Here is a 532,542-nt window from a genome sequence, read left to right as displayed (position 1 = left end):
TGGTGTAACTGTGGATTCATATTTGGCACAATCTCCATAACATTATCCTTAAATCAGATATCATTTGAGAGACTTCACCATCTATAGGTAATCCCTCTTTCATTTGGACTATGTTCTAGACGTATCTCCAGGACAGAGACCAAAATTTTCAGTGAGCATACATCTACATATTATATACCTCATCCTATATTAAGGATAAGAGGATTATTGGACAAAGTTCTCTCTATTATTGCCTCTATTCAAGGATAATCTTGATTACCTTGCTGTATGATGAATAAGACTATGTTTTGTTCCAATAAGTCTGATACTTTTTTGTATTCAACCAAGATTTTGTAGTCTCTGCACCTTGGTCAATTGTGTGACTGTGAAGATGTGATCTGTCTTAGAAAATTATTTACAAAACATACTAGTTTCTTATATTTTCATCAACATCCTTGATAATATATGTAAACAATTCACACAGAGATTTTGAAGAAATAATAAAAATTGGCTTGTGGATTGGTAGTTTCTGATGTCTTCTTGGTAAACTTAAAAAATACCTTTGATTATTTTTCTTTTTTTTCAAATTTATCTTCTTAAGTACCATTTATACTTTTTCATCTAGTACTTCTCTTGCTAAGGTCTTAGCAAATGTGCTAGCCAGTTCCATTGTCATTGATATGGAAAATAGATGGTGACAAATCTGTTTCAATTTGTATCTATTTGTTGCTCTTCTGGCATAAATGAATCTCTCAACTATCTTATTAAAGCTTCATTTACCTCAAATACTTTTTTTTGGAGGATTTATGTTGCTATTTTCTAGGACTGTTCACAGTTCTTTTGCCATCATTCTCTGACATATATATATATATATATATATAAATATAAAATAGCTCTAACTTATTTTATTTTAGTTTTTGCAAGGCAATGGGGTTAAGTGGCTTGCCCAAGGCCACACAGCTAGGTAATTATTAAGTGTCTGAGGTCAGATTTGAACTCAGGTACTCCTGACTCCAGGGCCGGTGCTCTATCCACTGCACCACCTAGCCGCCCCTAGCTCTAACTTCTTTTAAATCTGTGTTGCCTCTATGTCTCTGCATAGCAAAGATATCATGTTTGTTGACTAAAGTGATTCCTAGATGTTTAAATATCATTGGAGTAAATGTTTAACATGAATTGAATCTTCATAAGAAATAGTGATAGATTCAATATCTTTATTTTCATCTATCTCCTATTTTCAGAGGTTTTTCAAAAAAAAAGAATAATAAGGGGTAGCTAGGTGGTACAGAGGATAGAGCACCGGCCCTGGAGTCAGGAGTACCTGAGTTCAAATCTGACCTCAGACACTTAATAATTACCTAGCTGTGTGGCCTTGGGCAAGCCACTTAACCCCATTACCTTGCCAAAAAACCTAAAACATAAAAAAAAAAGAATAATAAGTTGGCATGCAGTTTCTTTACTCTGCTGATTATTATTTTTGCTCTAATTAATTGGCAGTTTGAATAATACAAATAGAAAACTGATTTTGAAATGATATTTTATTTTCCTCCCTTATGTCTACCTCCACATTGAAATAACTAAGTATCAAGTTTACTTATCTCTTAAGTCTGTTTATAGGATACTATAATATTCTCTGCAATAGATATGTTGGTACATAAATTGCGATTAACTTTATAGTGGTCTTTCTGCAGTTGTTTATTACGATCATTTCCAAATTACCTAGCTGTGTGGCCTTGGGCAAGCCACTTAACCCCATTTGCCCTGCAAAAAAAAAAAAAAGATCATTTCCAAATGAGTATCTAATGAAATAATATTTTCATTTGTGTACAGAATGAAAAAAATCCCACTAATTCCACTGTTGACCACTGTGAAAAAAATTGATGGACTGGCAATGTTAATAGTGATGTCATTTCCCCCGGGCTTTATCAAGTCATTTAGCAACCATCTTTCCCATAGTGTTATCGTTATTCAGTTATACTGTTTCTTCTTTACCCCATTTGTTTTTTTTTTTTTTGGCAGAGATAGTGGAGTGGTTTGCCATTTCCTTCTTCAGCTCATTTTACAGATAAGGAAACTGAGGCAAGGGGGTTAAATGACTTGACCAGGGTCTAATAAATATCTGAGGATATATTTGAACTCAGGTCTTCCTGACGCCAGTTCCGGGTATACTATCCACTGAAACACCCAGCTACCAAACCACTATGACTACGACTGCTTTCTTGTAGTCAGATAAAGGCTTTCTGGTTTTTACATGGTCTTTTTCTCCATTAGCTAGTTTGATCTTCACAGTAACATTTTGTGGTAGGTAAATGAAATGTTATAGTCCTCATTTTGCAGATGAAGAAACTGAGTTCTAAAAAGGTGAAATAACTTGTCCAACATCTCCACAGCCAGGCAAATAGTAGAGGTAGTATCAAAACCTTGGTTTCTTGTTTCCAACTCCTATGCTTCTTTCTACTCTATTATAAAAGGATTGGATGAAAGAATGTGAGAATCCTCAAAGCCTAAATCACCTCATATAGGCTTCAGTTCAAGGGAGTCATGAGAAGCCTCAATTGGTAGGGAGGGGAGAGGGGTTGGGACCTGAGGAATGGGAAAAAAGTGTTTGAAATTTCTGTGTCTCTTGGCTCTGAGACTCAGGAAGGGGACTGACCCTACAGCAAGAAGGATGGAAATCAGCTAGAAGAAATTCATCCATCAGAGGTGGCAGAAATCAGGAGTGGAATTGGGATTAAGAGACAAATATTTACCTCTACCCACTCTATGTCTAAGTTTTAGGATGGCTCCTATATTGAGGTAGGGGTAAGGATGGGTTTGATCCCAGGAGTCAGGGACCAGTTCTAAACATGGCTGTGCTTACTTCAAAGCAGTCAACAGAGGGCACTGTTGGCTGGGATAAATTCTGACTAGATATATTTTCTCTAGGATCAGTTTCAAGACCTTTAGTTGAGAAGTAGAAGGCTTTGGCCAGTAGCAGAGGAGGATGTGGGGGGGGGGGGGTGGACTATGTGAGCCAACGCTTCCTGTCCGGCATGAACTGACTGAAGGGCTGTGATTCAGCGAAGGCTAAACTGATGAGGTCATCCCAAGATCCGGAGTGAGAGTGATTGTGTATGAGTTTATGACAACAAGTTGCATCCCACTTACATTAGCTGTGCAGATAAATACAGAACTACAGCACAAACACATCACCCTTAAGGAAAATGCACATAAAATATATTTATATATATATATATATATATATAAATATACAAACACACACACACATATACACATGTTCATATTGTTATTGTTCTTTCATTTCAGTTCTGTCCGGCTTTTCAGGGACTCATTTGGGATTTTTTTGGGCAAAAATACTGAAGTGGTTTGTCATTTCCTTCTCCAATGCATCTACATTTTGCAGATGAGAAACAGGGCAAGTAGAGGTTAAATGACTTGACCATGGTCACATAGCTAGTAGGTGCATGGGATCACCCTTGAACTCAGATCTTCCTGGCTCCAAGCCCTGTGCACTATCCACTGCACTACCTCAATGCCCTTACTACCCACCATACACATATATCCACACTCTTATACATTTACATCTTTCCTTTTGCCAAGAAAGTGGTCATCCGTGGAAAGTGAGACCAAGATGGAGACAACGACAGATTTAGAGGTACAGATATAGAAAGAGAGACATATGGAAGCTGAAACATAGAAAGAGATAGATAGAAGTCAAGTTAATCAGGCTGAGGAATTGAGAGACAGTAACAGATGATGGGATGGGAGGGGGGACAGGAACAAGCAGGTGTCACTTCCCTTAGTCCTGAAACTGGTTAAAACAGAGTGTCAGAGATAAGTGAGGGATTGAGCCAGCAGAGCCCCTAATCTCCAGTTTCTGATCCTTGCATGTACACATAGAAACATACACACACATAAACAGAGCAAATTTCAGTCAGCTAGGTCTCTGTAGATGCTGACCCAGAAATCTCAGCTGCTCCCTCACCAACTTTCACATTCCTCCCACATTTCCAGCCCATAGCTCAGGAGTCTCTCTGGGGTCTCTCTCTCTCCTCTTTGCTCTCTGGTAGCCATGGAGATTCTAGCCCTTCTTTCCACAGTAAAGCCTAAAAAAGGGAGGGGGAACAATCTTCAAAGAAGTTCCACAAGGAGATGGAAGATCCTGGTGCTATATTAATCCTAAATTAACAGGACCCAGGAGGTGCCTCTTCTATTACCTCTCAGAGAACCTTTTAACCCAGTCTTTTGCCCAGAGAGTTTCTTGTCCTTAACCTGGGATCTGTGAACTAGGTCTTTAAAATATTTTTATAATTGTATTTCACCAAGGTTAGTTTATTTTAAAAATACAATGAATTTTATTTTTATGCATTTAAAAACATTTTTCTGAAGAGATTATGGGCTCCACTAGTTTGCCAAAGGGGTCTATGACTATGAGGAAACATTAAGAGTTTCTGGCTTCCAGGGTGGTTAGGTGGCAAAATGGATAGGGCACTGGCCCTAGAGTCAGGAGTACCTGAGTTCAAATTCGACCTCAGACACTTAGTAATTAATTACCTAGCTGTGTGGCCTTGGGCAAGCCACTTAACCCCATTTGCCTTGCAAAAAACCTAAAAAAAACAAAATTAAAAAAAATTCTGCTTTCCAAAGAAGAGACAGTTGGGTTGGAGTTAGGGGGAAGACATCCAGGGTTCCAAAGTGGGAGAAGGGTTTGAGAGTCCTCTGATCTCATTCTCCTAAGTCATTTTAGCTGGCCAGCAGAGACTACTTCCTTAGATTTAACATCCTGCAGATTTGGGAACTTGAGGAAAGAGTTGAAGACAATAGAAAGATTTGCATGAACTGATGCTGAGTGAGATGAGAACCAGAACACTGTACATTAACAGTAACATTGTGTGATGATCAACTGTGATAGCCTCAGTTTCTCTCAATAGTTCAGTGATCAAAAACAATTATAAAAGACTTGTGATGGAAAATGCCATCATACTGAAAAAAATTAGTCTGAATGCAGACCAAAATATACCATTTTCATTTTTTAAAACATCATTTTTTCTTTCTCATGGTTTTTCTTTCCTTTAGTTCTGATTCTTCTTTCATAATATGATTAATGTGGAAATATGTCAAACATGATTATACATGTATAACATACCAGATTACTTGCTGTCATAATGGAATTCAAAAGCTTACAAAATGATGAATGTTGAAAACTATCTTTGCATGTAATTAGAAAAAATAAAATAACATTCAAAAAAGTTGAAATCAAAAAGAGATGAAGGAGGAAAGCACAGGGATCAGGAAGAATTTGGATAAGCTAAATGTAATCCTACTCCCACCCAAGTTAACTTGACACAGTATACCTAATAGATGTTTAATAAATTCTTATTGATTGCAGTTCAGCTCTGGGGAGGAGGACTGGCCACCTGCAGGGGGTGTGGAGTGGGGAAACAGTCCTTGGGTATGATTGGGAAATCAAGAGCTTCCTCTAGGCTTTGTCTGAGTTTCCTAGGGAAGTGGGGAGCTTGGCCTGGATGGTGACTCAGTTCCATGCATAGAAACCTGATCTCTGTTACAAACTGCCCCAAACTCCTATCTTAGATGCCAAAGGGGGCATTAACCCTCTATTGACTGCTAATCAGCAGCATAGAACTGGAATATAGCACAGAGGGACTGGGGGATAGGGATCAGAGAAGGTGGCCTTGTAGTGTCAAAGATGTTTGTCCAGGATCTAGAGTGAAGTTCTTCTTTTTTAGGTAATATGGGTTAAGTGACTTGCCCAGGGTCACACAGCTAGTAAAAATTTGAACTCAGGTCCTCCTGATCCTGGGCTGGTGCTCTATCCATTGTGCCTCCTAATTGCCCCCATCTTACACCCTAGCTGCATCTCAAGAGGGGAGAAGAGGAAGATTGACCCTGGACTTTATGTTCAAGTAAGGCAGAATGAGAGGGGTCCAACACTGAACCAGAAAATATGGAAGTTAGACTAGGCTAACAACTTATAGCAAGATCAGAGTACTACCCTTGATTTGATGTAAGATCAGAAAACCTTGAGATGCTTTAAGTCAAAAATATATAGGCAGATAGATGATAGACATCTTTATGACTATGACCCTCCCCCCCAAGCTTGGGATTAAACAGAGCATGTATTCTTAGACTGTGGTATTCATGGACATCAGCTGTTTGGGGTGGTGGTGAGGGTATGTATACAGATGGATGACAGAATATTTGGGGCTGCCTGTCATCTGACCTTGAGCAGGGGCTGGGCTGAGAGACAAATTGCTGACATTGCTGGGTCTCCCCAAGGCCATCCCTGTGTCTGTCCCTATATCTATCTCTGTGTTACTCCTTTACAATTTTTCTGTACAATGGTGAATATTTTCCAAATAGTAGTAATTGTGTTCTTCTTATGTGAAAGATTAGACTCGATTCATTTGCCTAGCAGGAAGGCAAGTACATTTGGTGATGCATTTGGTAGGTGCTGTGCAGGACCTTTTAACTTTTCAGGATCCCTTTGGGAGTCTGATAAAATCTACAAACCCCTTTTCAAAATAATATTCTTAAATATATTGAGTTACAAAACTATATTTAAATATAGTTATCAAAATAGTTTTTAAGCATGTTCATGGGTGCAAAGTTAAGGATCCCTCATGTAGTAGGGAAAAAAAATAGATCTGAAGGCCCAAGAATTTCATTCAAATCCTTACTCTTATTTTCTAGTTGTGTGACCTTGGGTAAGTCATTATACTTCTCTATTCCTCAGTTTTGTCACCTGTAAAGTAGTGATAATATCTGTACAACCTATTTCAACAGGGTTGTGATGATAACACTTAGGAAATGTTATAAGGTTGTATATAAATATGAGTTTTTATTTCTCTTTTTATAAGGTCTGGAAGACAAGGAGGGAATCAAGAGACTGGGATGGAAGTCTTTGAGAAACTGAGAAGCAGAACAGGGTATTCAAAAGTAGATGGGTTAGGGAGGAAAGGAGGGCCCAGAGTGATGGAGGGGTTTGGGTGAAGCTGTATCACTTAGCCTCTCCCTAATTTGTCCCAGAGGTTGTGACCCTCCCCACTCCCCACCTATCTCCTGTTTTTTGTATGTGAAGGAGTGAAGTCTCCCTCTCACTGGAGCCTTTGTCTGATATGCTGAGATGCCTATGGGTCTGCCCCCAGGAAGGGAGAGAATAGGTTCCTTTGTCTGGCCCCCAGAAGTGTGACACAACTGTATAGGTCACTGCCACCCTCCCAAAGACTTCCAAAAATGCTTAGCCTCTCAGAGCCTATGGGGGTGGAAAGAGCTCCCCAATGTAGGACCCAGCCACATTCTAATTCTTCAGTCTTCATTCAAGAAACTATTCACTCTCTAAGGGGAAAGTCATTTCTGAGGTCTATCACACTGTCAAGCTACAGTGGCAGCTGGTCTCCTCAAGACTTTGCCATAGGGATAAGGATGTAGTTCAAACAGGGGAAGAATATTAAAAAAAGTGAAGTGGATGGGAGAGAGGGAGAGGTGTGAAGACACATTTAATGGGAACTAGCCCTTAGCTAAAAATATTTATTGGGTTGAATTGAGAAAGGAAAAAGGATAGTAGCATGTCAGAACTGGAATGAACCTTGTCATTGCCATTCAAACCTTTCATTTGACAGATCAGGGAACTGAAGCTTAGAGAAAGCAAACAACTTTTCCAAGGTAACACAGTAATTTTGTGGCACTGAAACTTAAACCCAGATGTTTTGATTCTAAATCTGATACAATTTCTATTTTTTCCACTGAACCTCTTGAAAATGACCAGGTAGGGGTGGCTAAGTGACGTAGTGGATAGAACACCAGCCCTGGAGTCAGGAGTACCTGGGTTCAAATCTGGTTTCAGACATTTAATAATTACCTAGCTGTGTGGCCTTGGGCAAGCCACTTAACCCTGTTTGCCTTGCAAAAAGAAACAAAAAAACCCTTTAAAAATGACCAGGGAGTATTTAGGCTGGAGGAAAGAAAAAGAAGAAATTATAAACGAGAGAAAGAGAGAGACGGACAGAAAGGAAAGCAGGAGAGAAACAAAGACAGAGAAAAGAGTACAAAGGTTTAGGGAGGAGATGTCTATTCTAGTTCTTTAAAAGTCTACTATTCCATGATTCTTTGAAAATGGAAGATATCTGGAATTGGGAAAAGGAAGAAAAATGAGGTGTGGAGGAGGGTGGGCAGAACAGGAAGAAGGAGAAAGAGAAAACATCTGAGGATTTGTTTCTCAGTTCTCCATCTCCTAAGCACCCCCCCAAACCCCACACCCCCAAACACAGGGCTAGAGGGAGGAGGTCAGTTGGGAACATCAGGTCAAGGTGTCCCAGGGCCCAGTGTAAATCCACTAGTAAAATCCTCCCAAGGGGTACCTCTCAAGAAGCCCCCCTCGCTAAACACAGAACCCTGATTCCAGCATCTGAGAGAGGAATGGAGTGTGGTGATACAGAGAGAGAGATGATAAGGAAGGTGGGAGGGAAGGGGGATTCCTTGAGAGAGGCCTGGCTGGCATCTGACTTGGTTTATTTCTGGAGCCAAGGGTGGGTCATAGGAAAGGAGGATGGGCCCAGTTAGGGAATCGAGGAGGGGGCTGGGACCCAGGAGGGAAAGCTGAAGTGAGAGGAGACAGGGTCTGGAACTAGAAGATTCTGAGGGAGGATTGATCATGTGGAGGCAAGGAGCAATGGAATTCCTCTACATGGAGGGAAGGAGAAAGCATGGCCTCACAGAGGAAGAGATGAATTCTCTATAGGCAAAGAAAGCATCAGATTGGGAGCCAAGAAATCTGGGGACTAGTGAAGACTCCACCACTAATAATTGTGTGACCATGGTCCAGTCACTTGCCTCAGACTGTAACACTAGGATTGGCCCTGATGACCTCAAAAGTACTTTTTTTTTTTTTTGTAAGGCAATGGTTTTAAGTGGCTTACCCAAGGCCACACAGCTAGGTAATTATTAAGTGTCTGAGATCAGATTTGAACTCAGGTACTCTAGACTCCAGGGCTGGTGCTCTATCCACTGTACCACCTAGCCACCCCTCAAATGTAATTTTTAAGAGGATCTAACATTCTACATTCTGTGAAGTCAGCATAAGAGGGACTTCCCTTGTGAAGTTCACTAGAATGGACAAGAGAGGCCAGGGCTCTTGCCTTCTCAAACAGATCTTTCTAGGATGGAAGCAGGGAGGGCTGCTCAGTTTGGGGAGTTCTCAGACTGAAAGAGAACACTAATTTAACCCCTTCTTTTTGCCAATGCCCAAGCCTAGTAATTTTCTTCCTAAAGTCATACTGTCCTTTTCTCAGTCAACTTCAGGGACTTCATCATTTTTTGGAGCAAAATATTTAGAGCTAAAAGAGCTTCAGAGATCACTAAACCCAAACCCATACTATTACAGAGGAAGAAACTGAGGTCTGAAGAGGATAAGTGATTTACTCAGGGTCACACAGCTAATATATGTAGGATTTGAACATAGACCTTCCAGACTCTAAGTCCATTATACCATACAATACCTAGGTTGCATAGTAAATAAGGTTGGACCCAAAGTCAGGAAAACCTGTTAAAATCCAACCTAACCTCAGAATGATGCAATGAGTAGTCAAATGTTTGAAAACTTGGAATCAAGTGCAAGTTAGATTGAAATCCTGACCCTCATTTACTAGCTGTTTGCTCCTCAGCAGGACAAAGGATTTAGAGCTAGAAGAACACTCTGAGGTCACCCACAATCAAACATCCATCTTAAGGAAATGAGACCGAGAGAGAAGTGACTTGCTCAAGGTCACAGAGTCCTTTTTCTCCTTTCAGTTTCCTCATTGGTTAAATGAAGCTAGAAGGACTTATACAACTGAGCCAAAACAATGAGGGTGCAGTCCCCTAGTGTCTACAAGGCAGCTAAGTGTTACAGTGGATAAAGCATCAGACCCCAGGTTCAGGAAGACCTGAGTTCAAATTTAGACTCAGACTTCCTAGCTTTGTGATCCTGGGCAAGTCATTTAATCCTCTTTGCCTCAGTTTCCTCATCTGTAAAATGAGCTGGAGAAGGAAATGACAAACCACTCTCTTCAGCATCTTTGCCAAGAAACCTCCCAAGTGTCACAAAGAGTCAGTTATGAATCAACAACAGCAACGCTCTCTACTGTGGAACCTTGAGGATGTGGGGGGGGGGGGGGGGGCTTCGAGGAGGGACACAGAAATGGGAAACTGGAGTCAGCAGGCTACTCAAGAGTCTTGTCCCACAGTCCAAAGCCCTTAGTAGCTCTGGTTTTTGTCCTTTTCCTTGGGCGGCTCCTCAGGGCTGGGGAGTGTGTGTGTGTGTGTGTGTGTGTGTGTGTGTGTGTGTGTGTGTGGTGTGTGTGGCGGGGGGAGGGGATACATTCCAGCTGTAATTAAATCACATACTTCCCCTCTGGGGGCTGACAAAGAGAGATGACAGCAGGAGGCCAAGGAAGGGGGGCCATGAGGGAACCATGGGGAGAACCACAGTTGGTTCCCCAGGGAGTGGCCTGTGGAGGGGCAGGGGAGAGCAGGGGAGAAGGAACTGCTAGGGTCCAGAGAGAAGAAAAAGACTGGGAGGTCAGGATGACTTAGTCTCTGAGACTCTGAAAGGGAAGGGGGACACAGTGGGAAGAGAGGGGAGCTGAGCTCCATTTCTGCATCAAGAAGAACAGGAAACTTCAGTGGTAGGGCTTAGGGTTAGACCACAGACCTCCCCAGGAGGAGCCTGCTTTGGAGGAGACCCTCCCCCTTCAGACAAAGGGACTAGAGGCCAGCCAAGCAGAAGCTGGACAGCTGCAGTGGCCCCTTTAAGAGGCCAAATTCCCTTTTCCTTGGCTGGATCCCAGGTCACCACAGCTTTTGTTTCCTCTGAGCTGGTTGGGGGGGGGGGGGTGCAGGGTGGAGGGGAGAAGAGATGGCTCACAAAAGCTTCAGGCCCCTGACCTCACCCTCTGGCGCCTCTGCTTGCTGAGCCTTATAAGGAAATCCCCCGCTTTGGTCTCCCCTCCCACATCGCAAGAGGCTAAATCTGTCCTGGAAGAAGCTCTGAGAATAGCGACCCACTTGCCCTTGGACTGTTTTACCCTCCCTCCCTTTTCCAGGGTCTCATCCTACAAAGTTTTAACTATTGTCTAATCAGCATCCTTCTCTTTCCCTCTCTCTCTCTCTCTCTCATCCCATAAAGTCTTAACTATTGTCTAATCAATCAGCATCCTTCTCACTTTCTCTCTCTCTCTCTCTCTCTCTCTCTCTCTCTCTCTCTCTCTCTCTCTCTCTCTCTCTCTCTCTCTCACCTTTCACCTCTCAGAAACAACCCTCAGAGCTGCAATCATGCATCCATTCTGTTGCCAACATCTCATCTCTCCCTCTATTTCATTTCTCCCCCTTCAATACTTGCATGTACATAATAATAACAATAATAATAAATTGAAATTGTTCCTCCTGGCTCTTAAATATAAAATAGGAGCACTGAGTCAGAAAGTTTCAGAGCAGTATATTTAGATTTGCATTATGGAAAAAACTTCCTAACAATTAGAGTTGAACCCAAGTGAAGTGAACTACTGAGAAGTTGTGGATGAGGTTTTCAAGCAAAATCAAAGTGACCATTTATTGAGTATGGTTCTCTGACCAACTGACATCTCTTCCAACTCTGATGTCCTATCCAGCTCTTTCCCAATTATAGTTCTATGAGATAGGCAGTAAAAGTAATATTTAATCCCAATTTTACAAAGGAGGAAACTGAGGCTCAGAGACATCTCTATGCCCAGTTCATATTAATTGTTTAAGTAGTACTTATTTATTGATTGATCATAAATAGAAGCATTTAGAACTAGTAGGAGGTTTAGAGATTTTTAACCATTTGTCAACTAGGTTTTTTTTTGTTTTTTTTTATTTAAGGCAATGGGGTTAAGAGACTTGCCCAAGGTCACACAACTAGGAAATTATGTGTCTGGGGTCTGATTTTGAACTCAGGTCCTCCTGACACAGGACCAGTGCTCTATCCACTACACCACCTAGCTGCCCCAACCTGGTTTTTTAAAATTGAAATAAGTTCCAGTTCATAAACCTGTTTTTTTAATTGATAACTGTATTTCAATAAAATTGCTTTCCTCTGTAATCCTTTGTTTTCATTTTGTCCATTTCAAAATCCTATTCTGAGATAGGATCCATAGGTTTCACCAGACAGCCTAAGGAGTTCAGGTCACAAAAAAAAAAGGTTAAATATTCCTGTTTACTGGGCACCAAGGCTATACAGAGCACTGGAAGGAATATAAAAGAAAAAAAGACAACATTTTTACGGAGCTTAAAGTTTAGTAAGAATTAGTTGACAGTCCTCATTACTTAAATCCCTATCCCTCTCACATTTTGAAAAGATCAACTCAGGAAGACCCAGTTTCTCTTGCAAAGGATATGAGTAACTGTCTGTCCTCAGAGATACAGGTACATAGGCACAGGAATAGACAGTTGAGTCTCATTGTCTCAAGACCTTGTACCCTTGGCACTTGGTTGGTGCAATGTCCCCAACCTACTAGTCCCCTCTAGGAGAGGAGAGCCACTATGCACAGGGTGCCTCTGTCTTAGATGAGAGAACTGGTGCAGCTCTCCTGGATGCCCAAAGGCCTGGCAGATAGGGTGTATTCAGAAGGGATCTTGTTAGATCCTGTTAGAAAGGAAGGGCAATCCCAAGGCCTGAAGCTGGTTTAAGGGAAGAGACTGAAATCCTGGATCCTAGGGGCCCTAGAAGAGAAAGAAGACAGGGAGAGGCAAAGATAGAGACAGAGAGAGACAATAAGGTGGAGATGGAGAGAGAGAAAGATACAGGGACTAAAACAAGAATGGAGAATTCAATTCAACAAATTCTTATTAAGTTCCCTAAGCACTAAGGATGTAAAGATTAAAAATAGAGTATGAGGGCGGCTGGGTGGTGCAGTGGATAGAGCACTGACCCTGGAGTCAGGAGTACCTGAGTTCAAATCTTAATAATTACCTAGCTATGTGGCCTTGGGAAAGCCACTTAACCCCATTGCCTTGCAAAACAAAACTAAAAACTAAAAAACTAAAAAAACAAAACAAAACAACAGAGTACTACCCTCAAGTTCCCTGTTCTATTCCTGACAGACCTAGATGTTGGCTTTTTGGTCAGTGTTGGGGTACCATCAGCCTCAGGGCCAGAATAGTACTATATAAGCATAACACAAATTAGAATATGGTGGCAGAAAAGGAGAAATCGATAGAAAGTTCTATGAAAATCAGAGGATGGAGGAAAGCTCTAGGAAGGCTTGAAGTAAGAAGGTGATACCAGATCCAGGTCTTGGGGGAAAAGAAAGAACTTTAACAGGCAGAGATGTAGAGGGAGTATAATCCAGGCATGGGGAAAACTTCAACTAATGTATGGAGGTGGGATATGCCAATATGAAAAGAGGGAACAGCTGGTCCAGTTTGGCTGGAATGTAGATTATGTGATTGTAGAGTAATGTGAAGCAAGGTTAGAAAGATTAGGTTGGAGTCAGATCATGGAGAGCATTAAATGTCAGATGAAGAAGGAATTAGTGTTTTATCCCCTAAGCAATAAGATAAAAATGAAGGCTTTTGAACAGGGGGACTTATTTTTGGCAGCTGTGTGAAGAAAGGACTAGAAGGCAAGAAAGAATGGAGGCAAGGGCAATTATAACCCAGATGAGAAACGATGAAGACCTGGACTTGGGTGTAGAGAAGGGGATGACATAACATATGGTGTAGGTAGAATAATAATAAATAATAATAATAATAATAATAACAAAAATAACTTAGACAATGAAAAGTCCAAGATGACCACAGTTTTTGGCCTGGGTGAACTTAGAAGGAGAGTTTCAAAGTAGCTAAGGGGCATAATGAATAGAGTTCCAGCCTTACCTTTCTGAGTACAAATCTGGCCTTAGACTCTTACTAGCTGAAGGATCCTGGGCAAGTCACTTAACCCTGTTTGTCTTGGTTTTCTCATCTGTAAAATGAGCTGGAGAAGGAAATGGCAAACCATCCCAGAAAAACACAAATAGAGTCACAACTCTAATTGGACACAACTGAAAATGACTGAAAAATAAATCAAAGATAGAAACTGGGAAGTTCGGGGGGAAAGGAATGGGTTGAGGAAGTGAAATGATGATTTCAACTTTGAATCTGTTGAGTTTGAATTGTGATGGGACATTTGATGCCTAAGAAGGATTGGAGATTCTGAGCTGAAAGTCAGTGGTGGGTTTAGAACTAAATATAAAGATTTGTATAGAGATGATAATTGAACGCTTGGTAGATGATGAGTTCATGAAAGGAGCAGAAAAGAAGAAAAGATTTCGAGAGACAGAAAGAGATTGAAACAGAGGGAAAGAGGAGAGTAAGTTGCTTAACCCTGCCTCCTTTTCCCCATCTGTAAAATAAGCTGGAGAATGAAATGGCAAACCATTCCAGAATCTTTGCCAAGAAAACCACAAATGGGGTCACAAAGACAGAGACAGAGAGGCAGAGATAGGTGCAAAGACTAAGATGGAATGGGAGACAAAATGAGAGAAATAAAGGGAAAGGGGAATGGAGGCAGAAAGACAGAGACAAAGTCAGAAACAAACCAAAATAGACATATATAGAGATAGATACTTGAAGATCCATGAAAACAGGGACCATATATATATATTTCTTAATTATCTATGTAATTATCACAGCTCCTAACATGATGTTACAAATGTAGAGAAACAGAACTAAATCTCCAAATTCCCTCATCTCTCCTTCCCCTTCCTCCCCCTTCCCTGATGGCCCACAAACTGTGGGGAAGATTGTTCTTGCTGTCCTCAGGGACCAGCTAAGGAAGCAGGGAGTGAAAAGAGAGGAGGACTTCTCTCCTAAGGGACCCACGACTTCAGTGAGACTAGAAAGGGAGAAAATTATTTCACCCGGGAAACTCCCCAGGGACAATAGCCTATCACTCATAACCAGACCTCAGATCTCCCTAGGAAGGGTGTGTGCAACTCTCTCAGGGACATCTCTGAATAGAACAGATTTATTCAGTGTTCTTCAGGGAGGGCAAGCCTAGGGCTGTCACCCACCAGCCCCACAATAGAGAGATATTTAAAGGCATCTCCTCTTCCCTCCTTCTCCACCCCCCTCCTCCCCTGCCCGCCTCAACTTTTATGCCTCTTTAGGTCTTTCTATCCCAGGGTGCCTCGGGCAAAGCTGAGAAACTGCTTCTATTTGGGGACTGTGACTTCAAGGTCTCTTGGACCCTTCCTTATCCCGGAAGCTCCTGTTCCTGTCCATCCCCAGCAGGTCCCACCCTGGCCCAGGGGCAACTTTTTGAAATCTCTAACTAGATCATTAAATTTAGAGCTAAAATGAATCATAAAGGTCAACTAGTCCTACCCCATTGTTGGGAAACTGAGGCTCAAAAATGTTATGAAGAGCCCAAGGTCATATAGATAATAAATGGGGGAGCTGAGATCTAAGCCCTATTCCAAATCCAGTATTCCTTCTATAGTACTGTGGGCTAGTTACAATGTTCCTGACTAGGAAGTACTTCTTACCTTGCAACTTCTACCCCAACCACTGCAGTATCAGACACCCTCATTCTATAAAAACTTATTTTGGGCAGTTAATTGGTGCAGTGGATACAGCACTGGCCCTGGAGTCAAGAGAACCTGAGTTCAAATTTGACCTCAGACACTTAATCATTCTCTAGTTGTGTGACCTTGGGTAAGTCACTTAACCCCATTGCCTTGCAAAAACAAACAAACAAACTTATCTCCCTTCCATCAAGACTTCAATCTCATGTCCTTCACCTAAATATGGAGATCTCCCCTCCTCAAACCCCTTGCTGCCCTTGTTCTCTCCAGAGCTTGACCCCCTCCTCTCTGAACATAGACTTTTTAAAGCTTGGGAATCATCACCTCCAAACCCCAGTTTCCAGAGAAGGAAATCTTGAGGTCCAGAATAAAGAAGTGTCTTGTCCAGAGTCATAGCAGATCTAGGATTCAAATCTTCACTTAACAGTTGGGGAGACTGAGGCCCAGAACAAGCAACACCTTACCAGCTAGTGACAGGTCTAGAACAAGAATCTAGATTCACTGTTTCCCATTCTGTTCTGAGTTACAGTACATGCATCATCCTCATTTTACAGATGAGGAAGCTGAGGCTTTGTGGGTCTCCTGACTAAATCTAGGTAACTTTTCATGACCCAAGGGCTGCCTCTATACAAAGTTTCCTCCCTCACCCCTCCCTGACCTTGGCTGGGCACAGAGGATGTTGGAGGTCTGGCTGAGACAACTGTTTGTATTTCAGAGCTGGGGGCTTATTATCTGGGTTGGGCCAGAGTGGGCCTGTGGAGAGATAGGAAAGGACTGAGTTCTTTTGCCTTGGCTCTTTTGTCTAATCACTATAATTGGGCAGCAGTGGGAAGAGATGATGATTATTTTGGGCTTCTCTTGGTGCCCCTCATCAAGGAAGCTGATGTCACTGGCGCCCTACCTCGACCCCCTGGCCTCTCATGTCTGATTGTCTGATCTGAGATGCCCACCATCCCCAGGCCACTCTCCCCAGACCTCCCACATTAAATCTCTACTCCAATCTACTCTGCCCTTTTCCCTGTTGAAACCCTGCACTACTACATTCTCTAGCCTATGTAGCCCCTCTCCATTGCCTTCTACCCCCCAACTCCCAAGTTTCAAATTCCCCTCTTCCAGGAAGTTTTCCTGGACTATAAATACACCCCCTGCCTACCTTAATTTCTCTCTATAGGTATTTAAAGCTCTAATCAAGTCTATTCTATCTCCTCAGATTGAAAACTTGGGGTAGACTTAAGACAGGTAAGACAGTGAAAACTTAACCATGAGGCCTTCCTTCCACTGAAGAACTACACTACCTACGATCGTGTATTTGAGCTGGAAAGGGCCTTAGCCATCATCTATTCCAACCTCTTTATTTTATATTTAGAGAAACAGAGGGCCCAGAGCTCTTTCCACTATACTATATTTCTTTTATTCTTCTTAAGACCATCTAATTAAAAATGGATTTTATGGGAACTTCAAACCTGGGGATCCAGGGACCTGACACCTTAGGCCATAAAATTAATCTACCTCTGCCTGAGGGTATACCATAGTCCTCACCTCACCCCCCCAGTCCACTTAGACTCCTTTCTTTTCTTCCAGAAAGGTTGACCCCCCTCCCCTTTAACCAATCTCTAAGTAATAACTAGAACTACCTAGGGTAGGAATTGTGGGGTAAGGGAGAGCAGGGCAGTAAGAACAGAAAAGTCAGGACACAATGATAGGAGTAGTGGTGGCTGTGATCACTTTATTCACAAAACCAACCTAGATATCATGGGGGTAAGAGGGGCTAGAGGTTCAGGCTGAGCACATTAGAATGCTTGGTGGTCCCTCCTTTCTCGTACTGGGTTATCAATGAAGGGACATTCCCCCCCCCCATCCCCACCAGAGAGTATAGAAGCAGAGCCTCAGACACTGTCACTACTACCTCAAAACAGTTAAAATTCTGTTCCCTAACTTTCCCCACCATGACTCTTCCACTTCCACTACACTCAAAGTAGGGTATGATCCTCATCTCCCCTCTTTGAGAAAGAGTTTTTGGAGGATATGAGCAGATGATCTCAGTGAGGGACCCAGGGAGGTCTGTGGTGACCAGGATCTGTTCTAAATCTCACAGAGTAGATGAAAGAAAATACTCCTATACCACTTTTCCAAGGAAGGGAGGAAGGGGCTGAATTGCTTTTTCCAGAGTCTCTATTCTGGGGAAACCCTTTTTCTATAGCCCACCTCTTGACCTGAGGGGTCAAAACACTGAAGTTAGATCTTGAGACTCCCAAGCTTGAAGGGAATAGGTGGGTTACCATTTCCTCTGTCTTTTGTCCCTTCCCTAGAGCTAGAAGAGAGAAGAGAGGCCCCCCCTTTCTACTCATCCCCTGAGGACCAAGAATCTCCATCCTCTTCCTTGCTCTGAGTGAACTTCAGGAATGGTCTCTGCTCCAAGATGAGGGGACTTCCACTCCATAGGGTCTGGGAGGAGGAGAGCCCCTCCCCAGGAGCTTTCTCTTCACCTTCTTTCCTCTCCAAGTCCCACAGCTTTCCCTGACCTGCTTCCTCAGGCTTCCCCAAGCCATTCAATATTTCTCCCCTAATGTCATCAGGGTGGTCCAAGCTGAGACCCCCACCATTGAGGCTAGCCCCAGATTTTCTGACACTGTCATCCACTCTCAGGTCACCATCTGAGACTTGGTCCTCCTTATCCAGGGGAGTCAGACCACTTTCTCCTAAAAGACCTTGATTTTGTGGTAGGGGAACCTCCACATCTGATTCTCCCCTAACTTTAGTTATGTGAGAATGCTCTTCTTCAGAGTCATATTGTATATTGCTGTCCAAGGACTTTGGTCTGCCTGAGGGCTCCATCTCTTTCTCATCCTCCAGAACAGCAGGAAAGGGATTTTCTGCTCCTTCCCTCTCTTCAACATTTGAAGGGACATCCACATTTCTGTCCCTGTACTCCTTGGTTTCCTCTTCTTGATGGTAGCTCACTGCACTTCCCAAAGAGGGACCCAGCTTCCAATGCCTCATCCCCTCACCTCTCCCATCATTGTTATCATCATCATCATCATCATCATCATCATCCTCTTCTTCCTCCCCACTTTCTTCTTCATCTGCAAACCCATCAGACTCTCCATCCCGATCCCAGGTAGGAGGGTCTAGCACCAATTCTGACTCATGCCCCACAGTCTCCACTAGGCCCCCTGGGAAGAGGGAAGCATCAACAGCAAGGTCCTCAAACTCTTCAGACACTTCAGAGTCTGGAGCCCCTTCCTCATCCTCCTCTCCCTCACAAGGCTGAGCTTTACTGGCTTCAGCATGCCTAGGAGGGGAGTTCCAGGCATCATTATGCTCCTCTTGATGAGAGGGAAGTGCCTTTCCAATAATTCCCCAGCTAGGAGAATCTGTATCCCTAGAGTAAAGACCCAAGGGTGTAGAGTCTGGGAGAGTCTCACTCAGATCATCCTCTTCACTCTCCTCCACCTCCTCTTGAAAGATTACTGAGCTGTCTTGGACATCAGTCTTCCCTATTTCCCTGACCAACTCCTCACTGGGTCTTGTTGGCTCCTCTGTTTCCCAGTTTTCCCATAACTCTTGGTTGCCCTTGGCACTCAAAGGGGACATCTGGGGGTCTTTGAGAAGAGAGTTGTAGGACTGTGACACTTGCTCTGGGTCTCCCTCAACTTGGGGGCTCTGGGGATTTTCTGAGACCCCTACCTCTTGTTTTGTTTTCTCTTGGGGTTCCTCCTGGTCTATGAGAACAGACTGAGTGGTAGTACCCTTATCATCAGCATTGTCAATTGTGATTTCTGCAGAAAAGGTGTCTGAAGGGAATCTGGAGTCCTCCTTCATTCCTAAAAACTCCCCCTGCTCCAGTTCTGCCAATAACTCTGGGACCTCTAAATGGGGATGAGTTCCATTTTCCATAAGCAACTTACTGGACTGCTGGTTCAATTCATCTGATTCCTGGGAATCTTTTCTAGTCTGAATCTTGAATTGTTCCACTGAAGTCTCTAAAATTACTTCCCTGTAGGGTGGCTCTGACAGCTCCTCTTCCAAGTGCTCTGATTCTGATACCTCCTTTTCCAGCTGTTCTTGGTTTCCTACCTCTTCTCCCTCTGATGGCTCTAGTCCTACAATGGATCCATTATTCCCTGGGGTAACTCCATCACTCTCTCTGAAGGATCCATCTTCCTTTAACATCTGCTCTGTCATCACTCCAAGTTCTAGTGACTCTACCTCCCTGAACTCCACTTGGCTCTTGATCATCTTCTCTTCAATTGTTTCCTTGGCTGGGATTTTCTGTTCAGACTCCTGGTTTCCCAGATCTTCTTCCTTAGTGAGCCAGGACTCAGCAGGGCCACCATATTTCAATCCTGTCTCCTCTACAACTTCCCAGTTTCCTTCAAGTCCAATTTGTTCTCCTGTTTCCAGCTTTGCAGTTTCCTCCTGATTCTTTCCAAGCTCAAATGGGGCTTCTTCATCCCTCACCCTGGAATGCTCTTGGCCCATCCAAGCCTCATCCTCTAATTGTTGAAGATCTAAGCTTTCCACTTCCAGAGACTGCAAGATTTTCTTCCTCTCCAAGTCTCTTTTTCCCTCTTCTGGAATCTCCTGATTTTCCTCCATCTCCAAGTTACCCTCATCCAGAGATCTTATTATCTCCTGCATTTCCTTTTCTGGCAAACCTACTATTTCTTGCATCTTCTCCCTCTCCTGGTTTCCTTCTGAAAAACATAGTATTTCCTGAATTTCCTCTTTCAGAGGCTTCAATATTTGCTGGTTTTCTTTTTCTGGGGGTTCCAGTATTTTCCGGATGTCCTCCCTCTCCAGGTCTTCTGGAGAACTCACTATTTCCTGGTTGTCTTTTGTAGATCCTAGAGTCATATGACTCTCTTTCTTCTCCAAGACTCCTTCTTCTAGAGAACTCACTGTCTCCTGTTTGTTCATATCTGAAGAACTCAGAGAATCCTGGTTCTCCTCTCTCTCCAGGTTGCCTTCTTTTGGAGAACTCAATATCTCTTCATTGTCCTCTCCTTGAGATCTCAGTGTCTCTTGGATCTCCTTTTCTGGAGACTTCAGTATCTCATATGGCAGATTCTCCTGGACCTCCTCATCTGGAAGAATTTGAGTATTGTGGACCTGCTCATCTGGAGGAATCTGGGGGTCCTGAATCTTCTTACCTGGAGGAATGTGGGTGTCCCGGATCTCCTCATCTAGAGGAATCTGGGTATCCTGGATCTGCTCATCTGGAGGAATCTGGTTGTCCCGGATCTGCTCATCTGGAGGAATCTGGTTGTCCCGGATCTGTTCATCTGGAGGAATCTGGTTGTCCCGGATCTGTTCATCTGGAGGAATCTGGGTGCCCTGGATCTCCTCATCTGGAAGAATCTGGGTGTCCCGGATCTGCTCATCTGGAGGAATCTGGGTGTCCTGGATCTGCTCATCTGGAGGAATCTGGTTGCCCCGGATCTGCTCATCTAGAGGAATCTGGGTGTCCCAGATCTGCTCATCTGGAGGAATCTGGGTGTCCCGGATCTGTTCATCTGGAGGAATCTGGGTGTCCCGGATCTCCTCATCTGGAAGAATCTGGGTGTCCCGGATCTGCTCATCTGGAGGAATCTGGGTGTCCCGGATCTGTTCATCTGGAGGAATCTGGGTGTCCCGGATCTCCTCATCTGGAAGAATCTGGGTGTCCCGGATCTGCTCATCTGGAGGAATCTGGGTGTCCTGGATCTGCTCATCTGGAGGAATCTGGTTGTCCTGGATCTGCTCATCTGGAGGAATCTGGGTGTCCTGGATCTCCTCATCTGGAAGAATCTGGGTGCCCTGGATCTCCTCATCTGGAGTAATCTGGGTGACCTGGATCTCCTCATCTGGGGGGATCTGGGTGCCCTGGATCTCCTTATCTGGAGGAATCTGGGTGTCCTGGATCTCCTCATCTGGAGGAATCTGAGTGACCTGGATCTCCTCATCTGGAAGAATCTGTGTCTCCTGGAGTTCCTCACCTGGAAGAATATGGGTTTCCTGAAATTCCTCACTTGGCAGCTTTTGAGTCTCCTGGATCTCTTCATCTGCAAGAATCTGGGTCTCCTGGATCTCCTCACTTGGAAAAATATGGGTCTCTTGTACTTCCTCACTTGGTAGTTTTTGAGTCTTCTGGATCTCCACACCTGGAAGAATCTGGGCCTCCTGAAATTCCTCATGTGGAAGTTTCTGGCACTCAAGGATTTCCTCACCTGACAGATTCAAGTTCTCCTTGATCTCTCTACCTGGAATCCTGAGTGTTTCCTGAAACTTCTCCTCTGAAATTTCAGGTGATTCCTGGATCTTACATGGCAACCTCAGGATCTCTTGGATCTCTGCTCTGTCAAGGGCTCCTCCTTTTTGCCATGCCTCTCCTTCCAAATTCTTTGTTATTGTCTCTTTAGCTTCTTCCTTCTCTGCTATCCCCTGGATTTCTTTTTCTTCCTTCTGTTGGTGTTTACTAGGCTCTGGAGCTGTGGGCTGGGGACTACTAAAACCATTGAGTTGCTCATTCTTTTCTTCTCCATCTTTGGCTTCCATGGGTTCAATGCCAGAGTCAGTATTTTTCCTATCCTCAACTTGTTCCATTAGCTCATCTGAACAGGGAAAGGTGGGGACCTGTTTTTTCTCAAACCCTGGCTCTACAGACCCTGGGCTACTGCCCACTCCAATGCCTACCTTGGCTTTGGCCCATGGGAGATTTGAAGCAGTGAGATGCTCACTATCCTTTGGTTTGGGTCCATCTAAAGATGGTCCCTGGAGAAGGTAAGAGGGTGCCACCTGGGCTTGGACTTCCCTCCTAGTGCCAGAGTGGTGAGCTTGGGAAATGGGTGGGATGGGGGTGCTGGCCAAGGTGGGTGTCTGGGTTGGGAGGAATCCTTGACTCTTTACAAATGTAGGCATTGGGGTCCTAGGTGTATCCACCATGGGAAGGGATGTGGGGCTCAAGACAGGAGGCCAGGACCCTGGACGACGGATCTCGGGTGTCACAGGGATACACAACTCCACTTTGGGGTCTGAAAAGACAGAGGGGATAGGGGCAGAGTCAGCATGTGAACTTGAGGGAACCCTCCTTTATCTACAACATTCCTATTGAACTTCTCCCTCTATATTCCCCACCGCCTCATTCCTGAACCGCTTTCCATCATCTAAATTTGGACTGAAATATCTTCCCTTGATTGAGGAGATCCCTTTGGAGTGGAATTTATTCTAAATTGGTTGTCTTTTGTGAGAAGAAATCTAATATGGGCAAAACAAGGCTCACCATGTATTAGCAAGAGGAATAAGGGATGGGGAAGGGTGTCAGGGTATTGAAGGAGCCTTCCTTTGATGAATGGAATGGGGAAGGGAAGGGGGTTAACATCATCTTCTTACCAGGGAAGATGATAGTGGCCTTTGAGTCTATATTGGATGTATGTAGCCGGGAACTCTCAGTCTCCAGGAGGGTCCTAGAAATGAAGATATGCTGGGTTACTTTAATTGATTGATTAATTAAACCAATTCAACCTGGAAAAATGACTGGTTGTGTCTTTCCCCCTGGCTCCAATGTGACAGGTCCCATCTCATTTTCACTCACAAAATGAGAGCTCCACAGATGAAGGTTACTGTTCCACAGACACACAAACATGGCAGTCACTCTCTAGGGAACTTACACACAAAATTATGCCATCATACAAAGTCACACAGCCACATAGACACAAAGTTACAATCACATATGCATACACACGTTGCTTTGGAGACCGTGTATTTCTCCCACTCTGGAATCTATTCCCTCATGCCCATGACCTCATCCTCTCCCTGTGGGGGCTGGGGGGCACTATTCTCATGCTAATCAGCTTCCATTGTCCAGACAGCCATCTGGAGGGTCTGGGAAGGGGGGCTTCCTTGGGGAAGCAGGAATTCTCAAGCCGTTCCCATGGGATGAGTTCCCCTTTCTTGCCATGCAGAATGAAGGGGAGCTATGCTCACACAATAGCAAATGAATTCAGAATTCTAAACCCTTCTTCCCCACACTCCTACAAAGAACCCAAGTTATAATTCCTCAGGGCCTTGTCTTCTCTTTCCTCTCAGTGGTTTGATTGAGGGTCAAGGCCCTTGTCTTGGGATCTCCAAGCGCTCTGGATAACAGATCCCTTTAAAGTTAGAAATCATTATGTCTATCCCCCTTCTCTGGGTAGGATATACTTCCTCCCTCCCTCCCCCTTTCACCAATGAAAGAAGGGAAGACAATGTCTTGCAAGTCAATTAAATAAATATTGTTATATGCCTTTTCTGCCTCCAAGGAAGCAAAAGCCATTGACATTTCTCTTTCCCACCTCTGACCATGAAGAAGTCCATCCTTCTGACAGCAATGTTCACTCCTCCCTAAACTTCTTTTCTTTGGGTCCTGAACCCCTTCAATCCCTCCTGTTTTCATTTTTCTCCCTATCCCTCTCCTATCCCTTCCCATCTGGTATTGAGTCCTTGTGCCTTTTGGACATATGCCTGAATTTAGGACTTTCCTGGGGGTTTAAGACAAGATGAAAAGGGAGATGAGTTTGTTAACAGCAGAAGCCTCTACTTTGCTGAATAGAAATAAGATAGCAGGCTTAATGAAAACTAGGCAATGGGCACTAGAAGAGACAAATCTCCTAGACTGTGACTCTTTGCTTCTCTGAATTGAACTCATCTGGAACCCAGGCTTGATGGAATAAGGATGTGAAGGCATGTGTGGTAAGAGAGATGTGGAACTTATGGGGAGAACTGATCTAGTTGTTCTCTCCCTGGAGCCGAAAAGGGGCTGTAAAAAAAACCCAAAACAGAAGGGACCTTAGAGATCTGGTTCAAAATCTTTGCCTTGCATGACTTGCATGACTATACTGAGACTGGCAGTCAGGTAGTGCAATGTATAGAGCACTGACCCTGGAGTAATGAGGACCTGAGTTCAAATCCGACCTCAGACACAATATTTGCTGTGTGACCCTGGGCAGTTCATTTAACCCTGATTGCCTCACATTCAGGGCCTTCTCCAGATCTTCTGATTCATATCTGGACCCAGTTGACTCTAGAGGAAAAAGTGAACCTGGTGACTTTGCATAGCCCTCTCTCATTTAAATCCAATTTATGTCATTATTAAGGCATCATCTCCCCAGTGTCATGAGAAAGACAAACAACAATTGAGACTCAGAGAAGGGGAAGAGATATGCCTAAGATCATATGGTAATTTAATGGCAGGGCTGGGATTTGAACAACCCAGGTATCTTGACTCTTAATTCAAGGATCTCTGTTCCTTGAGGAAGAAAGGTTCTGAGAAGAAGACCTTACCTATAAGTGGCTACTTCTAGACTAAGGGACATTTTCAGGTGCATCAGCTGTTGTCGATCTTCCAGGACTTGAGAAATCTGATTATGGAGATCCTGTTTCTCCTGCTCCAGGGCTTCCACAGCCAGCTGCAAAAGAAGGAACAGAAAAATCAGCACCCCCCCCCTTCTATTTGTCCTGAAGGGTAGGCAGGACTTCCCATCCCTCCTGTCACAATAGCTTATTCCTTCTTGTTCAGTGCTCTGGGAAGATGACCCTTACATATGCCTTTCCCCCAGGAAAATTTCCCTTTGGAGTCCCAGAGGCAAGAACTGCATCCTGTCTTTTTTTTTGGGGGGGGGGGTGGTGGTGGAAGGGTTCTTCACAATGTTCTCAAAGGTTTGTATCACATGGTTCAAGCCTGTGAGGATGCTCTGTCCTCTAACAATTAACTCCAAAGCAAGTAGATAAGGGAGGAGAGAGGAAGAAAGTTAGCACAGAAATATGATAGGGAAAAAAAAAGAGAAACAAAAGAGGAATGGGGAGGGAACTAATACCTGAGAATTTGAACAACTCCCTACTTCTCTATATTTCACCCTCCCCACACCCAATTTTGTGCCCCTCCCTTTCATTTCAATCTTTAACTCCCTCTCCTTTAACCCCCTCCCACATATTTCCTGAAATCCTCCTTCCTCATAAGAGAAGGGGTGGGGAGAAAGGGCAGCCAGTCCTTGTTCTCTAGGACCCTAGCCCACCCACTCCCCACTCAGGTCCAAACTGGGAGGTTGTTTTCACAGCTGTCAGTCACAGCTGTGTGTGAGAGTAGAGACAGCTGTCCTGTCCCTACTCCTCTGGAATGTGAAGCGCCCCCCCCCCCCCAGGGAGCATCGGAATGAGACAGAATGGGGCTGGAAATTGGGATGCCTGGGTCCCTTGATCCCTTTCCTGGGCCTTATTTCACCATTGGGAATCTTTTGTTGGCTAAATCACAGCTGCCTGAGTAGGGAAGAGTTGAAAGTTGCTGTTGCTCATGGAGAGAAGGGTCCTGGGGCTTAGGTATGTGTAGATTGAGGAATCAAGTATTGATGCCCCTCAAAACTGTTTAGAAATATAAGAACTCTCTCTATCCCCCTTTCCCTCTCTCTTTCTCTCCCTCCCTCTCTCCCCTCCTCTCCCTCCCCCATCTCTTCCCCTCTCTCTCACTGTCTCTGTCTGTCTCACATTCTCATTACTCATTACTCTCTCTCTCTCTCTCTCTCTCTCTCTCTCTCTCTCTCTCTCTCTCTCTCTCACTCTCCCTGAAAATTGTCAGCCTACTCTCTTCATTATACCAAGGAGTCCTGGCATTGAGATGTCTCCAAAGGACTTTGCTAAGGCTCCCCTCTTCAGGCCAGGTCCATATAAATTGGATAACACCCCTTTCCCTTTATTCTTTTCACACTTGGTAGGGACTCAGAAGATCCTCTTAGAGCCAAAATGAATTCCACAGAACTTCTTCAATTTCACTAGCTAGGGAAAGAGAGGTCAAGGCTGGAAAACATTGAGCACTGAAGGTTGGTACAAGGGAATACTGAGAGCAATCAATGTGCAGAGGCTGGGAAAGAGGGACCAGGGCTTAGAAGAGAGTAGCAGAGGGGCAGGGACATGCCGCTCACCTGGAACTTCTCCCCTGCCTCCTGTTGTTGCTGCCACTGTCCTTCCAGTCTCTGCTCCAGCATCTCTCGACGGCCCTGGAGCGCTGCCCTCTCCACGTCCAACCGCTGCACTTCTCGTTGTCCCTCTCGGGTCCCTTGCATGGCCTGGCCCAGACTCTCTCGGGCCTGTCCCAGGGAGGCCTCCATGCAGGCCACACGGACCTGGTAGCCTTCCACCGCGCCCCTCCATGCCTCCCCGAACGTGCGGGCTAGGTCCTGGACGTCGGGGGCGGGGGCATTATCAGGAGCCCTGCGAAAGGTCTCCAGGCTCAGGGCGGAGCGGGCCACCTGGGCGCTCATTCCTGCCCGTTCCTGCTCATGTGAGGCCACCATGGCCTCAAGCTCCTTCTCCAGCTCAGCCGCCTGGTTCCCCAGACACACCCCCGCCCACTGCTCAGCCTCCAGCACCCGGCGGCTCTCGGCCACCTGCTCCTTAGCCCGCTCCCGGGCTAACCGCTGCTGCTGGCATCGGTTCGCCACCCCTTCTACCTCCTCCAGCAGGTTGTCTCTGGCCACTTCGGCAGCATGCTTCTCGCCCCAGCGCTGGTCTAACAGGATGCGCAGAGCCCTCAGCTCCTCCTCGGCCCGGCTTCTCCAGGTTGGCTCCCCAGGTGACTCCCGGAGATTCCCAATCTCCAGCCTAAGTCTCTCGTTTTGCTCCTCCAGAGACTTGACCCGGGACAAATAGGCCTCCAGCCTCCGATTGAGCTCCCACATCTGGACAGACTCCTCTCCCAGGCAGCCCTCCATCATCCTTAATGCCACCCCGGAGGGAGAAGTGAACTGAATGAGAGGAGAAAGGGGCGGGTCCCCAAGAACCTCGCAAAGCCGGGAGGAGAACCAGGGGGAGAGGACCAGGCAGGAACCGGGGGAGCTTCCGGAGAGACTTGGAGACTGGAGGAGAGTGAGTCCGCTATTCATACTCCCGCCGGCTGGGAAAAGGGGGCGGAGACAGGGAGCACTTAACCCTTTGACAACCAAATATATCCAACATTTGACCTGGACATCTTTTAGGTAGTTCTGTAGAGTGATAATATTTCCAGAAGATCTAGTCCCTGTCCTGGGGAGCCACTAAACTGATTGGGGAAAAGGATTTAGGAAGGACATCAATAGTTGTTTGCAAGTGGCTGGAGTTTTCTCATGGGGAAGAGGGCATTTTCCGATTGGTTCCAAAGGGCAGAATTCAGTGGAAATTGCAAATAGGCAAATTTATTCTCGATGTCAGAAAAAAAAACTTCCTCTTTAAATGTCTAACCGGTTTCCACAGAAGGTAGTGAACTCTCCATCCTCCTAGGTTTCTTACTCAATGACAAATATTCATGTTTTTAGGGATTCCTTTCCAGGTAGGGGGTGACTGAACAAAATGGACTCTTTGCCCCTCTCCAGTTTCAATTTTCTATGCCTCTTAGGGCACAAAGATGCTAACACAGAGATTGAGACAAGGACAGAGCATCCAGCTCCATAGAGTTCTAAGTAGATGGATAGGGACAATGGGAAAGCAGAGCAAAAAGGGAAGGCATCTTGGAGAAGAAAAAAACATGAAAAAGGGTTGAGAAACAATAAGAAATGAACCCAGAAGAAAGTTGTCAAATCATCTATCACTTATTAAATACAAAAACTCTGGGAATATAAGGAAAGAATGTATGGAAAGTAATTTTTGAGAAGACTGAGGAGAGAGGAAAAGAGAAGACATGGGGCTGGGGCTGGGTAAGGACTAGTAACTATAATCTAAGAAACAGTCAGGGCTATTGCAAGGCTCTCACAGTCAATCTGTCTCATCATCCCCATCAACCTGGAGTTCTGAATCAGGGGTTGGTGGAGGGTTAGGACGTGGGGTACCCAGGGCCTGCCAAAGTCCTTGGTGTTACTTGATATTCATCCTTCCTGCTGTTTTTTCTAACTTGAGGATGTCGTTTTTCTCTTCCAGAAGACATTCTAGTCTTCAGTCTCTACCTGGCAGGAAAGTTGAGATTATCAAGAAGAGAGCACCCTCTGGTGGCTAAATTGGCTACTTTAAGGACACAATAAACCAAAACAACTGGTTTGTAATAGAGATGAAGAGACAAAGTCTAAGAGCCTCTCTGGATTTAGGGAGAGCAGGCTTCATAGAAATAACAGGCAAAAAAGGACAGATTAAGCTACATTTGTTTGTCATTACTAATGTGGGCATTTGTTTTGCTTGACTATGTTTGTATGGGAGGAAGGAGACTATATCCCACCTTAGTGTGTAGGGGGACTAAGTTGGCCAGCCTAGCCAGTTTTGCTTCCAAGACTTTAGAAAAACTGATTTAGGAAAGCTCAGAGATAGGATAGGATCCCATGACCTGAGAATTTAAAATAGAAGACATCTAAAAAATGGTATATTGAAGGAGGAGGAGAAGGAAGATAAAGGAAGAAAAAAGAAAACTGATAATAAAATCACAAATGATCCTTTGGAAGAAAAAAATATGTAAATAGGTAAAAGTAAAGGTTGATTTTTATTGTTGTTTCTGATTACAGTTGCTCAAAGACTTCTAGTTTTAACACAAAAAAACTAAAATTTTAATCTTTAAAAAATATAGAAAAGAAGGACCCATAGAAAGAGTCTGAAGGGGGGGTGGCTAGGTTGGCGTAGTGGATAAAGCATAGGCCCTGGAGTCAAGAGTACCTGAGTTCAAATCCAATCTCAGACACTTAATAATTACCTAGCTGTGTGGCCTTGGGCAAGCCACTTAACCCTGTTTGCCTTGCAAAACCCTAAAAAAAAAGAGTCTGAAGGGACTTTAAAGACTAGTTCATCCCTTATTAATATCATTGGAATAATAGGGGCTTCTTCAAAATTCTCTCCTTTGTTCGCTTCCATTGAATAAAACTTAAATGTGAAAAAAAAATAAAACTAATTCATCCCAATCCCAGTCTTAACAGGAAACTGAGGCCAAGAGAAGGCAGCTGTGTCATCTTGGAGCAAGTTATCATCGTAGCTAAGCAAATACTTTTTCCAGTTAAATTCACTGCTTGAGCTACCAAGGATGAACAGAAAAGCACTGATCACAAATTTGTCTGAATAATATCAGCAAGGCTAACTATGAGCCTTGCCAAAAATTCTAGATACAATAAAAAGAGCTTTTGAAGGTAAAGTTAAAATAAGAAGGCAAAGGATGAGCATAAGGTTCAATTCTCTATAAATTCAGATACGAGTCCTTTCTGCACTCCTTCCTCTTTCCAATCTTTATTCCACCTAAACCATGTTCACCACCTACACTTCCTGTCATTGGCCTTGCTATTTATTCAAGCAAGCCACTCTATCTCCTAACTCTTGACAGTTATCCTGACCATCCCCCATTTGTGGGATGCTCTGTCTGTTCATCTGACCTTCTTCTCTTCAAGTTCCAGCTAAAACATGTCTTTTAGATGAATCTTTTCCCCATCCTCCTTTATTTTGATGCTTCCTCTCTGTTGATGATATTCAATTTATCCTGTATATATATATATATATATATATATATATATAATTTGTACATCATTGTTTGCATACTGTGCCCTTTCCCACCCCACTCCCATCCCCCTCTTAATCAGAATAAGCTCCTTGAGAACAGGAACTGTCTTTTGTCTTTTTTTTTATTCCTAACACTTACTACAATGCCTGATAGCAGTTGACTGACTCATTTACTATAAAAGTGTCAAACACACTGAAGATTGTATTCAACCCTATTTGAATTTGACACCACTATTTTACAATGTCAATCAAACTAGCCCATGTTTCAAAGCCTTGTGAACTTGACTGGTTGTAAGGGAAGGCTAGTGGAATCACTTGGGAGATAGTAAGGTTCTATTCCAACATGTTATCTTTTTTAATTAAATGTTAATCTCAGTTAATTCTAACCTCTTAAAGGACTACATGGGTAGAGTCAGGAGGACTTGAGTTCCAATTCAGACCCAGACACTTGACACTTACTCACTGGGTGATCTTGGGCAAGTCACTTAACCCCCATTGCCTCATGAAAAAAAAAGAAAAGAAAAGAAAAAAGGATTGCAAGTGCTATTAGTCCTCTCTGAATTTCAGCTCCTTGGGATAAAGTCAAGTAGTTCTGCCCAGTTACAGACCTGGGCAACATTTATACTTTAAAGTTTGCAAAGCACTCTACACATATTATATCATTTTGGTCCTCACAAAAGGGGGGGGGTATTTAAGTTTACAGTTCCTGATCCCAAAGTCCTTATTATCTTCCTTCTCAAATCTTAGAGATAATCTTCCTATCCCCATCCCAACACTGATCCTTTTAGGTCACACACAACTTGTTCATGGGCAAAATCCTTCTTTATTGTCTAATTTTGTTCTCTCTCTCCCTAACTTTTCACCTTTTTCTTTGGAGAGGTCAGTGCTCCCTTCGGAGTCTATTTCACCAGGAAATTTCTCAAGGCACTACTCCTTTGATCTTGTAACATTCAACTGTTTTTGACAAGTGGCATGGGTCCTTTACTCAATTATTTTCCTTCTCCACCAAAGTCTACTATTCTTTGTCAGCAGGTGCTTGTTATGTCTCCTAATGAAAAAATCTGCTTTCAAATAATAGGACTAAACTGATCAATAAAGAACAAGCTAAATGACTTAGTGAATAGGTGCTGGAGTCAGAAAGACAAGTTGTGTGACCCTGGGTAAGTCCTTTAACACTGCCTTAATTTCCTCATATATAAAATGAGCTGGAGAAGGAAATTGAAAACCATTCCAGTATCTTTGCCAAGAAAATTCCCCAAAAGGGGCAGGGTTGAACATAATGAAATAACAACTTTTTTTTAAGATTTTATTTATTTTGAGTTTTACAATTTTTCCCCTGATCTTACTTCTTTCCCCCCACCCCCCACAGAAGACAATTTGCCAGTCTTTACATTGTTTCCATGGTATACATTGATCCAAATTGAATGTGATGGGAGAGAAATCATATCCTTAAGGAAGAAACATAAAGTAAAAGCTATAGCAAGATCAGACAATAAGACATCGCTTTTTTTTTTCCTAAATAAAAGGTAATAGTCCTTGGTCTTTGTTCAAACTCCGAAGTTCTTTCTCTGGATACAGATGGTATTCTCTGTCGAAGACAGCCCCAAATTGTCCCTGATTGTTGCAGTAATGGAATGGGCAAGTCTATCAAGGCTGATCGTCACCCCCATGTTGCTGTTAGGGCATACTGTGTTTTTCTGGTTCTGCTCATCTTGCTCAGCATCAGTTCGTGCAAATCCTTCCAGGCTTCCCTGAATTCCCAGCCCTCCTAGTTTCTAATAGTGTTCCATGACATACATATACCCAACTGAAGGACATTTACTTGATTTCCAATTCTTTGTCACCACAAGCAGGACTACTATGAATATTTTTGTACAAGTGATATAACAACCCTTTTCAAATGATCTCTCAAAGATGGGGGAGGGAAGAATTCTCAGCAACTGAAAAGAGATAATTCAAAGTGCAAAAATTTGTATCCTTGATACAAATAGAAGACGGGAAATACGGTTTAACAAAAATTCATTCAACTGAGGGTGTCTGAATACAGATGAAAGTATACTTTTTAAACTTTATTTTTCTTGAAGTTTTTTTTGAGGGGTAGGGTTTATATTTTCTTTTACAGCATGATTATTATGGAAATATTTCACATGACTACATATGTATTATCTAGATCGAATTTCTTGCTTTCTCAATGTGGGTGAGGGTGGGGAGGAAGTAAGAGAATTTGCAATTCAAAATTTTTAAAATAAACATCAGAAATTGTTTTTACATGGAATTAGAGAAAAATAAATTATTAAATTATAAAACAATAGTTCATTTATTCAACCATTTATTAAGCTACTGGGTACGAAATGCTCCTTTGTCGTGAGAAAAAAAAATTTGCCCAGGAGTAGATATTCTTCTGGGAAGGAAGGAGAGCAAAGTGCAGGCTGGGGACTCTGATCATTATCATATCAGTTTTGTGATAATGCCAGCTATGTCTGTATTGTCTTGCTCTTTTCTGACCATTTCTCCTTCTGTTGCTTCACTGACCCATTGTTCCCAGTGCTGCTTGTCACTCAGTGTTATGGGGAGGCTTTTCCTACTCCTACTTTTCCTACTTGTCTAGGACCCCTACCTGCAACATACATACCCTTAACTGCAAATTGTCACATTTGTCTTTCCTTGGGGAGGAACTGAGATGCAAAAACCTTGTCTCTTTTGCTGAGGTGGAATTGTCTTTAAAGCTCCCCATAAAAGTTGATCCCATCCTGAAGCCATCACCTCATTAATCAGATTGGAAACCCCAAAGGAAGAATTCTCCTTTCAACAAATGACAAGCAATATCCTGTAGTTAAAGCTGTAGGCTTAATCTCTTCTTCCCCTCTGGAGCCTCCCCCAACACTGACTGATAAGCAGGGATGGGAACAATGGGATACTAGGAACAATAGGATGCCAAATGAACTTCTATTTCTCTCTCTCTCTCTCTCTCTCTCTCTCTCTCTCTCTCTCTCTCTCTCTCTCCCTCCCTCCCTCCCTCCCTTCTTTCTTTCTGTCTGTCTTTCTTTCTCTCTTTCCTCTTGTCCTTTCTTTTCTTCCTTCTTTCTTTCCTTCCTTACCTCTCTCCTTTTCTTCCTACCTTCCTTCCTCTCTTTCCTTCCATCCTTCTTTCTTCTTTCCTTCTTTCCTTTCTTCCCTCCCTCTTTCTTTCTTTCTCTTTCCTTTCATCTTTTTTCTTTCTTTTTTCTTTCTTTCTTTCTTTCTTTCTTTCTTCCTTTCTCTTTCTTTCTTTCTTTCTTTCTTTCTTTCCTTTCTTGGGCTGAACATAACCAGTGGAGTTAAGAATTAGTATCAGTCAAAAAATAATAATTAAATTTACTGTGTTAACCTTCAGGGTTTGTCCTATTAAGGGAAAAATGTTAACCTCCAGGGTTTGAACTCAAGAAAGAGCAAATAGAATTAGGTTAACATACATATTTATTAATATTTCTCTAAGTTCACTGAATATGGGGGGGCAGGTAGAGAAGCAAAGCCCCTAAAATGTAACTTTAAAAAGAGATTTTTATACAATTTCACTTTCAGAAGGTAGGATCTGAAAAGGTACTTCTGGCTTTATCCATCAAGGGAGAGGCCCCCAACTAGGATGAATCTAAATATCAGACACGCCTCCTGGGATTTTTGTGCCTCATAAATTGTGCTAGACAGTCACAAAGCAATGTGAATTTTTCCCCTTCGTGATGCTGGCATCACCCAGTGATCATTAAGGGAAATTAGAAGTCATTAGGATCCATCTGCTAGGATACCCAGCTCCTTCCCATTTTTCCTTCACATGCTCAAGCTGCTTCATAGAGAGCAATAGGTAAAGTTCTTTTTTCTCAAGATTAATGGGGATAGGGGCAACAGGGGTTGGGGGACTATGGAGTACTAAATTAATAGTTTCTTTTGGTGTAAGACTTGTTCAAGAAACATACTATATTTAATAAACATTGTAAATTACATGTCAACTTTCCAGCAAAGAATCTGATATCCACAATGATTTATCAAATTTATTCTACTTAAATTATTGAAAACTTCAATAACTGAAAGAGCATAATTAGTGGGGTTAATACAGGGAGGAGCCAAGAGAGTATGTGAGAAGACTGGAACCAAGTGTATCAGGTGTCAGCCAGCTTTTCTCTTATGCATGAGGCTCTATCAATTAATTTTTTCAACCAGCATCCCTGACTAGACTCAGTTGGTTCACATAAAAGCAACATTCTTCAACAATGAAAGAGCAAAGCCTGTCCTTTTCAGCTGTCAGTAGGTCTAGGCCAGAGTCCAGTTGGTTGAGAAGGCTCTTGGTTATATCTTTCAAACTCTCCTGAAGGTCTTGTGATAGCTGCTGAAAGTAATATAGAGAGGTACTACTAAACTAAACTTGAAATAATTTGGGAAAGAAAAATAATTTTCAAAACAGTCATATGCACATCTATTTCAAAAACACCTTTGCTAGGGGCTGCATCGGCCCTGGAGTCAGGAGTACCTAGGTTCAAATCTGATCTCAAACACTTAATAATTACCTAGCTGTGTGGCCTTGGGCAAGCCACTTTGCCTTGCAAAAACCTAAAAAAAAAACTATCTTTGCTAACTAGCTCCTTTCTCTGAAAAAAAAAAAACCCCAGTAAAATCTACACAAAATTTTATTGCAATAATAGAAGGGTTATATCAAGTCAAATACAAAAAATGCTAAGATACAGTTTTGCATTTTTAAAACTACAGTTCAAAGCAAAATTTTCATATTCTAAACACACTGCACATATCTAAATGGTCACATTGATCTTCTATTGACTTTTGATATATCTGAATAAAAGACAGTAACTTTACAAGACTTTATAACAGAAATCCTTAGTATAAAAACTTGTATGTAAAAGACTTATAATGGGGACCCAAGTGATAAGCTTCAATCTCCTCTAAGTCACCCATTTTGCTCCGTATTTTATTTTAAACATTTAGAGTTTAGACAAATGGTAAGTTTAAATATGAAATACTAATTCCCACATCACCTTAAAGTTGGTTTTGCCTGGTCCCAATTAGCTATTATTATTAATGTCTTTCAAGTTTTGGAGAGTGAATAATGAAGATTGTTCAATTTTTCTTCACACTGGAATGTTGACCAAACAAGCTCAACTTGCAACTTCAGGTCTAAAAAGGAAACATTAATGCCTGCTTTAAGCTTCATTGTAAAAGTTGCTGTTGTCATGACTCAACTGAATGCAAAAATTCACAAAAAAGTTCATCATAGTCAGCTTCTTGCATCTCATACCAATCGTAATAAATGGTTGGCCTCTGAAAATCATTAAAAGCAGATGGTTCATGGAGAGTGTCTCAAATATCAGCCAATCTCCCACATTCAGGAAAAAGAAGTTTTCCACAATTTGCTCAAGTTCATCACAGGACAGATCCCAAAGGTTACTTGTAAACAGCAGTGCATATTTCTTATATTTCCTATGAACATCTGGGATGATAATCAAGTTATATTACATAAAAATTGGTTCATCACTTCTAACTTTTCCTATTACAGAGGAAACATCATTTTAAACAAATTTCTTTGCAATGATATTAATTGCTGAAGTGAATGCAGAAGGTACATTAGTAGATTCCACGTTTTGAAATGACCTTAAGACCAGATACTTCAGGAAAGTTGACCTTCAACAATGGACTGATGACATGATTAACCTCTTGCAATTGAAATTTACTATCCCATGAAGTATCTGCCAGTGTCCAATATGGTCATCTTAAAGTCAATTCTCCAGTCATGTCTAACACACATTAAGCATCAGATAAAACATGAATATACACTTGAGGTTCTTTACACGATCTTGAAATATGAAACAACACCAACTATTTGAATATTAAGTTCCTGAGCACATTTCAAGAGGTACCTTCAATTCTTCAGTGTTATGCCAAACTTCATGTTACTCTCTTATCTCCACTAGTATCTTCTGTTGTGGTGTGTAGCAGGAGCTTAGCATTTGGAGAATTATATACAATTTTCTTCAATTTGGTTTCATTGTCACATGACATGACATGATATATTAATCCCCATACTTTATCTAAGAAGATTGCTTACAAGAATGATGTTCTTAGGAGAAATACCCAACTCTTGCACCAGTGCTGTTTCATTTTGCTGGAACATGCAACTCCAATTTCAAGAGCTGCTAAAATCTCTACAACAAAATTTTATTGCATAAAATGGCTTTATTTGACTCACAATATTCTACCACTGACTGTTTTCCAATATCTCCAACAAAAAATGCATCTTTTCCTATTAGGATAAGTTCATAGACATAGTTATCAAAAACATTTCCAAGACTGTTCTGTCATTCAACAAGCAACAGAAGTCAATGCTTCTTCAATAAATCCTTTCATCTCAGCCTTATTCCATAAAGCTAAAAGTCATCAACCAGGAAAAACAAGGAGATAAGCCACCAAGCCTTATGCTTAGGTCCTTAGAATATTCAATAAGCTACAAAAGCTTCTATAGTTGATTGTGCTTCAAAAGAAACTTATACATCTCTCAAGTAATCATAAGGTAATTCTATGGGCCTTGGATTTCTGAAGTAGAAACCTCCATGGACAAGTCAGGAGATGGAACCTTCCTTTCAAGGTGGCTCAGTGTTAAAATTGAACTGTTCTCTATAAGTCACTTTAGGCCCTCTGGATAGTTGTATACTTGGTCAGAAAGTTCAAAGTAAGATAACAATTCACAAAGTCCAGTAAAGTATCTATTCTTTTTAGGCAGAATATATTTTAATTAATGAATTTTTCCAATTATATGTAAATATAGTTTTCAAAATTTTTGCAAAATTTTCTCCCTCCTATCCTTCCCTCCCCCACCCCAAGATAGTAAGTAATCTGATATAGGTTATACATATTAGTCATGCTGGGAAAGAAGAATCAAAACAAAAGGGAAAACCACAAGAAGGAAAAAGCAAAAATCATATTTTAAAAAGTGAAAATAGTATACTTTGATCTGCATTCAGTTTCCATAGTTCTTTCTTTGGATGTGAATGGCATTTTCCAACACATATCATTTAGCATTGTCTTTTATCTTTGTATTGCTGAGAAGAGCTAAGTCTCTTTTAGCTGATCATTACACAATATTGCTATTGCCATATGCAGTATTCTAGTTCTGCTCACTCCAATCAGCATCAGTTCATGCAAGTCTTTCTAGGTTTTTCTGAAACTTGGCTGCTCATCTTTTCTAACAGAATAATAATAATACCATTACATTAATATATCACAACTTGTTTAGCCATTCCCCAATTGATGATCCTCACCTCAATTTCCAATTCTTTGCAACCAAAAAAGAGCTACTATGAACACTTTTGTACATGTCAATCTTTCCCCCTTATGATTTCTATGGGGTACAAACCTAGTGGTGTTATTGCTGGATCAAAGGTATGGCATAGTTTTATTGCCCTTTGGACATAGTTCTAGTGATTTTTTTTAGGTTTTTTTGCAAGGCAAAGTGGCTTGCCCAAGGCCACACAGCTAGGTAATTATTAAGTGTCTGAGACTGGATTTGAACCCAGGTACTCCTAACTCCAAGGCCGGTGCTTTATCCACTATGCCACCTAGCTGCCCTGGGCATAGTTCTAAATTGCTCTCCAGAATAGTTGGATCACTTCACAATCCCACTAATAGTGTAACAGTATCCCAGTTTTCCCAACTCCCTTCCAACATTGATCATTTTCCTTATTTGTCATTTTAACCAGTCTGATAGGTATGAGGTGGTATTTATTTAACTTGCATTCCTCCTATTAATAGTGATTTAGAGCATTTTTCTATTTGACTATAGTTTTAATTTTTTCTTCTGTAAACTTCTTGTACATATCCTTTGATGACTTATCAACTGAGTAATATCTAAATCATGTACTTGATTTCATCTTGGTATAGGATGTGAGATGTTAGTCTATGCCTAATTTCTGTTAAGGCACTTTAGGAATTTTTTTTTCCAGTTTTTCTGCAAGGTAATGGGGTTAAGTGGCTTGCCCAAGGCCACACAGCTAATTATTAAGTGTCTGAGGCCGAATTTGAACTCAGGTACTCCTGACTCCAGGGCCAGCGCTCTATCCACTGTGCCACCTAGCCTCCCCACATTTTAGGAATTTTAAAAGAAGAATGTAATTAGCCACAGCAGAAATACCTGAGGTGGTCTGGGTCATAGCTTTCCAGCAAAAAGTGGGGGGGGGGTGGAAGAGGAGGGAGGAGAAGAGCAGCACCAATACCAGTCTTGCAGCAGTGGCATTCACATCAGTAGAGAAAAGAATAAATAAACGCTAACTTTAACAACTCTCAAAATGAGGTTGGGGCAGGAGGGGGTTTAGAATGATAAGCATGGGGGTGGCTAGGTGGCACAGTGGATAGATCACCGGCCCTGGAGTCAGGAGTACCTGAGTTCAAATCTGGTCTCAGACACTTAATAATTACCTAGCTGTGTGGTCTTGGGCAAGCCACTTAACCCCATTTGCCTTGCAAAAAAAAAAAAAAAAAAAGACAACCTAAGAATGATAGGCATGTTCTTTAAGTAGAAAAGCAACCGAGTGAGAAAGGGAGAGATTGAGGGAAGAGAGAAGAAAAAGGTGATGACCCCAAAAGTTGGGGAAAACTAGCCAGGATGAAGAACAAGCCAGTGTCTAGAATTTTGTTTCTCAAGAATATCTTTCTTCAAGTGGGGCCCTTGGCATAAGTTGGGAGAAATACATAATTATTTAAGCATTTAATCTTTTAAGGTTGAGGAGGCAGAGACTCCACATCTAAAAGAGGAATGATCAAAAGATATAGAGCAGGATCAGTATAAAGATATCAAAGACCTCAAATTGTCTCATGTGGGCACAAGTGATTTTTTTTGGAGCTTCATCCCAGTATTTAATATCTGGGTGACAGACTTGTTATTTTCATTTCATTAATCATTGTTTTATATGGGTTTCATGGAAGAGTTCAGCAGTCAGTCCTGTGTATGCTTATCTGTGTTTCTCTGTGTGTGTTTTACAAACTTTTATTCAGACAAATCTAAGAAAATTTTCTAGAATAATAGTAGCTTAAAATAGTATTAACAAAAATGTGCCAAAAGAAACTCCTTAGGAAAAACTCTTTGAAGCCTGGGATAAAGGAATGCTCTCAGTTGAACCTGGAATGACAAGAAAAATAAAAAGAAGAAGAAAGAAGAAGAAGAAGAAGAAGAAGAAGAAGAAGAAAAGAAGCTGCAATTGGGTTATATGATATATAAAACTGTGAGAAATTCTGCTGATGAATAATTTGGCCTAATCATAAATGAATACCCAAAGCATTCAAAGTACTAGTTCTATTGGAGAAAAATGACTGAACCTCTTTCTGAGAACAAGTCATATAATGAGAAGCCTGACATCTTCAAGGAAAACTCTTTCCCAGGAAGGACCTTTTCTCTCTCTCTCTGGCTCCCCTACCTCCCTACCCTCCCTCATTTTTATCCCCTCTCACTCCTTTGCCCTTACCTCTACCTCTCTGCCCTACCTTACATTCTTTCTCTTATATCCCTTTGCCCTCATTCCTACCTCCCTATTCTGCCTTATCTTCTTTCTCTTCCACTCCTTTGACCTCTCCTGTTTCCACAACTTCTTCCAGAAATGGGAGAAGGTCTAAAGACATCTATCCTCCTGACCATAGGAAAAATGAGATTCTCAGACTTCATAAGTTTTTCAACCTCTCTCACCTCCCCACTTGGAGGAGTAACAGATTTGATGAATACCCTAGAGCTGAAAGAGACTGATTCCAAATCATATTTAAACACTACAATTCTAACTAGACAGATGGAATTGATTTAAAAAAAATTCCACTCTCCTAGGGAGAGACAAATTATTTTAGAAAAAGCAAATAGACTTGCTCTATTGAAAGGGAGGCCCTATTTACAAGACCCACATGGGGACCCCAATAATTAGGATGAATTCATCAGATAACAAGAGGCTAAGTAATGTCTGTTTATAGGTATGAAAAGACATTACAAGAAAAAATGAGACCCCTAATTATTTTTATGATAGACTGTACAAAAATGCCAAACTCTATGGAAAATAGGACCTCACCAACTTTTGGGATGCAAGCATCATTACTATGAACTTTGTTCATCAATTATTGCCTGAAATAAAAGATTATTTATATGAGAGATGCCCTGAATGACTCACATTGCCCATTGCCCAATATGCTTTTGAAATGGTGAAAAAGAAGAAAAAAAAGAAAAGGAATAATAGGAGGAGAAACAGGAAAAAGAGAAAAACTGAAAAGGCTGTTTCAGAGGCTATATCTAAAGCTCCAGAATTATGCAAGTGTTTTTACTGTAAAAGAAAGGGCCATACTGCTTGGAGTTGACAAAAGAGACAAAAGGCTCCCAAAAATAAGGGAATGATCCTAGAAGTACTCAGAGAAACTACTTCATAAAGGTGTGTGTGGAAGGCCTTTTTGATTTGGAGAGGACTTGTTTGTATTTCTTGAACCTTCTATTCTTGTCCATCCCTTCCCCTGAAATAATGAACCCTACTTTACCCATAAGGTTGAGGACATATTCTATGATTGATTGATAATTGTATAGCAGAACCTTTAATTCAGCTCTAGTGAGTAAACCTGATTTCAACTATATTAGGTCTTCATTGAGTCTGAGGGAAGCCTCAGAATGTTCCAAAACATCATATGGTGTCCCCATGGATGAGGACCCTTTATATTGAACATTTATTCCTCCTCATACTCAAATCCCCTTAAACTTGTTGGGGGTAGATGTCCTACGCAAACCTAGAGTCTCTCTGTTCCCCATTCTTAATCCTAGTGATAAAGAGGCAGTTGGGGACACTTAGCATGTCATCTGACACATCTGACTCTTTTGGGTCTCTTCACCCTCATATGCATGACTTCTGAAATCTATTTCCTATCACTATTAAAACTCAAGAGGGTTCTCTTATCCTCTATTCCCAGTATCCTTTGTTTAAATAAATCCACTGAGGGTATTTCACCCATCATTGATTCCTTAAGAGACCAAGGTACAATAACCTTGAAAAAATGTCAATTCTTCTGATTAAAAATGCAGCTAGACTCAAACAATGAACATTTCTTAGTCACAGGGCAGAAGAAAAGAATTATTGCAGCTCTCATTCCCAATTTCCATACAATCATATTTCCTTCCATCTGTGATGCTAGCTTTCCTATTTTCTGAACTCTCCAAAACTATAAAAGAGAGCTGTCCCCCTTTTCAAATCTTGTCTTTACTGAGCAAGTTGAAATCCTATTTATTCGAGAAAATCACACTTTACTAACAAATTGATTGAACTAGGAACTTTTGTGCCTCAATTTACTTTAATTTTTACTGTTACACTAGACATTCTATGGTACCCAACTCTGCTACCATGAGTTTTTCAATTCAAGGTGAAGGCAACCTGATTTATAGCAGTAGACCTTGCTCAGCATTTTTTTCAATTCCCGTATACCTAGATTCCCAGCACTCCTTTGTTTTTACCTGGAAAAACTCACAGTGAACATAGACTTATTTTCCTAGAGGGCATGTAAAGAATATCACTTTATTCTCTCAAATTTTACAGCAAGATTTGACTTCCATCACTTTTAAAGGTATCACCTTGGTCCAGTATGTGGATGATCTGTTTCTTTCTAGTGGCTTTAGAAGCTGAGATTTGCCAGGACAGTCATCAGCTACTATTGGAATTTTAACAAAGAAGATATAAAATCTATATAAAGATATAAAATCGGGGCAGCTAGGTGGCATAGTGGATAAAGCACCGGCCCTGGAGTCAGGAGTACCTGGGTTCAAATCTGGTCTCAGACACTTAATAATTACCTAGCTGTGTGGCCTTGGGCAAGCCACTTAACCCTGTTTGCCTTGCAAAAACCTAAAAAAAAAAACAAAGAAAAAAAAGATATAAAATCTAAGTCCAGTGGTGCCTTCCATAGGTGGAACATTTGGAATTTATCCTAGGTGCTGAGATTCCTTCTACTTTTCTTGAACCCACAGCAACTCTCTGCATCCACCACTAAGAGGCAGATGCATACCATTTTAGGACTATCCAGATACCACAGGCAAATGATAGGATTATTAAGCCCCTTGTTTCTTGATCTGAAGACTATTTTCAAGACCTTGACAATTAACACCTTTCTGCTCTTGTGCTCAAAGGGTCCTGTTATAAGCACCAGTACTGAGACTTCCAGATTATAGTTAACCCATCTCTCTTTTGTACATGGGAGACTCCAGTATCCTAACTCAGTTGTTGGGACCTGTAGGAGTACCTCCCTGCCTACTATGGGCTGAGGTTGTCACTGCCCTTTTGGTGGAATAGGTATATGATTTTAGTTGGGGCTTCCCTTTTAACAGTGCATGAGGTTTTACCACCAAACTCAGATTTTTTCTTATTAGTCTTGCCAGATATGAATTTGCTCTCAATTAAGAGAACGTTACTCTCAAATGCTATGTTGTGCTAAAAACTTTGACTTGACCTCTGGGGAGTCTCTGCCTCAGTAGTAGACATGACTGAAAAAACCCTTTTGCTGAACCTCAGTGACTTCTTTTATTCCAAAGGGTCCTCTTTTATGAGAGATACTGTTCATTATACTGGTTTTGCTGTGGTTTCTAATTGTGACATTTTGTGAGTGACTTCATTGACCACTAATCTCAGTTCTCAAGCTGTTGAGCTTGTGGCCCTTACCCAGGGTGACACTAGCCAAAGGGCAAAGCACCATGATTCATACTGACTTGCCAGTAGGTATTTAATTGCTCTGACTAAAGAAAGGATTTCTAATATCTGCCAGAAAGGGCTTTGCAAAGATCTCTTGTCTGCCCTGAAACATCCTACTGCCCTGACTGCTCTGCCCCTATGGGAAGTGATGTTCATCTCTCTTTTCTATCATGACTCTGAATTGGAGAAGTAGAAGCAATGGTATAAGGCAAAACAAGTTCCTAGGGTCTGGGTAACTGTGGAAGGCAAACAATTCCTTCCTTGGAGTTTCTATCTCCAAGTATGTCTACCTGTCCATAAGGGAGTCACTTTGACACTCAAGGAATTGTGGATTTGATTAGAAAGGTTGGGATTGCACCAGCTGTCACCAACAAAGCTGTTCCTGTACGTGCCTCTTGCCCTACACACCAGGCTTACTATCAATGTTCCTTCTGCAACAGAGACTGTGGTGGGCACCCCTAACTCATGCTAAAATTTATAGGTATAAGATATATATCTTCCTAAGGAGGGAAGCATAATTAGACAAAATTAATTTTTAATTAGACAAAATGGAATTGGAGTAAAAATTTTGAGAAAAACAACACAATCACAATTTAGAAATTAGCAAGTTCTCAAAATTAGACTAAGAATTTCTCTAAATTCCCAAATTGAATACAAATCATTCATTATTTCTGTCTGGTAATTATAAGAAGCAAAGGAGATATTTTTTTTCTCAAGGCAGACCTTCAAGGATTCCTTTTTTGAGATTTTTGATTTTCAGTATGTGATTGTATCATGTGGTTAACATTAGGCTTAAAGAAAGAAACAAAAGTAGTAATTTGATTGATTAAGAGCTTTAAAGTTCAAGATGTTTTCATTATTGAATAAGCTAGCAAATTTAAATTATTGAATTGTATTTTATGTAAAAAGGTGTGCTAACTTTTATCAAATTCTGTCTTACAGGGGCGGCTAGGTAGCACAATGGATAGAGCACCAGTCCTGGAGTCAGGAGTACCTGAGTTCAAATCTGACCTCAGACACTTAATAATTACCTAGCTGTGTGGCCTTGGGCAAGCTGCTTAACCCCATTTGCCTTGCAAAATCCTAAAAAAAAAAAAATCTGTCCTACAAATACAGCAGCAAGCTAAGAACCTCTGCAGGGGACTTGGAACAAGAGATCTGAGACATCAGGAACTCAAAATTATATGAACATTGGGAGTGAATATGACATTTAAATCTCTCTTTCTAAGGAGACTGATCCAAACAGATTTTTGTCACACATTGGTCATGGTATAGCTAGGTGGTATAATAGATACAGCATTCTCTGAGGGCCCCAACCACCTTTTTTCCATTCCTGGCAGGAAAGTCTCCCTTGGAGAAAGATTGCAGGGAAGGGGATGGAGAAGAGACCTGATGATTTTGTGATCATCATGGCAGTTTTTCTTAAGGAAACTATAACATACTCACAGGCCCCAGAATTTAGTATACTCTCTTGGCCATAGACCTCATTATGAGCTATTTTCTTTGTGTAAACTGTAGGGTTATTTGCACTTCAAGGGTTTTCTTACTTGAAAACATCCAATGGTAAAGAACTTGACAAGGGGAGGAAGAAGGGAGGGAATAAACATTTATATAGTTTCTACATTGTGCACTCTAACAATTGGCTACCCAGCTTCCAGACCTTTTACAAGCCCTATTTGGGTCTGGGTCTGGGTGGGCAGGGAGAGAATTCAGAAGCTATGAAGCAGAGATTCATACTTGCTGATGCTTTAATATAAGCTTATCAAATATCATTCCTCACCTAGAAATCTGAGCATTGTGTGTGTGTGTGTGTGTGTGTGTGTGTGTGTGTGTGTGTGTGTGTTAGGGCCAAGGATCAAGGAGCTGGGAAACACCAACAGATATATGCACTATGTCTTCTTCCTATTCTACCCTGTCATGACATGCCTCTGAAAATGCCATATTATGTTTTGATGCAGAAGGGGAAATCTTCTGAAGACCTGTCTGCTCACTGTTGAGACTTGGGTAAGAGGCTCCTGAATGGTCCATCTGTGCTGCTTTTTCCACTTATCTAACAAGACATAGTGAGAAGATTCAACTTCATCCCTAGAGGTTCTAATCCTCTAACAGGGTCCCATTTTATATTTAATAAATATTGATTTATATTAACAAAACTCTCAATTTTCCTGTAGTAGGAGTAGGGCCATACTTATGTAGTGAGGGGTATTCTTATATGGCTCAAAAGGCATCTTTAGCCTCTTCTCCATCCCCTTCCCTGCAATCTTTCTCCAAGGGAGACTTTTCTGCCAGGAATGAAAAAAGGTGCTTGGGGCCCTCAGAGAGTGCTCTATCTACTATACTACCTAGCTGTCCCAACACATAGTAAATGCTTAATACATATTTATTGACTGATTCAGTTGTACTAATATTGTAGACACAACAGTCTCTACAACCTAAATCTTGAAGAAATGCACAAGTTACTATGTATGCTTGCATACCCTGGCACACCCAACACTTATGCTCAGCCCACACTTAATGGGCCACATATTGTCTATTGGTTCTTGAATTAAGTTCAACAAACATTGATTAAAGTGCTGTTCTGTGAGAGGCACAGAGAATACCATGATAAAAACTGACACAGTCTCTCCCTTTAAGGAACTTATGTTCTACCAGGAGAAGGGGGCAAGGAACAGGATATATCATATACAAAGTTAAATATAAAACAAGTTAAAGTGTGATGAGATCAGAGGTGAGATTCCAACATTTTGTAGCAGAATTTGGACTTCTGTTGCTTCTTTGTATTTTTGCTTTCCCTTTTTTGGAAAACTTCCTAGGTTTGTGAACCTGAGCAAGTCACTTAATCTCAATTTCTTCAACTGCAAAATGGAGATAATAAAAGCATCTATATCCTAGGGATTTTGTGAAAATCAAATGAGATAATATTTGAAAAGCATTTTTTATGTCTGGTACATAGTAGGTACTTAACAGAGGTTTGTTTATTTCTTTCTACCAGAAGTCTAGAAACTGAAGTCCATGTCAAGATTTGCCAGAAGACAGATGACTTGAGCTTTTGCCCAGAAGAGTGACTGGCCCAGCCTCGTCTAGGATTAGCAGAGATGCAGATTGATCCATGCATGGGTCACATATATTTGGAAATGAATTGATTGGAAGAATACTGCATAGAAATCTTAATTAAGTTTAAACCCTCTCTCCCCAGGGACAAAGATGATAAAGGGGAGACTGTGGGCTGAGGTATTGGGGTGAATTTTTACTATATACCATTACATTAACTATCCTTTTATAAAAGCCTAAAAAATGTGAAGAAGAAGAAAACATTTTTAGTATCTAGGGATATAAAGAGTGGGGAGGGGTGGCTAGGTGGCGCAGTGGATAGAGCACTGGCCTTGGAGTCAGGAGTACCTGAGTTCAAATCCAGCCTCAGACACTTAATAATTACCTAGCTGTGTGGCCTTGGGCAAGCCATTTAACCCCATTGCCTTGAAAAATCTAAAAAAAAAAAAAGAGTGGGAAGTAAGACACCTGTATAAGCTGTTCAGAAGACCTAATAGAGACATATGGGAACTGTCACCATCTTGTACATAGCTTCTAAATTGCCTGGGTGCCTGCCTAGTCCCCATCTGCATCTTTCTATGTTTATAAAACTCAAGTACTACAATGTCTGGCTTCCCTTAATATTCATCTTTGATCCCTCACAATGCAGTATTCTATCTGATCGACCCATTTCCCAGTGCTCTACACTGAATGCTTTGTCCAGATCTGAATTGCTAATGGTCTGAAAATCCTATGTTTACATTCATCCCATAGGTTCTTTTCAGCCAGAACTTTCAGTCCTGAATAGTGCCTTGGCCATCTCCCAGCTGGTAAACACTCTGATAACATCTATTCTATTATATGTCCTAGAGTCATTAGTAGTGAATCTGAGAGTTTTTTTGGCTCAATCAAAACATCTGAGAGATGTAACAGATCCTATAGATACAGTTTTACATTTTTAAGGTGACAAGTAGATTTAAGAGTTGAATAGACCTTAGAGTTTACCACCACCTCTCCTATTTTACCAAAAAGAAAAGTGAAATTCAAGGAGGTGAAGTAATTTGTCCAGGTGGGTAATAAGCAGAAGCATAAGAATTTGAACCTAAATTCTTTTATTCCAAACCCAGTATTCCCTCTCTAATTCTTAGAGCTATATGTAACTCTAAAGATTATCTAACCTCATACACCAGGAAGAGAACCCTTTAATATATTAAATATAATCATTCTGCCTCTGCTAGGGCCTCTCAAATGATTAGAAACTAAATATTTATGAAATCCATTCCATTATTACATTGTAATATTAGGAATATCTTGCTGAATTATAACCTACTTGTTGCTCTCTGCTCCTACTCTTGCTCTCTGATACTATGTGAAATCCTCCTTATCTTTCTTTCTCATGACAGTACTACAATTATTTGACAATGTACCCATAGTAGTGACTACTTTCTTTTTTTTTCCAGCTTCTGTTGGTTGAATGTCTAAACCTAAAGAATCAGATTCTGTCTACCACTACCATGCAGGAATGGCACTATGGAAAGAAAAGCACCAGGGACTTGATCTCAGAAGACCTGATTTTGAGTCCTATATCTGTCACTTACTGGCCATGTAACTGTGCACAAATAATTTTCTCTTACCTAGACCTCATTTTTCTCACTTGTAAAACGGTATTGTGTGATTTATAAGGTATGATAGGAGTGGCGTCTGTTTTATGTAGGTTGAGATGTTTTTCCTTTATAGGAGCAGGTAGGCCATTTTCAGGATAATCATTAATTTGACTTCCTAGTCATCTTAACCTTTAGGAAATTGTCAGAGGCTATATCAGAATTCCTACTAACTTGCAAAAAATTCCCATTGACCTAACCTAGATCCATTTATTGGGGTGAAAATGAAGGCAGAAAGGAGTAGCTATTTTATTTGAATTACTTTTTTAACCTAACGAATTATATTCTTTTTATCCTTTGTTATTAGTAAAATCTTTTTTATTGCATTTTATGGTTAACAAGTATCTCATTGCATTCTTTCACCAAGCTGTTGATTTTGTTTTCATGATTTTTCTGCATCACTGTCATTTTTCCTCCATCTCCCTTAATTGCTTTACAAAGTCTTTTTTGAGTTTATCCATAGTCTGAGCCCATTTTCTATTTCTCTTGGAGGTTTTGGTTAAAGAAGCTTCAATTTTGTTGTCATCTGAGTATGTGTTTTGATCTTCCATGGGACTAAAGTAATTCTCTATGGTCAGATTCTTCTTTTTCTTTTGTTTACTCATTTCCTCAGTCCAAGACAGCACTTCCAATTTGGGATATTTTGGGGAGGACCCCCCTAATGGGACCTTTATTCCTCCAAGGTCTTATGCTCTCTTGTCTGTGCTTTGATATGTAGATGACCACCTGACTTCCCTCTGCCCTAGAGCTGCAAGGAGGAATCCTGTTTGGCTACTTAGTATAGAAGCCCAAACTGCAACCTGGATCTGAGTATAGGCAAACAGCAGAGTCCTACCCCAAGGGAGAGCAGAGAAATTTCTTCAGTCTTCCCTGACCCCCTTACCATCTCTGGGGGTACAGGCTGCTTTCTCCAGATTCTTGCTGCAGATTCTGGGGCCGGTGCTCCTCACTCCACACTCATTCTAGTGTAGCAGAGTTCTCTCACTGCCCCTTCAAGCTGTTGTTGATGATCTCTGGGCTGGTCTGGGCTGTACTATGCTGTGGCTATGGCTTTTTTCCAACCCCTAGTCCTGGTGCAACACACCTTTCTCACGGAACTTCTAAGTTATCTTGGATTGGGAAAATGTATCACTCAGTCTTTCTGTGAGTTCTGCCCCTCTAAATTTTAGCTAGAGTCATAATTTGTTGGCTTTTGGAGTTTACAGGGGAAGGAGTTCCCAGGAAATGCTGCCTTCACACCACCATATTGACTCTGCCCCCCCCCCCACCCAGTTTCTTTCAGAGGTGATTTGAGCCCAAGTCTTCCTTAGTCCAAAGCTGGTCCTAAGTCTCAGATGATTTTGTAATACTTGCTCCTTGCTTCTGGTCTCATTTTTTTCACCTCATCCAGACTGTTTCAATTCTGATTAGTTGGAATAAAATGACCAGGCTCAGGAAGATGGGTCTAGTCACGGCCACCAACCTAGCAGACAGATACCTGGCAGAGCATCTCCAGGCCAAGACTGAGATTTTTGGATTTTGGAGTGAGATCTCATTGCAATCTAACCCCAGATCTGAACCACTGACTTAGATCTGCATCATAGTATGTTTCCTTCAAGCTCTAACTTTACTGTTACTATCAAGTAGCCTAATCAGGTAAGCACTAATGTCAGCCAAGAGATTGTACTGAAAAGGCCATGAGGAAGAATATATGTAAATATTCACCTATATCCTGAGGATTTATAAACATACACACAGAGACAGGGATATAGATATGTATGTATGTCTGTGTAACATACAGACATAAATATACACATCCTGAGGGATATAGATAGATAGATTTCTATGGATATAAATTCCTCAGGAATTGATGCAGACAAAGACAGAAGAGGGGTATATTCTAGGTGGAAGGAGGGAGGGTATAGGAGCATGAGGGACCAAAGTTATAGAAAAGGAAAGATTTCACCTATGAGTAAGTAGGTTCAAAACAATAAAGACTTGGAGATCAGCTGGGGAAATTGATATTTATATTTAAAATCCTGTGACCCTCACTTGTGAGTATCAAATGATCCCTTTAAAGTATTCCAGTCATAGTTTTAACTAGGATTGAGAAATTGGAGGTTTGCCCTAGGGTACTTCAGTTCTTTTTGCATAAAATATAGTTGAGCTTAAAAACAACTGGTTGAGTTCTGGGGGAAAAATTAGGCTATGCTATTCAAGTGGGCTATTTTCTTATTCCAATAATCTCTACTATTACTGAGCTTCTCTCAGTCTGCCCCCATTCAGAACACTGGCCTTTCTAACTACTTTTAAGGAACAGTTTTACACTACTTGACTACAGGTCTGCCTTGTGCTACTTAACCTGTATAAGAAAGTTGCTAGTTAAGGCCCTGATGTCTGTTATTTTTGTTGTTGTTGAAATTTCATTCTTTTGTTTGATGTGGTTCAGATAAAAGTGATTATCAGATAAAGTTTTATCCTATTGCTCTTTAATATTTAGTGTTCAATAAACTATTGTGGAGGTGTTCAAAATAATTTACTTTTGCAATTGAATGAAAGTGTTGAGATTCAGGCTTATTTCAAGTAAAAGCATTTTTTAGAACAACTTCCATAGCAGTTAGGATGATTGTGATGATACATACTTCTTTCTTTTAGCACATGATTTTGATTTCTTTTGCCAGACCTCTATATTTAGAATTCCACATAATTAGTTACTGAGTGTTTGGTATGGTGTTATATATATATATATATATATATATATATATATATTTAAAATGTTGTTGCTAATTTTTTTGTGCATGAATGTTATATCTGGGTAATTGTGGGTTATAATTTTGACTGTGATAATGGTTCTAATTCTAGCATGGCTTATTTATTGAATTCTTAAGAATATTGTGAAATTTATACTAGTTGTTTGTCAGTTTATGAAGAACAGCAAGCTCCTGATTCATATCTTCTTAGATATTTAGTAGATACCAAATTTCTGTAAACCTTTAGTTATAGGCTTGTTATTACTTTGTAAACTGGACTCCATTGTTCAGTAAGCATTTTGACAATAATTTTGATAGCATTCCCCAATTTAATCAGCATTTAATCAGTTCATAGTTATTTCCTGAGTATCCGTGATCATATTAGTGATTTAAATATAATAGGATTAAATATAATTGTCAATACTGTTAGGATAAGAGTTATAATTGATTAGTCTACTATATATTAGTGGCAATGTGCATGTAATGATGATAGTGTTTAAGTTATTTATATGCTGACTATGTGTAGTATAGAGAACAAAACCTGTTGTATGCCCCCCACCCTCCACTAATGTTTCTATTTGTTGTTATGTTTCAGAAACCAGTTTCTTATTTGCCATGGCCAGATGACTGTAACAAATGTTGAAAAGTCCCAAGTACTCTGTTGCCTAGACACTGACCAAACAGTAGAAAGTCCTGGACCCCATTTGCAGGATCCTGATTAAACAAGCAGATGTCTAAGGGGACATTATCCTTGACCAAATATGGGAATTCCTTCCTTTGACTACTTCCTATGGCCAAACATGGAATTCTATTTCCTCCCCTTGACCCCTTTTTGGAATTGCCCAATCAACAAATTGTACCACCCTATTCTATTTCTCATTCTCTATAAATATTTCTGACCCTTGAATGGAAAAGGGTCCGTGACTGCAGAAGAGAGTCTTGGATCCAATTTATTGGGGACCACCCTAATAAATTGTTTCCCTAATATATTGAAACTATTCAGAGTTCTTGTGCCTCAGTGGTTGTTTTGTTGCAGATTGGAAATGATCCAGGGATATAGATCCAGTACTGGTATTGCAGGATCAAAGGATATGCACAATTTTTTTTGCCCTTTGGCATAGTTCCAAATTGCTCTCCAGAATGCTTGGATCAGTTCTGATAAATGTGAGGTGGAAAATGACTTGTATTCTTATAAATTTGACTCGGTTCTCTCTATATATTTACATATACATACATACATGACTATATTTGTGTATATATGAACACATGCATATATATCTTCTTTGTGATATATATATATATATATATTCTAGATATGCCATTTCAAAAAAAGACATTAAATTAAAAAGTTTTTGCACAAGCAAAACCAATGAAACCAAGATCAAAAGGAATGCAGAAAGCTGGGAAACAATTTTCTCAGTTAGTGTTTCTGATAAAGGACTCATTTCTAAAACATATAGAGAACTGAGTCAAATTTATAATAATACATGTCATTCTCCATTTGATAAATGGTCAAAGGATATGAATATGCAATTTTCAGATGAAGAAATTAAAGCTATCTATAGTCATATAAAAATGCTCCAAATCATTATTGACTAGAGAAATACAAATTAAAACAACTCTGAGGAACCACCTCACACCTATCAGATTGGGTAAATTGACTAAAAAGAAAAATGATCAATGTTGGAGGGAATGTGGAAAACTGGAAATTTTGGTGAATCCAAACCATTCTGAAGAGCAATTTGAAACTGTGCCCAAAGGGATTAAAGCTGCACATATCCTTTGATCCAGCAATACCACTCCTAGGTCTATATCTCAAGAGATTATTAAAATGTTGTTGCTAATTTTTTGTGGATGAATGGTATGTTCAGGTAATTGTGGGTGATAATTTTGCCTCTGATAATGGCTCTAATTCTCATATGACTTATTTGTTGAATTCTTAAGAATATTGTGAAATTTGAGGGTGTAGCCAAGATGGTGGCAGGAAAGCAGCATTTCCTGAGACCTCTGACCCCCCCAAACCCCCCCAAAACAAGCAAAGGATGGCTCTAGCCAAAATCTAAAGGGGCAGAATGCACAGAAAGACTGAGTAATACATTTTCCCAGTTCAAAATAACTTAGAAGTTCTGCGGGAAAGGTGTGTTTCATCAGGACCGGGGGTTGGGAAAAAAACACAGCCCAGTCTAGCCCAGCGCAGCCCAGAGATCATTGGCAACAGCTTGAAGGGGCAGCGAGAGAACTCTGCTACACCAGAATGAGTGTGGAGCGAGGAACCCGGGCCACAGAATCTGCAGTGAGAATCGGGAGAAAGCAGCCTGCACCCCCAGAGACAGTAAGGGAAGTCTCCTTGAGGTAGGACTCTGCTGTTTGTCTATACTCAGACCCAGGTTGCAGTTTGGGCTTCCATACTAAATAACCAAGCTGGATCCCTCCTTATAGCCCCAGGGCAGAGTGAAGTGGGGGGGTGGATATCTACATATCAAAGCACAGGTTAGAGAGCATAAGACCTTGAAGGAATAAAGGTTCCAGTGGGGTGTCCCCCCCCAGAAAAAACCCCAAAGCCTTAGAAGTGCAGTAAATTTGTGTTGGGCTGAGGAAATGAGTAAACAACAGAAAAAGAAGAATCTGACCATAGAGAATTACTTTAGTCCCATGGAAGATCAAAACTCATACTCAGATGACCACCACAATCGAAGCTTCTGTATCCAAAACCTCCAAGAGAAATAGAAAATGGGCTCAGACTATGGATGAGCTCAAAAAGACTTTGAAAAGCAATTAAGGGAGGTGGAGGAAAAATTGTGAGGAGAGATGAAAGCAATGCAGAAAAATCATGAAAACCAAATCAAAAGCTTCATGAAAGATATACAAAACAATACTGAAGAAAATAATATGTTAAAAACCAGCTTAGGCTTAATGGAAAAAGCAATTTTCACCCACTTGAAACAAGTTTTGCATTCTAAGTTCAGGCAGAGCCTCTCTCCAACCTTTCAAATATTTGCAGATACCATTTCTGTCACCCCTGAGACTTTTCATCCCATGACTAAACAACCTTTTTCCTTAGACCAATTGTGTGGCTTGGTTTCTGAAGTCCTTCACTGACTGGATCACTTTCCTCTGGACATTGCAGTTTTTCAATGTTATTCCCTATTCAAGATTTGATCTGATCAGGACAGAAGAGAAAAAGATTTGTCAGTCATCCTTCTGGAAACTGTGCCTGTCAATGCCAAATACAATCACAAATCAGATTTTTTTGGTCACCATATCAAGTAGTTGACTTATAATAAGTTTTCAAGTTTCAAAACCTTCAGATTTTTTTCAGTGTTATCTGGTCACAATTCCCCTCTATACATTAGTTGAATTTTGGTCCCAAGTATAGCATTTTACCATTATCCTTTTAAAATTTTATTTTATTTTATTTGAATCAATGTTCATAGGATCAAAAAAAAAACAGATCCAGAGGGTACCTTAAAGATCCTATAACTCAACCACCTAAGTTTCTCTTTTTTAAATTTTATTTTATTTTTTTCCCAATTACTTGCAAACGTAGTTTTTAACATTCACCCATTGGCAAATTTATGAGTTTCATATTTTTCTGCTATCTTCCCTTCCTTCCCTGCTCCCCATGGCAGGGAACAATCTGGTAAAAGTGGTACATGCACAATCATGTCTAATAAATTTCCATATTAGGGGCGGCTAGGTGGCGCAGTGGATAAAGCACCAGCCCTGGAATCAGGAGTACCTGGGTTTAAATCCGGTCTCAGACACTTAATAATTACTTAGCTGTGTGGCCTTGGGCAAGCCACTTAACCCCATTTGACTTGCAAAAACCTAAAAAAAATTAAAATTAAAATAAAATAAATTTCCATATTAGTCATGCTGTGAAAGAGGAATTAGAACTAAAGGGATGGAGGGACCACGAGAAAGAAAGAAAAAACATGAAAGTAATTTTTAAAAGTGAATATAATGTGCTTTGCTCTGCATCCAAACTCTATAGAGCTTTTTTGTCTTGTTTTGCTTTTTTCTGAATGCGGATGTCATTTTCCATAAAAGATCTCTCAGCGTTGTCTTTGATCACTGAACTGTTGTGAGGAGCTGCATCCATCATAGTAGATCCATCTCACAATGCGTCCAATGTTTTCCTGGTTCTGCTCACTTCAATCAGCATCAGTTCATGCAAATTTTTCCAGATTTTTCTAAAATCCAGTTGCTCATAATTTCTTCCAGAAAAATAGAACTCCCCGCACCACTTCGCCCCGCTCTGGTTCTTGCTTCAACAGTGTTTGGACAGAACAGATCGGGGGTCCCCTGGCTCCCCTCGCCTCTCCGCAGCCTGCCAGCTCCTGGGACCAGGCGCCTCTTCCCGCCTCCATGAGTTCCACCTCCCAGATCTGCCAAAACTTCTCTGCCGAGGCCAAGGCCGCCGTCAACCACCTGGCCAACCTCTACCTGCGGGCGTCCTACTCCTGTCCCTGGGTTTCCTATTTCGACCCGGACGACGTCGCCCTGCCCCGGGTGTCGCATTTTTTCCCGGGAGCTCGCGGAGGACAAACGCGAGGGCGCCGAGCGCCTCATGCGGCTCCAGAACCAGCGCGGCGGCCGGGTCCTCCTCCAGGCCGTGCCCGCGATGAGTGGGGCCGCAGGCCGGAGGCCATGGAGGCCGCCCTGGACCTGGAGAAGGGCCTGGTCCTCCTGAAGCTGCACGCCCTGGGCTCCGACCAAGGGGACCCACAGCTCTGCGACTTCCTGGAGAGCCACTAGCTGGGCGAGGAGGTGAAGCTGCTCAATCGCCTGGGCGACCACCTGGGCGACCACTTGACCATCCTGCGCCACGTGCAGGCCGACCCCCAGGCCGGGCTGGGTGAGTATCTGTTCGAGAGGCGGAGCCTGAAGCACGACTGAAGGAGCGGCCCCAGCCCCGCAGGAAGGGGCGTTGGGCACCCTAAATAAAGATGGCTCATTCCGTCACAAAAATAGATTCATATGTTTTATAACATTTTATAGCATTCATATTCTTTGCCACCACAAAAAGAAATGCTAGTAATAGCCTTTATACTTGTGGATCTTTTCCCTTTTTTATGATTGCTTCGTCACCCCCCCTCATTTTGCAAATGAGGAAACTGAAGCCAGAAAGGTTGTGTCTTGCTCAAGATTACACATATAAGAACCAGTAGGATATGAACCCAGGTCCTCTGGCCTCCAAAGCCAGGGTTCTTCCTATTTTATTATTATTATTTCTTCTATTTCTATTTATTATTCTATTCTGTTTATTATCTATTTATTATTCTATTTTATTATTCTATTTTTATTATTCTATATTTATTATTTATTTATTCTATTTTATTAGTCAAATTTTTGGGGGGGTTTCTGATTCTGCTATCTAACATTTTAGCTCTCCCTCTTGATTTTATGCCATTTGCAAATTTAATAAATATGCTAATAATTCTTTTGTCCAAGTCATTGATAAAGAAGCTCAACAATGTTTTGCCAACAGAACTACTGGAGACCCCCTCCCCCAAGGTGACTTTACCCTTCACTGACTCTTGGTCTGGCCATTCCATCAATTTCAAAACTACCTAACTGTAGAGTCTATATTTCCGGTGACAAGGGCAACATGAGAAGTTTTGTCAAATGCTTTGCTGAAGTCTTGATAGACTACATTTATCAATTTTTTCCTTCATCTACTAGTCTATTAACTCTACCAAAACAAAAAATTTATTCTTGAGTGATGTGTTCTTTTAAAAAATATTTATTTATTTATGACATTCATTTTCTAAAAAATATTGAATTGTGAATTCTCTCTCCCTCCCATCCTTCCCCTACTCATTAAGAAGGCAAGAAATATATCAATCTTATACATGAAAACATGCAAAATTTATTTCCATATTAACCATGTTGCCAAACAAAGCAATGTGAAAAAATTATACTTCCATTTTTCATTGACTGATCTGTTCTTGATGAAACCATTCTTACTCTTTGTGATCACTATTCCCTTTTCTTCAGTCATTTTTCAGTCATGTCTGACTCTTAGTGACCTCATTTGGGGTTTTCTTGACAAAGATATTGGAATGGTTTGACATTGCCTTCTCTGACTCATTTTACAGATGATAAAACTGAGGTAATCAGAGTGCAGTGATTTGCCCAGTGTCATACAATTCGGAAGTATCTGAGGCCAGATTTGAACTCATGATTCCTGATTTCAGATCAGGTACTTTATCCATTGAATCACTTAGCTGTCCAAATCCTTTTCTAGATACTTAATAATCATCCTTTTAAAAACCAGCTCTAGAATTTTAGCCAGGAATCAAAGTCAGGTTCATCAAGACTACTCTTTCCTTTTTAAAATATTGGGACATTTGTCTTCATCCATTCATTCAGTGTCTCTCCCTTCTCTGTTACCACTTTACAGAGCAATCCCACCCTGGATCTTGAGATTCAGTTTTTCTGGGTCTGATGATTTATATTTATCGATCTCTTAAAAATCTTCTTACTTTAGACATTAACTCCCCCTTTACTCCCAATTTTTTTATCCTTTCCAGTTCAGAGATCATTCTTCTTATCAGAGCCAATAGAAATAAACTAAGAGTGCATAGTTGTCTTTTCTTTCCATCATCCTTTATCATCATATTATCTTCTCAAGCAATGGTCCTATGCCTTTTTCAATCCTCTTTTCTCTAATATGCCTCAAAGATGTTTTATTGTTGCTAGTGTTATTGTTGTCATAAATGGCATTTGTCACCAGCTTTAGCTCATTCATAGCCTTATAACAGTGACACTAATCTTATGGGAAGGTGCCATTTTTCTTTTCATCTTCTCTTACCTTCCCATGCTTCCATCTGCTACATGTGTTTAGGACATCTAAATTAGTCAGTGAATTCCCCATGCATTCCTATTTACCTCTTCCCTTTTGCTCCTCATCAGAATTATTTCTCTTTGAACTTTCAGAATTTCATCCTTAAGAACTTTTCATTCTTCTTGGACTAACTTTCCCTGAGCAAATTTAATCATAGGATTCTATTTATACTTCCTCCAATCTTTTTGAAATCTTCCCTTTCAAAATCTAAAGTTCATTTCAGCCTATGTTCCTTCTCTATCTCACATTCTAATCTCTTCCTTCTTGTAGAATAGTCATGTCAAATCATTAAGCATTTATATGCTAGGCACTTTGCCTTTGGACTCTGGAGTTACAGAGAAAGGCAAAAAGGAGCTCACCATCTAATGGGGGCATGCAACAACTATGTACAAATAAGAAATATACAGAATAAACTGAAGATAATCTTGGAGGGAACTAAGGTTAAGGAGGAATGGGAAGGGTTTCTTAGAGAAGATGGAATTGAAGGAAGCCAAGTAAAGATGAAAGGAGTTCCAGGCATGTGAGAACAGCCAGTGAAAGGGCCCAGAGCTGGTCAGAGGGTCTTGTTTGAGGAACAGCAAACAGGACAGTGTTACTAGATCACAGGGTGTATGGAGGGAAATAAGAGATAAGAAAACTGTAAAGCTAGGAAGGGGATATGTAATAAAGTGCTTTAAAAAAATTAAACAGAAAATTTTATATTTGATCTTGGAGATAATAGGGCACCACCCCTGGGATTTGCTGAATAACAAAGTAGTCTTACCACTTCTTAGTGTAGTTAGGTGGCACAGTGGTCAAAGTGCCAGTCTTAGAGTCGGGAAGACTCAACTTCCTGTGTTCAAATCTGGCCTCAGACACTTACTAGCTGAGTGACCCTGGACCCTATTTGTCTCAGTTTCCTCATTTGTAAAATGAACTGGAGAAGGAAATAGCAAACCACTCCAGTATCTTTACCATTGATTAGTGATAAAGACATGATCCTGGAGAGATGGGCTGAACACTCCCATGGTATTCTCAACAGACAATTGTCATCAACCAAACTGAAACCATTGGTGTATACCTCAAGTTGAAGACAATTCCTCTTTAGTCAAACTTCCAACTGAAGAGGAGTTTTTGAATACCATTAGGCTCCCCTGGTGTGGCAAAGTGCCTGGTGCTGTTTCTGTTCAAGCTGAGATTTACAAGGCCCAAGTCCTCTGCTCATACAAAAACTGACTGAAGTCTTGTGGGTTATATGGCAAAAGGAAATTATCCCCCTAGGAGTTCAAGGATGACTCCATTGTCTTACACAATAAAGAAAAAAGTAAATAGATTGTCCTGTAACAATCACAGAGAGGTCTTTCTCTTAGTAATTGCTGGCAAGATCCAGGCTATAATCCTTCTTAATTGGCTGACCATCCACCTGGAAGATGATCATCAACTAGAGAAGCAGTGTGCCTTCAGAAAAAGTGGAGAAATTGTTAATATGGTGTTCACTGCCCAACAATACCAAGAGAAATGCCAAGAACAAATCAGAGGTCTGTATACAACTCTTGTAGATCTGACAAGGTCTTTGATACTGTCATTGTGAGGGCTTGTATATAATAATAACAAAATGTGGTTGCCCAGAGAAGTTTATGTGCCAGTTCCATTACAGCATGGCTTATGTAGGTTCTAAATAATGGATAATCTCTCATAATTTTCTAATCATTAGAAAGCACACAGGACTGTGTGCTTGCTCCCATGCTTTTTAGTGTATTGTTTTCCACTATGACAAAAATAGGATCAATATCAGTTACCAAATTATTTGACTTTGAAATGGTTCAAGTCAAGACCAAAATGGAGGGAGAATTTGTGCTTGACTTTTTGTTCCCAGATGATTGTATACTCAATGAAGACACTGAGGTTGATAAGCAACAGAGTATGAACCAATTCTCTGACACTTGTGCTGATTTTGACTTGATAATTAATCAATGAGAAAACAGGTTCTCTACCAAACAGCATTGAACCATCTTATATGTTAAACCAAATAAAAAACATCCATACATGGAATAGCAAATGGAGAAATTTTTGAGAGTTGTGAATAAGTTCACTTACATAGGCAGTAACTTTCCAAGGATGTACACATGGATGATGAAGTTGACGCATCCATCGTCAGAGCTAACTCAGGGCTTGGGAGGCTCCAAAGGAAAGTGTGGGAAAGAAGTATTGGGCTGCCTACCAAACTGAAGGTGCTCAGTGCCATTGTTGTATATGAAACCTGGAAAGTATACCAGAATGATGCCAAGAAACTGAATCATTTCTATTTGAATTGTCTTAAGAAGATTCTAAAGATCACTTGGCAAGATAAGATACTACATATTGAAGTCCTTTCTTGAAGTGCATTGCCAAGCATTCAAACAGTACTACTCCTATGGACTGGTCATATAACCCAAATGCCAAATGAATATATATATATATATATATATTACAGAGAGCTCACACAAGTCAAGCACTCACAGGGAGGTCAGAAGAAATACAAAGATACTATCAAGGTCTCTTAGAAGAGCTTTTGAATCTATTGTGAGACATGGGAGAGATTCTGGCATAGACTGTCTAGCATGGTATGCCTACATCAAAGAAGGTGCTGTCCTCTCAAAGCAGAATTGCAGTAGTTCAAAAAAAAGAAAAAAGATGAGATACACATATTTAGAGACCCATCCATTCCAAATGTTCATATGGACTATTTGTCTCTGACTTGTGCTGGAACTTTTTGATCTGGTCGGATCAGCCAACAGTAAGACACACTGTACCCTGACCCTGACAAAGTGATGTCATTTTGCTCTTCTTTGGGTCTGAAGGGCATCAACCAACCAATCAACAACCTTGTGCAAATCACTTAACCTTTATGGGACTCAGTTTCCTCATCTAGAAAATGAAGGAGGTCAAACTAAATAATTTCTGTGGTCCTTTCCACCTTTATATCTGGGCTTACATGAAGATTTTTCTCCTTCCCTCCTTTGCTGAATAATTCATTTTTCCTTTCATTGGTTTTTCTCCTTCCTTTCTATTCTCTCCTATGCTGCTATCACATCCAGATACTGTTTAGTTATTTGAGCAGCTTAGGGAAGAGCTTAGGAATTGTGGTCTGGTTTTTTCTCCATAGTCTAATGTTTTGTATATGGGAAGTATTTGAATGTCTGATGAATTCAATTGTATTAAAGGTGAGAGGCAAGAAATAAATGTTTTAGGGTCAAGAAGGCTTCAGGGATAGTTGTCCAGGATCAACTCCCTAAAAGGATTTTTACAAGATGTAACCAGCAGGTGGCACCAGTACTCAGTGTCTCACCACCTCTGCTTGGGAGAACTTTGTGGGGGTCCCAAAGGAAAGAGAATAGGGGCAAGGGGAACAGAGTGAAAAGAAGAGGTTAAGCAAAGTTGAGGGTGAAAGACTGACTCAGCAAAAGGGAACTGGGGTAACGGGGGGTAGGGGTGGAGATGAGATCAGAAAGAGGAGGGGGCTGGGAGGATAGGAAAGGAGATGTTACTCAGGCTTAGGCAGCTAGGAAGGGTGGGGATAGAGGAGGTATATTTATCTGCTGAGCTGTTGGCATTAAAAATAACCAGGGGCCCACGGTAACCCAAGCCTCCCCACCCCCCATGAGCAGGGAGGGGCAACGGGGAGGGCAGGAGTGGAGAGGGAGGTGATCCCCCCTCCCCCACAATACCCCCAACCTCAGGGCTGGGCTCAGTGCCAGGGAAGGGGCCTGGCTGGCACCCCATGGGCTGGCTGGAGCCAGCAAAGTGGGGAGGAGGAAAGAGAAGGGGGAGGGGGAGCCAGTCAGGAACAATGCTGGCTCCCTGCCAGAAGTTGGGGAAGGGGAAAAGAAAGAGAAAGGCAAGGAGAGGGAGGGAGCAGTCAATGAGAGGGGAAAGAGGAGGGAAGGAAAGAGAATAAAGGGCCAAGAAAAGAAAGAGACAAGGAAGGAAAGGCAAAGGCAAAGAGAAACGCCCACCCACAGAGAGGGAAAGATAGATAGGGAGATGGATAGGTACCCACAGGAACACAGAAAAGGAAGGCATAGAACAAAAAAGGAGAGGGACAGAGAGGGATTGAGGGAGAGATAGAGGAGAAGGAAAAAGAAGAGGAAGAGGGAAAGAGAGAAAAAAGAAGGGAGAGAGGGAGACAGAGAGAGAGACAGAGACAGACAGAGCTGAGACAGAATGAAGTGAAGGTAGATAGAAAGAGGAGAAATAGAGGGAAGAACAAAGAGATTTGGAGGCAAATAGGAAAACCCTTCAGATGAGAACCGGAGATTTGGAATAAAGTGGATAGGTTACCTCCATTTACCCCAGGAGCTCCTACTAATGCCCTCCCAGGCAAACAGGTGCTTTGTCTTCTAATGTTATTCCCCCCTACATATAAAACACAACACAAGTGGTGGCAGTGGGAAGGATTGAGATTAGATTTTGGAAGAATTTTCCCAGAAAATGGGTGGGAATTTCAACTAGAAGAGGTGAACAAAGAAGAGTAAAGATTCTCATTCTCTTGGAGGTACGTCATATAATCTAATCGGGTTGGTGGGAAAGAGGGGGATCTTTGCCCAAGGCAGAGGGCTGAACAAGATGACCTTGGTCAGTCCCCTCATGCACACACTATTTTTCCTTTGGTTTCCGAGTCTAGGGATGTGATGATGGAGGGACAATAACAGGAAAGTTTTGCTGAAAGATTTAACTTCTAACTCCGAGTCACAGAGGGCAGAGGAAGGGAGATTTAGGATGGGGGTACTGTGAGCCAGGCCACCTGATTCTGGTAGATGAGGGAAGGTAGTAGAATAAGACCGGATGCCCCCACCTTCCTGCTCTGAGCTCCCTGACCCCAGGCACTGTGGCTGGCACACTGGGCAGGGATGGTGGTTTGACTTGGTTCCATGGGAAGGGAGTGAGTGGCCTGCCTACTTGGTGGAGTTCATAGTTTCTACAATATTTAGAATGAGAAAGGACCTTCAAGATTATCGAGTCCATCTCCCACCTTTGACAAATTAGGAAAAAAGAGGTCCGGTGAGCAGAATTGATTTTCAGTACGGAGTGATAGAAACGATATTTGAATCTAGAACTCCTGATTCCTAGTACTTCAGCACTTGAGCATCTCACCTCTGCTGAAGAGTCCTCTACTGCAGTAGATGGAGCACCAAACTCAGGAAGACCTGAGTTCAAATCTATCCTCAGACTCTTATCACGATGTGACATAGAATAATCTCTCTGTGCTCCTCCTTATGAAATTCAAAAGTTTTGTAATTGTGGGCTATTATCCTAAAAATGTAAGGAATAAGATCTTATTAGTATAACCATACCAGGAGAGTGCAGTGATGGACTCTTCCTGAAGTGTCAGCAAGTCCTACAACGTGTGAGAGAGCTAGGGATGTGACTGTTGAGCAGAGCCTCTGCCCAATATTTAGACCACAAAGGAGGTGCTCTGGTTATTTCTTATGTCATCAAAGACAATTTTCTCAGTATGTTCCTGTCCCAGGATATATTTCTGTCTGTATGCATGCTTATGATGCTCCCATTTGGCAGACTTTATTCAAAGAATCAAAAGTGGAAAGTTGGGACCAACCTTGGCAATCCTTAAGTAACAATAATTAGCAATTTAATTACACTTTAAGGTTTGCAAAGCACTTTTCAAATATCTCATTTGATCCTCAAAACAGCCCTGGGAGCAAGGAGAAAGTGAAGCAGGTGGAAGTTAAATGACTTGCCTAGGGTCACACACTAAGTGTCTGATTTGAATGGAGGTCTTGGTTACCATACCACATTGATCTAGCTTCAGTCTATCTTAATCCTAGAACAATTCATACAGGAAAAAAGGACTTTCCCTACAACATACCTTTGTGACAAGGCTTGCAATGAGGGGGCTCCATCCATCCCCGGAGGCAGCCCATTCCATCTTTGGAAAGATCTAATTGTTAGCAAGCCTTTTCTGACATGAAGCCTAAATTTTCCTCTTTGCAATTTACACCCTTTGCAGCTAGTTCTAGCCCCCAGGGCCAAACAGAACAAACTAATCCTTCTCTTACTGGCAATCTTTCAAGTACTTGAAGCAGATCTCCCGGATAGCAGTAAACCCCACCCCTCACCCCCAACTCCAGTCTTCTCTTTACTATGGTGATTGTTCTTGTCTGCAGATCCCAAAGTTAGAGGCCGTTCCTGCTGGTGGATTCCTGTATCTCAAGTGTGACATCCTGGACAAGCTTTGGGTATTTTCTAAGGAGTAAATGGACAATGAGTTCATTTTAGAGCCCGAAGTATCTGAATTTGAGCCTCATTGCTGTAATTTATTTAAGCTATGTGACACTTTGTTATTGTTGTTTAGTCATTTTTTCAGATACATCTGCCTCTTTGTGGGTTTGGGGGTTTTTTGGGCAAAAATACTGAAGTGGTTTGCTTTTTCATGTCCAGCTCATTTTACAGATGAGGAAACTAAGACAAATAGGGTTAAATGACTTGCCAGGGTCCCAACAGTTAGTGTCTGAAGTTTCATTTGAATTCAGGTCTTCCTGACGCCAGGACAGGTTCTATCCACTGTGCAACTTGGCAGTCTTTTCCATTTCTTACCACATAACTGTTCCATTACATTCACATAACTAGAGTTTGTTCAGCTGTTCCCTGTTTGATAGATACTGACATTGTTACCAATTCTTTGCTACCATGAAAACAAACCAAAAAAAAATATGCTGCTATGAATTTTTCTGACATGTATTGGACCTTTGTTCCTGTCTCTTTGGGTCCTTGAAATGAGAGAAGGGTGAATAAGTTCACTTTAGGCAAAATCGGGTGAAAGAACTCCAAATCAGGGAAGGATCTTGGGGAAGATAGTCATCATATTCTCGGGGAGAGGGGGAGGTGACAAAAAAAAACTGGGAATATTTCAAGCCAGGAAAGAATCATGGAGCACCTAGGACAGAGGACCTAATTTAGAAAGAATTCCCATCTGGATATGGCTCATTTTCTTTTTTATACAATTCTTTACCCTGATACAGTCTTTCTATATAAAAGACTCAATTCCTTTGTGAATAAATCCCAGAAAACATACACTTGCTTTAGAATATGTGGTATGGGGGCGGCTAGGTGGTGCAGTGGATAGAGCACCAGCCTTGGAGTCAGGAGTACCTGGGTTCAAATCCTACCTCAGACACTTAATAATTACCTAGCCGTGTGGCCTTGGGCAAGCCACTTAACCCCATTGCCTTGAAAAATCTAAAAAAAAAAAAAGAATGTAAGGGGAGGAAAGGAGAAAAGAAAGCTTCTCCCAGATTTGGGGATCCAGTTAAACGACCTTGGATGAAATCAGGGAAAGGTGATTAGGAAGGGAGTTTGGAGGAGGGGCTCTCAAAAACCAAATGTATGCAGCACACACTTAAGTTTAAGCAATATTAATACTTTCTCCATCACTTAAGTATAATAAGAAGTTGTCCTTTAATCTCAAAGACCATGACACCAAATAGATAATATCATGACATGCATGTTATTTGGATGAAAGTGAAGGAGAAACCAATAAAATCATCAATCAAACCTTGATTTGTCACTTTTGCTGATTGTATAGACATCAATATGTTAAATGAAAATTTAACAATAGAAAGTCTCGATGTCTAGCTCCACCCTCTGGGTGTGACTGATCTTGAACTCCTAGGAAAACTGGGACCAAGAAGATCTATCTTGGAGCAAGAAAGGATCTTAGAACTCATCTCTTCCAATCTCCCATTTTACATAAGAGGAAACTGAATTCAGACAAGAAAACCCAGCTGGTGGCTTGCAGAATTAGAATTTGAACCTGTTTGACTTCAAATTCAGGAGAGTTTTCTGGTTAAGAGCTCAGCAATCAGTGAAGATCAGAAAGAAATTGCATTAAGAAAGCCTTGGGCTCAAATTCGGTTGCACTGGAATCTCAGAGGAAGCTGATGCTGTTCTTAGAGGAAGGCTCAGTGTAGATGCATCCTAGTGCGTCCCTAAGTAGACTGGTGTGGAAAGCCTACCAATAAACTCTTTCTCTGATTTTCCCCCATTCACAATCCCTCCCCTACTTTTTTCCTTCTTCTTCTCTTGAGGCCTGGGGGCATTGGATTCCCCTTGCTTTTCCAGAGGCAGTCATGGGCAAAGACCCTGGGAAAAGACCAAGGGTCAGACCCCCACCCCCACCCCTCCCCAGCTGGATCAGCTATGGTAACCTTAGGACTTAATCCTCCACCTGAATAGGGAGTTTAACATACACACACACACACACACACACACACACACACACACACACACACAGCTTGGAAACCCACTTAGCAGTCTTGGGAAGATAATCTTTTAGCTTGGGAGGAGGGGAAGCAGTTTGAATCCTATACCTACTCCATAGGGGTACCAGGGCATGAGACCCCAAAACTGAAGGAAAAAAAATTTGTCAGATGGGAATCTGTCTGTTGCATGTAAAATCCAAAGGCTTCTCTTACCAACAGCACCAACGCCCAGAACAACACACTTAATAGTCAGCATTGCTGAAGTCTTTTCTGTATCCACTTTCAATACTTCAAATCCAATGTAATCTCAGCTTCTGGCTGGGGCTTTGGCAGCACTCCCTTAGTTTTTCCATCTGTAAAAAAAGTGTTGGATTTGAGGATCCAAAACTTACTTCTAATTCTAACAGTCTACCTTCTTGGGTCCTTTATTGCTCCTTAGTGTTACATCTTCTAATATTCTATTCCCTAAGGCTCTTCATATCTGTAAATGTAAAATTAATATTTGGTGACCCAAAATCTCTTTTAGGTCTGACATTCTATGGGCTGATGGGACTTTGTCTCAGTGACTTGGTGATTCTAACCACACCTCCACACCTCTCCTTCTCCCTGTCAGGAGGGAAAGGCCAGCAAGAACTGAGAAGCCTGTCCCTCTGCTGTTCCTGCCTCAGGCTGACTCAGATTTGCTGAGTCTCCATTCCCAGAAAATCCTGCCTGGCAGAGAGAAAGAGAGAGAGACAGAGACAGAGATGAGGTCAGGTCATGGGTTCTCCCAACCTAGGAGAGAACCAAGTAAAGGAAGTCAATTACTTCTGTGCCTAGCATCCTGAGTCTTCATAGGAGAATTTGACCTCAGCCTGGGTGTTCCAAAGGAAAAATTGCAGGTGAGAGTGAGATGTGCTGGGAAATCCTAGTTTCCAGCCTCAGTAAACAAATGCTTATTCATTGACCATTTATTAATTTCCTATTTATGGGAGCCACTGTATTAGCTAGGTACTAGAGGAAAATAAAAGGATAAAAAAGACAGTTTGCCTCCCTATATGGATCTTATAATCTTGTTGTTCAGTCATTTCTGATTCTTTAGAACCCCACTGAGGTTTTCTTGGGATGCTAGAGTGATTTGCCATTTCTTTCTCCAGTTCATTTTACAGATGAGGAAATGGAGGCAAACAGGGTTAAATGACTTCCCCAGGGACACATAGACACCAGATTTGAATTTAAGATTAAGCCTTCTTGACCCAAGGCCTAGCACGCTATTCACTGTGCCACTTAAAGAACAACAACAAAAAAGACATCTACATAGAAATCCATAGAATAAATATGGAAATCTCACTGAATCCCAGAGATGAATTCTTTCCCCCAGAGATTATTAGTTCAATTCTTTCATTGAATGAGATGACCTCTTCATGTCCCTTCCTAATAGAGATGTGTGACCTAAGCTCCTGGAGGTAGGAAAGGTGGTAGAGCTTTGGGGAAAGCTGGGTCAAGTGGGGTCATCCATATCTCAGCCTCCCAATATTGGTGACAGTGACAGAGGACTGCTGGGCTCACCTCACTGCAGGGGAGCCATTGATCAGGGCAGCTGTTGGGATGAAGACAAACAGGTTGAAAAGTAGGAACTAAAGGGAAGGTGGGGGAGGGAGCAGGGTGCAGAGAAAGGAGACTGCTTTATTCATCAACTTTAAGACCAATAAAAATGTTGGTTGTCAAGAAGACAGTTGAGGAGGGCTGGGGTGGGGGGGAAGTTATGTCTTAGAATGTCAAGTTTAGAAGGAATCTTAAAGACACAGCTGCTCTTTTTAAAGATGAAAAAGAGATAGAAGTCCAGAGATGGAGAGACTGACTTCTCAAGGGTTACAGGGCATTGAGTTAGTAGCCTGAGAATACAAAGGAAATTGAAATGGGGTGGGATGGAGGACAGAACAGGAAAATCCCTAGGACATAGGGAGAACAGTCAGTCCTACAGTGAGAAGATTGGATGATGAACAGCTTTTAGTAGATTTTATAGGCGATGAAGTCAGAGTGAGAAAGTCTCCCTAGGGATCATCTACCTACTCAACAAAATGGGTTAAAGTCATCCTAGGAAATAATGGATGGACAGACAGAAGCACTTCCTGATGGTCCAGGAGTGAGCAGTAGGTCCAGAGGAGCAGCAGGCCTGACCTAGAGAAAAAAGAGAAAGCCTCGCCCCTCCTATTAGGAAGAGGGATGATTTAGGAGGAGCAGGTAGGGGACTAAGGTCTTCTCTCAGGGCGAGGGCTGCTGTCCTCCCGCCAAGTTTCTACTCCTGCAGGGAGGAGCCCAGCCCTAAGATTCTTATCCCAGCTCCTCGGAAGTAGAACTGGTTTGTCCACTGGTAGTGCCAAATAAGGGGGGAGGCTAAGGATGAGAGGTCAGGAGGTCAATGTCTGCCCACCCTGGCAGGACCCTTTAGAATGAGGTGAGGATTCCCAACCATCTGACTCCACAAAGTGTCCAGCTGCAGAAGCATCTTTTCAAATGTAATCTTATTTTTACCATATGCAAAACTCCAAAGACAGTATCCACTTCTTCTGACACTCCCCAGTACTTACCTTTCCCCTCCAGTGTTCCCTTAATCTCCTGTCCTCTCCTCAGTGGCTCCCTACCTTTTCCTCTTTCTTAAAGGCTTCTCAGTCCCAATTTAGTGCATTCACTGGAAAAATAATGGAATTTATAGTCAGAAAATCTAACCATTTCAGATAAGACATTTGACTTCTCTCAGGGACTCAGTTTTCTCAGGAGATTGGATAAAATGACTGGTTTTTATTTTTTTTTTTACTAATTATTTTTGCAAGGTAATGGGGTTAAGTGATTTGCCCAAGGTCACACAGTTAAGTAAATTTTAAGCTTCGAATTTGAACTCAGGCCCTCCTGATTCCAGGGCTGGTGCTCTATTCATTGTGCCACCTAGCTGCCCCCTCGATTAAATGACTTAATAATCTTTTCTGCTTTTTCCCCTGTTTCTCTGTCTCTGTGTCTGTCTCTTTCTTTGTCTCAACTTATTCTGTCTCTCTGTCTGTCCCTTTCTCTCTGTTTCTCTCTCTTTCTCTCTCTCTCTCTCTCTCTCTCTCTCTCTCTCTCTCTCTCTCTCAACTTTTGTCCCTCCTTTCTCCTCTCTCCCTCTAAAAATGTAGTAAAATTAATCTGACTGGGGCCAGAGTGGGTGAGCATACTGAGGACCACAGTGGCCTGAGGCCCTGAGATTCAAGGTTGTATTGAGGATATGGGATTACATCCTGGAGGTAACCACAACAGACTTTCTCTTTTCCTAGTTCCCTCTCATCTTCCATAACAAAAGCCTCTTAAGGCCCCATCACCTCATCCATCTTGCATCCTCTGGTTGATGGCAGCCTCTTTATCATTAGCAACCCAAGGTCAAAGGGCACAGTCTGCAGGACCCTCTCCCTCATCATTATTCCCACACCCTAATCTTCAGTTGACAGCTTCTGTTTTCTGGTTCCACCCCCTTCCTTCTGTAGCCACTTTCCTACTCTTCTCTCCCCTCACTTGACCCTCCATTCCATCTTCTCAATGTTTTACTCTCACTCTTAAGTTTCTTTCCCTATATCACCTTCATATATTTTTTGTCTACATCTATTCCTTTTTCTGTCTTTCTTTAGTTTTATGTCTAATTTTCTATGTCTTTTTCTTTTTTCTATTTATCTTTTCTCCTAATCTTTCTATGTCTCTGTGATCATTCTCTGAATCAACCAATGTGCACATATATAACAGAGTTCATTCTGTCTCTATCTGGCAGCTAGAGGAGGAAGTGAAGAAAGCACTGACCTTGGAGTCAGGAAAAGGGAGTTTGAATCCAACCTTGGACTCTTGCCACTTATTAGGTGTGACCTTGGGCAAGTCACTTAACCCTGATTGCCCCCCCATCCAGGATCACCTCCAGTCATCCTGATCCATATCTGGTCACTGGATTTAGATGATTCTGGAGGAGAAAGTGAAGTTGGTGACTTCACACAGCACCCCCTTACTCAAATCTAATTCATATGCTTGTCATGATGTCACCTCCTTCAAGGATGAAGGACAAAATATCTCCTGTGTGTGTGGGTGAATGTGTTCACATAGAAGGAGCTGGAGTGATACTGGAGAGGGTTGAAGATTGACTCCTAATACTCTGGGCTCTAGACTCCCTTCCTTTCCATGATTTCTGTGTTGTTGTTGTAGTTTTTGTCATTGGGTAATGAGGGGTTTTAAATGTTCTTTCCTGATGGATCTTCCATCTACGTTGTGTCTCAGACCTTGGAGGGAACATTATCCATGCTCCCTACTGGTGGACTGACTTGGGGAACTTTGAGGCTGGAGGGAAGTAAGGAAAAAGAAGCCATTAGGGAGGAAAGAAAGGAAAGAACTTGAGATAGCTCAGGGTTTAGGGGTAGAGGGTCTGAGAATGCTTCTGTGGGTTTCATCATTAAGTGAATCACATGTAAATGAGATGTAAATCACCACGGAAATGAGCGTCTCTTCCATTAGAGTCCCTCAGGGCTGGGGATGGTACGGGTATCCTGCTCTCCCAACTGCCAGGGTTAGCGGAAGGCAAGCTAGGGTGGGCAAAGGCAGGTGAAGGGGAAGCCTGGAAGGGATTTCTCACCAGCTGGGTGGGGCAGTCAGGGTGAGGCTGCCACCTCCCTGATCCAATCTCCTAAACTGTAGACAAATTACAACTTTATCTCCCTTGCCATCTCTGACAAAAGTCTTCCCATCCTGAGCAGCCCATAGGATAGCCTTCCTTGAACCCAGTATTAGGGGAAGATCCAAAGAGAAGAAGAATGGAATCATAAGATTTGGAACAGTCAGATCTTAAAGATCGCCATGTTTGAACCCTTCATTTCACAGATGAAGAGCAGAAAAATCCTTTCTTGGAGGAAAAAGAACTCTAGATCAGAACCAAAAGATCTGGGTTCAGATATATTTGTGATAATGGGTAAATCAACTGAAAAAGCAACAGTCCAGAGCATAAAGTGATTTGCCCAAAATGTCATAGGTCCTTTGACTCGAACTCTAACATTCTTTCCATGGCTACAATGAAATATTTTCCTGAATGTCAGTTTTTTCATCTATAAAATGAATGAGTGGGGATGGCTAGGTGGCGCAGTGGATAAAGCACCGGCCCTGGAGTCAGGAGTACCTGGGTTCAAATCCGGTCTCAGACACTTAATAATTACCTAGCTGTGTGGCCTTGGGCAAGCCACTTAACCCCATTGCCTAGCAAAAAACTAAAAACTAAAACTAAAACTAAAAATAAAACGAATGAGTTCTCTTAAATTCCCACTGAGATTTTTTCCTATTCTAAATCTAATAGAAGGTTCTGAAGTCCTATCAAGGGCTATCTTATTTTTATCTTTGCCACCCATACTTTATAAATGCTTGTTAAAGGGGGGGGGGAAGAAGGGAATAATCATTTATCTTATCTTATTTGATACAACAACCCTTCAAGGTAGATTCTGTTATTATCTTCATTTTATAGTTGAGGAAACTGAGGCAGGAAGTAGTTAAGTGACTTGATCAGTCACCTAGCTAGCAAGTGTCTGAGGTTGAGTTTGAATTCAGGTCTTCAGCCCCAACACTGTATCCACTGAACCACAGCTGGGTAGTGCAGTGGACAGAGCACCAGCCCCTGGAGTCAGGAGAACCTGAGTTCAAATCCAGTCTCAGACATTTAATAATTACCTAGCTGTGTGATCTTGGGCAAGTCACTTAAACCCCATTGCCTTACAAAAAACAAAAACAAAAATAAATAATGTTGCATTTGTTTTAAAAAAGTCAACTTTGTATAACAAATTCATGGTTTTGTATATAAAACATTTAAAGTAGACTTGAAAAAAGCAAACTATATGCACATGCTACTATTTCATATACACTCCTCTTTTCTGTTCTTTGCATAGCAAACTTTTTTTCAATTCACAATAAGAGAAAAAACTTTTTAGGAAAATAAATGCTTCAAGTGACTTATTCAAGGTCACACAAGTGGGAAGTGGTAGAAGTAGCATTATAGAAGCACAGGACTTGAGCTTTGACAAGAGCTTCAGGGACCACCTGGTTCAATTCTCTGTCCTAAAGGAATCCCCTCCATGATGTACGTGACAAATGGCCATTCAGTTTCTGCTTAAAGACCTCCAGTGAGGGAAAATGCACTCCTTCCTGAGGCAGCCTATTCCCCTTTTGAACCTCTCTAATTGTTTAGGAAAATATTCCTCACTTCCAATCCAAGTCGGTCCCTTTGTAATTTGCACTCATTGCCCCTCATTCTGCCCTGTGAGGCCAGACATAATCCTTCTTCCATATGACAGGCCTTTAAGTACTTGAACACAGCTATCAGGCCTCTCCTGACTTTTTCTCTTCTCCAACCTAAATATCCTTGGTTCCTTGAACTTTGAACCTCTTATATAGTGTGAATCTCTATTCATCATTCTTGTTGCTTCACTTTGGACAATCCCCAGTTTATTAACATCCTGAGAATGTCATATTCTGGATGAGGCTTGCCTAGGACAGAGTAAAGAGAAATTATCACCTCCTCATTCTACTGGATATTATGCCTCTCTTAATATAGTCTAAGTTCACATTGGCTTTTTTTTTTTTTTGGCTCTCACATCACACTTTGGACTCATTTCCAGCCTGCAGTCCCCTAAAATGAAGACAATCTGATATCCAAACATGCTTCTCTCTTACTGTACTTAAAAAATTAATTTTTTGAACCTAAGTATAAGACTTTACATTGAATTTCATCTTATTATATTCAGTTCAGAGCTATAACCTGTCAAGATTTCCACTCTTGATTTTTGACAAGGATTTTAATTTTGTGTTACTAACAAATTTAATATGAATGGTACAAAGTCTTGTACATATCCCTGAAGCACTCCACTGGGGAGAAGAGGAAGGATTTGATCCAGTAGGCAGCAAAGAATTAATAATTCTAAGGATTTTATAAATTAATGAAGAATTAAATGAACAGAAACAGGAGAATTATGTATATAAAAAATAATTCTGTAAAAAACAAATTTGAAAGTTGTAAGAACTATGATCAAGATAAAGATCATTCATAATTCAAAGAACCAATGCCCTCCATTCTAGAAAGATGATGGATTTAGGATGTGGAATGAAACATATATATTTTTGTGCATAAATATTGAAGGAATTGGGTTTGCTTGACTATGCATATTTTCTACAAGAAATTTGTTTTTCCAACGACATTGTGTGATGATCGACTATGATGGGCTTAATTCTTCTTAGCAGTTCAATGAGTAAATAAAATTCTAAAAGACTTGTGAAAGAAGCCATCCACAACCAGAGAAAGAACTGTGGAGTCTGAGTGCAGACCAAAGCTTACTATGTACTTTTTAAAATTTGTTTTGTGTTTTTTCTTTCTCATGATTTCTCCACTTTGTTTTGATTCTTTCTTCACAGCATGACTAATTTGGAAAGATGTTAAATATGACTGTGCATGTGTAACCTAAAAAAAGAAAAAAAATTGTTTTTCCTTTCCTTTTTTTTCCCAGTGTGGGAGACAAAATGAATTTCTGCTCATTTTTTAAAATATAGAGATGAGGGGAGGGGAGAAATGTGCTATAGATGTAAAATGTTGCATGTATTTTCAAATGAGGTCACTATATTATTAATTTTACTTAACTGTTTTACTTCTTTACAAGATATTTCTGACTAAATGGAAGTAGTGTTTGTAATATGAAAGCAAAACCTATCAATAAAACTTTGAGTAAGCCCCACTCCCTCAATATTTTTTTCATTAAAAAAAAGAGGATGGAGTGGCTAGGTGGTAAGTGGATAGAGCACTGACCCTGGAGTCAGGAGTATCCAGTACCTGAATTCAAATCCAGTCTCAGACACTTAATAATTACCTAGTGTTCTTGGGCAAGCCATTTAACCCCATTTGCCTTACAAAAACCAAAAAAGAAAAAAGAAAAAAAAAGAGAAAATTGATGATGAAGAATGCTACCTGCTTCCTGATAGGTAACGGATTCAATATGCAGAACAAGAACTATAGTTTTGGACCAGGACAACATAGGAATTTGTTTTATTTCATTATGCATGTTTGTTACAAGGATTTTTGTCCTGAGTATTCTTTTCCTCCTCAGTTGGGAAAGGCAGGTAATGAAGTGGGGTTGGGGGGGGGGGGGGGGAGAGGTGGGAGAGAGAAAAAAATAAATGCTTATTAATTGAAATATTTTAAATAATTGATGACTACTTTCTTAATTCATCTTTAACCAGTTATGAATTCTTCTAATTGTATTATCATCTTAGTCCAAATCTTTCATTTCCCCCCATAAGAATAGTATGAAATACTTTATCAGATGTATTACTAAGATCTAGACATATTACATATCCAGCATTCCCCTGATCTTTATCCATTGTTAATTATTGTGCTCTACTCTTCATGACCCCATAGTGTCTATAAGATTGTCTTGGCAAAGGCACTGAGGTAGTTTGCGGTTTCCTTTTCCAATGAATTAATGCAAAGACTAAATGACTTGTCCAGCATCATATAGCTAAAAGTATCTGAAGCTGGATTTGAGCTCAGGTCTTTTTGATTCCAGGTCCAAGGCTTTATTCACTGAGCTACCTAACTGCCCAAGAGTCCCATCCCAGTGGGCTTTGGGACTGGGGTTATACATTTTTGGTCTAGATTTGCAGTTTCCTTGTTGTAGTTGACTTCTAGTGAGGAGACTTTCTCTAAGACAGAAGACTTTCTCTAGTCTTACAGAGTTGCCTGAGGCATGGAGAAATCAAGTGACTTACTTAGAATCATCTATGTTAAGTATCGGATACTGGATTTGAATCCCAATCTTCTTGTCTTGAAGGCAGGTTTCTGTCCACTATGCCTACGACTCTTAAAAGCTCTGTGAAAAAATGGAATTAAGGCTAAACAGGAATGACTTGTTCTTGGGGATGTCATGATCCTTTCTGGTGATTAATCACCTTTTCCTTTTCTCAATCTTCACTAATTATGAATGATGTTTTTCCCAGAAAATTAAATTCACATTTGTAGTCCTATCATTCACAGAGATTTTGTTTTCTTCCCTTTAAAAAAAATCAGAACAACAATGATGTTTCTCTAGTCTTGTAGTATCTATCCCATTTTCCATGCTTTTTCATCTGTCATTGACAGTGGCCCAGCAGTAACATCTGTCAATTCTTATACTTGAGAATGGAATTATTCTTAACTCAATGGTTCATCAAAGATAATTAGGTGCTCTCTTACCACCTCCTTACTTAACTTGGGTAACAAATCCCTGTTGGTAATTTTGATCTGTCATTTCCAAACCAATGGTCATTCTCCTTGACAAAAACACACAGACACACACACACAATAAAAAGAAAACAAAACCCCCCAAAAACAAACAATAGAAACATAAGAATGAGCAACTGAGCCTCTTCTCTTGTCAGTTATCATTATCCCAACCATTTATTTAGATTGTTTTTTTTTTCCTTTGCAATGCAATGGAGTTAAGTGGCTTGCCCAAGGCCACACAGCTAGGTAATTATTAAGTGTCTGAGGTCAAATTTGAACTCAGGCTCCTGACTCCAGGTCTGGTGCTCTATCCACTGTGCCATCTAGCCACCCCTATCCCAACCTTTACAAGGAATGTCCTCGACATCAAGAGGACAACTATGGAGCACTTAAGTTGTCCTTTGTTCATCCCTCATTCTCACTGTGTGACTAGCCCATCTTTCAGAAATATGATTTTTTGATAGTCTCCTTTATGTCCTACTTTATTGGTAATTCTTTGTCTGTAATTGTTAGACCCTGTTCCTGCCTTCCAAGGCCCTGTCCAATGACCATTTGGAGATTCTCAACTTCAAAGGACCTAATGTAGCTTGAAGGAAAAAAAAAAACTTTTTATTGTTGTTCACTTTCCAAAACAGCCAGAGTTCATTTTGAACTTTAGCATTCCTGACTTTATTTTTACAGGACTGGACACATTCTTTTATTGTTTTCTCTCCTTGCTTCCATTTTCTGTACATATCTTTATTGAATCTAAGTTGCTTGCTGAGTTTCCTGGGTCTTCATTTCAGTCTCTTCAGATAACTCCCATTTTTCTTCCTCATTGGAAATGTTCCTTGTGACTTCAGAATTTCATTCTGGAGGATTTCTCATTTCTCTAGGATGACATTCCTTAGTGAATTTTATTCATGAAATCCTATCTACTATTCTTCTCTAGTCTTTGAATCTGTTTTCCAAAAAATCAGGGATGTACGTCGCCTCCATTGCCCCCAGTCCTCTGATACCAAATACTTTTCCTGTCTACTAGAATATCATCAAAGCGAGTTTCTTCTTGGTCATCTCTATGCCATGCCTCCTATACTCCATCCTTCATTTCCTTCTGGAAGTTCTCATCCCTGTCACCTCTAATTAGCGAGTATTCATTTTCTTCAGCTGAGTCTCAGGTCCTTTGCACTACTTTCAAGTCATCTCCATGTTTATGATTTATGCTACTCCTTTCCAATTCTAACTCTGAGATGAGTAATCACATCAATGAAACCAATTCCTCTGTGATTCCAATTCACTTTCCTCTCCAAATACCTACTGGCCATGACTCCCCTATATGTGTTTTCTTCTCTTATTAAATATAGGTTTGCAGAGAGAAGAGACTGTCTTGCTTTATTTGTTGTAGTATTCTAGTGTTTAAGCATAATATCTAGCACATAGTAAATGCTTAATAGATTTTTTCATTCATTCATTCATTCTTTATTTTTCTGGAATTCCCTCTAAAATATCCCTGTCAGTTATTCAGAGACACTGTCCTTTTGTTTGGGTAGATCCCATTTGATGAAAGAAGAAATCAGGGTACATAATCAGAACCCAAACATAAATAAATACAGACAAAAGGCACAGAATTCTAGATAGTACAGGAAATGTTTAGGGGAAGGGGAGAAAATAAAGTCTGTGAAGAATTTCTAGAGAAAGAGAGTGAAATGCAGGGTTGAGAGAAGGAAAGCTAGGAGCAAAGAAAGAGGAAGAATGGAGGAAATAACATCTATACTTTGTTGGAAAGCTAAATTGGAAGCAGATGAAGTGTGAGTTGGGTATAGGTGTCAGATAGAGTAGTGAGTCAAAGTCAAGGGTGTTAAGAGGACAAGAGAATGGGAGAAAAAAAGGAGAAATGGGGAAAGGTTCCTAGTAATCTAGGACAAAATATTGGGTTTTGATGAATTAGCATGGAATCAGAGTTACAGGGTTAGAATAGATCCAGAAAGGTCATTTCAACTATTCATCTCAGAAAAAGATATGAAGGGAAGATCTCCAAAGAAGGAAAGACCATGAGAGGTTGTTTGTGCATACTTGTGCACACATGTGTATTTTCTATGTGTGGTAAGCTTTCTTGATATATTTCAATGGATCTGCAAAGTCATTAGATTAGGTACTTTATTCAGTATTGCAGATCTCAAACCCATCCATGCTTATCCATCCTGTGAGACTTCCGCCTAGTTCCTCCCTTAACTTCATTCTAGGGATTGACCAACTCCTCAAATTCAAGTTGTCCTTACCACTTTTACCATGTAATTGGTTCTTCTTAAAATGATTTGTTCCCTTGATTGTATTCTTTATGCCCCACCTCCTTTGTGATTTTTTGCTTGTAATATGCTGAATCCTACTCCTGCCTTTCCATCCTTTTTGTTTCTTTAAATTCTCCATATACATCATTTCTTATGGTGCAATGACATTGCATTATAGTTATGATTTCCCAATTAGTGGGAAATAATTCTTTCTAGATTTTTTTTTGCTGTGACAAAAAACACTGCTGAAAATTTGGGTATATATGTGATCTTTATTTCTGTCATTGACAGGAATTTGGTATTCAAGACTGGGTTCATAGGATCAAAGGGTATCTGTTTAGTTATGTTTTTCTCACTTAGTTACAAATTGGACCAATTGGACCAATTGGACCAATTCATGGCTCCACCAATAGTGCATTAATGAGCTTCTCTTTTCCCAGAGTTTCTTGACACTCACTTTACCTTGTATAATCTTTGCCATATTGTTGGATATAAGATAAAACCTCAGAGTGTTTAAAATTTGCAGTTCTTTTTTTGGAGCATTTTGCATTTTATATGAGGTAGCTGATAGTTTCATTTTTTCTTTTGATAACTGTCTGTTCATATCCTTTGGCAATTTATCTATTAGGCAACATCCTAGGTTTTTTAAAGCTGTATTTGGTGCAAGAAGAACAAGGAAGGGATATGTTCTGCTTTTTGAGGTAATTGGAATACTATCAGTCAAAAACAAAGGGAAGTATAACTATTCAACTCTTTTGCATCCAGTTTCTCTATCAAAAAGGACAGTCTTCCAGCAAAACTTTATTAGTGGGGAACTTCAACCTCCCTCTCTCAGAAATAGAGAAATCTAACCACAAAATAAACAAGAAGGACGTTAAGAAAGTGAATAAAATTTTAGAAAAGTTAGATATGATATACTTTTGGAGAAAATTGAATGGGGATAAAAAAGAATATATATCTTCTTCTCTATGAACCAACAAAAAAAAAGAGTAGTCTCCAAGCTGCAAACATAGTAAAAAGGAAATTGAAACTCCATCTTAAGTAAGGATGTGTAAAGAGAAAACCCAAGTTCAGGTTTCTAAGCTGAAACAAACTTTGACTTCTGGAGGACTGAAAACATTTGCAGGTAGGATTTCAGAATCATTATCCATGATCATTAAGGAATCCTGAAGAAGAAATAATGTGCTCAAAGAATATAGATGGACAAATGTTATCTCAATTTGCAAAAAAAGGAGTAAAGGTAGATTTCATAATCAATAGCCTAGTGAGCATGACATTGACCCCCCCAAAATATCAGAAAACAGATTATTAACAACTAATTTATGAGCATATAGAAATGGAAATGATGATCACTGAAAAACAATTTGGGTTCATTACAGAAAAATCGTGCTTTTGTCCATTTTCACATATTGAAATATTGTGTTGATTAAGTTCATAATGAAAAATAAAATTTTTTTAAAAGGACAATGAAAGAAGGATAAAGACACAGAAGAACTGGACTTTATAAGAACCAGTGATTTTTGGAGGTAATCAGGGTTCAGTGATTTACCCCAGGGATACACAGCTAGAAAGTGCCAGCTTTTGAATTCAGGTCCTCCTGAGTCCTGAATAGGTGCTCTGTCCACTGCAACACTGAGCTGCCCCTATAGGATCATTTCAAAGAATTTCTTCATGTTATTGCTATGGATGGTTTGAAGACATGTGGATTTGATGACAATGCAATTAAGCAGAGCTATATATGGCCAGAAAGACAATAAGTGTAGTTGATAAAGAGCTGGTCTCTAAATATAGGAGATTTACTCCCAAATCCAATATACTCGTGGTATGACCCTGGAAAAGTCATTTGATGTCTTAGTGCTCTAGGCCAATGATGACAGGTTCAAATGGAAAAGAAGGCCACTCAACCATATATAAGGATTCCTGCAGGATATATATTAACTTAGAAAACCATTATTAACATTTTTAACACTATCTCCTACTTTATTTATTGTGTTAAATATTTGAATATTAAATATTACATTTTAATTTCTTCAGGCCCCAACTGAGAGTGTTGCCTGTAGTGTCTGACACCTCTGTTCTAGTTAGCTCTTAAATATTCTCATTTGTAAGGAAGATACTGACCTTGATAGGGGAAGAAGATCCTCACCTATACCACTGAAATCACAGTCCCTATTCCTATATCTGTTTGAATGTCCATAACTAGTGACTGTTAGTTTTCACTGTCAAGCTGGTTAGAAGTCTCTAGTGGAGTGCCACAGAAATATGCTTCAATATTTTTATCAAATGGACAAAGACATAAAAAGATAATAGATTTAGAATTGGAAGGAAATAGTCCAATCCAAATCATTTAAAAGATGAAGAACTAACATCCAGAGAAGATAAGTTATCTGCTCAAGATCATATAAATAATAATTGGCAGGGATGGCTAGGCAGTGCAGTTGGGGCAGCTAGGTGGGTGCAGTGGATAGAGCACCAGCCCTGGAGTCAGGAGTACCTGAGTTCAAATCTGGCCTCAGACACTTAATAATTACCTAGCTGTGTGGGCTGGGGCAAACCACTTAACCCCATTGCCTTGCAAAAACCTAAATCATCATCATCATCATCATCATCATCAGAACTAGATTTGAATTGGGTTCAAATTCTACTCCATTTCCACTTTACCACATCATCTCCCTAAAGAGATGGTAATAATATTAATAATTAATAATAACAATACCTAGCATTTATATCATGCTTAGTATGTGCTAGGCAAGCTTCCATGAAACCAAAGCCTTTGGTTTCCAGAGCTGAATAGAATAGCCCATTGAGTGACAAATGAACTCTATTCTATTGTCAAAAGTTTGTTACCTGATGATATATCACTGAAGAACTTCAGGGATATGGGAAAGACCTGACTCTAAAAGGTCAAAGTCTCTATCTCATTTGATTCTCACATCCCTGAGAGGTAGGTGCTGTCATCATGCCTATTTTACAACTGAGAAAACTGAAGCAGTCAGAGATTAAACAGTTTGCCCAGAATCACACAGCTAGCACGATCAAATTCGAACTCAGGTCTTCTTGATTTCAGGCCCAGTCAATCCATTGTGCCTCCAGTTGCCTCAATAATAATCATAATAATAATTTTTATTATTATTAAGGGTATTGTGGTAAAGTAGGAATAACATCACATTTGGAATTAAGGGACCTTGGTCTGAGGCCCAACTCTGAAACTTTTCAGTTGTCTCCCCTTAAATGTCTGAGCCTCAGTGTCTTTATCTATAAAATGGAGGTCATAATGCTTGCACTACTTACCAAATACAGGGTTACTTTTAGAAAAGCATTTCTCAAATTAACAGTTTACTATAAAAATATGAACCAAAATGCTCTCCTGGAAAAAATGTGGGGCTTGAAGTCAGGAGACTTGCGCTTAATCCTAATTAATATTTGATAAGTATATAAGAGTAGACAAACCATTTGACCACTCTGAGTCTGAGATTGCTCTCTGTAAAATGAAAATAATAATAATACTTGTCCTGAGAAGCAGCTGGTGTAGCGGACAGATGGCTGACCTTGGAATCAGAAAGACCCCAGTTGAGTCCCATTTTTGATACATCCTAGCTATGTGAGCACAGTCAAGTAGCCCAGGCCAAAGATAGCTGGATAAGACTAGTTGTTAATGCTCACTGGTGGAGGGAGTTCTACCCTGGGTCTTCTTCATGTTGGTGGGATTACAAGTCAGTAAAAAATAAATACATAATACATGAATAAATAAATTTAACATAAATACATTTTATAATTTATTTAAATTTAATTTAAATTTTATAATAAATAAATACACAGCATCTATTTCAAAGAGGCATGGAGACTCTCAAGTATTGCATAAATAAATGTGAATTCTGATGAAGCCCAGAGAGGTCCTAAGTCAGAGATCTGAGTATTGAACCCAGGTTCTCTCACTCCATATCTTTTTTTTCTCTCTCTCTTTTTTTTTTTGCAAGGCAATGGGGTTAAGTGGCTTGCCCAAGGCCACAAAGCTAGGTAGTTATTAAGTGTCTGAGGCTGGATTTGAACTCAGGTACTCCTGACTCCAGGGCTGATGCTGTATCCACTGCACCACCTAGCTGCCCCATACCTTTTTTTTAAAAAAGTGAAAATAGCATACTTTGGTCTGCATCCAGTCTCTATAGTTCTTTCTCTGAATGTGAATGATATTTTCCATCACAAATCTTTTAGAATCATCTTTTGATCACTGTATTGCTGAGAAGAGCTAAGTCCATTATAGTTAAGCATCACACAGTATTGCTGTTATTGTGAACAATGTTCTGGGTCTTCTCACTTCACTCAGCATCAGTTTATGTGAGTCTTTCCAGATTTTTCTGAAATTCTGCTGCTCATCATTTCTTACAGAACAATAATATTCCATTGCATTCATATACCACAACTTGTGCATCCATTTACTAACTGATGGGCATTCCTTCAATTTCCACCATAAAAAAGGAATGCTTATGAATATTTTTTAACATGTGGGGCTTTTTCCCTTTTTACTCTCCTCTAACATGCTTTGCAATTCACTGCCCTGCTCTCCTTGGGGCACTGGATTGTCTCATCGTGGCACCTCCTTACTTTTCCAGATTTAGTCTGTTTTACTCCTTTCCAAGTAGTGTATGTTCCTGTCAAATTGGATCATCCTTTGTCTTGATCCCTCTCCTACCAGGCTCCTCAGACACCTGTCAGACCTCAGAATGACCTGTCACCTGCTTTGCTCGGCAGCTCAGACTGTTCCTTATGTCTGGAACACTTTACCTCCCACCGATCCATTCTTCAAAGTTCATATCAATTGCCACCTCTTCCAGGAAGTCTTCCCTGATTCCCTCCACTGGTAATGACCTCCTTGAAGGTAGCATTGTCCAAAACCATGGGAAGAAGTTTGGAAGGAAGGACCGTGTGCTGGGTTTAGAATGAACTGGGTTTGAAGTCTCTTATACTTACCAGCTATGACCAAGGGCAAGTTAAAACTTCTGTGAGAATGCCTCCTCATCTATAAAATGGAAATAATAATACTTGTAGTACTGACCTCACAAGATTGTTGTAAGAATCAAATAAAATTACATTCATAAGCACAAATGTTGGCTGTTTATAAAATGCTTTAAGGATTACAAAGTACTTTATGAATATTATCTCATTTGAGCCTTGCCACAACGCTGGGAGGTAGGTACACTGTCATTATCATCCCATTTAATAGATGGGAAACTGAGGCTGAGGGTTAATAATACTACTACTAATAATAGCTAACATTTATATAACACCGAGCTAACCACTTTACAAATATTATCTCATTTGATTCTCACAACAATCCTGAGAGATAGGGGCTATAACTATCACTCCCTATTTTACAAATGAGAAAACTGAGGCAAACAGAAGTTAAGTGATTTGCCCATGATCATAGAATTAGTGTCTTAAGGGAAGTCTTCCCATGTTCAACCCCAGTATCTTATCTATTATCCCACCTACCTGCCTAGCTAGGATTATACCTTATTTCTCTACTGGTTTGTATGTACCTTCAAGGCAGGAACTATGTGTCTTCTTAGCTTTGTTTTGCTCCTAGCACCTAGGAAATGCATTGTGTGTGTGTGTGTGTGTGTGTGTGTGTGTGTGTGTGCATTTTGAAATGGCTAATGTAAGAATTTGCTTAGTTTAAATATTTATTAGATGACTTGTTTTTCATTCTTTTTCAAAGACAGGGAGGAACAGGGCTGGAGAGAGAGAAAAATAGAATTTTGTTAATTTTAAAAGTAAAATCTAATTTTATAAAATTAGACTATTTTCTCAAATCTGCTTTCTCAAATTTTCTCAAATCAAATTCTGAATACACATACATGTGTATGTGTATGTGTGTGTATTTTGAAATGGTCAATGTAGGAATTTGCTTTTTTTGATTCTGCATATTTATAACATGAATATTGTCTTTGTTCTTTTCAAAGGCAGGGGAGGAACAGGACAAAAACGTCACATTTGTATGGAGCGTCCAGTATAGTTGAAGAAGATAAGTTCAACACATGAACCAAGGTGAGCATGTTGTGCATAATTTAGTACACAAAATAGTCAGCAGAACCAAAGTTCTGGACGTCCTGCCTACGATGGCTTTCTGTTTTAAAATACAAAGCCCAGGGTATTAGCTATATTTAGAAAGCCCCACTAGGTTAATAAATTAATTTTCTTCTTCTTCTTTGATGCATTCATTCATTAAACACTGAGTGAGATAGGCCCTGGGCTTAGATGCTAAAAATACTGAGACAAAAATCAAACCATTCTTGTCTTCAAGGAGTTTATGTTCTATTGAGCTGAGGATGGTGGGTTGGTGTTGGGAGGTGGGGCAGAAGACAACCTGAATACAGAGATAAATAAAGTAGCCCTAAAGTTACTTGAAGGGAGGCTAATGGAGGGGAAATGCCGTAGCATATTAGCTTAGCTTTAAAGGAAGCTAGGGGTTCCAAAAAAACAGAAATGAAGAAGGGAGTGCACTCTAGACATGGGGCACAGGCTAGGCAAAGACAAAGAGGTGAGAGATAGAATGACCCATAAAAGGAATTAGCTTAATTTAAGTTACTAGGCCAATTTAGTGGAATGGAGAACTTGTGAAGGAATCATGTGAGGAAACCTGGAAAGATAAGTCTGAACCAGATTGTGGAAGGCTTTAAATGTCAAACTGGAATTTGTATTTAGCCTGAAGGCTACAAGAGAAACCCTGAAGTCTCTTCTTGAACAGGGGAGTCACTTTTTTGTCTGTTAATTTGTTCAGTTCTATTTTGTTATTAACTGATAAGGGTTTAATGTAATATTTGGCTCCTCATGTTGTATACATATTTTATTATTGGTCTTTATGGGTGGCTGATAATGCTTAAAACCAAAAATGTAAAAATGAATGAAATACATCTCCATCCTCATGACAGAGAGATGGGAGAGTTCTGGATAGAATATTGCATGCACTGTTAGTTGAAGGCAGATAGGGGGGCACCATGGATAGAACACTTGGCTAAAAGTCAGGAAGAACTGAGTTCCAATCCTGATCAGACAACTTGATCTTTCTGTGCCTAATTTCTCATCTGTACCACAGAGATAATAATAACATCTACCCTCTCAGGGCTGTTGTGAGAAGCAAATGACCTAATGTGTGCAAAGTACTTTACAAACCAGCATACTGATGGTTATTATTAGGTGGCTACTATGTCTGATGATTTTGCTGGGTGGTTTTTCTTTGTCATAAGGAAGAAATCAGTCTGGAAAGGGGGTTGCAATGACTTTAATATAAAGACAAAAAGGCATTCATACAGATAATTTTTTAATATAAAAATGATGCAGATGGGTAATTCCATAGACAATCTCCATGTTCCTAATATTTGGGGCTCGGGGTAGCTAGGTGGCGTAGTGGATAAAGCACCGGCCTTGGAGTCAGGAGTACCTGGGTTCAAATCTGGTCTCAGACATTTAATAATTATCTAGCTGTGTGGCCTTGGGCAAGCCACTTAACCCCATTTACCTTGCAAAAACCTAAAAAAAAAATACTTGGGGCTCAGAGAAAATATGAATCCCTGGGAGTAAACGGATCCTGTCTTTAGCAATTGAATTGACTGAATGGGGAAGGGGGTGATATGTAGATCAGGAGATGAAGAGTTAAGAGGCTGTGGTAAGAATTGAGATTTGAGAAAATAGTCTGCAGTAGTTGTGAAAAGAAAGGAAGGGATGAAATTAAAAAGACCTTGAAAAGTGAGAGGACAGGAATAAATTGGAACATAGGGGGAGAAAAATAAAGCAGTCTGAAACTGAGGCAAGAAGGGTTATTGCTGACAAAAAATGGTCTGGTTGAAAGAGGTCAATATGCTGGAGAGTGGGGGAGAGTTCATTTTTAGATGTGCTGGATGTGAGGAGTCAATGGACTATCCAGGGGAAATGTCTAGTAGGTTGTTTGGACTCTGAGACAAGAGCTTGAGAGAAAAGAAAGTTGGAGGTGAAGTTTTGGAAGTCACCCACACAGAAATGACAGCTGAAGGTGTGGGAGGAGATGAGATCACCAAAGGAATAAAAGAATAGAGAAAGGCAGAGGGCTAAGGCCAGGGCTTTGAGGTATGCCCACAGAGAGGATGAGGAGGTGCTAACAGATAGGGATCGAAATAAGGACAATGTATTGTCATCCAAGCCAAGTCTTAAGAAGGAGGGAGTGGTTAAAACTAATAAAAATCATTCCCAACAAACCTGTGAGGTATGTGGCAAAGGTATCGGTCTCCTTTCTCACAGAATGAGTAACTCCGGTTTAGGGTCAGAGCCAGAAAAGTCAAACCTAGGTCTTCTGGACACAGAGAACAGGGCTCCTTTCCATACACCACACTGATGGGACAGTTGAAAGTACCGTTGAAAGGTCAAGAAGAATAAAAATCGGGGAAAGGTCACTGGATGTGAAAGCTAAGTGGTCATTGGTACCCTTTTAAAAGAGCATTCAGTTGAGTTATGGAGGCAGAATCCAGATTTTAAGGGACGAAAAAGAAGGGGGTAAAGAAGAAACGTAGACTATATGTTCAAAGGATTTGGCAGTAAAAAAAGCAATATATCTTTTCACCTGTTGCCCAATCACTTATTTACCACTTTCATATGCACATCCGTCCTCCCAGGTATCCCTCCTCCTTCCAAAATCAAACACTATTGGTCAGAAAGAGGTTTAAGTTTCAGATGGTTTAATAACATTAACAAATAAATATTCCAACTGAATCAGCTATAGGGGGATTTGGGGAAGGGAATGCTGTGGGATAGAGGGAGTGGCCTTAAGGATAAAGTAGAGACCATGGATTTCTGTCTGGTGTTTGTTGGGGGAGTTCTCTTCTCTTTTCTTTTCTCTTCTCTTCTCTTTCTTCTCTTTCTTCTTCTTCTTCTTCTTCTTCTTCTTCTCTCTCTCTCTCTCTCTCTCTCTCTCTCTCTCTCTCTCTCTCCCTCCCTCCCTCCCTCCCCCCCCCAGGATCTCTCTTAAAAATGGAGAGGACCTCTCCTGAGCTGAGTCTCTTGATCAGAGACAGAGGAAGGGAAGCAAAAATCTCTGGCCAGGGTGGTCAGGGATTCATTTAGGATAAGTCAGGTGAAATAGGGAAGTGTAAAGGAAGCAGAGGTGGGCTTTATGATGTGCCCAGGATGTTTGCTTCCAGATACAACAAGGGGCAGGGCAGGGGAGTAGGTCAAAGAACTAGCTGGGTAGAGTTGGAAGGAAAGCTGTGACAAGGTAAACAAAAGACTCTGAAGTTGAGTGGTTACTGGGAGATCATGGAGCAGGAGAGATGCAGAAGATGTAGGGTTCCCTCTCAGGACATCCCTTCAGCACTCATTCCCTGACGTAGACCCTGGTACACACCACATCATCTGCCGTCATGGTCTGAAAGGACAGAAACTATGTTCCAGGGGAGGGCACCGAGGTAGTCCTCCAGATGAGTGGGGGTAGTGTTCCCTCGGGGATTGGCAGAGGAAACCTGCCTGGAGTCAGTGGTAGAATGGGGCCTGATTTTTTTCCCCGATTCCCTAGTATCAATCCTTGTGGAAAGTCAACACTCCTCCCCAATAAAGATCACAAAGAGGCCTTTCCTTCTTACCTCCTATCCTTCAAGTTCTGATTCCTTATTCACCAAGGCTTCCTTGACTTTATGAAACCCTCCCAAATAACCATGTTACCTCCTATCCTCCAATTTCACCCAAATATTAGATTTCAGAGAATAAGGATATTTGAAAATGGATAAATCTAATGTTAGCCCTGCGATCTCCTCTTCTGTGTCTCCCTTCTCCCTCATACCTAACCATCATTGTCAATATGGTAAGGATTGTTGAGGTTAGTGTTAGACTTAGGTTAGGAAGTGGGGAAGGGGGAACACACAAATAACAAACAAATTTTTATTTCATCCACCTGCACAGTACACTCAGAATCAAACCTGAACTAGGGGATAGGAGACAATTTGTAACTGGGCAAGAAGATATAGGGGTGAAAGGGCTTACCAGGATCAATTCTCCATCGTTGGTCAGCTCCCGGGTCCAGGAGGTCTTGGGTCCCTCCCCTTTCAGGAGTCTCTGCTCACAGACCATCTTGTTCTGATTTTCCCACTTTACCAAGCTCTGGGGTGAGGAGGAAAAATAAGCCTATGCAACGGGATGGAGTCAGCAAGAGGCAGAGCCCCCACTAGCACCCATGACAAAAACCATGAACCATGCCTGCTCTAAAGAGGTTCTCATGTAACACAGCAAGGTAACTAAGGTTTTTGTCAGAGAGAAATGTCTGGGTGGGGAGAAATTCAAAAGATATTCACTTTATGATGAACCTAGTTTTCCCAGAAGAAAGCTTCTTATTTTTAACTAATTCTTGTTAGTTTTGTTAAGTTCAGTTGTTTTTAAACTATTTTGACCAGCTTAAGTATTTCTGATGGCCTGTAAATTTTGGTACTCTGGGGCAAAGTCATAATTTCCCTACTCTAATCATGGCTTCAGTAAAAGAGATGGATGCTAAATTATGAGAAGTCACAGTTGGAGAATGAGACTCTGAAATCAGATAGCACAATTTAGTTGAAGGTTTGGAAGAGAGATCATAGGCTGGATTTTTTCAATGGAGTAAGGAAGGAGGTATCAACCTTCCTGTTCAAGAAAAGGAGTAAAAGGAAACAGAAAGGAAGACTCCAAAGGGTTAGTAAGAATATTATAATCTTTTCCAGCCTTTTCCCTCTCCCTTCCTTCACCTCATAAAGAACACTGACCTTGCAGGGCCTCCCATCCACTGTCTGCTCCTCAAACTCTTCTCCAACTTTGAAGTTAATCTCAGTAGTCCTCACAGTGGTAGAAGTTTTGATGTAGAAGCTCTCTCCATCCTGCTTAATCTCCACTGCTGGCTTTGAGGCAGCTGCCACAGCAATCTTTCTTAGCATCATATTCACTCCTGCCATGGGATGGAGAAATTTTAACTTCCTGCTCACGACTGCAAAAATCCCTCCTTGTTTCAGGGTATCAATGAAGAGGACATTCTCAGGGACCCCACCCTAAGCACCACCTGCAACAAGGATTCTGGACAGCTGACACCCTCCTGGGTTCCTCTCCCTAGCTCACTCCTTCCCTAGTGCCTTCCATGAAGATGGGGAAGAACTCTGAATGAAGATTTGAAACATAGGAGAGATGCTTGAGGTTTGCTAAATTGAAAGGAGAGCTGTCCAATTCAAATCAAGAGTTTCAACTTGGTTGCATTTGACTTCAGAGGACAGACACAGGATGATATGGGAATGTTTTGTCCATTCTGTAAGGAGACCAAGATATCAGGAAGGTGATGCCAAGACAAGTCCATGAATTGAATTTGAGTGAAGAGGTGCTGTGCTAAGTCACCAGCCTCACTTTCTCCTCCAGAACCATCTAGGCCAGTGGCTAGATATGGATTAAGAAGACTGGAGATGACACTGGATGTGAGGCAATCAGGGTTAAGTGACTTGCCCAAGGTCACACAGCTAGTTAATATCAAGTGTCTAAGGCTAAATTCAAACTCCTGTCCTCCTGACCCTAAGGTTAGATGGTGCAGTAGATAAAGCACCGGCTCTAAAGTCAGGAGGACCTGAGTTCAAATCCTACCTAGGACTCTTGATACTTCCCAGTTGTGTGACTTTAGCCAAATCCTTAACCCCATTATCTTGCAAAAATAATAATAATAATGACATTAATAATAAGATCTATGATATGTTACTGATCTGAAAACAGCTCTGCCATTGCTCCCTTTGCATCTTAGGACAAGTCCCTTCTCCTTGAGTCTTTTTTTCTCATCTGTAAAATGAAAAATTAACTAGACAATCTCTGAAATCCCCTAGAGGGTCAAATTCAACAATCTTCCAAAGTACTACCAAAGGGCAAAGATTATAGCATAACAAGTTTTAATGCAATTTAAGGAAAAATATCTTAATAGAATTATCCAAAAGTGGAATTAGGCAATGGGATACTCTTCATTTTAAGTAGAGGATATATATATATATATATATATATATATATATATATATATATATATATATATATGTATATATATGAGAGAATTGGACTAGAGTGCTGATCTCTTAGGAGCTATGCTGCCAAAAATGGTACTGGGGTGGGGTGGGGAGGTAAAGAAAGACTTTCTGAGAAGATTGGATTGGAGATAGGCCTTGAAGGATGGGAAGCTGACAGGAGGTAAGATTGTCTCTAATATTTTCCTCCCCTAGGTTTTAAGGTATATATTAGACCTATGACTAAGAATCAAGGCATCTGGGTCCCTTGCACCTCTGAGTCCAAACCTCAATGGGAACTGTCTCTAACAAGCTCTCCCTATGTCTGTGGCTTTCCTGGGAGTGAATCAGGGCTGTCTCCTAATAGGGAGCGGCAGTTTCCCTTCCCTTCACACCCTGGCATTTCCTGGGGGCCACCCCTTCGAGTCATTGCTATGGCCTCCAGCCCTCTCCTATCCACCATTCATAGTGACTGATTCCCCAGGGACTTTCTCCGGCATCTTTTCCAAACCCCTCTGCTAAGGGTGTTGCCGAATCTGGGTGTCCAGATTTGCCTCCACTGGAAACCAAGGAGTCTTGTGTTCCTATCCCCTGACTCTCAGTCCCTCAAACTCTATCTAACCTTAATATTCGATTCCATCTTTCTCTTTGCCTATCCTGTTTGCCTCTTCAGCCTTTGGATCCTGTCAGTTGCTTTCCTGGCTCAAGGCGACCCTCCCTCAAACATATCTGAAAAAGGGTCTTCTCTAAGTCTCTCCCAAGAAGCTCATATTTCCTTTCTCTGGCTGCCTCTCATTTGCTACAGGGAAATCCTTCCTGATGTCTGATTGCAAGATCTGGATTTCTTAATCTGAGGTCCATGAATCTGTTTTTTATTGAAAACTATATCTCAATAGAATTGGTTTTCTTTGTAATTTATTTGTAAATGAAACTTTATTTTGAAAAAGGATCTATAGATTTCACCGAGGATAACAAGGGATATCATAGATTGCCATAGGGATCCATGGCAAAAAAAAAAAGCTTAAGATTCTAGAACTCTAGATTATGGCATAGGGTCAGGTCTGACCAGATAAGGAGAGAGAATAATTCAGTGGTGAAGGATAGGGGATTAAAAAAAAAGCTTATAAAGAAAAAAAAGAGAATGTTTGGGTCTTTTTTGGAGAAGAAACAACTCACATTTCTATAGTTCTTTAAAGTCTATAAAATGCATTTCCCAAAGAAAAAAAATCCTATGTTGCAGATGACAAAACTGAGGTGCAAGAAGGATCTGCTTTTTTTTAAGATTTTTGCAAGGCAGTGGGGTTAAATGGTTTGCCCTAGGCCACACAGCTAGGTAATTATTGTGTCTGAGGCTGGATTTGAACTCAGGTCCTCCTGACTCCAAGGCCATTGCTCTATCCACTGTGCCACCTGCTGCCCCCTGTTTTCTTGATAGATGAAGGAATAAAAACTCACCAAGCCTACTTCATCTGCCCAGCCCCAGGACAAACTATCCTTCATATGCCATCTAGTCTAATGTCCTGGTCTTCTTAAAATCATTCCCAATCCCAAGCTCATATCACCACCCCCACAGTCCACAATCTCCACCCACTTTCCACATCTTTCTTTGGGTACAATCATCAATACTACCATAACTTCTAGAAATTACAACAGCCAAAACCAAATTTCCTTCCCTAAATGTGCAGTCTTCTCCTCAATTAGAATGCTACTTCCAGAATGGTAAGGACTGGCTCATTTATTTTTAGTTGTATTCCTGGCTCTGGAACATGGAGTGGTGCCCATGGGCTCTGACAGTAAGGAAGTGCCAGAGGTAAGAGACAAACAGCCCAGAGCCCTGGGCCAGGAGGTTCAAGCCTGGACCCAGAGCAGGATACCAGGCAGGAGATCTGATGGAGCACAGAACCATCGATGATCCACAAAACGATGGGCCGGGTAATTTTGAGAAACTGACCCGGGCACCAGGCCCTGATGTCACTTCCACCAACCAGAGATTGCCACCTGTTCCTTGCTTCTGGGAAGTCAAGGCAAGAAGATCACATTTCTGTGCTGCTTTAAGACTTCTAAAGTACTTTCTTCACAACAACTCAGAGATACTGATAACAGTTTGAATTTATATCACAGCATAACTTATGAAGAGCACTTTCTATGTTATTTCATTTGCTGAGGTAGATAGTGCAAACATTAACCTAGATCTCCTAACATTTGTTCAGTCCCCCTCACCTTCTTTCTTGTCCTTTATTATATTTTCCAGTTTTCTTAGATATCTGTACCATGAACCCATGTCATTCTGTCTCTCTGATCCCTCTCCACACCACCCCAGGCAGCTTGATGAAGTAGAAATTTGGAATCAGAAGACATGGGTTCAAATCCTGTCTCTGTTACTTTCTGTAATTCTGAGTAAGCCCCTTCTTCTCTGGGTTTCAGGTTTCTCATCTGTAAAATGAAGAAACTGGACTAGATGACCTCTAAGGTCCCACTCCTCCCTAAATCCTATAATCCTTTAAGAGATAGACCCCAGTGAGGCCTCCGGAAATTTTTCCAGAGTCTGAGAGGCTGTCCCTCCCACTCCCATCACTCTGGGTCCTGTCTCCTCCCCTAGCCTTCTTTGTCCTTCTTTTCTCCAACTTTTATTAGGGGGTAAGAAAGCAAACAGAGAGGAGCAAAGTGAAAGGAAAGAAGTGATGAAGCCAAGATGTGCCCCTGAGTTCTGAAACACAGCACCCTGGTCCTACTCATTCCCTTCTTTTCTCTATAGTCCCTGGCCCTCAGTTTCAGGAAAGGTAGCAGGATGGGATGAGCCAGGAGGTCAGGGCAGAGGGATTCCCTCCCCACCTCCTGGCTCTACTGAGTCTGGGCCTGCCTCCAGGTCTTATTTCTATTTACAAGGAACACAAACACTTCTCTGCCCTAGGGCAGGACCCTTGGATCCTGGGAGGGGAGATGAGCTGAGAATCCAGGTTTCTCCTTCCAAGAAGCCCAAAGGAGAAGCTTTCTTTAGCTGTCCCCTGTACGGTACCCTGACTCCAAAGTTAAAGGCAGATGATGCACTGGTATTCTTTATCCTTAAGATCTCAAAGTACTTACTGCTTTGAGGGAAGGGGATGGATGGAAAACCAGACTACTCTGAAGAGAAAACAGGTTTGAAAAGGGTAAGATAGCAGTCCTCTTGTTTTACTTCCTCTAGCCCACCACTGGGGATAAGGATTAAAATAGGGGCACCCTACATCTGGATCCCAGGTAGAAAGATGCCAACATAGGAGAATAGGGTACAGGGTAATAAGCCTATTAGCTCAACCCACATAGGGTTTCAAGGTTATAAAATACATTCATAACCACTATCTCATTTTACCTTAGTAATCACTCTCCAAGATAGGCAGATTTATTATCTTCATTTTATAATAATAATTTATTATAATAATAATTTAATTATCTTCATGTTATAATAATAATAACAATAATGATAGCTAGCAGTGATATAGCACTTTTTAAAAATCTTCATAACACCTGGTAGGTAGGTGCTATTAAAATCCACAGTCTACAGATGAGGAAATTGAGGCAGAGAGCAATTAAGTGATTTGCTAAGAATCATACAATTAAGAAATGTCTGAGGTCAAATTTGAACTCTGGTGTTCCTGGCTCTAGGTCTAGTATTCTATCCATTTAGATCCTAGAAGAAATTGAGGCTTTATAGGGACAGGCCATGTAACTAGTATGTGGCAGAGCTGAAACAAAAATCTGGGGTCTTCTTTAAAGGTTAAACCATCCCAATGGACTTTTCAGGGTACAGATGTGAAGGGAGTGGGAATGGGGGATGGAAATCTATAAAAGATTTTCAGGAAAACTTAGAAAAGATTCTGTCTTCATCCTTGCCCTTCCCCTCCTCCCACTGGAGCACAATCAGGGAGAGGATTCTGATGATTTCAGCTGACTTTGGCAGTGTTTGTCTAATGGGTCTGTTTTCAATCTGTCCCCAGCAGGTTCTGAGGAGGACACGTGGCTCTGAGGGGACCCTGCAGAGAGGACAAACAGACTGGAGATGGACAGACAACAAGGTCAGGTCTCAGATCTCACTTTCCAGCTGGGGTTGGGAAGACCAGAGCTCTTGCCTCATTCCCCCTTAAAATAGGTTTATCTGGATACAGCTCAGGAAAGACAAAGGGTTGGGGTATGATAGGGTGGGATAGAAACAGACCCAGACTCTGAAGAGAGTTCGATAGACGATAGAGATCTGTCTGGGCTTCATTCCAAGGAGGGTAGATCAGGAGGGATACAGATTAGACTTCAAGAAACTTTCAAATAGTCAGCAGTAAAATCCTGGGATGAAGCAATCTCCAAACTACTGACCCTCAGTTTCCTCGTCACTAAAATGGGGGTGGGGGGGATGCAGTGCTGTATAGTTGCTAAAGTCCCCTGCAGTTTCATTTTGCAACTCTATGACATTCTAATGTTGATCTAGAACCTTTCATAGGGTCCTACTATTTGCCCCTTCTTGCTCTTCTGTTCCTTTCTGTCTTAAGTATTGGGTTTAGTATATCACTTATTATCTAATTTCCATGCCTTCCTGCAGCAGAATCAGTTACTCTCTCTGCCCTGTTACTTTTCTTCAGGGTTCTGGATCCGAAAACAATATCTTTCTTCCCCTGAACTTCCTTGATGTAGTAGAAAGAACACTGATTTAGACATTAAGAGAACTCATCTAAAAGTCATAGCTCTGCTGCTAACTTTCTATGAAATCTTGAGCAGGTCACCCCACCTCAATGAGCCTCAGTTTTATCATCTGTAAAATGGAGGTGGGGAGAGAAGCCAAACTAGATAATTTCTCTAAGTTGACATGCAATTCTGATCATCTGTAGCTTCTGGATTTCTACACTCTACTAGATTCCTGACAAATCCTCCAATACATCCTCCTGGAGTCAGAGTGAGAACAACTGTAACCAGATAGAGGGAAGGGCTGAAATGAAGGAAAGCTACAATGCCTAAGTGGTCCCCCATACTTCCCATATTCCTTTAGCAGGTGAGCCCTGTCTAAACAGCATGGGGGGGGGAATAAGGGAGCTGAGGTTTATGGGGGGGGTGGAGAGAGAGAGAATTGGGCTTCATGCAAAGCCATTTGATGAAACCTAAGAAAGTGATAATTATCCAGAAGTATTTTCCTAGAATCCAGAAGCTGCTGGTGGAAAATATTCATCTCACAGAATGGGGGTAGGGAAGTGGGAATAGAGTCAGAGAGAGAGGGGAAGGCAGGATATCTAATGAGCAGAGGATGACTGGGTCTCTGAAGAGAACCAGGAATCAAGAAGGTGAAATGGCTCAGTCCTAGGAAGGAAAGAGAACCCCAAGCTGGATCAATCATGTTTTTAACTGAATGAAGGAAGGGACCAGGGAGAGCTGGGAGCCACCCACACCCTCATCAGGAACCAACTAGGGATTGGATTACTATTCATCAGTGGGAAAAGGCTGGGACCCATGTAAAAGAATAAAAGGGACTGGTGCCAGGCAGACCCAGGCATTTAGATCCATGAGGAATTTTCTCAGGTATGTCAGCTGGCAACCTTAGCAAGTTGAGACCCCCCCCCCCCAAGGAACCCTACTTGCCCCTATTTCTGTCTCACCTTTCCAAACCAATAAATTAATTTCATCATTCCCAGGGTTTTGAGTCACTGGGGGTGGGGGCTGATAGGATGACTTCCAGGAAATTTAAGTAGAATTGTGTTTCTGGTCCCTCACTCTTCCTCCCCCTGGGAGAAATCAGGTGTCTATCATTTTCCTCTTCTCCTCTAAGGGCAAGTATAGCAGGTATCCCCTCCCGCCCAGGCTAGAGGGGAGAACTAAGGCATCTTGCATCTCCTCCCCCATCTCCCAAGATTTCAACAACTTCCAACCCTCACCCTCACTCGGGGCAGGAAGGGACTGGCGTGAAATGACCCAGGCATCAAGCATCTCTCCCCCCTCCCCACACCCATCCCAATCAATTTTCCCCTTCCCCGGACATCTAGGTGTCTGGCACCTACCCTCTTCCCTGGGACCCATTCTTACTCTGACCACCCTCAGGCTAATTCCCGAGCCTTTCTCACCCAACGCCTTGAGCAAGTCCTCAAAGTTTTCTGAACGGATGATCTTCCAGTTCCCGGAGAAGTTGGGCATCTTGGCAGGAGTGGTAAATTTTCCCTGAAACTGGGGCTTGGAGGACTAGAAGCTCCGGGAGCCACCTCCTCCTCCTGCCCACCACGGGATCTCTAAGCACCTCGAGCGAAGGAGACAATCCCCGTGAAACCCCAAAGTCGGGAGAGGGAGCCGACTTGGGCTCCTTTTATAAGGGCCACTGGTCCCGCCCCTACTCCTCGGCCACCGCCCTCCGCTCCGCCCCACCCCATCCTCTCTCCACCTGGCGGGGCCCGGCTCCCCTTCGCTAACAACTGGGACTTGGAGGTGCCAACTCCAATCCCCATTCCCAGAGATCCGGGCTCATCCTTCTCCTCACCCCCCCCCCCAACATACATCCCTTCCCCTCCTGTAACCTGGCTTCAGGCCGTGGAGAAAGAGGGAGAGAAGGTTTTGAACTACTATGAGGGTTTCAGAGAAAGAAGCGGAAAGGGATGCCTGGTTTCTCCTTTTCTGGAATGGGACAACTAGGCAGGGAGGATATACTTTGTGGGGACGAAAAGCTGAGAAGTTGATGCTGGTGGTACTGGGGTACAACTGGAAAGTCAAATTCCTGGACCCCTCAATCCTCAGTTTCCCCTTCTCCACCTTCTATCCAGGGTTCCATTTTGGGACTACTTCTCTCCACCCCCCTTTGGCAAACGGGGTTAAGTGGCTTGCCCAAGGCCACACAGCTAGGTAATTATTAAGTGTCTGAGGCCGCATTTGAACTCAGGTACTCCTGACTCCAGGGCCGGTGCTTTATCCACTGCACCACCTAGCCGCCCCACTCCACCCCTTTCTCTGGTCACACACTCCCCACTTTCTTTCGTCCTGCGCCTCAGCCGAATCCTCCAGGTAAGCGCGGGTGCTGATGATGGTAGATCTCCAAGCACTCTGAAGCTGTAGTCCACATGTCCCAGAGAGGAGCGGTAAAGGCACTGAGCGGAAGGGGGTTAATCAGACTACCTTTGGATTGGGGGGAGGGAGGGAGAGCAGACTAGAGGAGCGGAGTAGGCTGGATGCTCAGACAGCTTCACCTCTTCAGCGGGATGGATCCAAGCATTCTGCTCCTCAGCAGACCTTTGGGGAATCAGATAGAAGGGGAAAGAGGCCAGGCCTGGGTCAGAAAGGTCAGGACAACAGGTGAGGCACTGGCGCCCCCTGCTGGAAGCGATTAGATAGTGTTGGGGTTGTCCAGGGGGGTGTGCAAGACTCCTGAGTCCCCCCCTTTGACTTCTAGGGGGAAATTCCTTTCTTTCCCTAGTTATATACTTAAAAGATATTAAAGGGTTAATAGAAAACATCTGAAAGGAGGAGGTTGTGAAGGCCAGAGGTCACAGCCAATCATCTGACACAGTCCTTTTAATAAAGAACTTTCCCCCCTTGGCCTAGGAAGAGAGGGGGGCCAGGAGACGGGGGAGGAAGCGGGAAGAAGGGGAGGGGGAGGGGAGAGCTCTGCTGAAAAACCACCTAGGGAGAGGCCCAAGGCTGAAGCACCGGTCGCCCGAGTCCCCGTGGAGGAGGCTGGGGGGACGGGGGGTGGGGGGAAGGTCGCCTGGGTCTCCTCCCTAGGGGAGGTTAGGGATGGGGCGATGCCCGGGCACATTACCGTGTCCCCGAGGAGACCGGCCCTGGGCTCCGGGGTGGGAGAGACTAGGGTTGGATTGCAGGGGGAAGGGTCCTGTGGGGAGGGGCTCAGGTATCACTTTTCTGGGTAGTTATAGCAGCGGAAGAAGCAGGAACCGCTTTGGAGCAGCTTTGAAGTCTGGAGATCAAAGCTTCTGGGGAGTGGGGTAGACACCCGGTAGGCTCTGGGCAGCAGTCTGGGTCCCTCCGGGGTTGTCATGTGAAAGATCCCAACATCCTCTCACAGGGAGAGAGACAGAAGGAAAAGATGGAAAGACAGAGGGAGGAGGAGGAGAGGAGGAGGGCAGGAGGAAGATAGAAAGGGGGAAAGAGGGAGGAGAAATGGAGAACGGAGAAAGAGACAAAGATGGGAAACGACAGAGGAGACAAAGGGAGAAAGACAAAAAGGAGAGGAAAGGAGCAGAGGAGAGGGAGAGGTTCAGACTGGTCTCCTTGCGGGGCAGAGGGGGAGAGGTGAAGGAGACGGAGGCAGGGAAAGGAAAAGGAGGGGGAGAGGAGGAGAGGGACTCAGACAATGCACAGAACAGAGAAGGGTGAGAAAAGATAAAGCGAAGGAAGAACAAAGAGCGAGCTCCCGAGCTAGGTGAGCAGAGGTAGGCTCGCACCGCCACTCACCGCTCCTTTCCCCCCGCCCCCCGCCGCCCCTCCCTACTTTTCTGCCTTCTCCCTCTTTCCCTCCCAGGCTCATCCAGGATCTCCGAGAGGGAGAGGCTGCTGGGCTGAGTGGGCCTCGCCTCGGAAAATCTTGTGCATGTGTCCCCCTCGCTCCCGCCCCAACTCCCCCCTACCCCCGCCCCAGGTCCCCAGCTCCCGCCAGCTCAACTCATTCCAAAGGCTCTGGTGGAAAACTCAGTCCGAGTCCCGCCTTCAAGTAATTCTGCTCTCCCTCCCCCCCCCCGCCCCCAACCCGGAGTGTGGAGGGAGCTGGACTGGGGGATGGTAGAGTAGAAGAAATAGGCTTTCCAGATCTCCAAGCACTTAACCACATGAACAAGAGCCCGAGTCCCTGGGATTAAAGGGCAACAGGAAAGGTTTCAAATGATGGGTTTAACCGAGCAGCAAGGGGGAAGGGATGGGAGTCGGGAGGAGCACAGAAGAGAAGAGAAGGCTTTGGGAGGAGGAGGAGGACTCTTGTGTAAAACGAGCCAACGTGTCAAGTTCAGGAATGTGAAAGGGGCTGGAGAGCAATAAGGGAAGAGGGAGGGCTGGAAGTTTGGGGAAGTTCTGTTGGTGGTCTTCTTGAGGAAAAGAACGGTAAAAGAAAGGTGATGCTGGGCTGATTCTTCAACAAAGGGATGCTAGTTAGAAGGAAAGGATTTCTGAATGGGGCCATTAGCAACAGGATTCATTAAATAAGAGTACAGAAACGGAGTGCTCTAGTTGTGACCACAGGCAAATAAGTTTCTTTTCCTTAGTCTGTTTCCTCCCTTGTAAAATGATAGGGTCATAAAATTCTATGATCCTGAGAAAACTGGAAATGACATACGAAACTCAAGAGATAAAAGAAGAAAGCTAAAGTTAGTTCCTGAATCCGAGGGTCCTAAAATTCCCCCAGGAAAAAATCCCTAGTCAGGTGTATCATGTGTCATAGAGCCAGTGAATTCTGGGCAAAGGATTTAAAGCTAGGAGAGATTTAGAAATCTAGTCCAACTCCCTCCTTTTACAAGGAAGGCTGATAGGAAATGACTAACCCAAGATTAAGGAACAAAGCCAGTTCCTCTGATCAACAGATCTTTCCCCTTAATTACACTGCTCTCCACCAGAGGCCAGGAGCCCCAGGTCAGCTAATGGGTTACTTTGGATAGGTCATCTTTCTTCTTTGGACTTGCTAGAGTGACTCAGAAAGATCTGGATTTGAATCCTAGCTGTGCAACTGTGTACCTTAACGTTCTTCTAAAGAAAGATGGAGGCTGCTTCCCGTTCTTCCTTAAAATGTCCCAGCAGGGCAGCTAGGTGGTGCAGTGGGTAGAGCACTGGCCCTGGAGTCAGGACAGGAGTTTAAATCCAGTCTCATACTAGCTGAATGACTTTGGGCAAGTTACTTAATCCTCTTGCCTCACAAAGCAACAAAATGTCCCAGTCTGCTTTGCTGTCCTGCAGTACCTGTTTTGTCCCCACTTTGTGAATCTGCAGGCCCTGCTGCTCTCCCCCAAGTTCCCCATATCTCCCTTGAGTGTCCCCACAGTTCCTTGCCACTCTTCCCCAGTGTCCCTCCTCTTCGCCAATCTTTCTACTTGCCCCTCACCCCTAGTATTCCCACAGCTCCCCTCTTCTTTAATGGCCCTTTCCTGCAGCCTTCTTTCTTTTTTAGTGTCTCTCCAGTCCCTTCCCCTCTCCTCTGGGAAATACCCACCTCACTTATGTCCAACTGGCTCAGTTAGGAGATTGGCCATATGGGTTTTCCCTTCCTTGGGGATGGAGAAGTGTCACAGTGCTTGAGTCAATAGAGCTCTCTCAGAATGCCCCCTACTCTGCTCTAAATCCAATCCACCTCTAAAAGCCATTCCAGAGAGAATAGGAAAAAACCAACTTAATACTGCAATAGGAGAGATGGGGGTGACTCTTCTTTTCAGAGGCAACCCCTACTTTTCTCTACTCCAGTCCCTTCACATACTCCCCAGCTTGGGGAGGGGTTATCTGACTAGGAGGCAAGGGGGAGTACAACCTGGGGCTGGGGACAGGAAGACTTAAGACTCCCCAAATCCTGCGTTGCCCTGCCAGACCCAGATTTCCAAGAGAGACAGGAGTAAGACAAAGGGAAGTCAGGCTGGGAGGGGAATTCTTTCCAGATGTGAGTCTGCGGTTTGGCCGCTCCAGGGCCCAATCTTCTGCACAGAGGGGGCTGTTTAGCCTGCTGGGAAAGGATCAGACCAGACGGAGCAAGGTCAGGAGGTGGGAAAGCCAGGACCTATTCCTTCACCCATTCCATCCTCTCCCCTTTCTGTTGGTGTGGGGGGGGGAGAAGGGGGGAGGAGGGAGAGGGAAGTATTCAAGAAAAAGGGATTAGGGACAGGGAAATGGGGGGAGAGAGATTAGGGGCACTGATGGGGAGAGAAAGGGAATGAGGGACTTTGAAGGATAGGGTCAGGAGTAGGGACTGGGGAAAGGGGATGCAGAGATGGGGGAAAGAATTGGGGAAAACTGATGAAGAAGCACAGGAGTTAGAGGATTCAGAAGAGAAAGGAAAAGCGTTGGGGAAGAGAGGAGGAGCTAGGAGAAACTAAATAGTGAAGGAGGAAGCTAGAGAGCTCTAGGAGAGAAGGGATTAGATTGAACTTGGAAATTGGAGAAAGGGTGAGAGATATTCAAAAAAAAAGAGATTGAGGTGAGAAGAGAAAGGGCTGGGATGAATTAGAAAAGACAGATGCAGTTAGAGGACACAAATGAAGGGTATCGGGGACTGAAGGCTCCCAAGGAAAAAGGGAAGGGTAAGACACTGAAAAGGTCAACAGGGGAGAGGGAAGGATCCCTGGAGGATGGAGACAAGGGCTGAGAGAGAGGCAAGAGTTAGAAGAATCAAAAGAGAAGGGCTGTGGTTAGGGTACACTTAGGAGAAGGTAAGAGATTGGTGGGGTACTGGAGTAGAGGACAAAAGAGGTAGTGACTGGGGGACACTGAAGGAGGGATGGAGGTAGGGAAGGACACCATCCAGCATCAGTCACAGAGTCTACAAACAACTGGTTTTAATTTCCCACTGGGATCAATAAGGGGAAGGAATTTCCCAAAGTTGCTGGCCTTTTAATTATGACCAAATCAGCAACAGATTTGCCCCTGGCGCCCCATGCCCTGGCCCCTTCCTTCTGAAGAAAGCCTTCATCACAAGCATCCCCAGAAGAGGAGGCACAACTCCTAGTTTTTTAAAGGAGAAGCCTAGGTAAAGAGAAAGTCTTAGGGATTTGTTCTCACTGAAGATCTATGATGGTGCAACTACAGCAGGAGGGATCAAGGATGAATAGAAAGGTCTTCCTGATAATTAAGGTTAGGAGACAGTAATTGAGAGCTGTATTTTTTGAAGGCGTTTCCCTTCTTTGTCTCCTCCTTGGCTTTGTTGAGAGATGCAAAGGTAGAGAGACATAGTTGGGGGGCCTTGAGGCACTTGGTCCAGTGGCTAGGGAGGGAGTTGAAGACCTCTGTAGGGTGTGTGTCTAGGATCATGAGCTCCCAAGCGGAGAAGGGGGTGGTGGTGTCTGAGCCAAATTCAACATCTTGCAGAACTGCCTCACCCTAAGCAGTGTTATGACATCTGCTGGGTCAGAGGGTTTGTTTGGTTGGGCGTCACTGAGTAATGGAACCCAGGCTCAGGCCTGTTCACCTGGGTCCTTGCTTTTTCCCCTATAGATTCTTAAGAACAGAGATAGGAAGGACAAGATACTAGTGGATAAGAAAAGGGGATAGAGAAATTGTGTGTGTGTGTGTGTGTGTGTGTGTGTGTGTGTGTGTGTGTGTGTGAAGTAGCACACCTGGGTCTGAGGAGAGGGCATAAGAAGACAAGAAGTGTTCCCCAACTATTTCCTTGTCTCCAGTCTTGAATCCATCTGTCACATGACTTCTTGAATCAATCTACCCAAGGCACAGTTTCTATCATGTCATTTCCTTCGTTAAAACCCTTTAGTGTGGGGCAGCTAGGTGTCTCAGTGGATAGAGCACTGGCCCTGGAATCAGGAGTACCTGAGTTCAAATCCCACTTCAGACATTACCCCACTGTGTGGCCTTGGGCAAGCCACTTAACCCCACTGCCTTGCAAAAAAAAAAAACCCTAAAAAAAATCCTTTAGTGGCTCCCCATAAACTTATTACCCTAGGACTCAAGGGACTTTCCAACTTACCTCTCTCCTGTCTTGCTTCACACACACACACACACACACACACACACACACAAAACACACAAACACACACACACAAACACTGCACAGAACATCCTTCATGCCCAGACCATGGTCCCCTTTCCTGTTCACAGGAAACAAGGATTTGCCTAAGATTACTCAGGCAGTGAGGAAAGTTAAAATTCAAACCCAGATTGGAACTCCAAAACTAGAGGCTTTTTAAAAAAAATAGCCTCTTCCTTCCACCTCATCCCACTGCTTCTGATAAGTCTTCTCTGATTCTCCATAGTTTAAAAAATTCCATCTTTCCTCAAATGTTCTCACAGAACATTGCCTAGGCTTCCCTGTAACCCTAACACATTTTCCTACTTTATGCTGCTCTATCCTTATTTGTTTACATGCTGTAGTTCCCTTTAATGGGATGCAAGATCTTTGAGGTCCTCTTTGTGTTTTTAGCACCTAATACAGAATTCTGAATTCAGAGATTGGGCCCAATTTCAGTGCTATGGAGAATTCCTTGAGGAAATTCTACCAATACAGGCTACTCTCTGTAACTTCTGGTCTTAAATATCTAGGTTACTAAGTAATTAAATGATTTGTCTGGGAGGAGGATAGGGTCATGAGGTCATTGTGTCAGAAGTGGAACTGGGACTCAGGCCTTCCTGGCTGAGGCCAATCCTCTCTGCCACAGCTGCTCCTCAACATGGATTTGGTGAATGAAGACATTAAGGATAGAAAGGCAAGTCAACCACATCTTCCTCTTCTCTCCTTCCCAACTGCAGAGAAATGGATTGGGACTTCTTGCCTGATTTCAGGAACAATGATCTAAAAGGCTGGAGTCCAGGACCCAGGTTCAAAACCTGACTCTGTCATGTCCTACTTTTTCCAACTCAGACAAATCATTTCAATTCTCCAGACTTCTGTTGCCACAACTGTAAAATGGAGTTTGATTATGTTATCTCTAAGGCCTCTTCCTTCTCCAAATCTAGAATTTTAGGATATATCCTTGGCTTCAGCACCTCAACCTATTTCAAGTTAAGACGTTAGATCTCTTACTACCCAAGAAGACTGTTGTTATGGCAAGGGTAATAAGATCTTCCCAATAGGCATCTGGGAAAAGAGGACGAGCCTCTTCAGAAATAGAGCTGGGTTAGGGAAAAGACTACCTGATGTGGAGAAATGCCTTTCGCAGAAAACCCTGGGATCTGAAAGATGGTTTTCCTTGAGAGATGTAGGTGGGAAGAATCAGGAGATGGAGAATGAGAGCAGATGGGGTTGAAGGGTAGACAGAAAAGAGCCTGCTGGTTCCCGGGCTGGGATCCTTCATTTGTTGTTCTTGGCCCAGCCTGCCCAGTTCCCAACTCTAGCTGCCAACAACTCTCCCCGGGGCTGGGCTGGGCTGGACTAACAAGGGAGGAGGTGGGGACTTGGGGCTCAGAGGTCAGAATGCTTCAGTTCGTGTTCTAACTGGGAAGAAGCACCTAATCCTGACTCTGCCTTCTGGTCAATCAAGGGAGAGTAAGACTGTAGAGTGCTTTGAGACTTTTGGAAGTAGATGTGTCCTCTCCATTTTTGTCTTTTCTGCTGGCACTGGTTGGTGCCTCAGTCAGTCTGTCCATGCCCATGAATCTCTCTTCCCCAAGCACTCCAATTCCTTCAGTCCCATTCTACCAGAGGACAAGAATACCTTTTCTCACTCCTTTCAGTACCTCAGCATCCTCTTCTACTCTAAGGGGATGCAAATTAGACTTCCCCCATTCTTGTCCCTTCAAAAAACTCAATCCTGATAGTGAAGACTCCTTAAGGTAGAGGAAAAAAGAGGACCTCCGGGGTAGGTAGTAAGGGAGTTGTTTGGGAACTGGGGAGGCAGCTGCCAACATCTGGTGCTGGGCAGGTCTCAACTTGACTTCGGCCAGCTGCAGCCTCCAAAGTGACCCTCCCCCTCTCCCCCAGGGCATCAAGGGCCGGATGGTGAAGTTAGTCAGTTCTGTGACCTGTAGTTAAACTCCTCTCTGCTTTTATGATTCAATTACCCAGGGGCCCCTGCACCCCTTCATAATCTTTATCCCAGTGCCTACTCTTTTAGTTCCTATGCTGCCCCTTAACCCCAGGCAGCCTGGGTGGGAGGGGCTGGGGCACAGACGGAGGCTAGGGGCCTGGTGTCTGGGTTAAGAAGTTTCTGAGGGGCATCAGAAAGGGGAAGTCCAGAGCCTCAGGAAAAGATAATCAGCAGTCTAACCTCCTTTCCTCCCACTTCTTGCCAGATGCAACATTTCCTATTTGACTAAAGGAGGCAGAGTTGCCCTGCCTGCCTGCAGTTACGGATCTCCACTGGAGAGATCCCTCAACCATCCCACTCCAACTCCCATGCCCAGAAAAAAAATCTAGGAGGCTCCAAGGGGCAGAGAGAGATCAAAGTCATTCAGAGGAGGGGGGTAAAGAGAGGAGGTCAACTCTCTCCTCCCTGGGCTACTGGAGGGCTGAGAACCAGAGGCCTCACAGACTCAGGGGCCCAGAAAAGATCAAAGAGGATTGGGAAGGAGGGGAGGGAAAAGAGTTCGAAGTCCTTTGGGAGAGGATGCTAAGGGGGGATGTGGGCTAGTCTCTGAAGGGGGAAAGGAGAACACAAAAAGCTCTTAAGACTTTACTCCACAGCGAATGGCAGAAGCATACAGAGGGATTGAAGTCAAAGAGCAGGAAGGTCTATGAATCTATAATAATGATGGCTAGCATTCATACCTGGCCTCAGACACAAGCTGTGTGACCCTGAACAAGTCATTTAACCCTGTTTGCCTCAGGCAAACCTCTCCCAGTAGCTTTACCAAGAAAACCCCAAATGGGGTCACAAAGAGTTGTACATGACTAAAATGACAGGGCAATAGTAAAAAGCCCTTTAAGGTTTGAAAAGCAATTTTTCATGCTATCTCAAATCATTCTCACAAGCTTTCTGTGAGGTGTATTTATCTATTTTATAGTTGAGGAAACTGGTTGAGAGTATAAAGAGACCTGTGTCCAGGGTCTCAGTCTAAACAGGATTCAAACTCAGGTCTTCCCAACTCCAAGTCCAATGCTCTATCCATGGTGCTACCTATGTCTTTGTCTAGAAGTGAGACTAAACTAGAATGAATGTTAAAGTTTTCCCAAAGTCCCTGTTTTTTGTTTTCTCAGTCTCTCTCCAAACTAGCTGCTTCTCCCTCAGGACAATTGGACTTAGGGCCCAGCATGGAGCTTCTCTGGGATTCCATCCACAGTGGGACTGAAGATTTTAAGACATGAAGATAAGGGAGAAGGGAAGAAAGAACTGAGTCCCAGAAATAGGATCATCTTGAGGTTCACAGGATTTAAAGCTGTAAGAAATCTTCAAAATTTTGTCCCACCCTCTCATTTTATAGATGAGGAAACAGACTACAAGAGGGAAAGTGATTTGCCTGAGATCACAAAACAGTAAGTAGCAGGGCTTGTGACTGTCAGTCTAAGGCTCCATTATATTATCTAATTAATACCTACGCCACATAAAGAATTGGGTTGCAGAAAATGTTCCACTGCGGTTACGAAATTGGACAGAAGACCAGCTCACGCCCCTCTACCGTAACCCCCACTTTTACCCCATCTTGTGCATAACACAACAGAATCTAGGATCCTGTCCTTCTACCTGAACCTCATTTGGCTCTGTCCTTCCAGTGACCTCTCCCCATGTATTTCCATGTGTTATGCAGGGCTTGAGAGATTGGGGAGGATAGGAAAACCAGGGAATTGGCCTGAACCTGACCCCAGGGTCCTGACTGGTGGCATGATGAAAATGGGAAAAAGATGTGGGAAGCAGGAGGCTCTGATTTTCCCTCCCTAATGGGGGAATGGGGCTCTGGATACTCTCAGCTGTCAAGAGAGCTGCAAAGACCGCCACCACCTACTGTGCCTAACTGCTGCAGTTCCCAGCCCCCTCTGCTTCCCACTGTCCTGCCCCCAGCCCTTTTTCTCCTAGTATGTCCCTCCCAATACCTACCTTTCTTCCCCATTCTCCCCAAATTCTATTCCTTATTCCCTTAGCTTCCCCCTCCCAACTTCTCTCCTGCTATTCACCTCCTGAGTTCTGCACCTTCAGTGTTGCCTCAGGCCTTTATCTTTCTTTTCCAATGTCTCTCAACCCTTTCTCCAATTTTCTGAAGGGGAGGGAATGTGATTCTTGAAGGTTACCATTATGAAGGGAACATACAAATCATTTAGACCTCCCATCTCCCCATCTTTCTATCTACTTTTACCACGGAAGGAGGGCATCGGCACTGCAGCTTTGGTAATTTTTGGATCCACAGGGATGTCCCTAGGAGATCAAAGGAGACAGCAGCTCCTAGATTTCACAGCTGCCTCTCTCCCAGTCAAGGTCTCCTACCTCGTAAATCTAAAAGCCTTCAGAGTCTATATAATGAGTTTCAAGTTAGTCCTCTGAAAATCTCCAACACAAAGAGCTATGTCCCAGGCACTTGGACCAGTTATCTCTCTACTCTAAAATCCCTTATCACTTAACTCTATCATTTATTTGGATATCTCATCACTTTCCACCTGGCTGAACTATTCCTTATTAGCAAGTCTAATCTAGGGCTCTAAAAGAACCTGGGGGGGGGGGGGGTCTGCAAACTTGTTTTAGTAATTATGTTGAAATATAATGACTTTCCTCTGCATTTTATTTAATGCATTTGAAAATATAATTCTGAGATGGGGTCCACAGGCTTCATCAGACTGTCAACAGGGTCCACAAAATGAGGTCATCCTCAATGTCCCACATTTTGAACAGCCATAAATAGAACAGGTTCTCAGTTAAACTTTAAAAGTATTAATGTTGATAAGTTACTATATTTGTAATGAGGAGACCCAGGGTCAAAAGGAAGATATAAGTATTATGCTGTAGAAAGGATGGGGGAGACAATGGAGACCGATTTGGGTGGTATTCCCCCACTGCTTAACATCAGTACTTTGCATTTGTTAGACATTTTGTTTATTGACTTTAATTTGGAGTCAGAATGGTTCAAATATTAGCTTTGCCATCATGTTCCCTCACCTTCAAAAAGAGGGGAAGAGTATTAGACTAAGTGAACTCTTTGCTTCCAGTCCTACCATCATGATTCTGTGAATAACCTATATGGTTCCCCCCCAAACTATCTCAAACTCTGGCATTCTCCCCTTTGTGAACTCATAACCCCCCCACCCCCAGGTACTTCTGTCTTGGGCTTGATGTTGTCTGTCTGGTCTGGGCTACATCTTCCCCATTCCACAAGGGCTGGGACTATCTTCTTTCTCTTCTCTCAAATAATTTGACCTGTTTCATTTGGATACCTTTCCTGGAGTTTTTCCAAACAAGCAACAGAACAAGATTCCAGGGTGTGAAGGGCATTCCTTTATGAACCATGCATCCAGTAAAGGGGTATCAGATGAGCTACCTGCCACTGGGAGTTTTCAGATGAAGGGAAGACCAGACCAATTGGAGGGAGAGGGATTCATACGGTCCCTGAAGCCTTTTCCAAAACCTGACTCTCAGACTGTGAGAAAGTGTCACTGCCCTCATACACCCATCTTGTACATAACAAAAATATCTTAAGGTGAAGAGGGTGGAACCATGTCTTATTTCATCTTTTTATCTCTAGTACCTAACAGGAAATTGATGAATTATTGAATTATTCTCTGTGAAGAAGTTAATGCAATCATTATTCCCATTTTATAGATAAGGAAGCTGAGCCTCAGAAAAGTTAACTCACATTTATCATTACATGAAATCTTGAAATATTTTATCTCATTTGGCAATACAAGTGAAATAAACACCATTTAACAGAAAAACCAAGGTTCAGAGTTTAAGCATCTTGTTCAAAATCACAGCTAGTGAAGAGCAGTGCTGGAGCTCAAGTGTCCAGTGAATTAGTATTGAACCTTTCCCTCCAGCTGGATATATAGTCATGAATTGTTCAAGTTGGAGAAAGGAACTTAAATATTCAACCTCCCAATTCAGTTTATGAATGAGAAAAATAGGGCCAAGAGAGGGCATTGGATCACTGAGTGGAAAGGGCCTCTTGGGTATTACTGAAACATGGAAGGAAGGAATGGGAATTTATATATACTTCAGCTCAATATTTAAGAAAACATTGTCTTCAGAACACTGTTGGATGCTGGAAAGACAAGCTGTCTTGAAGGTGGAGATGACACAAATAAAGAAAACACAAGATAACACATGGTATTTAAAGTAGATAAGCATAAGTGTAAAGTTTTGTGAAGTCAAAGGTGGGAAAGTTTTTACTGGGAGGGAAGGAGAGGAAGATGAGGGAAGATTTCCTAGGAGGTAGCATTTGAATTAGGCTCCAAAGAATAGGAATTTAAAAGGATTGTAAGGTAGGTGAGGGAAATACAAACAAGAGGTAATAACTTGAAAAAGGGTAATCAGAAGTCTCCCAGGAAGGGTAAATAATTTGATTTGGCTGTAGACTGAAAAGGAAGGATTAGGAGGGTCTTAAAGAACAAGTGTTTGAACTTGTTATCAAGCAAAAAAAAGCATTCCTTCAATGCTATGGAGGAGGAACTGTGCTAGGTGCTGTGGATACAAAGACAAAAAATGAGTCCTTTTCCTTAAGAAACTTAAATTCCATCTCAAGAAATAAGAAGGATGCAAATAAGTAGATCCAAGTTCCTAGGAGGAACTACAGAACAGTACTGCAGAGTTGAGCTCTGAAACAAGCTAGGTGGCCCTCAGGGCTCAGAACAGCCTCTGCAAACAGAAAGATGGAAGATGACACCACTTTGGAAGAACCACAAAGGGCTTTATGGCAGTTAATGTGCAATCAATCTGGAAAAACACATTAAAAGTCAGATAGTGAAGGGCTTTACATGTCAGAAGCGTTTGTATTTGATCCTAGAAGCAACTGGGGAACCCTAGGACCTTCTTGAACAAAGGAACAACATAGTCAGGAACATACTTTGTGAACATACTGTGTGAAGTCAAGATTAGGAAGGGGAAAGATTTCAGATTCCTGAATTTGCAGAAATCAAATGAAGCAGGCTATCACAGTAGTCCAAATTGGAGGTCATGGAGTATCATGCCTAGGAAGCAGACAACAGGAGTCACTGATGATTGACACGAACACCTCTATGCATAAAGATGTTTTAGTCTGGCCAGTCTGAAAAATAGTTTGAATTAGGGAAGACAGCAGAAATGGGATGATGTGCTACAAGGCAGGCTTATAGTCCACATGGGTGGGAATGAGGGTTTTTATGGGGGAGAGGTGAGAAGGGAGCTTGCAATATTATGGAAACAGAGGTAGAAAAGATGTGGTGTCATTAAATATCAGCAAATGTTTGCAGATTGAATTGTATGGGAAGTGAGGAAGAGACAGAGCTGCAAAACTGATTTAGGGGGTGGGGTGGAGTTCAACTTATATTTCTTAAAGAAAAGGTCTACCTATATCCCTCCCTTGCCAAAGAAATTTCTGTGGCTCATAATTACCTACAGAAAAAATAACTTTTATTTAGCATTTAAAGCCCTGGTCAGTCTTATTATTCTTTCATGTGTGTCATGATAACTTGTAGGTTGTACAGGACATTCTACCTCCCATTTGTGTGTCTACATAAAATATTCTCTGAACTCTTTCCTCTTTTCTGCTATTTCTTAAAATCCATGCCTTCCTTTAAGGCTCAGCTTAAACCATGCCACTTACCCCAATGCCCCATAACAGTGAATGCCCTTGACCCCTGGAAATTACATTAGTTGTATTTGACATGTACTTTATATAAATTTTGTCTATGTCCTCCAATAAAATATAAGTTCCTTGAGAACAATATTGTTTCATATTTGTCTCTATTTTCAGTGCCTCAATGTCACAAGATGGGCTCTTTTTAAATGCTTGATGAATAAATTCAATTCCATCTTACTTGTGATGAGTAGGAAGAGAGGTTCAAAATGCCCTAAGAAATTCAATGAGGGGGAGCAGCTAAGTGGCTCAGTGGATAGAGCACCAGTCTTGGAGTCAGGAGTACCTGAGTTCAAATCTTAATAATTACCTAGCTGTATGACCTTGGGTAAGTCACTTAACCCCATTGCCTTGCAAAAACCAAAAAAAAAAAAAGACAAGAAATTAAATGAGGAAGAATTAATCATGGCCAGTGAATATCAGGAAAGGTTTCATGGAACACGTGACACCTGAGCTGGACCTTGAAGAGAAACAATCAGTGGCTATGGAAAGACTATGGAGGCATGGAGATAGTGAAAGACATAACAACAAATAGAGTGTATTTCTTTTTGGTTTAAGTGTTGAGCATGTGGATGGGAAAACCAAATAAAGCTGCAATCAGACTGGAAAAGGTCTTATATTTCAGACTAGGGAATTCTACTTTATCCTATGAAGTTAAGACATCACTGACAAAGTTTCTGAATAGGGAAGATGCAAGAAGCTAGATGATTTAACTAGACAATTGTAGACATCTGGTTGAGGTAATGAGGGTCTGAACTAAGGTGGTAGTCATGGAAGTGGAGAGTCTATAAATATGAGATGAGGTGATAGAATGGATAGGTCTTTTTAACTGATTAGATATAAGGAATGAGGGAGAAGAATCAAAAGTGATTTGAGATTTTCCAGTCTGGAAGAGTGGCAGGAGAAAGCCAGGAAGGCACGACTAAAAATAATCAGAAATAGAACATGTTTGTTATTTAGAGGGGAAAAAAAAGAGGGAAGGAAAAAGAAGGTAGCCAGGGGAGTTCAGATTAGATGCAATGGATCACCTATTCTCAACTCGAGGATCAGCAAGATTGTACTAAAAGAGAATAGAAGAAGGGGAACAAAGACTGATGGGAAAGCTTAAAGGAAAACAAATCTTACAGGCTCCAGTGGCTGTCCTCCTAGAGAGGGAGTAGAGCAAGAAAGCAAGTTTTGCAAATAAATGTCAGGTTTTGGAATCCCCTAGGGGACTGTGAAATACTCCAATCCATAAAAATCAAACAATGAATCCAACAACCTTTATATGTATAACAAACTTTAGTATACAAAGTTTGCAGCATGATCTGTGGTGTTTAGTTAAGGACACTTAACTTTGACTAGAAGTCAAAGATCTAGATTCTAGTTCTAGCTATGCCACTCAATACCTTGGACAAATCACTCCATCTCAATTTCTTCTTCTCTAAAATGAAGAGGTTGAATTATGCCTCATAGTTCAGTGAAAAGAACTCTGACATAGATCTGGATAGAAGAGTTCATTACCAAACAAGAGAAAGTATCACAAGGCAATTTGGACATTAAAGTTTTTGATCAAACAAAAAACTAAACTAAAATTGGGGTAAATGGGAAAAATCTTGCACCAAGTTTCTCTGATAAGTCTCATTTCTCATTTTCTCAGATTTATTTATAAGAGTAAGAGCCATTCCCCAATTTCTAAAAAATCAAACAAAAAGCATAAGCAATTTTCAAAGGAAAAAAATCAAAGCTATCCATAGTCATATTAAAAAAAATGCTCTAAACCTCTAGTAATTAGAGTAGTGCAAATTAAAGCAACACTCTTAAGGTTCAATTACTCCCTCAATTGTCAAAGTTGGTCCAAAAAAAGAAAAAAATGCTGGGGCCCTGAGGAAAAACTGGTACATTAATGCAGAACCTGTGAATTGTCCAGTCAATTCTGGAAAGCAATCTATGTTCAAATATTATTCAACTATGCCTACCCTTTGAACAATAAATACCACCACTAGAATCTATATCCAAAAAATAAAGAGGAAATGGAAATGTACAACCTTTTTTCATTTTGGCAGTGATGGTAGTAAAGAGCCAGTCTCTGAAGAAGATAACTTCACAGAAACCTGGGAAGATTTCAATGAACTGAGGCAGAGGGAGGGAACTGAGCAGATTCTTGAGAACAATTTACACAATATCTCAAAGACAAATGACTTTGAAAGAGTTCATTAAAAGAACTCTGATCAGCTCAATGATCAACTATGCTTTCAGAGGACTCATGATGAAACATGAGAAATAATGAAATCAGAAGACAGATTGAGTCATATTTATATTAAAATATACATATAGAAAAGAGAGACAAACAGAAAGAGGGAGAGACATGACCAATCTGGGAATCTGCCTACATCCATTTCTTATGTAAGGTATTTTTCTTTTTTAAAAGGGGAAGGAAGTAATTAGAATGACTTTAGTTGAATGAAAAAAATTTAAATTCAAAAAATAGCTCTGACAATAATCTGGACCCTAGTTCTAATACCATATCACTTTATCTCTGAGCTTTAATTTTCTTTTCACCGAAATTGGACATATACCAACATTCTGAAGAAAACACTTTGCAAATCTTTAAATTCTATGATTACATGAGCTAGAATTATTGTTATTCATATAACAATGGAATTGATTTTAAGTTCTGGCTAATGCCCATCAGTGATCAGTATCAAATAGTCCAACCCCTTCATTTTATAGAAGATCAAATATATACAAATACTTAATTGTTTTGTTTAGTCCATTTCAATTCTGAGTTCATTTGGGTTTTCCTGGTAAAAATACTGGAATAGTTTGCCATTTCCTTCTCCAGAAGGAACCTATTGACAAATAGGGTTAAATGACTTACCAAGGCTCACACAAACTAGAATGTAAAGTTGAATTCATCCTGATTCCAGGACTACAGCTTTATCCATTGTGCCACCTAGTGGTCCAAATATTAAGCAGCATAGGCATTTTAACATTCCAAATTCTATGCTCATTCCATTAAGACTATAGGCAGACACAGATGATGAGAGGTCATCTAGATGAACTTTCTTATTTTATAGATAAGTAATCTTTAACTTCAACTCCTAAATACTGTAACCTATATCATTCAGTTGTATTTTAGCTATAAATATGTATTAGACAATGAGAAAATTTAAGCAGTGAACCTTACAAACCTTAAAGGATGCTACTATTATTATTATTTAAAGACATCACTGAAAGGCAGGATTTAGGGCCAAAAGGGAGATTTCAGATCATCTAGTCCAACCCCTTCATTTTATAGTTGAGGAAACTGAGATCCTGAATGAAGTGACTACCCTACAGATAAGTAAACTTGATGTATTCAAAATCACTTACTTGTCCCAGACAAACCAGATACTAGAAAACTGAAGGCCCTGGCAAATAGTGAGCCACTATCCCATGGTCTTTCAAAGTTCTTGCAAGAACTCAGAAACAGAAAAAGGTTTAAGTATTTGAATTTTCAAAAGAGGGAAGAGAACAGAAATTACAAAAATGGTCAAAACAGCCTGACCTTTATTTGTCAGGACTCAGGAATATATTAAAGAGCTAGGGAAGGGGTAGCTAGCGCCAGCCCTGGAGTCAGGAGGATCTGAGTTCAAATTTGACCTCAGACACATAATAATTGCCTAGCTGTCTAACCTTGGGCAAGTCACTTAATTCCACTGCCTTGCAAAAACAAAAAATATAAATTGATACGGAATATTTAAAAAAAGTGGTCATGGAAAGGGGAGCAGTTTATGACTAAGGAAGAGATGGAGAACATCACCAAAAACAAACTAGATGATTTTGATTACATTAAATTAAAAAGCTTTTGCACAGATAAAACCACTGTAACCAAGATCAAAAGAAATCTAGTAAATTGGGAAACAATCTTTACAACTAATGATTCTGACAAAGGATTCATTTCTAAAATACACAGAGAACTGAGTCATATTTTTAAAAAAAAGCCATTCCCCAGATGACATGCAAAGGCAATTTACAGATGAGATCAAAGCAATCCATAGCCATATGAAAAATTGCTCTAAATCGTTAATTATTAGAGAAATGCAAATTAAAACTTCTCAGACTGGCCAATATGACCAGAAAGGATAATGATCATTGTTGGAAGGGTTGTGGGAAATCTGGGACACTATTACACTGTTGGTGGAGCTGTGAACTCATCCAACCTTTTTGGAGAGAAATATGGAACTATGCCCAAAGGGCAACAAAAATGTACATACCCTTTGATCCAACAATACTACTTACTACTGGGCCTATACCCTGAAGAGATGATGAAAAAGTGTAAAAACATCACATGTACAAAAATATTCATAGCAGCCCTGTTTGTGGTGGCAAAGAATTGGAAATCAAGTAAATATCCTTCAACTGGGGAATGGCTTGGCAAACTGTGGTATATGTATGTCATGGAACACTATTGTTCAGTTAGAAACCAGGAGGGATGGGAATTCAGGGAAACCTGGAGGGATTTGCATGAACTGATGCTGAGTGAGATGAGCAGAACCAGAAAAAACACTATCCACATAAAGAACCATGGAGTTAGAACAAAGTTCAAGGACTATTCCCTTTAATTTAGAAAAAAAAAACTGCTATCTTATTGTTGTCTGATCTTGTTCTCTCTTATAATTTATGTTTCTTCTTTAAGGATATGATTTCTCTTTCATCACACTCAATTTGGATCATTGTACAACATGGAAACAAAGTAAAGACCGACAAATTGCTTTCTGTGGGGGGTGGGGTGGGGGAAGGGAAGTAAGCTGGGGGGGAAATTGTAAAACTCAAATAAAATCTTTAATAAAAAAAAGAAGTGGTCAAATGCAAAATGACTTTCAGAAATAGGCTTATTTCCATTTTTTAAAACAGCTACTGCACTGTTAATTAGAAGAATAATATAATTTACTGAGATTTTAGCAAAGCATTTGATAAAGTCTCACATGTAGAAAAGATGGAGAAATGTGGACTAGATATTACAAATCAGTGGGTTCAGAAGTGATTGGCTAGTATTATTGCAGTAAAGTGCAATAAAGTGGATTTGATCTTAATCATTAATGATCCAGTGTCAAGTTGAAAGGTTGCCCCTGGGATCTGTGTTGGGTTCTGTGCATCTTGATGACTTTTACAGCTTTTCCAATCTTCAGATATATCAGAATGCAAAAAAAAAAATCTTACAGTGAGTTAGAACATTGAATCACAGCGATAAATGTAAAATCATGCTTGATTTCAAAAAATCAATTATTACCAAGTACAAAAGTAACAGTTGTTAAAATGTGATGGTTTTCAGTGGGTCACAGGTTCAATATGAGTCTTCTTGGCAGTCAAGGAAAGCAAAGTGATCTGAGGTCACATTGAGAAGCAGTAACCAAGAACCTGGGGTGATAGTTCTGCTATTTTATACTCTTCAGTGGTCAGACCACAATGGGAATACTGTGTTTAGTTCTAGACACATTTGAGTTAGAATAATAAGTTGGTGCATGTGCCAAAGATAATGACCAAGAAGATGAAGGTCTTCAAGCTCCTGCCACATGACAGATAGTAGGAACCAGATTAGTTCAGAAAAGAGGGTGTTTAAGTTATATTCTAGTATTTGAAAAGTGGACTTGATCTGTTTGGTCCTGGAAGTCAGAACTTGGTACTCTAAGTTGATGGAGAAAAGTTGCAATCAGGTGAATTTGACCTTAATTTGAGTAAAGATTTAATAACTTGAATTATTCAAATCATCTGAGGACTTCAAACAAAATGTGTGGTGACCACTTATCTTTCATGTCATACAGGGATTCTTTTGATACTGGATGGATTCATTTAATTTCTAAGATCTTTTACAACTATGAAATTCTGTGACACTAACACATTAATTATGTAAGTGTTTACATTTTCATTGTCAACTTTTGTCATTTGTTTGAGGAGCAGTATGGCACAGTAGATTGTTAGCTTGGAGTCAGGAAGACCTCGGTTCAAATCCAACTCTGACAAGTAATGATTGATACTGGATAAGTCAAATTCTCAGTCCTTCCAAAGACTACATACTGCTGCAGAGCAGTTGGTGAACTGCACTAGTAAGGGGAGTTTTCTCACTAGGACAGCTCTAAACCAATGAAATCTTATTTGGACCTCCCAAAACAATTCTGAACCAGAGTCTCAGTCATTCATTCAGCTGCCTGCCATAGGGAATGCATTTTCCTAGGTAAGATACAAAAATGTTTATATTAATACTCAATGTAGGGGCGGCTAGGTGGCGTAGTGGATAAAGCACCGGCCTTGAAGTCAGGAGTACCTGGGTTCAAATCTGATCTCAGACACTTAATAATTACCTAGCTGTGTGGCCTTGGGCAAGCCACTTAACCCCATTTGCCTTGCAAAAACCTAAAAAAAAAAAAAAACCTCAATGTAAGATTCACCTTTAAAATGAAATCTGGGGGTGGCTAGGTGGTGCAGTGGATAAAGCACCGGCCCTGGAGTCAGGAGTACCTGGGTTCAAATCCAGTCTCAGATACTTAATAATTACCTAGTTATGTGGCCTTGGGCAAGCCACTTAACCCCATTTGCCTTGCAAAAACCTAAAAAAAAATAAATAAATAAAATAAAATGAAATCTGAAAAGAATACATATAAGTACAAATATCATTTGTTGAACATTCAGATTTTACTCAAATTGGACCAATATGGTAAATATACTGTCTCTTGATCTAGAGGTGTTTATCATCTAGTAAGCAATTCCAGGTATTGCCTTCAGCAAGGCTAGATATATGTACTATGAATTCCATATATATGTATGTATGTATGTATGTATATAAACACTATCTTGTCAGTTTTTATAGATAGTTCCCTTAAAGGCAAAAGATTTGAATTTTAGTCAACAATTACCTGGATTTCATGAGTTTGCTGGTAGTTTTTCTTCTTTGCTGATCATAATGGATACTTGTAACGATTTAGGTTTCAGGTCAATTCTGATTCTTGATGTGGCTGATGTACGTTACCCTTCTTCAGATTATGCAAACTTCACAGACTGCCTTGTTCTCTCTGTTCATGGACTGTGAAGTATCATTTCTTCTATGCCAACACGGACATTAATGCCTGCTAGGCTTGACAGGAACCAACTTGCTCAGGCCTTGTTGGCTGCCTATGCACGTAGATCATGTTATGAAGAGTCAATGAGCTAATGTTTGGGGCTGGGCTGAGTTAAAGAAAAGGCAGTTACTGTGGTAAAGAATCTTCTCTTTTCTAATGGCAGCCAAGGAGGTGGCTCTGGCCCTGGATTTTTCTGTGGATAAAATACCTGCACTGTCCAAAGTGAGTACAAACTGCACACCCAGATTGAAAAGGCAGAAAGAAAATCCTTTTGGGTTCTATGTGGAACAGAGCTGGTGTTCACTGAAAAACTAGCCTGTAGCTGTTTCAGAATACCCTTTTTCACTTATTTATCCCTAAATGGTCCATTTTATAGAATTATTTAACCTCAGAACGGCAAACAATTTCAGAACTCATCTGGTCCAACCCTACCTGAAATATAAATCCCATTAATGTGTCCAAAGTAAGTCATTCTGCCTCTGCTCACACACACATAGACTGGGGAAGACCTCAAATTTGGAATAAGAGACACAAATTCAAATGTCAGTTCTGCAGCTTACTCCTTGTGTTATCCTGGGAAGGTCAATTAATCCTGTCCTCATCTAAGAAATAAGGGAGTGACTTCTAAGGTTCCTTCCAACTCATATTTCTTCTCATATTAAATTAAAATCTGTCTTTGTGTAACTTCTTATTTCTAAATAATGGAGTGAGGCAGAATAAGACATCCTTTTTCCACATGAAAAACCTTCAAATATCTGAAGACATATATAAGTCTCTCCTTTGGTCTTAACCATTTCCACCAATCATGCCTCTAATGACATGGTTTCAAGTACCCTCAGTACTCACTTCTGGATGAGTTCCAGATTATCAATATCCATCCTAAAAATGGAGTATGCACAAAATTGAAAACAAAATTGTAGATTTGATGGGATGGACTGTGGCCGGGCATTCAGATATACTCTTTTCTAAGAGACATATCATCTAAATTTACACACATCCAGGCTTTGAGATGTCACACTTCTAGCCAATCTATCTTATTATCCACAATATGTCTGATTTATGAGTGGGGATGTGCAGCACAGTTGAAAACAAGGAATACGGCAGCACAGAATAACAACCTAAAGATCCTTAGTAAATGTTTGTGAAGATATGATTGTGTGATTGATCTTATCCATATGCTGAGTGCTGTTCAGGGCTTTTCAAATTCACAAACCAGGAAGCTCTTTTACTGAATTATTTGTAGTTAGCCCATATTATGCATTCTTTTACAAAGTACCTTGTCCTAAATCTGTTTAATAAGTAGCAAAAAACAATGCTTCCTTTATAAAAATTTGTTTTGAGAGTTTACAAGGCAGTAACTTGGGCATTTAGAGGCTTCACTTAAAATGAAGGAGGGAGCATTGAAAACAAACACTTTCTCAACAGGCACCTGGGACTCAAATAAATAACTCTTTCCCCTTAGGAAAGAGGATATTTGAAAAAATGTAACCATGAAAAAGTTGATTTTCTTGCTTCTCACTACCCAGGGGAAAAACAGGGAATCAACAGATCATCAGAGGTGGTTCCTCCAGGTAGCAAGGATGGGAAGATGATGATCCTGGGCTAAAAGTAGCACTGGCTGATGGTACTTTGGGACAAAAGTACTTAATCACAGCCATAATGTTTTAGGGAAGATCTAGGAAAACTATACATCTCATCACTGTCCTATTAGCTTGCCTGGAGCAAGGCATGCTGGGACTTGTGACCAGCTTAAAACACCAATGTTAAGGGGTGGGTAGCTTGCAACGCTGGCTATCAAGGTAGGGAGTTTCCCCTTACCCCACCCCTTCACTGGGACTGAGAGGGAAAATACTCTAGACAAGTAGAACACAACACCTGTGATAAAAATTTCAATGGTCTATAGTCCGAGAGATTGGGTCTGGGGTAGACTCACTTCCCAAGAGCTCCAGCCTAAGTCTTGAGCTGGTCAGATAGTCTGTTTCCCTGGGGTAGCTGTTGAACCTCTGTCTGATGCCCTCTCTCTACAATAACTACCAGTCCCACAAAACTTCCTCCCTTATTCTTGAGAGGAAGGAGACCGGGCCAGCTGTTGCTCCCACTCAACTTCCACCAACTTGTAGAGGTCCATAGTTGCCTTGGCATCTTCAACTGAGGAATGCCCGCTCTTCCCTACCTAGGGGAAGAAGGGATGAAAGTAGAGTGAGACTATAAGGTGCTGCTTCCCACTTTCTCTTTACTTCCCTCTGCCTGGCATGTAAAAAGCATTTAAGTACTTGATCTAAGTTGTGCAAGGAGGCTATGCAGTCTGGTTCATGTTACATGCTACACCTCTGACACTTAATGGTGATGTGACTCTAGGTAGATCAATTTAATTTCATCATCAAATGTTCCTTAAAATTATATCATAGGTCCAGATTTTTAAAAAATAAACCAAAACACAACTTGGCTCTCCTCTGAAAGTCAGCCCACTCTGGAAATAGCGCCCCACTGTGAATTCCTTTTAAGATTTTATTTCTGGGTTTCACTTTGGGAAATCCACATTATTGTTTAATCTCTGCCCCTCTATAGAATGTCTGCTAATTCCATCTTATTCTGTCTGGATAAAACCTATCATTCACTTTCAGAGAAACACCATCAGAATAACAGGAGCTTAGTATAGCATTAGCCCTCTAACTTTTCTTCTCTTCCTCTCAGTTCTTTTCTTTTCCTAAGTGGCTGAGGAGATAGATTGAATTCTGGGAAAGACTGGTACTTCCCTGAAGTTGGTATGGTGAGGTCATATCTTTAATAATCTGCATTTTTTTGACTATTCATTAGAAAAAGGCCTAATCTTCTCCTCTTAGTCAAATCTAATTCCAGGGCCTGACTGCTTATAGTTATTATCATTTTATTTCAAAAATCAAGCTGTGAACAAATAAAGAGAATTGTTATACTCATTTAGCAGAAGGAGAAAGTGAGGTTAGAGAAGGGAGAATGAGTTGATAAAGGTCACATATAGCAAATGTGAACCCAGCTAGTACTACAGTACAGTTGCCTTGTGTTTAAGTCAAGGACTATCCCTATAAGACCTCCAAAGTAAATATACAGTCAAAGTTGAGGAGGGTATCTTTAGGGAAAAAAAGAGCTAAAAAGACTATCTCTGAGGTGGGGATAGTGTGTGTGTGTGTGTGTGTGTGTGTGTGTGTGTGTGTGTGTGTGTGTGTGTGTTGGGGGGATAGAGTTGGTAAATGAAGGATAAATTTAGAAATGTTTTCTGGAGCTTAGAAAATGTTCACCCATCACCACCCACTTACCTGGATGTCCTGATGGAGCAGCTGCTTGGTCAAACGCTTCAAAGAGACTGACTCATGCTCAGGGAAGCCAGCCCGGGAATTAAGGATAGGAATTCTAGAAGTGTCTCGGGTAAGGGGTTTGGGGTGAAAGTAATGAAGAGCTTTGAAATCATTGTGTATGGCGTGGCCCACTACAATCTTGCCAAGGAGAATCTTCAAGATCTGAAATTGAGGAAAGGAGGGTTGTTGAAGTCTCTCCTCTGTGGATAAATACAACTTGGCCCTGCTTAGCCAATATATCTCTTCCCTATCATTTGTTTAGTGTATCCCTCTCAAACTGCTCTCAAAAGCCAGTACATCTCTACAAATTATCTTTTTTCCTAATAGTCAAATTCTTTTTAAAATCCTGTAATTCCCTACTTCAAGGCAGGAGCCTTAATCAGATAAGAGCAGATGATTTCTCTGGCTCCACTCTATCTGGAAATGGGAAAAGAATGCTGATTCTCCCTGTCCCCCACCAACTCTTCAATTCAATGATAAATTAGTCTTAGTCCCAAATTGCATCCATTTCCAATAAGTAAAATTGTCTTAAGTTTCTACTGGATTGCTAGGTTTGTCTTAGAACAAAATACTCAAGAGCTAAGGATTTCAGTGCTGATAACCTTGATTTGTCACCCTCATTTTATAAACGATGGAACCAAGGTCTAAAGAAATGACTTAACCAGGGTCAGATTGCTAAGTCAAGACAAAGAAGGGATTGGAATCTAGGATCTTGAGTCTAAATTATTCTTTCCACTAAATCAACTCCTATGACCCCTATCATATATGCCTTATAAGGTCACAGATTTAGAGCTGAACAGAACCTTAGAGGTTATTTAATCCAACCCCTTCATGCTAGAGATGAGAAAATCAAGGTGCAAGTTAAATGATTTTCCCAAGGTCACAAAGTAAAAGGTGGAATTTGAACTAAAGTTGTCTGATTCTGGGACAGTGCTCTTTCCACTATACTGTATTAACATTGCCTCCTTAAAAAAGTCTTACTAATATTATAATCACAACTCTCTAAAAATTAAAAACTACATCTTCCTAGCTTTATCACTCACTTGTATTTACCACATTTGGCTCCAAATGACTTCTGGTTTTCTCAAGAAATCAAAATCATCTTCAAAAGATGATATGTCACCACTCTGAGGGTCAAAAGAATAGGTTACAAGCTATAAGGCAGGGGCTCTTAAACTGGAGTTCATAAAATTGAAAAAAAAAACTTTTGAGAACTGAGTTTTACCATAATTGGTTCCGGCATACAACATTTTAACACATTATTCTGAGCTGAGACATCAGACTGACAAAGGAGTCCACAAGGAACTGAAGAATTCTTGCTCTGAAGGCAATTCCCCAGTTCAGGCCTCAGAATATCTCAGACAGGGGCAGGGCCTCCTTGAGGTAGTCTACTCTGCAAGAGATAGCCCTGATGGCTAGATATATTCTTAGGGAGGACTTAATGCCAACATAATTTGTATGATGCTTAGCATATGACCACACACAAAAAGGCAGGTAGCAAATGCTTTCTGAAAATGGTAACAACTTGGGTCAGTCTTTCATGCTCCTCCTTACTAGCAACAACTCACCATTGCACCATTTCTTTTATTTCCCTAGAATGGACTCAGCACTCCAATTCAATTCAGCTATCTTGTCACCACTACCTAGTTTGCTTCTCCTCCTTTGGTATCCTCCTACATTCTCCTTCTTGCATACCCACTCAGGAAACCTCTTGACTTAACTCAAGCAAATGTTTTTATTTGGAATTTTCCCTCCATATTTCTATTTACACTATATGTTCTGGCATGAACCAAAGAGAAAATGGGATACAGTAAAGAGCCTAGAGCGAAAGACCCGGATGTTAATTCTGACTTTGCCACTTACCATCTGTGTAACTAGAAGTAAATCATTTCCTTTCTTGGGGCTAAGTTGAACCTCTCAGATCCCTGTCAACCCTAGTCCTTGGCTTCTGTTATTTCCCCATTAGAGAAAGAACTTCACTAAGAGCAGAGATTCTCTCCTGTGCCTGGATCAGTCTTGGAGATCAGAACAGGATTCAGTTCACTGGGAACTTATAGGACAGGATATTTGGATACAAATAGAAAGGCACAATATACCACGTACCTCAGAACAGCTCAGATAGAGAATTGGCAGGTTTCTGAAAAATCCTACAGTCAAAGCCTAGGTCTTCAGTGCCATTTACTGTATTTGATACAGTTGGGTCTGATAGGTGTTCAAGTTGAATAATCACAAATTAAGGACTGCCTTGAACAGTACAATGTTGATGCAATATAGAAATTGGTCCTATGATAGAAGCCAGGAAGCACAAAGCTCATACTCTGTAAAGCAGATGCTAAACTTAAGAGTCAGGATAAGGCAAGAAGTAGGGTATGATGATATATGAATTCTAGATCTTAAGTTTAAAGTCTTGTTTTCCAGCCTTAGTTTTGCCATGAATAACTGTGACTTTACTTTTCTGAACTTCCATTTCCTCATCTGTAAAATGGTTTTGATTAGATGTTTCCTAAGGTTACCATCACTTCTCTTCTTTTGGTGACATTCTTATATGACTTCTAATCAAGTGATGTACTTGAAAAATAGATGCGTTCACCTTCTCTCCAAGGGTAGTCTTAAATCCCTCCTCTATGGGATAGGAAAAAGCAGTCCAAGGCCTGATGGCAATGATGGGACTCCTTCAGGAGCATTGCATCATCCAATTCTGCCTTCTGACAGGACTGAGAAAAAAGCACCTACAAAGATTCCATCACCTAAATTCTGCATTATTATTCCTTTCATTTTTTTTGTCCTCTGTTTCAACGTGATTCTGCATTTTCCTCCTGGGCAAATAGACATCCTTCTCTTTCCCCCATAATATTTAAATGTGTTTGTACAAATAGTGGGAAAGAGGGGAGTAGGATTACTCTGTCTTACAGACCTAATTCCAGAACAGGGTTCTGTGCTCAATATATAAGGTGTTAACTGAGACACCAACCCACTCCCTTTCATGTCCTACTACCTTTTATCATAGGCCCAATCCCTTCCTATCTAGAAGTCTTCCTCTTTATTTAACCCCTATCAAACCTTTTCTCTGATCGTTCCCTTTTAAGAGAATTATCTCAGGCATCCTAGCACAGGTCCCCCACCTTCCACACACCCCTTCCCATCACCTCTTTCCGGGCCACCTTGAAAGGGGTGGCATTAATCATATGCTCCTTCTTAATGCCGCTCCACTTGGTCCGGTAGTCCACAATTTTGCAGGGAGGACGAATGTATTCGTCATATAGCACATCGCCATTATAATTCACAATGCTACATCGGGCCAAAGAACTGATATGGCCTTTAGGCCCTGTGCCCACCATCTCACAGTCAAGAGCCACCATCTTCTTGCTGCAACCCTTCTCTGAAGCAGCTGGGAGGGTTCGGGTAGGTGGAAGGGGGCTGAGGCCACTCTGGAACTCTGACAGGAGATCTACCCTAGATGACAAAGACACTGAACTGGTCTTCCTTGAAGGAGCAGGTGTCAACCAAGATACCGTTGATACCTTCCTACTCAAGGACTTCTCAATTCCATTCTTCTGACTGGGTGTCTCTCCTATAGGTTCAGGGAGGGGATGAAGTTTCTGTTTACTATTTGTGCTAAGAGTCCCCCCTTTATTGTGGAGTTTAGAATGCCCTGATATAGAAGGCCCGTTGGGGATCTGCATCTGTTTCTGCTTAAGGTTCCTCTGTATCCTCCTTTGTCGTTGGATGAAACGCTGATGCCTTCGGTTCCCCTCAGTTGCCTTCTGTGGAGGAGGGCAATTCCCAAAGTCCAAATTGAGAATCAGGGTAGACATGGTCAAGAAAGTTTGGAGAGAAGAGTGACTGGAAGGGATAAAACTTCAGAGAGTGGTTTTTAAAAACAGAGAAGCTTGGGACTTATTCCCAGCCAAAGACCAGAGATCCACATGTTGAAGTGTGTAGCATATCCTATGAAAAAAAAAAAAGGGTAACCGAATTAAGCCCAGAGCCTAAGGGTTTAATTGATGGATGGTGAAATGACTCTCTTTAAGCCTCAGATTTCTTAAGATATCAGGAAAAATAGTCAGAAAGGTTTTAAGATAGGGAATAGAGGAATCACTTTAAAGATCTTGAGGCGCCACAACAGATGGAAACTGGGATTTAGAAAGATCACGTAAGTTTAAGTCAGCTTCCTCGGGAAATTAAGGTCTGTGAAGGGAAGTGATCTGCCCAATGTCCGCATCTACGAAGTAGTTAAGGTTCCAACACCTTCCGAAACTAGGGCTTGTGAGCCCGGCTCCCTCGTTACTATCCCGGGGGGTGTCTGTCACCCAAAGTGCGCCCGTCTCCCTCAAATTCCGCCCCAGAAAAATGGGGCCTGTATTCACCTCCCCTTCTCCGGGTCTCGGTGCCCCCCCTCTAAACTCGGGAGGCTGGGCTAGACAGGCGCTCGGTCCCGACATAGCCACAGCACGCCGCCGCCGCCGGCGCTCCGGACTCGCCCGGGGGCTGAGTGAACGCGAGGGGAAACCGAGGCTGGGGCCCGGACGGGAGCTGCGGGGCGGCGTGGCGGGAGTCCGTGGGGAGCCGGGCCCCAGGCCCCACGCCGGCCGCGCGCCCCGTCGCGCTTTACTCACCTCCCCTGGCGCCCCCGTAGCGGCCGGAAGCGGCCGGAGGCGGAAGTAGAGACGGGGCCGCGCCTGCGCGGCTGCGGGGGACACACACGCGGGCGGTCGCGTGGGGGCGTGTGACCGCGGTGCGCCCGAGGACCCTCCGGCACGCCGGCGACCCCCCCACCTCAGGGAGGGAGATCGACTCCCACTGGGGAGAAAGAAGCGGAGGGGGTGGGGGTCGCGGGCGGCGCGTGCTCCCCGGGCCGAACAACTCGGAGCAGCAGGTAGGGAACGGCGCCGGGAGGCCGGGCCTCACTTCCGGGAGGGGGCCGGGCGGGGCGGGCCCCGGGGCGGGCGCGGTAGCCTTTGCCTTTGCCCTCATCCCTGCCCGGACTCAGAGGCGCCGCCCCACGCCGCCCGGCGCGTGACGTCACCCGGCGTCCCCGCTGTGACGCTTCCCCGCCCCTGGCCTCGGGCTCGCGTCTGCTCTCTGGGCGAGGCGGCCGCCGCCCCTCGGCTCTGCCCGGCTCCGCGCCCGCTGCCCCTCGGCTCTGCCCGGCTCCGCGCCCGCCGCTAGCCCCTCTCCGTCAGTGAGCTTTTGTCCAGAGCCTGCTGCGGCCATCACTGGGCTGAGCGCCGGGGGTGGGAAGAGAAGCAAGGGCTTCCGGTGTGCCGCCCTGCTTCAGTGTAGCAGAGGTATACGTTTGTAAATATGTATCAAGGTACCAGATGTATGCATTTGTAAATAGGCATCAAGCTATCAAATGTATCATACATATAAAAGCAGACCATATCTAGGATTCATAGGAAACAAAGGGATTCAGAGGGATTGATTAAGACTGCCTGAAGAAGGTGGGATTTTAATTGGAACTTAAAGGAAGCCGGGGAAGTCATAACTGGAGAGGAGGGAGAGTATTGTAGGAAGAGGGGACCAGCCAGAAGACTACAATTTTCCATATCAGCCCCTGACATTATCAGGGTCACTTCCTCCGCCCAAGTATTATTTTCCTTCAGATAGTTGGCAAAGTAAGTAGAAAAAAGGATGGGGGTCCTCAGCATTCTCATTCATCTGTGTGATTCTGGGCAAGTCATTTCACCTCTGCTTCAGTTTCCCCAATTGTAAGATGCTAATATGAACAGCACCCACCACCCAGGGTGATTATAAGTCATTAATGTGATGTTTGTAAAGCACCTGACACATAGTAGGGGCTTCATAAATACTACTTCGTTCCTGTGCTTTTTCCCCATTCATTTTTTTTAAGTTATCATTTAGTTTGTTTTTTTCTCCCAACCGCTGAAAAGAGAAATAAAGAACAAAGCAAAGAGCCCTGTGTCATAGAAGCATAGTAAACAGTTTGCCACATCAAAGGATTATTTTTTGGTCCTACATTTCAGTTCATCACCTGTCAACATTCATCATTCTTCTGGAATCACAGTTGATTGTTATGATTGGGGATATCTTAAGAGAATTTTTCATTTTTATAGTTTTGATAAGTAAGTATACATTGTTTTGGGTCTGCTCATTAAGTCCTGTATCATTTCCTACAATTCCAGGTTTCTCTGAAATCATCTTTTCATTTCTTTCAGCACAATAGTATTGTTATATTTATATTCATAATTCTCACAGCCATTCCACAAATAATGGGACCTAAGCAGTTTCCAGTTCTCTATCACTGAAAAGGAGTGAGCTATTGCTCATGTGCTTGCTCTGTCTCTCTCTCTCTCCCCCTTTTTTCCTTTCCCTTCCCTTTTGTCCACATATATTCTGCCCAAAGGAATGTAAGTTTTGATGCCCAAAACCTCAAAAGATATTTTGGGGTTTGGGGGCTAGATTTCTTAAGGCCAGGGCTTAAACTCAAATCACTCTGGCTGTCTTTGGCCAACAATAGGTCCCAGACCAAGCCCTATTTGGTTAGTTTGGGCCCTGATTGAGTTAGAGTAAATGTCAATAGCAATTGTTTTTGTTTTCTGCTAAAACTCTGAGGGTCTTCTCTCCATTTTTTTTTTTAACTAGGTAAAAGAAGTCATTCTTTGCCTCATTTCTTACCTAGCCTTAATCACTGAATGGGTATTGTTTCAGTCAAACTGAGACCTGTTTAAAAGGCAAGGTCTGCAATCAGATTCCATATTTCTCTGTATGTGCAAGCATTTCCCATCACATGTCTTTTGGAATTATCTTGAATCATTATATTACTGAGAAGAGCTAAGTCTGTCATAATGATCATACAGTGTTGCTTATTGTATACCATGTTCTCCTAGTTCTGCTCACTTCACTGAGTATCAGTTCATGTGAATCTTTCCAGATATGTTCATCATACTTTCACAATAGTATTCCATTACATTCATATTCCACAACTTGTTCAATCATTCCCTAGTTTATGAGCAATTTCCAATTCCTTGCCATTACAAAAAGATCTACTAGAAATATCTTTATACATGTGGGTCCTTTTCCCCTTTTTATAAAAGATCTCTCTGAGATAGGGACCTAGTGGTGGTAATGTTGGATCAAAGAGATGAACAATTTTACACCTCTTCCATCATAGTTCTAAATTGCTCTCCAGAATGGTTGGATCAATTCACAACTCCACCAATAGTGGAGTTAGTATCCCAGTTTTCACATCCCCAACATTTATCATTTTCCTTTTCTGTCATAATAGCCAATTTGATAGGTTTGAGGTGGTACCTCATTTGTTTTAATTTGTATTTTTCTAATCAATAGTGATTTAGAATCTACATTTTAAAGCATTGTTTCACATAACTATAGATAGCTTTAATTTCTTCATTTGAAAACTGCCTACAAACTGTTTTCCCTGTTTTAAATTTGATTTTTGTTTTTTCTTTCTTGTGCTTTTTCCTCTTCCGATTCTTTTTTCACAACATGATTAATATGGAAATGTGTTTAACATGATTGTACAACTTATATTAGATTGCTTGTTGTCTTGAGAAGAGAGAGAAAATTTTGAAACTCAAAATCTTACAAAAATTAATGTTAGGGGTAGCTAGGTGGAGCAAGTGGATAGAGCACCAGCCCTGGAGTTAGGAGTACCTGAATTCAAATCCAGCCTCAGACACTTCATAATTAACTAGCTGTGTAGCCTTGGGCAAAACACTTAACCCCATTTGCCTTGAAAAACCAAAAACCAAAACAAAAAAATTAATGTTGAAAATTATTTATATATATAATTGGAATGATAAAATACTTTTTTTTAAAAAAGACCAAGATTTCCCACTGCATCTACGGCTATCTCTATCATCCTGATGTATATCTTGCTTACTGGACTCAGATGCTTCTAGAGGAAAAAGTGAGATTGGCGATTTTGTACTACCTCCCCTCAGTTAAATCCAATTTACTTGCATGTCATTGTATCACCTCCCCGATATCATCATGATCTTCAAAAATGAAGGAGGCTCTCTATCAGTTGGGCCAATATGCCCAGAAAAGACAATGTTCAATGTTGGAAGGAATATGGAAAATCTGGGACACTAATAGATTATTGGTGGAGTTGTGGACTGATCCAACCTTTCTAGAGAGGAATCTGGAATTATGCCCAAAGGGCAATAAAAATGTGCATTCCCCTTGATCCAGCAATACCACTACTTAAGAGATCATAAAAAGGGTAAAAACATCACTTGCACAAAAATAGTCATAGCAGCCTTGTTTGTGGTAGCAAAAAATTGGAAATCGAGTGAATGTCCATCAATTGAGGAATGGCTGAACAAATTGTGGTTATATGTACGTTATGGAACACTATTGTTCTATTAGAAACTAAGAGGGATGGGATTTCAGAGAAGCCTGGAAAGACCTGAATGAATTGATGCTGAGTGAGGTGAGCAGAACCAGAACATTGTACTCCCTAACAGCAACATTGGGGTGATGAGCAGAACCAGAACATTGTACACCCTAACAGCAACATTGGGGTGATGATCAACCTTAATGGACTTGCTCATTCCATCAATGCAATAATCAGGGACAATTTTAGAGTATCTGCGGCAGAAAATATCATCTGTGTCCAGAGAAAGAACTGTGGAGTTTGAACAAAAAACAAAGTCTATTATCACCTTCATATTTTTTAAAGTGTATTATGTACTACATAATCTCTAATATTTTTTTCTCCTTAAGGATATGACTTCACTCTCAACATATTCAGTGTGATCAATGGAAACAATGTAAAGATTATCAGACTGCCTTCTGTGTGGGGGAATGTGGGGAGGAGGGGAGGAAGGGAGGAAGGGAGGGTGGGGAAAAATTATAAAATTCAAAACCTAACAAAAATGATAGAAACTACAGTAGATAATTGGAAAACAAATAAAAATATTAATTAAAAAAATGGAGTACTGGCTCTGAATTCAGAAAGTCTTCAGTTTAAATCGAGCTGAAGATTATTACTAGTTGTATGACCCTGGGCAAGTGATTTAAATGTCTGCCTCAGCTTCCTCATCTGCAAAAAGGAGATAATTTGATCTATTGCCTTTATCTACATTGTAAGGATCAATGAAGTAGTATTCGTAACATGCTTTGTAAACCTTAAAATGATGTGTCAGCACTAATAATTATTAATGTTATTGCTAGGACCAATTATTAAACACCTAGAAACCTGGCCTCTGGAGGAAGAGAGGCAGAACATGAGATGGGGAGCACTCCTTTGGGTGCCAGTTTCCCTTTATGGTGTCCAAAATTCTTTCTTACATTTGACATTAGGTGATCCTATAACTCTTTCCTCATGGTTTAGAAACAGTGGAACTTGAAGAAACAGGAGACAGGTCTCTGGTGTCTTCCAAGATTCCCCCTTGTTACAAAGACTAGTCGTCAAAACCTTGGTTATCAGGGATTTCAGAAGGGACCTCAGAAGTTGCCTAGTACATACCCAAACAAGATTCTACAAGACTGCTTACAGAATTGTGTTCATTTAACCCCATATGGAAGGCTTTTAGTGCTCAGTAACCCCATTGACTCTGGAAGGAACCCATTCCACATTTGGATAGTTCTGTTATAAAATCTTTGCTAACGGTAAAGCCTCAATCTGTTTCTTTACTACTTCTACCCATTGCTCTGAGGTTTGCCTTCTGGGGCCAGAACCTCCTCCATAATAGCCATTCAGATAGGTGAAGACAGCTGTTATGTCCTCCAAGATCCTTCATCCCCTTGGCCTGCGTCCTTTGGATACTCTCCAGCTCATCCAGCACTTCCTAAAATAGGGTGTTTTAAAACTGAACATAGTACCCAGGCATGATCTGATTAGGACTAGGTACCTTATTCTTGGAGATAATGCCTATCACTGTATCCTAAGCCCACTTAGTCCCACTGACCTTTTTCACTTTAGGTAAAGCCTCAGTTAGGAGTAGGAAAGGACCCATCTGTCTATCCACTTTCTCTGTAGGTCTTCAGGATGCCTGGCCTTGCAGCTAGGAAGCTCTCTTTAGAAGGAAGGAGGCAGCTAGCTGTGAACTTGACCCGTGTTCTTCCCCTCTATGGATTCATCCTGGATGCCTACATTATTGTAAATAAAACAAAACTGGGAGTTGGTGTAGTTGAAGGGCAGGAATGAGGAGGAGAGTTTTATGTGTATAGAAGAGGATGGTAATACAAAGCATATATTTTGAAATCTACACCTGTGGATTTCATTTGTCCATTATTCCTTTGCACTTCCTTCCAACTAAAGACTAGCTGATAAAGTTGCAGGTACAAATGAGAAACATCACATGGCATAGATTCAAATCCTGGCCCTGTTATTGCCATCCTTATGACCTTGGGAAGGTCAGTTTAAGTACTCATGCTCCTAGGAGCCAAGATCATCTAGTCCAATTTTCATTTTTTAACATCAGAAAGGTCTCCAAATTTCCATTTTTCCATCTTCAAAACGAGGGAAGAAAGTAGCCTGGGGGAGGAGGAAGGCTTTTAACTGCCCTTCCATCTTTAAGTGTTATGATCCAAAATGCTTAGAAGCATGCATCCCCGTTAAGACCCCAAGGAAAAGTGCTGACAGTTTAGGGAGTCCTCAGCAGTATGCAGATACTGACTGATTTTCTCTTACTCTGTAGGAGTTTTTTACAGATTGTTTGTGGGAGAAGCTCCCCAATTCATGGCAAGAAGTCCTAGATGGGTTGACTCCACCTCAAATTGCTACTATGCTACTTGAGATTCCTAGTGCTGGGGAAGAGATCAGGTATGGGAATGGTTTTCAGGTAAACAAAAATTATCAAGAGCTAATTTCATGTAACCATTTGTAATTCATGGGCAGGGTCATTTGGAGATAAAATTGCCCAAAGACTTCATGAGCACCTTATTTTGTGGTCAAATGATCTGTTTTGGTTATGGTGGAAACATTCACAGGAGGGCGTGGGCTGTCTCAGGTACAGATCAGTGTGGCCACTGACCCTTCTGGCCCTGAAGGCAACTGCCCATGCCCTGGCCTTTACCCGGACACCTGAGTCCCTGGGTCCCTCTGAGTTCCAGAAGAACCCCAGTCAGAGCTCCCGGTTGGCAGCCCAATTCCGGAAACACGTCAAGCCCAAGAAACAGCATGAGATAAGGCGACTGGGAGAGGTGAGGAATGGCTGAGAATGAAAAGGGAGGGCTGAGGGAGGCATGGGGAAGGTAGGGTTGGTGAGGGCAGAGGAGTAAAATATGGAGATCTCTCCCTTCTCAAGGATTCCATGGCTACAATTCCCCCCCATCCCCAATCCTCCCCTGCCCATGCTTCTCCTCTCTAGTTGCCATCTTTCTCTGGGAATGTTTCTCTATTTTCCTGGTAAGAAGGACCCAGTGACTAAGAGATTTGTTTCTCTACTTCCAAATCCCTTCCCCTAGCTGGTGAAGAAACTCAGTGATCTTACAGGCTGCAACCAAGTGGTGGACGTGGGCTCTGGTCAGGTGAGTCCAGATCAGTCCTTCCTGGTCTAATATCCTTAGACATTAGGTAGAATTTGGAAAGTAGTCCTCCCAGGGTCTATTCTGAATTTGAGGAAAGGGGGAGAAAAGGGCATGTTGCCATAAGTACAGAATTGGAAAAAAAGATGTAGGAAAGGATTTGAACTGTGTAGGAAAGGGGCAGTATACAAAAGATAGGATTGAAGAGACAGGGACACCCAAGTCTCTACACTTTCTAATGTGATCTTAGACCTTCAAGCCCCTGATGGGAAGAATGGAAGGAACAACTGAGGCATACTATGACTCCTACTCTCATGACTGCAGGGGCATCTCTCCAGATTCCTAGCCTTGGGGCTGGGGCTCTCTGTGACTGGCATTGAAAAGGATAGGAGACTGGTGGAAAGAGCCCAGCAACTGGACCAGGAACTGCTTAGTATACTGAAAAAGGAAGAAAGGAGGAAGTCACAGGTAAGACACCTTTCCCAAGAAGATGGTTGAGAGAACTACATAAGTCTTTTCTGATTTTGAAATGAACTTTTCTCATTTCTCATTTTCTCACTTCCATAGTCTGGCTTCTAGCCTCAATTTCCTTCCTGTCTTTTGGATAGCTCTATTCCCATCTCTAACCTTGGGACGGACATAGTGGAAAGCTTCTCTTCTTGGGAGGAGACCTGGCAATACATGAAACAGCTTAAGATATTTAACAGCATTTATAGCAGGATTATAACAGTATTCCCAAGAATTCCCGTTTTAGGAGATTTCCAATTGGGGGGTTCTTCTGTCAACTTTGAAGACTTGGGCCCAAAAGACATGTATGTATATATCTATCTTCCCTGCTGTCAGAGTCAAATAATAGACTTTCTCCTCAGGGCAGGCCTGGCCTGCTCCAATCTGTTGCCCCAACTCTTGACCTTAGGGGAGAAGGATCCTGACTACATACCATCTCATCCCCAGCCCGATTACCACCGTCCCTGGTGGGGCTGTGCAGATTATGACAGCAGAGGGAAGAAAGGGACTTTGAGACAGACATACAGAGAGTGCTACCTACTTAACAGGTACACAGTAATGCCAAGGTAATGTTAGATAAAGCAGGGTTCTCCCAACCCCAGGGAGCTTACAGACTAATGGGAGAAAAAATAAATACATGGTACTATGATACTTAACAAATGCATCAGAAAGATTTGAAACAGATTGCTAAATGAAGTCCAAAAGGGGTGGAGGTAGTCAGCTTCCTATCTGAATTAGGCCTGCTGACTTAAAGGAGGAGTAGCAATTCAGTACCAAGAATGAAAGAACATTCTAGGGGTAATTAGAAGCAACTCACATTCCCACCCCTGGGGTTAATAAGGGGACCTGGAGAAGAGAATGCTGAATAGGAAGGTAGGGTGGGACCAGATTGGGGGAAACCCTTTGTATGAAGGATTGTAAATATATTTTTTTTTTTTTACTTTTGCAAGGCAAATGAGGTTAAGTGGCTTGCCCAAGGCCACACAGCTAGGTTAAGTGTCTGAGGCTGAATTTGAACTCAGGTTTTCCTGACTCCAGGACCATGCTCTATCTCTGCACCACCTAACTGCCCCAGGATTGTGAATATTTGAGAGAGGTGAGAGTTAGCAAAACCCTAATCTGATCAGAGAAAAGGTGACTAAGTGGTGCCTTCTTATTTCTTTCCAAGGGAAAAGACCAAGGTCTTTGGAATTATAAAGTCTGAGATCATATCTTAGCTCTGCCTCTTACTGTGATTGTGACAGTGAAGTCACTTCTCTTTCCTGAGCTGTTTGTCACCAATTCAAATTAGGGAGTTGGACTTGGTTCTCTCCAGGGTAATATTCTCTCCATCTCAAATAAAGCATCCTTCAGTGGTGAGGTACTGCTGAATTTAAGCCCCCATAACTCATGCATTTATTAAGTGCCTGCTATATGCAAGGCAATGTTAAATCTGGTTCTTTCCTTTTTTCACAGGTCATCTCAGCTGTCCCACACTGTCCTCCAAATCATGTCGTCAGCTGGGTAGATGCGACTACCTTGTCCCAGGAGCTCCTGTCTCCCCTGAAGTCAGAGGCAACTCAGGTTCCTGCTAGACGCCTGCTACTGACAGGCCTTCATGCCTGTGGGGACCTAAGTGTGACTTTATTACAGTACTTTGCCTGCTGCCCTGAGGCAGTGGCCTTGGCATCTGTGGGCTGCTGCTACATGAAGTTGACCACTCCTGGGGGCTACCCCCTAAGCCAATGGATTAGTGGCCTCCGGGACCACAAGCTGCCCTACAAGTTCCGAGAAGGTGCCTGCCATGCTCTAGAGGACTACACAGAACGGCTTCGGGGAGCAGGCCCTACCCTCCGTACCCACTGCTACCGAGCAGCTCTAGAGATGGTCATCCGGGGTGCCCAACCAGGCCTCTGCAGACCTGGGGTGCAAAGCATTCCAAGGGCCCATGAACTGCCCTTGGAAGAGTAAGGAATGGGGATGCATGGACAAAAAGGGGGGAGAGGTATCTCAGTTAAGGGTTTGGAAAAGTGAAAATGTTTCTAAGCATTCAAGCTCGGGGTCTCGCTCCATACCTTGGCCTGTGATCCTTTTTAAAGTGGAATCTGGAAGGAACTTATGATGGAGGGGACCATCTCAGAACAAATCCAGTATGGAAATTTCCACTACCCTAAAATGCTCTTGTTGCCACTTACTGCCCTTCAGGTATATACGGCTAGGGCTGCAGCGGGTGGGATTGGACCCTGGGCTGCCCCTGGACCTGGACTCCCTGCATGCCTGCCTAGCACAGGAACATCGGGTATTGGCATTCTTCAGCCTGGCACTGCTACTGGCACCACTGGTAGAGACACTAATTCTGCTGGATCGGCTGCTTTTCCTCCAGGAACAAGGTAAGTCCCAGTACAAGTGAAGTGAAAGGAGAGGGTAAAGCCAAATTTGGTTAGTATAGTGCCTTAGGGGAGAGAGTATAGACTCAACAATGTCTCCACCCTCTTCTGCCTTCTAATGCCAGGAAGCCCCAGCCTCTCCAGTGATTATCTACTGGAGGGGCTTTAGGGGTAGAGACAGGGTTGAAGGAGGGGCAGCTTCTAACATCTTGAGCCTCACTCCCTTCTTCTCACCTCAGGTTGCCAAGCTGAACTCCTCCCTGTCTTTAGGCCTGAACTGTCTCCTCGAAATTTGATCTTGGTGGCCACCAAGACCCCATTGGGCCCAGCACTCTCTGACCTGGAAATAGAGGAAAGCTGACAGTTTTAAGAAGGCTTCAAGATCCTTTAAATTTCCCCAGTTCCCAGAGATTTGTGTGAGGCCACAATAGAATATTAAGGACTTCTCTCACTTAGGCCAAAGGTAGATGCTATCCTTCTTGGAAATATACTCTGCTTGGATCTCAGACTTTTTTCTACTTGTTATATAAAAATGACCCTTCTAAAATTAATTTTTGAAAGAAAAATTAAACCCTTCCTGATTCTTATTTCTCTGAATGCTGTGTGAACAAAGGATGGAATTTTGATATATTGGTGGCAACATATCAAATTTGAACTCAGACTTCTGACTTCAGGGCCAGTGCTCTGTGCCACCTCACTGCCCCAAAGGCTAAGTGTTGAGGACAGGATGCACAACACTCTGCCAGCCAGGTCTCTTGGGTGTATTTCACAGATGCCCATTAGGTTAAGTCTTTGACCACTCTTTCCCCCTTACCCACTGGCAAAGCTGATCTGTCTCATTTCTGCCCTTCTGGTGCTGACTCAAGGGAGTCCTCAAATTACAGAATTTAGTAAGGTCTTTGAGTTCAACCCCCCCCTCCCATTTTAAAAATGATGAAAGACAGCCATTGAGGTGAAGGACCTTGACAAATCATCTTCCCCTTTCAGTACTCTGATTCCTCACCTATGAAATAAATAAGGTTGGCCTAGTTTTGTGACTGCACTTTGCTACCATACCAAGTGGCCCAGTGGATCCCTAAGGGAAAGGAAAGAGACAGACCTACCCACAAAACCGCATGGCATTTCTCATTCCTGTGGGTCCAGGATACCTTCATAATGATTAAAACCTCTGACTCTTCCAATGCAGCATCACTGGTGAAATGCAGTTCAACAGGATCCCTTTATTCAACAATAGTAAATATAGCAATCCCTCTGACTCCCATGGTCAGGATCTTGGAGAGGTAGTTATGGGAAGAATACAGTCCCTTCCATAGCTTTTTTTTTGTTTGTTTTTTTTAGGTTTTTGCAAGGCAAATGGGGTTAAGTGGCTTGCCCAAGGCCACACAGCTAGGTCATTATTAAGTGTCTGAGGCCAGATTTGAACTCAGGTACTCCTGACTCCAGGGCCGGTGCTCTATCCACTACACCACCTAGCCACCCTCATAGTTTTTTAATACCAGTAAATTTTCCTGTGCCTTCGAGTCTCCACAATCCCCATTGACTCCATCACCTCTTCTCCCAAGGTCTTCAAACAGGGAACATAAGTTCTCTCCAGAGCATCTTCCACTGATGTATCTTTGGGACCATCTGTAAAGCCAGAGTGATTACATGAGAGAATACATTAATGCTCCCTCTCAGAGTTGGGAGGAACCTTAGAAACTGTCTAGCTCAGTCTAACCTGAACCTGGGCAGAAATCCTTTGTACAGCATCCATTCCAAATGCTCAGCTCCTCACTACCCACAGTGGCTGGCCATTCGAATTCTGAACACAGCTAATTGGTGGGAAGTTTTCTTCATATCAAACCAAAATCAGCTTCTGGAAATGCCCACCCCGCTCCTGGTTTTGCTCTTTGAGACCAAACAAAATAAGGAAAATTCCTCCACCCTGCTCTGCCTTGTCAGCCCATCTAGAGCTGCTACCCCAGCCCCTTCATTCTGTCCTCACTGGTTTCCCCCAACACCCTACTCTATATGTTTCTTGGGATCATAAAGAAAGAGGAGGAGAGGGAAGGGGACCACACTTATTCAATGTTCTGTGTGAGTCAGGGACTCTACTAAAAGCTTTATAGGTGTCTTGTTTGAGATGACAATCCAAAGAAGATGGTGTTATTTTAGAATTGAGGGTACAGGCAGAAAAAGGATAAGTGACTCACTGAGGATTCAAACAGTTGTTAACCTTGGGTCTTTCTGACACCAGGCCTCCTAACTGGAAGGGGTTTCCCAGCCTTCCAGGTGATTTGTCATCAGCATCTCCAAATTCCACTTCTTCTGGGGTCAAGTACATCTTCTTTCTTCCATATCACTACCTTTTTGATCACTTTAGACTAACACAAACCCCATGTCTGTACCAGTGATGCCTGGACCCCAACCTCCAACCCTCATATGAAAAGCCACCATCCCCGTCTAAGCTCTTCTATCTCCTGTCTGATATGACTCACCAATCCACTGCTCAGGGATGATGCCGTCAGGTCTGGGGAACTCGGGCTTTGGGATGATCCTCCCTGTCCTCAGGGAGACTCGAACACGCTCACCTTCCTCTGTAAACCTCCATTCCACTTCAGTTGGTTTCCTGCAGGAAAGGAGAGAACCCAGCTTGTAATGGCCCCAAATCCTTTCTCTAACCTCAAAGAGTCAACAACTCAGATGTAACCAAGTGAATTCTTCTAACTCCTAGGAAGTCCTAAGTGATGTCGAAACATTCGCCTGCTATAAAGCTAATCTGTTTCTCCTCTTGTTTTCCAAAATGGTATCTCTGGTCCTTACCTCGCCACTCACCCCCCACCCCAGGCAGCATTTCTATCTCAACCCAATCCCAAAATGGTCATTTTGATTCAAATGTGAGAATTAGTCATAAAAGCTCCTCATTTTACAGATGAACCTGAGGCACAGAGATGAGGGCTGGTTTAGGGTCATACAAGCCAAGTGCCTAGAGAAGAATTCAAAAATCAAGTCTTCCTGGTTTCATTCCAGCATTCTATCTTTTTCACCACCTAGAAATTCCATGTTCCTGATCTTCCAGAAGATCAATGTCTTGCCCTCTTGCCTGTCAGTAGGATCCACAAGCTTGACCTGGCGGAAAAGCAGGGGTGCCTCACTGGGGATCATGGTCCCCCGGTAATCCTTGCTCCTGCCAATGTATCGGAAATGCTGTGGGAGGAGAGGGAAAGAAAATCAGAAACGGATTGCCTCTGCCAGAGGTCATCCCAGGAATATAAGCTGAGAGATAGTATCCAGCCCTTTCTTGTTATCAGTGATTGACTTTTTTGGTAGAGAAGGTGGCAAAAAAGTGAGGCTGACAGAACCAATGCAAAAAGTTCCATTCCCCACTACTTACTGTGTTCAGTCCTTCTAAGACAACCCAGTTCCTCTCCCTGATGATCTGAACTACTTTGCCTTGCTTCCCAGCATCTTTGCCCTCCAGGATTTCAACCTGTAGGTACACAATGACAGGGAAGAATGAACCTCAGGCCCATTCTCTCCTTTGTCCAGACACCCATATCTGTTAGCCCTGGATCTCCTCTCACCATGTCCCCACAAAACACATTCCAGGAATCCTCAGGTATAGGCTCCACAAGGACTGGACGCTGCCTTTTCCAGGGAGGGTTTCTTTTCTTATCAGCCATAGTTCCAGGTCGGCTCATTCCATAGCGATAATTACGAGGCAAGTTGGCCTTGGCTGCCAGGGCTAGCAAGGCTGACAGACGCATATCTGGTGGTTGCAAAGATAGTATGTGGGTGAAAGGAGGCAAGGAGAAACGAACACTAATGTCAGCTGTCCATACCAGAGAAGACATCAATCAACCCAGGGATTGAAGACATGAGATAGAGGGAACCAAAAGGGAGAAGAAAACCAACAAGACCAAAATTTTGTCTCTAGTCCAAAAGAAACTCCAGGATCTCAGCTGGAAGGGATCAAAAAGGTCATCTGATCTCCTATTTCATGTAGGCTGCCCTGCTCTTAAAAGCTTCCAGCAAATGATCAGCCAGCTGCTAACTTCCAAAGATGGAAATTCAGGATATTCCATGAGGCATCTGTCATTTTCAAATAGTGCTAATTATTAGATTTTTTTTAAAAAAATGAGCTGAACAATATCTAGTAATTTCCCCAGTGCTTTCAGCCTGCTCTCTGAATCTAATCCCTTTCCACACAACAGCTCTTCAAACACTGAAGAGAACTGCCACAGACTCAGCCAATCATTTAAGTATTTCCACTAAGTGCTGGAGATACAAAAAAAAGGTATAGCCCTCAAATAGCTCCCTGTAATGGGGGGGAGAAAACAATAAACAACTATGTACAAACAAGGAAAAATAGTAAATAATAAGCAAAAGGAAGGCACTAGAATTAAGAGAGACTGAGAAAGGTTTCCTGGAGGTGAGATTTTAGCTCTTGAAAGAATTTAGGAGGCTCAGATGAGAAGGGAGGGCAACCCAGGCTTGAAGAACAGGCAGAGAAAATATCTGGAGCTAAGAGTCTTGTTTAAGGAACAGCAAAGGGGGCCAGGGTCACTGATCAGAGTATATGGAAGGGTTTGGTGTAAGATGACAAAAGGCTAGGTTATGAGAGGCTTTGAATGACAGATACAATTTTGTATTTGATCCTATAAGAGTTAGGGAGATACTAGACTTTACTGGCAGGAAGTGGGTTAATGGTCAGACCAATGCTTTAAAATATCAATGTGGTGACAAAATGGATAATGAACTCCGGTGGGAAAAGACCTGCAACCAGCAGACTATTTCAATTGTGAGTAGATGAGGGCCCTGAATTTGAGAGTTGGAAATAACCTCAGAGGTTCTAGTACAGAAGTGTCAAACTTAAATAGGAAATGAAGCCACTAAACCATACAAGAGGATACCCGTAGTCCGTATATTGACCTAGTTTTAAAATATATTTTTAAATTTTTATGCAATTAGCTATTTCTCAATTACACTTTAACCTGGTTCTGGCTGTATGTGGGAGTATTGTGGGTCTTGTACTTGATCCCTCTGAACTACTCCATGTTATAATGGAAAAAAATTCCATAAAATATAGAAGTACTGGTGGTGGTAGTTTAGTCATGTCTGATCTCCATGACCCCATTTGAGATCTTCTTGGAAAAGATACTTTAGTGGTTTGCCATTTCCTTTTCCAACTCATTTTACAGATGAGCTGAGATAAACAGGGTAAAGAGTCTTGCCCAAGTTCCCACAGCTAGGAAGTATCTTAGACCAGATTTGAACTCCAGAAGGTGACTCTTCCTTTCTCCAGACCTGGCACTCTATTCATTGTGCTTCCATGCAAATCAGATGTAACTTTGGGCAAAGTCCCTTAAGCTCTAAGTCTCATTTCCTCAGCTGTGAAAACAAAGGAATTCTACTACTAGATGACAGTAAGGATCCCTTCTGGCTCTTAAGTTTATGATTCTGCAATACACCCATTAAGAAGATGAGTATCTACATCTTTACTTAAATACATCAAGTGAAGGGTATAAATAGCAGCCTACTACTCTTTTCTGGACAGCTGTTAGGAGGGTGGTTTTTGCACTACATTAAACTCAAGTCTGTTTCCTTGCAATGTCCACCCACTTTCTTTAGGATTCTATCTTTAGAGTCAAACAGAACAAGTGCAATCCCAACTTCTGGCCTTCCAAGTGCTTTTAGAGAACTTTCCCATGTGTCTTCTGAGTTTCCTCTTCCTTAGAAGCCCTCGGGAGGCCCTTTATCGTCTTAAATCAATGGCCTTCCTAAGGGGCCATTGGCTTATCGATGTCCTTAAAATATGCCTGCCTGGAACTAAATACAATACGCCAGATGTGGTGAGTCCAGGACAGAACATGTTATGTGGAAGATGAGACCCAGGTTCAAATCCAACCTCAGAGGAGGGTCGGGTCACTTAATCTCTGTGTCTGCATTTTCCCAACTGTTCCACGGAGATGAGAATCAAATAGGGGTAAATCGCCGCACCCCGCGCTCCCACTGGGTAAGTCTCTCCTCAGTGCTTGTTCCCTTCCATCCCTTCCGTCCCCGCTCTCCCGTCCTGTGGTTCTGAGGCTGATTCCCGCCCATCGCGCCCTCTTCCGGCTTCTCATTGGTACAAGGGCTGCGCTAGGTGGCCCCCAGGTTCCCTCTGGCCCTAAAGCTGCCATCCTGCTAGCGGAATGTCCTCCAAGGGAGGAAAAGCAGTCTCCGGGCCCCCTGCTGCCACGGCGGGGCAGGGCCGGGGTGGGGGTGGGGCTGCCTCCGGGCCCCGCGGCCTCCCGCGGGCACAAGGTCCTCCTGGCCCGCTCGGCAGCCGCGGCTCTGGGTCGCCCCAGCCCTTACCCTGATATTCCGGGGGGCCGGGGGAAGGGCTCTTTTCCCAAAGACAAGCCGACCGCCTCCACCAGCACAGACCCCGAAGGCCCTCACGTTCGGGTTCCCCGGGTGCCTTCCGGCCCGACTCCGCCCCTCGCTGTCGCAGGCGGGATGACGAAACAGCCTCCGGGCTTTCTGGGAAATGCCGGCTCGCGCGGGAGAGGAAGCGGCACGGAAGAGCGGGCCTCCAAGCATGCCGGTACTTGTAGGCCGTCGCTGCGGAGCATGTCGGGAGTAGTAGTTGAGGAAGAGGCGATGAATGACACCGGAAGGCCGAGGGGCACCTTGGGCCTTGGAGTCCAGGCCTGAGCGGAGCGGGCTTCCGGGTCCGGCCATGTACGAGCATAGCCTAAGTCGGGGTGCCTGGGAGTTGTAGTTCCACGAGGAGTGAAAAAAGCTGCTCCATTTTCTAGGTGGCGATGCCTGGGTAATTAGGACACATGGCCAGCTCCCCCTCCATCCCGCGGCCCCAGCCCGCCCCGACGCCTCAGGGCCCAGATGAGCCTTCCTGCAAAAGGGAGAAGGGGGCCAGGAGAGAAGCGGAGTCATGAGCGGGGGGCGGCGCGCCCTGGGGCCCAAAGCTTAGGAACCGAACGCGGGACCCAGCCCCGCGGGAGCTCAGCGGCCGCCTCCGCCCCTCGGGCCGGCCGGCGGGGGGCCTGGGGCCGGCCGTGCCCAGTGGGGGGGCGCGGAGCTGGCCGCCCGCCGAGCCCTGCCCCACCCCGCCCTTGGCGCCCCAGCCCGTCGGGGGCGCGGAGCCTCGCCAACCCCGACTGCCTGCGCCCCACTCATCGCCCAGTGCCCAGTGCTGGGAGCTGGCTGTCCACCCACTGACCAGATCCGCCCCAACAGCCCTGCCCTTCCTCGCGGCCACTGCCGTCCTCACCCGGCCCTCGAGGAGCTCTCCAGCTCTCTTCCTCCTCCCCAACCCCTCTTTCATGCAGCTTCCAGAATAGATTGAGTTCCTTTGTTTTGGGGTTGTTTTTTTTTTTTAGGTTTTTTTGCAAGGCAAATGGGGCTAAGTGGCTTGCCCAAGGCCACACAGCTAGGTCATTATTAAGTGTCTGAGACCGGATTTGAACCCAGGTACTCCTGACTCCAGGGCCTCTGCTCCATCCACTGCCCCACCAGCCACCCCTTTGTTGTTTTTTAAAGTCATATATCTGGACCACATTTATGAGTTTAAAAGATAACAAAACATTCAAATCACTTAACCCCATTTGCCTCAGAAAAAAAAACTGAAAACAAAAACAAAAAAAATAACAAAACAATCCAAACTATGCTGGTCTGTATTCCTGTCTCAAAAGTTCAAACACCTAAACTGGCACTTGTCTTGTTCTTCTTTCCCAAACCTCTTGCCTCCCCCTCTTCTTGTTGGTTCATCTTTCCCAAACCTTGTATTGCAGTCCTCTACTTAATCTTACCACAACCAAATTGGGCTCCTTATATATCTACCAAATTAACAAATCCACCTCTCTACTGCTCAATCCAAATCACATTCCCCATACCTGTTTATTCATTAAAGAAAGCCTAGTTCAAATACTTCCTCTTCCAGAAAGCTTTCCCTGATCTTCTCTGAAGAGCTCAATAATACTTTAGCTGCATCTTTTTCTATGGTAATAATAATTCATTTCCATAGTTTACAGAGAAGGACCCTACAACAATCCAGGGAATTACTTAATGCAAGAATTATTATCCTCACTTTGTGGAGGAAACTGAAAGCCATCCCAATGTCAGAAATGGGCTTCTAACCCAGATCTTTCCCAACTCCAAATGCAGCCCTCTTACACTGAATGGCTGTTATTAGATATTGATTATGTGTCGTTTCTTCCACTATATTGTTAAATCTCTTATTTGGAGTTAAACAAATCTGAGCTCTGAGTCTGGCTGTGCTATTAATAACCGTGATCTTGGGTGAGTTAAATCTTTGAGCCTCAGTTTCCTCATCTGAAAAACAGGAATAATGTTCTACCTATATCACAAGATTATTGTGAAGATCAAATTAAGTAACTGAAAATAAGTGCTTCTTGGTCATAAAGCACTATGCAAAAGACAGGGATTTGCGAGAGCAAGGATCATCTCAGAATTTTGTATTCCCCTTAGTGCTCTGCTTAGTTAAGTGTTGGTTTGAACTGAGTCTTGTCTCCCAAAATAGAGCATTCCTTAAGGTGGAATAAATCAGTGCTATTGCCCTTGAATGAGTCTACAGTATGATAAGGATTTGGGAAATAGTGGAAAGGCAAAAAGTATCAGACTTGAGACTCTTCCTCAAAGGACATGAATTGACTACCTGGTGGAGGCTTCAAGGATATCTTTATACAAATTTGCAAAATATGGATAAGAAATAAAAGGATCATAGATTTAGACCAGGATCTAGTCTAAGCTCTTTGTTTGACAGGTTAGGAAAGAGTTCTAGAAATTAAGTGACTTGCCCAAGGACACAGAAGTTAGTAAGAGAGAGTTAAGATTCAAATTCAGGTCCTGACTCCAAATCACCATTTCTTTCACATATATCTCTTCCTTTTACAAGTAAAGACAGGAAAAATTAATTTCATGTATACTACCAAAGTTAGTTGTGATAGGAGGCGTTGCTATTGTTATTCTGTCATTTCAGTTGTGTCTGACTCTGTAACCCCATTTAGAAGTTTGTTGGGTTTTTTGGCAGAGACATTGGAATAATTTGCTCCGTTTCCTTCTTCAGTTCATTTTAAAGATGAAGAAACTGATACAAAGTTAAATGACTTACCCAAGGTCACACAATTAGTGTCTGAGGCTATATTTGAATTCAAGTCTTCCCAACTCCAAGTCAAGTGTTCTATCCACTGTGCCACCTAGCTAGGTTCAAATCTCAGTGACATGCCTAGTGTAAGCCTGTTTCCTCACCTATAAAGAAGGGAGTTACATTAGATGGATCCTAAAATTCTAGGGATCCTGTGATCTTATAACTGAATGAAGAATTTTAAATGGTTATTAGTGATCTAGACCTGTGATTTTACCAGTACAATGAATTTTCAGTGTGGGGACTCTTCACCAACATAAAGAAGCAACTCTGTTATTTGTAATCTTAGTTGCCTAGGCACCAAGAGGATGAGTGACATGCCAAGTCAAGATACAACAAGTAGATTGGGTATATCAGAAGCAGAACTTGAACCTGGTTCAAGCTTGTTCTCCATTGCATCATGCTTCCTCTCACACAGAAAGATAGACTTCATTCAAAAAGAATAGATAAGGGATGGCTAGGTGGCGCAGTGGATAGAGCACAGGCCATGGAATCAGAGGTACCTGAGTTCGAATTCAACTTTAGACACTTAATAATTACATAGCTGTGTGGCCTTGGGTAAGCCATTTAACCCCATTTGCCTTGGAAAAAAACTTTAAGAAATAGACAAAAAAGTTGATTAAATAGTGCTATTATTAGATTACACTCAAGCATATCCACATTCCAGTCAAACTATACTAAGTTATTCCCTGAATTCTTGAAGATCAGCTAAGGTGCTATCTCCTCACAGAACACACAAACACACACACACACACACACACACACACACACACACACACACACACATACAGACACTAGTAGGGTGTTTTGCTTTGTTATTTGGTACACATTAAATTTCCCCATTAGAATTTAAGCATCTAGAGAAGAGACTTTTTTTTTTCAGGTTCACTGTATTGCACACATAACTCAAGACCTACCTGTTGAAGGTACTTCTACATGTTTTATTTGTTTTTTGGTTAGTTTGCTTTTCTGTGATTTCATTGATTTAGGGACCCTCTCCCTTCTCATCAGTACATATTAGTTACTATTTTGCAATTTACAATCTAAACAGGTATTTCTGACTCTGTAAGATTCCTATTCTGTGCTTAATTGAATGTGTTGAAAATAGAAAAATAGAAGTGGAATTGTTATGAAGTATATACTACAAACCATTTTAACAGAGGAAGGAAATGGATGCTCAGTCTGGGAAAGATATCATAAAATGGGCAGAAAGATGACATAATACTGATAGCCTGACTTGCCTTGATGCTGATTTTATCTTCAATATAAAGATCTGATTCTGATCAAAAAAGAGAAACTTGTTGCCAAAACAGAATTGATAATAAATTTCATGATAGCTTAGGAAATCTTTCTCTAAAGCCCACCTTAGATTTTGGAACTATAACTGAAAGAAGCCATTATTTTAAAGAGTAAGAAACTTTAAAAGAATTCAAAGAAAGAATAAGTAGGATCTCTAGAACTAAAATTCTGTATGAAAAGTAAACACTGCAAGACTGGAATGGTTTAAAAAAAATTCTAAAAACACAAAAGCAAATTTTCTAATTAAACTTAAAAGTATTGTTTAAATAGACCTGTGTGGATGCTCAGGAAACTGATAAAATTAAGTCTTAAGGATCAGAGTTTCAGAACTGGAGGAGACCTTAAAAGTCATTGAATCCAACCCCTCTCATTTTATAGATGAGGAAACTGGGGCACAAATGAGATTAAGTAAATATTCAAGGTAGAGATATGAACACAATTCTTCCTGATTCCAAGCCCAGGGCTCTCTATTCATTATACAGTGCTGACTAGTTGAAAGGGTTGAGACCATCTGAGATCAGAATATGGTAAGGCAGGTGATGAATCCTAACTAGCCATTTTTAGCAGAGTTGAGAATTGAGGGTACCTCCATTTAGGGAGGATTCAACAACAAAACCATCAAACATAAAGGATAAAAAATTGATACAAGATAATAGAACTACTCAACTCCTAGTTTTTCTTCTGATTTCTTTACTAAAATAGAGACATCAAGGTATAGAAAAAAAGATAGAAACCTTGGAGTCTGGAAGACTTGAGTTCCAGTCCTGCCTCTGAAACTTATTAGTTTTGTGACTGTAAGCAAGTCATTTAACTTGTCAGATGCAGGCAACTAAGATTTATCTCTTAAGTTATAGAGAAGTTGTGACCTGCCTCAGTAAAGGATGAGTCCCAAACTGTGAAATCACAGGTTTTTGAAGTATTAAAATTTCTCTACTAAAAATGAACATCAGACTGGGAAGATGAAGACAAAAATTGTCAATAAGGAAAAAGATAAGGGGTGGTAATAATAACTCAATTATATAACACTTTCAGTTTTCTGAAGCATTATCCTCACAACCCAATGAGAGAAATCATACAATTATTATTATCCAGATTTTATAGATTAATGAAGATATGAAAGTGGAAGGAGGTTGCCATATGCCCAGGATCAAATAACAAAGAAATTTCAGAAATAGGATTAAAACACAGGCCTGACTCCAAGGTCTACAATAGTTCCACTGCACTATGTGTTAGTTTAGCATATGAACTTAGTTTGATTCTAAGTCCAACATCTCTTCCATTAATCACAGAATGAATCCATAAGCCCTCAGTGAACAGGAAATCAAGGGACTTAGAAATGCCCAAAGTCTTAAATTCCATTTACTGTCCTTTTACATCTGAGTAAATAAAGCAAATATAAAGAAGCAAAGGGAAAATTTGAATCTAGATTCCCAGCACTATTCAAAGGCACAAAGAGAAATAAATATTTGTTGATTAATTCTAAAACCTGCATCCTAATTAGACTGTGCTAAGTCCCAACCCTCCAATTGTTAAACTGCTTTTGAAAATATATGAAGAAATCATGCAAAGACCATTGGCTGATTCTGGAATCATCAAAATTACATTTTAATTACACCCACAAAATTTCCTAAATGCTTTAAGCAACTTCATAGCCTCCTTTCAGTTGTTTCCTCATTGGTTAAATAAAGGCTTAGAGATATTGATAAAAATGACGATGATAGTTAACATTTATATAATATTTATTATGTTCCAGACACTGCTAAACACCTTTAATTATCTCATTTCATCCTCACAAAAATTCTGTGAGGTAGGTGCTAATATTATTATTATTTAAAGTTGAGGAAACTGAAGCAGGCAGAGGTTAAGTGATTTGCCCAGTGTCACACAGTAAGTTTCTGATATCAGGTTTCTTTCATTTCTAAATCTCTGATTCTATGAACCTCTTCTTGGGTTAAAAAAAAATCAATTGCACAAGTATAGGATAAAGGAGACAAGACAAAAGTCCATATGAAGAAAAAAATAATTCAGAACCTCTTGAGTCAATTTAATATAAGTCAAAATGTGACAATGTGACCCAAAAATTAATGTAATCTTTCCCAGAATATTGCAAGTCTTCCTCCAAGACCCAAGAGACTGACTTAACAATTGGTACAAGAAAAGCAAAATAGATGAAGAATACCTATTGTTTAAACCAGGGGTGTCAAATCCCTAGCAAGCACAATTCCAAGTGCAGGTAGAACCACATTAAAATATAATTGGAAAATGTTTTTAAAAATAAAACAAAAATACAATAAAATATAGATGCTAATTGTGGTTTTTCTAAGCTTATATGATGCCAGAATCTGTTTCTATTTGAGTTTGACACCACAGGTCTAGGCTATGACATGCAGTTGGATGGCCAGTCTTTTTTAGTTCATGAATACACACATACACATATAGGGCAGGTTACATTTGGAAAATTGTGCAGCACTTAACAGTTCTAAATTGCTCCTCTCCCATAAAGATCCTTAAGACCTATCAATCACATTTACAGGAGACTGACAAGGCCAGTGACAGAATTGGTGAGTACAAGGAGGCTCTAGCAAGGGATATCTTCATTATCAGACCTCAAACTGTGTTCCAGTGCATAAGTCTCAAAATTATTTCGTACTGGCTAAGCAATCAAAAAGCAGACTGGTAGAACAGACCAGATAAGCAAGAGACAGAAGCAACTGAAAAGAATAGCACAGGGTTGGATAAATAAATTATTAGGCAAAGGATGTTTTGATAAGAACTTCTGGGAAAACTATAAAGTAGCTTGCTGGAAGTTAAACTTAGATCAAGATTTTATACCACTTTACACCACTATAAGGCCCAAATAGATACAAAACTTGAACAGAAAAGACCACATCATTAAAAAAAAAATTGAAAGAACAAGGTTAGAATGTAAAGACTAACAGAATGCCTTCTGTGGGGAGTAGGGGGTGGGGGAGGGAAGCAAGAATGGGGTAAAATTGTAAAACAAAAATAAATAAAATCTTTCTTTAAAAAAATAGCAAAAAAAATAACAAGGTTAGGTACTTTTTACAATTATACCTAGGGAAGAATTCTTAACTAAGCAACAGAGATCATAAAAGATAAGATAGAAAATGTTTACTACATTAAATTAAAAAAGCTTTGGCCAATAAGATCAATGAAGACAGATTTAGAGAAACAATAAAAAAAGGAAAAATATTTGTAAAATGTATTAACCAGAAGAAATGTGATAACCAAAGCAATAAAGAATTGGCACAAATACAAAGTATAAGGCAATCCTCCTTAAGATGTGTGCAAAGGATATGAATTGTGTTCAAAAGCATTAAAAACCTTAAATGATCACAGGAAAAATACTCCAAAAGACTAATAAAGAAATACATGCTAAAACAGCTCTGAGATTTCATTTAACATTATCCAAATTGGCAAAGATGTCAAAAGATGGAGGGAAGGGAACTGGAAAATTGCTATACAGATGCCCTATAAATTAGCTGCAAATTGCTTAGGATTTCCGTTTCAGTGAAAAAGAGTGGGGGAGGTGGACTAAACTGCTCATACCCCTTGACCCAGTGATCTAACTACTGGTCATATATCCCTAAGAAAGTCAAAGACAGACCCCCATGGACCAATGAATAGCAAAATATTCACAGAAGCACTCTTTGGCAGCAAAGAAACAAAAACAGCATCAACTTAGAGATGGCTGAAAAAACTAAGATAAAGGATGAAATGAAATATTATTGCGGTAAGCAATAATATCAACAATTTAGAGAAACATGAAAAGTTTTGTCTGAATAGAAACAGCCTAAAGATAAATAATAATAATAAAATGTTAATGAAAATATTGCAAAGAGGAAGTTGAATTCTGAATAATGGAAAAACTAGTGAAAGTCCTACAGATAATAAAGTATACCTCCTCCCTTACTACAAAAGGTAGGGGAAAATGATAGATTACTGTATGCACAATCAGATACGTCACTTTGACTTTTCCTTGACAAAAGGGAGAATTTGGATGGCATGATTGTGATGAAAAAGAGAATCAGTAGAACATACAAAAATAGATGTCATCAAGGAGATGTAAGTGCAGAAGAGGAGATGAGCTGGTTACATAGGGAGAATAAAAGATAACAGAAGCCTTCTGGTTTGCACAAAATATATATGCTTAAAGGTATGTTGATGGCTCAGTGGATAGAATACTAGGCCTGGAAGCAAGATGACTGATCTTCCCAAATTCAAATTTGGCCTCAGTCATTTACTAGCTATGTTATCCTGGGTAGGTCATTTAATCCTTCTTGCCTCAGTTTCCTCATCTGTAAAATGGACTAGAGAATGAAATGTCAAACTTCTCCAGTATCTTTGTTAAGAAAATTCCAGGGGCGGCTAGGTGGCACAGTGGATAAAACACCGGTCCTGGAGTCAGGTGTACCTGAGTTCAAATCTGGTCTCAGACACTTAATAATTACCTAGCTGTGTGGCCTTGGGCAAGCCACTTAACCCCATTTGCCTTGCAAAAAAAAAAAACCTAAAAAAAAAGAAAATTCTAAATGGGTCTATGAAAAAATTGATGGAAAATTGATTGAATAGCAAAAAGAAAGATGTGCATTGCAATAACATGGCTGAGATAGGTTCTGATTTGTATCTGTGGAGATTACCTAAACTGAGGGAGTTGTGGGGGGCAGGGGGAATCACAGATCCACTAACATTCTGAAGAGGTATGGTATAATCTTTAGCTACACAGAGGAAGTGCCCAAAGTGAGCAAGATAATAGTCCTGCTCTAAATGTTTGGCCTTCATCAGATTATATTAAGGACGCTGACAAATGCCCGTTTTTGGAGGGTCAGAGTACTGAAAATCAGGATGAGAATATAGACTGCTGAATTAGAACTGTCCCAAAGTGAAATGTACTGGGGTGGTTAGGTGGTGCTGTGGATACAGCCCTGGAATTAGGAGGACCTGGGTTTGGATCCAGCCTCAGACACTTAATTGCTTAGCTGTGTGACCTTGGGCAAGTCACTCTTAAGCCCATTGCCTTAAGTAAAATTTTTTTAAATGGATTACTTCTACAGTGGGTTACTCATCACCAAGTCTTCAAATATAAACTAGATTGAGTCCTTGTTGATGGAATTTGTGTTTCAGTTTAAATAGGTCTGCTAGAATTCTTTTAAGGTATATTCAGACTCTCATGATTCAATGGTCCTTCCTCCACATACCCACTACCCCCTCCACCTGCAGACCATATTCTTGTTCTTCCCCATTCAAGGTTTCCTTTAGTGTTCATTGTATATTGTCTTAATACTATGAAAGATCTGGAATCTGAGTTTAATTACATAAATAGGGAACATCCATATGTTTTATATGTTATCTAATTTGATTTTCACAAAAACCCTGGGACATAGATGCTGCTATTATCTTCATTTTACAGAAAAGGAACCTGAGACAGACAATGGTAAAGTGACTTGCCCTTGGGTCACATAGTGTCTGAGACAAGATTTGGACTCATATTCCTGACTCTAAGGCTTATACTCTTCATTGGACCAGCTAGCTGTCCCCTCCCATTGATAAAAATGAAAACCCTTCCAAACCTTAGTGTTCTTACAAGTCACTGTGATCAAAATGCCTCATTTCCAGATGGCTAATATTCTAGGGATGAGACTGTCTTTTTAGACAGTTTGGTCTATGGATGACAACAAGACTGAAGGGCTGATGAGAAAAACACCTTAAATAAGAGTTGAGTATATGTTAGTTAAGAGTCCTTTCTTTACCAAACTCCCCATGTGACCCTAGATGATATACTTCCCCTCCTCCTGGCCTCCTATTCTTCTACTGCAAAAGTAAAAGTGTTGAGCTATATGGATCTTTCTACCAGAAGAACATTATATACACTAACAACATCATGGGATGATGATCAACTATTTCATTTCAGCAGTACAATAAATAAAGAAAATTTTAAAAGACATATGATGGAAAATACCAACCATATCCAGAAAAGGAATTGTAGAGTTTAAATGAAGACCAAAGCATATTGTTTTCAATTTTTAAAAGTTGTTTTAAGTATTATGTCATTTTTTCTAATGTTTTCTTTCTTCCATTTGGATTTGATTTTTCTCTCTCAAAATGATCAATATGAATCTATTGTTTTACCATGGTTTTAAAAGTAGAGTCTATACCAGATTGCTTTTTGTAAGGAAGAGGGGGAAGTGAAGGGAGGGAGGGAGGGAGGGAGAAAAAAATGTAAAACTCAAAACCTTGAAAAAAACGATTGGTAAAAACTATGGCTGCATGTAGTTGGAAAAACAAAAATATTTTTAAAAAATCCTTTGGGGGTAGCTAGGTGGCACAGTGGATAGAGTACTAGCCCTGGAGTCAGGAGTACCTGAGTTCAAATCCAACCTAAGACACTTAATAATTACCTAGCTGCGTGGCCTTAGGCAAGCCACTTAATCCCATTGCCTTGCAAAAACCTAAAAAAAAAAAGATCCTTCATGGTATGCTTCCCTAGTCACAGTCAAAGCAATGCCATATATCAGATCAGTAGGACTTGTTTAGGGCAGTAAAGTACATACTTAGTAAACAGTACCCAAGTACTCAAATTCTGTAAGATGGCCTGTATATAAGCTCCAGCCAAGTTGTTATTCATGTGATCCTAAATCCCAAAAAATCTGAGGTCAGGGAAGGGGAGGAGGAGAACCAATACCCAGCCTGCTCCCCAATGCCCCCCACCAAAAAAAAAAAAACAGAACCAGTCAGGGCCCCAAATAATAATCAACAGGTTTATTGTCCTAGAACTGAAATTGTCTACTGGTTCTTAGAGCTAAACTTCCAAAGCTACAGTCGGCAACTTTTCATCAGAGCCCAGGGAGAGGGGAGGAGGAGGCTGTGGGGAAGGGGAGAAGATGTAAAAGAGAAAGAAAGAGAAAGAGAGAAAGAAAGAGAGAGAGAGAGAGAGAGAGAGAAAAGAGAGAGAGAAAGAGAGATGATTATTGGGGAAGGGTAGGGAACTTTTCCCCCCTCTTTTTATTCTCTCTGTAGATTACAAATTGAATCTGGTGATAATAGCAAGGTGAATGGGTTTATTTCTTGGGGTGGGTGGGGAAACACCAGGAAAGAGGAAGAAACACAAGAGAGACACAAGGAGGAAAAGAACCAAAGCCTAGCTACAAAAAAAGAAAGTCATTAAACCCCAAATAAGACATCTACCTTTCCAGCAAATCAGAAAATCCAGGTGGAGCAGTAGGGGGTGGGGGGATAAGATGGAGATGGGGAAGTAAGGGTCGGGGAAGAGGAACTGGACAGACAGGGAAAGGGGAGAGGGGAAAAGAGGGGTATGGAGGAATAGGGAATCTTTTAAAATTTTTTTTTGTAATTTTTTTTTATTAAAAATGTTTCCTAAAAAATGCCACTTTACTTTTTCTTTGCCTTGGTGATAAATATTCCTGTATGGAGGGCCTGAAGCACCAGGGGGTAGAGATTAGAAGGAGTGAAGGAGAGGGGTCTAATTCCAAGTTTCCCCACCTCATCTCACTGGGGCAAATTCTTCCCAGGTGTTGGGCTCTGGGAGGGAGACTTATGATACCAAGGGAAGGAGAATAATAGATAGCAATGTGAAGGGCAATTTCTCACCCCCTCACAGGAGATGATCTTTCAAATACAGTTAAACCTTTCCCAGGCCATCTTCTCCAAGAACCTACTAAAGGACTGCCCTTACCCCTTACTAAACCCTCAGTACCCCAAGGTAGGAACCCTAGAAACAATAAAAGGTATAACTGTCACTCTCAGAGTGGCTCTAGGGTACCAGAAGCAGAAATGGGGACCAATCACCAAGTATTTATTTCCCTACCTAACCCCACTCCAGTTGTCAGACTTTCCCTGAATCAGCAGATCATCCCAGGGCATGGGGATGATAGATTAGGGGTGGAGGGCAGAGATTATTCTCTCAAGAGACAGCCCCCTTCCTCACATAATGTGCCCTCCTCCCAGACTTTGGGTAGCTCCCTTTCTATAACCCACCTTCCATCCTTTCCATTCCAAAACTCACATCCTAACTCACCAATCTTTCTAGGGATGGGGGTAGAGGTAGGGAAAGGCTGAGGAAAAGGTCAGGAAGTTAACCAGTCCAGGAAAGCCCCAACCAACTCCCCACTGAAATAACAACCTTCAGAAACTAGCACCCTACCCAAAACTGGGTCCTCCCAAAATCAGAGCTGGGGGGCAATGAGAATAGCAGGGAAGGAGTTGAGACTCAGGAGAGGGGAAAGGCATTCCACTGCCAAGTAGAAAAGGGTCAAAGAGAGTGGTGGGAGACAGTAGTGCCAGGCCCTGATCCCTTCCTTCCTTACCCAATGTGGGCTGGGCCCAAGGGAGAATGGGGAGGGGGTGCTCAAAGAGAGAGAAAGAAAGAGCTGCCGATGTCAGGGTATCAGGGACAAGGGGCAGGAGAAGGGGGGGTTCCCAGTTTGCAGGCAATGACCAGTTTCCCCGATAGCACCCAGACAGCAGCAGGAACAGGGTGGGGGCTCCTCTGGAAACATTGTCGGCTACAGGCTGCAGGAGACAAGTGGGAGATTAGAGTTACTTTGAGTCCATTCTCTTCCAGCTCACTGGAGCCATCTTCCCTCATACTCTATACAAGCTGTTTTTAGAACAGGATATATCCCCTCCCCACATCCATTCAGCCATTCAGAGACAGATCACTAGAAATTCCTTCCTGATCTAAGGATAGAGGTTATTCCCCTCTCCCCTCCAAATCCCCACATGCTAATGTATACTATTCCAGGTCTTGGAAAGTCTTTCCTGCAGACTGTCTCCATCCTTTACTTTCTCTTATGTTTGGAGATCGCCTGGTACATCATAATTATGCAATAAATATTTGTTGATTATTTCCAAAACCTACATACTAACTGTGCTAGGTCTCATCCCTTAAATAAAATAGTTCCTATTCTCAGTTTGAAGAGACAATGTGCAAAAGAAATCTCTGAGAAGGGTCCTAAGAAGGCGATTACATCATTGTCCCTCACTCATTTACCTCTCTTTGTGATCTCTGACACCCTGGGTAGGGCCTTCCTCCTTGGCAGCCTCTTCTTCTTCTTCCTCTTCCTCTTCTTCCTCCTCCTCCTCATCTTCCTCTTCAGTCAAACCCCGGCCGGGGCCTGGCTCTGAAGGGGCACTGTTCTTCTCCCCCTCAGTGGGAAGGGCTCTTTCTCCCTCTAAGGCCAGCTCTTCTTTCTCATCCCCCTCCCCCTCAGGGTCCTGGGTTTCCTTAAGTCGTTTGGGGGAATCCTAAATTCAATTGAGGAGGGCAGAGGGGAGAGTTGGGAAGGGAATGAAAAAAGATACAAAAATCAGGTTAAAGGGATTTTTACAAATGTCTATTTCCCTTAGTTCATCCCCAGATTAACCTCATTCCTAACCTCATTCATGACCATTCCCATCTCACTTTCTGCAAATCTTCCCTTTTATTATTAGTTATGATTTTGAAAAATAATATACTTCTACAAAACACCTGAAGGTACATTATTTCATTTAATCTTACCTCACAGCAACATTGTGAGGTTAAACTATTATCATTTTATAGACGAAGAAACAGGCTCAGAGCTGTTAACTTGCCCAAGATCATACAAGAAGGAGCTGGGATCTATTCAGTCTCCTGATTCCAAGCTCAGGACTTTCTGAGCTTCCACACAGGTTTCTTCCCATCAACTCCCTTCACCAATTTCTTCTACCTCCTATTCCCAGAACCTCAAAGGTGGAAGAACCCTAAGAAGCAGCATGCAGTAATGGTAATTTAACTTCTCTTAGTCTCAGTTTCCTCATCTGCAAAATAGGGATTAAAAATAGCAACCACCTCACAAGGTTGCCATGAGGATCAAATTTTACACACATATTTGTGCACACACATTTACCTGAGATAGATTTGTATCTGTCTTCAAAGAGCTTTATCAGTGCTAACTATAACATAATATTTATCACAATATAACATAACATATGCCTAAGCATATATAGTCATAATAAATGAATTAACAAGTTTTCATCTGAAAAACTCCTATAAGGGGGAAGCTATTAGCTCCTGAAATAGTTCATCCTTTAGAATAGATCTAACTTCATTGGCCTTGGAGTCAGGAGGACTTGAATTCAAATTTAGCCTCAGACACTTGATTCTTACTAGTCACTTAACCCCACTACCTTATAAAAACAAAAACAAAACAAACAAAAAGAATAGATTTAGCTGGAAATTTCTTCTTTATACTGAGCTGAAATCTGCCTCTGAACTTTGGGGAGAGCTCGAGTGTATCCCAGGTAACTGGTAATACAGATGTGTTACCTCCAGTGAGTCCCCTGCTCGCCTCTTCAGTGCTCCCTTCTCATTCTTTTCCTTTGAAGGTTCATCAATCACCAGCTTTCCCTCCTCATCACTGCTGCCATCTGTGTTGCCCTTCTTCTCTCCATCTCCCTCCGACACCTCTCGCTCCGGCTCAGCATCTTCTGGACAGCCTTTTTTCTGGGATGGCTGGTGGGGGGGAGCAACAAGAAGAAGTAGGTCCCAGGTTTAGGACTTCTTATGTATGCCTCTTTCCCTGATCAACTGTTTCCTTTTCCTTTGAGCAATTTCTCCTCTACCCTGTCTTTGTTTAAAAGGAGATCTTGCTTCTAAATCCCTGAAAAATCATCAGGTAAGATGGTTTGATGGGGAGGGAGAATTAGGTTAAGTTGCATGTCCCTCTATTATAAACTTTCCTTTCCCACCAATCCAGTTAATACCTCCCAGGAAGCTCTTTGATGAGTTATTTCCTCAAATCTCTATTTTAACCTTGGACAGATTCATTGGATTCACTTCTAAAATTTTCTTCATTTCAACTTTGTTACTTTTCATTTACTCTTTATCACTCTACCTGTTATATCACATGGACTCACTCAGTAGAATGTAAGCCTCTTATGGGAAAGGATTTAGCCTCTATCACATAGTACTGTGATTCCTCTTATTCACAACTGTCTTGGCCCCCTCTTGCCAGAAGATTAAGATTCAAAGTCTGACCTGGCATTCCAGGCCATCCATCATCTCCATATAATCAACAAACATTTTTAAAGCACCCACTACATGCCAATTAATTAATTAATGAATATGTGTTGATATGAATTTGCCTTCATTAAATGCCTGTTATGATAAGAGCATGCAGAGAAATACAAAATTCAGATAACATCCCTGAATAAGAGCTGGATAAGATCCCTAGATAAAAACTCACATTCTAGTAGAATAGGTGGATAAGACTTAAAGACTAGGTCCTAAAAAACAGAACATTGGAGAAGGTGGAAAGTGGACAGTGGAGAATTCCTCCATTTAAAGAAGTGACCCAAGGGCAGCTAGGTGGTACAATGGATAGAGCACTGGTCCTGGTGTCAGGAGTACCTGAGTTCAAATCCGGCCTCAGACACTTAATAATTACCTAGCTATGTGGCCTTGGAAAAAGCCACTTAACCCCCTTGCCTTGTTAAAAAAAAAACCCTAAAAAAAAAGTGACCCAGGGTAGCCATTTCTTATCATGTGCTGTTTTTTCCCCATTAGATTTTGAGCTCCTTGAGGGAAGGGACTGTCTTTTGGCTTATAGTAGATGCTTTAAAAATGTTTATCCATTATATAGAGATGGTAGATGGCCTCAAATGCCAGGTCAAACTTTGAACATTAGTCTACTGGCAAGAGGAGGCCATAAGAGTTTGTGAATAAGAGTAACAAGATTAGATATATGAATTAAAAAAAATGTCTGTAATAAGAAGATTGTATTGGAGGAAAAACTGTAGGAAGATCTGTTAGGAGGCTAACATCGGTCATTTAAGATGGATAATAATGAAGACCTGAGGTAGCAGGACTAGATAAGAATAACCAGATGCCAGAAACATTGTATTACTTTTGGACTTGTTAACTGATTAGATATGAGATGAAGTAGAAAGTGTTGAATATAAATACTGTTTCACTCTCACCTTAATGTCTACCCTCACCAAGACAGAAATGATGCGATCAATCCCCACCCTCTGCCCCTTCCTTCTGTACCTCTTGTCTCTCCTTTCCTAGGACCTCAGAGTTCTAACTCCTGCCTGAACGCCTTACCCTTCCTTCTACATCTGAGCTTTTAAATAAACTGTTTCATCTCCATGTTCTTTCTTGTTATCCCTTCCTTCCCTCCTCTTCTGCTAACAATTCCTCCATTCAATATTACTACCAGAAGTCCTTATGTCTATCCTTCATGTGTATATCAGTTAGGCTCTTTTTTCTCATAGCAGTTCCTTGAAAAAAGTGAATACTTCCCATCCTTGGAAGTTCTCATTGTAGAAGTAGGGCTTACCTGGTAGCCAGAGGCCTTCACAGTAGGATTGTTCTCTATCTCCCACAGACCCTCACTGAAACCTTTCCTCTTGTTGGGTTTGCCAAACTTCTCCTTGGATTCCTCATATGGGAAGAGGTCTTTGGGACCTAAGAATGCACTGAGAAATGGAGAAAATGCAAGATCATTCTACTTGGCTGTCTCCATGCAGAGGGAGACACCATCCCCTCTCTTCTCTTTGTACTTTTTCCCTACCCCATCATCCTTCTGTCCTATTAGCTACCCTACAACCCTTTGTCTTTTCACCTCTCCAGTCCCTCCTTCCCCTCTCATCTCTCCCTCTTTTTCCCTCCCCACCAAACCTCACTCACGTCTCATGGGTCCCGAAAAAAAAAACTTGGTACTTGTTGGCTGTTGACTTCACTGCAGCCTCCGGCATTTCATCGATCTGGGTAGGAGTGGGGGGAATAGGAGAAGGGAACATGAACCTGGTGGCTCAGCCTCCTATCTAAGTCTTAAAGATATCTGCTTGAGGGAGGAGGTGAATTTTGAGATACATTATTTGAGCCATAATTCTTTAAATGAAGACAGTAAAGCTCAAGATCATGTAGCTAAATATATATATATATATATTGGAAGCACCGAGACCAAAACCTAGATCTTCTAATTTCCAAATTAGGTTCTCTTCTACCTCCTTGGGGCACTGGAAATAAACATCTGTGCCAGGTCCCTCTGGAAAGAATAAAGCTTAACTCTAGTCATAGGAAACAATACCTCTTTCCCTTTCCTACTTTTAATCTCCAAGGTCTAGCAGGTTGTTATTAAAAGGTGTGATGTGATTACTATGTGGACAAATGTGAGAGGAGGAAGGGGAAGACTGGAGAAGTGCGTAGGCCTCATGGTAGAAGGAGCATGAAGCCCAGCCTAGCTCTCAGGATTCTGGGCTAGGCCATCCAGAGCAGACTACCAGATCTGGGAAACTACACTTCCCAGAAGCCCATGCAGCACTACTAGCAGCTTGGCTTCCCGCCGGACAGAGGCTGGTAGCCATGTTGCTTGAGGACCCAGAGGTTGATACAGGGTGGGGGAAACAGGACAGATAGCTGACCGAAGGTGTGAATAACACAGACAGATAGACAAAGGCAGCAGAAAGAAATAAAGGGAAAGATATAGGGCAGGGAAAGCACCTACAAAGAACCTCAGGAGAGATGGGAGACATCTCTTGCAAAGGCAAACAAAGTGCCCCTTCAAAAAAAAAATAGAATAATCTAAACTCAAAGAAAGAGGTCTTGTTGTTTCTTTTAATCTGAGCTTGGGTTGTCCCCACCTCCCCACCCTTGCTTCCTTAAACCACAACCTCCCCCCCACCATGTGTCTCATCCAGAGCTCCTCCCCGGGGCAGAAGTCCTGGTCCCCAGCTGCCTCCTCCCCCAGGGGCAAAGCAGCAACCCAGCCCAGAACTCGAGAACGTGGTCCTTCTCACATGCACGTGTGCTTGGGGTGGGGGTGGGGGGTGGAAAGGCAGGTTCTCCCCCCAACACACAATCCCTGTCTCCATGACAACCCGGCCCCGGCCCCGCCCCCGGGCCACTCAGCAACCAGGAATGTGACCACCCCTCCCCCACTGGCCCTTCAGAATAAGGGGGGGAGGGGATACTGGGCCACTTGCACAAAACTCTTTCCTCACTCCTGTGGTCTCTAGCCTGGAGTCGGACACCTGAGTCCTCTCCATCAAACCACAGCAGGGAGGTTGAGGCCCAAAGGTTCCCGACATGGAGAAAAGCACGGGACCCCTTAAACCTGGCTGCAAGGAGAATTCCCCATCCAGGACACCTGGGCTCTATTACTAGCAGTGTTCCCACCCTGAGGGGCCAACAAGAAGCAAAATCTGAAACACCAGTGCTTAGAGATCATAGGAAGCAGACAAATGATAGTATGAGCAAAAGCCCTGGGTTCCAGCCTTTCCTTCTGGATATAGCTTCAGGAACTATAAACCAGGCTGGGGGTAGGGGTGAAGATTAAGGTCCAAGGGCCAGATATACAGGCCTCACTGAGCACAAGAAAGGAAGAAGAATATGGAGGGTCTCCCCAGGAAGCAGGCACCCACGTGTCCTCCCGTCACTACCATGGTGACTCCAGCCATTTATGGGTCAGAGTCAAGGAAAGGCCTGAGACTTCCATCACAACAGATTCCAGAGATCTCAAAAAACTCACACCTCCCTCATAAGAGCCCACGCAAAAGATACACCCCCACCGGAAAACTGGCTTAGAAAGGATCAGCCACTCCCCTCCCCAAAGCCACACAGCATGGCAAAGAACCCAGGCATCCAGTTGCCCAGGCCTGGGGGTGGGGGAAGAGGGAAAACAAAGAATAGAAATTAAAAATAGAAAGGATTCAAGACACTAAACTTACAATCCCAGATTCCATCCAAAGAAAGGGCAGGACCAAAGAGGAAGGGAGTACTCAGGGCCAGGGCACCCATAGCCTAAGGGATAATTCTCTCCTCTCATATGCCCCCCCCCATAGAGAATGCACTTTCTTGGTATATGTGTGTTGGAGTGAAGTAAGATCCTCTTTCCCACTTTCTGTCTTTCTCAGAAGACAGACATCCCAGTCTCTCACTGTGATCCATCAGGGGCAAGGGGTAGGGGTAAAGTGTGTGGCAGTCAACAAGCCAGTCACTGTGCTAAGCACTAGAGATACAAAGAAAGGAAAGAGAATAAGAGTTAAGGTCCAAAGGAAGCAATCTTGTAACTTGGTTCTGCCACTAACTGACTTTGAGAAAGTTGTTTAACCTTTCTGGTGCTGTTTCCTCATCTGTAAAACAGAGTTGGACTCAATCTCTAAGGTCTCTTTCTACCTCTACATTCTAGTCTTCCTTGCCACTCACAAGGAGGAAATTCCTCTCTGTAGTCTATCCTCAAGTTCTTCATATTGCAGAAGAATATTTCCTCTCATTCAGAATCAAGGGTGCTCTTCCAATGAGTGGGACCTCGGGTCCAGGAGCTCCCCCCATAAGATACATATGAACATTCACATGCATACATATACATATAGTCCTCCTCCCAAAGGACCTGAATCTCAAGCACTGACTTCAACCCCAGGGGGTGACTCAGAGTGGATGAGTCAGAGCTAAATGGGTCAGGGTGGAGCCCAAGCAAATAGCAAAAGACCCTGTCTCCTGCCCCCCATATTCTCCTAGTTGCCTCCAACACTTCCCTCCCCCCCAGAACACACACACTGGGCTTGTGAAGGTGGGGAAGTAAGAAGCCATCAAGCTATTTATAGCTAGCCAAACCAGGTACTTATTTCAGATATTCCCAAGTCCTGTTTGAAGTCAAGGTTGATCTAATACGACATGGAGCTCAGAGCATCTTGGTTCTCCCACTTCCTATCCCTACCCTCTTAAGATCTGTTTCTCCCTCTATACAATAATTACAATATACTAGATCTTTAGAGACCTTTCCAGCTGTGACATTCCATAATTTTTATGAAGTACTGTCTTTGCCTTATTTATTTTGACTACCAGGTTCAGGGGCACCTCAGGTCCAGGTTCAGGAAGACCTCCAAGATGAATTTATAGGTGCTCAGAAACTTTCAATGATTGTGGGGGTAGGCATAAAAGGACCCCCCCCAAACAGCTCTTCCCTGACCTAGAGACCTCCTTGAGCCTACACAATCTCCCTTGAGAAATCTTTAAAGTCTTTAAAACTAAACATGCTCCTGAGAGGGCCCAGAGAGGGGCAGGGCTGAGCCAGGGACACAGAACCCAAATAGGTACTGGCTCGATGCCACTCTGACACACCCAATGGCCTAGGTTCAATATGACCCAGGAACCGGAAAATCTGGGGCAAGAGACAGTTGGGACTAGAGGAGAAGGTGGGGAATGAGCCAGGGAGGCAGGAAGGGAGGGAGGGAGAGGGGGGGAGAGAGAGACAGACAGACAGACACCATGGATGTGTGTACAAGCAAGAACTGGAAAGGGGACAGAAAAAAAATGTTAAATCTGGGTTGTGTGATCATACCAAGAATTCAGGTTTCATATACAAACACTCAACTCACTGAGTTTTGGTGTTAGAGATAAGTATAAAGGTAAAGAAGTGTAAGTGCTTAGAGATCCCTGAAGAAGTTAATGATGATAATGCTTATGAGTTAGTAAACAGTACTAATCTCCTTTAAGAAGTATAGCTAGCCATTCACCCACCACCTTCTCTTTCTCTGGGGACTCTATGCTATTCAGTCATTTCAGTCAAGCATGACATTTTGTGACCCCATTTGGGGTTTTCTTGGCAAAGATACTGGAGAGTATTGTCATTTTCTTCTCCAACTCATTTTACAGATGAGGAAACTAAAACAATGGTTAAATGACTTGCCCAGGGTCCCTCAGCTAAGCAGCATCTGAGGCTGTATGGGGAATCTCCAACTTAACTATTCTGACCTCTTTTGCTTGCCCTAGATATTCTTCAGATTAGAGATGAACCAAGATTTGGAACTATCTGGACTCCTAGGGCCCAACTCAGCCCTATTCTACTAAATCTAGAAGTATTATGAGTAAAGATTGAGAAAATTCTACTCCCTTTTTCATAACTAAGTTGATTCCAGGCAACCCCAGTAAAGGTATTTTAAATAAAAGAGGCATTTTGACTCTGCCCTTTCACTTTGTAACTTCCAAATGAAGGGTTAGAATCAATTACATCTCTGAGGTACCTTCTCTTATTAGCAGTAATAACAACACCAGCAATGTACTTGAAGGTTTACAAAGTACTTTCTCTACAATTATCCTGTGAGGTAAATAATATATTATCTTCATTTTAAGGATAGGCATTAGAGCTATGATTTTTATTGGAATAGCAAATTCCCTCTTGGATGAGAAAAATCCTTCTATCAATGTAGTTCAGTCAATCAACATATATTAAGTGCTGAGCAATGAGGATATAAAAAGAGGTAAAAGACAGTTCCTGCACAAAGGAGAGGTTGACTTGTCCAGGATCACACAATGTGAGGGGCAGTACTTGATCCCTGATTCCTGATCTAAAGCAATCTCTCCTCCATCTGTTATACCCTGGTGCCTTACCTCATTTTATAAAGAAGTAAAAAGATTGATCATAGAGCTATGAAGTTTCATAGCTAGGGAACAATCCCAAGACTCCTGAGTCCAGGTCCTATACTATATACATCTAAAAGTCTATAGCTCTCTGATGTCCCTGGAACATGACACAAGTCACTCCATTTCTTTGGAATGTTTCTCATCTTTCAAATGACAGGATTGGATTAGATGATCCTTGAGGTTCTTTCAAGATCTAAATCTCTCTGCTTCTGTCATTTAGCTTCATGAATAAGTCTTGTTTCCCAAGAGAGCTGATTTCCTTTGGGGTCCCAGTCTTAGGATAAAGCTATAATTCTAACAACTCATATTTTTATTAATGACTTTTTTTTTAGGTTTTTGAAAGGCAAATGTGGTTAAGTGACTTGCCCAAGGCCACACAGCTAGGTAATTATTAAGTGTCTGAGGCTGGATTTGGACTCAGGTACTCCTGACTCCAGGGCTGGTGCTCTATCCACTGCACCACCTAGCTGTCCCAACTTCCCCATTTTACAGATGAAGAAAGTCAGTTACAGCTGAGGAAACTGAGACAGGTACAGGGTCACATAATTAGTGTTAAAAACAGGATTGGGACCCAGGTCAAAGTCCAGCGTTCTCTCTGCTACACTGGGAGATTTCTCCTAGCGACAACTCCATGTAATATTTCCACATCACATACCTATGACTGAATCATTGTATGTAGAGCTAGATTTAGTGCATTGTGATCATTCAGTTTAAACATCTTACAGATAAGAATAAGAGGATTCATTGTATTCATATTCATTCATTCAACATACATCTGTCAGAAAAGGGGGTGATTCTGGACACTAGTAAAACAGGCTCCCAAGGGGGAGGAGACAGGGAGAGCTAGAGTTCCTATCTGCTCTCTCTGCTCCCACATAACCCTATCTGGAAGGTCCAGACTTGAGGCCTGGGTAGGGCTAGATTATGGAACCCTGTAATCGTTTTTGGCCCATCCCTTCCCCATCCTCTTACCAGAACTGGATCGGAGGTGAATAGAAACAAGGAAAGAGTGAACCTCATTTTTCCCCATTCTTTAATCCCAAGCCCCAGTCTTATGTCAAATAGAACCAAGTACTGGCCTCTTCCCCAAGTCCACCAATAGGAATAGATGTTTGGGATTTCAGCCCTCTTCAAGCTCCCCTCAGTTCCATAAGGGGACCCAAGCAGGCATCTCTTCCAGTCTAGGCCACTTCCTTCATGGTGCCCCTAGCCTAGCCTCTGGACTTTGTTCCCCTGTAGGAACTGGAACCTGGAGTGCTGTATTTGGTGCTTGTGCAGGCCCACTGCAGCTCTGGCACCAGGACCAAGATGCCAGCTGGATCAAAAGGATAGGTTAAAGTCCACATTACCCACATACATGTGTTCATATGTGCCCATGATCCTGGTGCCTTAGATCTTCCTTTCTCCACACGGAGGAGTGGGTAGGGTGGTAAAATGCATGAAAGAGTCATAAAATGTGTCTATATACAGCATTCAGAACATCTTCAGTCTTTGGGGAGAGGGTTTGGGGTTGAGGCCTCCTGGACTTTCCTGAGGAGATCAAAGGCTTGGTTGATAGTCCTCTAAAAGGCCAAAAGGAGGGTGTGGCTCAGGTTTATAAAAAGGGCCAGGAAGTTCAGGACCTAGAGACTCTCCAGGTCCCTACTCCCACAGGAAATAGATGCCACCTCCAGCAGACAGACATTCGAATGCACACTCAGGCATGCCATAGGCTTGCTTCCCATGAGACACACATACAAGATCCTCTTCCCAGCAGACATACACAACAAAAAAAGGGACTACCACCCCAGCAGATACCACATACATTAAATGAGAACCCCCCCCCCGAAGAAACACAGATTTCCACATATACACCCTCTAGTAGACCCGGGGATGGACAGACAGACAGACACACACATTCTCTCTCTCTCTCTCTCTCTCTCTCTCACTCAGTTTCCCCCCAAAAAATATAAAAGCAAGATTTCCAACACAACCACAATCCCTTTCCAGACATACAAGAAGATTCCCAGCCTAAACACATACTACAATACCCTTCCCCCCCAAAGGAGGTACACAAAAATCAAGGTCACCCTCCCAAGACCTACCCACAAGGTGTTTCCCCCAACCCCAGAAGACAGACAGACAGACAGACAGACACATGATGAGACTCCTCCTAGGAGAATCTGTAAGAGGACTCTATCAGACCACTGCCAGACACATATATATAGGGATACATACACAGAAGATTTCCTCCTTTCCCAGTAGATAAACAGATAAATGGACTCTTCCCTGAAGCTGAAACATATAAGAAGCATTATTCCCAAGCAAATACACCAATAATCTCCCCCCATTGGATCTGTATTGTAAACACCCTCCCTCCAGACACATACACAAACATGCCAACAGATGCTGACCATGATTCCTGTCCCTTCTCTCCCAAGCCAGGAAACAGACACAGACAGACAGACAGCCACACACACACACACACAGACACACCATAATCGATGTTCTGCTGGCCTCTCCAGCAGACACACTCATGGAAACTCCCCACCTCCAACCCAAACACATAAAACTACCTGGACACTACCAGACACAGGCAGGGAGATTCCCTCCCTTCTCAGCAGATACAAGAAGGACACTCCCAGAGCCCCAGCAGAGACACACATGTTCTCCCTTCAGCATATTCTCCAAAACACAAGAAGACACCCTAACACCTAGATGAAGAGACTGGAAGACCACCATGGAACACACAGACTCCCTCCCCTCTCAGTAGACACAAGTAAATTCTTCTACCAACCAGATGCAAACACAGAAGATTCTCCCTCTCCAGATACACATACATAAGGAGAGTTCCCCCCTCTATTTTTATCTTCCCCCCCCACACACAAAGTGGAACAAGTGATGAAATGGAATAGATCACTGGACTTTTGAGTCAAGAGACCTATGTTTAAATCCAGTTTATAATACCTAAAGACTTTGTGACCATGGGCATGTCACTTAACTTCCCCTATGTTTAATTTTTGTAGTTGTAAAATGGGAATAACAAAACGTACCTTAAAGAGTTCTTATGAGGACCAAATGGGACCACATATATAAAATACTTTACAAATCTTAAACAAAATTAGCTATTATTGTTATTACAGAGACTTCCCCCATCATGTGCTCACCTTTCCTTTCCCTGTCTCCAAATTGACCCATACAATTAGAAGACCCACCCCCAGACCCAAACACAGAAAACCCCTCCCCAACATACACACCTAGAGGAAGGCAGAATCCCTCAGATTGAAAAAAAGAAGTAGATTGCGCTGATAGACATCCCCTCCTGCCCCTACACACATAAACACAGACTCCCTCTTGGACATTCAGACACCCCTAAACATAATAGATTTTCCCTCTCAGGTATAGTCATTGGCACAAATAAATATCCTCCAGACTTAACAAACACATAATAGCCCCCTCCCTTACTTCAAACATCTAATATTTAGGGCTTAGTTACACAACACACAGAGATACAAGTAGAGGGAAAAATCCCCCTCTCTACTCTTTTTTTTCCAATAAATTGGCATTTGTCCCCTAAGTGGACTTTCTCCTATAAGATTCTTCTCCAATTTCATTTGATCCCTTTTTCTGATATTTATTTTAAAGGAAATCTTGAGTTTCCTTAGAGTCCTTTAAGGTACCATAAAGGCACCCCCTTACTATCTCTAAGTGATCAATAACATAAATCTTAAAAAAAAATCAGTAGGGGATACTCACTCCCTCATCTCTAGTCCTGCTTCCTTCCTGTATCCCCCTCCCCCCTCCCTCTCCTTAATTTGAATTCCTACTCTTCCTCCCAACCCCCTCCCTACCTTCCACTTAAGTTCTAAGGGCACAACTTGAAGAAACAGAGTTTAGCTACTAGGTTTGATTTTCATTCTTCCTTCTTATCCCCCGAACACCTGGACAGGTGCAGAGGGAGGGAAGGCCCAAGGTAGAACTGAGAGAGCAACCCAGCCTTTTCCCCAGGGGCCTACTACAAGCAGAGGGGCAGTGTGGCGATCAACCACATGGTCGAGACTAGGACGGTTGTGGCGGGAGATGCACACACCTGGGAGGGAGGAGCAACCACCCCCTCCCTCCTCCACGACAAAGAAGCTCCCTTCTCCCATGAACCCCCAGTCTCAGAAGCTGCCCAGATCTCTCCAATGACTCCTAGATTAGGATTTTGGGGGGTTGGTGGGGAGGAGTGTTTCTCTCCAATTTGTCTCCCTAGTCAGGTAGGCTCCCCACTCCCAAGCCCAAAGTTTTCCAGGGTGTAGAAGCAAACTCTTTTCCCACTGCCAAACACGCATACGCACACGCTGGCCTAGGCACTTTTCCCTCCCTTTCACGGTGGTGGTGGTGCTGTGAGTGAAACAGAAAGAGCGAAACAGGGAACTGGGGAGGGGAACCCCAGAATGGAGGTGTGAAAGAGAGCAGGGATATAGGGTAGGTTACATCTCTCATCTCCGGGGGTGGGAGGAGTTTCTGGAGAGGGATTGAGCCAGCCCCTCAAGTGAGGCAGACAAGCTGGCGAGACTGCCCCAAGGGAGAGACTGACCAGGATGGGGCCTGGGGAGGGGGACACTGGCTTTCGGGGAAAGGGAATAAAACTGACCTGGTCATAGTTCCCCTCTCTTACATACATATACTTTGAATCGGGCCCTCAGCCTTTCTGATCCAGGTGCTCGCCCCCTCCTTTCCCCTCCCCTCTCTCTTCCGCCAAGTCCTACCCGGTCCCTGGGCAGAGAGGCCTGGCTGCCCCGACCCACGAGCTGCCCCGACCATTATATAACACGGAGGTGGAGAGACCGAGAACCCGGCTGTGATGGGGGCGGGGAGGGGGTAAAATCGGGGACCCAGGCGTCCCCTGCCCCCACCCCCTCGGGTGCAATGTGCTAGTGCCCGCGTTATGCAACCAGGCGGCTGGGGCATAAGCGTGGCCTATCCCTCCCTCCCCGCCCCCCCCCACCACGCACTCCCCTCCGGGACCCATCTGCTCCCCCAGCCCGGCCCGGCCTGGCCCCAACCCTGGTCCCGACCCCAGCGGCTCCGCACATGCTTTTCCTTCCTTACCCGGGCCGGCCAGTGAGGGTATCCCTTCATTTTGGCGAACACCAGGTCTCCGCATTTGTATTCCTTCTGTCTGTTGGAGCGGGACATCTTGGGGGTTCCAGTGGCTCCCCCAAACTCAATTCTGGAGCGGGAGGGGGGGCCCGGGGAAGAAGAGAGCTGAAGTTTGACTCCGCTACCGTGAAGGGGGACAGGGGGAGGCGCCGTGCGGGCCCCCTCCTCTTCCTCGTGCAATCCCCCCTGCCCCGAAACAGGCGCCCACCCCCCGGCCCCGGCTCCCAAGACTCAGCTCCCCGCGCCTTTTCCTCCTTCTCCGCCTCCAGCAAGGGGGTGCGGGCCGCCGAATGGGGGTCCTTAGCTCCCGGGAGGTGGGTGAGCGCTCATGCAGTTGTTTGTGTTTGAAATTCAATTGCTCCCTCCTCGGAGCGAGGCCTCTTCCCCCCACTCCCTCCAGTCCCTACTCCGCCTCCTCCTCCTCCCTCCCCTTACCTCCTCCCTCCCTTTTCCACTTCTCCCTTCCTCTCCTGCCCTCGGCCTCAGGCTCCGGTTCGATGCGACCGGCCACTCGATGCCTAGAGCCTTTCCCTGCCCGCCTTCCCAACCCTAGGCTTCTGGGGACCCCGGGGGCCAGGCAGGAGGAGTGAAGTGCCGAGCACAACGATTGGGCTTTGTGTGCAGCAGCTTAGCTGGATAGCAAAGGAAAGGTGGACAGATGCTCTGCTGGATAACTAGGGGAGGGAATCCAGGGCTCAAAGGGCCTGCTTCGTTGGCTGCCCCACCTGGATTGCATTATGGTTAAAGAACCGAAGGCAGAACCCATCACCATTTGTTGTTGCTGTTAAATTTTCTACCTTCTCCCTGTTTGTTTCATGTTTATTCAGTGCCTGCTTCTTGCCAAGCACAATGCAACCCTGACCGTGGGAGGAGGGACACAAAATAGAATATTTTTGACTGCCCTTGATAAGCTTACAGTCTAAGATTATTTTGAAATTAGAGAGAGATATGGCAACAATAGACGAACAAGAGGTAGAGAAAGGGAGAGACTTTGGACTCTGGAGTCTAGAGACCTCTTTGAAAACCCTCCCAAAGTATAAGTTGGCAGATTCCTGAGAAGTAGGTTCTCACTTTTTTTTTAGGTTTTTGCAAGGCAAATGGGGTTAAGTGGCTTGCCCAAGGTCATACAACTAGGTAATTATTATTAAGTGTCTGAGGCCAGACCTGAACTCAGGTACTCCTGACTCCAGGGCCAGTGCTCTATCCACTGCGCCACCTAGCCGCCCCTGGTTCTCACTTCTTATGGGATATTCTAGATGACTATTTCTCTTTATGATGTTAATTTATTTATTTTTTAATTTTACAATTCCCCCCCATCTCACTTACCCCCCCCCACAAAAGGCAGTCTTGATAGTCTCCATTGTTTCCACGCTATTGATCCAAATGAATTAGGACAGCTAGGTGGTGAATGGATAGAGTGCCAGATCTGGAGTCAAAGAAGACTAATCTTCCAGAGTAAAAATCTGTCCTCAGACGTTTGTGTGGCCCTGGACAAGTCATTTAGTCATTTGTCTTAATTTCCTCATTTGTAAAATGAACTGGAGAAGGAAATGGAAAACTATTGTGGGGTGATGAAAAGTCAGATACAACTGAACGAAAACACTCTAAATTATCTGGATAACATGGGGAAAGTAATTTTATTTCTTTGAACCTTCACTTTCTAAAATGTGAGATAGGGAAAAGTAATTATGGCATTATATTCACAAGGAAAGAGCTAATGATTACCAACTCAGATTCTAATTTATAGTCTGAGAGAGCTGAAGTGCAAAGAGGGTCACCCAAAGTTAGGATTTGAACCTAGAAATAGTTTTCTGTATGTCAATTTCTCCACCTCACTGTGAGATCCCTGAGGGGAAGAGACAATGTCATATCTAAACTTTCTATCTCCCCCAGCAGTGAAGGGGAAAAGAGAATAAGTATTCATATGGTATTTACTATAGCACCTAGGGGCTGCTAGGTGGCACAGTGAATAGAACACCGGCCCTGGAGTCAGGAGTACCTGAGTTCAAATCCGGCCTCAGACACTTAATAATTAATTACCTAGCTGTGTGGCCTTGGGCAAGTCACTTAACCCCATTGCCTTGGAAAAAACCCTAATAATAATAATCATCACCTAAATGCTTTGCTAAATGAATAGAAAAATGTGTTTGAATCTTATTAAGGTATTCTTTACAATTGATTTGGACTGAGTTGAGAGAAGGTCTTGAGAGACTTTCAGATCCTGGTTTTTCCAGTTGCTCACTATGTAGCCTTGGTCAAGTCTATTTCATCTCTCTGGGATTCAGTTTTCTCATCTCTGTAATAAAGGGGTTGGACTAGATAATTTTTGAGATCCTTTCCAGGCTAACCTGTAATTCTTCACAAATTTCCTAAGCTTGGCTGGAAATCCAGGGTGGGGTGGGAGCACAGGGTTTAGCAAGGCCTAGCTTCAGCCTCTACAAAAGAAAGAGTCTGCTCCATGAAATCCTAGACTTGATTTTCAGAGTAGTTTGATTTGTTTGCTTTCTAAATTGAAGTAATAGTAATATGGTTCTTTGAAACTTTTGACACCCATAACAAGGGTACAAAGTTGAGCAACCAAGGTGATGAAGAACCTTGAATCCATGTTGTATGGGAATCAGGTAAAGGAACTGAGGATATTTATTTTGGAGAAGAGAAGAGAAAAGGATAATAAAAATAAGGAGGGAAGAAGGGAGAAAAAGAATCAGGAGGAGGAAAATGAGGAGGAGGAAGGGAGAAGAGAGTTCTTGTTAATCAGCCAAGGGCTGTCAAATAAAGGAGAGATTAGATTCATTCTGTTGGGCCCTAGAGGGTACATCAGGAGCAATGGGTAGAAGCTACTAAGAACCAGGTTTAGTCTTGATATCAAGAAAAAACTTCCTAACAATTTTAAAGCTACTCCAAAATGGACTGGGTTGCCTCAGGAGGTGATGGATTTTTCCTTCTAGAAACTCTTCAAACCAAGACTAATCAAATGCTTGGTAATACTAGGGATATATAGATTGGATTAGATGGTTTAAAAAGTCCTTTCAACTCTCAATTACTTTAGCCACATAATAATCCTATCAAAAAAGGGAAGAAACAGAAAGATGAAGTGATTTGCTCAAGGAATAAACTTAGAAATAAACCTGGCATTCAGGTTTCCCCACCCCTGAGTCAAGACTTTTTTTCTATCTTGCCCCTTCTTTCCAAAGAATATCCAGCAGTATTCTAGACTTCAGTCCAAGGGGTAAAAGAAAAGTTTACTTACAATCAAGAGTAGAAATACATGAACTATACAGTGTTGGGTTTGCCAGATACTTCCTAATTGTTGGAAAGAAAGATATTTGGGGAAACATTGATAATGAAACATACTTCTCTCCTTTCTAAAGGGAGGTTGGAAAATATAGGTGAGGAATATTACACACAAGATCACTTTGGTGGATAGGTTTTGCTTGACTTTTTCTTACCAGAGGGTTATAATCACTTGTAGAAAACTATTCATAGCAGCCCTGTTTGTGGTGGCAAAGAATTGGAAATTAAGTAAATGTCCTTCAATTGGGGAATGGCTTAGCACACTGTGGTATATGCATGTCATGGAACACTATTGTTCTATTAGAAACCAGGAGGGATGGGAATTCAGGGAAACCTGGAGGGATTTGCATGAACTGATGCTGAGTGAGATGAGCAGAACCAGAAAAACACTGTACACCCTAACAGCAACATAGGGGTGCTGATCAACCTTGATGGACATCAGTGCAACAATTAGGGATGATTTTGGGCTATCTGCAATGGAGAATACCATCTGTATCCAGATAAAGAACTGTGGAGTTTGAACAAAGTTCAAGGACTATTCCCTTTAATTTAGGGAAAAAACTGATATCTTATTGTCTGATCTTGTTATCTCTTATACTTTAAGTTTCTTCCTTAAGGATATGATTTCCCCCTCATCACACTCAATTTGGATCAATGTACAACATGGAAACAATGTAAAGACTGACAGATTGCTTTCAGGGGTGGGGGGGGTGAGGGAAGTAAGATTGGAGGAAAAATTGTAAAACTCAAAATAAATAAAATCTTTAATTAAAAAAATAAAAACAAAAAAACAAAAAAGGGTTATATAAGAGAGACATATATAGAGAGAGAAGTGATTGTAGTTTTGAAAAACAAAGACATCAGTCAGAACTTCCCACCAAAAAGTAATATTATAAAGAGGTACCCATATCAAGAAAAGTCACCCTTTGAAAAAATTCTTTATATAGTCCAAGGAGGCAAAAATATAAATTTGTAGCAGCACTTTGGGGTGGCATTTAAAAAGTATAACAAAAGAGATGCCTAGTGATGAGAGAATTGACTGGATAAACTGTTAAATTAACATGATGGAATATTTTTTTCAGAAAATATATCAATGATTTCATTAAAGCTACAACAATGAGGCAATGTTGAAAATTTTGTGGTATGTGTCCAAACAATATTTATGAGAATTTTCTTTTTATATTAAATCTATTTATTTATTTTAATTTTACAATTTTTCCCCAATCTAGCTTCCCTCCCCCCACCCCCCACAGAAGACTGTCTGTTAGTCTTTACATTGTTCCCATGGTGTACATTGATCTAAGTTGAATGTGATGAGAGAGAAATCATAACCTTAATGAAGAAAAATAAATCTTAAAATTACATAATAAGATAAATTTTTCCTAAATTAAAGGTCATAATGGAATATTACTACATTCTAAGAAATAAAAAAGAATTCCAAGAAACATGGGAAGAATTATATGAACTGAGGCAGAATGAAGAAAGAAGAACCAGAAGAATAACAATCACATTGACTACAATAATCAGTCTGCATAACTATAATTTATCTTAGCCCCTGAGAAAAGAAGAGGGAGAATCTTTCTCTGTTAAGTGGAGAGGTGGGGGAGAAAAAGAGCTATGGGTAGGGAATATCACACATCTTTAGATTATTTTGTGGATTTTGCTTAAGTTTTTTTCATTGTTGAATAAAGGGTTCAATTAGCAATGAGGGAGGACATCAGGAAATGACTAATATAAAAACAAAAGAAATCAATAAAACTTCCTAAAAGTAACAACTCTATATCCTTGTCTTCAATGTAATAAAAGTCCAAGTTTACAGTGAAGTCGCCACCTAAATGTAGAACAAACTCTGACTTTGAATATAGCAAAAATATCCAGTTTTTCCTTGTCACAAGTTTCTCGATTTGTTTCAACAGGATGATACAGAGTGTCCATGCAAAAGTGTCTAGGTTCCTTTTGTAAGAAAAGGATCCAGGTTTGCTTTGCAACAAGTTCCTCTGCCTTTGTTACAGTGGTACAGGCCAGCCTGATGAAGTGCCTCCTTTCTTGTGGCCATAAGTGCATTTGGTTTCTTTCCCCGCAAATTATAATTTTGTTATAATGTGACAAGTGGCCAGGTTTAGTTGCAACAAAGTATCTGATTTCTTGCTAGCCATAAGGTTCTGCATCTTTGTTTCAAAAGTAAATCTTGGCTGTTGTTGCAACAGTGTCAGGGTTTTTCCTTACAACAAAGCAATCCACTTTTCACTGCAATCAGAATAAAAGCGCAAATTCGATAGGAATGAGGCATTTTGGTTACCTAGTTCTTAGCTTCTTTTTCATTTGGAGCAAAAAGGATATGCAGAATTTGCGGCTGCACACTCTATGTAAACTTTGCTCCAAAGTGTCCAAGATCCCGTTGCAGTAAAATACACATTCTTGTTTGCAACAAGTTTGTTGATCTTTGTCTCAGTTGAAAACTAACAACTTGTTGCAAATAAAGTGACCCTATAACTGTTGCAATCCTTTCCTGACCTTTGTTGCAACAGCACAGGGCTGATGGCAATAGGACATCCCACTTCTGATGGCAACAAGCTTCTCCTTAGCTCCTATTCTACTTAAAGAATAGCTATAAAATAACAGCAATGATTGTCATTGGGATAAAATGTAAAGCTTCTTGTTGCAATTATCTTCCTGCCCTTAGCTGCAATACAGTTGCTGTTACATGAGCATCATCATAACATAATTATTATTAACTGAGCTGGGTATGTATGAACCCAGTTACAATCACAGTAAATAGTTCCCCACTTTCTGGGGACTCTCAGTCTGACAGATGGATAATGGGTCCACAGGGTGAAGATTATCTTGAAACCAAATAATAAATATCTCAAAAAAATTGCTCAGTTTATACTGTCCCTAAACTACTTTGTAGGTATTAAGAACAAAATGGCCAAAGAGCTGGGAAATTTAGAAAAGAGAAAGCTTGGGGAAGTAAGAACAAAACCCCAAGTGAGAAAGCAATATAGGCAGATTCTCTGTTGGAGGACATATGAATGTACTCCACTAGGTTCCCTTCAGAGAAGAGAAATGAAGGAGGAAATGTCAGTGGCAGATGGATAATGGTGGCTAGCAGACACAAGGGACTTTTGGTCAGCCAAGAGTAGAAGGCATGACGTGGTAGAAAAGATGTTGGATTAAAAGTTAGGAGGTCTAATTCTTATCTTGGCTTTAACCACTGTATGAACTTAAGTCATTTTCCTTCCTTGGCAGAGCTATAAGGAGCTCAAGATAAATGATATATTTGTCTCAGATGTGAAAGCTGAGGAGGTAAGAAAATCATATAAAATAGCTATCTATGATCCCATATACACTAGGATTTGGGTTCAGTTTTACATTGTTGTTACAGACACAGAATTAGCTAGTTACCATACTGTTCTCTGGATCTTTATTTCCTAATGGTAATGTGGGAGAGGGAGAGCAGGGGGAAGAAGAGCAAGGCTACCTTTGATGTCTGAATGTCTATGATTCTGCAACATTGGGTAAGTCCTTGGAGGAAGGGGGAGTGTTGCATAAGATGCTATAAGCAGGCTATCTACATTCATTCATGCAACCAATATTTATTGAAACATAACATGCATGGTACTATGGGAAATACAAAAATGGATAAAACAGACTTCCTCTTGAGGGACTTCCAATCTAACAGGAGAGCTGAGACATGTGTATAGATCATGACAACATACACTAGAGCTATGTAAGCAGCACAAAATGCACTAGGAATTAGGAAGGAATGAGATCTTTCATCAGTCATCATCACTGAAGTCTTCAAGAAAGCAGTAAAATTCAAGATGGAACTGGAAGCATAGAGATAAGCAAGATTTTTCACAGAGGAAATAGCAGGGATCAGTCAATCAATAAGCATTTATTAAGGATCTACTATATGCCAGCCTAAGTAATGGGGATAGAAAGAAAAGCAAAAGACAGTTTTTACTTTCTTTTTTTATTTTTTTATTTTTTATTTTTAGCAAGGCAGATGGGGTTAATTGGCTTGCCCAAGGCCACACAGCTAGGTAATTATTAAGTGTCTCAGACCGGATTTGAACCCAGGTACTCCTGACTCCAAGGCCCGTGCTTTATACACTACACCTATCTAGCCCTATTGCATCATCATTTTGACACCTAGAACATAATATGCTTTTAATAAATATTTTTTGAATTGTGAAATTAAACTGTTGAACTGTGGAATTAAATATTACCTCTAGGGGTTTCAGCTTTGGGACTGGGCCAAGATGTTTGTTTCCTTTCCCCCCAGCTCTACTTTTGATGCTCAGGACTTTGCCACCATGTCTCAGTTGCCTTTACAGAGAACATCCCTTCACTGTTTTGGTCTCCTTCTCTGATATGTGAGCTTCTCTGGTGGGGGGGGTCTCATTTTGGGGGATCATGGTGTCTGCCTCCATTAAAGGCATAATCCAAGATCTTCCTAATTACAAACTCTCTATTCAATACACTAATAGGGGGCAGCTAATGGAAAAGTGCTTAGAATTCCAGGTCTTAAGTCAGGAAGACTCATCTTCCTTGATGGCAGAGACTGGCCTCCTTTTTTCCTTGTATCTTTATTTTCACTACATAATCCTTTATGTGGCACATAAATATTGTCTTCTCTGAAACTTCATAGTTTACATGAAGGTTTCCCTAAAATACCTCTGTGATGCCCAAAGGGGTTAAGAGACTTTAACCAATATATCATAGTCTTTAAGTTGACTTAAAGATTAGGCCAATACACCTCAGATGCCTGGAAACATCATCCTTTCTATTATCATCATTTCTACCATCATCACCACAGCAATAAACACATTACTGCTATTGCTGCTGCTGAGCTTTAACTTGCTCCATTTCTGACTTGGGACTGGTTTGCCCACCTTAAGGGTGAAAAAAATTGGTAGAATTCCAGTGGAGAAGAGTAATATAATTCTGGCCAGAGAAGATTGTGCACAGAGCTGGTTAGTGAGATAAGCACCTGAAGGTTAGGAAGAGAGGCAAATCAAAAAGTGTTGAAAGAAATTGATTAGAAGCCTGATATGGTGTGGGATGGGGTGTCCCCAGAGCTCACCCTGCTGGTACTGGACTTAGTATAGTCCATTCCCCATTCCCTAGAGCTTTGGGCACCCAGAAGATCAGAGATCCCTAATTCAAGCAATCCACCGGACTCAGCATCCCCCAGCTGCAGGGAATGTTGATCTATGCCACTATATCCAGCCACTAAGGTCAGCACACATTTGTTAAGCATTTGCTCATACCTATAAAGTTCTTCATGGTTTCAAAGAATTTTACCCCAGTCAGTCCTCTGAACAACCCTAAAAGAGAGATTCTGGTATAGAAATTAAATTGTATCTAACTCTTCATAATTTCCTTTGGGGTTTTCTGGGGTTTTCTTGGCAAAAGTACTGGAATGGTTTGCCATTTCCTTCTCTAGCTCATTTTATAAATGAGAAAATTGAGGTAAACAGGATTAATTGATTTGCCCATGGTCACTTTAGTAAGTATCTGAGACCATATTTGAACTCAGGAAGATGAGTCTTCCTGACTTGAGACCTGGCATTCTATCCACTTTTCCACTTAGCTACCCTGTTTGTGTATTAAGTAGAGAGTTTGCAATTAGGAAGATCTGGATTCAAATGTCACCACTGATATATTTACAAGCTTTATGATTAGGAGCAAATCTTTTAACCTCCTTGTGTTTCAGGAAACTCTTTAGCACTCTGAGTGGTAGAGAAAGTACCCAGGATCACCATTAGTAGAGGAAGTTACTCACTAAGAGCTCAGAGCTAATGGCATAAAAAGTCACATAAGAAAAACAACCCATAATCCTATGAAGTAGGTGGTGGGAGGGGCAGCTAGGAGGGCTTGAGTTCAAATGTGGCCTCAGACACTTAATAATTACCTAGCTATGTGACCCTGGGGAGAAAAGAAGTAGGTGGTGGGAAACCCACAATCCTATGAAATAGATGTTGGAAATCTTAGTAACCTTCTTTGGCAGAGGAAAGTGCAGGGTCAAAGAACTGACTTACTCAGGGTCACTGAGGCAGTGGTGGTTTTCTGACTCAAATCTAGTACCCTTCTCACAACAATATCCAGTTACTTCTTCACTGGCATAAAACCTTATTAAGCATCTCTCCCTAAGTTGAGAAGAATATGCTATGCATGCATGCATACATACATACATACAAACATACATATACACACAGTGGATTATTTAGACAATGTCCTTGCCTTCTGGGACCTAGTCTCAAACTAAAACATCTAGGGCACAGACATTATAGAATACAATTGATAATAAAGGACAAAAAACCCCCAAGTAATCTCTTGTATTTCTCTAAAAATAGTTCATTTTAATAGCATTTTAAGATTTACAAAATAATATTTTAGGAAAAAGTACTGTGACTTTTTATTAACTCTTTTATTATTAGCCCTATTTTACCTATGAAGAAACAGAAGGCTTGAGAGATTAAATAATTTTGCTAACAGTCATTGTTTGTCCTTTGTTTTCTCTCCTTTTTTTTTTGGCAAGGCAATAGGGAGTTAAGTGACTTGCCCAAAGCCACACAGCTAGGTAATTATTAAATGTCTGAGGCCAAATTTGAACTCAGGTACTCCTGCCCCACTAGGTCTGTTTTCAAAGATGTTTAGGGAAAAAGGAAAAGAACCCATATGTTCTAAAATATTGATAGCAATTCTCTTTGTGGTGGTAAAGAACTGGAAATTTTGGGAAAGTCATCAATTGTGGAATGGTTGAATAAGCATATATGATCAAAATGAAATAAGAAATCATGAGTTTATTGATTTTAGAAAAAACATGAATAAACTTGTATGAACTAATGAGGAGTGAAGGGGGAGGGAGGGAACAATTATATTTGAAAGAATAGCAAGTTGTAGAAAGTAGATTTGCAGTTTCATGGACAATTATCTTTTTAATGTACTGTTATGAAAATGCTTCTTTTATTCCATAAATTAAAAATATAATAAATTTTTAAAAAATGATTTGTAAATCAATTAAATTTAAATTAAATTATTTGATATCTTTTGTTTTCATATCACCCAGATTTTCTCATCCCTTTTCTTTCTTTCTCTCTCCCCAAACTCAACTTTCATAACAAAGAATTTTTGAAAAAAAAGTAAAAGAATTCAGCAAAATCAATCAATATGTTGTCTAACATTTGTGCATCCACTATCCTCCCAGTTATTCAGGATTGAATCCTAGGTATCATCCATAGTTATTAACTCTCTCCATCCCCATCCCCACCTCCAATCTATGGACAAGGCCTGATGATTTTACCTTAATAATATCTTTTGAATATACTCTCTTCTTTCCTGTGACACTATCATCAATCTTGTACAGAATTTAATAATGTCATGCTTGTGCTATTGTAATAGCCTTCCTGTGGGCATCTCAGATACAAGTTTCTCTCTAAACTTGTCCATCTCCCACTCAGCAAAGTGATTTTCCTAAAGTGTAGGCCTGATTATCTCAATCTCCACTCAATAAATTCTACCCCATTCACTCCATTCCATAAACTCAAGTGGTTCACTATCACTTCCAGGATCAAATATAAAATTCTCAGTTGCATTCAAAGCCTTTCATAACTACCTCTCCACCCCATTCATTCCCCATTCTCCAGTCTTCTTAATACTTTAGTTTCCCCACTGCCTTGTGCTCCACCCACTTTGCTGTTCCTTGAGGAAAATAATCAATCTTCCTTCTCCATGTATTTTTACTGGCTATTCTCTATGCTAGAGAATTCTCTCTCTTCATTTCTATTTTCTTCCTGGTTTCCTTTAAATACAAGATATAATCCTATCAAATCTTCAGGTTTACAGATTAGATTTCTTAAAGACCATGCCTTAAAGCCAATTCACTATGATTCTCTTTGATTGACCAACAATAGGTTCCAGTACAAGCCTCAACCTGGTTATTGTTTAGGCTCCTCTGACTCTGAGTAAATTTGAATAGCAACAGTTTCTGTTTTGACCAGAAACCAGAAGGGTCATCCCCCTCCCAGACTGTTGTATTTTTTGGGTTTGTTTTTTGCAAGGCAATGGGGGTTAAGTGACTTGCCAAGGTCATACAACTAGGTAATTATTAAGTGTCTGAGGCTGGATTTGAACTCCGATCTTTTTGACTCCAGGGCCCATGCACTATCTACTGCTCCACCTAGCTGTCCCCTCAGATTTTTTTTCTGAATAGTTAAAAGAGGCCATTCTTTGCCCAGCCTCAATCATTGAATGAGTATGCTTAAGTCAAATTGAAATCTGTAAAAGTTTTTATCTTAAAAAGACCAAGATCTCCCACAGTATCTGGGACCAACTCCAGTCATTCTGATCTCTTTCTTATCCTTGGCTCCAGGTAGCTACAAAGGAGAAAGTGAGGTTGATGACTTTGCACAGCCCTCCCTCACTTAAATCTAATTCATTTTGTAAGTTATGGCATCACCTTCCTGTAGTCATGATCCTCTTCTCTTCATCTAACAATGACAAAATCCATTTGACACAGGAAGCCTTTAATAATGCCCTTGAATACCTTTCCCCTGTTGAATTTCTCCATTTCATCTTGTGTGTGTATATATATATATATATATATATATATATATATTGCATGTTGGAGTGCCAGCTCTTTGGGAATAGAGACTGTCTTTTGCCTTTCTTTGAACCTCTAGCACTTCAAACCTGAGATGTGGGGAAATAATAATATTTATTGGCTATTTACTGAAATGTTTCATATCTGTGATTACCCTGCTTCTACAAAGGAGTTCATGGAAGTGATTTCTCCTATCTTCTTTGAGGTCAAACTTACATCATTATATATAACAGTTAGGAGGTAGCCTTATTGGATAGAACATTAGACCTAGAGTCAGTAAGATCTGAATTTAAATCTGCTCAATAGGAAGATTTACAAAACAGAGGAATTTCAAGTCATTAGCTATAAAAATATGTTAAAACGTATTCACTTTTAATAATACCTAGCAGCAGAATCTTTGTGATGACAGAAAACCCGTTTTAGCTTGATCTAGGGTAGAATTCAAGAATGTATACATGAATTCATAGAAAGACCAACTCTTGACTAAGAAAGTTTATTCATAATTTATGGTAGATATTAAAGTTAACATGGAAATTGAACAATAATATGGGCTAGGTTTCTTAGGAAAATTTTAGCAAAAAGCTATGAGAGAAGCAGTAAAGCCAATTTCAAGGCTATAAAGCAGCAGTTGAAAGAAAATTAATTGGGATTGTTGACTGATCAGCAGCAGCAGCCCCATCAGGGATAAGTCAAAATAAGGAGGGTGAGCAACTTAAAGAAGAGAAATTAGGAACAGTAGGGGTCAACTCAGTGTTTTCACTATTTCAATATAGGGTTAGAGTAGGTGAGTACCCAAAGACTTAATCCTTTCAGGCTGGAGTAGGGATTTATTGTTTTATTTATTGGGGTTTACCTTGTGCCTGGGATCGGGGATTTACTGAATCCTTGCCTAGGGGCAAGGTACTTCCTTGAAATACATTGACTTCATCAACCAGATCATAGGCATATTTTAGTCATTTTAATTCCAAACTGATTTTTCAGAATGGCTCAGTTTGTAGCTCCACCAATACAACCCTCCTGGACTAATCTAGATTTTGTTAGCTCTGCCAGTTTTCATGATAGGAAATCAAATCTCAGTTAAATGTTGTTTTTATTTTTCTTTTATTAATAATTTGGTTCATTCTTTTATATGACTGTTAATAATTTGCAACTCTTTTGAGAACTGTTTATATCATTTGATCTTTTGGTCTTATGTTTGTTAGCTACAGTGAGTATGTTGAAGCCAAAATATTATCTAAAAAATTTACCGACTTTCCCTATTCTAGATACATTAATTTTGTTTTAGGTTTACAGCTAGATGGTTGGAAGGATAAAAATGAATCACACCTCTGACACTTATTAGCTATTACCATGGGCAAATCACTTAACCTGTCTCTCCCTGTTTCCTCATCTGTAAAATGAAGAGAACAGCAGCTCCAACTCTCAGATTTGTTGTGAAAATCATAAGAGATAATATATTTGAAGAGCTATACAAATGCTGGTACAACAGCTATGTGATGCAGTGAATAAAGAGCTGAGCCTAGAGTCAGGAAGATATATCTTCCTGAGTTCAATCTGGTCTCAAACACTTACTAGTTATATGACCCTAGGCTAATCACTTAACCGTATTTGCCTCAGTTTCCTTCATATAGAAGGAAATGACAAACCACTCTAATATCTTTATCGAGAAAACCTCAGTTAGGGTCACAAAGAGTTGGAGAAGATAGAAAAAATGCAATAAATGCTAGTTATTTGCAAAGGCTTTCCAATTTTATGTAATCAAAATTTTTTAAATTTTAGAATTCTTTTGCAATATATCTTCCTCTATTGTTTGGTTAAGGATTAATATCCTACCTAGTTGTAAAAAGTATAAGATCAACTTCTCTTCAAATTCTTTTATGGTATGAACAGGTCTTATATTCATTTTCAATTTATTTTGGAATATATAGGTCAGGTAGGTAGTGCAGTGGATGGAGCACTGGCCTTAGAGACAGGAGAACAGAAGGTTGAATTCAGCCTCAGACACTTTACACTCACTAATGGAATGACCTAGGGCAAGTCACTTAACCCCTCACATCCAGGACTATCTCCAGTTGTCCTGATCCATATCTGGCCACTGGACCCAGATGATTCTGGAGGAGAAAATGAGGCTGGTGACTTAGCACAGCAGCCCTTCACTCAAATCCAATTTACATGCTTGTCCTGGCATTACCTCCCTGATGTTGTGGTCTTCTTTGAAAGTGAAGGACAGGGGGTGGCTAGGTGGTGTAGTCGATAAAGCACAGGCTCTGGAGTCAGGAGTACCTGGGTTCAAATCTGGTCTTAGACACTTAATAATTACCTAGCTGTGTGGCCTTGGGCAAGCCACTCAACCGTGTTTGCCTTGCAAAAACGTAAAAAAGAAAAAGAAATAAAGTGAAGGACAAACATTATTTTGGAATATAGTATAACATGCTGGTTTAAGTTCAGTTTCTGCCGGATTGTTTTCCAGTATTCTCAGCACTTCTTCCTAGACTGCAATTCTTCCCAAGTATTTTCAGAGGAAAAGCTTTTTAGTACTCATCCCAAAATTGTTTGATTAAACGTTTTCAAGCAGAAGCTGGGTAAGCATTGTCAGAGATATCATACAGGAATAATATTTTGCTTGGTAATTAGTTGAATTAAATGACCTTTTCCAACCATGGTATTCCATCACCAAAATTTGTTCTCCTATTTGAAGACATCATTGCCCTGGGAAGCCACAGGGTTAATAAGATCAGGCTGGAGAAGAAGGGAGTTCCCTGGCACAGCAGCAGCAGAGAAGAGGAATGAAGAGGTATTTGTAGGCAAACTTTAATTTTTGATGCCTTTCCAGGGTGGAGGGAAGGAACCTCTGGAAGCCGACCCATGGCCAGGCATGGGGAGTCTCAGTTTTAAGTCTGAGTAGGAGGGCTGAGATCAGATTGGGGGATGGGGTGGAAAGGATGAACAAGACAGACCAGAATCATATTTTTCATTATTTCATTATCATAAAGGAATAGTTTGTAGTCTGACTTCTTTTTGGACCAACAGCGGGATTTCATTCCAGTCTCCAAGCCAGCAGCCAATTCTGGTACTTATGGGGGGGGGGGGTCTAATAGGCCCAGAGAGTCCTGGCCAAGAGTAGAAAGCATTTAATGAAACCTGGTCAGTCTCTCTTTAAATAAGCTTCCGGAGTCCTCCCAATTCCCATGCACCCCTTTCCTGCCTAGCTCCCCTGCACAATTACCCAGAGCTAACCAAATTTCCCACAAGTCTAAGCTGCAGAACCCGCAATTTCCCCCATCTGGGTACTACAGGTCCCGAGATGCTCCCGGCGTTCTCACACAGCGATCGCTGCGATGTTCTCTGGGAATTGTAGTCCTGTCCGGGGCTCCAAGGCGCAGGAAACTACTCACCCCAGGTTTCCCCGCGGCGGAGGCGGGCTCGGCTTTCCGCCTAACCCTCGCCTCCAGACTCCACCTCCCGCCGTGCCCCGCGCCGAATCACCGGAGGCGACGAAGGGGACTTCGGCCCAGGTGGCCGCCGGGATCTGTAGTACGAGAGCCCTGAAGCGAGCGGGAGGCGGAGTGACTCGGCGGCCATTACCTGTGTGGAGCTGCCGGGGACCGGGAGCCCCAGCCAAGGGGGAGGCTTTGGTCCGGTGGGAACACGACCGCGGCTATGGGCTCCCGCCGGGGCTAGGTCTCGCAGAGCGGGACAGGCGGGTGCCCCCGCCTCCTGTTCCGCCCCGCCCCGCGGTGGGGCCCGCTAGGCCTCTGCGCGGCCCCGGCCTCGATTAGGCCGCTCCTCCCGGCGAGGGCGCCCCACAGGCGGGCGGACAGCGTCATGTCTCTGGTGGCCTACGCCAGCAGCGAGGAGAGCGAGCCGGACGAGGCGGAGCCCGAGGAGGAGGCGGCCGGCCCGGCCCCGGCCGCCGGCCCCGGCCTGGGGGGCCTCTTCGCCGCCCTGCCCCCTCCCAAGGGGCCTGCCCTGCTGCCCCCGCCCCCCCAGCTGCTGCCCCCGGCCTTCCCCCCGCCGCTGCTGCTGCCCCCGCCGCCCGCCGGAGACCCCCGGCTGCAGCCCCCGCCGCCGCTGCCCTTCGGCCTGGGCGGGTTCCCGCCCCCCCCGGGGCTCAGCCTGGCCGAGGCCGCGGGGGTGGCGGAGGGGCTGGCGCTGGGGCTGCCCCTGCCGCGGGCCCCGGGCCTCAGCCTGCCCCCTCCGCTCGGCGGCGCCGGGCCCCCCCTGGGACTCCCCAAGCCAAAGAAGAGGACGACGGAGCCGGTGCGGATCGCGGCCCCCGAGCTGCACCCCGGAGATGTGAGTAGCCTGGGCGCGCTGCCCCCGGGGCCACCCCCGTGCCCGGGCCCCGGAGCCCTGGCCAGGACCCCCGGGGCCACCCCCGTGCCCGGGCCCCGGAGCCCTGGCCAGGACCCCCGGGGCCACCCCCCCCGTGCCCGGGCCCCGGAGCCCTGGCCAGGATCCCCGGGGCCACCCCCCGTGCCCGGGCCCCGGACTCCGCTAGGAGGCTTCTGCCCACTTCCCTGCCCCTCCCAGACAGACGGACAGACGTGCCCGGGGAGAAGGTGTCCTCTCTCCCGAGGACAGGGCCAGGACTGGTGGGTCTGGCAGCCCTCGGAGGTGCTCCAATGCCGCAGCCCCCAGCCTCGGCGGTTTTTTCCTTGTTGGAACCTTGGGCTTACCTGCCCTTCCTAGGTTTGGGGTTTTAGAATGGGGTTGGCGATGCCCCAGAAGCTCCCTCTCTGATCTGCCCACCAAACAGACCCCTGCCTGCTGACTGGTCGGTCCTCTAGTTGACATGTAATTCTCCCCGTTGCTAATTTTTTATCTCCCCCTGTCTTACTTGAGACCACTAACACAACACAGGTGTTCCTCTCCTGAGTGCTCTTCAAGGAGGAGATCACAGGATTAAATCCTGCCTGATAAGTCTTCCATTAGGTTGGAGTTGAAAGCAGCCAGAAATGACTGATTTACTTTTTCTGTGATACCTCTTAAGGAGCTTGCTTCATCCAACTAAGGGAGGGACTTTGAATGAGAAAAAAAGATTCCCTTACTTTTGCTCAGTGTCCACTATTGTAGTCTTCAGTCTCAGACTAAATTAAGGGCTTATGTGGGTGACAAATGGAGAAGTCAGTGATATACTATAAACTAGAAAAAGTATTTGTAATTCTGGGTAGGAAGTATATAAAATCCACAAACCAACATAGAGGTAAAGCCTCTCTGGATTTTTTACCAAAATTCACCTCTCCTTCCAACTCTCCCCCTATTGGAAGAGAAAGGGGGGAAACCAACAAAGATCTTGTTATAAGCAAGTTTAACCAAGCAAAACAAATTTCTACATTTTCCATGTCTGTGAAAAAAAAATTGCTCAATTTGCAGTAGGGCAATCTTCTTTGTGTCAGGAGGAATATAACATGTTTCTTCATGAGTCCTCTGGAATCATGATGGATTGTTAAGTTGAATACTTTTTATTTTTAAAGTTTTTTAAATTAAATTATATTTTTTAATGAACAAAAATGTTTTTTTCCTCTCCCACTCATCCTCTTTTCCCCTTCTCTCTTGAGAAAGAAAGAAAAACAAAATCCCTCTTACAAATATACAGTCACACAAAACAAACTCCACTCTTGGATAACGCCAAAAATTTTTTCTCACCCTGCATTACCTTTCTGACAGGTGGTAGGTAGCTGGTTCTATCATGAGTTCTCTTCAGTTGTGTGTGATCAGAATTCCAAAAACTTGTAAAGCTGATTATCTTTATGATGCTATGGTTATTGGATAAATTGTTCTCCTGGTTCTCTTCACTTCACCTCAGTTCAGATGAGTCAAGATTTCTCGGAAATATTGTCTTTTATCATTAGGGTCATGAACCATAATTTTTTTTTACCTATTCAGTATTGATGAATGCCCCTTCAATTTTCATTTCTTTGCAATTACAAAAAGACCTTTCCTTCTTTTTTGCTGTCTTCAGGGCATGGACCTGCTAGGTGACTTTTGGGGTTCCATTCTAAATTGCTATAAACAATTTGTGCACTTGGGTTCCTTTCTTTTTTCTTGGACCTCTTTGAGTTACAGATCCAGTAGTTGTATTAATGACTGGACTAATTTATAGCTCTACCAATAGTGCATTAATGTATCTTTTTTCCCCACAGCCCCTCCAGGATTTGTTATTTTCCTTGTTAACTTTAGTATTTCTTTTTCTTTTTTTTTTTTTTTTTTGCAAGGCAATGGGGTTAAGTGGCTTGCCCTAGGCCACACAGCTAGGTAATTCTTAAATGTCTGAGGTCTGATTTGAACTCAAGTACTCCTGACTCCAGGACCAGTGCTCTATCCACTGTGCCACCTAGCTGCCCTAACTTTACTATTTCTGATGAGGGTGAGATAGAACAATCTCCCTTTGCACTTTAAATTTAGTGGTCTCTTTTTTTCATTTTATTTTCCTCCTTTTATTTTAAATTTTTATTTAAGGCAGTGGGGTTTCAGTGAATTGTCCAAGGTCTAGCTGTATGGATAGGGCATTTTATTTTTTAAATATCATTTATTTTCCTTCTCATTCAGAGAAAAAAAGAAAACCATAATCCTTTATAATAAACACAGAACATATTTGCATTGTCAAGCAAAATCAATTTCTACTTTATCCATGTCCAAAAATGTATGTCTCATTATGATTCTTAAGTCTTGCATAGTTATCTTTGCACTGTTGATATTATTGTATAAGTTCTTCTATTTCACTCTATCAGTCTATAAAAGTTTTTCCAGTTTCCTCTGAACCTGTCTTTTTTTATTTTTTACAATAGTATTCATTACATCCTATCATTTTAATTCAGTTTAACAAAATTCACTAAACATTTATTGTATTGAGGACTATTGTAGTTACAATATGGTCCTATTCTTGTGTAGTTTATGCTCTTTTAGATTGTAAGATACATAGATAACAATACTGTGGAATAAGTGCTTTAGATTTATGTAAAACTGAGGCTTGTGCAAAGGGTGGTCTTTATTGATGGGAAGAAATATGGGCAAGCTTCTGGGGTATTTCACTTTTTAGCAAAGTATTACCCTTTGTGGAAAAGATGGAGAAATGTGGACTACATGATAGTATAATTAGATGGATTTGGAACTCTAAATGACTGGACTCTGTAATAGTTCCTTGCCAACTTGTCAGGGGTTCTTCAATGGAGTGCCCCAGGGATCTGTGCTTTGTTCTGTTTGACATTTTTATCAGATAGCCTGCTCATCCATATTTACAGATGACCCAATGCTAACTTGCTGCTTGATAGTCTGGATGCACAATTAATTTGATAGGCTGGAACATTTGGCTGAATATAATCAAATGAAATTAAATAAAGATAAGTGTAAAATCTTACAGCAGACTTAAAAAAACTTCACAAGTACACTTAGGGGAGGCCTGTTTAGTGAGCAGTTTGTCTGAAAAAGATCAGAGGGTTTTAGTGGAATATTATTTCTATGAGTCAGTGATTTGACAGCTAAAAAAATATAATTTGCTTGAGCTGCTAGCCCTGCTGGACTGTGCCCTAATCAACTACCACTGTATTAGTTTGTTTAGTTCTGGCCTTCTGCATAGTAAGGACATACCAAGTTGGAGAGCAACTAGAGGAAGGGATTCAGGGTGGTGAAAGACTTCAGGGATCTTTAACTTAGAAAAAAGAAGTGGTGAGATCTTTTAAAAGATTTGAAAAGATGGTATGTAAAGAGGCATTAGACTTGTTCTGTTTGGTTCTACAGGGAGCAGTGAATTGGGCAAAAGTAAAAAGAGGCCAATTTAGGCTTGAAAATAGAAAAAACTTTCCAATTACCAGAGTTGTCCAAAAGTTGGGATGAGCAGCCTTATGTGACCCCCACACCCCTCCATTCCCCAGAGGGGAATTTCCCCCCCTTGAAGCTCTAAGCAGAAGCTGGATGGCTCCTTGTTGAGTAGGAATTGTTAGGAATGGCAGCTAGTGGATGAAATATCAGGCTTGGAATCTGAAAGACTTCACATCTGATCTCAGATGCTTCTTAGTGTGCCCCCCTGGGCAAATCACTTAAACTCTTTTCTTTAGTTTTTTCACTTGCAAAACAAACTGGGGAAAGCTCACTTAAAGTCACTTAAACTCTCATTTCTTTAGTCCTTCACTTGCAAAATGAGCTGGAGAAAGCAATAGCAAACCACTCTATTTTCTTTGCCAAGAAAACTACAAATGGGGTTGGATGTGACTGAAAACAACTTGAACACAAAATTGTTATGAAGTTTTTTGAGATATCAAACCTAAATTTTCCTCTTTGCAATTTTTATCCCTTACTCCTAGTTCTGCACTCAGAGGTCAAATAGGATGAATTTAATCATTCCTTTATATGTCAGCCCTTCATATACTTCAAATAAATACAGATATCATGAAGTTTTCTACCTTTTCTTTTACAGGTCAAACATATCCAGTTCCTGTAATAATACCTTATTATTCATGTGTGAATTTTCCACGGCTTTCTCTACTTCATTGTAGTACTGTCTTTGGTCTAATTTCCTTTGACTTTAATTTTGGGGTGCTTAGAAAACACAAATTTATTTTGATATTATTTTATTTATAATGTATGCTCCTGCATACATTATATTTATCTAGTACTTTGTATATGCATAGATATTTATATCTTATTTGTCATTCATACTGATTCTAAAGGCAAATAAAGAGTTTGGAGATTATTTGGATTTAGATCTTCAGTTTCTTCATTAGTGCAAATAACCATACTGTAATGATTTGTTGAGTTTGTTTTCTTTGTAGATTTCGGTTATCTAGGCCAAGCCTTTAATGAACTGAAATAATTGAATGGTTATCTATTCTTTGGGTTTCTGTAAAGTTCCTCTCTACCAGAAAGTGGATTGACAATCAGTTGGGAAAATTAGAAAGGAAATAGCTATACCAGAGATGGAAAAGAATAGAATATGAGTATTAGAGACATAGAAGAGAAACCCTAGATTGAGGTAGGTGAATTAAGGTATAGATTTCAGGAGATGCCTAAAACCAAATGGTAAAAATAAAAATAAAATAAAATATATGGTGAATACATTAATTGAGATAACAGCATAGAGGAGTATAGCTGGGAGCCCTTAGGAACTGTTCTTGAGCCCTTATTTCCTTTTTGGCTCTTTGCCCTGTCAGTGGTGATTGCTTTTTGGAAAGAATGACTTAAAGAGCCAGACCTGGAAAGATAAGAAAGCCTGGTCATGGAGAATGAGGCTCTGGTAGATCCATTTATCCCACTGGACTCAGCTTAATGGAGAATGTCTGTTTCCTCTCTTGCTCTGCAATCTGGGCTATGTGTCTCTTGTCACTTTTGGCAGCTGGAACTAAAGTCAGGATTGAGGTTGACTAGAAAGACTGTCCACAAGGACCTGATAGTTTCTCCTTGCCCTAGTCAGTTTTCTGTAATTTTGACTGACATGGTTTTCTGTCTCACACATTATTGGCAGTCTACAACTTCTCTTTAAATGGGTTTCAGTATCTCACAGCTCCTAGGAATACATTGACTTTTAAATTACATCTGATCTGCTTCAGGACATTCCTTCTTGCCCTGTACTTAGTGGGTATAGAATGAACAAATATATTGTCATACCTCTACCATTTCTCTTTATCTCATACCTTGTCATTTAGTCTTTCAGTATTTTATTTAAATATCTGAATAACTCCTTGCAATATCTTCCCTCTACTTCCTATTAGGTTTTTTTTTTTGTTTTAGGTTTTTTTTTGCAGTGGGGTTAAGTGGCTTTGCCCAAGGCCACACAGCTAGGTATTTATTAAGTGTCTGAGGTCGGATTTGAACCCAGTTACTCCTGACTCCAAGGCCGGTGCTCTATTCACTGAGCCACCTAGCCGCCCCTATGATATTCTTCTAAGTTTTCTTTTCTTTCTGGAATCTTTTTCAGTGGTGATTAGTGGATTTTTTTCTAATTCTACTTTGCCTCCTTCTAGTAGATCTTCAGGACAATTTTCCTTGATAATTTCTTATACTATTGTCTCAGTATTTTTGTAACATAATTTTTAAGTCTTTTGACTATTCTTATCTGTTCTACAGATCAGTTCTTTTCTGATGAGATCAGGTATGTTATAAAATGCAGAATTTTGTTTAACTTATAGATGACCTTTGATTGTACCTTCCAGCTGTGAGAATCTATGACTTTTAAGCTTTTATAAATTATGTAATAGGTATTACAATAGTATTTAAAGACAAACTAAATATTTTTTCCATTGTTGACATGTATTTTAATTCTTTGAGTCAGAGGACAGTTTGTGGTAAGTAATTTTGTTTGTCATAAGAATTAGAAAAAAAGAATATATTATCTATAGCTGTATAATGTTATCTCTAACGTTAATTTGCCTTTGAATGTTCCTTTGTGTGTGGGGGTAAAAACAGCTTTTTTTCTCATCCAAATGAGAGATCTTTGAAGGTAACCTGGAACCAGTAGGAATGGGGCAGAGAGGAAAATATATATACAAAAGATTGACTATCTGAAGTTTGATTCTTTGTTTATGAAATATTCCAAAAGAAAGTCTGGTAGAAAGGAAAACTTGAGAATATGAAAATCTATTAACCAAAGGACTGTGACTGGTTGAGAATGTAGTTATAGTTAGCTCAGAGAAGCAGATTCCAGTAATTGGTTGCGTTAGATAATCAATCAGTGGCATTTGTTGAGTACCCACTATGTACTGATTACTATTGTGAGGAAATATTAAATGAACTGAAATATAATTCTTGCTTCAAAGCAAAGGGGTAGGGGCAGCTAGGTGGCTCAGTGGATGGAGCACCAGCTTTGGGTCAAGAGTACCTGAGTTCAAATCTAGCCTCAGTCACTTAATGATTACCTAGCTGTGTGGCTTTGGGCAAGCCCCATTGCCTTGAAAAGTCTAAAAAAAAAAAACAAAGCAAAGGGGTGAGGCCCAAGAATGCCAGTGTACATAAATAATAGAAAGTTTCCCTGAAAATCTCTTTTCTGAAGAATTCTGTGGTGGAACCACATCTTTTTTAGGAAGAGGGATTGTGGGAATGATTTTGTGACTTATTGCAAATCTTCAAACTTGCTCTCCAAGACCCTCTGGGAATCTTTAACACCTCTGTGTTTCTGAGTTTTGGGATCAAATCTTGAGGGGCGGGGCAGCTAAGGTGGCCCAGTGGATAGAGCAAGGAAGACCTGAGTTCAAATCTTACCTCAGACACTTAATAATTACCTAGCTGTTGTAGCCTTGGGCAAGCCGCTTAACCTCATTGCCTTGCAAAAACCTAAAAAAAGGGGGCGGCTAGGTGGCGCAGTGGATAAAGCACCAGCCCTGGAGTCAGGAGTACCCGGGTTCAAATCCGGGGTCAGACACCTAATAATTACCTAGCCATGTGGCCTTGGGCAAACCACTTAACTCCATTTGCCTTGCAAAAAAAAACAAACTAAAAAAAAAAAACCTTGAAGGAGGATAGATTTCTCTAATGGCTTTGAACCTTTAATACCCTATAGGAAAATAGTTAACATACCACTTATCCCTATGGATTCCATCTTCCTCTATGGTCAAATATATTTTCTTCCTTTGTAAGTGGTTTCAGTTGTCTGGATGAGGTTGTCGGTCAGTCTTCATTGTTCTTTCTGGGGCAGATTTATTAAAGATAGGATAGAAATTAGCTGTTCATCTCGTGGGAGTGGCAAGGAATAGAGTCATCCTGACCTATACACATCTTACCACTGGACTCCTGTGACTATAGGAGAGAGTGGGGCAGATGACTTTGCACATCTCTACCTTCCTTAAATCCAATTCATTTGCAAGTCAAGATCATCACCCTCCTGATGTCTATTTTGTTCTAGGTATTCTACTCTCCATTTTGGCTCTCTTCCCTGTAGCCCACTACTCAGTCTCTCACCTCCTAAATGTGGGTGTGGACCAGGCTTTACTTGGCTCTTTTCTCTTTCTCTGTACTTTACTATTTCTCTTGGTGAGCTTATTTGTTTCTATAGGTTCAGTTATTATTTATGTGCAGATTATTCCAAAATTGGTATTTCTAGTCTCTTTCTTCACTGAGCTTCAATACATTATCTCCAATTGCCTGCTGCATATCTTTTATCTATGTTCTTTTCAACATTCATCTACTTGCACATTTTTTTTTTAGGTTTTTGCAAGGCAAATGGGGTTAAGTGGCTTGCCCAAGGCCACACAGCTAAGGTAATTATTAAGTGTCTGACCCCGGATTTGAACCCGGGTACTCCTGACTCTAGGGCGGGTGCTTTATCCACTGTGCCACCTAGCCGCCCCCCACTTGCACATTTATAATTCTTTTTATCACCAACCCCTCCCACTCCCCAGCATCAATGGTAAAAGTTGTACATTTGTGAGAGAAGTTTTTAAAAGTGGACATAATATCCATTTGGATTCTGTGGTTTTTATTGTTTTTTTTTTCTTTTTTTCCTCTGGATGTGGATGGCATTGCTGTAACAGGTCTTCCAGGGTTGTCCTAGATCTATGAACTACTGTTAGGAGCTGAATAGTTGATCAACTCACAGTGTTGTTGTTAATGTGTACAATGTTCTCTTGATTCTGCTCCCTTCACTCAGCATCAGTTCATGCAGTTTTTTCTATGCTTCTCTAAAGTCTAACCATTCATGATTTCTTATAGAATAGTAGTGCTCCATAACACTCATATACCATAACTTGTTTAGTCTTTCCCTAACTGGTGAGCCTCTTCTTGGTTTCCAATTCTTTGCCTACAAAAAGGACTGCTGCAAATATTTTTAAACTTTTTTCGGACTTTTTTTTTTATTTCTTGTGGCTGTAGACCTAAAAGATAACACTTGGTGAATCAAAAAGCATGACTGGTTTTCTTTCTCTTGCTCTCCAGACATTCCACCAAGAGTGCACAATGTTCCCACAACTTCTCCCACACTGATCATTTTCTCTTTTTGTCATCTTAGCCAATCTCATAGGTGTAAAAGGGTACCTCATAGTCATTTTAATTTGCATTTCCCTAATCAGTAATGATTTGGAGCATCTTTTCATATGATTACATATAGCTTTTTTTTTTTTAAGGTTTTTGCAAGGCAGATGGGTTTAAGTGGCTTGCCCAAGGCCATACAGCTAGGTAATTCTTAAGTGTCTGAGGCAGGATTTGAACTCAGGCACTCCTGACTCCAGGGCCGGTGGTCTATCCACTGTGCCACCTAGCTGCCCCTACACATAGCTTTAATTTCTTTCTTTGAAAACTGCTTTTCATATCCTCTGACCATTTAGAATTTGGGGAAGGACTTATTACTTTACAATTTGATTCAATTGTCTACATATTTTAGAATTGAACCCTTAGCTATAAAAATTGTTTCCCATCTTTTTGTTTCCCTTTTAATCTTGGTTATATTGGTTTTGTTAGTCTAAAAACTTTTTAATATTGTCAAAATCATCCATTTTGCAATTTATAATGTACTCTATTTCTTCTTTGGTCATAAATTTCTCCACTTTCCATAGATCTTAGAGTATTTCTTGATTTATTGATTGGTCTATGGTATCACCCTTATGTCTAAATCTTCTACCCATTTTGACCTTTTATTGATTTGGGTGTATGAAGTGAATCTCTGCCTAGCTTTTGCCATATTATTTTCCAGTTTTTGTCAAATAATGAATTCCTGTCCCAGAAGTTAATGTCTTTGGATTTGTCAGTAGGTTACTGTAGTCATTTACTACTGTTTCTTTTGTACTTATTCTTTTTTCTTTATTTAATATTTATTTATTCTCATTTTGTACAAATAATTTTTTTATACATTAATAAAATATTCTTGTTTAAGAGTAAACAAAATACCCCCTCCCCCCAAAAAATTATAGACTCACTTGAGCGATAAAGTAAAGGGGAGAGAAAAAAATTAAAATTAAAAAAAATAATAGTAATAATTGTAGGTATGGCCAGGTGGCTCAGCGGACAGAACACCAGCCCTGGAGCCAGGAGCACCTGAGCCCATATCTGGCCCTGTACACCCAACAATCACCCAGCTGTGTGACATGCAAGCCACCCCAACCCCACTGCCCTTCCAAAACCAAAAAAAAAAAAAAAGGAAAAAACCCAAAATAAAATAAAATAGTAATAATAGTAGGGGCAGCCGGGTGGTAGAGCACTGGCCCTTGAGCCAGGAGCACCTGGGTCCAAATCCAGCCTCAGACACCCAATGATCACCCTGCTATGCGGCTCCAGGCAGGCCACCCAGCCCCATTTGCCCTGCCCCAAAATAATGATGATGATGATGATGATGATGATGATGATGATGATGATGATATAAAAATGTGCTTCAGTCTTTGTTCCAACACCACCAACTCTGTCGCGGGTGGATCACATTCTTTATGATAAGTCCATCACAAAAGTTACTTCCATATTTTTCTACCATTGCCATTGCTGATCACAACTCCCTCCTTTCATATTTCTCCACTACCATGTACTATATTTTCTCTCTCCTTTCACTCTGTCTCTGCTGTAGGGTAGCTGAGTGGCACAGCAGACAGATCCCCGGCCCTGGCCCCGAGCCCACATACCACCCCTTAGACTCAGCATCCACCTGGCCCTATGGACCCGGATAGGCCATCCAATCCCAGCCCCTCGTAACAAGTAAAAAAGAAAATGTTATATCTGACCACTCTCCCCCCATGGTCCATCCTCTCCTCCTTCATTCACCCCCCCTTCCCCCTGTCCCCCTTCTCTCCTTCTTACTCTAGATGTCTATACCCCATTGAGTGTGTGTGTGTGTATATATATATATATATATATATATATATATATATATATATACTGTTTCCTCTCCTAGCCACCTCTGATGAGAGTGAAGATTCCCTCATTCTCCCTTGCCTTCCCCCCTTCCATATCATTGCAATAGCTCATTGTAATAAAGAAAAATATTATTATATGAAATATCTTGGCCTATTCCCCCCCTTTTCTTTTTCCCATTACATTTCCCTTTTTTTCTATTGACTCCATTTTTACACCATATTTTATCTTCAAATTCAGCTTTCTCCTGTGCTTCATCTATAAAATCTTCTACATGCTCTGTTAATTAAGAAGGTTCATATGAGTATTATCAGTGTCATTTTTTCCTATACAGGAATACATGCAGTTCATCATCATTAAGTCCCTCATATTTTCCCCTTCTTCAATCTCCAGGAGGCTGAAGTTCTTCGGCCAACCCTCTGGCAGCCGCCCCTCTAACCCCAGGGAGCAGAGCCTTTATGCTCTTTTCCAGGTTACCTTGAGTAGGAGAACTGCCTCAATGGGTCCCTCTGGGTTCTGTCTCTCAAATTTAGTTAGAGTCTTTAGTTTAGAAGTTTTATGAGAGAGTGCCTAAGACAGGATCCTCTCTTGTTGCCATCTTGGCTCTGCCCCCCCCCCCCTTGTACTTATTCTAATCTACAGGTCCATTACTCTGTTTCTTAATCAGTTCTAGGCAGTTTTGATAACTACTGCATTATAGTATAATTTTGGATCTGGTCCAGCTATATTTTTGACCTTTTGTTGGTCCAGTTGAATTTTACTCTCTGAAATAGTTTTTGGTAGTTTAATTGGCATGGCACTGACCAAGTGATTTAATTTGGATAGAATTGTCATTTTTATTATATTTACTCAGCCTAACCAGGAGCAATTAATATTTTTCCAATTGTTTAGATCAAACTTTATTTGTGTGAAAAGTATTTTGTAGCTATGTTTATACGGTTTTTGGGTTATCTTGGGACCTAGATTCCCAAGTATTTTATTTTGTCTATAGTTTCTCTTTCTATTTCTTGTTTGTGGGCTTTGTTGTTCATACATAGAAGTGCTGATGATTTAGGTTATGATTTATATCCTGCTGGTTTGTTGAAGCTGTTAATTGTTTCATGTAGTTTTTAAAGGTGATTTTCATGGATTCTCTAAGTATACCATCATATCATCTGCAAAGTTTTGCTTCCTCATTGCCAGTTCTACTTCCTTGAAGTTCTTTTTCTTCTCTTATTGCTAAAGCTAACATTTCTAATACTGTTTTGAATAGTAGTTGTGATAATGGGCATATTCTTGTCTCACCCCTGATCTTTATATAAAATATTTTTGATGGTTTTAGATAAATACTGCTTATTATTTTAACGAAAACTCCATTTATTCCTATACTCTCTAGCGTTTTTAATAGGAATAGATGTTGTATTTTTTTTTTCAAAGGCTTTCCCAGCATCTGTTGAGATAATTATATGATTTCTTTTGGTTTTGTTATTGATGTATTCAATTATGTTGAGGTTTTACCTGAAATTGAACCATCCTTGCCTACTTGGTATAAATCTTACCTGATCATGGTATATATTATCCTAGTAATGACTTGTTGCAATCTCTTTGCTAAAATTTATTTAAAATTTTTTTTGCATCAATGTTCATTAGGGAGCTTGGTCTATAATTTTCTTTATCTGTTTTTGACTCTTCCTGGTTTAAATATCAATACCATATTGGTATCATAAAAGGAATTTGCTACAACTCCTATTTTTTAAAAGGAATTTATGTAGTACTAAAATTAATTGTTCCTTATATATTTGTTGAATCAACTCGTAAATCCAACTGAATCTGTAGACTTTTTCTTAGGGCGTTTATTGACGGTTTCTTATTTATTATTTCCTCTTCTGTTAATCCTGTAGTTTATCTTTTTGTAAATATTCATCTTCTCTTTTAAGGCTCAAGTTAGACACCATTTCTTTCCAAAGCTTTTGTTGATACTCTTCCCACAGTTCTCCCTCCAAAAAACTGCTTATCTTTCAGATTTTCCTAGGAATTTTTTATTATTTGTGTTTTTATTATTATACTTTATAATACTTATTATTATCATACTTTACTTCTCTCCCCCAAGTGGAATGTTAAGTTCTTCAAGTCAGAAATTGTATTTTTTGATTGTCTTTAATGCCTAGCACTTTTCATATAGTAATTTTATTTATTGAATTGATTGACTAGAAAAGATGCATTTTTGTATTCCCAATACCTGAGACAGTTTTCATACAAAATAGATGCCTAATAAATGTTTGTTGAATTGAATTTTAATTCCTTTCACAAGAGAGAAGGCCCTTCTCTTGTTCACAGGCTGAGAGAGGGGAAGAAAAAAGAGGACTCTCTTAATCTATGATTTATGTTTTTTTCCGTATGTGTGAGTTCTCTCCTGTTGGTCCAGTAACTGGAACTTAATTCTATTTCTTTTTTTCTCAGTCAGATTCAGAGGAAGATGAACCTACAAAGAAGAAAACTGTTCTTCAGGTAATTGTTTAATCAGTATGAAATGATTTTGTTCTTCCTTACTTCATGTTCTATCCTAGAAGTCCAAATTCTAGATCTAACCACATTTCACATGTTCAGCAGTTTCCCAATTCAGCTCCAAGTAACTCTTGGTTTGGGGCAGAACTGATTATTTTGTATGGATTGTTTAGGTTCTTTGTTGCTGCCCTTCCATCTTCTCTATTATTCTTTGGATTTGGCACTTTTTCAATTCCTTATCCCTTCAACCAATGATAAATAGTTGGGGGTCTAGAAAGAGAAAATGCAAAGAATCCATTCTTGTAGTTCATAAGATAAGGTTCAGGTCCAAAGATTTTGTGGAAAGAAGAGATAGAAATGATTATCAGTGGTTTGGAATTATCTAACGGAATTATCTAACCTTTCTCTGTCCTTTTGTCCTATAAAATAGACATTTGCTTCTGTTCTCAAAAGTTGAGAGATGATGAAAAGTGAATTGGTCTCCCCTATGAGATTAAATTGAAAAGACTTTCTAAGGATTTACTTAGCCTTACCCTTCTATTTTATAAATGAATTAGCTCAAATTCAGAGAGGTGGATAAGCTAAGGTCATAAAGTAACTTAGCCTAGACTAAAGCCAAGGCTGAGGTATAGGAAAGAGGAAGAGAAGAGAGAAATGGGGAAGTATATTGTCTATCAATTCTTGATTCCTCTCCTCCAAACTTTAGTTACAAGTGTTTGTCTAAGTCTGTTGTACTCAATATTTGTTGGTATTGTCTGTTTGCTCCTGCTAGTAAAAAACTTTTTAAATCAAAATGTGCTCAATCATACACTGCACTAAGGGAATGTCTGAGCCAGACAGCAGATTTACAGATTTTTTGATTTGCTTCTGAGAGATGTTGCTGTTCAGAACAAGGTTGAGTCAGGAGGAATTAAGCCTGCAGTGTGTGGGGAACTGGAAAGTCTAACAACTTTTTTTTTTAGCTCCTCTGGAGTTAATAGTACTTCATTATTTGTTATGAAGTATTGTCCCATGAGCAGGTATGTACCTGTATTCTTATGAAACAAACAATGGGAATAGAGTTGGAGGATCTGGGCTCAGTTTTCAGTTCTGTGGCTTACTATCTGTGAAGCTTAGGCCAGCCATATAACTTTTCAACCTGAGTTTTCCTTTGTGAAAGGAAAATAGTGCTATTTCTATTATCTATCTCAAAGTGGTCAAGTGAAAATAACTAAGGTATTTTATCTGTAAAGCCCTACATAAATATCATTTGCTGGTATTATTCAAATGTAAATATAAAAACATACCAAGTAGAAATGAATTTTGGATTATTCATTCCACTATTGTCTTTCAGAATGTGGAAAATAAAGGAGTTGACTGAAGTTCTCTTTCTATATTGTTTAACATTAGTAGACATTTCGATAATGGCTTTTTGTGATGATGTTCCACAGACTCCCAAATGGCAAGGACTCTGCTCAGCTAATTGAATTCCTGATCTCAAGGCTTGAGAGGGAGGATGGAGAATCTTCATTCTGTCTTACACGTTTTCATCAATTGACAGAATGAATTTTTCCACTGTGGGGTGTTTGGGCTCTTGGAAACGGTAGGGATGGGCTTGTACTGTATGTTGTTCATAGATCAGGAATATCAGAATGAAGAAGGGGAGGCCTCAGGCTGTTGAATTGACCTCAATAGAATTAGAAGTAGTTTCAGGATATCATGGACAATAATTGGTATAGCCATCTAAAATACAGAGCATATCATAACATATTTCTGTTGCACTTTGTTTACAATATCTTCCCATTCCCCTCCTGCCCTTACATGTACACTAGGTGAGGTGGATTTTTACAGGTTTTTTCCCCTTATTTTGCAAATGAGGAAAGTGAGATCCAGAGAAGCAAAATGGTTTGCTCATAGTCATCAGAGCTGGATGCCCTCATTCCAGTGCCACTGCTTTTTTCCATTGCATCCGACTGCTTCCCAGAAACCAACTAGGCTTCATGGAAGTCTTAAGAGATAATGCCAGTAAGGTCCTCCCACAAGCATTGGCTAAGGAGGGAGATGAGCCTGGAGGGCAACCTCTGATGTCTCTGGTATGGAACCTTGGGGTAGGAAGCTCAAAATCCTCAAATGCCCTTTTAAAGATTGCTAATAGCTTCAGGCTTCTGATGTTTAACTGAGCCGACCAGGTGAATGATGATGTTTATAGCCTGCCAAGCTTTATATCCTGAAGATTTAATTCCTGAAGCAGGTTATTATGAGAAGGAACCTTTTGCCAGACTAATTAATAGTTTTTGTAGGATCCCAAACTGTAATTTTTGCCTACCTAGCCTTTGTAAGTAAATAGAATTATTGAGGGCGTGAAAATAACTATGAGCAGAAGGTAAACAGGAAAGTAGCCTTCATGAGCATAAACTAGGGGGGTCTGAACAGTCACAATCTCCTGATCTCTTTTAGCTTCACCTCCTGATGATGCTGAACCTGATTACCTCCTGACACGTTTCTCAGCCTTCTTAACTCCTCTTTTTTTTGAACATAATATTTTGAGGAAATAAAAATTTGTTTTGTGCCTGGTACTGTACTCCAAGCCTTTTTTTTTTTTAAATTTAGTTTTTGCAAGGCAGTAGGGTTAAGTAACTTGTCCAAGGTCATACAGCTGGGTAAAAGTGCTTTTTCTGTATATGATGTCCTGGGAATTTCAGATTGAATCTTTTCTATCAAAAGCAGTTTGATATAGTGGAAAGAATCGTGAATTTTGAGCCAGCAGATCCAGGTTTAAATTAGAGCTTGGAAATCTATTGCCTGTGTGACCATGGGGCAAATCATTTTATTTCAGTAATGCCTGTGAGGAAGGTGGACAGGGTTACTTCTTAACACTGTCTACTTTAGAAAGTTATCATAAGAAAATTGTTTTATTAACCCTAAATCATAAAGATGAACTGTTTTTTGCTTAAAGAATGTCAAATTGGGGTGGCTAGGTGGTGGCAGTGGATAGAGCACGGACCCTGGAGTCAGGAGTTAGCTGAGTTCAAATCCGGTCTCAGACACTTAAGACTTACCTAGCTGTGTGGCCTTGGGCAAACCACTTAACCCCATTTCCTTGCCAAAAAAACCCCAACAAAACAAAACAAAAAAAATGTCAAATCTATGTGAAATAGTCAAATTTTTGTGGAAGAGAATGCTAGATTTCAGGTGAGAAGTTGAGTATGGAGAAGGCCAGCTTATGGCTCATTCTAGTTCAGAAATTTAATTTGAAAATTCTGAACTCTACAAAGGTCAAATAAGTTGATGTTTTTTCCACATACAAAACACAAAAATTGAATTGTAGAGAAAGCTGAGTGTTACGTACAACTTCTTCCCAGTATACAACAAAGACAACATTATTTTCAGAGCTGTTGTTCTTATTCATCTTTCTTACTGTTCTTCTCTTTTGTGCATTTTAAAAATGTTTTAATGACTTTTTTACTTTGGTAACAGTCTTTAGCAATGCCTCCCCTCTTGCAAAAAAAGACAAAGCCTTTGTATCAAATAATGCACATAAACATGGTTAAAAAAATATATATTTCCATCCTAGTAATGTCCAAAAAATATCTCATTCTTGAATTCGTCACTTCACTTTTAGGAAGTGGTTTGTATACTTTATCACTGTTCCACCAAAATCATGATTGATCATTGAATTAGAGTTCTTAAGTCTCTCATTGTTTGTTTTTTACAATGCTGTTATTATAGAAACTGATTTCCAGACTGTACCCATTCTGTTTACAGATCTCTCTATGTCTGAAACTATATCTTTTGTCATTTTTTAAGGCACAGTAGTATTCAATTACCTCTGAATACCACAAATTATTTGGCAATTCCCCAGTTGATAGTCATCCCCCTTTTTCTAGTTTCTAGTTTCTTGCCACTACAAAAAAGAACAGCTATAAATATTTTTGTATAAGTGAGTCTTTTTTTCTTTGAAAATTCACCCTTCATAAATAATTGTTAAAAAAAAATCTTTCTCTAGCAAAGATTTGCCCCCTTGGGTTTTTTTAATTTGTCTTTAAGATAAAATATAGATTCCTCAGTTTGGCATTTAAAACCCTTTACTATCAAATATTTCTGATAAATGTTTGATCTTCAAGAAATATATTGTGATCTAACAAGTGTTGGATATATGTGTGTGTTTATCTGTCCCTAATGGATAGGTAGTCAAAGAATATAAACTAAAATAATTTCAAACCTAACCATATATATGAAAGATTGTTTCAAGTCAGCAAAAATAAGAGAAATATAAGTCAAAGAAACCCTTATCTGGCAAATTTCTGAAGATGAAAAAAGATGGAAATATATTGGAAGGACAGACACAAATACACTGTTGATAGAGCTGTGAATTGGTATAACCTTCCTGGAAAGAAAGTTGTAATTATGCTAGGAAAGTGATTGAAGTGGCTATTCCTTTGAGCTTGAAATCCCATAGATAGGCATATCTACCAAAATCAAAGATAGAAAGATCCCAGATTAATATATTCTTTTTTTTTTTTTTTGCAAGGCAATGGGGTTAAGTGGTTTGCCCAAGGCCACACAGCTAAGGTAATTGTTAAGTGTCTGAGGCTGGATTTGAACTCGGCTACTCCTGACTCCAGGGCCAGTGCTCTATCCACTGCGCCACCTAGCTGCCCCACCAGACTAATACAGTCTTAATAGCACTTTTTGTAATAATAAAGAATTGGAAACAAAATAGATGCCCGTTCATTGAAATATGGCTAAACAAATTTTGGTATGTGAATGTGATAAAATCAAGCTTAGATTAATCCAATTACAGATGCTATATTATAAGAAAAATATGAAGAAAATAGAGAAGTATGGGAAGACTTGAACTGGCATAAAGTGGGATAAGCAGAATCAGGTAAATACCATAAAACAGTAGAAGATACAAAGAACCACTACCACAAAAATCAGAACTAAATGCTGATTAGCTCCAAAGAAGAAATGAGAATATATGTCTTTCTCTTTTGCAAAGGGGGAGGACAATCAAAATAGAATACTACTTATAATATTGAATCCTGTGTTAGATGTGTCCAAAGACTGTCCTCAAACATTTTTTCTCTTTAACTCTTTTATTTGTTGACCCCATCAGCTCCCATGGATTAAATTGTCTTTTCCATTTGACTCCTCTGTACTTTATATATACACTTCTAGAATTTCTCTTGGACCCTAGTCCCATATCACCCCCTTGCCTTTTGAACATTTTATTTTCTTGGTTGATTTAAGGTGTTTTAGGGATAATCACAAGGAAAATGTGAACTGCAGCTTATTCTGATCCCAAGAATTCCCCAATCCCAAGTACAGTTTGGCATACCACAATTTATTAGCTTCAGAAATAAGGAAGTGAAATTCCCTGTTTAAGTATTCTTTTGGATGGATAACTGTTAGATTTTTTAGAAGGGCTGGTGAAGGGTTGATGCCTGATATAGAATAAAGTGACCTCTAATGATAAAAATAACCAAAGAACTGTCCTAGTAGGCTCTCTTTCTATCCTCAATCTTATTCCAAATTATTGAAGAAAACTAGGCAGCCATAGTTGTTAAAAAAAAAATCTGTCTAGGCATCAACCCAGGATGAGGAAATAAGTAGTAATCTCTGGCCTGAGATGCATTTAATCCAAATTCTGTTCTCTTTTATTTGTTATTGTGGTCATTCATAACTTTTGGTTTACTTTGCTTTCTATCTGTTCATGAAAGCCTTTCCATATTTCTAAATTACTCATAATTTTTTATGGTGCAGTATTATTCAGGTACCACATTCATGACTATTTATATTTCAACCATGGTTTTTTCAGCATTTCCCAGTCTATAGGCACTTACTTGTTGGAAACTCCTTTTCAAATTACGTTTATTTTACTGATTAAATATTATAAAATTCCCTTTTACTAGTAACCTTTAATTTATATGGGGTCAGGGACTATTTTCATTTTATCTTATTTCCAGCATTTAGCACTTAATGTATGCCAGATTATATGGGTGTTCTTAGTAACATGGTTTAGAAATTAATCTGAACTTCATTTGAGGAAGAATTTGTGTGAGTGGTCCCAGTATGAACACATGGATGATGTGGGATTGACTATAACAACTTTCAATGCTATGGACCCTTAAAGAATCCTACCCTAGGTGGCAGGAGATTTGGGGTTTAGTCCTTGTTTGATTAGTCACAAGTTCTTCATCTGTAAAATGGGAATAATTGGACATGCAATGTCTCCTTCAGGGCATTGTGACAAAAGTGCTACAAAACCTTTTAGAAATGAATTGTGGGGGCGGCTAGGTGGCGCAGTGAATAGAACACTGGCCTTGGAGTCAGGAGTACCTGAGTTCAAATCTGGCCTCAGACACTTAATAATTACCTAGCCATGAGGCTAGGTAATTAGGCAAGCCACTTAACCCCATTGCCTTGCAAAAGCTATTAAAAGAGAGAAATGAATTGTGATAATGAAGATTGGGACTGGTGTTGACAATACCATCTGCCCATGTGGGAAATGACCAATTTTTGCCACTATGATTATAAATAGTAAGCAATGACTATTTGCTTCTTCTGTTACTTCTGTTACTTTTGACCTAGAAGAGTCAATCATCACTTGGTTGGGCAATGATTTTATTTTAAATTCCTTTTTTTGACATTAAAGTCTCACTCAGGAAAGTAAATTTCAAGACATTTCCATGGGTAATACTTACTTAATATAACCAAACTCTTTATAAGCTTCTGAGCACACAACTGGGTTTGAAAAAAATGTATTTTGTCTATCAAGACATATTGAGCACCTCTTTTATTTAGCTTTTTGTCTAAAGAAACTTCTTTAGGGAAAGAGAGTATTCCCCAAGTTAATGGAAAGGAAAGAAAAGAAATGCACCTGTAGCATACAGATAAGACAGTTGTTTCCTGTAGTCATCCAGTTTTGGCTTGGATGAGGGATTGAGGGGCATGTAATTCAGACATAAGAATATTAGTCTAGAAAATCGTTTAGTGGGAGAGGAGTGTAGAGCTGGATCAGAAAAAAATGGACTAGGGAGAGACCTGAGAGAGAAAAAAGACCTGTTTATAGGATCTGCCAAAATCTTGACAGTTGGAAGAAGCTAGAATTGGGACCTAATGTTGGGGCAACAAACAATGAAGGATGGTTCATTTTGTTATGTTGGACTTCTTATTATGGTTGATAATGATCATGGACTGAAAATACAAAGTCTCACTTGTCCTATTTCTCTCCTGGCTCACTAGGGATCTGGTGAAGGGACAGGTTTATCAGCTTTGCTTCCCCAACCCAAAAACCTGACCACAAAAGAGACTAACCGATTGCTCCTGCCCTATGCTTTCTCCCGAAAACCCACTGATGGCTCTGCTGATAGCAAGCTCTCCAAACCAACCCCCAAGACCAAATCTGCTTCTTCTACTTCCTCCTCTGCCCCTATTGTGGGTGCCACCACCACTACCCCATCACCCTCAGCCATCAAAGCAGCTGCCAAGAGTGCTGCCCTACAGGTGACAAAACAGATCACACAAGAAGAGGATGACAGTGATGAGGAAGTAGCCCCTGAGAACTTCTTCTCCCTTCCAGACAAGGCTGAGCCTCCTGGAGCTGAGCCATACCCCTACCCTGTCCCTGCTGCTTCTGAAGAGCCACCCCCAGGCACAGAGCCAGATCCCACCTTCCAGGACGATGCGGCCAATGCTCCCCTTGAATTCAAGATGGTGGCTGGCTCAAGTGGGGCTCCTTGGGTGCCTAAGCCTGGGGAAGACTACAGCAGTCAGCCCTACAACCAGTTCCCTACATATGGTGATGCTAATGCCACTGGCGTTTACTATCAGGTAGGTGAAAAGTATAAAGAAATGACTTGCGATAATTATAGTGTATTAGAGATTCGAGCCTTGTAATCAAATTCCTCCTCTGATGTGTTATGTTACTTTGACTAAATTAAACTTTTCTGGGATCTGTTTGGCTGCTTTTATCAGACCATAATAAGTATGGCTAAAAAAAAAATTAGGGTAATATTGACTGAAATTTGCTCCATGTTTTAAAGTCTCATAACTAGCAAGTACCATGTATGAACTTTTTTCTATTTCCAGAACTTCAGAAACAGAGCTCAATACTAACGTGTTGGGTTAGATCTAGAGTCAAAGATAGATTCCTTGCTTTTTAGTTCCCAGACAAATAAGAGAGATGGATACACTACTAAAATATGGACAAAATAAAGGCAAATAGGCAGAACTCCAGAAATTATTCAGGAGTGGAAGTCAGCCTGGCACCAACTGGTAAGTTAGTGCATGTGAAAGTGGGGTTGGAGAGGAAGGCTGAAGTGGTATGCTTAAATTTTAAGAATGGTTTCTGGTTTCTGGATAGATTCTGAATAGAATAATAGAATAATGCTCTGATGTTGTGGAAGATCAGGAATTAAATTTCAAGTTACCAAAGATTTGAAAAGATGTTTGCATTTCAGTCAAATTTTAATTTTTAAACCTTGGATGCAGCATATAGCTTGATGAGTACAATAGTCATACCATTCACTCTTTTCTCAAGAATGCTAAGAAAAATGAGATTATACTTAAGTTCAAAGAAATAAGAGGGCTATGCCAAGCTTTGTGCTAAGAGTTGAGATTACAAAAACAAAAGAAAGATAGTCTCTGCCCTCAAGGAGCTTATTTACTAATAGGAAAAGACTTGAGAATGGGCACTAAGTAGAATTTTGCATTCAAAATATGACTTCTTTAGAATAGGGATAGGAACCTAGACCTAAGGTTTATTGGTATAGGGGACCAAATGAGAAAATTCTTCTAGAGAGTTGCCAGTAGGTGTTGGAGGTAGGACTTAAATCCATATATTCTTGACTTATAGGTGCATTCTTTTTTATGTCAAGCATGAGTGGAATTTTATTTTTTGGTTGGATTAGGGAAGCTTCTTAGTGAAATTCATTATATTGCAGATGCTTTTGTAAAGTGAAGAAGCATCAACCACCAATTTTATTTTTTCATGGTTTTTATTTGTTTATAATGAGATGTACTTCTATGTTAACTGAACCTCATTTTCTATTTAGTTCTTGGTTTAAATTGGAATATTTGACCAGGAAATATGTGGGCCAGAAATAGAGTAGGAGTTAAAGAACTCCAGGGGCAGGAGAGAACAGAAAGACTGATTCTTCAACTTGGTCAGACCAGAAAGATTCCTTTCTCTTTTCTTTTTTTTGTGGAATAGCATCAGTTTGATATACATTACTTGATGAAGAAACCATTGAATTACTGAACTCTATGACTTGTTGGAAGTATTCAGAGGACTGGGCCAAATTTCAAATTGAACCTATTACATGTAATAATAGCATGGCTATGTGATACAAGGGTGTCAGACTTTAAGTTAAGGAAGTTCATTTTCCTGAGTTTAAATCCAGTTTCAGATATTTATTGATTATGTGACTCTGAGCAAGTCACTTAACCCTGTTGCCTCAGTTTCTTCATTTATAAAATGGATGGAGGAGAAAATGGCAAACTACTCCAGTATCCCCAAATAAAGATATCACATAGTCATACAGAACTGAAATGACTGAACAACAAAAACACTTAATAACTGGGTAGTCAGAAGCAAATCTTTAGCATCTCTAAATCTCAGGCAATCCCAAAACAAATCCGCTAAAATAGAGACTAGTTTTGTTTTGAGAGTGGAGGGAATTTTATGCCTAAATAATAGATTCTTGGTATATTTAAAACTGATTTTGTGATTTACCAATTCTGAACAACCAGAGTATTGGTTTGTTTTCTAAAAATTGGCTTGCTTTATGTCTGAGTCACCCTCTTATCATTCTCTTGTCCCAAGACAACATAGAAAGAAGGAAAATAATGAGTATTAGATTACTCTGCTTTTTTAGAATGACAGGTTCTCTGAGCATGTCTTCTAACTTTTGGTCTTCAACTTCTGTGATCTAATGATTAGAACTGAGGAAACAGTAATCTAGGAGACCAGGAAAGACCTAAGTAAGTGTTGTACGAGTCTCTGTGATTGAAAGATCATGAGAATAAAAAGGCTATTGCAGATTTAGAGTGTCTCAGTTTAAGAAAAAGGAAGATATAAAGTCTGTAAACTCTGGACAAGTGAACTTAAATTACTTAAATTCAAGAATGAATTATTAAAGACTTGATTAGAGGACATCTAGAAAAAAAGAGAATTACAAAAGCCATTGTGACTTTATCAAAAATAACAATAAGCACTTCATAAAATATCTTATGCTATTCTTATATAAAAGATGGAGAGGTCTAAGCTAGATGAAGGTATATCTAGTAGATATTGAACTTATTGAATGGCTACACTCAAGAATAGTCATTAATTATTTCATATCTACTTGGTAGGTAGTCTTCTCCAATGGAAGCTTCTAGGGACTTTTGTTTTGACCTGTGCTGTTAACATTTGTGACAGAGTTGGATAAAGACAGATTAATCAATCAATAAGCATGTAATAAGTATCTACTATGTGATAGGTACCTTACTAGGTACTAGGGAATGCAAACTACAAAAGGGAGATGGTATGCTTTTTAGATAATACATTGTTGAGATTAGTGATGCCATTTGATAGGATCCAAAAAAATTTTTTAGACTAGAAATTTCAACTGAATTAAATAAGAATTAACTTCATAAATGCTGGATTTCAAAGACAGAGTTAATAATTTGTCATGAAAAATGATCTGGAGGTTTTAATGGATTTTAGATTCAATATGAGTTGATAGTTTGCTATGGCTACCAGAAAAGCAAATGTAATCTTGAACTATATTATATTAGTAAATTCCTAGTGTCCAGGACCAGGATGGGGATAGGTAGTGCCTACGTACTCTTTCCCGGATCAGGCCACAGCCAATATCTAGGGGAGGCAACAAAGATTTGAGACCATTACAAACGAGAATCTTTTAAAGGAACTGCAGTTATTTAGTTTGAAGAAGAGAGGGTTCAGGGAGGACATGATAGCTCTCTTCAGGTATTTGAAGGCCTGACAATGTAAAAGGATTAAAGTGATTTCAGAGGACAGAATTAGGAACAGTTGATAGAAAGAATAAAGAGGCAGTTTTAGCTTTAATGTAAAAAAAAATTTTTTTTTTTTACTAATTTTAGAACTTTCAGTAAGCAGAATGGGCTACTTCAGAGGTAGTGAGTTACCTGTACTTATTGGAGGTCTTCCATTAGAGCTTCGATGATCACTTGTCAGGTGTCACAGTAGGGATTAATTAATTTCTAGGCGTGGATTGAACTAGACAGCCTCTGAAGTCCCTTCCGATTCTGAAAATCCTTGATATTTATCTGATGACATTTTCTATTTCTTAGGAGCTTAGTAGTTGATGGTTATTTATGAGGATGGTATAGTGGAAAAAAGCACTGGATTTGGATCTTGCTCAGTTTCTATCTGTGTGATGTTGAATAAAACATTTGACCACACTGTGACTCTTATTTTTTCACTTGTAAGTTTCACTTGACTGTATCACGTGTCAGACATGCAGCCCTAAAACACTGTGCAGCCAAAAATACAATAAAATATAAATAATGTTAGTATGTGATGTTCTGACTCAATTTGTGGCCACAATAAAATATAAATAATGTTAGTATGTGATGTTCTGACTCAATTTGTGGCCAGCAGGGATCCTTAATATATAGTTTAGTCAACTCCCTTGCCCCTTTTTTCTTTTTGAATTTGACCTCACTGGTCTGGATAACTTGAGTTCCTGTCAGCCTGATATCCTTTGAAAATATGGTAAAAATAAAATAAGGTAGTCTTTAATTCATTTTCCCCAAAATTTATTGGTTCCTTCATAGAAATTTAAAGGAATATAATAAATTTAAGTTATACAACAAGTTGTTTCCGAGTACTTGAGTATCATTATTTACTGTTTTCCCCTTGAAATGCCTTATAGACCTTCCCTTAGTATACAACTTTCTCTCTCTTTCTCTGACTTTTCCAGAGTGCTTTGCTGAGATCTCTCCTTCCCATTGCATTATTAGTTATTTGTATATATGTTTTATCTTTCTCCCTCACCTACCCCAGTTAGAAGTAAAAGTTGGTGTCCTGTTATTTCATTGTATCCAAATGCTTGGTGTGGTGCTTTTCAGTGCTTAATAAATGTTTGAATTAAGTTGGTTTTATTCTGGCTTTAGGATTACTACAGTGGTGGCTACTACTCTGAGTCTGATCCAGCCTTAGCTCCCCCCCAGGAGATTACTCCAGATGCCTCCTTCATTGATGATGAAGCGGTAAGTTAGCATACTACTTTTATTAATTTTGACTGAAAGATCCCATTCATGGGGTCAGAACAGATACTAAAAAAAGATTTTTTATTTTTTAGTTGATTTGTTTCTCAGAAGTATATTCTCCCAAGCTGTGTTTTTTAGGCCATTTGTTGTGCTATTTCCTTCAGGAAGCTTTCTCTAATACATATGAAGGAATCTAAATTTCATGATCTTGAAGTCCATATTCAGGGTATTTATAATGAAGGTCTTTTCATAGCCCTAGCATTTAATACTGTCATTAAAAAGACCCATAATTTATTGATATTTATCCTCTCTCCAAAAATAGATGACAACCTCTCCGAGCTCTTGTAGTGAACTGTTTTATGTTACTGTTGCAAAAAAAAAAAAATCCATTAGTGACCAATCTCTAGTGATGAATTTCTAAGCACTTTGCCAAACTGTTACTTGGGGGGTAAGGCAGAGTTCATCTTGAAGTACTCAATACAAGGTTTCTCACCCAAGGCAGTTGTGACTCTTTGGGAATAGCTGTGAAATTTCTGGGACTGTGGAAACTAAATTACTTCTTTGTATAGAAGTTTTTTTTTAAATTATCTTCTCTCCTTTATCTTTTCATATCTAAAGTTCCTCTATTTGCTTCATTGAGTTAGATGCTCATCCTTTCCAATGTTACCATCATTATCATTATTTTTATTATGATTATATCCAAATAATTCCCTTTTCAAAAGTAGTAGTCTTAGTGTCTCACTGATGTTTGGATTACATATTTGTATCCAACTGAGGTTTTTGGTAATTTGTGCTATTTGTCTGCCCCCTACTCAAAAACTCCCCTTCATGCCTTTAGTGGGTAACTTGTATTTATGTAGGTAACTGATATCTTTCCAGGAAGGACAACAAATAGTAGTTATAAAAATCATAACCAAATTTCCTGCAATTCTTTGCCAAATTTCTTTTGCAAACCTTTTCTTTCACAACCCTTACTCAATTCAATATCTCTTCCCTCTCTCCTGAATATCTTTGTGTGATAACTTGGTTTAGTAAGACTAAGTAAAAAAAAACTTGACAATAAATTAAGTGCAACTGACCCTGTGCATACCTTCAGATGGTAGTATGTAACTCTCAACTATCCTTGTACTGTATCTAGGAGAACTTCCTTAAGTAGGTAGCACTTCAGATGAAATTGAAAGAAGGAGAAGTAGCTTAATAGCTGACAAAAATACAATAAAATATAAATAATGTTAGTATGTGATGTTCTGACTCAATTTGTATTATGTAGAAGCAACATTTCAAGTAACATTGGGAGCTCACAAAATTCAATGAGAATCCAAATGATCCAAATTATCCTATATCATCCTTTGTCTCAACCTGCTTTATAGGCTACTTGTGACTTTTCTAATTTATACTCTTTCTTAGTTCAAGCGCCTTCAGGGCAAGAGGAATCGGGGAAGGGAGGAGATTAACTTTGTGGAGATCAAAGGGGATGACCAGCTCAGCGGGGCCCAGCAGTGGATGACCAAGTCCTTGACAGAAGAAAAAACCATGAAGTCATTCAGCAAGGTAGAGTGAGATGGTTTGGTGCTTTGGAGCTTTTGGAAACAAAAAAGTCCTTTTCTGCCTCCCTCCAACTCCCATTGGGGGGGAAAAATGCAAAACTCATACAAGTATGCATAGTTATAACTATTAGAGCACATGGACCAAGTCCAAAACTGTTTCATTCTATATCTTGTTTGAATTGATCACTTTTCTGTCAGAAGTTGGGTAGCATGCTTAGGGATTTTCAGAAATCTTAGCTAATGATCACATTGATCAGAGATCCTAAGTTCTTCCAAGTTTTTTTCTTTATATTGTTGTATAAATTGTTCTCACTGCTTATTTCATGTGTACCTGTTTAAATTATTCCAGGAGGGGGCAGCTAGATGGCGCAATGAGCACTGTCCCTGGAGTCAGGATGACCTGAGTTCAAATGTGGCCTCAGACACTTAATAATTACTTAGCTGTGTGACCTTGGGCAAGTCACTTAACCTCATTGCCTTACAAATACAAAAAATTATTCCAGGAAATCATCCTTTTCATAACTTTTTATGGTAAAATGCTATTCTATTATATTTATTTGCCACATTTTTCTTGGTCCTTCTCCAATTTGTAGACATTCCCATTGCTTCTAGTTCTTTGCTACTACAAAATGAACTTTTTATGTATATAAATATGGGTCTTTATATATATTTATTTGATATCTTTGGGGTATTGGAAAATAATTTCAGGAATGTTTCCTGTTCCTAGGTGTTCCCTTGTTTTAACAGAGCTTTACCTTTAATACTATAGAAAGAATTGTGAAAAGAACTATAATAGTGATAATGCCTAGATGAAATATTTGAACTCGTGTTCAAATGCAGTCTCTTGTTAAGAGAGCAGTATTTCCCAACCTTAGGTCATGGCTGTAGGAAGATGTTCTAATTTTCAGTTCTTCCCCAAATATCCCTCAGCCCACACTCACATCCTTCTTTCTACCCTGTGGAATCAGAAAATAACAGGGGTTCCCTTTAAATGTGGTCACAGTAGTGAAGTTGCTGAGTTGTGTGTATCTGTCCCTTTTCCTGATATCCTTATCCTTATCTTTCCTCCATTGTGGAAGCAAGATGTGTGTGACCTTGTCCCCTTAACCTCAGCACAGCAATGTCTATATGCCAGTTTTTATCAGTAGGAGTAAGGTTGATCTTGTACCCCACATGTGTAGCATCAAGTCTAGACCTTTATGATCTAGCATGGAAAAGCAAAAATATTAGCAGCTCTGCATCAGCGCAGCAGGGATGAGAGCAAGGCCTTAAGCTTTATTTCCCTCTAGTTTGTGTTGATTTAGTTCCATGAGGACATTAGGAAACATTTATTAAGGACCTACTATGTTCCAGTCTTCGTGCTAAGTCTGAGGATTCAAAGAAAGGCTAAAGATCATCCATGCTTTCAAGGACCCCACAATCTAATGGAGAGGTCAATACACAAACTACTGCAGATAAGCAAGCTGTAAATAAATTGGATATAACAGAGAAAGGGCACAGATAGATGATCACTTTAGCCATAAACATTTGTCTTGCATTTGAATGCCTTAGGTCATATCAAGCAAGAGTGTAGTTAGAACATCATAAATCCACCATCATTTACCGAAAATAAAAAAGTCACATCCAATGATGGTAGGTCAGCAGTATTTTTATAATGAAAGGATATTATTATTGTTTACAATATACAGAAGAAGCTACCATTTTCTGCCCTCAGTGACTTTATTGCCATATCCAGTTTTGTTATTATTTATATGAAGCTTCATTAGTAAGTAGGAAGAAGCCCCCTGAGTTGGACCCCTTGAAGATATGGAGGTGGGTTGAGCAGAGGAGCTGTAGTTGTGGGAGTTGGCACATTCAGAGAAATTTTTGGCTTTCATATGCCAGAACTGGAGAGACTTCCAAAAAGAGGGGCAATTTTGGGGGCAGATTGAATAATGAGAGAGCCTAGTGAGCCAGAGAGCAAGAGAATCTTCCAGGTCTATGACTCAGGGAATGGATGGCAGAGGAGAAAAGATCCACTGCTGAAGTTACTTTGAGTTGGAAATAAGTCCAGGCAGGTAAAGAGTTTGGTAAGGAAGACTATCCAAGACAACATTTAAGTTAAGTCTGTCTTCAAGAAGCCTAACTTAATAGCAGTACAATCTTGACATCTCCAGCAAGTCTGCTTCATGAGCCTGAATTTTCTTTTGAGTATTCTAATTTCTTCATTTTTTAAAATAAATATCTTTAGATGAGGGTTTTCAGCTAATTTTCTTCCCAGGAGCTACAATCACATCATCTATCAAGTGTCTGGAATTTTTTCTCTTTACTTTTCCTAATTTTTTCTCTTTACTTTCCTAACCACCAACCCAATCTTTGGACAGATTTGCCTTCTTAGATTGACAGTTTGTTTCTTTACTTTACAGAAGAAAGGTGAGCAGCCAACAGGCCAGCAGAGGCGAAAACACCAAATCACTTATCTGATTCATCAGGTGAGCTAGGGCAAGGACCCAGCCTCCCTACTCAGCCTTTGGTCACATTTTGAAGCCTGAGATCCAGTTCTGTGGAGGGAAATTGCATGAAATGTGACCATTAATTTCTGGATTGTAGTTATGGGAGTTGCACATTCAGAGGAAATTTTTGGCTTAATTTTGGATTAATTTTCATCTTGGCCACTAGGTGGCAATAGTTTCCTTTGGAATTATCACCCCATTTTTAACCTCCAGAAGAGGTAATGTGTCTTGTTTTAAGCAAGCCATTTTCTAAGAGGTTTTCTCATAGGATTCCTTAAACTGATAGACTCCTCTTCCTAAATTTATTTCCTAAAAATCTGTTTGAATCTAAATTTTCAGAAGCATATCTAGTGTATCAAAAGTGAATTATATATATATGATTAGCACTCTTGTCACTTCAGGACTAGAGTGAAACAATAACAGGTAAATATGATAAACCAAATCATCCCACATTTGTGTGTTTTTTTAAATGTCTTGGATTTTGTTTTGAATGTGACTTGATGTATCAACTCTTGAACATTTGAATGCCTGTGGATTAGCTCAATTATATCTAACTTTAAGGTTGTATTTTTTCCTTTGAAAATATCCCTTTAAAGGTAGTATAAGTATTTTCTCCACTTAAATTTATCCACTTTATACAAAAAAATTATAAGGGCTAAATGACTTGTCCAGGAGAGGCCATCACACTTTTAAGTTTGAACTTAGATCTCTCCTATTTTTTCCACCTATCTTTCAAGTTGAGATCACAAATGAGATTTTATATATATATATATATGTATATATATATATATATACATATATATATATAAAATGTTTTGCAAATCTTAAATTTTATATCATATCATATACCTTTAATGTGTTAGGTTCTTTATATAGCATATCAGGCTTTATGCTAGGCATTGTAGAGGAGGCAGAAATGTCGGATGTGATCTCCTTGAGTAGCTTATAATCAGGCAAAATATACATAGCAAATATTTTTCATTTTTCACCTTCCCCAATTCAGTAATCCTTCTGTGTAATCCTTATAGTTAATCTTATCCCTGAAACCATTATGGACAATAAGCTGCTCTAGAATTTCAGTAGGCACATAATTCATAACTGAATGAGAAGCTTGTCTCTTAAACAAAAAACAAAATTCTGTCACTTGTTTCCAGAAATAGTAAGAGTCAGACCTTTGCCTTTTTTTTTTTTTTGAGAGAGAAAGTCTTATGGGTGAGTGATCTATTCATTTCTAGAAGGAAGCAGGGGAGTGGTTGAGTCAGGACAAACGGGGAAAGTAAATACCTACTCAGCATTGTTAGGATTAGTCATAATTAACATTTAGCTAGACTTTTAAGGTTTACTTGCCCTCCATAACCATTTCACCACCCCTACCCAGAAAACATTGTATGACTTGCCCATCTACTTGGGCAGGTAGACAACTAGAGTTTGACTAGTTATCACAGTGGGGAAATGTGGGATTAGATATCTCCCAGGGGAAGAAGGAAAATTTTTAGTTTATTGAAACTTTTCCTAAAATTTTCTTCTTGACTCTTTAGGCTAAAGAGCGAGAGTTGGAGCTGAAGAACACCTGGTCAGAAAATAAACTCAGCCGTCGGCAGACCCAAGCCAAATATGGATTCTAGCCTTCTGGAACTGATTTCCTCATGGATCCCATCTTTCCCTTTACCCAGTACCAGATGGCCTGGTCTTGCCCTTCCCAGCTAACACCTTTGGGAGCCCCAGCAGCTCCAAGTCCAGGACCTTCTTCCCTAGGGCCCCAGCCATCACTTCCTTAAGAAGGAACACATTGGATTTCATTTTCTTAATAAAACTTAGAAAATGCAGCTTCCATATCTCTTGGGGCCAACAGAGACTCCCGAGTGACTCTTCTAGAAACAACTGTTGAATTCTAGGTTGGGAACTTTGGCTCCCTAATAGGATGAGACGACTGATTGAATTCTGAATTTTGTTTCTGATTTTTTTGTTTTTGTTTTTGATTCTTTTGTTTTTGTTTTTTAAACAAAAACAAAAATGTCTGTTGAAATAAAACATCCATCCTGACAGAAGTTGCTTATCCTGTACCCTTCCTCCTTTTATGGTGTGATTTCCTTTCTCTGAACCACACCTCTTTATTTGTTGTTCTTTGCCCCTAATTTGTTTGTACTTTGTGTAAAGTACTCTGTGATAACTTCCTGGGTTGCCTCCTTATTGATTGCTCCTCTTTTGGCCCTGACACCTAAGGGGAACTTTTGGTGGCTAAGAGAAGGTTCAGAGAGGGGTCATGAAGCATTACTTCTTGCTTGCCATTTCAAACCCTGTTGCCTTAATGATCCTGAGAGCAGGTGAGAAGTTGAACTCTCTTAATGATTAAAATGAACATCAAATAAATGGTTTTTAGTTTGGGGTCAATTTGAAAACTGCTTGGATGCAGGAGGCTGGACCAAATAACTTTGGAAGTCCTTTCATGCTTGTGACTTAATGATTTTCCAACCCTAAGAGGAGCATAGTCGGTTTTTGGGCTCCAACTTGCTTCTTGCTAGCTAAGAGTGAGCAGTATATTGTAGTAATATCAGCAATGCCTTAAGTACTGCTATATTATGAGCTCTGTCCTTAGTACTGTGAAGTAGATTTTGTTGTAATCCTTAGGTGTTTACAGTTGGGTTAGGTGTGTGGAACATTCAGGTTGAGCCATGTGTATAAATACTTGAGGGGGCTTGTCTACAGAAATTGTGGGCTAGTATAGAAAGATGTTAGATATGAAGGGAGTTAATCTCATTTTGAAGGAGGGAGCAGGAGAAGGGTCAGGCACAGCACTGGATTTTTTTTTTTTGTTGAAATCTAAGGAGTTACTATTCCTTGGGCAGGCAAGGGTAGGACCGAATGATTCTTGAATCGACAGCAGACAATTGGAGAGTGGTCAGGAGAGTGGTTTAGAAAGGTGTGATGACCAGGATGGAATCTGTAAAAATGGAAAGGTCAGGACTCAGGCAGATGCTTTGTGCTATCCCTGGCTTTATGTCCCTGGGTAAGGGAGGAGTCTGTTTCTCATTAAGTATAGAGGAGAGTTTCATCATTTTACAGGAAAACCATAGACTTATCTGAAATCTGACCTACTTCAGGTTGGAGCCAGACAGGTTCATGTGGTTCACATTGGGGCACTCAGGCTTTTCCTACCTTGGCAATGGAGACTGTACAATCCCTATGCATGATGGTAGTGGTTGCTGGGCAACATGGGCTAGTGCATTGGGTCTATAGAGCATCTAGCAGATGCACAGGTCCAGAGAGTACAGAATGATCCAGTTTATCTATAGAAGTCTCCAAAATTAGATGGTACTGCCTGCCTTATTCTTTTTTGTACCTAGTACATTATAGACTTGATCAAATAGAGTCCTTAATTTCTGAGCTGTTACTCCTCAAGGGCAACAGCTTGGAGTAGTGGAAGAAACCCTGAATTGGGGAGTCAGGAACAACCTGGGTTTTAAATCTTGGCTCTGTCAATATGATCTCACATTTCTGTAATATTACACATAATTTCTCATTATTAATCTCAATTCATAGATGAACAAATAGACTGAAAGGTGAAGGGGCTTGTCTTGAGAAGTCAAGCCTGTTGAAGTTGATGGCAAGATTTTCTTAAGATCATGATAATTTATTCTTTTCTTCATTTTACTTAAATTCCCAATATGTTCACAACAGTTTCTGTGTTGATACTTAATAGTCAAACTGGTGCTCTATCCACTGCCTCACCTAGCTGCCCCAGCAAGCTTTTCTTAAGGGTCTATCTACTCTTCATCAGACTCTATGGTAAAAGCTGGATGCTTGAGATGAATTTCCCAGATTCTCAGGTCTGCCTCAAGATGATTTGATAAAACTTTCTTTAAAATGCCTCTGCCTTACTGGCTATAGGAGGAGGCAGGATGAAAGAATGAGTCTGTGGCGGGTATATCTAGTATCCTGGAAGAGCAGATTATAACAAGAACCTGGAGAGAGATGGGAAAAAGCAGCTATGGCTAATGAAAGTTGGAGATGAGGGCACATTGGAGATCCATTCATTGGGATATCAATCTGGGGTAGTAAGAATAAGAGGGGCTGGTTTGTTATCAAAGTAGGTGGGACAGGTTAGACCAGAGCAAGAGCCTTCTATTCTCAGCAGGTGCAAATAGTTTTAGAAGAGAGTTGCTCACCTGGGCAGAAAGAGGGATAGAATTGAATTCAACTCAAGTTACATTTTTATAGACCTTTAAAGTTTAACACTATCACCTTGCAGATTCTGTGAATCAGCTGGGATGGGTCAGTCAGCTCCCCGATGTCTGCTACCTTGCTGATGCAGAAGAGATTCCAGGTCAGCAGATTTGTCTCTGCTCTCTTCTTTAGAAGCCATTCAGCATTTTTATGTCCCACAGCTGAACTTTTTAGCACAGCTGGGTGATACACTGGCCTAATGACATCACTGTAGGGGTATCCCATAATCCTGTAAAAGAATTTGAGTCCTGCTTCAGATGGAAATGAGGGGAGGTCTGCAAGGACATTGTGACTGAATCCAAGTGGAGTAATTTTTTACATAGATAGCACTTTTAATGAGAAAGTATTAAGGATGAAAAGTTTGGCTATTGAAAACAAGAGACCCAGCTTGTGGTCCCTGTCTTAACTGGATGACATTGAGCTAATCCTTTAACCTCTAACCATTAGCTTCCTCATCAGTCCCATATCAAAATTCCCACTGTACTCTTTGGGAAATATCTCTGAAAGGCTTGGGGGGAGGGAGCATACAGATATTTGATAGAAAAATTGCTGTCTGTAAGGTAAATTCAGATTTAAAAAAATGTTTGGAGTGGGAGGAGAGGGTGGAATGTATAAGATTATTGTAAATATCTGAAGCTTGGGTATACAGTGCTTTTTATCAATTAGTCAACCCTGAGCAGTAAATGAAGCACATACTTCTTTTATAAATGAGGCAATTAAATAAGACTTTTAATAAACAACATGCAAAGCTGTGCTAGGTGCTTATGATACCACAATGGGGTGAGGGAAATCCTAAAGTACAGCATTTAACAGCCTTCTTTAACCCTCACAAAAATCCTGTGTACTGAAGATATTATCCTCATTTATCAGCTGAAGAAACTCAGCCTGAGAGATGACTTACTCAAGGTTACATAACCAATGAATGCTTGAGACCTAATTTGAACTAGGGAATTAATCCTGATTTAAAGCCTAGTGCTCTATGCCCTCTACTAGACTGCTTTTAAAAAAAATACATATAGCCCCTGCCCTCAGGCAAAGACGGAGATAAAGTGAGCAGAGGGCAGAGGGGAAGCAGAAGAGACTTAATGAAAGGCTTAAATGTCTACAAGTGCTTTACAAATATCTCATTTGATCCTTACAACCTGCTGGGAATTAGGTGCTTTTATCCTCATCTATATCCTCATTTACAGATGAGGAAATAGTTCAAGAGTTTAAGAGATTGGCTCAGAGTCAGGAACCCAGTCTGAGTTAGGATTTGAACTCAGTTTTTCCTGACTTCAAGCTCAGCATTATTTACTGTACTAACTGTCTCAGACATAGAAGGATTTCAATGAGATTAGACATGAGGAACTTTACAAAGTTGAGCAGAATAAAATTGGGAAATTACCAATAATCTTCTGGGTTAACTTGGATGGAGAGTGTATAAAGCCAAGCAAAGTGAAACATGGCCAGAAAGGTAGATTGGAGCTAGATCATGGAGAATCTTGTCAAGTTGGTCTATTATCCTATAGGTAATAAGGAGGCACTGAATTTTAGATATTTTGAAAAGATGCCTGAAAGATGAAAATAGATTGGGAACTAAGAGACCACTTAAGTAGCTATTTACAGTATTACAAATGAGAAGTGATGAAGTGGTAGCAATAGGATTGGATAAGAGGAAAAAATACAAAATATAGAGGTAGAGCAATAAGGACTTGGAAATTTATCAGACAGGAATGCAGAAGGGAAAAAGTAAAAATTTAATCCAGGAGTTTTGAATAATTAGGAGGATGGTGTCAAGTGAAAAAAAGATTAGGGGGATGGACAAGGGGTAATAGTTTTTTGTTGTTTTTCTTGATAAGGGGGAGTGGGGAAGAATCTATTTTGGTCATTTTAGAAGCACCGAACAGTCATCTGAAAAATATGGGACAAGCTCAGCAATAATATAGTTTACATTTAGTTCTTTGAAATTTCAATATATTTTATATATTACCATTTGAAGTGGGTGCCATTAATAGATCCTTTTTACCAGTGGAGAAAACTGAGGCTGGCAAAAATCTGAGAACAAATTTCAACTTGGCTCTTACTGATTCCTGGTTCAGTGATCTATCCAGTAGACAACCTAGCTGCCTGGATAGAGATTAGAGCTGGACATAGGGATTTGGGAGTCATCTGCAGAGAGGGAATAATTGAACTAGGAGGTATGAGATAGTCAAACAGTAGTATGACTCCAAAAGATTATGACTTGCCTAAGTTGATAGTACTAAGTGACAAACTGAAGCAAACTTAGAACCCAGATTTTTCTAACTCCCAACTCCATTTTATTTTCATTGTCCATTTACTTCCCTAATTTGTACTCCCACTTTTTGCATTAGATTTTTTTTCCTGTTCAGTGGTGCTTCTTTCCTCTATCTGGGTATATAGGCTTATCTATGGAGGAATAGGATCATATGGAATCTAGTTTTGCTCTTTCACGTTGTGACTTGCTAGCTGAAAATTGAGATGGCTTAATCTTCTCTGTCTCTTGACTCTCTGAGTTGAGAAACTCCCTTCTCCTTCTCTTGGAGTCCAAACACTGGAGCATTGTATAGGATTGGTGCTTATTATATTAGTTTGATTCCCACTTATAATAACCCATTTCCTCCAGTGATGATAGTTTCTCACCTTCCATTTACCTTTTAATTCTTTCTTATCCCACCCTGATCAAAAGAGAGGTTTATGGAGATTGAGGACCTACCTCAGTGGGATTCCCAACCTGATTCAGCTAATACTTGGCTCCTTTAAACTGGAAGAGAAAGTCAGAGGTTTGGTGCAGGTAGTTATTTTAGAAGGGAAAGGACTGGTCAAATCTAGCCCTAGCAAATAAGGGACAGGCTAAGATTTGGGGAATGGGCAGGAGGAGAAATCTGCATTCAGATTCATAGACTGCTATCAAATACTGTTAATATATCATGTTAGAGCTAGCTAGGACCTTTCAGATCATCTAGTGCAACCTTTTCATTTTATAGTTGAGGAAACATCCTCACAGAGGTAATGACTTATTCAAAGATATTCAGTAAGTTCACAGCAGAACTAGGATGCTAATCCAAGTCTTTGAAATCAAAATCCTGGGGCAGCTAGGTGGTGCAGTGGATAAAGCACCGGCCCTGGAGTCAGGAGTACCTGGGTTCAAATCTGGTCTCAGACACTTAATAATTACCTAGCCATGTGGCCTTGGGCAAGCCACTTAACCCCATTTGCCTTGCAAAAATCCTGTTCTTTTCCTCCTACGATATCTTGCATCTCCTACTTCTAGTGGAGACTCTGGAAGGAATTGGGTTTTCCTTTTGTTAGACTTTAAGGAAAGGAAAGAGACCCCATTCTGTAGTCATAATTTACACACAGAATCAAGGGTGCTGCAAGGCAATCCAGGAGAAAGAAGAGACATAGCCACTTTCCTGAGTTAGTACCTGTTTCGGTGGGGGAGATGGAATCCAGACACAGATCAACACAAGAACATAAAAGGTATCTGGACAGAACTCTAGGCATCAGTCGTGGTTATGGTATGACATGGGGAAATGGAGTTGACAGGATAATGATATCAGTATTGGAGGATTTCCTAGAGAAGTTAAATTATTAGAGTATCAATTGCATCACTGGTCACACAAGTTTAGAGCTAAAAGATCTGTCATCTAATACAAAGAGGTCATCTAATAAAATTCCTTTGTGTTCCAGGGTGAGGAAACTGAGGCACAGAAAAGTAACTTGGCTGAATAATTAGTGACAAGAGAATTCAAAACCAGACCAGATTCAGTATCTGTTGAACAGGGTTGAGAAAACGAGGGATGAAAATAGGCAGAGAAGGCAAGACTCAAAGGAGATCATGAAGTATTAGGGAATTTGGGGGATTGGTGGATATGCAAAACTTGATTAAAACAAATTTGATCCAGGAAGGCCTGGGCATCAAAATGGGGGGGGGGGTTAAATTTAGGATAGGGAACTGAGATAAAGTTTCTAGAGTTACTTTGGGTTTTGAGGCAATAAAGAAGGGATGCAAAGGGATGTAGCAGCTGTCAGGTCTACTGACTCCCAGGAGTCACAGAGCCATCTCATTTACTTCTGTGGACTCCTGGAGACACCACTTCTCTCACTGGTTGCCTCATCAGAAGAGCACTAGGGACCTAATTTTCATTCTTTGGAAGAGAAAGTTTAAAGAGTTGGTAGGACAAAGCAGAAAAGGAGTTGGGTCAGGTTCTAACTTATTCCCATTCATAGCACCTTCCTTGTCCCTTTCTCCGCTGGTTTCTTCCTGTTCCCACTCAAAATGGAGTCCTGGGTCAAGAGTGTGCCTATGACAAGGATGAGTATTTCTATGTCTGCTCTGACACAAACCTGACCTTGCATCCACCCTGTTAGGCTATTCTTCTCTGGGAAAACAACTTCCATCTCAGTTGACTTTAGGCTGAATTTAAAAAAGCAGTATATGTAGAACAAGAGGGTGATAATCTTGCTTTAGTTTTGCCAACAGACTCCATCTGGAGCATTGTGTCCAAGGCTAGAATGAAAGGACATTGTTTAGGGAGAGTGATCAAGTATTGAGGGATCGTATGATACAAGAATCTCTTGGGAGGAACAGGAGTGTTTGGTCTAGAGAAGACAAAACAATATGGAACATGATAGCTCTGTTCATATATTTGATTAGACCTGTTTGGCCCTAGGAAGCAGAAGTGGGGTCAATGGTTTCCCAGAGTTATATTTTGGCTTCATGTCAAGAAAAACTTGCTAACAAAAGGAATTATGGAGTTGGGGAATGGACTGCCCTTCACCAAAGATCTTTTAAAATAGAGATTAGTTAACTATTTTAGAGATGTAATGAGAGATAACCTTTTCCCTCTATCAATGGGGGGGACTTAATGACCCCTGAGTTAGGGGGAGGGAGAAGGGTTGTATCAGGTACTTTATCATTAGGATCTTGTTTGCTCCTCACAACAATCCTGTTATTGAGGTAGGTATTGTAATCTTCATTTTAGTAAACTGAGAAAGGTTAAGTGACTTGTCCAGGGTCACACACTTTGAACTTAGATTTCCCTGACTCCAGACCAAGGACTCTGGCCACTTTGTCTCCTAGCTGCCTGAGGTCCCTCCCAACTCTGGGATTCTGGAATTTCTCCTCATATGTATCTCTTTGGCCTGTTATATTTTCCATCTCTATCCTCAAGGCCTAAACAGTAGCTTGCTCTTATGTGGAACTTTGGGAAATATATTCATGTGCATGAGAGGGTGGTATGTTCATGGGAAGAACTTGGAGAACTTGGATTTCTGAGAGGGGAAGTGTTCAATGATGATTTATTAGCCAGACGAGAACCCACAAACAACACCTCAGCATGTTCACATCAAACCATTCCTTTAGAAAACAGCAGCATTGGACTGAGGCCCAGACACAAAGGCTTTGGGGCCAGGGAAGCTGGGCTTCAGAAAGAAAAAAACCAAGACACCTCAGAGGATTTCAAAGCATGTGTACATAAGGTTTTGGCTCTTGTCCTCTTAAGAGAACTGGTGAAAGTCTTCCAGGGGCTAGAGGGTGGCAGAGAGAACCTAGGGATCTGACCTCTGAGCCCTCTGGCCCTTGGGCAAAAGGGTGAGGAGGATTTTGTTTTTGGTGCTTGGAATCCAGGGTGGAGATGATGAAGACTGATGAGAAAAAACTGGCAGGGGAGAAGTAGCTGTGGTCTCACGGTGCAGCAGAGGATTGAGGCTGCACTCAGACGGGGTCTCTGATCCAAAAACTTGATATATTCTACGAAGAGAAGCCAGTCAAATATAATGTAGCAGCCTTCAGGTCTCCTGACTCACAGTCTCATTCTCCCTCTGATACACTTAACCCCATCGTTTGATATTCCGCCTCCCTTTTTAAGATCAATTCCTTAGAAAAAGTTGTCTTCAGTAGTTGCTTCCACTTCCTTGCCTTTGTTTGACTCCCTTCTCATCATCTTGCACTGACTTCTGTCCTCCTCACTCAATAGAAATTGCTTCTTGAAAGGTCAACAAGGATCTCTTTATTACTAATCCAGTGGCCTTTTCTCAATCCTTATCCTCCTCGACTAGTGTTTGAAACTGCAAATCACCCACTCTTTTGAGATGATCTACACTTCCTGGATTTTCTTGTCATTGCTTCTGTCACAGTTCTTTTCCAACCTGTCAAACCAAGTCTTGTCAAGCCAAGACCAGTGCAGGTCCTAAACCCTCTCTCAAGTAATTTCATCAGCTCACATCCATTCAACTATCATTCTTATGCAGATGTCACCTAAATCTACATACTCAACCCATCTCTTTCTGCAAGCCAGGAGACCATAAGCCTGCTGAACCCTGGTCCAACTGGATATCTTCTAGGCATTTCCAACTTCACATGTCTTTTCCTGTTAACCCACTTTCCTCTTAACTTCCCAATTTCTATTGAGGAGACCACATTTTTTCTGGTCACTAGGTTTAGAACCCAAGACTTAATTCTTAATTCTTACCCTCCTGTATCTAATCAGTTGATAGGTTTTGCCAGTTCCTTCTCACATTCATTCTATTCTCTCCTCCCAGCCCCAGTCACTCTAATCCAAATCCTCATCACATCACATCCTTACTAATATAATAACCTTTTAACTGCTTTCTCTGCATCCAGTCTCTCTCTAACCTGTCTTTCAATCAGCAGTCAAATTGATATTCCTAAAACCTAGGTCTGACCATGCCACTCCCTCACTCAGGAAGCTTTAGTGATTCCCCATTGCTTTCACATTAAAATGCTAATTCCCCTGTGGCATTTAAAGTCCTTCACAATTTGGCTCCAATCTATATTTCCAGGTTGATTATACATAAATCCCTCTTGTGCATTCTACACTTTGGTCAGATAAGCCTGCATCTGCCATCTTTCTGTGAATCTTTTGCACTGGCTACCCTACCCCTGGCCTGAAATGCTCCTTCCTCACCTCTGCCTCTTAGGACTCTTAGCTCCCTTCAAGTTTCAGTTCTAATGCTGCCTCTCCTGAATGTTTTTCAAGTCCTACCTCCTCTCCCAAACCACTGTACATTTGTTTTATATTTATCCTACATTTACTAGTCTAAAAATGTATCTCCCTAATAGAATGAAACTTCCATAAGGGGAGGGAGTGTCTTTTATATTTTTGTTTCCAGGATATAGCCCATATTAGTATTTAATAAATGCTTGTTGATTGATTCTTTAATTCTATGATTCTGGCCCATTTGGATTAGAACACCGGCCCTGGAGTCAGGAGTACCTGAATTCAAAGCCAGCCTCAGACACTTAATAATTATCTAGCTGTATGGCCTTGGGCAAGCCACTTAACCCCATTTGCCTTGCAAAAAACCTAAAAAAATTTTTTTATTTAAGGCAATGGGGTTGACTCTGGGGCCAGTGCCTTATCCACTGTACCACCTAGCTTCCCCAAATGCATATACTTTTTTTTAAAAGTTTTTTTGCAAGGCAATGGGGTTAAGTGGCTTGCCCAAGGCCACACAGCTAGGTAATTATTAAGTGTCTGAGGTCAAATTTGAACTCAGGTACTCCTGACTCCAGGGCCGGTGCACCACCTAGCCGCCCCAATGCATGTACTTCTAATCCCAATCATTCAAATTTGACTCACCTAGTCAATGCTTATTCAATCCAAGAAGGAGCTGCCCCTGTCCCTGGTTCTGAGGGAGCTGCCGAGAAAAGTTATGAGGGAGAGTATGTCCTTGGGGAGGCTGGTGTCGGAGGGAGGAGGTAGTACCTTGATCTAGGGTCTGTGAAGAAAAATAAAAATAAACATTTTTATTTAATATCTTACAGGGTTGCTATGAGAAACACATTTTTGAGAAACGCATTTTGTAAATCTTAAAATGCCATCCTATTTCCTCTCTAGCCTAGGCCCCCCTCCTTCCCATCTCTCTCTAGTCCTTAGACTCCATCTTTTTTTGCCCACTTCTCTCTACTCCACTTACCTGGGTAACTGTGACAGGTCGTGACTGGCACTTCCGGAGTAAATGGTGCCCAAAGGGTAGTGGAGCAACTTCTGAGTAGACATTGGCAAGGCTATCCCTTTTACTGCCTCTGCCCATAGCATAGAAAGCGATAGGCTCCTCTGGTTCTTGGTAGATGGGGTGAGGAGTGGGACATGGAGCAGGGTGAGATGCCTTTGGTGTTGGAATGGTGTAGAGCTCAGGGCGTATCTGGGGCTTGGTTGGGACAGGGGGCTTGGATCTGGGTAGCTGGGGAAGGAAAAGACAGCAGTAAATCCAACCTTTCCCATGCCCAATCCATAGAGCTAAAAGAGACAAGTGAGATTTGGGGAGATCAAGGCAAAATGAGTCAAAAATTAGAGCCACTCCCTTCTTACCTCTAGCCTGGAGCCCCAGTTCATCTTCTGTCTCCCTTCACCTGAAGTGATAGAACTCCCGCCCAAGAACGAACTACCTACCTCCCACTCAAATATCCTCCCGTAAACAGAGCCTCCTTTCCCTCTAGCTCTCCTTCCTCTACTTCTGGTCCTAGAATCTAGGACCTCCCCACCAAGATCATTCCTTTCTCAGGTACCATCTTCACTCCAGGTCTCTACTCCTCTTTGAGCTCCTCTACTCCCCCTCTTTATTCTGGTGCATCTTTCCACTGCATCTACCCCTTTAACCTCCATCTGAACATATTCTCCTCATCCCAATCTGGCCCCTTTTGAGTGTTCCTCTCTCCTGCATTCTCTGTTACCTCTTCCCTTTCCCCTTGGGGGTTGGAGGGGGAGATAGGAACAACTTCATCTGATGGCCCCACTGGCTTCTAATACCTCCTCTGAATCCCTAGGTCCTGGATTGTCCTTGTTCACAGGGCCCAGGGTTGGTTCCTGTTTGTGAACTGAGCTGTACTGGGTGGTTCCATTTCTGCCCTCACTGCTGGATTCTGAGTGTTCTGTCTGCATGGAGATGCCAGCAGGAGCCGGGGTCTGTGGGAAAAGGAAAGTTCAGTGACAGAAGGACCCAATCACCTAGCTGCCCATAGGATCAAGCAAATCAGAAGAGAGAGATGGTTGGATAGATGGAGAGGAAGGAGGAAGGCAATAACTCATCAGAGTAGACTCCCTAGACTTCTTAGGTCCTTGGGGAAAGGCCTCTGGCTTAATACCAGGGCTGAAGCACAGAATGTAAGTGAATGTGTGGGTTTCTGTTTCTTTGTTTCATTTTCATTGTTTGTCCCTAGATCTTGCTAGGCAAAGAAAGTAAAGTCAAGACAACAATTGTTTATTTTTTGTTTTTTAGGTTTTTGCAAGGCAAATGGAGTTAAGTGGCTTGCCCAAGGCCACACAGCTAGGTAATTAAGTGTCTGAGGCCGGATTTGAACCCAGGTACTACTAACTCCAAGGCCGGTGCTTTATCCACTATGCCCCCTAGCCACCCCCAACAATTGTTTATTAAGTACCCACAATAAACCTGGTAAAAACAGTGTCTGCCCTCAAGGAGCTCACAATCTATTGGAGACAGCATGAAAAAAAAAATATATATATATATATACACACACACAAAATATCTATAGGATAAATTGAATGTAACCTCAGAAGGCAGGAACTAAAATTCAGGAGAACTAGGAAGGTATATGGGTTCCTTTAGATGTATCTTACTGTACCACTCTCGATTCTATCCTTTGCCCCTCCTCTTTTCTTTCCCTTCCCTCCTTCATTCTTCTTTAGCTGGCCACAGTATAAAACTAAGGCAAAGCTTTAATATTTATCATATTTATTGAATAGAATTCTATGTCCCTTGTCCTTTGTAGAGGTGAGGAAGGAGCATTCCAGGCCAGGGGTAGGGAACATCTTGTTTTACTCTTTAAAAAAAGACCCTAAGTCAAAATACTTTTAACTTGTATCATCCTTGATTGATTTTTCCCTCTGTAGAATGGTGATCCTCACTAGAACAAAGCCTCCACAACTTATAGACTCCACCACTGAGAGCAGATGAATATTTACTTTTGTTTGGAAGCTCTCCAGATATAGATACTCTACATCTCATCATGGCCATCCAGTCCTGTGATTTTTTTTTTTTTTAAGGTTTTTGCAAGGCAAACGGGGTTAAGTGGCTTGCCCAAGGCCACACAGCTAGGTAATTATTAAGTGTCTGAGACCGGATTTGAACCCAGGTACTTCTGACTCCAGGGCCGGTGCTTTATCCACTATGCCACCTAGCCGCCCCTGTGATGTTTTTTAATGCCTCTGACCCCAAGAAGTTTCCCAATGTACAACATCTCACTCCTATTGCTCTATCCTCTGAAAAGTCAAAGACCTGTCCAGAGTCCTCTTTTATAGATCCTTTCACATTTGTAAGGATGATTATCAAATCTTCCCTCGAACTTCCCTCCTAGTGATTCAAGCAACCCCAGCTCCTTGTTTCTCAATATCTCTTTCCATCTGTCTCCTCTCTCTCTCTCTAGTCTCTCTTTCAGTGATTGTCTCCTTTTACATTTCCACAGCCTCACCATCTCTCTTTTTCAATATTTCTTTTTCTCTCTCAAGCTCAAGTCTTTCCTCTTTTATCTGTCCAGTCTCCCTTTTGATATATTTCCTCTTTTCCCTGTCTCTCCAGTATCTTTCTTTTTATTGCTATCTGTTTTTTGATGTTCTGACAAGGATAATCAGCCCCAGCAACCAGGTAGAACTATCAAAAGGAATGACCCCTATTCTCTCACCTTTACTTTTGGTCAGGAAAGAACCAGTGACCCCTAAGTCTAGGACTAAAAATCTCTCCAGGTCTTTTCCCTCAAGACCTCAACTCTGACCTCCAGTATCTCTCAAAATATATAAAATTCAGTGACCTAGCTGTGTACCCCCAGGGAAGTCACTTTGTCTCCCTGCCTCAGTTTCCTCATCTATAGCATGGAGATTATAATTGCTCCTCCTAGAGTTGCTGTGAGGATTAAAAAATTATATTTGTAAAGAGCTTTGCAAATTTTATAATGCTAGATAAGTATTAGGTATTATTAATAATTATAATTATATTCTGCTTCCAGAGTAGAGACACTATGCACCGAAGACAACGCTGGATTCAGATCATGGCTCTCTAGTCTTGGCTATGCCCATTGACTTATTGTGTGATTTTGAGTGAACTCCATCATTTTTCTCTGGGCCTCAGTTTCTTGTTCATTAAATGAAATGGTTAGGGGTGGCTAGGTGGCAGTGGATAAAGCACGGGCCTTGGAGTCAGGAGTACCTGGGTTCAAATCCGGCCTCAGACACTTAAATTACCTAGCTGTGTGGCCTTGGGCAAGCCACTTAACCCCATTTGCCTTGCAAAAAAAAAAACCTAAAAAAAACCCGAGATGGTTAGATAAAAATTAGGGAATTTCTTTGGTTTGAAAGAGACTTCTGAGGTCACCTAGATCTTCACTACAGCTTCCCTGAAAAGTGGTCATCTTCAGAGATCTTCAATGATGGAAAATTCCATTTTGAATAGCTCTGATGATTAGAAAGTTTTTCCTTGGATCAAATGTAAATCTGCCTCAGCAATTTCCACCCATTATTTCAGTCTCTGCCCCCTGGGGCCAAGCAGAGCAAGCCTTTCTATTTGTTAAGACAGCCCTTCAGAAACTTGAAGATTGTGTCATATCTCATCCTCCCCCAACCAAATCTCTTGATTCCAGGTCAGCACTAACCATTATGCAGTCAAACTTCCTCTTATAGACCCATTAATGTTTCCTTTTTTGAGTCATCCAACAGATTCCAAACCCCCCTGTGTTACAATATAGATCATACCTCTCCATCTTATCTGTGGATAGATTATTGTATGCCTTCCTGAAATTCAAGTATACCATGCTAGTTTAATAACCCAAATAAGATAGCTAGTAGGCAGGGGATTAGTGTAACCTGAACTATTCTTGAAATTCCTTCCAGTTCAAACATTCTATAAATAGCTAATTGGCACAGAGCATAGATTTAAGAGTTAGGAAGACCCGAGTTCAAATTTGGCTTCAGACATTTGGTGGGATCCTCTAGCAAGTTACTTAACCTTCCTCAGATTCCTCATCTCATAATAGGGATAAAAATTATACCCACCTCCTGAAGATAATGTGAGATAACATCTGTAAAGTGATTTGCAAATTTTTTTTTTAGGTTTTTGCTAGGCAATGGGGGTTAAGTGGCTTGCCCAAGGCCACACAGCTATGTAATTATTATGTCTGAGACTGGATTTGAACTCAGATACTCCTGACTCCAGGGCCAGTGCTCTATCTACTTCGCCACCTAGCTGCCCCTGATTTGCAAATCTTAAAGTTCTACATGCTAGCTCTTATTATTAGGAATGAAGAAATAAGCACTTATATAGACCTGCCATATATTAAGAATTAGGTGAACCACTTTTTACAGATATTACTTCATGATCCTCACAACAACCTTGGGAGATAGGTTATTATTCCCATTTTACAGTTGAGTTTAAGTGATTTGCCCAAGGTCACACAGCTAATCGGGGCTAATAATTAGAAGGCAAGTTTTCTCCTCTCCAGGCTCCCCCCCCACCTTTTTTTTTTTTTAATTTATCTACTGAAGTACTAGCTGCCTCTGTGTTGGGTCTCAAAGTCTAACCAAAGGTGAGCCCTTCAGCTTAAGAAAACCTGGGTCCCAGTCCCCATTCTGATCCAGGGTGGGAAGGTACCTGACGGATACAGGGCTGAGTGAGGTGCTCCCCATAGGGACTGAGGGGACACAAGCTATAGTGCTTCAGCAGGTCTGCAAGCCGCTCGTGGGCACTGTTTTCACCCAGCACCACATGGCGCCCATCTTCCAACTGGGCAAGGAGGAAATGGCGATAGCAGCTGAGGCTCCTGCAGGAGAGAACAGGGCAGATTCATGGGGCCAGAGCCTGCCACCCCACTTCAGCCCCAGCTCCCTGCCTCCTCACTCTGTCCTCTCTCCATTCTCCTTCCCCTTCTCCTTTCGTCCTTCATCATCTCAGCTTTTCCAGATTTAGTCCTACAAGTCTTTTTGTTCCCAGTTCATTCACCTGTCAATCAGCATGAAGCCCCACTTTCACCTGACAGTCTGCAAGAACCCACTCAGCTATTAGCTGACCTCTCCTCACCTCAGCAAAAAACCCAACCCCTCACCTGTAAGTCAACACAAAGGCCACTGCACTCTCGCTAAACCGAACCAAGTAGCAGCCTGGAGGTTTGTTTTCCAGCAATCTCTCAGCCTCCCTGAAAGTTTGAGAGGAACAGAACAGTCAGTCTCCTGAAAATGTGGGTCTCCCCAGTCATTGTCCCATTAGACTTCTGATCTCCTCCTCCTCCTCCTCCCTACACCATTCTCCTGGTCTGGTTCCCCCTACCCATTTGGTGGCACAGGAGATAGGAGGCAGGATACAGGTCCTCTCCCTAGCAAAATGCTGAAAAGGCAGGAAACCCAGAGAGCAGGGGGCGTTGGTTAAATGAATGGAATAATGGAATGAATAAATGACTCTCTTGCTAAGTTCCAGGAGTCAGAATCGTGCATCCTTCTCAAGATGGAGGGGTAGCTATTCAGGCTAGTGTGTAGGGAGTAGAACATACTAGAAGGAAACAGTCTGTTTTCCAACTTTCAGCTCTCTTGTCTGACTCCCATCAGCTAAGAGAGATGAACAAGAGGATTGAGAGCTGGTATTTGAGAGGGAGATTTGGCTAAAATACAAATTAGGTTTTTCACGTTGGAGGCATATACACTCAGAGGTTAAAAAAAAGTAGAGAGGGGAATTTAGACCTGTAGAAAAGAGTGACAAAAATATAACAGAGAATTGGAAACAACCAAATATACAGAAATAAATTAGATAAATTAAAAAAATGAAGATGGAGGAGGCAGAGAAATGGTCATACTATGTGAAGTCTGAGGGACAGGAGGATTACTGAGAAAGGGTAAACAGATCTAGATTGAGTTATCCATTTGACTCTTCTCACCTTCGAGTGATAAAACCATGGAACCAGCCTGGGGCTTCCCCATCATCAAAGAGCCAGGGTGCCTGGGTCTTCTGAAACCAAGCCTTGGTCTCAGCCTGAAGGGATGATCCCTCTAGTCCTGGTATTTCCTCAGCCTTCCTTGTATTGCTTGGAATAGGTATAATCCCTTGGCCTTGGAGAGAAATCTGGATGGGAGAAAGTTTAGACTGTAAGCAAATGCTACAATGGGAGGGGCAGAGCACTTCCAGTCCTACCCCCTCAGCTTTCTAAACTGATAGAGCTTTCCTAAAAACTAATCAGAATCACCCTCCATCTTCCTTAGACCACACGGCTCTGATGCCTTGGAGAGGGTGGAGGTTAGAGAGCAAGAAGGGTTTTTGGAGTTGGGCTAACCCATAGACCAAAGGAGTAAAGGAGATAATAAGTAAGGGCACCCCATGGGTTTCCATTTCCCTAGAGATCAGAGAAAGAGGGGTTCTAGTAATATAGTGGAGGGGATTGAGGTTAGGCAGCAGCATCTGGAAGCATCAGAAAAATCATGGCAGACTGGACTGGACTAGGGAAGGATCATGGGAACTGGCTTGGGAAACCTAGTCCAGATGGTGTGGTGTCATAGAAAGAGCACAGAATTGAAATGGGAAGACCTGGGTCTGGATCTTGGCTCTTTAATTGCCTTCATCTTGTGTTAGTCAAAATCTCTCTAAGCCTCAGTCTCTGCCTCAGTAAACTGAAGAAATTTCTAAGGAACCTTTCAACTTTGAATCCTGTGAAGCTATAAAGAGTTGAAGCGGCTTAAAAAAAAAAAAAGAGTTGAAGAGAGGCAGTGATGATGAAAGGGGTTAATTGATTTGTTTCCGGTCCTCGGTCCTCTCTTGTTTCTTTAAGTATCATTTCAAGTGGCCACTTCCCCTATTCTCCTTTTACTATCTCAGATCCATTTCCTCTGAAGTCTCACTGGAGTTCCAATTTGGTCTCCAAATCCCTTATTTAGGCCTGGTATCCATAGATGGGGATGGGTGAGAGGTGTGGATTATAGATTCACAGATGTTCTCAGTTTATCTCTCTCCACTCACCTTGGTGTGGTTGGATGGAACACCCTCATTTTCTGATGCCTGAGACAAGTTAGGCAGTGTCAAACTTCTTCTGCTCTTCCTGGTTGGATGTTTTGGGTGGAAAGTACTGAAAGTTGGAGCAGGTTCTTTCCAGTCCCCTATAGATACAAATAGAGTTGTGGGCTCTCCTCCAAGGGGATTGGACACAATAGTAATCCTACTGTACTCCCCCATTGCTCCTAGTACCCTCTCCTCAAAACACCCAGGGACTGAGAGAAGGCACAGCATTTCTTTGAATAAAGAAATAGACTGATATTGCAAAAAAGAGTGATAGAGGATATTGGTGGAAGGTAGGGGGAGAAATGATGATAGCAGAAAATATTCCCTAGGGGGTGAGATGAGACTGAAGAATGAGAAATGAAGGTTAAGGTATAGGAAGCATATTATGAAAGGCAGATGAGGGATGATTAAACACCAAGGAAGATTTCTGAATGAGGAAGTTGGGGAGAAAAGGCAGAGAAATGCTGGAAGAGAGGTGTCCTTTTAATCTATTTTGGGGAAGATCATCATGACTTTTCTATAGCAGATTCTGTCAACTTGAGCATTCTGGAATTCAATTGTTTAAAAAACAGGACCCCTGGATTCTAATCTAATTCTTTTGGATCATTCCTATATCTGTCTTTGACAATTTCATCTCATCCTCAATCCTCAGCCTTTTGTCCAATTCTCTTCCTATAACTTAAGTTCAAGTCTCAATTGCGCTCCATACTTAATCTTTGTGACCATTGGTAAGTTCCTTGGAAGGTCTGGAATCAGCTTACATGGGCTCTCTGAGCACTGATTGTTAAATTTTAAGTTTGAGTATTTACACATAAGAAATCTGCAAATGTTACAAATTGCGGTTTAATGTTTTGTTGATTATCTAGACTCAAGTAATGGAAAAAATTGTCAGCAAGGCAGATTAAATTTTCTTACATTTCTTTGTCCCCTTCCCCCAACCCTTTCTCCTGAAAGCTGATTATTAAACATTTACCGACATACCCTCAGTTTTCTAATATATGGTCCTTATTTTTCAGCTTGTACTAGATGACTCCTAAAGTTCTTTTTAGCTCTAAATTCAGTTATTCTCTAGGAATCTTTATATTTCTTGCCTAATCTCTCTTCTTTTCTCTAAGGATTTCAAAGAACTTTATAGATCTAATTCTTCTTCTGTGGAAGAAGAGAAATAGAAGGAGCAATGAAAGACCAGAAAGAAAGAGGGCTTCTAAAGGAAGGGACTAAGGTATTCTGCATCTAGCCTATATTCTTTCCTTCCTGATTCCTGTTCAGAGAAAGAAAATCCCTTAACTCCACATTCAAGGTAGTTAGGGGGTTGTTGTAGATGAAGTCAGAGGATGAAGATATCTCAGGTAAAGAAAAAAAGGAAGGATAGGGAAACTCCAACTTGGCACTTACCTTGAGGAGGCATCTGATGAGGAGGTGTCTCCATGAAAAGAGTTTTGTGCGACTGAGTCCCCCCCCCCCCCAAAGCAGGTGTATGGTCTTTTGTGCTACTTGTCTCCCCTGCCTTCACCACCTCCCACCCAGGGGCAGGAAATGGTGCCTCACCCACAGCCGAGGTACTGGGACATACGTCATGGAAAGCAGTGTGCCTCCCCCCCGGAAGCCTCAAAGTCTGAAGTCAGTAAGGAAGGTGTGTGTGTGTGTGTGTGTGTGTGTGTGTGTGTGTGTGTGTGTGTGTGTTGTTATTGTTGTTGTTGAGGGGGAGAATGGGGGTGGAACAGGGAATGTTTCTCTTTAGGTTCTTCAGAAATCCTTCCTTTTCTCTGATCACTAACCCTTCCAATGTGGAAGGCTCCCTTTTCTTTACTCTTACATCATCAAGAGTCCTCCCTCTCCCCTATTGTTTTCCTGTTCACTCAAAAAGAATACAACTTTTAAGATAATTGAAATCAGTTCTGTAGAATGCTTAGAGATCCTTGGAAGGGATTTTTGGGAGTCAAAACTCAGGAGGACATGTGGAGAGGGAGGAGAGGCAATGGTGCAGCAAGGAAGAATGCAGCATAGCCTTTAGACATTGATGAAACCAGGGGTGAATGCATGGACCGGGGGTGGGAGGGGACTGAGTAAAGAACAGGGAACTGGAGTACTGACTCCTGGTACTGGAAGTCAGATGTTGGATCAGGATGTTAAGTTTGCTCTGATCTAAGTTTCCTCCTGAATCTTGCTTCCTTAGAGGTGTGCTGGAAAGAACACTGGACTATAGGTCAGAAAAATGGATTCAAGCTCTCTACATTTACTAGATGTGTCACCTAGGACTTTTCCCTTCACTTATGTGCCTCATCTAATAAATGAGGTCTGGTGTTATAGGAAGAATATCATTTTAATCATTTTAAGTCAGAGGATATGACTATGGCACATGTTATCTGAATGACTTAGGGGTAAGACATTTAGCGCCCATTCAAAAAATTCCCTTCCATTTCTAAGTCAATAATGTTATGATCCTGCTGTGATAGAGGACTGCTATGTCCTTGACAGGTGTCCTAAGTGAAGCTTGAGGGGCTGCAGTAGCAATAGGAGTTCATACACAGTTTTATGTCTTGCCTTTCTTAGGCTTACAGAAAGATAGTATCTATCACTTTAAAACTAACTGATGGAATGTCTCTATTACTTTAGAAACATTCATTGAAAAATAGAAAATAAGAGGATTAAGGAATTATATGTATATTTTTTAGAAATTAGTAAACCTGGGGTGGCTAGGTGGCTGCACCAGCCCTGGAGTCAGGAGTACCTGAGTTTAAATCTGGCCTCAGACACTTAATAATTACCTAGCTGTGTGACCTTGGGCAAGCCACTTAACCCCATTGCTTTGCAAAAAAACCTAAAAAAAAATTAGAAAGCCAACAAAAATAAGCAAAACTAAGATAAGCATAAAAGGAGACATTTAAAATTAAAGGAGAAATAAACAGTTGGGGAACCAAAAAGACTATAGAAATGATAAAGAATTGAAAACAAGGTGAATACTTCTCAATTTTGGAATGACAAACATAGTGGCACATGAATGTAACAGAATATTGTAGTTCTAGACTAATGAATATAATAAATACAGAAATTATGGAAAGATTTATGTAATCAAATATGGAATAAAGTTGAGGAAAATAAACACAATAAAGAACAAATACATAAAATAAATATAAAAGGAGAATTATATTATCAATGAATATGGCCCCAAAGAAGAGATATGAGAAGATATGTGGGAGATGCACTGCTGTGATTCTTTGTATATGGTCAATCCATTGCATCTGTGTTATTGCCAGTTGTCTTGATTTTTGTCTTATCATTGGTTTTTTTTTTTGTTTTTGTTTTTTAGTTTTTTGCAAGGCAAATGGGGTTAAGTGGCTTGCCCAAGGCCACACAGCTAGGTAATTATTAAGTGTCTGAGACCAGATTTGAACCCAGGTACTCCTGACTCCAGGGCCGGTGCTTTATCCACTACACCACCTAGCCGCCCCTTATCATTGGTTTTTAATGACTCTGGAGGGGAAGTGAGACTGATGACTGTGCAGCTCTGCCTTACTTATATCTGATTCACTCTCATAATGTTGTTGATCCTCTTGGAGTAAAAAGGACAGACAACAGCAAAGGAGTGTCTACAGAAAGATAGGGCATCTGTCACTTTACCATTTACCATGAACAGCTAGGATAGGACAGTGGATAGAACATTAGAGTAAGGAGGACCTGAGTTCAAATTTGGCTGCAGACTATTGACATTTACTAGCTGTTTAATTTGGGCAAGTCAATTAACTTTGCCTTCAATCGAGGACCATCTCCAGTTGTTCTGATTCATGTCTGGCCACTGGACCTAGATGGTTTTGGAGGAGAAAGTGAGACTTAGCACAACATCCCCTCACCCAAATCCAGTTCACTTGCTTGTCATGGCATCACCTCCCTGACGTCATGGTCTTCTGGAAGGACAAACACCATCACCATTTACTAAAGGAGTGTGCCTTATAATTTCCAACCAGCAGGTGACACTGTACTAAAGACAATAGCCAACATCATTCACCAACTATCCCCCCTCTCCTACTTCCTCCTTCATCTCAGCCCCTAGGTACTATTTCAGAAGGCTGGACAAGAAGAAAATCCTATTTGGTCAAGATTCAAAGTGATCTGGGTATATTATTACATGAAATATAGAAACATATATGTCTTGCTGCACCCTCTGGGACATGTTCAGTTCTTAGTTGACTAGCCACTACATCCATACAACTTAAGCAAGATATTAATGCAGGCACATGGTTTATTACATTAAAATTGCACAGAAACTGTCCAGAGCTCCTCTCTTATGGAAAGCTTTGCCCAACTACCTCCTAAACTGAAACCTCTTCCAATGATCCTTCCCAGCTTTCTAGGGAAAGCTGTTGTTTGCTTAAATAGAAAGTCAAAGGTAGTAACAAAGGAAGCTTAATCTCCCTGACCCTTGCTGGCTACCCCTTCAAACTCTGTTAACCATTGACTTTCCTTGGTTCTCTTGGGAGGACCTTCCTTAATCTCATCGGGAGTTTGTATCTCCATTTGATGTTGGGTTTTTAGAGGCTATCTGTCTTTTTCCAACTGGTACCTACCTGGACAAGTAGAATTGAAGTCTTTTTTGGGCTACAGCCTCAGCACCTGCCTGGGCCCAACAGTTTGGATTTCCCAAAATCAATTGCTGCCAGTCAGCCTGGCAGTAGTTATGCACCTCCATTTCCTCTCACATGACAAGAAGAAAACTTCCCCTCCCCAAAGCTCCAGGACAAACAGGGTTAGGATGAAGGAGGAGAAGAAAGAGAGCATTCAATTGAGACTGATTTTAATCACTTCTCTTATATGACCCTGTGCTTGTCATGATCACAAAATTCCTGGCTCCTGGGAAGAAAAAGATAGAAGGCTCCTATGGGAGGAGGAATAAAGAAAATGTGGTAATCAGAAATGTTGCACAGTCCTTCCCTATGTCCCCAAACTTCAGTCCTGAACTAAATGATAGTGCAAGACAAATAAAAGACCATTCCATGGGACAATCTGACCTGTTACATGAGGAAAGTGCTTTCTAAATCCTAAAATGTAAAATAATTATGCAGTCTTCAGATTAGGCTCCCCATGTTCTTCCTTTTCCACCTGGAGGCTGGGTAGGGTATAGGAGAGAGCTAAGATAAAGCAGACTGAGCATTAGGTAAAAGAAGGACCATTTACTCTAGCCTGTTCCCATCCCTCACCTCCACAATAACAATAATTAGTATTTATATAGTACTTTAAGGTTTGCTAATGTTTTACATATGTTATCTCATTTGATTTTTTCAACAGCTCTCTGAGATAGTTGCTATTATTGTTCCTATTTTACAGATGGGGAAACTAAGGCTGACTGACAAAAGTTAAGGGACTTGCCCAGGTAAGGAATTTCATTTATTCACTGCACAATTTGATTGCCTCCACAAGGGAGGAGTGGTATCCAAACAGCTCCCATTGTGAAAAAGATGAGAGAAGAAACCAGAGAGGATGAAAGGGAGAAAATGACTCTCAGTCTGACCCCTTGAGACAAAAGTCCATATGACCCCCTAGGATCTGAAGCCACAAGTTGGGAGGAGAAAGCCTGAAGAGACAGACAATGAATTTCAAGAGATCATCTGGTAGAGAGAGACCTATTCCATTGCAGGTAAGGCTTCAGAATCTTTTTTAAGAACTAGAACTAGGGGAATGAGTTAGGAAAGGGAAACTCAGGTAGAAGGAGCCAAGTTGCCTAGGTGGGCTGGAGAAGGGTACACCCCTTTCCTGCTATTACTTTGTTAGAGGTATTGTATCAATAGGTATTCAAACTTCTGGTTGGAGCATTCATCATATATATATATATATATATATATATATATATATATATATATATATATATACATATACACACTCTGGTACTTCAATCCAGATTTGACACATGAGCCATCAATATTAGGTATACAAGAGAAAAGAAAGAAAAGTAGAGCCAGGTCCTTTAGTCTGTTCTGAGTAGAATATACTTCATAGAGTACTGAGTCTGCACAGTGACCACTTCTATAGGGAAATGTGTGGCTCAAAATGGAAAGACTTGTCATTTTGGGCTGACATAACAAATCCTGGTTGGTCCCACACACTTCGAGGAGATGGAAGGTTATCCCAGCTGTGTCAGAGGATGAACACTTAAGCCAGGAAAAGCAATTTGCTCAATAGATTTTATTTTTTCTTTTGCAAGGCAAACGGGGTTAAATTGCTTGCCTAAGGCCACACAGCTAGGTAATTAGTAAGTGTCTGAGACTGGATTTGAGTTCAGGTACTCCTGACTCCAGGGCCAGTGCTTTATCCACTGCGCCACCTAGCCATTCCCTGTTAGTCTTTACATTGTTTCCATGGTATACATTGATCTCAGCTGAGTGTGATGAGAGAGAAATCATATCCTTAAAGGAAGAAAAATAAAATATGAGATAGCAAAATTACATAATAAGATAAGGGTTTTTTTTCCTCTAATTTGAAGGTAATAGTCTTTGGTCTGTGTTCAAACTCCACAGTTCTTTATCTGGATACAGATGGTATTCTCCATTGCAGAGAGCCCTAAATTGTCCCTGATTGTTGCACTGATGGAATGAATGAGCAAGTCCATCAAAGTTGATCATCACCCCCATGTTGCTATTAGGGTGTACAATGTTTTCTGGTTCTGGTCATCTCGCTCAGCATCAGTTTATGCAAATCCCTCCAGCTTCCCTGAATTTCCTCCTGGTTTCTAATAGAACAGTAGTGTTCCATGACATATACCACAGTTTGTCAAGCCATTCCCCAATTGAAGGACATTCACTTAATTTTCAATTCTTTGCCACCACAAACAAGGCTGCTATGAATATTTTTGCACAAGTGATTTTTTTTTTAGATTTTTTTGCAAGGCAATGGGGTTAAGTGGGGTTTCCAAGGCCACACAGCTAGGTAATTATTAAGTGTCTGAGGCTGGATTTGAACTCAGGTACTCTTGACTCCAGGGCCAGTGCTCTATCCACTGTGCCACCTAGTTGCCCCACAAGTAATGTTTTTATGAAGAATGAAATTTTTCAAAATTAAACCTAATTTTTTCAATTAACAAAAAATCTACCTTCTCCCCTACCCTCTTCCCATTGTGTCCCCTTCCCCACCAAAAACAAAGAAAAACAAAGCCATAGTATTAAATATGCATAACTATAATATCACTACTGGGCCTTTACCTCAAATAAAGTAAGGAAAGAAGAACATGAACAAAAATATTTATAACAGTTTGTTTAGTAGTAGCCAGCTAGTGGAAATGAAAGTATTTGCCTATTGGGGAATGACTAAGCAAATTATAGTATATAAATGTAATGGAATATTATTGTGCTATAAAAGAATAATTTCAGATGAATCTGGGCAGATGTCTATGAACTGATTTAGAGTGAAGGGAAAACTAGGAGAACAGCTTTATAGAATTATAACAACATTCTAGAAAAAAACAGCTTTGAAAGACTCTAAAACTGATCAATGTGATGAGAAGTGATTAGTCTAAAAGAGTGATAGTGAAATATATCACTCATGGGGCGGCTAGGTGGCTCAGTAGGTAAAATACTGGCCCTGGTGTCAGGAGTATCTGGGTTCAAATCTGGTCTCAGACACTTAATAATTAGCTAGCTGTGTGGCCTTGGGCAAGCCACTTAACCCCATTTGCTTTGCAAAAAACCTAAAAAATATATATCACTCATCTCAGAAAAGAGATTTAAAATGCAGAAACACACATTTTTGTAATCTTGAATATTATTAGTGAGAGAGGCCTGCCTTTAAAAAAAAATCTATGGTTTTAATTATTTATTCCAATTGTTTGCTGAGAAATTCCCTTCAGTGATTCAAATGGGCAATTCTCTCTGCAGGGTATTTAAAGAGAGTTTCCAGAGGCCCAGATGTTGGGGGAGTGACTGTGGTCTCAGAGCTAATATATGCCAGAAGTAGAATACCACCTTATCCATTACACATCCCAAATTCTTATTATACTTTGCTTTTTTTCCAAATTGATAAGCAGTATAAAATTCCAAAGGGAACCTACATTTATGGGTAACAACATTATACATGTAGTGATACTGTCTTCTCTGTTCAAAATGGATGGTATAGATTGTTTTTTTTAATTCACAAGCTACTTGAACATATTTTCCTCTATTTGCTCTCTTCCACATATATAGACATGCTTTCTACATGCAACTACACAGAATCATAGATATTAGAGCTGGAAAAGACCCTAAAGCAGGGAATTTTAACCTATTTTAACCTCAAAATTGTTTTTTTTAGGTTTTTGCAAGGCAAATGGGGTTAAGTGGCTTGCCCAAGGCCACACAGCTAGGTAATTATTAAGTGTCTGAGACCAGATTTGAACCCAGGTGCTCCTGACTCCAGGGCCGGAGCTTTATCCACTGTGCCACCTAGCTGCCCCTAACCTCAACATTTTAATGACTAACTAAACATTTATTTTTTTGTGAGGCCATGGTGCTAAATGACTCACACAGCTAGGAAGTATCAAAACTCTGAGAAGAGATTTGACCTCATGTCCTCTTGACTCCAGGGTTGATATTTTATGCACTGTATCACCTAGCTGCCCCCCAGTAAATATTTATTTATACAGCACTTGCTATGGGCCAGAAGAAAAAAGAAAAAGAATGAAAGAAAAGAAAGGGAAAAAAGGAAGAAAGAAAAAGAAAAAAACAGTTCCAGTCCACAAAAGAGCTCATAATCTAATGAAGATGATAAGCAAATAACTATATATGAATAAACCAAGGACAGAGTAAACTGGGGAAAAAATCCAGAGAGGGACACAGTTCTAAAAAGAAAAGGGATTTGGAAGGGTTTCCTAGATGATGGGTTTTAGCTGAGTTTTTAAAAAAAACCAAGGAAGCCCACAGGAGAAGATAGGGAAGAAGAGAATTTCATGTATTTGATTAATAATTGTTCCTATTTTGGGGGAGGTGCTCCAAGAAGGCAATACAAGATAGAAAACAGATGACTCCAGAGGAGAAAGTGACTTTGCACAGTTCTCTCTCATTTAAATCCAGTTCACTTGCATGCCATAGCATCACCTTCCTTATGTCATGGCCTCTTTTGAGAAGAAAGGACAAGCCTCAACAATGCTGACAAAACATTTTCCTTAAAATTGAACAAGGTTCAGAATTATGAGGCCAATTTCTAGTGAGTGGTGGGGGTGTTCCCTCTATCCAACACATATCAAAACTCATCTATAACTTTTAGAGAATTGCCCTAGACTTGGAGAAGTTGAATAACTAGTCCACAGTCCCAAGCCTAGATAAGTGCCAGAGGTGAAATCTGAACCTAGGATCTTAGAGATCTAGTCCAGCCCCTTCATTTTACTAAAGTCTAGGGAAAGGAAGAAACCCCCTTGAGTGAGAGGTCCACCTTTTAAGGAAAACCAAAATGTGGTTTTATAGAGCTGGGGAGAGAAAGGGCACAGAGAAAAAATTGCACCAGTTCCAACAGTGTTCCCCTTTTTATCAAAGTCTGAACTTCTGATTCCCTGACTCTCATTCTTGAGAACTCAGGTGTCCTGGTTACTACAAATAATATATCTGAGTTAGTAATGATAAAATAAGGTCAGACTAATTGGTTTCTAGGGTTCCTTCTAATCCTAGTCTATGATCAAATGACATCCTATTACCCTCCTAATTCAATTAACTCTAGTGGTTCCCCATCATTTCGAGAATCAGATACAAAATCTGTTAACATTCAAAACTCTTCATAATCTTGTTCCTTACCTCCCCCCTTACTCCTGTTTACTATAGTCTTCAATCCATCAACACTGTTCAAATGTCTGGCATGTAATAAGCACTTAATGTTTATTGACTGACTGAGATATTTGTAAAGCAATTAGCAGTGACCAATACATTGTAGGCACTTAATAGATATATATTTTCTATCCTTGCTCCTCCCCCACCTCAGTCAGAGTCTTTGACATTGCTCTTCTTCGCCTGCTTGGGCATGTCACAGTTAGGTAGTATACTTCTAGTAGTTCTAGGATAATTCTCAGCCCCTTTCTTTTGTTTGGGGTTTTTTTTTTGGCGGGGGGGGGAGGCTGATGCCCTGCTCAGCCTTTTCCCCTAGTCTTGAGTGGGGAGAAATTTAATTCAATTCAACACATACTTATTAAGTATACATTGTAAAGAAAACCCCATACAGGGTCAGGAAGAATCAGACATGACCGAACAACTAAACAATAATATATAGATCTGCATATATACATGTGTTTATAAATATCTGTATCCATATGCATACTCCTATCTCTATATCTTTGTATTGCTATAACTATATCTATGGATGAATCATCAGCAAAGAGATGATATTTATACATATGGGACTTGATGAGATTACTAAGAGTTGAAGAAAAGAAGGCTTAGGGAACAGACATTATAAGGGGGCATGATATCAATAATGAAACAGCAAAAGAGATACAAAAAGAATTGCTAGACAAATAGGAGAACCAGGAGATAGTAATGTTACCTGAGGCTCAAGTCATTTTTTTAAATTTTTATTTTAATTTTTATTTGAAGGCAATGGGGTTGTGACTTGCCCAAGGTCACACAGCTAGGCAATTATTAAGTGTCTGAGGTCAAATTTGAACTCAGGTCCTCCTGACTCCAGGGCTGGTGCTCTATCCACTGTGCCACCTAGCTGCCCCGAGGCTCAAGTCATTTGCATAGTCTCCTCATTGTGGAGATTGATTATTCAATATTCCATGCCTGTGTGGGGAGGAGAGTTGGTAAGAGCTTGAGAGATGGAAGATCCTGATCTTCTGACTTGTATCTTTGAGAAAGACATGATTCTGGATTTTGTTCTGGTCCCTGAAGATGATTCTGGGGAAAAAAAACAATAAATATGTGTAGATATACCTATATCTATAAATACATTCAAATGTATAGAAAAAAAATCTGTGCCAGCACTTCCAAAATTTAGACCTCACATGATACTTTTATTTTTTATATTATAGTTACTTGTATTTACTCCTATACTTTTACTTTTATGATCCATCTTGATCATGTGCTTCTCCCCAGCTTACTACAGTAGACAGTAGACACTTTGGAGAATTCTCTGCTTTCTGTTTTGTATTGGCTTGGTTAAATGGATTTGTTATTTACCATGTTATAGTTATATTCGTGACATTTGGTGGGAAAGGAGTCAAGCTTTAGCTATATAGCTTGGGGCACTTTTTTTCCATTATGGATAATGATCAAGAGCTCAGCTTGAACTTAAAAATTATTTCCTCTAGACTAACAGCATTTAGGGGTAGCAGATAGTTATAATTATAGCCTGAATGGCCAGCCTCTGGCCCTAATCTCTCATTTCCCCTCCTGGCAGGAAAATTTCACTTGAAGAAGGGTGGATGGAGGAGACTCCCTGTGAGTCACATCTAGACGGGCTCATGTGGACTCATGTGACCTTCATGGGCACACAAGACATATTACCTTTTATACTAGTGATATGTAAACCCAAGAGAATAGAGAATATCCAGGAGGAAACTGGTCAATAGTGTCAGATGCAACAGGCAGGTCAAAAAGGATGAGGACTGAGAAAAGACCATTAGATTTGGCAGTTAAGAGATTTTTGGCAACTTTGGGAAGAACAGTTTCAGTTGAGTGATATTGGGAGCCACACTGCAAAGGGCCAAGGGTCAAGGGGGAACTAGAGGAGAGGAATAGAGAGTACAAATGTGGACAATTTTTGGGGGGATGCTCAATCTCCCTATCTTGCTTAGATTGGGAGTGTAGCAGCCATTCACAGACTTCATCCTGTTGCTGATTTGCACCGGAAGTTCTGACCTCCTCCTTTTTAGACCACCTAAAATTCTTGTTCCTTGGGGAAGCAGAGGTTGGTAGATTGAACTTGAGAGTTCTGTTCTGCAAAGGATTAAAGTCTACGAATGTCCACACTAGGTCTGTGCCCCCATATGGTGAGCCCCAAGGAATGGGTGAGTCACCAGGCTATTTAAGGAAATCTTTTCAAATATATCAAGGAGTTTGACTAAGAAAGGGAGCAGAGTTATTGGATAGTGGCTTAATGGGGATGGTTTTTTGGTTTCTAGGATGGATCTGTTTTGGAAAGAAGGTCCACTTCATTTTCAGAGACTGAGGGAATGGAGGAAAGATGTCATATCAAGAAGTTTTGAGATGAAGAAAAAGGAAGAAAAGGGAGTTCATAATGAGCAATGAGTGGTCTCATTTTCACAGTAAAATGGAAGATGAGGTTCTGAGCCGTTGGCAGAAGGTACTGATAAATCAGGCCTAGGTAATTGCTTGGCTCTGGACTGCTACTACATACATATTTACATACCTCTTACAAGTAACTCCATAGAATTTTACTTTGAATTCATTTTTTTTTTTAGGTTTTTGCAAGGCAAATGGGGTTAAGTGGCTTGCCCAAGGCCACACAGCTAGGTAATTATTGTCTGAGACCGAATTTGAACCCAGGTACTCCTGACTCCAAGACCAGTGCTTTATCCACTATGCCACCTAGCTGCCCCCAAATTATTTCAATTTCCATGTGGTTTTATATCTTTTTTAGTTATTTTTTTTGCAAGGCAATGGTGTTAAGTGGCTTGCCTAAGGCCACACAGCTAGGTAATTAAGTGTCCAAGATCATATTTGAACTCAGGTACTCCTAACTCCAAGGTCAGTGCTCTATCCACTGCACCACCTAGCTGCCCCTGAATTCATCTTTAAAGATAGTTAGCACTTCATAGGGATGGCTAGATGGGGAAGTGCATAGAACACCAGGCCTGGAAGTCAAGATGACCTGACTTCAGATTTGACCTCAGACACTTACTAGTTGTGTGATGCTGGGTAAATCATTCAACCTCCTTTGCCTCAGTTTCCTCATCTGTTAAATGAGCTAGAGAAGGAAATGGTAAAACACCATTTTTTCCCTTGCTAAGAAAATCTCAAATGAGGTTTCAATGAAGCCTCAGGATGGAAACAACTAAACAAGAACAAGAGTTCAAAGGGCAATAAAAGAGATGATTGGGAATGAATTGTTTATGGCTTTGAGAAACAATTGAACAACAGGAATTCAAAGGACAATATGAAATGATTGAGGATGAATTGTTTGTGGCTTATTTAAGAAATATAAACACATTTAATCATAGCATTATAAAAATTAATGATTATGATGCAGGGGAAGATGAAGAGAATTGTGAATGTAGAAATTGGGTGGGGTTGACTACCACCTACTCTTGAGATGTAAATTGACTTGAAGCAGAGAATTATGATTGTAACAGAAACAATTTGTAATCTTAAAGGCTGCTCCAATTGGTTGGAGATCCCCATTACCACTGATTCATTGTTTAATGTAAAATTTGTATCTTGATCTCCTTAGACTTTCCCTAATTCCTGCCCTCTGGATGAGAGGCAAGACATAAAAACCTGAGCTTGACTCCAGTTCGGGGCACAGTCTTCTTTACCAACCTGTGGCCCAACCAACGCTGCTTGGCTATTCTTTCATCCCCACCCTCAAGCCCTTCTTGTAACCTTTTTAATAAATTTATTTTATTTCCACCCTTGCTTTTCCCAATCTGAATAATGATTCCTTATAGGCAGAACTAAACTCAAGTAGCCAGTGGCAATGATAGCATGATACAATGGCAAGTATTACAGGTCTGGAACTGGAGGACCTGGGCTCAAATTTCACCTCTGATTCTTACTACTTATATGATTTTGGGCAAGTCACTTCACATTCCTAGGCTTCAGTTTCCACTGCTGAAAAATGAGGGATTGAACTGCATGGCCTCTGAAGTTATTTCCATCCTATAAACTTCTCATACTCTTGGAGTTAGTAGGGATCTCACAGATCATTTAGCTTAACTTGTACCTAAGCATGAATTTCTTCTTTGGCATCTTTAACAAGCAGTTATCCTGTCTTTCCTTAAAGACTAAATTCCAAGGTAGTTCATTTCACTTTGGATAATTCTAAGGAAGGTTTTCCTTATGTTTGGCAATTTTCACCTATGGCCCTGCCTTTGTTGAAGAGATATTCTCCAGCCCTACTTGGCTCTAACTCCTGAACCCATTATCTTCTCAACAGGGCATCATCTTCCCTGCCATTGCTCCCCAATTCCTTGTGGCCTTGTCACTAACCTGCTTACTTTCCATCCGACATGAACTAAACAGGATATGAACTTGACTTTACGTGTTGTTTCCCCCAATTATAAGAGCTCTTTAAGCATTGGGATTGTTGAGATTTTCTATTTGTATCTCCCGAGATGAACAGTTTTGCATATGTAATAATTGCTTAATAAGTACTAGAACAAACTCCTCTTCTACATGACAGTCTTTCAAAGTCTGGAACTGGGGTGGCTAGGTGGCGCAGTGGATAAAGCACCGGTCTTGGAGTCAGGAGGACCTGGGTTCAAATCCGGCCTCAGACACTTAATTACCTAGCTGTGCGGCCTCGGGCAAGCCACCTAACCCCAAGACCTTGCAAAAACTAAACTAAACAAAGTCTGCAACCAGAAAGATTACAACGTCAGGCTCGGGCTAATGCGGCCTGCCCGGGGCCCAGACTGAGCACACGCCATGCACCGCAGCTTCTCCAGCCGGCTCATGCCCCGGCACCCGGGGACGCGACCCTGCCCTCCGGCTGCTGGCAGCTCAGCCCTGGCCCAGAAGCCCCCTCCAGGACTCGCTTCCCCGCACCCCCCAGCAGGGGCCCAGTCCCCGGATTCAGCGCTTCCGCCGGGGGCGCGGTCCCCTCACTCCACTCTACAGCAGCGCTAGTGTGGGGGAGGGGAGTCTCCCCGCAGAGGAACCCCCCATAGTGCGAGGTGCAGCCTCCCCTCCCCCAAACCACACTTCTCTCAGAGAAGCGCTTGGGTGTCGGGGCGGCCCTTTATCCGCTCTCCCGGAGGAGCCGTGCAGCCAAGGCCCAGCTGGGGGGCCGGGCGGGAGAATCGCATGCCAGCCCCGGCCTAGGGCGCAACCGCCAGCCGCGCGTCTACCCCTCCCCCCCGCCTCCCCCTGAGGGCGCTCAGCTGCTCGCCTCTGATTGGCTCACTTTTTCCAATCCCGCTTTCCTCGTCCCTCGGGGACTCCGCGCCTCGTCCTGATTGGCTCTCGGTCCCTGACCAGAGGTTGCGCGGCCCGCCCCTTCGCGGGCCCGGCTCCTCCCATCCCAGCCCGCGCTCTGAGAACGCGCGGGCCGTTGGGGGAGGCGGGGCCGTTGGAGGAGGCGGGGCCGTTGGGGGAGGCGGGGCCGTTGGGGGAGGCGGGGCCGTTGGGGGAGGCGGGGCCGTTGGGGGAGGCGGGGCCGTTGGGGGAGGCGGGGCCGTTGGGGGGAGGCGGGGCTGTTGGGGGAAGCGGGGCGGTTGGAGGAGGCGGGGCCGTTGGAGGAGGCGGGGCCGTTGGGGGAGGCGGGGCCGTTGGGGGAGGCGGGGCCGTTGGAGGAGGCGGGGCCGTTGGGGGAGGCGGGGCCGTTGGGGGAGGCGGGGCCGTTGGGGGAGGCGGGGCCGTTGGAGGAGGCGGGGCCGACAGGCCGCCCGGAGCCCAGGGAGGGGGAGGGGGGACACATGCGAGGGGGGAGGGGCGGCTGAGGAGGGGGCAGAGTGTGAGGCGGGCAGCCCAGCCTCAGATACAGACACGTATTGTGGGGCGCAGCAATTTGGAGAAGGGGTCCAGGGGCCCCTGAGAACGGGTGGAGGGTCTGCCATCACGGTCCCAAGGCTTAGACCCCGTTTAGTTCCACTTGCCCACTAGTGTTTGGAAGCTATCTGGGACTGTGGGCAAGCTGTGCCCGCTTCCCCCAGGCTGAGCTGGGTAGTCCGAAGGATGCTGGAGCATCCATGACAGAAGCAGACAGTGCGCTTGCGGACTGGAGCCCTCGGGACCATGGCCCTGGCCCATCTGGAGAACGTGGAGGAGCTGTATGAACTGCAGGATAAGCTGGGCAGGTGAAAGGGGCTTTGAGGCCGGGAAAGAGAATGGGAGACTTCCTGACTGGAAGCCCAGGTTCACCTCTCAGAGGTGCCCGCTCGCCTTCCTTTCGTCTCCCTCCTCTTCCCGCACCCTCATGCCATGCTCATTTCTGTCTGATTTTACTTGGGCTGGGAAGTGGATGAACAAATGTCTTCCCTTATCCCTAATCCTCCTCCCCTTTTCTAAGACCTTAGTTTGAACCAGTTCGGGCTCCAACTCCTATTTATCACCTAATCCTGAAGTTAACTTCTCAGTCCTTTACTTCCTAGAAAACTTTATTTTCTACCATGCTCATTAGGTGCTTAACACATTTATTGTCTTATAGTAGATATTTTTGTATACAGAAAGGTTGTTAAAGTTTACCAAGGTATTTTCAAGACATGAAGTTTATTAAAAGTCAAGAATTGTACAAATATTTAAACAATTGTTTTCCTATATGATCTTATAGATGTACACTTGTTATAGAATGATAGTTTCCCAATAGATTGGAAGTATAATGAAGGTAATACATTTATTTATATAGAGTCAGCACAGACTCTAACCTAGCACAGGACTATGTGTAATCAACCTGCTGATTGAATTATGACTGATATTGGAGGGTAAAAGATTATTTGAATTTCTCCTCTGGTTGGAACCTCTGATCTTTTAGGTTTTCTGCTTAAGTCCAACCTCTGATCTATAGCAGGCCCTCCACACAGGGTAACTGGTAGACATGAAATAAAATACCTGTTAGTTGATTGGCATGGCCAGATTCCCAACCTCCTCCTCTTCTCCTTGCACTCCCAAATGGATTTTCAATATTAAAATCTTTTCTCCAAAAAACAAGAGAGTGATTAGACTAGGTACTTAGACTCCAGATTACTCATTTTAACTTGCTTAGCTACATCCTTGACCTTGGTGACCTTGAGGAGGTTGTTTAATGCCACATGACCCTTTGGATCTTGTATTTATTTATTTATTCAATAAGGAAACCAATGTCTAGGCATAGAACTTAATATATATAGTAGGTGCTTAAAGTTTGTTGAATTGATTACCAAGTGCGATGCCCTCTGTGGATACAAATTTACAGAATTATGGTGCATCAAAGCAGAAACCTAGAGACTTAGAGGGTTTCAGTGATTGCTCCAAGGTCACAACAAGTTAGTGGCAGCTATAGAAATCTGACCTCTTCACTAAGTCCTAGTTCACTATCAGAGGCATAAAACATGATTTCTGCCTAAAAGAAATCAACTAGCTTGAAGGTGTTAAAGCTGTGCACAAATAATTAGTTATGATAGTATATCAGTGCTTTGTGAGTGTTTTTTGTTTTAGTTGTTTGTTTGGTTGGGTTTTTTTTTGCATTTGTGAGTGTTACATACAACAAGAGTCCTCAAGAAATTAAGTGGAAAAGTAGGGATGTCTAAGTTTGGTCTTGAGGGATGCTAGAATCTTTCTGATCATTGTAGAGGAGAAGGAAGGGCATCCCAGATATATGGAACTGCATGAACAAAGGCAAGAAAGCAAGGGTCTATTTGATGATTGCTGATTACACCACTTTGGTGCCTCTTGCCCCACCCCCTCTGACCCCTTCAGTGGGCACTTTTCAACAATTTGGAGATGCCGGGAACGTTCCACTGGGATATTTTATGCGTCCAAATTCATCAAGCTGTGTCGGAGGAAAAGGAGCCGCTTGGGGATAGAACGTAAGGTAGTAGATCGAGAGGTGGAAATCCTGCAGCAGCTGCAGCATCCTCACATCATACAGTTGCATGACATCTTCATCTGCCAGGTCCAGATGGTGCTTGTGTTGGAGCTGTGAGTGTCCTGGGGTGGGGGGTGGAGCAGGAGCTGGGAGGCAGGCTTCTCCAAATGGAGAAGGAAACATGAAGCAATCTCAAAGAGGACTTACAAATCTTAAGGGCCCAAGGTAGTCTAGGAAGAAGCTCGTGGGAAACAGAAGGAATTAGAATGTTGGTAGATTTTGAAGGAAGAACCAGATTTTTGTAGGTATAAGGAGAGACTGAGAGGGAAGAGGAGGAAGGGAGAGTAAAGGGAGATCTTGGTGGGAGGTTTTAGTAGGTTGAAGAGGGGTGGTGAAGGGTCTGGATCTAGGAATATTCCAAGGAAGGATAAAAAATTCTTAGTCAAGAGTATTAAAGGAACCAAGGAGATCTTAAAGAAAAATTAGAGATGCCTGGGTCCTAGAAGGAATTTGGAATCCTGGTTTTCAAAGGAAATTTATAGAATATTGGGGGGGGAATGAGGAGGTCTTGTGAAATCATTTGCACCCTACCCATGTTCTTTCTTCATGCAGAATCCAGGGAGGAGAATTTTTTGACTTTGTGGCCGAGAAAGAGTCAATGGCAGAGCCTGAAGCCTCAGACTTTCTGTTACAACTCCTGGATGGATTGGTTTATATGCATTCCTTGAACATCGCCCATTTTGACCTCAAGGTAGCGACCCCTGGTGGCCACATTCTGACAAATGTCTTGGATTGGACCCTTTTCTCCAAGTTAAAAAATTCATTCAACATTCATTCGTGTGCATCACTTCCCTGTTCAAAAACATTCAGTGACTTCCTATTGGGTTCACAAGATCATAGATCTAGAGTTGGGAGGGATCTTAGAGGTTATCCATACATTATTTATAGAATGGGATACAAATTCCTTGGACCAAGATGGAAAATCTTCACAATCTATATCCAATCACCCTTTCAAGTGTTATTTTACAAAATTCTTTTATACATCCTTAAATTCTGGTCAAACTGATCTCCTATTGATTCCTTGATATCAATTCCTTGATCTTGTTCTTTTATCTTGATTGTTTATTAATACAGATCAATACTACAATTGAACTCTTTTTTTATCTGGTTGTCAAGATTTAGCTCATGTGCCAACTCTTCTATAATACCTTCCCTTATCTTTCCAGTATTATCTTTTCCTCAGTTTTTCTTAGATCACTTGTCCAGATACACTTTCTCCTTTGCCCTTTAATAATTTATCTTGTATATACTTATTGGTGTACATGATCTTCCTACCTAATGGATTTTTTTTTTTAGGTTTTTGCAAGGCAAATGTGTTTAAGTGGCTTGCCCAAGGCCACACAGCTAGGTAATTATTAAGTGTCTGAGACTGGATTTGAACCCAGTTACTCCTGACTCTTAAGGCTGGTATTTATCCACTGCGCCACCTAGCTACCCCTCTCCCCAATGGATTTTAAACTTTCTGAGGAAAATAGCTATTGTTTTTCATCTTTATATCTCCTCACTTAGTAAATACTTTGTACATGGTAGAAGCTGCTAAACAAATGTTCAATTGAGTTGGAGACCAATTTTTGAATACCTGCTTTTTTATTTCATAGTCCCTATCATGATCTAATCTATGGACCCCTTTCCAAAATAATGTTTTTAAATATTTGAAGGAAATGCTAAATTTCAATTTGGAGACTTGCAGAAATAGAGGTAAAATTTCCTTCCTATCCAGGTTTATGGGACCTTTGAAGTCTATCCATAGACCCCAGGTCAAGACTAGACTGAAGAATCTCTAAGATTCCTTGCCTTAATAATTACTGTGCTTAATAATTGTTAACATGAGTTATGATTTATGATCTAGGCAATGCAGACATATCTACATTACTAGACTATGTGTGCTTAAGTATAAGTGACTTTTAAGTTGCATACTATTGAAATACATAGGAGGGAAGCCTTTGCTGAAGGTGATTAAGGAAGGCTTCATGGAAGAGTACTTGAATTTGATGTAAGTTGCTAAGAGACAGATTTAGGTTTAATCAAAGGAGAAACTTCCTAACAACTAGAGCTCTCTGAATGTGAAATGGGCTACCTTTGGGAAATAATAGGTTTCTTCTCATTAGAATTCTTTAAAAGACGGTTGGATGATCCTTACTGGAAATATCATGGAAGTGTTTCCTGTTCAGATATGGGTAGGACTGTTTGTCCTCTGAGATCCTTTTCTACTCTAAGACTGTTATTTTGAGTCTTGACATATAGTTAAGAGTTTGGTAGATAAAGATCACAGGAAAGGGCAATTCAGGCAGAGGAAGCAACATGAGTAAAGATGTAGGAATAGGAAGAGGAAGGATAAATCTCTATGATAGCTTAAGATACATGAGATGATATCTAAAATGAAATTTCTGGACTATGCTTTAAAATAATATAATGTTCTCTTAGGGAGGGAATGGTGTACATTTAATGAGTGCTGGTAAAATATATATTGCCTAGAATCTTTCACATCTAATCAGGAAGGCTTTTAAACTGAAAAGGGTGAGGGAAAACTGCCTACAATATAAATCAATAATGACAGAAAATAAATAGCAATTGCAATATAGGGGGTAGTCAAGCAAACATTATTAAGTGCCTACATTCTACTACAGAGTTCCAGTAACTCAAGGGAGACAAAATCTAAGAATGATGCCAATGATAAAATCCATGGCATCAGAAATCTAAACATAAATATGTAAAGTAAAGGTAAAAATAAGGGAAACTAAGAATACTAATGTGATCTCATAAGAAATACCACCTAGATTGTTGGGATATAGACTGATGGCTGTAATATAGGGCCATGGAAGAGAATTTATTTCTTTAAAACTTGTCAATCTATGAGTTCATTAATGTAGGTATTTCTTCCAGTGTACAGATTGCACAACATTCATACCTCCTTATATAATTCTTATTCATTTTATTCCATAAATCCTTCAGGTGGCACTTAAGATATACATCTTTTTAAAAGTTTTATTGATGTCTTTTGTTTTTAAAATCAATGTCATTTTCAGACATACGTGTTCCTGAACACCCAGTGAACCATCAATTGTAACAGAGAAAAGGAATTGAACAAAATGAATGAAATAGATAGTCTATATCTGACAGTGTAGCAGCATTCTGCACCCATGGTCTCTGACTTCTATAAGGAAATGAGAGAGGTTCATTTCTTCTTCTCTTTTCCAGACAAGATTAATCATAGTTTAAAAGAGCACAGATTCTGGGGTGGCTAGGTGGCGCAGTGGATAGAGCATCAGCCCTGGAGTAAGGAGCACCTGAGTTCAAAAGCAGCCTCAGACACTTAATAATTACCACTTAACCTTGTTTGCCTTGCAAAAACCTAAAAAAAAATGCACACAAAAGAGCGTGGATTCAAACTATTCATCTATTACCTTTTGCTAGCCCACCTAATTCTAAACATACATCTCTTAAATGATTTATTTTATGCCACTTTTTTATGAAAGTAATCATCAGTAATATGCTGTAATTTGGGGGTCTATGATTCCCAATCATAGAGCATCATTGAAAGAATATTGGTGTTTAAAAATGTATTTTTATTTCAGGGAGCAATGTTGCACATTTCCCCAATGTTGCACAGTTTCCAAAAGCAATCGAGCTCATAGTCCTCCAATTCAGTTTTGGGCTCAGCTCATGGTTTGCAGTGATTGTCCAAGATATAAGTACTGATGGATCAAATCAATAAGCTCTGTTTAACTGCCCATCCAATTGGCTTTCTCTATGGGGATTGTTGGTCTGAACTTATGAATGATTGTAGATCTCATTTAGGAGGCTCTGTGGTATTCCAGGGATGGATAAAATCAACACAATAATATGAATGGGTTGAACTAGTTGATATCTAATGTTCCTACCAGTTCTAAATCTATGATCCTGTAATCCACCAACAGGAGCTTCTAGAATACCTAACAATCTATAGGAAATACTTTTTTCATTTGGATTCTACACTAGACATCTTCCATGATAGTCATAAACACTTTTGGTGAACATGTCTCCCTTTTTTATGTCTTGCTTGATATTGATAATCAAACAAAATTCTCTGTTGTTAAACCTTATTCAACATGTTGCTGAAATAGATCCTTTAAGGCCACATTTTGATCTACTGGGTCAAATACTTTTATTTAAAGGTAGTCAGCAAGTATAGTGGGATCTCAGTTTTTATATACTTTTTAAACAATTGCATTACTTTGAAAATGAACCTTATGGTAAAGTGTTGTTTGTAATAAACTACCTGTTCTCTTTTCATATTTTCATTAAGAAAACTTTTGATATATATGTGGATCATTCTCTTAAAATTTTATAGAGTTGAGAAACTGCATATTTAGGTTTAATAATTATTACTGCCCTCTTAATAACCAATTTAGGGTAGAAATACTATCTGTGATTTATTTCACTAATTTCTATCTTCCCTTATTGACAATATCTTGAGAATGATAACTTTTTTTTTTTAGGTTTTTGCAAGGCAAACAGGGTTAAGTAGCTTGCCCAAGGCCACACAGCTAGGTAATTAAGTGTCTGAGGCTAGGGGTGGCTAGGTGGCTCAGTAGATAGAGCACCGGCCTTGGACTCAGGAGTACCTGGGTTCAAACCTGACCTCAGACACTTAATAATTACCTAGCTGTGTGGCCTTGGGCAAGCCACTTAACCCCATTGCCTTGAAAAAAACAATCTAAAAAAAGTGTCTGAGGCTGGATTTGAACTCAGGTACTCCTGACTCCAGGGCCTAGCCACCCCCTGAAGGTATTTATTTTAAGGAAGCAGCATAGTACAGTAGAATAAACACTGACTGACTCTTGAGGCAGATAACCTGGGTTCAAATAATGAACCTGATTGCAAGATACTTGACTTCCCTATGTCTCAGTTTCCATCTCTGTAAAATGAGAGGGTTGAACTAGATGCCATTGAAGACTCTTTTAGCTTTATGCCTATGATGTCACTGTCATTGTTACAGATTTGATTTATTTGATAGATTTGACCTATTTTTCATTTGTTGTCCTTTCATTTTCATCTTTAAAAATATGTTTGAAACTAGTATAGCTTTGCTTAATTGGGTCTCATAGCTAGCTTTCTGCAGTAGAAAAGTAAACCATATTCATTCACTCACTCCTTAAACATTAAGTGCCTACTATGAACCATGTATTGTGCTAAGTACTAGATAAGAGTGTGTAAGTGAAATAGTAACAGTCTATAATAAGAAGATATACTGGAGGATGGGTACACATATTGGAGAGTATCTGGGTAAAGAAGAATAGAAGGATAACAGAAGATACCAGCCTGGAGGGATGGAATTTAGGAATTTAGCAATCAAATCATAAATCTATCCTGGAATCATGACATAGTAGTAATAGTAGATTTCACCTTTTCATTTATATTTCCCAAAATCAAGCAGTTGATAAATCTTGGGATTGTATTAATAATAATTTTGATCTATAAAGGTAAAGAAGATAATACAGGAAGCTCATATTTTCTACCTTATTCTGACCAACAAGGAAGAGTTGGTTACTGAAGTAAAAACTGTGGACTCCTTGGAGATATATGACCATTGTATCTTAGAATTGGTGATAGGGAAGAAGAGGAAACTGGGTACAATCTAAACTTGTTCTCTAGATTTGGGGCAAACATTTCAAAGGTTCAGAGAGATGATTGGGAAGAGCCTATAACTTAAAATTTATTGAAGAATTAGACCAAGGGGGAGCAGCTAGATGGCGCAGTGGATAGAGCACTGACTGTGGAATCAGGAGGAACTGAGTTCAAATTCAGCTGCAGACACTTAATACCTACTAGCTGTGTGACATTGGGTATGTCACTTAATGCCAATTGCCCCACAAATAGAAAGAAGGAACCCAAAAAGGATAGGATACTTTCAAGAATGAAATTCTTAAGACAGAAACTATTCTGATAAAGAAGAAAAAGAGAACTGCTTAAAGAGATCAGTTTGGCTAAAGATAGAACTTATATTTTAAAAAGAATCTATATTATCTAATATAGATAATAGAGTTGAAAGAAGTGCAGTTCAGCTTTCCTCCCCACTACTTGCTCTCATGGTTATCATTTTGATACCATTGTTCTTGGACTTAGCAGTAGCTCAGTTCCAAAATAAAAAGCCTTAGTATGGGATGCTAGGGAAAAGGGTCTCATTTTTGGTCAACAGGCAATCTTGGACACTGGGATAAAAGAAAAACTTCAACTCAGTTTTTATCCTCAGAGGAAGGGAGACTTCAAAGTCCAGAATGGGTAAACAAATAAACAATAAAAAACCAGAGAGTTATTATGATGCCAGAAATGTCCGACACAAATCAGAAGAAGAAAATAACTCCAAAATGCTTGCATGCAAACCTCAAAAGGAAATAGTTTACCCACAAAATTGGTTAGAAATAAAATGAAAGAGAAATAACCATGGAAAAGAGACTTTTGAAGACAATAACTTAATGCAAGAGTACAAGAACCTTACCCAAGGGACAGGTACCCTAAAAGTTAGAACAAATCAAATAAGAAGTTAATGATTCTAGGATATGACAAGAAATGTATTTTGTTCTCGAAGAAGACCATGACATTAGGGAGGTGATGCCATGACAAGTGTGTGAATTGGATTTTAGTGAGGGAGTGCTGTGTTAAATAACCAGCCTTACTTTCTTCTCCAGGGTCATCTGGGTCCAGATATGAATCAGGACAATTGGAGATGGCCTTGGATGTGAGAATCAGGGTTAAGTGTCTTGCCCAAAGTCACACAGCTAGTAAGTGTCAGGTGTCCGAGGCTGATTCAAACTACTATCCTCCTGACTCTAAGGCCAGTAATCTATCCACTGCACCACTTAGTTGCCCTAGGACAAGAAATATTAAATTCAAAAGATTTTTAAAAAGAAGAAAACATAAGGTATTGCATCAAAAACAAGTGACCTGGAAAACAAATCAAAGAAAGAGAACTTAAGAATCACTGTACTATATGGGAAGCTATTAGTGCAATGGATAGAGTACTAATTCTGGAATCAAGAGGACCTGAGTTCAGATTTGGTCTTAAGACCCTAACTGTGTGACCCTGGGCAAGTCACTTAACTCTTATTGCCTCAGGAAAAAAGTAATCACTGAACTACTTGAAAGCAACCACCAAAATAAATAACACCTGGGTATCATATTTCAAGAAATCATGGAATAACCTATAGATGCTGAAAAAGAAAGTAAAGTAAAGGTATGGCTAGGTGGCCAAAAAAGGAAAGGAAAGGAAAGACAGGAATAATTCACAAATCACTTCCTGAAAGAAAATCCCAAAACGAAAACTTCCAGTAATTTCTTTAGTAAGAATTCGAGTCAAAGGAAAAAACTGGAAATAATAGGAATTTAAGTTTTACCAAGGAACTACAGTCAGTATCACACAAGATTTAGCAGCTATATCTGTTAAGGATTGGGAAGTATGATTTTCTAAAAGTCATAAAATAATGATCTGCAACCAAGAATGACATACCAACAAAAAAACAATTCTATAAAGGAAAAGAATTACCTCCAAAGAAATGTAGGAATTCCAAAAAATCCTGAGGGAAAGAAATGAGAGTTAAGAGAAATCTTAAGACAAATAAAAACAATCAGAAAGTATTTTATAAAAGATACACTGTTTTTATTATATACTAATGGCGACAAGTAATGATGGGAGAATCGCTTCAGAATCTTTATGCCATCAAGGAGTCCGATGAGATAAGAGGGACTGGTTTTGTCATGTTTTTGATTATTTGGAAGAAAAAGGTGAGGGGGAAAAAGTGGGAAGAAAGATAGGTGAACTTATTTCAGAGTATGAAAGTAGAAGTCTATTCAAAAATAGAAGAGTGAAGCAGGGTTTGGATGATGGCTTGAAGCCTCATTTTCATCTGAATAGTCAAAAGAGTAGAGCACATAGTTTTCTGTAGAAATTCACATCAACAGGAAATAGGAGAGAAGGAAGAGGAGAAATAAGAACAAAAGGATGGTAGATGGAGTATTTTTAAAATTTTTTCAATTGATAATTTTATTTTTCCAATTACATGTTATGAAAGTTTTCAACATTTATCCATATGCATATTTCTAAGTTACATAATTTCCTACCACCTTCCCTTCCCAACTCCTTCCCCTCAGTGGTGAATAGTCAAGTGGATATTGTACATATACATTTGTGTTTAACATGTTTATAGATTAGTCCTTTTCAGTATGAGGAAATAGGATTAAAGGAAAAGAAAGAAAACCATGAGATAGGAAAATGTGTAAGAGAAATTTTTAAAAAGTGAATGTAGGCGTTCATTCAGATACTGAAAGTTTTTTTGTTTTTCTTCCTCTGGTTGGGGATAGTATTGTCCATAGCTGGTCTCCTAGGGTTGTCCTAGCTCTCTGAACTGCTGAGAGGAGCTGTGTCCATCAAGATTGATCAACTCACAATGTTTTTAATGTGTATAATGTTCTCTTGGTTCTGCAGGGAGGGGATATTTATAAGCAAAACAAACCCTAAACTTGGAAGGGTGATGAGGGATCATTGAGTAGTTAGAAGGAGGGGGTGCAGAATAGCAAGAGGTAAAAAATAGAACTAATGTGAAGGAAAATAAACAACAGTCATAACTGTGAATGTGAATAGGATAAAAACACCCATAAAATAGAAAAGGTTAATAGAATGGATTAGAAAGTAGAATCCAACATGTTTAGAAAATAACACACTTGAGGGCAGCTAGGTGGCCCAGTGGATAAAGCACTGGCCCTGGAGTCAGGAGTACCTGGGTTCAAATCCGGTCTCAGACACTTAATAATTACCTTAGCTGTGTGGCCTTGGGCAAGCCACTTAATCCATTTGCCTTGCAAAAACCTAAAGGGAAAAAAAAAAGAAAATACACACTTGAAACATAGAGAATTAAAAATAAATTGTTGGTAGAAAAATATATTTTGCCTCAGCTGAATTGCAAAAAGCAAGAATAGCAGTCATGGTTTCAGTCAATGCCCCAGCAAAAATTTACAAAAGAGATAAACATGGAAATTACTTTTGTTGAAAAGTACCAAAGAGTTTCATTATAGGCATCAAATGACATACCATTTTAATAATTAAAGGAAAAGATAATTGAATTAAGAGGAAGGGGAGGCTAGGTGGTACAGTGGATATAAAGCACCAGCCCTGGAGTTAGGAGTACCTGGGTTCAAATACAGGCTCAGACACTTAATAATTACCTAGCTGTGTGGCCTTGGGCAAGCCACTTAACCCCATTTGCCTTGCAAAATCCTAAAAAAAAAAAATAAGAGGAAGAAACAGATCGTAAAACTATAATAAAGATAAACCTTGACATGTTCTTCATAGTTAGAGAATTTTAACAAAAAAATAAAGAGAAGTTAAGAACCTGACTAGAATTTTAGAAAAGCTGAATACGATAGAAGCCTAGTAATTGCTGAAAGGGAATAGGATGGAATATATTTCTCAGCTGTTACAACTCTTGTCCAAAGAAAATGACCATTAGGGTATGAAAACATCTCAAATTCAGAAAAACTATCAAATCTCCTGTAGAGACTACAACATAATAAAAAGGCCATTGAAGAAAATTAAATATCAAAGAACTGGTGATCTAAAGAACAAATCATAGAAATGATCATTTCATTAAAGATAATGACTGCATAACTCTTTTAGGGGAAAATTTGCAATTCTAAATACTTTCACCAATAAAGGAAAGAGTAAATCAATGAATTGAACATGTATCTAAAAAAAATTAGAAATTAACCTCCCTCATTAAACATCAAAGTAGATGAATTCCCATCCAATGAAGAAATGAAAAAAAAGTGAGAAACTTTCAATTATATGCCAATAAAACTGACAATCTAAATAAAATGAATTAAGTATTTACAAAGATATAAAATTCCCATATTAACAGAACAGGAAATAGAAGACACAAATAAATAGTTGAATCTTAGAAAAAGAAACGAAGGAAGCCATAAATGAACTCCCTCCCCCAAAAGGGAAAGAAAGCACCTTAGGACCAGCTGAGTTTATAAATGAATTCTAATAAATATTCCAGAAAGAACAATTCCAGTATTATATGACCTGTTTTGATTTTTTAAGTTTTTTTGCAAGGCAAATGGGGTTAAGTGGCTTGCCCAAGGCCACAGAGCTAGGTAATTATTGTCTGAGGCTGGAATTGAACCCAGGTACTCCTGACTCCAAGGCTGGTGCTCTATCCACTGTACCACCTAGTCGCCCCTGAACTTTAAAAAAATTTTTTTTTTTTTAAATTTAAGGTGATGGGGTTAAGTGACTTGCCCAAAGTCACACAGCTAGGCAATTATTAAGTGTCTGAGGCCGGAATTGAACTCGGGTACTCCTAACTCCAGGGCCAGTGCTCTCTCTACTGCACCATCTAGCTGCCCCCTATATGACCTGTTTTGGAGGAAAAAATAGAGAAAAGGGATCTTTGCAAATTTGTTCTATGGTACAAGTATGACCTTCATTTCTAAAGCAGGAAGAATCAAAACAAAGACATTGAAGCAAAAATTTTAAATATTAACAAAAGAGACTACCGTGGTACCACAAAGATGATTGACTGATCAGATTGGCTTTATACAAGGAGTGCAGGGTTGCTTTTATATTAGGAAAATTATAAACATAATCGACCATATTAGTAGCAAACAAAAATCATTGATTGTCATTAGAAGTCTTTTGGCAAAAGACAACACTCATCAAGAATAGAAACCTAAAAAATAATTGGACCTTTCCTAAACATTAGGCTACATTTCACATTATCAGATTAATAAAGCATATAAATGGTGGATGTTATTGGAAAAATACGATTGATTCACCATTGGTAGAACTGTGAATTTGTATTGACCTTCTGGAAAGTAATTTGAAAATATTCCTACTAAATTGTGTAAGACCTTAGACCCCCTACTAGGCCTATTCCCTAAACATAAGAGGAGAATATCCTATGTGTACAAAACCATAGCAACTTTTTTATAGTAGCAATGAAATGGAAACTAAAAATGTTGTCAATTGAGGAACGACTAACCTATGTTATATAAACAAAGACATAGTACTGTTCTATAATAAACAATGAAGTGTATAATTTCAGAGATACTTGTTTGAATTGATGCAGAATAAGGTGAGCAGGACCAGGAATCCAATTTATTCTACAGCCTTAGTATTGCAAGAGTAAACAATTCTGAGACTTAAGAATTCTGAAATTAATTGTAAATTGTAATTTTATCATAGATTACTATGATCATTTATTTTAATGTAATTTGCATCTGATCTATTCCACTGATCCACCATCCTCTTTCTTAACCAGTATCAGGCTGTTTTGATTATTACCACTTAATAATACAGTTTGGGAATCTGGTATAGCTTGACTGCTTTCTTTTGCATTTTTTTCTTATATCCCTAGATATTTTTGATCTTCCGTTTTTCCAGATGAATTTTGCTATTAGTTTTTCTAGTTCCAGAAAATAATGTTTTGATAGTTTGATTGGTATTTTGGTAAATAATTTTAAATGTTATTTATGTCTTATTGTATATTTATTTGTTTATATTTTTTAGTTTTTTAAAATATTTAATATTCTCATTTTGTACAAATTTTTTTTAATACATTAATAAAATATTCTTGTTTAAGAGTAAACAAAATACACCCAGTTGTGTGACATGCAAGCCACCCCAACCCCACTGCCCTGCAAAAAATAAAAAAAGAAAACCAAAAAAAAAAAGACCCAAAATAAAATAAAATAGTAATAATAGTAGGGGTGGCTGCGTGGCAGACAGAGCATTGGCCCTTGAGCCAGGAGCACCTGGGTCCAAATCTGGCCTCAGACACCCAACAATCACCCTGCTATTCAGCCCCAGGCGGGCCACCCAGCCCCATTTGCCCTGTACCCCTCCCCCAAATAAAAATAAAAAATGTGCTTCGGTCTTTGTTCCAACACCAACAACTCTGTTGTGGGTGGATCACATTCTTTATGATAAGTCCATCACAAAAGTTACTTCCATATTTTTCCACCGTTGCCATTGCTGATCACAACTCCCTCCTTTCGTATTTCTCCACTACCATGTACTATATTTTCTCTCTCCTTTCACTCTGACTCTGCTGTAGGGTAGCTGAGTGGCACAGCAGACAGATACCTGGCCCTGGGGCCAAGAGGCCCAGAGCCCCCATACCACCCCTTAGGCCCAGCATCCACCCAGCCCTATATTCCCGGACAGGCCATACAATCCCAGCTCCCTGCAAGAAACAAAAAAGAAAATGTGCTATATCTGACCACTCTACCCTCATGGTCCATCCTCTCCTTTGTTCACATCTCCACCCTTTCTCCCCCTGTCCCCCCCTCTCTCCTTCTTACTCCAGATGTCTACACCCCATTGAGTACATATTCTGTTTCCTCTCCTAGCCACCTCCGATGAGAGCGAAGACTCCCTCATTCCCTCTTGCCCTCTCCCCTTCCATATCACTGCAACAGCTCATTGTAATAAAGAAAAATCTTATTATATGAAATCTCTTGGCCTATTCTCCCTCCCCCCTCCTTCTCCCATTACACCTTTTTTTCCATTGACTCCATTTTTACACCATATTCCATCTTCAAATTCAGCTTTCTCCTGTGCTTCAAATTCAGCTTTCTCCTGCGCTTCCACCACAAAAGCTTCCTCTACCCACTCTATCAACCGAGAAGGTTCATATGAGTATTATCAGTGTCATTTTTCTATACAGGAATACAATGCAGTTCATCATCATCATTCTCCTCCAATCTCTATGCTTCACCTGAGTCCTGTATTTGAAGATCAAACCTTCTGTTCAGTTCTGGCCATTCCAACAGGAACATCTGAAATTCCCCTGGTTCATTGAAAGTCCATCCCTTTCCCTGGAAGAGGACACCCAGTCTTGCTGGATAGTTGATTCTCAACTGCATTCCAAGCTCCTTTGCTTTCTGGTATATTATATTCCAAGCCCTATGAGCTTCCAATGTAGCTGCTGCCAAGTCCTGTGTGATCCCAACTGCAGCTCCATGACACCTGAACTGTGTCCCTCTGGCTGCCTGAAATATTTTCTCTTTGACTTGGGAGTTCTGGAACTTGATTATAATATTCCTAGGGGTTGGTTTTTTGGGATCTCTTAATCGGAGGGATCGGTGGATTCCCTCCATTTCTATTTTGCCCTCTGCTTCTAGGATATCAGGGCAATTTTCCTGTAGTAATTCTTTGAAAATGATGTCAAGGCTCTTTTCCTGATCATGACTTTCAGGTATTCCAATAATTTTTAACTTATCTTTCCTAAATATATTTTCCATATCAGTTGTTTTTTCAATGAGATGCTTCACACTTTCTTCCAATTTTTCATTTTTTTTGGTTTTGAAGTATTGAGTTCTGATTTTTCGTAAATTCATCAATCTCCCTGAGTTCTATTGTCTGTCTGAAGGATTTGTTTTCCTCAGAGAGCTTTCTTATCTCTTTTTCCATCTGGCCAATTTTGCTTTTTAAAGCATTCTTCTCCTCAATAACTTTTTAACTGTTTTATCCATTTGACCTAAGCTGGTTTTTAGCATGCTATTTTCTTCAGCATTTTTTGGATTTCCTTGACTAAGCTACTGACTTCATCCTCATGTTTTTCCTGCATCTCTCTCATTTCTTTTCCCAGTTTTTCCTCTAACTCCTTCATTTGATTTTCAAAATCTTTTTTGAGCTTTGTCATAGCCTGAGCCCAATTTCTGTTTATCTTGGAGTCTTCAGATGCAGGAGCTTGTGCTTCCTCATCTCCAGACTGAGTGTTTTGATCCTTGGGCTCATATGCAAAATATTTCTCAATGGTGTTCCTTTTTTTTCTCTGCTTGCTCATTTTCCCAGCCTAAGCCTGTTTTGGGGGGTGCTTCCTGAGCTTTTGGGACACCCCCCACAAGGATCTCAGTGTGTGAGGCTCTGTCCTCCCACCTGGTCTGTGAATAACCATATGTGCCCCCCTCTGCCATGGGGCTGAGGGTGGGGGGGCCCTTGCTATTCTATGGGGGGGCCTAGACTGTGATCAGGATCTGATTGTGGTCAGACCCCAGAGTCCTGTTCCAGGGGCAGAGCTCTGCAGTCTCTCTCTCTTCACTCCCCTCCCTAGGTTCAATGGGCTCATGCCCTGGGGGCTCCTCCTTACCTGCTCCACCTGATTCTGTTTCCTGGATCTGGACTGTGGTGGCCACACTGCTTGCTGTGTGCCCTGAGGGCTGGGCTTCATGTGCTCGCTCTGGCAGAGGTCCCCCAGTTGCTCCCCCAATTTGTGCTTGGTGCTCCCCTGGGTGTAAATCAGGAAGCTACTCCGCTTCTGTGAGCTGGCTCCCAGCACCCTGGGGCTGCCTCCGGGAGGCTGAAGTTCTTTTGCTCTGGTGGGCCACCCCTCTGGCCGCCTGCCCCTCCAACTCTGGGCGGCAGAGCCTTTCTGCTCTTTTCCAGGTTACCTTGAGTAGGAGAACTGCCTCACTGGGTCCCTCTGTGGGTTCTGTATCTTGAAAATTTAGTTAGAGTCCTTAGTTTCGAAGATTCATGGGAGAGCGTCTAAGACACAATCTGCTCTTGTCACCATCTTGGCTCCGCCTCTGGTTTTGTATTTCTTTTCCTTTTTCATGTGTGTGTGTGTGGTGGTGGGGGAAGTGGGAGAAAAAATGGAAAAAATTTTAAAACTATAAAAATGAATGCACATGTAGGATGTATAAAGAAAATGGAAGCAAGACAAAAGAGTGGCAGGACAATATGAAGATAGTCAGAAATATTAAAACCCAAAATTATCTGAGGATGGCTAAGAATGTTAAGGAATACAGGACAACTTTTAAAAGTTATACTGGGACAAGAGGATGATCAAAGAAAAAATTAGACTCTTTCCCAGGGTGAAAGGAATAATGATAATGGACAATGGTGAGAAAGAAGCCCAAACTCTTCTGTTTACTCTCTAAGGAAAAAAGATCTTTGGAAAGGATGAAATTGAAAAGGTTAATAAGAAGTAGAAACTCAAGGCAAACGAGGAGACATACTTAGCTCAATTGAATCACCAGATTTAGATGAACTACATCCCAGGATATTGAAAGAACTAGCAGCTGTGATCACTGTAGTACTGTGACTATTGTCACATTCTGAATGATTGTGGAGAAAGGACAGTTATTGCAGGAGAAGGGCAAGCATTTGCCTTTCAGACTCTCCAGAAAGAAAATGTAATATATAAATTACATACTAATGAATTTGATGTTGACTACTGACAAAATTTTACAATGTATTATTAAAGGAATGTATTATGAGTATTTAAGAAAGGAAAGATAGAAAAAAGTATGGAGAGAAATTGCTCAGAGCATTTAATAGTAATTGCCTAAGGACATATTAAGTTGTATTATGAAGAGAACAGATGAAATGAATTGCTTCCTTTATAAAAATGATGCCTGAAAAGTGAAAACCCAAAGAGCCACTCTGACTAGGGGTCCTCTAATTGACATACATTCTTGAGCGAATGGAAGATGCCCTGAAGAGTCTGTGAAGGGAGCTGGTTAGAGGTTAGACTGTGGTGAGCTAAAATAGAAATTGTCACATATCCTTTATTTTTGAGGGGAAAAATTCTTGGTTGTAAGAGATCTACCAATATGGGTTTGGAAGCATGTTTTGAGAAACACCAGATTCATAAGACTGGATAGGAAAAATTTTGCATCTCACTAGGAATAAGGTAAGTCTGGAACCTGGAGTGCCAACCTGTGACTTGACTAAGTATTGCAACCCATTGGGATAGCTATTTTGTTTGTTTGTGGCATTCGAGGGAATTAGAGAAAGTGGAACCTAGGTAATCAGTTTACATATCATGACACATCCAGATTTAGCTCTCTTGAGTAATGCCTCTCAGCACTACAAGGTAGTGCTGAGATGAAATACTGGTCTTTCTTGTGTCAAAGTGAAGCATGGTGTTTCCTAGGCTAAATTTCCATAATGTAGTGAGAATTATAAATCTTCTCCCTTGGTACTGAAAGCCCATGTTGGTAATAGCTGACTTCCTACTATGCTGTGGCAATGTTTTCAGAAAGTATGGATATAATTTGAATAACTCAGTTGTCATGAGGGAAGGAGGAGGATTAATTGGGAGAGAGAATGGATTTTGCTTCCCAAACTATAAGATTCAATGTGCATATGTTAATAAGAATAGGAGATTATTGTTCAGATTTTTGGGGAAAGAGGAACCAAATGGCCCTGACTCACTAATTCTTTATGACATACAAGATAGTGCACAGAATAGTTTAAGAAGGGAACTCTATGAGTGGTCAGCATTTGTGGGAACCAGGTACACTATAGGAAAGGAGTCTTTTGAGTCAGGGGTTATATTTTTCAAGTTTTATTGAGAGGTAGTATGGTATAGTAATAATAAAACTAGTATTGGAGTCAGAAAGACCTGGGTTCAAATTCCTCCTGTGACAAATACCATTTACATGACCTAGGCAAGTAATCATCCATGCCTTAGTAAATTCTTGAAGACCATGGGTTGCATCGATGAAGGTTTCTTGTGTAGAATGAAAACACAGATCTGAATCAAAATCAACGCCAAGCCAATCTCCAAATTAGTCAGTCAAGTGAGCTAGTTCTTGTTCTATATGGGTCCCTGGAGAAGGTACTAAGTTATATTTGCTGGGCAGAACTTTGGAGTTCAATCAAAGGGTTGAACTACAGGAGATAGTGCTATGGAGAATAGAAATACTGGGAACAGAGCTTCAGTCATACTAGAAAACAAGGCTTTCCCTGGTACCTCAAGTCCTTGGGGAAAGAATTTTCAACTGCAAGGGAAGGTCTCTTGATTTTCTGTGGTCTTGGATGCTAGTCCTATGTTCATCCATTTGTTAAATAAAACTTGTGTATTTACAACTTTGTCACACAGATCATTTATAGGAGGAGTTGGTGGCTACCCAATCAGGGAGTATCTGATTCTGATATTCCCAGATTTCATCAAGGTCAGTGAATCAGGGAAGGAAGAGGCCCTCAAAACTATGATTGCTTTCCTCTAACACAAATATTGGTTGGGTTGGAGCAATGTTATTTTCTCATCCTTATCCTAATTTGGGATTGACTGCACACAGGTAGTTGACTCAGAAATTACTCTCAGGATATTTTCTATCTGTCAATGTAGCACTTGTGTTCAAGTACACCCCAGAAGGAGCTTTCCTGACCTTCTATTATTCCACCATCTTGGCTCTGCTTCCAACTTTCCTGACCAAGGTGTGAAAGTCCTAGGAAAAGGCCTTTTCTTTATTTGGGATAATGATCTAGCAACTCTTATGCTCTTTCCCCTTGTATCTTAGATATGTTTGTTCTGAAATTGATGTCAAAACCTACCTTAAGTAGATGTGAAATTATCTTGAGGCCTTCTTGCCCCTAATATCTACTGATGACTGAATTAATAGCTAGGTTATACAAATCAGCTACAAAGACATGCAGAGGAGAGACTGAACAGAGAGGAGATATGAATCAAACTCTGATGTCACCAGGGGAAATTTTGGGTGAGGACAGAAGCCAAAGAGACTTTTGAGAGACTCCTGTAATATGAAATTGGTCCGTGAATTCAGAGTTTTGATAATTAATTATGATTATATTATATACATTATGATTCAATTAACTTCATTTTTTTAAATGTTGTTTGATATTCTTCACACTTAGCACATTCCAACTTTTCCCTTTTCTTTTTCCCTTTTATTATATGCAAAGGTAGTTTTAAAAAATTCATCCATTTATATACTTTTCTACCACCCTCCCTTCCCTTTCCCCTCCCCATGGCAGCAAATAATCTGGTATAACTTGTACATATACAATCATGTTTAATGTATTTCCATATTAGTCATTTACAAAAGAGGAATTAGAACTAAGGGGAAAGACCATGAGAAATAAAAACATAAAAGAAATTTTAAATAGTGAATATAGCATGCTTTGTTCTGCATTCAGACTCCATAGTTTTGTTTTATTTTTTTCCTGGATGGATGTCATTTTCCATAACAGGTCAGGAACTGGGTCCATTATAGCTGATCCATCTCATACTGTATAATGTTCTACTGGTTCTGCTCACTTCACTCAGCATCAGTTCATCAAGTCTTTCCATCCTTTTTTTTTTTAGGTTTTTGCAAGGCAAATGGGGTTAAGTGGCTTGCCCAAGGCCACACAGCTAGGTAATTATTAAGTGTCTGAGACCAGATTTGAACCCAGGTACTCCTGACCCCAAGGCCAGTGCTTTATCCACTACGCCACTACACCACCCGCATCCTTTTCTAAAGTCCAGACAATAATGATTTCTTACAGAACAATAGTACCCCATAACATTCATATACCATAACTTGTTCAGCCATTCTCCAATTGAGGGGCATCCCCTCAATTTCTTATTCTTTGCCATTTCAAAAAGCTACTTTATATAATTTTGTACATATTGGTCTTTTCCTCCTTTTTTATCTATATCCTCATTTTGGGATATAGATCTAGCAGAGGTATTACTGTTGGGTCAAAGTTTTATTGCCCTTTGTGCAAAGATCCTAATTTCTCTCCAGAATGATTAGATCAGTTCAAAACTCCACCAACAGTACATTATTGTCCCAGTTTTCCCACATCCTTTCAACTTTGGTCATTTTCCTGTTTTGTCATCTTAACCAATCTGATAGGTGTGAGGTGGTGTGTATTTCTCTAATCAGTAATGATTTGGAACATTTTTTTTTCATTTGACTAGACAGATTTTCTTTCTTTCTTTCTTCCTTCCTTCCTTTCTTCTTTCTTTCTTTCTTTCTTTCTTTCTTTCTTTCTTTCTTTCTTTCTTTCTTTCTTTAAGGCAGAGGAGTTAAGTGACTTGCCCACAGTCACACAACTAGGTAATTTTTAAGTGTCTGAGGTCACATTTGAACTCAGGTCCTCCTGACTTTAGGGCTAGTACTCTATCCACTGTGCTACCTAGCTGCTCTGATTTAATTTCTTTATCTGAAAACTGCATGTTCATATCCTTTGACCATTTATCAATTGGAGAATGACTTGTATTCTTTTTAAAGTTTAAATATTTAATTTATTTATTTTTCCAACTACATGCATTGGTAGTTTTCAGCAATTTTTTTTAGGTTTTTGCAAGGCAAATGGGGTTAAGTGGCTTGCCCAAGGCCACACAGCTAGGTAACTATTAAGTTTCTGAGGCCAGATTTGAACCCAGGTACTCCTGACTCCAGGGCCGGTGTTTTATCCACTACACCACCTAGCTGCCCCAACAATCAATTTTTTGCAAGGCTTTGAGTTTTACAACTTTCTCCTCTCCCTTCCCCTCCTCCCCTGGGCAGGAAGCAATCTAATATAGGCTCTACATGTATAACCATGTTAAACAAAGATCCATATTAATCATGTTGTGAAAGAAGAATCAGATTCAAAGGGGGAAAAACATTAGAGAGAAAAAAAGACCTAATAAGATAACTTTTAAAAATTGAAGAAAGTGGAGTGGCTAGGTGACACAGTGGGTAGAGCACCAGCCCTGGAGTCAGGGGTACCTGGATTCAAATCTGGCCTCAGATACTTCCGAATTACCTAGCTGTGTGGCCTTGGGCAAGCCACTTAACCCCATTTGCCTTGCAAAAACCTAAAAAAAAAAAAATTGAAGAAAGTAAGCTTTGGTCTGCATTTAAACTCCAGTTCCATCTCAGGATATGGAGGATATTTTCTATCATAATTCTTTTAGAATTGTCTTTGTTGTACTGCTGAAAGGAACAGATTCATCATAGCTGATCATCACCCAATGTTGCTTGTAGTGTGTAAAATGTTCTCACTTCTGCTCACTTCATTCAACATCAGTTCATGCAAGTCTTTCTTATAAATTTAACCCAGTTCTCTAGATTTTTAGAAATGAATCTTTTATCAGAAGACTAGCTGTGAAAATTGTTTCCCAGCTTTCTGCATTCCTTCTAATCTTGGCTGCATTGGTTTTTGTTTGTGCAAAAGCCTTTTAATTTAATGTAGTCGAAATCACCCATTTTGCAGTTTATAATGTCTACTTATTTGGTCATAAACTTCTTTCTCCATAGATCTGAGAGAGTATTCCTTATTCTTCTGATTGGCCTATGATTACCCTTTATATATATATAAATACTTTATCCATTTTGACCTTTATCTTGGAATAGGGTGTGAGAGGTGGGTCTATGCTTAGTTTTTGCCATACTATTTTTCAGTTTTCCCAGCAGCTTTTGTCAAATAGTGAGTTCTTATCCCAGAAGAAGCCTTTGGGTTTATCAAACAATAAATTATTTATTCCTTCATTACTGTTTCTTTTGTACCTAATCTATTCTACTGATCCACTATTTCTTTGTCAGTACCAGACAGTTTTAATGACTGCCTTTTATTATTTTAGATCTGTACAGCTAGGCCACCTTCTTTTACATTTTTTTTTCATTTTCACTTGCTCTCTCTTCTTGACCTTTTGTTGCTCCAGATGCATTTTATTACTATTTTTCCTAATTGTGTAAAATAAGTTTTTTGGTAGTTTGATTGGTATGACACTGAATAAATAATTTAATTTAGGTAGAATTTTCATTCTTATTATATCAACTCAGTTTACCCATTAGCAAATGACATTTTTATAGTTGTTTAGATATGAAATTCTGTTCATATGGTTTCTAGGTTTGTATTGAGAGGTAGATTCCAGAATAGTTTATGTTGCCTACAGTTATTTTAAATAGAATTTTTCTTTCTGTCTCTTGTTGTTGGGCTTTGTTGATCATAAATGCTGATGACTTATGCAACTTTTTTCTTGAAGTAGTCATGATATACAGGCATATAAAGATTCCAAATAGCCCTTGAGCATTTGGCTTCTTTAATCATATTTTACAACATATATTTCTTCTTGTTTTCATATTGAAGTCATTGCCCATTCACATATATCTTGATTTGATTTGGAAGATCTTTTATAGTACTTCATAGAAATTCTGTACTCCTTCATTCTTTGTGAGAGACCTTGATGCATTCTACAAATTTGTCTATATGAGAGTTTTTGGAGTTGGCTTTTTGTTCATTCTGAACACTACAAGTTGAGATGACTAAGTGTTCTATGAAATATTTCTTGTGGCATCTAGAAACACAGTCAAACCCAATTTGGGATTCACTTGCTGGAGTTCTCAGGTCAAGCTCACTGGTCCATGCTTTTAATTCCAAATCTACTTTTAGTGAATTGTGAATTCTCCTTGACATTATAGTGGACATATTACTCCATATAGATCTCTATATACATATATATTTGGAGTATTGTAAATTAGTAGTTACATATGTATTATATAATAACCATGTAATCTTATGTTATTTTATATATATTTACATATATATGTATATATATATTATATATATATATAGAGTACCATGTAATTCATTAGTGAACTAGACATCTGTTTGCTTTCTATCAAAGGACAATGAAATATAAACACACAATGAAATATAGACCACAGAACCAGCATACATTGATTGGATACAAGATCATTCCCAAAGTTCACAAAATACCTGATTCCTTACATAGAATGGGCCTAGGGAGTAAGTTTGCCAAAACTGGAATATCAAAGGTGATAAAATATGGGCAATAAACAGGAGTCTAAGAATTCAAGTGAAGATGGTATTTGTGAGAAAAAGACAGATACATATAAATAAATTGGAATCCTTATTATTGTAAATACATATGAATGATTATTGTTGTTGGAGATACCACAGATTTGGGATCTGGATTGGTTCAGGGACTGGGACATAGTAGAATAAATGAGAGTGGAATTGTGCTTATACTTCCCCAACCCTCTATGGCTTACAACAGGTACTGCAAGCCTGGGATGACTAATTTTGGATTGATGATACAGAAACTGAGAGCTGACCAAAAATTTATTTTTCCTTCTCCCTAGCCTGAGAACATCATGATACAGCAGAAAGATGTTATTAAACCTAATGTCAAGATAATTGGCTTTGGGATGGCTCAGAAAATTGAGAAAAACACAAGATACGGCTATCAGTGTGGGATGCCTGACTATATTGGTAGGTGGAGATTGGGTTCTAGGATCTCAGAGTCTCATCTTACCTCTACTTTCAAATTCCCAGAGCATGTTTGTTTGCAACTTACTAAGTTTTGGCTAGTTAGACCTTCCTGAGGTCATTTCAGTCATTTCTTTGCTTTTCATCAAGGTGTCCTCTTCCTTAGCCCCTTGTCTCATTGCAATGGTTTTGGATTCATTCATTCATTCATTTATTTATTTTAGGAAAAGTTCTCCATCCTCAATCGTTAGTCTTCTACCTCTTCTACTTTATCAGGAGCTATTTCCACTGAGAAAATAATGCCAGTGAAGTCCTTCCTATAAGCTTTCTTATTTTGCTATTCATATCTCCTCCCCAGCTATCTAGCTACTATTCCTATATATACTATATATACTATATACACTATATACACTATATACACTATATATACTATATATATATATATATATATATATATATATATATATATACTATATACTATATACTATATACTACAGTTTTAGCTCCTCTCTACCTGCCCTCCATGTGTTTTACTCCATTTCTCTAAAGTATCATCCTCACCCTCTGGATCCTATATAGCCCCTCCACCATTCCCTTTTCAGTCCCAGGTCCTTCCTCCTTCCCACAAATTTTTCTTTGCATAGGAATTCCAATCTGGGATCTTCCAGGGCTTAATAACCCAGGTATTCAGGAGCCCAGCTGCAGGGCAGAGTGGGGAGCAGGGGTGGAGGACACTTGGGCTCCCTCAGGATGAATGTTTTCCCCTTTCAGCTCCAGAAGTGATCAACTTGGAACCTCTCACTGTTGTTGCAGACATGTGGTGAGGGCTGTGGGCTGGGAAGAAAGGGGTTGAAGAGGGAGCTGGATAGGATGAAGGGAGGGCACTGGGGTCTCTTCTATTTGGAAGGCTCCTCTCTCTGTGTGGTTTTTCTGAATCTATTCTCCCTCTTTTTTTTTCCTAGATCTGATTCTTTGTTGCTCCCTTCCTTCTCTCCCCTTTTTCTTCTTCCAGTTTTTCTCTCCCTTCTCCAACTTTGGTTTCCTTTCCTATTTTCCTCCCCTCTCTCCCTTCTCTCTCCTCTCCCTTCCTTTCCCCTACTACCCTCTACCTCTCTTTGCTTCATCTCTTACTGTCTCCATGTTTCTTTGCTCCATCTTTCCATCATTTCCACACTGTGTCTTTCTTCCCATTATTTGGAATTGTGATCTGTGGCTTGAGGAGGTGGAGAGAATAAATTGGGTCTTGTCACCTCTCTCTGAACCAGTCCCTCTTTTATTCTAGGAGTGTTGGTGTCATTACCTATATTTTGTGAGTACCTTCTCCCCACTAACCCACCCCCACTACATATCAGAGGACTGGGCAAACTGGGGCATTGTCCCAGCAGTCAACATGTTCAAGAGGTAACCTGATTCCTTGGAGAGAGGTTGGAATGGCACTGGAGGGAGGATATAATATTAGGAAATGGCAAAAGGAGAGGGCAAGAGGATGGGTCTTGAGTATCTCCACAGGCAGTCCTACAATCTGCAGGTGACTTGATTTGGGTCCTAGATTGGACTTGATGGCCATTAACCCCTTCCAGCTCTGAGATTCTATGACTTGGACCCAGCTTTCTGGGCTCTTGGGGAAAGATTTGATCATTTCCTTTTCCCTGATGTACTCACACTGAATGCCCACTCTGTGGACCCCACAGGATCAGCGGCATATCCCCTTTCCAGGGCGAAACAGAAAATGCAACTGTCAACAATATTATCAGAGGCACTTTTGAATATGAGAACACATTCTTCAATTCTACATCAACCATAGCGAAGGACTTCATCAGCCAGCTGCTGGTTATTAACCCCAAGTAACCAATGAGAACTTTCCCTTGAATATTCTCTTCCACCCCTTGATTTTCTCTACCAATTGTATGTCTCATTCCTTCTGCCCTAGTCTTTGCCACTGTCTTATTTCCTTTGTTTTTCCCACCTGCAAAGGCTGACTGATCTAGAGAGACTCTAGAATAGATAAAAGGTTACCATGAAAAGAACAATGGATTTGGAATCAGGATTTGCGTTCATATTCTGACTTTTCCACTTGTAAATGATCACTTAGATGACTTTGAACAAGTCACTTAATCTTTAATTGGAAATTAAGGAAATTGTATTAGATGATAGTTATGGTCTATTCCTGCTCTAAATCTTATAGTTCTTTCTTAGAGGGGAAGGAGTAAGGCTATTTAGAGAGCAATTAAGTGACTAATCAGAGAATAGACTTGGAGATGAGGTCGGACAAAGGGAAGAATGAGGATGGGGACAGGGAAGGGGCAGGTTTGTTCATAGAAATGGAGAGTGCCAAGAATACTGGGGGCAGGGACCCAGGGCTGTGCCAACCCTATCTGTCTCCCTGGCAGGGAACGGATGACATCAACTCAAGCTTTACTTCACCCATGGATTAAGGTATTGCACATGAGAATATGAGTTACCCTGAAAACCCAGGGCCAGACAGTGCTAATCTAAAGAGGCATGCAGATGAGACTGCTCAGTCTTCAGGCTGGAGAACTGAAAAGGGGCTCAGTGGGCAATGTCAGGTTGAGTTGCCTTCTGGTCAGGACAGCAAGATGTCAACCCATTCTGTTCTTAGCCTCTGACCATCAGGCAGGAGAGGAATCGGGAATGCTCCTTGATCAACATAAGTAACTTCCGCAAGTTCAATTCGCAGCGTAAGTGGAAGGTGAGCTACACAGATCCTGGTTTTCCTTTGTTATCTTTGGGTCTTTTGGATTTCAGCTCAGCCCTCAGGTTCAAAAAACCTGTTTCACACAGTTGGAAGGATCATTTATAGGCCCAAGGAAATTAGAGCTGAAAGGACTTTAGATCATCCAGACCAACCCTTTCATTTTTACAGATGATGAACTGAGGACCAGAGAAATTAAGTGACTTGCCTAAAGGCATGAAGAAAGAAGCAAACCTGTTTGAGCTCATGTCCTTTAACTCTAAACCCAGAGTTTTTCCCATTAATCCAACTGGGGATCTCAAAAGTTAGTCTATATCTGATGAGGAATTTATTCACCTTTGCCCAGAGTGGCAAAGAATTATCCTTCCTAGAGATGGCATAGGAATAATGCCAATATATCACTTATAGGTTTACAAAGGACTAATATAATAATCATGTGAGTAAGTACAAGTACTAGCCACACAGAAAACTGAGGCTCAGAAAGGTTGTGACTTGGGGCAGCTAGGTGGTGCAGTGGATAGAGCAACAGCCCTGGAGTCAGGAGTACTTGAGTTCAAATGTGGCCTCAGACACTTAATAATAATTACCTAGCTGTGTGGCCTTGGGCAAGCCACTTAATCCCATTGCCTTGCAAAAAAACCCCTAAAAAATAAAAAAGAAATGTTGTGACTTGCTAATGACTATACAATTAAGTGTTGGATCTGAGCTTTGAACCCAAGTTTCCTGTACTCTTTTATTTTTTATTTTCGCAAAGCAATGGGGTTAAGTGACTTGCCCAAGGTCACACAGATAGGCAATTGTGTCTAAGGCCAGATTTGAACTCCAGTCCTCCTGACTCCAGGGCTGGTGCTTTGTCCACTGCATCACCTAGCTGCTCCAGTCCTGTACTCTCTATGTACTCTGTCCTTATTTGAGAATAGTGGAATGGAGCTGGTGGAGACCCTGACCTCCTTCTTTTCTTCTACCCTAGCTTTCCTGCTGCCTGATCAACCCCTGCAATAACTTCTGCAGAATAACTATGTTCTTTTCCCAAACTGGGGAGGAAGAGGAAATGGTGAGACCTGCCCCTATCCTAATCTCTCTTCCTGTTTTCCTACCTGTCCCCTCTAGCCTTTTTTGCTTTCTTTTAGCTATTTGGCATCCTGAGCCCTGAGCATGTCTTTATATCCACTACCATGCACATTTGAACCATTTGGACTTGGCCCCACTTGAACCCCATACTTGAGTGGTTAAATATGGCCAACCAATTGAAAACCTGCAAGGACAGAGCCCTCCTGAGCATCCCCATGACCTGAGCATTAGTGAGATGGCCTTCTAGCATGACCTCATAGTCAGGTCACCCTTTGCCCCTCTTCATCCAGAGATCCTGTGAGAGTGACCAAGAGGAATCCACAATGCCTTCTGCCTCACTCCTCCGCCGAAGACACAGCAGCTTCTCTTGAGCTTGGAAGGTGAGGTTAGGTGGAGGAGAGCCCCACAGCCAGCTATTGTGCTCTTTGCCTGATTGGAGGGAGCAAAGAGCTATGCCAGGGATCATGGGAGGGGCATGCAATTACTCTTTGCTCTCCCCTTGTCTTCCATGCTCCACCTCTACTCTATAGCTTCAGTTTTTTCACTCAACATGAAGCTGATAATTGTCCCCATGACTGTATTCTCTCTGAATCTTGGGGTTAAGAATGGGGAAAGGTGGGAAGGAAGTTGAAGGATAGGGCTTTCTCTTTTTTTTCTCTTAGGGAAATAGCACGTGGCTTGATCTGGAGTTTAAATTCCAAATTCATGCATTGTGAATGATTGACCAATATTTGCCAGTTAAAAACTCTGGGACCTAGGGAAAAATCAATGAATCTTTCTGGTCTTCACTTTCCCCAATTAAAAAAGGAATTGAATTATATGTCCTCTAAGGTCCCTTCCAGCTGTAAATCTGTTATCCTGACTCTTCCAGGTCAAACTACTTTATATTTTCATATCCATAGTGTCATTTAAGGCTCTCAACCTTGTAAGGTAGTTAGGACACTCACATTTTGTAGATGGGAAGAACAAGGCTTAAAGAGAAATGACCCAATGCCTCATGGCTAGCAAGCATCAGAGAGAAGTAGAAACCTAGGCTTTGTAATGGCTAATAGAAAAGATACATTTCTATCTTCACCCTAGCCACCACTCTGCCCCTTCAGGAACTTTGCCCACTGAAGAATTGTGCATGTCTCAAAGGTAACTTGAAGATTCTCTGCTTGCTTTTTGTGTTGCGCTCGATAATTAGAAGAAGAACAATTAGAAGACATGGAAAAAGGCAACTGTTAACTTGTTTTAGGAACTTAAGAAAATCAAGACTGGTCAACTAGCCTTGAGTAACTATATGTGTGTCAGGCACTTAACTCATTTGTGAAATGAGAATAGCGTCCAGTTGTGCTACTTATTACCTTATGACCTTGGGCAAGCTTCACATTATCTTTAAAACTGAATTTAACTCTTATTCAGCTCTAAGACCTACAATTCCATAATCTCCACGTTTACTTCTAGCCTACCATTGGTCTATCGAGGCCTTCCCACCATTTACTGGAGTTGCAGTTTCCAGCCTGGCCATTAAGGGTCGCTGTTGCTTCAGCAACTGGCAGCAACCCTCAGGTGGTCAGGGCCTAATACCATCCTACAAATCAATTAAACTCAGCAAGAACTTATTAAATGTCTGCTCTGTGCTAGACTCTTTGCTAAACCCTGGAGGAACACAAGGACAAATGAAAAGCAGTCCCTGCCCTAACAGAGCTTCCTCTTTACAAGGGGCCAACCCAGGGCCTGTGCCTGAGTGAGGAATGGCTATCTATTGATGAGTTGTTGATTGAATCTATGGAATATTTTATACACACACACACACACACACACACACACAAAGATATACAATTTCCTCTGGGGAAACTCCAACACTAACAAAGATTGCAGCAACCCATAACCTCATTAACAGTCTGACACACACAGAGGTTAGTGACCAGCCCAGATTCATGAGACTAGTATCAAAGGCAAGGGAGGTTTTCCTGACTTAACCTCAGGACATTTTCCACCATGCCATGCTGCCTCTGTAATTTTTACACAGTTAAGTAAATATGAGTTAATCAGGAGACTTCCCACAAGAGATAGCACTTGAATTGAACCTTGAAGGAAGTTAAGGACTCTAACTGGCAGCTAGGTGGAACAGAAATAGAGGGTCAGGTGTGGAGTTAGGAAAAACCTTAGTGCAAATCTGGTCTCAGATACATCCTAATTGGGTGACCCTGGGCAAGCCACCTAACCCCTTTGGCTTCAGTTCCCTTATCTGTAAAATGAGCTGGAAAAGGATAAGGCAAATTACACTAGTATTTTTGCCAAGAAAACCCCAAATGATGTCATGAAGAGTTGGACACAACTGAGCAATAACAAAGTCTAAGAATCAAAAGATGAAGAGAAAGTGTATTCTAGGCATAAGAGGTAGTTTGCACAAAAAGTGATGAGGCAGGAAATAAAATGCCAAGTTTAGGAAAGTCTAGTTTGGCTGAAATGTAGAGTAAGAGAAATAGTAAATAAGTCTGGAATGGTATATTAGACCCAAATTAAATGCAAAGCTGAGAAGTTTTGTATTTTATAGTAAAGGCAATAGGGAGCCACTGGGATTCTTGAACAGTGGTATGGCATTTCTTATGCTTTAGGAAGATTATTTTGGAAGCTGTGTAGAGGAAGGATTGGAAAAGTGAGAAACTTGAAGCAGGGACATCAGGAAATTATTGCAACGGTTAGAGGTAATAAACTATGGCCATGTTTTATGTGAGGGACAAGAAGGAGAGGGATATGTGAAATGCTGCAGAATGGGATGAAGAGTGAAAGAGGTGAAGAACTAAGAATGACTTCAAAGTTGTCAACCTGATTGACCAGGAAGGTGGTGGAGTACTCTCCAGAGAAATAGGGAAGTTTGGAGAAAAGGATATATTAGAGGAGGGAATGAATTAATGAGTAAAAGGAGAGAAGTGTATATTAAGCACTTGCTATGTGCCAATCACTATGAAAGGTGCTGGTGATACAAAGACAAAAATCAGTACTATCTTCCCTAAAGAAGTTTATATTCTAAGGGAGGGACAGAATATATGGTAGCCAGTGAGTGGAGCTTTTGATTGGGGAAATGCAGGAATAGTGAGTAAACCATTGGGGAGTTCATTTTCCAGAAGCAGTGGTAGGTAATATTCAGTGAATCAGTGTTCCAAGAGCCAAGGGTAGAAGGTATATACATATATATGTCATTTGAGGCAGCAGGGTAGATGTCAAAATGTGTACTAAGTTGTCCTGGGTTTTGAAACATGATCTGGGGCTAGCTAGATGTAGCTCTTTAGGAGAATTTACACTTATTGGACAAGCCCAGCTCCAGGAGTAGTTTCCCCAGAAAGGAGTCATGGTTTCTGGTCCAGATGGGTCTGTTCCATTGAGGAGGAAGGAACATGGCAGGGTAAAGGGCAAGATGAGTTTTGTTGTGGATATGTGGCATTTTAAAAATCCCTTCGGAACATCCAGGTAGAGATGTTCAACAGGAAGTTAGTGCTGCAGGGCTGTGGGCTCAGGAGAGATGAGGGCTGATGAATCATTGGGGGCTGATTAGATTACCAATAAAGGGCATAGAAAAAGAAAAGAGGACCCAGGGCATATCTTTAGGGGACATTCAGAGTTATTCAGAGTGTGGAATGGATGATGATCTAGCAAAGGAGATCTAGGAGTAGCCAAGCAGGGAGGGAAAAAGCAGGATTTGTGGCTAGGGAGGAAAGAACCTCCAGAATGAAAATTGGTTAAATAGTGTCGAATGATGTGGAGAGATTTTTTTTACATGGTTGGTGAAAGATCAATAGATTTAGCAATAGAATCAGGTATAGAGATCATTGGTAGCTTGAAGAGCACTAGTGACAAGATTATATACCAAGTCAGGGAGAGAAGGCTATGAGAGTTTGGTGACTTTTTCTAGAGCTTTGACTGTGTTAAGATCTAAACCCTAAGAAGATATCTAGAGGAGATGACAGGGCTAGGTTAAAGTTTTTGAAGAATAAGAAGTAGGCAGCAGGAAGGAAGACAGTAGATACAGCAAGACTGAAGATGTGAGATTGAAAGATGAGAGGGAGTTCTCCAAATGCTTTTGGAGTTATGTATTGAAGATAAAGCTATGAAGATAGCCTGGAGTGTCCCCAACAGTAGGACATCCACTATGAATTATATTTTCTGTAGTGGGAATAGATTACAGTAATATCTTCCACATCATGAGGTGAGAGGGGTTAGGGATGGGGTACCCCCTTGATCTGGAAAATCTGAGTAAAATTTTTTGACCCTTTATTTGTACCAGAGAAGTTTGATTTTTTCTTTTTATGGGGTATTTACAGTATTAAAAGATGTTGATAATTTTATGTAATATACATTTTTTTCATTTCTGAATTTCTAAACTCTTTGTTGTCTACTGGACTTTTCCCCCAAGTCAGATGTGCCTTTTACAAAACTCCCCTCAAATTCCCATTTAATTTCTTATGCAGATCATGCTATATCAAGATATGGAAGGAATATGTTGAACCTATTCCGGGTCCTACAAGGAAGTAACAGTATTTTAATGATAACTCTTTGGGGTTAGGAGTATGCAAGTTTTTGACAAGAACAGAGAAGGGATTTACACACTTTGTCCTTAAGGACATGTTGAATTCAGGTCAGTTCCTATGGGCTCCACCTTGGGGGTCTACAACCCTGCAGGAGATTGAACCAGACACCAAGCAGCTGGTAGAAGAGGAAGGGATAAATGGGGTGGTAGAATTTAGGGGTTGACTTTCCACAAGTTGATGCTAAACAAAACTTTAAAGCCACATATTCAGTACCTCACACTGTAACAAAGAGAATGGAACAGCCCTCTTTCACTGACACTGTCCCTTTGGGGCATAATGCCCTTTTGTAATTTCTTTAACCCTTCAACTCTAACCTAGGTGCTAATTTGAACTAGATCTCACCTAAAGATAATTGGGGGAGGAGAGTAACTATGATTCACTAAGAACCCTACAGTCCCTAAAGAGGCCTGAACTATAATACACCTTGGCCTCAGACCAAGCCTCTAATACTAAATTCAAATAATGCACATTTCTCTGTAGTTTTAAGGTTTGTGAAGAGCTTTCCTCTCAATGACTTGGAAGTCATTGGCAAGGTAGGTAAAATGATATTGTCCCAATGAAGGGATGAGGGAACTGTGACTCAAAAATAGAATTGCCAAGGCTTACACAATTAGTAAGTGTTGGAAACAATTCAAACCTAGGTCTCTTGATGCCAAGGCTGTGGAGGGCTCTTTCCACTGTTAGGCTTCCTCTACCAGCAAAGTAGTTGACCTTATTTCCCATTCCCTTTTCCCACTCAGGACATGCTGCCTACCTGAAATATGCCACAAGAGTCCAAGAAATGCCTTCTTTCCCTGTTAAGGGAAGGTAGACAGGACTCTGGCTACTTCTTGGGAAACTGAAAGGGATGAGTATGTGGGATTATACAGAAGGTGGTGAAAGGGGAGGTTGAATACAGGTGGGAAGGGTAAGATCATAGGTTAGATTGACTTAAACATCATTTAGTACAATACTTTCATTTTCACATTGAGTGGGACTTTTCAAGATCACTTGGATGGCTAGTAGATAGAAAATTTACTGGTTCTGCTTTCCTAGTCTTTGAAAGCCTAGTTAGTAAGATCATTTATCAGTAATCAGGCAACCCTAATTGCCTGTGGGGAGGAAAGTGGCAAGTTAGATGGTAAAAAGTTTTTTTCTGTACAGCTGCAGCTTAGGGCCCAGTGGAGGAAAATAGATAACAGCAAATTTATAGCATACTTAATATATAAGTGGACAATTTGATAACCAAGACCCCAGGTATAAATAGGAATTTTATTGCATCTTCTCCAATATCCATATTTAAGGTGGAATGGGTAAAGAATGAAGGTAATATTTTCAAAACTTTAAGAGTTAAATGCAATGGCAAGGGCTTGAAAGGGGGGTAAGAAGAAAATGGAAATGAGGAAGAGAAAGTCAGCACCAAGGGATGCCCCCAGGAGGATTTGAGGGAGCAGCACCAAGCTGAGGGATCCTGGAGTGGGGGTTGAGGTCAAAAGTGGTGACTGGCTAAAGTGGAAGTAAACCTAATTTAAGTCCCCTAGAAAGGTAGAGATAAAATAGATACTCCTTCACCTCCCCAGAAATGTTCTATTGTGAAACACAAGATGACAGTTGGGAGAAAATAAGATCCCAAAGTTTCCCTTTTCCCACTGTTCGAAATGTAGCCTCTTGTCCTTTGCCAGGGTAGGCCAGGGAGAAAAGGTCCTCTGAAAGGGGAAGGCGATGAGCCAGAGAAGGGTGCTTTAAAATGCTTGGATATCAGGAAATTATGTTGAGAGGTGTGTTTGTGGTGTTTCTTTTCTCAAAAAACCCTCAATCACAGCACAGGATAGATTCTCCTTGTCATCTGAGTCTGGAATGCCTGGTGGGGGCATTTTTCATTTGACCATGAAAGGAAGTGATACTCTCCCTCCCTGCGCTTGTGAGAGTCTGGCATCCCACCAACTTCCAGGGCTGCCTCCATCCTTCCATTTTCTCAGCTCCCTTTTCTCAGCTTCCTATGGAATCTCAGGGCAGAGGCACCTTATCTATCCTGAGATAGGACAGGAGAGAACCCTCATTCCCTGACTCATCTCATCTCACCATCTTCCCCATCCCTTGGTTGTGTGTCTGTGTGTAGTCCTCTTCAGTGTTTTGTGATGTCAGCAATGTCCCAGTATACAGGGATCCCATATGCTCTGGGGGAGAAGGAACTCCTCAGTGTCCTAGGCTTCCATTGGGAGGGCTGCAGTCTAGGGTAACCTCAGGGGATGGGTGGGTATCAGGATCAGTATCAGGAGGTGCCAAGGAGCCCCTGCCTCCTCGGCTTTCAGGGCTAAAGTAGAAAGAGAGGCGATGGAAGGAGGGGTGCAGCTCATCCTTGATGCTGTCGAGAATTTGAATGAAGGTTGGGCGCTGGCGAGGGTTCTGTTGCCAGCAGCGACTCATCAGCTCCCGTCTAGCAGGGGGAAAAGGAGTGGGGTCATCAGATAGGGGTGATTAAGTTCTTATCACCCTGATTCCATGAATAGAGGATCTGGGGAGAAGTGGATGATCTTAAGGTCATAGTTGGAGAACAAGGGAGTCAGGATTGAGAGGTACATGGAGCTATGATTAGGGGAAGAACAGAGGGAGGTGACTCACAGCTGGGGAGGGCAGCCCTCGGGCTCATCCAGGATGCCGTTGTCCATGACAAACCTGAGTACCTGCTCATTGGACAGGCCTTGGTAAGGCTGTTCTGCCAGTGTCACAATCTCCCATAACACTACACCAAATGACCTGAGCAGATAAGAGTTTACAAGATCAGGGACCTTTCACATTCTCCAGTGACTGCTCCCCTCCTACAACTTCATTCCAGGGAAAAGGTGTACATCCAACCAGGATTCTCTAAAATGTAAGTGGGAGGAAGCTCTTGGTTCCCTTTTCCAGTCTCTCTTCTTGAGGATCCCAGTTAACTCCCCAGGAGACCCAACCCCAGCCCACCCACCCAACAGCCAGGCCCTACCAGACATCTGAGTGAGTGCTGAAGATTCCATCTTTTAAGGATTCAGGAGCCATCCAACGAACTGGTAGCAGCCCCTTTCCTCCCTTGCGATAATAATCTGTCTCATACACATCCCTAGTCATCCCAAAGTCTGAGGGTAGGAGAGGACATGGGGAAGGGCAGGTCACAAACACTGCTTTAGCTAGTCAGTCCCCAACCCCAACAAACCCAGGCCCAAGTAATTATCCAGTTTCAGACTAATGTCCTCCATTTTTCCCCAGTCTTTTGTCTCTCACCTTCCCTTTGCTGAATCCCAAATCTTCTACTTCCCCATGCTACTCATTTACCATTCTTTCCCCCTTTTCTCTCCCATTCCTCTCCCAAAGCTTGCTTCCTGTCTAGAATTAAATAGAATATCCAAGACTGGAAGAGGCCCATCTCTTCTCATCCATTGTACCCCCAATCTTGACTGTGAAGTCTTGAGACACCATGCAGTTTCGGGCAGCCAGGTCTCGGTGCACAAACTTGTTGGCAGTGAGGTAGGCCATGCCATCAGCGATCTCACCTGCCATCTGAATCATGTCACTCAGCTCTGGTTTAGGGAGTCCTGGGTTGTTCTGAGAATGAGGGAGATCCATGAGGGAAGAACTCAATATTCCCTGCCCCCATTCCTTGAGAGATCTAAGAGTACCTTGGCATTACACAGTTTCTCCATTCTTTATCTATTCATCCCTACCTCCTTCCCATTTAGGCCCTTACCTCTGCCTCAGGCCTCAGGGACCGGAGATGGCTTTTCAGGTCCCCTCGAGTCATGAGCTCCATGATGACTAGAACTGGTTGTCCTTGTGATACTACACCCAGAAGCTGCACCTACAGATGAACAATGGAGTCTGACTGTAATCCAAATTCAACTAAACTTCAATCTGATCTCAAGTCAGACCTTCAACTATGACCTCATACCTAAACCTGACCCCAATCATTTTTGATAAACATAACCCCCCACCCCACCATTGATCCTGACTCCCAGATGTCATAAAGCTGATTCTTTCCCCTCCCAGGTACCACATGGTGACATTTGAAGGCTTTCATGACAGAGGCCTCCTTGAGGAATTCAATTCTCTCCCGAAGACTGGCCAGCTCATTCACGGTCTTAAGGGCCACTGGTGTTGGGGCCTCCCCTGCTTCAAGCCCCTGGGCCAAACCCTCGTACACCATTCCAAAGGAGCCCTGGCCCAGCTCCCGGATCACAGAAATCTGTTCTCGAGGCACTTCCCATTCATCTGGAACATACACTAGTTGTGGTAGAGAAAACAAGATCAGGAGGATGGGGGGGAGGAGGGAATCAGGGGTTTCTCTATCCCTTTCCTCTTCTGGAGTCCCCTATCTTCTCTGTAATGACTTGATTCCAAATGTTGCCTCTCTCCAGTATAGTTGAATCCCAGTCTCTATGCCCATTTGGAATCATTCTCCTTGGACCTGCTAAACCTCACTCCTTGATTCTAAAGTTGTTACTAACTCCCACCCTTCAGCCCTCTTCCCCAGGTCCCCTGGAGCTCCTACTGTCTGAAGTGCTGAAGTATTCAGGGTTGACAGAAGCATAGAGGGTCCCATTGGGGTAACCACCACTGTTCCTGTAATAAGGGAAAGAAATAGGGCCTAAGGCAAACTGATAGGATAGAAACCAGGGCTGAAGATAGAGGCCAGGCAAGAGTATGGGATGGGGCTAGAAGTCAGGGAACTTGGGAGGAGTCTAGCTATGAAATTATGGGGTCTGAGGGACAGAGGAAAGGCAGAACTGAGGACAAAGTATGGCTCACAGCCCCTATCCTTTGCCTTAGCTCCATTCAGATCTAGAGATTCTCCAAGCACCTTTTTCCTGGGCCCAGGCTCTGGCCAACGATGGAGGGGACACAACAGGAAGAGGCATTCTATAGTCAATCCTTAGAAATTCCTAGGACCCAGCAGCTCTTCCCTTCAGTTGGCCACCTGCTGCCCCACCCAGTGAGAATCCAAGTGCCCTGAGCTATTGGACTTTAGAGGGCCTCAAAAGGTCATCTGGTAGGGCTCACTCACCCTCATCTGGATTGTATTTTTCTTAAAAAGGGAGTGGGAGGCAACAGGCTTTGGTGTTAGAAGATCTTTGCTGCTACAAACCCTCACTCCTCCTTATCCAGGCTTGCTTCCCACATAGGGAGGAGAGGGTGGGAGCAAGATGAAGGGGAGAGGAGAGGAAAAACTGAGGCTGATGGTAGTATAGAAATACCCTACCTCTTCCTGCTATAGAAGAAGCCAAGGGCAGCCAGAACAATGAACAACAGCAGTCCCACGGGGGTGACAGTGAGGAGAACATGTAGCCCACCAGACTCCTCCTCCTCTGGGAAGGGTAGAGACCAGAGATCAAAAGGCTGGATTCAGAAAGTGAAGTCCATGGTTAGGGGCAAGGGTCAACAATCAAGGGGCGAGGTCAGCTGGTGGAGGCCAGTGAACAGAGACTATAGGACAGAACCAGATATCATGATAGGGTCAATGGGTGAGGGGGTGTCCTTCCATTATAGATTTGGACAAGAGGTGAGGGGACCTAAGTTAACCAGTTAGGTTGAGTTTGAGAACCAGGAACAGGCCTGTGCCTATCTTACCAGGGCCAGGGATGTAGAATGCCAGGCCATCAGTCCAAGAGCCATTTCCAGCTAGTGAGGTGGCTCGAACTCGGGCTGTGTAGTTGCCTGGGGGAAGCAGGGCCAGGTGGACTCCCCCAAACTTGGCATAGCGGAGGCGGGACACACACAGCACTGTGGCCTCCTGGGGAGGAGAGTGGGGCAGGAAAGGAAGGAGAAAAGACAGTTCCAAATGCCCAGGCAGGGAAGATTCTATGGAGTTGGGTGATGGGGGAAAGGGTTATCTAGCCCAGGATCTTGGGGAGGGAAAGGATTCCCTAGGGTGGGTGGCGAGGAGAGGAGCCCAGCACTTGAGAAGGGAGGGAGCTCAGTGGGGAGGGTGGCACAAGCAGTGGTGGTGAGGAGCAGGTAGGGTGGGTGCTTGGGGGCCCAGGCTCCAGGGTCCCTACCTCACCTAGGCGCTTGTACTTGATTTCATACTTGAGAATGAGCCCATTAGGGTCTGGGGGCTCAGGCCAGTGCAAGAGGACACTGCTTTTACTGGATGGCTTCCAAGCCACCTTCCCAGGAATGCTGTCTGCCTCACCTATGGGAATAGCAGGGGACACAACTGTAAAGACCCTTCTAGCTCTGAGACTCCTAGTACCTAAATATCCCCCCTGAGGAGAAACTAAGACAGTTGAGGCCAAAATGACTATGAGGAAGGGTAGAAAATTAATTATGGGTCAGGGGTTTGGATCTCAATAGGTGTAAGGTGCTATTCAAGAGGCTGTGGGCGAGGGGTTAGAGGTCACCTACGATGGGGCATGGTACGGGCAAAGACGAAGGTGGCAGCGCTGCAGCCCACCGTGTGGGCAGCATGGTTGCAGGCGTGGATGTCGATGCGGTACTCGGTGAAATGGCGTAGGCCACTCAGGACTACCCGCTCTCGAGGGACCTTGTCCTGGATCCCAAAGTCAGAGCTGTTTCCCCCTCCCCCAGGGGCCTTTGCAGCCCGTTGGTAGCGGCCTGGGTTCCTGTTGGAAGGGGATACGGGAATACCAAATCATGCATGGGTTTCACGGGTCTGAGCTGGAAGACCCCTTAGAAATCGCCTTAGAACTGCTGTGCCAGGGCTCCCTAATCCTGAGGACACTGAACCATCTCAAAGTTAAGTGACTTGCCCAAGGTGGCCGAGCTGACATTCGAACCCGGGTCTTGACTCCAAACTCTTTCCACTCACAAATGAGTTCCTGATCTCTCTGCGGCTTCCCCCCCTCCTGGCTTCCAGGCCCTCTGCACCTCTCCCCACTTACCTCTGGGGGTTCTTGTTGATAGAAGTTACCTTCCAGGGGGATCTGGGGAGAAAGGCGGAGGATTCCTTCTCCTTCCTTTCCAGCCCACCCCGCCCCTCGAGCCGCGTCTGCCCCCCAAAGGATGACCCAGTCCAGTAAACCAGTGGGCGCTAAGGAGGACTGCCGGGGGGCCTGTGAGGCCAGGAGAAGCTGAGGCTTCCACGAGGGGGGCTCCTCCCACCACCCCACCTTGCCTGACAGGTCTGTCCCGGGCCCGGACCTGGGAAGAGTGATGGCGTTGTGCAGAAAGTTCTCAAACTTCTTCTGGAAGGAGGCCTCGTGCGTCTCCAGGGCTGGCTGCTGGGGCTGCTCCCGGGTCGGGCTCTGGCAGGGGCAGCACCCCGGCTCGGGCTCCGCCGGCGGCTCCCCGGCCTCCTGGTCGAAGCGGGCGTCCGTGCTGCTGCTGGGGAGCCGGAGGCCTGGCCGAGGGCGGGGAGCGGGGTCAAGGTCGGGCAGCCTCGGGGAGGGCAGCAGAGTGGGGTCCTGGGGCAGGATCCCCCCCCCCGCCCAGGCCACCCCCCGGCTCACCGCGCTGGCAGTAGTCATTGAGGTACAGGTCGGCGTCCTCCGCCAGCCGCTGCCACAGCACCAGGTAGTAGGTGAGGTTCCCGTTGCGCTGCGTGGGCGCCTTCCACCTCACCAGCAGGTGGGACGACGAGTTGGAGGTGGAGATGACGTCCAGCGGCACGGTCGGGGCTGCGGAGGAGAGGAGCGGGGCCGGCTGTCACACCGGCCTCAGGCCCGCAGGCCGCCCTCCCCTCCCGCTCCAACCCTTGGGGAAGTACCTGGGGGGGTGAGTGTGTACAGGAGTGAGTGAGTGTATAAGTGACACAGTATGGGGGGGATGTGTGAGTTGACGTGTGCGCACAAGTGTGAGAGTGAGCGTGAGTGTGCTTATGAGAGTGTAGTGTGCTCAAGTTCAAGGACACACTTAAGACGGGAACGCCCGGCCACTCCCAAGGTCCTGAACCCCTAACCTTAAAGAAGTCCCGCCTCTTTCTAGTGCGCCCCATTCCCCCTGAACCACAAGATCTGCAGCCAGAAGGGACCCTCGGGACCATCTAGTCCATTTTGTAGCTGAAGAAAGGTCCAGAAAGGGGTCGTAATTGAGATATAAACCCACATCTTTTTTTTTAGGTTTTTTTTTTTGTAAGGCAAATGGGGTTAAGTGGCTTGCCCAAGGCCACACAGCTAGGTAATTATTAAGTATCTGAGACCGCATTTGAACCCAGGTACTCCTCACTCCAGGGCCCGTGCTTTATCTACTGCGCCACCTAGCCACCCCTCAAATCTTCTGACCATTACTGTTTCTATTACTGTATACTGCCTCTGCTCCCCCTCCCACTTTAATCAGCACCAAAGAACCTGGGCATCCTGCCTCTCTATCCTTAGTGTTGGCACGGAGGATTGTTCAGAAGGAAAGAGGCAGAGGTACCTACCTGCAGGCAGGGTTCGGAGGTAGATGATAGGACTCTGGGCACCCTGATGGGGACTGTCCTCTGCCATGCTCAGGGTAATAGCCCGAACAAAGACAGCATACTGAGTCCAGGGCTTGAGAGGGGCGAGGGTCGCTCCTGGTTCCTGGGTTCTGCTCAGGGGCAGTTCCACATCCAGCAGGTTCCAATTGGGCGCCCCACAAGCATCTGGCCCCATATGCTCTGTGGCATTCTGGAATGGGCTGTACAACCCCCACACCAGGAGATGGGGGCACATCCACAGACTCCTCAGAGTCTGAAGATTCCCACCCTCCATGCTGCCATCTTCCCAAACCTGGAATCCTTTAATTTATGACATTCTGGGGCCAGTCAGTCAATAAGCATTCAGTAAGCATTCACCATATACCAAGTATATGCTAGGAATTGGGGATGTTGAGAGAAGCAAAATTAAAAAACACTAGTCCATGCTTGCAAAATTACAAAGGGAAAGTTTAATCCCAAAGAAGAGAAATGAGAAGACATCTCCCCTAAATGACTTCCATCAATCAATAAAGAATTATTAATGTGCTAGGCATTGTGCTAAGTAATGGGACTATAGAATGAGGCAAAAGACAGTTCCTGCATTCAGGAAGCTTACAGTCTGATGGGAGAGACCACATATAAACAAATATTCACAAAGCAAACTATAATAGGAAATTATGATTTTTTTGAATACAGAATTATTAAAAGAGGGAAAGCACTGCAATTAAGAGGGGGTAAGAAAGGTTTCCTGAGGGTAGAAGTGGAATTTTAGATGAGAGGAATGGAGGGGGTCCCATGGGTGTAGAATATTGCATTTGGATTTTGTATTGAGTAATTTTATGGATTTTTTCCTTTATTCTCTTTTAAAACAATTTTTATTATATGTTAAAACTATCTGGAAGTGGAGAGGAAGATGGAGATATTAATATAAATATAATATAAACAATACAATATATAATATAAAATAAAAATAATATACATATAAATATATAAGATAAAAATGGAGATATTAATCTAATTTTATTTAAAGTAAACAGTTCCAATCTTCACAGCATATTTTGTAATGGGGGAAGACAAGTGATTATCTAGATGCATATAGGATAAATACAGAAGAGATAGAAAGTAATCTAAAACAAGACCCAAAAGGATCTGCAGAAGTTGAGATTTGAGTTGAGTATTGAAGGAGACTAGGGAAGACAACAGGTGGAAATAGGGCAGACACATAGTTCCCAGGGGCTCCCCCTCCAATCTTTCTCAGGGGACCCTGTGGCACAGGGCAAAGAAGCCAAATTTCCTTTGTCTGCACTAGTCCCTGTGCATGAGGTCAAAGATTCTGCCATCCATCCCTTAGTGGGAGTTTCCAGTGTTTAAGTCCTAAAGTTTGTCTGAAGAGCTTGGAGAGTAAAATCCCTTCTATGGTGTCCCCACCACTAACAGCTCTGCTTCTTTGCAAATCTGAGCATACAGTGAATAATGACATAGTATTATTTCTCTAAGGTTCAGAATACTCAGTTCTAGAAACTGACTCCAAGAGAGAAATTCAAAGAAAACAATCTATAGCATCTTTACAAAGCACTTTCTCACAACCACCCTGTGAGCAGATGGCCCCAGTATTATTATCCCTGTTTTACAGTAAGGGAACTGAGGCTTGGAGGAGTCTAGCAATTTTCCCAAGGTTACCCACCTAACATGACATAGGGTAACACATCAGGAAACCTGGATATCAATTGGAAGAGGATCGATGGAGGGAGGAGCAGAAGTGATCTTGTAAGGGGAATGTACTAAGGACCACGTGCCAACAAGGAGGAAATGGATGATGTGTTCAGGAAACGAATTACACACTTGGCATGGAAGCATGATATTAGTAAAGGGGATGGGAGAATTTTAACTCATCTGCAGGAGCTCCATCTTTTAGAAAATGGGCAGCCACTAAATTATTCACTTATCTTGATAATTTAACTTTTCTTGATATAAGGAAAGTACAAAGAGGAACTGCTACTATACTGAGTTTCATTTTGATCAATAAGAAGGAACTAGAAGTGGAAATGGTGGGAACCTTGAGAGGAAATGATTCTTAAAGTTCATAGAAGATTAGAAAGGGAAAGCCAGATATTTCAGGTATACTCTAGATTTGGGGTGAATTACTTCCCAAGATTTCAGAGAAAAGATAATTGAGATCCCATGGTCTAATTTTACAAGGGCACCCCTGATAGCTGTCTTTACATATTTGAAGGATGGTACCTCACATGATAGAAGGTACTTAATCTTTGTTGCTTGAACTGAATTGAATTACCTTTTGGAAGAGAAATTAGATTTGTTTTGCTTTCCAAGTCAGAACTAGGAGTACTGGATGGAAACTATAACATCTGTTTCAATCTGCTCAATCTAACAGAAACCTAATTAGCAATTAGAGCCATCCAAAACTGAAATGGATTGTCACCCTCCAAAAAAGTTGAAAGTGAGATTTACATTAGGCAGGTTTCCTTTACCAGTTTTTTCCTACTAGGAGCTTCTCCAGGTGATAAAGCCTGGTGGGATGAGTCAGGACACCTAGGGTTTATCCTTAGCCCTGCCAACTAACCTTGAATAAATCACCCCTTGTCAGGCTTCAGTTTCTTTTTTTTAAAAAAATATTTTATTTTTCCCCAGTTACATATAAAACAATTTTATTTTTTTATTTTGTCCTGTTTTTTTTTTCTATTTTCTATTTTCTATTTTTTGTTTTTTTATTTTTTCATTTTATAAAAAAAATTTAGCATTTGTTAAAAAAAAATCTCCCTTCCTCCTCTCCCTTCCTCCTCTCCCTTCCCCATTGCAAAAATAAATTGTATAGTTACATGTATAGTAAGAGGCTTCAGTTTCTTCATCTATCAAATGAAACCAGACTCAGTAATCTCTAGTGGTGATATACTAGGATAGAGGCCTTGGACTAGGGTGAGGAAGACCTGAGTTCAAATATGACCTCAGATACTTCCTAGCAATTTGACTTAGGCAAGCTACTTAACCTCTGCCTCAGTTTTCTCATCTGTAAAATTGGGACAATAACAGTACCTACCTCAGAGTTGTTGGGAGAATCAAATGGGATGATAATAGTAATAATAATAAAATAATAATAATAAATGTCTTCATAGAGCAGAGTCAGGAAGACTTCAACTAAATTTAGCCTCAGACACTTGCTAGACTTATACACACTGACCCTGGCAGTCATTTAACCTCTCTACCTGAAACATAATTACTATGTCATTGTTAGTTATTAATATTATGATTAATAATAATTATTAATGCTCAGGTACAGATGATCTCTGCAGTTCTTTCTAATTCTGAGAATCTCTGATTTTGTCACCTCAGTGGGTGATGGCCCATCTCTGCTTTGGATAACTCAAATTATTAATGTTTTTATACAATCCAAGATTTGAAGAAAGAAAGATTGTGAGAAGACTGGCAGAGAATCTGCTGGAGGCAGATTTTTCCCTCCAGTCCAAGAGAAAACCAATTTATAAAGCACTCAAGCTTATTTCTAGGGGATAGCCCTTGAGGATGTAGTGATCAAAAGATAGTGCTGGGAAGGCCTTTCCCTTCTCCTACCTTGTACAGAAGATAGAGGATTCCTGGATAGGTTGGAGTAAATAATGCCAGTAAGAGGTCAAGGAGAGAAAGATTCTGAGGCAACAAAAGGAAAAAGACAATCCAGAGACAAAAAGCTGGTAAATGAAAGAACGAGAGGCAGAGGAGGAAAAAAAGGAAGAGGATGTTAGTCTTCAGGAAAAAAAAATGAGGAATCATCAAAGAAAAGTCAAGTTGTCAATAGTCTGACCCATGAATCCACTACTGAGCCTAGAGCCCGAGAAAGTGCCCATGTACCAATGTGTTATCGACAGCACTTTTGTGGTAATGAAAAACAGGAAACAGAGTTGGTGTCCATTGATTAGGAAACACACAGCTGAACATTTTGTGGTATAGGCATGTCATGAAATATCATCCAAAAGAAATGACAGATGTGAAAAATTCCAAGAAGTGAAGAAATACTTTTATGAATTGATGGAGAGAAGTACAGAGAACTAGGAGAACACAATGGAAAGGCAGCCAACCTCCTATTAATTGCAATGACCAGTTTCAGTTCTAGAAAACATAGTGATGTCTTGATAGACCGGAAGACAGCTAAATCTAGTCTCAAACACTAACTAGACTCACAGACACTGACCTGGACAAATCACTTAACCTCTATCTACCTCAGTTACCTCCTAGGGTTGTTCTGAGGATTAAAAGATATGATTCAGCAACCTTGCATGTGGTTGGGTCTCAATGACCATTTGTTTGAATGAGAAAGAGATGGGGGAGGGGACTCATTTGAAGCAACTCATTCCATTTTTAGCCAACTGTGACATTCCCCTGGATCATCTTCATTCTCTTGCTGTGTCTCCTACGGTCAAGGAAGACAAGCTCCTTTACAAGTCTGTTAAATATTTGGACAGTTAATCCCTCATTCCAAGTGTTCATCTCTTGGCTGTTATTGTGTTGTTTCAGTTGCATCCAACTCTCTGTGACCCCATTTGGGGGTTTTCTTGGCAGAGCTATTGTAGTGGTTTGCTATTTCCTTCTGTAGCTCATTTTACAGAGGAGAAATTTGAAAGAGTTAAGAGACTTGCCCAGGGTCACACAGCTAGGAAGTTGTCTGAAGACAGATTTCAACTCAGATGAGTCTTCTGCCACCAGGCCTGTGTACTATGATGCCACCTAGCTGCCCACTTCTCTCCATTAAACAGGATCAACTTCAAGTGAACCTCATTTGATATGGTTTCCAGATTTTTTACTATACTGTGCAGAGAGACAAAAGAAGGGAGGGATAGAGAAAAGTTGTGGGGAGAGAACTCTGGGAAGCAGACTTGCCTACAGTGAAGGAGTTAGTTTCAGGTGTTTGGGATAGATTGACTGACGGAGGGATGAATAATCAGAGCTGTACATCAGTGGAATGGCAATCAAAGTAAATCTGAACTACCCATTACTGGAAGTATTCAAGAATAGGTTAAATTAGCATCCATCAAGGGAATACCACTGAAAAACTGGATTGGAAGAGATGATATCTAAAGAACCTTCTAGCTCTGTGATTCTGTGCATTCTCTTCTCTTATAGATCACAGCTTAGTCACCTCATTTTACAAATCAGAAATCCAAAGTCCAGAGAATTTGAGTATTATTTCCGAAAGCACGGTCAAGATTCAAATGAAAGTCCTTTGGCTTCAAAGTCATTGCTCTCCACCATGCTATGCTTCCTTTACTCCCAACTGCACCCCTCCCCACCCATGTCTTCTTTGCTGGGTCATTTTGGGTGCTTTCCTTTTCTCCTGGATCATTGTTTTCCACATCTCTCATCCCTGACAAGGAAGTCCTTCCTGTTGCCTGACCTCCTGTCTTTGGTTCAGCTCATGTGCTCCACAGAAAGAAGAACAGCTGTTCCTTGACCCCTCCCCCACTACAGCCCCCAGCCTTCCTGTCTCGAGTCTAATGAACTGCTGGCAGAGATGCTCATAAAACTAGCCAAATTAGTGGCTGGTCTCCAGACCACAGCTGGGGGCAGGAGGTGTTTGGTCATTAAGAGTCATTAACACAGTGAAGGAAGACTTAATCAATCTCCATGACTTCCCAACCCAGGGTGCTGCCCCTTCCTCACTTGACTGACCATAAACTATACCATAAACCTTCTTTGGAATGGTAAAGTAAATCATGGGCTCTCAGAGGTGGAGGGCGCCATGAAGGTTACCTTTGCGGTTCTTTATCCCCTCCCAAAGATCTTCCTTCTACTATATCCCTAGTAGCAAACATCTGAGCACAGTGAGGAGAGGCTTTGAAGTCAGGAGATCTGGACTAGAATCTCCAAGTTTCCTTCCAGCTCAAAATCTATAATCTTATGAAGCGATCAACCAGCCTCCCCTAGAGGACTTATTTGGTTGAAGAACTAAATCCTACAGAATCTGCCTGTTAGAAAGCATCCCACCTTAGATCGTCTGTTCTGAGGTATAGAGTCATAGAAAGGGATGGGGGGAAAGCAGGAGGAAGGTGTCCAAAGAGAGGGAGTCAAGACACACTCTATTCAGAGACCCCTCCTTCTTGGAAGTTCACACCATGTAGTTAAAATGCTTTTTTCCAGAGTGTTATTACAGTCACCTTTAACTTCTGGACCAAACTGGTTCCTTGCTCCTCTCTGCTCAGTTCTATGTCTGACTTGGACTTCTTCATCTAAGCCTCTACCATCCTCCTTAGGGGTTTCAACATTCACATCCATGGGCCTTTCAATTCCTCCAACCACTCCCCCACTTCTAAGGCCTTTTCATCCACTTTGGCCCCTCATGGGCTTGAGGTAGTGGTCACTCTTTGGACCTCACCATAAGCAGACATTTCTACCTCTAAGAGATATTGACTTCTGAAATTCTCTTTTGTTTTGGTCATAGTCTCCCCCATTTCTACCTTTTCCATTGTATCATCCTTCCCCCAAATGTTCTCTGGTCTTCATCTCAATTCTAGTCTACTAGTCCTTCCCTGGTTTCCCAGTCCTCTTCTGGGAACTTCTTGCCTTCCTTCCAGTCACAATTTTGACCTCATAGGTAACCACTTCACCCTTAAGTCCTATGTCTCTTGTCCTTCCACTGTTCCTGATTTGTTGCTCCTCAACCTTGAGTTGAGACATCCTAGTCCTCACATCAGCCAATAACCTTATCTCCTACTTCATGAGAAAATTGAGGTAATCCATCTTGAACTCTCTCATTACTCATTTAGCTTTTCACTCAATCTCTCTTTTTATGCTTTATTCTCAAAGGACACAATGGACCTTCTCATCATCATTGCAATCCCTCTACTTATCCCCTTCATTATATCCATTCATTTGGAAGTAGGTCATTCAATTATTCCTTTTCTCTTTCATCTTCAGGCTGTCCTTATTAAATTATTTTCCATTACTTAAAAACATGCTCAGTTCTTCTCTAGCCTAAAAAAAGGCCTTCCTTGACTTTGCCATCTCCTCAAGCTCTCAGTCTGTAAATCTCTTCCTTCTCATTGTGAAACTCCTAGAAAGAGATGCCATATAGAACATAATAGAAGGAACAAGGATCAAATTTACTTTGGAGAACAGACTTGCTGGGTTTCGAGGGGGAGAAGGATGACTGTCTCTGAAGAGGAACAAACAGTTTTTAAGCACCTATTGTGTATCAGGAATTATGCTAAGTGCTTCACAAATGTTCATTTGATCTTTGAAGTATTTTGAAGGCTGCTATGTAGAAGGATGAAATCTGCCCTGCTCCACTCCACAGAACAAAAGTAGAAGCAATAGGTAGAAGGTGCAGAGAGAGAGAGAGAGGTTCAAAATAGATGTAAGAAAAACTTTCCAAATAATGAGTGATGGTTATAAATGAAATGGACTGCCCCAGGACAAAGAGGGTCCTCCCTTGTCCAACTAATGGTTAGATTAGAAGACTTCAACTTTGAGAATCCATCCATTAAAGTGAGTTCCCCCATTAGGCTGTGAGCTCCTCAAAAATAAAAGACTTTTTTGTCTTTCTTTGTATTCCCCAATACTTAGCACATACTTCAGGAGCTTAATAAATGCTTGTTGACTTGATTTCATTAATCAGCACCCACTCACTTGTCAACTCTTAGATCTGACTCTAACCCAATTCTGTCCTGAAATTGTTTTCTCAAAGGTTGCCAGTGAACTATTTTTTAAAAGTTCTCTTCCTCTGTGGGAAAATTGGAATATTAATATGCTGTTGGTAGAGTTGTGAACTGATCAAGCCATTCTGGTGAACAATTTGGAACTAATCCCAAAGGGCTATAAAAACTGTGTGTATCCTTTGATCAGCAATACCACTGCTAGGTCTGTATCCCAAAGAGCTCACAAAAAAAGGGAAAAGGCTCTATATGCACAAAAGTATTTAGAACAGCTCTTTTAGTGGCAAAGAACTGGAAATTGAGGGAAATCAATTGGGGAATGGTTGAACAAGTTGTGATACAATGGAATGCTATTGTTCTAAAGAAGTAATTAGCAGGAGCATTTCAGAAAAACCTGGAAAGACTCATGAACTGATGCCAAGTGAAGTGAGCAGAACCAAGAGAATATTATGCAGAGTAACAACATCATTGTGTGATGGTGATAGACCTAGTTTTTCACAGCAATACAGTGATCAAAGACAATTCTAAAAGACTTATGATGGAAAATGCCCAAAACAGAATGATATGGTCTGACTGCAGAGCAAAGCTTACTATTTTCACTTAATACATTTTTTCTTGTTTTTTTCTTTCTTGTGGTTTTCCCCTTTTCTGATTCTTCTTTCACAGTATGACTAATATGGAAATACATAATATTATTGTGCATGTATAACCCATATCAGATTACTTGCTGTCTTACAGTAGGTAAAGAGGGAGAAGGGAAGAATGAAAGGGAAAAAAAACTTTATAAACGTGAATGATGAAAACTATCTTTACATATAATGGAAAAATAAATGATGAGCAAACAGATTTCAGAAAAATCTAGAAAGACTTACATAAATTGATGCTGAGTGATGCAAGCAGAACTAGAACATTGTACATAGTAATAGCAACATTGTTTCATTTTCAACTATGATAGACTTAGCTCTTCTTAGCAATATAATGATTCAAGACAATTCTAAAAGACTCATAATTGAAAATGCTGCCCACATTCAGAGAAGGAACTATAGTGTCTGAATGCATATCAAAGCATACTATTTTTATTTTTTTTCTTTCTCACAATTTTCCCCTTTTGTTCTGATCCTTACAACATGACTAATGTGAAAATATGATTAATATGATTGTGTATAATCCATATCAGATTGTTTTCTTGGTATAGGTAAGGGTAGAGAGGAAGAAAAACGCTGAAAACCAATTTTACATGTAATTAGAAAAAGTATATAATTCTATTAAGTGGGGACAAAAGTTGACATCCTCTGGGATCTTTCTGCAGTATCTGACACTATTGACCAACTCTTTACTACTCCTGAACTTCCACAATACTTCTACCTATATTATTGCCCCTTCTCAGTCCCCTTCAGCTGTTCATTTTTTTAAATCTAAATTTGGCTATATTCCTAGGCTCAGTTATAGGGCTTCTCTACTCTCTATACTTTCTTCCTTAGTGATTTAATCCATTCCTATGACTTCAGTTATCACCTCCATGTAATTGTTTCTCAAATCTACATTTTTGTTGTTTTTTATTCATTTCAGTTATGTCCAACTCTTTATGATCCCATTTTGGATTGTCTTGGCAAAGACACTGGTGTGGTTTTCGATTTCTTTCTCTAGTTCATTTTACAAATAAGGAAACTGAGGCAAAAGGATCAAGTGACTTGTCCAGGGTCACACAGTGTCTGAAGTCAGATTTGAACTCAGGAAGATGGGTCTTCCTGATTCCAGGTCCCACCTAGCTATTAAAATCTACATGCTTAACCTTAATGTCTCCTATGAACTCTAGTCCCATATCACTAACTGACTTTCAGGCATCTCCATTGGCATTCCACCATGACCTTAAACTCAAGATGTCCCCAGAACTGAGTTTATATCCACTTTCCTATAATACTCATTCCTCTTTAAAACTTTTCTGTTGATAATAGTGACAACTTTGTCCTTCCAGGCACCCAGACTTGAAAATTTGGGCTTTCTTTTTTTTGCATGCCTAGTACTTATAATATGTTAATAAATGTTGATTGATCAATTCTCTCCTTCCCAAATGCTCAGAATCTTGCTAAGGTCTATCATTCCACCTCCCTTATCTCTGGCGTGTATGGCTCACTTCTTCTGTCACCTCTGTAATTTAGGATCTCATCATTTTTTTGTAATTCTCCCTACTGTAAGAATCCCCTGGATAACAAGGAGGTTAAATCACTTGATACCTAGAGAAGTTAATTCAGGCTATTTCACTAGAATGTCAAATACTGAAGCTGGAATTTAAATACTTTGGTCACTTAATGACAAGATGAGATTCACTGAAAAAGACTTTGATGTTGGGAAAGATTGGAGATAAAAGGAAAAGGGGATGGTAGAAGATGAGATGATAGATAGTATCATGGAAGCAACAAACATGAACTTGGATAGTCTTTGAGAGATGGTGAAGAATAGAAGGACTTGGTATGCTATAGTCCATAGGATCAGGAAGGGTTGGATATGACTAATCAACAAAAAAAAAAATAGCCTCTTAACTGATCTCCCTGCCTCTACCCACAGCTTCCAGAATAATCTTCCTAGGATATAAGTATAACTCCTTTACTTCTCTCCATTGACTAAAGGCTAAAAAATATGAATGGAACAGCATCAGGAATGAGAGAGAGGGAATGGAGATGTTCTAGAGCCATAGAGCTGAAACTACAAGAGAGGTTATCTAGTCCAACCCTTTCATTTTACAGATGAGGAAAGAGATGCCCAGAGAAGTTAAGGAATTTGTCTGAAATCACACAGATAGTTAAGAGCACAGCTAGATTTTGAACTTAGGTCCTGCACCTCCAAGCTTAGTGTTCTTTTCATTGTTCCACACTGCCTCCTAATTAGTGCATTTAAGAGTCTCACTCCTCCCAACCTTAGTAGTTGATTTTTTTTCCTTTTTCATATAGGCCTACCTCGGGTGTCACCTCTTCCCTCCTACCCCAGCCCCCAGCTAAAAGTAAGCTCTTCCTGTAATTTTCCTAGAGCATTCTGCCTGGATCTTCTCTTTGAACATTCTATTTTATATTATCTATTTCACACCCTTTTCTAGACTATCAGCTCTTTGAAGGCAGGGATTATATCTGATTTCATTTTTGGATCCCCAAAACATAACACAGTATCTGGTATATGAAGACATAAATTTGATCAATAAATTAATAGATGATTAACAAATATATAATAAATCAACAAACTTGATCAATATTAATAAATGATATAATTGATAAAAGTAAATAGATGTGCTTAATAAATGCTCATTGAATTTAATGAAATATATTCTGCTGCTAGGGAGGGAGACCCAAGGTGTTCTGGAATCTTAGCTCATGCTGATTTGAGCTGGAAGGGACCTACATTCATGCTCCAGGTCATGTAGATCCAAAATCTGGACCATTTGATTCCAAATGCTCTTGCTCTTCCCTCCTAGGCCTTTCCTTTCTCTTTAATTGGGACTTATGATGCTGAAAATAACTGAAAAAAATCTGTTTTCCTTACCAAAATACTGACCACTATTAGGAATGCAATCCCAGGGTGACTCATATTTTTAAAAAGAGTTATTCCCCAATTGATAAATAGACAAAGGATATAAAGAGGTTGTTTGCAAAGGAAGAAATAAATACAAGTCATTTGAAAAAAAATTCTAAATCATTAACTACTAAAAAGGAATATAATCCCTGGCCCCTACATCTTCCCCTAGGATCCCTCCTTTCCCATTCCCCCTCACACACACACACACACACACACACACACACACTCACGACTCCTTGTAGTAAACGATGAAACTGAGTAAGTCTCGAGCCTCTAGTGGTTCATAGCGCTCCCACCGAAGAAGAATTCGATCTGATTCTGTCACATTGGAGACAAACCGGAGAGATCGGGTCTTGCCTACAGAAAATGATGAGTGTTGGTAGTATCAGACAGGGGCTTACTTCTCGCCTCCTTAGCCTAGATTATTTGAGGAGCAGCTCTGTGTGATGGAAAAAGTGTGGGGCCTAGAATCAAGAGACCAGGATTTAAATTTTGGCTTTGATTTTTCCTGTGTGACCCAAGGTAAATCATTCAACCTCTCTGATGAGAGACTCCTCATCTAAAAATAAGGGATAACATATGACCTTGTTGGGGGTATAATAGAATTGTGAGGAAAGTTCTTTGTAAGCCTGAAAATGCTATATAAATGTGAATTAATATTAATGAGAACAAACACTTATATGGCTTCTCCTCTGCAGCAGGCACTGTTAAGTGATTTACAATTATTATCTTATTTCATCTTCACAACAACATTAGGAGGTAGGTACTATTAATACCCTCATTTTATAGATGAGGAAACTGAGGTAAAAAGACTTGCTCAGGGGCCACACAACTAGTCAAATTTCTGAGACTGGGTTTGAATTCGGGTCTTCCTGAATTTAGACACAGAGCTCTGTCCACTGTGCCACCTAACTGCCTTATTTCTCTTAAGGTCTGTTTGGCATGACCTATTGTTTTTTTGTTATTGTTGCTAAACTTGAAAGCTATTGGGGTAACAGCCCTTTCTACATCAATACTGTTATAGAAGATAGTCTGAGGACCTGAGTCAATCTTGGCTTTTCTAATTATCATGTGAGACTTTGGACAAATTAAAAAATCTCTTGGAGGGGCAGCTAGGTGGTACAGTGGTTAGATCACTGTCTCTGGAGTCAGGAGGACCTGAGTTCAAATCCGTCCTCAGTCAGATATTTGATATTTCCTAGCTGGGTGACCTCTGGCAAGTCATTTATTCCCATTGCCATGCAAAAACATTGGGGACCTCAGTTTTCCCACTTTGTAAAATGATGGAGTTAGACTAGATTTGTGGCTCTTAACCTTGTCATGGGAAATCTGGTGAAACCTGATTCTTTTCTTCTCTTTTCTTTTACAAGACAATGAAGGGACTTGCCCAAGGTCACACAGCTAGGTAATTATTAAGTGAGGAGGCAGGATTTGAACTCAGGTCCTCCTGATTACAAGGTTAGTGTTCTATCCACATGCCACCTAGATCTATCTACTGCAGCACCTAGAGATTCTTTTCTTAAAATAAAAATTTCAAATAATTGAAGAAAATGCTAAATTTCAATAAGAAGGTAGTATAAATAATGATGTATTGTTTCAAAAAAGTCCTAAAAGGGCATAAATTCCTTCATGATGCCTCACTCATTTCCCAATACCTCCCCTAATCCCTACCCTCAACTCATTCCTTATCCTGAATTCCCCCATTTCTAGTCTGCTCTATCTCCAACTCTCAAACCCCAGTCCCCCACTTATTACCAGCATCCAGATCACCAAACTCTTCCTTACTCTACCTGCCTCCCCATTCCAAGCTCTCATCCATTCCCAATCTTGACTTTATGCCCACCCTTCCCATTCCCCATTTTCAACTTTGATCTCATTTTAGTAGAAAGAGGATTTGATCTAGAATCTGAGGTGTGTTTGATTCCAAGCTCTTTCACTTACTGCCTGCTTACCCTTAATTCCCTAAACTTGAATAAGCCCCTTGACTTCTCTGGAGCCTCAGCATCCTCATTTGAAAAATGGCAGGATTGGATTAGGACAACTCTGAAATCCCTTTCATTTCTAGTTCCCATGATCCTGCTACCATCCCAACCTATCCTCAGCTTCATTGTTTCCCTCATTTACCTGATTTCGAATTCCCCATCTAGGCTGTACCCCAAATCCTGCCTCTCTAGGGACCTTCCCTGGGGTCCCAGCCCATGTCTACACCCCAGTGTCTCCCTCACAGGCCGCTCGGTCTCCATTGGTTCGAGGATTTATCTCAGCCTTGTTCTGCCGGCCCCGCGTTCCCGTCACCTCCTCAAGCTGGTAGATGTGTTCCAAGCAGAGGCGTGGATTGAAGGCAAAATAGATCTTCCCCACAGGGATGGACAGCCCGGCCTGTGCCCACTCCCCCAGCTGCTGAAGATTCTGATTGTCCAACACATAGAGCGTATAGTTCCTGGGGAGAGAGGCCGGGGGTCTGGGGTCTGGAACCTGAGGTATGGAAAACCTGGCTGGTAGAAGGTGAACACAGGAACCTTCTTATGAGAGTCAGACAGTAGGGTGGCAGGGATACTGGAAGGAACAGAGTGGTCATGTAATCCTGGACACCAAGGTTTTCATAGTATCTTGGATTTGGAGAACAATGAGGAATTATAATAGTGAAGGGCAATTAAAAACCTGCCCTAGGGCACCAATATCTGGGGCTGGAATGTGCTGCTGCTTCCCTGTGATGTCTACCATCCCTGCTTCTCCACTGTCTTGGGATGCCCCCTCTCTGCTAGGGCCCATCTTCCCCTCCAATGCTTCCAGGGGTATGGGCAGATTCTCTGAGGGGATGACAACCCATCTCTCTCCATGTGGCTGTACCCATGATTGTTGGCACTGTTGCCCCTAGTATAGGAAGTTATTGAGCTCTGAGTACCTTCTGGATACATTACTGTGAGACCTAGAGCAGAGAGACCTCTGGGTCTCTCTCAGCATCCATTCAAGATGGCACCACTTCCTCTGGCTCCCTTCCATGGCTCTGAGGAGGTGGGCATGGAATGTGTAGTAGTCAATACCAAGCCTAGGAAGGTACCCCACCCACTACACCCATCACCTCTTACCCATCCACCATGGAGTCTCCCCGGATGAGTTTGAGGTTCCTGAAGAATCCCAGGGAGATGAGAGCAAAGGAATGTTTGATTTTGAGGAAGCCAGTGATGGTTTCTACCAGGCCCAGACTTCGCTGTAATTCTGTCTCTAAGTTATCTGATTAGAGATCAGTGGGGAGTTAGTTCAAACAGGATAAAGGAGGAAAAGGGAGGGAAGGAAGACAAGACAGTACAATGCCCAGCAGATAGAGGTACTTAATAAAGGTTTACTGACTGATTGAAGGGATGAGAAATAGGACAGAATCTTTGGGTTGGGTCAGTGGAAAGAACTGGTCCCCCTAGGGTTTGGGGCCTGTGCCAAGAGAGGAGAATCCATGGGAAGGCACCTCCTAAGAGGACGCTAGAATGGACTCAGTTCTGGTCTGGTGGAAGGGGAAGGGTGATGGGAATAAGAGTTTACTAACAGCCTTGTCGTAGGTTAAGGATCAGACTGCCCTTCAAATGGGTACAGCCTATGAGCTCCTGGGCTGCCTGGAGGGAATCGATGGTCTTGGTGCCAACCTTACACTCCTTGGGACATAACCCCTCACACTTATGGCAGAAGATGCTATAGGAGAAAGGAGAAAGGAGGAGACTGTGAGTTTCTTAGGACCCAGTTACCAGGTTCCCCCTTTCCCTCAGACTCTGGAGTAGGCTGTGTTCCCCTTCTTTCCAGACCTAGAACCTGGCTCTGATTGATAGGAACATTAGACAGAGGATTCTCTCACCATCCATCCTCACTGCCCTCACCCTCATCCATTGGACAGGACTTTGGTCCTGTCTTCACTGCCCCCTTTCTTGAATGCCTAGGTCTTATCCCTCTGGTCCCTCACCCCTGAATACTTGTGATGTCTGTAATCCCACTGCCCTCCTAAATATCTCCAAGAATCCAGGACTCACCTGCTGTCATTGTGAGTGTACCCTGGGGGACACTGGGCCAAACAGCTGCCTTGATGAATGACGAAGTCAGAGACTTGGCCGGGCAGGTCAGGCAGTGCCCTGAGGCTGGCACAGTAATCAGCAGTGACACAGCGCCAGGCCTCATACTGGTAGGTGCCTCTAGGACAGGCTGAATGGCAAATACCTCCAAAATGAAAGTGCCGACAAGCCACGCAAGCCTTGGGGTCATTGGGCCGACTGCACCCTCCCAGACATTCAGGATGGCAGCATTCCCCCCTTGAGGTGCAAGCCAGGCCCCTGGAACATGGGCATACTGTAGGTATGGGAAGAGCGGGCATCAGGGACAGTGCCAACTTCTCTCACAAAGACAGTCATACACTTAGAATACCACTCACCACCCAGAGGGACCCACCTCTCTAACAATATCCCATCTGTCCTGTTTGCCTAGCAGAGTCTTTACCTGGGTTATCTCCAAGGTACCTAAGATGAGGATGGACAATAAGCAGGGGGCCTAGAGTCAGGATGACTTGGGTTCAAGTCTGACCTCAGACACTCGTTAGCTGTGTGACCCTGGGCAAGTCACTTAAGATCTCTCTGCCTTTCTTTATAATATGGTGATAATAATATCTCCCAGGGTTGTTACATGAATAAAATGAGATATTTGTATTTTTTTGTGAGGCAATGAGGTTAGGTGATTTGCCCAAGGTCACATAGCTATTAAGTATCAAGTGTCTGAGGTCACATTTGAACTCAGGTCTTCCTGACTCCAGGGTCAGTGCTATCCACTGCACCACATAGCTGCCCTTAATATTTATAAATTCTTAACATGTGGGCCTCATACATCAATAGATGCCTTGTAAATGTAGACTAACATCAGTACCTTTCTCTTATCCCTCTTCAATCTAGTCTTTCACTCCAGACAAAGCCTTCTCTGTAAACCTCAAAACATGATGAGAATGCAAGGTGTTTTAAATTGTAATTGTGCCTCAGAGTTCGTTGGAAGGGATCTTGGAAATCAGATAATGGCATGTCTATTTAAACAGCATGTAGCATCCTTGACCACCTGCCTCTGGCTCCCCCCCAGTCCCCCAGACCTGATGTCAGGCAGACTCACCTGCCCTCCTCTCTTCCTGCCTCTGTCTCTGTTCCTGTGTCCTGGGCTGGCCCTCAAACTAGGGGCTCCCTGAGGGTTGGAAGAGTATCTCCTTCTGCTTCTGCCGAGGCCTCTCTCCCCTGTGCTCAGGGGCAGCTCAGGACAGAACAGTGACCTTGCTTTGTCAGGGCTGTGTCTCCCTCCCCTTCTGTCTGGGATGAACGCCCAGCTTGTGCCAGGCAGGATGCCAGTGTAGGAACTAACCATTCTCCTATAAGCAGTTCTGCTTGGGAGGTATAGTGGGGGGAGGCATTAAGGACCTCTAGAGTCCAAAACAGTCATACCCCTGCTGGAGAACTAGTCACTTATTATCTATTCTTTAAATTTGGGAGAAAGGGTAAGATTATTGGGGGTGCAGTCAGGAGCCTGGCTTCCCAGTGTGGAGAGAACTAGAGACCGAGTAAGAGAGGGGGCCATGAGTAGGGGCAGGATGTGTTGATACCATATACTTTGAGAATTAGCAATTCTGTTTATAGACAACACTAGGGTGGTGGAGGTGGGGGGCTCAGGATACAACAGGGATCTGATTACCTTGGATGATGGGGGGGTGGGGGAGAGCGTGCAGTTTTTGCGATCCCCATTATTTGCGCTCCCCATTATCTAGACCTGTTTCCTAGTTTATGAGAGAGATAGTTGCTTGGGCAGATTTTCAAGCTGAAGGTCTCAGGGCTCACCTCCTTGAATTTAAAGGACCCTCATTCCCTTCACTTCACAAACACCCTGCACCTGTTCATCTCCCTTCTTCTCTGCTTAACTCTTTCCTCTCCTTTCTCAGATCTCCTCCTAGTCCTCCTCCTCTTCTTTCATCTTTTAGGATATTCCCATCTCTCCTCCTTATGCTTTTCCATATTTTTTTATCTTTCATGTCTTCATCTCTCCTCATCTCCTTTTGAACTTGCCCAATGAAGCTAGCTAGCTCTGATCCTGGACGAGTTACTTACTCTTGGAAGGAACACTGAATCTAGCATCAAAGACCAAAAAGCTTGAAACCTGGCCCAGTCATCTATCACTCTTGTGACCCTGAGTGTCTCTTGACTATCCTGCAAAATCAGGGGGTTGGATGAGGTGACCTCTGATGTCCCTTGAGGTTGTTGTTCAGGCATTTTTCTATCATGTATGGCTTTCCATGACCCTATTTGGGGTTTTCTTGGGAAAGATATTGTAGTAGTTTTCCATTTCCTCCTCCAGTTCATTTTACAGATGAGGAAATTGAGGCAAGCAGGATTAAGAGACTTGCCCTGGGTCACACAGCTAGGAAGTATCTAAGGCCAGATTTGAACTCAAGTTTTCCTGACTCCAGGCCTCATTCTATTCACTGGGTCACCTAGCTGCACCTACCTGTCCTTTCAAAAAAGTAAGTCATATCTGTCATAAGCTCATTCAATAAAACTTGCCCTGATTCCCCACCTGTCATTAATGACTACCCTCCTAGGGTTTCATATATCCTTTGGTTTGCTCTCTCTATACCAGAGCTTATCACAGTGCCAAGTATATAGTAAGTATTTAATAAATATTGATAGATTAATTAATCATGTAATATTTTTACTATACCAATTCAGATCACTAGGTGATAAAGTGGATAGTATGTTGGACCTTGAGACAGAAAGACCCGAGTTCAAATTGTGAATTGGATACTTATTAACTTTGTGATCCTGAGAAAGTCATTTAACCTCTCCCTGTTTTTATTACCCTATTGGCAAAATGAGTATAAGAGTACCTACTCCCAGAATCATTGTGAGGATCAATTGAGATAATAGTTCTTAAAGTGATTTTTCAAACCATAAAACATCACATAAATAGTAGTTTATATATATATATATATATATATGTGTGTGTGTGTGTATATATATATATAATATGTATTATGAGCATCTTAATCTCTTAGGCAGTGAGCCCCATGAGGGGAGGCATTGTGACTTCTCTAAACTTTGCATCTCAACCTAAAACACACAAGAAGCACTTAAGCATTTGTTGTCTCATATAGTCATATAAATGATATTGGGTTAGAGTTCTAGAACCTGGGTTCTGGTTCAATTCTGCTTCCTACTACCTAGTGAGCTCTGTTAGTATGTAAAGTCCTTTACACACTGGCCCCATTCTGGTCTCATATATCACTCTCTTCCTCTCACTTTGGTCCTGCCAAACTGGCTTTCTTGCTATTTTTCACATAGAAAAGCTCTATTTCCTGTATCCTTGCCTTTGCACAGGCTGTCCCCCTATGCCTGGAATACTCCCTCTCCTCACATCTCCTCTTGTTTACTTGTATTTCTTTTTGTCTGTATTTATTTATATATGTCTATCTTCTGTGTCTCTGTTGCTCTCTATAGGATCTCCCTGAGGGCAGGGACTGTTTCACTTTTGTCTATAAATCCCTAGCATCTAGTCAAGTATTTGACACACGGTTTGGGTTTAATAAAATGCTTGTAGATGGTTTATCTGGAAAAATCACTCTCATCTATAGAACAAGAGGTCTAGATTATATGAATTCTTCCTGTTCTAAATACTATCTCCAGGAGCAGCTAGGTGGCATAGTGGATAGAGCACTAGTCTTGGAGTCAGGAGGAACTGAGTTCAAATTTGACCTCAGATATTTGACACTTATTAGCTGGGTGACCATTACTTTGTCAAAAAAACCCCCAAAATACCATCTCCTGTGCTCACTTGTTATACACATGTACCCACCTCTCTGGCAGTGCCCAGAGGTCCAGCAGCGGTAGTCCATGCGCCCATTGACAGTGGTTCTGATGCAGGGTTCCTCAGTGCCCAGCATTCCAGGACATACATCAGCACATTCTTCTCCTAGTTTGTTGCCCACAATGTGGTTGGCATTGGTTGTTGGCTGCAGCAGACCCCAGTCAACAGTGGACAGGTGGCACAGTTCCTGGTTCTTCTCCACACGCACAGCCCCTCGAAGGATGGCACCCAAGCTTGGAAGCCCCACATCCCTCAAGTGAGGCATCTCAAAGATGACCAGGGCATAGCTGAAGAAGAGGCGGGTGCCTCGAATGACTGAAAGGTTGGGGAAGAGATCTCGAAGACTCTCCAGCCCATAGACACGGAAGAGGAGCAGGTAGTCAGTAACCTGGGTGAGGCGGGGGAAGCTGAGGCCCTGAAAATCCTCCCCAGTTGCTGTGAATATGAGCAGGATCTGTAGGTAGCCTTCCACCACAGTACAGTTTTCTAGTCGCCGGAGTTCTGACACCTCTGTGCGGATGTCCAGGCTGGGGCAGACTGAGGAACAGAGGAGACACAGATGGAAGAACAAAGACACTTAGATTCTAGGCATACCCTGTCTCCTTCTCAAGAGACCCTCATGCCTTCTCACAAGAACCTGAAACTCATAAACCTGAGTCCTCATATATACCCAGTCTTCCTTGCTCACTCCTACATTCATAGAATCTTACAGTTGCCTAACAGAGGCAACAACCTCTGAGATTATCAAGTCTAGACTATACACTCTAGAGTGTGTTGGACAAGTAGCCAGTTAAGTTTCCTCCTGAAGACCTCTATGTCCTGGAGGCCACTACATACTTACCTGGGTTGCCTCTTTCAACTTTGGACAGGTCCATTTATTATCAAGTATTTCCTTAAATGAAGTTCAAATTACATTCTGTTTTTATCTGCTCATCTTTGTCTGCTTATGATTGATAATGGTGTTTTATCCTTCATTCTCTAAGAAGACCATGACATCAGAAAGGTGATGCCTTTACATTCAAGGGAATTGGATTTGAATGAGGGGGCTGTGCTAAGTTACCAACCTCATTCTCTCCTCAGGAGCCATTTGGGTTCAATGGCCAGATAGGGATCAGTATGAAGAGATAGCCCTGGATGCAGTGGGAGACCTTGGTCTCTAGCACTAGTCAGGAGGACCTGAGTTCAAATTCAACCTCAGACACTTAACAACATTCAGTCATTAACAAGAAGAGCAAATGTAATCTCTTTTCCACATGAATACTTGAAGACAGCTATCATATCTGCTCTACTCCATTTCTAGTCTTTTCTTTTCCAAACTAAATATCTCCAGTTTCCTCTAACTGGTCTTTGTTGATGTTCTCTCACCATCTTGTTTGTCTTTCTCTGGATGAGGTACAACTTGTCAATGACTTTTTTAAAAGGTAATCCCCAGAACTGAACCCAATATCCTAGATGTAATTTAACCATGGGAGAGTACAGAGGGATGATCATCTCCTTATAATTCTAGATATAATAAACGCTTCCTTTAATGTAGCCTGCAATTTTCGTTTTCATTCAGTTGTTTCACTTGAGTTCAACTCTTCCTGATCCCATTTGGGGTTTTCTTGGTAAAAATACTGAAGTGGTTTGTCATGTCCTTCCCCAAATCATTTTACAGAGGAGGAAACTGAGGCAAGCAGGAAGATGAGTCTTCCTGGCTCCAGGCTCGGTTATCCATCCACTGGACCACCTACCTACATTGTAGCCTGCAGTAGTGTTAGCTGTTATGGACCTCATGCCAACACTGTTGGATCCATATTGACTTTGGCATCTACTAAAATACCCAGGTCCTTCTACCACAAGCTATTCTTATCTTGTATTTATGTTGTTGCTTTTCTGAACCCAAGTATAGGGCATTTATCATAATAAAATTTCATCTTAATGGAGCCCCTAAGCTTCCTACTCCCAAATATCATAAAAGGACTCAGATTTGGGTCATCTAGACAACAGGGTATGGTGTTGCTCATTCCATTCAGCAAATATCTACTATGTGATCAGTATTGTGCCAAGTAGTAGGGGTACAAGTTGAGGGGAGATTAGGTATAAGACACACTTGTTACCTTCCCAGAGTTTGGTTTAGAGGTAGGCAAAGTAGACAGTTACCTAAGGCAAATCACATAAGTGGGTACTATGAAGGATGTTCAAAGATAGTATTTTTTTTGTAAAAGTATATATTTTCTATGTTAGAAAATCCTTCCTTTCATGATTATGAGCATTTATTTTATATAATATTAATGTGCATTTATTTCAGCAAAGGTTCTATCCCCATAGAGGACCATAACCGCTCCCCCCCTCCCCAGGGGCAAATTTTTTCAGTCTTTGTTCTAGATCAGGAAATGCCTCATCCAACTCTGATCCCCAGCCTTCCTCCTCCATACCTGGACATCTGGGTCCCTGACTCCCTTTTAGTTAGCGATATGAGGAATACACATACACCATTCTTGGCATTGATTCTTGAAATTTGATGGTGTGAATACATATGTGTGTGTATGAGGGCAAGCATAGGAGCTTAGACATCTTGATAACTCCCTTAATCTTTCATCTCCCAACTTATTTCTCCCCATTATTTCTTTCTCCGCTTATTTGATTTCCATTGTTTTCCTAAACGTCTTATAAACCTAAACCTCTTCTTCTTTCCCTGCCCAGCTCTGCCTTCTGTTCTCCACCAGCTCACCTCACCATCAATAATATTTTCTCTCCCCTACACCTTCATTTCTAAAGATGTATACCCAGAGAAGGAGCGCCTCTCAATACTGAGAAAATAGTCCACAATTTACCTTTGTGTGTGTGTGTGTGTGTGTGTGTGTGTGTGTTTGTGTGTATGTGTGTGTAGGAGGGAGAGAGAGACAAGTGGCCTATGATATTTGCAACTGTCTCCCCCCCACCCCCCACTATTTCCATCACCTGTCCCTGGACCAATCAGATTTGAGAAAGGGGTAGGGGGCCTTCTTAAGGATCCCCTCATCCTACTTCCCATCATGCCCCTAGGCTCTTCAGAGCTCCCCTAATGAGAACACTTTGGAAAAACAAATCCCAAAGCCTTCCCTGATTACCCCCCACTTCAGGTTCCTCCTGATCCCCACCCCCACTTCTCTCTCCCTTTCTGGCCTCTCCTGCTCCCTCCCTGACTGACACTGAGAACCAGACACCTGGGTCCCCAGATCAAACAACACCCCCTCCCTCAGAAGCTGCTTGTCCCTCCCATGGACGTGCTTCTGTCTGGACAACCACACTCCTGTCTGGCATCTGCGGGGGCCTGGACATGCATCTGTGCTCTATCTCCCCCTTTTCCATGGTCATCCTTCTGCTCCCTTTTTAATAATGAGCAGAGAATAATGACCCTGAGGCAAAGGTATCTGTAAGTCCCAAATATCTCCCAGAGAACCTTGCCAGTTCTTATGTCTATCCTATGACAGAGACCCTACCCCCACCCTTAGGAACTGGTAGATGAGGAAAACACAGTCCCTGTCCTTGAAGAGGTCTGATGGCAGATAGGGGATCTACATTCAGAGTCTGGACAGAGAAACATTGACCAGAGAGACAAGGGAGGAGGAGTCAATTTGAGCAGTCAGTGCTAGGCTAGGGATAGATAGTAGGAAGTCAATTAGAAAAAGCTTCCCAGAGGAGGGGGTCTTCAGGGGGAACTTCTCTCTGAAACTTCATTTGAATCTTCTTTTCCTGTGCCAACTCTTCACTGTTCCTCAGTTACTGTATCCCCAATTCCCTTCCCCTTACCTGAAGGTTGTTTACAGTCAACAATCCCAGCCCTCTCCCCCACCCCCCAACCAAACATGGGAACTTTCTAGTCTAAGACTGGGGGTGGAGGTGGGGAGAGAAATCTGGAGAGAGTGGGGACAAACTGACTCAGCCTGGGAAGAACATCTGCTTTCCTTCCCTAGGTTAGTAAGACTCTGAGGTCTATCTAATTCACCATTGCTCAGCCTTTGTCTTTCATCCCTCTTCGGGTCTGTCAAGGGAAGGATGGAGGCTTTTCCCTCCCCTTCTGCCCTCAGCCTTCTCTCCTATGCAGTCATACCATTTAGAGCTAGAAGGGAACCACAGAATTCTCAAAGACTCGCAGATAGTGATGAGCCACAGAATCACAGTTCAAACCTCTTGCTGCAGATCCAGTGCTCCATTCCATGATGCTGCTGACATAGCTCCTGTGGGTAGTAGAGACCTGAGCTGGGAACCAGAAGCCACCCTCCCCCCGCCACCCGTTCTAGTTCTAGTTTTAGGCATTGATTCCATGTGTGACCTTTAACAAGCCAGTTCCCCTCTTTGGGTTCTGTTTATTTCTGAGAATAAAGATGGGGAAGCAGTTTGCCCTATTTCATTGAGCACCTTGAGCTACCAAAGAGTCACCACTGGGGCTGGATGAGAGTTTTGTGACAAAGTCTGGGATGAGCTCCCAGTTTCTGAATTAAGGTTGATGAGAGGCCCCAAGAGAGTCTGGGAAGTACAGTAGGTAACAGTTCTTTTAAGTGCCAAGACTGGGGAGAGCTCATCATGGACTTGAATGTGTGTGTGTGTGTGTGTGTGTGTGTGTGTGTGTGTGTGAACATATAAGCAACTAAGTCCCACTTGGGCTGCCTCCCTATATCTGAGGGAGGAGACAGACTAGATCTTCAGGATGTCCTTCAAACTGGGTTGAGACCTAGAGGAGAGAATGGAGGGGTGGTGGGGAAGCAGGCATTGTTCTTGGTACCTTTTCACCATCACTGCATCATCATGGAAAGAGCATTGGAGTATGGAGTCAGGAGACCAGGGTTCAAATCCTCCCTCTGACATTAACTAGTTAGATGATCACAAGCAAGGTTCTTGATTTCTCTAGCCTCAGTTCTCTCATGTGTAAAATGGAATGATAATAAGTACATCTATCTACTTCTCAAAGTTGTTGGGAGGATATTTTTACAAAAATAAGTTATTCTTACCTTGTTCCTACTCTTGGATGCAGCTCTGTCTTTACTGTATTCTCCCCCCACCCCCTATTTCCAAAAATCACTTCTCTTAGTCCCCAAATCTCTTGATTTTAGGACTGACACAAAGGAAAGAAAAAAATACAAAAACAAATATCTTCTTTGAGCTTTCTTTAGCTTCCCTCCATGGAGTTAGACCTAGAAGGGACCTGACATCCAGTCAGTTGGTCAACAAACATTTCTGAGTGATTATTATGTACCTACTAGGCAACTAGATGGCACAGTGGATAGAGTGCTAATCTTAGAATCAAGAAAACCTGAGTTCAAATCCAGACTCAGAATTAACTATGTCACCCTGAACAAATCACTTAATCTCCATCTGTTTCAGTTTCCTTATCTGTCTAATGGAACTAGTAATGACATTTGCTTCCACAGTTGTGAAGATCATGTGAGATAATTTTTGGACAGTGTTTTGCAAACTTCAAAGTACCATTTTATATGGTAACTATGATGTCAAGGGCTAGATATACAAAGAAATGCAACAAATACTCCCTGCTCTCAAGGAGATCACAGTCTAGTGGGGGAAACAATACACAAATAATTATATACTACCAAGATATATGTAGGATAAATTAGGATTTATCAGTAGATGAGGAAACTAAGGACCACAGTAGTACATTAACTCATCCAGCATCACACAAGTAATAAATGGCAAAGTTTGGACTTAAACCTAGTGCTCTTTCCATTGCATGACTGCATATCCTACACAGGGAATTTCTAAGTTCCTTATCCTCTATTCTCACCCTGGCTCTGAGATCATAGATATTCCAGCTAGAATGAAGATGGTTTTAGTGTTTCTACTGACAATTGCTCCAGAGAGAAAGCCACAAACCCCCTTCAAGGAACTAGTCACTCTCCTTTTGAGAAATTCTTTCTGTGATCAAAGTTAAGCCCTATTTACTGCTGCCAGAGGCAATGCAATGAGGGCAAGTACTAGAGAAGAATCCAAGTGTTCTGTCTCCCAGGAGAAGGTGTTGAAGACTCACCCTCTGGAGTATCCAGGCCAAATCCCAAAGGGAGGAAGTTCATCAGCAGGCATGATCCCCAGAGCCAAGAGCTGGGTGTTGTCATTGTCTTGGCCCTGAACCCACACCCAGCCCCAGCTCAGTGTTATCCAGCCTGGTAGGGATAGAAGTTGGGGGCAGGACATGCAAAGGGTTGCTTGAGAGTAGCCCAAGAGACAGAGAACCTGAGGTACTCAAAAGAAAGAAGATAGGAAGACACAAGGAGAAACAGTGTCAAAAACTAAGAAAATAATAAAGGTATAGAGATGAGGAAAAAACCCAGAACTTTGGGGACTGAGAAATGACAAAGATGGAATTAGAGGAGGAAATTCTGTGTGTGTGTGTGTGTGTGTGTGTGTAAGAGAGACGGAGACAGACTTAGAGACAGAGACATAGACAGAAGTACTAGTTAGAACTCAATTGAAAAAGAATAAGGTTGGGGGGCACAGAAGCACGACCTTGGTGGTGATGGTGCTGGGCTTCATATATCTCTTTCAGCCTGGAGATATTTCTCCCCCAGTGGAATCTCCAGGAGCAAGAGGCAAAGAAGCTGGACAGACAGCGAACTGGAAACCCCCTGCCTGCCTCCAATTATGGTCCTAAAGCCCATTGGTCTATGAGCAATGGGGTAGTGGAGGGGAGGTACTACTGTCCCCTCTTGCTTCACCTTCCCACCATCCCTTTCTTTCCAGTGAAGTCAAAATATTTAGCCTGACAACTGAGGGGGGTGGGGTACGACTGTGGACGTCTGTTGTAAAAATAAGGCCAAAAGGCAGAAGTGGGGGGCGGGCAAGAGAAAACATCCCAACCCCAAACTCACCCAGAAGACACCTTTCCTGACTGCGGCAGTAAGGAAATCCCAAGCTCATCTAATAATAAAAGTAATAACAACAATAACTCTTCTCTTCAGGTAGGGCTGGAGAGGTTGAGCCGGTAAGTAAGAAAGGAGGAAAGCCAGGAAGAGTCAGTGGGATTAAGGAGGAGGGAGAGAGATCCGGTCTTCGGGACACTGGTGGATTGGGTCGAGGACCAGGAGTCGGTGGGGGAGTCAGCGTGGCGATGCCCCTCGGGCTCCCTCAGCCCTCAGTTTGCGGGAAAACCTTCTTCCCCGAAGTCACTTTGGATTGATCCGAACGTTGATACAGAACGGGAGTACCCCATGCCCTGGCCCCCAGGTCTTGAGAGAGTACATAGGTAGAGGCAGAAACTGGGAAGGGAAGTCAGGGATAGGGTCAGAAACTGGGGAGGGAAACCAGAGATGAGATAGAAACTGGGGAGGGAGCCAGGGATGGGGGTAGAATGGGGAGAGAAGCCAGAGATGGGGCAGAAACTAGGAAAGGAGCCAGGAATAGGGGCAGAAACTGGGGAGAGAAGCCAGGGATGGGGCAGAAACTGGGGAGAGAAGCCAGGGATGGGGCAGAAACTGGGGAGAGAAGCCAGGGATGGGGCAGAAACTGGGGAGAGAAGCCAGGGATGGGGCAGAAACGGGAGGGAACCCGGGACGGGGTAAATAACTGGGGGGGAGCCCGGGACGTTGGTTCCCAGGTTGCGGGTGGGCCTCGCTTCGGGGGTCCCGGCCGCCGCGCCCGCCCCTTGGAGCTGAGGCCTATTAATTTCCCGACGAGGAAATCGATGCTCCTGGCCCGGCGGGCGGCCCCGCCCCGCTGCCCGCGCTGCCCGCGCTGCCCCGCAGAGAGCCCCGGGCTCCGGGCCCCTGAGCCTCCGGCCGCGCCCCGCGCCGGGCCCCTCTCCCCGCCCCAGCACAAGCGCAGCCGGGGCCGCAGAGCCCCAGCTTTGGGCGTCGAGGTCTCGGGTTCGAGTTCTCTTGTCCCCCCCCCCCCCAGCCTCAGTCTCCCCCGGAGAGCTGACAGCACCCGCCCTCCAGCTCCGCACGCGGGGGGCTCCGGGTGCTTTGTGGCTACTGTGGCTCCTGGGGGGCGGGGGGCCTCCACGCCTCCTGGCCCGACGCTGCGCGCCCGGGCCCAGACTTGGCTTTTCGGGGCAGGGTCGGACGCAGGGTCCCCGGGAAGGGGCGCCCCAGCCGGGGCTCAGGCACGTGTTGATCACGGTTGCGCCCCGAGTCCCGCGCGGCCGGCTGCGGCCCCCGCCGGGGCCCCGAGCTCCCGACGGCCCAAGCTCCGGGCGCCGCGGACGGGCGCTGGCGGCCTGGGCGGAGGGAGCCCCCCACGCGGGACTTCCCCGCAGGCGGCCTGGGCGGAGGGAGCCTCCCACGCGGGACTTCTCCCGCAGGCGGCCTGGGCGGAGGGAGCCCCCCACGCGGGACTTCTCCCGCAGGCGGCCTGGGCGGAGGGAGCTCCCCACGCGGGACTTCTCCCGCAGGCGGCCTGGGCGGAGGGAGCCCCCCACGCGGGACTTCCCCGCAGGCGGCCTGGGCGGAGGGAGCCCCCCACGCGGGACTTCTCCCGCAGGCGGCCTCGCACGCACCGAGTCCAGGGCCCGGCCCGGCCCAGCACAAGCGCACGCGCCGCTGGCGCCACCCCGCGGCCACCGAGTGCAGCGGGGCGCACGCCCCTCCCCGATGCAGGCGCGGCTCGTGCACTCGGGCTGGTGGTCGCTTCGGGGAGGCCTCTCCCCCCTCCGCCTCCCCCGTTTCCCCACGTCCTCCTCTCGGCCCCCCTCGGCCAGGCCTCCCTCCCTCCCTCCCTCTCTCTCTCTCTCTCTCTTCTTTCTTACATTTTATCCCGAGCTCGCTTAGTGATGAACCCCCCACCCCCAAAGCCCCCCAGACGCCCATCCCTTAGGAACTCGAGGGGGAGGTCGGCCTAGGGTGAGGGCAGGGACTCGGGGTTCGAGCTTTTCCCAGCCCGGGGATCCCTGTTGAGATGCAGGAAGCAACAAGCTAGTTTCCCAACCTGACCTTGCTAGCCAAAGAGGCTAAGTCCACAGAAAATGATTTCCTGGTCTCAGGAATACACAGGTGGAGGGACCCCTGGAGGAATAACAGTCCTGGGGGTGAGGGGGAGGACATAAGGGGAAAGGCAAGAACTGGGGGGGGGGGGCTGGAGGAAGAGTACCTAGAGGAGAGGGGAAGAGAAAAGGGGGGAGAAGGCAGAAGCTGCTTGATATACTCTGGGAGGGGACAAGGCTGGATACTGGGGAGGTCTAGGGGTCCTCGGGGATGGGGTGCTGAGGAAGGAGGAAAGGTTAAAAGAGGGAGAAGAAAGAAGGGGGTCGAAGGATGCTATGGAAAAGGTGGGGGAGCTGAGGGGCCACTGGGGGAGAAGGGCAGGACTGGGAGGGATAATGGGAAAGAGAGAAGGGGGCAGGGGGTACTGGAAGACAGGTGCAGGAGCTTGAAGGACACTGGTGAAGGGGCAGGGGGCACAAGAGAAGGAACAGCAATGGGGAGAGGACATAAAGAGAGGGGAGAGGGCTGAGGAGCACTCCTAGAGAAGTCCAGAGGCTGGGGGATATTGGGGAAGAGGGGCTGAGCCAGCTCCTCCCCTTTAAGACGGCTGTCCCTTTAAAGCAGCCCGTCCACATGTTGGGGATGGGTGGGGGGAGGTTGGGCTGGGAGCAGCTGGGTGAGTGCAGTCGGGCTGGCCAAGGCAGTGAGGGGGAGATGCTCAGAGCCGGGAGGAGCGGGCAGCTTGGCAGGCAGGGCTGCCCCTGGGCCCTGCTAGCCTGGCTGCTTCTGGTGCCTTCGGGCATTGCCCACTGCCCCCATGCCTGCTGCCCCTTTGGCCCCTCGGGGCTGCTCTGCACGAAGCCAGGAGCTCTCCCCAGCTTTGGCCTCCTGACAAGCCTGGAGAACCTGACTAGCTTGGAGAACCTGACAGAGCTGTGAGTGCCCACAAGGGGATTAGGGATGGGCATTGAAGAGCTGAAGCTGGGCAGGGGGACTGGGGGAAGTATGGACTTGAAGCTCCCTTAGCAGGGTGGTGTGGCCAGCAGGTGCCCATGGGACTGAATGGGGAGAGAGACTGGAATTTCTGTCTTCTGGAACTCTAGTATTTGGGTGCTGCCCCTTCAAGTCTTTTGGGCACTGCTCTGGGCAAAGACTAATGGGTAGCTTTGTGGGGGTGATTTCTTTTTTTCTCCTGTATCTTGGGGCTTCCTTCTGGGAATCAGGTTTGGAATGGGAAGCAATGAGGTTTTCCAACAGCAAAATTTCGAATTAAACTCCATACCACCCCTCCAGCCCCCACCCCACTCTAAGGTCTTATCAGGAACTTGAGACTCCCAAGTCAGGTAAAGATAGGAAACAGTAGGGAGCAGAGGATGCTCTAAGAGTTGATACCCCAACCACTGTCCCTTTTCCTTGGGGTCCTCTTAGTCACTGTTCCTCTCCTCAAGATCTTCTTTTCTCCTTTAGCCTCTTTTTCATCTAGTATTTATGTTTTGTCCTACATTTCTTTAGCCCCCTGCCTTTCTCACTTGGTGTCTCACTTGGTGTTGGCCACTTCTCTCTCCTAGTGCCTCCTCTCTTGGTGGCCCTCTCTCATTTTCCTGCCCTTCTTCCCTACTTCCTCAGTGTCCTTCCAGCCCTCTCCCTCAGTGACTCCCTGAGCACCTCCCCAGTCCCTCTGCTCTTATGCTTTGGGCAGCTCCAGCTAATGCCAGCTTATATATGACACTTTTCTTCCCTAGTGATACCATCCACAAAAGATTGGGGAAATCTTGTTGTTTTGGTAGGAGAGAGTTCATAATCTTGGTGCTTGGAGGATCAAAGGGACAGGACACCTCTCCGCCCCACCTGATTTTGAATCTTAGGGGCCCTTGTTCCCATCCTTTTCTCAGGAATGACTTGTGGCCTCTTGGCTTCTCTTGAATGGTTACAATAAGAGATGGATGTTCCCAGCCCTCTGCTTAGTATTTCTTCTCTGTCTCTTGTCTCTATCTTCCCATCTCCCATCTGCCGGCCCCCATCATCACCTCCCAAACCTCAGGAGCTAAATTCATAGACTAGAGAGAAAACAAGGTAGCTGACAGAAAGTAAGGCCCCAAGTGAAGTCCTTAAGGAAATCTAAGGAGAAAGGAAGGAAGGAAGGAACAGTTCTTGAGGTGTCTGCAGAAGCAGCAAATACTCAAAGGAGCAACTGACTGGAAAATACTCCATTTTTCTTTAACAGTTGTTGGAGTAACATATTTGTCTATCCTGGAGCATGTAAGATAAATAATTTGAAAAGATCCTGGCATGATTGGTTGTATTAGGGTATTTTAGTGACTTTATTTTTAGGATTTTATTTTATTGTTGAGAAGGAAATTCCCTAGAATATGGGAGGAGTTACTGAGAATGTTCTATAATATTATGTAGCATGGTAAGCATGTGGAAAGTACCTTAATCTGCTGGAAGATGCCCCAGTATTCTGTAATGACTGGCTGGAAGTTACTCAGATACCTGAGGTGACAGGCAAAAAGCACAATTGCAGTACTTCTCAGTAACCCACTTTAAGGGTGAAGAAATGGAGAGAGAAGGAAATGAAATCTTCTACCTAATCTCTCCTCCAGTATCGTCTTTACTGCCCTATATCTCTAGTAAAGGGTGGGGGCATTGTACTCAGGACTCACAAAATTATGGAACCTAGAATGTCTGGTTTGGAAGGACCCTTAAAAAGGATCTAATCAAATAGCCTATTCTACAGTTTAGGAAACTGAGGCCCAGAGAAAGGCAACAAGTTGTCTAAGGTGGCACAGTGATAGAGTTCAGGATTTGAATGCAATTCTGACCCCAGGACGCTACCTTTCACAAGGGGAATCCCAGACTTCTGGGTCCTCATTACTTTAGTCAAGGAACTCAGACTCCTTGGTAAGGTTCTCTACCCAGCCCCTGGGGTTTGTTGCTTTCTAATCATTTTGCCTAGATACATATGGAAAAGGGGTAGGGGTTGCATGAGTGAGGTATGTGGAGACTGGAGTTTGGTGAGGAACCTTCTCTCTCAGAAAAGCTAGAGGTACTGGGTGGCAGAACTCCTGGGTCTCCCTGGAAGAGCTAAAAATGGGTTGATATTGTTGGGAACAGGCAAATAAAATTCAAGTAAAAGTGAATTAGGGGCCTCCTAGTTCATGCTGCCTGGCAACCCCATTCTGACTAGTTATCCCCCGCTGCCCTTAGCCTCTGTTTCTGGGCCCCCACTTTTCTCTGAATGCTGGGCAGGGGTTGCTGAGATAGGAAAGGGATTGAGGTATCTGGGCATCTAGCCAGGGGCAAGCGAGAAATGCAAAGGGAGGTGTGTGTGTGTGTGTGTGTGTGTGTGTGTGTGTGTGTGTGTATGGGGGGGCTGGGGGACAGGGACAAGGACTAGGGACACTGACAGAGTGGGGGCTTGAGAGAAAGGGTGGGGCAAGGACCTGGGAATATTGTGTAAGGAGTAGAATGGAAAAATTCTGGGGAAGAAGGGAGGAACTAGGAATAAAGATATGGAGAACAGAGACTAGAGAAATATCAGGGTGAAAGGGAGCTGGGGAAACATGTAGGGTGAGGGAGAGTGAGTTGGGGGAAAGGAGACAATTCTGGCCTATTCTAACCCCTATACCCTTCCTCCTTTTCGGGAAGAAAGGGTGGAGGATGTTGTCTGAAGTTGAGGAAGGATTCTGAGAATAACCACCCCCAGGCCTCGGGGTAGAGTGACTCAAGGGCTCATGATGAGATTAGGATTTCTCTGGAATTGACCAACATGCTTTGCCACAATGAATTCCAAGGACCCCATCAAGGGTGGGGGTAGGGTGAAGGGGAATTAAAGAAGATAGGCACCTGGACTTCAGCTTCCTTTGGTCTCTTTGTCTTCTCTTTTAATCTCTTTGCCTCTATCCTCAATTTCCCCTAGTCTATTGTCTTATTCTGTGTTCCCTTTTCTTTTCCTTGTCTCTCTCTCTGATTCTCTCCCTACACCCTCTGAGGAAGGATTCTATTAAGGGGCAGAAGGAAGTAACAATCTTGGGGCATTGGGTATCACAGGCTTATCCTTTTCCCCTTTACTCCCATCAATCAAGATCAAAAAACTTGTTCGAGAAAGAGCAGATGGACCCTCAGGGAGATCAGGAGGAGAAGCAGAATGGTTCAGTGGAAAAATCAATGACCCCTGGAGTCAAGAAGGGAACTGGGTTCAAATCTCACCTTTGACATTAGCTATTTGATGAAGACTGGGCAAATCATTTCACCTTTCTAGCCTCTGTTTCTCCATCTGTAAATTGAAAATAATTTTATTTGTTTTGTAGGTTTATAAATTTTCCTGTACCTAATTCACATGGTTATTGTGAAACTCAAATGAAATAATTATGCTAAATACTATTGCAACTCTTTTTTTTAGGTTTTTTTTTGCAAGGCAAATGGGGTTAAGTGGCTTGCCCAAGGTCACACAGCTAGGTAATTATTAAGTGTCTGAGGCTGGATTTGAACCCAGCTACTCCTGACTCCAGGGCCGGTGCTTTATCTATCCACTGTGCCACCTAGCCACCCCTGCTATTGCAAATCTTAAAGCCTTGTTGTTGATGATGATTATAATGATGATGGGAGGAGGATGCATGGAATAGTGAATAAAGAGCTGGCCTTGAAGGCAGGAAGACATGGGCTCAAAGTCCCACCTCTGACATCATTGACTATTTGTCCCAGGGTAATTCACTTAACCTCTTGGGGCTCCAGGAACTAACTTGCTTGGATAGAGAAAATCCCCAGTTTGGAGTTCCCTATTCCAATGGAGGAATCACAGCCTCAGTCCTAGAGAGGTACAGTTTTATTTCATTAAAAAACAAATGGGGGAAGCTAGTTGGTGCTGTGGATAGAGCACCAGCCCTGGAGTTCAGAGGACCTGAGTTCAAATCCGACATCAGACACTTAATAATTACCTAGCTGTGTGATCTTGGGCAAATCACTTAACCCCATTGCCTTGCAAAAACCCAACCACCCACAAAAAAAATGGTAGCCCATTATTATTAAAGGTATCATGGAAAAGCAGGTAAAAGAGCTGGCCTCTGAAATTAAAGCAAAAACAAAACAAAACATGTTTAATTCCTGCTTTAGACCTATGATGGCTGAGCAACCTGGGCAAGTCACTTGGCCTCTAAATGCTGTATGCAACCCTCTAAGACTAGAGATGGTGGAGCAAGTGCCAGTCTTCATTGCAAAGAACACTGACTCTCTCCTGGTTCTTCATACTGGTGCAATCACAAATCTGGTCCAAAAATTGATTCTTGACCTCCCTAGAGGGAAGCAGTGTGGTATAATGGATAGAGAACTAGCTTTGATGTCATAAAGACCTGGGTTTGAGTCTCTCCTCTGACACATACTGACCATGTGACCCAGGGCAAGTCATTTTAATCAGAAAAACACTAGGCTAGAAAATCAGAAGAAAGTACTGACCCACATCAGAAGAATCTCCTCATCTGTCTTGAACCACTTAAATCATGGGTCTTGTCTTTATCATTTAAAAGTGATGTCTTCACATCTGTGTAGATACAGATGTGCAGGCATGGGTTTAGTACCCACAACAATTCCATAAGAGTTGTGCACATGAGCAGGTGTGTTATTTACCTGTGTGAGAGAGGGATGCATAAACATGTTAGAGACTTGAAACTTGAACAGGTCAGTGTGTTGGGAGAGACCAGGGAGATGATAAAGGAGTCCTGAGTTATAAGGGAAGACTAAGAGCTCTCCACCAGAGGAATTGAGCTTATGTCTGCTAAGATATACCTGGAAGTGAAGGTGAATTTGAGCTGAACTGAAGTCTCTTCATAAGGAAAATATATGTGAGTATGTATATATATATATATATATATATATATATATATACATATATACATATACACACATATGTGTGTGTGTGAAGAGAGAGATACTAAATTTGCCATGTTTTCTCTTTCCCATAGCCATGTTGAGAACCAGCAGGATTTGAAGCATCTGACCCTGGGTGACCTGAGTATCCTGAGAGAGCTAAGGAAACTGTAAGAGGAGGGGATGGATTGGGAGGGGAGGAAGGTTTGAGAGGCTGGTCAGGGAGCGGCCAGCAGCCAGGAGCTGGAGTGCTGAGAAAGGGGATCAGTCACCCCTTGGGTGGAACTAACCCCGATTTGTCTTCCACAGCACCATTGTACACAGTGGTCTCCGATCAGTAGCTCCAGATGCTTTTCGCTTCACCCCTCGGCTGAGCCGACTGTAAGTACCAGTACACCTGGGTCCTTCTGTAAGGGTGTCTTAAAGAATGAAGGGCTGGGCCTTTTAATGGGTACTCAGCTCTGAGTTGTAAAGGCCAGAGGGATCATCCCAACAGCTGTGAATACCCAAGACTTAGGTCAAAGACTGAGTCCTCACATTCCCTAGCTCTTATAACTCATTTCTCTGTTTCCATCCTGCAAGACCCTATGAGGAGGTCCTTCTTCATATTCTTCAGAGATGGAAATTTCTCTGAAAGTCTCCCCTACCTATCAGATGCTTGTCTTTGTTGGATAAAATTCCCATTTTCCAGCTTTGAGTTGTGGGCCCTTCTACAGATCTCTTTTCTTTAGGAGCTAATTGGGTCTCCAGGTTGCCGGGGAGGGGCGGGGGGAGGTAGAGATCAGTTTCTTGAAGTTCCAGGATAGGAATCCTTATCTCCTCAGCCCCTACTCTGGGTCTTCCAAATGGGAAAAGGGTCATTTAAGCCCAAGGTAAATGTGGAAGGCCACAGTAGATTTTTTTTTCTTGTATCTATCTCTGCTTTTGCTGTCATCCTTTCCCGCTGGGAACTTCCTCCTATAAGAGAGGAGATCAGGGGCAGGAGTTTCACTGGTACACCTGTAAAGAAATGGTCCGGGCAAGAAGCTGAGACCCAGACCACTCTCCAGAGATGTTTCTTAACCAGAAGGATAATTTGAGGTTGGACATATGGATGCCCCTTCCGATTGAAGGTGTCAAAAAGGAAGAAACTTTAAGGAAAAAGATCTGGAGTTCAGCTCTTCTTACCTAGGAAATTCTCTTCTCTAGATTTTGCCCTGCTCTGTTTGTGTGTGTGTGTGTGTGTGTGTGTGTGTGTGTGTGTGTGTGTGTGTGTGTGTGAACTGTTTTCCCAGCCCTGGCCTTCCTCTAAAGTTTCAGAGGCTTTGAAGAAAGGCATCATGAGATCTGTCATATCCTCCCCTTTACAGGATTGAGCATCAGACAGGTGGAGAGAAGGCTTGGGGGATGGGACAAGGCTCTCAGAAGCACAGGGACCAAGATGAAGGAAGGGAGGGATGTGTAAATTGGGGGAAGCTGATGCTTGTCTGCAAGAATGCTTTGAGTTACTTAGTGCAAAGGTTTTGTTTGGGGGGGACCTAGATGTTCTCCCTTTTCCTCTCCCCATCTGGTCCCTTACAATGGGGTGGGGGAAGAGGGAGCACAGATGGGCCCCCTCTTGCCCACCCCCCCAGCTGTGGCCTCAGCACTTTGCCAGCTGGGGCCAGGTGGGGGGAAGGGGAGCCGGCTGTTCCCTCAGATCCCCCTCTTCCCTGGGGGTCTAAGGGAGGGAGTGAAGGGGGGGTTTAACCCTTGTGATGCTGGTCAGGAGAAGAGCAGTAGTCTCAAAACAGAAGCTGTTTCTTCGAGTACCTGAGTTTAGGGGAGGTAGAAGGTAAGGAGGGGAGGAAGGCATTGGAGAGCAGCCAGGTGTTATCTACCTTTAGAGAAGGCTCAGAATGGCAACTAGGAGTAAGGTTTCTTTCTCTCCAACAGGAATCTTTCTTTCAATGCACTGAACTCACTCTCTTGGAAAACTGTTCAGGGCCTTTCCCTTCAGGAACTGTAAGTACTGGGGCTTGTAAAGGAGCTCATTAGAAGGAAGTTGTATGTAAATGTGGGGGGGGGGGTGTGGGGGAAGGCGGTGTTGCTGACTAAGTGGGATTTACTGTGTGTGTGATTATAAATTTGTGACTGAAGATATGAACCAGTGAGGGGTCCGGGTTTGGGGTTAACATAACGGGCTGCCAATGATTGACAGTCAAAGGCAATGAGTTACTCTAGATGTGGATCTGAGACTTGCTGTGTAGTTCCCAAGACAATGATAGCATCATGTACATGATGGAGGACTATCTCTTCTGAGAGTCCTCTGCCTAAGGACTGGAAGGTGATTTGGTAGGTTCATTAACAAAGAACAAATGTTTCCGAAATATCTCTGGTGGGCAGTGCTCTGGACTAGAAACTTCAGAGAGTGCAACATTCAGATAAAACATGATCCCTCCCATGTAAGGATTTTCTAGTAGGAGGCTGAGATACCAACTGAGAATTTTTTCCCTCTTATTAGATGAATTCGCTGGTACAGGACAGAGGAAACTCAACCAGAGTAGATAATAACCTGCTCTGAAACAGTGATTTTTTAAAAAAAATTCCACTTAATCTTATTTTTAGGTTCAAATTATCTCCCTCTTATCTCAACTGAGGAAATAAGAAAAATGAAACTCTGGTTACAAACCTATACTTAATCAAAAAAACTTTCTGCATTGGTCATGTCCAAAATAATATATATTTCAATCTGAATCTATCACTTGACTATCAGAACACAGGCAGCATGCATAATTTATAATCTTAAAATTCCATTAGATTGTGAGCTCCTTGAGGATACAGATTGTCTTTTGCTTCTCTTTCTATCCCCAAAAGTGCCTGACAAATAATAGATGCTTAATAAAGGTTAACTGACTGAATACAAATTTTTAAAAAATGAAATAGTTTCTGACTTCCAGGAGCTTGCATTCTATTGGAATATTGAGAATGACAACATGTGCATAGTTAAGAATGTATACAGCACTAATACAATTTGGGAGAGCTTCTGATCTCATATGAGGGAGGTTGACCTTGAACTGAGCTTTGAAGGAAACAAGGGATTCTCTGAGGTAGAGGCATGGGAAGAGGTGGTGGGAGGGTTGCATGTGAGGAGCAGTAAGACTAGTTTGGACGGGACATAGGATACTTAAATCAATCAGTTAATTCATTAACATTTATTAAGTACCTACTATGAGGCAAACACTGGGATTATAAAAAGAAGCAAACCAAAACCCTGCTCTCAAAGAGCTCATAATTTAATGAGAGTCGACATACAGGTGAACGTGTACAAAAAAGCTATATACAGGATATAGGGAAAATAATGAACAGAGGGGTGTGGAAAGGCTTCCAATAAAAGATAAGATTTTGGTTTGCCTCAGTTTTCTCATCTGTAAAATGAACTAGAGAAAGAAATGGCAAGCCAGTCCAGTATCTTTGCCAAGAAAACCCCAGATGGGATCATAAAGAGTCAGACGTGACTGAACAACAGCTACAATGCAATTTCTCTCAGACATCCAATTATCATTTTCCTGTTCTCTAGGGAGGGATAATCTCTTGGGATTTTTAGCTCCCCATTCCTTCTCTTCCTCCATTCCAAGACCACAAGGAATTTATAGTTTTAGAACTGGAAGATCATCCAGTCTAACTATTTACTTACAAAGTTGAGAGGTTAAATGACTTTTTCTAAGATTTCCTAAGTGTGACCTAGGGCTGATATCCAATTCTCAACCAAGGCTGTGGTTTGAATGCAAAGTCAGTATTCTTTCTGTGGTACCATTCTTCCTTCAGGGAAGTTAGTCCCTTTTAATGTCTAAACTCATTTCCTATCACTTAACAGGCATGATGTTCCTAAAACACAGATTTGATTATGTCACTTAACTACCTGAAAATTTCAGTGGCTCCCTATTGTCTATAGCATAACATATCCAATTGTTGTCTGACATTTCACAATCTGGGATCTGTCTACTTTTTTTTGTTTTAGGTTTTTGCAAGGCAAATGGGGTTAAGTGGCTTGCCCAAGGCCACACAGCTAGGTCATTATTAAGTGTCTGAGACCATATTTGAACCCAGGTATTCCTGACTCCAGGGCCGGTGCTTTATCTACTGCGCCACCTAGCCGCCCCGATCTTGTCTACTTTTTCAGTTTTATTTTATATCATTCCCTTTTCTGTACTCTTCCTCCTAGGAAACCTGATCTTCGAACTGTTCCCCTTACATTTATGTACTTGATTTTGAAGATCTGTATTCAAATCTTGCCCTAGATATTTATTTTATCTGGGAGACTCTGGGAAATCACAATCTTCCTGGACCTCAGTTTCCTCATCTATAAAATGGGAATGATAATTATAGCACTTAACTCATAGGTTTGTGGTGAGGATCAAAAGAGATAACAAATGTAAAGTACTTTGTAAACTTAAAAGTTTGTTATTTTGTTGTAGAAGTTGTCCAGTCATTTTCAATCATGTCCAACTCTCTGTAACCGAAATTTGAATTTTCTTAGCAAAGATATTGTAGTAGTTTATTTCCTCCTCCAGCTCATTTTATAGATGAGGAAATTGAGGCAAGGAGGGTTAAGTTACTTGCCCAGGGTCACACAGCTAGTAAATATCTCAGCCTGGATTTGAACTCAGGAAGTTGAATCCTCCTGACTTCAAAGTCACTGCTCTATCCATTGTGGCACCTAGGTGTCCGAAAGTGTGATAATACTGTTACCTATTATTGTTATTGTATTGCATTCTCCTCAAATTCCCCCCTTTCCCCTTCTCATCACACATCACTCAGATATCTTCCTCCACTATGTCCTCCTTTTCTCCTGTAGCAAATGAAGAGGCCACCCTTTTCCTTGCCAAGGCAAATCCCTATACATTTACCCTCTTTTCTAGAAGATTGTCCTAACCACACCATCCCCATTCTTTTTCTTTTTTTTTTTACAAGGCAATGGGATTAAGTGGCTTGCCCAAGGCCACATGGCTAGGTAATTATCAAGTGTCTGAGACCAGATTTGAACCCAGGTACTCCTGACTCCAGGGCTGGTGCTTTATCCACTGTGCCACCTAGCTGCCCCCTTTTTTTTAAATTTATTTTTATTAAAGATATTATTTGAGTTTTACAATTTCCCTCCCAATCTTACTTCCCTCCCCCACCCCCCCACAGAAAGCAACCTATCAGTCTTTACTTTGTTTCCATGTTGTACCTTGATCCAAATTGGGTGTGATGAGAGAGAAATCATATCCTTAAAGAAGAGACAAGAAGTCTAAGAGGTAACAAGATCAGACAATAAGATATCTCTCCTTTGCAGACATCCCAAAATTGCTCCCTATTGTTGCACTGATGGAATGAGCTAGTCCTTCAAAGTTGAACATCACCCCCATGTTGCTGTTAGGATATACAGTGTTTTTCTGGTTCTGCTCATCTCACTCAGCATCAGTTCATGCAAATCCCTCCAGGCTTCCCTGAAATCCCATCCCTCCTGGTTTCTAATAGAACAATAGTGTTCCATGACATACATATACCACAGTTTGCTAAGCCATTCCCCAATTGAAGGACATTTACTGGATTTCCAATTCTTTGCCACCACAAACAGGGCTGCTATAAATATTTTTGTACAAGTAATGTTTTTACCCTTTTTCATCATCTCTTCAGGATATAGATAGTGGTATTGCTGGATCAAAGGGTATGCACATTTTTGTTGCCCTTTGGGTGTAGTTCCCAATAGCTCTCCAGAAGGGTTGGATGAGTTCACAGCTCCACCAACAGTGTAATAGTGTCCCAGATTTCCCACAACCCTTCCAACAATGATCATTATCCTTTCTGGACATATTGGCCAATCTGAGAGGTATGAGGTGGTACCTCAGAGAAGTTTTAATTTGCATTTCTCTAATAATTAATGATTTAGAGTATTTTTTCATATGGCTATGGATTGCTTTGATCTCCTCATCTGTAAATTGCCTTTGCATATCCTTTGACCATTTGTCAATTGGGGAATGGCTTTTTGTTTTAAAAATATGACTCAGTTCTCTGTATATTTTAAAAATGAGTCTTTTGTTAGAATCATTAGTTGTAAAGATTGTTTCCCAGTTTACTACATTTCTTTTGATCTTGGTTACATTGGTTTTATCTGTGCAAAAGCTTTTTAATTTAATGTCATTGAAATCATTTAATTGGTTTTTGGTGATGTTCTCCAACTCTTCCTTAGTCATAAACTGCTCCCCTTCCATAGATCTGACAGGTAAACTAGTTCCTTGATTTTCTAATTTGCTTATAGTATTGTTTTTTATGTCTAAGTCCTGTAACCATTTGGATCTTATCTTGGTAAAGGGTGTGAGGTTTTGGTCTAATCTAAGTTTCTTCCATACTAACTTCCAATTATCCCAGCAGTTTTTTTTTTTATCAAAGAGGGAGTTTTTATCCCAAAGGCTGGACTCTTTGGGTTTATCAAACAGCAGATTACTATAATCATCTCCTGCTTTTACACCTAGTCTATTCCACTGGTCCACCACTTTATTTCTTAGCCAATACCAAACAGTTTTGACCATCCCCATTTTTAATCTTCAATCTCTCCTTTGCCAATCTCTGCTACCTAAATCAATCCTTAAAAATCCCCCTCATTTGACAAATTCATTCTAGCTAGCTATCCTCTTATAACTCTCCTCCCCTTTGTGGCTAAACTCTTTGAAAAAAATCTTCACAATTTATGCCTCCTTTTCTTTTCTACTTGCTGGATTCTAAGCTCTTAGTAATCCAGCTTCCATTCTTATCATTTAAATGAAACTATATTCTTGAAAATTGCCAGTGATCAATTAATTGTCAAATTTTGGGGTGGGGGATCACTGACCCTGGAGTCAAAAGGACCTAAGTTCAAATACTGTCCCAGACAATTCCTAGTTGTGTGACCCTGGGCAAATTGTTTCACTCCAATTGTCTCCAAAAAATTAAATCTAATGACCTTTTCTCAATTCTCATCTTTCTTGACCTATCTGAAACCTCTGACATCAAAAGTCACATTTCCCTGTGGAAACTCTTTCCTTTGTTTTGTGGCTTGGCTTTCTCCTGATTCTCCTCCCACCTAACTGTTCGTTCTCAGTTTCCTTTGGTGACCTTCAAGACCTGAGTTTTTCTCTTTTCCCTCTATGATCTCATTTAGTAATCTTATTATTTCCCATGGGTTCAATTACCACCTCTATGCAGATGATTCCCAAATCTATAAATGTAGTCCTAGTTTATCTCCCAAGCTCCAGACCTGTGTTATCAACTGCCTTTTGAACTTCTAAAACTTAGTGCCCCATGGTCATCTCAAACATTAACATATCCAAAACAAAATTTATCTTTCCATCACCTCATCTCTCTAACTTTCCTCTTGCTGTTGAGAGTATTATGATTTCAGTCAATTAGGCTCACAAACTCAAATGTAGGTTTTGACTCTTTATTCCCTCTCATTCTGCATAGCCAATGCATTGTCAAATCTTATTTTTATCTTCACAAGTTTTCCCCTTCTCTCTATTCACTTAGCAGCAACCCTATTTCAGGTCTTCATCACCTCTTGCCTGGACAATTGCAAGAGGGCTTCTCAGTCCCTACCCTCAAGTCTCTCCACACTCGAAGTCATTCTTCTTTTTTCTTTTTTCTTTTCTTTTCTTTTCTTTTCTTTTCTTTTCTTTTCTTTTCTTTTCTTTTCTTTTCTTTTCTTTTCTTTTCTTTTCTTTTCTTTTTGGCATTCAGTGTTATATGACTTACTCAGGATCACATAGAAGTATCTGAGGTCAAATTTGAACTCAGGTTTCTTGACTTCAGGGATGGTGCTCAATCCACTTGATCCATAAGCCATCCTCTGCTCAATTGCCAAAGTGATTTTTCCTAAAACACAGGTCACCCCCTCTTCCTTCTCAGCCTTCATCTAAGTGTTTATCCATGTCTGGATTGCACCCCATCACTTTGACATATTAGAACATTTCAGAGTCCCACTCAAGTGTCATCTCTGACATGACACCTTTCCTGACAACTCCAAGGATATGCACTCTCTATCTCTTGAAACCATTTTCTCATTAGTTTGAATATAAATTATATTTCCTTACTTCTGTCCTTGTTGCTTCCTCCCAGGAGAATGTAAACTCTTCGAGAGCAGGGACTGTTTCCTTTATTATTTTTAAACCTTTATTACTAGGACAACTTTAAAAGGTTTGTTGAATTGACAAAAGAGCTTAGAGATAAAGCTGCATTTTTACATTTTGGTATGCTTGTCTCCCTGTAATTTTCTTTGATGAAATTATCTACTATTTTTTGATGTGTTCTTTGACCCACCAATTCAATATTTAATCTCTAATTAATTTTTAATTCTTTCTTAAAAATCCTTTATCAAATATATTTTTATTTCATTGTGGTCAGTAAAAAATTGTGCTTGATATATTTGCTTTTTTCATTTATTTGTGAGGTTTTTATTCTCTAATCCATGTTCCATTTTTGTAAATGTACTGTGTGCAGCTGAGAAATATATATATCTATATCTTTATTTACTCCATTCTATTTTCATTCAATAATCACCAGAAATATTTCATATATAGATATGCTAATGTGCTTAGCACAGAGCCTGCCAGATAGTAGATCCTTAATAAATGCCTCTTTTACTTGATTTTTCTCAGATTATGTCAGGTTTTTAATATTTTCTTTCCTTTTTCTTTTTTTGCTAGATTTGTCTAAATCTGAAAGAAGTGCATTGAGAATTCTCATATTAGAGTTTTACTATTTCTCCCTACAATTAACTTACTTTTCTTTAAAGTATTTAGATGCTATACCATTTGATACATGTGTGGTATGTGTTGATATTATGATACTTTTAAGTACCATGTGGTTTCCTTATTTATCTCTTTTAACCAGGTCTTCTTTTTTGGCTTTTGTCTTGTCTGAGGTCATGATTGCTGCCCCCCACTTTTTAGTGTAATTTAAGCATTAAAAATTTTCCCTAACCTCTTTTAACTCATTTTGAATCTTTATTTTTTGTAAACAAAATAATTGTTGGATTCTGCTTTTTAATCAATTCTGCCATCTTCTTCTGTTTTATGAACGAGTTTATTGAAGGTAAGAAAGCATGCAATGAATTATGCCTGTGCCCACCTCTTCAATAAATCCTCATGGCTTCTCTCTCAGGGTTCTGACTGGAAACCCTCTGAATTGTTCCTGTGCCCTTCGATGGCTACAGTACCGGGAGAAGGAAGGACTGGCCAAACTGGGGTTTCCATGCCAGGGACCTCCTTCCATCATGCCCAATGATAGCTGTGGTAGGTAGAACTGGAGGAGAGGGATGAGTCTGTAGGATTAGTAGGATGGGCAATGTCTGGGCTTTGGTAGGCATCATTGGCTTTGGGGAGGTAGGTTCTATGATTAAGGAGGTCAGATTGGAGCCTTCTTCTGATGATCTCTTTTTTTTTCCCCTGTGCTACTCCCTGGGCTAGGAGAGCCCCTGCTGAAGGTTGAGCTATCCAATACTACAGTGGATATTGGTGACAATGTGACAGTGCATTGCCAGGTGGAGAGCCAGGGCCAGAGTTGGACTGGTTGGAACACTGAAGAACTGTCTGAATTTGCCACTGTGATGGTAAGAAATGGAAACAAAGAAAACACCAAGAAATAGAAATAGACTTTGAGAGACAGAGACACTCAAAGAAGCATAAAAAAATAGGAGACACCCAGATGCCAAACAGTGACAGTGGGGTAGAGAAAGAGTCATGGAGATAAATAGTGAGAGAATGGCAAGAAAGACCCTTCCATACCCTAGAACCCAATCATTCAATCAATATTTATTAAGCATCTATTATGTGCCAACACAGTGCTAAGTGCTAGGGAAACAAAAAGACCTCTTGGACTACACTTGGGCCCCATTCCAGGGGTTTGGATTAGAATAGAAGAAAGAGAACACTCATTTGTACCCCAGCACCCCAAGTCTCATCTCTGAGGATTTTACATGTATCATAAGTGATATGAAGGGTAAGAGAGACAGACTTCCTTGCTTAACCCTTGTATCCCCATCCCTAATGATAGTTATAGTGGCCTAGGGTGAATGAGGCTAACAGGAGGAGATAATTATGAGAAGCATAGTCTAGAAGAAAGCAAAATGGAATGAGGTCAGAAGATCTGTGTCCAAGAGCTCCTATTGCCTGTGAGACCTTGGAAATATCAGAGTAATCTGTCTTAGCTTCAGTTTTCTTATCTGCAAAAATGAAAGGGGACTAGATTGTCTCTACCAGTCCTAAACTTGTGTTCCTATGAAGAATTATAAGAAATAATTACATTCTAAACAATGATAATCACAGTTTAGATTTGTATAGTGCTCAATAGTTCACTATGTTTTTTAAAATGTGTTTATATGTTATTTCATAGGAATATATAGCTAATGAAGCAGTGGAAAGAGTACTAAAAAATAGTCAGAAGCTATGAGTTTAAATACTGATACTTGTCTTTTACTGGACATATGACAAATCACTTCACATCACTGAGCCTCAGTTAGCTCATTTGTTAAATGGAATAATAATCTTTGTAAACTTTCCTGACAGGGTAGTTGAAGGGAAAGTACTTCATTAACCTTAAAGCAACATGGGAATCTTGTTAATTCTTGATTTTTATAAAAGTGGGTTGTTGTGAGGCAGGTTGTTAGTATTCAGTCATATCAACTGTACCTGACTCTTCAACCCATTTGGGGTTTTCCTGGCAAAGATACTGGGGAGATTTGCCATTTTCTTTGCTAGCTCATTTTATAAGGGAGGAAACTGAGGCAAGCAGAATTAAGATGATGCTATAACTTGCACAGGGTCATACAGTAATCTGATTCAGATTTGAACTGAATCTTCCTGAATCTAGGTCCTGAGCTCTTCTCTAAGATGATGGAAGACTGGACTTCCTGGCTTCTGAGGATTCTTCCACTACATCTATATCTGTGATCCTTTGACCTCTAAGGTTCTTTTCCAGTTGCAGATGTAAATATATAATCATATAAACTAATATTTCTGAGTTCAAAGTCAGCCCCTGACTTTCCTGTTCAGGGATCTTTCCATTATACCATATAACCTCTCTTGTTTGTTGCATATTGCAAAACACTGGCTTTTCATTCTTATTCCTAAAGCAGCAGAATCCTTGTCTAAGTCTTACTTTAGAACAGCCTCAGAACTATAGAATGAAGAAACTGAGATACAGAGGACAGAAGTGAACCCTAACTACCACACCACATCTGAGTATGCTGTTCTTCACTGGGGTCTGACCCAAATATTCTGTCTTCAGTTTTTTGGCACTTACCTTAACTCTGATTTTCCTTCCTAAGGAGCTATCTTCCTTTCCAGTCATTTAGTCCAAGTTATTCATTTTGATATTTCAAGATCTGAAGTGATCAATTGACTTTCTCATGATTACACAGGTAGTTTTACTACCTGATAGGATACCAGTCTCAGTACCAGATTCATCTCTAGTGTGATTTCTCTTTCATTCTATGATTGCCTAGTTATCTTTTTTTTTTTTTTAGGTTTTTGCAAGGCAAATGGGGTTAAGTGGCTTGCCCAAGGGCACACAGTTAGGTAATTATTAAGTGTCTGAGACCAGACTTGAATCCAGGTACTCCTGACTCCAAGGCCGGTGCTTTATGCACTACGCCACCTAGCCACCCCAATTGCCTATTTATCTTACCAGTCCACAAAATGATAAAATCACAGAATTAAAATAGTGGTATACTGGTAAATATTTAACAAGCAGCTTTCTGGGAGAATAAAGGTTCATATAATATACTTTTTTTTTTAGATTTTTGCAAGGCAATGGGGTTAAGTGACTTGCCTAAGGTCACACAGCTGGGTAATTATTAAGTGTCTTAGGCCGGATTTGAACTCAGGTACTCCTGACTCCAGAGCCAGTGCTCTATCCACTGCGCCACCTAGCTGCCCCATACAATATACTTTTAAGTTTATTTTGCATTATTAACATTTTCTCTATCATTTTTCTACACAATAAAATGGTTAATTTGCTGCATTTGCTAATTTCTGAGGTATAGATGGTCATACTGAAAATTTAACACTTGATGCTTGTAAGTTGATGTGTATGGCTCCTGTATATCCCTGGTTGACAGGGACCCCAGAGATCTTGTAGTACTACTCATATCATAAGAAGAAATTTCTTTGAAACAGCTCTAACCAATGATCTTTGAGCCCTTGACTTGAAGACTTACAGTAAAGGGCAAGCCGCTAACTTTGCTTTTACTTTAGGATAGTTCCATAATTATTAGAAAATTTAATGGGGTTTTTTTTAAGCCTAAATTTGCCTCTTTTTAACTTCTATCCATCCCTCCTGTTTTACCCTCTGGGACTAAGAAGAGCAATTCTAATTCATCATTCATACAGCAACCCCCCCAGATGCTTGAAGATAGCCATCATGTTCTCCCTAAGTCTTCTCTTTTACAGACTTAACAATTTTAGGTTATTCAAGCAATCTTTTGGACACAAGGTATCAATGCCCTTCCTAAAATGTTGTACCCATAACTGAACACAGATATTTTAAATGTGTCCTGACCAGGGCAGAGTTAAGTGACACATCATATTCCTATTCCTGGACACTGTCTAAGTGGCTAAGATTGCATAATTTTTTCTTGCTGCTATATTATATTGCTGACACATACTGAGTCTGTAATTCCCTAAAATTCAGAGATCTTTTTCAGATAAATTGCCATCTCTCCATGCCTCTCTTAACATGTTCTTGTTAAGCTGATTGCTTGAACTAAAGGGTAAGATTTCATTTGTATCTTTTTTAGTTTTATCTTACTATATCCCAATTTTTGAAGCTGCTTCTCTTTTTGGATCATGACTGTTATCCAGTATTGGTTGTTGTCCTTCATTGTCAAAGAAGACCAAAATTATCTTACTATATTGGGCTCAAGTTACAGTGTGTCCATCAGTGGCTGATCATACCAATATAAACTCACAAGGTTCTTCTTCAGGTCAGGTACAAATGGTCTTCCTTCAAGCCTTGTATCATCAACACGTTTGATAAATGAGCCATCTATCTCTTTATCCATGTCAATAATAAATATGTTAAACCTAACAAAATCAAGCATAGATCCAAAGGGCATTAAAGACTTCATCTCAAGATGACATTGAAACATTAATGACTAGTTTTTGCGTCTTACCACTGGCTGATTCACAAGATGAATCTAGGACCTAGATTTAAATCCTGCCTCTGCCAGGGTTAGCCACTATTGTCTAGCTCATACCTAGTCATCTCTTTACAAGAAATGCTTGAGGGACTTTATCAAATGTTTGGCTAAAATCTCACAAATCATGCCTAAACCAGTCTCTTTGTCTAGAAACCTACCCAGCATTTCTACCAAAAATAAGTAAATAAATAAAGGAAATGAGGTTATCTGACCTGACCTATTCTTGGTTAAGCCGGCATGGCCCTTAATGATAATCACTTTTACATTTTACTAACCATTTTTTAAATTAATATGTTCCAGAATTTTGCCAGGAAGTCAAGCTCAGCACCATATAATTTGATGGTGAATCTTTTCAGTTTTTTAAAAAAATCAGGACAATACTTGCCCATCGTCAATCCTATTATCTCCTCTGTTATACACAATACTGAAAAATTAATTTGCAATCACATCTAGCAATTATTTTAGCATAGTAGGATGCATTTAATTTGAGCTTGGTATTTTGAATCAACAAAGATAGGTTATAGGATCATAGCTTTAGAGTAGGAAGGAATCTTAGTGACCCTTTAATCTGGGCCTCTAGTAATTTTTATTCTGCCTTTTTCCCCTTCAAAGTTCATTCTCTTTGGCAGAAAAAACAAAACCAGAACTGAGGGGTCTTGCCTTCTTTCCAACATTCATTAGTCAACCCAGTCACTTTGAACAGTAGTTCTAGTCTTTCTTGCATTCTAATTTTTTTCCCCAATAGCACTAAAAAACAAAACAAAACCCTTATATTGTCCTTCATTTTCCTCATCATCCTCAACAAATTCCAATCTTTAGCACTTCTGGTAAAGTTCCTAGTGGACCATATTTTCATCAATTAGTAAGTGTTTACTAAGGCTCTCTTACTAGGTCATCATACTAAGTCATCAAAAAAACAAAAAAGCAACACTTTTCCTTTAAGGAACTTATATTGGGGACAATATGTACATGAATGAGCATATACAAAATAATTATTGAGAAAGAAAATAGAGGCTAGTGGAGGTGGGAGGAAGGATCCCCCTCATCTAGTGCAGCTAGGTGGCACAGTGAATGGAGGAAGTACCAGACCTGGAGTCAGGAGAACCTGAGTTCAAATCCAGCCTCAGATACTTACTAGCTATATGATTCTGGGCAAGTTACTTAATTCCAATTGTGTTTTTTTTTTTTAAAAAAAGATCTCATCTTTCTCTATTACTGTTCTTGCTTCTATCAGCTATGTGGTTTTTGAAATCTAAAGTACTTCATAAGATCTCTTTATATTCACATTGGTTCTTTAGATATCTCTCCCTTTTTTTCCTCATTAGGACTATCCCTTTGTGTTTTCAGAATCTCATTTTTTAAAAAATTGATATTTTATTCTTCCAAATACATGTTATGAGAGTTTTTCAGCATTCATCTATATGCATATGTATATTTTTAAATTACATAATTTCCTTCCACCCTCCCTTCTCACCCTTCTCCCCTCAGTAGTGAACAGTCGGGTGACTGTTGTGTTAAACGTGTTTACAGATTGGTTATTTTCTGAATGAGGAATTAGGATTAAGGGAAAGAAACACATAAGAGAAATTTTTTTAAAATTGAATGTGGTGTTCATCAGATTCTGAAGAGTTTTTTTGTTTTTGTTTTGTTTTTCTTCTTCTGGATGGGGTTTGCATTGTCCATAGCTGGTCTCCTAGGGTTGTCCTAGCTCTCTGAACTGCTGAGAGGAGCTGCATCCATCAAGGTTGATCAACTCACAATGTTGTTGCTAAGGTGTAGAATGTTCTCTTGGCAGAATTCCATTCTTGAAAGCTTACCATTCTTCCTCAGCTGACTTTGCTTGTAGAATTTGAGGCTATGAGATTTGACATGTCCTCTTTCTTAATGTTTTGAGATCTACTTTCCTAATACTTAGGACACTTATCAGACTGCCTTTCTTCTTCTCTAGAATGAATTCTAAGACAAAATTCCCCCAAAGATTTCCATACTTTTTCCACTAGAAACCAGTTTTTCCTTGTTGAGAATCAGATTCAAGAGAGAAGTTATGAAGTTAATATTAATAGATAGCATTTTTATAGCACTTTAAGGTTTGCAGAGTACTTTACAGATGTCCATTTATTCTTGAAGAAGACCGTGACTTCAGGGAAATGATACCATGATATGCACATAAGATGGATTTGAGTGAGGGGGTGCTATGCTAAGTCACCAGCTTCACTTTTTCCTCCAGAGCCATCTGGGTCCATTGGCCTGAATTGGATCAGGACAACTGGAGATAGCCCTTGATGTAAGACAATAAGGGTCAAGTGACTTGCCCAAGGTCACACTAGTAGTAAATGTCTGAGGTCAAATTTGAACTTAGATCCTTCTGACTCCAGGGCTGATGCTCTCATCACTTTATAATTACTACTGAATTTGATCCTTGCAGCTGCCCTGGGAGAAGGTGCTATTATTATCCCTACTTCACAGATGAGGAAACTGAGGCATAAAGAGGTAAAATGATTTATCCAGATGCTTCAGACACTTATCACAGCTGATGAGTGTCTAAAACTACATTTGAACTCATGTCTTCCTGAGTTCAAGTCTAATACTCTACTCTTTGTGACTTCTAGCTACCTCTCACTATTTCCTTTACCATTGAAGATGAAGTTATCATCAAAGCAAGTCAAGAATCTATTGGCAGGGGTGGCTAGTGAATAGGGCACCGGCCCTGGAGTCAGGAGTACCTGGGTTCAAATCCGGCCTCAGACACTTAATAATTACCTAGCTGTGTGGCCTTGGGCAAGCCACTTAACCCTATTGCCTTGCAAAAAAAAACACTTAAAAAAAAAGAAACTATTGGCAGCTATTTAGAGGTAGCAAGGTATAGTGAATAGAAAGCTGACCTCAGAGTCATGATAATCTTGGTTCTAATCTGATGACCCTGAGCAAAACACTAAACTTCTTAGTGTGTTAAATTGTCTACAACTCTTAAGTCTTGACCTTCATTCATTTGTGATGGTAGGAGTTTTTTTAACCAAAAAATTTCTTATTCTAACAAAATTCCAGATCTAGTCTCTATCTCTAACCCTACTTGGGACAGAGAGATAGGCACAGCCCATGTCCAGACAATCGAAGCCACCTATTGTTATAATAATCATGTCTTTATGACAAACTTGTGATCTACTCCCTAAATTTCTTATCAACTTTATCTTCATGACCATCTCTACCATACTCCAATAATCATGTCCCTTCTTTTTTTGCCTCTGCTGATCTTCACCCAAGTACTCTCTACTATTCATTCTTCCTTTTCTGGTTTTCCTTACATGACTATGTTGCCATCATATACAATGTTACTCCACTGACTCTTTTTACCCATTCTATTCATGTAGAAGAAGGAACTACATTCTTTTTTGTTTTTTTTGTTTGTTTGTTTTTTGCTTTTTGCAAGGCAATGGGGTAAAGTGACTTGCCCAAGGTAACACAGCTAAGGCAATATCAAGTGTCTGAGGCTGGATTTTAACTCAGGTCCTCCTGACTCCAGGGCCATTGCTCTATCCACCCATCACCTAGATGCTCCCAGGAACTATATTATTGAAATGGGTTTTTTCCTACCAAGTCTCACTGAGGCTCATAAGGTAATTTTGACTCCTTGAATATTAGTACTGATAATTTATTTTATATTTTAACCATACTTCGTACATTTCTATATAGTTAGCTGAGGCCATGAATTTTATTATCATCTTGCTTCTTGTGTTTTGTATCTCATGAGAAAATTTGGGTGACCAGTGTAATTCTTCTTTCTACATTGATACTATTATCTATGGCATCCAGCTTGCTGGATATATGTTGGTAATGTCCTCCCTTTGCCTTCTTTTTTAATTTAAATCACTCTTTATTAGATTTGTAAGACTCCAGGAAAATTCATTCTTACATTAGTGCTTGTCAGGTATACTTCATCCTTGGCCAGGAGCCTGTCATTTTTGTATTTTATATCATGGTCCAGAAATTCAAATCTCAATCTCAGTTAACTATTTATTTCCTGAATCTGCTGTTCACTTCTGAACCTTTTGCCTTTAAAGGGCAAGTATCATTGTATGCTCCTGAGATTTAGTGTTTTTGCCCAAGACTTAGTAATCTTTAACAATGCTTTCTAGATTCCTTATCAGTATCATTTGGCCCACATAAACCATCAGAAATGAATTAACAATTCTTGAAACATCTTCTGTCATGTCCTGGATACATCCTTAGGAAGGCCTCTCTTATCTCTTATTCAATGGCACCAGTAGGTTCACACTATTATTTCTTTTAAGGAAAAGCATGACCTCCTTTCTAGGACATTCATCTCTTTTCTTCTTGGGAAGAGTCTCATCTATTCTTTTTTTTTTTTTTTTTTTTTTTTTTTAGGTTTTTGCAAGGCAAATGGGGTTAAGTGGCTTGCCCAAAGCCACACAGCTAGGTAATTATTAAGTGTCTGAGACTGGATTTGAACCCAGGTACTCCTGACTCCAGGGCCGGTGCTTTATCCACTGGACCACCTAGCCGCCCCTCATCTATTCTTTATCTCAAAATGTTCAGCGACCTATCTTTCCTTTTCCTGAGTCTTATTCTATGACCCTTCAACCTCCTAACACAGGTCCAGATTTCCTTCTACTTCTTCAGATTATTTTTTGTTTTTTCTTAGTAAAGTTCTTCTGTTTGTTAAGGAACATTTCATTCTTCCTTATAACCTGGCGAGTAAAGAGCTATTTACACCTTTACCTTCTCTTGTAGTATGGAGACAGATCTGAACTTTATAATAGTCTCTTGGCTATGACCAAGGCCACTGCAAAACTTCCTGCTGTCCATCTTTGCTGTGAGCCGGATCCCCCAGTTCTTTGTTATTCATGGTGGTAATTCCCCCGGAAAACACTGACCCATCCATTGCTCCATTTATTAAATAAAGATTGCTAGACCGCCTGGAAAGGAGAGAGTCAGGAAACCTGACTCCTTGTCCTGGCATTAACTCAGTGTTATGAATTTGGGCAAATCATTTCATTGTCTTGACTTCAGTTTCCTCTGCTAGGAAAATGAAAGGCTTGGACTCAATATTCACTAAGGTTCTGACATTCTGTGTTCTAACTTTCTCTTAATGTCTCTTCCAGTTCTAATAGTCTATGTTCTAATGTCCTTTCAATATCTAATATTTTATTATTTATGTCCTAATATCAAATGGTCCAAGGTCCCTCCTTGCTCTGTTGTCCTGTAATTCTGTGATGATCACAGAATCATAGAATTTTGGAGTTAGGACAAATGGTTCAATGCCTACTTGAAGAAGCTTCTCCTTTGGGACCTAACAGACTAAAAAGTCATCCCGGCTTTGTTTGAAGACTTCCAGAGAAGGGGAGATGTCAACCACCCCAGGGACCCCACTTCAGGCTTAGGTAGCTCTGATTTCTAGTTACTTAGTCAAACCTAAATTTTATACCTAAGTGAAATCTCAATCTTTCCCTTTACAATTTTTGCCCATCATTTTTAGCTTTACCCTATAAGGTCAAGGAAAAAAAGTCTAGTGTTTCTTTCTCATGATTACCTTTTAGTCCTTAAATATAGCTGTCCTTGTGGTATTGGGGAAAGAGCACTTGTTTTTAAGTTTAAAAGGCTAGGTTTGAGTTCTGGCCAGTCAATACAAATTGCTTAACTTCTTTGGGTTTCAGTTTTATCATCTGCAAAATGGGGATAAGAATATTTGCAGTGTGATAGCAAAAAAAAATTATGAAATATCTCCTCCATGCAAAGCATTGATGCTTAGTGTTGGAGAAAATAAAAAGGTTAGGTGAGACTTAATCCTTACCCTCATGGAGTTTATAGTTTAGTAGGGGACTCATACAGAGAACTAAAACATATAACTCATAGGATTGATCCAAAAAAATGCTTCGTAAACTTTAAACTGGAGTCAACTCAGATAGGAACCCAGACTTTATTGTGAAATTTTCAGTGTGAATGTTTGTACCATGGGCAAATCTACAAATCAGGGCTGATTTGTTGTTTTTGTTGATTGTCTATATTTGAGAAAGTGTTAATAATGCAATAAACTTCACAGTGGGGGGTGGCTAGGTGGAGCAGTGGATAAAGCACCGGCCTTGGAGTCAGGAGTACCTGGGTTCAAATCAGGTCTCAGACACTTAATAATTACCTACCTGTGTGGCCTTGGGCAAGCCACTTAACCCCATTTGCCTTGCAAAAACCTAAAAAAACAAAACAAAACAAAAAACCCCAACAACTTCACAGTGGGTTTCCTGGGGGGGGGGGGGGGGAGGGTTGTTGTTCTTAAATATTTACTAGCATATTCCTACCTTAAAGTTACATGGAAATGAAGAGTTACTGTTCATTCCAGATCCAGAATATAAATCTATTATTGAAGCAAGTTGAGGCAAGTTGAAAGGTATCACTTGCCCCTTACACTTTTCCAGTTCTTTTCTTTGTATAGTTTTGTTCTCTCCCCTCTTACCATCAGCTGCCCCTTAAAAATTCTGTCAGCATGTATAACTTCTACTGATTGTTTGCCTTCTCAATGAGGGTGTTTGGGAGGGAGGGAGAGAATTTGGAAATCAAAGTTTTTTTGTTTTTTGTTTTTTAGGTTTTTGAGTGGCTTGCCCAAGGCCACACAGCTAGGTAATTATTAAGTGTCTGAGGCCAGATTTGAATTCAGGTATGCTTGATTTACAGGGTCGGTGTTCTATTTACTGTGCCACCTAGCCACCCCTGGAAATCAAAGTTTTAAAAACAAATGTTAAGGGGGCGGCTAGGTGGCGCAGTGGATAAAGCACCAGCCCTGGAGTCAGGAGTACCTGGGTTCAAATCTGATCTCAGACACTTAATAATTACCTAGCTGTGTGGCCTTGGGCAAGCCACGCAAAAGAAAAAAACTAAAAAAAAAACAAATGTTAAAAATTGTTTTTTCATATAACTGGGGGGATATTAAATAAATATCAATGTGTCTGCCTCTGACACAGATCTCTTCCTTTGATCATTTTTAGGTTTTAGTATGTTTGTAAGGCTGAGAAGACACATCAGTAAGTTTGTTAGAATTCTTGTAAAGCAAGAGTAAATCGATTTGAACAAGGAAATGAAGGCCTCTCTTTTAGGAAAGTAGATTTGCATGTCTCTGAATTAAACAGGTCTTTATTTTCTTCTTTCTTTTAGGTTCTCAGACTACTCATTGATTTAATTCAGCAAGTATTTTTTAAGCATATCCTATGACTTTTCTCCTTATAACTTCTACTCCAAGTTATTTGTAGACAAGTTATTCTCCCTGCCTCTTCTGGGCATCAGCTTCCTCATCTATCTAATGAAGGGGCTAGCCTAGATGACCTCTAAAATGCTTTTGAGCCCTATTTCTCATGATCTACAATTTATCTTCTTCCTTATTCAGGACTCTTTCCCTTCCCCTCAGTCTTTCTTCAATAACTGGGCTTCTAGTCCCCATTCCATCATATTCATCACCTTTTTTATCACTACAACCTGACTAGGATGGGACCCATGTACCTGGGCTCCAATCTAAAGTTATTGGGTTCTCTTCTAGTTTTCAAAGAGGCATAAATACAAAAAGAGAAAGAAGAGGCATTTCACTTTATTTCCTTTTCCTCATCAGTTCTTTCTCTCCTTTGGTTACTAAATCCCTTTTCCTATTCATTAAAAACCAAAAGAGATCACAAGAGTTCCCAGTTCTGGAGAATATTTAGTCTGTCCCCTGACCTTTGAGGTTGTAGTGTACCTTCCCCTCACCTGGATTCACAGAGCTGGAATACCAGATTTGGAGTTAGAAGAACTGGGTTTGAATCCTAGCTTTGCTTTATGGTTTGGAGTAAATCACTATCTCTTTGTGCCTCTGTTTCCTTATCAGTAAAATAAAAAGGCTCAACAAGAAGCTTTCCAGATCTTGTCCTAGCTCAAGAGTATAGATCTTAGGTTCTTCCAGAAGGCTCTCCCTGATCTGATCCCTCTCTCTCCTAGCCCCTGGAATCTGGAAATCTGTCTTCCTCATGGTTGATTCTGGTCAATGTCTCCAGTGATCTCAATAGGAAGAATGTGACATGCTGGGCTGAGAATGATGTGGGCCGGTCTGAGGTCTCTGTCCAGGTCAATGTCTCCTGTGAGTCCTTGGGTTCCACATGGTCCCTTAGGGGCAGGATCCCTCTGTCACCTCTGGGCATGAGTTCTGAGTGGATGTGGTATGGGGAATGGAAGGCATGGTGGTGGTGGGGGAAGTGTCCACAGTTGCCCTACAGCTGTTCCTTCAAAGTCCCAGGAGAACTTGATACAGAGAACAGCCTTTAGAGGGCTGGGGGTGGTATTTTTTTTAAGGGCAAAGATTTGAATGATTGAGATAATTAGATTTTCTTTAATCCTACAGTCTGGTTTCTTTTCCTCTTTGATATTTGGTTCCTTTATACCTACAATTCTATTATTTTTAGGCCATTGATCTTATATTCCCCCGCTTTTTTTAAAGCCCCTTCCCAGTTGAATTTTTCTAGTCCTAGTGTCTGATTTTCCTAAATCTTCTTCCCACTTTCATTTTCCCCCCAGATTTTATTTTATTCTTCCAAATTTAATGTTTTAAAACCTTATTTTGGAAAAAGGCCATTTGCTCAATTTTACTAGACTTGAAGCCCAGTGCCTTTTAAGTCTTTTTACAAAGTAATTCTAACTTTTTTCTAAAAGTCCAATATCTTATATCTTAGGCCCAAAGCCTAATTTTTTTAATCTACAGGATAGTTTCTCTCCAGTCAACTGGGCATGGGATAATAGTAAGAGGCCTGGGTTTGGAGGCAGACCTAGGTTGAAATCCCAGATCTGCTATTTAATAGCTGTTACCTCAGGCAAGTCACATGAACCTACCAGGGGCTCCTATTTTTCATCTGTCAGATAAGAGAATTGTATTTCATGATCTTTAAGGCCTTCTAACTATGAATTCTCTGTTTCTGTGGCTCTCTTTTTCTTTCCTGGGCCACAGTTTCACCTAGAGTGCAGCTCCATCTACCAGTCAGACAACACCACTGGTGTATACCTTTCTCTGTGGATGGGCAGCCACCCCCTACTCTTACCTGGCGCTTCAATGGCTTCTTGCTCAATGAAACAACTTTCATCTTCACGGAGTTCCTGGAACAGGCAGCCAATGAGACCATGAAGCACGGGTGCCTACGACTTAACCAGCCCACACATGTCAACAATGGCATTTACACTTTGGAGGCTTCCAATCCTGAGGGACGGGCCACTAATTCTGTAGAGGCCTCCTTCATGGACAATCCTTTCCAGTTCAACCCTGAGGATCCCATTCCTGGTAGGCAGCCCTCCCAGCCCACCATCCTTCTGACATAACCATAGACCTGATATCTAACTAGGGAAAGGAGTCCTGTGCTTGGGATGTCTTGGCTTGCCCAGTGGACTTAACCCCACCATGACACCCCCCCACCCTCACCCTGTCCTCAGGCACTGACTCCTTCCTCAAGATTTGAAGCAGCAAAGACCCTGGCCAGTGCCTCTACTGTGTTGTCTGTCCAGGAAAAGGCACCCTGACATCCTGGCATCCCAGTATGGTGTAGTAGAAAAGAACATTGGATTTGGGAGTCAGAGATTCTAGGTTCAGATTACAGTTCTCCCAACTTCTTTACCTATCAAATGACTTTACCTATCAAATGAAGGAACTGGATTAGATAACCTCTAGAATCCCTTTGACTCCTATTTCTATGATCTATGATCTATTTCAGAGATCACAGATCTGTCTTTTCCTTATTCAGGATTCCTACCCTTCCCCTTCTAGTCCTCATTCTACCGTTTCCACCACCTTTGTCAACACTACACCCTGACCAGGATGGGACCCATGCACCTGGGTTCCAAGTCCCTTGTTATTGAGTTATCTTCTTCCTCTTCCCCTAGAAGGGATCCCAGCTCAGAAGGGTCAGAGATATCTATTCCATTCCCTGTTTTGTAATGTCTCCATTCTCCACCCCACCCTCCTCCTACTTCTGCTACCACTGTGACCCAGCTGGGAAATTTTCTCTCTTCTCATTGTCCCTACATTCATCATTGAGATTGGTCTCATTCCTCATCTCTCTCTTCCCTATTGGGTGAGGAGATGTAGCTGGGGGATGAAAGGGGTGAGGTTCAGTAATGCTCTCCAACCCATTAACTCCTTCCCCCTTTCTCTTCTTTTCTCCTCTGCAGTTTCTTATTCCCCAGGAGGTAAGTATCACATCCCTATTTCCCAAGTCAGAAGAGCACATTTGGTCTTGGTTGTTGACTGGGGAAGGGCAGAGGGGTAACAAGTGCATTGGTTATGGGGAATATTTGACCTCCTTTAGGGAAATTGGAAGCTCAACCTAGGAATAGGAGCAGGATTGAGGAGCAGAAGGTACAGACTTGTCACTGTCTACTCTTCTCTATCCTTACACAGAAATCAATAGCACTTCTGGGGATCCTGTGGAGAAGAAAGAAGACCCATCTTTTGGGGTGAGATTAAAAACAAGAGTTGATGAGAGGGGAAACTGGCTAGAATACAGAGGACTGCTCTTTTCCCTCCTGTGTCAATAGACTAGCTTCATGGAAAGAAATAATTGACTATACTTTCCCTGGATCAAAGTTGTACTATTGAGGCTTGTGGTAAAGAGAAATAACAGGACACCTGGATCACCCTTGAAATAGAAAGAGGGTTTGGAAAGCTTAGGGGGATTCCAGCCATTGAATCCCATTGAGAGGGGAGAGTCTGAAGAGTTTAGAGGTCATGAAGGCAAACTTTGACCCACCTGTGTCCAACTTTATCCTCCTCTACCAGGTCACTGTGGCAGTGGGCCTAGCTGTTTTTGCCTGCCTCTTTCTCTTTGTCCTATTCCTTCTTCTCAACAAATGTGGCCGGAGAAGCAAGTTTGGAATCAACCGTGAGCTAGAGGATGATATCTCTATCCCTCTATCTTTCTGTGTCTTTTTCTTTGTACATCTCACTGTTTCCATGTTTCTTCATAATCTTTCTGAGTATCCCTTGCCCTTCTCTATGTCCCTGTTTCTCAGCAATTCTTTGTTTTCAACCCCCCTCTGGGCCATTTAGTTAATTTTGCTTCTTCATTCAGCATCTTTTAATTTCTGTCTCTCAAGTGTCATTGTGTCTTTGTCTCCATCTCTCTGTTTCTCTCTCACACAGCATGTCTCTCTTCATCTCTGTGATCCTATCTCTATTGATACCCTGACTCCACCCTATGTGTGTGTTCTGGGGGCTGGGAGGTGGTGTGTGTGTGTGTGTGTGTGTTGGGGGGGGTAGTATTAACATCAGCAGCCACTAATTTGTGGCTGGATCAGAGTCAAGCACTAAGTGATTCTGGGAGACCTGGGGTCCTGAGGGAGGGAGGGGTGTCTGCAGTACCCGTGGGGGCCTGAGGCTAATCAGGAGCTCAGCCAAGAGCAACCACCAGAGCCCCACCCTCCAGGTCTCCTTTCTTCCTTCGGAGTGCCCACAAGCCCTGGAGTTTTAATACCAGTACTGCTTACTTACTTTGAGATGCTTGGGTGTATATGTTGGGGACCAGTGGATTTAGATCTCTTAATTGCTCCCCTCTCCTTAATATGATCATGAACTTGAAGGGAGAGTGTCTGGACATGAGGGACATGGAGGGAGAGACAGGAGATTAGGGTATGGTGACTATCAGCATTCTTTTGATTTACCTATTTGTCATCCCTAGGTCCTGCAGTGCTGGCCCCTGAGGAAGGTCTGGCCATGTCACTACATTTCATGACCCTGGGAAGCAACTCACTTTCTCCTGAGGGAAAGGGATCTGGGCTACAGGGACACATCATTGAGAATCCACAGTACTTCAGTGATGCCTGTAAGGGGGGGATGGGGAAAATGAACCTTCTTGCTGGGGAGATGGTGGCCCCAATCCTTCATTATTGTTAGCCTGGCAGCTACAGAAGCCCTCTCAACACAACTCCTACTTCTCTGCTCATTCACTGTGGTTAACCCCAGGTTAGAGAAATTCTGCCTCAGAGAGTCCACCAGTAATTTAGCAAAAAATATAAAATTCTGCCCCCATCCTAATGTTATGAGTTGCTAAATAGGAGGTGAATATTTTATGCACTTTCTGTTTTTAGTCGTTTCTGATTCTTCATGACTCCTTTTGGGTTTTCTTGGCAAAGATACTGAAGAAGCTTGAAATTTCCTTTTCCAGCTCATTTTACAGTTGAGGAAACTAAGACAGAGTGAAATGACTTACCCAGGGTCACAAGCTAGTAAGTGTCTGAAGTTGGATTTGAACTCAGGTCTTGACTCTAGACCTGGTGCTCAATCCACTGAGCCACTTTCTTTCCAAAACAGAACTAGAAACTCAGAAAACTCAGAATTCATATGTGCTGTAGGAGATTCATTTCTGGCTGTCTTTTTGTTAGATTGTTTAGGGGAATAAGGGTAACAGCCAATATTCAGTGTGATTCACTTCTTTCACATAAATCTTTGAGTACAGCCTGTCTGGGTTCCTAGTAAGCCACTTCCCTAACACTAATCACCCCCATCATGTGTGTGTGTTTGTATGTGTGTGTGTGTGTGTGTGTATCTTTACCAAGCTGGAAGTGCAAGGGTTACTTACTGGCCCCTCTGATTGCTATGGGTACATTGATCTGTCCCAACTTGGATTAACTCACTCCCCTCAAGGCTCTTTGTTTCTGGGGATTCACCTTTATGTTAATAGCTGATCTGCTTAACCTATGGCAGAGCTGAACACCCAAGCTCAAGAGGTCCACCACCCTCAGCCACTTCTTTTTTAATAGGCCTGAACCATTAGAACTCAGCTTCCTTCCTTCTACTACTCTTTTGCTTAAACTCATTGAGATCAAGTGGAGCTCTCTTCCCGGGGCATACTCCACATGGGATTTTACTTCCAAAAGCTTCTAATCATATAAGCAGAGAATCCTCATCCCAAAAAGAGGGCCTGTCTTCCAAAACTGGCATGCCCAGGCTGATCTCTAAGCAGCAGAAGGAAGGTTTCCCTGGCAGAATGATGTATCCTCAGCTTCTGACTCTCCTCTGTAATATGAGATATTGCACAGTGTGTCTGTGTTGATGTCTTATTTCCTGGCTAGACAGTAGGCTCTTTGAAAGCAGAGATTTTTGTCATCTCTAAATTTTGTGTCCTTTTCCTATCTCTTCCACCCTGTTTGCTTGGTCCTCTGTACCCAGGAAGAACTCATTGACTGTTTTGTTGCATTGTGTCACTATCTCCCTGCCCCCAACCCCTCAGGTGTCCATCACATAAAGCGTAGAGACATTGTGCTCAAATGGGAGCTGGGAGAAGGTGCCTTTGGAAAGGTATTTCTGGCAGAATGTCACAACCTGCTTCCGGAGCAGGACAAGATGCTGGTGGCTGTCAAGGTGAGCTCAGAGGGCTTCTGGGGCTGACCCAGACAACTTGGTTCTATGGGACTAGTCTCCCTTTTAACCTTTGGGGCTTGGGGACCTAATTATATTAGGATGACTGGTGGGGATGAGCTTGTAGCTGCCTCTGTGGGCAGATCTGAGATCTGGTCTCTGAGGGCGGACTCATACCTGTCAGCTTGGACTTTCATGCCCACTTACCCTCTGGCAACCACACCAGGCTCTGAAGGAGGTGTCTGAGAATGCCCGTCAGGACTTCCAGAGAGAGGCGGAGCTGCTGACTGTCCTACAGCACCAGCACATTGTGCGCTTTTTTGGGGTCTGCACAGAGGGTCGTCCATTACTCATGGTCTTTGAGTATATGAAGCATGGAGACCTGAATCGCTTTCTCAGGTGTGTGACCCTCTGGAGGCCTGGATCTACCACCTCAGCCCTTTTCTTTCCTGATCCCTCTACAACTTCACCCTTCAGGAACCTTTCCCATCTTTTCTTCCACCTATATTCCTTTGGTAAATTAGTAGAGGCTACAGTATTGTGAATGCTGTGATAGTGTAAAGTGGGTGATAGTGTAAAGAAATATAAGGGATCTGCAGTGATGGGGAAGAGATCGTTTGCAAATATTTGGGGGAGGGGGGACAAGACACTTCAGAAGGCAGGGAAGAGTTCAGGGGAGGGTTGACAGTTCTGTGGGAGCATGGGACTTGGGAAGGAAAACAGGTCAGAGAAGTAGTGTGGGGTCAGAGGATGACTGACCTAGGGGACCAGGCTAATTAGTTTGAACTCTTCCTAGTTGGCATTTCTCAAACCATCTTTACTGAAATGCTAGTGATATAGAGATATGCGTAGGGTTCCTTGAGAAAATGTTGATTCTTTCAATTATGTCTACTATAAATTAATGAATACATAAAAAATGCTAAGGATGTGCAGTTGTTTGAGGAGGGGAGCTTAATTGCCTCTATTTTCTTTCAGTTTTTCCTCAACTTTACCTTCCCTTTTTCCTAGCAGTATTCCCACACCCACTTCTGCTAACATTTCTGAGTTTCACTGGTATATTTCATGTCCAAATATTCAAAGGTCAAATTAGTTTGATTTATGTTACAGTAGGTGATGAGGAGTCATAAAAGGTTCCTGATCCAAAAGGTTCATTTGAAGGATTATCCCTGGCAGTTCAGTAAAGTGCTTTGAATATAGTAAGCGCTGTATAAATCTTTTTTTTGGATTAAAGAGACTAAAAATTAGAGATAAGTTAGGAGGTTACTAGTCTATGAGTGGTAATGTCCTGAAGTAGTGGCCATGGCAATGATGAAGAGGGGACTGATGGGAGAGGCATTATGAAAGAGGACCCAGTGGAAGTTGATAACTGATTCATCACAGGAGGTGAAAAATGAGTCAAAGATAACTCTAAGATGTTGCCTGGGCAACTAGGAGAATTCTATTTAATTCAGTTCAGCAAGCATATATTAAGAATTCACTGAGGATGGGTATACAGGACGCTATGCCAAATGGAGGCAAGGGAGGGAGAAACAAAGCTTTGAATAAACCATGGTCTCTGCCCTGTGGAGCTTGTAGCCTAATAGGATAATAGAAAGATGACCATGATAATAACTAGCATTTATATAGTGATTTAAGGTTTGCAAAGAATGTTATATATGTTATCTCATTTGATGTATACACAGAAAAGCATATCTAGGGAAAGTATAAAGCAAAATGTAAAGGGATAGGGTGATTGAATAAGAGAGGATGGAGAAGGTGGTATTTGAATTGGATTTTAAAGAATGGGAAGAAATTGAAGAAGACAAGAGGGAGAGGAAGGACATATTAGACACAGAATGAAGCATGAAAAAAGGCATAGAGTGTCTTTGTTTTTTACAAGACAACATGGTTAAGTGACTTGCCCTGTCACACAGCTAGGCAATTATTAAGTGTCTGAGACCAGATTTGAACTCAGGTTCTCCTGACTCCAGGTCCAGTGTTCTATCCACTGTACCAACTAGCTGCCCCAAAGGCAGAGAGAGTCAACAGTAAAATATGTGTTTGGAGAAGAGTTGTCTAATTTGACTGAAGCACAGAGTTTGTAAAAGGGAGTAATATGAGCTATGCCAGAAAGCCATGGTGGTGTCATTTTGTGGAAAGTCTTGGATGTGGAAGAGTCTGAACATTACTCAGAAGGCCCATAGGGAGCCACAGATGACTTTTGAGCAGAGGAGTGACATGACCACATTTTGGCATAAGAAAAATTAGTCAGACATCAGTATAAACTATAAATATAGTAGAAGAGAGAGTAAATGTGGGAAGTCTTCTTAAGCAGGTTTGTACAAAACCCATGAAAATGGAAAGAACAAAAAAAATGAAATTTAATGTCATGTAATGATAATTACCAAATTTGGTCATTTATAACTATAATGACCAAGAGAATAGAGAAAATACTTTTCTCTCCTTTGCAAATGTGGGGAACAATAGACATGGAATTAAACATATTACATTATTAGACATGGTCAATTGCTTCCTTTTTCTGAATGGCTTTTTTCCCTCTTTATTTTTAAATCTTTGTCAGATGAGTTGGTTCCATGAGTAGGAGAGAGGAAGGATTATTTGGAACCAAAAGTACTGAAAAAGCAAAAGGCATCTATGAAAAGATTTTTTTAAAGAGGCTATTTTCATAACTGCCAATCACAATGAAAGCCTAGATTAGGTTAGTGGTGATGAGAAGAGATGAAATGGATAGCAGAGGTGACTGGACTTGGTAACTGATTGGTTCTGAGAAGTTAGGGGAGAGGAAAAGCATGGGGAAAAAAAGAATTGAAGATCATTATAAAATTCTCAACACAAGAGGTCTGGTGGACAGCACTTCTATGGCCAGAAATTGTGAGGAGGAAGGCAAAAGAAGAAGCAGTTTTAGGGGGAAAGATCACAGGCCTGATTTTGGACATGTTGAGTTTGAAAAGACAGGTGAAAAAAGTTGGGAAAATGAGGAGAAATAAGGAAGTGAGGAGTGGAGCAGGTTGGAGAGTAGGGGGTGAAGCTGAGGAATGTGGATTCTGAAGGGGACATCTTCCCCCATCCCCTACACATTCCTCTAATGTCCTATTCTTGAAACTTCCTAGCTGAGCAGTGAATTCCATCTCTCCATCCCTCCCAATCTAAACACCCTTTCCAAACAGCCCCACCACTCCATTCTAAACTTCTGTTCCATTTGGCTCTTTTATATGCTTCCCACCTCAGAAATGTCAGTCATTTTAGTCAGTTCAGACTCATCTCTATTCTTCTCCTAACCCTTCATCTCTAATAAATCTTCCCCACCTTTCCTCTAGGACTTTGTTTCTGTTAATTTTCTTTTAGCTTTCTTCTAAGAACAACTGTTTTTCCTTCCCACTGTCTTTATCTACCCTGAAGTTTAGTTGGAGGGTCGGGGCTAGAGAAAAGTTGGGTCCTTCTTAAGCCAGACCTCTCTACAATTAGGGTATCTACCATTTCCTCAGGAGTCAGTCTAAAGAATCCAGATGCCTAAATGTTTAAGTCCCCAAATTCCTAGATCACTGTTCTCCTTTCATTGTCCCTATGGCTGGGATTCCTTTTTTCTCCTTATCTGTCCCTGATCCTTCCCTCCTGTTGCTCCAAAGTCTAGGTGTATCTCTGGATCCCCTTTTGTTCTCTTAGATTGGAGCCCTCACTTCTATCCCCCTGATCAGCCCTAGGCCTCCCCTGCCAGCTTACAGGTATCTCTTCTTCTCTCCCTGAATTCATTCTTCTTTTCCTACCCAGGTCACATGGACCAGATGCCAAGATACTGGCCAGTGGGGTGGGCACAGCTCCTGGGCCCCTAGGCCTGGGACAACTGCTGGCTGTGGCAGGTCAGGTAGCAGCTGGGATGGTCTACCTGGCTAGTCTACACTTTGTGCACCGAGACCTGGCCACCCGAAACTGCCTGGTGGGCCAGGGACTTGTGGTCAAGATTGGAGACTTTGGCATGAGCCGAGACATCTATAGCACTGATTATTACCGGGTAAGGGCCCCAAGCCTACCTCTAAAGACCAGCTCTCCATATACCTTACTAGCTCAGCCAGGTCCCAATATTCAGATTTCAACCTCCCTTTTGCACCCCCATAACCCCATCCAGTTTTGGCTATGCTAAACCCCAAAGCAGGGAGTTAACTGGAAGTAAAAATAATTACTCTCTCTAGGTCCCAGTGCCCAATCTGTGCAAGCAATGGAATGGATTCAAGGATTTCTAAAGTCATTTCCAGTTTAGACAGGCTGTATGTATTCCATGATCCCAGAATCTATCTGACAAGGCATAGAAAAGGAAGGCTATACTCATTGTGGTCTTCTAGAGAGAAAACTCTCCTTTGCCCCTCCCCAGAAGAACAAAGCTCTATAGGCAGGGGCTCTGAAATAGAACTGCAGCAGCTTAATGTAGGCTCCTGGGTCAGATGAAAGATTGTGAATGGGGGGGGCAGGGCAGGTTGAAGGAGGAAGGACTGTGAGTGGGGTGGGGAGACAAGACTGCTCTCTTGGACCCATGAAGGAGCAAAGCAACTGGGGGTGGGGGGCAGATAGATAGTGTAGGGAAGAAGCTTTTGTCTCCCTTCTCTTCATCCAGATGGAAGCTTCATCACTTTTTCCCTTTTAGCTCTGGCCTAGGGACTGACATTTATATTTAATGATTGGGGGTGGGTGGGGGATCTTTGGGACAGGGAATCACTTAGTACTTGGCGTCCCCCAGACTTTCCATGCCCCTCCTCACCCACATACTCAGACACTCTTTTAGACATGGACAAACCCTCTCTGGCACTGGGGTGAGAATAGTAATTCTGGGCACTTTAAAGTTTACTAAGGGCCAAACTCATAACTCTGTGAGATAACTAGTGCCAATATTATACCTATTTCGTAGATAAGGAAACTGAGTCTCAGGAAGGTGGAATAACTTGCCCAAGCCAGAAAGTGGTAAAGCTGGGATTTGAATTTTAACTCCAAGTGATTTCCATTAAATTTGTTTGAATCCCATTTTCTAAGACTGGTCTCTCTTAGGCCTAAGTTTCATGAGTGGGACTTCTTACACCTGTTCCAAAGAATTTCAGCAGGAAATGGGATTTGTTCTTAGGCCAAGTGCTGTGGAGGGAGGATGTTCAAGTGACTGATGTTTACCCATAGGTGGGGGGCCGCACTATGCTCCCTATCCGATGGATGCCGCCGGAGAGCATCCTCTATCGGAAGTTCACCACGGAAAGTGATGTCTGGAGCTTTGGCGTTCTACTCTGGGAGATCTTTACCTATGGCAAACAACCCTGGTACCAACTCTCCAACACTGAGGTAACTGAACACTCCCTGGATCTTTAGCTCAGCCTCCCCTTCCTACCTTCCACTCCTCACCCCAACTCCTAGAGAGGAGTCTTGAACCTGGGTCAACTCCAACCTCCCCCCTCCCTTCCTGCATTTTGGTTCCCACTTCCATCCTGGTCCCTTCTCTGGGACTGACATTGACTTTGCCCTGACAATAATCAACTGACAAATAATTATTATCTATTATGTACCAAGCATCATGTGAAGAACAAAGAATTAAGCATTATCTACACACAAGAAATTTCTATTCTACTGGGGAGACAATAGAATGATTGATAACAAGATCAACAGGGGTTAAACTACAGAAAAGACTGTCCAAAAGGGTGAATTGGAACAGCAGAGTATCTTGGGCTCTGAATAGCAGATTCTGGGGAAAGGAGAGCATGAATATAAATATATATGTATATTATATATCAATGTAGTCATGTAAATAAATGCAGCCTAAATCAATGTAAATACATACAAAGTATCTATAAATAGATATTATATACATAGCTATCAAATAGTAGTTTGGGAGAGACAACACTAGCTGTATGGGTGAGAAGGATTCAGGAAAAAGGACACCTCAGCTGACTCTTTATACCCCCAGACATAGTAATAGAGGTACTGCTCAGCCCAACTCCCTCCTTCCTCAGCCCTGGCAGCAGCTCCTCCCCACAAGGATGGGAGCTTATGGATTTTATTCCCCAGAATCTGCTCTCCAGAGCCCAGGACACTCTGCTCTTTCCAAGTCACCCTCTTAGATAGTCTTTTTTTGTAGTTTAATCTCTCTAGTTTTATTTCTGTCCTTCTTGTTATCAAGCATGCTTCAGTTCCTTCCTTTCCTTAAAGAGGTGGGGAGAGGGAATGTCCTAAGAAGCACCCTCATACATTCATCTTTCTCTGGTCCATTTCTCTTCATCTCTCCCCTCCTTCCTCTTCTTCCTTCCTTCCTCTTCCCTTAGTCCTTCCCCATCCTCCCCACCCCCCACTCCTTTTCTTCCTCAGTCTGAGTCTCTGTGGTCCCTAAGACCAGATCATGGGCCTCTCTTAATGATTCTCCAAGCATTTTATATACACCCCCCCCCAACACACAGTTTGAAATCTCCTTCCTATTTATAGAAATAAGGGGGCAGTGGTAGGGACTGGGGTTAGATCATCAGGACTGTCCTGTCTAACACCTTCCCATTAGTTTCTCCCCTTCTGCCCCACTCCTACTCTCTTCTCCTAGAATGAGACTCTATGGTCCCTAATTCCAGCTCATAGGCTTCTCTTAACCCTCCAAGCATTTTGTAGCCCTAAGCTTTCATTCTCTTTTCTATTTATAGAGACAAGAGGGACTAAGGTTAGACCATCAGAAGGACAGTCCTGTCCAGAATCCCCTATGTCAGCCCTTGCCTGTCAGCCAGGCAAAGTGCTAAGAACCCAGGTGTCCAGCCTCCCAACTCAGCTTCCTGCCCTCCCCCACCTCCTGGCTCACAGCTGTCAGTTCCCATTTCTTCTCCTAATGCAGTTGGCTCCCTGGGGGCTGGGGAGGTGGTGGGAGGGGGTTATAGATTTTAATTTTCTCAAGCACAGAAAGATGGAATGGAATTAGTCTCGGTTTCTCTGTGTCTCTCCCCCTAGCCCTACCCCGTCTCCACCCCCCCCTTCTCTCTTGGGCTGTAACCCAAGGAGGCTCCTTCCCCCTCCTTGCTCCTTCCTCCTTCCCTCCCCCCCATCTCCATTCCTTTCTCTCCTTGTTCATATACTCTTCTGCCCTGATCTCCCCACTAGTCCACCCTGCAGTCCTTCTTCCATCCGTCCTGCTGTAATCTCAATCTATTTTCTTTGAATCTTAGGGAAGGCAAATTCCTTATAGAAGGGTGAGAAAGGGATTTAGGAAAGATCTCTCTCTCTCTCTCTCTCTCTCTCTCTCTCTCTCTCTCTCTCTCTCTCTCTCTCTCATTCCAATATCTCTTTCCTTCTCTCCATAGTCTAACTCCCCTCCTTTTTGCTTCTTCTAAGGGATAGGGTGCAGAGTCCATTGGGACTCACCCCAACAAGCTACTCAGACTGATGAGCTTTCTCCTCTCCTGCCCAATTGGAAAGTCCATTCACCTGAGTCACCTCTCATTAGTCCATTGCAACTCTTTCTATAGCTTCCCCTAATCCAGTCACTAAACATACAACATATTGGCCTGCAAACTCTTCCTATCCCTCTAAACTCACTTTTTATGACTACAGCCTCCCTCTGTTTTCTAGAATTTCAGACCTAGAAAGGACCTTAGAGATTATCTAGTACAACCCCATGGATGTGGGAAGAAGCTGAGGTCTAGAGAAGAATTTGCCCCAAATAATGGAAACCCAATCTGGGCTACTGACTTCTCTGGTCAGTCTTCTTCTCACAATACCTTACTTCTTTCTCCAGGCAATCGAGTGTATCACTCAGGGCAGGGAACTGGAAAGGCCTCGGGCTTGTCCCCCAGAAGTGTATGCCATCATGAGGGGCTGCTGGCAGAGGGAGCCCCAGCAACGCCACAGCATCAAGGACATCCATGCCCGGCTCCAGGCCCTCATCAAGGCACCTCCTGTTTACCTGGACATCCTGGGCTAGTCAAAAGTTGGACAGGCCCTGAGAATCAGTCCTCAAAAACCTATGGGGCTCCTAACCTTGCTTACTCTCATCACAACCGCCACCCCTATTATTACCACCCATGGGTGATCTCAAAGCATCTTCAACTCATCTTTAACCCAGGAGCCCATAAAAAGCTGGGAAAAGGGGGGTGGGATAAGGTGGGGTGGGGGATGGGGAAAGAAGATTCATATGCTTCTCAAATGGCACAGTTCCTTAATATATTTATTGTCCCTTCTACTGTTTCTCTCTTGCCTTGGGGGCAGGGAGGGCAGGGGAAGGGATGAGGAGGGGATACCTACATTCCTGATCCTGCTTTCCCCTGATTCCCAGTGTCAATTTATCCTCCTTCTACCCTTGTCTGTTCCCATCTGAGTCAAATTCCATGTCTTCCCTCTTGCTTTTGAAAAAACCATATAAGGTTTTGGGCAGGGATTGGATCTCTGATATCTGGGGTTCCTCCCTTCTCTAAATGGAAATGGAGTTTAAATGGAAAAGAGAAGGCTGAGGAGGAGCTCAGGTCTACCAAGACTCTGATCACCTAAAGGTTTGCCTTTAGTTTCAAGAAAAGCTGACTCTGGGTGAGGAGTGGGATGGATGAGAGATCCTGGAATGGAAGTTAGATGGACCCAAGATCATGAATGAGAAAGTTCTTGAAAGGTGGGAATACATTTAGTGAGAGAAGGGCTTGGCCATAATGGGATGAGGGGTATAGAACACTTAAGTCTTGGTTTTGCCCTTCTAGGGAAGTATAAATTAGTTTTTTGAAATCAGTACCTGGAGAAAATGGGACTGGACAAGCTGAGGGTTCCATAAGGACTCAAGCTCCTCTTCCTGTCTTTGGCCTGAGGGAGAGTTAGACTTCCTGTCAATTACTTTGAGATCTCTTTGGGAAGGCAAATGGAAAGGGGAAAAGGAATGGAAGCAGAGGCAAGATGTCTTGTCTGGAAGCTCCATTGCCCCTAATGGCCAACCTTCATCCTGCCAGAACCCACAGCCCTTTATCCCTCCAGGGCTTATCAGGAGGAAATGTCAGACAGTCCCAGGGAGGCCACTCCCCTCAGCCTTTATTAGATCTGCTGCCTTATCAGCCCCCCAGGCCTGGCCAGGATGGTGGCATCTGCCTCTTGTCCAGTCTAGTTAGAGCTAATGGAGGCCTGACCCACAGCCTGAGGCTGACTGATACAGAAGGTGAAGGGAAGGAGGGGGAACTCTCCTGAGCTTGTCCCCTGACACCCCCCAAGTTTAGATGCATATAAAGGAGTCTCTTGTTAGTGTGGTGTGTCCCTTTGGGGTTTCATCTTCCAAGATCTCAAAACATCTAGAGGACTGGGATAGGAAATGAAAAAAGTATGGTGGGGGAGAGCAGAGAACCTCAATTTCATTCAGTGATTGAGAGCTGAAGGTAGAGTGAGAGAGACAGACAACCAAAAATGACAGAAATGCAAAAGGTGAGAAAAACACTGAGGCAGAGAGAGAAATCTTGATTCAGAGAGACATTTAGAGATCCAGAAAGAATGAAATACAGGGCAACAGATATAATAGCAGAAATATGGAGATAATATGATATGGACAGAGAGAGACCCAGATGTAAAAAAAGCCAGGGATAACGGGCAGAGAGCTGGAAAACAGAGACAGAAAGTGAAAGTGCTTCCTTCTCCCACCCCTACCCCCAAGTCCTATCCAATGCCTCTTCCCCTGGCATGAGGGCATAGCTGAAGAGGCTGGGCTTAGGAAAGTGAGCAAAGAGGTATACTGGTTTCAAAGGCTTGGATGGGAGTTGGGGGTGGGAGAGAACTGTCTTGGGCGGAACCTCCCAGAATGGAAAAGAAAGTGATCAGGACCCACACTGCAGCCAAGGATGGTGTCTAGACAGTGGGAGGAGTTTCTCTGTAAAAGTGGGAAACTTTGGCACAGAAGATCACTGGAAAAGGGCCTGCTCTTCTTCCCTACACACCCTGAAGAGAAAGATAGACTTCTTGGAGAACTAGGGGTGATGAGAATGATGCCTATTCCTTTATCCACCATGCTCCTTTTACTGCTATTGGTGCTTGGAAGTGGAATGTTGGAAGATTGGGAGGAAGCCTAGGGTTGGTGGGATTGAAGGGGGACCCAGAGGGCTGAGTGTTCCCAGGATAAGATTGAGATTGAAAGGGACAATTCCCAGATCAGAGGGAAAATGAACTGGATAGAGGGCTATTGGTTTAAGGCAATGAAGTTGATCAGCCAAATACTCTAAGCTTCTCCTTCATCCTGGAATTAGTGATCCCAGATTGTTTTTGGAGGGAAGGGAGTATCATGGATACATCATATAAATTATGGTCACAGCTAAAACTAAAACACTGATACAGTTCATTAACACATGCACAAACAGCAATACACATGGGCATATGTAGAAACTGATATATGCAAGGGGCATGGACCTCCACAGTTGCACATTGACATCCTCTGATGCAGCCCATTGACCCAAGTGCTGACAGATATCAGTGCACACTTGTTGACACACTGACACGACAAATTGACACAGTGATACACCTCGACACAGATACACCCTCTAATCATCCCTCTCTCTCATATTTCCCTATTCCCCTGGACTCCCTAGTCATCAACCTCCCAGAGCACCTCCCGGCCTCTGCCCCCTCCCCGTTAATTACCTCCTCTCCCTCCTCCCTGTGCCAAGTCCATTAGCCCCTAGCCAGAACACCAGATAAAACAGAGAAAGTGCCCAGGGGGTGATCGATGGAGATGAGGCCTTAGGGACCCTATAGGGAGGGATTGGAGGTGGAGGATGGAACCTCAGTCAATGACAACAATTTGAAAGTTTCAGGGCCTGTTTACACCAGAGTTCATAGGACCTGGCCCAAAGAGATCTTTTCTTTCAGCATATCTGAGGGGAAACAGAGGAGATGCTGCTAAGGGAAGGACAGACCTAGTCATCTTACTTTCTCATCTAAGGCTTGATCTTTCTGTGTCCTGTTTGTCCCTAGTCTGGAGGTGGGGGTTGGGAGGAGTAAGAAATCTGAGGTCCAGAGAGGATGGTGATTTTTTCAGTGGTGACCAGTCAGTTAGGAAAAGGGAAGGAGTTGAGAACTGAACCTAGACATTCCAAGGTCTTCATGGGGCCCCATCACCATCTGCTAACAAAATTCCCCCGATTCCATCAAGATGTTTTTCATGAAAGGAAGGGGGAAAGGCAGCTTAAGCACAGAAATGATGGTGAGATTCCCTAGAGTATTCAGTGCTGGAATAGATTCTACAAAGGACCCAAGTGTCCTAGGTCTTTCTCCTCATCTTGTCTATACCACCTCAGTCTCCTTCCTACAGATCTTGTCTCTGCCCCCCCCACTTCCCAGGGGGCTTGGATTCCCGACAGGAGATCAGAGAAACTGCCTTCGTTAGGGCTTCCAGGAATGGGGCGGGCAAAAGAAATGCTGCCTGAAGAGTATCCCCCTCTCTGGATTCTATTTACCCCAGCCTCCCCTGTTCTTCCTCCCCCCTTCATCCCCATATCTGGGAACCAGAACACAGAGTTCTATCCTGAAGACATGGCCCAAATCTAATCAAAATCGTGGATCTCCAAGTACCTGCTATATCTTTCTCTGGCCAAGACCTCTGAAATAAGCAGGGACAGGTTTCCTAGCTAGGAAAGAATGCATGAAGCCTTTAGAAAAGGAATGGGGATCCAGGAATTCTGGCCCCCCAGACTCAGGATCAGAAACTTGGTTTCTGGGTGAACATCCTGTAGTAATTTTTCCCCATCTGTGGCTCAGACCCATCACCTCTCTCCTGGTCCTGCCTCCCTTCTCCCCCCCCCCCCACTTGGGTGCTAAGATGGAAAGTTTGAGTTGTTTTCGGGAACTGAGGAGGGCAGAAAAGGAGGAGGGGAACCTACCAGATCTGGTGCCAGAATTGGGCATAGAGAGAAACACAAATCAAAGAGAACATTGCAGATCTGTGGAGACAGAGATGTAAGAAAGACAAATATCTGGCGATAGATCTCTCATGTAGAGATAGAGACATGCAGAAATATAGTTGAGAGATATAGAAATAGATATGTAGAGAGATATAAAGAGAGAGAATGATCTAAACACAGAGATTTACAGAGACACAGGAATTAGACCTGGAGGGTCTAATTAGACCAGTGCCCCATTTTATAAAGGTGAAAACTGAGGCTTCCCTAAATGAAGTGACTTTCTCAAGGTTACACAACCAGTAAATGGGGAAGAGAACAAACATATATTATGTTTCCAGTCACTGTGCTGAGTGCTTTTACAAATATTGTCACATTAATTCTTATAATAACCCTAGGATATAGGTGCAATTATTATCATCCACATTTTACAGCTGAGGAACTTGAGGCAGATAAATCAAGTTATCAAATCAGAATTATAATCCAATATTTCCAAATCCAGGAATTTTAGGAGCAGCAAGGTGGCATATTGGATAGTAAGGAGCCTGAAAACAGAAAAACTCATCTTCTAGAGTTTAAATCTGACCTCAGAAGTTTATTAGCTATGTGACCCTAAGTCATTTAAATCTGTTTGCCTCAGTTTCTTCATCTGTAAAAATGAGCTGGAGAAGGAAAGGGCAAACCACACCAGTATCTCCGCCAAGAAAAGCCCAAGTGAGGTTACATAGGGGTGGATACAACTGGAACATGTAGAGATACAGAAATACAGAAACAAAGAGGCAGAGACATGTAAGAAACAACAGCAGAGACAGTGTCACACAGAGATACAAAGAGAAAAACAGACACAAGGCTTTACAGAAATCAAGGTACACACCTTCCTAAAAGCCCTTGCCTTTGATTGGGGTCCCTTAAAGGCAAGATATTTCTTCTATCTGCAGGTGGGTTCTCTTTTCTGTACTTCATCCTCCCTTGACTCTTTTTTTGTTTTTGTTTTTGCAAGGCAATGGGGGTTAAGTGACTTGCCCAAGGCCACAAAGCTAGGTAATTATTAAGTGTCAGAGGTTGGATTTGAACTCAGGTCCTCCTGACTCCAGGGCTGGTGCTCTATCCACTGTGCCACCTAGTTGCCCCACCTCTCCCTTGACTCTTATCCCATATCTCTTCCTGCAAGCCAAGTAAACTCTGCTTCCCTCTAGCCCCTGAGATTCTGGTCAAGGGGAGACAACAGGTATAACTGATGGGCAGGGGAATAGGATGGGGTAGGTAGAGGTGTATGTGAAAAATGCTGTTTCATCCCTTTTCCTTCTCTCTTTTCTGTCCTTCTATCTTTCCTCAGTAGTTGCTGTTTGGGGAAAAGAGTAGTATTTGAGAGATTTGTTCTTAAACTTTTGAAGCCCCTTTGATATGAATCCTTAGAATGGTGTTGAAGCCGTTCTCAAAGCACCTTAGTGGAAGAAGGTCATAGAGGATCTTGAAGCTGAGGACACCCAAGAATATTACATTCCTATATTAATTCTTTTCTTGCTGGTCTTGGCAGGGGGAAGTGTTGGGAGATGGGGAGGGGAGGGAGGAAAAAAATTATATAGCAGAAAGAACATTGGTTTTGGAGTCAAGGCATCAAGCATTCAGATCCTGGCTATAGTACTCACTACTTTTGTGATTTTGGATGAGACACTTTATGGCTCTGTGCCTCATTTAAAAAAATTATATATTTAAGGCAATGGGGTTTTCAAGTGACTTGCCCAAGGTCATAGAGCTAGACAACTATTAAGTATCTGAGGCCAAATTTGAACTCAAGTCCTCTGGACTCCAGGGCTGCTGGTCTATCCACTGCACCACTTAGCTCCCCCATCACTTTCTTCATCTATAAAATGAAAGGGTCAGATTAGATGACCTCTAAGGTCCATCTCAGTACTAAATGCATGGAATTATGGTCTTAAAAAAAGAGAGGTCTAAGTGCCATTCTTCCTCCATAACTGTGCATTTCATTCCTCCATCAGAGAAAGAACCCTAGGCTTTTGAGTCAATAAGCCTGGGTTCTAATTCCAGCTTTGCCTTTTACTAGCTATATGACTTTAGGTGAGTCTAATCACCTTTTTTTCAATTTCATCTCAATTTCTTCATCTACAAAATGGGTATAATAAAATGCATTACCTAACAAGGTTTTTGTTCTTTTTAAATCGTTTCTTTTTAGGTTTTTGCAAGGCAAATGGGGTTAAGTGGCTTGCCCAAGGCCACACAGCTAGGTAATTATTAAGTGTCTGAGACCAGATTTGAACCCAGGTACTCCTGACTCCAAGGCCAGTGCTTTATCCACTGTGCCACCTAGCTACCCCCTTTTTAAATCTTTTTAATAAAATATGGGCATGTGAACTACTATTATTACCTTATCAAAGCCCACAGGATAAATTAATGCCCACCATACCAGTTGGACCTTTCAACCTTGTTGGGTAGTTCTTCCTTTAGTCTAACCTTCACCCTTCCTTCATCCGGACCTGAAGGGGTTACCACCCATCTCTGCCCAGAGCTCAACTCAAATCCCTCCCACTTGCAAGTCCCAGCTGCCTGGGGCCTGTGGTTGGAGCTAATGTAAGTGAGAGGCGGAGGACAAGAGGGGATAAAGTTATTAGCGTCTTCATCTTTGAGGGATATCGATTGTCGTGTCTCCAGACTCACTTGGCCTTATAAACGGACTGGGGAGGAGGGTGGCTCAGTACCAGCTCAAAAGGTTCATCCCTCCCCCATCCCCACCTAGAACTAGATGCCTGGGTCCCCTCTTAGAAAAGGACTTTGAGATCAGTGTCTGAGAAGCAGAAGGGTATTTGTGGGAAAAGAGAAAGGGAAGAGGGGCCTCTGTGGAAAAGCAAAACCACAGAGGTGGCTGGAATGCTCTCAGTCTGCAAGACTCTGAGCTGAGTGGAGGGGTCCCCATTCTGTCTTGGGAACAGATTTGCAGGCAGATGGGGATCTCTCCTATTTCAGACTGGGGAGCTAGAGGTGTTTTGGGGTAAGGCAGGTAGTCCTTCCTCTTACTTCTTAGGAAAGAAAAATGTATGAGTATATTAATGTGTTCAAGTGTTAGACTTATCTCTCTAAGAGACAGAGATACTAGCCTGCTTTGTCCCTAACTCCCCAGGTGACCCAAGGCAAAGACATCAGTAGCTGACAAAGACCTGAAAGTCATATACATACATTCATCCCCTTCACCAAGGCAAAGTCTTTATTCAATTTAATTCAATTCAACATTTATTAAGCATCAATTACATGCTTAGCATCGTTCAATTCTATTCAATTCCATTATAGTCTCTGTGACCATAAGGACTGGGTTCACATTAAGGGCCACTCTCAATAACATCTTGGCTTTGCACTTCCACACACTTTACTCTGGGAATATGCAAATTTGACTCCTGTCTAGAAAAGTCTTCAGTTCCCAAGCAAACATTCAGTCTAACAAAACATCAACTATAGGACAAGTTTTATTTAGCCTAGCAGGAAATCCAAAGAACTCATACTTGAGTGAATAATCAGAACAATTCTCCTTCCCTTAGTGAATTTATATTTTCTGCAGGAATTTGTAGAGACTTCTCACCTGTTACTGCTATCCTCAGTAGACTTTTCCCTCTACTCCAAGAAGATAACTCTGGATTGCTAGAGAATCAAACAACTTCACCTGTACTGTTTCAGCTTTTCCTAAAGACCTTGCCTAGTTCTCCAGACTTCAAATGCTACTAGATAAACTTCTTCCCAGGGAAAGACCTTGGGATTGCTAGTAAGTCAAACAACCTCTGATAGATTCTGCCTTTACTTTGTACTCCTTTAGTCCACATGATTCACAAGATCAATGTATGGTTAGGTCCAATAGTCTTCCATATCTGCAATATAGTGACAGCTCCCTGTTTTTCTTCTCCCTCTCAGAACTTCTGGGAAGTTTCTTTCTCTTAGGAAAACTTGTCTTCTTCTCTACCTGGAGTCATTTTGGTTTGGTTTCTGGTGGTGGTAGTGGCACTGGTGGCAGCATGCAAGTAATTCTCTGAAAAGGTCAAATACAGTCTGTGTACATGTGTAGCTCTTGTCAGTTCCCCTCAGTTTTTTCCTAGTTTTTTCTTTCAATGACCAAAGGCCAAAACCAAGAGTGAAGCTCAGGGTCAGCTAGGTGGCGTAGTGGATAAAGCACGGGCCTTGGAGTCAGGAGTACCTGGGTTCAAATCCGGTCTCAGACACTTAATAATTACCTAGCTGTGTGGCTTTAGGCAAGCCACTTAACCCTGTTTGCCTTGCAAAAACCTAAAAAAAAAAGAGTGAAGCTCAGATATTAATTTCTTCAACTACAAAGGATCAACTTGTTGATTTTTGATTACTACTGAAATTCCTTAGCTATGAACTTCATCGTCCTAGTGGTAGAACAACGACATACCACAAGGGCCCATCCAGTACCCAAGGGCAAGGCCTGTTCTTACCTTGTCAAAGAGTTAATCTTGTCTAGTAAATTTTACCCCTTGTTCAGTAGAGATGAGAGAGAGAGAGAGAGAGAGAGAGAGAACATGAGGCAACTGGCAACCTGGGCAGCAAGCCTAAGTGAACCTGGATACAACAAACAACTATTAATACCTTACTATTTATGCATAATAATATTAGGAGTTAGACAAAGGGAAGAAATACATGAGTACCAACCTTCATGCCCAGAGATTTCCTTCTAAACATGTATCTCTCTAGTAATAAGTCATTCACTCTCTGGGACATATTAGCTACTTCAACACTGTCCTGGATGTTTATTGTAGGGGGACATTAAAACCCGTATCTTAGTATCATGTACCCCACACTCTGCATCCCAGCTCAGGATGACCCTATAATCACCCTAACACCTTTGGTGAATATTTATATGTGTGTATGTGTGTGTCTATGTGTTCTATCAGGGTTCCTGTGTATATAAAAGGACATGAGTTTTTATTTGTATGTGTGGTGGGTGGGTATCCTCTGAGTATATGTGTGAGCATATGTTCCCTATCTTGGGTACTTTATTTTCTGTTTAGTTTCATGCAAATGTGGTAGTAGGAGAGATGATATTTAGAACACAAGAAGGACTTCTCCAAGTCAGTGAGACTCTGGAAGAGAAGGTAAGGAGATGGGGAGAAAGGGCACAGAGCCTGAGACTGAGAATATAAGGAGATTAATATAAAAGAGAGAGTGATAAAAGAAAAAAGAATACTTTCCTCCTTTTTTCTTCCCTCCCCTTCCTTCCTTCCTTCCTTCCTTCCTTCCTTCCTTCCTTCCTTCCTTCCTTCCTTCCTTCCTTCCTTCCTTCCTTATTCCCTCTCCTTTTTCCTTCAGAAGTAGAAGGAAGAAGCTGGGGGCAAAGAGGAAAGGGAAAGGTCCCCCTAAACTAGGGGTTAGCACATTTGGGTCTTTTGCCTCCCAAGAAATACTACTTTCCCTCCCCTAGGGGGCAGGGAGAGGAGGTAATTAATGACCAAGAGGTCAGTAGGGGAGAGTGTTCATATCTAATGTTGGTATTAATCAGAAGTCAGTCCCCAGTGAGGGATAGAATTCATCCTGCACTCTGCGGGGGAGGGGTCCTTGATGAGAGATGGGAATACTGGTCTTATCTCTTTCCCTTCTCCTATCTCATAGTCTACCCCCATCAATGGTTCTCCCCTGTTTCAATCCTTCTTCTCCAAGTAACCCTCCCATCTCTGAAGTTACTTTTCCCCCTTAGACCCCATCTCCACCACTCACCCCTGTCTTTCAGTGTTTCCACCAGTCCCTGTTCCTCTACCTCACCCTTTAGAAAGTCCTCCCTACTGTCTATCCTCCATCTCTCTTGCTGCCCCAGATTCTGAGAGTGAGATAGGACCCTGGAGCTGAAATCCTTCTTAAAGCTAGCTCCTGGAAGGGTTGGGGGGAACAGCCTCCCACCACCACCACCAAACCAAGACACTTAGCTATTCATAGAGAGTGCATTAGATAACTCCCATTGATGTCAAGACTGTTAATTGCCTCTCATCCTTCCCTTCATCACCAGCCCACCCCCTACTAGCTCCATTAGCCCCCCCTCTCCCCTGGTAGCCCCTAAATCAACCCCAATTATCATTGAGGAGGGGGAGGGATTGGGCACTAGGGCTGTGATTACATCTGGAGAAGAGATGAGATGGGGGGAAGATAGCAGGGGAGAGCTGGAGTGTCTAGCTCCCGGCCCCATGGAGAGGGGAGCGCTAGGAGGCAGGATGCCTAGGTCCACAGAAGGAAGGAAGCAGGGATCTCGAGGGAGTATTGGGGGTTCATGAAACTGGGGCTCCTGGGGGTCATCTGAGGTAGATACATGGAAACTGGGGAGGGCTCAGCTGGGAAGCTTGACACCAGAGTTCCTGGGTTGCACTCTAGGATGGTCAGAAAAAAAAAGTAATGAAGTTTGAGGAAGGCATTAAGAGTTAGAGGCTCAGAGAAGCAGGGGTCTGAGTTTGCTCATGAATCTGTAGGCATCCTCATCCTTCAGAACTAAGTGAAGCCTTAATCGGGCAGAAAGATAAGCTGGACAGGTGTGCATGTATCTGTGTGTCTGTGTGGTGTATGAATGTGCATGTTCTAATCCTCCCTGTGCCGCATGGTGAAAATATAGGGAACCCTTTCTCTCAGGAGGAGAAATAAGTTCAGCAAAGCCTGTGATTGTGACATATAAAGCATCTCTCTCTGGGACTCTGTCACAATGTGTGCACGATCACATGCACAATAGGTGTGACATGTGTGTTGCTTGTGATCATACACAATATGATTATGAGGTGTGTGTGCAGTACACTGTTGTGTGTGGTTCATCGAAAAGAAAGGAATGGGAACAAGCAATTAAGTCCCTACTCTGTGCCAGACAATAAGCACTTAAGCCGATATTTTAGCATTTGAGACTCAAAACAACACTGATAGGCTGGCACTGTTGTTAATCCCCATTTCAAATGATGAAACTGAGGCAGGCAGAAGTTAAATGACTTACTCAGGATCACATAACTAGTGTCTGAAGTCACAGCTGAACTTGGGTTTTTCTAATTCCAAGCCCAGGGCACTGGATCAACTAGCTGCCTCCAATGAGTGATAGTTTATTGCCTGATAAGTCATGGGAGCTTAATAAATGTTTGTCGTTGCAGAGTGAAACCAGAAGAACCAGGAGAATACTGTATACAGTAAAAGCAATGCTATTCAAAGAGTTACTGTGAATGATTATGCTATTCTGAGGCACAGGAACATTCAAATTAACTGCAAGGACTTGGGAAAGAAGATGCTATCCACTACCAGAGAAAGAACTGTTCTATGGAAGGATGTATTATATGCTTCCACAAGTGTGCACTATGTAAATATGTAAATATATATATATATATATACACACACAATACAACACATACATTGAGTGCACATGTGTGCAGGCACACACGGATACAGTTGTATTGCATATATAAACATATGCAAACAACACATGCCTGTATCTTGTACACATACATGAACATGCATGTGCACTTCACAGACCTGTGTGTTCTGCATACATATGCTTGTATCTATATGCATGTGTGTGCATCTATTGTACTGTTCAGATGTGTATGCATGTGTGTATGTATGTGTGAGAATACCTGCATTCATGAGCACATATGTAATATCAGCCTTCTCTAGTACAAGGGTGGGAGAGAAGGAAACAACTCAGAACTCAAAATGTAACACAAATCAGAAAAATAAAAATAAATAAAAAACTTGTCGACTTCTGGCTGCATATGACTGCAGTTTTGTTGAGGGTTGTGTGTAGGACTATTTCAATGTGTACAGTATTGAATGTGATTAGGTATGTTGTGGGTTGTGTGTATGCTGTGACATGACATATAGGATTTAACATAGATATATGACTGTCTCTCTGTGTTGGATATTCTATTTATTTTACTGGATGCCAGTATTTTTACCTTTATTCCTATACCTGCCCCCCCCCAGTATAATCAGTTTTCCAGGGTCCTTGAGAGAAAGGTCCATAGCAAGGAGACGTGAAAATCCTTTCTTCATCTTCCCCCAGATACACATTTTCCCCCTTCTCCCCCCACAATAAAAGGAATGGGTGGAAGAAAGATAGATCACTACCTTTTCCTAACTTCACTCAGTAACCCTGAGATGGGGATGAGACAATGGATTGAACTGACTGGGACTGGAGTCTCACTGAGTGGCTTGAATCCAAATACCTCTCTTTTGTTCCTTTTCAAGATCATCTGGGAGAAGGGAGTGGGTCCTCTCACTCTCCATGCCCCATTCTTCAATAAAATTGGGACTAAAATAGCCTGATCCTTTCTTTAAAGTGCTTAGACATCACCCAGCCTAAAGCAGATTTTTCAAGTCTCTGCTGCCCTCGGGAGGTGTGTTATGTTATTGCATAGAAAAATGGAAACAAAATCAAATACTTTTTGGTTCCCTTGTGAGTCCAACTCAGGCCAATACTCCCTAGGCTTAAGTCTGAATAAGCTACTCCCTGGCCTTAAGGTCCTCCAGGTTTATGACATTTCTCCTATTCTTAAAAGTCCTTCATGAAGAACTCTCTCTCTCTCTCTCTTTCTCTCTCTCTCTGTCTGTCTAATGGAACCTCTTATCTAGAGTCAGCACTGAGCAACTCTTAAGATAATGGATGGATGGACCACCCCTTCTCCTTGCAGTACCCCACTTCAAGCTCAGAGACCCAGGAGTCCTGTCCACCAGCTGCACCCTGGAACATTTTGGTCCATGCTTCTATTTAAGGGGGAGGATGCCTCTTGAGTCACCAGATGGAGCTCCTCTCCTGGATTGCCCTGTAGCTAGCCATCTGGCAGATGTGGACAGATGCTTTTAGATTCCATTGACCACTGCTCCCTTCAGGGTCAGGTCCTTTCTTTAGTACTCTAGGAAAACCCCTGGACAAGCAGAAGAACCCCTTTCTTCCCCCCTTCCCCATGAGAGTCTTGGTGTTTGTGATCTTTAAGAACTACAACTCTAAATCTTGTGATCCCATGATATTACTGCTCCTTGGGGAGATAAATCCCTCCATTCATTCTCTAAGCAGAGGCAGCTGGTAATCCAGTGAGTAGATTGGAGTCAAAAAGATCTGAGTTCGAATTCGACTTCAGATACTTATTATCTGGGCAAGTCATTTAAAGAAAACAATAACAATTCTGTCCACCACCACCCTCAGTTTCCTCAGTAGGGATGAGGATAATAACATTAGCACCTAGCTCAGAATTGTGGGTGAGGACCAAATAAGATAACACTTGTAAAAAGTGCGTTAGTAGACTTTAATAAATGCCTTTTCCCTCCTTTTCCTACTATAGGTAATTGCAGATCTAAAATAAAAGGTGACCTGACATTCCTTGCTTCTTCCTCTCCAGGCATTGCAGGATCTGGGACCTTCAACCCTCATCCTCTCTCCCAGGTCTTTCTGGGGGCGGAGGGGAGGAGAGAAGGGGTCTAAAAGTGTTTTAAATCTTTGGGCCTCTAGCTCTTTTCTAAATCAATTTCTCTCTGGGTGTTTGGTTGTTTTAGTCTGTGCCTTTGTTTCTCTGTCTGTCTTTGGTTTTTGCCTTGGGGTCTCTCCTCTCATCTAGGGCTCTGGTGGTCTTTTTGCTACTGACTGCCAGTCTCCCGGATCTCTGTTTACACGAATATCTCTGCTTTTCTCAGTGCCTCTGTCTCTCTTTTCCCTCCCATTCCCTCATCCCCCTCCCCTCCATACTGTTCGCAGTTTCCTTGTCAAAACTTCCTGCCTTGTCGAGGGCCAGAGTTCCCACCCCCTTCCTGCCCCCCTCCCCATACCGCACCCTGCTCTCCTCCCGCCTCCTCCTGCTGCTCCCACAATCAGGCTCAGGCTCAGTCAAGACACCCTTGGCCCCTTTTGCCCCAGCTCCTGGACTCTATATCCCCAACTGCCCCCAGAGACCTAACCTTAGTCAGACAAGAGATCCAAAGCCTGAAGCAGGTGAGTGATCCTTTGGGTGCTGGGGTGGGGAAGGGGTTGGGATTGGGGTACTCTATATGAGAGGCAAGTGAGATTGAAGCAGGTGAGTGCTCCTTTTGGTGCTGGGGCTAATGAGGAGGTTGGGATAAGGGCGTTCTATATCAAAGGAACGGGAGACAGCCAGGATCTTGGTCACAGGAGTAATACGTTTAGAGGCTTTGATGACCCTGCTCAGGGTAAAGATCCAGGGTGTTCTTCTAAATGAGTCGCCCTCATCTTCACTCTCGGAGGTCCCTAAGAATTAGGTTTGGAAAGGGAAGGGAGTGAGACAGAGACTGACCTCTGAAGAGATAAGGTAAAGTGACTGAAGTGGAGAGGCGGGGAGGGGCTGGGGAAGACTGTGGGAAGAGAGGGGCGAGGGCTAAGGGGCTTTTTGTACTTGTAGTCTATTATGGCTCTGCATGTAAATGATATGTAAATAAGTATCTTTTGAAGTTCACAGTTGGGGGCTTTTGTAGTTGAACCCCAGTGCGTCAGTGATTCCCCTCCCTCCTTGTCTTCACTCTTCATAAAGCAAATAAGGGATCCTCCTCATACCCCTATGTAAAACTGCCCCAAGCCAACCCCACTCCAGTTCCCTGGATGATCTCCCTTCAGGTCCTTATGTCTGTTTCTTGGCCTAGGGGCAGTGAGAGCCGGGGAGTGAAGAGGAGGAGAAACTGAGGTATTTAGAAGAGAAGAAACCTAGGCATTCCTGGCCTTTCATTCTCACTATCCTTACCTGCGGAATCCAGGGGAAGAAGAGAGAAAAGACAGAATTCAGTCATAGTAATCCCCATAATGCACTTCTGGGAGTAACTTGAAGTACAAGGCAGGAGAGGGCTGAGTTTCTGAGCATCCCTGTCCCATCACAGAGCAGGTGGGATGAAGGGGAAGAGGCTTGGAGAGAGGTCTTCTCTTAGACTGGGAACCCCTCAGTGAGCAGGAACTGGGTTTTTATTGTTGTATCCTCAGCACTTAGCATGTAGTGTGCACTTAAAATATTTTTTGAGTTAAATTATATTCAGACTCCCAATTTCTCCTGTGACTCAAAGTCTGTTGACCATTTCTCAGCTCCTCCTTCCCCAGCCCACTCCCTGGTTCAGCTTCCCAAATACTCTGAGCTAACCGTTTAAGGACAGCTTCTTTCTGGCAGGGCTGGGTTCTGACCCCTGGTCCCTGAGGACTGGGAACAGCCTGTGCTGGACAGAGGTTCCCAGGCTCTGGGGGAAGGGGAGTACTGGGGATACAGTTCCAGTTCTAGAATTTGGCACAGGATCCCTGGATTTTACCTTATTTTGATTATTTGTGGTAATAGAAGAACAGGTGATAGAAGGCTGGAAAGGTCATTTCATCCATTCCCCTGCCTCTAGTAAAAAACATTCTAGGCCCATGATTGGGATGACTGTGTGTTTGTGTGTGTGTGTGTGTGTGTGTGTGTAGGAGAATGAAACCTCCAAACAAACTCCATCTAATTCTACATCCCCTCCCCGACTTCTGGGAAGTTATTCCCATAATCTAACTTCCCATCCTATCTATTGTAATTGAATTGTCTGTTGAGTTGTTCTCTGTGGTGGCTCAAAATTAGGGCTGATGGGACTTGTCCCTCCCTCCTTTCTTAGGAGATGAGGAATGGGTGGAGAAGAGAGCATGAGGGGGGAATGTTGGTATTTGATTCCCCTCCTCTACTATCAGACTCTCCCAGAAAAGGAAACTTTCTCCATCCTGATCAGCACTGTCCAATCGGAAATGTGGAGTCAGAGAGACCTTTGTGGTCTTGTTTTCCCTATCCCCTCCCAGCTTGTAGGGAGTAAGAGGCTGTGGCCTGATGGCAGTTGGAGGGGAAGGGGGTGGGAGGACAAGAGAACTAAGAAGGTTAGATTCAGGGTAGACAGGACCTTCAACTGAAGTTACTAATATAAAAAAACTTGAGAACTAGCAAGGTCCCATTTGCCTGTTTCTTCTTCATTCATCTGTAATGGAAATTGAAATTCTGCCATTAGCAAAATCTTCCCCACCTCTGGGGTTCAGATATGTAAGGTGACATTAGCATAGGTCATCTTGGAGAAATTATCCGGGCAACCATTAGCCCCTTAGTTCTCATTAGTGAGTCAAACCAGCTCCTCAGTCCTGGCTCAAAATGAAGAATTAAGGGAATAAAAAAGGAAAGGGGAGTGGCTTGGGGCTCTATTGGGGAAGGATAGTAAAATAAGAGATGGGGCAGAAAGAAGGCAGACAGAAGAGACTTAATGAAGCAGAGAAGTAGAAAGACAGAGTGACCATAGAGGAGACAGATGAGAGAGAGAGAGAGAGAGAGAGAGAGAGAGAGAGAGAGAGAGAGGAGAGGGTAAAAACAAGAGAGACAGAAAGACACACAGAGATAAAAGAAGGTAAGATAGAGACCAGAGAAAGAAAAATAAAAGAGCATAAAGAGGAACAGATGACAGAATGAAAAAAGAAGACAAATGGGGAAAGTAAGAAGATGGAAACAGACAGGACAGAGAGTGAGAAGATAGGGATAGAGAGGATAAGAAAATACAGGATAAAACAGGGTGACCAAGAAAACCCAAAAAGACTGCAAAGGAAAGAGAAGATAAAAGAGAGAGGGTGCATACAGAAACAGTCCAGAAAGACATAGATAGAATTTTTTTTTAAGATTTTATTTATTTTGAGTTTTACAATTTTTCCCCTAATCTTACTTCCCTCCCCCCACCCCACCCGGAAATTTGCCAGTCTTTACATTGTTTCCATATATACATTAATCCAAATTAAATGTGATGAGAGAGAAATCATATCCTTAAGGAAGAAACATAAAGTAAAAGAGATAGCAAGATCAGACAATACGGTATCAGCTGATAGGAAATTTTTTAAAAATTTAAGAATTTCAAACTAAGAGAGAGAAATGCAGATGGGGGCTTAGGGAGTGGGCATAAAGAATTGTTTGTTTTTTATTTGTGAAAACATTCTTTTTTTTTAAAGGTTTTTGCAAGGCTAACAGGGTTAAGTGGCTTGCCCAAGGCCACACAGCTAGGTAATTATTAAGTGTCTGAGGCCAGATTTGAACCCAGGTACTCCTGACTCCAGGGCTGGTGCTTTATCCACTGTGCCACCTAGCCTCCCCTAAGAATTGTTAGCAAAGTGGGACATCAATGACTGAGACAGAGACAGAGACAAAAACGTTAAGAGAAATAAAGAGGAGGAAGTTGAGAGTATCTTGGGACCATAGGGACCTCTCCCTATGCTTCAATCTTCACTCTTCCTATCCCTGGGTCAGATATCACAGGGTATAGTCAACAGCTCTATTCCTGGTCCTGGAAATTTGTGGGGAAGCTATTGTGGAATGGACAATAAGGCACTAGGATGTCTGGGACTAGTGGATGGAGAGGTGGGAGAGGGTAGTGACTGAGGTCACTTTCTAGTGACTCAGTTCTAGATGATTCAACACCCTCTCTTCCCCACTACACCATTGACCATTCACAATAAAGGAATTTGAAGTTCAAATATCTGACATTCCTCTGGCAAGGCTGGGCAGTTAGGAGGGTCAGGGCAAAGGGTATATCAATCCTTTACAATAGTTGGGAAGTACTAACTTCAACTTGACCTCTTGTAATCCCAATGAAGAAGACTGAATAGCAACCTTGGAGTGGGGGCTTCTATTATCTAGTCTAGTGAATTGGGGAGTGAGTAGAGGAGCCACTGAATTCCTTACCTCCCTTTCCCTTTTAATAAAAGTTGGGATTTATTGGGGTTGAAGGGAGAATTTTAGAATGACCATTTGGGTCCTTAGGACAAAGTTGGGGACCAGGGTAAGACTAGGATAGAAACTGAGATGAGGATTTGACTCTCTGAGTTGTTTAAGTACAATTGGAGTTGGAGTTGGAATTGAAAGAAAAGTAGGACCCTCTGCAAGGTCATTACATTCATCCCCATCTCCTGGCATGAGACTGCCTTGTCTCCCCTCTTCCTTTAGTTCTATTTCCAATTCCCCATGTGGAAATCATCATCATCATCAAAAATATTTAGACATCTTTTATGCCCTAGAACTGTGTTAGGTGCTGAACAGTTAGAAAGATGAATGAAATTCAGCTCTTGTCCTTAGGAGGCTTATAGTTTACCTGAAGAGGCTGAAAATGTTTACTAATGCATCACTTAGTTTTCATTTCTATTAAGTTGTAAGGCTTATCAAGTGCTTTCCTTACAATAGTCCAATGGAGCAGATAGTGAACATATTATTATCCTCATTTTACCACAGAAATGGGCTCAGAGGGATGTTGTAGTTCAGTCCTGACCCCAACCTGTTTTCTTAGCAAAGATACTAGAATGTTTTGCTATTTCCTTCTCCAACTCATTTTACAGATGAACTGAGGCAATCAGGGTTAAGTGGCTTTACCAGGGTCACATAGCTAATTAAGGTCAGAGGCCAGATTTGAACTCATGAAGAGTCTTCTTGATTCCAAGCCTAGTGTCCCTTGGGGAGATAATAAATCATTAAGTCACAGGCCAGGGCTTCTGACACTCACCTAAGCAGGATCCTCTTAAGATCATCCCCCCCTAAGATCCCTGGGGCTTCCAGTTAAAGAGAATATTCCTTCCATAGAATGAGGCTGAATGTGCTCAGTACCCAAGTGAGTGACCTCAGTTTCCTGCCATCTTTAGCCTAAATACCCAGTCCTATGGGAGGCTTTTCCTGATCTCCAAGGTGTGAAAGGTCTCTCCTGACTCAAATGAGGATCAAGCACACAGATCTGTGCCTTAGTAGAGTATCAGCTTCTTGATGTCCCTATGAGGAAGGCCCTTAAATAGGCTTGCACACAGTAGCCTCTTAAAAATGTTTAGTAAAATGAAATGAATCAGACAGATATTAAGGACTTTTAGGAGTTCAAAGGGAGTAGTCACTTCCAACTGGGGTAACCAGCAAATGGCTTTATGGTCCAAGTAATATTTGAGTTGAACTTTGAAGCATAGGTAAGTTTTTTTTTTTTTTAATCTATGAGGATATTAGAAGGAAAAGCAAAGAATGAGAGTAAAAAAAAAGGCAAACACAGAAAACTGGCAGAAGTAGAGAGTTGCCTCAAGAGTTTAGTGGAAGATAAAGTCTGGCCTTTAGAGCAGCTAGGTGACACGATGGATAGAGTGCTAGGCTTGAAGTCAGGAAGATGAGTCTTCCTGTTCAAATCTAGTCTCAGCTTTGTGACCCTGAGTGAGTCACTTAATCCTGTTGGCCTCAGTTGCTCATCTGTAAAATGAACTGGAGAAGGAAATGGCAAACTACTCCAAGAAAACTCAAATGGGATCACAAAGAATCACAGCTCAACAAAGACAACAAAGTTTGGGCCTAGCTTTTGGAATGTTTGAAAGCTGGGCTAAGAAATTTAGTTTTTAAATAGGTAGCCACCATGTTTTTGACTGTGTGTAGTAGGGGAGGTGTGTGTGTGTGTGTGTGTGTGTGTGTGTGTGTGTGTGTGTGTGTGTGTATGTATGATAGGATGGTTTAACTTCCAATCCAAGGTGAACTGGAAATGGGAAGATGCCCTATCTAATTCATTCTCTCTTTCCAGTATCAGGAGCCACTTGCTTCCCAGCCCCAGGGGCGATCCTTCTTTCCTAATCTCCCTCTGTTCACCCAAGACCCAGCTCTCACATTTCCTGATGAGTAAATACTTTGGACCAGGGGACCCTCAAGCTCTTATTTCCTGAGCTGCCCAGCAAGCTGAGACCCGCCCCCCATCTCGGTCACCACCCAATGCTTCCTGACCATCAAGCTGCTCACACTCACACTTCCTATCCTGGTACTTGTGGGCCAGAGGCTGCTTTGTTCCTGGTTGGGCTCATGCTTCTGATCTGGAACATGGAAAGATTTTTAGGAGGGGAGAGTGTAAATAATAAGAACCATTTATATACGCATATAATCATAATAGCTAGTTTCATATACTACCTTCCATGTGTCAGATGTTGCTAAATTATTTACAACTATTATCTCTTTTGATCCTCATAACACCTCTGGCAGGGAAATGCTATTTAATTCTCATTTTAGAACTGAGGAAACCAAGGCAAATATAGATTAAGTCAGTCACATAACTAGTAAGTTGATGAGGTCAGATTTGAACTCAGGTCTTCTTGACTCCAGGTCTTATTATTCTCTCTCCACTCCACTAGCTACTTTTATTTACATCTTTCCATGATACTTTAGGGGTTATAATTCACTTGATATTATCTCATTTGTGGGATAGTTGCCAAAAGTATCCTTTTTATACAAATGAGGAAATCAAGATTCAGAAAAAAATGATTTTTTCATAGTCACAGCTAACAAATGGCATAGACAGTATTTGAACTCAGGTTTTTTGATCTTCAAATTTAATACTTTATTTCCTATAACACCCAGTTGATCAGAAGCCTGGGTTAGCTAAAAGGATTATGAGAATTCAAAAATGTGCATATGTGAATATCTGTGTATCTGTCTGTGTGTGTGGGGGGGGGAGCGATGGTTCATCTGAGGAGAAGACAGAATGGGAGGGGCAAACTATTGCCTATGGGATTTTAGCTTCAAGTAAGCCTGTCTGTTTTTGTAAGGGGAAGACCCCTGGAGTTTTAGTTTGTATGCTGGGGGAGCAGAAAAAGAGAAGAGAGAACAGAGAGAAATATGGAGAGTCTGGGAAGGAGACAAGGAGAAAGGGACAAAGATGGAAGGGAAAAAATGTAGAAGGAGAGGAGGGGGCAAAGGAGAGAGAGAGATCTAGAGACAGATAAAGAGGAGGGATGGAGGTGATTGAAGCCCAATTGCCATTAACCAGAGGGTTTAAGATACTATGGATGAAGGCTGTGGGAAACAGGTGGAATCAAGCCAGACCTGGGCCCAGAGCTTTATGTCTTGCACCTCCCTTGGCCTAGTGACTCCCCTGGAAGGTGGCCCAATGCTTGGGGGAATCAAATTCCCTAGGGGCGCCTGGTTCCACCATCCCCATTTCCTTTCCCTCTGTCAGCGTCTGCGGCCCCAGTTCTGTTCCCGGATCAACTTGGGGGGTTGGGGTATCTTCAGGATAATGAGAAACAGCTTTTCCTGGGATTAGGACCGGTGGGACATGAAGGCATGAAAAGAGATGTGGGCGGGAGGAGCAGGGTTGGGGATCGAGCCAACAGCAAAAGGAAATCAGAAAGTTCTTCTTACTGTCCAACTGTTGCTGCTGCTCAGCTGAAATAGATTCCTCAACTCAGAGACTTGTTCTAGGTTTCACCTTTAAGCCTGAGGAACAGTGAAGGTAAAGGATGAGGTTCATTAAGGCCAAGAATTAGAGACAATAAGGAAAGGATGCTGGGCAGTAGGCAGTGTCTATGGGTAGGTCTAGGATGGGTACGGGTGGTGATGGAATCTGGGGACTAGCTAGTCTCCAACTGGGGGGACTCTTGGACCTTGGCAGGGATCCCAAATATTTCCAGATCTCTTGTTGGAGGTGGGAAAGAGAGAAGTGTCAGTTCTCTGACAATAAATATTCTCTTTCCCACGATGATCACATTCTTGTGGTAGCATTTTCCCCTCACTGTTCCCTGCCCCTGTTTCTTTTTATCTTCTTACCCCTACCCATCCCCAACTCTCTTTTCCTCCCTCCCATTCTTCTCTTCTCCTTTCTTCCCCCTCCTTTGTCCCTTCTCCCAATTCATTTCTTCCCCTTATTCTTTTCCATCTTTTCCCTCTTTCTTCTCTCCCCTTCTCTCTATTCCTCTCTCCCTCTCTTTTTCTCCCTCCCCATTTTCTCCCACATTCCCCTCTTCCCTCTTTTCTTTCCCTAGTCTCTGCCCTCCTGCTCATCTCTCCTTTCTCTCCCTCTTTTTGTACCCTTTTACTTCTTTCTGGGCTTCAGTTTTGGCACCCAAGAGAAACCAGAGGGAATTATTGCTGGGAAGGAAAGGTTACTGAGTAGGAGTAAGGAGCACTTCCCACTAGTGGACTTGAAATTCAGGTCATACAGATCAATATGCAAATGACCCAACTCCAGACCTCAGCCCTTGGGGATTGTCAGACCCTAAAGCCTGAGAAGCATTCCCCTACAAGGAGGATAAGAGGAACATTGAGAGTAGGATGTAGAAACATAGGAGAAAAAAGGAAGGATAGCCATGGAGTAAGGCAGAAAGAGAATGGAGTGGATTGCTTCTGATTTCCTTGGCCTTGAGCCTATGTTGAAAAAGGGTCTAGGTGCCAAAGTCCAAGCCTCTTGGACTTCTGGGTTCTATCTCTGAGTACTTGGAAGTGAGGGGGGCTGGAGGAGGGGTAGGGATTGAGGAAAAAGGGGGAGAGGTGCAGGGATTTTCTTTTTTTCTGGGATCCAGACCCCTCAGGAAGATCAAAAGAGCTTGTAAGTTCAGACCTACGTGTAGAATATTGTGCCTCTTGCCTGGGTTATGTGTTAGTTGGCTTTGTTGAATTGCTTTTTTTTTTCTTTTCAATTTTTGTTGCAAGGAATGGCTCCCTGGGTAGGGGAAGATGGAGAGAAATTTGGAAATGAGGGGCGCCAGTATGTTCAGAAATGAAAGGGATGTAAAACAAAAGATATCAATAAAATTAAGATTCAAAAAGATTTTTTTTTTAAATAAACAGCTTAGGTTAGTTTAACCTAACCCTTTCTTTACTTAATACTGAGACTCAGAGACATTAAGTGACTGGCCTAAGGTGACAAAGGCAGCTTAGTAGAAGTGTTCTGATGGATAGGAACATTCTGGTGGGTGTACAGGGTGAAGGCATTCATTTGGAAAAGAGAGGTGCCTGGGTACCCTCCTATTTAAGGGAAGGAATATGTGACACCCAAGGAACCCCAGGCCAGCTAAGCAGACAAAGGTGCCGATGATAACAGGGGATAGGAATGGTGCCTGCATCCTTATCCCCATTCTCTATGTAGTGGAAAGAGCACCAGGAGGTGAGGCTGGCCACCAGGGATTGAACTGTGGGCCACACCTTTCCTCAGAACATCCTGCCAGCCAGAGTTTTAGGACCACACACTGCTCTCTCTTATGGCCTCCCCTTCTCCCCCCCCCCCTTGCTCCCACGCAGCCCATGGCTAGTAGCCTGGGAAGCAAATCAGTTTGTGTACACTCCTTTCCCCACCCTGGTGTCCTGGGGAAGCAACATTACCATAATCCCTCATACAAGGTGCCCACTTCACTTAAGGACCAGGAATCTTGGGGGCCTAGTTTATACTGTTCCCTTGTTTCAAAAGTTGAAGCTTATGTCTTCCGAATCCAGCGGGGCTCTTCTTTCTGCTCTATGATGCTTCTCATGATGCCCTTAGATCAGGGTTGTCCTGGTACATGCGTAAATAGTCTGATCTCTGGGGGGAAAATGTAAACATGACACTCTTTAAAATTTCAACTGAATTATTAACATTCCAAAGTCTAGAAAATCAACAAAGCAATAAAACAAGGCCTGACTTGAAGCTTTTGCTGGTTTCTGAAGTGCAACTTCTCAAACTGGAAATTTAACAATCTTATCTTTTTTAAATGATCCACTCCCACCTCTGCCTTAGACACCTAAATCACTTATATTATAATGCCCCTGGGGAGGGGCCACTGATATAATTCCTGTATTTCCCCCCTCTCTTATTAAAATAGGGGAGAACATATGATTTTGACTTGTAAAGGGTTTAGAGGCTATCAAGAATAAACTTCTCGGGGTAGTTAGATGTCTCAGTGGATAGAGTACCAGCCCTGGAGTCAGGAGGACCTGAGTTCAAATCTGACTCAGACACTTAATAATTACTTAGCTGTGTGGCCTTGGGCAAGCCACTTAACCCCATTGCCTTGCCAAAAAAAAAAAAACCTAAAAAAATAAAAATAAACTTCTCATTTTAAAGATGATAAAACTGGCTGTGTGGCCTTGGGCAAGCCACTTAACCCCATTTGCCCTGCAAAAAAAAAAACAACAACCCCCCAAAAAAGATGATAAAATTGAGACTCACAGGTGAAGAGACTTTCTCAACAGGAAGTATCATTGTTGTTAGTTGTGTCAGATCTACAGGACCTCATGAACTTTGTCCATGGGGTTCTCTTGACAAAGATACTGAACTGGTTTGCCATTTCCTTCTCTGGTGTGTCCTCATTTTACAGATGAGGACCTGAAATAAGCAGGGGTCAAGTGATTTGCCCAAGAGCACACAGCTAGGAAGTGTCTGAATCCAGATTTAAAAGGTCAACTTTGGAAAACTAGGTCTTCCAATTCTCTCATTCTAAAATCATTGCTTTTGACCATGATGCCTCATTTCTGATTTAAGTTTTGAGGTACCAGGAAGTACCTATGTCACACTTCAGAGACTGGGTTTGACATATTGACTGACATTTTGACTGAGTACTATTGTCCCTTGCTTTTGACCCTTGCTTTTCATTGTTTCTTCATTGCCCCACTAAAGTGATCTTCTTTAACTCTAGAAGGTGAAGATTAATCTAAGAGAAGGAGGATTTCCCTTCCTCATCTAGGCTAGCATAGCAAGAGTCTAACCAGGTCCTTTCATTTTAGTGCTTGAAATTGAGGCTAAGAGGGAATTAGGTTTAGAGCCTCCTACCTTGGGGGATCTGGCGCAGTGAGGAGGATAAGTAAAAAGAGATGTAAATAGGTATGGAGAAGGAAATGGCAAACCACTCCAGTATCTTTGCCAAGAAAATCCCAAATGGGGTCACAAAGAGTCAAACATGAAATGACTAAACAATAAAAATTTTGGAAAGCAGCCTAGTGGTCAGAACAATGTTTCTAGTTAGAAGACTGAGGGTAGTAGAGGAGGAGAAGAGTTTGGAGAAAGGGTTCAAATTCAGATTCTGACACTTATTAACTTTGTAACCTTGTAGAAATCACTCCTCATTTGCAGAATGGAAATGAAAGTGTTTGCACAAACAGCAAACACTTATGTTCTAAGCACAGTGATAAGTATTGAGGATAGAGCTCAGAGCAAAACAATCCCTGCCTTCAAAGAACTTACATTCTTGTGAGAGACCTCAGTCTTTCACAAATTTTATGAAGCAATTGTTGCAGGTTCATGGAGAAATATCTGGGAAAGAAGTCACTGACTCACACTGTCTCCCAGGCAAGCAGGCTTTATTGATCACTGCAACACAACGGGCTAGGCAAGGAGGGTCTCTAGCACTGAGGAGTTAGGGACGATTTCTTACAGAGAGAGAAGTAAACAAAATGTTCTTAGCAGGTGTTTAAGTCCATTAAGGATGTAGTTAGGGTGCAGTTGGAATTCTGACATTAGGAGGAGTCTTAGGCAGACCTAAGAACAGATGGTGCTAAATAGGGGGAGGTTAGAAAAAACAACTCAAAGAGAGTAAGGTGGGGTCTCAAAAAGGGTAGGGTCTCATCACAAGGACTTTGCAAACCTACATAAGTTGAAAGTTATTTTTTATATTGGAAAGATAAAGACAGTCTCATAAAGGGCAGTCTGGGTTTGAGCTATAGGTCCTTATAACCCCCCTTTTCTCCTCAAATGTTTCTATAAATAAAGACATTGACTGAGACTCTAGACTTCCTAAAACTAGAAAATGTTAGAACTTGGAGGACATAGTTACACATCTTGGAACTGAAATGAACATTAGAGATATGCAGTTTAATCAAGCTCATAAATATCTATTATGTTCCAATCATTTAAATGCTGGGGGTGCAAATTCAATGAATGAAGTAAAACTTGCTCCCAAGGAACTAACAAATTAAATATGAAGGGAATTAATATAATTATTAAATATGAGATTATTGCTATTTATCTTTCATTCTTGAAGAAGACCAATGACATCATAAGGACCATTTTTCAACTTGCATATGAGAGAGAGCACTAGGAGTGAAGGAGATTGGGAAGGAAGGAAACAAGTCTTTATTAAATGCCTACTATGTGCCAGACTTCATATAGAAAGATTCAAGACCTAGTTTGAAGGAAGAGAGGGAGTCTAAGAGGAAAAGGTGGGGAGAAATGCATTCCAGGAATGCATTTGGAGATGGAAGAAGACCAGTTTGGCCAGATAACAAAGTATGGGATGGGGAGTAATGGTCAACAAAGCTGGAAAGATAGATTTGGACCAGGTCATGGAACATTTCAAAAATGGAAAAACTGATTAGGAAAGTGATTTTCCTAAGTGCACATAGCTAATAAAGGTAAGGCTCCCTAGTTAGTGGAGCACCACCTATGACTTTGCTCTCATCAAGATTTTGATTAATGATTGAATGAAGGCAAAGATAATATATTTATCAACTCTAATAGATAAAGTTTTGGTGTGAGTAATAGAACTGTTATCCGAAAAGATGTAGTAGGTTGAAACAAGTAGGTTGAAGTTAGAATTTGGATTCTAATAAGGATAATTGTAAAGTCCTATAGTTAGGTTCAAAAAAATCAATTTCTTGAATATAGGATGGAGACATGTGGATAGAAAGTCAGTACATGTGAGAAAGACCTATACTGATCTAAATATTCAATATGGATGAATGATGTGACATGGAAACCAAAAGAGCTAACATAATCTTAAACTATATCAATTGGAAAATTATACAAACTGATGCAAAGTAGAATAAGAATCAGGAAAACAATATATACATTGACTACAATGTAAACTGAAAGAAAAGAATTAAGTTAAATCTTGTATAATTACAATGTAGTAAGCTTGTCCCGCAAAGTAGAGAGAAGAAAATACAGTGCTGACCAGAACTAGTTTTTTTTTTTTAGGTTACAGCAACCAGTGAAAAGTAAGGGAAAGAAAATAAGCACCTACTATGTGACAGACACAATGCTATGCAGGTTTACACATATTATTTCATGTAATCCTCACTACAACCCTAGGTAGGTGATGATTTCCATTTTACAGCTGAGAAAACTGAGATAGATATGTATTAAGTGACTTGCTCAGAATCACACATTTAGGAAGTAACTGAGACTGAATTTGAACTCATCTCTCTGACTCAAGGCCCATCGTTCTACCATTTGAGTCAGCTGAATATCTATATGAAGGCATAGAAGGACTATAATTAATTTTTTCAGAGAAAGATAGCACACCAATGAATTTATAATTTCTTAAAAGATTGAGATAAGTCACATGGAAGAAGGATTAGACTTGTTCTACTCGATCCCACAGCATAGAACTAGAATTAACAAGTGGAAATTATAGGGAGGAGGATTTTTGCTCCACAGGAAAAAAAAATGCCCCAAGGATCACAACTGTAACAAAGGCACCAATGAAATGGGCTATCTTTGCATTCTAAGCCTATGATCCTTTCATTCCATGAACCAGAGGAGAGAGGCTAGATGGTATAGAAAGCCAATTTTGGAATTAGGGAGACCTGATTCATCTATGTCTTCCTAATTCCAAAATTGGCTCTGACATTCCAACTGATAATGGAGAAGTCCCTTAATCCATTGTAATCCTAGGCATTGTCTCAATTAAATTGTCTCAAGGAAATTACAAAGGAAAGGAGTTTACATACCAGTAGCTTCTTCCACTGATGAAATCACAGGTTTAGACTAAGCAAAACCAGGCAAAACAAATGTGGAGCAATCTACCTAGAAGAACTGATCATTTCAGATCTGCCATTTGTCAAGGTCATCTAGGCAGAATTTATTATTTAGGCAAAGGTTAGACTAAATGATCCCTGAGATTTCTTCCAGCTATAAAAATGGTTAAGTCAGCACTTGAACTGATGACCAAGTCCAGCGAAATTTCTACCAAATTAGGATGCCAGGATGCTGAGATATGGGTCCATCAGTCTAGGTTTCCAGTTGTCAAAGAGGAGAAGAGTGGAGCATTCCTCTCGTGGGATCAGAGACTTGGAGCTGGAAGGAAATCCAGAGACTAGCAAATTTAACCCCCATCACAGGACTTCGATGACCTCTGAGTTTCCTTTTCAGCTCTGAGTATATGAACCTAGGATTGGTCTCCTCCACACTCCTCATTTTACAGATAAGGAGATAGAGGCAGACAAAGAATAAGAGTCATAGGGTTATTGATTGTGTAAAGCAGAATATATTTAACTTCAAGGCTAATTATCTATCCACTAAGCCTAAGATCTATCTACTTTCCTCTTATATGGGGACAGTTTCTTAACCTGAGAGTTAACCTACATAAAGGGTCCTTTAACAGGCTCACATTTTTTGAATGAATGAACTCTAGTAGATGAAGGAATGAATAAATAATTGAGTTAAAAGACTAAAGGTTGACTGAATGAAAAAAAAACACCAGTGTAAATGTTTCTTCGGGGCTCAACAAACTGGAGATGAGGAGAATACTGATGAGACTGAACTGATTTAATTTGGGTGGAGATATAATGGTGGGATTGAGACTGCAAGGAGACAATTCTTATTGTGGGTAAGGATCCGGGAAAGGGGCATATGGTAAGTAGTAGATAGGAGGCACATTAGTCATGCTTTATTAGCTGTGTGACTCTGCGTAAGTCATTTAACCTTTGTCAGCCACAATTTTCTCAATTGTAAAATGAGAATAATAATACCACTACCACCCTACTTGCTCTGAGGATCAAATGTGATAATATTTATAAAAACACAGCATATCTCTTGCCATGTAAATTTGTTCCATTCCCCCTCTTCTGAAAGTTAAATTTTTCTAGTTCCTTCAATCAGTTCTCATGCGACATGATCTCAAACCTTTCATCTTTCAATTTTTGTACATTATCTAACTTAGTGTTCTTCCTGACACATAGTACTCAGAACTAAAAATAATCCTCAGGATGTAGACTTAGTAGGACAGAGAGTGCTCTGAGATTTTCATCTCCCTCGACCTAGATACTATGCTTCTCTTAATTAAATTCAAGGTCAAATCCAAGCTTTCCAGATGTCATATCACACTAGTGATACTAGTGGAGATTCTTTTTCAAATGAATCACTTGTTTAGCCAAGACTCCACCATCTTGTATTCAACCCAAATACACATTACATTTATTCCTATTCATTGCAATGTTAAGTTTTTGTCCAATGTTACAGCCTCTAAAATATTTATTTGAATCATGCTGTGAGTCATCTACCTTTTTTAGTTTTTATCTTTTGACCATCTGATAAGGCTGCTCTCTATTACTCTATTCAAATCATTGATAAATATTTTAAATAGCATTGGACATACACAAGAGACCTCCTTCCAAGTCAACAATTCATTAATGATTCTTTGGTCCCTGCCATTCAATAGACTTCAAATACCCAGGACCCCTTCCAGCTGTAAAAAAGATGATACTATGAGTTAAATTTGGCATGAATGCATGAATGTACATTTTATCTTGGATTATTTTCTCTTTCTATATTTTCTACCTTGAAAAATCTCATCTATCTCTTGGCTTTAAATATCATTTCTGAGTAGATAAGTCTTTATTCAGTAACACCATTCTCAACTTTTTCCCAGAATTCCATTCCAGGATTTCCAGCTGCCTGTTTAATAGTTCACTCCCTCAATATCTTACCAATCTAATCTAGCATTATTTATTATGTACCTACTATGTTTAAATCAAATGTAGGGAGTCACATATCTACTAGACCCATAATTGGAGATGTCCAGAAAGAGGATGGTGACATCTTCAACATGGCTAAAATTGAATTTAATTTTTTCCTCTAATCCTGCCTTTTTCTCTAACTTCTTAATTTCTATGAATGGTATCACCATTTTACTAGTGTCCCATGTCCAAAGCTTCACAGTCACAGTTTGCCTTGATTTCTGCCAGGCCCCCATATCTAATACTTTCAAATCTCATCATTGCTACTTCTAAAATATCTCTCCCATCCAGACCCTCCTCTCCTTTCCCATGGAAATCTCTCTTGTTCAAGTCATCCTTTATAACCCTGAGAATTGTAATGATTTCATATAAAGTCAGTTTTCTCTAAATTTCATTATCTAGACTTCTTTTTGGATTATCAAACAACCAATCAATTAATAAGCCTTTATGTATTACCTACTATGTTCTAGGGGCTATCTATGCTAAGTCTTGGGGATAAAAAGATAAGAGTGAAAAATAATTCCTACCCTTAAGGAGCTCACAATCAGGTCGTGCATATAAATGTATATATCACACACACACATGCTAGATTCATGGTGATTTTGAAAGGGAAGGCACTAGAAGCAAGTATGTGGAAAGGCTTCAGACAGAAGTTGTTTGGTCTGAGGCTTAAATCTTTCGATCTAGATATCCCCCAAACCTAGTAATTCTAAGATGAATTCTAAAGCTTCCTAATACCTCATTCTGATTATATGAGTCCTCTTTATCTCAATGATACATATTACCAATCATTCTACTTTGCCCACATGCAACCAGTCACTCACCATCTCACATTCTTTTCATCTCTTCTTGCTGTGAGGATTCAGTATGGGTAGAGCTTTGGGTCTTCAGTCAGATAAATCTGAGTTCAATTCCAATCTTATTCATTTCTAGGCAAATCACTTAACTTCTCTTTGCCTCAATTTCCTCATTGAAAAATAGGGAATAATAATCACACCTACTTCCAGGTCTGTTTGAGATAAACTCAAAGCACTTAGTACCCTAAATAATAAGTGATCTTGGGCAAGTCACTTAACCCTGATTGCCTTCTTTCATCCAGGACCATATCCAGTCATCCTGATCTAAATCTGGTCACTGACCCAGATGGCCCTGGAGGAGAAAGTGAGGTTGGTAATTTAGAACAGCATCCTATCCCACCCCACTCAAATCCAATTCACATCAAGAGTGGTATCACCTCTATGATGTCATGGTTTTCAAGAACAAAGGATATGCAAACAAGTTATTGACAGAATAGGAGATAATTGACAGAGGACCATTGAAATTAGAGGCAGTGAGAACTTGAAAGTTTATATAGTTTAACTATGGAATTTTATCAGTATGGAAATGGAGGCCCAGACAGGCTACATAATTATTATCCCTATTTTCCAGGTGAGAACACTAGAAATAAGAGGTTGATAGGCATTTATGCATACTTTCAGATTTGTGAAGCACTTTACATACATTATCTCATTTGAGTCTTTCAACAGTTCTAGTAGGTGGGTAGGTTCCACAGATATTAATATCATTTAATAGATGGGGGAAGGGAAGGGAATTAGATTGTATCAATCATCTATTATGTCAGGCACATAATGGCTAAGAACTTTCCAAAAACCTCATTTGAACTTTATGGCAACCCTAGGAGGTAGATGCAATTATGTTTTCCATTTTACAGTTGAGAAAAGTGAGGCAGGTAGAAGTTAATTGACTTGCCCAGGGTCACATACTAGTAAGGATCAAAGTCTATAGTTGAACTCAAGTCTTCCTGCCTCTAGATGTAACACTCTATCCATTGAGCTACTCAGCTGCCTCTGGATGAGGAAGCAGAGGTTTTGAGAGTTTAAGTGACTTGCTCTTAAACATACTGTTATAAAACCAGATCAACCATTCTGTCCTCAACCCATCTTGCCTTAGCAGAGCTCAGGTCAGTGGTCTTTCTCACTATTCCACATTTCCTTAAGGCCTTGACATTGACCCGTCTCCACTTCCTAGTCTTTTCTCCTTGGTTGTTCATTCATTGGCTCATATACTTATTCACTCATTCTGTACATTCAATCACTTAACCACTCATTCAATAAAAGTTGTCTGAACTGAGTGCTGACTTCCCAAACTTCCACTACAGCCCAGCTGCCCCACCTACTCACTGACCTCTCCTTTTACCCAAGGCTTAGATCGAATTATTCCTGTGAGGCTTGGAGGTGACCTGGATAGGAGGTAGGAGGTAGAAAAGTCAGGAATAGAACTGCTCTAGAATATTAGGGAGCATGACTCCATTTGGGTCCCTTGCTTCTATTACAGCACATTTTTATTTATCCCATAACTATTTCTAGGGCCCCATTAGCACAAAATTCCTTTGTATGGCCCTGGTCTTGGCCCAGCACTGGCCTGACCCAAAGGCCCCAGGGGCCTAGGAAAGGAGTGGATGGAGGCCTAGCCAGTTTCCTGCCCTGGGAATTTTCAAAACAAACTCAGCAGCTGCTCTGGGATGGGAGCTCTGAGGAGAGAATTGGAGAAAGAGACAGAGAGAGAATTAGAAAAAGAAAAAGGCAGGGAGTGATAAGAAGCATTAAAAGAGAGACAGAAAGAGAGAGAGAGAGAGAGGTGGGCAGGTGCTGTCAACTATAGCAGGGGCTTCAAAGATTTTCTCAGATCTTCTGGACAAAGAGAAAAGAGAACAAGAGAAAAGACCACAAAGCTGCTATGCCCTGAATGTAGCTTAATCCTGACCCTTGGCCCTCAGAAAGTGAGGTATCCTCCCCTGCACCATAAATTTAGTTCCTGGAGACAAAACCTTATTCCTCATCATTGTTCCAGGTACAGGTAGTATATAGATAGTTATTATTAATACATACTATTTTATATTATTAATATGTACTAATGATAGCTCAAGAGATATAGTAGAAAGACAGCAGACCCCAGAGCCAGGAAGATTGGGCTCAAGTTCTGTCTCTGATACATACTGGCTGTATGACCTTGAGGATGTCACTTAACTTCTGTCCCAACAACTCTCTAGGATGATGAATCACAATGGACGTATTGACCTGCATTGGGAAAGGGAGTTTTCATTATACCAGTGAAATCCCAATCTAATTCCTAATCCCCAAAGATAGTTTACATATAGACATTATTTTCCTCCCACTAATGGACAAAAGATCTGGCTATCCTTATTTTATAGATGAGCCTCCTCTCCTTGAATGACTTGCTTGAGCTCACACTGCTAGTAGCATCTGAATTTGAACCCAGCTTCCTGGACCTTGTTTCTTTCTCTCAAATCCTCAGGGACTTGAACTGTCTCCCCAGATCTCCTTAGCCTATTACCTGGCTATAGGAAGAGGTAAGCAGAACCCAGCAGGAGGGGTCCAGGGGCTCAGTACCTCATGGCAGAGTGTCCTGTCTCTGCTGCTGCTGCTGCTGCTGCTCTCTTCCCCCTGACACACATCCTCTCTGGGCTATGTTTCCTGTTTTCAGGTTCTGTATCCTGTGTTGCTCTTCCAGGCATCATGACCCCCTCCCCCTTGCCCCCTTGCCCCCCCCCCCCCCCGGCAGCTTTTGTGAGTTCTGTTGGCCCCGGGCCACAGGGTTTCTGTCAGCCTCCCCCTGCTTCTACACTCTAGCCCCAGTCAAGGTTGAAGCTTCCCATGCTAAGACTGGCCATCACATCACTGGGAGAGACAGAGACACAGAGAGACAGAGAAACAGAGATAGAGAGACAGAGAAAGAGATAGAGATAGAAAGAGAGACAGTGGGAGACAGAGACAGAGGGAGACAGAGAGAGAGAAAGGGTATGGAAGATACAGAGAGACAGAAGAAGAGACAGAGAAATGGTAAGAGAGAGACAGACAGAGAAAGGCAAGAGAAGAAGAAAGATAGGAAGAGAGAGACAGAGTCAGAGAGACAGAGAGAAAGGGTACAAGGGAGAGAGAGAGAGGAAGAGACAGAGAGAGAAGGGGAGAGAGGGGAAAGACAGAGTCACATAGTGAGAGAAAGACTGAGGAAGAGACAGAGAGAGAAAGGGAAAGAGGGAGACACAATGAGAAAGGAAGAAAGAAAGGAAAAGAGAGAGAAAGAAAAAAGACATTCAGAGAGAGACAGAGAGACAGAGAGAAAGAGACTAAGCCCCTGCAACCAGGAGGGAGCAGAGCATGCATAGGAGACAAAGTTAACAGGGCATGGTGATTCATAGCTTGTTAGACTAGAAAGGGACCTTAGATTCCATCTGGTCAGTCAACCCCATCATTTTAAATATTGGGAATTTAAGGCCCAAAGAGAGGCCATATCTACACTGGGCAGAACTGGAATTTATACCCATATCTCTGGAACAAAAGATTGAGGAAAAAGTAGGAGGAGGAGACTTTCATTCCCACCATCCTGGAAGAAATGAGATACTCCCATGAGCATCTCATAAGACACTACCCAAAGTGGGTAGAAGACACCCAAATGAATCTGCATTAGGGAGAGATCACCTTCTCTTCTCAGAAGACCCCAAGGAATCACAATAATGGCAAGTATTTATATAATGCTTTAAGGTCTAGAAAGTGTTCTACAAATAGTTCATTTGACCCTCACAAAAATCCTGGAAGATAATTGTTATTATTAACTCCATATTTACTGATGAGGAACTGAGGCAGACAGAAATCAAATAATTTGGCCAGGATCCCAGTTAGTAAGTGTCTGAAGTTAAATTCCACCATCATCACCAGCTCCATCATTATCATCATCATCATCATCTTCTTCTTTTTCATCATCATCATCATCAATTCATTTGGCATTCACTATGTATCAGACACTATGCTATACACTTTATAATTATTATCTCATTTACTCCTCCAACAACCCATAGAGATAGTTGCTATTCTTATCCTCATTTGACAGATGAGCAAAGTGAGGCACATAGAGGTTAAGTGATTTGCCTAGGGTCACATAGCCAGTAAATAAATATCTGAGGCTATATTTGAAATCAGTTCTTTTTGATTCTAGGTCCAGTGTTCTATCCACCATAGTTAGCTATCTGAAGAAGGAAGAGGAGAGGGTAACCCATCTTAGAGATGGGGAGAGGGCCTTGATAATCCAGGGAGAGATGTGAGAGTGGGGATGAAGGGTTTTGAGATCAGGGCATCCAGAATTCCAGAGATGCTCATTGGGGATAAGCTGCTTAAAAGTGGGACCTCACTTTCTTCCCAGAAAAAAAATTACAAGCAGATGTGTCTGCCTTGGAGGGAAAAAGGAGTTATATCAACACTGAACAGAATCTGAAACCCAGGCCGGGGGTAGAGGGCTATGGGTCGACGAGCAGCTCATTAAACTGATCCCCTTCTTAGCTCAGAGCTGTTCTCCTGAGACACTGACCTTATCTGGGGGGGGGGGGGTCCTGATTCTCTTCCCACGCCTGGGTGTGGGGTGAAACTGCGTGAGTGTGTGTGTGTGTGTGTGTGTGTGTTGGGGGAAGGGGATTATGGAAAGTTGCTATTTTTAAGTGCTTAAGCCTTAGAGGAGAGGAGAGTTTCCCTTAAGTTCAAATTTCAGCTTTGCCAGTTATTCTATTCATGATTGTTCAGTGGGAAATGAGAGATGGAGAGACATTTAGGAAGGATAAATGTCAGGGACCAGATCCCAAGTGGATGAAGCTAAAGGGCCAGATGACTGAGCTCCTTTTGAGGGTGTATAGTTTAGGGAAGGGGTAAGAGAGATCATAGGATTTAGAGCTGACAAAGATCTTAAAGATCATTTAATTCAACTCCTTCATTATACAGATAAGGAAACTAAGTCCCCCAAAGGAGAAATGACTTTTTCAAAATCACAAAGCTAATAATTTTCAAAACTGGAACTTGAACCAGGGGAACTACTCTTCTCTAATAATTAAAGATCATAGACTCCTAGAATCTTAGATGGGTGGGAAGCTTTACAATCCCCAACCTAATTCCCTGTTCAATATATGCATTCTTGCTACAATGAATTCCAACAAGTGAATGAGCCAGCCACTTTTTAAATATGACCAATAATGGGGAGTTTATTATAATAAGGAACCTCTTTCTTACTGTAAGCCTAAAACTTCCTTTCTGCAACTTCCCTTTGTTGCTCTTAACTCAGTGCTCTGGGACAAAAAAACAACCCTAAAAATAATTGAAGTCAGGGACCATCTTCTTTCTTCCTCCAAACTTTTTTTCTCCTTAGTTATCCCCAGTCCCTTAGTCTGTTTTTTTATGTGATGATAACGGTGAAAATTAATACATATGTGACTTTGCTTTTAATCTGTATATTATTATTCCCACTTTACAGATGAGGAAATTGAAGTCTAGAGGATTTAAGTGACTTATCCAAGGTCGAACAGTGAATTTTCCAGACGCTCAGGTGGCCCCATGCTGTCCAGGACACTGTTACTCCTGACTGTTCTCTTTCTCCTCCTGTTGGAACTGGGCAGCACTCTCAACCCTAATGATCCCAATGTCTGCAGCCACTGGGAAAGGTGAGAAAAGAAGACACCTGATGAATCCAGACCATTATCAATTCCAAAGCCCCTTCCTGGTTTTTTCACCCCTTCCCTTTACAGATCCTTCCATAACTATTCTTTCTCTTCTTTGTTTTTCTGTCCTCATTTCTATTCTGCTTCTATCTTGGATCCTGTCTTTTTCCATTATTATCTCTTTCTTCTCTCAAGCTTTATCTCTGTTCCCATCTGTCTCTGACCTTTCCTTATCCTCATTTCTGTCTGTCTCAATCTATTTCTTTACCTGTCTCTCAGAGTCTATATTTAACTCTCTCCTAAATCTCTCTTTATCCAATATGTCATCATTATTACCTATATCTTTCTTTTTATACTGTCTCTCTATCTCTCAATTTGTCTCTGCCTTGGCACCATTCCTGTCTCTGTTCCATCTCCATAAAGATTCCTGTCTCTTTCATACTACCCTTGCCTCACTGTCATTGGGTCAAGTACTGGGTGATTTGTTAAGAATTGTCATAACCCAGTTGGAGCCATAGCAGGAAAGGGGATAAGTGATAGGAAGAATGAAAGGAAGAGAGATAGAAAAGAGGAAAGAGAAAAAGGATCATAGGAGCAGAGTTTAGCTCCAAAGGGCCAAGTATGAGATGGGACTGCAAGTTTGACCTGGGCCTGGTTTATGGATTCCAGATGTGTTTGGAGGGTAGGACAAAGGAAGGAGAGGGTGGAGTCCAGATATCAAGAGAATAGTTCCATATGAGTATTTTGAGGGGAAACTACCGTAAGTTTTCCAGATGTTGGGGGGAGGTATCTAAAACATTAGATTATCACCCCTTTCCCTTGCCAAGTACCCCATTCAACTATGAAATTCTTTGAATCTATAATTCTGAAATTAAGGAATAGGGAATGAAGTTCTCTTAATTTTCAAATAGATACATATACACAGAGAAAGATTCATTTATCCTTTTCTTATCTCTCAGATTAGATAACTATTTCTGATGTTCATGATAGAACTAATCCAAATACGGAGCAATTATTTCAGATGTTAGGGTAGCTTTAAACATTTCTAAACTTGGGGAAAATTCCCTAAATATAACCCAAAGGACACACTGCCTTAACTCACAGTCCAATCCCTACTTTAAATCCAGCCAAGGGAATCTACTTAGGGAATGCAATAAATACATTTAAAGATAAAGGGACTGAAGCCAAGTTTGGGGAATGGGATGAAGTGATTTGTTAAGGTCATACACCAGAGTTACTGACAGAACTAAGACTCATGACTGGGTCTTCTGATGCTTTGATTAGGGGGTGCTGTGCCAGGTTGATTATGTTTTCTTCCACCCTAGTTTCACCACTACAATGAAGGAATCCTACTCTCATCCCTACACTCAGTTCCCCACTGAACCCTGCAACCAACCTTGGGGTCCTGATCATTCCTGTCCTCAACCAAAGTAAGTACTTCCCTCAATCAATCAACCTTCCAGGAGAAAGCCTCTGGGGGTCCAGGATGGAAGGCTGGATTTCTAGGCATCAGCTATGCTCTGGCTTCTATCACTTAATCAGTAATCATTTTGTTGCCATTTTTCAGTTGTTATCTAACTCTTCATGATTCTGGGGTTTTCTTGGCAGAGATACTGGAGTGGTTTATCATTTTCTCCTCCAGTTTATCTTTCAGATGAGGAAACTGAGGCAAACAGAATTGAGTAACTTGCCCAGGGTCACACATCTAGTCAATGTTTGAGTCTGGATTTGAACTCAGGTCTTCTAATACTACAGATGCAGCGCTTTATCCAGTGAGTCACTCTAATTCACCAACCCTCTCTTTTGAGCAAGGAAAATTATGCAGAGAAGGTGCTTTGAGATCCTCTTTAAAAAGGGTTCTTAACTTGGGGTTCATAGATGCTTTTCAGAGGTGTCTATGAACTTGGATGGGAGAAAATAAATTGTATGCTTTTTTGTTTTTACTAACCTCAAACTGAAATTGAACTTTTTTTTTTTCAATTCTTTGAAATCATGATTCTGAGAAGAGGTGCATAGACTTCACCAGCTGGCCAAAGAGGTCCATGACAGACAAAAAGATTAAGAAAACCCTGATCTAGTCCAACTCATACCTAAGTAAAAATCTTTTGTACTACTGCCCCACCTAATGGCATCTATTGTTTAAAAGCATTCGAGGAGTGGGCTAAGTTACTACCACCCAATGCAAGCTATTCTATTTTTGGATAGCTCTAATTGGTAGGAACTAAAATCTATGTCAACCAGACCAAAACCCACCTTGAAGTAGAAGAGTCAGGAATCAAATAGAAGATTAATTAATTTCTGATTGAGGAAAACAACTTTCAAGCGAGGGCCCCCTGGTCGGGCCCCAGGAGTCTAAGGAGATCTACATACTTATAACGATGGTTGGACAGTAAGCTATAGCCCTGATAATGAGGGTTAACAGTAACAGTGTTTCAAGTTTGATTCATGTTCAGAATACAGATACAGCAGGTGCTTGTCCAAGTGCAAAGAATACCTGGTTGCTGATGCCAGAGGGTGAAATCATTCAAAGGGTGAGATCATCCAGAGTGCAAAGGATTGTTGTTATGCCAAGCTCACAGCCTGCTTTCTGGGCTGTAGCCCTGTAAAACCAATGTCTGCTAATATCTCCTTTCCTGCCTTTAAATACTATTACTTCAAGTTCTGTTGCTATGATCAATTGAATTCAATAAGCATTTAAATACTTATTAATGTGTAAGGCTAGTTGAAACTTAACATAATAGACAGAGAGCTGGTCTCATCAGAGGAAGTCCTAGCTTTAAAGTCCTGTCTCAGACACATACTGGTTTGTTGAATAACCAGGAAAGTGATGCCCCAGACAATGCTCTAAGTGCCCCAGACAATACTCCAAGATACTAAGTTATAAAGCAGGGACTTGGTATAGGGTTTCCTCTAGGGATTTCCCTTCTGTCAATGAAGTCTCAGTGCCTATCCCTTTCCTGTTAAGATGGTATCAGTCCTAATGGGGTACAGAGACAAAACTAAAAAATAGTTCCATTCTCAATAAATTTACTTTCTATTAGAAGATATAACACATAAAGCAAGATAATTTGAGGAAGGAAAGAGCAACCTTAAGTACAGTGTATAAAGGAAGACTTCAAGAATGAAATAGTGAAGGAAACTGATAATTCTAAGATGAAGAGAAGAGGAAAAGCATTCCAGGCATGGGAGACAGCCCTATACAAAGGCCTTGTGGAAGGAGATGGAATGTCAAATTCAAGGAAAATATTAGCTGAAGTGTATAGATCTTAAAGAAGACTAGTGAAATAGGTCTAGAAAGATAGGTTAGAGTCAGATTGTGAGGAATTTTGTATATTTAAAAACATTTACATAGAAATTTGATTTTCAAATTCTTCTTCCCCCTTCCTTCCTTCCTTCCCCCTTCCTAAAATAGGATACAATTTTATATAGGTTATATATGTACAATTATATATAATATATTTCCATATTAGTCACAGTTGTGAAAGAAGCAGATCAAAAAGGAAAAAAAACATGAAAAAATAAAGTGAAAAAGATTCTTTGATCTATATTCAGAGTCCAGCAATTCTTTATTTGGATGTGGATGACATTTTCCATCTTGAGTCCTTTGTACTTGTTTAGTTCTTTTATGATGCTGAGAAGAGCAGTCATTCATAGTTGATCATCACATAATTTTGCTGATGCTGTATACAATATTTTACTGGTTCTTCTCATTCACTTTGCATCAAGTCATACCAATCTTTTCCAGGTTTTCCTGTTATGAGGTGTTTTAAATAGCAAACTGAGGAATTTATATTTTGTTGTATAGATATTAGGTAACTATTGAAATCTTTTGAGATTGAGTGGAATGATCATAATTATGATTTAGGAGAATTAATTTGGCAACTGTGTGGATAGATTGAAGAGGTGGAGAGACTTAAGGGTTATCTTAATGGTTCATGCAAGAGGCACTGGGGACCTGAATCAAAGTGATGATTGCATGAACAAGAGGGGTTGAATGAGAAAAATGTCAGGGAGATCTACTGGACAAGTCTTGCAATGAGGAAGAGGGAAGAGTCAAGATTCCTGAGTTTGGAATACTGGGTGGTCAGAATGATATTACACTTGACAGAAATGGGGAAGAGAGAGCAGGTAGAAAGGAAAGACATTGAATTCTCTTTTGAACATGCCAATTTTGAGATCACAGCAGAGGATATCTGGGAGAGAAGTCTAGCACTCAGTTGGTGAACAAAAGAGAGAGATTGGGGCTCAATACATAGATCTGAATCATGGTGCTATAACTTCAGGACTGAAAGGGATCTTATACCTTGCCTAATGACTGGCATGTAATAGGCACTTAAGAAATTTTTGTTGTTTCATCCATTGATCTATTCTAATCCCCTGCCCATTTTTCAGATGAAGAAACTGAGGCCCAGGGAAGTGACTTGCCCAAGGACTCACAAATAAGTGGAAAAGATCAGATTCAAACTTTGGTTCTCTGATTCTTAATCCATACAACTTTTCAACATATGGAACTTACAGTTCATTAAAACTATTAGATCTTTATCACACGAACAATTAGTTAGTCATCTTCCTCTCCATCCTGTCCTTGTATTGTTTTGTTTGTTTTTACCCCAAATGTAATACTTGCACCTTACTAGTCATATCTTCAAGCTGTCTGCCTTCAGAAAACACTGTTCCCAGCCTGTCTTATGGAAGAAGAAGATCTGTCTATGAATGTGTGGCCCAACTGTGAGATTGTTTCAATCCATGATTCTGGTATTAGGAAATAGAGAGTGCAAATCTCCTGGTTTCCAATTAGCCCAAGAGAGAGAGGATTTCATTTCCCTTTTTGTAACCTCAGATCAGTTAGGAAGTCCTCCTTCAAGTCAAATCCCAGTTTCTCTTATTGCAGTTTAAATGAATTTTCTCTTACTACAAACTTTGTGGATGCATGGAAGAGCTGGTCATCACCCTCTCCTCACTCTCTTCCTCCAACTCCTAGGATTGTATACCGCATAGCCTATCGCCAGGCAGTGAAGGTGAATCACCGGAGGCGTCTGCGGTGCTGCCCAGGCTACTATGAGAGCAGCAAAACTTGTGTTCGTGAGTCCAGTCAGACCTTATCCCCTCCTACACACTCCAGAAACTTGGCCCTGCCTATCCCATCTGGCCCCTCACCATCCCTGGATGTGCTGAGTTAGCATAAAATGGGCCAGAGAGGTGGGAGGTTCAAGGCAACAGGGAAACATTGACTTAACAGAATGTGAGCAAATTTTTTAGCCCCAGCTCTTCAATGGGACTTAACTTGTTGACCTTAAGCCCCACTGTCTTTCCTGGCAAAAGTATGTGTGCCTTTGTATCTCCAGCCTTCTTTCTAGATTCCTCTTATTTTCCTTGGCCACCTATCTCTTCCTCTCTTCTCCTTTCTTCCTTTCTTCCTTCCTCCTTTTCTTCCTTCCTTTCTTTCTTCCTTCTCTCCTTCTTTCCTTCCTTCCCTCATTTCTCTCTCTCCTCTCCTTGCTTTCCTCCTTCCTTTCTCTCCTCCACCCCTGTCTCTCCCAACCTTCTTTCTCCCTCCTTCCTTCCACTTTTCTTTTTATCTATTTCTCTTCTTTCCTCTCTGCCTGCATTTTATCTATCTCGCCTACTTGCTTCTTAATCTCAGTCTGTCTGTTTCTGTCTCGCTCCTCTACTGTCCTAGGACCAGATCTTGACTCTTGCTTCTGTCACAGTGATGCTGAAGTTCAGCCTCTCTGAAACTTCATTTTCCCATGTTCAAAATGGGAATATTACTTGTACTATTCACCTCCCAGGGTCATTGTGAGGAAAGTGCTTTACAAAATTTACACTTATCGACTGTTATTATTGTCTTTCCATCTTTGTTCTGGAATAAAACAAATAGGAAGTAAGGTATAGGAATATGTGGGCAGGGCTAGAAGCACTGGGGAGTCTGGAAGCCCTCCTGGCCCTGTGTCTTCCCTCTCTATATCTTACTTCCTATTTGTTTATATATATATATATGCCTCTCTTTATATGTCCTCATCTTTTCTTTCTCAGGCTTTCTCATTTTTTGTATCCTTTCCCTCAGTTCCCTCGCTCCCTTTTCCTCAGCCTCTCCAAAGATCCCTGCCTGCCCTATCTCCAGCTTCACCTTTCTTTTACTCCAGTCTTTCCATTTTTTTACCAAAGCCAGCTTGAACAACATCAACCACCCCCTAAACTAGATCCTAAAGAAGGTACTTCCTGCCCTAAAGTCTTAGCAAGGTGTTCTCTAGACCTCTGCTTGGGGAGTTAGGGGATGACTGAGGAGATTAAAATCATGGAGCCTTTCTAAATTCTCACCCTGAGTTGCTGCAGCTGTCTAAGCCCAAGACTGACAGTTCTTGAGTGGCAGTAGTAAAAATGACCCAGGTCTCAAGAGTCAGGAGGCTTCCTTTCTTCTTATTCTCTGACATATACTGGCTGAGTATCTTTGTAAAAAACACATTACTTTCTCTGATGCTCATTTCTTTCACTTGTTAAATGGGGATAAAGATGTTTGCCTAACATTTGTCCCAGGTTATCATGAGGAAAGCAATATAGAAATGGGCTATTCTGATCCTTTGAGGTAGCTTGAGATGGGGCTGGACTTTGGTACCTTTGAGGAAGGAACAAGGGGCAAATCTGTCCACTTCATTATTATTCTCTCTCCCTTGTCACCTCAGCCCTATGTTCTCAGGAGTGTGTCCATGGCCGTTGTGTTGCTCCAGATCAATGCCAATGTGAGAATGGATGGAGGGGAGATGACTGTTCTTCCTGTGAGTATCACCAGTTATGCCCTCTCTTGGCCATATACTCCCCAAATCCCCCTCTTTCATGGAAGAAGCCCAGGGAGCTTCAGGAGGTGGAGGAAAAGGGTGATGTATAAGGATTGTGAGGAAAATCTGAGAATTGAGAATGGGACCTAAAGTAGGGTTGGGCAACTCTAAGGATTAGAAAGAAAATAAAGAGGAGAGAGGGGGTGTAGTGAGGGAGGGATAGGGGGGAAAGGGAGAAGAGGGAGGGAGGGAAAGAGCCCCAAAGAGGCAGAGACAAAGGAAGAGACAGAGAGAAAAGAAAAAGAAATGGAGAAATTATAGGAAAGAAGTAGAAACCCAGGCCAGGACAAGGATGAGGAGTAACCAGCCCCACTGGGGTCAGGTGAGTATGATCCCCCAAAGACTGACTGTGCCTTTGATTCTACCTTTCTTTCCTGGCTCCCTAGCTTGCTCTCTGCACATGTGGGGCAAAAACTGTGAAAATTCCTGTGACTGTGGCAACAACAGCACTTGTGAACCCAAGACAGGAGCTTGTGTCTGCCCTCCTGGCTTCCAGCCTCCCCAGTGCTTCCAGCCCTGCCCACCTGGTTTCTATGGCCCTGCCTGCCTGGCCCAGTGCCATTGCCATGGAGCTCCCTGTGACTTCCAGACAGGAGCCTGTCACTGCCCTGCCAATAGTACTGGGCCCAGGTAAGCAGCTTGGGAGGTGAGACATTAAACCTAGGGACACAGCTACTCACATGGACATTTACACAAAGGCAATGTACAAGTATCCCCATAAAGACATGTACAGAACCAGAGTAGTGAGAGTTAGAAGGGATTTAAGAAGCTCTTTTTTTTGGGGGGGGGCAACCCCAGTCCCTAACAATTTAATCAGAAGTTGTCCTTAAATTTTCAACAAAGTAGCCATCTTCTTATGGAGGTAAGGGACAAGTCCATGTCCTAGCCTTGGATTCCCAGGATTATGTCCATAGCTGATAAATCGACAAGCCCATGGGCTCCACAGGGAGATACCTCCAATGTCCCAAAGCAAAGATTTATCTTCCTGGGAGTTCCATAAGAGGCTTTGTTGGTCAGTGGCTTGGGCATTGGATATAGATTCAGCTTACCAGGGTGTGAATCTCAGCTCTGCTATTTTACTGCCTTTCTACCCTTGGGAAATTCATTTAACCTCTGAGCCTATTTCCCTGTCTATAAAATGATTGGAAATGGACTTAATAATTTCTCAGGTCCCTTCTAGTTCTACATTTTTAAGCCTATGAACCTGTAAACTAACTTAACCAACTCCTTGCTTGATCCACTTTCTTACTCAATGCCAAAATTTCAGATGTAACACTGATGAGGTCTAAGACCACTTTCAACTCTAGAGTCAAAAAGCTCACCTGCAGCTTCTCCCATTTGTCCAAGACTTTTAACTTTTCAAGGCATTCATGTTCATCATCTGTTTTCTATTAAGTGGTTCAATATCTTGAGTAACTCACTAACCAGTCCATTCCATTCTAGGCAGCTCTTATTATTTTGAGCCAAAATATGTCTCTCTGGAAACTCTACCCATTCTTCTTTTGCTTTGCTCAGGTCATTCACATGGCAGATTTCACATTCTTGAAGGCAGCAATAGTGTTCCCTAATGTTTACTCCTAGCTAAACTTTGGCATTTCCTTCAGTTGTTCATCCTCTGACATGGCTTCCCATCCTCCCACCAATCTGGCCAATATAATGTTACAGTTGTTAAACTTTCCCTTAAAATATGGTTACTAGAATGGAATTTAACATGAATTTAGATGTGGTCTAACCTGGACAGTCTATTATGACTTTTACCTCCCTCTTTCTGGATATTTTCATACCACATTTCTGGGTCATATTGTTTGCCAAAAATCCTTTGCTATTTTCCCCCATGAGCTATTTATAACTATATTTCCCTTATTCTGTAGTTGTGCAGAGATGTGTGTGTGTTGAACTTTTATCATTTATTATCTAATTAATTTGGAATCTTCTGTTTAAGAAATTAAGAAACCCTCTCCTAAGTTCCTATCCCTCCATTCCCTCTCAGCAAATGTTAGCTGAATTTAATTGAATCTCCACTGCTAATGGTCTTAGCAATGGAAGTATGAAACAGCAACATTTCTATTCATGCTGTCTTATTCATTGATATTTCAAAATATCTGTTCCATACTAGAACAGCTAGTGCAGGCTGACCAACCTTGGACTTATCTACCTTTACAGTTGTGAGACACCCTGCCATCTGGACGCAGTCAACTTCTCCTGCCCCAGTAGCCATCCCTGCCAAAATGGGGGTATCTACAACTCTGACCAGAACTGCACCTGTCCTCCGGGCTGGATGGTAAGAAGGATGGTAGGGAGAGGACTGGCAGACTCTGGGGAAGGCCAGTCATAATGTTGGAGGAGGCTTCTGGAGGCTAGCAGTGGGGGGTGCATTACTAGTGGGGGGCAGTGGGGATATTGGGGTCAAGGAGAGGTTCCTGTGGAAGTGTGCTGGGAGGAGGGTTTTTTTTGGCAGAGATAGTGCAGTTTCTGGGAAATAACAATGGAGACAGTGGGGGCCCTAATACTCCTTGGTGACAAGAGGCATATCATAAATGTTGGTTGGTTGCCCAAATAAATAAATGGATTTCATAGGGTTTCTCCTAACACTGGGAGACTGGAAATTTCTGGGGACTTTTATGATGCCCTCTACCCCACTCTTCTCAGGGCGCCATTTGTTCCCTGCCATGCCCTGAAGGTCGCTATGGAAGGGGTTGCACCCAAGAGTGCCGCTGTCATAACGGTGGCCAATGCGACCCCATCCTGGGGCACTGTCTCTGTGCTCCAGGATACACCGGAGACAGGTAAATTCGAAGCGGATGGGGTCTGGGGTCCCTGGCGTAGGGGTTGGTGGCCGCCTTGTTGAGGCCAGGGGAGATGGGGACATGGCTGAGGCAGGGTATGGGAGGACTGGCCTCACTGAGCTGGATGCCCAGGTGCCGGGAGGAATGCCCAGTTGATCGATTCGGCCAAGATTGTGCAGGGACGTGCGACTGCGCCCCGGGGGCTCGCTGCTACTCAGTGGACGGGGCATGCCTGTGCGAGGGCGGCTTCACTGGGGATCGCTGTACCGACCGCCTCTGCCCCGATGGGAGCTACGGCCTCACTTGTGAGGCCACCTGCGCCTGTCACGCAGAGCATAGCCTCAGGTGAGGCAGGAGCGGGGCAGGCCTGGGGTGGGGGTGGGGGGAAGCACTAGAGGGAGTGAGTGAAGGAGGGAAGAAAGAAGGGAGGAGACCCCTGTTTCCTGACAGACACACACACCCCGCCCCATCACACCCCCCCCCCCCCGGAGGTCTCCCTGCTTCCCTGACTTTGGGCTGGCCCCCTTTGCCACCTGAAGAGGCTTGGGCTGGGCTCCCTGGCTGCTTCCTCAGCCGGACCTCCTGGAGGACGCTTGGTGGGCCTTGCTCTGTTCACAGTTGCCATCCCATGAGCGGCGAGTGCTCCTGCAGGCCGGGATGGGCCGGCCTGCACTGCAACGAGAGCTGTCCCCCGGGCACCCATGGGCCTGGCTGTCGGGAACATTGCCTTTGCCTCCATGGAGGCACCTGTCAGGCAGAAAGTGGTCACTGCCTTTGTCCCCCCGGCTACACAGTGAGTGAGCCCACAGAGGCTACCCAACCCACTGCCCTATGGAGATTGGAAAGCCTCCGACTGAGCCTCACACCTAGAGGAGATAGGGACCCTGGAGACTTTACCTCCACCCCACCTCCCAACTACCTTGCTCCAGGAGACACGGAGACCCTGAATCCATCCTCTAGAGCTTGTCTTCCCCTCCCTAAATTCAGAGTCCCCATCCCCCATCCTCTAGCTGCTCTTAGGATTTCCAGGGAGTCCCACCTCACAGTCTCTAGGGAAAGAAAGAGGAAGGAGAATTCTAGAATTGAGTGTGACCCCCTTTTTTGGTCAGATTTGACTTTTTTTAGCATCCTTGGGCTAGTCTATACTCCTCCTGTGTCCCCCTTGACCAGTCCTTCCCACCCTCATAGACTGAGGTACTGAGGGAGTGGAGTACGGTGTGGGCAAAGTGTCCTAGCCCTCTCATTGATCTCTGGGTCTCATTCTGCTAGGGGCCCCATTGTTCTCGCCTCTGCCCTCTGGACACATTCGGAGTCAACTGCTCCCAGAGCTGTTCCTGTTTGCATGCTCTTAGCTGCTCCCCAATTGATGGCACATGCAACTGCAAAGAAGGTCTGTAAGGACCTGGGCCTGGAGCTGAGGATGGATGGGGGCGGGGGGGTGTTAAAGGTGGAGCCATGGGAATAGGATTAAGAACTGAAACCAGAACTGGACAAGGTTTAAGATTTGGGATAAACTTGGGTTCTAGCAGTGAAGTTTGGAGTAGGGGAAGATCCAGACCTGGACTGTAAGTGTTCTAAGAAAGGAGAAGCCCTGGGGGGAGTAAGAGGGAGACAAAAGTCATAGGGTGGGGCTCAGAATAGATTGCATCACTGAATTGGGGAGGGGATTTCCTAGGAAATCATCCCAGGATTGAGAACTCAGATGGGGCTCAGTCTGTTTTTAAGAGTCCTTGGTGGGAGAAGAATGGGAAGGGGAAAGGCCATTAGTCCTTAGGACCATTCTCTCATTCAGGATGGCAGAAAGGTGATTGCTCTGTGCCTTGCCCAGAAGGCACTTGGGGATTTGGCTGCAATGCCAGCTGCCAGTGTGCCCATGGGGCTGCTTGTAGTCCACAGACAGGAGCCTGTTCTTGCACCCCTGGTTGGCGTGGTGATCGATGCCAACTTCCTTGCCTGGTGAGTACCAGTGATAAGGAAAGGGTCTGGGGGGATGATACTGCAAAGCCCTAGTCCTTGCCTCTGAACTCTCCCTTGTGGACTCTCAACCTTCCCTTCTTTTTCCCCTAAGAAGGGGCATTTTGGACCAGGCTGTGCCAGTCACTGTGATTGTAAGCATGCGGATAGCTGTGACCCTATTCATGGGCACTGCCAATGCCGGTCTGGATGGACAGGTGAGCAAATTAAATATCCAGGCCATCTAGCTGGGGATCTTGGGGAAGGTCCTTGAAAAACATTGACTTTGCCACCCATCCCACCCCCACCCCAGGGCTCCTGCCTCCATGTCCCAAAGTGGGATATAGCTGGTAAGGATTGGTCACCTCCAGGAAGAAGAATCTCTTTAACCTATTTACCTTCTTCTGGATCCATAGGGCTCCATTGTGACCTTCCATGCCCTGAAGGTTTCTGGGGACCACACTGCAATAACTCCTGTACCTGCAAGAATGGGGGGACCTGCATTCCTGAGAATGGGAGTTGCATCTGTGTGCCTGGCTACCGGGGTCCTTCTTGCCAGAGAAGTAAGTTACTCTCCCTGTTTCCCCATCACCTCCCTTTCTTCCATCTAGATATTCAGTCAGGTAGTCAACAAACATTCATGAAGTCTTTACTATGTTCTAGCCATGATGCCAAGTGTCCAGCATAAAAAGAAAGGTAAAAACTGTCTCTGTCCTCATGGAGCTCAGATTCTAGAGTGGGAATGACTGTATCTCCAAGCTATATACAGAGCAGATGGAAGTTGATCCTGGAGGAAAGGCACTAATGAAAAATGTGGGATTTGATATAGATCTGAAAGAAATCTGTGAACTAAGAGGTAGAAGCAAGGAGGGAGAACATATTTTGCTGTCAGTCCATGGAAACTTTACTTCCAGCTCAACAGACTCCTAAAATCTTCATTGGAAAATGCTTTCAACAGCATAATCTCTAGATTTGGTGATCAGCTATTTAATTATACATGAGATAACATGGGGTAGTTTTGAGATGTCACTTATGTGACCCAACACTCTTGAACGGAGATTAAAAAAGATTAAAATATAGTTGGGAAACATTGAACAAGATTAAAATATAACTGGGAAATATTTAACAAAATAAAAATGCAATAAAACATAGTTAACTTTGCATTTTAAAACTAAGTCGACCTATGACCCCCAGAGAACCTTACTTATGAGGCTGTATTTCTATTTGAAACCATGGGTGAACTTGACTTGGAGTCAGGAAGACCATAGTTTAAATTTTGCCTCTGACATGCAGTGTGATCAAAGAAAAATTGCAACCTGTCTGAGCCTCTGTTTCCTCATCTGTAAAATTGGAGTACAATATATGTCGTATATGCTTCTGAGAGTTATTTTTGAAGCTCCATAGAGATTTAAAGAGATCTGTAAACCTCAAAGTAAATGAGTGCCAGCTGTTATTCATAAGGAAAATAAGCCCATTCACCCAGAGGTAAGTTCAAACTCGTGTTTTCTGACTCCAAATCAGAAAAAAAGGAATAAATAAAAAGAAAAATTGATATGACAAACCAAGAAAAGTGAATGGGACCAGCTCATTGATATAGTGGAAAGAATGGTTGAATTGTAAAGATCTGGGTTTGAATCCCAGCTGTGTCACTGAAAATACCTGTATGACTTTGGAAAGGTCAATTAATGTTTCTCAGCCTGATTTTGCTCATTTGTATGGAGGATGGATGCGAAAACCTTAAAGACTCATCTTAATCTGTAAGCACTATAGAAATTCAGAAGAGGGAGAGATCTCTGTGGGTCTATGATTTGGACTGGTCAGACAAAGTTTGATGAAGGTGATATTAGACCTGAGCTCTGAAGGATGGGGTGAAAGGGATGATGATGATGACAATGATGTTTATCGTTCATTGTGGAAGACCACAATATCAGGAAAATGATGCCATGACATATACATAGTTGGGGTTGAGTGACTTGTCCAGGGTCACACAGTTAACAAGTGTCAAGTGTCTGAGGCTGGATTCAAACTCCTGTTCTCCTGACTTCAAGGCCAGTGCTCTATCCACTGCAATACCTAGAGAAGCTAGTAAGAGAAGAAAGCATGGGTCAGCTAGAGCATCACCCCTGGAGTCGGGGGGACCTGAACTCAAATCTGGCCTTGGACAGTTACTAGTCACCCTGGGCAGGTCACTTAACCTTGATTTCAGAGAAAGAGAGTAAAGGGACCAGGAGTCTACTAGGAAGAGAGCTAATTTTGAACCAATCAGTGGACTCTTGTGGGGTAGCAGGAGTCTGGTCCCCTATTATCACCCTTGTCAAAATGTTCTAAACTGAAGCAGCAAGAGAGAGAGGAGGAAGAGAGGCATAGAAGACAGAAGGCCCTGGAAAGAAAGATATATTTCTCAGTCTTTTCTTTGTTCCCCCCCTAGCCTGCCAGCCTGGTCGATACGGCAAACGTTGTGCTCCCTGCAAATGTTCCAACCATTCCTCCTGCAACCCTGTTGATGGAAGCTGCTACTGCCATGCTGGGTGGACTGGCCCTGATTGTTCCCAGCGTGAGTAAGAGTAGAAAGTTGGGAAAGAACAGTGGAAAGGACCTCTTCAGGCCGCAGTTGGCCACATAGAAACAATGAATGGGGAAGGTAGGGGCTCAGTAGGTCCCAAATTAAACGGGGGGAATATAGTAGGAGTGGTATTACTCTAATTCCTAAACCTGGCTTTCATTAGGGTAATTCCTCTTTTCCCCCCCTGCTCTAGCATGCCCACTAGGGTACTGGGGCAAAAACTGTGCTCTTCCCTGTCAGTGCCACAATGGTGGGCACTGCCAGCCTCAAGAAGGAAGCTGCATCTGCCCACCAGGTTGGACTGGACGCTTCTGCTCTGAAGGTACCAACAAGATGAATCAAATGTGATATATGTAAAGTATTTTGTAAATCTTTTAAGTACTATGTAAATGCAAGCTTTTGATGATGATAATTGATGGCAATGATGGTTATAACGATAATGATGATGATGATGATGATGATAACGATAGTGGTGGAAGGGTAGGGAAATAATTTTTGAAAAGATCATCTCTTCTATGTTTCGACTTCCAAACTAACCCCTTATACAGTAAAGGGACGATCCTGAAACCAACTAGTAGAGAAAAACTGATGATATGGCAGGGCAAAAAGAATGCATGTAGATTACATGGCCATAAATTTCATGGGTTTTGGGGTTTTTTTGTGAGGCAATTGGGTTTAAGTGACTTGCCCAGGGTCACACAGCTAGTAAATGTCAAGTATCTGAGGTCACATTTGAACTCAGGTTCTCCTGACTCCAGGGTGGTGCTCTCTCTACTGTACCACCTAACTGCCCCCCAAAGCAGCTAAAACAAGGATTAATAGGATATGGAACCCAATGGACAATGGATCAAATGACCACAGAGTGAGGAAGGGGAAATAGTGGTAACTGAGAGTCAGTAAGAAGACCTGAGGGTGAGACCTGTTTGTATCACAAACTTGCTTTGTGACCTCTTGCAAGTCACTTTTCCTGTCTAGGTTTCATTTTCTTATAAAATGAGGAGTTTGGGTCATGTGATCTCTATGTCCAATCTGAAGAATCCTGTGTCTACCCTATTTGATCCTTAGGACACTTGTTGCGGTTAAATAATCAGGATTTATTTTTTCTTTTTTTAAAAATAATTTTTATTGATATCTTTTCTAATTTTAAAAACTATTTTTAACATTCTTTTTAAAAAATTTACAAAATTTCCAGCCTTTCTCATATCCAATGAGAAGGCAAGCAATATGTTGATTTTTTTTAAACATCTCCCAAATATCCCCCAGTACTTTTTACCTCTCCCCTCCCAAAGAACCATTCCATATTACAAACAAACTTCTTAAATAAAAAACTGATGAATTAATTGAAAAATATGTGTAAGCCTCCTGCCCTTGCAAAGAGATAGAGTAAGGTATCTTCTCATGACTGTTCTTTGAAAACGTTTGTTTTTTTGTAACTTTACAACATTCACTTTTGATTTTTTGTCTGGGTATATTATTGTTAAAACACTGGGTTTTGTGGGGCTTTTTTTGTTTCTGTTTCACTCTGAATAAGTCATGTAGATCTTTCCATACTTCTCTGTATTTATCATAATCATCATTTCTTACAATATAGTAATATTCCATTATATTCATAGATCACAATTTGCTTAGTCATTCCCCAATTCACAAGCATCTCCTTTGTTTCCAATTCTTTGCTATTGCAAAAGGTGCTTCTTTAAATATTTTGGGGGCATATGGGGACTTTTTTTTTTAATCAGTGACCTACTAGTAGATGTACTAGTAGAAGAATCTCCAGGTCAAAGGGTATGGACACTTTATGCGCTTTACTTGCATAATTGCCAGCTGCTTTCATGGTCCATGTTTCTATAGCCCATCACAGTTTCCAAAGTACTTTCTTCACAACGTTTTAATCTAATGGTGAAAGCATTATTATTTCCAGCCTATAGAGGAGGCTGAATCTTAGCGACACTGGATTACTTAGTCACAAAATTAAAAAATAGCAAAGCATGTTTTACTCCAAGTCTTCTCATTCTAAGAGCAGTTCCTTCTGTACCAAACTGTGTTTCATGAGATGAGCAAGTATGAACATGTTTTGGGAGCTGTCCATTTTATCTTGCTATTATGTAACCTCAGACCATATTTAATCTAGAAAGAAATTGAGGAACTCAAGGAACTGCTTCCAGAAATGAAAGAAATAGTATTTTTTTTCTTGGAGAAGTACACAAGTGTTCCTGGTCCCCATTTCTTTGAATCCTTATGATCCCTCCCTTTGCTTATCTCTCTAGGTTGTCCTCCAGGTATGTTTGGTTCTAACTGCTCCCAGCTGTGCCAATGTGGCTCTGAGGGACAGTGCCAGGCTGAAACAGGGGCTTGTAGTTGTCCACCAGGACACAGTGGTTCCCCCTGCAAAATTGGTGAGTCACTTAGGACAGCCTCCAAATTCCCCTCCAAATTCCCACTGGGAGCAAAGTTGGGGATGGATGGTGGCTTCATCAATTCAGTTCATTACCTAATTGTGTGCTGGGGTTTCAAAGAGAAAAAAATGACAACAGTCTCTGGAGGAATGTTCTTTCTTCTGTCCACTCCTAGCAGTACATGCAGCTTCCTCCCTTCTTTCCTGCCTAGGTAACCATGATCAACCCTTCACCATGGTGCCCACCCTGCCAGTGACTTATGATTCACTGGGTGCAGTGATTGGCATTGCAGTGCTAGGGGCCCTGGTTGTGGCACTGGTAGCACTGTTCATAGGATATCGGCACTGGCAGAAAGGCAAAGCACACCAGCACCTGGCTGTAGCCTACAACAGTGGACGCCTAGATGGTTCTGAATATGTTATCCCAGGTGAGGGTCAGGAATCAGGGGCAGGGGAGGATGTGGGAAGTCCTGTGTGTGGAAGAGGTCTAAGAAGAGGGCATAAAAACCAGCTGCTGGGTGCAAGAGACCTGGGTTATAGTACTGTCTTGGTCATTCTCTTACTGGGTGACTTGTAGGGATTTCCATTCTCTGAGTCTGTTTCTTCATATGTAAAATGAGGAAGGGGTATAATTTAGAGCAGTGTTCTCAAAGATCCCTTCTGCTTCTCCCATTCTCTGACCCTCCTGTCCCCCTCTGGACTAATCTGTTCTTTACATCTGAGATACAAAGGTAGAGTAAGCAAGATGAGTAAGAGAGAGGCTGGATAATGAGATCTTGAAATCTGTCTTACTCATCTGGCTGCTAGTTTTCCATCCTGATAACCATGGACCTCACTCTTCCCTCTGCCCATACTTAGGGAAGGGGCTCCCTCCCCATCCCAGAGGCTCCCTCATGTGTGACCCTGGGCTCTAACCCTATCCCTATCCTGGTTCTTCTGTCTTGTCCAGATGTTCCACCAAGTTACAGTCACTATTACTCCAACCCCAGCTACCACACACTGTCCCAGTGCTCTCCCACTCCCCCACCCCCTAACAAGGTCAGTACCTGGGGAAAGGGCATTGAGGGTGGGAGGAAGGCATCTTTAGGTTTGGAATTTGGGGAAATCTGGAGAAGAGGAGCAGGTTTAGAGGAGGGAGACTAGGCTGGGGTTGGGGGGGGGGGATTAGCTCCATTGTGATGGAACCGGCAAAGATTTAGAGGGAAGATGATAGTCTTTCAGTTTCTGAATCTGCCTTGTAGAAGAGGGATTATATGGTTTTGTTTTTTTCTGCTTGGCCTGGGTAAAACTAGAAGCAATGGATAGAAGCATTTGAACAATTCTGGTTGCCCACTGATTTTCCTTTCCCGGAGCCCCAAAGTGCAATGAACCATGGGCATCTTTGAGTAAAAACTGGATGATCACTTGTCCCAGATGTTACATTAGCTCTGTTAATGTGTAAATTGTACCAGGTGACTTTTGAGACTAATTCCTAACTCTGCTCTCTGATTTTTCTGTTGCTCTCACCATGCTGGATTCACTGTCTTCCCAGGTGCCAGGTGCTCAGCTCTTTGCTAGCCTCCAGGCCCCAGAACGCCCTGGTGCTTATGGGCAAGACGGTCATGCCACACTGCCTGCTGACTGGAAGCACCACAAGGAGCTCCCCTCTGGGCACCGGGAAAGGGGTAAAGGGTTTTGGGTAGCTGGGGATTAAGAGGGGTAGAAGCAAAGGGAATGTGGGAAAACATCTTATTCTGAAACCATGGAATTCTGTATTAGCATGAATGAGGGGTAAGGGTATCTGTATATCTGGAACCTTTTGAAGGTAGCAGGGAGAGGGGGATGTGAAAACCTGAGCCAGGTTGAAGATACCAGCTTTATTCCATACTAGGGAAAAGTAACTTTGGACCTCAGTTTCCTCCTCTGTGAAAGGCAGAGAACTGGAAATTATTTCTAAGGCCTTTTCCAAGTCTCAGTCCTATGATATTCATCCCTTTCCCCAGGGAGAGGCCTATTGGAGCGGTACAGTTACAGTTCTGGCAATGGACTGGGACACCTCTACGGTAAAGGTACAGTCAGTCAGAAGAAGGTGGAAGGGAGTGGTAGGGAATCACATGAATCTAAAAACTGAAAAGGTTTGGTGGAGGAAGTGTGTGGGGGATACCTCTGCTGAGGCCTGATCTTACTCCCCATCCCCCAGGGCCCATCCCAGAAGAAGGACTAGGGGCCAGCATAAACTCCCTGTGCAGTGAGAACCCCTATGCCACCATCCGAGACCTGCCTAGCCTGCTGGGCCCCCCCAGCGAGGGTAGCTACATGGAAATGAAAGGCCCCTCAGGTGCTGCGGCGGAGACCTTGGCAGAACACAGTCCACCTCGCAGATATGTGCCCCACCCCCGGAAGAGTCAAAGACTGCCAAGACCGGACAGCCAGAGGGACAGCGGCACCTATGAACAGCCAAACCCACCAACCCCAGGTGAGGGTGCTCACAGTCCTGAGCCAGGCAGGGTTGCCCCTAGGTCGAGTTCAGATTGGGGAGAAGGGTGGGAAGAGACTGGGAGAGTTTACTCCGAGCTTTTTATGGTTCACCACGGGGTGGAGTCGGGGTAGGGGTGGACATCAGGTCAGTATTAGCCGTGACCAGGACAAGGACTGGAGGAGGAGAGAAGGAGGGAATGGGGAAGAGCAGAAGGGGGAAGAGAGGATGGACCTTGCTTAGGAGGAGGCCCCAAAGTGCGGGGGGGGGCTCAGGACTCATCCACAGCCCTTGCGTCTTCTCCCCACCAGACTTCGTCGCTGGAGCACCGCAGCCCCCCATCCCACCAGGTCCTCCCCCGGGCCATTACGACTCCCCCAAGAACAGCCACATCCCGGGACACTATGACCTGCCTCCCGTCCGGCACCCCCCCTCGCCGCCGAGGCCGCGCCAGGATCGCTGAAGGGGCCCCGGGGAGGGCCCCTGAGGAGAGCCCGGGCCCTGAGGGAGGACCGAACTCGGAGCTCCTGGGGGGCGCCCCCCGCCCCCCAGTTTGGAGACAGCCCCCCCCGACGGCTGAAGAGAAGAGGAGCTGGAAGCCGTGGTTTCGGGGTCCCGGGGGAGAAAAGGCGGCCACCGTGGCCCGGGGCTGGGCAGGGCGCCAGGGCTGCTCTGTGCTGCTGCTGCCCAGGCCGGGGGCCCCGGGGGCCCGCGCCGCGCGTGTAAATAAAGTCGCTGCATGTCTCGTGGCGCGGAGCGTCTTTGATTATTGGGGGGCGGGTGACCCCTCCTCAAGCGCTGAATTCTCTGCGTCTCGGCGCCCCCTCAATGGATCGGGGCGAAATCGCGCCTCAGAGCTCCGGGCGCCCGCGCCCTGTCCCCCGGGGGCGCCGCGGGCGCGCGGACGCAGGACGGCGCCGCGCACGGCTCCGAGCGCCCTGTCCCCCGGGGGCGCCGCGGGCGCGCGGACGCAGGACGGCGCCGCGCACGGCTCCGAGCGCCCTGTCAGTCACCCCGCGGCGCCGCGCGCGGCTCCTCCCGACCCGCAGCCCGGGCGGCAGGCGCGCAGGCGCGCTGAGGCCGCGGCGCGCCCGGCGCTCCCGGCCCCGCAGCGCCCTCTGCAGCCCGCGCGAGCGCCCCGCAGTTGTCCCCTGGCCCGCCCACCCGCCCGCCGGCCCGCCCCCCGCCCGCCGGCCCGCCCCGGGCTCCAGTCCCGTTGTCCTGGAGAGAAAGGGACGCCCAGGCGGAGTTGCAGCCGGGGCTGGTAGAGCGGCCTCCTCCGGAGCCCGGCTCCGGGGCGCCTCGTCCCGCTCCCCCAGTCCCTCCGCCTCTCCCCGGGCCCTCACTCCCCTCTGCGCCCCGGCCCCCGGCCCCCTCCCCACGGGCCCCCCTCCCAGGGCCCTGCTGCAGCCACTCCCGTCTGAGCCCCCACGCGGCCTGGGGGGAGCGGGGTCGGGGGGCGGGCGGAGGGATGGGGTCCATCGGCTCTCCTCTCTCCCGCACTTCCCCAGCGCCCAAAACCCCCGATGCCTCGGGGAAGATGGGGAAGAAAGAGAGGGGGCAAAAGGAGAAGCCTGCCCCCATCCCCCAGACTCTGGGAGAAGAGGAGCCCAAAAACCCAGGTGAGACCGGACCCGGGGGGGTGGGGGGGCGGAGCAGGGGGGCTAGATTCGGAGGACCTGGGTTCGGATTCTGCCTTATGCCAAGTGGCCGTGGGGACGGCTCACCTAACTTCACGTCACTTACTCATTTGTGAAAGAAGGGAGCTGGACAAGACCACCCCCAGCCCTGCAGCCGCAAAGTCCACCTGTTTCATCTCCCACCTGTCCAAGGCTTGGATGTCCATCCTCTGTCCGCTACTGACGGGCTCCACTTCTGGTGGAGGAAACTGAGGGATTCCTGACTTCCTTCTCTCCCATTGCTCCCATATAGAAATGCTCTCCTCCACCGAAGCCGTCCTTCCCCGCCTCCCAGATTGTGCCACATTTGCACACCCTTTCACCCCCAGCCTCCTAGTATTGATTCAGATTTCGCTCCGTTTCCAAGGCACACTTCAAATGCCATCTTTTCCAGGAGGCCTTTCTCGGTTACCCCCGACCTTGGAACTCCTACAGGAAATTAATAAGAGCCGGAAAAGGCTTTCCATAGAGGCCATCAGGTCAAGTCCCTGATGTCACAGATTGGAAAATAAAAGATAATCATTTACTTAAAACCATACATACAGGTAGTAAGGGGAACAGCCTAGATTCTTAGACTGACCTATAAACTCCATAAGGGCAGCGATCATGTTGTATCTAAACATTTTAGATCCCCAAACACCTAGCTCTTCAAACAATACCAGAGGTTCCTAGAAAGTGTTGGTGGAGTTCTAGGATACTCCATATCCTGTTTTGTATTATCTTTTTATTTGAATATTTATTTGAATTTTGTCTTACCTTGAACTTGACTGTAAGTTTTTAGATTGAGATCTTAGTTACCTTTGGAGTTCCATCTCTATCCATTACAGTCTCAGGTACATAGCAACCCATGAAATAGCAACCTGATGAAATAACTTTCCATTACTGGCAGGATTAGAGTCGGGTCATTTGAGTCCTATTGCAGGGCACTTTGTTCTTCAGCTCATTGTGTCTGCCCAGAGCCGGACCCTGAGGTTGCAAAGAGCTCAGGATGACACAGCTCTTTGCCCTTTAGGGAAATGAGCAAGGGAGGGATATTTGAGGAGAGAGGCAGTGTATGAAGAAACAGGGGTAGAGGGGCAGGAGATGAGAAGACAGAGGGGAAGGGGGCAGGAGATGAGACAGACTAGGAGAGGGTTAGGGGATGAAGAGACAGCAGGGAAGAGGGCAAGAGATGAGACATAATAGGAAGGGAGAATAGAAGGGCAAGGGGTGAGGAAGCTCCAGAGGATAGGATAGGGCAGGGAGATGAAGGGGAATAAATATTAAGACAAATCTGTCCCACAGTTTACTTGGGAGATGTAGTCAGGATGCCCAGTCTTTGCTTCCTCCTGGTGGATGTGATGTGCCATCGCAGAGGGTCCAAGTAAATCCTTCTCCCTTCTTCCCTCAGAGGACTATCAGTGCGTGGGAATCTTGGAACAGGACTTTGTCGAACTCTGTACTCGTTATGGATATGTAGACTTCCCCAAAGTTGTTGTCCGCAACCAGGGTCGCAGTACCTCCACCTCTGAAAAGCCAGTGGGTGAGTGAACTCATTCCAGTTCCTCCCCTCCCACCACCTCCAACCAGATCTCCTGGCTGGGCCTGAGGCATTTTGACATGCTCTCCAGCCTCCATATCAGACTGATTCTGGGGCCCAGGGGTGTGCATGGGAGAGTTCCCAGAGGGAAGTGCAAGGCTCCAAGAGACTATAGAAATATTAGTGATGATGATGATTAGGGCAAGTATTCTTTCTCTATTTCCCCATCTTTCCTGCTCACTCAACTCTGCACACTGGAAGACAGAGATAGCTAGGCTTTCTTGCTCAACGCTTCTAAGTTTTTTCTCTATAACCTCAAATGTTCTGCATCCTGGGGTTTGGAACTCCAAGAAATAAAGTGCTTGGAGACTGGGTGCTTGCTACTTATGTAAACCTTGCATAGATAGGTAGGTCATCTTTTGATCATCTTTTTTAGATATATAGATGTTTTCCTCATCTGAAAAAGTCTCTTAGCCCTCAATCTAGGATCCTTTTGATGGATTCATCTCCTTTGGGCATTCCTGAAAAGGCTAGTGAGATGAGAGTGGAGGACAAGGTGGCAGGGAGGGATGATTGAGATCCCCTCCCCACATGTCCACAGTGGAGGAACAGCGAGTCTCTGCCTCCTGTAGCCAAAACAGCCTCCTCCAGATTGAGACCAAATATGCCTTCTTCCGGCCCACCATCCAGGTGGAGCTGGACCAAGAGGACCCCAAGTCTGTTCGGGAAATCTTCATCCGAGGTGAGCCTCCCTCCTCCACCCCCCCCCCCCACCCCCGCCCTAGCTCAGAACTCAACCCTTTCTACTCAGGCTTCAACCTCCCTTTTTCCTTTAGGTTGGAAACTGGCTGATCCAATTCTGGGGATTTTTAGCAAGTGTCTGCCCTCCCTCACCCAGCTGCAGGCTATCAAGTGAGAGATGGGGCAAGAGTTTGGGGAGGGGGGAAGAACTCCTAAGAAGGGACTGAAGGGAGATATGAGATATACTGGAGGAATAAGGGGCAGAAAGGACTCAGACTCTGGGGGAGGTGTGTCAGGAAGACTCAAGTTTCAATCCTGCCTCTTACTAACCATATGGCAATGAGCAAGACAGTTAACATGTTTGCCTCAGTTTTCTTAACTGTAAAATGGGGATCATAATAGCCCCTACCTACCAGGGTTGTTGATAGGAATTAGAGATTCCCAGGGAACAAAGAAGTGAGACTTAAGGGTAGAACTGAAGCTCTTTCTAGGAGTGTAGGATCATTAGGAAGATACTAAAGGAAGGGGAAAGAAACTTTGTGGTGATAAAGCTAATCAAGGACAAGAATAATTGGGGTTGTTTTGGATTGGAATGTCTGTTCTAGATGGTAGTTTGCAAGGATGTCCTGTCTGTAGAGGATGGGGGAAGGACTACCAGGCTTGGGTCCCAACTTGCTGGATATCTGAAGTAATGGTCTTCCTATATCCTCCCCTTTTACCTAAGCTTGTGGAAAGTGGGACTGACTGATGAGACCTTAACTACCTTCATCGCTCTCATCCCTACTTGTGCCTCCACTCTCAAGTAAGCAGAAAAGGCCAGGGAGAGGTCCTGTCTTCCAAGGCCCTGGGTAGATGGGGGGAGCAAAGCGGGGGGGCTGGTTCAAATTCTTTTGCATCTCAGAGCTTGTTTCCTCATGTGCAAAACATAATTGGACAAATTGATTTCTGATGCCCTGCTATGAAAGGAACAAATTTCTTCTTTGATCCCCCTTTTCTCTTTATGCCAGGGGCGGGGAACATCTGGCCCTTGGACCATATAAGGTCTGAGAAATCCTTTGGTCTGACCCTTTGATAGCAACCAAAGGCAGACTCAAAATTCAATAAATCTAGGAGCATTTTTAGGGGTGAATTCAATGTTTGACCAAATATAGCAGGCAAATGATGTTATAAATAACCAAATAAGTTTCAGCAGAATAAAGGTTCCCACCCCTGCTTTACTCCAACCCCTAATCTTTGACAGTATACAAATTCATTGCTTTCACCGACAACTGAAAAAAAATCTCAGGTCCAATTGCCCCATTTTACAGAGAAGAAAAATGAGGTCTCCAAGAGGTTTCGTTTTGAAAAATCTTTACAAAAAAAAAAAAAGATGAAACAGAAACTACCACCTGCGGTAAAGGAAGAGTTTACAAAAGACAGGCATACAACTTGCTTCTAGATTCCAGCCTCCTTCATCCACATCCAATGTTCCCTTTCTTAATTTTCCTATCCTAAGGGGTTTTCCCCCCTTGGTACTAGTTCCAATTATCCTTCCCTTAGCTGATTTCTTTTTTTAAAATTTTATTTAAGGCAATGGGGTTAAGTGACTTGCCCAAGGTCATACAACTAGGCAATTATTAAGTGTCTAAGGCTGGCCTTGAACTCAGGTCCTCCTAACTCCAGGGCTTTATCCACTGCACCACCAAGCTACTCGCCCCAATCCTTCCCTCAGTTTGGAAATTTTTCAGATTGGAATCTCTAGGAGTCTTGCCTTTTTCCCCTCCCAACTAGTTTCCCTTTTCCACATGGTCCATCTGAAGCCCTAATGTTTTTTTTTCCAGACAAGAACAGAAACTCATTGTAATGAAGACAACGGACCTCAGTTTCCTCATTTGTAAAATGAAATTTCGTTATTCATTAAATGAAGGATTTGGATTGGATGACTTGAGGTCCCTTCCAATTCTAAATCTTAAAAATTCATGGGAGATGATGAAATCCACAGGAGTCTAGAGCAGAGATCTTAAACTTTTTTTAAAAATGTCATGAGCCTTTTTGGTCTGGTGAAACCTTTGGACCCATTCTTAGAATGATTTAAAAAAAATCAGGGAAGGAAATCCTAAATTTCAGTTTGAGATTGGCGAAAACAAAGATGTAAAAAAAAGTTTTTTAGTTATTCAAGTTCATGGATACTTGAAATGCATCCAGGATTTTGGTAACTTGAGTGTTCTTGGACCCCAGGTTAAGAACCACAGATCTAAGAGAGAAAAGAGGAACCTACAACATTGTTACTATGGAGCTAGGAGGCAGATTTTTTGTTCTATGCCCAGCTCTGGCAGAAGCTAGCTGGAAACCTCTTTTGGCATTAGTTTTTTCAAATGTAACACTGCTTCACTGTATATAGTGGGAGAAGAAATATGAGGACAGAAAGCAAAATTTAAACATTTGGATTTAATTTTTCTTTTTTAAGACAGTAAAAGTAAAAAAAAAGTGAGAAATTAGCTTTATTACTTTGACAACCCTCTTATTCTGTTAATTCTTCATTTGCCTATGAGAAATTAGTTAAATCCTGAACTGAGAAAGGATCATTACTGACTTATACTCACTTACCCAGGGGCTCTGATATAGGTGCCTAGCTCCCTGTGACAGGACCTTTTTCCCCAAATCACGTAGACAAAGACGATCTCTCCTGATTTGAGAGCTGTACCTGGGACCACCTCATCATCAAACTCCCACTCAGCTGGGGAAGGGGGTTAGATAGCAGCGTAGAGGGGAAGATGGAGACTCTATATCCCAAGTTTGCTAGGGAGTCTACCCATCCCAGAAAGCTCAGAAGCAGCAGGTAATTTGGTAGCCTCTATTTAAATGAATTATTCTTAACTTTTTTTTGGAGGTATCCATCTATGACTTCTAAAGGTCACATAGCTAATAAGTGTCTGAGACCAGATTTGAACTACAGTGCTCCTGACTCTAGGGCCTTCCTGCCCCTAAATTAATTATTCTTGATAATTAGGTGCTAGGGCCAGTTGTTTCTTCACATTTGGGGTCCAAGAAATTGAATGATTATTGGGAGTCATAAAATTTATTATGAAATGGATACTTTCAGGCATAGGATTGAAAGAATTCTTGAAGGCAACCATCCTCAATCCTCAACTTATGTTAGACCTTCAAGGACAACCTTTGAAATTGGTTGAAATCCAGAGGTAAAAACTGGGGAAACAGAAAGAGGAAGCGATCTGTCTAGTCACCAAGGGGGGTCACCTGAATCTCCCTGAAATTGAGGCTGACCAGAGATGGAGTCAAAGGGAAGATTGTGAGAGCTGGAAGGGGCACTATAGAGTGCATCATCCAGCACCCCTGTTTTAGAAAAGAGGAAACAGAGTTGATGTGAAAGCACAAAGTGGAACCTATTTTTGCTGATTCTCCTTTCAGCCCTATTTCATCTTGATTGCTGAAAGTTGTCACAGCAGTAATGGAGAGGAGAGGAGGGCACCTTGACCATTTTAACTGTACCCTGGCTCTGAGTTCCCCCATCCAAATAGAAAAGTTTGAACAGGCAAAATTTGGGAGGGCAAAATTTGAAAGTAAAGAAATAACCCAGGGAAGAGGGAGGCAGGAACATCTGGAAAGCAAGTCCTCCAACAGTAGGGGCCAAGGGACAGATTTTCTCCCTGTCTTGTCCCTTCTGTGTTCCCTTACACCCTATCACCTCTCTCCCAGAGCAAACCATTCTGAGAGGCTCCAGAGAAAGAAAAGCCATTCTTCACCATCATCTAAAAGGCCCCTACAAAAGCCAGATCCCAGGACAGCCAACTACACTTATCATGGTGGCAGTAAAGTTTGAGAGTCAGACCAACTGGGTTCAAATTCCATCTTTGTCACTACCTGTTTGACCTTGGAGAATTCACTTAACCTTTTGAGTCTTAAATTTCCTCATCTATAAAATAAAGGGCTGGACTAGCAGTCTCAAAGGTCCTTTCTAGCACTAGAATTATAATCTTAAAGATTCCAGGGTGGGATGGAGTTTGAGTCTTATCAGTCTTTAGTAGCCAGGGAATTCCAAAAGACAATCAGCAGCTGAAAGGGAACTCCCTCTTTTGATACCTATGGCTCCACTTCCATCCCATCTACAGACTATACCCTGGATTTATGGTGCTGTAGAATCAAAGGACCTGGATTCAAATTCTGACTACTCCATACTATCTATGTGACTTTGGGTATCTCCTTTAACTTTAGTTAATTCATCTGTAAACTGAGAGGTTTGGATTAGAGGACTTCTGAAGTCCCATTTGGATCTCCATCTGTGACCCTGTGAAGAACAACCAGACTATCAAGTTTTTTAAATTTCTCACAGTTGGCTTAGGCAATTCTTAGTCTTAGTCAATCCTTGCCTCTCCTGCTAAGCCTCCTGCTCCCCCACTTCAGGGTGCCCCTTGTACATGCTTCTGGCTTACTTGCAAGGACCTCTATACACAGTCACCCTCCTTAGGGGCTCCTTTGTCTTTCCTGCCTTTCCCTGGGCTTCTAGTGCTGATCTCCCCAATCCCTAATCAGGAAGGTGACTCTGGAGGGAAACCCGATAGTGGAACAGTCTTACCACAGGCTCATGATTCCAGAAAGCACGTGAGGCTCTTCCCTTTCCTCCCAATCCTTGAATCCTGCCCCATCTGGAGGGGACATTCCCTTTCTCTATGTTATCCATAGACTAATTCACTTCTCTTCTATTCCACCCCTCCAAACCCTGGTAAGATACCCTTGGCTCCTCCCTTAGGGACCCTCTCTCCTTGTTCCCCAATTCTCCCTACCATGACTCCCTGCTGCCTGAGACCCTGACCGTCCCTAAATCAGGTTCCCTCACAAATCCCCTAAGATCTTCCTACTTCCAACTCTATCTGCCCATTCCTCTGTGGCCTGTCGGTCCTTGATCCTGGAGGTCCCAAGCCTCCTGTCCCCTCCTACATTCCCTTTCTACCAGCATCACGCACTTGTCCCTGCGGAACAACAACATCAACGATCAGGGTGCAAAACTCCTGGGCCAGGCGCTGTCCACACTTCGTACCTGCAACCGAACTCTGGTCTCTCTCAATCTGGGCTACAACCATATTGGAGATGAGGGTGCTGGCTACATAGCAGATGTGAGGGTTGGGGTCATTGGTTGATTAGAGGGAATGGAGATAGGAGGAGGAAACCCAGAGATTGGAGAGAAGAGCTGTGGGGAGGGAAGGAAAAGAGCTTGTGCTATGGGTCTAAGCAAGGGCCAAGTGGTCAGGGCAGATGGAGGCATAAGGAGCTGGGGAGGAAAAGAAATATAGAAAAAAGAAATATTGCTCCATGGCAGGAGGCAGGGCTGAAGGCAATGACCACAGGAACTAAAAGGGCTTCAGAGCATAGGAAAGAGATTAGGGCACTGGAGGAGATTGGGAAAGGGTTTGGTGAAGGGTTTAGGCTTAGGTGGGGTCATGAGAGAAAACAACCATAAGGACTTTGTGGGATGGGGAAGAACTTGGGGGTCCTGAGGAACCAGAGGGAAGGGATGATGGGGAAGTAGGGTCAAGAGTTTTTGGAGACTGGAGGGAGCAGAATCAGGATATGATGGGAAACAGGACATGGGGGTGGGCCTGGAAACTATGGGTGAAACCCCTGATCAGGGAGGGTACTGCCTCTAGGCCTCTTCAGCTCCTTTCTCCCCACCCCAGGGGCTGCGGCTGAACCGCTCCCTACTTTGGCTGTCCCTGGCCCATAATCGAATTGAGGACAAGGGGGCACTAAAGATTGCTGAGGTAGGTGAAGGTGGGGGTCCCATTCCAGAGGAATGGGTTGGATACCAGAGGAGCCCTTACTTTCCCTCCACATGCCTTGTTTCAGGTCCTGCAGCCTTTTGAACTCACACACACCGAAGTGGTGGAACGCCGGCGACTTCTGCTAGAAAAGGGGGCTCAGGACCGAACGAGAATAAGGGGATCGGTGAGAGATCCAAATAGGTGGAGAAATTTTTAAATCAATCTGTTCAGTGTTTCCTGTAACTTCTGGGCAGGATGACCTGAAGCCTTCATTCATTCCTTTGTGCTATTATTAGTCCCCCGTCTTCCCCTTCAGGATTTCAAGAGTCCCTAACTGGACTCCAATAAAATTCCATGGTCCCCGTTTCTCATCTGTGCAATAAGAAACTAGCTGATCTCTTAAGATTTTTCTCCTCTAACAATATAGAAATCTAGAAATCTTAGCTGTACCATTCCCCACCCCTTCAAAGCATTTTATAAATCAAACAGTTGTTGTTCTCTGTGACCAGTGAGGATCCTTCCTAGGATGGAGGCTACCTTTTTCCCAAGTGGATTGAGAAAGGGGCTGCTAATTTGCCTTTCTGCCCTTTCCCACAGCCCTCTTCATCTCGTCAAGGAGAACGGGACCGGCCTCTGTTGGTGCTTGGTGGTACTGGGAGCAATGACAAAGGACTCAAGGCCTCTAAAAGCATATTGGGCAAGAAGAAGGAGAAGGTTGTAGGTCCTCATGATGGGTGGAACTAAGAGAGGACAGGAAGAGTGTTTACTAATTGTGACTGTCTGTCCCAAGGGAGAGAATTTGAGAAGGTAGCAGTTTGGCCTAGTATCCTACCCTAGTCTGGAAAATCCCCAGAACCTCAATCCTTCAGGAGCATCAACATAGTTACAGGGATTCAAGACTCTGAGGAACCGAAAAGCTTCCTATTGTCAGGGCTTTGCTTAGGGGTTCCCAAGATAGGGACTCTTATGCCTATCTAGGAGGGATGAGAAGCTTGTCAAGAGGCTACAGGGATTATTTTCTAATCAACAGTTGATCTATGAAAATTAATCTTCTTGTTTATGTGTCTAAACATCCTTAAGTCCTAGAATTTATTTCCTTTTTAATAGAATAGGAAGTGATGGAATATTTACTAAAAGCTAAGGAGTACAGGGACTAAAAAAAAGTTAGAAACCCTTGATGTAGGTGGAAAGACTTGAACCAGAGTCAGTAGAGCCTGGGGATAGCAGCCCCAGCATTTTAGAGCAATGCCACCTTGAACAAGGCTGAGCACCTCTGACCTTTCTCATCTCTAAAAATGGGGATGATAGTACTTATACTTCCTCTCTCTCCCAGTATTGTTCTGAGTAAAGTGCTTTGTAAGTTTTCAAGTGTAATGTAAATATGAGCTTTATTATTTTCATCTTGACCTCTGTAGGAAATAACCAAGAAAGAAGAGAAACCCAGCTCTGGGGCATCCCCCACCCAGAATGCCACAAAGAAAGAAGACACTTCCAAGGGTTCTAAAGGGAGTGAGTGTCCTGGTCATTATCCCTGGGATATACAGGCTACTTGGGGTTCAGGGACTTCATTAAGACCCCACCTCCTTTTATGCCCTTACTTGGGGCGGCTAGGTGGTGTAGTAGATAGAGCACCAGCCCTGGAGTCAGGAGTACCCAAGTTCAAATCCGGCCTCAGACACTTAATAATTACCTAGCGGTGTGGTCTTGGACAAGCCACTTCACCCCATTTGTCTTGCAAAAAAAAAAAACCCTAAAAAAAAATAAGACCCCAGCTCCTTGAAGTGAGGGGGTTCTCTTCCAATGCAGGCAGGGCTCAATCAGCTCCATGTGCTAGATGGAGAAGAATCCTTAGAGCATTTATCAGGTAACATTCCCTACAAAGATGGAAGCTAACATTGTTCTGAAGTCATGATTAGGCAGCTCTGCCAGGCCTAGAGGTCATTGCTCTTATTTATCCTTACTGGCCTCCCCCAGCTGTCTCCAGTAGACTTATGGTGACACTTCTAAGATCCCAGAGACCATCTCTATCCCCAGATGTGGCTTTCAAGGATCTAGAACTTGACCCCTGAGCCACTCTCCCTCCCCAACAGAGTTAAATGTCCCAGAACAGAAGCCTGGTCGGGCAAAAGGGGCCAAGATGGGGCCCAGGGAGAAGCGGAGTACACTTGCCGAGTTTGAGGTGATTCAAGAAAAAAAGGTTGGATACTGTCTTCTATTATTGGGGAAGAGAACTGTAAACAAGCAGAGCCCATCATCAACAAGAGGGACAAACAATCCTTTCTTCCTCACTCCCCAATCATATTCTTTGGCACCTTGCAGAATTCCCAAGGTTGTCAGAACTTCCCTGCTCCCCCCCCCACCTATCAATATCTTCTCCAATTAACTTATCTCCACCCACCCCCACCCCATCCATTTTCTCTCATTTATGCCTTCTGCAGAGAAGAAAACTAGCCAGTTTCCCACATTTCCTCTCTTTCAACTCCCTTATTTTATAGTTTCAATCTTCCTATCCTTTCACCAGTATTCTTCATTGTTGGCTACATATCTCTGGCTATCCTCTGTGGATAAAGATGAAACAGTGCTCTTCATCATCCCACTAATTCTACTTCCAAGACCAGGATACCATCCCTTCCCCTACCTCTACTAACAATCCAAACTTCCCTTGGTTTTGGAAGAGAGTCACTGTTTGTCTCCAACTCTCCACAGAAGACCATGGAAAGAGCCCCAGTTAACTGATGGTTCTGTCCTAAATGTTTTTTTTTCTTATCCCCTTTGCTACTTCTGTCTGATCACCTCTGCCAATTTTTGCACTGTCAGCTCTGACTCCCCCTAGTTTTCCCATTCCCGATATGTAGACAAGTTTGGAAAGGTTGGGTATTCTGCCCTTACCTCCTTCTGGCTCCTGGTCTCTTGTAGCAAATCTTTTCAAGAAGTGCCCCCATAGCTTTCCCTTCATCTAGTTCTAATAGTAACCAGATGAAACTGCCCAAAGAGGGCAATCGGAATAGGTAAAAAAGACTGCTTGATCATCCTTTTGTCTCCTGTCCTGAACAGCTGAGCCCTGAGCCTACTGAGATCCTCAGCCCTCTTTTAGAGCAGACAGAGCATAGAAATGGGAAGGTTTTCTTATCAGGAAACAAAGTCCTTATGCACCTCAATCTTATTCGTAAGTAGATCCAGCTCTCCAGACTCCCAAAATAAAAGGTTCTATCTTTCCCTGAACCTCAGGGCCCTGTCATCAACACGAGGGACAAACTGTCTCCCCCACTTCCCACCACTCTGATTCCCATCTGGAGTCAGTCTCCATGAATAACCAGAGTGGGGTATGTTTGGATCGTGATTTGAGGCTGGAAGGGGATGAAAGAGGAGGGAAATAAGGAGAGGGACTTAGGGAAGGGGTAGATGGGCAGTCGGTAGTCTAAATTCTTTGGAATTAAGGATGACTCAGGAAAATGAAAGAGGATATGAGGAAGCGGAAGCCTATGCTGAGAGCCCTTAAGTGAGGAAGGCTGTGTTGAGAGGCTTATCTTCTCATTTATGCCTTTAGGGAACCGAATCACAGAAACAGGTCTGAGAGGTTTCCTCAGTGCTGTCCAACACCAAGTGAAGTTCACCAAACCCAAGAGCCCATCTAAGAACCCATCAGGACTGCTAAAACTGATGCTGGGGGTGAGCCTGAATCACTTCCCTGTATAGGAAGAACCCCACACTTAGTCTAATGGGGCCCATCTCTTTTTTTCCTTAATCCCCAAGAAAGGCGCAGTTACTCATGATTCAAGTTCTCCCACTCCCAATTCATATCAAGAAGTCCTTCCTGTGACCTAGACTCCACTGCTCTTGCTGCAGGGTCAACCCATTTCTACTCATTTTAAAAAGTAAATGGTGTCTTCCATCCTCAAATCCCACTATTCCCCTATTGCAGGGCTTCATGCCTGGGAAATATACCGAACTGAGGTTTAACCAAAGCCTTTTCTCTTCCCTTTTTTGTATCAGAAAAATTCCTTTCCCCCACAATGTGAGACCTATAACATGATTCAGGAGATGATGATTCCTCGAGAACTCAAGACTAAAAAAGATGAAGAAGGTCCACCCCTCCCTGGACCCTGAACTCCTTAGGGGTGAAGGACTAACCCCCAAATCATCCCTGGGTTAATAAAATCCTCTTGTACCTTTCTGAGGATCTCTAAGCTCTTTATTATGGACTTAGCCATTACTTGGGGGCCAGAGAGGTATATTACACAGTAGAACTTGGATTAGGACCTAAATGTGTATGGGACTCCTTTATATGCAAACCATACCATATGAGGAAGGGAAAATTTAAGGGGGAAAAGATAGCTGTCTTTAAGAACTTAAAAGGGTGTCACATGGAAGCAGAATTAGATATTTTCTGCTTGACCCCCCAAAAAGAAAGAAAAACTTCCTAACAATTGGAAACATTCAAACAATGAGAACCATCCAAAAGTGGAATGGCCTACCTCATCAAGGACCTTCAAGTAGAGGCTGGTTGTGATGTTGTAGGGAATCCCCTAAAGGTCTAGGTAGAATAGACCTCTGAGAGTCCATGAATAGATGATCTCTATGGATCCTCCCAGCTCTAAACTGATTCTGAACACAGTCCAAACTGTATGAATATGGAAATATTTACTTCTGCTCACAGGATAAGCCTCCATTCCACAAGCCTTCTCCCCTGCTCCAGAAAACCAATAATCCAAAGCTGGGTCAATCATGAGGCAAAGATTGCTGACCCCTGGGTTAGCTGGCCAGAAGCTCTGGTGTTTTGGTCTATGGAAGTTTTGCTGATGGCGCTCCCAGAAGAGAAATCCAGGAGTTTGAATACCTTCCTTGGGAGTGAAGAAAAGCAATTTACAAGCAGGAAAGGCTCCACCTTCTGCCCTACTCAACAGTTCAAATATTTACTCACTCTGTGCTTAGTCCCAGATAAAGGAAAACAAAGTGATCCTGCCCTTAGGGAGAGCATTCTACCAGGGTATAAAACTAGAGGTGTGCAGCTAAGACCAGACAAAACTACCCATACCTTTTTTTTTTTTGAGCAGGAAGGGTGGGTTTTGGGGCAATATCCAAACACCACTGGTTTCAGTATATCTAAATGGGAGGATATCTAGACTTAGTCATATGAGAATTAACTGGACTCTGGAGATGTATAGTTCAGAAGAGAAAATTTATGGGGGATGTGATAAAAGAAGTGAAGACATGATAGTCTTCAAGAATTTGAAGGTGAAGAGGCAGAGGCAGAGAGCAAGTCTGTGCTGGTTGTGGCAGTGGGATGTCAGAGGGGGGACATTGTAGAGGGGCAACTGGACCCTTATGCCAGAACAGGTAAAGAGAGAATGGGGTTTGTCTAAAAAGTCAGAGCTATCTTGATTCTGCATCTCTACAGGCCAAATTCACCTGGAAATGTCCATCCTAGCCTTCCAGCTCTCTGTTCCTTTTCACTTCTCCACTCATAAATTCTTCAGCTGCCTTGACTGTACTTCTTCCAGTTCCTGCAATATTTCCCAGCACTGACATCTAGACTGCCTGAGTGGATTACATAGAATTGGTATCCCTCTTCTCTCAATAAAACTGAGAAAAACCCTTTTAGTGATCAGCAGCATATCTTTATCTGCAAAGCCTGGGACTGGGATAATTTCATGGGAAGCACTGGGGAGAGGTCTATTTACTAGCATGAATAAACTGCAGTTCTACAATGACGAAAGTTCTTCCTACTCAGTTTCCCTAAAGACTACTGAGCTGTCTCCCAACCCTCCACGCCAATATTCCTTCTTAGGCTTTACTTGGCCTGCCGCCATGGCTGGGATGAGTTTCCCAGCTTTGCTCCCATGTTCCATTCTAGGGATGCATTTACTCCTGGTCATGTAATGACAAGGCCAAGGTCTTTAATACATGGATCCATGTTTCCACTGCTCCCTAAAATGCTTCAGCTCTGATCAAGCCAAACACAGTTCTACAACTTTGTTTCTGTGAGCAAGGGTCCTCTGCCCTTCATCCATGGCTCTACTCTCTCCATTTTATGACATCACAAATGTTTAGAGCTGGGAGGTACCTCAGAGCTCATTTAGAATAATTCCCTTACTAAAGGCCAGTGAGTTTTAATTTCAGCTTCTGTGACATGGTATTCATATCTGTAGTAGCCAAGGTTCAAAGGGGGTACTGTTTGTAAAATGCTTTACTAACTTTAAAGCACAATTGAACACAAAACTCAATTACTCCATATCAAGTTCTCCAATCTTCCAATTATTCTAGTCCAGGCCAATCATTTCCCTCTCTGAACTCCTGTCATACTGAAAGTCAAGACTATCCAGTTTAGCTTTCCTCTATCTTGTGGTAGTGTTGTTTGTCCTTCACTCTCAAAGAGGAACCATGACATTAGGGTAGTGATGGCAGGACACACAGGTGAATTGGATTTGAATGAGGGAAAATTGTGCAAAGTCACCAGTCACACTCACTTCCCCGGAGTCATCTGGGTCCAGTTTATTATATATATTTTTGGAGTTCCTCTTTCAGCAGGGAAAGGGCCAGGACCTAGTCCACAACTAGGGAGTCAACTAGTGGCACAGAGGCTTATTACAAGCTCATGGGGGGTGGGGGATCATCTTGTTGACTTCACTGTCTTTGTCTTAGAAGTTCATCTCCATTTTGGTCTAAGGGTGATGGATCCTATCTAAGAAATTTAAGGAGGCTTCAATCCGAAGTTCTGAAGGAACTGACAAACCTAACCTTTAGCTCCTTTAAGTACTGGGATATATTATGATTTTTTGCTTTGCCTGTGTGCATCACAAGCTGCGTCTGCGTAAGATCCAGTTCTATTGGCTCCTTTATATAAGACATTTTAGATGACAATGGTGATTTAAGAACAGGCATTTGGGCAGGAGGTCCTGTTGGTGAGGCCCTCCCCAGTGCTCTCCCAAGAAAAAGCCTACTCCAAGAATCACACACCACCACAGCTGAAGAATATTTAAGTTTTCTTAAAAAAAAAAAAAGAAAATCTTAACCATAAAAGGAAAATAAAAGATTATACATAATTTTAACAGCAGTCATTTCCATATCTATATTTTATATATTATATATATTTATATTTATATATTATGTATATATATACACCTAGCACAGTGTGTATATTCTATTAATCTTTAAGGGAAGGACAGCTATTTTGAGGACTAATGAGAAGATGCCTTCCAGGGGCAGGTTCTGGGCAGGACAGGGGTTCCAGCTCTTAATGTTGCCTGCCCAAGGGACTGTTTTCAGCTCTAAACCTAATGCATTGGTTTCCTTTGTAAGTATGGGAGTGAACAGAGATGGGGTGAGGGATTCAACATTTGGCTGGTTCCATACCCAAGTCTTCTTGCTTGGGTAGAGCAGGTAAGAAATCCAGGGAGGGGAGAGCAATAGGCAACTAGTACCAGGGGTCTTTGGAGCTGGGAGGAGTCAGAAGCTAGGAACCCTGTTTCTCACAGTTTCTCATGGAAGGAAACATTCTGCTTTTCTCACATGTCTAAAGGAATGTGGGGCAATCTATCCTGGCTCTTCCTTGGGAGCTCTGTGCCATTTCCTCATCTCAGAACTGGGTTAGGGGATGGGGAAGAGGTTATTCACTAGTATATACTGAATGATGTCTCCCTCTAACCCTGGCACTCCCATTCAGAGCTGCCTCCAGTCTTTCCCCACCCCTTCTCAGGAGCAGAGGCCTTCGAGTAAAGTTATTTACAAGAGCAAAGACGCACATACAATACATACATATTTATAGAAAACCAAAATGGCAAACAGGAGGGAGTCACCTAAACTCCCTGCCTTGGGATCCTATGAGGAAAGGGATGGGGTGGAGAAAGTGCATTTATACAGACGACTCCATCTCTCACTCAAATGTACAGATGTGATAGTCAAGTCTGCAAGGTATATACACATATACACATATGTGCATAGACATGTGTTCAGGGAAGGAAAGGGGGCCTCTCAGATGCAATTAGCATGCACAGAGGAGACTTGAGGCTCTAGTGAGGGGGAGAGGACAGCAAACTTGACTGACATTTGAATGGAAGAAGCAACATGCGTGGAGCCAGGCATCTGGCTCCCCCTCAGACCTGGCTTAGATTCTAGTCCCTCCTGTGCCCCCTGCCCTGGGGCGGTCCCTGAGGAGGCGGGGAGCCAAGAAGTCTTAGGGGTTTCCATGATTAAAGTCCCAGTGAAATGGCTGTATCTGCTGGACTGTCTTCTAGGCTGTCAGAGCCTGCAGGAATAAGAGTGGGAAGGAAAAAAAGAACTGAGATGAGTACCAGAGTATTAAAAAAGAGAAGTGTTTGTCAATACAGACAGTTCTCACTTATTTGGCCTAGAGATCCCAGGAATCCCAAGGTGCTCTTCAGCCCTCTCCATGCTTCACAAAAAGCATTCACAGACAAAACAAATAAAATTCCCATCTTCTCTGTTTGGATATCAAATGGGGAGGGACCATCTCTGTTGTGAGTCTAACATTATTCAGGCTTATCTCCTGGACAAAGAGCAAAGGGTGGGCTCAAGAAAGGTAGCTTCTCCGGGTGGCTAGGTGGTGTTGGGGGCGGCTAGGTGGAGTAGTAGATAAAGCACCTGCCTTGGAGTCAGGAGTACCTGGGTTCAAATCTGGTCTCAGACACTTAATAATTACCTAGCTGTGTGGCCTTGGGCAAGCCACTTAACCCCATTTGCCTTGCAAACCCCCCCCCCCAAAAAGAAGTAGCTTCTGGGAATGGATGGGGTATGTCCAAAAGAGAAATTACAACCCCTCTCCTCTTCAAATCCCTGTTTTTCTTTGCATTCATCCCAAATGTTTTCTTTTCATGTAATGTTATTTCTCAGACAGGGGCATAGCTTAGGGAAAATGGGGAAGCCAGCTTTACTCACCAGTCTCAGGGCCTGGTCCTTGTTCATGACTGTCCTTAGAATATGATGAGCAGGGGTCCTTAGCTGGGGGTGAAGGGGAACTCTCAGTCCATCGAACTGCCTCTGAATTGAGGCCACCCACAGGTGTTGTACCACCAGATGACTCTGCCCCCAAGGACTTTAGCAGCTCCTGGTGGGCTGTCTCCAAGTCCTAAAAGAATATTTGTGGTGGGGTGGGGTAAATGAATACTGCTCAGACACCATCCACCCATAGATCCCTTAGAGATAGAGTGTGAGTCTGCTGGGATCCAGGAGGAAAGGTAGCTTCCAAGCATTCCCTCTCACCTTAAGCCTATTGAGTTTCAGTGTGAGCTGCTCAATGGTCCGGAAGATCATGCCCACATCCCTGAGGGCTAGACTGGAGGCTGTACACTGACCCCTTCTCTCCTCTCCACTGTCTCCCAGGTGCTCAGGTTCTGCTGGAGAGGTGTGGGGAGCATCCTGCTGAGAGAAGCTCCTGGCTATGTCTGATGGGTCTGTATTTGACTCTGGGGGTCCAGTTGGCATGCTGACATAAAAACAGTTTCCTGTTTCCCATGGCAAGAGGCAGAGGAATAGAGTATCAGGCAGGAGAACAGAGTACAGAGACATGCTTCCCCTCCCCATTTCCTCTACACAAAGATTGGCTGAGAGAAGCAAAGTAATATGCCTAACTAATTTCCCTCTACTACAGCCAACTGGGGCTTAAGCAGCTCCCCAAAGTCAGGTTTGTTGTAGACACAGTGTAGAAGAGAGGGGACAACTCACCCCTTTTTTGGGGCATCTCCTATTTGTGCATTATCAGCACACTTCTCCTGTGGGTTAGTTAATATTCTCTGTCTTCAAAACAAAACAAATTCTGTTTTCATGCAACTCATTCTGTATTAAACCCAACCTAGGGAAGGAATAGTGTCTTGGTAGGTTGGTAGATGCCTGAAGTGAGAGGAAGATGCAAGAAAAAAAAAGTTGTAGATCATCTCAGGTGGAGATGAAGAAGCAGGTATTTTTTTTTTCAGGGGAGAGGAGCTGGATCAGGCCATTGAGGCAATAAGTTGGTTTAAAACCCAAATAAAAACAAGTCAGCAGCCCTTTCTAACTGGATTCACTTCAAAAGAATAACCTGTATTCTCCTTTTCTTGTTCCCTCTACATCCTAGCAAATTCAAGTATGTCAAAATTGTCACAAAAGGGAACTGAGACCAACAGAAGACAGACCTAGGCAGCAAGTTTCTACTCTCACTACATGTGGCCCTTTAACCAGTCTCTTTTAATGGTGGTAAGAAGGGATGGGCAATGTGTGATCCCAGTCAACTAGGATATCAAAGGACAAGGACAAGAATTCCTGCTAGCATTCTCTCCTCACCTCCCTTGCCTGAACACCCTCTAGCTGGGACTTGAGTCTATAAAGGAGATTATCATGTGGCTTTTCAAAGGTGAAGGTATGAGTCAAAGGTCAACAAGTCCATGCTTCTTTACCCATACAGACTTTCATCTCACCATTATACACCAAAAAGCTGGTGACTGGGATCTAACTGGATCTCATAGACTGACCTGAAAGATTAATTCATATAGTGGTTCCTTTGCTCCCAAGTTGGCTTTCCTTGCAAGCTCTGCCCTTTTGCCCTGACTCAAGTTTTCCCTACCCCATTTGCAGGTCCCAAGAGAATTCCATATGTTACCCGCGGCATTAGGTCCACCTCCAGCTTCTGGTGGCTCAGTTTCTGATTTGCCACACTCTGGCAATGCAGGGACAGCATTGCTGCCTGCCACCTCAGCTGCACCACCACCACCATGGAGGAAACAGAAAGGAGAGAAAGAGAGTGAGAAGAGGGGAAAGGAAGGGAGGAAGAAAGAAGAAGAAGAGAGGGAGAGGGAGAGGAGGAGCAGGGAGGGGGGAGGCAGGGAGAAGAAGAGAGAAGGAACAATAATAAGGGAAAGACAGATATATATATAGAGAGAAAACAAAGGAGGTGGGAGAAAAAAAGGGGAAAAAAGTTAAGAAAGAACAAAGTAAACATAAGATCATACATGATTATACCCCAGGGAATTAGAGAGAACTTTCTACTGATTCACCAAAAGAGAAAATATGAAGACTGTCAGTTCCTTAGAGACCACAGAGAGAAAATATGAATCCTAGGGGAATAAATGTAAAATCCTAATGGAGAATTTGGAAGCTGGGCTAGTCATGATAATCACACTGATGGCAAATTTAAACAAAACAAAAAGCTGGCAACTCCCTCCTAAGGCTATTTAGATTCCACTTTTCCTCTACCCAGGATCCTTCAATGGCTATGTTAGCATTGCTTCTCATTTCAGTTTGGTTCCTCTATTAACAGTTTCTTTCCCTTATGCTATTCATCTCATCCCTGGAACTATCTTCAGAGATAGTAAATCTTTCTTTAGCTAGTATTTGTCCTGAAGCCTTTGAAAATTCAGAATTCCCCTTCCCGTTCTTCTTACATCCTCCCAGATTTCCTTCCCAACCTTACTCTACATTCCTCTATTGGATCCCTTTTTCTCATCAAATGCCCTGTTATTTTGGCCAACCCCTCCCCTCCTCTTCCCTTCCAAACATCGTCCTGGACCTATTGAGCTCTAGTTGAAAGGTTTGTTCTCTCACTCTCTATCAACCCTCTCCCCTCAGTATCCCCAGGAGACTCTATCAGAAACAACACTATGGGAGGGCAAAGTCTATTTCTCCCATTTAAGAGCTGAAGCTATATCTCCTCCATTAAAAAAAGGACAGAGATCTTTTCCAACTTCTGTCTACTGAGTCTCCCTGCATCATTTAATAGAGCACACAGGGGTTCAGGATGGGAGTAGGAAGGGGAAGGGAAATGACAGCAACTTTTTCAAAAATGTGCTTCAAATCCAATTAATGTAAGCAATATTTCTTTGAGTGCATTCATAAGTAAGGAGTGGTTCTGGGCATTCTTATATTGTCTGTCTAGCTGACCCCTTAGTTACCTTTCCTTACTACTTTATAACCTCCAACAGCCTCAGTGGGAAGAGGCTCTTCAGACAGGTCCCTGTCCAGTTCTGGGTGTTCCCAGATTCCAGAATTTCTGGCTCTAGGGGGGAGATGCTCTAGGGAGCTCAGGGCTGCATCATCTAGCTCCCTTGCTTCTAGCTCCAGTCGGTTAGTCATCTGTCCAGAGGGTGCAGGATCACTTCCTTCCATTCCAACCAGCAGCTGCCCAGGGGAACCTGGGTCCCAAGGATGGGAGGTGATTCCTATGACAGATGGTGTAGGTGTGAGGTCGTCCTCTGGCTCCACAGGAGCTCTGGACTCTATCGTATGACCAGGCAAAAGGCTCCACAGGATCAGGTGCCGAAGATTCTCCACTGGAGGGGAGAAACAGAGCTGTGACTTTCACTCCTTCTTTCCTAACCAGATGCCTGTTGTAAAGTAGTAGGGATACAAAATCTTTGATGCCAGGTCAATAGTTAGAAATAGGGAGTGGAGGAAATTGTCTTTCTCAACATTACAAGCAGATCTCAGATGGAGATGGAGGAGCTTGATCCAGCAATGTCCTGGAACTGTACTAATTTCCCCACAGGTCCTCCCAGGTTCCTCTGAGAATTAATGTAGAGGTAGTTGGGAAAGAACAAGGACTCTTTATAGCTTTATAGAAACCTCTACAATCCACTTAATCCCTGCTTGAATATCACTTCTATAGTGTGAGCAAGACCTTTTCATCAGCCTGATAAAAGATCTGGTCTTTGAGATAAAGGTGAAATATGTGAAAAGCGATTCGGGGGCTGGGTCCTAGAGTCCATTATTTTAGTCTGCCATGCTGTTTGAACCAAAAGAAATAAAACACTGAGGGGGAATGGTGGGACAAGAGTCCCTTGTTCACACACCATCTTCCAGGGCAGAGTCAGCCAATCCCTCCATGAATAATGGGCCAGGTAGGGGCAGGTGGACAGCACCTCTTGTTTTGATTCCCAAGCCCCCTCCACCCAGGGATGAGGTGGATATTGGGGCAACAAATTCTTCCTCACTGCCTTCCCGTTCTGGTTCTTCCAACAATGCTTGATGTTTCCCATTAACCCACTGCTGGGATCTATCACCTAAGAAGAGAAAGGAAGAAGAATATCAAAAGGGGAAAAGAAAGCTGTCTATTTCTATATGTGAGCATGTTTGTACTCTTGGTCCATCTCCTGCCCCTTCTCCTCTAGCATCATCTCATTAGTCAATTTAGATACTCCAGAAACTTCAAAGGAAGAAATTTAAATATGAAAAATCAACTAACTGGGTTGAGGTAAGGTTCATGGAAGAGCTGCCCTTCTCTCAGGGGATCAAGATACACCATCTAAAGACACCAGTGAGTAGAGGGGAAATCAAATGAATTGCTTTAGATTCTCTTGACCCCAAGTTTCTGTGTTTTTTCCCTTCCCTGAGGTTAACTCCTAAATGGGGACTCTGTGGTTTTAAACTCTAACCCCAAATCTCAGCCTCCTAATTATATTTTTTGAACAAATGCTTTGTCCCCATTCTCCCATACCCCTTATTCTCTAGGTCTAGGTCCTCTATTACCTCACACCTAAAAAATGGCATCAAGTGAAGTCCAGAAATTACATAGCTTGTCCAAGGTCACACAACTAATTAGGAACAACAGAAATGGAAACACAGGCCCTCTACCCTGAATCTAGTGTTCTTCCCACTACACAGTGCTGTTTTCTAACCTCCAGTTTTTTACATTCCTCTCTTCCACTTCCACTCAGCAACTGAGAACCACAGCTTCCAGGCCCATTAGTATCTTTCTTCCAGATTACTACCAACCCATGCTAATGTCAATGCTCATAGGGATCTGAGCCTCTTTCATCTTGGTTCACCTCTAAGTATCCTTTATCTCTCAGGTAAATTGAATTGGAATCTGTTCCAGTAGGAAAATACTACAGTAGACTATTCATTTCTATTCTCTATAGATAACTTTTTGTCCTTTAAGCTTATTGAAAAATCAAACCAAACGATACATTTCATTTTTGTATCACTTGATCCCCCCTCCCCCACCCCACCCCCAGCTCCCAATGAACCTTCCTTTGTTACAAAGAAAAACAATTAAATTAAACTTCTGATATACTGACTTGGTTGGAAATGTTTATAATATTCTTCCCTAGTAGACCCTAAGATTGTAACTTTGGAATTAACCTGGACTATTTCCTCTTCCTCACCTCAACCCTCAGTGGCCAACTCTTTCTTGAATATGTTCTTTTCATTCTAGACACAACCACTACCCTAGCACATTTTTGGCTGGACTTTTTGCACCAGTCATTAAACTGATTTCACTGCTTCTGGTCTCTCTCCTCTCTAAATTATACTCCTTATAGATGCCAAACTGATTTTCCTAAAACACAATCTGATCATGTCATTCTCCACCTTCTGAAAAATCTTCAGTGATTCCCTTCTATGATTGAATACAAAACTCTCTTCCAAATATTTAAAGTAGTATTTCTCAGATTATCCTATTTTTCTTAACTTAAAACTGTTTCCCTCAACCCCTTCCAAACACTTTGATGTCTATTTCTCTAGATGACCCTAATCACTATTCTAAGGTAGATCACAGAGGAGACAGACTGGACTACCTTCTTTACATAGATAAGAAAGGGGTATTTACCTCTAGGGAGTAGCTCAACTTCCCGCTGGCAGCCATTTCCTTGGGATGTTTCTGAATCAGTTAGTCCCATACTGAAGAAAGGAAAAAACATATGTATGGTCAGATAAATGCTGAGAGTGATGCTAGTCATTATGAAATCCCATCTCCCCAGTAAGCACCTTGGATCCTACCTTCTCTGCCTTCAGCATGAAGGTAAGTATGAGGAGTTGAGGGATAAAGGAGAGCCAAGAGAGTGTGTTTGTTTGGAGACTTGGAGGAGAGAACATTTAAGTTTTTGCTAGTCCTCTACTCCTACCCAGCTTACTGCCTCTCCATTTAAGAGAGCAGAATATGGAGAACAAGGGGTACATTCCCAATTGCCTGAACTGAGGCAATTTTCTTCTTCTAATCCTTCCCTCCTGGGGTTATCCATCTTCCAGGTGTTCAGATGCCACTAAAACTCTCAGAGGCAAGGTTTAAAACAAAGTCAAAAACCATGTGCCTTAGGGATTTAGCTGCTGGAGTCCTCAGGGAGGGCTGATTACCTTGTAGGTGTGGAGCTGTGCCGAGATGGCTGCTGGGAGGCTGGTTGAGAAAGGTGGGCAGGACTTGGTATAATTCCAGGGTGCCTGGTGGCATTCTGTACAGCACCCTCTAAAAGTTCCATCCACCTATTATTCAGTAAAAAGGCAAGATGAGACAAGGGGAAGAGAAAAAGTAAGTTCTTTTTTTTAGGTTTTTGCAAGGCAAATGGGGTTAAGTGGCTTGCCCAAGGCCACAGAGTTAGGTAACTATTAAGTGTCTGAGGCCGGACCTGAACTCAGGTACTCCTGACTCCAGGGCTGGCACTCTATCCACTGCACCACCTAGCTGCCCCTATCAGATTACTCTTAAAATAAGCCTAGAAGACTCAGCTTCATGACTTGCCAAATGGCTCCAACTTGGGCCCTTTTCCACCTCTGGGATTAGCTTTGATGTTGCTGCTATTGTTTTTTTCTTGGGTGTCACTAAACTCCCTCTCTCTGATCCTCAGGCTCTCTTGGGGTGTTGGCTAAACTAGTAAAGGGCAGAACTCTTCCCCCAGCCTTGCCCCCTTCAGGTTCTTAGTTATTAACTCATGCCTTACCCACCACAACCAATATCAAGAAGGGGGGGGGGATAATATGAAACCCATCTTTCTCACATGTTTTTATCCAGTGACGTCAATGCAACCAACTCATATATCTGGGGGGGGCCCAGTTCAGAGGTGCAGATAATGAAGAAGGCCCTTTTGTCTGTGTAAGAAGAGAGGGGAGAGTCAAGGAATGGCAGCATCATTGCTTTCAGTCTGGTTAGTGAGGAAGTCAAGTTAATGAAGCCCTAAACTGACCTATACTCCAGAAAATGGCCTTAAAAAGAGCCCCAAACTGACCCATGCATGTTCAGAGTCACCAGGCTTCCATTCTCAAGGTATAAAACTACAGAACGAAGAATCAATCTTCAGCTTTGAAAGGTCTTTTCCTCATTATCTTCCCTTATCTAAGGAAGCTTCCCTGGCCTTCATTCTCAATCTAAATGGCTCTTTACGTTTGCCCAGTTCATCCATTTTCCCTTTTTTGAATTTCTTTCCTATTCTCTACCAGACTTTCCATTCTCTAGGAAATTGTCCTAAAATCTGACACAGTAAGCCCAGATTAGCTCCTTCCTAGCAGTGCTGAGGGAGGATATTATCTTGTTCTAGTCCTTGTAGGGACTTTTCTAGAAGGGGTAATAGTAATAGAGCTTTGTTCAAAGAGACCTCCCAAGATAGGGGAGAGAAACAGTAAGGTTAAATGAACCACAACTGACTTTTTGAGGGACCTAAGAAAGTTCATGTGATATTAACAGGGGTGCTACTGGGATGACTTTCTTTAAAACTTTCTGGCCCAAACCAAAGATATCAAACATAGTCTCTACAACACTCTGGGGCCTGGACAAGATCAAAATGAACTGAGAAATGTTTTTAACAAAATAAATAAAAATACAATAAAACATGCAGAACATTACATTTTAAAACTAAGCCAGTATATGGTTCCCCAGACATCCTTCCATAGGAATTCCTAAGGCCATGTTCCTTCCTTTTCAGCAAGGTTGTGCCAAGGGAGAATGGGATGAGGGTACCTGTAGCCACGGAGCGAATGAGCACAGCATTGAGCTTTAGCACAGGGCTGAACGTCTGCTTGCTGTCAGAGGAGCCCAGAGAGGTCTTGCTGTGACATTTGAGGAGCAGTTTCTCATCCTGCTTCTGCAGCAGTACTAGCAGGTCTTCCAGGAGCAGCACATGAAGATCTTGGGTGGTCAGGGTGGGGCATAGAGAAAACAAAGTCAATCTTAATTTTCTCAATTTTTCCCACCTCAGGATAGTAGATCAGTACTAACTCAAACATGAGGTTCTTGAAATGGAACAAGCCACCTCCCTCCCTCCCTCCCTATGCATCTGTCATCTACCTTTCTATTTATTTATCCTCTATGTCTGTCTCTCTGTGTTATTTATGTGTCAATCTGTGTGTATGTATAGAATATATGTTTGTGTATACACACACATATTCATACAATGTCTTCAAGTTTACAAAGCACTATATATTCATTATTTATTAGACTGATGTCCCTCCATTCAGCTCAGTCTCAGTTTTAATCCCTCTTATGAAGGTCTAGGCATTGACTGTTGATCCAATTTTAGTTTGCTCCCTAGAAATCCTTTCTTCCAACCCCTTTCCTAGTTTGAGCAAAACTTTCCAAATCCAGGGGCACTAGAAGATTCTTCCCATACATTTCCACTTGACTCTAGGCTATTTGATCCATACCCACAGTCTTGTCTTTGCTTATTCTCCAAGTCAGAGGTCCTTCATGAATCATTCTCCTTGTCGTGAGGTCCAGGCTCTGATGGAAGGGAGGAAAACAAAGAAAAGACCAATGAAACTTTGGCTGGGGCCACTGTAAGTTACTCTTAAATCATAACTTTCCCCAAACATTACCTTCATACTAAGTTACCATTGCGAGGTCTGGTCCTTCATCTGTCTCCAAGGACATCTTCCTTTCTCTTCTTCCCTTAAGTCCATTCTATTCCTCAACTTAACCTCCCCCCCAATCCTTCTCACTCCATCTCACTAATTGCAAAAACTTTTCTGGACTGATTATCTTAGCTTTGTTCTGCCTCATTCCCCCAACTAATAGCTAGAACTCTGGGTGTTGAACATGTGTGCCCCACATTCCTTTATGCTATGTCATAGATCTTCCTTATTTAAGGTCTCCCCTTAAATCCCTCTTTTTCAGGGGTGGTGACCAGGGAAGGCCAAGGAACTGCTTCTATCTTCTGCCTAATACCTTGAACTCTGCTGCCAGAGGATTACTGGCCCTCTCCAGGGAGGTGGTGTCCAGGCGTTTCTGGTAGCTCTCCAACCGGTGTCGGTTCTCTGTCTCTTTCACTGCCTCATTCACATACTTAAGGATCTCCCGGCACTGATTTCGGGCCCGACACAACTTCTGATACTCTAAACTATTACCTGTTGAGACAGGGTGAAAATAAAATGTTGCAGATCAGTCTCCAAAAGCAGCTGGTGATGCAAGAGGAAAAAAAGTCAGGAAGAAGACCCAAATTCAAATTTGGTTAGTTGTGTGACTCTGGGAAAAACACTTAATCTCTTTCTCCTCAGTTTCCTTAATTGTAAAATAGGGAAATCAAAAACACCAATCTCCCTGGATATTGTGAGGAACAATAAGTGATTAGCTCAATGCCTGGAATAATATGTGCACCTTCCCCCCTTCCAGTGGTATCTGAATACAGTCAAATATTACTTGACTACTTGTTATCCTGTTCATAGGTCTATCTTTTCATTTCCTTGAGGTTGGTACTGTATATATTAGATCTGTGTCATCTCTGGTCCCAAATACCTCAAATGAAAGGGATGAGTTTATTCTCAAGGTTCAGGACACTGGAGGTCCTTGAAAGTCCATGCCTCAGATACAAATAAAAAATAAAAATCCATGCTAGAGATAGGGGGATGAGTTTTGGAAAGATGAGAGGTGTTGAGAGGACATTGGTGAGGAAAAGGGAACAGACCTAGGTAATGAAACAGGATAGTAGATGGATGGGATGGTGACCAGTGTAGGGCAGGGGCTGCTTCTAACTTACTCCTAGCACCTTGAACTCTGTTAGTTAGAAAAACTAACCATGGACTTCTCTGATCCAATCAAATTGAAACCACATTTGTCTCTACTATCTTAAATGATAATAATACTAATCCAAAGCTATTTAGTACTTTATATGTTTCACTTTCCTAGTCTCATTTTGTCCTCATAATAATCGTGGAGTACAAGCAGAGAAGGTACCATCCTATCCTGGTATTATAGATTAAAAAAAAACCCCAACAAAGAACAAAACATTCTCAGAAAGTTGATAGAACTTGTAAAAGGGAAAATGGCAAAGCTGATAAATTATGGGAGAAGTTAATTCTGTGAAGATGTGCAAACTCGAGCTGGTACACAGTTGGTAGATTGATGCATTAATACAACAATTTTGGAAAGCAATTTGGAATTATGTGACTCAAGTGACCAACATGTCACTTTGATCCAAAGATTTCACTCCTAGATATATGCTCTAAGGAGGTCACTGATAAAGAGAAAAATCTCCATACACACCAAAATATTTACAGAACATTCTTTGTGATAGCAAAGAACTAAAAACAAAGCAGATGCCCACTGACTGGGGAATGGCTATGTAATTATGGTTCATGAATTTAATGGCATATTTACTGTACTAGAAAAAATAGTTAAATATGATGGATACAGAGAGGTATGCAGAGATTTACACAAAATGATACAGAGCCAGGAAAACAATTTATACAATATTATAACAATGAACTACAAAACTATTAAAAGTTACGAAGTTACAAAAACATAAATGACCCCAAAGAAGAGTTATGGGGAGATAGCTCTATTCATGCCTTACTAAGAATGACAAGTTCATAGGTATAAAACACTGTATGTTTTCAGATCTTTTCTTTGTATTAAGTTGATTTTTTCCTTCTCTTTTGCTTTCTTTTTTTTTAGGGTTTTTTTTTTCCCCAAGGTAAACGGGGTTAAGTGGCTTGCCCAAGGCCACACAGCTAGGTAATTATTAAGTGTCTGAGACTGGACTTGAACCCAGGTAACTCCTGACTCCAAAGCCAGTGCTTTATCCACTACACCACCTTAGCCGCCCCTCTTTTTCTTTTAAAAAAATATTTTTTGTTACATGGAATGGGTCTTTGGGAGAGGAAGGGACAGAGGAACACAAAAGATATTAATAAAATTATCTTTAAAAAGAGGACCTGTGACTCATGTCCAGGTCTCCTGAGACCTAGATGAGGTTTCCTCCTTCTAAATTTCCCACCTCCTTGACAGCACATTCCTACCGTCTGTGTACTTGATGATGTTCTCCAGCAGGAGTGGATACTTGGTAAGACGCTGCATCTCTGAAATGATCAGGTCCTTGAGCTGGAGGCGCCGGCACTGGGGATTGCTCTCAGCCTCCTGGGTAAGAGAATGAATAAGGAAGAATTGAGGAAGAAGAAGGGGGCAAAGCAAAGAAGTATTTAAGTTATAAAGGCAAGAGGGGATTCTGGGAAGATAGTTGAGTTCAGAAAATTCCAAATCTCCAGATTTCCTCCACTAACACATTTAAAAAAACAAATCTCAGGGTGAGAATGGCAAATACAAACACGAGTTGTGGCAGAACAGTGTTCCTTCTGGAACAAGCAGAGAAGATTCCGAGAAATATCCCAGAACTGAGATTTTACTGGCTGAAAGAAGTACAAACACCTCCAGGCTAGCTCCCTGAAACATCAAGAGGCAGCCCCAGGGGCAGCCTGGGTGGCAGGCAGCCTCCATCTCAGCCACACTGTCTAAACAGTGTGAGGAGGTAGGCATCTAAGTGGAGAAGAGGAAAAGGAATCCTAGGCTCAGCTCTGCAGGTGAATTGTGGTCCTGGCCAAGAAGCACACTCTCGTAGAGTGTAGAGGCACAGGCATGAGGATGCTGCTGGCTGTTCACACTTACAGGAGAACCTAGTTCTTGGTCTTGCTTCTATATCAGAGGGAAGAAATGAAGGTTATAGACACTGGGGGGTTCTTAGGGACTAAGATTATTTCTAGCACAATGTGCTGAGGGGCGGCTTGGAGGGCAAAAGTGTGTAGAAGCTGGGCCCAGGACAAAGTTCCTGAGGCCAGAGACACTATCCCCCACTCCTCAGGATTAGAGGTGACTATAACAATAAGCTGCTAAAAAAAATTAAAAATGACTACACTAAAGAGAAAGAATTCAATTCAGACAGTTAACTATGGAAATAGAAAAGACTGGGGTTCATTTTCAGAGGAAGATACTGAATCAAAAAAGCCTCTCCTTATCCCAAAGAGTAACATCAATTGGCTACCTGCTCAAAAAGAATTCATAAAGGAATTCAAAAAAGACTAAAAAATCAATAAGAAATTGAGGAAAAACTAAAAATGAAAATAAGAACGATCCAAGACAAACAAGAAAATTATGAAAAGAGAGTAGGCCAACTTGAAAAGGAGATCCAAGACTCTTATGGAAGAAAATGACTGAAAATTAGAATAGAGCAAAAAGTTATGGGAGATGGCCAATAAAGTTATGGGAGATGAAATAATATCTCATAAGAAAAATAATTGATTTAGAGAACAGATCAAGAAGAGAAAAGAAAAGAATAATAAGGCTATCTAAAAACTATGATTAAAAAAAAGAATCTTGACACAATAATACAAGAAATTATTAAAGAAAACTGTCCTGAAGTGTTAGAACATGAGGGGAATGTTAGAAAAAGAAAAAGCTTATGTATCACCACCTGAAAGGGATCCTAAAAAAAGAAAGTTGACAGGAATATCATAGTTAAATTCTAAATTTACCAAATTAAGGTAAAAATATTAAAAGTAACAAGAAAAAAACAATTTAAATATGGTGGAAATTACACAACCTAGCAGTGGCTATTTTAAAGACTGCAGGTCTTGGGAACACAACATATCTAAGAGCCAAAGAACTGGGGCTGTAGCTGAAAACATCAAAGCCAGTAAAGTAAGGCATAATCCTGAAAGAAAAAATAAGACATTCAATGAACTGTCAAGACTTTCAAGATTTTGATGCAAGAAGGCCTGAACTTAACAGAAAGTTTGACATATAAGAACCAAAAGAAATAGAAGGTAAGCATCAAAGATTAATTATAAGGGACTCAATAAGGACAAACTGTTTACTATTTATATACTTGGCAATGTAAACCATATGTCCAAGACTATTATCGGTAATTGGGTAGTTAGAAGGAAAGATGGGGGTAGAGCTATCAGGATGGAATTCTTAAAAGTATACGGTTTAAGAAAAGGTTGAAAAAGAAGCTTCCATCTTATAAAATGAGGTGTGAGAAGAATAATTGAGAGGAATTAAGATGATGGGAAGGAATATTTGTGTGTGTGTGTGTATTTATGTGTGTTTAAAAGCCTTTTAAATTTAGAAAGAAATAAGAGGAGGGGATAGGAAGTAATGAATTAGAGAGTAAGGGAATAAAATAAGAAGGTATTTAGAAGAATGTGTAATTTAATGGGGGATATAAAAGGATGAGTAGATTAATGGGAAAGAGGTATAGAAGGGTGAGTAAGGAAGTCTTTGAAAGGCAGTTGATAAAGGATAGGAGGGCAAGCTGGTGAGTACAGGCTTACAGGAAATGTTATAAAAATGAGAGAAACCCACAAACCAACTCTCTCTCTCTCTCTCTTTCTCATATATATTTATATATTCCCTTAATCTCTCAGTCTCATATAGGGTGTATATGTGTTTGTGAGTATGTAAATAAATGTGTGTTAAGGGTGGGCTCAAGGTGGTACCTGCATGAAGAGTTGGAAGCGGCTCTCCTTACGTTGTTTCGTCTTGATCAGTTCCAGTGCAATTGACTGATAGGAACAAAACTGGGCTGCTACCTGCTGGAGCTCCTCTCTGGCTGCACCATCAAACTGAAGGGACAAAATGGGCATCTAACTAGGCCAGATATTCCTAGTTCTCTCAAGGGTCCCTTTCTCTTCCCATTCAACAGGACCTTGCTTTTTTCTCTTGACCTCCCAACAGTCCTTCCCACCCTCAATCGTGACCTTTTGAAAGGGATATTAGAGCTATACCCTGGCCAGCATGAGGTCACTGATCTCTTTGATAACAGGGCCCTCTTCCCGGAGCTTCTTCATGGCCTCACACCAAGAATCTGGGGAGGAAGGAGAGAGAAAATATAGATACACACAAGGCTTGGTTTTCACTGCCAAACTTATATGTCAAGAAGTAATCAAAAATAAGAGATCTGGAATATGGGGAATCAAAGTAGAAGAACCTGGTTTGGGGAATGAAAGGGGAACAAGGTCAGGAGGAGCTAAGCAACAGCAATAGGAGATTACCAGAGGGCAGAGGTCTTAAGAGTGGGCTGACTTACTATGAATTTCAATAAGTTCAGGCAAGTTAGGGAAGAGGCGGGCCAGCTCCTCCCGTGGCATCAAGTTCTCCTTCTTCATGCGCTGGTAGAAAATCAAATCCAGGACTCGTAGAGTCCGAAGATGAGATGCCTCTGTCACAAACAGCTCTGTGCCAGGAGAGAGCTGAAGTCATCTCAGGTTTTAAAGTCACAACTCCCTGATTCCCCCAATTCCTCCTACTTTTTCCTTTTCAGAATGTCTGATTTTCTGCATCTTTGATTCAAGGACTTTTATGCCATAAAAGACCTTAAGATCATAGAGTCCAACCTCCTTTAACAAATAAGAAAACTTAGCCCCAGACAGAGGAAGTGAGTTGTCCATAGGCACAACTAAGAATAGGATTCAGTTCTTCTGATTACTGGTTCAGGGCATTTCCCATTACACTTCACTGGTGTTGGCATGGACCCTCAACCTCCAGAGGTTACCAACAGACTTTTTTCTTCAAGGACTCCTAGTGCCCAGGTAGAGTTCTTGCCCTGAGTGGGGAATAAGGATGGCCCTAGGAGGGATAGAGCAGAAGTCCTCACCATTGATAACTTCCTGTCGGTCAATCTCCCTCTGTGACAACCCAGCGACCACATCTTTTCCCACTGTGTGCTGCCAGTTTTGGGCATCAGGCTCAGGTTCCAGGTCAGACAACTGACCCAGGTCATCCTCCAGGAGGTGAGGGAGAAGTGCATCTGTACAGTACCCAAGGCTAGGGGATTCAATGCTCCTGCAAACGATGAAGGGTTAGTGGTAAAAGATTCAGTTTATTTCTACAAAGGAGGGGACCATGAAGGGCCCTTTCTAGCTACTTCTAAGCAAATAAGAATCATTAAGGAGTAAGAGGTTAGGGCTGAGGATGAATTCCTTACCTACGGCCCATTTTGGGGGTAAAAGGTGGGGTTGGGTTCTCCAAGGACCTGGGGAGGGAAAGAGAGTTATCAGCATCCCATCCAAAGCACCAGGCAGTTATTAAGTTGGCAGCCTAAAGGTGTTTTTTCCAAATCCTTTCAATCCCACCTACCTGGTAGAAAGGCTGGAGGCTGAGGAGGAGGCTGACTGGTGGAGCCTAGTGGCCTCAGCAGCAGCATCCATATCCACATCACTTCGAGAACGTGGCACATTCTCTGCTTTCCGGGACTTCTTCATCTCCTCTCGTCCTTTCAGACTCTCTGAGCGGCCCAGACGTATTTCTGAACGTGAACTGAGTGAAGAGATGGGAAGGGCTCAGACCTTGAAGCTAGACTCTCTGCTCTGTCCTTTCTAAGATCCAACTCTCTCCTACTCCCATCCCTCTGAAGCCAGAAGACAATCCCTCCACCTTCTCTCCATAGTTCAAGGGAGCAGACATGCCAAAGGTCATCATGCCCTTTCTTTTGTCTACAACAAAGGCAACTCTCCCTTTCCTTCCCCACTGTAGCCTAAACAAGAATGTACTCCTCTTTAAGACCTATAAAGGAAGTCAAAAGGGAAAAGCAAATCCTAGTGATGAAAGACAATCAGATTTTTTCTATGCATTTGAGTCCTTCATACTGAATGAAGGTTTAAAGGGGTAGGCTGAGACACTCAAGTCCCTGATCAAGGACAGCAAGACCCAACACTACCAATCTCCTCACCAAAGGTTATGTTATGGTCATTCTACTCTTCTAGTCCCCTCTTCTGGTACAAGCAGAAGAAGGACCTTCCTTTTTCCAAGATCTCTCAAAGAAGAAAAATGCAACCATCTTCTTCATTTGCCTATTCCAGGGTTTTTTGCTATTGCCTTTCAAGAAGTTTCCACTGCTTTCTAACTTCCCTTCTTTCTTGTATCTTAACAGTTGTTGCCCCCTCTGTCCATACCTTTTTTTTACCCATTATGCCTAATACTTTTTCCAATATACATGAAATTTATATAGTATTTCAAAGCTCATAAATTTCTTCATATATATTATCTCCTTTAGGTCTCACAATGGCACTGTGGGATAGGTCCTACAGGTATCATTATCCCCATTTTAAAGACAAGTAAACAGGTTAGAGAGGGTCAGTAGTTTACCCTTGATCAAGTATCACAATACCACACTGCCTCTCTTCTGGTCAAGTCCTTTGGAGGTACTTGCTCTTCTCTGTCTTCTAGGTTTAGTAATAAAGCATCTCAAAGTAGAAAGGATCTTTTGTTCTCTGGGGTAAGAAGTCTTGCTAAATTGAGAATTTAATGTTATTCTCCTTGGCATTCTGTTGTGATCTGGACCCCAAAACAGATGGCATTTCTGATCTGTATCTGCCCCAGGTCCCCAGATCCTCCTGTGCAGTCATATATTTCTGTTGCTATTAATATAGATAATTTGTACTCCATGTTGTACCCTAGGCCAAATAAATATTTAAAGGTTTCTCAAAATTTGAGCTAGGGGGCACCTGGGCCATTAGAACACATAACTGACATGATCTAGATGCTAGATGGCCCTTAAGATACTACCTTCATCAGTCAATGTGAATCACCATAGGGGTAGAGGATGAACCGTCTATCCATTCCAACTGTTCTGAGAAATGTGACCCAAACCCAAACTACTTTCAAGACATTTCTTGTAAAATTACATGTATCAATTGCATTAGCACCATGAATAAATTATTGGTGTTACTGAAGGTTAAAGATGTGACAGTGGCCTTCAGAAATTGGCTGTTGGACTTTTTAGGATCAATGTGGCCATTCACACCAGAAATCTACCTTAACTTCCAAGCCCTTTCAAGGGTATGCTTTTTAGAAAGTTTTAGATCTTTAAGTACCTTTCAATTAGAAATGTGTATTATCTCTCTATGAGAAACCTAATGTCTTCATAAAATTCCATCTAGCTTCCACCTCCATCACTGCACTGAAAGAACTTTCTGGAAGTTGAACTGAATAATTTCCAGTTCAGAAATCCAGCATTCTTTTTTCTTTACCTCCCTTTGTAAACATTTTGACCTTGTTGACTACCCTCCCTTAAAATTATTTCCTTCCTAAATATTCATTCTGTACTATTGTAGAGTTTATATTTCTGACTGCTTCTTTGGCTCTTATATCACTTCCCATCTCTTAAATGTATATATACAACAAGATTCAATCTTCTCCTCCATCTTTAAACTCTCTTGGAGATAACAGCCCTTCTCAAAACAAATTGCAGTAGTCCTGTTTTCCCCTTTTGCCTGTTGGACACTTCTGCCTGACTAAAATGATATTTTAAAATTAATATGTCCAAAAGAGAAATTATTTTTGCTTTAAAAAAACAGCTCCTTTTACCAACTTCTTTGTTTCTATAAGAAATATCATCATTTTCCAGGTCACTCAAATAATCAACCTTTAAACTTCCAATATTCAATCAATTACAAGATGCTCCCCAAGTTCCCTCAAACTGATCAGAAGCACATGTGGACCTTCAGAGGACACAACTCCTGGCAGATTGAGAAGCCAACAGGAATAAAAAGAGAAAACTAAGTAAACTATTTGCTGTCCTCTCTGGCTTCAAAGACCACAGATATGTTACTTATCACATTATCTTATGCTACAATTTTAAAGTCACCAAGAATTATAAGCTTGTCCTATTTTGGTACATTGATGATAAGGGTCTCCAAGTCTTCATAAAATTATTCTTTATCTTCATCAGTATTCATGGTAGGAGCATAGGCACTGATGATGATGGCATGGCATTTTCCTACAAGTGGCGATCTCATTGTCATGAGCTTGTCATTCACTCCTTTTGATAGGCCTTCAAGAATGTTGACTAGATTAGTTTTTTTTTTTAGGTTTTTTGCAAGGCAAATGGGGTTAAGTGGCTTGCCCAAGGCCACACAGCTAGGTAATTATTAAGTGTCTGAGGCCGGATTTGAACTCAGGTACTCACTCCTGATTCCAGGGCCCATGCTCTATCCACTGAGCCACATAGCCACCTCTAGATTAGTTTTAATTACAAAATTTACCCCAGCTTCATGGCATTCTCTTTCACTGTAGCCACTCCAAAAAAAATGTGTATCCAGCTCTGACTTCAGTAAGCGGGCCTTCATTTGTCAGCCTTGTTTCACTCAGGACTGCTATTTTGATATGATACCTGCTGAGTTATCTTGCAACAAGAGCTGTTTTGTCTTTCAGGTCTATTGGGTCTTAAGTGTTGTCTATGAGTTTGTACATGGTCCATGCACTGATGGTGAGTGGAATCTTCTTTGAAGAAGTTTTTGTAGATTTATTTGTGTTTTAACCACATTGTGGGATTCCTTCCTGATGTAGTAATCAGGCCATGGTTAGGCAGCAGGCAATTTTTAGGGCCTTCCTCACATCAGGAAGTCACCCAGAGGCTGCCGAATCTCACTGCTGACCCTATAGCCTGGGCCACCTGGGTGCAAGGTTGTGACTACAACTCCCAGTGTTATCTGCACCTGCCACTTTGTTACATGCCTGTCACCACAGGACTTTGAGGAATAGTTAGGAGGGATGTCTTTTGTTGTGTGGGTAAACTGGATTTAAATGAGGTAGAGCTGCACAAAGTCATTTTGCCTCATTCTCTCTTCCATAATCATCATGATCCAGCATAGCAAGAGAGTGTCAAGACAACTGGTGATGGATCTAGATGCAGTGGAGGACCTTGGCATCTTCGATGTCTAACCAAGCTCTAAGTTCTCCATAGTACCTGCTTCAGCTGGTTTCATGGCCCTTGGAATAAACTGTTCTCTTCTGCCCATTCCACCAGTGGAAGACTTCATGTGCTTGGGAAAGATACCCATCACTACCTACTGATAAGCTTGAGACTCCTTCTGTTATCAACCTGATTGAGCCTGTTGGCTGAAAAACGGATTACCGGGGTGTGGCTGCTGTGCATGCTACAGCTTCTTGGAGTCACAGGTGAAACATCAATGTGGACATCAAAGGTGGAGAGGGCTGGGCAGCCCTTACACCAAGGTTCTAGTCTTCCCGGAACATACCCTAAACCCCTAGAATAGGCTCAGATTAGCAGACATGGCAGGGAATCCTTGGGAGGAATGAGTTGGAAGCAGCAACAAAAATGGTCACCTACTACTAAAGACTTGCATATGTCATGACCTTCTCATCACAAACACTGTCTTCCCTTTACTTAAATGCAATAAAACTTCCTGGATGCATCCTCATAGCAAACATTGGCATTTCAGACTATGTGATTGTAAGAAGATACAGACAGGATGTAAGGATGACAAAGGAAATAAGTAGTGCAGAGTGCTAGACTGATCACAGACTTATCCTCTTTAAGCCAAATATTCATATTAAACTAAAGCAGCAGCCCCAAGGCAAGATGATTACTAGAAGACTTAATGTCAAGAGATTAGTGGAGCAGAAGAAGAGTGGACAGCTTTCAGAGATCTGCATTTCTCATCTGGGAACAAACACCAAGACTGGTTTGATGAAAACAATGGGGAAATATGAAATGAAAAACAACAACTAGCAAGATAACTTCATCCATTTCTAAGAAGAGCATTTAATTCCATTAAAAGTAAAGTATAAGTGAAGCTTAGAGAGATGCAGGACTCTTGGCTCAGTAAGAAGGCAAATGAAATTCAATATTATGTAGACAGTAACAAACCAAAATGCTTTAATGATGCCCTGAGGGCTATTCATGGGCCAAAGATGTATGGTGCATCTCAGCTATTCAGGTGCTGATGGATCCACATTGATTAATGATAAGGACATGATCCTAGAGAGATGGGCTGAACCCCTCCATAGTTTGCAATCAATGCAGAAGCCACTGACCATTTGCCACAAGTTGAAGGTAATCAGTCCCTAGCTGAAGTTCCAAGTGAAGAAGAGATTTTGAATGGCTTTAGGCTCCTTTCAAGTGGCAAAGCACATGGTGCTGATTCTATTCTAGTTGAGATCTATACAAGGGGTGACTGTACATGTCATGAAGACATTATCCCTCAAGAATTCAAGGATGTCTCCACTGTTCATCTCTATAAAGGTAAAGGGAATAGGATTGTCCTGTGACAATCATAGGGGTATTTCTCTTTTAGTCATTGCTAGTAAGATTCTTGCCAGAGTTCTTCTCAATGGGCTGATCCTTCACCTGGAAGATGGTTGCCTCCCTGAGAGCCAGTGTAGCTTCAGAAATGGTTGAGGAACAGTTGATATAGTTTTTGCTGCCAACAACTCCAGGAAAAATGCCAGAAACAGAACAGAGGTCTTTATACATTTGTAGATCTAACCAAGGCCTCTGATACCATCCATCATGAGGGTTCATGGAAAATTATGTCAAAATTTGGTTGCCCAGAGAAGTTCATCAGTATTGTACATCAGTTTCATGATGGCTTGCATGCCTGGGATCTGGATAAGAGATGATGCTCTTGAGATTTCCCAGACACCAATAGAGTGAAACAAGGATATATCCTTGCTCCCATACTAAATTTTAGTATGATGTTTTTTCAGTCATGTTATCAAATGCCTTCACTGAGGATGAACATGGCTTCAAGGTCAGCTACTGCACTGATGACAAACTCTTCAGTGTGAAAGGGCTACAAGTCAAGACCAAAGTGGAGGGAGTACCAGTTGGTATATGATTTTCTTTCAGCAGATGATTTTGCACTCAATGCAGTCTCTGAAGTTGAGATGCAACAAAGTATGGATTGATTCTCTGTTGCTTGTGCTAATTTTGGTCTAATGATTAACACCAAGAAAACACAGGTGCTCCATCAGATAGCACCACACCATCCATATGAAGAGTCATTAATTACAGCAAATGGAGAAGTTCTGAGTACTGTAGACAAGTTCACTTACTTTGGCAGTGTCCTTTCCAAGAAGGTACACATTGACAATAAGGTTGACACTCACATTATGAGAGCTAGCTCAGTATTTGGAAGACTCCGTAAGAAAGTGTGGGAGAGAAGGGGTATTAGACTGACTAACAAATTGAAGATCTACAGAGCCATTGTGCTGACCTCATTGCTATATGCCTGTGAAATCTGTACAGTCTACTATCCCTATGTAAGGAAACTGAATTGCTTCCATTTAAATTGTTTTAGGAAGATTCTGAAGATCACCTAGCAGGAGAAGATACCAGATGCTGAGGTCCTTTCTCAAACTAAACTGCCTGGCATTCTTTGTTTTGTTTTTTTTTTTAGTTTTTTTGCAAGGCAATGAGGTTAAGTGGCTTGGCCAAGGCCACACAGCTAGGTAATTAAGTGTCTGAGGCTGGATTTGAACTCAGGTACTCCTGATTCCAGGGCCAGTGCTCTATCTACTGTGCCACCTAGCCACCACTGCCTGGCATTCTAACATTACTACAAAGTGCAACTAGGATGAGCAGGACATGGAATACAGACGTATGCTTGCCAGAAACAACTATTTTATGGAGGACTCACACAGGGCAAGTGCTCACAAGGGTGGTCAGAAGAAGTGATACCAAGACACCCAGAAGGTCTCATTGAAGAACTTTAGAACTGTAGAGCATGGGAGCCCACCTAGCATGGTGTTGCACACTTTGAGGAAGGCAGAATTGAAGCAGTTCAAAGGAAAAAAGACATATGTAAGCTCAGAGTACCCACCCTAGGTGTTCACATGGGCTATTTGTGCCCAATCTGTGGAAGAGCATTCTGAGCTCTTATTGGTCTAATTAGCCACAGTAGGACACACTGTAATTTGCCTCAAAAATAGTGATGTCATTCTGATCTTCTTCAATAACGAAGGACAAGAACCAACCAACTAACGCTACAATTTTATGCAAATATTTTTAACATTTAAGTCCCAGAATATTTTAACATTAAAATAATCCACAAGTCTCATTCAATCTCATAATCCACATGGGAAAAACCAATATTTATCATCCAAATAATGAGATGCAATTTAATGCATATCCTAATCCATTGAGACATTTATCTTGGTTAGGCACTTAAATGGGTAATGGACAGGACCTAGAACAAAAAGGAAAATGCAGGCTCAACTACATCTGAAAAATTGCAACTTCGATGATCCCAAACTGCCCCTGAAACAAACATCTATCTTTTAAAACACTATTCTTCTAGTGATGCTCTATAGCCATGAGTCATGGAACATGTCAACCTTGAGAGAATCAAAATTGTAGATAAATCAAAAGATGATACATTGGGTTTCAGTAGGCAGCAGTCAACGACCTTGAGAAAAGGCATAAAAAGGATCATCCAGGACATGCAAGATCAGAAAAAAGTGGGCTAGTCTTGTTGAAATCCCCTGTCCCCCCCCAAAAAAATTACAAAGGAAAAACACAGACATATAACCAAGGTGCTACATTAGTAGCTGCTTAAGTATAAAAAACTTAGAGCAAAGCTTCTGGCACAATGAGTTCTTTCTATATAGATGATCTGTGGGAGAATATAGACAAGATTCACAAAGGGTGAGAAAATGTAATGGGTTATGATTAGCACAGGAGAGGAGGTAGCTTTACTAGATAAAGTTATAGATCCACTATAGTATCCAAGTAGCTGCTAAACTGTAAGTTCTTGAAAACAGAAACTGTCTAAAGACACTTTTGTATTCTGGGACAAGATATAGTGGAAAAAATACTGGACTATGCATTGGGAACCCTGAGTTTTAGTCTCAACTCTGCCACTGATTTGTCACTTGGACAAACTCAACTTATTTTAACCTTTGTTTTTAAACTGAGGGAATTAATTGAATGAAATGATCTTAAAGATTATTCTAGCTCTAACACTATGATTTTATTATTCTTTTGCCAGGTCTCACTTCTAATCTTTATTTATTCCCACTGCTATATTGTTCAAAGAGTTTATCTCTTCCCACTAGGAATATTCTTAATCTCTTTCTTAATTCTTAATCTCTTAATCTTTTTGTCTCCAGTCTTCCTTCCAATCCACCTTCCATACAGGTCCAAATTAATTCTCTTACAACATTGTGCTACCTCACTACTCAATGACACCTCACTACCTAGAAGATAAAACTCTAAACCTGGCGTTCAAGGTCCTTAAGTTTGACCTGAACCCATCTTCTCCAGTCTTGTTCCTTGCTGTTTTTTCTATAGGATCCCTTGCCCATTCTTCGAGCTCCAGACTAGACTTCCTTTCCCCTATAAGTTCAGCCTAGTCCAACCATCTCAGCTCTTCTACAACACTACTCCCTGTGTCTACTTAACTTTCATAGTATTCATTATTTATTCATGTGTCAGTCTTATTTTTCCAGCCAGACTCTGAGGCCACTGAGGTCTTCTATAAGGAATGGCTGAAGATTGCTGAGCTTGAAGAAGAGGTAGAGAAATAAAGAATAAAGAAGAAAAGTTCATAGCACTGGGGGGGGGGCAGGAAATCTGGGGTAACTACTTGCCCACTGTGACCTTGGGTCAATTACTTTCCTTCAGTTTCTTCATCTGTACAATGAAAGAGCTGAACTAGTTGACCTATAAGGTCCCTTTAAGTTCTAAAATTCTATGATCCCAACTTTTTTTTTTATTACCTGAAGGGCTATCATGTGAAAGGGGATTTTAGAATGACTCTATGTGACTTTAGGAAGAAGGAATGGAAGCAATGGATGAAAGTTACCAAAAAACAGATTTCAGCTTCATATAAAGAAAAGAATTTCATGACGAAAGGGGCAATTCAGGAAAAGAGTGGCTTTGCTTAGAAATCAGTGAGCTCTCCATCACTGGCTTATTCACAAATAGGCAGGATGATGACTTCATGGGGATGCTTTTGGATATTCAAGTATTAAAAGACTATTAACTTTTTCCTTCTCTTTCACTCATTTACACATAAACCCAAACCCAATTTTGATCCATTTCCTTCTCTAAGAGGGGAATTGAGGTAAAGAAACAAAGTCATAAGTGACAGGGCTTTAACTGGAACCAAGGCATCCTAGTCCCTGGTCCTCTCCTGAGTCTTAGTCCAGGAAAGCAATGAACCTGGCCCTCTAGCCACTTACTACCTTTCACTCTCCAGCAGATCTTCAGGGAAGCTTCCTGTTGAGAGTCGCTGCATCCCAGGCTCAGGGGAGTCATACTGTTGATTGTTCTCAAAGTGCTGGATGATGTTTCTCACATTGCCAGGTTTAACTAGGAATAGGGGGAGAAGTAAGATAAAAATTTGGTAAATGATGCCCTCTTCTCTGCCTAGGGATTCCTCCCAGATTCCTCACTTCTCCCTCTTAGTCAAAGAGACAAGGTCAAAAGCAAGAGCAGTGGATACTAAATGAAGCCTCCACTGTGATTTTCCTAAAGGACATAGCCAAATAAAAGTAGGCAGAGTGCCACAAACAAATTTGTAGAAATCTGTATGTACTACTAATATATGAGGCCATTCTGCCTACTCTCAGACATTTTTCAAAATTTACCATAAGTTTTAGGTCAAAATTTCTTGATATTTCTCTCTGGTCCTTCTATCCCTTCCAACTACCAACTTCTTTCAATTCAATTCTTCATTTACCAGAAGTAGAGAAGTATAAAAAAAATAAACACCTTGAACTAGGAAAAGAAGAAAGGATTGAGCCAGAACTATTGATCTTTCTCCTGGTCATATACTTTCTAGCCCTGAGCCTAAGTTTATAGACAGCTGTTCTTTTCCAGAAATTCAAAAAAAGACAAATGAGAGAAGGTATACACAGAGCCAATTATGGAGGTTATGGCTGTGGAGAACTAAGACCCATATTGCTCACAAATAAGTCTGTTAAATAGTTTCCAATGTAAGGGAAAGGGGTTAAAGAAATCATTCTAGAAGGTGACTAGCCTGTTTTAGGGGTCCTAATGATTCTGGGATTGGAACTGGGATCTTTAAACCATCATAGGGGAGATGACTCTTCTGTTGGGGCCTTGAGGAAAATAGGGATAAAACAAGAAAAAAGAATTATCCCAAGGGCTGAAGCCTCCACAATGACCACACCCAATTTATGTTCAATTTGGCCATTATCTTACACAAATTCATGGAACTCTATTACTTCTCATATCAAGAATTTAACAAAAAATTTCTGATCTAAAGAACAGAATTTAGTAAGATTCTTTACCTCACACCTTTTGGGATAGGACTGGGATAATGCCTTTCTATATCCAGATACAAAGTGGCTTATTAATAGTCACTCCCAAAGTAGCATCTAACCAGAAGAAGTGAGTCAAGGTATATATTTTCTGTTGCATTCATTACTTGCATGTGTACATGGGTTGTTTGTGGGTTAGCCAGGACTAGCATCCCTCAATATTCTCTGAAAAGAAGGTGGAAGCTAAATTAGATCTAAGCACATCTTAGAAAGATAAACTCACTGGAATGCTGGTATAATCCAGTGATAATCCTGACCGCTAAGGAAAGTTAAGTTATACTTGTAAGGTATAGAGAACAAGGCACTGTCTTTTTTAAAGGATTGTCCCAACTTGGCTGTGGCAAGAAAGGAATAACCGAAGAAGTATGAACCTAAGAGTTCTCTGGGTCAGATGAACACCACAGACCAAAAAAGTACTAAGAGCAAAAGTAGGTAGAAATAATGGAAAGGGGGAGGATAGGAGGAAACACACAAAATGAAAGCTGACCACATGTTGCTGAATACTTATTCTTTTTTGCTAAAGAGAAAAACAGTGGCAGTAAAAATTAGAATAATCATCTAAAAATTATTATAGTCTAGCTTTTGTCATGTATTCTTTCATAAAAAAAAAAACTGAGAAACTTAGTGGCATTCTGGGAATTCAGAGAATGTGACATTACATGAAGCTGTAACAAAAACTAGAATCTGAAGCATTTGACCAGCCCTTTTATCCTACCCCATGGAGAGGAAATACTCCCTATAAGAAAGGCACAATGCCACCTTTAAGAACAATACAGAACAATGGTTTAAATGGCATATCCTCTAAGTTCAATGTCATGTTTACAGGGCAAATTTGTGCTGAGAATTAAGTGTTTGGGTTTCAGGGGCTGTCAAGTTAGAAGTTAAAAGTCATCAGGGATGGAGATAAAGTTTTAAAACATTCCTGCTCCCTGCCCATTTTAAATAAAAGTAGAACAGGTAAATGTTAGCCTTGCAATATAGCTTCTAGCTCTCTCATTCAAAAAACTTATCTCAAAAATTATGAAAAAAAATCTTAATTGATAAATCTAATGACTTTTCTTGAGTCTCCATCCTTCCTTCTCGATCTCTTAGAAATTTTTGATACTGATGACTACTGCCTCTCCATGCTCCTCAGCTTTTATGACACTATTCTCCTTCCTATCTATTTCTTCTCAATCTCCTTGCCTGATCATTATTAATCTTCTGCTTCCATATGTGAGTAATCTTTGTCAAGTACTCTGGCTTGGGTCTTCTTTTTTCTTCACAACTTTCTGATGTTATTATCAACCCTTACAGATTCAATCATCATCATTATATGTGTCTCTTGAATCTATATGGTCAGGCCTAATCTTTTCTTTTGAAATCTAATTCCAAATAGACAACGACAAGTTGAACATATCTAACTGGATACCCCAGAGACATTTCAAACTCAGCAATCCAAAAGGAAATTATTATCTTTCTTTTGAAATTCACACCTCATCTATACTTCCCAATTTCTGTTAAGGGAGCCACAATCCTTCCAATTAACCTAGGTGTCAACCTCAAGAGTCATCCTTAAATTTCCTTTTCCATTAGCTCCCTTCTAATCAGTAGTCTGATTCAACCTTTGAATCTCTTGGTCTTTGTCTCTTTCCCTATACTATACCCACATCTAGACAACCTAGTCCATACCCTTACTTCCTCTGTATTATTGAGTCTCCTAATTGATCACCAGCTTCCAAGCCTCTTCAATCCATACTCTACATTTAACAAAATCATCTTCCTTAAGTAGAAATGTGAATATATTACTTGCTAGCTCAAAAATTTCCAGCCACTCCCTAATCTCTCTAAGGTAAAAGATACTTTCAAGTAACATTAGCTTCTGTGAATGTAATCTCCTACTTGCCATTCCCTTAATTTAGCATTCCACTTCCAATGTCAATCTCTTTATTCAAATTGTCCCACAAGCTTGGCTGGAATAAGTCCCTTCTTCATTTGCACCTCTGAGGATTTGTGTTTACTTGCATAGCTCAGTTCAAGAAACATGTCTTATAAGAAACCCTCAATAATCTCCCTAGATGTTGTATCCAATCACCCTCTCTCCTCTTTTTCTTCCTGCTATCATGGATACACTTATCTATTACTTAACTTACAATTTCTCAATGAAAGACTAGCTCCTTGACAGTAAAGATTATTTTTGGTTTTTCCACTCCTAACACAATGCTTTTTTCACACAAAGTAGATACTTGAATTAACTAAGAATGATAACACCAACTTCAAAAACAGTGATTTCGGGGTGGCTAGGTGGCACAGTGGATAGTCAGGAGTACCTAAGTTCAAATCTGGCCTCAGACACTTAATAATAATTACCTAGCCATATGACCTTGGGCAAGCCACTTAACCCGGTATGTCTTGCCAAAAAAACCTTAAAAAAAAAACCCTGGTAATTTCATGGTACTGCTGAAGTTATTCTATTCATGATAAAATATCAGAAAATTTTCCCATTTCCAGTTGATTGGAGGAAATTTGGAATTCCAGTTGTGGGATTTTTGCACCCCAGTCTCAAGTGGGAGCAGTAGACTGTGGAGGGGCCCTCCTTGGGAGTTTGCCCCCCACCCATTTGTAAGACTTTCCTTCTCTGGACCTCTCTGCTTCTTTACCAGCAAAATGATGGATGTGGGGTAGAAGGAGGGTTGATTCACTCACTAAAGGATCTCTAAAGGTCCATTCTCACTCTGGAACCTCGATGAAAGACATGGTTTTGCAAAAAACCAGGAAGAATGGAACCTCTGGGCAGGATATTTCTTTTAAATCTGAAGTTGTTTCAGCAGTTGATCTTTCTAAATATGATCTACAGGGGATGAGAAGAGGTGAAGAGATCTTCTCAGAAAGGTAAAAGGCAGAACTTTCAGGATATCTCTATGGAATAGGAAGGGATTGCCCTTAGTTCAAGACCCCTAGGCCAGATTGGGGCTTTTAGTCGCTGGGAACTCCTGATGGGCAAAAGAGAGTGCTTTGGGGGTGGTGGAAAGGGGGGGTTGAGGACGAGGCAACAGGAGAGAGGCTTCAAGGATGAAAAATGTGAACACAAAGAAAATCCCAAAAGAAAGCAGTCCTTTTACCTTCCACAGGGAATAAGGGGACATGAAATGCTAAAAGAAAAAAACAAACAAAAAAAGGCACAAAACCAAACCATTAATAAAGTAAAATTAATTCTTCAAAAATCAAAGCAAACATACAAAAAAATCACATCAAACCAGAAAGATGACCCAGAAATGATTCCCACTTTCCTTATCTTCCTACTCTGAGAAGGTAATTTCAGTCAGAAAGCTCATTCATTGTTCTTTTCTCAGACACCCTCCCCAACACTCTCACTCCATTCACTCCTTGGGGGGGGCAGAAGAGTATGGCAAACAAGTGATTAACTTGGGGCAGGAAGGAAGGTAGAAGAGCAGTCCTTTCCTAATAAAGCATACATACTTAAGGTCAGTTAAGTATAGGTCAGTTTTAAGATTCCTTGGAGGTCATCAGCTATCAACACTGGAAACATCTGAGACTGAATCAACTTCATTAAAGGTCCAAAAGTGACCTAAATTTCCAAGGTTCCTCTGGAAGAGGGCTGCATCTCAGGGTTGAGAAGAATTGTAAGGGATGGGAGGATGGGAGTGATACACTCAAGGGTCGTGCCATAAGACAAGATTTTTTTTCCCCTTATACTCACTACCCCAAGAATATTCTGGACCCAAGGGAAACCATAGGTTGAGCTTAGGAATGTACTGAGTCAAAGAGCTATTCAATTAACTATAATTGGACTGGAATTCTTGAATCAAGTTTTCCTGAATCTATTCCTTCTTAGTTCTAAAAATCTCAAATTGATATAACTTGAGGTGAGACTGAACAGTGCTGTTAGGAACCTGCTAATCCACAGAATCAGGGGATGGTCAATTTTCAGCTTTCAGGAAAACAGGAGTTGCCTGAATACTCACTGCTCTGAGAGGAACTTTTTGGTTTCCCAATATATTTGAGGATGGGGTTCCGCTTCTTGTCCTCCAAAGCATCTTTTTCCTTCTTGGCATTACTGCTCTGCTGAAATAAGAAAGAATTATTGTGGGACTGCAGATGGAAAATCCCAAGACTAAGCTCTGCCAATCAATTCTCCACCCACCAAGTCTGTCATTGTCTAGAAAATTATGTCCACGTGCACCAACAGTTTTGGGGATGACAGTTATGCCTGTATTTTTTGAAATGAGAAGTAAGCTCTGGTAGTATTCTCATCTCTATTTTGCCAGATGCCTGCACTCAAATTTATTCCAAGTCCAAACCAAAAGGAATATAGATGGATGGCTGTTAAAGAGCAGTCCTAAACACCTCAAAGAATGTTTTAATGAGAAAATAAAGGCCATTCACCACATGTTCTCTCTTCTTCCCTTCCTACATATAGAAAAATATTGATTTCATTCCCCATCCTCTGAAAGGTGACCCTTCTTGCCAAGACCAACCCATTCCATCAACCTTTGATCTATCCTTGATCATCTCCCCAGCAAACTGATCATACTTCTTAATCTAATCCTCAAGCTTCACCTATTGGTTCTTTGCCTACTGCTTACAAACATCCTTGAAAAACTCACCTGGCCATACTCTTACCTTACACCTAAGCTACAGTTCTGACTCTTTACTTTCACAACCAACTCCTAGAAAAAAAAACAAACTGTCTATTCTCATTTCTTTCATTTTCTTTTGTCTTACTCATTTTTTAATCCTTTGTAGTCTAGTCAACTAAAACATCTTTCTCTCCAAAGCTACCAATTATTTTTTTTGTTCTTTTTTTTAGGTTTGTTTTTTTTTTTGGCAAGGCAAATGGGGTTAAGTGGCTTGCTCAAGGCCACACAGCTAGGTAATTATTAAGTGTCTGAGACCAGATTTGCACTCCAGGGTGGGTGCTTTATCCACTGCACCACCCAGCTGCCCCTACCAATGATTTTTTGAAGGACAAATCTGATGTTTTATTTTCAACCTGTATCCTTTTCAATCTGCAGTATTTGATACTCAAACACACTCTCTTTCTTCATGGTAATTCTCTCCTCTATGTTTTTTTTTAAATGAACTGTTCTCTCTTGGGTCTTCTCTGATCTACTTGATCTCTTCTCAGTTTTCTTTGCAAATAATATAGAAGTCCCACTCAAACTGCGGATGTAGCCCAAGGCTCTGTCCTAGACTCTCTTCTCTTTACATAATGACCTCATTAACAATCACAGGTTTAATTACCTTCTCTAAGATCCTTAGATCTATTTACTTACTCATCCTCTCTATCCTGAGTTCCAGTCCTATAGCAATCAAGAAGCATTTATTAAGTGTCTTATGTGTCATCATCATTCTAAGTGTTGAGGATATAAAGACAAAAATATAAGTGTCTGCCTTCAAAAAGCTTACTTCCTACCAGGAGAGACAACTGTACAGCTCTCTAAGTCTACTTATAAATACAAGGTGATGTTAGGGGGAAAAGCAGCAAGGGGATAATTAAAGGTAATATGCTCACAGTGGTACTTGAATTAAGTCTAGAAGGAGGTTAGGCATTCTAAGAGGTAGGAGAAGGGAGGCATGGGGACAATCTATAGTACAAAGGCATAGAAAACGAAAATAAAATTTCTCATTTTTTTTTTTAGGTTTTTGGAAGGCAAATGGGGTTAAGTAGCTTGCCCAAGGCCACACAGCTAGGTAATTATTAAGTGTCTGAGACCAGATTTGAACCCAGGTACTCCTGACTCCAAGGCCAGTGCTTTATCCACTGCGCCACCTAGCTGCCCCAATTTTCTCATGTTTAAGGAATGCTAAGAAGGGCAGTTTTGCTAAAAAGCAGAATTTGTGAAAGGAAGTAATGGATATTCTCAGCTAGATATCCCAAAGATTTCTCAAATTTAACATGTCAAAAACAACTCAATCTTTTTCTCTCTTCTGAAATCTCCTTCATTCTGCTGAAAGCATCACTAGTTTTTCAGTTACTTAGGTTTACTACATTGAAATTAATTTCTCACAACACTGAAATTAATTCCTCATTCTCCTTCACCCCAAAATCTAATTGATTGACAAATCTAGTTTCTACTTCTACAACCTCTCCTTATTTCTGTATACTTGGTTACTAAGCCATTACTGACTTTCATCATCTTCCTCCTAGACAACTGGAATAGCTTTCTTTCATTTTCCTTCAATTGAAACCTGATTTTTCCAATTTCATGTAATGATAGCTTTTCAGCATTCATCTATTTGCAAATTTGTGAGTTATACATTTTTATAACACCCTCATTTCTCTTCCCCCCTCCTAATGGTGGAGAACAGTCTGGTAAATGTTGTACATGTACATCTGTGTTTAACATTGCAATAGCCTTCTGATTGGACTGGTTGCCTCAAATCCCTCCCCACTTCTAACACATCCCTAACGTATTTGCCAAGGTGATATGACAAAGCACAGGCATAATTATTCAATTTTTAGCTCGCTAGATCTTCATCCAGGTCTTGCCCACTGATTGTGGGTACCAGCTCCAGTGGCCCTGATTCATATTTGAGTAATGGATCCAGTTGACTCTGGTGAACAAAGTGAGGCATAGTACCCCCTCACTCAAATCCAATTCATGTGCTTGTCATGGTATCACCTCCCTTATGTCTTCTTTGAGAATGAAAGACAAATATCATTTTCCCTTACTCCTCTAGATTATTTCACTTGAACTCATCAGCTCAGATCTCTTCATCCAGCTCTAACCTTTGTGATGATCTTCAGTCTTTGTATCTCCAAATGCCTTTCAGATATATAAAAAAGGAAACTCTATACACATGTGTAAAACTAAAATTATTCTCTTTCCACTAAACCTCCTCTTCTGAAGTTCCCAGGTTTGCAACCTAGGTATCACCCTGAACACTTCACTGTTTCTTATTCTCCATACTGAATCAGTTATTAAGGCCTATTGATATCATCTTTTGCACTGAAACCCTTCTCTCCACTGATACTGCCACCTCTTTGATGCAGACCCTCGTTTACTCACACCTGGACTACTGCAAATAGACTTCTGGTTGGTCTCTGTGACTCATGCTTCTCGATTTCAGTCCATCAAAATTATATTCCTAAAGCACAAGTATGATTCTATACCACCTCTCATCTATTCAAAAATTCCAGTAACTCTCTTTTTACTTTTGATATCAAATAGATCATAATTGGTGTTCAAAACCCATTCCTACATTTCCAATATTTTGCACTTTATCAGCTCCCTCCTGTATACTCTGATTAGTCAAACAAGTAACTGTTTTGTTATTTAAACAAAGACACTTGATCTCCTGACTCAGTACATTTTTGATGCCACATCTCTCAGCTTCCTAAATGTTTTAGCTGAAATTCTACCTTCTGAAAGAAGCCTTTTTCCAAGTCTTTCTTCCTAGTGTCTTCCCTCAGAAATTATTTCCATTTTATCTTGTTTGTACATCATTGCTTACATATTGTCTCTATTAGATTCTGAGCTCCTTTAAGGAGAATTTTAAGTGACTCTGTACCCCCCAGCCCCTAGAAAGTACACAGAAGAGAACAGGTGCTTTAAGAAATGCCTGTTAGGTGCTCGCTTTGACAGCACATATACTAAAATTGGAACGATACAGAGAAGATTAGCATAGCCCCTGCGCAAGGATGACACGTAAATTCATGAAGCGTTCCATATTTTTTCAAATATAAGACATTTTACATTTACTTCAGTTTAATTCTAGCTTAGTAAATATAACCCAATGGTTTATCTTTCCAAGGCCTTTTTAGTTTCTGACTCTGCCAATTCCGTATCTTGGGTTTCGCTCCTTTTTTTTATTTACAGATTTGATGAGACATATCATTCATCAAATGTGCTCATTGAAAATTGAGCAATGCCAACTTTGAAAGTAAAACTTTAGTCTCAAATTACAGATACTGAAATTAAGTGCTGCATACAATTTATTTCAAATTTATAAGGCTTTTGCATTTTAAATCTACTGTTGATTGAAAAAAATTCTACATGCAAATGATAGAAAATTAATAAAGCATTAGCAAATACTGAAAAAAAAATGCCTGTTAGGGAGGCGGCTAGGTGGGGGGGGGCGTGGCTAGGTGGAGTTGGGGGGCAGCTAGGTGGCACAGTGAATAGAGCACTGGCCTTGGAGTCAGGAGTACCTGGGTTCAAATCCAACCTCAGACACTTAATAATTACCTAGCCCTGTGGCCTTGGGCAAGCCACTTAACCCCATTGCCTTGAAAAATCTAAAAAAAAAAAAAAAAAAAAAAAAAAAAAAAAAGAAATGCCTGTTAACTGACTTCACAAAGGCTCCAGCCTTATCACATCCTCACATTGAGTCAGGTTGGCCTTTGGGTTGTTTCTGTTTTCTATCTTGACATCTGTCTCTACACAGGCTGATCCCTGGGTTTGAAGTACACTCTCTGATCATCTCTGCCTTCTAGAATCCCCAGTGTCCTTAAAAGCTCGGCTTGGGAGGACCATCTTCTGTGTGAAAGCATCCCTAGCCTGCACTTTCCCTTTCACAGCATTAGGAAATTTCTGATGTCAATGAGCACAGAAAGCACCCATCTGGACTGGGAGAGGAAGTTCCTTACCAATGAATGAAACCATAGATCTGATTTAAAAAAAAAAATCAAACAAAACCCAAGGGGGCAGCTAGGTGGCACAGTGGATAGAGCACCAGCCCTGGAGTCAGGAGGACCTGAGTTCAAATCCATCCTCAGACACTTAATAATTACCTAGCTGTAACCCCTTTGCCTTGCAAAAACCTAAAGAAACCCCAATCCAAAATAAAGTAGATATGAAGCACATAAAAAAAAAAACTCTGATGATGCTGTATAGACTCTAGCAGGTCCATGTTATCTAACTCAATGGAATTTGAGAACTGTGAGGGCAATAAAGATAAAGAAACAACTCACTGCTACCTTTGTATTCCTGATGTCTACTGCAGAATAAGTACAGAATAAATGTCTGCTCCATTTTCTGATGAAGAAATCAAAGTTATCCATGGTCACATGAAAAAAATGCTCTAAATCACCACTGATTAGAGAAATGCAAATTAGAGCAACTCTGAGGCACCACTTCAAACCTTATCAGGTTGGTTAATTTGACTTGAAAAGGAAATGATCCATGCTGGAGAGGATGTGGGAAAATTGGGAAACTAATGAACTATATTGGTGAAGTTGTGAGTAGATCTAACCATTCTGCAGAGCAACTTGGAACTCTGCTCAAAGGGCAATCAAACTGTGTATACCCTTTAATCCAGCAATACCATTAACTAGGTCTATTTTCCAAAGAAATCTTTAAAAAAAGGAAAAGGACTGTTTGTATAAAAATATTTGTAGTAGTCCTTTTAGTGGTGGCAAAAAATTGGTAATTGAGAGGATACTCATCAATCGAGGAATGATTTAACAAGTTGTGAGATATGACTGTAACATTAATATAAGAATGACAAGCAGGATCATTTCAAGGAAAGGCTTACATGCATTGATTCAAAGTGAAAAGAATCAGGAGAGCATTGTATACAGTTATCAGCAACACTGGGTGATGATTAATTATGACTGACTTGGCTCTTCTCAGCAATATAATGATCTAAGACAGTTCCAAAGGAATTATGGTGGAAAATCCTATCCACATTCAGAGAAAGAACTAAAGAAGCCTGAATGCAGATTGGAAGCATATTATTTTCTTTTTTTGTTTTGTTTTGTTTTTTTGTTTTTGCAAGGTGATGGGGTTAAGCGACTTGTCTAAGGTCATACAGCTAGGTAAGAATTATATGACTGAGGTTGAATTTGAACTCAGGCCTTCTTGATTCCAGGGCTGGTGCTCTATCCACTGTGTCACCTAGCTGCCCCCACAACATATATAATAAAGAAATATGTCTTACAAGACTACACATATATATCTATATCAAATTTCTTACTGTCTTGGGGAAGAAATGAAGAAAATCTGCAACTCAAAAATTTTATATTAAAACTGAATGTTAAAAATTGTCTTTACATGTAATTGATGAAAATAAAATACTATTTAAAAAAGAATAAATGCCTATTTACAAACTAGTTAAAAGATCACTGCCAAAGAACATCAAAATCACCTTCTTAGTCTTGGGAAAGAAGGGTAGCCACTTGTCCTTGTCAGGGATAGTCTGGGACTTCTCTGCTGTGGAGGGTCGTGCCTCTCGAAGTCGGATTCCAGCATGGCTCATATAGGTGTTGAGAGCAAAGTCCATTGAAACACTGTAAAAGAGAAGATGGTCAAGGACTTTTGGTCTCAAAGTTGACTTCTGAGCAACAGGTAAGCATGCCAATAGGTCTTTTTTCTGTCTCAGGGACCCAGAACCTTCCCTGAGAAGGTTCCTTTGGGAAAAGTGAATGTGGAAAAAAGAAAAACTACAAGGCAGATTGGCAACCAAAATTTCCAGATGGATGGAGGGAAAGAAATCAATCCTAATGCCTACTGCTTTCACAGAATTTGAAAATTAGAAGGGAACAAGAAGTATCTTCTAAAACTATGATGCCTGACAAGTGGTCATTCTCTTTCCCTTAAAGAATTTCATTAAAGGACAGCTAGGCGGCGCAGTGGACAGAGCACCAGCCCTGGAGTCAGGAGTACCTGAGTTCAAATCCGACCTCAGACACTTAATAATTACCTAGCTGTGTGGCCTTGGGCAAGCCACTTAACCCCATTGCCTTGCAAAAACTAAAAAAAAAAAAAAAAATTTCATTAAAGACCTCAACAGAAGGAAATGTTAATCCCTTCCCCACTCCCACTTTTCCCCCACTTCTACCCCCCAAAAGGCTAATCTCAATCTTGGAACAAAGGAGTTTGAGGGAAAGTGTGAGGTCTTATGCTTGATCAGGATGCTTGTTTCAGTTATGATCAGGGGCCAGACCAGTTACTAGAAGTTGCTAGTTCTCCCCCAACCCTGGCAGTTAAACATAAAGAGTTGCAAGAAAAGCTGTTAGCAGATGAAACTTCCTTTCTTCCAGCACATTTCTGCTTCCATGGGAGCAAAATGAATTTTTATTCTTCAAGTACATACACTCATTCCCCCCACTTAATAAATATGGCTCAGGGATAGCAAATTCACATTCACATTATCCTAAGAAAAACAAATTCAACTTAAGTACAGAAAAAAGAATCAACATCTTCAAAATAGATATGATCGTTGATTTAACTACTCTAATAATTAATAAGGACTTCTCTCTTCATTAATTTAGACAACCAAGAGTTGATTTCTTATTATCATTAACATATTTGCCTTTCAATGGAATAAAAGTAGGGCAGGGTAGAAGTACAGAGCTCTCTGAAACCATGAAAGGAAGGTTAAACAAAAGAATATTATGAGTTCTGGCTAGAGCTGGACAAATTTAAGCCCTAGGCAGAAGAATGACATAGATGACCTCTCCAACCTTTATGATTATGACCATCATTTTAGTACTTAACAATCTTGGAGTTTTGGTAACTTCTACCCATAGGTGAATAACATGAAAGGAGGCAAAAAAGATGTTCAAAACCAATTGGCATTTAATCCCAAGACACAATTGAAGGGCAGTATTTGGAGAATGCAAACAGAGAATGCTTTATACTTACTCACCTCCGATCTTCCTCGTACTTGGACCTGCAAGGAAAGAAATGAAGGAAAAATGACTCAGGCAGAAAGGCAGAGCTAGTCTATGTTCAGCAAATGGGAGGAGGGCAAGTTTCTTCTTGGAAAAAGGCAGAGGACAGAGAAGGGGGTAGGGAATCATTTGAATAGAAAGATCAGAATCATGGTGATGAGACAGCTTGGGGCTCAGAGGGTGAGAACTCTGATGCCTTGGAGGCACTCAATAAATATTGAAGATGATCATGATGCTTCTATCATCCTAGCTAAAGGAGGGGAGATTATAGCAAAAGCGTTTTGCAGGGCAGTTTTGTAGATATTTAAGTTGGTAAAAGACTTATTAGGGAAGAAAATGCTCTTTTCCATTTTTACTAAGGATAAGAAAAAGAGAACTGGGCTAAAATTGTAGACAAAAATTCTCAGAGTTGTTTCAAAGAGAGCTATTTAAGTTGGCAAAAGCCAAAGTGCTATTATCATAAATAAGTGGCTTAATTTGTTCCATCTCAGTTCTATGATAGCTGCGATCTCAAAGTATTTCCACAAATATGATTTATTATATTTTTTCTATATATATGAAAAGAACTAAGACAATTTATCCATTTGACAAAAAAGTGAAAAAAAAAAAAGGTAAAATTTCTTGCTAGAGTTCACACAGTAAGTGTCCACAGGATTTTAGAAAACATTTACTACAACCATTCATTTTTATAAATGAAGAAACTAAGATTCAGAGAGAAATTAAATGACTATCTCAAGGTTGGCTAAATGGTAAAATTTGGTCCAGAATAAGAATTTAAACTTCCACCTACAGAAGACTATGATGTTGGAACTTACATCACAGGAATCTATATTGCTTTGGGAAATGGAGCTGGACTGATATAGCAAGCAGCAGCAGCTGCTCCGGAAACTACTTAATAAGCTTAGTTTGGTTTAGTTTTTCCGGCCACAATTATTAAAAATGGTTCAATTTCTCTTAAGACGGGTCCATCTGCTTTCTGAAGGAAATGCTAGGGGGTGGGGCCGCTAGGTGGCGCGGCTAGGTGGCACAGTGGATAGAGCACCAACCCTGGAGTCAGGAGTCCCTGAGTTCAAATTCAGCCTCAGACACTTAATAATTACCTAGCTGTGTGGCCTTGGGCAAACCACTTAACCCCATTTGTCTTGCAAAAACCTTAAAAAAAAAAGAAAATGCTAAGGGAGAAGAGTATGAATGGGAAGGAAGGAAAAGAAGGGAAAAGAGGGAGACAATGCTACTAGGAAGGAATCTCATTCATAGCTTGACCCTGACTTATCACCATTAAGTCTAATATACATTATGACTTGGGACTTCTGGGATCACTATGAGACTTTCCCCAAAAGGCTAGGAATGGTAGAAGTGAGGGAAGAGACAAGGTAGGAAGGAAAAAGTCTTTTTTTTTTTGTTTCTGAAACTTACAATTTACCACGACTGCTAAAAAAGCCATTGGTTAACTTTGTAAGCTCCAAATTTTGTGATTCCTTTAAAAATTCTTGCAGTCCATTTAACAGATTCTACCTCCCAGAAAAAAAGGGAAAAGGGCCTAGTTTCCCCGTCTTTAAGAGGAAAGAACTGAATCTAGAAAGAAGGGGAAAAAAAGTTGGTAGAGAGGAGTTTAGGAAAGAGTCCAGGTATTTTAGTCACCCAGCTAGATTTTCTGTTATGAGGGCCCAGACAGACACTCACAGGATATCTCCAAGGGCAACCAATTGTCTCTCAGCAATTTGTCGCTCCCGTTGGGGGTCCCCATCCAAATCTAGAAGGTCATTTTCTCCATAGAGACTACCCAGGCCCATAGTTCGTTTTGTCCTGCCAGAGGGAGATACAATGGCAGAAGGAGAGGGAGAGGAAAAGAAACAAAGATGTGAACATATATCAAATCAATCAGACAGAAAATCAGAAACAACAAGTAACATCAGAAAAGCATGAAAAATGAGGAAGGTCAAAAAATTCATTTAAACAAAACTGCAGAGAAGGTCAAAGGGAAGCTGAAAAACTCAGTAGCCTCTATGGACTATATGGCTCACTCTCCTCTGGTAAGACTGTGTTGAACCTGTTAAACAACATCCAACTTCTTTCTGGCCCTGAAGGAAAGGCTGTCACACCTGTAGTCCTGGATCTGTTCCTGGATCTCTGGCATAGCTGCTTCTTGGGCCTCAGACAATGCATTACGTATATCCTCATTGTTGCGCAGGAGCAAATCTGTCAGTGAGAGGATACAGAAGATGACAGAGATATTAATGACTTTTAGAGAGCTCAAACTATGGATCAAGTTATTTCCCACCTCATCTTATCTGGGTAAACTGACACTTGGACATACTGGATCAATCCTAGATCAATCAACAGTGCCTGTGAATCCAGGTCTTTAAGATAAGAATGGTGAGGATTTCTGGAACATCTACATTCCACCGAGAGGATAGCTTAAGAAATCTCTCAGCAGAAGCCAAATGCTACTCCCCTACTTGTAAAACTAAGCTTTCAACTGAGCAACTAGCCCAAGCTTGGAGAGGCTCATCTACTTCCTAGGCAGAGTTCTAAAAGAATAGCAAAGGTACTCAAAAATTTGAGAATATTTGCTGATAATTTCCTCCTCTCCTTTCTTCCTCATTTTTACATCATTCAGATGCCTTCTGTTTCATATATGGATGTGAGCCTTCTCTTTGTCAAGACAAATCCATCTACATACATAAATGGTCCCATTCCATCCCATATTCTTCAGCAGATTTCTTCTATTATTTTCAATCTCTCATTTGGCTTACCTTCATCTCCTGCCTCCCGACACCCTATAGACGTATCCGAGTTTTCATTTTTCTTTTATGTCCAACCCTTGTTTGCCATATTTTTCTTCTCTTTTGTGACTAAACTCTTTGAAAAGGCTGTTTACAATTAGGATCTCCACTTATTTTTTCTCTCACTCTTCTTAGTTCTCTACAATCTTAACTCCAACCTCATTAATCAACCAAAACTGCTCTCTCCAAAGTTATCAATGATCCTTAGTTGCCAAATCAAATGGTCTTTTCTCAGTCCTCATTCTTTCCTGACTCTTCTGCAGCCTCAGACACTATCAGTCACATTCTTTTCCCATGAAACTCTCTTGTCTCTGGATTTTGGGGATGCTGCTCTATCCTGGTTCTCCTAATTCCTGCCTGACTGATCCTTTTCAGCCTCCTCTGCTGGATCTTCATCCAGGTCTTGCTTGATAAATGTATGAGTCCCTTGAGGCTCTTATCTTGGGGCTTCTTCTCTTTTCCCTTTATACTATTTCACTTGGAGACCTCATCCTGCTCCCATGAATTCAATTATTTCAATGTAGATAATTTATAGATCTATTTATCCAGTCTCAGACTCCTCCACTGCCATCTCCAACTGTCAAATGGGTATCTTTAAAAGGAAATCCTGTAGATATCTCAAGTTCAGTATGTACAAAATTGAACACATTGTTTTCTCCCTACCCCCAAACTTCTCTATTCCTGTAGAGGGCACCATCCTCCCAAGCATCCAATCTTACAACCTTAATTGTTGTTCTCAATGGCCCCCTCTCATTCTCCCATATCCAATCTGTTTCTATGGCCTGCTGATTTTAACTTCATGACAACTTTGCATATAATCCTTTTCTCCTGACATTGCCATCCTTCCAAATTTGCTTATATTCCCTGACTATGGTTTATACATGGAATTCTCCCCCTCCCTCCTCATCTTCTGGGTTCTTTGGTTTCTTTCAAGTCTCAGCTCTTCAAGACACCTTTCCCAATCATCTCCAAAGCCAGTTCCTTCCCTCTTAAGATTATCTCAATTTATCTTGTCTGTCTGTCTGTCTGTCTCTCTCTCTCTCTGTATAAATGTATAGCTATTTGCATATAGTCTTCCCCATTTGAATATGAGTTCCTTGAGATAAGAGATTAGCTTTTGGAGCAGATAGGTGGTGCAGTGGATAGAGCACCTGACTTGGAGTCAGGAGGACCTGAGTTCAAATCCAGTCTCAGTCACTTAATAATTACCTAGCTGTGTGACCATAGGCAAATCACTTAACCCCATTGCCTTGCAACCCCCCCCAAAAGAGAGAGACTAACTTTTGCCTTTCTTTGCATCTTAAGTACTTAGCATAATGCATGACATATTCCAGGATGTGATAATTGCTTGTTTATTCATAGACTGATAAGACCCATGGGAAGTTAGATGGTGTGAATATAGTACCAGGTTTGGAGTTAGGAAGATCTAAGTTCAAATCTAGCCTTAGACATTTCTATTACTACACTATTTGTGTGACCCTGGGCAAGTCACTGACCCCCTCCCTCAGTCTCCCCATCTTTAAAATGAGCTGGAGAAGAAATGGTAAAAACTACTCTAATATCTTTGCCAAGAAAACCTCAAATACAGGACTCAGGTGAAGTATAGAAAAACATGAAAAAGAGGTCAGCTGCTTGGTCAAGGAGATCCAAAAAAATGCTGAAGAAAATAACATGTTAAAAACAGCATAGGTCAAATGAATAAAACAGTTCAAAAAGTTATTAAGGAGAAGAATGCTTTAAAAAGCAGAGCTGGCCAGATAGAAAAGGAGATAAGAAAGCTCTCTGAGGGAAAACAAATCGTTCAGATCTAGAATGGAGCTAAAGGAAGCTGATGACTTTACGAGAAGTCAAGACACAACACTTCAACACCAAAAGAATGAAAAATTAGAAGAAAATGTGAAACATCTCATTGGAAAAAAAACAACTGATTTGAAAAACAGATTCAGGAAAGAATTTAAAAATTATTGGGATATCTGAAAGTCATGATCAGGAAAAGAGCCTTGACCTCATTTTCAAAGAATTACTACAGGGAAAACTGCCCTGATATCCTAGAAGCAGAGGGCAAAATAGAAAATGAGGGAATCCCTCAATCTCCCCTAAAAAAGATCCAAAAAAACAACCCCCAGGAATATTATAGCCAAGTTCCAGAACTCCCAAGTCAAAGAGAAAATATTACAAGCAGCCAGAAGGACACAATTCAAAGATCATGGAGCTGCCTGCAGTCAGGATCACACAGGATTTAGCAGCAACTACATTAAGGGCTCATAGGGCTTGGAATATAATATTCCAGAAGGCAAAAGATCTCAGAATGCAACTGAGAATTAACTACCCAGCAAAACTGAACATCCTCTTCCAGGGAAAAAGATGGACTTTCAATGAACCAGGGGAATTTCAAATGTTCCTGTTGAAATGGCCAGAGCTGAACAGAAAGTTTGATCTTCAAATCCAGGACTCAGGTGAAGTATAGAGAGTGGAGGAGAAGGGTAAAATGAGAGGGACTTAATGATGATGAACTGCATGTATTCCTTCACAGAAAAATGATACCAATAATACTCATAAGAAACTTCTCATTGAATAGAGCAGACAGAAGGAGCTTTTATAGATGAAGCACAGGAGAGAGCTGAATTTGAAGATATAATATATTGTAAAAATGGAGTCAATGGCTAAAAGGGAAATGTAATGGGAGTAAGAGAAAGGAGTGGTGAAATAGGCTAAGATATTTCACATAATAAGATTTTTTTTTATTACAATGAGCTATTGCAATGATATGGAAGGGGGGAAGGCGAGGGGGAATGAGGGAACATTTGCTCTCATCAGAGGTAGCTTGGAGAGGAAATAGCATATATATTTAATGAGGTATAGACATCTAGAGTAAGAAGGAGAGAAGGGGGACAGGGGGAAGGAGGGAGGATGCGAGTGATGGAGGAGAGGGTGGACCGTGAGAGAGAGTGGTCATATATAACACATTTTCTTTTTTTTACTTCTTGCAAGGGTCTGGGATTGGATGGCCTATCTGGGACCACAGAGCCGGGTGTTTGCTGGGCCTTAGGGCCTCTTGACCCCTGGGCCGGTGATCAGTCTGCTATGCCACTCAGCTACCCTGCAGCACATTTAAGAAGAGGGACAGAGTGAAAAGAGAGAGAAAATATAGCATATGGTAGTGGAGAAGTACAAATGGAGGGAGACGTGATCAGCAATGGCAACAGTGGAAAAATATGGAAGTAGCTTTTGTGATGGACTTATCATAAAGAATGTGATCCACCTGCAAGAGAGCTGGTGGTGTTGGAACACAGATTGAAGCACATTTATTATTATTATTTTTTATTTTTAATATTTTTCTTTTTACTTTATTGCTCATGAGGGTCTATATTTTGGGGGAGGGGGTATTATGTTTACACTTAAACAAGAATATTTTAGTAATGTATAAAAAATGTCATTTGTACAAAAATAAAAATAAATATAATAAAAAACAAAATGTTTTCCTCACTCTTGGGAGTTAAGTAATTTAAATAAGATTATTCACATATTGCAGATGAGAAAACCAACTCACAAAGGAAAAATTACTGCTTCATTGTTATATATCCATCTCTATCTCTATCTCTAACTATATCTATATAAGTCCTGGAGCCATGCTCACACATACAGGTATTTTGACTCCATGTGCAGTGTTCTTGTGTTGTGCTGTCTCCCTATAAATAAGGAAACTAAACTCAGAAACAAGTGACTTGTCCAAAATTACACAGTAACTACCTTCTTTCCCTAGGCTCTTCACTCATCCTCCCCATCTCCTCCAGGTTTGCACTTTTAAGAATCACCCTCCATTCTACCTCACCTTGTATAACCACTTGATTGCTTAATTTTGTTGAATAAACCTCTATAATGTCTCTCACAACTTTACTTACATGACTACAATCTTAGTTCTGGCTCTAATTACTTCTTGGCTTGAATAATACCTTCCTACCTGGTTCCCCTCACCATTGTCAGTCTTTCCTCTTATCAACTCTTATTAAGTTCATCCTTCATAAAGAATGATATTCCTAAAGCACAGATCTGATTATATATTCTGCTCAAAAGCTTTCATAACTCCCAATTGTCTCTAGGATACTCTACACAGTGTTTGACATTTAAAGTCATTCAAAACAAGGCCCCAGTCTTACCTTTTCAAGCTTAGCACATATTACTCCTCTTCATACAGTGTGATCTAGTGAAATTGCCCTTCTTAACATTCCTCATACAAAGATTTACACCTCACATCCTGAAACCATCCCCACCCCTCCCACATTACACTGAATGTACTTACTCCTGTCTCAGAACCCCCATTTCTAGTGAGGTTTTTCTTGAATCCCTCTCAAAAGAGTAATGTTTTGTGCCCCCCCCCCCCCATATCTTGAATGCAATTTGTACTTACCTATATTTGTACATGATACCTGCTAGTCAAGGGTATTTTCACTTTTGTTTTTATATATCCCATGTTTAATATAGGGCCTAGCATATAATAAGTACTTAATAAAATAATTACTAATTGTTATTGAAAACCTTTTACAATCTGACTCAAATTTATTGTTCATATTTGATTTTATATTACTTCTCCTTATATAGTCCTATCTTCCCCCCAATGCTTTGTTTCCCCCCCCCCTTCCTTAGTTTGCTTCAAGGCTCAGGTCAAGCAGCACTTTCTTCCAGAGATCCATCTAGTTGTTAGTGTTTCTCTTGTCTCTTTGAATCATTCTGTATTTATTTTCTAGCATTTTGTGTTATACAAAAGGCAGTATGGCAGAATATATCCAGTCTTCTAGTCCTACCTCTGCCCCCTCCAAGGCTCTAGATAACTCTCTAGAGAAAGGGTCAATCTGCATCAGGGAACTGCTTCAAAGAAAGCAAGTCCCTGATACTATTTTTGTACAGAGTTTGTACAGAGTGTCAGCTCTAGCACCTAGTCAAGGACCTGGTAGATATCAGATGCCTAATAAATGTTTATGAAATTTAAAGGAACAGAATTATCACCTCTACTCATAATGAAATTATTTACACTTATTAAAATGCTGCTTCATGGATTTTTTTTTTAGGTTTCTGCAAGACAGCGGGGTTAAGTGGCTTGCCCAAGGCCAGCTAGGTAATTATTAAATGTCTGAGGCCAGATTTGAACTCAGGTACTCCTGACTCCAGGGCCAGTGCTCTATACACTGCGCTACCTAGCCACCCAGCTTTATGGATATTCTAAAGTCACTTTTATGTTTTAACACCTCTCCCAGAGGCAGCATCTCAATACTCTACATCTCCAAAGACCAGGTCAAAGCTCATCTCATACAAGTCTGAGAAGAAGTGAAATAGAAGACTGGATGACTCACCAATCTCAATCTGCAGTGCTTCAGGAATCTTCACTTTTAAGGGCTGAAAAATAAAGAGGAAATGATCAGGCCTCATAGAGAGCTGAGAAACCTAAGAAAACTTTTAATATTTCCTCTTAAAGTTACCTAGTTAAATTCTATTTTTGCTTCAATCTCTACTCTTCTAGGATAATAATAATAATAATAATAATAATAATAATAATAACAACAATAACAACACCTTGCATTTTAAAAATACTTTCCAAAATGTTTCATATATATTATCTTATTTGATCCTTGCAACAATCCTATCAGGTAGTGAGAAGTACTATAATTCCAATTTTTCAATCTCAGGGATCTAACAAGGGACAGCATTCTGGGGATGGGGACTGTCTATGCAAAGGCAAGCATGCCACTGGCTGACTACTGAAGCTTTGAGATGTTAGTGGAGCTTCCCAAGATCAATGAGTGAGTAATGGAGCTAAGGTGAAAACCCAGACCTCTCTCTCTCTATTAAAATCAAAATAGGTGATAGAGTAAAATCAGGGAACCTATTTTCTGTAGTAGTAAGGAAGAGAAACTTGAGAAGAAGTAATCACATTTTATTTCACATTTTAAGGAAGGGAAAGTCAGACACTGTTTGACATTCACTCCAGAACTGAGATAATGGACTTCAAAAAATTAAAAGGAAACAAAGATCCTACGCAAAGGCAATCTAGTCCACAGAAATGGGATGCTCTCATTAAACTCAGCTGACAAAACCAAACATTTGACGAGGGGAAAAAAAATGACGTACCTTAAAGGACTTATCTTATGAAAAATAATCTGGGTGAGTTTTGGTGAATTACAAACTTGATATGAGTCAACAGAAAGGCAGTACCAAGACAGAAGAGTAGTCAGGAAAAGTACAGAAAGCTCTCCCACGTCTCCAAACCCTTCATATAGAGCTAGTGTACTAGATAGAATCATGGTTTTTTTTTTGAAAAAAGTCACAATGAATCATTGCTCCAGTTTGGTCAGCACAAGGAAACAGAGAGGTCTGCCAAGGAAGAAGATCTGGTCAGAGCAGAGCTATCGAACACCAAGGAAAATACTATGGAACAGAACAAGACTCTGGAGTCATGAAGAGACATTGAGAACTCATGCAGGCTATACGAATATGTGCCAACTGGCACTTATGTCATGGTCTATCAAGTTCTAGAGTGGCCTTCATGGGTCCTGAGCAATGGCAGGTCCAAGACTGTTCCTAGAGAAGTTTAAGTTCAAAAGCTAGCAGCAGTAGCATAGTATAATTTTAATCCCAGGAACAAAGAGGGTTTTCAGTTTCAATTTCTACCCCAGTATGATGCCCGCAAAGGATTAGCCAAGGCAATCCCCAGTCCAAAGGGAACTGCAAGCCAGCAGAGCACCTGGCTGTTTTTACAGAGGAGGAGTCCAGAAGCACTCTCCTGCTGCTCAGCCCTAAACCCATACTGAGTACATGCAGACATCAGACCTTTACTCTGGATCAGACCACTCTGGGAACACCGAAAACATGCAGGTCCTCAGCCAATGCTATCCTGGACAACACTCAACAACCCAAGAAATTAACAAAGGGACCAGTCTAGCCATTTCCTTTAGAAGTGTGCAGAGACTGACCTTAGTATCAAGTTCAAAGTCAGGAATAGGCAGAAGAATGAGTGAACGACAGTAACAAAATCCCACTGTAAAGCTATTATTGTTGCAGAGAAGATCAAGATACAGACCCAAAGGAATGACTCCCAAACATCTACAAGCTGTTGTCTGAGAGAAAAATAAACTTTTGTACAAACTCAACTAGAATTTCTGGAAGAAATGAAGCAAGATTTTTAAAGAGTTAATGCTTTTAATCAATGAAACTGATTACTCAAGAAAAAATGTAAAAGAAATGAGAGCTGTAGAAGAAAGAACTGGAAAGCGAATTCATAGATGAGAAGAAGAGATAGAAAACTTTGTCCAAGAAACACAACTCTGTAAAATTTAGAATGGACTAAATAGAACCATTGACTACATGAGAAAAAGTCAGAACACTGAAATAATAAATATAATAAATAAAATAAAATGTAAGATATCTCATAGAAAAAAAAACTGACCTAGAAAACAAATCAAAGAGAAAAAATTTAAGAATCATTGATTGGATTATCTGATCACCAAAGAAGGAGCCTAAGACACTATATTTCAAAAAACCTTAACTGCTCTTAGAAATTGAGGGCAAAATGGAAAAAGGAAGAATCCACTGGTTACTTCTTGAAACTATCCCTAAGCTGAAAACATTCAAGAATATTATAACCAAAACACAGTTATCAAGTCAAAGAAAAAAATACTGCAGGTAGCTAGAAAGAAAGAATTCACAGTAAAGATCACACATGATTTACATGAAAGCCTGGAAGACAAAACTACAAAAGCCAAAGATCACAAGCTTACAAAGTTAATATATATTATTATGAAGAAAATATAAACTTTTAATGAAATGGGAGAGCTTTGAAGAATTCCAGAAGATCAGATATGTGTAGAGACTAAAATTCAAAAACAATTAAGAGACATATAAATGTAAATATGAATAAATAAGAATATGGGACTAAACAAGGAAAAACTGCTTATATTCTAATATGGCAGATGTGAACCTTAGTGTCATGAGGAATAATACACATAATATAATCAGGCAAGGATTGGGAGTGGTCCTGTTATGTCTTGAAGATTTTAAGAGAAGAATGGAAAGACCAGGGGAAAGTAGATGGGTGGAAAGAGGTAAAGGTGATACTTCACATTATCAGGGTATACAAGTAGACATACAAACAAAAGGGAGAACAGTTGACACATGAACCTTTAATTTGATCTAGTCAAAGGAGTCAAGAACATACACACACTTTGGGTACAAATTACATTTCATTTAAGAGAGAAAGAGGAGGGAGGAAGGAAAAAGGCAGGGAAAATCAGAAAACAGATAAAGGGAAAGATGAGTTCTAAGCAAAATAAACTTTTAACTAAGGAAATGCAACAATATTTCTAAGTTCTTAATCCATGAGCATGACCATCCACTTGCAAATGATATATTACAGAATATTCTTATTCTATAAGAAACGATGAAAAGGATAGTTTCAAAGAAATATGGAAAGGACTTGGGTGAACTAATACAGAGTGAAGTAAAGAAAACCAGAAAAACAATTTATCCAACAACAATATTGTAAAGCTAAACAATTTGGAAAGACTTAGGAATTCTAATGAGGGTGGTAGGTTTAGAAGGAAATAGGGAGACTGACTGAAAAGAATAAAATGTAACTATTTAAAAAAAATCAGTCACACAAAATGAGTGAAACCAAAGCAAATGAGAGCTGTGTAAAAAGCAGCTCAGTAACCAGAACTAAAAAGATGTTAGATTTGTAATACTTTGTACTAGTTGAACCACACATCAGGAGAATTGTGTTTAATTCTGGGGGCCATGTTATTCACAGGGCACTGATAAACTGAAAGAATCCAGAGAAGTACATTTTATTTTTTTATTTTTTGCTTTTTTAAAATTTTTTCACAATTATTTTTATTTTTCCAATTACATGTTATGAAGATTTTCAGCATTCATCCAAATACATATTTGTAAGTTACATAATTTTCCTTCCACCCTCCCTCAACAGCAAATGGTCTGATGAACATTGTACATATACATTGTGTTGGAATTAGGATTAAGGGAAAAGAAAGAAAAACATGAGATAGGAAAGAAAAGCACAAGAGAAATTTTTAAAAAGCAAATGTAACTTTTGTTCAGATTCTATAGATTTTTCTTTGCTTTCATTTTCTGGATGTGGATAGCATTGTCCAAAACAGGTTTCCCGGGGTTGTTCTAACTCAGAGAAGAACATTTTAAACCCATGAGGGGACCAAACATGGATTGATTAGATTTGTTCTGCTTGACTCCAAAGAGAAGCAATGAGTAGGAGATGCAGAGTAGAAAATTTCAGCTTCACCTACAAAGAACTTTACAACAATTAGAGATATTCAAAAGCAGGACAGGACAGGTCAATTCAATAGACAAGGAATTTTTCATCAGGCAAAACTCGAAATTCAATAAATATAGTATGGGGCGGCTAGGCTAGGTGGCACAGTGGATAAAACACCGGCCTTGGAGTCAGGAGTGCCTGGGTTCAAATCTGCTCTCAGACACTTAATAATTACCTGTGTGGCCTTGGGCAAGCCACTTAACCCCATGTGCCTTGCAAAAAAAAAATAAGCAAATAAATAAATAAAGTAGCTTTTTTAGGGGTGAGTTAATTAAACATTTCAGCAAATATAGCCCTCAAAGGCTGTTGTAAATATGCAATGGCCATTGGTAGAGAAAAGGTTCCCCACCCCAGTCTAGATCATAGGTGAGAAAATCAAATGGAAATAGATTCTTGTTAGCCATATACTGAGTTGGTACTTAAAAAAAATTTTTTTTTATACATTTCCCAATTACACTTCAGGCAGGGTGACATTTCTGGACCAAATTACTGATTCTAAAACTCAAGATACTAATAATCTTTACCTTCTGGTCAAGGACTCTATATCATCATTTTGCAGGTATATTCTATTAAATGGCATGCTCCCTGACCCCAGAACAAAAAAAGTGGACCATATCACATTTGTGTATTTCCCTAAATAGCTAATAATAATTACATATTAAAAAGATATGACTTCAGTGACAGAATTTAGAAACCAGAAGGGGTTAAATAAAGATAGTGAATAATTTTGGAGTGAAGATCAACTGAAGCAATAACAGAAATAATCATCAAGAGATACTGAAGGGGCGGCTAGGTGGCGTAGTTGATAAAGCACCAGCCTTGGAGTCAGGAGTACCTGGGTTCAAATCCGGTCTCAGACACTTAATAATTACCTAGCTGTGTGGCCTTGGGCAAGCCACTTAACCCCATTGTCTTGCAAAAAAAAAACCTAAAAAAAAAAAAGAGATACTGAAGAACACTTAGGAAAAAAAGGAACAAATAAGGAATTTGAGACATGATAACCAGTCTGGCAAAGAAGTATAGACATGATACTTCTCCTTTGTTCCAGTCTGCCCAAGAACTTTTCCCTCCTGAATCAGTCAACCAAGAGGCTGCTGGAAAACAAATAAGGAACACCCACTGCCACTCAGGGGAGTCACTCTTCCTTGCTCAATCCAACTTTCTTTGGCCTATTGTCCAATTCTCAGTGGACACAGAATGGACCCTATCAAAAGGATGCTAATGCTCCAGGTCCCCATTTTACTGAAGGAATCTCAGAGTTTGCTCCATTCTAACCATTGGACCCATTATTCACTTAATAGGAGACCATCTGCCTTGCTGTTAATTTCCCAAGGTCCTCAAAGCTTTGACATTTGCCTAACTATTTGGTCAATCTTCCATGAAGTAGAACACTCTTTGATGTGATATATCCACTTACTAAAACACTAGAGGCAAGATTATCTCAGTTTTCTATTAGTAGTTTATAAGATGCTTTACATAAAGTAAAGGCTTAATAAATTCTTCTCAATGTCCATTCTGGGCTTCAATTAGTTGGGACATCTGTTGGTTCTCCCTGTCCAAAGCAAAATAGCTACTAATTTCTTGATTTCTCCTAATAATTTATTTAAATTATATATTTTATTATAAACTTAATAAATTCAAAAAAGGCACTTTTATATATTTCACAAAATAGAAATTGAGAACAATAAATGAAATTACATGTAGATTCCTATTGTGTCTGGTTAGTTTTTCTTTTTCATTATTATCATAAGTTTAACCTGTAACTAACTTTTTTTTTTTTTTAGGTTTTTTTGCAAGGCAAATGGGGTTAAGTGGCTTGCCCAAGGCCACACAGCTAGGTAATTATTAAGTGTCTGAGACCGGATTTGAACCCAGGTACTCCTGACTCCAAGGCCTGTGCTTTATCCACTATGCCACCTAGCCGCCCCGACCTGTAACTTTCAAAGTTATTCTGTTTGTGAATTTCTTTTGCCTTGTCTTCTGTTCTCTTGGGGTATAGTTTTAAAAAGATAACTCAATGGCTCTTCTTTCTTTTCCTTATATAAATGATCCGAGAATCATTTAGATTGAGATGATAAGTGAATTTATGGGAGCTGATGAGGTCTCCAAGTGAAACAGTATAAAGGGAAATGAAAGAGGCCCCAAGACAGAGCCTCAGGGGACACATACAGTTAGTGAACAAGCAAGACCTGGAAGTAGATCTAGCAAAGGAGGCTGAGAGAGAACCAGGACAGATCAGTATCACAAAACCCCAGAGAAAAGAGAGTATCAGGAGAGAAGAATGTGACTGACAGTGTCTGAGACTGCAGAAGGGTCAGAAAAGATGAGACTGAGGTCATTGGATTTAGCAACTAAAAGATCACTGATAACTTTGGAGAAAGGAGTTTTGGTTGACTGTGGAGATAATATGGGAATACAGAAAGAGAGAATATGGGATGTAATGGGACCATTGATGTATGTAGAGAGGTTTGCCTTGGAATGGAGAAGGGTCACCTCTATATATGAAAGAGAAGGCATTTGAGTGATGTAAAATGAGGAAGAAGAAAGAAGAGGGAATTTAGTATTGTGCTATAGTAGTCAAAAAACAAATGCAATTACTGGCACAGTATTTATAACTAAGGAGGTGATCATGATCCATACTGTACTCAGGTAAGAATACATCTGAAATATTATGTTAAAATACTGGAACAACAGTTTAGGAATTATGTTGGTAAATAGGATAGGTCTAGAATGATGATGTTTGTCCTTCGTTCTTGAAGAGGACCATGACATCAGGGAGGTGATGCCATGGACAAGCACATGAATAGGATTTAAGTGGGGGGGGGGGGGCTGTGCAAAGTGACCATCCTCACTTTCTACTCCAGGACCCAAATATGAATTAGGATAACAGAAGATGGCCCTGGATGCGAGACAAGTAGGGTTAAATAACTTGTCCAAGGTCACACAGTTAGCAGGTGTCAAGTGTCTAAGGCGAGATATGAACTTTTGTCCTCCAGACTTCAAGGCCAGTGCTCTAATCCACTGAGCCACCTAGTTGTCCTATAGGTCTAGAAGGGGTCAACCAGAATAATAAGAACCTTGAAGTTAAAGTCTTTGAGGATTGAGTGAAGGAAATAGGTGTGTGTTTAGCTCAAGAGAAGACCAAGGCAGGATATTATAGTTTGTTTTCAAAAACTGTCATGTAGAAGACATGGTTTAAATTAGTTATGATTGACTTTAGTGAGCAGAACCATGCCCAATGAATGGATTATAAATTTCAAAAAGACAAATTTAGATTTGATAAAAGTAAAAACTTCCAACAATCAAAATAGAAAGCTATTCCACCACAGGATGGATTGTCTCAGAAGGAAATAATTTGCCCCCTCCTACATACAAAGACTTGATAACTACTTGTTGTATAGAAAGGCTTCTTGTTTAGGAATGAGAGATGACCTCTGAGTTTTCTTCTAACTCAGTGAAGTATTGTTGTTCCCATTTTATAGAAGTATACCAAAACACAGAGATCCTATATGACTCTCTAAAAGTCACAGTTATTAAGTGCTAGAATGAGGTCTAATTGTGATGCTGCCTAGCAAAAGAAGGCACACAGGCATAAAAAGCTATCTGCAGAATCAATGATTTTAGTTTTTCTTATGACTAAAGGAATTACATTGTGGTTGAAAGAGTAAAGTTTCAAAAGGTGTCGTAAAACTGCCCATTCCCATCTTACCGAATTCTTTTCCAGAAAAATAGCCCAGATAGTTTTTCCTAATCCCCGGGATTCCTTAGGATATGTCTGCAGGTAAACTTCTGCACATAAGTAGAAAAGCTAAGAAGAGATGAGAAAGGAGTTAATTGAGTGGGAGGAATATTCCTCTCAAAGTTGCTCAAACTCCTCTACCTTCCCAGAACCTTCCCTGATGAGCCTCCTACCCCCAATTCTTGATTGATCCTTTGCTTGGCACACTCCTTGAGATTTGGGCATTCTTAACTAAAACTACTTTTCTTTGTACTTATTTATATGTCTACTAAATATTTTTTCCAGTAAAAATGTGCCTTCAAATGATTTAGTTCAGAATTTTACATGACTGATTTCTTTTACTTAGGTGACAGTTTGATCCTCTGAGTTCAAGGTCCCAAGAGTCCTCTCCAAGCTGGAAGGCTTTGGAGAATAAGCCCATAATAATGTGTCTGATGTTTTGGAACTAAGAAGTCCAAAGAGATGTAAAGTTTTATCACTACATATCTAGACATCAGATGATGACCATCTTTTTGGTCACAATTCATGAAGACCATTCACTAACATGTAAGAGTAGGGTTATAAGTTGTTTGGAAGAAATAAGAAAATACATATATTATAGAATCACAGATCTTTTAAGAAATACATGAATCTGTTGTAGACCTATAGGTGGCGCAGTGGATAGAACACTGGCCCTGGAGTCAGGAGGACCTGAGTTCAAATCCAGCCTCAGACACTTAATAATTGCCTAGCTGTGTGACCTTAAGCAAGTCACCTAACCCCATTGCCTAAAATAAAAATAAATAAATAAGAAATACATGAATCTTATACACCTTACACACATAGTAGATGCTCAGTATTATTTGTTGAATAAATGTTTAATCTACCTTCAAGAGATCCCAAAGAAAGTAGAATTTGTTAAGTGATAGACCTGGGGTTGGTGGGTGAGAAACAAATCTATTCATTCAAAAAAGTTTTCAAAAACTTATTAGACAAGAGAGGATAGCTTCCTTGGCTCCAACCTTTAGACAATGTTCTTGACCATATTTTCTAAGTAATAAATATAGTTAGTTCTGCAATATCATAAATTCATATTGTCAAGTTCTATATTGTTTATTTTGTTGTCTCTATACATGTATATTCACATTAGTCTCTCTCTGTTAAAATCTACATCTCCCAGAAAGCAGGGAAACCAGTATGATTCTCATTTCTACAATGACCAGTACCATGTCAACTACAATTAGGCATGTGCCCAAGATAATGTGACTTACCAAGGGGTTTGGATCTGCCTGAGAGAAGATATAGCGGAGGAAAACTCCAAGATGAGCAGGTCGAGTTTTTAGTTTCTCTAGGTCCTGGAATAGGATGTCACACTGTAGAAAGAATGACCAAGATGAGAATAGGTACAGAGTAGGCTTGTCTGGTCCAATATAGTTCCCATCTCATCACTTTTTAGACTTCTCAGTCACCCTTCACACCCTCTTTTGCATAAATAAAAAGTGTGAACAAGGATAGAATGTGGCAACTGTTACCTCATTGTTGAAATAACCTGGATCATAATCTTCTTCTGGACCAATAATCAAAGGTTTTCCGCTGTGATCCAAAGCCTGGAGAAAAAAGGAGAGTTGTAGGAATGAGCAATTAAAGGGAAAGGGAGCATACAAGACAGGACCACTGCTGCATCTAACTACTATTTCCATTTTCCCATTAAAGATGAAAATGTTCTTCATCCTGAAAGCAGTGAGCTATATCTGGATGGAGAAGGCTCAGAACAACCTGATTGTATATGAGAAGAAGGGAAAGAGTGCTTCTCTTCCAATCTGGGAAAGAAATTCATGAGGATTCAGGCAACAGCGAACAATCTCAAACTTTCAGTTTCTAATAATAAGAATTCTCTAAACACTTGAAATTATAATCAGTAACATTAATAATAATAATAATAATAATAGCTAACATTTATGTATAGCTTTGAGGCTTACAAAATACATTTGTTTTCTTCATAACAAACCTGGGAGGTACATGCTAGTAATATTCTCCATTATTTACAGATAAGGAAATTGACAGATTAAAAGATTTTCCCACAGTCATACCACTGGTAAGTGTTTAAGGTAGGATTCAAATTCAGGTCTTTGTGACTTTGGGCAAGTCACTTAATTCTCTTTGCCTCAGTTTCCTCAATTGTAAAATAAATTGCAGATCCAGTATCCCCAAAAGGGATCATGAAGAGTTGGACCCAAATGAAAAACAACTAAAATTTTCTTACTCCAGGAGCAGCACTCTATCTATTACAACACCTAATTGCCTCTTACCTTGCAACTTCCAATAGGACCAGGTGAACAAGGTGTATTATCTGCTGATTATGTTAGGTGGAGAGAACCTAATTCCCGCCCCCCAACACTGATTATCAGGGTTAGAAAACACTTTGTAACACTTACTCAACATATTTTTTAAAAGTAACCCCTAAGAACAGTGTCCTTGACCCTCAGCTACCTGACCTTTCTCATTTTACAATATAAGGGGAGAGGGATGGGGTCAAGGTGATGAATTATGGTAGTAGTGAAGAACATCAGGGAAGACAATAAGATCTTCTATCAAACTCATTTACAATGTCCCTCCCTTGATTAATGGAGAAACTATGCTAAGTTAAACTAATCAATTCACAGAGAATATATTTAGCATCTCTATTCAAGAGGAACGGATCTTCATATTCTAGGCAGGCATGGACATTCCTATGCTTTAGATATATCTTAATTATAAAGATGATCACCAATTTAGCACTTGAAAATCCAAAAAGTGCTTTCTATACACTATCTCATTTGATCCTTAGAGCTGAGTAGATGGAACAACATTGTATCTTTCAGATGAAGAATCTGATCACTACAAGTGTCCTGTGGGATAAAATCTTTCCATAATCATTACATATAATGACTATTAATTTGGTCTAAAGTTCCATGAGTTTTTCAAGAAGTCACATCACAATACTGCTTCACACATTAAACTTTTAGTCAACTAAACACTTCTTTCTCCATCACCTCAACCTATCTCCATTACATTAAAATCTGCTCTATCCCATATTTATGGAAGTGATTTCATTTTAATTAAATGTAAGACTTTATATCCGCTGGCTACATTTCTTCTTATTGGTCTCAGCTCAATTTCAAGCCTACTGAGATACTTTAAAAGTTTACTGCCATCTTTTTTGTTTTCCTCCAATCTTTTCTCTATTTAATTTCTTTAAGATTTCATCTCCTTCCATAGTTTCAGTTATCCTATTTGTACAACTGTCTTAAATCTAGATATACTCCTTAAAGTTACTCTGAATCTCAACCTTAAATTTTTAACAGTCTACTGAGACAATTCTACTTCAATGCCTTTTGAATGCATCTAAAACTGAAGATCGTCAACATTGCTTAGAAACCTGTTCTTTCTCCAAAATTTTTCATTTCTGTTGATAGTGCTGCAATTTTTTTCCTTCACTTAATTATAAACTTTAGAAAAATTTCTGACTTTTCATTTCCTGTCATCCCCACATCTAATCGTCAGGTCTTGTTGACATTACTGTTGAGTTAATACTTAGAAACTTATATACTTTAAGTATACTATTATACTTATAAACTTCCTTTCTTTGCATTCTTGCATTTTTAGATAATTCATTACATCTCTCCTGGATGAGCTGAATAATCCACCTATTATTCCCTGCCTCCAGTTATTCTGTCTTCAAACCAGTCTTTTTTATAGTTGTATAGGATACTGGAAAAATAAAGAATTTGGACAAAGACTCATCCTTGCATTCCCTATAACTCTGTCATCTACAGTAGGCACATACTACATGTTTGCTAAATGGACTTAAACAATGAATATTGTGAGAGGTCACAGTGGGCCATAGAGAGAGTGCTCACCTGAAAGCTAGGAGAGTTGGGATCAAAATCCCACCTAATAGACACTGGCCTGTCTCTTAATCCATTCAGTGCTCTGGGAAAGTCTCTAAGGCCAGAAAGTGCAATCAAAATGCTGACTTGAATCAGTAAAGAGAACCTGCTTATATGGAAGCATATATTATACCAATGAGGTCACAAGATCCTTATTAGCCATTATATGTTATACCTACTATATTTCCTAAATTGATTTAAAGAGAAAAAAGTAACTAATTTACTCTGGCTGAGTCAAACCTTTCCCAAGTGCCCCTTTATTTTCCTTCTAAAATATATACTTACCTTCAACTTGAGTACAATTCTTTTCTATGAACTATAATGCCTTTCTGTATCATATTAAAGATTATAAAGAATTATAAAGAATAATTTAGAGGACTTCCTGGGCTGAGTCAAGATGGTGGGGTTCCCACCTAGGGAAGTTCCCAGATTTCTTTGTGAAACAACTTTTAATGAAGCTTCTAAACATATCATAAATCAATAGAACCCACAAAAAAAGAGAGTGAAACAAGTTCTCATGGAGAAAACTCAGAAAAGATTGGTCTCAAGTAGGTAACAGAAGAATATAGTCCAGCATAGGAGGAGGAAGATTTAGGAAGCCCAAGTGAAAGGCTTTTAGTTATAGAGCAGCTCAGGTCTCGCTCACAAGCCAGAGGTACAACAGGTCAGCAATGAGGGTCCCAACCCTAATTCAGGAGACAAAGTTTCAGCCTAGGAATGCTAATGAAACAGGTGGGACAGGTTGGGTAATACTTAGGCAGGGAATAAACTGCTAGCACCTTCAACACCTAGGTAATGCCATAAGGACAGCAAACCAGGGGATCAGATCCCCAAGCCCAGAAATAAAAAAAACCTTGACTATAATCCCTGGGACCCAGGAGCAGAGCTCAACTATCAAAATAGGCAAAAAAGAGAAAAAAGAGCACTAACCAGATAATTACCATTCTGGTAGGGACAATGAAAATATTTCAAAAGAGAAAAGCAGTGACAAAATGTCAACATGTGAAGTCTCAAAAGGGTTTATGGTTGTTCTCAAATCCAAAAAGACCTCTTGAAAGAACTCAAAAAGGCTTTTAAAAACCAAAGAAAAAGAGGAATAAGAACAATGGAGAAAAGAAATAAGTCATACAGGAGAATTATGAAAAACTGACTAAGAAAACAGTACCTTTAAAAGTAAAACTGGCCAAATGGAAAAAGAAATCAACTGCTTTAAAAATAAAAGTGACTAGGGGCAGCTAGGTCATGCAGTGGCTAGAGCACCGGCTCTGAAGTCAGGAGTACCTGAGTTCAAATATGGCCTTGGATACTTAATAATTAAATAGCTGTGTCACATAACCCCATTTGTTTTGCGAAAACCTAAAAAAATAAAAATAAAAAAATAAAAGTGACCAGCTGGGAAAAGAGTGTAACTCATCAAAAATAAAATTAACCAATTGGAAAAGGAAAAACAAGACCTTACTGAAGAAAATAAAAACTTAAACATTAGAATTGTACTAATAGAAAATAATGAGTCTATGAGGTAACAAGATTCCATCAAACTGGGGCGGCTAGGTGGCGCAGTGGATAAAGCACTGGCCCGGGAGTCAGGAGTACCTGGGTACAAATCCAGTCTCAGACACTTAATAATTACCTAGCCGTGTGGCCTTGGGCAAGCCACTTAACCCCATTGGCCTTGCAAAAACCTAAAAAAAAAAAAAAAAAAAAAAGGATTCCATCAAACAAAACCAAAAGGCTGAAAAATAAAAGAAAATGTGTAGTACCTCTTAGGAAAAATGACTGACCTAGAAAACAGATCCCAGAACAGATAATTTACAAATTATTGGTCTACCTGAAAGCCCAATCAGAAAAAGCCTAGACAATATTTTTCAGGAAATTATCATAGAAAAATAGGCTAATATCCTAAAACAAGAAGACAAAATAATCCTTGAAAGAATCTACTTGTGAACTCATCCAACCTTTCTGGAGTACAGTCTGGAACTATGCCCAAAGGGCAAGAAAAATGTGCATACGCCTTTGATCCAGCAATACCACTACTGGTCCTATATCCTGAAGAGATGATGAAAAAGGGTAAAAACATCACTTGTACAAAAATATTCATAGCAGCCCTGTTTGTGGTGGCAAAGAATTGGAAAGCAAGTAAATGTCCTTCAATTGGGGAATGGCTTAGCAAACTGTGGTATATGTATGTCATGGAACATTATTGTTCTATTAGAAACCAGGAGGGATGGGATTTCAGGGAACTCTGAAGGGATTTGCATGAACTGATGCTGAGCAAGATGAACAGAACCAGAAAAACACTGTACACCCTAACAGCAACATGGGGGTGATGTTCAACCTTGATGGATTTGCTCATTCCATCAGTGCAACAATCAGGGACAATCTTGGCTGTCTGCAATGGAGAATACCATCTGTATCCAGATAAAGAGCCATGGAGTTTGAACAAAGTTCAAGGTCTATTCTCTTTAATTAAGAAAAAACAACAGATATCTTACTGTCTGATCTTTTTATCTCTTATACTTTTTGTTTCTTCCTTAAGGATATGATTTCTCTGTCATCACATGCAATTTGGATCAATGCATACTATGGAAACAATGTAAAGACTGGGAAATGGCCTTCTGGGGGGGAAGATTAGGGGGAAAATTGTAAAACTCAAAATAAATAAAATCTTGGAAAAATAAAAAAGAGTCCACTGATTAACCTCAGAAAGGGATCCCGGAATAAAAACTCCAAGGAATATTGTAACCCAATCTCAGAATTTTCAAGTAAAGGAAAAAATATTGCAAGCAGTCAAAAAGAAGCAATTTAAAAACCAGGGAGCCACAGTCAGCATTATACAGGACTTTTCAGCTTCAATATTAGAGGATCAAAGGACTTGGAATACAATATTCTGAAGGGCAAAGGATCTTTTATTATGACTAAGAATTATATATCAGGCAAAATCCGGCATATTCTTTTGGGGGGAAAAAAGATGGCTTTTCAATGAAATAGAGGACTTTCAAACTTACCTTATTAAAAAGGCCAGAATTGAATGGCAAATTTGATCTTTAAAAATAAGACTTAAGAGCAGCATAAAAATGTAAATGGAAAGGGGGAAAATGTTAGTCAATAATGTTAAACTGAACAATCTTACACAGAAGACAATATTTGTAACACTTGAGGATTGTATTTCTCTTAGGAAGGTTAAAAGAAGTATACTGAGACAGAGGGTATAGATTGATCATGAAAGTGATGTTTTAGCTGACTAGCTCATGAGGGTTGTATTTCTATTAGTACAGTTAGAGGGAGTGTAGTGAGAGGATGTAGGTATAAATGGATCATGAAGAGATTTTGCTTCACACAATAAACTCGTGAAGGTTATATTTCTATAGAAATATTCACAAAGAGGGTGTGGGTACAAACTGATTATAATCTGATAAAGTTTATGTCTCTTGAGAACTATGTTTCTAATGGGACAGCTGAGTAGAGTATACTTGGACAGAGACTGTGGGTTATTATGTGATTATAATTGTGTGATTATAAATCAATTATAAATCAATAATATATAAATCAATCAATCTTTAAGAATTAAACTTTTATCAAGACAGATAAAAGGAGTATACCTTGACAAATGTTATGGGTACAATACAGGTATGTTGTGGGAACAAGACAGGTATAAAACAATTAAGATATGAAAAGGAGTATTATACTGGGAGAAGAGGCATTAGATGATAAATAACACCACATGAAGAGGCAAAAAGGAGCTACTATAGTAGAGAGAAAAGGAGGGTGTGTGACTGAGTAAATCTTAATTTCCACAGACTTGCCCAAAGAGGGAATAACATACATTCCTAACTGAGTTTAGAAATATATCCTACCTTACAGGGAAGGGTGGTGGGGGTGGGGAAGGGGAAGGAGAGGAGAAGAAGAGACTGATAAAAGGGAAGGGAAAAGTAAAAATAAAGATAAAGTAAAAAAAAAAAAACACAGGTAGTAATTCTGTTCTCAGACAAAGCAAAAGCAAAAACAGATCTCATTAAAAGGGAAAAGGAAGTAAACAACAACATCTTAAAAGGTATCACAGGCTGGAACACTATTGTTCTATTGGAAACCAGGAGGGATGGGAATTCAGGGAAGCCTGGAAGAATTTGCTGAACTGATGTTGAGCAAGATGAGAAGAATCAGAAGAACAGTATACACTCTAACAGCAACATGGGGGTGATGATCAACCTTAATGAACTTGTTCATTCCATCAGTGCAACAATCAGACACAATTTTGGGATATCTGCGAAGGAGAATACCATCTGTATCCAGAGAAAGAATTGTGGAGTTTGAATAAAGGCCAAAGACTATTACCTTTAATTAAAAAAAAAAACCATCATCTTATTATGTGATTTTGCCATCTCATACTTTTTTTTTCCCATAAGGATATGATTTCTCACTCAGCACATTCAACTTAGATCAATATATACAATGCAAACAAAGTAAAGACTAACAGACTGTCTTCTATGGGGGGGGAAGTGAGATTAGTGGGGAAAACTATAAAATTCAAAATAAATAAATAAATTTAAAAAAACAAAAAGAAAAAGTTATTGCAGGCAATGAAGTAATATCAATTTTAATGCACCAAATGGTATACCATTCAAATTGTTAGAGGAGAAGTTAAATAAGTTACAGGAAAACATAGACAGCAAGATTATACAAGTAGGGAACCTCAACCTCCCTCTCTTAAGAATTAAATAAATTTTACCACAAAATAAACAAGAAGGAAGAAGTTGAATAGAATTTTAGAAAAATTTGATATGATAGACCTATGGAGAAAACTGAATGGGGAGAGAAAGGAATGTATCATCTTCTCTGTAGTACATGGCACCCACACAAAAACTGACCATGTAATAAGGCATAAAAATGTCCCAATCAAATGCAGTATGGTAGAAATCTTAAATGCATCCTTTTCATATAATGATGTAATGAAAATTACATGTAATAGTCATGCAACGATAAACTAGAAATTAATTAGAAACTAATTAGAAACTAATAACCTAATTTTAAAAATGAGTAGATCAAACAACAAAGCATAGAACTAATCAACAATTTCATTCAAGATAATGACAATGGATGAGACTTCATACCAAAATTTATGAGTTGCAGTCAAAGCAGTTATTAGAGGAAATTTTATATCTCTAAATGTTTATCTGAATAAAAGAGGAAGAGATCAATGAATTGGTCATGCAACTAAAAAAGAATAAATAAAAAAATCTCCAATTAAATACCAAATTAGAAATTCTGAAAATTAATAAGATTTAAAAAACTATTGAACTAATAAATAAAATTCTTATTAAAAACCAGATAAAATAGATAAATCTTTGGTTAATCTGATTAAAAAAAGAACAAAGAAAACCAAATGATCAGTATTAAAAAATGGAAAGGGTGAAAATACCAGTGAGAAGGAAATTGAAGAAATAATTCTGAACTTTCTGCCCTATTGTATGCCAACAAATTTGACAACATAAGTGAAATGAATATTTACAAAAATATAAACTGCCCAGATCAACAAGAACTAAAATATTTAAATAACCCCATTTCAGAAAAAGAAAGCCATCTATAAAATCCCTAAGAAAAAAATCTCCAGGGTCAGATGGATTTTCTATCAAACATTTAAGGAACAATTAATTCCAATCCTATATAACCTATTTGAAAAAACAGGTGAAGAAGTTTTGTCAAGTTCTTTTTATGAAACCAAAAATGGTGCTGATACCTAAATCAGGAAGATACAAAATAGACAATGAAAATTACAGACCAATCTCCCTAGTGAATATTGATGCAAAAATTAAATAAAATTTCAGAAAAGAGATATTAATTATAATTACTATACTTGTATGATTATAATTATTATTAATTATAATAATATAATTAATTATAAGTTATTATGATATTAGATCAAATAGGATTTATATCAGGTAAGTAAGGATGGAACGATATTAGGAAAACAGCATAATTGGCCATATCATTAACAAAATTAACAGAAATCTTATGATTATCTCAACAGATGCTGAAAAAGCCTTTGACAAAATACAGCATTGTCCATTCCTATTAAAAACACTAGAGATTAAGAATAAATGGAATTTTCCATAAAAGATAAGCAGTATCTATCTAAAACCATTCGCAGGCATTATATGTAATGGGGATAAACTAACAGCATTTTCAATAAGATCATATCAGAAATGTTAGCTCTAGCAATAAGAAAGAAAAAAAAAGAAATGGAAGGAATTAGATTAGGCAATGAGGATTCAAAGTTTTCACTCTTTGCAGATGGTATGTATATTTAAGAGAGCCCTAGAAAATCAACTAAAAATTTACTTGAAACAATTAACAACTTCAGCAAAGATTCAGGATATAAACCCACATAAATCATCAGCATTTCAATATATGATCAAACAAAGCCCAACAGCAAGAGACAGAAAAAGAAATTCCATTTAAAGTAATTGTAGACAATGTAAAATATTTGGATTCTACCTGCCAAGGAAAATTCATAAACTATAGGAAAAAACTATAAAACACTTTTTACACAAATAAAATCAGATCTAAGAAATTGGGTAATATCAATTGCTTATTGGTAGGCAGAGCTAATATAATAAAAATGACAATTCCATCAAATTAAATTACTTATTCAGTGCCATATCAATCAAACTATCAAAAAAATTACTTTATTGAACTAGAAAATATAGTAATTAAATTCATAAGGGAGAACAAAAGGTCAAGAATACCAGGAGAATTAATGAAAAAAAAATGCAAAGGAAGATAGCAGATATAAAATTATTTTATAAAGCATCATTCATCAAAGCTGTTTAATCCTGGCTAAGAAACAGAATGGTGGATCAGTGCATTAGGTGCACATTAGGTGTAAAAGAAACAGTAGTATCTGACTACAGCAATCTGCTATTTAGATAAACCCAAAGACTCTAGTTTCTGGGATTAAGAACTCATGCCTTGTTAAAAACTGCTGGGAAAACTAGAAAAAATTGCAAGATAGCATAGCAGAAACTAGGCAGACACCAACATCTCATGCCTTCTACCAAGAGAAAATCAATATGGATACAGAATTTAGACATAAAAGGTCATAACATAAACCAATCAGGAAAACAAGAAATGTGTCAGATCTATGGAAAGGGGAGCAGTTTATGATTAAGGAAGAGATAGAGAACATTATAAAATGAAAAATGGATAATTTTATTACATAAAAATAAAATTGAAAAGTTTTTGCACAAATAAAACCAACGCAACTGACATTAAAAGCAATGCATTAAATTGAGAAATAATTTTTACAGCTAATATTTATGATAAAGGACTCATTTCTAAAATATATAGAGAACTGAATCAAATTTATAAGAATATAAGTCAATCTCCAATTGATAACTGGTCAAAGGATATGAAGTGGCAGTTTTTAGATGAAGAAATTAAAACTCTCTATAGTATTATGAGAAAATGTTCCAAATCATTATTAGAGAAATGCAAATTAAAACAACTCTGAGGTATCACCTCACACCTATCAGATCGGCCAATATGACTAAAAAGGAAAATGTTCAATGTTAGAGAGGATGTGGGACACTGATGCATTGTTGGTAGTTTTGAACTAATGCAACCTTTCTAGAGAACAATTTGGAACCATGCCCAAAGGGCAATAAAATGGTTCATTTGATCCAGCAATACCACTCTTAGGTCTGAATCCCAAAGAGATCATAAGCAAGGGTAAAAAAAAGGTCACATGTACAAAAATATTTATAGCAGTTCTTTTTATAGTGGTAAAGAATTAGAAATTAAGTAAATGTCCTTCATTTAGGGAATGGCTTAACAAACTGTGGCATATGTATGTCATGGAACACTATTGTTCTATTAGAAACCAGGAGGGATGGGAATTCAGGGAAACTTGGAAGGATTTGCATGAACTGATGCTGAGCGAGATGAGCAGAACCAGAAAAACATTGTACACCCTAACAGCAACATGGGGGTGATGATTAACTTTGATGGACTTGCTCATTCCATCAGTACAACAATCCAGGACAATTTGGGGCTATCTGTGATGGAGAATACCATCTGTATCCAGAGAAAGAATTGTGGAGTTTGAACAAAGACCAAGGACTATTACCTTTAATTTAGGGGAAAAAAAAACCTGATATCTTATTATGTAATTTTGCTATCTCTTATACTTTATTTTTCTTCCTTAAGGATATGATTTCTCTCTCATCACATTCAATTTGGATCAATGTATATACCATGGAAACAATATAAAGACTGGCAAATTGCTTTCTGTGGGGAGTGGGAAGCAAGATGGGGGGGGGATTGTAAAACTCAAAATAAATAAAAGCTTTAAAAGGAAAAAAAAAGCTGTGTGGCTTTGGGCAGGCCACTTAACCCCATGTGCCTTGCAAAAAAAAAATAAAAGGGAAAAAAAACCCAGCCCTGCCTGAGAGAACTGTTATGGAAAAGGACATCCACATCCAAAAAAATATGTTATGAAGTCTGAATGCAGAACAAAGCATACCATGTTCAATTTTCAAAATTTCTTTTATGTTTGTTCTTTCTTTCTCATGGTTTTTTCTCCTTTAGTTCTAATTCCTCTTTCACAACATGATCACTATGGAAATATGTTAAACACGACTGTACATGTACAACTTTTATCAGAATCTTCACTGGCCCAGGGAGAAAAAGAGAGGGTGGGAGAAAAATGTGGAACTCATAAAATTGTAAATGTTGGAAAACTTCCCTTGCATGTAATTGGAAAAAAATAATTTGTTACTGTTTGAGGAAAAAAGAATATGCATTTATCAATGACATACTCTAAGCAATGTCATAAGTTCTTAAATATAAATGTGAAAAATGACCCTCAGAACTTATAACCTAATGGGGGAATATGACATGTACACAAATAAGTGACTGAAATCAGAATGATATGGAGACAAAATGGAACCCTGAGAAACACTGAAGAAGTAAAGATCACTTGGAGAAGACAAGGATTTTACCTCTATAATAAGACTACACAAGATTGTTCAGTGATGAGTTCTAGGCTGTCAGCTCTGAGAAAAGAAAAGGAAAAGAACTCAAGTGGCTCACCTGCTCTGCAGGGGGTAGAACAGTTGTATCTGAGCCCTGTCGTCTATGGTGTTGGACCACCTTAGCCATGATCACAGGTGATGTACGTGGGCTGTCTAGTCCAGGATCTGATAATACCGAGTTTCTTTTCAGCAATGACTGGGGAAAGAGAGGAAAGGAGAGAGGAAGTAGTGTAGAGATGGGATCTGTTAGTGCTAGAATAGCCCAAGGCTTAGTTGTTCATCCAGTTTAGCTATTATTGTAAGGCAGTAATCTGCTTTTCATTATTCAGGGGCTGATAACCCATTATAAGTCATTAAGAATCTTTGCTCACTCTCTTTTCTGTCCCTACAGTTTTCTTTGCCTTGTCCTTTTCATTGCTCCTCATCACTTTTCTCAATGGGTGGACAAAAACAGAGTAAGAAGGAAATCAGTCCAAGTTTTTATTTATCAGTTCTGATAGTTCAGCTAGAGAAAGAAAATAAAACTATTGGCTAAAATGAGGTTTTTATTTGCCCTTGACTTCTTCTTGACATACATTGGTATTATTTACCCCTGAGTTTTGTTTAATTAATTCTTCTCTTAATATTTTATTCACAGTCATGGAGAGAAAAATCTATGAAACCAAAATCTGAAAACTTTGGGAATCCAATTTGGGGAGAGGAGTTGGGAAGAACTATAATACCAATGTATAAATGTATAAAAACAGAATCCTAAAGTCAACAATTCTAAAACAGAATAAAAAACTGACTATATCTGGGGATTTTAATGAAATAGCACCTTTGTGAATTTGGATAATTGATATCTGATTATAAAACAATTAGGATGAAAAATAATTTAATTGTCTAAAAGTTGTACTTTTCATACCACCATTTTGGAGCCCAGGATATATCAAATGTTAACAAACCATAAACCTAGATCATAATTCCCATAAAAAGACAGGGTACTGAAGATCTTGGTGCATCTAATTTACAATCTGATCTTTAAATAGTTTAGGAGTCTCAAGGACAGGATTTATATCTTCAAATGGGCCCAATTCCTCCACAATCTCACCTCACTGAGGGAAGGGAAGCGTTCTGTCCCAGAGTCTAAGCCACTGTCTCCATCTTGGGAATCCAAGGAATGACGACCTGAGAGAGTAATGGACAGGTACAGGAATGAAAGGCAATTATTTCCCAGACATGATAAGAATCTCTATTCTGAGGACCTAAATACAGAGTAGGATGAAGGATGCCATTTTTGTCTCATTTTTCCTTTGACAGTTGATTCTCTTATTTGGGATTCTCTTCTGTGCAAAGACAGTGCTGCACCCTGACCATGCTTAATTCTTCCCTATTTCTAAAACTACTCAGAGACCATTCCCTTTTGCCTGGAATTCCCTCCTAAAATAACCTCATTTCTCAAGTCCTTTTCTTTTCTTTTCTTTTTTTCTTTTAGTTTTTTTGCAAGGCAATGGGGTTAGGTGGCTTGCCCAAGGCCACACAGCTAGGTAATTACTAAGTGTCTGAGGCTGGATTTGAGCTCCAGTACTGGTGCCACGTAGCCGCCCCCTCAAATCCTTTTCAATTCTTCTCTAAACTCCCCATTTTGAGATTCACCTCTAGTTCCAACCGAACCCAAAACTTCACCCACATACTCCTAGTTTTTGTTTATATAGATTCTAGTCTTATTATTCTACATAAGTATACTCATTTATTGTTGCATGAGTCTGTCTTCTTTCATCTATTAGACTGTATTTTCTTATTGTTGGACTATTATCTTTCTTCTGCATCTGAATGAGAATTGTCAAGAAACCTGAAAGAGGTAACACCAGAAAGAAATGAAAATACAGATGGAACTCACCCTCTGATGACTTCAAATTAGCTGGATTGGTGTCAGACATTTGCAGTATATCCTGAAATTAAATTCCCAGATGAAGGGACAATCAATTAAAGTTGCACAGAAGACATTCAATTAGAAACCTTTGTCTTCTCCATACCTCAACTAAACTTGTACTGTTAGAATATGTTTATATAGGTTAGGGATGTCTATTTAACTGATAGTAAAATGCTTAGCTAGTGGTGTTCTGTCAATAATGTTTGATAAGAATGAAGAAGAGGAAGAAAAAGAGGACCCTATCTACCTTAAGAGTACTCTATTACCATGAGTCAAACACCACATTCTACTCATTAACCTAGATCTCAAAAGAAACCTCCAAGTTGAATCAGACATGGGAGAAACAACTTTCTGAATTTTAGATTGTGGACGAATGACCAAAATGATTAGTGGACAAATACCACTCTGGAAAGAGATTTTTTAATGCTGAACCTCAAGTACTTGTCTTCCATCCTATTCTGTTCAACATTTAAGTCAGTTACCTGAATAAAGGCATAGTTGACATGCTTCTCAAATTTGCAGGTGACAGATCTGGGAAGGATAGTTAACATTTTCATTGATACATTGGGATTCAGAAACATCTCATTAGGCTAGAAAGCTAGATCAAATCTAATAATATTACAATTATAATTCTTAATTTCAAATCCTATTTCATGGGCCAAAATGGTCAAAAGACATATAAGAATAGTTCTGCCATTCAGCTTCTGAAGATGAGGTAAATTGTCCCCATGGATGGATTTGTAATCTGCACCAAATAAGTTCATGTGTGCTGTGCTTTAAGGTACATAAAAGTGCTTTCCTCACTATAACCCTGTGCTGCAGGTATTAAAAGGACTGGTACCTTCATTTTACAGATGAAGAAACACAAGGTAAATGACTTGCCCTTGTGACACAACTAACAGTGGGGAGGGGTCTGGGGAGGAGGTGAGGGGATAGAGGGATAAGGAAAAATCAGAAGACATCCAATGTCTCTATCTTATGAGAGGGGACCTTTAGGGACATTTGAAGCAAACAGATTTCCAGAATCTGGAGAGCTCAGCAGCTTATAAATTCCTTATGATTCAACAGTATAATACAAGGCAGTCCAAAAATCTAAAGAAAGTGGTCTTTGGCTATAAGAATAGTTATAACATTCAGAAGGATAAGGACAGTGCTGCTGTCCATACCGATGATCATAAAAGGTAACCTTTGGATTCAGTTATTCAGTATATTCAATTCTAGGTTCTGTATTTTAAGGAAGATAATGACAATCTAGAGCATCTTTAGAGATAAGGATTCTAGAAACCATGTCATATGAAGATCAGTTGAAAGAATTAAAAACATTCAGTCTGAAGTAAAGAAGACTTGAGTTAAAGGGAAAAAAAGAGTATAGGAGAATCAGCAAGCTCAGTTTAGCCAGACTGAAGAGTATGTGACGAAGAAAAATGTACAAAAGATTTGAGGGTCAGGGTTGGATTAGGCTGTGGAGGGTCTTAAGTGTTTAACAAGTAGTTGCTGATTCTATAGGTTACAGGAAAGTCCTGGAATTGACTGAGGTTTTATCAGGCCTGTGATTTAGTAATATCATTCTGGCAGACCAATGGAAGATGGAATTGGAAAAGTGGAGAGACTTGAGGCAAGGAGGTCAATTTAGAAAGAAGGCTACTGAAGTAACTGAAGTAAAAGATAAAAAAGACCTCATCTACAAGTGACTGCATGAATGAAGAGAAGGGACAGAAGTAACTGAGGCTGTAGAATTAGAACTGAAAAGATCATAAAGGTAAGTAGATGTGTGTGGTAAGGGAAAGTGAGGAGTAGAAGTAGTCTCTAAATGTTTGGAACCAGGGTGACTGGAAGCTTATTGATGCTCCTGATAAAAATAAGGAAGTTCAGAAGAAAGATGGGGAAAGATAATGATATGTGAAAGTTAGTGCTCAGGTCTGAAAGTAAAGAATAAAGGCTGGAATTGTATATCAGTTGAGGGAGCATAAGTATTAGTTAGCTGCTTCAATAATTTCACTGTTCCATTAATAAAGAGGAGTTCAACATTTACCCTTTCTAAAATATCTTCGGGAAAAGCTTTCCTGGGCTAACTCTATGAATAATTAAGCCTGCCAGTACAATTTCTGACTCATTCTTTTCCCTCAACAAACTCTGATAATTATAGTTATTTAGCAGCAATTGCAATTATTACTCTACATTAATGGTAGGGTACTGTAATACAGATTATCTTTTTTATTTGAAAGTGTATAATCCAAAAGTAATTTCTACTCAGCTTTGGAATGCATCACCATAGGGGATTCTAACTATTTCATAAGAATGCTATTAGGTATGGGACTTGAAGAAATCTTAGATACTAGATAATTCAACTGTCTTCCTTCAAAGTAGAGGCTCAGAGTGATAAAGAAACTTGCCCATGATAGTAAATACAAGAATTGGGTTTTGAATCAAGGTCCTCTGAGTCAGTGCTCTTTCTACCCACTGTCTTTGCATCCACATTAACCTTTTATAATTCTATCTGTCCTTCTATCTATAGTGTATATATATTTTCCAATTACTTGTTTATATAACTTCTTGATTAGCTGCTTCTTTCTGGCTATTTTACCCCCAGTGTCTAAGACATTTCCTGCATATAAATTAACTGACCTCAAAGGCTACCTTCTCCATGTGAAACCTTCAATCATTCCCCCAGGCAAAATATTTTTCCCCCAAGTACAAATATTCTTTTCTTCTTTCAACCTATATGGTACTGGGGAAGCTAGGTGGTGCAATGGACAGAACACCAGCCCTGGAGTCAGGAGGACCTGAGTCAAACCTGAGTTCAACCTATATGGTATTGAATTCATACTTCTATAATGTTTTGAACCTTTACAAAACATACGTTCTTATGCTTCAATATAGTGTGGATGTAAACCTGGACTCTTGAAAGTCAACAGAGAGCAAGTTATAGAAGGATTCTACTTGTCTCCTTTACTGGACTTTGTCTAGGTCATGCCTGATAACTGCAACTGTTCCCCCCCAGGCTCTGTCATGGGCTCTCTCCTCCTTTCTCCTCTCTCTTTCACTTGATGATATCATGAGGGAGTTCCCATTGAATTAATTATAATCTTTATGATGATGCTTCAAATTATTCAGCCCTAAATTCTTTCCTATCCTCTAGACTTGAAGTTCTAAATATCCTATAGAGATCATGTCTGAAACTGAACTCATTCTTTTTCCCCCAAACAGCCCATCTTTCAAAATTCTCTGGTGCTGTAGAAGTCACTATCATCTCAGGCAACAAGGCTTGCAGCTTGGGTTTCTTCCTCAATTCTTCACTTCCTCTCAACCCTCAACTCTTAATGTCCTCTTCTCCTCTGACTCTCAAGTCCATACACTTGTACTACTTTTCCAAGTCTTCTGGTTGTTCTACCTGCCTTGCATCTCTTCATACTGTAGTCAGTTAGTCAGTCAAAAAAAAGGAACTACTAAGTGCCAGGTATTCTACTAAGTGTTGGGGATATAAATATGAAAAAAAAAGTTTCTGCTCTCAAAGAACTTAGAATCTTTTTTTTTTTTGGGGGGGGGGGGTTGGACCAGCAAAAGTATGATAGAAAAGTCCAAAGAAGTTCAAAGGAATATATAGTCTACTGGGAAATGAAGAGAAAGCTGGCTTGGGCTCTCTCCTTAAATGGGGGTTTTGGAGATCACCTTTATTCCAACCCGAAGGATGAGAGGTTCTGTCAAGCTTGTGACTCAGGTTGATTAGATCCTCCATTCCACTATCATACTGATCTTAAAAGAGCAGGTCTTCCTCCTAATTCAATGAGTCCCATTTCTCCCTCCAATGCCTCCCAGACTAAATATAGCTGTGATGTTAAAGCCCTTATAACAGTCCCTCCAACTTTTTCAGGACTCTCACAAGGCACTTCTCTCAACATACTGTCTCCTTACTGTTCTTCACATAAAATACCCCATCATCTGTGAAATGTTACAGTCCTGAAATTTACTTCCTCTTTTTTTTTTCCTCCTGGCTTTCTTCCTTCAAATCCCAGCTAAAACCCCACATCCTCTAGGAAGCCTTTCCTGTTTCCTCTTAATACTGGTACCTTTCTTCTGCTGATTATCTCCAATCTATGATAAATAAATATGTCTGTTTGTACATAGTTGTTTGCGTGCTTTCTCCTCCATAAGACTATGAACTTTGAGAAGAAAGAAAGTGTTTTTTTTGCTTTTTTTGCTTCCCCATGTTTAACCCAGTACCTGGTACATTGCAGATGCTTAATAAATTCTTGTTGACTCATTGCCCTCTATCATGTTCTCAACCTCAATAATATAAATATATATGCTTTGCTATGAGGTAATTATGATCTGGATTCTCAATCACCTTCAGAAGGATGTGACAACCCATAAAGGCTTCAAATACTCTCCAAGCAAAAGACTATCTACTGTCCTAGGATAAGCCTGACTTGGTCAGTTCAGAGAAACTCATTACTAAAATTGGACCATTACCTGACTTCTTTCATTATGGCAACAAATAGGCTGTGGGATCCTAGGAGAGTCATAGAACATCTAACAGTTCTCAAGCAGTGCTCTTTTGTATATTAATGAGTATGCAAAATGGTCCTTAGCCTTATGTAATATCCAGACAGCCTTCAAAGGGTGATTGTGGTAAACTGGCAGAAAAGGGAGCAGAGAATCTAAAAACTGTTAGATTCTTAGACCTACAAACATTTGACTATGAGTACTTTCAAGGTGAGCTATTTCAGTTGATTTGCACTGTAGGTAAACAATGAGTTAGGTCTGACATTGAACAGAAGGAACAAATTAGTTTGGACTACACTGGGAAAATTGTATGAAGCTTTCGATTATTTCAACCTTCTCTTTGTGTAAAGGTCCATCATCTTTAATACCAATATTCTCTCACTGATCAATTAATCAATAAAGGTTTACTAGACACTTATTTTGTGCTAAGTGCTGGGAATATAAAGAATAGGTAAATAGTTTCTGAGCTTACTTTAGATTTTTAATGAGGGAGGAAAACATAAAACCAATACATAATATAAACAGAGATTCCACTAAGGAGGTGATCTTAGAAGGGACAGAAGCAAGGATTTTAACAAATTAGAAGTTATGACGGAGAGCATTTCCAGCATGAGGGATGGGAGTATAGCAAGCAAAAAGGACTGTGTGGCTAGATTGCAGAATTTAAGAAAATGAGTGGAATGTAAGAGGTTTGGAAAGGTAGAACAGTGGCAGAATGTGAAGATTTTAAAATTCCAAGCAAAGAATGTTAAGTTGGATCCTACAGATAAAAGGAAATCAAGAATTTGTTGAGTAGGGGGATAATAAAGTCAGACCTATTCTTTACAGAAAGATGGTTTGGATGGGGAAAAGCTTTAGGCTGGAAGACCAATTGGAAGGCTACTGTAATAATTTAGGTCAGAGGTGAAGGTAACAATCAAAAGACCTAGGGGTGGTGCCTGAATGGATGGAGAGAAAAGAATGTATTAGAGACAGAAAAATAAATTTTAAGATTTGGCAAATGAATGGATATGTGGGATGAGAAAGGATGATTTGGAAAGCTGTGAATTTAAGTAACTGGAAGAATGGTAAGTGGTGCCCTCAACAGAAGAGGGAAGTTCAGAAGAGGCAACATGTGTGCGGAAGGAAGAAGAAATGAGTTCTATTTTTGTCCTGGTGAATTTTAAGATGTTTAAAGGGCATCCAGTTTAAAATATCTAATAGGAAATTGGTGGTATAAAACTGGAGCTGAGGGCTGGATCTGATTATCATCTACATAGATAAAATTAAACCCATGGGAGTTAATAAGACTATCGAGTGAAAAAGTACAGAAAGAAGAGAGAAGAGGCCCCAAACAGAACTTGGGGAAAAACTCACAGGTGATGGCATGGACATAAGTGAAAATGAAGGAGAAAGACTGAGAAGAAGTGGCATTGGCTATGAAATGACAACTACAGTTGCAAAATTCATGGTGAGTAGTCAGTTTTAGCACATTATCAATGAGGACTTATTAAAAATGGCTAATAAATCATCAATCATACAAATTATCAATTAATCAATCAAGCAGAATTTATTAAACAACTCAGGTGAGCAGAACAGATATAAAGAATAAATCTGAGCGATAAACTGGTATCCATGAAATATTACAAAATTAAGATGAAGATCTTTATGGAAAGACATGGGCAAGTCTTATAGAGGAAGAAAAAAAGAGAATAGGTTTCAGTATTTAACAATGGAAACAGTCTCTTGCTTATGAGACCACAAACTCATTCATATCTTGAAGTATGTATTTATTTTATTTTATATTACCACATTATTTCCGTGTCATCTTGAATATTTGGGGATGCTGCATATTGTTACCACTATGAGGTCTATGTCTTAGTTATTTTCCCATTTTCCCAAAGTGCTGTTCTACAAGCACTGAAAAATGATTGCTAAATGATAGAAAAAAAGGAATTTCTTACTACTGAGCCACCAGTCTCCTGCTGGATCTTGCGCTGTAACTGGGTGACTCGCCTCCGGGCTCCCTCAATCTGCTCCTCCAACAGGCTGGCAGGGTTACGACTATATACTTCTTGGAAATGCTATGTAATGGGGAGGGGAAAAAAACAAAGAGGAGAACATGATGAAGAATTAGAAATTACCATCACTAAGTACCACCACTCCCAGAAAGGCTGTGAAGAGAGCCAGTGATGATCTATTAGGGTAGTAAAATCAGTGACTAGGAAATAACCTTTTTAAAAAAACATTTGAGTCATTGAGAATGGGGAGGGAGAGATCTGCATACTTTGCAGGGATATTCCCAAATTCATTTCCAACTGCTTAGCTTAACCAGTCTCCTCCAGAAAGCCCTCAAAAGTACCTACTCCTCTGAGGCCCTGGGCATTCAGTGTTAGCACCATTCACTGTGGCACTGTACCACATTCTGCCAATGCTAGGACTGAAATGGTTCTCATATGTGTTGTCTCTCCTGAAAAGGCCACTGTGCTCCTTGAGGGCAGAGACTAAAGCTCACAGTTCTACTGTAAAGTTAACAGCTAGTGAGCTGATCAATTGTTGATACTCCACATTTTCTCTTATGGGAAGGGGTGGGGAGAGGGTGAATCTGACATCTCCTGTAAGTCTCAATTAACATTAAATATCTCTAATGTGCAAGGCAGAGAGAAAGGAGACTCACAGAATAACAGCTCCTATGGACATGGAAGGTCTCATAATGCAAGAGACAAGAGATGCCTTCATCTTGAATGGCCAAGGTTCAAAGCCTACCTCAGGCACACATAGGTTGTGTGATCCTAGGAGAGTCACAGAACATCTAAGGGTTCTCAAGTAATGCTCTTAAAATCAGAAGCTACAGAGAAGACACTAACCCACACCAGTGGAGAGAGAGAGAGATTCCTCATTTGGGACTGTGTCAAATTAATGCAATCAGAGATCTAGCCCCCATCCTTATCCCATATCTATAAAAGCACTTTAAAATTTACAGAATTTCTCTTTTACATCCATTATTCCAAAGATCAAGTGGCTAAGTGGGAGTTGACTTCCTTCTCAGAAAGCAAAACAAGTCTATCACCTACTTCTGCCTATTCCCTTATATCCTACGTGGTGGTACTTTTGTCTTCTGTTTGTGTTTCACTCCTTGGCACTTCCAGATAGGATGACTTAGTAATGCTCACTCTTCTGGTCATCATCACTAAAATACTATTAAAATAAACTCTTAAAGGTCTATAAGTCTTCTTTTAGAATCTTAGTATACTGTTAAATATGAGTGAGCAATCAGTTGAACCTTGGAAGTCTGCTGCCAAATAACTGTTCTTTCTAATAGGATTTGCACTCTAAGTTAATTTACACCTGCTAGCATGTTATTTACAGATTTAAATAGTATTAGCATTGATTAAGATTCTAGACATCAGCTACTCCAACCCTTGATTTTATTGAAACTTGTATTTCAGAACAGAGAAAACATTAACTATATGAGGTAAGGGAGAGGAAAAGTAAATGAGCATGAATAAGAAAAAAGAAAGACTTCATTACAAACATGTAGAGTTCAAGAAAACAAATTCCACTTTATCCATATCTGAAATGTCTTTCTGCATTTTAACACTTTTCTAGCAAGAGATGAATAATATGCTTCATTTCCAGTCTTCTTTTATTGATCAGTTTGAAAGTCTTTCGGAGTTGTGCTGTCATTGTATAAATTGGTCTTTTAACTGGTTCACTTTACTTTGCATCAGTTCAAAGAAGTCTTTCCAATTTCCTCTGAAAATGGTATTTTACCATTCTCTATGATATAACAATAATCGCACTATATTCATATACCAAAATTTGTTTGTGTTTGCCCTTCAGTTTCAAAGAGAGGATCAATGATATGAAGTGATGCTTTGACTTGCATGTGAACTAGATTTAAGTGAAGTAGAGATAAAGTTGTCAACTTCACTTTGTCTCCCAGTCATTGACATTCAGTGGCAAGGCAGAAGTTAGCATCACAGGTGATACAGTGCCTCAGGCACTTTCATGGTTGTTGGAATAAATTATTCTCATCTGCCCATTCCACTGGGAAAAGTTTTCATATACTTGGGGAAGACATCTCCCTAAATCACCGATGGGTTTTGAGGCCTACTGGTGTATTGGGAAACTACCTCTGGTGTGAGGGCTTGCTGAACTCTTTTAAGGTCTGTTCAACTACTTTTGATATCCACGTATCACCCCCTCTCACCTGTGGCTCCAAGAAACTACAGCATTTTCGGGATGGCTAGGTGGTGCAGTGGATAGAGCACTGGCCCTGGAGTCAGGAGTACCTGAATTCAAATCTGGCCTCAAACACTTAACAATTACCTAGCTGTGTGGCCTTGGGCAAGCCACTTAACCCCATTGCCTTGCAAAAACCTAAAGAAAAAAAAACAAAAACCTATAGCATTTTCACTGACTACACACCAGTAACATAGGCTAAACCATGTTAAGGGTAATCAACAATTTATTTTCTATTCTCCAATAAGGTAGTCCCTTAGTTTCCAATTTTCAGATATTATTCAAAAGAGCTGCCTTAAATATTTCAATACATATGGCTCATTTCCCTCTTTATTTGAGCTTTTTGCACTGAAGACCCAGTACTTAGGTTAATGGGTATGCACAGATTAATGAATTTCTGACTATAGTCTTGTTTTCCAAAATAGTTGAACCAATTCAACTATCAACAGTATACTAATGTACCTGTTTTCCCAAAATTAATGTGTCCTAATATTTGTCATTTTTGACTGTTATGTATAAGATGAGAACTCAAAATTACTTTAATTTCAGGGCAACTAGTAGGGTACAATGGATAGAGCACTAGCCCTGGAGTCAAGAGGACCTGAGTTCAAATCCAGTCTCAAACACCCACAAACTGTGTGACTCTGGGCAAGTCACTTAAGCTTAATTGCCCTGTCCAGTCCAGTCCAGTACCATCCCACCCCCCCCATAGCTTTAATTTATACTTCTCTAATTATTATGTGGAATATTTTTTTTCAAATGGTTGTTAAAGAGTTTAGATTTCTTGCTGTGAAAATTGTCTGTTCATATTCCTTTATCATTTATCAGCTGGGAAGTGGTTCTTTTTTCTTATAAATTTGAATCAGTGCCTTAGATAAAAGGTTCTCATCTATTTCTTTTCTAAAATGTTCTAAAATTTTATATATATATATATATATCTATATATATATAGATATAGATATAGATATTATACACACACCCTCATTTTTTAAGGTATCATCTTATTTTCTATTCAGTAACCATATGGAACTTATCTTGGTTCATGATGTACAGGTGCTGAGCTAAATCCACTTTCTACCAGACTGCTATTCAGTTTTCCAGGAGTTTTTAATCAAATAACAGGTCCTGCCTCCAGTAACTATAGGCAGTCTTTGGATTTATCGAACATTATCCTACTCTGTTTCCTTCTCTATTTTGTGCATTTAATCTTTGCATTGATTGACTTCTCCTTTTTAATCAATGCTGAACTGTTTCAATGATTAATGCTTTATAATGCAGTTTACAATCACTTTTCTTTACACTTTTTCATTAAAAGCCTTGAGAATCTTTTTAATCTATCATTTATAAGAACAAGAGCAGATATTTAGGTAGAATTCTATGGTTTGCAAAACACTTTACATACATTATCTCATTTGGTGGTAGATACTATTTTGTTCTCACTTAATGGATGAGGAAACTGAAGTTCAGAGAGGTTAAGAGATTTAAATTTGGTTTTCTCCTAACACCAAGGTCAGGATTCTTTTTTTTACCATATGGGAGTTTTCTGCCTCTTTTGTGGCACAGATCCCTTTGGAAATCTAGTGAAGTCCATGAATCCCTTTTCATAATAATTTTTTTCAATTGATAGTTGGAGCAAATATTAAATTTCAATTAGAAATTAGTGAAAATAAAGATATAACATGTTCCCTAGATAAAGTTCATAGATCCCTAAATTATCTACATCCCAGAATACCAGATTTAAGAATCTCTGTACTATATACCAGGATGCCTCTGTGATTTACTGGGATTACAATTCTATATATGAACTCTCCAAAACAGGGATTGCTCAATTCAAGTTCTTTCTCCTCACAAACAATGCTTAAGAGGGATGCTTTTGGTTGTCTTAACCGGTACTCAGATCACTATCAGAGAGAAGGAAGGAAAGGGAGAGGTGACCTGGGTAGACAGTACCTGTAATTCCATCTCCTCCTGTCTCAGCATCTTTCGTAAGATCTGAGTTGCATGCTTCTGCACTTTAGGATCCTAGGAACAGAAGAAATACTAGAGGTAAGATTTAAGACACCCACCTCGAAAATCTGGGTCTCTCCTATCTATTAATCCTAAAAGTAACATTCAAGATATTGTGAGCAGATTCTGCATCATAAATATATTCTACAACTCTGACCATTCTTGGGATTTAATAGATATAAAATGTTATTTTATTTTTAATTTCCACAGTTCTTGGAAGTCTAGTGCCTCCATTCCATCTACCCTTGTAAATCGTCATCCATTCTTCTCCCTCCTGTCCTGTTTCTCTGAATCTCCAGCTCCAATTCTGCTTCAGTCCCATCCTTTCTCCTCTTTATGGATCACTTTTGTGAACCTCTTCACCAAAACTTTTTTTCTCCAGCATGAAATCCCTACCCTTCTTGTTCCTCTAATCCTTTGACTAAGACCTCTTCTCTTAATCCAAAGCTCTATTTCACATTCCTTTAAACCTTCAGTATGGTTGCTGTACATCTGCAATCATTTCTATATCTCTGTTGTTCTTCCATGTCTATCCTGTCTCATCCATATTTCCTTCCTTTTCTCTATCTTAGAATGAAAATTTCCTGGCATAAGGCTCTGAACAAAAGAACAATTCAATTAATGTTGCTCAGGGGGTTAAACAAAAATAGTGTTGGATAGTAACTAACAAAGTGGAAACCAGGGTATAGAGAAACTGCCCCTTTTAGTTTATAATTTTGCAGGTTTCTCTCCTCAACTTCCTTCTACATAATTATAACTTAAGAAAAGTTATTTCAATTCTACCTGCTCCCCAACATTTTGAAGTCTTTAAAAGAAAGAACTAAATCTGAGGAAAGCAAATAGAGCAGTTACCTGCAGGGGCTTGGGCCCTGTGATGCGCTGTGGAAGTGGTGGAGGGGGAGGTGGTGGAGGGGGAGGAACAGCTGGGATTACCCGGGAGGGTCCTAGTGAACCTGGATCCTGTTGAAATCCAGGCACCCCAATAGATGAGGAAGAGCCCAAAAGAGTCAATGCTACATAAGCACCAGCTAGAGAACAAAAGGAAGAAAATCATCAAGAGGCAGAATGGTAGATTTTTATCCCCCTTCCTTTCAACCTGTGGTTCAGCAGATGAACTACTCTTAATTCATAGTTTACCATTCCAATCCTATTCTCTCCCTTTCCATTCCTGTCTCTTTAACTCATTCCCTTTCCTTTCAATTAAATATTCATCTTTCTTCCCTTTCTTTGTACCCCTACCATGATATATCTAATCTCAGCTAGTCAGTCCCCTTCATTCCTCCTTTAACTCCTTTCTTTAACATTTGCTGGTTTTTTAGAACCAAGAGAACATTGTATACATTTAACAGCAACATTGTGAGTTAATCAATCTTCATGGATGCAGCTCCTCTCAGCAGTTCAGAGAGCAAGGACTACCCTAGGAGACCTGCTATGGACAATGCTATTCATATCCAGAGGAAGAAAAACCAAACCAAACCAAACCAAAAAACCCCTACAGAATCTGAATGAATACTACATTCACTTTTTAAAATTTTTCTCTTATGTTTTTCTTTTCCATCTCATAGTTTTTTCCCCTTTCCCTTAATCCTAATTCCTCATTTAGAAAATGACTAATATATAAACATGTTAAACACAAATGTATATGTACAATATTCACCAGGCTGTCTGCCATGAAGGGAGGGTGGAAGGAAATTATGTAGCTTAAAAATATGCATATGTGTATGGATGAATGTTGAAAAACTTTCATAACATGTAATTGGAAAAATAAAATATCAATTGAGGGGAAAAAAAAACATTTGCTGCCTTTGTTTAGTCTTTACAGAGTTGATGCCAGAAGTCCACTCACATAAACTCAGTTATTGTGCCTCCCAAGTTGCTTCCCCAAGACTATCTTTTCCCCAGAAAAGCGAGGAAGAAAAGACTAAAATAAACTATGAATTGTCCTGAGGGTCTTTATTGAAGCTCAAAAATATAATATTAATGATAAAATTATCTGAAGAGACTGATACTGTCAATATTTGAAATGGTCATTGGAAATTGCAGCTGCCTAAATTGATTTCTCCATGCCAAGATTCAAGAGCTTTTGGCTGCCTGCTCTCTTCTTCCCCTTCTCCCTAACTCAACCAATCCTAGTCCACTCACTTCCCTGTTCTTTACAACCTCCCAGCTCCCTCCAACTCACATTTGATGAGCTTCACTACTTCCAAGTGTGAACTGTTAGTCACCATGGTGCCATTCACCTGTTGAGAGTTAGAAAAAAGTAACAAAGGGTTGTAGAGACAACCCACTATTTTGTTACCACCAAATAAACCAAGACCAGTCATCCTTTACTCAGTTCACTCTGTCAATTTATCCCCACCCATCCCTGTCTCTTCCTTTTGTTTCTGACGCTTCCTTTATATGTAGTCTAGAGCTGACTGCATGTGGTCTCTCCAATATTGCTGTAAGCCCTTTTAAATAACATTTCACATTATTTCTTTTTTTAAGTCTTTTTAAAAATTTTTTTCAATTTAAGGCAATGGGGGTTAAGTGACTTGATCAAGGTCACAGCTAGGTAATTAAATGTCTTAAGTCGGATTTGAACTCAGGTCCTCCTGACTCCAGGCCCAGTGCTCTATCCACTGCACCACCTAGCTGCCCCCCCACAACATTATTTCTGAGTGAAGGGAGAAAGAGTGTATGTTCTGTATGTTCTAGTTCTTGCAGCACTTGCAGAATGGAGAACCTTCCAACTATAGAGTCTCCTCAATGATCTAAGATTCTCTTATGGAAAAAAATAGCATAAGAGGAGCTAGATGAATCATAAAATGCCAATGCAGGAATGGCTTTAGAGATTATCTAAAGTAATATAAATTCAAATAAAAATGGATCTTGTTAGCTGCATTACAGACTTAGAAAAGCCACTAATTAGCATTACCTGTGTATTTATTTTGTTAAACATCTCTCAAAAATATTTTAACTAGATCTAGAGAAAGAATTATGAACTTTGAACAACGACCAAAGACTATTACCACCAAATCAGAAAAATAAAGTTATATTATTATGTAATTTTATTATCTCATACTTTATTTTTTTTTCCTTAAGGATATGATTTCTCTATCATCACATTCAACTGAGATCAATGTATAACAAGGAACCAATGTAAAGACTCATAGAATGCCTTCTGTGGGGGATGGGGGGAGGAAAATAGAGGAAAAATTATAAAACTCAAAATAAATAAAATTTTTAAAAAATATTTTAACTGGGTTCAGAAGTATGAGCTGACATTTCCGTTCTACACCCTTTTATTTTTCAGATGAGTAGACTTTAGTCCAAAGAAGGTCAGCAACCCTATGCAAGTTACCCAGTTCATTCTTTTTAGCAGCAGAGTCACAGCTAGAAGTCTTGTCTCCAAAAGATATGAGTGCACAAGAGAAAAAAGACTGACCTTCCTTTACCAGTCCCTCTGAAGCAATTTTATGGGTTCATAGGGATTACCAGTCCCCTCCTTCTTGATATACACATCATCTTCTTTACTTCTTTCCTATGCAAACATTCCCCCATTCTTCACTCAGAAGAGGATGACCCTATATTCTAACTGGGACAATTAGAAAATATAAAGAAAAGCTTCCATGTCCCTTCTGCCACCTTCCAGGGAGCTGACTCACTTTGATGATCCGGTCACCCTCCTTTACACCAGCTTTCATGGCTGCACCTCCTGTAATGAAAAGACAAAACCAATTTCTCCCACAAGCTTCTAAATCGACCTCATTGAGTCAACAAGATACCAACAGATTCATCCATCTGTGTCTTCTCTTTGCCTGTTTTATCTCAGTTGAGTTGTCTTGGCTGGGTGCTTCAGAGGCCAGAGCTAAACCTTGCCATAAGGTCTTCTGCCCTACTAGTACTTCCACTGCATCATTAGTAAGAAGTACAATTTACATTACAGACAATGAATTATCTCCCTCCCATTTCTATAGCTCAGCCTGGACAATAGGCTTAATGTGGTGGGGAAGAGGGAGAGAGAGATAGCATACAGATACCTGGGGTCAAGAATGAATACAGGTAGGAATGGATTTGAATAAGGATTGTATCTGATCTATTCAAACAAAAACTACTTCTTAATAAAGAATTCTTCTTAACCTTTCCCACTGAATTAAACATGACTAACCACTCTCATTTACATGTGCTTAGGGTTTAAAAAGTGCCTTCTTAAGCAATTCCCTTCTGAAGGAAGCAGCTCAAGTGTTAGTATTACCATTTCCTAGATAAAGAAATTAAGGCTCAGAAAGATTACTTGACTTGATTGGGAGATACATGATTAAAAAAATTTCAGAGCCAAGACCAATGCCTAGGTCCTTTTGAACAAATGAATGAATAGACATTTATTATGTGCAAAGCAGTAGAGATACAAATAAAAAACACAGTCCATACTCTTACATTCTGATAGGGAAAATAACATATAGGGAAGGTTAAGCTACAAATCAAATGGAAAAGTGCCATGATCTTCAGTGTCCTTTCCAAAAAACAGTACTCTACTATTATGCCAAGCTGTTTCTAACTCTAATCATAATTTTTTTAAAAGAGTTGTGGTGTGCTCTCTACTTACACAATATTTTAAACTAGATATCCCATAAGCATCTCAACTCAACATGTCCAAAACAGAGCTCATCTTTTTTCCCCAAAGTTTTTATTTTTGGCCTGCACCAATTATAATTCCCAAGTCTTCAACCACCAGTGTCACACTAGACTTCTTATTCTCCTTTATCGCACATGTCCATTCTATTGCCAGAACTTGACATGTTACATATTTCTCCACTCACACAGATGGGTAATGGGCTAGGTTTAAAAATTAATTTAGGACTAAGTTGTGAAAAGCTCCCTACTGCCTACAGGAGAAAATATAAAATCTGATGTTTAGCATTTAAAGTGATTCTCAATGAGATCCCATCCAACTCTTCAAATCTTAATACACATTAATTACTCTTTTTATGAACATTATAGTTTAGCCTACCTGACCTTCTTACTGGTCATTATCGATTTATATATGACTCTCATATCCTTACCTACGCACTCACTAGATGTCATCCACACCAGAACACATTCTCTCCTCACCTCTAACTCTTAGAATCCCTAGCTTCCTTCATGGTGCAGCTTAAGGTTCTACAGGAAACCTTCTTGATTAGGGCCTATCTTTTATAACTTGAAGGAACCTCAGAGACCATCTAGTCTGATTCCCCCAGGAAACTAAGGCTCAGAAAGGTTAAATGACTTCCCTAGATATCAGAGTGAGTTCCAAGAGGCTAGTCTTGGTGTTTCCTTACACCACGGTACTTCATGTTTTGTCTTTCCTAAGTTGTTAACATTATGTTATTTTTGTAGACTCAGAACTTCATCAATGCTCAGAACTTAGTAGACAGTTAATAAATGTCTACTGATTTGAACTCCACTAAATAAAGAACTAAAGTGAACTTAAGTTTGAAATTGCAACAGGAAAGAATGAAGTAAGCAGCACTCTCTGAATGTGAGATAAGCAAAAATATTTTTCTATAAAGATATCAAAAAAGAGAATTCTTTCTTGAGTTAGATGGGGAGTGGGGGATGAGACTTTTTTCTGAAAAGGGTCACTTTGATGTTTATAATATCATTTATGGGTTATGTTTAGTCAAATATTTAATTAATCCACTCCTAAAAAGTTCCTAGATTTAATGAATTTCAAGGTTCATCTGTGGTTGCCTTGATAACACCCCTAAGACCCTGCCCCTGACTTAGATTAGATAATCAAAGAATCTCAGAGGACTCCTGTCAGATGACTAACTACATGGTTATTTGATACAACTATCTCCACAAGAATTCCCCCCTAATATCTCTGATAAGTGGTCATCTCTCTGCTTTAAGACTTCTAGTGAGAAGAAGCCCATTTCCTCCAGGGTCAGTCATTTTATGTTGATAACACTTTCATTTTTTAGAGACTTTCACTTTCCATGGACCTTTCTGCCTTCACTCAATGCTTCTACTGCTTTGCCCTTTCTTGCCAAAAAGAACAAATTAAATTTTTCTACCACATGACATCACCTCCAATACAGGAATAGGAATGTTATCATGCTTGAAGAGAGAATACAATAACTTCAAAATATCTGGTACATTGTTTAAACTAATAATAAACAGGCAATAATAATAAATAAATGAATAGGCAGAGAAATTTACTAAACAAACAGAATAAGAAAAAGAAGGAAACCTAAATTGAATTCCTCATTTTTCAGTCATTTCAAGATCATTATTATACTAAAACTAGGATTTTCCTACTGTAACTTCCTACTTGTGCCTGGCCTTCCCCACAAGCCACCTAGTACATGAAGCTGTTTCCTTTCTATCTTGGACTAGCTTTCTGAAATCCCCTCCCTTCCAAAACTTATCAAGGGTAGATATCTTTGTCTACTTAAACCTATCCAAATAAAAGCTTCCAGAGATGCTCTCCTCCTCCTCACTGCCCTTTGCTTGTAAACCTCAATTTTGTAGCACTTTCCCCACAAGAGCTCTGTGAGATAATCAATGTGCACATATTATTATTATAAATAAGGAGCTCATAATTAATCTTATTTGAGACTTTTTCCCTATATGTTTCTAATTACCCTCTCTGTATATGCCTCCATGTTAGTCTTTTTAATTCAAGTATTACATCCTACTACCATTAAGATAATAAATGTAGTTGACTTATTTCTCCAATACTAGTACATCAAATGTACTGATGTTTCAAAAACAGGCTTCTATATTCTTTTGGTTCAACTGGGCATCTGCCCAGGGGCCATTTTTTCCTTTCAGCAATTTTTCAGGTGGGATAAATCAGTAGTAAGTTGAACCTAAGGACATTCTGCCTAATGGTCTGGGACTATTATTGGGGGAGGAAGGAAAGAATTTTCCCTAGTCTCCTCTATGGAATTGATTCCACACTGGAAAACAAGCCAAATCATTCTTGGCATCTTGATAGCCTCCTTATCTTCCCCTAGTATGTTATGAAGAAGCACTTTGAAAAAAATAAGATACATTTATAGGGTATTATTGTTGCTATTATTATTGTTATTATCATAATCATCCTCCAGGTAGGGAGATTGGGACAATCACCAGGCCGGACAGACTGCACCAGGACAATTCGATCACCACTGACTGTGAAGCCAAAGCCATGCTGGTCCTTCTGGATGATGACACACCGTTGGACGAGGCCTAGGGAGGGGAAAGAGAGAAGGGTAGAGACAAAATCAGGGACTCCGATCATCTATTAGCCAGGGGAAAGCAGCAGGGCAAGAGTTGGACAACTGGAGAACTGGAGAAAAGGAGTCAAGTTCAGGCCAAGAGAAAGCTCCAATGGGTTATCCTCCAGAAAGCTTTTTTTTAACTAATTAGGAGAGATGGTAGCTTCTCCTAGATCCACTTGCCCAAAGATGCAACTAACTATAGTGACCCTAAAACCAATGACCCATATATGTACTTACCATTTCCTTATATACTAACTACAGAAGCATTCCAACTGTGTGTTCTCTGCCTCTTTGTATGAAATTAATCAAATAATCAAATAATAAACAAAGGGTGTTGGGTGTTGGTGGGAGCATACCAAGCAATATTCTTAGAGTTTAGCATTAAATCTCAGTGACCCCCAGTAATGAAGTCCTTAAAGACCACAGGATCTTTTCCTAGCTGTGTGACCTTGGGCAAGTCATTTAATCCCATTGCCTTAAATAAACAAAAAACTTTTTAAAAAGACTGCAGGATGGGGCGCTAGGAGGTGTAGTGGATAAAGCACCAGAGTCAGGAATACCTGGGTTCAAATCCAGTCTCAAAACATTTAATAATTACCTAGCTGTGTGGCCTTAGGCAAGCCACTTAACCCCATTTGCCTTGCAAAAACCTAAAAAAAAAAAGACTGCAGGATTTGATAAAGAGCTCTGTTGTACCAACTAAATGATGCTCTACATTCCTATCTGTCTAAACTGACTCAAATTGACCTCATATTCTGTGCCCTCCCCTGCCACTACTAACAGAATAAAGCCAGACCCAGCAAAGAAAGGAGGGAATTTTATAAATTCTTTGTAGGTGGAAGAGATTTTATTAATCTTAGTTTGCCATTTTTTTTGATGAGATCACTGAACTCTAGATAGTCTGTTTTCTTAAGCATCTATATATCCCTCACAGCAAAAACGTATCAGTGAACAAGACTCATTGACACACTACTGTATAGGGTGTGAATATTACTTTCATGAGCTTCTGGTATGTGTGAATCTACATCTAGGAATAAGGATTCATGTGCATATATGTACATATAGATAAGCTGTATTTGTATTTGTGATTCTAGGTAGTTACCTGTGGTCTCACAGGAGTCAGAAGATTGGCGATGGTGGTCAGGGGTCTTTTGCTCAGGGGCCGAATCACTCAGAGAAGACAGGTTACTTAACCTGGAGAAAGAAGAAAAGAGGGGAGGGGAGGGGAGGAGAGAGAGAGGGTGAGAAAGAAAAAGGAGAAGGGGAGGGGTAAAGGAGAAAGAGAATAGGAAAAAGAAGAGAGAGATAAGCTGAGGAAACCCAACATGACAATGCCTAAGGGGATGCCCACCCAGAGGAGGGTAAAACTGATCATCCCCCCCAAAGCCCTTTTCAACCCAGAGGGAATAAAGCAGTTATATCAATATCAAAGACAACACATCCTCTCCAGAGTCCTAGGATAGTGGTACTTGTATAACATCTCTAAAACTCAGCAGAGGTTAAAAAGTCACACCCCCTCCCAGCATTAGAAGGAAGTAAATGAAAACAAAGAGAAAGAAATGGGTGCTCACACACAGTGCTGAGGCTTACCAGGCTGTAATAGGGCTAATGGAACAAAATGAAGCAGCAGAGAGAATGAATATGGGAGAAAGGGGTGGGGGGAACAAACAGCTCATTAGTTTTATGGAATGGTATTCTAAGGGAAGGAAAAAACCAAAATGTAGGCTGAATCAAAAAGGAGAACATGCACTGGACAAGGAGATGGCATCAACTGGATGAGAAAACCTTCCCACTTTACTTTCTTTTTATCCCTGCAAAATCCACCTGTCTAAAAGGGAGAAACCCCAAAAGGTATGTGGATATTTGCTGGTGGCTTGTGGGTTAAGGTGAACTCTGCATTTTTTTCTGAAGGAGGAGGAAAGAGCAATGACTTCAGCTTCTGCAAACTGTTTCATGTTAAGATGCACGAGCCCAAGTCTTCCAAATTGTCCTAGGGCCCCTTGACTGAAGGGTCTAGAACCCATAAAATTCAAGTCACTGAGCCAAATCCTGGATATTGTGACTACAGTCAAGAGGATCCAGGATTGTCACAGATCTCCAACTTTAGCTGGCCTTTGAAACTCCTGGGCCAAAGAAAAGGGAATATAAGTTACCTAATTCCCCCATTGCTACTGCCATTTAAAAGGCTATTTACTCACAACCTTCCCAACATCCCTCTTACCTTGAAAATTGAGACTGCTTTTTACTGGCTGGTCTAAGAGACAAAAGAGCAAAGGGTGCCAAGGAAGAAAAATATTGTAGAGCCCAGGAGGCATTGATGTAGGACAAGAGGGGGAAAAGAGGGAAAGGGAGAGAGAATACAAGATATAAACTAGACAAGACAGTTAAGATGTAAAAACATAATAAAAGCAAGAAATATACATAGAGGGGGGTTAGTCTCTACTCTTTTAAGGCTATGTGGGCTCTCATCAGTGGCAAGAACTAGCATATGACTTCCCTAAAGGAAAAATCTGGGAATTGCTTAAAGGTCAATGGCTTAAATGTATGTGAACTTGACAAAAAGTTCACGCAAGAATAACAGAAAAAGGAGGCATTTTAAAATTTTTCTTCTTTTTCTTATATCACAATTAACACTCATCTGCCCTTCTTGTAACATATACATATAATCAAATAAAACAAATCTCCACATTGGTCATTGTTCCTGACTGGAATGCATTTTTCATTCTATAACTCCAGTTCACCATCTCTTGGCCAAGAAATGAGGAGCATGCTTTAAAAAAAAAAGCATGTGACTAGTTGATTCATTTATCAGTTTTTTCAATGTAATTTTCCTTTTTTGCTGTTGTAGTTACTGCATAGCTTGTTTTTGGTTATGTTTTTCTTTACTCTTCATCAGTTCAATTCAGTATTCTTCAGGTTTCTCTGAATCTGATCCTTTCATTATTTCTTACAGCACAATAATATTCAATTACATTCATATGCTACACTGTGTTTAGCCATTCCTCAATTAATGGGCACCACACTCTGTTTTCAATTCCTTGCTGTTAGTTCTATCATAAATGTTTGCACATATGAGATCTTTGATTTCCCTCTGTCTAGATGTGGTACCATTGTATACTACCAAACTATGTATAGTACAGTTAATGTGACTGGGGGCTTTAGTTCCAAAATGATTTCCAGAATGGTTTGGAATAACTGACAGTCCACTAATGTGCCTGTTCTTCCACAGCCCTTCCAGTAATTGCATTTTTCCTTTTTATGTTATTTTTACCAATATTATGAGATGGAATCTCAATGATGTTTTGTCATTTCTTTTCTAAGTAATTGGAGCATATTTTCATAAGATCTGACATACTTCTTAAGGTACATCAAGAACAATAGTAGTTTTAGGAGCCCCTGGAAACTAGTATCCTGGGAATTATCCTGGTCTATTATGGGGATACTGTCCCATCCTGTAAAGTACTAAACCAAGCAAAGTAAGAGAAATACTTTGCCATTCCCCTTCCCATGAGCCTTTAAGTGATTAAGGGTATTTGCTGGACAACTGGGAAAAAAACTCACCACATAAGATAGCCAGACAAAAGAAATCAAAAACTACCACTCAGCTGGGTCCCATTAACTAAGGAGCTCAACCCTAATCTGAAGCCAGGTTCCTTTTCTAGCCTAAGGCTTTTAAGAGTTAATATTTAAAAAAAAAGATTAGGCAGTTGGGAATGTTGATACTTCTGCCATTCTGAAAGCAAATCTAGGCTTCAACAGTGTAATAATCTGCACCTACAAAGTCAAATAATCCATTTTTTAGTGCAATTGTACCCACTCTCTTCTTTTCTTACATAGGCACATAGGGCAAAAATCATTACATTCATTTTACAGATCAGGAAAATGAGATCCATTGTTTGATAGAATTGTAAAGCAGAAAAGTCTACAGAATCCTAGCCCAATGCTTATACAGCAGGACATCCTTATCTTGCTCATTTTAAGAAAGCTTTTGGCCATCTCTATCATCTCTGTAGTTCTTCAATTTTGCTGTAATTTTTCATCAAAGAAAACTGCCTGGGGCACTGAGATATTAAGTAACTTGCCTAGGTTTCATAGCTATTATGTATCAGGCTGTAATATTTCAACTCAAGAACTGGTCTCAAAGTCATGTGGTGATAATGCTGATGACAACCATAGCAATAGCTAATTATAGTGCTTTAAGTTTGCAATAGTTTCCATACATTATCTCATTTGATTCTCACATTTGAGGCAGATATTTCAACTATTAGCTCCATTTTCTAGATGAAGAAATTGAGGCTAAGAGATTTGTCTGTAGTCCTATAGATTGTAAATGTCAGAAAGAAAAGGGTGTGTGTGGGGGGGGTCACTGTAGCATTTTTATGGTGGCAAAGAAATGAAATAGGCAGCTGTCTAGTGAAAAATGGATAAATTTTGGTGAAAATAATAGAATATAATTGTGCCATTAATAAATAATAATGGATATGTAGATTTTGGGGGTAGAGATAAACTGGAAATTTACTGCAGGAGTTTCAGACTAAAGATGAAGGAAGGCCTGAAATACAATGATGGTTGAATAAGCAGAGAACAGAAGGGGAATGCAAGGGATAGTGTAGTAACAAGAACTTATAAAATTTGTTTCTAAATGGAAACAAATTGACAAAAAAAAAAGACAAAATATGGCAACAGTCACTTTTGGAGACATTTTGGAAAGACAGGCACAGTGATACACTGTTGATGGTTGTGAAATAATATGACTATCTTGGAAATCAATTTGGAATTATGCAAGTAAAGTGACTAAATTATCCATATCCTTTGAACCAGAACTCATTACTGAACTTGCATACCCTAAGCAAGCCATTGATAATAAAAAAAATCTCCATATATTCCAAAATATTTTTGTTTTTGATAGCTAAAAGTTGGAAACAAAATTATAAATCCATCAACTAGAGAATAACAGATTATGCTACTTTACCATACATGTATGAAATGGAATACTACTGTTCTGTAAGAAACAAAGTCTGTGATGAATACAGAGAAGCCTGGACAGATCTACTGATGCAGAATGAAGCAGAGTCAAGAATTTACACAATGGGGGGGGGGGGGGGGGCGGAGCCAAGATAAATCTTCGAAACTAAGCACTCTAACTAAATTTTTGAGAGACAGAACCCACAGAGGGACCCAGTGAGGCAGTTCTCCTACTCAAGGTAACCTGGAAAAGAGCAGAAAGGCTCTGCTCCCCAGGGTTGGAGGGGTGGCCAGCCAGGGGGTGGCCCCTCTGGCCCACCAGAGCAAAAGAACTTCAACCTCCTGGAGGCAGCCCCAGGGCACTGGGAGCCTTGGCTCTCAGCAGCAGGGAAGTTTCCTGACCTATGCCCCAGGGAGCATCGGCACAGCGGGGGACCTCTGCCAGAGAAAGCAAGTGAAGCCCAGCCCTGAGGGCACACAGAAAGCAGCATGGCCACCACAGTCCAGATCCAGGAAACAGAAGCAGGCAGAGCCACTAAGCAGGAGCCCCCAGGGCATGACCCCATTGAACCTAGGGAGGAGAGTGAAGAGAGAGAGACTGCAGAGCTCTGCCCCTGGAACAGGACTCTGCGGCTCTGACCACATTCGGATCCTGATCGCAGTCTAGGCCCCCCAATAGAACAGCAGGCCCCCCCCCCACCTCAGCCCTGTGGCAGAGGGGGACGCATATGGTCACTCACAGACCAGGAGGGAGGTCAGAGCCTCACACACTGAGACCCTTGTGGGAGTATCCCAAAAACTCAGGAAGCACCCCAGGAAGCTGGGAAAATGAGCAAGCAAAGAAAAAAGAGGAACATCACCGAGAAATACATTATCTGATACTAAGAAGGATCAATATACTCAGTCTGAAGATGAGGAAGCACAAGCTCCTGCATCTAAAGACTCCAAGAAAAACAGAAATTGGGCTCAGGCTATAACAAAGCTCAAAAAAGACGTTGAAAAGCAAATGAGGGAGTTGGAAGAAAAACTGGGAAAAGAAAGGAGAGAGATGCAGGAAAAACATGAAAATGAAGTCAGCAGCTTAGTCAAGGAAATCACAAAAAATGCTGAAGAAAATAGCATACTAAAAACCAGCTTAGGTCAAATGGATAAAACAGTTCAAAAAGTTGTTGAGGAGAAGAATGCTTTAAAAAGCAAAATTGGCCAGATGGAAAAAGAGATAAGAAAACTCTCTGAGGAAAACAAATCCTTCAGACAAAGAATAGAACTCAGGGAGATTGCTGAATTTATGAGAAATCAGGACTCAATACTTCAAAACCCAAAAAAATGAAAAATCAGAAGAAAATGTGAAACATCTCATTGAAAAAACAACTGATATGGAAACAGATTTAGGAAAGATAAGTTAAAATTATAGGAATACCTGAAAGTCATGATCAGGACAAGAGCCTTGACATGGTTTTCAAAGAATAACTACAGGAAAATTGCCCTGATATCCTAGAAGCAGAGGGAAAAATAGAAATGGAGAGAATCCACTGATCCCCCCTGAGAAAGAGATCCCAAAAAACCAACCCCTAGGAATATTATAGCCAAGTTCCAGAACTCCCAAGTTAAAGAGAAAATATTACAAGCAGCCAGAAGGACACAATTCAAATATCATGGAGCTGCAGTCAGGATCACACAGGACTTTGCAGCAACTACATTAAAAGCTCATAGGGCTTGGAATATAATATACCGGAAGGCAAAAGAGCTTAGAATGCAACCGAGAATCAACTACCCAGCAAAACTGAATGTCCTCTTCCAGGGGAAAAAGATGGACTTTCAGTGAACCAGGGGAATTTCAAATGTTCCTGTTGGAATGGCCAGAGCTGAACAGAAGGTTTGATCTTCAAATACAGGACTCAGGTGAAGCATAGAGAGTGGAGGAGAAGGGGAAAATAGGAGGGACTTAATGATGATGAACTACATGTATTCCTGCATAGAAAAATGACACTGATAATACTCATATGAACCTTATCAGTTAATAGAGCAGGTAGAAGGAGCTTTTATAGTTGAAGCACAGGAGAAAGCTGAATTTGAAGATGAAATATGGTGTAAAAATGGAGTCAACAGAAAAAAGGGAAATGTAATGGGAGAAAGAAAAAGGAGAGGGGGAATAGGCCAAGATATTTCATATAATAAGATTTTTCTTTATTACAATGAGCTATTGCAGTGATATGGAAGGGGGGAAGGCAAGGGGGAATGAGGGAATCTTTGCTCTCATTAGAGGTGGCTAGGAGAGGAAACAGCATATATACTCAATGGGGTATAGACATCTGGAATAAGAAGGGGGGAGACAGGGGGAAGGGGTTGGGATGTGAATGAAGGAGAGGGTGGACCATGGGGGGAGAGTGGTCAGATATAACATTTTCTTTTTCACTTCTTGCAAGGGGCTGGGATTGGATGGCCTGTTCGGGACCATAGGGCCAGGTGGATGCTGGGCCTAAGGAGTGGTATGGGGGCTCGAGGCCTCTTGGCCCCAGGGCCAGGGATCTGTCTGCTGTGCCACTCAGCTACCCTACAGCAGAGTCAGAGTGAAAGGAGAGAGAAAATATTAGTACATAGTAGTGGAAAAATACAAAAGGAGGGAGTTGCGATCAGCAATGGCAATGGTGGAAAAATATGGAAGTAACTTTTGCGATGGACTTATAAAGAATGTGAGCCAACTGCGGCAGAGTTGTTGGTGTTGGAACAAAGACTAAGCACATTTTTTATTATTATTATTTGGGGGGGGTGCAGGGCAAATGGGGCTGGGTGGCCTGCCTGGGGCCGCATTGCAGGGTGATCTTTGGGTGTCTGAGGCCGGATTTGGACCCAGGTGCTCCTGGCTCAAGGGCTGATGCTCTGTCCACCACCCGGCCACCCATACTATTGTTATTATTTTATTTTATTTTGGGTCTTTTTTTTTCTTTTTTTGGTTTTTGCAGGGCAGTGGGGTTGGGGTGGCTTGCATGTCACACAGCTGGGTGATTGTTGGGTGTACTGGGCTGGATATGGGCTCGGGTGCTCCTGGCTCCAGGGCTGGTGCTCCATCCATTGCACCACCTGGCCATACCAACAATTATTATTATTTTTTTTTAATTTTAATTTTTTTCTCTCCCCTTTACTTTATCGCTCAAGAGAGTCTATATATTTTAGGGGGTGGGGGTATTTTGTTTACTCTTAAACAAGAATGTTTTATTAATGTATAAAAAATTATTTGTACAAAATGAGAATAAATATTAAATATAAAAAGAAAAAAGAATACACACAATGATTACAACAATATAAATAAAAGAATAACAGCAAAAAATCAAAAGTAAGTGTAAAAAATTATAAATATTAAGTGAATTAAAATGAAGAGATATGAGAAGACAACCCCAACCTACCCCTGTGAAGAGATGGGAAACCCACAGGTGTTAGTTACACTTTGCATAGGTTTTCAATGGATGATCGATTGTGCTGTTCTTTCTTCCTCATTTCCCTCTCCAAAAAATGCTACTTGTCATATGAGATGGCTCTCTGGGCAGAGTTGGGGGAAAGATATAAGGGAATATTATATTGCTATAAGAAACAGAAAATAATAATAGCTAACATTTGAATATAAGAGAAGGAAATAGAAAATCATGTCAGTATCTTTCCGAAGAAAATACCATGAGGGGCGGCTAGGTGGTGTAGTGGATAAACACCAGCCTTGGAGTCAGGAGTACCTGGGTTCAAATCCAATCTCAGACACTTAATAATTACCTAGTGTCTCTATACTTCTGATTAATACAAAATAGGAAGAGCATTGGTAGAATTGGGATCAAAGTATGATATACTTGCTTAGCTCCATTTGAAGAAAACTTTTGAATTCAGAATATGGTATAATAATTTATATTTTAACACTTTATGAAATCAGAATTGATTTCTGAGACCATTGTAATGACCCAAGAGGTCTGGTCTAACATTCTATCTAAAAAAGCAAAAGAGGGCAGCTAGGTGGTGGGTGCAGTGGATAAAGCACCGGCCCTGGAGTCAAGAGTACCTGGGTTCAAATCTGGTCTTGGACACTTAATAAATTACCTAGCTGTGTGGCCTTGGGCAAACCACTTAATCCCATTTGCCTTGCAAAAACCTAAAAAAAAAAATACCATGGACAGTATTATTATCCTATGGGTCCACGGGATCATGAAGCATCAGACACAATTGAACAACTGAGCAACAACATTTATATACTACTTCTATGTGCTAGGACTGAGCTTAAGCACTTGACAGTTATTATCTCATTTGATCCTCACAGCAACTCTCTCAGGTATATGTGCTATTATTATCCATGAGGAAACTGAGGTCAACTAGAACTTAAATAACTTGCTCAGAATGCTATAACTAGTAATTGAGAATAGATTCAAGCTCAGGTTTTCCTGACTTCAGACCCACCACTCTTCCTACTACACCATCAGGAAGTCCAATAAAAACTTATTAAAAAAAAAAGATAGAGGAGACTTGGTTATGTTTAAAGGTGCTGTGGAAAGAATGAGTATAAAGGAAATGACTAAAGAGAGGGGAGAAAGAGGAAGCAACCTGATAGAGAAGATGGAAGTAGATAGGAGCATCAAATACAACTAGAGGAGTTGACCTTGAGGCAAAGGCTCTCTTCATCAGAGACCAGAGTAAAGGAGAAAACAGCAGGGGATAGTTCCAAGTGATATGCACAGGAGATGGCCTACATAAGACATAACAAAAGGGATGGTTTCAGAGAAACCAGGAGAACTATGAAATGATGCCGAGTAAAATAGGCAGAACCAGGTAGAAAATTTATAAAACTGTAAAAAAAAAAACAACTTAAGAACTCTGTTCAAGGGGCGGCTAGGTGGCATAGTGGATAAAGCACTGGCCTTGGAGTCAGTAGTACCTGGGTTCAAATCCAATCTCAGACACTTAATAATTACCTAGCTGTGTGGGCTTGGGCAAGCCACTTAACCCCATTTGCCTTGCAAAAAAAAAAAAAAAAGAACCCAACCATGATTTCAGAGTACCAAAGATTCTGAATAAGACCTAACTTAGGGCAGAGAGGGGATGAATTTAGCAGAGAAGACAATTATTGGATATAGTGAATGTGGCAATTTATTTTGCTTGACTATGCATACTTGGTAGAGTGGTTCTACTTTTCTTTTCTTTTTTTCCCAGAGGGAATGGGGGAAGTGGGAGGGAAATCCCCCTCCAAATGCTTACTAATTGAAAATTTTTTTAAATAAGAATGGTCTTTCTCAGTAATGTAAGAGGTCTTTGGGTATAAGGGCAGAATAAGATTATTTATGGTGTTCAATTACTTTGCAGGACACATACACCTGGATGTTTCACTAGATATGTCAAAAAGTTTTGGAGATATCTGGATTTTGCTTTCTGTTCCAACACACTTACTGTATGATATTAGTTATGAGTTGACTTCAACAGGTCTCAGTTTTCCATCTATAAAACAGGAGAATAAACCCAAATACACCCTACCAGGTAGTTTCTCCAAGTGAAGTTTAGTGGTAGGAGAAGAGATCATCAATTAAGACACACTTGGTCAAGACCAGCTGATGAAATCAGAGAAAGCCAGCTGTTCACTTGCTGGTCAAACATTGGTCACATTCCATGAAAAGATCTTATAAATGTTGTGAGACCATCAAGACTGGGAATAACTTCAAGAAGTATATGACCTTAATGGACTTGCTCAGTTCATCAGGGAAAATTTTAGGGTATCTGTGATGGAGAATACCATCTGTATCCAAAGAAAGAATTGTGGAGTTTAAACAAAGATCAAAGACTATCACTTTTAATTTTTTTAAAAAGTTATCTTATGTATTATGTAAGTTTGCTATCTCTTAAATTTTATTTTTATCTTAAGTATATGATTTTTTTCTTAACACATTCAATGTTGATCAGTGTATAGCATGGAAACAATGTAAAGACTATCAGACTGCCTTTTGCAGGGGATGGAGGTAGGGAAGCAAGATTGAGGAAAAAAACTGTAAAATTTAAAAAATTAAAAAGTATGCTTCAAAAAAAACCTAGAAGTATATGACCCTTGGCAGTCTAAGGTAAAGTTATCTGTGTAAGTAGAACTCTAATCTTGAAAGGAGATCATTCTTTGCCTTTACCCTTCCCACCCTTCCCTCCCTCCCTTAACCATAAGGCATCAGGGAACAGAAAGGTCATGGTATTTCTCCACTCTCATTCCCTACCCCTGTCAATATATCTTAAAGATACCTGACCCAGAGGAGACAAATGGTGACAGCTACAATGAGTGTGTACCCTGGTAGAATAAAAGAAAACCAACTTTGGAAGTTGAGAGTCAAATTGTAGGGGAGGCTAGGTGGAACAGTGGAATAGAGCACAGGCCCTGGAGTCAGGAGTGCCTGAGTTCAAATCCGGCCTCAGACACTTAATAATTACCTAGCTGTGTGGCCTTGGACAAGCCACTTAACCTCCACTGCCTTTCAAAAACCTTAAAAAAAACATAAAATAAAAATAAAAAATCCTTCCCTAATTTGCATCTATTTTGTTTTCAACAGAATGTATTTCATCAATTCAAATAAACATTTCAGTGCCTACTCTGTGTAAGATAAATTTTTTTTTTCATATACTGAATTTCCTCAAGCAGGGTTTACTTACTGGAGATAGAATTATAATTACTATTTCATTAAAACCCTATTCTTGTAACTTTCTTTGCATGATTCTGGATTAGATCCTTTAATGCTAGGAAAGTAAAGCACAAAGATGAGCATGTCTTTCAAAGCTGAAGTGGTTTTAAGAAGACTAGCAGTAAATTTTATGTACTAGTTTGGATATAGTCATACAGGTTTATAAACAGAAAATTGGCATCAGGTAATGAATTTTTTTACAGTCACAACAATTAATGAAAACCAGTTCCTGAGGCAGACTACAATCTCTGTGATCAAGAGTAGTACTCAAACACTGATGAAATTATAGTTCTTTTAAGTACCAAAGCATTATTACTACCACATTCAAAAGCCATGATGCAGATAATTCAAAATAAAAAACCTCAAAGTATATGTTTTGTCTTTGTCTAATTTTTAATAGGGGAATGCACTAGGGAAAGAAAGATAGTTCTCTAATTTTTTTTTTGTTGAAACTATGTTTAAGTGAGTTCTCATTTTTTTTAGTTCACACCAGCAGATACTAACAGCAAATGTTCCTGAAGTGTGTTGCATGGCAGAGAAAAGCAAGTCTTAGATAACTATAAAATAATTATAAAAAATAATTTGTCACAGACAAATTCATAAATTACCCTTCTTGGAAAACTCTAGCATTTAGGTTAGGAAGAGATTGCAATAAGAACCTGCTCTACAGATTCTTTCCCAATTTATCAAGAGAAGAACTCAGAGCCTTCCGAATCTAGTATCCCATCCCTTCTAAATTCTGAAAGGTGTCTATAAAGAAGTTACTCCTGAAAAGAAGGAAGAAAGGATAGAATCTTTTTTCCCTGCTAGGAATGTTATCTCCACAAATTCCTAGTTTCCTTCCTCTTCAATACTGGTTCAAAACTACTTCAAATCTGGGACTCAAATTTCTTGTATGCAAAATATGAGGTTTGAACTCCAAGACTTCTAGCTCTAGCATTTGTCCTTCCTTCCACAAGCCTCTATTAACTGTCCACTGTGTGCCAAGCATTGTTTGGAGCTCTTGACATCAAAGTCATGAATACATGTAGCCACTTAAGAGACAGCCAGATGAAACTAGGTTATATTTCTTCAGGCTCCAATTTCTCTTACTATTTTATTTCATTTTTTCCAATCACATGCAAAGATGGTTTTCAATATTCACCTTTTTTTGTAAGATTTTGAGTTCCACATTTTCAATCTTCTTCCCTTCTTTCTACCTTCCCAAAAACAATGAGTAAATTGATATAGGCTATACATGTACAATCATGTCAAACATACTTCCATATTAGCCATGTTATGAAAGAAGAATTTGAACTAAAGGGGAAAAATAAAGCATTAAAAAAAACATATGAGAAGATTTAAAAAGTGAAAATAGTAGTCGATATTCAGACTCCACAGTTTTTTCCTCTGGATGTGGATGAAATTTTCCATCACATATCTTTTGGAGTTGTCCTCAATCAATGAACTGCAGAGTGGAGCTAAATTCATCATAGATGATCATCACACAAAGTGCTGTTAATGTTTACAATGTACTCTTGGTTCTGCTCACTTCACTCAGCATCATTTCATGCAAGTCTTGCCAAGCTTTTCTGAAGTCTGCCCACTCTTGAATTCTTACAGAACAATAGTATTTCTCCTACCAGTTGTAACACCAATTTAGAGCCTTAGGACTCCTCTTCCATCAATTCCTTAGAATAATAGGGACAACTGATTAGTATCTCTGCTAATAATAATGGCTAATATTTAATCAGAGCTTTGGCGAAATTAGGTTGTCGCAGTGGATAGTGTTGAGTGTCAAGTCAGAAAGATTTACTCAAATCTGGCCTCAAACCCTCACTAGCTATGTGACTCTGGGTAAGTCACTTTAACCCTGTTTGCCTCAATTTCCTCATCTGAAAAATGATCGAGAATAAGAGGGCAAACCATTCCAGTATTTCTACCAAGAAAACTTAAATTGGGGGCATAAAGAATTGGACAGAGTGAATGACTCAACAACTACCACACTACAGCTTTAATATTTGCAGAGTTTTTTAAATAGGGTATTTCATTTGAAACTCACAACCTTAAGTTGAGCTAACTCTATTTTATTTAGATGTTGTGACCTGCTCACTGACATACCTACTAGTGTCAAAGTAAGGACCTGAATAAACCCAGGCACTTCTGATTCCTGACATGTCTAGGATTTTATTCTTATTACACTTTGCTCCAGAGTCCTGGAATGTAAACATAAAAGACTCTCTAAAGCAATCCAAAGTGAATAAAACAAATATGTGCTTGCAAGGGGAAAATGGAAGGGCAAGAGGAGGGGAAATGGCAAGAGAAGGGTCAACAAACTGAAGAAATGTTAAGTCCAGATTCCTATAAGCTCTGATAAATGCATACTAGAAAAATAAAATATAACCACTACTTTCTCTATATGGGAACCATCTCTGACTATACAGGGCTGTGTCCAGTCCTAGAAAAGCTGGATACCAAGAGGTTTTAGTGGCAGGGGACCTGAAAAACAATATGATGAAGTGGAAAGAGCACTGGGAGTTGGAATCTTAGGACCTGCATATGAATTCTAGTTCTGTTATATAATTAATATATCTAATTTCATGGATGTCACTTCCTTTCTCTGGTCCCTCATTTTCTCAGCTGTAAAATATAGAGATTAGAGAAGATGATCCCTAAAGGCCCTTTCAGGTATAAGTCTATTATTCTTAATGTTCACCCTCACCCTCACACTGGGCCTCTGGCCATTAGCAGTATTCTGACTTTAAAATATTCCTTTTATACATTTCATAGGTGTGCCTGGGAAAGACAATTCTTTAATTTCTCTGACAAAAGAAGGCCAAACAAGCAGGACAGTTTTGAAAGTAATATACAGAATTAATTATAGTTTTTTTAAAGTAGTATAATATGAAAATTCATGGTTTCCTATACAATTTCTTTTGTGTCTTGCTGGATATACAGAAATTTTTTGTTTAAATTCAGAACAAAAAAAATTTATAGGAAAAAAATCTGACAAGGATCTGACACATAATATATATATAAGAAACTAGTACAAACACATAAATATAACAAAAAGTCATGCCCCAATAGTTAAATGGTCAAAGGATATGAAAAATTAAACTATCAAACAAATGAAAAATTTTCCTATCTCATTAAAGAAATGAAATAAAACAAGCCTGTAGTTTCATCTCACAAATGTGGAGACAATGTGAATCATTTCCATACCTTTTAATCTCAAGTTCATACTCATAGGCATATATTTCCAAGGAAGTCAATGATTTTAGAAGGGAGGACAAAGGTTTCTTATACCCATCAAAATGTTTGTAGCAGCACTTTTTGTAATAGCAAAGAATTATATAGAGGTCCACTATTCAGGTAATGGATTGTGTGATATATAAATATAAAATAACATTATTATTGTATTATAAGAAACAATAAAGAATTTAGAAAAGTATGTGAAGACTCACTCAAGCAAAATAGAATGAGTAGAACCAGGAAAACAATATACACAGTAACTAAAATAATCTAAAGGAAAAGAATAACAACAAAGTGTTGAAAGCTTGAAGTTGTGAAACATCAGATTTGGTTAATACAATAAGCTTTGCTTAATTTTTTCCTCCATTTTTTTTCAATTCTTAATTTTAAGAGATAGTTCTCTGGGGGCAGCTAGGTGGCACAGTGGATAGAGCACTGGCCCTGGAGTCAGGAGTACCTGAGTTCAAATCTGGCCTCAGACACTTAATAATTACCTAGCTGTGTGGCCTTGGGCAAGCCACTTAACCCTGTTTGCCTTGCAAAAAAAAAAAAGATATAGTTCTCTGGAAAAGAGGAGCTATATGGTGGGGAAAAGATAATATAAAAACAAAAGATTTCAACAAAAATGAAAAAATGATTCTTCTTAAAAACACTGATATTTGAAGAAGAAGATTCAACACTTTGCCTTATAACTTAATCACAAAGTAGTGGAATAACTAGAAGAAGAAAAGAACTGGGTTCAAACTCTGCCTCTGACCCAATGTGAGTCAGTTGCCAACCTCTGAACCTCACTCACTTCCTTATCTATAAAATAGGTATAATAATACTTACATTGTTTCAAGGATCAAGTGAGAAATTATAGTCTAAGGTGAACTGAGGCAGACAAGATAAGCACTAGACTTAAGATTCAGGAAAAATTGAGTTTGAATCCTGCCTTGACAACTCACTAGTTATGGGAACTTGGACAAGTTAACCCCACATGGAAGATATAAGGTATAAAATAACAAGTAAATTGCTTGACAAATTTCTAAGTGATAAATGCTAGCTATTATCATCATTATTACATTATTTCATAAACCTTAAAGCACTAAGGAAGAGTAAGTTATTATTAATAAAAATGAATATCAGTTCTTAGTTCTCACAACAATCTCAGCACAGAAATCAAAATTGGAAGGGTCATCAGTAGCCATCTAGGGCAACTCTTAAATCAAAAAAGAAATCTCTGTACAACATAACTAAAAGGTGGTCATCTGGCTTAGTTTGAAGGCTGCCAATGAAGGCAAATTCATCATTTCCTCAGAGAGTCCCTTCTACACTCAAGTAGCTCCAATAGCTGGAGAAATGTTCCTTACATCAAGTCTAAATTTGCCTTTCTGTAACTTTAATTTCCACCCATTTGCCCTCTAAGGCCAAGGGTAACAAGTCTGATCTCTCTTCCACACAACAACCTTTGAAGCAAACTGTCATGTCACTTTCCCTTACCTCCACCCACCCATCCACATCACACTTCTATTTTCTAGGATAAACAATCTGATCTTCATATTTCATGAATTAGGGATATTTTTCTATCCCGATTGCTCTTCAATCACTTTCCTTCTTAAAATGTGGTGACCTTTAAAGGATAGGAATAAACATTTTTCATAATAAAAATACAAACTATCAATAGTCATATTAAAAATACTCCAAATTGCTAATAATTAAAGAAAAGAAAATTAAAGCAGTGAGGGCCCAACTCATACCCTGATCAGATCAGCAAAGATGCAAAAGAAGAAAATGTCAAATATTGAAGAGGCTATGGGAAAATAAGCATATTAATGTACTATTGATGGGGTTGTGAACTGTGATAGTTATTGTGGAAAGCAATTCCAAACTATGGCCCAAACACTAAATTGGGCATACTGTTTGACCCAACAATACCATTAGTAGGTCTATATCCCCAAAGAAATCAAAGAAAGAGGGAAAGTACCTACAGGTACAAAATGTTTATGAAATGAAAATTAAGGGGGTGTTTATTGTGAAATGGCTGAACAAACTATGGTATATGAATGCAATGGAACAATACTGTGACTAAAGAAATGATGACAAAGAGGGCGGCTATGTGGCACAGTGGATAGAGCACTGGCCCTGGAGTCAGGAGTACCTGGGTTCAAATCCAGCCTCAGACACTAGCTGTGTGGCCTTGGGCAAGCCACTTAACCCCATTTGCCTTGCAAAAGAAAGAAAAAGAAAGAAAGAAAGAAAGGAAGGAAGGAAGGAAGGAAGGAAGGAAGGAAGGAAGGAAGGATGGATGGATGACGAAGAGAATTTCAAAGAAACCTGAGATTTTGTTACAGCGTGAAATGAGTAGAATCAGAAGACCAATTTATACAATAACATAATTGTTAAAACTACACACACACATACAGCAAATGCAGGAATTTGTTTTGCTTTCCTAAATAAATTTATTGCATGGATTTTTGGGGGGGGTTCCTGTGGGGGAAGAGAATAAGAAAGAAAATAAAATATTTTTTAAATTAAAAAAAAAAAACAATTTATTGCCTTTAAAAATGTGACTAAATAAAATACATGAAAGCAGTCTGACTAGGGTAGACTACAAGAAAATCATCATCTTGGAAAATATACTTCTTTTAATGCAGACCTCAGATCAGG

General features: G+C 41.3%; 14 protein-coding genes, 3 long non-coding RNA genes, 1 other non-coding gene and 1 pseudogene across 43 annotated transcripts; 7 read left to right on the top strand and 12 right to left on the bottom strand.

Moving 5' to 3' along the window:
* Positions 1 to 17,255: 17,255 nt before the first annotated feature.
* Positions 17,256 to 27,411, bottom strand: NES (nestin). Its single transcript, XM_074223196.1, has 4 exons — positions 26,492 to 27,411; positions 24,861 to 24,985; positions 22,932 to 23,005; positions 17,256 to 22,573 (listed from the first exon to the last, which is right to left on the bottom strand). The coding sequence occupies exons 1-4, from the start codon at positions 27,281 to 27,283 to the stop codon at positions 17,901 to 17,903; spliced, it is 5,664 nt and encodes a 1,887-aa protein (XP_074079297.1). The 5' UTR covers positions 27,284 to 27,411; the 3' UTR covers positions 17,256 to 17,900.
* A 7,780-nt stretch (positions 27,412 to 35,191) lies between these two features.
* Positions 35,192 to 36,392, bottom strand: LOC141511261 (antizyme inhibitor 1 pseudogene; annotated as a pseudogene).
* Positions 36,393 to 63,119: 26,727 nt separating this feature from the next.
* On the bottom strand, positions 63,120 to 66,845 carry LOC141511260 (uncharacterized). The gene is made up of 3 exons (XR_012475297.1): positions 66,786 to 66,845; positions 65,451 to 65,590; positions 63,120 to 63,222 (listed from the first exon to the last, which is right to left on the bottom strand). It is a non-coding gene; the product is annotated as an uncharacterized LOC141511260 (long non-coding RNA).
* An 18,626-nt stretch (positions 66,846 to 85,471) lies between these two features.
* CRABP2 (cellular retinoic acid binding protein 2) lies at positions 85,472 to 95,081 on the bottom strand. Its single transcript, XM_074220495.1, has 4 exons — positions 94,861 to 95,081; positions 87,530 to 87,708; positions 86,781 to 86,897; positions 85,472 to 86,169 (listed from the first exon to the last, which is right to left on the bottom strand). The coding sequence occupies exons 1-4, from the start codon at positions 94,928 to 94,930 to the stop codon at positions 86,119 to 86,121; spliced, it is 417 nt and encodes a 138-aa protein (XP_074076596.1). The 5' UTR covers positions 94,931 to 95,081; the 3' UTR covers positions 85,472 to 86,118.
* Positions 95,082 to 117,518: 22,437 nt separating this feature from the next.
* Positions 117,519 to 124,506, bottom strand: ISG20L2 (interferon stimulated exonuclease gene 20 like 2). 2 transcript variants are annotated; one of them, XM_074223193.1, is made up of 4 exons: positions 124,151 to 124,506; positions 122,681 to 123,482; positions 119,496 to 119,696; positions 117,519 to 118,375 (listed from the first exon to the last, which is right to left on the bottom strand). In XM_074223193.1, the coding sequence occupies exons 2-4, from the start codon at positions 123,347 to 123,349 to the stop codon at positions 118,259 to 118,261; spliced, it is 987 nt and encodes a 328-aa protein (XP_074079294.1). In that variant the 5' UTR covers positions 123,350 to 123,482; positions 124,151 to 124,506; the 3' UTR covers positions 117,519 to 118,258. The 2 variants fall into 2 exon arrangements, with proteins under 2 accessions (XP_074079294.1, XP_074079296.1); XM_074223195.1 differs by lacking the exon at positions 124,151 to 124,506 and adding an exon at positions 123,902 to 124,115.
* Positions 124,205 to 135,164, top strand: METTL25B (methyltransferase like 25B). 2 transcript variants are annotated; one of them, XM_074223190.1, is made up of 9 exons: positions 124,205 to 124,410; positions 129,505 to 129,624; positions 130,166 to 130,290; positions 130,478 to 130,670; positions 130,935 to 130,997; positions 131,319 to 131,462; positions 132,957 to 133,447; positions 133,686 to 133,870; positions 134,107 to 135,164. In XM_074223190.1, exons 2-9 carry the CDS (start codon positions 129,514 to 129,516, stop codon positions 134,226 to 134,228), a joined length of 1,434 nt encoding a protein of 477 aa, XP_074079291.1. In that variant the 5' UTR covers positions 124,205 to 124,410; positions 129,505 to 129,513; the 3' UTR covers positions 134,229 to 135,164. The 2 variants fall into 2 exon arrangements, with proteins under 2 accessions (XP_074079291.1, XP_074079292.1); XM_074223191.1 differs by lacking the exon at positions 124,205 to 124,410 and adding an exon at positions 124,685 to 124,822.
* Positions 135,068 to 140,345, bottom strand: MRPL24 (mitochondrial ribosomal protein L24). The gene is made up of 6 exons (XM_074223192.1): positions 140,204 to 140,345; positions 137,431 to 137,615; positions 137,241 to 137,336; positions 136,950 to 137,053; positions 136,345 to 136,475; positions 135,068 to 135,493 (listed from the first exon to the last, which is right to left on the bottom strand). The coding sequence occupies exons 2-6, from the start codon at positions 137,611 to 137,613 to the stop codon at positions 135,357 to 135,359; spliced, it is 651 nt and encodes a 216-aa protein (XP_074079293.1). The 5' UTR covers positions 137,614 to 137,615; positions 140,204 to 140,345; the 3' UTR covers positions 135,068 to 135,356.
* A 10,734-nt stretch (positions 140,346 to 151,079) lies between these two features.
* On the bottom strand, positions 151,080 to 167,409 carry HDGF (heparin binding growth factor). 2 transcript variants are annotated; one of them, XM_074223188.1, is made up of 7 exons: positions 167,305 to 167,409; positions 166,819 to 166,939; positions 157,006 to 157,082; positions 156,656 to 156,794; positions 154,642 to 154,827; positions 153,346 to 153,599; positions 151,080 to 152,864 (listed from the first exon to the last, which is right to left on the bottom strand). In XM_074223188.1, the coding sequence occupies exons 2-7, from the start codon at positions 166,903 to 166,905 to the stop codon at positions 152,858 to 152,860; spliced, it is 750 nt and encodes a 249-aa protein (XP_074079289.1). In that variant the 5' UTR covers positions 166,906 to 166,939; positions 167,305 to 167,409; the 3' UTR covers positions 151,080 to 152,857. The 2 variants fall into 2 exon arrangements, with proteins under 2 accessions (XP_074079289.1, XP_074079290.1); XM_074223189.1 differs by lacking the exons at positions 166,819 to 166,939; positions 167,305 to 167,409 and adding an exon at positions 158,003 to 158,026.
* Positions 167,410 to 182,138: 14,729 nt separating this feature from the next.
* PRCC (proline rich mitotic checkpoint control factor) lies at positions 182,139 to 217,088 on the top strand. Its single transcript, XM_074223186.1, has 7 exons — positions 182,139 to 183,070; positions 195,974 to 196,021; positions 203,246 to 203,833; positions 208,145 to 208,240; positions 209,648 to 209,791; positions 212,193 to 212,258; positions 213,818 to 217,088. The coding sequence occupies exons 1-7, from the start codon at positions 182,600 to 182,602 to the stop codon at positions 213,902 to 213,904; spliced, it is 1,500 nt and encodes a 499-aa protein (XP_074079287.1). The 5' UTR covers positions 182,139 to 182,599; the 3' UTR covers positions 213,905 to 217,088.
* A 7,028-nt stretch (positions 217,089 to 224,116) lies between these two features.
* Positions 224,117 to 233,023, bottom strand: SH2D2A (SH2 domain containing 2A). Its single transcript, XM_074223187.1, is given in 9 exon segments — positions 224,117 to 224,160; positions 224,163 to 224,249; positions 224,448 to 224,714; positions 225,281 to 225,436; positions 229,128 to 229,296; positions 229,579 to 229,668; positions 230,401 to 230,585; positions 231,474 to 231,610; positions 232,908 to 233,023. Coding segments are annotated over 9 exon segments (1,164 nt in total). The 5' UTR covers positions 232,942 to 233,023; the 3' UTR covers positions 224,117 to 224,121.
* An 8,989-nt stretch (positions 233,024 to 242,012) lies between these two features.
* LOC141513415 (uncharacterized) lies at positions 242,013 to 246,665 on the bottom strand. Its single transcript, XR_012475797.1, has 2 exons — positions 246,543 to 246,665; positions 242,013 to 242,353 (listed from the first exon to the last, which is right to left on the bottom strand). It is a non-coding gene; the product is annotated as an uncharacterized LOC141513415 (long non-coding RNA).
* A 403-nt stretch (positions 246,666 to 247,068) lies between these two features.
* Positions 247,069 to 284,641, top strand: LOC141513413 (death-associated protein kinase 2-like). Of its 12 annotated transcripts, XR_012475792.1 has the most exons (14): positions 247,069 to 247,434; positions 249,032 to 249,253; positions 249,753 to 249,891; positions 271,074 to 271,203; positions 272,483 to 272,601; positions 272,917 to 273,044; positions 273,591 to 273,636; positions 273,821 to 273,910; positions 274,884 to 274,967; positions 275,275 to 275,364; positions 276,065 to 276,121; positions 282,374 to 282,409; positions 282,886 to 283,038; positions 283,558 to 284,633. XR_012475792.1 is itself a non-coding variant. In XM_074223185.1 (12 exons), the coding sequence occupies exons 1-11, from the start codon at positions 247,373 to 247,375 to the stop codon at positions 275,353 to 275,355; spliced, it is 1,083 nt and encodes a 360-aa protein (XP_074079286.1). In that variant the 5' UTR covers positions 247,069 to 247,372; the 3' UTR covers positions 275,356 to 275,364; positions 276,065 to 282,367. The 12 variants fall into 12 exon arrangements, 5 of the variants coding, with proteins under 5 accessions (XP_074079286.1, XP_074079284.1, XP_074079283.1 ...); XR_012475794.1 differs by lacking the exon at positions 282,374 to 282,409 and having other exon boundaries at positions 283,251 to 284,641; XR_012475796.1 differs by lacking the exon at positions 276,065 to 276,121 and having other exon boundaries at positions 283,558 to 284,634.
* On the bottom strand, positions 280,796 to 313,547 carry INSRR (insulin receptor related receptor). Its single transcript, XM_074223179.1, has 22 exons — positions 312,995 to 313,547; positions 306,979 to 307,527; positions 303,144 to 303,456; positions 302,669 to 302,811; positions 302,217 to 302,361; positions 301,353 to 301,567; positions 299,358 to 299,484; positions 287,888 to 288,126; positions 286,977 to 287,144; positions 286,669 to 286,867; positions 286,410 to 286,451; positions 285,913 to 286,130; positions 285,564 to 285,700; positions 285,136 to 285,298; positions 284,768 to 284,873; positions 284,060 to 284,130; positions 283,562 to 283,791; positions 283,259 to 283,369; positions 282,957 to 283,116; positions 282,521 to 282,650; positions 282,160 to 282,294; positions 280,796 to 281,974 (listed from the first exon to the last, which is right to left on the bottom strand). Exons 1-22 carry the CDS (start codon positions 313,077 to 313,079, stop codon positions 281,734 to 281,736), a joined length of 3,927 nt encoding a protein of 1,308 aa, XP_074079280.1. The 5' UTR covers positions 313,080 to 313,547; the 3' UTR covers positions 280,796 to 281,733.
* A 3,048-nt stretch (positions 313,548 to 316,595) lies between these two features.
* NTRK1 (neurotrophic receptor tyrosine kinase 1) lies at positions 316,596 to 356,347 on the top strand. Its single transcript, XM_074223180.1, has 17 exons — positions 316,596 to 316,816; positions 321,839 to 321,913; positions 322,053 to 322,124; positions 323,658 to 323,726; positions 330,882 to 331,012; positions 331,187 to 331,329; positions 342,889 to 343,027; positions 343,889 to 344,215; positions 345,100 to 345,117; positions 345,329 to 345,384; positions 345,707 to 345,809; positions 346,605 to 346,748; positions 348,156 to 348,286; positions 348,510 to 348,682; positions 352,052 to 352,292; positions 353,441 to 353,599; positions 356,019 to 356,347. The coding sequence occupies exons 1-17, from the start codon at positions 316,596 to 316,598 to the stop codon at positions 356,202 to 356,204; spliced, it is 2,388 nt and encodes a 795-aa protein (XP_074079281.1). The 3' UTR covers positions 356,205 to 356,347.
* Positions 356,348 to 369,938: 13,591 nt separating this feature from the next.
* On the top strand, positions 369,939 to 411,858 carry PEAR1 (platelet endothelial aggregation receptor 1). Its single transcript, XM_074223177.1, has 23 exons — positions 369,939 to 370,087; positions 391,866 to 392,052; positions 393,375 to 393,479; positions 397,031 to 397,131; positions 398,733 to 398,825; positions 399,272 to 399,515; positions 401,049 to 401,166; positions 401,535 to 401,671; positions 401,804 to 402,016; positions 402,290 to 402,464; positions 402,941 to 403,061; positions 403,464 to 403,627; positions 403,740 to 403,842; positions 404,041 to 404,187; positions 406,053 to 406,178; positions 406,381 to 406,509; positions 408,452 to 408,580; positions 408,792 to 409,007; positions 409,529 to 409,617; positions 410,111 to 410,243; positions 410,562 to 410,627; positions 410,759 to 411,034; positions 411,346 to 411,858. The coding sequence occupies exons 2-23, from the start codon at positions 391,946 to 391,948 to the stop codon at positions 411,495 to 411,497; spliced, it is 3,144 nt and encodes a 1,047-aa protein (XP_074079278.1). The 5' UTR covers positions 369,939 to 370,087; positions 391,866 to 391,945; the 3' UTR covers positions 411,498 to 411,858.
* LOC141513410 (uncharacterized) lies at positions 379,169 to 389,078 on the bottom strand. The gene is made up of 3 exons (XR_012475789.1): positions 388,964 to 389,078; positions 388,550 to 388,630; positions 379,169 to 379,422 (listed from the first exon to the last, which is right to left on the bottom strand). It is a non-coding gene; the product is annotated as an uncharacterized LOC141513410 (long non-coding RNA).
* A 351-nt stretch (positions 411,859 to 412,209) lies between the features above and the next one.
* Positions 412,210 to 424,902, top strand: LRRC71 (leucine rich repeat containing 71). Of its 4 annotated transcripts, XM_074223175.1 has the most exons (16): positions 412,214 to 412,298; positions 412,546 to 412,656; positions 414,104 to 414,235; positions 414,834 to 414,974; positions 415,069 to 415,144; positions 415,698 to 415,775; positions 419,504 to 419,572; positions 419,925 to 420,084; positions 420,646 to 420,729; positions 420,815 to 420,913; positions 421,327 to 421,443; positions 422,145 to 422,238; positions 422,820 to 422,926; positions 423,784 to 423,895; positions 424,277 to 424,398; positions 424,723 to 424,902. In XM_074223175.1, exons 2-16 carry the CDS (start codon positions 412,575 to 412,577, stop codon positions 424,834 to 424,836), a joined length of 1,587 nt encoding a protein of 528 aa, XP_074079276.1. In that variant the 5' UTR covers positions 412,214 to 412,298; positions 412,546 to 412,574; the 3' UTR covers positions 424,837 to 424,902. The 4 variants fall into 4 exon arrangements, with proteins under 4 accessions (XP_074079275.1, XP_074079274.1, XP_074079277.1 ...); XM_074223174.1 differs by having other exon boundaries at positions 412,210 to 412,656; positions 422,820 to 422,908; XM_074223173.1 differs by having other exon boundaries at positions 412,210 to 412,656.
* Positions 424,903 to 427,699: 2,797 nt separating this feature from the next.
* Positions 427,700 to 526,099, bottom strand: LOC141513406 (rho guanine nucleotide exchange factor 11-like). 9 transcript variants are annotated; one of them, XM_074223164.1, is made up of 40 exons: positions 523,384 to 526,098; positions 516,117 to 516,208; positions 514,884 to 514,982; positions 511,430 to 511,479; positions 509,965 to 510,022; positions 508,635 to 508,810; positions 507,726 to 507,797; positions 503,495 to 503,614; positions 497,016 to 497,067; positions 496,227 to 496,303; positions 495,195 to 495,332; positions 483,711 to 483,785; positions 483,450 to 483,551; positions 482,170 to 482,268; positions 474,472 to 474,514; positions 468,440 to 468,536; positions 468,021 to 468,143; positions 466,313 to 466,336; positions 464,810 to 464,951; positions 458,683 to 458,782; positions 453,614 to 453,743; positions 444,764 to 444,943; positions 444,612 to 444,659; positions 444,282 to 444,469; positions 443,715 to 443,861; positions 443,413 to 443,492; positions 443,125 to 443,250; positions 440,653 to 440,770; positions 438,584 to 438,762; positions 438,064 to 438,139; positions 437,381 to 437,548; positions 436,425 to 436,515; positions 435,787 to 435,912; positions 435,263 to 435,333; positions 433,506 to 433,715; positions 432,609 to 432,986; positions 431,321 to 431,416; positions 429,949 to 430,190; positions 429,625 to 429,814; positions 427,700 to 428,974 (listed from the first exon to the last, which is right to left on the bottom strand). In XM_074223164.1, the coding sequence occupies exons 1-40, from the start codon at positions 523,428 to 523,430 to the stop codon at positions 428,919 to 428,921; spliced, it is 4,686 nt and encodes a 1,561-aa protein (XP_074079265.1). In that variant the 5' UTR covers positions 523,431 to 526,098; the 3' UTR covers positions 427,700 to 428,918. The 9 variants fall into 9 exon arrangements, with proteins under 9 accessions (XP_074079265.1, XP_074079266.1, XP_074079267.1 ...); XM_074223165.1 differs by having other exon boundaries at positions 453,617 to 453,743; XM_074223166.1 differs by having other exon boundaries at positions 458,683 to 458,779.
* Positions 462,291 to 462,397, top strand: LOC141515623 (U6 spliceosomal RNA). The gene has a single exon (XR_012476385.1). It is a non-coding gene; the product is annotated as a U6 spliceosomal RNA (small nuclear RNA).
* Positions 526,100 to 532,542: the final 6,443 nt, after the last annotated feature.

This window comes from Macrotis lagotis, chromosome 2 (assembly GCF_037893015.1).
Source record: "Macrotis lagotis isolate mMagLag1 chromosome 2, bilby.v1.9.chrom.fasta, whole genome shotgun sequence".
NCBI lineage: Eukaryota > Metazoa > Chordata > Mammalia > Peramelemorphia > Peramelidae > Macrotis > Macrotis lagotis.
Note: the sequence above shows the minus strand (reverse complement) of the source record. Positions and strands in the feature narration are given on the sequence as shown.

Bases quoted from the DNA above. Each gene is read 5' to 3' on its own strand.
- NES (XM_074223196.1), bottom strand. From the start codon at position 27,283: ATGATGGAGGGCTGCCTGGGAGAGGAGTCTGTCCAGATGTGGGAGCTC. The intron at 23,006-24,860 runs GTAAGGTCTTCT...CTTCATTTCTAG, and splicing joins CTAGAAGTAGCCACTTATAG to GACCCTCCTGGAGACTGAGA. The intron at 22,574-22,931 runs GTAAGAAGATGA...CTGTCTTTTCAG, and splicing joins GGCCACTATCATCTTCCCTG to ACCCCAAAGTGGAGTTGTGT.
- CRABP2 (XM_074220495.1), bottom strand. From the start codon at position 94,930: ATGCCCAACTTCTCCGGGAACTGGAAGATCATCCGTTCAGAAAACTTT. The intron at 87,709-94,860 runs GTGAGAAAGGCT...ATCCCATGGCAG, and splicing joins GGACTTGCTCAAGGCGTTGG to GAGTGAATATGATGCTAAGA. The intron at 86,170-86,780 runs GTAAGCCCTTTC...CTGTCCTTTCAG, and splicing joins ACGATGGAGAATTGATCCTG to ACCATGACGGCAGATGATGT.
- ISG20L2 (XM_074223193.1), bottom strand. From the start codon at position 123,349: ATGTCTACCCTGATTCTCAATTTGGACTTTGGGAATTGCCCTCCTCCA. The intron at 119,697-122,680 runs GTGATGGGAAGG...CCTCAATTTCAG, and splicing joins TCAAGGTGGCCCGGAAAGAG to ATCTTGAAGATTCTCCTTGG. The intron at 118,376-119,495 runs GTAAGTGGGTGG...TTCTTCCCCTAG, and splicing joins TGCTCCATCAGGACATCCAG to GTAGGGAAGAGCGGGCATTC.
- METTL25B (XM_074223190.1), top strand. From the start codon at position 129,514: ATGCCTGGCCTTGCAGCTAGGAAGCTCTCTTTAGAAGGAAGGAGGCAG. The intron at 130,998-131,318 runs GTGAGTCCAGAT...TCATGACTGCAG, and splicing joins TGGACGTGGGCTCTGGTCAG to GGGCATCTCTCCAGATTCCT. The intron at 131,463-132,956 runs GTAAGACACCTT...CTTTTTTCACAG, and splicing joins AAGAAAGGAGGAAGTCACAG to GTCATCTCAGCTGTCCCACA.
- MRPL24 (XM_074223192.1), bottom strand. From the start codon at position 137,613: ATGCGTCTGTCAGCCTTGCTAGCCCTGGCAGCCAAGGCCAACTTGCCT. The intron at 136,476-136,949 runs GCAAGAGGGCAA...CCTTTCCTGCAG, and splicing joins CTTGTGGATCCTACTGACAG to GAAACCAACTGAAGTGGAAT. The intron at 135,494-136,344 runs GTGAGTCATATC...CTGGCTTTACAG, and splicing joins CATCCCTGAGCAGTGGATTG to ATGGTCCCAAAGATACATCA.
- HDGF (XM_074223188.1), bottom strand. From the start codon at position 166,905: ATGTCCCGCTCCAACAGACAGAAGGAATACAAATGCGGAGACCTGGTG. The intron at 157,083-166,818 runs GTAAGGAAGGAA...ACTCCTACCCAG, and splicing joins ACCCTCACTGGCCGGCCCGG to ATCGATGAAATGCCGGAGGC. The intron at 156,795-157,005 runs GTGAGTGAGGTT...TCCATTTCTCAG, and splicing joins TTTTTCGGGACCCATGAGAC to TGCATTCTTAGGTCCCAAAG.
- PRCC (XM_074223186.1), top strand. From the start codon at position 182,600: ATGTCTCTGGTGGCCTACGCCAGCAGCGAGGAGAGCGAGCCGGACGAG. The intron at 203,834-208,144 runs GTAGGTGAAAAG...TTCTGGCTTTAG, and splicing joins CCACTGGCGTTTACTATCAG to GATTACTACAGTGGTGGCTA. The intron at 209,792-212,192 runs GTAGAGTGAGAT...TTTACTTTACAG, and splicing joins CCATGAAGTCATTCAGCAAG to AAGAAAGGTGAGCAGCCAAC.
- LOC141513413 (XM_074223183.1), top strand. From the start codon at position 247,373: ATGGCCCTGGCCCATCTGGAGAACGTGGAGGAGCTGTATGAACTGCAG. The intron at 249,254-249,752 runs GTGAGTGTCCTG...TTCTTCATGCAG, and splicing joins ATGGTGCTTGTGTTGGAGCT to AATCCAGGGAGGAGAATTTT. The intron at 272,602-272,916 runs GTAACCTGATTC...TCCCCTTTCCAG, and splicing joins GCAGTCAACATGTTCAAGAG to GGCGAAACAGAAAATGCAAC.
- INSRR (XM_074223179.1), bottom strand. From the start codon at position 313,079: ATGACAACACCCAGCTCTTGGCTCTGGGGATCATGCCTGCTGATGAAC. The intron at 286,131-286,409 runs GTAAGTGGGGAG...CCCTTCCAACAG, and splicing joins ATCAACAAGAACCCCCAGAG to GAACCCAGGCCGCTACCAAC. The intron at 285,701-285,912 runs GTAGGTGACCTC...CTATTCCCATAG, and splicing joins TGCCCGTACCATGCCCCATC to GTGAGGCAGACAGCATTCCT.
- NTRK1 (XM_074223180.1), top strand. From the start codon at position 316,596: ATGCTCAGAGCCGGGAGGAGCGGGCAGCTTGGCAGGCAGGGCTGCCCC. The intron at 331,330-342,888 runs GTAAGAAATGGA...TCTCTCTCCTAG, and splicing joins CTGAATTTGCCACTGTGATG to CCCCTGGAATCTGGAAATCT. The intron at 348,287-348,509 runs GTGAGCTCAGAG...CAACCACACCAG, and splicing joins AGATGCTGGTGGCTGTCAAG to GCTCTGAAGGAGGTGTCTGA.
- PEAR1 (XM_074223177.1), top strand. From the start codon at position 391,946: ATGCTGTCCAGGACACTGTTACTCCTGACTGTTCTCTTTCTCCTCCTG. The intron at 401,167-401,534 runs GTAAGAAGGATG...CACTCTTCTCAG, and splicing joins CCTGTCCTCCGGGCTGGATG to GGCGCCATTTGTTCCCTGCC. The intron at 408,581-408,791 runs GTGAGTCACTTA...TTTCCTGCCTAG, and splicing joins TGGTTCCCCCTGCAAAATTG to GTAACCATGATCAACCCTTC.
- LRRC71 (XM_074223173.1), top strand. From the start codon at position 412,506: ATGGGGTCCATCGGCTCTCCTCTCTCCCGCACTTCCCCAGCGCCCAAA. The intron at 420,085-420,645 runs GTGAGGGTTGGG...TCCCCACCCCAG, and splicing joins GTGCTGGCTACATAGCAGAT to GGGCTGCGGCTGAACCGCTC. The intron at 422,239-422,819 runs GTGAGTGTCCTG...CCTCCCCAACAG, and splicing joins TTCCAAGGGTTCTAAAGGGA to AGTTAAATGTCCCAGAACAG.
- LOC141513406 (XM_074223164.1), bottom strand. From the start codon at position 523,430: ATGCAAAGTGTAACTAACACCTGTGGGTTTCCCATCTCTTCACAGGG. The intron at 507,798-508,634 runs GTAACTGCTCTA...TTCTGTTCCTAG, and splicing joins CAGGGCCCAAGCCCCTGCAG to GATCCTAAAGTGCAGAAGCA. The intron at 438,140-438,583 runs GTATTAGGCAGA...CCCTTCCATCAG, and splicing joins CTCTGGCAGCAGAGTTCAAG to AGCCTGGACCTCACGACAAG.